Here is a 576,716-nt window from a genome sequence, read left to right on the forward strand (position 1 = left end):
GATCTAGTAAAGGTAAAATGGTTGAGAACCACTAATATATGGTATTAAAAGTATTTTCATTTCTGCATTAAATTGCTGGAACCAAATAGATCTTTTATATTATCTTTAATAGTTTTTGTCAACTAAATTTAATCTTGCAAGATGTAGTTATACATAACGAAATTCATTATTATGAATTATATTTACTGTTAATTATAGATCTTCACGCTAGCTGTATATGTTAGGAGTGAAATGCATTGCAATATCCAATATTTTCAAAATATGATATTTTTTTAAATAAACTATATGATTATGGAATATTACATTAAAATGAAATGGTTCCTTATGTAACCTGTATGTTACACTAAAAGGCTTCATCGAATACTTGTAAAGTAATGAGCAAATACTAAGTTAATATCTTGTGTGAATGAATATTATCTTACAGAATTTTTTATTCCATAAAAATCTATTTAAAAATATAATTTTGTTGAATGAAGATTTAAACATTTTTCCCGAAGATTTAAAAAGTGGTTTGAAATAATGATAACAAAAACATTAATCTGAAGCATTTAATAAATGAATAGAAAATTTTGAGAACAATTAAATCATCCACAGGAATTTTGAAATAATCATCGTATTTTTGACATCAGTTAAAGAAAGAAAATCTGAGTCATTTTGATTATACTGATAAATTAGTTCCATTAATAGTAGGATAGAAAATTAAAATTTTAAGGAGCCATTATGCACTATCAATTTTTCATTAAAAAATTTTTAGTTTATTACTACTATCATATCAATTATTAATGCTGAATTCTTTATCTTCAGTTTTTACATTCTTAAGTCTACTTTTCTTAATTTTCTAGGCATAGCAGAGAAAAATATAATTATAGGATCAAGGCATTTCCAAATACGTTATATTTTCTTCCTTAAATTTTTAAGATCATTCTGTATTCATCATGTATTATAGACACAGTATCAGGGGATTCTGTTCAATTTTTCAGTTAGAATTTGGGACGAAGTTGTGAAGTCATACCTACATTAAATGCTTGAATTGATTATTTGAAATGTGACAAAGCAAGAGAGGGCCATCTGTCCAAGGAAAGGAATATTTTAAGGAAAACTTCATGTTACACAAACATTTACACAGGCAGCCCATTCTCTAGGATTTAAATCTAGAGCCAAATGCTAGTGTTCAGCTTACTGTCTGGCTGCCTGTAGGCAATAAATGTTTTAGTAGAAGGAATACTTGAAAAATTAAATTTAGGACTAACTAATTCTTCAATTTTGTATTGAATGAGAAGAATGTAATTTATTAATAAAGTTTTAAATCTGGGAAAATGCCTGTACAACTGTCCGATTAATTAATCTATTATTTCAATTAATGGTTAGTAGCAGAAGAGATTAAAAAGCATTTATGCCTAAAAGAATTATATGTTGTAATTTAAATGAATAATGCAATTAAGCAAGGAAATAATTTTGGATAGCTTGTGATAACTGAATTTAAGTTCATTGTTGAGTTACATCAGTATTTTTTTTAGAATTTGAAAAAATATTTAGAATTGTTTATTGAAACAATTTCATTAAAATATTTTTTTACTGTAATCATATCCAGTTGCAGTCTCTTTAGATTACACTGTTGGGTATAAGGAGAATGATTTGGTTTAGTTTATTTAAGTATGGGAAAGCACACTAGGACTATCTGCCTAAGCGGAGAAATGCCTTTGTGGAGGACTTTCGAAGGGAAACTGACTTATATACATGTTACACACGGAGAAAACCATGAAAATACCCATACAACCAGCCCATTCGCGGGATTTGAACCTCGGACCGAACTACCATTGTTCAGCGGAGGAATTCTAGAACATTACTAATTTATTGCCAAAAAACCATTAAGTCTAATACACAAGTTTTTTTTCCAGCTATTTCATGATGCATATGTAACTTTGAGATGTCTTAAAATTCAATAAAGGAAAGTAATGCAGATGTAAGAAAAACATAAAATTTGAGCTTCTTTTTAACATTGGGAATATTTTGAAAGAAAATGTTGTATATCTTTTAGAAAATCTAAGGTATTTTTCCTTAAAAAAAACTTAATAATATTTAAAGTTACATAACTTCCCTTTCCCCAGAAATAAATAAATGCAGCATATTTTGTTACAAGCAGTAGCTGTAGACATTTCACATAAAACATATGTTCTACATGTGTAATTATTTATAGTAATATTACAATCAAAATATTTAATATTTGAGAATACATCATTTTTGTATTTTGTATAAGACAAATATGTTCTATATGCATAATTATTTGGAAGAACTTTTAAGTAAATTATCTGCAACTTTTACATATATATCCTTTAAAATTTCACATGAAAATACATGTTCTTACATAATCACTTGCAATAACCTTACAAGCAGAACACTAGTAATCTACAAATTTCCCTTTAGTAATTCACATTCAAAAATTACGATCTACTTACACTATTATTTCCTGTAATCTTTACAGATGTTTACATTGGTAAATCACATATGAAAACCATGTTATACTTACACGATAATTTCCTGTAACATTACAGATCTTTGATCTGTAACCTTTACAGACATATGCTTCGGTAATCAACATACAAAAACTTTGTTATGCCTACAGAATAACTTCTTGTAACATTACATGTAAAACATCTGTAACCATTACAGTTATAATCTTTGTAAAGTTACTAAGAATATTCCTGTTTTGATTACTCAAATAATCCATGGCATCCCAGTTTCCACAACTTTTCTTAGTAACTTAACAGATTTTTTTTTACAGTGTAGTGGGTTGAAAGTGGCCAGATTGGAAAGCATGATGACGCAATTTAGCACAATTTATCTTGAAAAATCACAATCGTTATATTTTTACGCATATCAAATCATCCTTTCTAAGACCAGATGTTTCCTAATTATATTTGAATACAGTAAGTTGCATTTTTAGTATGACGTCGTTTTAAGCATGTAAGCGGCAGCAGCATACATAAAAAACATCTTGCCGGAAGGAGAGCTTATGCGGAAAAGGGCGAGAGTTATAGTACTTTCAGAGGAAGAAGGTTGGAAGTGGAAAAGTTTCAGTTCAGGGTTTTGGTTTACAATTAATTTGATTGGACAAGAGGCATCTGCATTAAAACGTTACGTAAGATAGAAAAATCTGGAACATGTGAGAAGAGATGAATTTAGGGGCACGAAATTTAGAATGTTAATTTTGAGGTCGCCAATTATTTTTTAAAAAAGCTACCATATTTTGTTACAACTTACATATATATTTATATATATATTTAGAATATGTGTTAGTTCACAACAATACTGAGACAATGTGTGCAAAAACTGACCATGTATGGAGCACTGTGTTAAACAAACTGGTAAAAAGTGACTGCGAAAGTGATACAGAAAATAGGGATGACATGCCATCATCATTTGTATCTAGAAAAGCACTGAAAATTCTAAGAAAAATTCTTGAACTAAAAGGCGAGGATTAAGAAAGTTACCCAGCAGCTTTACGAAATTTAGAATATAGGTGAAACACCGTTGTTGAATAATATGAAACAAATGCAGATAGAATTGCTGTTTGTGAAAGATAAGTTTTCATCATAATCTTAATTATATTTAATAAGATAAGATTTCATCATAATCTTAATTATATGTAATATAAAATTTCATCAATATAATAATATTTTTATAAAAAATTAGAAAAGAATTTAAAAATTGCGTAAATAATATAGTTTTAGGATTGATTTTTGATTGTTATGCTAGGATTAATTGATGGATTAGTTATTATTTTACTTGAAAAGTTTAAAACTTATATCGCACTTTGCAACTCACGTTTTCACCGCTTAATTAACACAAATACGTTTGGAACGGAAGTAACTTTAATAAGCAACGGGTACTGTATATATCTAAAATTCATATCAAATTTATTCTGAACTAACTGGGTTTGTCTGGATTTCATTAAATTAGTATGCTGAATAATTGTGGGTATGCCTATTATATTCCTTTAAAATATTTTGTGTGCCGTACTTTCTCTTTTACGGATTTTTCAGCTACATTACACTGGTTGATACATTGAATATTTTGTTAAATGACAATGAAATTCACGCAAATCCCATGGACACATTTAATATAAGATACATTAAGTAAGTTGTACTTACTTAATGTTACTTTACACATTAAGTAAGTTGGGTAACGTTTTAAAAACTAGATTTGCATTCTTTATAATTGCTAGGAATGCGAATTAGATAGCTAAAATTCTAGAGCACGCAACATTTCATAAGAAATGTTTTCTTAATTCCATATATTTTGGAATATGTGAAGAAAGATAATATCACCAGCCTATAACCTTGTTATTAGTAAACTGGCTAGGACAAAAGTTTGCACAGAAAGTGTTGAGGCTGAACTTTCAAACGCTACAATAATTTAATACAAGGATTGAAATGGATTATATGGATTATGGCAGGTATGAGAGCTATTTCCCTCAGGGAATAGCTATTTTCCTCAGGGAAGGGAAGCTTTCGGGAGAACTTTGCGACCATACTACGTAAATGAGGAAGTTTTAAATAGAAGGGAGAATCTAAGCTTAGAGAGCGTTATGGCAACATCAGTCGGCTGTTGCGAAACTCCGCTGTGATTATCCGCCGCAGCGCTACTGCTACGAGTTGGAGAGTTTTCTCTAATTGAAAATTTCGCTAATAATATTGGAAGAGCAGATCCAGCTTTCTAGGATCTAAATTTACGTTTTGTTCTGTAAATACTTTAAATTGTTGTTGCCTGTCAAGAAGCGGAGGATAATTTTCTTAGTTATTTTAGCTCTGCACTACAAGTTAAAACTCAAAATAAATCTTTGTTTATATTGCTGTAGTTACTGAATGCTCTATTACTGCCAGTGAAAAGTGGGGCAACAATTCGTTTGACAACTTAGGAAGATTAGATAGATTAAGCAAATGGAATTCAATCCTACACAGTCATATTATTATAAATGAAAGGAAGGCATATCTAACATTTGGCTCTTTGCCCATCTGCATATTTGAGAATAAATATTTTGCACAAAGAGTGATGTTCTCGATAAAGGTGCTAGAAATTTATCTCATCATGTTATTCCTTTCGAAATTAAGGAAAATAAAAAATAATTTATGAACGAAATTAAAAAAATAATTTATGAACAAAACACAAGTATCAAATCAAGAAGGGATTTCAAAAACTTTTTATTATACAAGATTAAAAGCAATTAAATGCATTAATCTATTATCACACTAATATGAAATTAAAAGAAGCCGTCGTGAGCTGTCTAACATTGTGTTTCGGGTATTAAACAGAATCGAAGAGTGTGTAGACGTCTACGGCACTGCATTTTAAAATGATGACTTAATGATGGTGCTGCATAAAAAGAAAATGGTAGACTACTACTATTCATGCCTCAAATGCAATATAGAAGTATTTAACATGCAGACTTTGTACTGAAGAGGTTCTAAAGATTCATCACCAAATCAGCATAGTCTGGTAATGAAGCAGTTCATGTTTAATAAGATATATAGCCAAGCTGTAGTTATTGAGCGACTAGATACAGCGTTGTACAGAAAAGTTTAGTTTTTGTTTAACCAAGCTTTAAATTTATTTGAGAAGGTTCTTTACAAAATGTAAAGGATCAACAAAATTCGTGAAACACCTGACCGTATTATGAGATGTACAGTCTGCGATCTTATGCTGACTTTTTGTAATAAAAAGTAACAGGGATCACAGAGTTAGCACAATTATGTAACATGCAGACATATTCCAATTGGTAACCAGCCTTTGAACTGGCTTTGTTAAGTTTACTTATGTTCATGATTTTGACCTAAAGGAGACATTAAAAAGGCATTTTGAACAAAGGTGGAGTGATTTCTGTACTTTTGACATGATCATAATTTGATTGAGTAACCAGAATATAAGACTTACGTATTGGTGGTGTTATGAAGATTTTTGCTTTGATTTGAGCTAGCAACCTTCATAAAACTGTTGATACCGTTGGGCAGATATTGGCATACCATTGTTTGCAAATCTCGCAAGAACTGCAATATACAGCGGAAGTAGAGGCTTAATTACAATAAGAATAATATTTCAGCCACTTCTAAGTAAAAGTTATCCCATGTCAGCTTCAAGAAATCACATGAAAATCTCTTCATGATCTAGAGTTTAATTATAGATATAGAAATGGGAATTAGTTTAGAATAGAAAGTGGCAACAGCTTCTAATGATCAAAATAAAATAATATCTAGTATTATCACTTAAACTGAGCTTTATCAAGTTATTTAAGTTTTAAAGTTGAATGATTACATGGGTTTCCCCTGAAAATTCCAGTTATTGGGTCTCTTTTAAAATTCTGCTTTCTGTTGTTTGTTTTGCCTGTGTGTTCAAAAATCACTTAAAAATAAGTGGTGCCCTGGCTACAAATCAAATGATGCCGTGACCATGACGTTATACGTTACACGTAAGGAAAGCACGAAAGCCACATGCACCTAACTCGTTCATTAGAAATGGAACTCCCAACGAATTAACGCGTACGGTTCTCAAACACTTTTAAAGTGGGAAACCTATTAGAACTGTGGAGACAGACTATTTCTTGTTTCATCTGCTTTTTAATTACAGGCATCCCAAACTCGAAGTGAAGATTTAAAATAAATCCTCCTTATTAAAACTCCAACATGATGAATAGACAAAACTTTCATACATAACAGGGACATAAACGCCGCAGTTTACGAGTAATTCAGAAAAAATGTTGAAGTCTAAGAGAATGTTCTAAGAGAATGTGAAAATGCAAACCATTAAATTCAGTTAAATTACGAGGGAAGAGAGATGGAGTTGACGGTGAGCCTATGTCGCAGAAAGCTCCCTTCCGAAAATCAACAACTCTGCGCTTATTTATACTTTGCAACCTTATTTTCCTTATTATTATAAGCATATATTATTGTAATAGATATACTATTATAATATATCTTTATTGCAATTATATTGTTTTCTTTATTGCAACCTTACTTTTCTTATTTACCTTATTATTTTAATTTATTCTTAACTAATTTGCATTCTGGTGGGAGCTGAAGAAAGTACAAGTGAAACTTCAGGTAAACCAATAAGATAATTAGTTAATTAACATAAAACCTTATAAACTGGTATTGCATAGTCTTATTCGTTAAGCCATTAGTATCTCCATCTACTGTATAAAAAATTTTTGTTTATTGTCAATTTCTTATGTCAAAATAACAAGGAACATATCAGAACAATGGTTAATGAGTATATAGTGGCTTGGTGGTTATGTGCTTGGTGTATATCCTTGAATTGACATGACTTCTTTTCCTTAAACATAACCTTTATTCACACACACCATAACTTTAAACGCAACTGAAATAACGGAACGAAATAACAAAATCTACTAAACTAAAATTCAAACATCCTATGCTCCAGCTAAGGGCGAAGTGCGCTAGTTCACTGCCGCGCTAGCAGTTTTTACATAAACCACATGACGTGGATTGGCTGCGCACGCAGTCGAACATTAGATTGCCACAGAGTATCCCCCCAGTGACACAGTCACGACACAAAAGAGGTTGGCTGTAAATTTCCAATTTAAGCTATGCACATTCAAATAACAGTTATACTTTAAAATTGTACGTACAAAAGAAATACAAATATATGAATAGTAATAATACATTTACAATTCTGATTGGAATATATACCCATACAATGCATAACTTAGTTAAACAAAAATAATGAAAAGTTAATAAACATTTTATATAACTCTCAAACACGTATGCAAAAAAAATTAATCAAATATCTATACACTGTAACATTTGCAGCAAACCACAAGAGAGAAAACTTTAATCATATTACAGTAATTAGTTTTTAGGAAAATGAACACGACGCCACTATAAAATTGCATTCTTGTGCTCTCAAAAAGTCCAAAAGGAGTGGCAATAGCCGTTTTATGGGTATCAGAGGGATTAATTAGAATTTGGTGATATGCTTTAACCAAATCTAATCGCGAAAATACCTTTGTTCCATGTAACTCCGCTGCAAAATCGCAAATATTGGGAAAAAGAAACTTATCCCTCACTGTCTGAGCGTTTAACCTCCGAAAATCTCCCACAGGTCTCAATTCGTTTGTGCCTTTTTTTGACACTATGTGAAGAGGAGAGGAGTAATTAATTTTGGAGGGTCTCATGTGACCTAAATTGATCATTTTCTGAATTTCATGCTTAGCAATTTCTAATCTATCTGGAGTTAATCTCCTTGGCTTACATGAAACAGGAGGACCAATGGTTTCAATGAAACGCATAGTATTATGCATAGTATTATGCTTAACAGTCTCATTGAGATCAGGAAGCTTTCACAGTGAAGGATAGTTAGACAGTAATTTATCATAAATTTAATTTGTAATAATTGTTTTAACAGAATATAAATATGTGTTAATTACACTGCAATTAATTTTTAAATGTGTTTTTAAATTAACAAGTTTTTTGTTCCTTAAATCAGGTAATAAATCAAAATAATGCTGTAAGGATCTTAAGTTTTACTAACGTTTATTTTATTTTAAATCTTTACTATCACTTCTTATTTTCTACTTCCGGCCAGAATTACAAGCGTTAATGTATTTTATGCAAAGTTTGTCTGGCGAACGCCAAGTACTTAAGTTGTGGTTTTTTGCCAAGCGAAAGAGAGGAAGCAGTGAGTCGAAGCAGGCCGCTTACCTTAGAAGTTTTACTCAGTTGCTGGTTGCCTTCCAGGCTAGAGGTTTTAATCCTCTTGATAATTTTTAAACGTATTGTAGTGTTCACAGTTCTCTGTACTACATACGGCTTCCTGTTAATATAAGGCCAATCTTCCACGTTTATTATTTTAAAGTTAAATTAGAGTTTAGTTTTATTTTTATATTTTTACGTTTAGACCACAAGTAGTGGGTCTGTGTACTCCGAAGTACGGAAGTTATTGTAAATAGAGAAAAATAAAGGGTTTTGTATACCCTTCTTGTGTATCCTGTCTACTTCCCACAGTGATTGAACATAGCTTTAGTAAGCTCTCTGTTCCGAGTCAGGTCCTTGCATGTTCCCGAAGAAAGTAAGACGGAACATTGAACCTGATAGTGGCGCCCAACGAAGAAGAATAAACATGGCCGAGTTTCAAGAAGAACTGTGCTGCCTGCAGAAGCGGCTCAGAATCCAGAAATGCCAGCTGCCGCCCTGGAAGGATTTGGTTACATCGTCCAGACCATGCGCGCTTCGATGAAACCAGAAGCAACATTTAATGGAAACTCACCGGTAACCAGTTTTTTGGAAAAATTGGATGACCACTTCATGCTCTACCCCGTGCACGAATTTCGAAAAGTTACCTTAGCTACCAGCGCTTTGAGGGGCCAAGCGCTTAACTGGTTCAAATGTATAGGCAGAAGTCTCTTGGGTCAAGCAGGAAGTCCCACCTATACTTACGAGAATTTCAAGACTGCCCTAGTAAAAGCCTTCCATGTTGTAAGGGATCGTGCGAAATTAGAAACGGAACTTTTTAGTATATATCAGCAAAGAATCGAAAATCTCTCAAGCTTTATTTTAAGAAAAATTCACGTCTTCAAACTCTTGTATGGAAACCGTCCGGATCCTGAGATATTTCAAGTGATTTTGCCGAGGTTACTGCCCCAAGTGCAAGACTTTATTGAATTAAGAAATCCGACTACACTGGAAAAGTTATTTGAGCTAGCAATCCAGTTTGAAAGTAGAAGAACGGCGGACATTGAAAGAAGACGCCAATATCAACAGCGAAACCAATTTGGTGCGCCAAGACTACAGCAAACTCAAGCACACGGCTACGGAAGCAAAGCGAATCAGTAGGCAAGGAAACCCGAGCATTCAAAAACAGCCGGCGAACGTCGACAGTTCAATAGCAATCCAGGAAAAAAGTCTCAAGGCCAGGGGAAAAAGAAGGAAAGCACGGAAATGAAAAATAAGTTAAACTAAAACGGATTTCTGCTGACGGGAGGGTGCGGAAATCCGAAGGCCAAGAAAACCCCTCTTCCTTCAAGTTAAATACAGTAATGGTGAAAAATTTGACTCTTCCGAAGATTGAAGTGTTGGTGAATGATATCCCAGCCACCGCACTCCTGGATACAGGCGCGCAGTGTTCCTGTGTGGCAGAAGATTTTTTTAGGAAGTATTTTCGGAAATACCGCATATATAATTCGGATAATACGACAGTGTTAGCGGCGCAAGGAGAAAAATGTAAGTGCGTAGGTAAAGTACCTTTGTATATCCGTATCAAGGACGAACAAGTAAAGGTGATGTTTTTTATAGTAAAGAATCTGCAAGCACATATAATTTTAGGAATAGATTTTCTTTCAGAGGCACAAGCAACGCTGGATTTTAATGAAGCGTCCCTTAAGCTGACGATGAAACCAGTTCGTGCAGAAAAGGCTGAATCGCCGATGTTAAATCTTGACCACCTGCCTAATGACGAGCAAGACAGAATCCGACAAGTGGTAAGTGAATTTGCTTCGTTATTTAGTGATATTCCAGGATTTACTCAGGTTACTAACCATAGTATTGACACCGGAGATTCAATGCCAGTTCACCACAAAGCATACCGGTATGACAAGAATAAGAAAAAAATTATAGAATGGCATATTACCGATATGCTACGTAAAAAGATCGTAACGCCTATCTCAAGTAGTTATGCTAGTCCGGTGGTTTTATGTAAGAAAAATAATGATTATCCTTTGGAGCATCCAAAAAGGTGGAGATTCGCTATTGATTACCGTAAATTAAATTCCATAACGAAATATCCGGTATATCCGTTACCGATCATAGAAGAAATTTTAAGGAACATAAAATCAACCAAATTTATGACAACTTTAGACTTAACGAATGGTTATTTTCAAATAGGGATCAGGCCTGAGGACGTGCCTAAGACTGCTTTTATAACCAAGTCTGGCACTTATGCATTTTTGCGTATGCCGTTTGGCCTTTCAGGGGCGCCGGCAACATTTCAGCGATGTATGGACATTGTGTTAAGACCTGTTCTTGGAAAGTCCACATTTATCTATTTAGACGATATCATTATTACTAGTGATAATCTCGACCAACATGTACAGGATTTAAGACAGGTGTTTTCTTTATTAAATGAGGCCGGTCTAAAAGTTAATGTCGAAAAGTGCAAATTTGCAGCCCCTGAATTAAAATATTTATGTTACAAGATATCTCAGAAAGAAATAGAGACAGACGAATCCAAAATAATCGCTGTACAAAAGTATCCGACTCCAAACACGGCAAAGAAGCTCTCTTCTTTTCTAGGACTTTGTTCATATTATAGGTCCTTTATAAAAAATTTTGCAGCTATTGCTGAACCATTGTTAAAATTAAAAAGGAAAAAGGCAAGATTCTCGTGGACGGCCGAAGCCAATAGTGCTTTCGAAAAATTAAAACAAGCATTAACGCAAGCCCCTGTGTTGAAATTTCCTGAAAAGGATGAGAATTTAGAAATTTCAGCGGATGCTTCGGATTATGCGGTAGGAGCGGTAATTTCGAAAAATTAACAGCCCGTGGCATTTTTTAGCCGAACTTTAAATCAAACACAAAGAAACTATTCCGCGACCGAGAGAGAGGCACTTGCAGTTCTGTTAGCAGTGCAAAAGTTCCGAGTCTATTTTGGAAAGGCGCCAATAACAGCGTACTCTGATCATGCGGCGGTAACTAGATTGTACTCAGGGAAAAACTTATCCCCAAGGTTAATAAGATGGGCACTCAAGCTACAAGTATATAATCTGGTAATCAAGCATACCCCCGGAAAGGAAAATATCGTAGCAGATGCCCTATCCAGAATTAAAATAGATGAAGAAGGTAATACCGTAAAGGTGGCAATGCTCACAGCATGTACAATAAATTCCCGAGAAACTGTAATAACCGAACTGGGTAAGGATCCTGAGTTTGGAAGCATTTATGAGTATTTAAAGGATCCTGAAAATTTTAGCCACCAAGATATTGTGGCGATAAGAAATAGGGCGGCCCATTACGAACTAATAGATGGTCTATTATTCTATACAAAAACTACGAATTCCAACAACCAATTTCGACCTGTTATCCCAGCTAGTCTTAGATTAAATATCCTGCAGGAGCTCCATGACAGCCCTTTAGCTTCTCATGCTGGTATTCGAAAAACTATCCAACGCGTACGCGAGGCAGTCTATTTTCCTGAACTGCAGAAGTTAACAAGGGCGTATGTCCAGTCCTGCCCAACATGTCAAGCAGTTAATTATATTAATTTCCGCCCGGCCGGGTTTCTAAATAGTATTAAATCCGAATTTCCAAATGAAATAATTGGCATTGATTTATTGGGCCCTTTCCCAAAAAGTCAGTTAAATAAAAGTCGCTATCTCCTTGTTATGGTTGATCATTTTAGTAAATGGACCGAAATTGTTCCCTTAAAACGAGCCTCCGCGAAATTAGTTACTGATTCTATTTTAAATAAATATATTTTAAAATACGGGGCGCCCCTAAAAGTTATATCGGATAATGGTCCTCAATTTGTAAGTAATGTATTTGAAGACATGTGCCAAAAACTGGGCATACGTCATTTAAAAATGGTCCCGTATCGGCCGCAATCAAATATAGCGGAACGGGTCAACAGAAATATAGTGAAAATTATCCGTAGTTATGTTAAAAATTTTCATAAAAGCTGGGATAACTATGTCAATGAATTTGCTTTCGCCCTTAGGACCGCAAAACATGATACAACGGGCAAAACTCCTGCTGAGTTATTTTTAGGCAGAAAGATTATAACGCCGTTAGATAAATTATTTTATGTGCAACAAAGAGCCCCAGAATTTAAAATGGGTGATATAGAAAAACTAACTAAAGAAGCAAAAAAGAATACGGAAGTAGCACAGAGAAAACAAAAACTATATTATGACTTGAAACGACGGGGAGTAACTTATAAAGTAGGGGATGAAGTTTTAAATATTAAGCATTCACTTTCTTCAGCACCAGAAGATAAAACTGCCAAATTTTTTTTCCACGATTTGAAGGACCATATGTCATAGAAAAAATAACTCATGCTGTAGTAGTGTTAAAAGCTAGAAATGGTGAAACCTGCTCCGCAAACATTCATCAAATCAAACCAAACTATGATCGTAATAAAATGAAAATTTTCAAAGATCTTTTGCAGGATCCGGCACGGCAGACACCGCAGGCACAAGCTCCAGAGGTGGAAAAACGACAAGTACAAGGGCAAGCCATTAAGAGGCAGGAGCAAGTGAAAAGGAAGTTTCCTCGCGGAAAAATTGAAGGTAACAAGAAAAAGAAGCCGTTCCACCGTCCAGAAAAGAGAGCTCACGAACACCCCCAGAATGAAGAAGGGAGAAGGACGACGTATGCAAAGAGAGCCAGGAGAAATGACGCCAACTATAACCCGGCTCTAAAACGGAAGATCTACTCATCCGACAGGACTCTCCGCAGCAAATGTCGCCGAACTGCGGAAGGGCCATCAGCGGCGGAGGAAAAGTTACAAGGAAAATTTGAACGGCCAGCAACGAGGTCCAAGCAGGAACACGAAAGAAGTTTCCCGGTTCCGCCAAGACCAGCTGCCATCAAACGGCCAAGACCACAGGCAGAGGCGAAAAAGAAGGTATTCAAGGGTGACCGAACTGGAGAAAAAAGAAAGCATCTAGAGGAAGGCACTGAAGGGCGAGCCCGTACAAGAGGGAGGATAAATCGAACAACAATCTGCACTACCTTTCAGGACTGGGCCCAGAAAAGAATGTCCGAATATCACAAAGATAAGTAAAATTTTATGTTACTTTACAAATTTAAGTTAATCTTTCATTCTTACTGCAAGTGGCAGATTTCAAGAAGTTTTACCTCATGCGAGGTCTACCTTTATCGCCAAAAGGACGAGAAATGAGTTGTTACCGATTTTGGTATTATGTTTTTCAATTACTCGCGCGTAAAACTAAAGTTGATGTATAATAGCGTTGTGTAAAGACTTAAATAGTGTAAAAAGTTATTGTATAAATATTATTTAAAACATTCTGGCAAGAAAGAAGTTTTAGTCTGAAAGACTTTTTGAAATGTATTATTTCAATGTAGAAAGAATTGGCACTTGCTTTGAAAACAATAGAAGTTAACAATGTACTACTAATGTATGTTTTCAAATGTTTAAAATTGACGGCATGTTAATACGTTCTTATATACAATGTGAACTGTTATTTTAAATGTTAAGAAATACCGTGATATGGTAAAAATGAAAGTAATATTAAAAATTTTTTTATTCGCGTGACTGTAAAAAGACTAAATCATGGTGAATATGTGTTAAAGGTTGAATGATGTAGTTAGGCTCTCTGACGCTACACTTCAGAGTTAGCCACTTTCAGAATAGTACCTCAGGGTTTAGAGTTGAAATTAGGGTGTGTTACGAGGTCTTGGTATGTTGAATTTTAACACGTTAGTGTTTTGATTGTAGGAGGAAGTGTTGAACACATAGACATAAACACATTCGTGTTTGGCGTTCTTTTACAACACATGTCAGAGAGCACGGGGAGAGATAACTAAAATAGTTATGAATGAAATAAGAATGTTAAGAGAAATATAATTATACATGTTACTTGCCATTTCATTGTGTAACATTTCATTAAACTAGTTTTCCTTCCAGATCTCTGGAAGGAACCAGATTTGAATAAAAGCTCCTGTTTAGATGCAGTACAGATGAAAAACATTGTGTGTCCTGGGAGCTGCTATTGTAAAAACAAATTTCTTTCTTTTAAATTTCTAGTTTCTAGAGAAAAATGTTTGTAAAAGATTGGCCTCGCGTTAGATTCTAGAGCTAAAAGTTTTCAACAAGGTCGTTTTAGACCTCAGTTTCAAACTAATTAACTCTGGCGGGAAGTATGTAAGGATCTTAAGTTTTACTAACGTTTATTTTATTTTAAATCTTTACTATCACTTCTTATTTTCTACTTCCGGCCAGAATTATAAGCGTTAATGTATTTTATGCAAAGTTTGTCTGGCGAACGCCAAGTACTTAAGTTGTGGTTTTTTGCCAAGCGAAAGAGAGGAAGCAGTGAGTCGAAGCAGGCCGCTTACCTTAGAAGTTTTACTCAGTTGCTGGTTGCCTTCCAGGCTAGAGGTTTTAATCCTCTTGATAATTTTTAAACGTATTGTAGTGTTCACAGTTCTCTGTACTACATACGGCTTCCTGTTAATATAAGGCCAATCTTCCACGTTTATTATTTTAAAGTTAAATTAGAGTTTAGTTTTATTTTTATATTTTTACGTTTAAACCACAAGTAGTGGGTCTGTGTACTCCGAAGTACGGAAGTTATTGTAAATAGGGAAAAATAAAGGGTTTTGTATACCCTTCTTGTGTATCCTGTCTACTTCCCACAGTGATTGAACATAGCTTTAGTAAGCTCTCTGTTCCGAGTCAGGTCCTTGCATGTTCCCGAAGAAAGTAAGACGGAACATTGAACCTGATAATGCAAGAAATCAGATCCAATAATATTTGTTGACACTTTACACACATAAAAAGTAAAATTAAAATTACGACGAAGTCCAAGGTCAATACTTAATGCTTTTTGTCCATGAACTGGAATAGGGGTACCATTTGCTGCAGAAAACGTCATAACAGGTGTTTGACGCGCTTCCTGTCTGGCTGCTGAAAGAAGACTGACGTCTGAGCCAGTGTCGCACAAAAATATTCTATTCGATTTCCTGTCTCTAATGAAAAGGCGACGAGACTCAGAGGGTAAAGCGCATGTCGCCACTACACTTTCCCTGGTACGTTTCCCTGGAATGTAGACGGTGGAACACACGTTTTAGGTTTGTCACTAAAATTATGATGATACCAACAATAGGAACACTTCGAAGCAGCTTTAGCTGAAGGGCTTCGCTTCATATTATAGGGATTTTTGGAAACACTGCGTGATCGTCGTAGACAAAACCTCGCTAAGCAATTTGCACACTTCCTCCAGCAGGGAATCCAATTTAGAATTCTCAGAGACATTGAGAGATACACGAGAAGAAACTTCGCTTACCTGAGTGGGTGTAACTTCCAATATTCTATCCGCGATACTGGCGGCTTTCAATGAATCGAACGGCTCAACCGACGCTAGAATAGACTGGACATTTGGAGGCATCTGATGCATGAATAATTCTAGTAACAAAGAGTCAGGCACATTGTATTTTTCAGCCCGCCTAGTCATTACACGAAGAAGTTTTGATGGCTTCCTATCTCCAAGTTGCTCGCCGGTGAGTAATTTCCGTATTTCACTCGTACTGCTTTCTCCACAGCGTTCCGTAATAGCAGCTTTGAGGTCTTCGTAAGAAGCATCTGTACGTTCCCGGAGAATGATATCTCTAACCAACGCAGCAATTTCCGGCGGCAAATGAGCGACGCAGTAGTTAAATTTTGTCTTCTAATCCGTAATAGGCTTGGGTGCGGCTAAAGCAAAAGTTGCTTCACACATAGCAAACCACAATGCCGGGTCAATTGGATTGTAAATTGGAATCTTGACGGCTGCTGTTTTCTCCATGTCAGCGGCTGAAGGGAAAAAACACAAAAGTTCTGGAACCAAACTCTTAAACGAACAACCAGTATAAGCTTCATGCGAGTAGCCGGATCGCCATTTTATGGTCGTTGACGCCGGGTCACCCTTTTATGGTGGCGTGGTGGTTATGTGCTTGGTGTATATCCTTGAATTGACATGACTCCTTTTCCTTAAACATAACCTTTATTCACACACACCATAACTTTAAACGCAACTGAAATAACGGAACGAAATAACAAAATCTACTAAACTAAAATTCAAACATCCTATGCTCCAGCTAAGGGCGAAGTGAGCTAGTTCATTGCCGCGCTAGCAGTTTTTACATAAACCACATGACGTGGATTGGCTGCGCACGCAGTCGAACATTAGATTGCCACAAGTTCCATTCATTGTTTCAAAGATATAACAATAACCTGTATTACAACACTGAAGACATTTATTCGTAGAAAATGTTTGAACCTTAAAATGGTTTCATTCCTACTTTTCGAAAAAAAAACTGTCTTTTCACAGCTTTACATATTATATGCTTAATAACTCTAAATTGAAATAATACCCTTGAGACTGAAATCAGTTCTCATGCGTTTTCCTCAGATATTTAAAACCATTGGCCCTGTATCCTGTAGTAATTCTTTAGCTTTTTATTTATATGATTGGCTATAATATCTAATTGTATGTTGTCCTGTTGAACTATTTCTTAATTTTATTGACCTGGTAAAGAATACTGTAGGAGATTATAAGATGCAAAGAAAATTTAATTTCCGTAATAGACTTTAGGAGATTGGATATTTCTACAAAACATGGGAGGTCGTCTTAAAAGTTTTTAAAAAATTTATCTAAGGCATGAATTATATAGTTAAGTTAGTATATAAGACCTTTACCGCTTTAAATGCTTGAGCTTCATTTGCTTCAAAAAAAAAAAGTTGCAGTATCAAGCATACATAACTGATCAGAATTAATAAGCGCTTCATAGAGAAGAAAATAAAGTAAACATTCTTTGGATCGGATCACATCAGAAAAACTTAGCGCAAATACTGAAGATTGTACTGCATTACTAAGAAACAAATTTACATTACGAGAACAAGGTAAGTTTAAACGAGAATTTCTTGTTTTTTTTTGTAGAATACGAAATGATATGTCACTATTTTTCAAGCAGTTTTCATAATTGTATGACTGGCCATGATTATTTGCAAAAGGTATCACATGGGAATCTATGGGACACAATTTAGTAAATTCTTTTCTAGTAGTATTTCCAATTTGATAAAATTAAAAAAAAAGAGTGTTCTTCAGTGGTTACACTTTTAGAGAACGTAGCAGCCACTTTTATAAATCATACTAAACTGTTCTTTGCGACTACTATAGTTGTGATAACTAGAGTTACTGAAAAAGATGTGTATCTGAATATCCACCTTTTCTGATAGAGGTAATTCTGTTAGAAATAACTGTAATTATATTCTTTTCAACTTCTTTGCTAACGCATATCTTTGGTCATTTATGCAAATTATTCTAGAAAGTTTATAACAGCTGGAATTATCAGCTGTTCTGAATTGAATCTTAAAGCAGGATTCCGTAAAACTAGATTCCTTTATCCTACCTTATTCACTTGATCTTGTGTTACTTTATTGGTTAGTTCTGAGCTCTGGCATCTCAAGAACCAGTACTTTCCATTTGCACTTACGCTTTATATAGCTGATTGATGGTTCAAGATTAGAGAACTTCAAGAATTGTTGCACAACTCCATACCTATATCTTTCGGAGAGCTACAATTAGAATTGAAATATTTGCAATGATAACAATAAGCAAGACACTTTGTTTCTGAACATGCTTCATCTTTTAAAAACTGGATGACGATGTATTTATTATAGGCCCATCAGTGACTGAGAGACTAAGCTCGTTGAACACTGGTTAATTCGTTCTTAAGGGTTAGCTACATGGGTGTTTTCCTATTCTTTCCCACGAGCAACATAAATAGGGGCCAATTTTCCTTAAAAAAACCTACCGTAAAGGTATTCATTCCTTAGAAAGTAGCATTCGAATGATTTGCCTTAATTAAATTAACCAACCAGATTTATATAAAAAATATCTGTCGGTCATTTTTGAACTAAAACAGCTCTACATTTTTGCTACAGTAACTGATTACGTTCCTGGATCTATTGAGTCGATTGCATGTTGAGAAATACTATGCTGTTCCAATTTCAAGGACTTTTCTTCTTCTATTTTCTGCAGTTGAAAAGTATCTAAACCATACTTTTGTCACAAACTACAGAAGTTAATTTTATATTTCATGTGCTGTCACTTCGCTTACAATCACGCCCAAATAATGCATTCTTCCACGTAACTCGTATTATATATGTTACCGTGAAAGACCGAAATTGGAGAATGTCGACTTTCACTGGAGAATGTCAACATTCACCAAATACGTCGGTGAAAGATCGAATATTTCTTTACATTCTTGTACATTCGGACCCTCACTGGTGTATGTTGACAATCACAGATATGTTCTGGTGTAGGTCGAAAAGAGAGGAGTATATGTACACGCTGCCATTCCAAAAGGAAGTGTTCCACAAGTAAATGCAGTTGTAAAAGCAAGGGCCTCTTGTGCAATTCAAAGTGTCATAATAGTTTAAGTTGTTGCAATAAATAATATTTGAATCACATAATTTGGTAAGTTTGTAACTTCTATTATTTTCCTTTCTCATTTTGAATGTACTGTGTGTTTTAAGTTCTTATGTTCTTAAGTTCGTATTCTGAGTCTCAAGTGCGTTTTTTCGCGAATGAATTACGGAGAAGGAAATATAATATTCTTATATGTTCAACATTCACCATTAGTACATGGTGAATGTCGACATTCACCGGTGTAAGTCAGAAATAAGAGTATTTGGAAAATATTTCGGACATACACCAAGCGACTATGTGAATGTTGACATACACCGGTGAAAGTCGACATTCTCCAGATTTCGTGTTTCACCGTAACATATATACAAGACAGTTTGGCAAAGCGGAAAGCGGTGCCTTCCTTTGTTATCGCCTTATAAAAAGATCGATTAGTAGACCAGAATTATAATTATATGCTGCTCTGTTTTGAGATTATCGTGTATCTACTGTTGAACTGGAATTTAAATGCACTCAAAATTTCAAAATTTTAAAACAAAGAAATATTGTTTCAGCTGGAAATTAAATCTATCTTTTATCTATATTTCTGCCATCTAAAATCTGGCGCACCTGCAACTGAGATTATTTAAGGGGTCTTAAGGCAGCCCCAGCTATATTTTCTAAAAAGAAAGGTACTGAGAAATGTCCTCAGATTTCTAATGCTATTCATACAATGTGAATGAATTGTTTTTCTGATTTACTCTATTTAGCACTGTGTTCATGAAATTCCCACTGATTTTATTACTAAAATATTTCGATGAAAAAACATTTTATGTGTTCTAATAAAATTAATAAAATCTGGAAAATGTTTCAGACGCATATCGTAAAAAGACTATAACATTCCCAGCAATTTTAGTTAAATGCCTGAATTAAAACTATTAGACTGAATTGTTTTGCAGCAAATTCCTTAAGTGCCTTAGATTTTTTTAATTTGATACTAAGAACTGGATTCTTTTGTTATTTTCTAAGGAATGGGAAGTTACTAGCTTTAATATGAATAATTTTTTTTTCAAAATTTAATATTTTCTTTGGTTAACGTTGAAGCAACATATCTTCTTTTTACATTTTGTCACTGCTGAAGTATAATTCAGATCTTAGCGATTATGAGCTCCACTGAACATCAGTTTTTCTTTATCTACTCTTCTCTTGCTGTCTTGATATTTTTGTATTCTAACAGATAACGTAAACAAAGTTCTGAAAGATAATTATTATCGAAAATGAGTGAGCTGTAGTAGAAAGAAGGTTATATTTAAAATTTTTATTTAGGGCCAGAATTTAATTCAAACTCATTGAAGACTTGTTGGAACAACTCGCGTAAGTGTGTAAAACTTGTGTAAGAGTCTTGTATTCCTATTTTATTAATAGTGCCTAATTTACAATGACACTTACTCATTGTCCATTAAGCGGTCTGCGCTTTGAATCATTACATATATTCTTGATATAGTCACACTCTAAGTTCACACATAGGAGAGTAGATTAAGACTGTAGCCATACTTCGCTTTTAAACTTTTATTATAAAACTGGAAATGTGAATTTAATTCAAGAAAATACCTTTTCACATTTTTATACTACTATTACACTGGTAAAAATTTTAAATATCTAAAATTAACGATATTTTATCAATTAACTAATTTAATTTTCATGGAATAAGAGATAGACACCCTTATTTATTAGCTAATCAGATTTAATCAGGCTTTTCTTGAAACGCAAACAGCGATATGATTTGATACGTACTTCACCTAAAATATGGTTTCCCGCGATTTTCTGTGATTAAGACTGATTTCAGTGTTCATAGAATCAAAACAGCTTCTTTATGAGCTAAATTATCTTCTAGAATAGTCTCTGAGGTGGAGAACTAGTTTAGAAGTAGGAGGGACACCTATGATAGCTGCAAGATGACCGAATGTTTCACGAGAAAGTAGTTACTTTCTGAAAACAATTTAAAAGGCCATGAACTTTCTTTAAGCCATAACAAGGTAGTAGAAAAAAGCTACGGCTTCTGAAAGTTTTTACAGAAGGCTTAATGAAAAAGGCCTTTATGAGAGTCAACGAGTTATGTTTCACTGACCTCACTTCAAAGAGAGACTACTTGAACTGGTTCAGAGAATATCATAGCTAGGTTCAACACAATGGGCCTCAGCAATTATTATTTGAAATGACAATTGATTTAAAGACTTTTATATCTGAAGTATGTCAGGAACATGAAATATTCGACGTTGCATATGTGATGGTGTGAGAAAAAATAATGTTCAGTGCACGTAATTACCTACTCGTCTTCAATAGAAAATCAGTAGTAGAACAATGGTGTCAATATGAAGTTCTACTGTCCTAATGGGAAGTTTTACAGATGTGCGCAAGGGTCTCACATGCTTTAAACCAATGTTGAAACTCGTCTATATCCAGTAAACTTGGTTACAGAAAATTTAAAGCGAATAAACAGACCAGCTGAAACGCCTGATTTGAATGCCAAGCCACACTTATCTGTACAATACCCATGGAATAACTTTGTTCATCGAAATTCTATTCTCACAGATTTTAAGTGCCACGGAAATCGCATTGATAAAGAAGAACGTACTCTTCCAAAGGTCAATTAACCCCATTATTGAGAGCATTAAATTGCGATGTGGCATGTGCATATGAGCAAGGGAAGATCATATTCTCCATTAATGTAAGAAGTCTGCATTTATCTCTGAGGGGTTAATCATTCCTAAAATTATGCTGTCACATTTTGTTTCAATTCTATTTATTTCATTGTTTAGTTCTGTGACATACGCATTCATATTCAATTTCTCAGTTTGTGTTTGCGTTCAGAAGCTGTATATAAACTCAAATTCATTCAATTTTATTTAAGAGTTTTTGAGAAGTTGGTACTTTTGTGCAATAAAAGATATTTTTAAATACCAGTATAATCTGGTTAGAGTTGTAGGGATCCTCACATTTATCTATTAACTAAGTGTTGAGGAACCTAGTGAACTACTAAGCGAATAATCGCTTAAGTCCAAAAATAGAAACGTAAACTCAAGCAGGGTTAGTTACCCTTTATTATCCAAAATAAAGATTGCCAGACGGCTCCTTTCTCAGGACGTACAATAAAGCCTCCACTTGGGCTTAAAATAAAAAATAGAAGAAATAAGAACTAACTAATGGCTAACTAAAGAGATTTAGCCGAAGCTAACATAACTTATAAGCTAGTATTAAATTAAATAGCGAAGCTATCAAAGGCCGAGCATAATACGGCCGAGCATTGTAACAGCTTAGACGGACGTAGCCAAAAGGCAAACGCGCGCTATTCAGGAAATCTAATTCTCTCTCTCGAAGTCAATGGAACTTCGACTAAAATACTACTTTGCTACTCATTTGCATTTAAAACGCGATTCTAAAAACTCATTCGGGTAAGGAAATGTAAGCTGAAGCTAGTAGAGATAGGAAAGGTTGTAAGGATCTTAAGTTTTACTAACGTTTATTTTATTTTAAATCTTTACTATCACTTCTTATTTTCTACTTCCGGCCAGAATTATAAACGTGAAGGATTTTATGCAAAGTTTGTCTGGCGAACGCCAAGTACTTAAGTTGTGGTTTTTTGCCAAGCAAGAGAGAGAGGAAGCAGTGTGTCAACGCAGGCCGCTTACCTTAGAAGTTACGCAGTTGCTGTTTGCCTTCCAGGCCAGAGGATTTAATCCTCTTGATAAATTAAACCTATTGTAGTGTTCACAGTCTCTGTGCTACATACGCTTCCTGTTATTATAAGGCCAATCTTCCACGTGTATTATTCTAAAGTTAAATTAGAGTTTAGTTTTATTTTTATAATTTTACGTTAGACCCCGAGTGGCGGGTCATTGTATTCCGAAGTACGGAAGTTATTGTATATAGAGAAAAATAAAGGGTTTTGTATACCCTTCGTCTGTATCCTGTCTACTTACCACAATTAGTGAACATAGCTTTAGTAAGCTCTCTGTTCCGAGTCAGGTCCTTGTATGTTCCCGAAGAAGGTTAGAAGGAACTTTGACCCTGATAGTGGCGCCCAACGAAGAAGAAAACCATGGCCGAGTTTCAAGAAGAACCTGTGCTGCCTGCAGAAACGGCTCAGAATCCAGAAATGCCAGCTGCCGCCCTGGAAGGATTCGGTTACATCGTCCATACCATGCGCGCTTCGATGAAACCAGAAGCAACGTTTAATGGAAACTCACCGGTAACCAGTTTTTTGGAAAAATTGGATGACCACTTCATGCTCTACCCCGTGCACGAGTTTCAAAAAGTTACCTTAGCTACCAGCGCTTTGAGGGGCCAAGCGCTTAACTGGTTCAAATGTATAGGCAGAAGTCTCTTGGGTCAAGCAGGAAGTCCCACCTATACTTACGAAAATTTCAAGACTACCCTACTAAAAGCCTTCCCTGTTGTAAGGGATCGTGCGAAATTAGAAACGGAACTTTTTAGTATATATCAACAAAGAATCGAAAACCTCTCGAGCTTTATTTTAAGAAAAATTCACGTTTTCAAGCTCTTGTATGGAAACCGTCCGGATCCTGAAATAATTCAAGTGATTTTGCCGAGGTTACTGCCCCAAGTGCAAGACTTTATTGAATTAAGAAATCCGACTACACTGGAAAAGTTATTTGAGCTAGCAATCCAGTTTGAAAGTAGAAGAACGGCGGACGTCGAAAGAAGACGCCAATATCAACAGCGAAACCAATTTGGTACGCCAAGACTACAACAAACTCAAGCACATGGCTACGGAGAAAAAGCGAATGAGTGGGCAAGGAAACCCGAGCATTCAAAAACAGCCGGCGAACGTCGACAGTTCAATAGCAACCCCGGAAAAAAGTCTCAAGGCCAGTGGAAAAAGAACGAAAGCACGGAAAGGAAAAATAATTTAAACTAAAACGGATTTCTGCGGACGAGAGGGTGCGGAAATCCGAAGGCCACGAAAACCCCTCTTCCTACAAGTTAAATACAGTAATGGTGAAAAATTTGACTCTTCCGGAGATTGAAGTCTTGGTGAATAATATCCCGGCCACCGCACTCCTGGATACCGGCGCGCAGTGTTCCTGTGTGGCAGAAGAGTTTTTTAGAAAGTATTTTCGCAAATACCGCATTATATATGCGGTATTTGCGAAAATACTTTCTAAAAAACTATATACGACAGTATTACCGGCGCTAGGAGAAAAATGTAAGTGCGTAGGTAAAGTACCTTTGTATATCCGTATCAAGGACGAACAAGGTGATGTTTTTTATAGTAAAGAATCTGCAAGCACATTTGATCTTAGGAATAGATTTTCTTTCAGACGCACAAGCTACACTGGATTTTAATGAAGCGTCCCTTAAGCTGACAATGAAACCAGTGCGTGTAGAAAAGGCTGAACCGCCAAGGTTAAATCTTGACCACCTGCCTAATGACGAGCAAGATAGAATCCGACAAGTGGTAAGTGAATTTGCTTCGTTATTTAGTGATATTCCAGGATTTACTCAGGTTACTAACCATAGTATTGACACCGGAGATGCATTGCCAGTTCGTCAAAAACCATACCGGTATGATAAGAATAAGGAAAAAATTATAGAATGGCATATTACCGATATGCTACGTAAAAAGATCATAACGCCCATCTCAAGTAGTTATGCTAGCCCGGTGGTTTTATGTAAGAAAAATAATGACTATCCTTTGGAGCATCCAAAAAGGTGGAGATTCGCTATTGATTACCGTAAATTAAATTCCATAACGAAATATCCGGTATATCCGTTACCGATCATAGAAGAAATTTTAAGGAACATAAAATCAACCAAATTTATGACGACTTTAGACTTAACGACTGGTTATTTTCAAATAGGGGTGAGGCCTGAGGACGTGCCTAAGACTGCTTTTATAACCAAGTCTGGCACTTATGCATTTTTGCGTATGCCGTTTGGCCTTTCAGGCGCCCCGGCAACATTTCAGCGATGCATGGACATTGTGTTAAGACCTGTGCTTGGAAAGTCCACATTTATCTATTTAGACGATATCATTATTAGTAGTGATAAGCTCGACCTACATGTACAGGATTTAAGACAGGTGTTTTCTTTATTAAATGAGGCCGGTCTAAAAGTTAATGTCGAAAAGTGCAAATTTGCAGCCCCTGAATTAAAATATTTAGGTTACAAAATATCTCAAAAAGGGATCGAGACAGATGAATCAAAAATAATCGCTGTACAAAAGTATCCGACTCCAAACACGGCAAAGAAGCTCTCTTCTTTTTTAGGACTTTGTTCATATTATAGGTCCTTTATAAAAGATTTTGCGGCTATCGCTGAGCCATTGTTAAAATTAAAAAGGAAAAAGGCAAGATTCTCGTGGACGGCCGAAGCCATGAGTGCTTTCGAAAAATTAAAACAAGCATTAACGCAAGCCCCTGTGTTGAAATTTCCTGAAAAGGATGAAAATTTAGAAATTTCAGCGGATGCTTCGGATTATGCGGTAGGAGCGGTACTTTCGCAAAATCAGCAGCCCGTGGCATTTTTTAGCCGAACTTTAAATCAAACACAAAGAAACTATTCCGCGACCGAGAGAGAGGCACTTGCAGTTCTGTTAGCAGTGCAAAAGTTCCGAGTCTATTTTGGAAAGGCGCCGATAACAGTATACTCTGATCATGCGGCGGTAACTAGATTATACTCAGGGAAAAATTTATCCCCAAGGTTAATAAGATGGGCACTCAAGCTGCAAGAATATAATCTGGTCATCAAGCATACCCCTGGAAAGGAAAATATCATAGCAGATGCCCTATCAAGGATTAAAATAGACGAACAAGGCAATACCGTAAAGATGGCAATGCTTACAGCGTGTACAATAAATTCCCGAGAAACTGTAATAACCGAACTGGGTAAGGATCCTGAGTTTGGAAGTATTTATGAGTATTTGAAGGATCCTGAAAATTTTAACCACCAAGATATTGTGGCGATAAGAAATATGGCGGCCCATTACGAACTAATAGATGGTCTATTAGTTTATACATAAACTACGAATTCCAACAACGAATTTCGACCTGTTATCCCAGCTAGTCTTAGATTAAATATCCTGCAGGAGCTCCATGACAGCCCTTTAGCTTCTCATGCTGGTATTCGAAAAACTATCCAACGCGTACGCGAGGCAGTCTACTTTCCTGAACTGCAAAAGTTAACAAGGGCGTATGTCCAGTCCTGCCCAACATGTCAAGCACTTAATTATATTAATTTCCGCCCGGCCGGGTTTCTCAATAGTATTAAATCCGAATTTCCAAATGAAATAATTGGCATCGATTTATTGGGCCCTTTCCCAAAAAGTCAGTTAAATAAAAGTCGCTATCTCCTTGTTATGGTTGATCATTTTTGTAAATGGACCGAAATTGTTCCCTTAAAACGAGCCTCCGCGAAATTAGTTACTGATTCTATTTTAAATAAATATATTTTAAAATACGGGGCGCCCCTAAAAGTTATATCGGATAATGGTCCTCAATTTGTAAGTAATATATTTGAAGACATGTGCCAAAAACTGGGCATACGTCATTTAAAAATGGTCCCGTATCGGCCGCAATGAAATATAGCGGAACGGGTCAACAGAAATATAGTGAAAATTATCCGTAGTTATGTTAAAAATTTTCATAAAAGCTGGGATAACTATGTCAATGAATTTGCTTTCGCCCTTAGGACCGCAAAACATGATACAACGGGCAAAACTCCTGCTGAGTTATTTCTAGGCAGAAAGATTATAACACCGTTAGATAAATTATTTTATGTGCAACAAAGAGCCCCAGAATTTAAAATGGGTGATATAGAAAAACTAATAAAAGAAGCAAAAAAGAATACGGAAGTAGCACAAAGAAAACAGAAGCTATATTATGATTTGAAACGACGGGGAATAACTTATAAAGTAGGGAATGAAGTTTTAAAAATTAAGCATTCACTTTCTTCAGCACCAGAAGATAAAACTGCCAAATTTTTTCCACGATTTGAAGGACCATATGTTATAGAAAAAATAACTCACGCTGTTGTAGTGTTAAAAGCCAGAAATGGTGAAACCTGTTCCGCAAACATTGATCAAATCAAGCCCTACTTCGATCCTTTTAAAATGCAAATCTTTTCAGATCTTTTGCAGGATCCGGCACGGCAGACACCGCAGGTACAAGTTCCAGATGTGGAAAAACGACAAGTACAAGGGCAAGCCAATGAGAGACAGAAGCAAGTGAAAAGAAAATTGCCCCGCGGAAAAATTGAAGGTAACAAGAAAAAGAAGCCGTTCCACCGTCCAGAAAACAGAGTTCACGAACACCCCCAGAATGAAGAAGGGAGAAGGACGACGTATGTGAAGAGGACCAGGAGAAATGACGGCAACTATAACCCGGCTTTAAAACGGAAGATCTACTCATCCGACAGAACTCTCCGCAGCAAAAGTCGCCGAACTGCGGAAGGGCCTTCAGCGGCGGAGGAAAAGGTACAAGGAAAATTTGAACGGCCAACAACGAGGTCCAAGCAGGATCACGACAGAAGTTTCCCGGTTCCGCCAAGACCAGCTGCCTTCAAACGGCCAAGACCACAAGCAGAGGAGAAAAGGAAGGTGTTCAAGGGTGGCCGAACTGGTGAAAAACGGAAGCTTCCAGAGGAAAGCACTGAAGGGCGAGCCCGTACAAGAAGGAGGATAAATCAAACTACTATCTGCAGTACCTTTAAAGACTGGGCCCAGAAAAGGATGTCCGAATATTACAAAGATAAGTAAAATTTTATGTTACTTTGCAAACTTAAGTTAATCTTTCATTCTTACTGCAAGTGGCAGATTTCAAGAAGTTTTACCTCATGCGAGGTCTACCTTTATCGCCAAAAGGGCGAGAAATGAGTTGTGACCGATTTTCGTATTATGTTTTTCAATTACTCGTGCGTAAAACTAAAGTTGATGTATAATAGCGTTGTGTAAACCTTAAATATTGTAAAAAGTTATTGTATAAATTTTATTTAAAACATTCTAGCAAGAGAGAAGTTTTAGTCTGAAAGACTTTTTGAAATGTATTATTTCAATGTAGAAAGAATTGGCACTTGCTTTGAAAAGAATAGAAGTTAACAATGTACTACTAATGTATGTTTTCAAATCTGTAATATTAACGGCATGTTGATATGTTCTTTTATTTTAAATGTTAAGAAATACCGTGATATGGTAAAAGTGAAAGTAATGTTAAAAATTTGTTATTCGTGTGACTGTGAAGACTAAATCATGGCGAATATGTGTTAAAGGTTGAATGATGTAGTTAGGCTCTCTGACGCTACACTTTAGAGTTAGCCACTTTTAGAATAGTACCTCAGGGTTTAGAGTTGAAATTAGGGTATGTTAAGAGGTCTCGTTATGTTGAATTTTAACACGTTAGTGTTTTGATTGTAGGAGGAAGTGTGGCACACGTAGACAGAAACACATTCGTGTTTGGTGTTCTTTTACAACACATGTCAGAGAGCACGGGGAGAGATAATTAAAATAGTCATGAATGAAATAAGAATGTTAAAGAGCAGTATAATTGTATATGTTACTTGCCATGTCATTGTGTAACATTTCATTAAACTAGTTTTCCTTCCAGATCTCCGGAAGGAACCAGAATTGAATAAAAGCTCCTGTTTAGATGCAGTACAGATGAAAAAAAAAAGATTGTTGTATATCCTGGGAGTTGTTATTGTAACAAATTTCTTTCTTTTAAATTTTCTAGTTTCTAGCGAAGTTATATTTTGTAAAAGATTGGCCTCGCGTTAGATTCTAGAGCTAAAAATTTTCAACAAGGTCGTTTTAGACCTCAGTTTCAAACTAATCAACTCTGGCGGGAAGTATGTAAGGATCTTAAGTTTTACTAACGTTTATTTTATTTTAAATCTTTACTATCACTTCTTATTTTCTACTTCCGGCCAGAATTATAAGCGTGGAGGATTTTATGCAAAGTTTGTCTGGCGAACGCCAAGTACTTAAGTTGTGGTTTTTTGCCAAGCAAGAGAGAGAGGAAGCAGTGAGTCAACGCAGGCCGCTTACCTTAGAAGTTACGCAGTTGCTGTTTGCCTTCCAGGCCAGAGGATTTAATCCTCTTGATAAATTAAACGTATTGTAGTGTTCACAGTCTCTGTGCTACATACGCTTCCTGTTATTATAAGGCCAATCTTCCACGTGTATTATTCTAAAGTTAAATTAGAGTTTAGTTTTATTTTTATACTTTTGCGTTAGACCCCGAGTGGCGGGTCATTGTATTCCGAAGTACGGAAGTTATTGTATATAGAGAAAAATAAAGGGTTTTGTATACCCTTCGTCTGTATCCTGTCTACTTACCACAATTAGTGAACATAGCTTTAGTAAGCTCTCTGTTCCGAGTCAGGTCCTTGTATGTTCCCGAAGAAGGTTAGAAGGAACTTTGACCCTGATAAGGTGAATAAAACTAAAAATAACTGTTATAAACTTAGGATATACCTCACAGAGTTATAATTAAAATACTGAAGAACTCAAGTAACATTTGAGAGTAAGAGCTTTATATTATATTAGTAAAGTTCTGAAGGTTTTAAAGATGAAGAGATGACTAGATGTGATATCTATTTTTAACACATCAAAGATATTTGTTTAAATATTTATCTCTAGCACGGCTGAATGAGGAAGAACTAAAATGATGGGAAAAATAGGAGCATTTTAAAATGTTAATGAACACAGAATCCAAAATAATAAAATTAACTAATGCCTATTCATAGTGAAACTTTCATAATTTGCCATTGATAGGCAGATTATGAAAAAAACTTGTTAAAAAAGATTACTATTATTAGAACAAAAATATCAAGAATGAAAGGAAGGAATAGCACTATAACAAGACAAAATTTTCTGTTTGTAAAAACTTTTAGCGTATCAAATAATTCTTTCTTACTAAAGTTCTCAGTGCAGGATTGAAGGTTTGATTTGGTTTATTTATGGCAAAGCACTCGAAGGCTATCTGCCTAAGAGGAGGGATGCCTTCGTGGATGATTTTCAAAGGGAACCTGGCTCGCATGCACGTTAAACACAGGGAAAAACACGAAAACGGCTATGCAGCCAGACCGTTTGCCAGGATTTGAACCTTAAACTAGTGTTCAGCCGCTTTTAGGCTCAAATTTGAAGGAAACGATAAAAAAGAAAAAGACCAGTAACATTAAAGCAGAAATATGCGAAAACTTATAGCATCAGAAAGAAAGCAGGTTCTAAAGCGCTAGAGGTTCAGAAACAGAACTGTCGAAACGTGTATCATTTAATTGCTTGAAGTTAAAAAACAAGGTGTATGAGAATTTCGAGTTGTTTTAGTAGAACTTTATACTAATGATGCTTTAAATCTTTACTGCCTGCACTTTTATCTGACGGTTTTAATTCTGGTATGTGACGGTAAATATTCAAAATCAGAATATTGTTACGTTTTTCTTTTCTTACTTCTGACACCAGTTGTTACGTTATTTCCTTCCTTCACGTTCGTACGGGGTTCGTGTAGATTTGGAGTGAATAACGACGACACTTTATGAAGTATCGAAACACACTTTATTTGCCAGTATTATCAGGACAGCTCCAAAACACGTTTTACAGTCGTCGAAAATCTACTATAAATACGCTGACACGATCAGCGACACAGCCTTCAGGTTATCAGGCTATCGCGGTGGAGACAGTTTCCTGCAAAGCAGCAAACTCTGCTTTCCGGAGTACAGCTCCCGACTCTGCTCGGTCGTTCTCGGAACTCCACGTATTCTCGAGACTCTCCACGCTACAACTCACGATGCACTCGACGACACACGAGCACGGCTCTTGACTCTTCGGTTCAGTCTTTCCCGGAGCTCAGCACGCTCTCTCGACGATGCACTAACCGCAATACACTCTTTCGGTGGATACGACGACCCACTCGCACTCGCTGCCCGGCTGTCAACTCGATCGACTCCGCAGGGATTGACTCGCTAGACGAGGCACACACACTCTCGATGAGAGAGACACTCTTCCCCTCGATGAAGCACACCTACTGACTGCGGACTAGCAGAGTATATATAGCTTTCGGCTTGTGTTCGGGAACATTCTGGACTAAACCGGTGCGAATTCGTTCCAGAAGGTTCTCCAACCGTCCATGGTATATCGCCAATTTTGTCGCCAAATGTCGCCAAATGGGCGATTGATCGCCAAATGGGGCAATCCTGCCCTCCTTGCTATTTTATGACAACCCTAAAACTGCTTTGCGGGGAAGCCATCTCACCATTACATTTACATTTCGTAACACTGCCCCCTCCCAAGGACTGCACGTCCCGGGCAGAAGCCTAATTCGATACAATCAAATCGTTTTGAAACAAACATAAGATATAAATAAATAACATAACTAAAGAAACAGATATTTACAGTATGTACAAGTCATATACACAAATTAAACGCATAACAGTTTTATATTATACAAATTAAAGTCTCAATTAAAATCTAAAATTAAATCTAATCTCTAATTAAATCTAAAATCTAATATCAAATTAAAGTCTAATTTCAGTCTTTGTCTTTTCATTAAAATATACCCGGGTCAAATACTTTTCCACTGCAGTTCTCAGATATATTTATGTTTTGCATATCACAGTATGAAGATTCAGTTCTTTGAAACTTTCCATCCACAAAAAGATCTGAAAAAGTTTGTTCACCACTCTCTAATTAATTCTCAGCAGGCATACAGTTCACCTGGATATTTTTAGGAATTGATACATGCTTATTTTCCCCCGTTTTCTGGGAACCAGTTCCGATGTTTGCACCAGTGTTGCGAATAGAATTCGATCCTTTACAAGCAGAAGTATCCGGGTTTAGAATCAAGTCCTTGTCTGTAAAACCTGCACTATGAGGCACACACATAGTTTGCCAAGTGGGTGAATGTTCTTGCAATACTGGAGCGCACTGCTTAAGCTGCACATGGGCTTCTCCCATCTCTGCATCACATGCACTTTCAGATATTTCAACACTTGCTGCCTGCGACTTCGTAACTTTACTATCAGTTTCGATGAACTTGACAATCTCATTTTCACGTTCTTCCTATTCAGGCACTTGGGAAACAAAATCTTCTTTCCCGTCTTTTATTTCTTCATGTTTTCTTTCTTTTTCTTTAATCCCGTTAGATATTTCATCGTTCATTTCTGGATCTTTCTCAGGCAGTTCATTAGCTACTTTTTTCATTTCTTCATCCTTGGATTCTCCAGATGCCACGACTGTCATTTTCACATCTTCTTTTATGGCTCCAGTTTCTTCTGCAAGCTCCACTTTCAGCGGTTGGAGTTGCTCTCGTACTTTTTCTTGGCCAAAATTTATTTCTTCTCGCTGGGCTTTCTTATCCTCCAGTCCGGCTTTCATCTCTTTCAGTCCGACTTTGATCTCAGTTGTCATCTCTTTATATCCAGCTTTTATCTCAGCCAGTCCGGCTTTCATTTCAGCTCTCATCTCGGCTAAGAAGTCCATCAAAGTCTTCGTTTCTTCCGCCATGCCTTTCCTCTGCAGGCGAGTCACTAGCATTCACTCGCAAATCCCACTTCTGACACCAATTGTTACGTTTTTCTTTTCTTACTTCTGTCACCAGTTGTTACGTTATTTCCTTCCTTCACGTTCGTACGGGGTTCGTGTAGATTTGGAGTGAATAACGACGAAACTTTATGAAGTAACGAAACACACTTTATTTGCCAGTATTATCAGGACAGCTCCAAAACATGTTTTACAGTCGTCGAAGATCTACTATAAATACGCTGACACGATCAGCGACACAGCCTTGAGGTTATCAGGCTATCACGGTGGAGACAGCTTCCTGCAAAGCAGACGACTCCGCTTTCCGGAGTACAGCTCCCGCCTCTGCTCGGTCGTTCTCAGAACTCCACGTACTCTCGAGACTCTCCACGCTACAACTCACGATGCACTCGATGACACACGAGCACGGCTCCTGACTCTTCAGTTCAGTCTTTCCCGGAGCTCAACACGCTCTCTCGACGATGCACTAACCGCAATACACTCCTTCGGTGGACTCGACGACTCACTCGCACTCGCTGCCCGGCTGTCAACTCGATCGACTCCGCAGGGATTGACTCGCTAGACGAGGCACACACACTCTCGATGAGAGAGACACTCTTCCCCTCGATGAAGCACACCTACTGACTGCGGACTAGCAGAGTATATATAGCTTTCGGCTTGTGTTCGGGAACATTCTGGACTAAACCGGTGCGAATTCGTTCCAGAAGGTTCTCCAACCGTCCATGGTATATCGCCAATTTTGTCGCCAAATGTCGCCAAATGGGCGATTGATCGCCAAATGGGGCAATCCTGCCCTCCTTGCTATTTTATGACAACCCTAAAACTGCTTTGCGGGGAAGCCATCTCACCATTACATTTACATTTCGTAACACTGCCCCCTCCCAAGGACTGCACGTCCCGGGCAGTACAACCCTTGGTCAGAAGCCTAATTCGATACAATCAAATCGTTTTGAAACAAACATAAGATATAAATAAATAACATAACTAAAGAAACAGATATTTACAGTATGTACAAGTCATATACACAAATTAAACGCATAACAGTTTTATATTATACAAATTAAAGTCTCAATTAAAATCTAAAATTAAATCTAATCTCTAATTAAATCTAAAATCTAATATCAAATTAAAGTCTAATTTCAGTCTTTGTCTTTTCATTAAAATATACCCGGGTCAAATACTTTTCCACTGCAGTTCTCAGATATATTTATGTTTTGCATATCACAGTATGAAGATTCAGTTCTTTGAAACTTTCCATCCACAAAAAGATCTGAAAAAGTTTGTTCACCACTCTCTAATTAATTCTCAGCAGGCATACAGTTCACCTGGATATTTTTAGGAATTGATACATGCTTATTTTCCCCCGTTTTCTGGGAACCAGTTCCGATGTTTGCACCAGTGTTGCGAATAGAATTCGATCCTTTACAAGCAGAAGTATCCGGGTTTAGAATCAAGTCCTTGTCTGTAAAACCTGCACTATGAGGCACACACATAGTTTGCCAAGTGGGTGAATGTTCTTGCAATACTGGAGCGCACTGCTTAAGCTGCACATGGGCTTCTCCCATCTCTGCATCACATGCACTTTCAGATATTTCAACACTTGCTGCCTGCGACTTCGTAACTTTACTATCAGTTTCGATGAACTTGACAATCTCATTTTCACGTTCTTCCTATTCAGGCACTTGGGAAACAAAATCTTCTTTCCCGTCTTTTATTTCTTCATGTTTTCTTTCTTTTTCTTTAATCCCGTTAGATATTTCATCGTTCATTTCTGGATCTTTCTCAGGCAGTTCATTAGCTACTTTTTTCATTTCTTCATCCTTGGATTCTCCAGATGCCACGACTGTCATTTTCACATCTTCTTTTATGGCTCCAGTTTCTTCTGCAAGCTCCACTTTCAGCGGTTGGAGTTGCTCTCGTACTTTTTCTTGGCCAAAATTTATTTCTTCTCGCTGGGCTTTCTTATCCTCCAGTCCGGCTTTCATCTCTTTCAGTCCGACTTTGATCTCAGTTGTCATCTCTTTATATCCAGCTTTTATCTCAGCCAGTCCGGCTTTCATTTCAGCTCTCATCTCGGCTAAGAAGTCCATCAAAGTCTTCGTTTCTTCCGCCATGCCTTTCCTCTGCAGGCGAGTCACTAGCATTCACTCGCAAATCCCACTTCTGACACCAATTGTTACGTTTTTCTTTTCTTACTTCTGTCACCAGTTGTTACGTTATTTCCTTCCTTCACGTTCGTACGGGGTTCGTGTAGATTTGGAGTGAATAACGACGAAACTTTATGAAGTAACGAAACACACTTTATTTGCCAGTATTATCAGGACAGCTCCAAAACATGTTTTACAGTCGTCGAAGATCTACTATAAATACGCTGACACGATCAGCGACACAGCCTTGAGGTTATCAGGCTATCACGGTGGAGACAGCTTCCTGCAAAGCAGACGACTCCGCTTTCCGGAGTACAGCTCCCGCCTCTGCTCGGTCGTTCTCAGAACTCCACGTACTCTCGAGACTCTCCACGCTACAACTCACGATGCACTCGATGACACACGAGCACGGCTCCTGACTCTTCAGTTCAGTCTTTCCCGGAGCTCAACACGCTCTCTCGACGATGCACTAACCGCAATACACTCCTTCGGTGGACTCGACGACTCACTCGCACTCGCTGCCCGGCTGTCAACTCGATCGACTCCGCAGGGATTGACTCGCTAGACGAGGCACACACACTCTCGATGAGAGAGACACTCTTCCCCTCGATGAAGCACACCTACTGACTGCGGACTAGCAGGGTTTATATAGCTTTCGGCTTATGTTCGGGAACATTCTGGACTAAAGCGGTGCGAATTCGTTCCAGAAGGTTCTCCAACCGTCCATGGTATATCGCCAATTTTGTCGCCAAATGTCGCCAAATGGGCGATTGATCGCCAAATGTGGCAATCCTGCCTTCCTTGCTATTTTATGGCAACCCTAAAACTGCTTTGCGGGGAAGCCATCTCACCGCGCCTTTACATTTCGTAACAATATTTTCTTAATACCAGTGTTATTGAAATTTTGGCAAGATGTTCTTCAAAATTCGTGAGAGCGTTAGATAGTTACCCTTTCAGAAACGAAGAGAATTGGAATTAGTTACCCTTTTAGAAGGCTTCTGGTTTCTGAAGTGGCAGAATGATTTGCAGTAAGTGAGTATGCATATATATAGTTTTTTGTATAATCCCATGATGCCTTCAGATATTCCCAGAAGACCGTAGTACTGAATTGGAAGTGTAGAGTACATATGGACCTCAAGGCAATTCATTACTGAAGTTGTAGCCTTATCGTTCTTTAATCCGAGACAATGCTGTATAAGAAGCTTTTACTTACATTACACCTTAGAAAATAGAGTAGCTATCAAGGGAATTTTAAATGCAGAAGAATATCGTTTAAAGTTCTTAGAGGCATATAATATCAAATATTTTCATCGAACTCAGTAATCTATCATTTCTCCGTGTTTTTTGATGAAAGTTTCGTTGTTTTAGAATCTTATTCCGATGCAAAAAAGGGCAGATTAAAAAATCAAAAAGTATTTTTGATAATTTGCTATTGCATTTCTTGTTTCGTTTCATTTGATTTTGTAATATGGTTCATGTTGTATTAATTTTTAACTTTCAGAACTTTTTTTCCCAATTTTAGGAGGTATCGTCTTATTATTGGCAGTTACTATTTATGTTTTGTAGAAACGTTTAGGTATGAAGGAAAGATAGCAAAGTGAAAACTTCATGATATTCTGCGAAAATATTCCCAGGAATTGCCTGTAGAAAACAGATTAATGTATCTATATAAGGTATTTTATGTTAATTAAAAATTTTGAGAGTTGCATCTTTACAGTAACTTCTTTTCGTTAGACCACACCAGGATGCAAATGAGATTAAAGATTATTTAATGTGTTTAAGGAGTTTTAAATGTTTTAGAGATAGAGCTTCGCAGCGAAGCTTGCAGCTTTATTTTTACACCGTCCTGCGCTGTCACTTAAAATTTTGGTATTTGCCATTTGCTATCCGAAGTTAAAATGCGCCATTAAAGTTTTGAGCTAGCTTAGATAGGCCATATTTCTGCAGTCTCGGGCTACGAAATTCAATTTCATGCCTGTTTTAACACTCGCAAGTGGCAAAGTTTTAACTGAAAGCATATGTTGTGCCTTCTGTTTAAACTGAAGCTTAAATACAACACAAAAATAAAATAGGTTTGTTTTAAACCTTCATAAGACACAGCGATAACTTGCTTAACAGTCTAAGGGTCTGAAGGACTTTGAGCTAAATTTAAACACTTAGGATATTATATATCTTGTTTTAGATTCTTATATATCTTTTTATATCTATATCTTGTGTTAGATTACACAAAGTGTTTCTTATGGAAGTAGTTATTAGGAAAATTTTAACTCATCAATAACAGAGTTTATTTCTTAGAGCTCAATGTTTTCGATACTTTTAAATGAAGAAGCACGTAAAATGTTGCTTTTCAGAACTCTAGTTTGTTTTTCAGCTTAATAAATGTTTTCACATATAGATATGCTAAAAAGGAGGTAAAATATGTGTATCTAAATGATTAAGCTAAATTTTCGTCTCTAATATTCTTAAAAAATTCTTCCTGATTACACATAAAATAAATAAATTCAAAACACTTGGTACTCAAAACAGGAATTATTTTTTTTACTGTTTTTGCGAAATTACTTTGCTATTTAAAAGTTAAGAGGAAAATTAATACAGATTTTATATTTAAAGCTAGTTGTTTGGATTTTATAGAGTTTTTCTAAGATCTAGTTATTTTGTTTTTGCAGAGTGGCTTTGTGTTTCTGTTAATGAACTCCACCTTTTTTGTTAAATAAATAAAATATGATACAGTATACTTTTCGTATCTTTCTCAATAATAGCTTTTTGTAACTTAATATGATAGATAGGATCAATTTTGCATAAAAAAGTTTGGCAACGGTTTGGTCCTTGATTCGTATTTAACGGAATTTAAAGTTCCCAGTAGAAATGCATAATTTCAAATCTCTCAAAAGAATTTTTTAAATATATGTTTTCTTGTTTAATGAAATACGTACGTGAAAGAGTGAAAAAACGATAACATTAAGCGATACGATATGCTAATATCAAATTGTATTTTCCTATTACTTCAAAATTTTTTTAAATCATTGTAATTTCAAGAATAAAAAGATCCTAGTAAGATTTCATAGCTTTTTAATCGAGTTTTAAAAACAAATTCTACTAGTGTAGGACGTGAGCTTCCAGAAAAAACTTTGATTCCCTTAAAAGTTCAAATTCTTAAGATTTCAGCTTTAAATCTGATTTATAATTTATGATAACTTTAATCAGTATAACATAATAGTAACTATTAAGAGCGAAGTTTGGAAAAATATGCTTCTTTTCATGCAGATAGGTCACACCCATATACGGAAAGCAATTTTTTTCTTTTCATTAAAAAATCTTCAAAAATTACCTTTTCTTTTAGTAAGGTGTTATTTTATGTTTAATTGATTAGGCGAGTATTCGAATTATTTTTCTTTTCCTTTCCTCATTTCTTTTGTATCATATCACTAATGCTAGAAATATGAAAACTGTAGATACATAACAGGAGGAGAGCGTACTTAAAGTAGATAATAGCTGACTGAATGCTTTATATGCTATTTGTACGACTTCTTAGGTGACTTGCCTGTTGCTTTTATGGGGATTTGAACAACAGCGTGAGAAATATTAGTTGCTTAGTTGATTAATTGATTTTATAAAATAGGGAGGATTATTTGGCTAAGCAAAGAGATGACTTTGTGGAGGTTTTTGGTGAAAGGAATATATGGCGGAATTTGATTTACACATGGGAAAAATCACGAAAGCACTGTGTAGTGTAGCTAGCATATTCTAATGGAGATGAACTCGGAAACTGGAGAAGGAAAATTATCGAACTTATACCGAAAACCAGATCGGACTTAGTTAATTTATTTAGCTTGCACATGTGAGAAAAATTAAATTCACAGCTATTAGGTTTTGCACAAATTCGTAAACAAAAGCTCAATTAATGCTTCATTTTCCTTTGCATTTTTTTTGGTTGAGCAGAATTAAGATCTATACCGGCAATAAACTGTTAGACTTTACATATTTATTGTTCAAGCTTAGCATCTAAAAGTCGATTTGTTTCATTTTTGTTCTTATTGATGAATGGATATTTATATTATCTATGACAGGCTATTATACATCATTTAAATATAATATAATATGTTTTCATATTAGACTTATAAGTATAAAAGTCTTCTTGAGTTAATAAGATACGTATATTTTCGGCTAATGATATAAACCTGTTTTAAAATTACCATTATATATTTTTTTATTATTCTGATTACTTTGCGTATACAGTACTTACGTCCATCTTTTGGATAGTTTATATAACCTTTCTTATGCAGACTGAAGTTTTACATTTTATCAAAAATATTCTTCTTTTTATTATATTCAGTATCTTTTACATGATAGGCCTTGGTTCAGGAAATTTGATAGTTTGGAATATTAATATTAATTGGCGCATAACTTCTTTGATGAAATCTGTGCTGATCTTCTGCAATTAAGTCTACTCGACCACCCTATGGTGATGAGGAAGCTTCGTATCTAAGTTTAGGAGGGCGTTTTGGCAATACCAGTAGGCTGTAGTGAAGCTCTTCGGTAATTACCTGTCGTTATTGCTCTTGCTAGCTGAGTACTAGCTGAAGTTTTTACTGAAAGAAAATTACGTTAATAATCCTGTAATAGCGGAGCCATCTTCCTAGGATTTAAATATAACTTTGATTCATAAATACTTAGAAACATTGTTTCTGTACAGTCATAAGTAGCGAAAGTAAAATTTTTAATTTCATAATTTCGAGTTGGAGTTCGATTGAAACTTTAGTATGCTCACATTGTTGAATTTACTTAACCTTCTGTATTGACAGGTAAAGACAGGACGAGAAGAATTCTTTTGTGTAGACTATTACAATAGAGTTCAAATTATATCAAATAGAGTTTAACTTTATAAGTTAAAAGCTACAACAAATTATTTTCAAGACAAAGAATATTTTGAATGGATATTTAAAGTTCCAGAACATTATTTTATCTAGTACTTCGTAAACATATACATATATATGTATTCGAAATAAGACGTTTACCTTCTTCACAAGCCAAAGTTGTTAATACTTTGCGAAATTAAAAGAAAGAGATAGAAGACAATGCAAGTTTAAACAAATTTTTTATTTCACACACACATCCAAATCAATGTTATACTTAGAGTTTAATCCTAACCACTACGAAAAATTTATCAGGAGAGAAATATTCATTTTTCAACGATGAGAAACCAGATATAATAGCGACACGCATAGTTTATAAATACGTAACATGTTATGATGACATATCCTGTTATATATACACTGTCAGTCTAGAAAGAAAACCGAAATTACATTTTTCTCAGGAAATTAGCAAGTCCATAGAAAATCTGATGTGCAACACTTAAGCAACGACATTAGCATCAAAATGATAAAATCAGCAAAAAGCATAAGCTAAATATTTTCTGTGAAGTGCAGGTTGAATTACTTACGTTCTTTGGCATTCTGTCGCAAGATCAGAATGGAGCAATTCGTGAATATTAAGCTTTGTTTCAAACGCTGTAAAATACCTGCAGGAATAACTGCATTGGTGTACCAGCTTTATGGCTACAATTATACATTGCGAATATACGTTCTCATACAGTTCCATTCCTTCATGGGCTGGGATAATCAATGAACTAATAGAAAATGTAGGCAGAATTATCACTATCGGTCCAACGCCGAATACTTGTTCAAGAATTTGGCATATAGAGAGTTTTAGTTTATGTCATTTTGGCTAAAATTTTAAATAAAAGGAAGATTGACCACTCAATAGTTTCCTTCAAGCTAAGAGAAGACACGTGATGAATGATGAATATAGCAAAGACGTTGCTGAAACGCGAAAACATAAAGCCCCTACTCTCTACACTGGTGTTGGGAAAATGCATTTAAAGTGAAGCATTTAAAGTAATTATGAAGATCTGGATGGTCATCGAGAACAAATGAATAAACAAGCGCGCATAACAGGAAAAGCGGAGTTTCCAGAAATAAAAAAATACTAATTTGTTTTTCCTGTTAAAAATCTTTTATTACCAGTTCGCTTCAGTAGATCAAATTGTCCCGGGTAGTACTGTTTGCATATTATGGAGTGTGCGTGGAAGAAAATATTAGAGGAGAATACAGAGAGCCAAGACGCTGGTACATTGCATGCAAATACTCCTGCTCGCAAAATAATCTTGGCATAAAATAAGTTTACGTTATCCAGGACCTGCCCTATTCACCAGATAAGATATTATTACATTATATTCTGTTTTACGAAATACGACAGTAAATAAAAATCGTTACAGTAACGATACTAGAGCCCCCCCCCCTTATGAGGGTTCAGCGAGATCATTCAAAAGACAGAGTTGCAAAAACCTGTCCATGCATTTGATTAGTTTAGTTTAGCGTACAAGCCATTGTACTGATGCAAAAAGAGCAAATTTTGAGTTAAAAGTTTGAATTTGGCAAAAAATATGTTATTTTGCAATTTATTCAAAAAAAAAAAAAAAAAAAAAAAAAAATTCGGTTTCTTTTCAGAAGCACTGTGTATATATACATAGGTGTACATTTTAGTTCCAGTTTTACATAATTAGCTAGATAAGTAAATAATTGCGTAAAGAAGTCACATAGTGCATAGACATACATTAAATTTAACATGCAATTAAAATTTTTTTAGAAGTATATCGTGTCACTACATGTCACTACGAGTAATCTATATGCTTTAATAAAGTGATGCAAACACACAGAAGTTCTTTTAAATGCATATTTAAAAATCAAGACAAATGTACGTTTATCCAGCACACTGATTACAAACACACGTAAAAATGTAGAATTAAGTAAAATATCCGCGATTATCTAAAGTTTTTTTTTTGTTGTGCCATTTGCATGATAAAATTCTGGTGTATGTTCTTCTGAAATTTGCGTTGCACAATGCATAACAGAAAGGATTAACGGTGCTGTTGATGTAGCACAGGTAATATGCAAAATTCCAGAGACCTGGAGTAATGCAATCATCATCGTCGCAGTTAGAGAGGGTTTTGTAAAGGACTAAAACGTTGTAGGGGGTCCACGTTACAGTAAATGCAAAGAGAATAGCGCTTAGCGTTTTAGCAGCTTTCATTTCTTGCTTCCTTTCTTGTTGCTTGCGCTTCTTTTTAGGTGCTCTGTGCTTCGCCACTTGCTTATGAACCAACTTTGTGTTCAGAGGAAGCCTTATTGAATCTACAGCAGTGTCAGTTGCTGTTACCAAAGAATCAGTTGTTCCTGGTTCATTAGGAGTTTTAGCATCCGCAGAATCACCTTCTTGTATAGACTGTATGGCATTTTCACTCGTTTCTTCATCTTCTATGATCATTTTAATTGAAGCCTGGGGTTCTCCCTCCACAGCAGCTGACTTCGGTGGAAGACGTATTAATATAGTATATACTGAATCTTGAGAATTAATGGGTGGCTGCGAAGTTTCAAGTGATGCTGCTGTGGTTGAAAGAGGTGATATTACACTGGTGCTTGCTGCTGAAGTGGGTTCGGGGGGCTGTACGATTGGAGTAGTAGCAAGTCTTGGCGACATGCCCGTTACTTGTCGTTTCCATTCCGAAGCAGATGATTCAAGTAGTCTTTGGCCATTTCTTTCTGTCATGGGAATTGCCTGATCATTAGCTTTCTGTGAAGATGCTGATACCGTAGAAACAGATTGAGATTGCAATGGAATTCGGTGGTCAAGTCTGAAACTCATGGAAGCTGTTCGAGAACAGGCCTGCATGGGTGTTTCGAGAGAACCTGGGGTTGTGACTGGAGACTCATGACTAGTACTTTCTTCTTCTTGGGGATCGCCTTCTCGGTCGATTTTGCACCAAGCTCGCAGCAGTTCGGTCATCTTGAGTCGTTTCGATTCTTTATTTTTAGGAAGATACTTTGAAGTCTCAACACAGAGAGATGTTGGTACATATGTTGTTTCCAAAGTATCTTCCAAAACGCAAGAATCCGTACGCAATCTTCTCGCTTCTTCGGCTTTTCTAGTTACTTCTGCATTATCAGGAGGATCATCACTTGATGTAGATTTTCGACTGTCTTCTTTCTTGCCAGCTTGCAGATGAGTCAAATCCTTTTGCCTTTGCTTTGTTTCTCTCCATATTCTCCAATACAAAATGCACATCACCGTAACAGGAACGTAGAAAGCTGCTAAAGCGGTGCCAAAAGTAACATACGAATTAGTTTCCAGAAACTGAATATAGCAGTGATTTTTCTTCACCGTTCTTCTACCTTCTATGTAAGGCCAAGCATAGATCCAAGGAGGCCAGAGCATGAGAGAAATGACCCAAGCGGATGCAATCATAAATGCTGCTCTTCGTGTCGTACGAAGAGCTCTGTATGTCAAGGGCCTTGTAACAGAAAAATATCGATCGAAGCTGATAATTAATAAATTAAGTACGGATGCGTTACTGTTAAGGTAATCAAATGCTAACCAAGTATCACATACGAAATCACCAAGAGGCCAAGTACCAATTAACAAATACATTGTAAACAAAGGCATTGAAATAAGTCCTATTGAAAAATCTGCTACAGCTAAACTCAGGAGAAAATAATTGCTGATTGTCTGAAGCTGCTTGTCCATTTTAAACGATATCATAACCATTATGTTTCCAATTACAGTAATGATGCTCAGGATTCCAGCTACTATGGCAATGAGAATCATTTCAAAAATAGAATATGGTGGTTTTTCTACCCGAACTTCGCCAACTAAACCAACAGTAACATTAAAGTCATTAAAATCTAATGATGTCAAAGATTGTGCCGTAGTAGTAGAAGTGCTAAGTGCATCTGCAGATGGAGTAACCATGATGTCCACGTAGAAAAGTAGGAATTCAGGTCCAAAAAATTTGAAAGTACTCTGAACTTGGTATAGTTTAACTTGTTAAGAAAATACTTGTGTAGAAGAATCTGTATAAAGAAAGAAAATTTTTGAGATAATTAGTATAAGATCGAATAATAAGCTAAATGCATCATATGAGATGAAAAGTAAAAGTAAAATTTACAAGTTTATTTTAATTGCTGTTATTTTAATCATGCATCCAATTCGTATATTTATTTCAACGATTCTCTTAACGAATGCTAAAAAGGAATAACACAGTGCACTGAAATGACTGCAATACAGCTCACTGTGTTGAAGTAAGTATGTTTCAATAGAAATTTTGATAACCATTAAATTTTACGTTTCATATTAGAAAATAAGAAATAGCTCGACAATCAGGAAATGTAAGAAACAGATTTTCAGAACTTTTTTGATAAAAAAAGAAAAGGATAGTTATGTAAATTTCTATTTAGTTTTAATAATAGTTATTTTAATTTGTTAGCCTTTCTTGAATTCTCGTATTTCCATTTGCATTTCCTCGTCAGGATGTATTTGAAGTAGGTGAACGTGATTTAAACTTATAATAAGGTAGTTCCCTCCCTCCTTCTCCAGCATGCCTTCGTGGTGTAACGGTAGCACACTCAGCGCGTATTCGAGAGCTCCAGGTTCGAGTCTCGGCAAGGGCATTGCACATTTTTCACGTGTCTTGCTTCCTAATGACTCTACAAAAATCCTAATGACTCTACAAACTATTGGAACGAAACTGTTAGACCAACCGTTATTTCGCTAGTGAAAGTGCACGTTTGCTAGTTTTTCTCCAGCTGTTAATCTTAGTAGAGGCAACGCATCCTTGCCGTCTAGTTAGTATAGTGCCGGTGTAGGTTTCTGAGTCAGCCTGTTAGAATATGTTGAATTGTATAATCCGGCACTACATCTTTATCTTTAAATTTATTGCTAAATTAACTTTCAAGTTCTCACCGCAAGTAGTCGGTGCTGTTTCGTACACAAATAAATTCGTGCTTTCTGCTAGAAAGTTTGTGATCAATAACACCATCTTTTACCCCCTTTCGTTGGTTGTGTTTATCTTCATGCTTGTGCGAGAAGTCACAAGGCCAATACTTAAGTGATCTAGTTACCATTTTATGGCAGCAAAACGTACGGGATCTCAAAGTTAAACAAATTTACTTGATCAATTTATTTAATTTTTAAAAGAGAATATCGTTGCGCCTTTTGCGAAATTCCTCAAAAATTAATCAATATTCTCAGTAAAACTGATTATGTTGATTTTCCTCACAATGTTAAACGCAATATTACATCTTTAACAATATTACAGAAGAGGAAGGGGCTATACCAGAAATAAGCCTAGACCACCTGAAATCCGAAGAGAAAGAAATAGATTGAAAAATTGGTAAGAAAATTTATTTTTTTATTTCATGAGAAACCGGGCTTCTGTCCGGTTGTGACTCACTCTATTGATACGGAGAATACCCCTCCAATCCGATCTAAACCTTACCGGTATGATAGAGTCAAAGAACAGATTCTGGAACATCACACACAGAAGATGTTAAAAATAAAATCGCTGTGGCGAACACTAGTCCCTGCGCAAGTCCGGTGGTCCTTTGCAGAAAGAAAAATGGGCTACCACCCGAGCACCCGGACGCGTACAGGTTTGCAGTTGATTATCGCAAAATTAACAGCATAACAAAATATCCTACGTATCCTCTAAACATAATTGATGAAATCATCAGAAAAATTCGCTCTATTAAATTCATAACAACGTTAGACCTAACGTCTGGTTATTTTCAAATCGCTGTAAAATCGAAGAAGTCGAAAAGAAAGCGTTTATAACAAAGTCAGGTATCTATGCCTTCTTGAGAATGCCATTTGGTTTAAGCGAAGCCCCGGCTACATTTCAAAAAGCCATGGATATAGTTTTCAGGCCAGTTTTGGGTAAAAGTACAATAATTTACCTGGATGACATAATACTCATCTGCAAAACGATAGACGAACACATTAAGCATTTGGAGGAAGGTTTTGCCCTGCTTAATGAGGCCGGTTTCAAAATAAACCCGAAGAAATGCAAGTTTGCTGCCAAGAAGTTGTGATACCTTGGGTACAAGATTTCAAGCAAGGGTATCGAGACCGACAATTTCCAGATATTAGCAATTAACAGCTACCCTCCCCCAAACACGGCTAAGAAATTATCTTCAGTTTTGGGCTTGTGTTCCTATTATAGGGTATTTATTAAGGACTTTGCGAAAATTGTCGAGCCTCTTTTGGTGCTTAAAAGATAGAAAACGAGATTTTCTTGGACAGCCGAGCGAACACGGCTTTTGAACAACTAAAAAATGCCCTAATTAATGCCCTAATCCTCAAATTCCCAGAAGGGGAACAAGATCTAAAGATTGCTGCGAATGCATCCGATTACGCAATTGGTGCGGTTCTTTCCCAAAAAGGGCAGCCGATAGCTTTTTTTTTTCAAAAACTCTTAACTCAACTACTCGGCAACCGAGCGAGAAATGCTTGCTGTTTTATTAGCGGTTCAAAAATTTCGCGTTCTCGGAATACTTCGGAAGTTCTCGGATAACAGTATATTCGGACCATGCGGCAGTCGGTCGCTTGTATTTGGGGAAAAATCCATTGCCGCGTCTGATACGGTGGACATTAAAACTACAAGAATTTAATTTAATTACAAAACACATGCCTGGAAAAGAAAATTTAGTAGCCGATGTCCCTTTCAAGAATTAAAGTACATGAGGAGGGGAGTACAGTCAAATGTTCTATGCTCATTTCGAAAGTTATTGAGTCCCGTGAGTCTGTTATTGAAGAATTAAGAAAGAATCCTGAATTCAAAGACATTTACGCATATCTTAAAGATCTTGGAAATTTTGAACATGTAGACTTAACAACTATTCGCGAGAGGGCGGGGCATTACGAAATAATTGATGAACTACTATTTTACACGAAATTAACAAGTGAGAGTTAAGGAATAGAGTCCAGTGATCCAGTCTACGTTTAAATATTTTAACAGAACTCCATGACTCCCCGATGACTGGAAATCTTGGAATTCGAAAAACCTTACAGAGGGTCCGCGAAGCGGTTTATTTTCCGCAGTTACAGAGGGCAGTTGCGGCGTATGTCAGGTCGTGCCATTTGTGCCAGTTAGTAAATGATGTTAACTACAGCCCGGTCGGGTATTTAAAAAACATAAAGACCATTTTTCCAAATGAAATGGTTGGCTACCCTAGAACAAAAATAAGTAAAAATAGATATTTGTTAACAATAGTTGATCATTTTTCAAAATGGGTAGAAATAGTCCCTCTTAAACAAGCTTCAGCTAAAACAGTCGCAGATTCATTTTTAAATAAGCATATTTTAAAATACGGGGCCTCAATAAAAAATAATATAAAATAATGGCAAACAATCTGTTAGCACTATATTTAAAAATCTTTGCACAGGACTTGGCATACGCCATCTAAAAATGGTACCATATTGACCGCAATCGAATATTGAGGAATGCGTAAATAAGAATATTGCAAAAAATATTAGAGGATACATAAAGAATTATCACATGAATCATGTGTCAATGAGTCAAAGAATCATGTGTCAATGAGTTAGGTTTTGCCTTGAGAACAGCAGCTCATGATACTACACAAAAGACCCCCGCAGAGTTATTTTTAGAAAGAAAGCTTTTAAAGCCTTTAGATAAGCTGTTTTTTGTACAGAAAAGGCAAGTAGAATTCAAGTTAAAATAAATACAGAGAATTATCGATGAAGCAATTAAAAACTTTAATATAGCAAGGCAGAAACAGAAGTTCTATTACTATATAAATAGAAGGGAAATGGAATATACAGTGGGGCAGAAAGTATTAAAAGTAAAACACTCATTATCTTCCTCACCCATAAAACAGGGTTGCCAAATTTGAGCCCATGTTTGAAGGGCCGTATATAGTGGAGAGAATAAAGGAAGCTACTTTTTATTTAAAGGCCGAAAATGGACAGCAAGTGGTTAGAAATATTAATCAGATTAAACCTTATTACAGTCGTAATGATTTTCAGGTTTTACAGGATTTATTGCAGGATCCGGGAAGTAAACAAAGAATTCCTCCAAGTCAGAAGCCGAGCTGGAGTCCCCCAACAGCAAAAATGAAGCAGACGGAGAAACCGGAACAATCACCGGCCAAGCAGATTCAATCAGGAAAAGGTTCAGGCTCAGCGAAACGGAGGAAAATAAGGCCTACGGACGAACACACCCAAATAGAGGATTCAAGAGAAACACCAGTACCGGCGGCGAAGAAAACAAGGCTCGCTGAGGAGGTTCCAGCGAGACAACAAATTCAACGACGTGCGGAATCAACGAAAGAAAGCTACGTTTTCCCGCGGCAACGACCACTAGGGAGGATCAAGGAGGACCAGATTGGAGGAAGACAAGAAATAAAAGACCAGTCGATACAGCCGTGCCAGACTAGCAAGAAAGAGGTCAAAGCGGAAGATGAAAGACCCGGAAGAACGAATGGCCCCGCCAGAGGTTAAGAGGAAACTTCAGTTTCAAAACCCGCAACCGTCCCGGAAAAACCCTAGGTTCATCAACAAAGGGCAAGAAAGGAAAAGGAATGGCGGAAACGGCACGAATCATCGAAGTCGGAGAAGAAGGCTGGAATTACTAAGATACCCAACATTTGAGCAATTCTGTTTTATCAGGATTCTCCAAGTCGAATTTATATAAATTGTGATGATGATAATTTAAACACTTTCGTTGAGGAAGAACAGTCGATTTTAGAGAAAATTAAGGAGGTTCACTTAAAAATTATTCATAAGTTAAAGATCGACAAGGTCGTAAATGCAAATAGCGACAAACCAGCCGAATCAATCTCTGAAAGTTTAAAGTTACCAAAATTACCCCCATTTAGCGGAAATTTAACAGAATGGATAACATTTAAGGATTTAAGACACAATAACACGCCGAATAAATACTAATTCAGAAGTCAAACAACAAAAATCAGCGTTATATTTACAAAATTTTCACAGGACTAGTTTCGATGGTTTTACCGAACCACCATCCTCAGCTGCAAAACCGCAAATGAACAAGATAGGAAGTAATGATTAGATAAGATAAGAAAGCCTGAACAAGAATAAGCAAGTGGCGCCATCTGTTGGTGAAACCAGAACTAAAACATAATTTCTTTAAAGGCCGAAGGCAAAGTTGGATTGGAATTAGGATCGTTAACTAGAACAGAAAGATTTTTATGAATGTGAAATGCCTCTAGAGAATCCAGTTCTCCAATGGAAGATGTTTTTTTGAATAATTTTGGTAGCAGAAAAATTGAAAGTGTGATTTTCGGACCTACAATGTTGAGCAACAGAAGACTTCTGTGTTTTCTTTTTTCTAACATATGCCTCATGTTCCTTGACGCGAAATTTTAAGACTCTCTTAGTTTGCCCAATGTAAATTAAACTACACTGGCAAGGAATCCTATAAATACCCCAGGAATTCATATCCGGAATGGGGGACCTTGAGTATGCAATCTTATCTAATCATTATTTCCTATCTTGTTCATTTGCGGTTTTGCAGCTGAGGATGGTGGTTCGGTAAAACCATCGAAACTAGTCCTGTGAAAATTTTGTAAATATAACGCTGATTTTTGTTGTTTGACTTCTGAATTAGTATTTAAAGATTTATTTAACTAATGTTTGCAATAATCTAAATCTTTCTGGATTTGAAAAAAAAAAAAAAAAAAAAAAAAAAAAAAAAAAAAGAAAGAAAAAGAAAAGATAAGTGAAAAATTTCTTTGCTTATTTTACGTTGAAAAATTCAAGTTATATCATGTAGTTGTAAGTTGCTAAATATTGTTGAAAGAAGAAAAGTTTTAATTCGCAAATAGCGAGAACTTATTTGTAAATAGATTTTAAACATAAAGATTTTTGTGTTCGCAATTTGGCGAGAATCTAGTAATAAATATTTTTCTTAAAATCTCGTAAGTTGCAAGAATTCAAGTGTGAATATCTTTTAGTCGGAAAGACTTCTTTGAATAGCGAAATTTTGCTAACTTAAAGTTAAGATTTCGTGAAAAGATGGTAACTTGTAATTAAGCAGCTATGACTTTTGATGTAAAGTGAATTTAAAATGTGATGTGTAAATATCTGAAAATGTCTATGTTCAAAGTAGAAATGTTAAATATCAGTATTAAAGTGTTTTAAATTTAAACTTGTACAAAATATAAATTTTAGCCAAAGTGCAAGTGAATTTATGAAACAAGTGAATGTTTTAGTATATGTGTGTTTAATGTTAGACTCTCCAGCTAACACTTTAAAGTTAAATTTAAGCTCTCGCTTAGTAAATTAGGAAAGAGTTTGTACACAAGGAGTTTTTTCAGGTGTAGTAAGTCAACTTCAACAAATGTTAGTTGTTCGCGGTATCACAACATGAGTACCCTAAGTACATTCAGAACAATTTCTGGAGAGCATCGGGGGAAGGGAAGTTTAAAGTATGAATGAAAGTTGTATGAGGGCCAAATGATGTCAGTAAAGGAGTAATTGTAAGAAAAATGGAAATTTTTGTGTAAAAAAAGTACTAATACTGTTTCCTTCCAGATAAATTGGAAGGACCAAGAATAAATAACGGAATTAAACGCAAGGAGAAGCAGATGGTTGTTTATTCCAATTGAAAATTTGTAAAATTCAAATTTCTAGTTTTAGTTTAGCTTTAGATTTGCTGTAAAGTTGACCCTAAACACAAAAGTTTAAAGTGAAAAGTTATTTATTGCTAAAAATTAGAATTATTACTTTAACGTTAGTAAGTTTTTCGATTTTAAAAGTCTTAAACAAGGTCGTTGTGACACCTTATTTTGAGATTATTTAAAGTCTGGTAGGCAACACTGTAAGGATTACGTTAATTTAGCTAATTTATCTAACAGTTGATTTGAGTTAAAGTTACTTTCCTATCCTTTCTTAATTTCAAGCTTACAACTTCCGGCCAGAACATATTTTTAGAATCGCGTTTGAATTCAAATGAAGAGACGTATTTAACTGTGAAGTTCTACTGATTTCGTCAGAGAGAACCAGCGATTCTGACTAGCGCGCACCGACCTTTTTAGGCTACTCTCTCTTAAGCTACTATTATTACGCTCGTTCGTACTTTAGGCCTTTGATAGCTTCGCCGTTATTTAGCGTTAAGGGGCCAACTCTGTTAGATTCTTGATAGCTTCGACTATATCTTTTCTAGTTAAGATTAGTTAAGTTTAATTTCTTAGTTTCTGAGTTCGAGCCCGAGTGGAGGCTTTATTGTAAAACTCCAAGAAGGAGTTCTGTAAACTTGATTTGGAATAATAAAGGGTATTTAACCCTTCCCCAAGTTTTATTTTCTGTCTCACGAACTCAAGCGATTATTCGCTTACCAGTTCTTAAGATTCTTCAACTTTAACGGTAACTTAAAAATACACAGGTTAGAACCTTTCAATTTTAACAATTTCATTCTCACATCAACTTAGTCCATAATGAATTAATTTATGCTTTACTTTATATTATCAATTATTTATTACTTTAGTCCATAATTAATTCAGCCTGTGATTAAAACATGCCTTGTTATTACTTCTTTTCTTAATTTTAAACTTTTCCCTTTTGAACACAGACTAATGTGATCTCTCCTTTTTTGATAAAAGATCGCTCTTTTTAAAGCTAATTATTCAAGGTTAAAAATCAAAGTATTACTCAGCTACTCATTTGTGAAAAATTCCAATTCATAATTTGTAAATCTAAAGGCTTTAAAATCTTGAGATCACTTACATTTATAAAACAAAATAAAATTTATTAGTTTATAAAAGAATTGAAGATGCATGTTCATACATTTTTGTTACAGAGAAAAGTCCTCAAAATAAGGCGAATAGTAATGAAAACGTCAAGGCAAACATTTGAAATTATTAGGATCCTTTTCGGAGATGAGAAACTGTAATAATAAATGGTTTCTTTTCTAGTATGATTAATTCGAGTATCACTTATTTATCTTACTATAATCAACAGGTTTTCTTCCGACTGAAAATAATCGTACATATAAGTAGTTCAAAAAAGATCGTTTTACAGCAGCTTTAATACTTTATGTTACTGTAGAAAAACGAACAATAGTGAAAGAGGTATTCATCGAAAAGGATCTAGAATTGAGTGAAAACTCTCGGTTAAGTGTTTCGGTGTATGCAGACCATTTAAGACTAGAAATTCATGCTAAAACTGATCAAAAACAGCCGACAAATGGAAACGGGTAACAAAGGACAAACAGGTTTCAACAGGAAAGTATTTCGACGATAGAAACGCTAAGGACAGAAAAGGCAAATAGGAAAATCACAGAAAAAGAACATAACGGCAATAAAGGCTCACATTGTAGAGAACAGGCGAATACCTGTGCTTCAGATGTTCAATGTAATAGAAATGCACAGGAAATAGTATGTAACAGTCTTTAAACATACAGTAAAATGAACGCGGATTAAATTTCCAATATTTTGTAAAGAATGAATGAATCAGTCCTTGAAGTACTTTGCTACAGACGAAAAGGAGTGTGAAAACTTCCTTCTGGCCATTGTTAAAACGTGGTGTTATAACTCTGAAATAGCAACTGTTACACGTGATATCAGTGCAAACACATGTAATTGGTAATTCCTGAATGAACCTTCACCATTATTACTCACGGAAAGAAATGTTGGCACTTTATTTTAATTATTGTGATCCAAATACTGCTGATTAGTTTGTAATGTATTTCTGAGGGCGCACGGGGTCATAGTGGTTTGAATGCACTGACAACCGATAATAGAACGATAAAATTTATTTTCACAAAAGAAGGACTTTTCAGTTCTGAACTTTTCGGAAAAGTACTTGCAGAGTTCCTCTCAGTATGATAGAGCACAATCAATAGTTATGACTTTAAACTACTATGAACCTAAAACAGAACGCGATGCAAAGCGCATGTAAAGAACGAAGCTCGCACGGAGATCTAATTTTGAACTAAAAACTGAGAATTGATGCTCTCTTCGGTCTTATACAGTTTTCCTTTTGGCTACCGAGAAAACTCTAGTACCTTCCATATCCCTAAATTACTGGAAGACATGTACATTTATAGTTACATATAAGGGCCGAATCCGTTACAGTTGCATAGGGATCAAATACAATTATTGAGTTACAATAGCAAATACAGTTATGCAAGAGCCAGGTAAAAATGTCGCAAAACATCGATGTCGAAAAATGTCGCAAAACAAAACGATCGCCAAGTTTGGCCTCTTTTGAAGATTTCTAGCCAGATGTGGTGACAAAAATTAGTTGCCAAAACCCCTGCCAGCTTGGCGATATCTCGCCAGTTTAGCGAGATAGGCATTTACCTCAATGTTAAATAGACTTGCTCCTTGCTTTTCCAGCAGAGCTTCATTCACTTCTTTTCATGTTACATTTTACAAAATTCGTAACAGTATTTTATGCTAATTAATTAATTATGATTTTTATCTTTAACTTCTTCCTTCTTTAATCTTACCAGAATACAAGTTAGCTTTGAGAGTTTACAGGGAATTGTGAATCTTAGAGAGAGTTTCTGGTAATCGCGTCGAGCTCTTAGAACTCCTCGCCAGCTCTATTTAAAAATGATATTCTTGCTTTAGCATTCTCACGCTAGCCGATAACTTAAACGTACGCTCCAGTAAAATAATATAGCCAGCTTATATGTTACGCTCCTGTAAAATAATTGAGCCAGGTTATATGTTATTTATTGAATATGTAGTCTTAGACTACGTTAAGAGCGTATGAATTTTATCGTCTATTTTTGCTTAATTTTAATAGCCACATGTGGTGTTTTTTCTTGTATGTATTTTCTCGTATTTCCCTTCTGTTCGAATTAAACTTAAAATAAAAGGTTATATAAAATTTTCTTCAGTATTTTGTGAATATTTGAGACATAGCGATAACTCGCTGTCTTATTTAGTAGGGTCTGCAAGGCATTAACTTAATTTCTAGATGAATAGCAACCCTACAGACTAAACAACACGATGCAGTATGAGTAGTGAATGGTTACGTGAAATGTTTGAAAATGTGTACACATTATACTGACAAAGAGAGTTAACAAAAAATATTTTCTTGCATGACATCGCACTGCCGCCATTTCCCAAGCAAATTTTGTTTGCCAAATTGCCATGGGATGTACAGTTGCGATTGAAACGTTTACTTGCGACTTTTAACTCTCTAAGAGTATTCAAAAGGGCCCCGCTTTGTAACCATCAGAGAAATTATTACTGTTTGATTCATCCTAGAACTTTTATAAACTTTTGATCATGCCGCCTGTTCGTTTGTATCAAAGCAGGATGTTTGCCTAAATGTCTATTGCAACGATTTCTGGTTTTAGTTTATCCTCGTCATTGCGTTACCTAGTCGAGGTTAATCTCGTCATTGCTACCTTCAATCGAACTGAATCATATGTATAAAATTATTTCATAACTAACTTAAATGTTGAGGAAGATCTCAATAAATGCCTCAGAATACAAATTTTATATTTCAGTAAAAGTCCAAGCCTTACAGACTAGTCAAATTAATTTTTTACATAACTTCTCAAACCCTTAATGAAGTTAAACTTTCAGTATTCATTTAAATCAAGTAGGAGGTGACTACATACTTCAATATCTTAACTATTAATTCCCCAGATCCACTTCAAATTATAAAGATCTTATAAATATAGCAAAGAGTTTTATGAGCTTTGGGAAAAAGAACGGTTTTAATAATATGAAATGTTACTTTGCTTTAATATGGTCCCAGCAAAGCAAACGTCCAATTAAAAAAATTTGCAGTAGGTTTCCATAATTTAAATGTAAACTCTTTCTATATAACTGGAAATGAATACTGCAGAAATTATTTAACATTTTAAAATTTAGCGAATAGCATTTAATTTATATGAATATAGACAAAAATTTATTTGAATGATCTTTATTTATCTATTTATTTAAGGTACCTTTCTCTTATCTCCTGATGGAAAAATTTAAAAGTATTGCGGAAACAGGAAAGAAGTTAAAGCAACGTAATGAAAGGCATGTAAGCCACTATGATTTCTAAGTGACTATAAATTAAGATATGCTTCAAAAGTTTTCTGTTTCCGCTTTGATGAAAATGTAATAATTTTGTTTCACTTTCCGCTGACAGATTAGAATATTCCATGAGATAAAAGTGATGAAACGAAGAGTATTTTATTTCGTTTATGTAAAGTGAGGAAAAGATATTTATTTCATTTCTATGCATTCATTCATAAATCTATTTGAACTAAATCATTTAATCAGCCATTTCGGTAGGAATTCTTGTATGAGTATTCTTTCATTTAATAATAGCACTGTTTATTCAGTCATCCGATTATACTCAGCTTATGGAGCTTCAATTTATTATTTTAATTGGATTTTCTTAAGGAAGTCTTTGTTAGGTTTCTCGTAACTATTTTGGCTACATATCAGCGTTTTCTGTCACAAAAGTGTCCACATGACTTATAGTACGATAAAATAGAAGTTCATCTTTTGAAATATCCTTGATGATAAGATATTTTAATTCTTAAGCTAATGTTGCTTTATATTTATAAAAGCTTTAAAGGAGGCTTGGCTATCCGAATGAATATTTACTTTATTATTATTTACATTAGATGCCACACTTCCCTTAATGCTATGAACTCAGGTTTGAATAGAGAAATGGATCACCTTCACTAATCCAGCTGTTTGAATAAGCATAGAAAGCAGCATCTAATTATTTTCTGTTTTTGAACCAGCTGTATAGATGGCATATTCCTGATTAGATAGTAATATAACATCCCAGGCAAGAGAAACGTCTCCTGGAGGTGGTGTTACATGAGAAACTGATTTTATTCTATATTTCTAAAAGAAAATTCTTCTGCAAAACAGTATACTATTTATGTCCCATAATATCAACTAGAACGCAGTTACTGTGTCATTTATGTTTTAAGTTTACTAACGAATCATAAATTATATTAATTCTTTCCATTCTATCTCTTTTCGCCATAACGTTCGCTCATTCCAGAATTTATGCAGGTTTTGAAGGTCAAGCAATTTTACTATAACGTGTAGAATTTTATAGGAATGTGAATGTTTTGGCCTGCTTCCTTTGCTCTGCCAATAGGAGCTGCCGAGATTGGTTTAGACTGAAGGTAGATCCTGCTCGGTAAGTGTGGATTCGAAATTCTGTCATGTTCTACACCATCTTGTACTTTCTGAATAGGTTAGATTTGGATTTTTAACTTTATATCTTTTTAAAACAAAGCATTGTGTTGAATCTGGGTCCAGGTTGGCTGGAAATTTTCTGTTTGTATATTTTAATTTAATCATTCACAAGTGGTGAGATAGAATAAAGTGTTTTAATTCTGTGACTCTTTGTTTGATGGTTAGATATTATGGCGGTGAATTCAGCTCGCAGAACACTTAGATAGCAAACTAGAGAAACTGCAGTTGTACTAGATAAGTAGTTGGAACAAGCTCCATTTATTATAACACTGTAGAAGTTTATGATTCCTGGTAATGTTTCCGTAAATCTCTATTTTATTATAACACGAGTCAGATGGCAATATTTTTGTAAGTTTAGGCTTTGGAGCGTTTTAGTCTAGAACCTCGTGTTAACAAGAAATTCACATTTTTTGTTATGTTATTTGGATGATCCAAAACACAGGAGGGCTATCTGCCTAAGGAGAAGAATGACCGTTGTAGAGGACTTTCTAAGGGGAACTGGTTGTGTTCATGTTACACATGGAAAAAAATCCCGAAAACTAACCATAAAGTTGTAGAGACATTAGGTATTTTTTGGAAGTAAGAGAAATGAAAAATGTGCAACGCCTTCGCCGGGAACCGAATCGTGGTCTTCTGGAATACGCGCTCAGCGTGCAGACCACCACATCACGAAGGCATGCCAAGAAGGCGGGAGAAATACCTTATATACTCCCCCTTTTAAAGGGCGACAGGAGTTTCAGGGAATCCAGTCGTCAAATCCTGGCTGTGGAGAATCATCACCCAATACCCTTTTTAGTTCGGGCGTCACTGTAGAGAATCATGTACTTTTTGGAAGCAGGAGAAATGAAAAATTTGCAACGCCTTCGCTGGGAATCGAACCGCGGACCTCTGGAATATGCGCCCAGCGGGCAGACCACCACACCATGAAGGCATGCCAAGAAGGCGGGAGAAATACCTTATACAGTTCGCCCGTTTCTCTGAGATCAAACTCGGGTCTAACTTGCAGTATTTATAGATCAACAGTTCTGCCACTGATGGGACTCGCACTTTAGTACATATCATTCTAGAGCTCCGATACTAGCTCACACATCATCGGAACCATCTAAGAATCTAGATACGGAACTTTATAATTAGTATAAACCTAGAATCAGGAGTATTAGGAATCTTCAAGACGAAAACTAGCACGTACTGAAGCATACATGCAGGAACTACACTAAAAAATAGAGTAAGAACGATCAAGCATTTTCCCTTTTCTATCATGATATAAATATTTTGTATTGAACTGATGTAAAAAACAGGTTCCACTAAAGAGTCCCATATAGAAGCATAATACAAAGAAAAGAAAAGAGGAGAAGAAGATGCCCTTTCGTCTCTGATAAGCTCTAACAGACATAATAAGACGAAATACACTCACTTCCAAAAGTTAAGCACAGAGAGGAAAATGCTAATTTCCGGAAGCCAATCAGAATTGAAGAGGATGCAATTCGCTGCAGAGGTAGATGGAAGTATACAAATATGTTAGGTAACAGCCAATCGCGCTTTCATGTCAAGAAATATGAAAAAAAGGCAGTCTTATAAGAAGTTAGCTTTATGAAGGGTTACAGAAGTTGACTGTAAGTGCTGATAGAAGGTGTTTAAAACTTTCGTACAATTTGTTTTCAAGACAAGCGTGTTTCTATGACTTCCAGAAGACGAATGGAAGATTCTGATCGTTGGTGTGCTGTGGGGCGCATTGAAGTAGGACAGTCGATCACAGATGTTGCTCTTTTCTTCGGCGTTCATCATTCTGTAATTTCACGTTTATGGAAACAATTCCAAACCACACAGACAGTTGTCCGAAGGCCCGTAACCAGTCGCCCAAGGGTAACAACCCCCGCGGAAGATCGATATATTGCTATTGTAGCCAAGCGGAATCGCACAGCGACCTCCACACGTGTGACATCTATTGTTACAGCGTCCATTGGTAAAGCGATATCTGCAGCTACTGTGCGCCGAAGATTACATATAAGTGGACTGTACGCCCGGTACCTCGAGTTTGTGTTCCTCTATCCGTCCAATCAAGAGGGGCACGATTACAGTAGTGCCGGGAACATGTCAATTCGAATGTGTCTGACTGGGGCAATGTCATGCTTACTGATGAGTCAAGATTTTCTCTGGAGCCAGCTGACAAGCGTATAAGGATATGGCGTGAACAGCGAACACGGAATCAGTCCCAAAACATCACCGAACATCACGCATTCCGAGGCGGAAGCATTATGGTGTGGGCAGGGATTTCGTTAGGATACCGCACCGACCTGCACATCTTTAAACGGGGTTCTTTGACGAGCGTCCGGTATCGAGATGAAGTCCTAGAACCCATGCTGAGATTGTACGCTGCAGCAGTTGGCTAAGCTGATTGCTGAGCATTATCATCGGAAATATTTACACGTAGGTTCGCAAGCATTATTGTGTTTTATGAGACAGAAATTTTGGCCATTACAAGGTAGGAATTTAACTAGAAAGATTACCCATGAATGTATAATTTGTAGTAAAAATAAACCAGTCACTATCAAACAAATTATGGGGTCATTGCCTGCAGAGCGCATAAATCCAAGCTCACCCTTTAATCATGTCGGCACCGATTTTTGCGGTCCATTTTTTATTAGATACAAGGGACAGAGGAAAGGAACTCTTCATAAGGTATATTTAGCTCTTTTCATTTGCCTTATAACAAAGGCAATGCATCTCGAACTAGTGAGTGAACTCACCACTGACGCATTTATTGCCTTAAAGAGATTTATTGCTAGGCGCGGAAAATGCTCAATCATTTTCTCAGACAACGCAAAAAACTTCGTTGGCGCAAATGCCGAATTGCAAAGAATTAACAATTTAATTAGAAATCCTGACAAAAAATTAGCAGATTATTTAGGTGAAGAAGGAATAGTATGGAAGTTTATTCCCCCACGGACACCTAATTTTGGTGGACTATGGGAATCTGGAATAAAATCCGTGAAATACCACTTAAAGCGGATTGTAGGTAATGCAAGGTTGACTTTCGAGGAGTTATTAACTGTAGTAACTCAGATAGACTCTGTTTTAAATTCTCGCCCTATTACTCCCTTATCTTCCGATGTAAATGATTTAGAGGCATTAACACCAGGTCATTTTCTCATTGGAAGACCCTTGAATGCTATAGTAGAACCCGAATTAATTGATATACCTGAAAACAGACTCTCAAGATGGAAACGAACTACCAGATTTGTCCAGTTGATATGGAATCGTTGGCATAGGGACTATTTAAACACACTACAACAGCGTTCAAAATGGAAGGTAGAACAAACGAATATTAAAATAGGTATGCTAGTACTAGTTAAGGAGGATGAGCTTCCTGTCTGTAGATGGGTGTTAGGGCGCATTACAAGAATTTTTCCTGGAGTTGACGGTAAGGTTAGAGTAGTAGAAATACAGACAGCAAAGGGCATCATTAAGCGTGGAATTACAAAAATTGCAATTTTACCTCAAGAAGAAGCTTCCTAAGTTAGTTAAGTCTTAGCTTATTATTATAAAACTTGTATTGTACATTGTATTGTGTATAAAATTTTGTATTGAAAATTGAATATTATTATATTGAATTAAGAGAAGTTATTCGTATTGCATTATTGTATAAGGTAGTAATTGTACAATTTTGTAGGTTATTATGAGTATTATCGCACGAAACTATTGGAAGTAACCCTTCAATGCCAAGGGGTATGTTAAGTCATTAAGACTATTTAACTGTAAGATTACGTCATTTTTTCTCTTCTTGGCGCCTTGCATGGCGCAGATGTTCATTACAGCAACCCTGTAAACGCTTACTCAGTTTTATTTTTTATTGCTGTTGTTGTTAGTAGTAAGTCATCGCTTGAAAGATGGCACGCATTTGATTAAAGTTGTCGAATAAAATATTTAGTACAGTCCACTTCTAGTTAATTTGAAATTGTTGTATAACAACGCACGCATCGCATGAACACTTTATGGCCCGCCGAGCCACAGGTAAAAGACATCGTTGCTAAAATTAACCTTTTAGAACATTTGTAATACTTTCGTTTGGTTGTATTACGCATAACTTCATATAGAGTGTTTGGAATGCTTTCGTTTTCGTGTGGATTACGCAATTAAGATTGGATACTGTGTCATCGTTCATTTCCGGTGTTGCTGTCGAGAAATCTGCAATCACGGTAAGTGATAAATTATTTATTTGTTCATGATGAGTGAATTGAAAGCAATTAAAGCTAACAAAAAGAGTTTAAAATGCAGTATCAGAAAGTTTGGAAATAAGGTAAATTCTACAGTGGATGAAGCAGATATTTCCTTATTGGAGTTATACGAATCAAAAATATTAGAATTTAAAAAGGAATTAAGTAACATTTTCGATTCTTTATTTGCACATTGTGAAGAAAAGGACACTGACGAATTCATTAAGGAAAAGGAAAATGTAGTAGATAATCTCGATGAAATTCATTTGAAAATTAAAAGAAGAATTTCTGAGATCCGTTCTCAAAGGAATAGCTGCTCAAATGAAAACGGTTCGAGTAAAGACATAATTGTTTCGGATATAAAATTTCCTAAATTGTCTCTTCCAATATTTAGTGGGAAAATCGAAGAATGGATTGAATTTGAGGACTTATTTTCCGCAGCTGTGCATAAAAATAGCAAATTAACTAATGCGCAAAAATTGCAATATTTAAAGAATTCGTGTAAGGCAGACGCTTTAAATATTATTCAGTCCATTCCAATTTCAGATTCGAATTATGACATAGCATGGAATCTGTTGGTTGAGCGCTATTGCAACAAAAAAGATTTGATCAATTCTATCATAAAGAAATTAATTTCTATACCTCAAACGAGTGATTCTACTTCGTCGCTTTTAAAATTTATCGATAAGGTGCATGAATGTTTACGATCCTTGGAAGCATTGGAGCAAAAGGTGGAATAATTTTCAGACACGTTAATTGTTTATTTATTAGTTGAAAAGTTGGATAGAAATACTCGGTGTTGGTGGGAAAGGTCACTTAAAAAAGACGAGATAGGAACGATTAAACAACTGACATGTTTTTTGAAGGAACACGCTCGCACCCTATCACATTACAAACCTCCGCATGGGGAATCGAAACGTTCATTTAATACCAAAGCTCTTACATCACTTTCGGAAAATTCAAAAAATTGTCCTTATTGTAAAGCTGATCATTTATTGTTGAAATGTGCGCAATTCTTAAATCTAACAGTCAAGAAACGATTGGAATTTGTAAAGACAAAAAAATTATGTTTCAATTGTTTATCTTCGGTCCACACAATCAAGGACTGTAAAAGTTCTAATACATGCAGAAAATGTCAGAAATTTCACAATTCGCTCCTACATTTTGATCGAAATGAAGAAAATTTCGATAAAGCAAATGGCACATCGAATCAAATCACAAACAAGACTAATAAATTAAGCAGTAATTTTTCTCCAAATGTTGATAAATTTACTCCAATGGCAAGCAGCCAAAAGGTTAGTGACACTAATGAAACCAACCAAGCAAAGTCCATTAACGGTACTACGCTGAATATATCCAGTTCTTTTAATAAACAAGTTCTACTTTCAACTGCAATTATTTTCGTTAAGGGTAATGATGGAAAATTTATTTCGCTGAGAGCCTTGCTGGATTCCGGTTCTCAAAATAATTTCATTACTAAAGAAGGTGCTGAGTTATTGAATTTGAAGAAAAGAAAAATAAACGCTTCTATTTCAGGTATCAATGGTACAGTTATGTGTGTTAAGGAAAAAGCTATAGCAACCATCGCTAACGCTACTAGAGATTTTATTCGTACCTTACAAATTTTTGTTGTTCCAAAAATAACTCGCGTAACGCCTGCTAGATAAACATTCCTGATGTTAAGCAGTTGCAACTTATTGGTTTAGCTGATCCAGAGTTTTATAAACCTGGTCAATTACATGTTTTATTATCTAACGAAATATTTTTTGATTTACTGGGAACAAATAGAATAAATATGCAAGACCTGATTCTCCATCAGTCAATTTTTGGATACATCGTTAGCGGGTCAGTGCGCATGCCGCAGCAAGGCAGTGTTGATAATTATTGTGGGTTTGTGGAAAATGGGGATAATTTATCTGACAACATGAGAAGGTTTTGGGAGATTGAAGGTATTAATGAAGCAAAAAAAGTGAAAAGTCAGGAAGAGGAATTTTGTGAACAGCACTTTCTTCGTACACACACGAGGCAAGATAATGGCAGATATGTAGTGGAAATGCCAATTAAGGAGGAAGGACTTAGCCTTTTAGGCGAATCGAGAGAAAACGCTAGCAAAAGACTGAATTATCTACTTAAACGCTTCACTCGCAATCCCGCAATGAAACACTTATACGAAGATTTCATTAAGGAATATAATAAATTAGGCCATTCCGAAGAAATTGATGAAGGGGATAGCTCTAGTTTCTCATATTATCTTCCTCACCATGGGGTTTTCAGACCCGAGAAACCTAGCACTAAACTTAGGGTAGTGTTCGATGCCACTGCTCCTACGACTAGTGGAATTTCGTTAAACGATATTCTGCTGAATGGAGGGTTAGTTCAAGACGAACTATTTGATATTATTTGCAGATTTCGAACGCATAAAATTGCCTTCACAGCAGACATTGTAAAAACGTATCGTCAGATTTTGATTAAAGAACATCAAAGAGATTTATTACGCATCTTATGGAAGAGTAGTGAAGAAGAACCAGTTAAGGTCTATAGACTGAAGACTATAACTTACGGTACTTCCAACGCACCATATCTAGCAACACGCACACTTAATCAATTAGCAGAAGACGAGAAAAACAATTTTTCGTTAGCAGTGCCAATAGTACAAAGGAATTTTATGTCGATGACGTACTCACAGGAGCCCATACTCTAATAGAGGTTAAAGAATTACAGTCGCAATTGATTAACCTATTATCACGTGGAGGAATGCGTCTGCACAGATGGTGTGCTAATCATCCTGATCTTTTGCAGTTTCCGGATGGACAAGAGGAATATTCTTTCAGTAATTTCGATGACGATCAGAGCATCAAAACTTTAGGATTATTATGGAATCCAAAGATAGATTGTTTTTCGTACAAATCAACCATCAAGAAACCAACTACTTACACAAGGAGAACAGTGTTGTCTGATATTGCTCGCATTTATGATCCATTAGGACTGCTTGGTCCAGGGATAACAAAAGCAAAAATCTTCATCCAAAGACTTTGGTTATTGAAGCTTGATTGGAACGATCCGCTACCCGAAAGGATAATTAAGGATTGGCAACTTTTTATTGATTCAATGCAATCTATCAACAATTTGAAAGTCAGTAGATATGTTTTACAGGATAGTTTTTCTGATATACAAATTCATGGATTTTCAGATGCATCAGAACACGCATACGGAGTAGCCATCTATTTACGCTGTAGAAGTGACAATAATTTATCTTCACATTTGCTTTGCAGCAAGTCCAGAGTAGCTCCACTAAAATCGATGACAGTACCTCGACTGGAACTCTGCGCAGCTGTACTGCTAGCACAGCTTGTTGCAAATGTGGTGCCTTTATTGGACATCAGCAAGATATGTCTGTGGTGTGACTCAACCATAGTGTTAGCATGGCTTCAGAATCCCCCGCATGTACTAAAAACTTTTGTTGCTAATCGAGTGTTGCAGATCCAAGAGCTAACACATACATGCCAGTGGAATTATGTGCGTTCAGAGGAGAACCCAGCAGACCTTATTTCCCGAGGACTGAATTTTGACAAGCTGCATGATGCTGATCTGTGGTGGAAAGGTCCTCCATTCTTGAGTGAGGGTGTCATACCTAACAAGAACATTGACTTTGAACAATTAGAAAAAACAGAGACATTTTCTAATGAACTGAGAAAAAGAACTGACATTGCTTGTTTATGCACTTTGCCTTCAAAATTTATTGATAATGTCCTAGATATCACTAACAATTATTTAAAATTATTACGTATTGTTAGTTATATTTTCAGGTTCATTTGGAACTCTAGGTGTGCAAAACAGAAAGGAGCGCAGAGAAGAACAGGAGGAGTAAGTTCAAAGGAGTTAAATGAGGCAGAATCCTTTTTAGTAAGAGAGGTTCAAAAATGTAGTTTTTATTCAGATTACAACTCCCTCGCACAAGGTAAACCCATTAATAATAAAAGTAATTTACTTTCTTTGAACCCTTTTTTGGATGCAAATAATGTAATGAGAGTAGGAAGCCGATTACAAGGGGCCAATGTAATGTTTTCACAAAAACATCAAATAATTTTGCCTGTTAAATGCAAACTAACTAAGCTGATTGCTGAGCATTATCATCAGAAATATTTACACGTAGGTTCGCAAGCATTATTGTGTTTTATGAGACAGAAATTTTGGCCATTACAAGGTAGGAATTTAACTAGAAAGATTACCCATGAATGTATAATTTGTAGTAAAAATAAACCAGTCACTATCAAACAAATTATGGGGTCATTGCCTGCAGAGCGCATAAATCCAAGCTCACCCTTTAATCATGTCGGCACCGATTTTTGCGGTCCATTTTTTATTAGATACAAGGGACAGAGGAAAGGAACTCTTCATAAGGTATATTTAGCTCTTTTCATTTGCCTTATAACAAAGGCAATGCATCTCGAACTAGTGAGTGAACTCACCACTGACGCATTTATTGCCTTAAAGAGATTTATTGCTAGGCGCGGAAAATGCTCAATCATTTTCTCAGACAACGCAAAAAACTTCGTTGGCGCAAATGCCGAATTGCAAAGAATTAACAATTTAATTAGAAATCCTGACAAAAAATTAGCAGATTATTTAGGTGAAGAAGGAATAGTATGGAAGTTTATTCCCCCACGGACACCTAATTTTGGTGGACTATGGGAATCTGGAATAAAATCCGTGAAATACCACTTAAAGCGGATTGTAGGTAATGCAAGGTTGACTTTCGAGGAGTTATTAACTGTAGTAACTCAGATAGACTCTGTTTTAAATTCTCGCCCTATTACTCCCTTATCTTCCGATGTAAATGATTTAGAGGCATTAACACCAGGTCATTTTCTCATTGGAAGACCCTTGAATGCTATAGTAGAACCCGAATTAATTGATATACCTGAAAACAGACTCTCAAGATGGAAACGAACTACCAGATTTGTCCAGTTGATATGGAATCGTTGGCATAGGGACTATTTAAACACACTACAACAGCGTTCAAAATGGAAGGTAGAACAAACGAATATTAAAATAGGTATGCTAGTACTAGTTAAGGAGGATGAGCTTCCTGTCTGTAGATGGGTGTTAGGGCGCATTACAAGAATTTTTCCTGGAGTTGACGGTAAGGTTAGAGTAGTAGAAATACAGACAGCAAAGGGCATCATTAAGCGTGGAATTACAAAAATTGCAATTTTACCTCAAGAAGAAGCTTCCTAAGTTAGTTAAGTCTTAGCTTATTATTATAAAACTTGTATTGTACATTGTATTGTGTATAAAATTTTGTATTGAAAATTGAATATTATTATATTGAATTAAGAGAAGTTATTCGTATTGCATTATTGTATAAGGTAGTAATTGTACAATTTTGTAGGTTATTATGAGTATTATCGCACGAAACTATTGGAAGTAACCCTTCAATGCCAAGGGGTATGTTAAGTCATTAAGACTATTTAACTGTAAGATTACGTCATTTTTTCTCTTCTTGGCGCCTTGCATGGCGCAGATGTTCATTACAGCAACCCTGTAAACGCTTACTCAGTTTTATTTTTTATTGCTGTTGTTGTTAGTAGTAAGTCATCGCTTGAAAGATGGCACGCATTTGATTAAAGTTGTCGAATAAAATATTTAGTACAGTCCACTTCTAGTTAATTTGAAATTGTTGTATAACAACGCACGCATCGCATGAACACTTTATGGCCCGCCGAGCCACAGGTAAAAGACATCGTTGCTAAAATTAACCTTTTAGAACATTTGTAATACTTTCGTTTGGTTGTATTACGCATAACTTCATATAGAGTGTTTGGAATGCTTTCGTTTTCGTGTGGATTACGCAATTAAGATTGGATACTGTGTCATCGTTCATTTCCGGTGTTGCTGTCGAGAAATCTGCAATCACGGTAAGTGATAAATTATTTATTTGTTCATGATGAGTGAATTGAAAGCAATTAAAGCTAACAAAAAGAGTTTAAAATGCAGTATCAGAAAGTTTGGAAATAAGGTAAATTCTACAGTGGATGAAGCAGATATTTCCTTATTGGAGTTATACGAATCAAAAATATTAGAATTTAAAAAGGAATTAAGTAACATTTTCGATTCTTTATTTGCACATTGTGAAGAAAAGGACACTGACGAATTCATTAAGGAAAAGGAAAATGTAGTAGATAATCTCGATGAAATTCATTTGAAAATTAAAAGAAGAATTTCTGAGATCCGTTCTCAAAGGAATAGCTGCTCAAATGAAAACGGTTCGAGTAAAGACATAATTGTTTCGGATATAAAATTTCCTAAATTGTCTCTTCCAATATTTAGTGGGAAAATCGAAGAATGGATTGAATTTGAGGACTTATTTTCCGCAGCTGTGCATAAAAATAGCAAATTAACTAATGCGCAAAAATTGCAATATTTAAAGAATTCGTGTAAGGCAGACGCTTTAAATATTATTCAGTCCATTCCAATTTCAGATTCGAATTATGACATAGCATGGAATCTGTTGGTTGAGCGCTATTGCAACAAAAAAGATTTGATCAATTCTATCATAAAGAAATTAATTTCTATACCTCAAACGAGTGATTCTACTTCGTCGCTTTTAAAATTTATCGATAAGGTGCATGAATGTTTACGATCCTTGGAAGCATTGGAGCAAAAGGTGGAATAATTTTCAGACACGTTAATTGTTTATTTATTAGTTGAAAAGTTGGATAGAAATACTCGGTGTTGGTGGGAAAGGTCACTTAAAAAAGACGAGATAGGAACGATTAAACAACTGACATGTTTTTTGAAGGAACACGCTCGCACCCTATCACATTACAAACCTCCGCATGGGGAATCGAAACGTTCATTTAATACCAAAGCTCTTACATCACTTTCGGAAAATTCAAAAAATTGTCCTTATTGTAAAGCTGATCATTTATTGTTGAAATGTGCGCAATTCTTAAATCTAACAGTCAAGAAACGATTGGAATTTGTAAAGACAAAAAAATTATGTTTCAATTGTTTATCTTCGGTCCACACAATCAAGGACTGTAAAAGTTCTAATACATGCAGAAAATGTCAGAAATTTCACAATTCGCTCCTACATTTTGATCGAAATGAAGAAAATTTCGATAAAGCAAATGGCACATCGAATCAAATCACAAACAAGACTAATAAATTAAGCAGTAATTTTTCTCCAAATGTTGATAAATTTACTCCAATGGCAAGCAGCCAAAAGGTTAGTGACACTAATGAAACCAACCAAGCAAAGTCCATTAACGGTACTACGCTGAATATATCCAGTTCTTTTAATAAACAAGTTCTACTTTCAACTGCAATTATTTTCGTTAAGGGTAATGATGGAAAATTTATTTCGCTGAGAGCCTTGCTGGATTCCGGTTCTCAAAATAATTTCATTACTAAAGAAGGTGCTGAGTTATTGAATTTGAAGAAAAGAAAAATAAACGCTTCTATTTCAGGTATCAATGGTACAGTTATGTGTGTTAAGGAAAAAGCTATAGCAACCATCGCTAACGCTACTAGAGATTTTATTCGTACCTTACAAATTTTTGTTGTTCCAAAAATAACTCGCGTAACGCCTGCTAGATAAACATTCCTGATGTTAAGCAGTTGCAACTTATTGGTTTAGCTGATCCAGAGTTTTATAAACCTGGTCAATTACATGTTTTATTATCTAACGAAATATTTTTTGATTTACTGGGAACAAATAGAATAAATATGCAAGACCTGATTCTCCATCAGTCAATTTTTGGATACATCGTTAGCGGGTCAGTGCGCATGCCGCAGCAAGGCAGTGTTGATAATTATTGTGGGTTTGTGGAAAATGGGGATAATTTATCTGACAACATGAGAAGGTTTTGGGAGATTGAAGGTATTAATGAAGCAAAAAAAGTGAAAAGTCAGGAAGAGGAATTTTGTGAACAGCACTTTCTTCGTACACACACGAGGCAAGATAATGGCAGATATGTAGTGGAAATGCCAATTAAGGAGGAAGGACTTAGCCTTTTAGGCGAATCGAGAGAAAACGCTAGCAAAAGACTGAATTATCTACTTAAACGCTTCACTCGCAATCCCGCAATGAAACACTTATACGAAGATTTCATTAAGGAATATAATAAATTAGGCCATTCCGAAGAAATTGATGAAGGGGATAGCTCTAGTTTCTCATATTATCTTCCTCACCATGGGGTTTTCAGACCCGAGAAACCTAGCACTAAACTTAGGGTAGTGTTCGATGCCACTGCTCCTACGACTAGTGGAATTTCGTTAAACGATATTCTGCTGAATGGAGGGTTAGTTCAAGACGAACTATTTGATATTATTTGCAGATTTCGAACGCATAAAATTGCCTTCACAGCAGACATTGTAAAAACGTATCGTCAGATTTTGATTAAAGAACATCAAAGAGATTTATTACGCATCTTATGGAAGAGTAGTGAAGAAGAACCAGTTAAGGTCTATAGACTGAAGACTATAACTTACGGTACTTCCAACGCACCATATCTAGCAACACGCACACTTAATCAATTAGCAGAAGACGAGAAAAACAATTTTTCGTTAGCAGTGCCAATAGTACAAAGGAATTTTATGTCGATGACGTACTCACAGGAGCCCATACTCTAATAGAGGTTAAAGAATTACAGTCGCAATTGATTAACCTATTATCACGTGGAGGAATGCGTCTGCACAGATGGTGTGCTAATCATCCTGATCTTTTGCAGTTTCCGGATGGACAAGAGGAATATTCTTTCAGTAATTTCGATGACGATCAGAGCATCAAAACTTTAGGATTATTATGGAATCCAAAGATAGATTGTTTTTCGTACAAATCAACCATCAAGAAACCAACTACTTACACAAGGAGAACAGTGTTGTCTGATATTGCTCGCATTTATGATCCATTAGGACTGCTTGGTCCAGGGATAACAAAAGCAAAAATCTTCATCCAAAGACTTTGGTTATTGAAGCTTGATTGGAACGATCCGCTACCCGAAAGGATAATTAAGGATTGGCAACTTTTTATTGATTCAATGCAATCTATCAACAATTTGAAAGTCAGTAGATATGTTTTACAGGATAGTTTTTCTGATATACAAATTCATGGATTTTCAGATGCATCAGAACACGCATACGGAGTAGCCATCTATTTACGCTGTAGAAGTGACAATAATTTATCTTCACATTTGCTTTGCAGCAAGTCCAGAGTAGCTCCACTAAAATCGATGACAGTACCTCGACTGGAACTCTGCGCAGCTGTACTGCTAGCACAGCTTGTTGCAAATGTGGTGCCTTTATTGGACATCAGCAAGATATGTCTGTGGTGTGACTCAACCATAGTGTTAGCATGGCTTCAGAATCCCCCGCATGTACTAAAAACTTTTGTTGCTAATCGAGTGTTGCAGATCCAAGAGCTAACACATACATGCCAGTGGAATTATGTGCGTTCAGAGGAGAACCCAGCAGACCTTATTTCCCGAGGACTGAATTTTGACAAGCTGCATGATGCTGATCTGTGGTGGAAAGGTCCTCCATTCTTGAGTGAGGGTGTCATACCTAACAAGAACATTGACTTTGAACAATTAGAAAAAACAGAGACATTTTCTAATGAACTGAGAAAAAGAACTGACATTGCTTGTTTATGCACTTTGCCTTCAAAATTTATTGATAATGTCCTAGATATCACTAACAATTATTTAAAATTATTACGTATTGTTAGTTATATTTTCAGGTTCATTTGGAACTCTAGGTGTGCAAAACAGAAAGGAGCGCAGAGAAGAACAGGAGGAGTAAGTTCAAAGGAGTTAAATGAGGCAGAATCCTTTTTAGTAAGAGAGGTTCAAAAATGTAGTTTTTATTCAGATTACAACTCCCTCGCACAAGGTAAACCCATTAATAATAAAAGTAATTTACTTTCTTTGAACCCTTTTTTGGATGCAAATAATGTAATGAGAGTAGGAAGCCGATTACAAGGGGCCAATGTAATGTTTTCACAAAAACATCAAATAATTTTGCCTGTTAAATGCAAACTAACTAAGCTGATTGCTGAGCATTATCATCAGAAATATTTACACGTAGGTTCGCAAGCATTATTGTGTTTTATGAGACAGAAATTTTGGCCATTACAAGGTAGGAATTTAACTAGAAAGATTACCCATGAATGTATAATTTGTAGTAAAAATAAACCAGTCACTATCAAACAAATTATGGGGTCATTGCCTGCAGAGCGCATAAATCCAAGCTCACCCTTTAATCATGTCGGCACCGATTTTTGCGGTCCATTTTTTATTAGATACAAGGGACAGAGGAAAGGAACTCTTCATAAGGTATATTTAGCTCTTTTCATTTGCCTTATAACAAAGGCAATGCATCTCGAACTAGTGAGTGAACTCACCACTGACGCATTTATTGCCTTAAAGAGATTTATTGCTAGGCGCGGAAAATGCTCAATCATTTTCTCAGACAACGCAAAAAACTTCGTTGGCGCAAATGCCGAATTGCAAAGAATTAACAATTTAATTAGAAATCCTGACAAAAAATTAGCAGATTATTTAGGTGAAGAAGGAATAGTATGGAAGTTTATTCCCCCACGGACACCTAATTTTGGTGGACTATGGGAATCTGGAATAAAATCCGTGAAATACCACTTAAAGCGGATTGTAGGTAATGCAAGGTTGACTTTCGAGGAGTTATTAACTGTAGTAACTCAGATAGACTCTGTTTTAAATTCTCGCCCTATTACTCCCTTATCTTCCGATGTAAATGATTTAGAGGCATTAACACCAGGTCATTTTCTCATTGGAAGACCCTTGAATGCTATAGTAGAACCCGAATTAATTGATATACCTGAAAACAGACTCTCAAGATGGAAACGAACTACCAGATTTGTCCAGTTGATATGGAATCGTTGGCATAGGGACTATTTAAACACACTACAACAGCGTTCAAAATGGAAGGTAGAACAAACGAATATTAAAATAGGTATGCTAGTACTAGTTAAGGAGGATGAGCTTCCTGTCTGTAGATGGGTGTTAGGGCGCATTACAAGAATTTTTCCTGGAGTTGACGGTAAGGTTAGAGTAGTAGAAATACAGACAGCAAAGGGCATCATTAAGCGTGGAATTACAAAAATTGCAATTTTACCTCAAGAAGAAGCTTCCTAAGTTAGTTAAGTCTTAGCTTATTATTATAAAACTTGTATTGTACATTGTATTGTGTATAAAATTTTGTATTGAAAATTGAATATTATTATATTGAATTAAGAGAAGTTATTCGTATTGCATTATTGTATAAGGTAGTAATTGTACAATTTTGTAGGTTATTATGAGTATTATCGCACGAAACTATTGGAAGTAACCCTTCAATGCCAAGGGGTATGTTAAGTCATTAAGACTATTTAACTGTAAGATTACGTCATTTTTTCTCTTCTTGGCGCCTTGCATGGCGCAGATGTTCATTACAGCAACCCTGTAAACGCTTACTCAGTTTTATTTTTTATTGCTGTTGTTGTTAGTAGTAAGTCATCGCTTGAAAGATGGCACGCATTTGATTAAAGTTGTCGAATAAAATATTTAGTACAGTCCACTTCTAGTTAATTTGAAATTGTTGTATAACAACGCACGCATCGCATGAATAGACCACCTAATTGAAAGCATGGTCACAAGGTGTAAAACTTTGTATACGGATGATGGGGATCACATACCCTATTAAGGTCCTTTTTTTTCATTTTATGGTGTTTATTTTGACTTTATACATAATTCTGTTTAAGTCTCCAGTATGTCATTATCTGATAACTTACAAAAATTTAATATTTTTCACATTTCTGTACATAATTATTGATTTTGTTTTATGCATAAATATATATGCTACTTTCCTGCCGAATTTTATGTCAATCAAAACAGTATTTGTTGATTTTTTTGCATGTTACATCTTTGTGCTTAACTTTTGGAAGTGAGTGTATAATATGAAGGTAAGAACACGGAGGTAGAATAAGTAAGATATAGAGAAAAATGTGAGAAATGCTATTTTCTCTGGCCACTGATTTCTATTTAATTAATGCATATGACGACACATATTTCAACAATCCGCGACAAGAAATGCGTATGCAAATTTCGAACACACACATTTAAAAAAAACTAACCGAACTTGAAACAGTGGTTGCTAAATTTATTTGGTTAAAGACATTTTTAGAGATATAATACCTTACTATTACAATAACTGTTTATTAGATGTTTTTATTACATTCAGCAACAAATAAATATTATTACAATATAATTTTAATTTACATCTTTTTTTTTCTGAATACATTAAAGATGGCAAACAAAAGCAGCGGTCTCTCTAAAGCAAATTTCTTTGATGTCTGTGCTCAGGTAAACATGACGTTGTAGAAGAAATATGACTAATACTCAGAAATTAGTTTGACATATATGTAAAGCATTTTTGTTAAATTTCTTAAGTTAAATAACCTAAGGTTAGTGAGTTTTTGAATTATATATGTATAGATATACTTAACAGCCGATTTTTATTTAAAAAGAGAATGCAGAACATAAAGTTTTTATTTCTCTATATAAAAGCTCCAAGTCGCAGTATAATATCTGGAAGGAAATGAATTTGAAAATGTACACACATATAAAGTCAGAAGGCAAGGGGTCGTTTAAAATGCGATAGTGTGGACCCGAGAAAGAAAATTAACTTCCTGAGAGCTTATTTTGCTGCTGGCAGATTAAGTATGATTTTCTTTAAGAAGTTTATTTCCTGTTAGTTATTAAGAACGAAAATAACTTGAAAATATTAAAAGGAGATTTTAGAACTAAAACCAAATGGAAAAGAATTACGTTTCTTTCAGGTAAGCGTAAAAACGAAATAAATATTTGCCGTGCTTTGCCGATAATAAACTAACTTCCTATTTATAGGCAGTGTAATCAAAATACAGTTTTCGTTGCTGAGTTTTCAAAGAATTACGGAGTTTTAGCTATATGAGCCAATTCTTTAAATCATCTCCAGTGGCATTCCTTTCCTTAAGCAGAAAGCTCCCGCGTGCTTTGCCGTATTTCAAATAATCGACTAATTAACACTTTCTCTCTCTATATATGAGGCTGAACTCTCTGTACGAATTCCGTTAAGGAATAGGGAGCTATAAAGCAAACATTTTCCCTAAATAAATTTATTGATACCGGTTTTACGAGTATTATTTAGTTTTCAGGGAAAAACATCAAGCGTTTTGAGCTTCGACACACGTCTGTCACGACACACGAGGCGTTCATAGTATAACCTCACACAGCAGTTCTTCTGTTGTTAATTGCAGCCCTATGTGTTAGCAAGTTATCCATCGTAGCATTCGTAAAATAATTAATGTTGTAGGTATGAAGTTCACTTTATGAATATCAAACACAAAAAATACGTATTTGCCACTCCACCAAATTGCACGTTCTAGTACAAAAGAATGAGATCTGGAGACGTGTATTTTAACACTGGGGTTCTCAATTAAAAGGACATTCCCCTCCTTAGGTGAGGGGGACTGTATAATTTCAGGGAGTGAATGTGGTCAGCATTTTATTTAGCTGTTATGTATTTAATTTTAGTTTACGTTTATTCAAGTTTTGACCTTTTTCAGTACTTTATACTTTTTCTTATTTAATTTACAAAACATGTTAAAAAATAATCTAAACCTAAATAAATATATATCTGTCTTTTTCGAGTTTTGGAAAGGAAGGGGGGATGATCTTCTAGCAATGATGAAAGCGGCCCATTGGATAAAATAGGTTGAGAACCACTGTTTTAAAAGAAAATTTTTGTTTTTGTTATCTCTCATTAAAAATTATATAAAGCTTGAGATTCCTTATATGAAGAAGCGCGATGTTAGACCCTTCGTGGCAGCTTTTTGGCATCCATCGATACCCGAATAGCTAAAAAGCAATCGCTGGTAATTTTGTCCTGAGTTCATTTCCCAGTAAATTATTCATGGTTATCCCAGTAGCTATATTTATGACAGACACAATTTGCTAATTGTTTAGAATTTCATTTTATTTCTCTCTAAAGAGACGATTATTACAGATCTCGAAAGATTAGTGACTGGCATCATGAGAGATTTTCTAGCATTTTTGAAGTATGTTTTCAGTTTACAAATAGATTCTATTGCAGACATGTTACGTATATATTATGCTAAAAAATAAATTAATGTTAATTACTTTTAAATTTGAATTTATTAATTTACAAATAGTTGGTTTCACAGGAAAATGAATAAGAAGCTGACATAGAACATGGTTAAAGAAAAATGTTTAGATTTCTTGAATGTCCGCCATTATAGAGAACATTATAAAACACTGGATGGTTTGGTTTATTGATCATGGCAAAGCACGCGAAGGCTATTTGTTTAAGGAAAGGGATGCCTTCATAGAGAACGCTCTAAAGGAAGTTCCTTCGTATCTTCGTTGCACATAAAGAAAACCACGAAAACGCCTATGCAGCCAGCCCAGGATTTGAATACGTGTCGAACTACTAGAATTCAGGGTATACGGAATTTTCTTTCTCCTTTCTGCATGCCTTTGTGGTGTAACGGTAGCACACTTGGCGCGTATTCGAGAGGTCCAGGTTCGAGTCCTGGCCAGAGCATTGCGCATTTTTCTCGTCTCCTGCTTCATAATAACCTAATGACTCTACAAATGGGTTTAACTCCTACAGCCTCTTGGAGCTTTTGTAAAAAAAACTGGTTCATATAACAACATTAAAATGAAGTAGTGAACATTCTGAAAGATTTAGATCTCCTTCTCAGCTTGAACTATTTGCTATATTTATTCCTCATGCATGCTCGTAAAAATTGCATTTTTATTTAAAATTATTAAACGGAATGTATTTTTCGATTCGTATTTGAGAAAATATTTCCTGTTTTCTCAATATAAACCTTTAAACGCTTATAGTATCTCCTTTCTATATAATTTAAGGATTCATTATGAAATTTTGTTATAACTCTATATAACGAAACAGATTTGGTTATTGAAACACAGTAGCAAGGATTCTTTTGTGTTTGTTCTTCTATTCATACGTGACTGATTTCCATTTCATGTAGAATCAGTTCACGAATGGTGCAGAATACCTGACACTTTTTAAGGGAGATATGCATGGAGATCGTAGATATTCATTAAATTTTTTATGAAAGATGTGCTTTGTAATGCTTGCTAGATCTTCTACACGCTTAAAGTTTCAGGAAAATTCTAAAGGAGAAGAAATTGATATGCTGAAGGAAATGGATTAAAAGATAAATCTTATATTTTGTTTTCAAAGTTTTTATATTTAAATTTAAGAAAAATAGCAACTTTTAGGCTTAGATTTTGAATAAAACACTGCCGATTTCGGGACAAAGACCGTCTTCTTCCGAAGCAGAAATATTTTTGCTAAAATATCTTTTGCTCCTGAAGAAAATCGTGTTTCTGATCGCCATCGAAATCGACAGGATTTTTTTCAAAATATACGTCGCACTAAGGATGTTTTTTGCCTAATTTTACATTGGCGTGTTTCTCTTCCAATTTGAATTTGTCTCTCTGAAGTTTAAGCTCATGATATGCGGAATCGTAAAAGATAGAAGAAAAGCTAAACGTCGAATAGTTTGAATGCGTGCTGACTTCATCTCTTTTAATTTACTTCTATTTAAATAAGAGCAAATAATATTGATTATTTCAAACTTCGTACGAAAAAGAGCCCATCAGCAATCGAGAGGTAAATCGATTAGGGTTTGGTTGTGTTAGGTTATGTGAATAACGCAAAGCATACGAGAGGTGTTTATTTGCCTGAGGGAAGGGATGTCTTCGTGGAAGACTTTCTAAGGAAACTGGCTCATATTCTCTTTAAACATGGAGGAAACAAACCATGCAGCTAGCAAGTTCATCTGGGATCGACTTCGGGTCAAATTCCCATTATTCAGCGTCCTTAACAACTTGGCCACTAGATCCGGGGTTAAATTCTGGCAAACAGGCTTACTGCGTCAGGTTTACCGCGTAGGAGTTTTCGTGGGTTTTCCCTTGTGTAGAGTGAGCAGCCGTCAGTTACCCTTAAAGTTTCCTTCACGAAGGCGTCTTTTCTATTTCGTCAGAAATTTGGCTCGTATTCACGTTACTCAAGTGGCACGAAAACTAACCACGTAGTCAGCCTATTTGCCGGAGGGTCAAACCGCGTTCGAATCTCTAGTATTTAGTTGTCTTAACTACTCAGTCACTGTTTAGGTCCAAGTTCAAGGAAGAAATTCCTTGAATGTCATTGCAGAATAAAACATATTCGAAACTGGCTGCTGGTCTGGTGGAACTAAAGAACCAGCAGCCTCCTGCTCTAAGAATGGTGTTTCCTAAGAGCAGTTTCCTGCTCTAAGAATGGTTGAATGGTGGCTGGTCCTGCTCCACCAGGCGAGCAGGCTGGTTTCAAATCCTGGCTGGGTTCATATGCGGCTGAGTTCAAATCCCAGCCGGAGTAAAAGATTTTAACAACGTTATCATATTGCAGAGACTAAGAGTAAATACTTTTATTCATTAATACATTACCTAATTAATTTGGGTATAATATCAGTGTCAATCAAAACTTATCTGATGCATTTATTAGGGAAAAAAGTACAGATCGTTTGATACAACTCAAGGAGTAACTTTTCGTTTTTAGCTAAAACGAAATGTGAAATTTTAAAATGTCTATCGTACATCTACCTCAATTATCTTATTAATGTTCGGTGCTAGAGTTAGTATTACTTGGTTTTCAGAAATCCTTGGCTGAAAACTTTAGTTTTCTTTTATAATCAAAAGGGCTCAGAGAAATTAGCATGCTTTTCTAGTTATTGCCCATGCAGGACAATAAAATAGTTAGCATTTATTTAATAGTTTATGTTCTAAAGTAGTCTATTTTAGTTTTACATAAAAGGAGTTTTCTTGTATATATCTTAGAAAGCCGTTCTTTGATTTTAAGTGCTAAATCGTTTGTATATACGTATGCTAAAAGGGAGGGATTTATTATCAGTGAAAAATGTGATATTTTAAACAATTTAATTCTATATTGTATTTCAAATATCTTCAAGCTTTATTTTTCTCGATGTCACAGTTACCAAAGTAATGCAGGGAATCCTGTATATCTGATTTCTCTTTTCTCTGGTTAAGATATCTACTTTTGTTGCTATATGATTCGTTTCTTTATCGATCAGGCTGTGGATGTGACATTGCTAATGTTTCCTCTCACAAGCAATTTATTGCCCTGAGCGCGGAATAAGAGCATTTAGAAACTGCTGTAGGGTTTTAATCTAAATGAATCTCCACCACGCTACTGCTCATTTGGTGAATTCGTTTTTAAAATTAAATGAAAGTTGAATTATTTATTGAAAAATAGAAAACTTTTATCTAATATTGTTTATTTAAAGGCTCTGTTATTTTTGTAAATAGAAGAATAGTACACGAATAAAAGTTTTTCACTGTCAGTCTGCTTGATCCAGCAGAGGCATTAATTAAAAAAAAAAAAATGCTTTCTAGGAGTATGTATCTTGAGTATTAAGACTCCAAAGCTTATTTATACAACAATAAACTGTAGCTGCGATGCGATAAACATCTGAAGTTTTCTGTTGGGTCTTATTTACATTAAGAGTATTCCTACATGATCTACTTGTAGAATCTAGCTGCACTTGTCACATCACCCAAATCGCTATTTGATACGATGAAGGTTGAGCAGTTAAGCTGTCATTTCCATAAGTCGGTTGGATAAATTAATTGTAATAGCATTTATTTACAACAGATGAAAAATCTTGAATTCACAATGAATGAAATAAATATATCACTTTGAAGTTTCTGTTTCGCAGCAGAAACTTCTGGCATTTGCGTTGGTTTTTAGCCATTTTTCCTTGCTTGAAATCTATGTCTTTTAGTCAGTTTCACTAGAAATTAGTTATGACATCGATTTTCCAGAACAGAGCAGCCTACTGGTACGAGGCTTTCGTGGTTTTCTATATATTTATCGTAAAAACAAAGAAGCTTCCCTCTGAAAGTTTTGTAATAAAAGATCCCTTAACGTAAGCAACTAATCTTTGAGTGAGTTTCTTTAATAAAATAAACGAATTAAATTTAATTTTCCTAACCTCACCATTAGAGTTGTAATTAATTTTTCCCTCGCCATACTGCATGCCTTCCTTTAGTAATTGGAAGCACGCCCGGCTTACAACGCTCCGGCCGCAATTTGAATCCCAGCGAGGGCATTGCTAGTTTTTCAAGTTTTCTGTTCCGAAATAAAATTCTTAATGCGTCTCTACTGAGTATTGGTCTCTGTCTGATCTTTTTATTGAAATCTAAGCTTTTATTCTGTCATAAATAGAGTATTCGATTCTAGGATTAAAAACTGTATCTCTTAGCAGAACTGTACACTCATTTGAGAACATTAGAATTATTCAAGAAGGTGTTAAGCTTCTGGGGGATGTTAGGTATCTTAGGCTTAAGTTAAAGGTCAGCGGTACTGTTATAAGATATTTTCTTCCTCCTTTCCGCATGGCTTCGTGGTATAATCGGAAGCATATTGGACGGGTATTCGAGGCGTCCCTGGTCCTACTGACACTAAAAGTGGCTCCCAGACTAAAAGGTAATGGGCGATAATTCGTCATCACCAGGATTTGGAGATTGGGTCCCCTAATCCCTAGTCATCCTTTAAAAGGGGAAGTATATAAGGTATTTTCTCTTTCCTTTCCGCATGCCATCGTAGTGTAACTGGAAGCATACTCCCGCGTATTCGAAAGGTACGAGTTCCGATGAGGGCAATGTACATTTTTCAAGTTTCTTGCTTCAAAAAAGGTCCTAATGACTCTGCACTGTTGCATATTTATTGCCGTAAATATAATAGCAGTAAGATTAGAGATAGTTTATGGGATAAATTTTATCATATAACGTACAGATCAGTAGTATATTTGGCATTTCTCTCTTCATACAATGCGATTCTTAACATCATATTTAGTGAAGTAACATTGTAATGCCATTTGTTAACCTTTGATAAAAAATGTAATAGCCTATAGATTGCTGAACATGGGATTTATACCTTCTGATAACAAGTCTTAATCTTGATAGTGATAAACTCTCAATGTTTCATAAAGTTTACCCATCGATTATTAATTCATATGATGTTTTTATCATTAGTTTGATACAAAGAGTACCGAATTGAGTTATTATTTTTATTACTATCATATATCCATGTTTACTTGCAATATTTATTACAAAGAAATTGAAACATTATTTTGTTTATTATTTGTTCTAGTAACTCTTGCAAAAATTCAATACATTAAATAAATTATGTAAATATATGAATACACATACCATTCAAAAAATGGTTGGGAGCATTGCAAAAAATAATTTAAACGAAAGGAGGGAGCCCAAAAGTATGTGAAATATATTGATTGGAGAAATAAAGGAACACACACGAATGTTTAAAAAGCACCGAAACAATGATGTCCTGAATGGTATAACTGAATACAGTAGTATTTATACAGATACAGTAGAACTCCAATTATACGAATTCATTGTGACCGGATCCCATTCGGATAATTGGATTTTCCATAAAGAAAGGGTCTACGTACACTTTAATGAATTATTATATGTGCTTACTGAATGTTGCAAATGGAAGAAAAATTATTTTTGAAGAAAAAAAGCTTTTAATTAATTAAAATGAAAAGGCAACACTTGCGTACATGTTATATAGCGTACTGTACAGTACTTGCAAGTGCTGAAAGTCATTGCTTACTGAACATCTCGTTCAAAGTAAGCTGTTTGACTGTCTTCATTCATTTTTGGGTAGCTAAGTCGCGCGTCCGCTTGGTGAAGTTGCCATGTGGGTGCATTCGGGCTGGCGCTCCATCCACTTCAGCGCAATTTCAAGGCCAACAAACGCTTCATTAGCTGATGTTCCCGTTACCTGCTTCAACTTCGGCATTAAGGTTATCTTCTTCCTCGACACTTACTTCTCTCACACTTTCAATAAGTTCATCATCATTTAGAATTTGAAACTCAGGATATGACGAATCACACACCATTCATTCTGCTGTATACTCAGTATTAACTTCTGAACATAGAGGAACTTGCAAAAGAATGTTTTTTAATTCCTCAAGTGACACGCCATCCTCATCTTCTCCTGTCTCTTTCATTTCCTTTTCCTGAGCTTCTTTTTCCTTTTTCTCCTTTTCATTTTCTTCTTCAGTTGATTCTGAAAAATTCTGAAAGTGATTCGGATAGTCGGAGTTCGGATAGTTGGAGTTGTACTGTATTAAATATCTCATTTACAAAAATTATTAAAAAAGTGGTATGAATAGTAGGGGAAGTTAGCCTAATTTGGACCGCTATGATATACAAAGACTAATGATATCTGCGAGATTTGAGATTGGCATTTTGTTATACGTAGATGTAGAAGAGGTTAATGCAATTGTGTTTGTAAAGAAACGCCTCGTGGTTACATTGAGAGAAGTGTTATTCGTTTGGCTAAGAAGAAAATCTGTTATTTCGACATAAGTGTGAAAGCAGTTAATTCGTCTAAACGTAAGTAATTACATGTTTTATTATACCAGCACAAAACTTGCTTATTTATCTACAATTTGCAATTATAATTTAGCGAGGTTATGTTAGTTTGACGTTTCTGTAGAGTATCAAGCATTAAATATTCAAGTTTCCCAAGTTAGACGGAAAACAGCTGCCGAATTTCGGCAACGACATTTTTTTCATGGATAAATTATAATTAACCCTACAATGCTACTCTTCGAAAACTTACGGGAATGGCAACCATTCGTCTCCAAGACGAAGTATGCGTAAGCGTGCTTAAAACTTATTTTAAAAGCTAATTGCAGAAATATTGCAGAACACCTGTTTCACCTTCTAGTAGTGATGATGATGAAGATAGAAGTGATAACGAAAAAAACGATTTAGGGCAGTTCTTGAAAAAATATCATCGCGAGCAAAGAAAAATCCAGATCCACCTGGCCCTTCGTCTTCTCGCGGTGCACCAATAGCCCAGAAAGCGGTGAAAATAACAAGCAGCCCTTACAAATTGCGGTTATACCAAAACTTAAAAAAATGAGTTGACCAAAGTTTAACAAAATGCAGAAACATAAAAAAGGAACTGGTGATTCATGGTTTTGTATATTATGCGAAGAAATCAAGGAAGAAGAAATGATACAATGCATGAAATGTCACGCTTGGATACATACTCGGTGTGCTGGAGTTAGTGCTTCAATTAAAAGGTTCTTTTGTTGTAATTGCCGTTAAGAAAGCTTATGGTCCAATTTAGGAAACTAGCGGTTCAAATAAGGAAACCGGTTTCCTAAAGTGAACCGATGACATGATTTTTTTAAATTCATTTTTCACCGCTATAAATAATTTTTTAAATTTAATAAATGGTTTTATTTTGAAGGTACACTTAGTGAGTTTATTTTCTACTATTTAATTTTTATTGGCACTTCTTCCGTCTTTCTATATAGTGAAAAATACAAAATTGGTCCAAATTAGGCTACTCTCCCCTACCTTATTTGCCATCAGTGACATTATTTTAAAATGTGTTATAACTATCTAATCGCCTGCATTAAAACGTGGTAGAATGAATATTAATTAATTATAAAAGTGTAAAAAATCCATCTACTGCTCAGCGATTGCGTATACAGAAAATATTGAATTTGAAATTTAAGAAGAGGAGTTTTTCAAATTGTATAAGAATCAATGTTCCCACAAAGGTAAAAAAAAGCAATTGGTGTCATAAAATTCGAACGTAGTTGAATAAATTTTATTTTATTTATTTATTTGCTTTTTGTTACTCATAATTTTGTAATTACCTGGAATGTGAAACGATTCTTGTAACTGAAGAACTAAAATCTGTTACAAAAAGTCTGATCAGATGAAGTTGCTAAAACGTGCCGTTTGTTGAGAGATTGCAGAGTGAGAACTTCAGACCTAGTGAAGAAAAACAAACAAAGAATTAAAGAAATTAATGCTTATGATATATATATATATATAAATAAATAATTATTTATAACATTAATTAAATACGGTCCGTAAAATTACTCAAAAGATTAAATGAATAAAAGTTAAGTAAACAGAAATACTATTTTTATTTTATTATATCAATAACTTAATTGCCGCCCAGACAGTATAGTGGTTATGAGCACCTACTGCGGTACCGAAAGGCCCGGGCTCGAATCCCGGAGGACGCAAAGGTGTTTGTAAATGTATAGTGTCTTTGCGCTATGCAGGTACTCTAAATATATGGCGAGCCGAAAGTCTTCTCTTGTGGTTTGGTGGTAGGGGAGATTGATGGGAGTCATTCGGACCACCCCCGGGGTTGCTCTCTCTTAAAATTAGGGTGGAAGAAGGAGTTTGACCTCCTTGAGGCTCTAGCAATCGTTCTTCCATGAAATACTTAGAAAAGACAATAAAAAATTAGTCAATTAAATTATACTTTTATTATGCTTTAAATTATCGCAACAATGATGGAAACATCCCGTTGTATTTTACTCCTACGTCAGTGTAGTGAGAAAAACTCTACTTTTTCTTACACATAAAAATATCGTGTATTTAATGCAACAGTCAAACTATATTTGCTCTCGTAAAGCTCCACATATTCTTAAGCAAAGCAGCTATGCAGTAAATGCATCGGTGTTTACATATAAATAATATTTTGTGCCTGTACCTGACATTTTACAGCACTCTTACATCAAGCGATTAAAGCATTTTGATCGTCTACAATATTTCGATCAGATAAACTACTATAAAAGGGAGAATAAAAGAAGATACTAACATTATCTGATGAAACTACTTTTGTTTTGGACAAGGCAAAAAAAAGGAAAACAAAAGCTTGTAATCATTTTATTATTTGAATGATAAAAGAGCTAATATTGTGTTATAAATAGAAACCAAACTAACAAAATAAGTATTATGTTCAAGTTGATTTGGTTGAAAGGTATGAAAATACTACTGATTAAAATAAATAAAATTAAGAGGATTATTTTTAAAACAAGTACTTGTCTTTGGTACATTTAACTTCATCTTTCCCGTGCTAATGCAAAATTAAAATAGTTAGCGTGGATGGAACAATAAAAAGATGAACAAATTATTACCCTCATTAAGCGCTTTTCTAAATCTAATGTTCTTTTCCTAATTAAGTCTAATACATAATGATATTAGAAGGATATCATTAATTTCTCTGTTTCCACCTATCAGGACGCCAGAAAATCAACGGGAATACTTCTTCATTACTTCGTTAATTTGATAAATGTTTATTTCTTAGAAGAATTTGCTTTTTATTGACTATTAAAATGGCTAAATTTCCCTTCCAAGGCTTACGAAATTAAACGAGAAAATTAATTGTTCATTATAGTAATATAGTAAAATAAAATCAGATTTAATTAATCACCTTAAAATTACACTACGTTAATGTATAACAGTAAGAGTCTTAACAGATGAAAGAAATTGCATTTAAAATTTCCCTTTAGTCAGTACTGGAATGTGGAGCTAACTAATAATGAAAATAACTAAAACTATCATTACATTTTTGATAGTATAACCAGGACCAGGAAAGTGAAACACAATACATTCATGGATCAGAGTATCCCATAAGCAAACTAATTGTAACTATTGACGGTGAAATTGATGCGATTCGCACAGCTCTGTACCAGCTACCATGCCACCTGAAAAAATTCTCAAGAGCTGTTATACTCAGTGATTCCCGAGCTGCTCTGCTGGCTATCATTTCAGATAAAAATCCCATATCACAGGACATATTGGATTGTCGACATTATCTACAAAACCTGGCTTCACTTGAGAAAACTGTTGTTCTCCAGTGGGTTCCTGCCCACTGTGGGATTCCAGGTAACGAGAAAGCCGACTTCATGGCAAAAAAGGGTGTTTTAATCATGCAGAATATTTCTCGTCCTTTGCCTTTCCATACTGTTAGGGACCTTATTAAAAGATCTATCAAAGTACGTGCTCAGGAAGATCTCTATCATCGTGTTTCTCTTGGAAGAGTGCTATCCCGAATTTGTGTAATGGTCCAAGGCGTAGAGCGGTCGCTGAATTCCGCCTTGCCATCGGACATGACTGCCTACAATATCATCTACATAGATTCAAAATTGTTGCTTCTCTGATATGCAATTGTGTGCAGCTCTGGAGAGGTGATGGATGCCGCACATCTACCCCAATGTCCTGCTCTGCGCAAGACTTTTCTCGCCGAGCGTTACTGGGAGGCACGAGATATGTTAGATATGATGGATTCTGTTACAGCTGTTTTTTTTCTCATTGTATTGCTGTATTCTATGTTCTTTGTTCTTTTTTTTTTTTGGCTGTAACTGTTCATAATCTGCCACTGGAAATATATATTAAAAATAAATAAATAAAAAAGTAATAATAAAAAAAACTGTAACTCTTTAATGCAGTTTTGCAGCTCAGAAATTTTGAAGCAGTTATATTACTGCGTACACAAATATATAAATTTAACAAAGATTGATACTCAAAGCAAACTCATATCACATCTCTAAGGCGATTTTCATGCGATAAAGTCGTAGAAAGGAACTGAAGGAGAACTTTATTACTCAGCATATTTAACCACAAGAATAAGCAACATTTAGTGATAGGCATACAGAAACGAATTCGACATTCAATAGTTATTATTATACACATAAACAAATTTATAACTTTAATTACTTAACATGAGACTGGCTGAATTACTACTGTGAATGAGTATTAGCTCTTCAATATGCAAACTAACTTCAATATATTTAGAATTTCATGCAACATTACCTGCTGTATATCTTACTCTTCTACGATTACGCCGCTGATACTGAGTTGTGGCTAGTGAGACTGACTGCCGTACCGAAGAGCCTGGGCCTGAATTCCAGAGAAAGCATGGATGCTTGTAAGCGTATAGAGTCTGTATAGCAAGGAGTTATTGAAAATACACGACTAGGCGAAATCCTCTTAAGTGGTTGCTAGTAGCAAGCTTCCTTCCCTCGTACCCTCCCTGGGTGTTCCCGTACTGCTCTCTCTGGAGTGTTATGTTTTGGAATTTCAAACTAGAGTGGAAGGCTTACCAGTTAGCTATGTACGCTACATATATAGTACTTACAGCGGTGCTGGCCTAGCTTCAACCTGCACTTGTTGCATTATTACTAGTTTAAAATAAGTGTTTAAGATAACTAAGCTCTTGATACAATGGATTCATAGGTATAAGAAACTGTTTTTTAATTTCTGGGTGTATTGACTAGAAATGCAGATTTAGCAATTTTTCAGAAAGGCAAAAAGAAATTTTATGTTACACAGAATATTTAGAAGCCGAATTAATAGAATACTTTTTCAATTTCAATTCATTATGAAATCAGTTATTTTAATTATTTTAGAATATGCTTAAAGAATTTGGAAATGTATTTCGATTTATTTAACTGCGTATTTCCTTCTTGGAAAAACAAATCGAGTTTATTGCTTTATTTATATATGATCACAATTTTCCTGTATGTTTTCATTTCTTTATTTAGATATAATTACAATTTTCTCACCTTTCTAATTAACTCAAGTTATTTTATACCATATTTTAGTTATAGTTTAGTATTTTACTGTATTATGAAACCTAATACGTCTAATCACCGTAAAAAATCATGATAATTAACCTAATCATGATCTAGTTGAAACGAATGGAACTGAAACATGTTTGTGCTGTTAAATTATCTGCACATTTCATCTCTACCGAGGAAACTGATATTACTTCATTTAAGAGCGGTCGAGTTAGAGCCATTTCAGCTCTTTTAAACATTTCGTTCCTACTTTGGTGTTGTACGATACGATCTGTGTATATATTGATGAAATTTCAAACTTCTCTTTATGGTCTTACTTTATATACAGCAGTAAATTCTGTAGTTTTTGTCGGAACTTTTGTTTCTTTAGAAATGTTACAGGTATATTAACTGTAGGTTGTATTTGTATAGCTTTATATATCGATATAACGACTAATTAAGAAAGGCTTATGAGCTATACAAGACCTTTATGAAACTTTGAACTTAATGTTTCCAAAGTAAAATATATCATACAAAGAGATTGAGAAGAATATTGTCCAGGTGTTTTAAAAATGAATAATAACTGCATGATGAAGTATGCTGAAGTTAGAAAATTGTGTTAAAATAAAGATAAAAAGAGAACTTTTATAAAATAATGGGGATTATATATTGATGGCCAGTACGAAAGAAGGGTTACTTATCAATAAATGACTATGTGGTATTCTGTAGTAAAGCCAAGACACATTTATGACTAGTTCAAGCCTCGTACATTGATGTTTCAGTAAACATCGCAGTATATCTATTTAACGATAGGTTTTCATGCCGTTTTCAGTTAAATGAGGCATTTAAAGTAAGTCCTGAGCATTTTACAGCTTAGGATAACACCGAACTAGATATGATTACAATTACTGATTTTTCGAAAGGCGCTCATCAAGCTCTTCTAAAATGAGAAGAACAAAAAGGAAAGCATAGATAGCTAAAACGTAATAATTCTGAAATAAGAAACAGAAGGAATGATTTAGAAACCGGGATATTTTAAGTCAATAATCATGAACATATTATGTAATATTATATTGAAAATTTTGTGATGGTTCTGTTTAGTTTTATTAATTATTATTTTATCTCGTGAGCCTTTCCTGAAATCTCTGATTTCCCTTCGCGTTTTCTCCCCAGGATATAAACGAAGTAAGGTTAGCGCACGTTTTTAAATTTCTACCAGCTGTTAATCTTAATAGAGGCTACACAATCTTACCGTCGAATTAGTATCCTGCCGGTTTAGGTTTCTAAGTCAGTTTGTTAGTTTACAGTGAATTACGTAGTTTCGTAATACTGTTTACATTTAAATTAAGTGTTACATTATATTCTAAGTTCTCACCACAAGCCGTCCGTGTTTTTTGTAACCACGTAAGTCCGTTCCACCTGTCAAAGATTTTGCATTCAGTAAAAGGATCTTTTAAACCCTTCTTCTGGCTGTTTTCATCTTCAGGCCTGTGCAAGATTTTGCAAGGAATAATACTTAGGTAGATCTAGTCACATTTATGATAGCTAAGTGGACTGGATCCTACATTTGGCGCCCGAATAAATCCGGACAAATTGCCTAAAATCAGCCCACATTCTCGCTGGCCTCATCAACGTCGCAGACACCACCGGCTTCTGTAAAACCAATGAAAGGTTTTAACTTCTTAGTGGATACAATATGGGCCTCCATGAAACCCTCTATGGCATTCGATGGAAGAACATCGGTTACCAACCTTTTGGAACAGTTGGACAACAATATTTGCTGCATCCAGTCTCAGAAGTGCAAAGGATAACGACGGTGAATGCCACCCTATGAGAACAGGCTTTAAGCTGTTTTAAAGGAATCGGTAGATTTTTACTAGGAGAAATGGGCAGTGAGACATACACGTTTGAAAAATTCAAAACCGCCCTTGTGAAAGCACTTCCCGTGGTCAAACACAGAGCAAAATTATAAGCTGAGTTATACAGTATATATTAAGAGAAAGTCGAGGAGTTAACAAAATTTATTTTAAGAAGAATGCAAGTCATTAATTTACTGTATCGGAAAAGGCCTGATAGCGAAATCATTCAGATTATTTTGCCCCGATTATTGCCTTATATACAGAACTTCATTGAATTGAGAAACCTCAGCACCTTGGAGGAGTTGTTTGAGCTGGCTGTTAAGTCGGAGGGTAGCCGAAAGTACGCGTACGATAGATTACGGACAAAGAACGTAAAGATAATTCCGCAGGCCGATAGCAGAAAACAGGATATGATATGATATGAGGGATGCAGCCCGAACCTCCTGGCAGACTTTACGTCTCCATATGGCCTTTTTGTGGGCTGCGGAAAACAAGAGAAACTTTAACGGCGGGAAAAGCTCTATGGCCAAATAGCCCACAAGATACTAAACAAGGGGCGGAAAAGCAGTTGTTAAACTAACCCCGGGTGCTGATGAAAGGAGGCTGAGATTACCCCGCTCGTATAGAAATCCCTCTAAACTCTTGTTAAATACTGTGATTATAAAAAGTTTGGCCTTACCAGTCATTCAGATTTTGTTAAACAGTGTACCAACAGAGGCATTCTTAGATACGGGGATTCTTAGCTACAAAATACCAAAGTAATTGGCGCTCAAAGGGAACATTGCACGTGTATATGTAAAGCAATGTTTAATGTCCAAGTTAAAAACGAGTCTCAAAGACTATCTTTTTTACTGCCAGAAATTTGCAGGTCTCAGTAATTTTAGGGATGCAATTCCTGAAAAACCTATTGGAGCTGAAAGGAATTTCCAGGACGAAACATAGAGACTACAAATGCAAGTCAAGCCTGAGGAAGCAGTGCAACCACCAGCTTTGGATGTAGGTCATATGCAAACTGAAGATAAGAAGAAACTATAAGACTTGGTATGAAATTTTTCTGATTTATTTCCTGATAAACCGGGAATAACATAACTTGTGCAACATAAAATACAGTTAAAGAATAACGGCCCATGTAAACCGATACTCTGTAGATTTGGAAAGGTAAAAGAGTAGCTAATGGAACAGCATATTTAGGACATGTTAAAAATAAAATAACTAATACCAGCAGCTGTTCCTATACTAGTCCCGTAGAGTTATGCGGAAAAAAGAATGATTTGCATTCTACGAATTTAAAACCATGGCGATCTGCAGTTTACTACAGAAAGCTAATTAGTTTAACCAAGTATCTCGTTTATTCACGGCCTAAAGTTGAAGAAATTGTAAGGAAGATAAAATCAACTAAATATATGAGCACCTTAGATTTTACCTCGTATATTCAAATAATTATAATAGGATGTTCAATAATAAAATCAGGCACTTATGCCTTTCGGCTTGTGCGGAGCCGCGGCGACTTTCCGGCGCACAGTGGATATTATATTAAACATGTTCCCAGAAAATTGACTTTTACCTCGACGTTATGAAAGTAACTAGTGACAATATCAATAACCGTATTAGAGATTTAAAGGAAGTTTTTACATTATTAAGAAACACAGTTAGTAAATGCAGCCAAATGGAAATTTGAGGCAAAAGAGCTTAGGTACCTAGGCTATAAAATTTCTCAAAGGGACATACAAACTGGAAGATCCTAAAACAATTGCAATAAAAAACTACCCGCCCCCAAACATAGCGATGAAATTAACCGTATTTTTTAGTACGTATTTTTAGTATCCAACATTTATAAAGAAATTTTGCGCAGGGAGGCAAACCACTGTTTAAATTTAAGAGGAAAAAGGACGGTTTTCTTGGTCAGCTGACGCTAATATGGCGTTTGAAATGTTAAAAACTGAGTTAATGCAATTGCCGGTTTTAAATTTGCCTTAAGAGGACGAAAATATTGAAATTTCAACGGACGCCTCAGATTAGGCTGCAGGCATTGTTCTGATGCAGAGTTGTCAGCCCGTAGCCTATTTTAGCAAAATTCTCAGCCAAACACTACACGGCTACAGAGAGAAAAACGCTGGATATACTTTAAGCGGTGCAGAAATGTAGAGTACGTTTTGGCAAGGCACCGGTAATTATATATTCGGATTATGCTGCTGCAGATCGATAATAGTCCTGAACAAATATGTCCCCAAGATTAATTAGGTGGGCCTTAAAACTACAAGAATACACCTTAATAACTAAACATACGCCCAGAAAAGACAATGCTGTGGACGATGATTTATCACGAATAAAATCAGATGAAGAGGGAAAGGAAATAAAATGTTCTACGTTAACGTCGAAAATCTTGGACTCCTTTGAAACTGCCGAATCTGATCCAGAATTTAATCATATTTATGTATACTTAAAAGAACCGGAAAATTTTGAACATCCCGATATAGTGGCCATTAGGAACAAAGGAGCAAATTGTGAGATAATTGCTAATCTCTTATTTTTATGCTAAAAGACGAAATGATAATACTGAATTAAAATTAGTTATCGCAACCAGTATTTTACAAGATTTGCATGATGCCCATCTTGGAATTAGAAAAACGGTACAGAGAGTATGCAAGGTACGGCAGCTTCAAAAATGTTTTACGGAATATGTCCGGTCCTGCCACACGTGTCAGTTAGTTAACGATTTAAATTACAGCCCAGCCGTGTATCTAAATAGCATAAGAGCTATTTTTCCAGATGAATTAAGAGAAACAGATTTGTAAGGTTCATGCCCATGAAGTGAAAGTAACAAAAATAGATATTTGCTTGTCATTGTCCATCATTTTTCGAAATATGTAGAAACAGTTTCCTTTGAAAAGGCCTCAGCTAAACTTGAGTCTGATTCTTTTCTAAATAAATATATCTTAACATATGGTGCACCCCTCAGGGTTATATAAGACAACGGACCGTAGTTTATTACTCAAATTTTTCAAGATCTATGTCCAGGGTTTGGCATACTAAACCTAAAGATGGTCCCTTAGAGCCGAGCGCGTAAATACGAACATTGTTGAAATCATTTGTAGCTATGTGAAAACGTACCACCGACTCTAAGATGACTGCATCAATGAGTTGGCTTTTGCCCTGTGAACAACCAAACACAACACTACCGGTAAAACACTATCGGAATTATTTGAGAGGAGCCAAAATAGTTACCCCCCTTGAACAATTTTTTTTTGTGCAGAAAAGGTAGGCATAATTTAAATTAAGAGACATTCTGAAAATGATTAATGAGGCTGTAAAAAATTCGGATATTGCAAGAGCAAAACAAAAATTATATTACGACGGAAAAGATATTTTCGACTTCGACTTTCTTTCGCGGACAAGATTCTTAAATAAAACATTTGCTGTCTTGCGCTCCACAAGAAAAGATGGCTAAATTCTGCCTAAAACTTGAAGGGCCGCTCATTATACAAAGAATTTCTGGTACTGTATGTTACTTAAAAGGAAATAACAGCGAGAATATTACTGCGAGCTTGGATCAAGTGAAAAAATATTACGACCGAGCTGATATACAAATGTTCAAACATATTTTGCAGAAATCAACTTTTGGCAGAAAGGAAACATCAAGACCAAAGACTAAAGATTCTCCTTCTGCGTCAAAGATGGTGATTCTATAAAATAAAAGAAAGGAGGCCAGTGTTGGAGAACTGAAGTTAAAAGCCTCAGGACATGAGGATCACAAAGGAAACAGCACGAACAGCCCGGGGCCAGCACGAAAGAGGAGTAAGTCGGCGAGAAACGGAAGTAGAAGAGAACCAACTATAAGATACAGCGAGCGGGTGAAGGACAATCAACGAAGGTCAAGGAACTTGCTATCTGGATTATAAGTACTGAAAAAGGAGGCATCGAACGGACGTTAGAGTTGACACCACGACGACAATGGCCATTGGAAGAACAGGCTTCCCAGCAACCTACCCAGCGTAAGATAATGCTGCGGAAGCAGCGGAATATTTTATTTTGGTAAACCAGATTAGCAGGTCCTGCGCTCAACGAGAAACGTAGACCCTAGGAGCGGCCAGCATCTGTAAGCTTGAATCAACGCCAGAAAAAGGGGGCTTTGGGAAAAAGAGTGGCACACAAAACGAAAGGATCCGATGGACAAGAAGGGCAGTGGCGGACTACGGCAACGAACATGAAAAATAAGCAATGCCCTCTCCGGGATTCGAACCACTGACCTCTCGAAGACGCGTCGAGCGTTCTGACCACTACACCACGAAGGCATGCTAAGGAGGCGGGAGAAATACCTTATAACTGTATTTAAGTTTTATTTTAATTCTAAGTATGAAGTTTTCTGGAAATTTCCCCCATGTGATATTAAATGAATACATATATCTAGCTGTGTAAAAGTTATGTGAATGTCTTAAATGTGTATATATTTTTCTAACCTATTTTCTTTCAACAGGTATGGAAGGAGACAGCAGGAAACAAGTATAAGAAGAAGGCTCAGTATGTAATAGAAAGAGGAAATTCATCTGTAAAACAAACTAATCTAAAGACTCAAAAATCTGTGAAGGTTGACTCAGGATTAGGTTTAGAATTAAAATATCTTTATCAAGGCTAGTTAAAATCTTTTAGTGACGATAGTTAAATTCTGGCGGGGAGAGATGTAGTCTGTTTATTTTTACTAACAGCTATTTTATTTTGTGAGTCTTCCCTGAATTCTCTTACTTACCCTCGCGTTTCCTTTCACACCTTAAGGGTGAAAGAAAGTATATGAAATGATAGAGCGAAAAGTTTAGACAGAGAGTGACTTCGCTATTGTGAGCTCACGTTCGTTAGTTTCTAGCGGCTACGCAATCTTCGAGTTAGAATCTTGCCGGTGAAAGTTTCTGAGCCAACCTGTTAGTTTAAATTGAATTGTGTAGACTCGCACTATTATTTAACCTTTGAATTTAATGTTTCATTATCTTTTAAATTCTCACCAGCAAGTGATCTGTTTTTTTGTAAGCGCATAAGTCCGTGTCATCTGCTAAATATTTTATATTGACTGTAAACGTGTCTTTTACACCCTTTTCCTGGTTGTGTTAATTTTCAGGTTGTGCGGGACTTCGCAAAAAATAATACTTAGATAGATCTAGTTACATTTTATGACAGCTTAGAGTAACAGATCCTACAATTTCTAATTCGATTTCTGAATAAAATGCACGTTTTTGGTGATTTTCGCACATATCAAACAGAAGAAATAAAAAATGTTGTTCATAAAATATTCTCAAAACTTGCAAGCAGATTTTCAGTATTATTATATATACATCACACTAGAAAATTAAAAACAAGCCTGATAGATCTTAAATTACACGGTTTTCTCCTTGACAGCTTGCATTTTTAAATTTTGGTGTTTCGGATGACAGTTTTTAGTACTTTGGTATTTATTACCAGTGGAGGAATATTTCAAAATTAGTTTAGTTTATCGCGCGCTTAAATATCTAAAATTAAGCCAATAAAGACTATGTATCATCTTTATTATCCTTAATATTGCGTTTACTGTTCGAGTTTATTCCGAGTTAAAAAATTCTTGTACTTTGCCTCATTTCCCAAACTAATTATGTTTACCATTTTTGCAGTAGCTATATTTAAGTTAGAGTATAATAGCTTAAACGGTAGCATAATTTTAAAAATTGAACTCTTGTTCGAAAAAGGCCATCTGAACGAAGTCGAAAGTCGATTAGCCTAATTTTATGCAAGTATCTAGTTACTACTTGGAATTAAACATTTTAATAGGCAATATTTAGGTTTGTGTATTAAAATCCAGTAAGGCTATGAAATAAATATAGTAAAATATTGTTAATTTTATATAGGACAGAAAATTTCGAAATTATGCAAGGACTGGTGAAACAGTTCTTCTGTTTACCCCCTCATTCATTCAGCTCTCGCTAGCATAATTTCTTTACGTTTTGAAACACCCTGAGAAACAAATGGCCAGGGCAATAGGCCTAAAGAAGAGATCTCACAGAAACAGAGATTCTAAACTTCATTATGTATTTTAACACAAATTAAAATCTACACATTCTTTGATGACACATAAACTGTTTCATAGCATTTGTCACCTAATATAAAGGAAGATGTTTTACCTTCCTAGTGTTTTACCTAGTGAATGTTAGTAAATTGAGATATTACAATCTTAGAACTGCAAGCAATATTTGCTATCTGTCTTAATGACTCCAACTATTATGTATTATGTAATTATTTGATTTTACATAAGTAGCTATTCACTGAGTGAAAATTAAACGTTAACAAGTAAAATATTTATATGCATAAGAATGGCTACTATTAATTCTTAACATTCGTAAAACGGCACTTTAATTTAGCTGAATATGAGGAGTAAGTTATGGATGCTATGAAGTTCACTTTCGTTATTCTTCTGTAGTACGGCAGGACAACTGCTCATAATTACCAATACCTGTTTTGGCTACTTCGATTAAAACTATATAATTGTTTTAATTTTGAATTGCTGTTTTCTTCTCGGGCTCCTCACTTTACGAAATGCTCAAGCTTAGATGATTACAAACTAAAATACACTGTTCACCAAATTTAATCCGAAAGCAAGTTTCATATTCCTACCATCAACCAATATCAATGCAACTTAAACAGACCAAGAAATAGTTCTTACACGTACATTATTTAAAACGGCTTTAACAAGAAAAATCACTTTTTGTAGATTTCTACTGAGAATGATGGATACATATTTGGTAAACAAACACGAAAAAAAATACATAACCTTCTTTCAAAAGACTTACCTACTTCCTCTTCATTGTTTTTAAATTACAGCAAGGCTATAGAGAAGAATGCTACTCAGTTTATTGGGTTTGAGTTTGTTTTTTGTATTTATACAGGGATTCAGAAAATGTTCTTCCTTTTTACTCTCATCAGTTACTAGTACAGTGCCTTTGCTGCCTCCTTAAGCACCTAGAATCTTAAGACATAAAACTTCTAGATGTAACGTAATGGTTGCACGGAACGCTCACTTTGACCTTCGGATAAATTCGCTTTCGAAGGAATCCCTTGTGAACAAGAACTCAGTTGTGAACCCTTTTAGAACGACAAAGCTTAAATATAAATACGTATATTTGTTATGTAGTCATAAAAGTTTTGTTATCACTCAGCGTATAGTTAACTGCTCGGAAAGCTGCATTACATGCAGAGCTATAAAACAAATTAGAATGATTTAAAGCTCCAAATAGCATTTACATTTCCTAGTCAGCCAGAAGTTTTATAACTTCTTTTACCCAAGGTAAGAGAGACTGTGTTTCTAATACGAATGAATGCTAACTCTTCAATATATGCAAAAGAACAGTGTGATATTTAGAATTACAAAAATGTAGACTTTTTATCTGCTTTATTAATATTTTATTACTTAAATGGATCTAAGTACTTAGTTTTATGCACCTATCTATTTGTCAATCGAAAATTGAATGCTAGTGAGTAATCTATATGTCGGTATGAATCGGCTGCCCTATTGAAAATAATTTTTCCCCTCCCGGGCTGCAGAAGCTAAGATCCTCAAACTTCACGTCTGTGTCTTACATTAACATTTCTCAGATTTACCATTTTTTGAAAGGATTTCTTAATATGACTTTAATGCAGGTTAGCTTAGCATAGGAAATCCATGATAAGGGTAAAAATCAAGCAATTATAAATTACTTAAGTGAATTAAATAAGTTAAATTTTACTGATTAGACTATGAAAATTGTATAAATTTAGGTGTTGTAATGAATTTAAACATAGATAACCGATTACGATTTAAATAAAGGAGGATCGCTTTGTTGGTGAAAAGTGTTTCTAGTTTTCTAGTTTCACCACAGTGAACGTTAATTGATACGTATGAAGTCACACATGGAATAGCAATCAAATCAGAAGATTGAGAAGTTAAAAACATGCGAAGAGAAGAAAATTGGTAATATTTGAAGATAAAATTATCAAAAGAAAGTTGAAAAAGGAGCATTTGAAAAATAAAGTATTCTAAAGGAAGCTAGACAAATGTTTTTAATTATGCTTCTAGTTTCGATGTGGTTAGTTCTGAATTTCATGCAGAATCAAGTAGATCGACCAGTCGTCTCTGCGATTAGAATCAATCAGTTTATTAAAGAACAAGGAAGTAGGTATTTCTAATTGGAAACTCAGGAAAAATGTACTTTTGAAATAAGCCTAAACTTTCCGGATGTATTATTGGATAGTTGGGAAAATTGTTTTGGTGTAATGGATATCTACGACTGAATGTTTGTACTCGCTGAAATGATTACTCGTAACCGGACTATTGCGGTTTTCTTAATATTAGGATTTCATATAAAAATTCTCTATTTTGCTCAACTTATTTAAAAATATTACTTTTTTAAACCTCAAACTTAATTTATTCCTTTTGATAAAAATGTGCTTTTAATGAACAGTGTATGACTTTAGAGAGATTAAGGTGTTTGGAGATGGCAAAACACACATGGATTACCTGCCTAAGAGAAAATATGCCTTTGTGGAGAACTTTTTAAGGGAAACCGGGTTGTAATCATGTACAACCGTAAATAGCAATTTTTTCAATTACTGTATTGAATATAATTTTATGCAAATGCGGGCTCAACCCTCAGTTGAACCCCTGCATTCTTCTGAAGTTTTTGGAGATAGTTCCAGTTTTGTCTGGAAAATATTGTAGATGAGGTATCCAATTTAATTTGCGGTAAATAATGATTCCAAGAAATTCCGTCTGTTTGACTACTTTGAACCTTTCTCCATTGATGGTGAATTTTGGAGTTTTTGTAATAGATTGTTCAGGTTTGTTGAAGACTATTGAGTGAGAATTTTCTGTCGACAGTGAAAGTGTTTGCTTCTGGCAAAGTTTGATGAAGACGTCGAGGCTTTCATTAACACTTTTTATCATGATTTCTCTTGTTTCGCTGATGAAAAACGTCGTATGGCTCTGGTATGGTAGGGCCATGCATGGGATGTGATCTTGTTATACATTAAGTTCCAAAGATCAGCACTTAGGCATGATCCTTGTAGGCAGCCGCGTTGTTGTGTCCTTTCTACGAATCTATTATTATGTCGGATTATGTTTTTTCTGTTATTGAGGAAGTCTTCAAGAATATTGTAGATATTTTGGAGGCATTCGATATCCCTGAGTGCCTGTGTGACTTCAGGCCACTACAGGGAGTTGAAGAGTGTAAGTTATTGGCTTTTTTCTTTTGGATTTCCTCTATTGCCATGTTTATAGCTTGTATTGTACATTTGATTGGCGAGAAGCTGCCCTGATTGTTACTAATGCTCTTGTTCTTATGGATATGGTGTCATAATCTTTAACTGCTGTGGTCCTTTCAAATATCTTCCCCAGTGCTGGAAAGAGATTTATACGACGGTATGCCTCTGCCTTTCAGGGTCTTTTATGTTTTTTTTACTGAATAGGATAACTTGGTCTACTTTAAGGCCGTCTGGAAAATCTCTTAATTGTAGGCATTTGTTAAATAGGTCTTTAATTATGCAAGGAAATTTTGTACTTACAAGTTACTATTTTTTATTTACAAGTTTTTATTTACTATGTTACATAAGCCGTCGGGTCCAGGCGCTTTTCCTTTTGGTAATTTCTTTATAATGGAATTCATCTCCTTTTCTGTGATTAACGGGTCATTTTCCTTGTTTGGAAGGCTGGTATAATTTCTTATTTTCTTCTTTTCTGGAGTGTCCTCTTCTGGGTTACCTTTTAATAGTACTGCATTTAGCACATCGTTAAGTGATTTCATTGTCACGCCCTCATTATTGGGGAAGTATTGGATTGATGTGCTTGGAGTTTTATTTGAGACGGTTTGAACATTTTATTGGTGCAGATTTTGTAAATGGTATCGTGCGGAACACTATTTTGAGTACAGAATTTTCGCCAGCAATTAACTTTAATTTCCATTGTTAGTCTCTTATAACTCACTTCTTGTTAGTTGAATCTGAGGTATGCTGTTTGTTTTTCTTCAGCTGTTTGTGAAGTTTTCATTTTTCTTTGGAGCGCCTTTGTTTTGCTCCGTTCCGCTCTAAGTTCTGAGGTTCACCAGTTTACTTTGCTCTTCTATCTTTCTCCTGTAGTTCTGCAGGAGTTATCGCAATAGTCTTTTATGTTGTGTTGTTATTGTTGTCCCCTCAAAGTGTGCTCATAGCCGACGAGGGGGTGTACTTGAGCGGAACGGGCGAAGTACGTCGGGAGAGTAATCTCCTGGAAGAGTCACCCAAGGCGTGAAGGCAGTTAGTTCCATTATGCTTAGCTAAGACCTGCAAGCAATGGAGCAAAGACAGACTTCTTCGCCCAGGGGCTCCAGTCTTTTTTGATCAAAAGAAGTTACTCACTTCCTCCTCCTTACGGTTTTGTTGACATTCTTTTATTGTAGCAGTTAACAGGTGAGTTACTTCGTTGACGTCTATTCCTGTGCTAGCTTCGGTGATTTTTCGGTGTACGGGGGTCCAGGTTTTCTGTTATTATTCTCAAAAATGTTTCGCTTGTGCTTTTATTTTTTCGTTTTAGTATGAATGTGTTGTTGATCTATAGTGAAGATCCTATAGTGTTGATGTATAGTGAAGATCAGCTATTATTTTATAATCCGAGATCATTGTCTCATGATGAACTTTCCAGTTTTTGATGCTATTGGAGCACTTCAAGGACAGCACTAAGCTAGTATAGATGAATCGGTAAATTTTTATTAGGAGAACCAAGCAGTGAGAAATATAAACTTTAAGTATTTAAAGCCGCCCTGGTAAAAGCTTTCCCCGTGGTGAAAGATAGGGCGAAATTGGAGGCAAAATCGCTTAACAGATACCAGATTAAGGTCGAAGAACTAACGGAGTTTATACTGAGAAAATTGAAATTGTTAAATTTATTGTATGGGAAAAAACCCTATGCAGAAGCTTATTGCCGCAAATCAAGGCTTTTGCTTTTTTAAATTAAGAAACCCGAGCACGCTCAAGGCTGCATTTGAGCTCGCAGTAAAGTTTAAAAGTAGGAGGGTTTCAGAAAATACGTATACATCAGGATATGGCTAGAGGTCGAATGGGCAGATTTATAGGTCTCTACCGAAAAGAATACAATGGTTTGATGGTAATAAATGTTTCGAAAGTAGAAAGATATTTTCAACCGAGAGTGGTGATACTCAAGAAAAATCACAAAAGTGAAAACAGAGGAAGAAGGCAATAAGAATTTAAACTAATAATACAATTATCCAGGAGGCAAGAAAATCTCTCTAGAATTCAACTAAACACGGTAGTCCTAAAACGTTTGAAGCAAAAAATGCAAAAACAGTTTAAAAGTCCCGAAAAAAATAATCAGATTTTATAATAGAATGTGTGTTGTACATGAAATGAGATGGTACGCAACGTTACTGAACAGTAGGTAAAAGCATTCTGTTGGAACAGATCGTCATCTCTCGTGAAAAGTTTGAGCAGTATTAATTGCTTCATGAATGCAGATTTTGCTGACATGCATTTAATATATGGGCTGCGCCTAAAACGGCACAGTGGCTCAGGAGCTAAAGAGAACGATTTTAGAATACCTTCTTTGAGCATATGGTCAGTTTCCGCCTGCAGAGTCATAGATAAAATGCATATAGGCGAGCTCCGGAGTTCATGAAGCCATTCATACAGCTCGGTATTCGCTCAAGAAATGATGATTTACACTAACAGAGAATTTTTAACTACCCGTTAACAACTCCCTCTACCACCTCAATGCGACGTTTCTACGCAAACATTCCGTTACAAAAACCTGCTGATTTCGGTCTTCTGTTCTTGTCTTTGCTTTTTGCCACATGTTTTTAATCACCCTGCATATATTCATATTTGTACTATATAAGAATACAGCATTTGCATTTTAACAGGCAGAATATAAGAACTATTAAACGTTACTTGCTACTATTACATGCTACACTGCTGGACATTAAAATTGCAGCACCAGGAAGGAATGATCTGCCAAACTTCAAAATCACATGAAAGGAAGAAGTTGGGATATGCAAATGAATAGTATTTCAGCGCATTTAGACAACGCAGGAGGGAGAAAGACATCTCAAGTACAGCATAAAAGAAAAGTGGTGTAATTAATTTCTCATTCTGAAAGTGCTTTGTAAGGTTGGAGTTTGTTCAGAATATCGTGTTATGCCTCGAATAAGAAAAGGAAGTGCTTACCAGCAAGTTTCAAAATTCGATAAAGGCAGGATCGTTGCCTATCGAAAGTGAAGATTATCATTCTGTGATATCGCCGCTCGCACTGGTGGACATCCAACCACTGCATTCGAATATGAATCAATGGATCGCTGCGAGTCATACTAAACGGCATGCAGGATATCAACGCCCTCCCATGACTAACGCTAGAGAGGACAGACATATTGTGAGGTCAGCCCTGCAAAACCGTAGGACCACATCACGGACCATTAGTCAAGAGATGGGCATGTTTGCAGCACGCCCAGTATCAGTTCGTAAGATGGGTCAATTTTTCCAGCAGCGTGGACTATCAGAAGGGTGATCCTTACTTCGGCTTCCCTTAATAATGCAACATAGAGAGAGATGGCGACTATGGTGAGCCAAACGACAAAGCTGTGTACAGGAGTGGTGCAATGTCGCCTTTTCAAACGAGTCTCGGTTCTATGTGCAGTACTCTGATGGCCGTATCTGGAGTGTTTGAGGAGATCGTACGTCGCCTCCTTGCATTGATATTGGCACAGGGGCCCTGCCAATGATGGTTTGGGTAGCCATTGGGTACACGACACGCACATTTCTAATTCGGATCGACGGTAATTTGAAAGCAGATGGGTACATTTCTGACATCTTAAGCCCAGTGGTTGTTCCTTATCTTCGAGGCCCTCAAAGGCCAGGTCCCAACAAAACAATGCAAGACCACATGTTGCACTTTGTGCTCTGACGTTTCTCGATACACAAGGTATTCGATTGCTACCCTGGCCTGCACGGTCTCCAGATCTGCCACCCACTGAAAGCATTTGGTGATGGGTTGCTGAGAGACTGGCCCGCCACCCCTCTCCAGCTAATGCGGTTGATGAAGTATGGCGTAGACTTGAAGCAGCATAGAATGAGTTGCCAATTTCTGCCATCGAAGCCCAGTTTGACTCCATGCCTAATGGGGTAAATGCCCTTTTAGCTGCCAGGGATGGCAGCTGTTTCTAGTAATTTCGCACTCCTGTTGTAGTTTTAATGGCCAACAGTGTACTTCAGAATTATGTTATAGGTATTACGCATGGACTGGAGTCACAGTTTCCAATTCGACTGCATTTATGGCAAAATTAAACTCCCATTTAAAAATATTATATCATGAGATTTGAAGAAAAGTTACGAATATACACATTTGCTACTTCCGGGAAAATGTTTTTCAAATTAAACATGACTGAATATTAGGATACCAAAAACAACATATCAAATTAAGCTAATCAGAAAAAGAAAGAAAATACGAAAGAGAATAGGATAATGCATGTAAAATGGGCAGAACGTGCATCCGAGAGCTTGATTGTATTTGTTTTTCGTCTTGCTAGTAAGACAGAAATTCTTTCTCTCTTTAGTAGTATCGAAGAAGATCAGAAGCTAAAATCAGTAGCAGTTAGTAGTAAAGAAGAAGGTAGGGAGGAGCATAGAATGTATAGACAAAATAACCAATTCTTAAAAGGATAATATTCTTGCTAATCTATCATTTTAAAAATATTAATGATGTCGTATGATTGACTACTTTTGAAGCTCCAAGGCACGATCAATCTAATACTTCGAAAGAGTCCCACAATTATTTGGCTAATACGGATTTTTTAATTTTTATCTCTCTTGGGCTTTTTAATTATGCATAATATTTAATGAAAATTTTATGAGATCAAATGATTTGCTTAATATATTTATAAATTCAGTATTATATTGCATGATTGCGAATTATCATTATCCATTTGCATACAATCACTTTGGGGGAAAAACGAGAGAGAAATGAACGTTGTAGATGAAAATAATATACTCATAACAAGAATCAAATTCCTGCTTTGCATCAAAGCATTGATAACGAAATGATTTGAAGTTTTATTTTATTGTATGTTTATGAATATTTATTTGTATTCGTTAAATAATTTGTAAATGTTAATATCTTTTTAAGATAATGAAGAAGATATAAATATGAAATACATTCAAAATCGTAAAAATACAACCTTGTATTTAGCGTCGGTATTTAAGCAGTCGGATTAAGAGAAAACTATGAACACATTTATTTTAGAGGTTATTTTGGTAGTGAAGGTTTTTTTCACACATCTGAAAAATGCAATCATTGGACCAATACCGCTGAAGCACCGAACTAGCGCAAATCAGTGCAGAAGAGAAACACGCCAAAGTAAAACATGAAATTAACAAATTTTCTGCTTTCTGCTTATCTGATAAAATCTACGTCTTTTACAAATCTTCTATTTGGCGTAGATGTTAGTCAAGACTCTACCGATTTCAAGGGCAACAGGTACAGGTCCTTTTTCAACAGGAGCAATACTTTGTAAAGCCCCAGAGGCGCCTCACATGAATGAGCCTTGACCGCAGTTCTCAAGAAGAAGATCGGAGAACCAAAGGAGAAAGGGGGCGAATAAAGCGTCCAGATGTTGAAAGAATGAACACATCAGGAGTAGATAAGGTTGCAATGAGCCAAAGCGTAAATAAGAGAAGTAAGATTAAATTACATGTTTGGAAAGCTTCTAAAATGTGAGAACACCTGCCACGTCCGGGTAGCTGAATGAAGAATTTGCACAAACTACGAATAATAAATGCAAACAAAAACAAAATGACAGAAATTGTAATATAAAAAAGCACATACAAATTGAATACACAATAAAAATAAAAAAGAAAAAGAAAAGAATACAGTTTACTAGTAAACTAGCCCTCAGAGGGAAAAACTATACACGGTAGTGTAAGGGAAAAATTATGCAAATGTTCCAAAACTTTTAGGAACGTAGCGGCTGAAAAGCTAGCAAAAAATTACGTAAGAAAATTCAATAAATACTACAGTTCTAGCCTCTTGTTCTTGAAATTTGAGAAATAAGCAGCGTTCGTTACAGTATTGCTTTATGTACAGTTTTATTTGCTCAAACCTTTGCCTTCATTCCATCACTAGACATTTGCTGTATTATATCTTATAAAAATAATTATTCACTCTTAAAACCCGTGAAAATTTAAACGGCGTCTCCTAAAATCTTTTCTTCCAAATACCGCAAGCTGTGCAAATTGTGTAATCAGCTATAGTTAATTAAATTTAACATTCGTTTTCTGCTTGTCTGATAAAATCTACGTCTTTTACAAAGCCGTGGGTTTTAAAAAAGAATGGATTTAACTTGTGAATCCTTTACTGCATATACACTGAATTTATTTTACGTACATAAATTTTAATACCAAAATTTAGTACTGTTAGAATGATCTTGAAGAGACAAAGTGCATTATTCAAATTGTATCTCTGTTTCTGGAAGTTAAATAAAAAATTTTATAAACACAGTTGGAAGCACTATCTATTCACAAGGTTTAGATATATATATTTGAGGTTTATTTGATTACGGCAAATCACATTAGAGCTCCCTGCCTAAGAGGAGGCATGCCTTCGTGAAGAGAAAATTGCTCGTATACACGTTATACATGGAGAAAATTACTAAAGCGCCCATGATGCCAGACTGTTCGTCAAAATTCGAGCTCCAGACCGAATTATCAGTGTTCAGCGACTTTGCGGCTTGGCCGCTGGTGGGCCTTTTATAAAAAAATAATTTCTGCTTAAGAGTTCTATTCTTCAGGAAAGTATATATTTTTGTTTTACATATATATTTATTTGTTAATAGGAAGCTTATTTTTACATTCAGCAATTTTTCTCGATATAAATAACAACTTATATTTATGAATAAAAAGCTTATAGAGCAAAGACAGTATTAGAAAGTTCCAAATCCTTATGTTGAATCTGGAATGATTGAGATTAAATAAATCTGCAAAACAAGTGAATTCTTAGAGACTTCCGTTAAAAATCATGACAAAACTCATATATAAAAGTTTGGAATACGTTTGGAAACACTAAGAAGTGTAAAGTCAACATCACAAAAGCATGTTTGATAGCCCAGATGCCTATTATCCATTTCAACCAATTAGAACCTCTGCTCACGATTAAGATATCCATTTTCAGTTAAAAGAAAGCTCTATTCGAAAGGATTCTACTCTTCCTCAGATAGAGCTGGGCTGTTGAAGATTGATTATCAGAAACATTTGCCATGTTAAGAGTATGGCTACTTGCTTTAATACCTAAAATATAATGATACTTAAATTTAGTAGCACAGATTTTTAATGTGTTTAAAGTTTCACCAAATTTTGATTAAATTCTTTATTATTTATAGTGGTATCTAGAGTATTCATAACCAACTCTTAATAGCAGCTTAGGACGAAAACTGAAAAAAACATCGAACGAGAAAAATTTGAATTGTGGTTGTGATGATGACTCAACCAAGGTTAAATATTTCTTTGAAAACATTTTACATTTTCAGCAGTTCGGTTTTAGTAGAAAGTTAAGGGCTTTTATTTATGTTGACTTTAATGCAAATCTTTCTTTCCTTTTGCCATTGCTTTTAGTTATGACTTATGCATCAGGCGTGCTTATTTAAATAAACGTGAACATTCACAGCATCATATAAATGACAGTATAAAAGGGCTTGGAGTCAGAAACTATCAAAATATATAGTTCCGCTGTAATCTCGATATAGAATGTTTTCCTAATTCTGACATTTTCTCTGTATATATCTGATATTTTCTCTGTATGTAAGAAAAGCAAGCAATAGAAAGAAAATATGAGGTGTTAAACAGTGATGTCATTTGCAACTCTTAAGTTATGAATAACATCTTTATAGCTCTATAAATTATGTAGAAGTAAAACAGAAACTTTCAAGTGAAAATATAGTAGTCCAGCATTTATCTGGGTGTTACAGTTTTCGAAGTATAATATTTGTTTTTCCTAAATTTATCTTCCCATTAGAGCTGAAGCTACTGAGAGATTATAAAGGAAATGTTAAAATACATATGGATGCCTGAATTTACTTTTATACCAAAACTCTTCCACAAATATTTTCCAACAGCAAAACAATCATCTTAATTTCAAAGAAATTAAATCACGTTTTAGCGTTAGTTAAAAAGCTCTTAGTAATGAAAGGCTCGGATGAAGATTACACATTTTAAAAAAATAAATCATTTGCAATTATTTCTTCAAATATTTTCAGTATCAAGAAAATATTTTTTAACTGAAAATTATATTCAGAACTTTAGAAAACAAATTATAAACGCATAAACAACTCTAACATTATAATTAAAATTTAATAAAACTCTAAAATTATAAACATATTTCATGTTATCCTTTTCTTGTTGAAAATTACTTGCTGATGCTTAACTGTATGCAGTTGAGCTGCGATTTAGGAATCCTAGCAATGTCTTTAATAAGTGCCATTTTCGTTCGGGACTAGTTTCAAATTCCCCATGCCTTTAAGTAATACTATAATGAATTGCAGCATTCCTTCCCGCTTACTACTGGGTTGCAAGTGGTTAACACTCCATCTAACAAACGGAAGATCCTCTTTGTGAGATCATCTTTGCGAGAACACAACTTTCCTATTTCTTCTTGAAAAAGCTTGATAGTCACTAAAGTGGCGTCCGACTTACACTGTAACAGACGATATTTCATTACAGCTAGATTTGGTCGACTTGCCTCTATTCAGTTACAGTTAAGGAGAAGAGAATGTAAAGAATTATCATATAATGTACGCTCTCGTGATATAGGGATTAACACATCTAGTTAGCAAATGGAAGTTCCGAAATTTGAATCCATATAAGAGCACTAGAGAGAATAATTTTAAATATTTCTTGTTCCGAAAAGACTAGCAGTCCCTACATATCCAATCAGAAGTGATTAAAATATAATACGAATGTCTGAAGTAAGCGTCCGGTGCTATCCACGTTATTTGTTCCACGTTATGCATTTAAAACACAGTGCATGACGATATTTTTGAACAAAAATACATGAGGTGAAATCCGTTATTATCGATTATAAGAAGCGGTGGTTTTGCACAAATAAAATATCTAAAGAAATTCCATAACTAATATAAGAAATTTCAGGAAATAAAAAAGTTGTTAGATTAAATGGTGCTTGGATCACCTAATTCGTGCTATGCTTAATATGATTTAAACTAATTTTATCTTATATCAAAGTAGGTGCTGCTAGAACGTCACTGAATAACTATGGCGTATCAGGCGTAAGTCAATAACTAAGGCGTAAGTCAAATATTATTCTTGAATATCAGACGTTCAAATTCGAATATCTATTTCAAGATGAAATTATCAAAAGTTTGTTGCCGACTTTGGTATAGTGTTGGACCGGTGTTCAAATGTCTGCAGAAGATGAAGTTCTCAGTCTCACCCCCACTCGAAGGCCATACTTTTACAGATATTTATAAAAAACATAATTACAAAATAAACTTAATACTTTGTCAAATCGTTTGGGTAATTGTGTGGCAAAGTAGCAGTTTATTAGATAATATGTAAAGATATTAGATAATATGTATACATCTTTTCAGTATCGTGACTTCAAAATAGACATGCGTAATACCCAATAATAAATTTAATGCAACTTGCATCTTAATTTAAATATATTTACATCTGACACTGAAAGTTGTTTTGCCACATCCAAAGTTTATAAAATGGATTATTTCTAACATTTGCTATCACCTTCAGAGAGAACCGTGAACAATCTGCTTCAAAGATTTTATAATAGTAATAGTTTTGTCTCTCCAGCACAATTTTAATCCTACGATGCACTAACTTTAATAATTATCCCAATGGATAATATCAGTGTTTCTCAAAATGTAAGCACATCAAAGAAAATTTCATATAATTTTTTTATGATATGTATAAAATAAATATTGCTGCTAATCGAAGATACTCGTAATAAATAATTTAAATGATAAATAATCATTGAAGCACTTTAATTATATTTGATAGAGTTATGAAGGTGCTTCTGGCTTATTTTTTAGAAATTATTTTTTGCATTAAGAATTAACTTACTGTACACATCATTTTGTTCCACGTTATGCATTTAAAACACAGTGCATGACGGTGTTTCGAACACATATACATTAGGTGAAATCCGTTATTATCGATTATAAGAAGCGGTGGTTTTGCACAAATAAAATATCTAAAGAAATTCCATAACTAATATAATAAATTTCAGGTAATATACTAAAAAAAATATAAAAAGTTGTTAGATTAAATGGTGCTTAGATCACCTAATTCGTGTTATGCTTAATATGATTGAAACTAATTTTATCTTATATCAAAGAAGCTGCTGCTAGAACGTCACTGACTAACTATGGCGTACACAGATGGCCACAGAGACGGATACTGCTATACCTTCTCAGAAGCGTAGCTAGAGGGGCAACCGTTTCCGGGCTCAGTATCCAGGGGGAAAATTTTTTCCCCTTCCCGTCTTGATTTTGGCAAACAGGAGAGAGAGGGGCGACATCTTCAGTTATCCCCGGGCGGTGAAAACTTTAGCTACAGCCCCATACCTTGGAATAGAATATTATAAAGTATTGCTCATAGGCACAGTTTCATTGTTATACAATTTACAATATGTTCAGAAAATTCATGCCTGAAAAAGCTGGGCTCACTTTCTGGACCTTATGTAATTTATGAAATGAAGGGAAATTGCAGTTTTTTTTTTTTTTCAATTTCGTTTCAGAAAGGAAAAGTGATTGATTAAAAGACATTACTGCTTTATGTAGGAAAAAGAGGTACTAATTCTCAAATTGAATTTAAATTGAAAAGGTGAAAAGGATGATCAGCCGATTTGGCAATTAAAAAAATCTGAAATGTTTATGATTTTAAATTTGTAGAGTCTTTAGGTTAATTGGAAGTAGAAAAGTTGAAAAATATGCAACCGCCTTCGCCGGGAATCGAACCACGGACCTCTGGAATACCGGCCCAGCGTGCTACCGTTACACCATGAAGGCACGCTAGGGAAGTGGGAGAAATACCTCATAAATTACGTACAAAGGGGCGTTTTTTTAACGTTTTGTGTGTTACCTTTATTTATTAAATGTCATGTTCTTTGCACTTAAACCATAAAATTTAGTTCAATAGCAATGTCGCAAAATAATTTTAAAATGAGCATATCTTTAGAATTTCCGATACACAGTTCGATGCGCTGGAGATAAAAAGGATTTTTGGTCCCCCCCCCCCGTTGAGTGTTGCCATTGTTCGCTTTTAAATCCTTGAGTTTGTTAATCAAAGGATTAACAAACTAAGTTTTACAAAATATGAAATGGAAAATAAAACAAATTCCAAATTTCAAATTTGAGATTTCAGATGCCCATATTCGCAGTAGGATTACGTCATTCAAAATTAGATGGCTCTAAATACCACTGTTTTATCACAATGCGATAAATATACATACATTTATGCAGATTTTTCATTATTTAATTTCTTCAAATATAATATAGGACTCTAACATTTTGTGGCAACAGTTTGAAAAGTGAACCGACATTTATACCAAAGTCCGAAGCAAAATACCAAAACCAAAGTAATAGTCCTTCGGGGACTCAAATCCCTTTGGACTAAGAAAGAAAGAAAAAAAAAAAAAAAAAAACGGAAATGCCTCATATATTTTCATAAACTGCTAAATTAATGAATAATGAGAAATAATGAAATATTTAATAACTAACTACCGGGTAAGGACTTCGTTGTTCACTCTTCAAATTGACAGCTTTAATTCCACACATATTTGGCATACTTTGTTTCAGGTGCATTTTCATTCGATAACAATTAGAGTATTTTATAATTAAAGCCCTATTCATGTCAACTTTGTGACTACTGAATACCGAGATGCGTAAATTAACTTCAGGCTACGTGAAATCTTTGACATTAATGGCATTCCTTCGCCGTTCGGAATTTATTGAAAGTGATTTGAAAGTGATTCTGCTGAATACTCTGCTTTATGATCAAACCTAAACACATAAGGAATTGTCTAGGATAATAGCTATATTTAGGAAATATGATCTTTATAATATATATTTTTATTGCTTTATTTAGTTATTAAAATTAGTAATTTTTATATTTTCCAACGTCTTTTAAACTTTTCATGGGATTAAATTTTACAAACAGGCTCTCACGAAAAGATGACAAACTCCTTTTAGCAGAGTAATTAAATTTATATTTTTCAGTGATTTGCTGATGTGGTGATGGATGATTTATTTTTTTTGAAGCAATTATAGAGTCATTAGGTTATTTTGAAGCAGAAGACATGAAAAATGAGCAATGTCCTCTCCGGGACTCGAACCTGAACTTATTATTATCGATTATAAGAAGCGGTGGTTTTGCACAAATAAAATATCTAAAGAAATTCCATAACTAATATAATAAATTTCAGGTAATATACTAAAACAAATAAAAAAAGTTGTTAGATTAAATGGTGCTTGGATCACCTAATTCGTGTTATGCTTAATATGATTGAAACTAATTTTATCTTATATCAAAGAAGCTGCTGCTAGAACGTCACTGACTAACTATGGCGTACACAGATGGCCACAGAGACGGATACTGCTATACCTTCTCAGAAGCGTAGCTAGAGGGGCAACCGTTTCCGGGCTCAGTATCCAGGGGGAAAATTTTTTCCCCTTCCCGTCTTGATTTTGGCAAACAGGAGAGAGAGGGGCGACATCTTCAATTATCCCCGGGCGTTACAGCCGAATACGTTACAGCCGAAAACATCGCGGCAAAAACATCGCGAACGAAAATGTCGCGGAGAAAACGACGCAAGGAGAAAACATCGTGGTACAAAACATCGCAGTTCTAAAATATCATGGTATACAAAATATCGTGGTCGAAAATAAAGCGGTTCAAAAACTTCGCAGTTTAAAAATATCGCCGTCGAAAATATCGTGGTAAAAAATAAAGTACCTACAAATTATCGCATACATGCGTTTTTCAAATTGCATAGTGACATATTATGTATATACCGGTGAGTTTTCTTCTTAGGAAAAAAACATTTATGTATTTGAGTATTATAACTTATCACTTTAATTTATGATGGCTGATAAAAATGCTTTCTGGCCTGTGTTTTGATACAGCGAAAAATAACTATATTAATTCAAACTCCAGAATAATGTCTAAATATAGCAATAAGTGAAAAACACATTTTCCTTCATACCCGATTTACCATGTGTGAAAATATCTTTTCTACATATACGTAAATGTTTATATAAAAAATACAGTAACAGTTTTCAGGAGAAATCAGATTTTAGATGGTTTTTAACTCCTGTAAGATTTCTATGGCTACACATCTCTTCCTATTTAAGTGATATGATTGCACACATATACTCAAAATTTAGTGAGAAAAATGTAAGCATAAAACTCCTATTTAATAATTTGCAATTCTAACTGTGAATTTTATGTATTCATAGTATTGATACATATACAGAGTGGCCCAAGATAAACGGAACTGGAAGAAAATGAAGAACAGACGAACTGTAAGGTGATATTATTATTTAACGTGGCTCAGGATAAGCGGAACCGAACATGGATATGTCACTTGGTTTGGGCTCGATTTATCTTGGGCTTTACGATATACATAAATAACCGATAAACTGCGCGCATATTTTTTCCCTTTTATTTTCCATTAGTTTGAATTTACTTTCCAACCTGGACATTACTTAAAAGTAATTTCGACATTAAAAATCTTTTTTTTTTTTTTTTTTTTGAATTCCTTTTGGTTTTTAGCGAGAAATTTTGCAAATATGCTTATTATTGACTCAATTTATAATTTATTGTTAAAAATTCAGTCTGTTTTAAACTGAAAAATATGAAATGGAAAATTAATTTTTAAAAAGATGTGTAAAATACTGTGTTTTCCTATAATAATTTGCCTTATAGTCTGTCAATAGATTCTAGATGCTTCGTCAGTGTACAAAGTTTCGTCGAGAAACTTCGAAAAATGTTATTTGAAATTTTACACAATTTGTTTTTTATTCACATTTTACGATTACAGATGTAATCGAAATTTACAATAATAGAATATATTTAAAATAATAGAATATATTACAATAATAGAATATTTTGTTGTAAAACGTGTTACAAAATAAATTAAAATGACAGAATAAGCATTTTGTAAAACATTTTTGAAAGTTTAGCATAAATATAATTAAGAACTTCTAAATATTTGTTATAGGATTCGCTCTTTGCGATTATTTGTGACTTTTACTAACGCTGAAAGGATGAAGCAGGAGAAGTGAGTTTGGGTATTACAGTAGAAAATTTCCAATGCAGTAATTATTAAGATGGAAGTTTAAAGCATTTTATTTTAATAATATAATCTGGCACTTTCATTTATAACGGATGTAAGAAAAACTGTAACCATGTATACCAGTAATAACTGAGATCTTTTCTCACCATGAAATATTGCGTCATTGCCGATAATTGACTCTGTTTGCATAAAAGCAAGTAATTCCAATGAAGGATTCATATAAGTAAGAAGAGATTCAACATAAAGTAAGTTCACCGGTCCAAATACAGCACATAGACTGTGATTTGGATCTTTTGTAACAACTGATTTTATTTAGTAACACGCAATTCCTTTCTGGACAAGAAGGCATTATGTTGGAACAGTAAGCAGTGTAGTATATAGCAGATACGATATGCAAATACTTACGAATTGGTTTCAAGTGTTAGATCACAGTGCATTTATTTGCTGATATAATCTTTCATCGACGCGTATTCGAGAGGTCCAGGGCTCAAGTCCCGGTGAGGGCACTGCACATTTTTCAAGTCTCTTGCTTAAAGACAACCGAATGATTCTACAACTGGTGCCCGAACTAAAAGGTGGTGGATGATAATTTGTCACCATAAGAATTTGGCATTTGGGTCCTCTAATCCCTACTCCCTTTTAAAAGGGGGTATATAAGGTACTTCCTCCCTCCTTTCCGCATGCCTTCACGGTGTAATTGGAAGCATATTCGAGAGATCCAGGGTTAGAGTCCCAGGAACGGCACTGCATATTTTTCACGTCTGCAAAGTGCACTTGTAGTGTATTCATACCACACGGATTTTAGCGAGTTAGCTGATTTTTCTTATATTTTGCAAAGGAGTTTGCAGAATCACCAGTACGGATGTCCAATGGTATTAGGCATCCGTGCATAATTTATCTTGCAAAGTAACTTACAGAATTGTCACACAGTAATTATGCTGCTCAAAGTATTGCAATCATTTCTGTATTGCTGGATTATTATTATTATTATTATTTTGGCCACATTTCGCCAGACGGTAGATTTCCAGCGACGCACGCACTCACTCACCTGTTTCAGAAAATACATGCATTTTTTTTTACTAGAAATTTGTATGAATAATTATTTAATTGAATATTCGTTATACAATATATTACTCAAATATTACTATTTATAGTAACGCAGAAGGATATTTTTGCAACCATGTTATATAATTTCTTAAAAGCTGTATCTGTTCAAAAATAAGTCAAATATAATAAAAATTTTTTTAAAAAAATTCTTTTCGTCTAAAATGACAGGGGAACGTATCGTGTTATGAAGACATGTATTAGTTAGACATCTAAGGCGTTAATTTGTAATAATCAGAAAAATAAACTTTTTATGATCAGAATTAGAAACTTTTATGCGAAAGACTGAACAGAAGTTTCTTTATATTTTAAAAAAAGTCGATTATTTTTGTTTCAGTTTATGTCTAATCATTGAAATAAAAAACAAATTCAAAGAGCTTTCTTAAGTGTAGATTTGTGAAAGGCAAATTTCCTACCTCAAAAGGAAATTAATATAAAACACTGCACGACTGAAAGATAAAATGGAAAGTACATTTTTCGACATGTAAGTTCGGACTGCTGAATTTCCGGTTCGATTCCTTGTGCTGTTTGTTACCTTTCTACCAGGGAATGGGAATCAATTTCGTCTGCAAAGTTTTCCATGGAAACGAATCAAGAACAAATAGAAAAATGATATCTGTTTTACAATGTTATTTTTAAAATTGCATGCAATAGTTTCCCTTAAATCGACGTTTCTTTGAAGTACCTTAGAACGAAAATCGCTCAGTTTAGAATTCAAGAAACGAGTTCCAAATAAATGACAAATTCCTCCATTACAATGTCTTTTATATCATAACAGATAATTCACCAGATACTTTTACAGCATACAAAGCCTTTTTCTTCCAACTATCACTGAGAAAAATTCTTGGAGCATTAAACTCTTGAATTATTCTAGTATCTAAAAAAAAAAAAAAAAAAAAAAAAAAAAATAGCTAACGTTTCCAAGTCTGCTGCGTTTGGGATGAATCTCCGACAGTTTCTGGGAGAGATAACTCAATATTTGCCTTTGGAGAACGTTTTTATTCTTCTTTGGTATTTTCTGTGAAAATACTTTAAGCCAAAGTAGATGTTTCATTCTTACGCAGAAACTATTGAAGTTATTATGCAACAGAATTACAGCTGATCTCAGTGTCGTTTTTGCGCACTAAAATGAAGCAAAGATGAATATCAAGAAAATTTACATATTGATGTTTTTCCTGACAAAACTATAGATGCTATTATAGCATAACCATTTATGTTATTCTTCAAAATTTATTCTGAAAAATACTCCAGTAAGTAAACATATTACACTTTCCGAAGGTGATTTATTTATATATTAGTAATTTACAATTTTCATAGTAGGCTGAGTTATCTGAAAATGGCAATATACAGGAGGGCTAATTGCTTAGAGAGTGAGATACATTCATAGAGGACTTTTTAAGGAAAACTTAATCGTATTTATGTTACACATGGGAAAAATAAAAAGAAACCAACCATATAGCCAGCTCGTTCGTCCGGTATCGAGTCCAGGTCAAACTCCCAGCATTCAATAGTCTTAATCAATGGGCCGTTAGTGGGGCAATTTTCATGGTAGTTTGGGAGTGGAAGATATAATAGTGTAACCCTTAAATGCATGAATTTTTATTTTTATCTTTCATTTTTAATTAAGTTAAAATACATTAAAACTGATATAAAATAAAATAGACAAAATACTAATAAAAATCTAAACTAAGTTTTTATTTCAATTTTTGAAAAAATATTATTAACTTTTACAAAAAAACTATGGTAAGCAAATGTGTAATAACAATTTTATGCAATAATACATATCTTATAAATTTATTCAAACAATTTTAAAACTTTGAATACATCAAAATAACAACAAACACAAAATCAAAAATTTGTGAGTACAAATAATGTTCACACCCTACACATCAGCTCACAATAATGACCGTTACACCGTTACTGGTGCCACTACATTGAAACTTTCAAAACTATATACGTAAACAGTATGTATCCAATTGGTCACACTATGCAGTAAGCTAAAATTTGTGTTTTGATATGATTTACGTGACTAAATATGAGTATGTTGCCAAATGCCAACTACATGCATTTAAGGGTTAAAAGATCAGGATGTCCATGCGAGTTATTTAGGCCCTATCTTGGAGATCTATGCGCAACATAAAAATAGGACATAATATGTTTTGAACTACATAAAATTTTGTAGGTAATTCTAGATAAAAGTAGTGTAGGTAATTCTAATTAAAAATTGGCAATGAAAATTTTTTAAACTTTTTTATTTAATAGGAAGCAAATTTAATTAACAGTACAAAACTCTTTGTTTAACACAACCTATTGCAGATATCATGGGTCCATTGAATTCTTAAAATATTTATAAGAAATACTGTATATTAACATAAGTAAAGCATTACAGCACTTCTCAAAGAAAAATTATATTTTTAAATATTTTTAGAAGTCTACAGTTTAACATGGTAATTATCTTCGGTTTTAAATCAATAGAAAAGTAACACTCTTCCTTGTAATCTGAAGACCATTCAGATTATCGTTTTAAACTTGAATTAATAAAATGAGTTTCTTAAACAAGAAATTCATTTCTTATGTGAAAAATGAGAGCCACTTTTTCTTTCCAAATTGCTTTTCGAAGATTAATGAGGCATAATAACTTCAAAGAATGTTTTCTCGCTTTTCAAAGAGAAAGGCATTAGATGCGCAATAAATTGCATTAATTATCAAATAAGATTGATAATCCTTTAGGTAAGTGAACAAAAAGGGTCTTTTCAAAAAACGTATCAAAGCGTATAATGCAAAATATTTTCATTTGTTGTGTAACTATCTAATGTAATGTCTCTAGCCTCTTGAACTTCAGAAAAAGCAAACAAATTCTGAGTTAGCGTATTAAATGGCAATTCATTATTTATTCATTGATTCAACTTTTTTCCGCAAACGACATCTTTTACAAACAAAACAGCTTTAGTAGCATTTTAGAAATTCATTGACTTTAAAAGATCTGAAAGTTAACGTTTAGCAAAAATTTCAATTACTATTGATAGCGTAATTATACAGGAGTGAAAAATGAAGAATTTAGGAACTATTTAATAAAATTTTATTACCTTTCTTGAAATTAAACACATTTTTAATTGTTTCCCTGATATTTAAATTATGCATGTTTACTATGGATAATTATTTATGTGAACTGCATTCCAAGAAATTAACTGAGCAAACTTAATGAAATATTCATCCATTCAAGAATGGGAAGTTCTCATAATAAATTTAACTGCATTAGATAGGAATGTAATTATGGTTAATTGAAATGACTGATCTTCAATCTGAAGCAAGAGAGATATGTTTCTCGAAAGAAATGATTCGCAAATTTATACCGCTAGCTAACTGTCCCTTTAAGAATGATTTTGGAGTGCTGGTGGTTTACGTTGGCAGTTACATGATAGATTAATAATTCCAAAAATAGCTTTTTACAGCGCTGAAGTCAGAATGCAAAATAAAATTTAAAAAAATTTGCAGCGTCATTAGGATTTGTTTGAAGCAGGAGTGAGGAAAATGTGCAATGTCCTCGCCGTGACTCGAACCTGGCCCTCTCGAATAGGCGCCGAGTGTACTATTGTTACACCAGGAAGGCATGAGAAAGGAAGGACAAGAATAAGTTATAAATTACTTAACTAAAACCGTTACTAATATCGCTTAGATATTTAACATTTGCGCTTTTGCAGCTGAGGATGGTGGTTCGGTAAAACCGTCAAAACTAGTCCTGTGAAAATTTGAAAATATAACGCTGATTTTTGTTGTTTGACTTCTGATTAGTATTTGTTCGGCGTGTTATTGTGTCTTAATCGTTTAGATAGTTAAAAAACATCCAGTATTCTTTATCATTGTATTTTGCTAATTAAATTAATTGTTTTACATTAATGAAGAAGACAGATAATAAATGATAGACAGTAAATAATAAACAGGACGGATAGCTAATAATAACTGACAGTTAATAAATGAAATAGAAAGTGTCTTCTTTTAGGAATGTTTTTGAATCAAGAATCTTTAGCAATTAGAATAAGAATGAAATGCACATCACACACAGAATCAAGTAGAAGTATATTCAGAAGACGAATTCGAGCATTTTGCTTTTTAATCAACAGAACTAATGATAGCACCGCTTTCAGGACTGCGTCTGTTATATTGCTTTCTCCTAGGAGGAAAGCTTCATAACTGATTTGAAATCGAGGAAAACTTGATAAGTAATTTGAAATCGTATCAAACTATGTTCGCAGAAGTTTGATTCTAGTAAAACTTTAGTCAATAGTGTAGTTTAGTTTGCCGATTCTTGATTATCATTTCAGATGATAAACGCGAAACATTATTTAGGAGCTGTTAGTTTAGTGAGAGATTAAGAGGAAAAAAAAAAAAAAAAAAAGAACTGTTTCATGTGATGAAATTTTTCACAAGGTATTAAAATCACAAGTTATTAATTCGTTCGTTGTGATTTTCATCAATAACGAAAAAGGGTCAGCTCTTCCAACTCCCACAATAAAATAAAAATAATCAGAATCTCTCGAATAGCTCTTGGAATTCTAAAACTACTTATACGGTATGGATTCTTCAGCATTTGAGTTTTTGTCGCAAAAGAAAGCCATGTACCAATGACTGGCAAATGTTTGTAATAGAATTTATTTGGAAAATATGGAACCACGGAAAATATGGAATCATGGAAAATAAAAGAAATCGTGAACTACGGTTATGTTAAAGTTCAAAATATTTTAGAAATTTTTTGAAGTCGAGAGCTGAAATAATAAGAAAGGTTTTTTTATAAGCAAATTTTTTAAATGATTAGACACATACACGGATAAGTAGATTTTAGAATTAATCAATGCAAGCAATAATTAACGTAGAACTAACTAGAATCAAATTTAATTTTAAATACATTTCCAACATTAGTTGGTTTTTTCCTTGTGCAAAGTGAAAACGAGCCAGGTTCCTTAGGATGGTCCCCACAAGACCTCCCCACTAGGTAGATAATCCTCACTTTTGCCTGTTTTACCATTTCCGACTAAAGAAATTGAAAAAAAAAAAAAAAAAAAAAAACCTAAACATTGACTGAATGTTAATTTGAAACAATAATTCGAATAGTTTTAAAACTAATTTTTTCACTTCCGAGCAAAACAAGAAAAATATTTTCAGAATGCCACTTACTTACTCCCTTCCTAGAGGTCAGACTACAATCAGAGATAGTTTGGAATGTGTAAAATTAAACCTCAACGAAAAAAAAAAAAATTAAATAAAACTCCAGCAGTTTTGTGGGTGGATATTGTAATCTTAATATTACTATGTATTGCTATAGGAATGTAGCTTTCTTTTAAAGAAATAATATTGTGATAGGTACCAGTAGTTTATGCATGAATACTTTTCATTTGTTGCATTCTTATTGTAACCGCGGTTTTCGGAGATTAAACAACTCCCACAGTTTTCACCTCTTGATTTTCGTATGATAAAATTAATTAAAAAAGAGGGGGAATTGCGGTATTCAATTCATTTCACTGACACAAATGAGCACTTTGAAGTTGGACTATAGGGTTCTGTTTAGTTTTATTAACAGTTATTTTAAATTTTGAGCCTTTCTTGAATTATCTTATTTCCCCTCGCATTTCCTCGACAGGATGTAAATGAAGTAGGTGAACGCGAGTATTTAAACTGTTGGAACGAAAAGGTTAGACAAAGCGTGATTTCGCTATTGAAGCGCACGTTTGCTCTTCTGTTGTCCAGCTGTTAATTTTAGTAGCGGCTACGCAGTCCGGCCGTTTAAGTTAGTATTTTGCCGGTGTAAGTTTCTGAGGCGCCTGTTAGCTTAAATTAAATTGTGTGATCTAACACTAGATCTTTTAAGTTTAAATTTATTGCTATCGTTTAAGTTCTCACCACAAGTGGACGATGTTTTAGTTGTGAACACGTAAGACCGTGCCATTTGTTTCTTATTTGCGATAAAACAAAAGGGCTTTATACTTTTTCCCTGTTGTGCTCACGCCTTTGAGAGAAGTCGCAAGCCTAACATCCAAGTAGATCTAGTTACCATTTCATGCTTGCAAAATATACTTTAGCCCACAAGGCTGCTTGTTAAAACTAATTTCAGACTTTATTATGATTGAATTATGAAAGTACAGTCATATAAATTGTCAAAAAATATTAATATGAAACGTACAAGTGGATTGATACTTAAAACCGAGAAAACTGCCACTTTTCTTTAAATGCAGAATGATAATTTTAATTTTTTAAGTATTTTGATTTGTCAAGATTATGAGGGTGCATACTAATTTTTAATTCTAATAAAACTGGATTATTAAAATATTGATTGCCGTTTTTATTAATAGTTGAACCAGTTATGTTTATTATTTAAAAAACAATAAAGCTTTTCAAATTTTTGATAAGTGTGTAGACGTAAGTACGCAATAGACGTGAGTAAGTTTGTAAGTAAGTGGTAAATTACTTTGGGAAGCTTTGGGTATTATTAAGTATCAAATTAAGGCACGTAGGTTTAAAATGTCCCCCCCCCGAAAAGAAATAGGACACTGTTTACCTCTCCTTTACTCTTTTCATGTAAACCAAAAATATTCAGTACTTCAAAAATAATGTATTATTATTATTAGCTGAACGAATGTGTTATTTATTTTACAAGGAGATAAGTTTACTTGATATTTACATTTTTTCAGGGAATGAGTGAGTCTTTATATGTTTCGAAAGTTTTTAGTTATTGAAGAACTTTTTCAAAACGTAATCTTTATTCCAAACCACTAATCTTCATGTCAAGTCACCCGAGAAAAGCAAAAGGCATATTGCCGTGCAATGATTAGTAAAATGCCAGCTTCAATTTAAAATTCCCTTCGTGTTATTGTTTAATTTTCAGTTTATAGAATTAGGTAATTAATATTAAATTACAATTATACATACTATTCAACGTGAATCGTTAATTATGATAAATTTAGATGGAATTCTCTCAAGGAAATATAGTTATTTTTACTAGCAAGTTTAAGCTATGCTGAAATTATTTGACACCGATGTGTTAATGTATTAACCCTTATGATACACTGCAAATATTTAAAGAGGCGTTCAAGGTTTATAGTATAATTACGTTTTCTGTTTAGGCACACTCATATTAATTTTTGTTTTATTGAAGTTATAATGGGCATTGTTAAGTTAAAACGATTGAATTTCATATCTCTTTTTCAAGCACGCTTCAATGAAGTAGCAGTTAAAGTAAAACTATTGTTTACAGAAAGAGATAATTCAGATAGTTACTCAAATTTAAATCTCGCATAACTGACAACAATTTATCTCATTTCAAAAGCATATTTTGAAGATCACAACAAACTGATTAAGTTGACTATACAAATAACAAACTTTTGATTACAGAAATCGAAAGATAATGCTAGTGAAACGTTTTATTTTAGGATACGTGAGCAACATGTTCAACCAGAGGAGTTTTTAGTTAAAAAGTTTCTTTTAAAATTTATTTCTTTAGGTTTATGGTAGAATTTTATTAACTCACATCTTTTGCAATAATAATTTTACCAGATTTTCATGCAATAAAATGTAGATTTCGGAATTACCAGTAGTTGTTCGGCTATGAATATTTCTATTTTTTGTATATTATATGCAGCCAGGTAACAGTTGCAGAATTATTTATCTTGAATTTATGTGGCGTTTTCCATCTAAATGGATATAACAAAACAATCGAAAGTGATCCTATTAGCAAACAGCGAAATCTAGATTAACTGAGGTAAATGTTTTGGAATTTCTTCTGAAATAATTTTCTGCTTTATAGGAGAACACAAGTATCTCTCAGAATGGCTTATGCTAATTATGTAAATTTTTTGATTTATCAGTAAAATTGAGTAACACCTGTTGCATCAAATCATTAACTTCATCACGTACCAAACGCATCACTTCAATACGGTCATCGACACTAAGAAACAAATTTCCATGTGCTTTTATTATATACATGTATACAAATTTCGGATGCAGACTTTTCTTTTCATTTTTAACCGTTGTTTCAAAATGTAATTAATGTGAGTCAGTATATATCTATTATTATTTAAAACCAAGATTAACAGTCTTAAGGTGCCTGCTTGGCATTTATTTTACATTATCCAAAATTCGAAAATTTTTCTTTAAAAACCATTTGAATTTTTCATTACATCTTCACATGAAGCTACGAAGTACTGTAATGGATTTGAATATTTTCACTTTTATTAGTTTTTTATTTCTTGCTTTTTTCAACCTTAATTTACAGCACGAATTCCTTATTGAGGTTCAGGTTCTATGTATTAGTATAAAACTGAAGCTGTTCATTTTTTTTAAAGAAAAAAAGCACTTCTAAAAATTGGGTTTAAATTAGCAAAAAAAATCGAACAAGGTAAGTTCGATATGCTTTTGTCAAATATTTATTTAGATTGTAAAGAGCATAACAAAAAAAAAAAAAAAAAAAAAAAAAAAAAAAATTCAATTGCACTCATTCTTTCTGTTTATCCTTAGAAATATCCTTAGCTTAGTATTATGTTTTTCGTAAAGTTACGTCATTCCATGCACTAACTATTTATCATCCACTTTACGAAGCAAATGCTGCCGTTTCATTGCTCATGTAGTCAAGCAAACTGCTAGGTTTCAGCGGTGAAGCCGTCTGATCTTTAATTTTAACTTTCAGGTTAAAAGTATACATTAATTACCAAACTAAGAGAGTTAAAATGATATATAAACATCTTTTTTTTATATTGTTACTAAAACTGCTAGCTGATAATGTTAGACATACATCTCATTAGTCATATGTACTTCTTTATTGTTTTTATTGATAAAAATACACTTCTTGCGCTATAAACTGCAGGCGTCGATACAAAATAAACATTTGCATACCATTTAACAATAAGGAAAAACGATATTGTCAAAGATAATTGTTTAATTCAGGGTAAAAGTTTCATCCGTTTGTCATTAGAATCTTTAGTGAAACAATACCGTTTTTTTTTGTCTTTATTCAGTTTTCTAATAGTACATATACTTGGGAAATCTGTGACATAACTAATCAATAACTTTTATAAACACTTACACTGTTCGTGCAGTTCGTAACGTTTTGAATTCGTTTCAGAAGTGATAGTTTATTTCCCTGTGTGTGTGGAAGGTGGGTCGGGTCAGACGATGCACTTGCTTCCGAAATCGAGTAAAATAAGTGTTTTCTTTATTGATGCAGATTTGCTCCCAAATTCAAGTAAAATAAGTGTCTTTTTATTGATGCAGGTATAATATATGTAACTTCGTACTGATGAAATACTCTATTCTGTAATATACTCGTGAAACCTCGCAAATAAAAAAATTATATAAAAAAATTGTTTTATTTTTCTTCAATCATTGCCTCACTTTCCCTGGGAAATTTTCTGCCTACATCTGTGTTTGTTTTACGAAATAATTAGTTACTTTTACAAGTGTACATAACATTTTCCATTTAATAAACTGTTTTTTCTTCTTATCTCTGCTTCTCTTTAGTTTTCAAGCATCTGATTTAAATGAAACAAGAGTATTTTCGAGTGCCTTCATGCATCCTGTTATTCCTATAAAGCAAATATGATAACTTCCAGTTTCGTTAATTTCCTTGATTTTTCATAACACTTTCTTTGCAAAATTTTGGGTAACTGATAAGAGGCGCAACTGTTATCTGATCCATAAAGTAACCTTGGCATCTAACAATTATTTAAATTCTAAACAGCAGTTAAAAGAAATTGAAAAGTATGATATCATTTAATGGTTATGAAAATAAAAATTCCCTATGCCGCTTTGGGGTGATTTTGCATTTGACGATGGGCATTTTTATAGTATGAGCTGTTTTAAAAGCCCCTCGGTAAGAATACAAAATGTTGTTTCGTTTGAGAATTCTAGTAAACTTAAGTGCTCTATGGGATAAATAAAAACAGTTAAACTTTTAACGGTTCAGAAAAGACTTAGTCAAGCCCTTTTCATGATGAAAATCGATATGCGTGCTAGAAAGATAAAGATCGATATATAGAAGTAGTAAGCTGATATGAAGGTGGTGAGCTTGTAAAATTAAGAATTCTGCGTGTGTTATTCTATATACACTTGTTTATCCCCAAAATTCGTTAAATGAAAACAAAACTATTTTCCCTATTTTTTAAATGTTAAGGAAAATATAAAATTGAAGAACCAAAAATAATAAAAATTATCCAAGCGCTCAAACCGGCATTGAAGTTTGGCAGAATATTTTTTTAACTGCCCTAAATATTATTTATCTATTTCTGTAAGACGGTACTTATCAAGCGAGTTGCAATATATAAGGAAAATGCAAATACACGGTCATGCAAGTACTTTTAATTCAATTCTAATAAAGATATAGGTCAAATCATTTGTTGGAAACTGAATCGACCAGATCAGACCAGAAATTTGTAGATATACTAAAAAAATATTATTTATATAAAATAAAATTCAATCTTTGCCCCTTTGCCCTTCGGATTTTGCATCTGCTTTCTCAACTTACAATTTATTTTATTTTACATTCATTCTTACGCATAGTGTAGGTTTTTCGACATTTTACAACTTTGCTTTAAATATTTTAAGCAAAAATTTATAACAGAGGTAAAAGTGTTTAAGTAAATTCTTTAAACAAAATATTTATTTGGAGCAACTTATGTACTCCATCCGTTCTTTGGGATACTAACATTTATTTACCTAGATTAATTCGTAATTCATATAAAATATTAAATAACTTTAGCAAATAATATGCATCCAGTTAAATTCGGAAAAAGGTGTGATGGTGGTGTATTTAATTATGGCAAAGCACACTAGGGCTATCTGCCTAAAGGGAAGGAGGCCTTCGTGGAAGACTTTCTAAGGCAAACTGGCTCGTATACACGTTACACATGGGGAAAACCACGAAAACACCCATGCAGCCAGCCCGTTCGCGGGATTCGAACCTCGGACCGAACTACCAGTGTTCAGCGACTTTACCGCTCGGCCGCTGGTGGGCCTTCGGAAAAAGGAATAAGGTATATATTACAAATACATAATTCAGCTAATATTTTCAGAGAAGTTTTTATGTTTATCATTTAGTTGAAAGTTTAACGATAGCTTTTGGCTTTCATTATGCATCGTCTAATTTTCTAAAATTGATGATGATAATATGTATTCTTTTTCGCACTCAGACTCATATAAGGAGCATACAGACATGCATATTACTATCTTGCAATATAAACGTTTACATAGAATAAAGACAGGTATAAAAACAGAGATTCTTTTAGGCTAAATGAGGAAATAATCAAAAGTAAATGAAAGTTGACATGTCCCTGAAATATCAGTTTATATGCAAGCAAAAGAATGTGCAAGAAAACATATAATTTAAAATTTTCTAATATCCTATTATGTTCTTTTATGTAATTTATTTCGAAGTTGTGATCAGATTTAGATGTTAGTGGAACATAAAAATCGTTCTTACCGAATCTTAGTTTTTTTTTTTTTTTTTCCACAGATGATTATGAAACTCACAGCATGATATATGTATATATGCGCATATATATATCTACACACACACACACATATATATATATATATAAACCTTTTTCTTATTTTTAATTATTTAACAAAAGGCTTATACCTAACTATACAGAATTAACAAAATGAAGTGAAACACGAGAAAGAGAAGATAAATTTTAACCGAAGCGGTTTCACACTTAAGGGAATAAGAAACAGAAAAAATGAAGACAACCAAAAGAATAAATTCTGAACTTTAGTGATCTAAAACCGCTAAATTTATTTTACACTTCTTCATTTATCTCAAGTCAATGTTGGACCTACAGTTGTTATTCTCTGTACATGTACGGCCGATCAGGGGTGAGGTTACTAGTGTTGCGGAACCTGTAGTGAAGGGTTATATGAGATTTTCTCCATGTGTAACATGAATATGAGGTAAGTTTTCAAAAAACGTCCTCCTGAGAAAAAAGCATCCCACTTTTGGCAGATGCCTTTCGGCGTTTTGCCTTAATCTCAAGCCTCTAAATAGTATATAAGTACACAAATTTACAGCTATAAACGAAAAAAAATCACTTTAATGTTAGTATATGCGATTCTTATTTTGTCTTAAGTAAAAATGTGTTTTGCATTTTTATTCCTCAAGTTACATTTTTGTATTCAAAAGTATGCGACTCTTTTTGCAAATTTTGCACTTGATAATTAAAACATTCACATATTTATCATATTTATGCATTTCTATATAATAATAATTATTAAATTAAAAAAAAGCAATTTGACGCATTTTTTTTAACCTCATGGTTCATAGAAAATGAACGAAACTTACTTAATTAGTTGATTTTAACTAAAAAAAATCGTAAAGGTAACAAATACATGATAAGAGGAAACATTTCAATAGAAATATCTAAATATAAACAATGCGTAAAACTTCGTAAATGTCATGTATTAAAGAATAATATTAGGCGCAGTAATAAAGAATTTTGCTTCTATATGCTGCATAAGTATTATTTCACTAATCAGGTGGCCACGACTGCATTAAACGCACTAAACCTTGCGCCAAGTTACGTTATTTCATGAAACATATCTTACATTATGTGAAAACACACCTACCATACACATGTACATTGTAATTCAAGAAACAGTAAGGTTCTAAAAACCTTGTACTGCAGTGAATTTATAATTATGGTAAACTTGTATTTCAGTGAATTTATAACAAATTTATAATGTATGGTAAAAAAGAACTAATCTTAAAATGTAACGCAACTAGCACAGCAATGCGTAAAAATTCGGTTTTTAATTGTAATTATGTCCACTAGATGGCGCCGCAAGTCAGAATCCTGAATACGTGGCTCTGTTTTCGAACTATTACGGCTGATACTCAGAATTATGCTTACCTACAGCGCAGCAATATTATTTCGAATTAGAAAGAAAGGCAAAATATTAGCAGATTTATGAACCGGAGGCTCTTTTTATTTGAACTTTCACGGGCTTCCTTACGTTAAGACAGAAGTTTTGATTGTTGATTTTTATAAATTAATTAATGATATGGCGGTCCCATTGGAAGGCGGGGCTCTTTGAGATAGAAACATTCGTTACTTCATAAACCCGCATGTTTTGCATTTCGTACTTCATGTAAAATGATGTGCCATCCCATTCACAACTTCTGAATGTTTTCTAGAAGAGTTGGTAAATGAGTGGTTACAAAGCAGTCTGGAGTTATCTACGCAGGAAATAGGTTAAGTTATTTAGAATATAGCAAAACGCTCAATGCTATTTGCATAATGGGAGGGTGAGCTTTCTGGAAGACGTTTTTAAGAGTAACTTTGATTTTTAAATTCATATTTTACAGGCGGATCGCTACGGAAACTCTCATGCATGTTCTCCGGGATTTAAACCCAGGTAGAATAACAAGAGTTAAGAGATTCTGCAGTTTGGGTGTTGGTGAATTAAGATGCCTTAACAAACGAATTTTTAAGAGAAAGTTACTCGCATTCAAATATTCTGAAACCAAGGACCGGGACAAGTGTGAGACACGTGAAGCCCATACGTCAGGTGAACCACTAGAACGGGCTCTAAATTAGCTACCAAATATAAGAAATTATTTAAAAAAGAAATGATAATTCTTAACTGTAAATTCTGAAATACAAACGCATTGTTTAAAACATTATGTTTAAAATAATAAATAAGAAATAGTTCTGATAGTTTAAAAGCAATACAATTTTAATTTTTTGTGCTATTCGGGAACTGTATGATTTCGATTCATAATCTTATGCAGCCGTCTTCCAGGTCAGGACAGAGCCTCCTCAGTTTATGTTTGGCTCAACTTAATACGTAAACTACACTAATACTATGCATATATAAATTTATTATGCAATAAAGTTATTTAAATAAGAATTGACTCATTTGCATTATTATCTTACCGCAATAAGCAGTAATTAATTTTTTATCACGTGATTCCCGCTTTAATTTTTAGAAAAGGGTCAACAGAGTTTTGGATTTTTAACAGTCTAGCTGAACTGAGAGAATAATAATAACACTGATTTATTCTCAGAAGCTCTGCGATTTCCTAGTTCTGTAGTAGACACTGTTTACATAAATATAGTATGCATTGTACTATGCATACCATAATTATGCTTAGCCAGTACACACTGTTTACATACATGCCATAGAGTATAGTTAATACTATACACTGCATTTTAATATTAATTGGTGGAAATAATACATCGAGAACGATTTACACTTATGAACTGCATAGATTAAACTTGTCTAGGAAACACTATGTTGCTAACACCAGTTAGTTTCTGAAAAATCCATTGACATGGTATTAGGAAATTTAAGGTTAGGTTATTTACTTACGGCAAAGCCTCGAGGGCTATCTGCCTAAGGGAAGGGATGCCTTCGTGGAGGACGTTCTAAGGAAAACTAGCTCGTATACACGTTACACATGGGGAAAACCACGAAAACACCCATGCAGCCAGCCCGTTCGCGGGATTCGAACCTCGGACCGAACTACCAGTGTTCAGCGATTTTACCGCTAAAAATAAAAATGCAAACGTATTATCAGTTTCTTCCTCCATTTTTTTTTGCATAATGTTTGGTTAACTTCATTTTTCTTTGATGTTAAAAAGAATGCATAAACTGAGTATTTGTCCTTTAATATAAATATTTAATTTCCTCCAAAAATGTAAACTTGATTTCATTTATCGTCATTTCTTCTTCAAAAACTACAGTTGTTGCTAGACAGGTTATGAAACTCGGTACCTTAGTTTCTTTTTCCTCTTCTAATTTTAATGTAAAGAGGAAAATAAGATATAAATTCTGTTTTTCTGAATTATTCTATTTTTGAAACAAAACAATAAAATGAAATTGTTGATACAAAAGGACTTGAAAAAAAAATGATTAAAATTTTGAATTTAATTGAACATTTGCCCCTAATTTTAAGATGACTCATCTCAGAGAGTCCAAAAATACCAATATTCGTCAATGCTAATCATATCGAAAAATGATAAATACAGGGACTAGCATTAGTAAATAAATATTGCTTAAAAATAACTATAATAAAATATTAAATTTTTCTTCATTAATATTTTTAGTAAGATGGAATCGAAATTACATAAAAGTTCGCTAATACTAGGTAAAAACAAACGTTCTTAGGAAATTATTGCAATCAGACTTACTTGCCCACTAATGAGTGCTGAATAAGCTCGCTGAGTACAAGTAGTTTGATTCAGGTTTAAATCTCGGCAAATGGGAGTACTGTATGTGTGCTTTTATTTCCCACAAAGAAGTAAGTAATCTTAGAAACTTTCTCTTTAGACAGTCCTCTGCGTTACCCTCGTGTACTTTGTTTTAGAAAAATCGTTATAATACGCTGACAATAAAAGCATCTCAAAACATATATATATATATATATATATATATTTGTTTCGTTATACGAGACGAATTTAATATTGGAAGAAACATAAAAGGTAAATTAGGCCTTGCAATCGCAAACTGTTAAATATGCAATAAAGCTGTTTGCTTTATAGAAAGATTAAGCTGGGTTCATATCTTACCAAGGTTTCATGGTTTGTGGGTTTTATAGATGTTCATTGAATGTGATTTCATGGGCTTGGTTATTTGTCTAAAGATTAAGCTTTGAGAAAAAAATGTCTATAAGGAACAAAAAACATACTGTAGTTTGGTCAAATTTAGTAATTAGATATTAATTATATTTAGTAATTAGTAATTAGATAATTTTTAGTAATTAGATATGTACTAGTAATATGTTTGAAAAGATTATAAATTGATGTGCGTTCTTTTTAGAATGCATTGCTTCCAATGAGATAAAAAACCCGAAATGAATCTCGCCATCAATTACATAATTTTAGGTTATAATTGTATAAAGGGTTTGCTTGTCTTTATGTTTAGAAAGAAAGCTTCTAAGTTTCATCAAGAATACATTGCAGCAGTAATTAAAATGTCTAGGTAATTCCCCATATGAATTAATTTTTGTCCTCAAAACTACATTTTATCATCAAAATGTGAATATAATTTGCACTAGAACTGTATGTGAGATTACTATGAATAAAAAGTTTTAAATTTAGACCTTAATATTTTAAGCACATATCATGGTAAACAAGGCTGAAATAGGCCGTTTTATAAAATGTTAATTGTGAGGTTTACAATTAATATTTATTATTTTTTAACTAAAAATTCACTTCCATAAAAAAGGCTAAAACTATCGTTACTGATGGGTTTGATAGTGCGAATTAGGCCCACCAGCTGCCGAGAGGCAAAATCGCTGAACACTGGTAGTTCCGACTTGGGTTCGAATCCAGGTGAATAGGCTGGTTGAATGGGCAATTTCATAGTTTTTCCTATGTGTAAGTGTGAATATGAGCCAGTTTCGCTTAGAAAATCCTCCACGAATGAATCCATCCCCTTAGGCAGATAGCTCTAGCGACTTTGCGATAATAAACCATAGTGTGAATTATATTGCAAAATATAATGTAAGTCTATGGATTAAAATATTTGACTTAAAAAAATAACCTGGGGCGTTTGAGGCATTAAATTTATTCTTGCTGTAAATTTTCACGAAGTGTTAGGACTATAGAATTATTTCCAGATTTGCAAGAATGGGTGTATTTTTGCAAGCGTATTTTTATTGTTTTCTTTTTTAAATTTACGGTAGCTTTTGTGATTTATATATTGGGGATATTTATTTGCAAATACAAATAAGAAAGATGTAAAATGCATGTGAAAATATATACGTATTTGCTTATAATACATAATCTTAGCCAGGTATGTCTGAAAGAATGGTGTCATTTTTAAAGTGTTTTTGTTTTAAATCCCACTTTTCTTCTTTAAAAATGATATTTACGTAATTAAACAGGTTGAAATACATTTACCTTAAATAATGATGCTGCATAATAAATTATAATAATATGTTGCTCAAGTTTCTTTAAATTCCTTTAATCAATGTATTGTAACTGCATATTCAATTTTGTGCGTAAAAAACTGCACTTTTCTATTCGCTATTCTCCAAAGTACATTTGAAGCTAAGCGAATCCAATTTAAATCACATCAAAGCGGTCACGCAAATTCGATAGTAATATGACATATGCGGACGTGAGTTTCGTGAATGTTCGGTTTTAGATATGCGTCAGGAGAAATTTCCCACAAACGCGGATTACTACATGTAAGTTAATGTTCATTAGATGATTTAAATGGAATTTCTCGCTAACTGTATATTTGTGCTAAACACTATCTCAAATACTTGCTAGCAACCAGTTTAAATTAGATTTCATCTGCTATTAAAATGATAATGGATTACTCATATTTCTGCAATAGAAGCGTAGGATTATAAATTCTCGTTTTCAGCATCTTTAAAGGAATTTATTCTTTTGCAAATTGATTTCAGCTTTCCTGAGAAACAGTTTGATTTTAGTTTCTAGTATATGTTTACTCTTTCGAGAAAAATAATGTATGCGAAGCAGGTCATTTAATATGTTTCACTTAATAATTTAATAATTTTATAATAGTATATCGTTAAACCAGTATTTGAATTTGGTTTCGCGAACAGAAATGTTGACAAATTATACTTATAAATATGTGTAAAATACTTATAAATTATGTGTTAAAAATTATGTGTAATTCTGACATATCATGGCTGATTTGAGTTATTTATGCAAAATCATCCGAATCAGAAAAACTTCATTCATTTGAACTAGGTGTTTTTTGTTTTTGGACAAGTAAAACTGCTTTTGAAACTGTGATAAAGTTCAATACTTTATTATCTTTTCATATTAAAAGCATTAATTTAATAATATTAATTTGAATCACATTAATTCAACAGTTTAAAATGTTAAATTACGGAACTATATGTCAACACTTACAATACTGGGAAAATGTATGTATATACAGGGTGTTTCATAGATCATGGAACAAACTTGGAGGGATGGTGGAGCGTACTAAAACATGCATTTTTTGTATAGGAATGTAGGGTCTAAAGTGACGGGTTAAGGCAGGAACTCAAAAAAACGACACGAGAGGAAAATGTGTTTATGTACAAAATTAACGCAAAGTGCTTCTTTGCAGCAATACAGTATTCACAATAAATGTTCAAGAAAGGGAACACTAACAGTAATAGGAACTACTGCGAGCTGGCAATGCAGCGGTAGAGGGCGGTAATGAGCCGGAAAAACCACGATCTGAAGCATCAGAGGATCATTCGCAACTCTGATGTCGAGCGTGATGAGTGAGTTTACGCACAGGGAAAAATGCTGGTGCTGCTAATGGGAACGGCAGAGCAGCGCTACGGTTGTACCAGGAACGATTTCCGAACAGGCGTATGCCGAAGCACACAATGTTCGAGAGGTTGCATTGGTCTCTGTGTGAAAACGGGTCATTTGAAGCCACCTCTTACACTAGGAGTGGAAGAAGAAGTGCACGATAACCTCGCATTGAAGAATCCATCTTGAACATTGAGCATGAATCACCTCAGACAAATACAAGAGCTATTGCTCGTCGTCTACAGTTGAGTCATTCCCCCGTTACCGTTTGGAGAGTATTGCATGAAAATGGTTTGCAACAATACCATTTGCAGAGAGTCCAAGCCTTGCAAGAGACAGATTACCCTCTTCGAGCTCATTTCTGTCATTAGTTCTTGCAGCAGTGTGCGACGCAGGAGGATTTACCATCGGATGTGCTACTCACGGACGAGATAACGTTCTCACAGGGCGGCATCTTCAATAGCCACAACATGCACGTGTGGGCAACTCATAATCCACACGGCACATGTCCACATGCATTCCAAACCCGCTTCTCTGTGAATGTGTGGGCGGGTATTGTTAACGACTACTTCATAGGCCCATACCTTTTACTGCACGTGCAAATGGTTTATGTTATCATCTTTCTGAAAGAGGTGCTACCGGAATTGCTGCAGGATGTTCCGGCTGTCGTTCGTGCGGGCCCGCAATTACTTGGATGGGACATTTCCGGGCCGATGGATTGGCCGTGGTGGAGCCGTTCGATGGCCAGCCCGTTCGCCAGATTTATCCAGCTTGGATTTTTTTTCTATGGGGCCATCTGAAGAGCATCATTTACGAGACTCCTGTTGACTCATTTGAGAACGTCGTCGCACGACTATCCATTGCGGCTGCAAGCGTGCACGAAATGCCTGTCGTTTTTCAAAATGTTCATCAATCCCCTCTGCGACATTACCAAGCATGTATTACTGCTTGTAGTTGCAATTTTGAAGATTTATTGTGAATACTGTATTGCTACAAAGAAGCACTTTGCGTTGATTTTGAACATAAACATATTTTCCTCTTGTGTCGTTTTTTTGGGTTCCTGCCTTAACCCGTCACTTTAGACCCTACATTCCTATAAAAAATGCATGTTTTAGTACGCTCCATCCCCCCTCCAAGTTTGTCCCATGATCTATGAAACACCCTGTATAACCTACAAACACTAACAGAAAGGCAACATCGAACCAAGTACTGCTCTTCTATGAATCATTGCATACCCATAACAAGTGCGTTTCTTTCAAAAACATGCTAAGTAAATTTTGTTACGTCTTTTTTTTATGGAAGTAATTCTTCTGTACTAAAATGCAAGATAACTACAGTTAGTTACTCTCTTCTAATCTTTTGATAAAGTCATTTTATATTTTGTCAGCAAATGAGGAGAAATTTTTTCTTGAATATGAATTGCATATTTATGCACTTAGTGAATACCGTTTTAGTTAAAATAGTTAACACTATTTTAGTTTTACATAACTTTTATAAAATGTGAAGCATTGGGGGAGGGCGAGAATCCTTCACTTCCATTGCAATAAATGATAAATCAGTATTTAGTCAATTGATTAAAACAAAATCAGAATTTTTCTAATTATTGCATCTAATTTAGAATTCTATTGCATTTGGTTTCCTTATCTTACTAAAAGAATGTGCATTAAATGTTTATCAGCATAATGAAAACAATTTCGTTGAAACTGGTGCATTGTACAGGATTCCGTTAATTCCAACCCTATGAACTCAGACTTCACGTGATTTGGACAACTTCAGAAATAATATTAATTAATGTGGAGCGGAACGTTAATAATGAAGATCGACTTGGTTGGGAAGCAAAACACGAACACGTCGCATTGTACAGCTGCCAATACACCGCATAATACAATAAGACAAATATTAACATAATTAATTATGAGAAGCAAACCAAGAACGAGAAAGTATGTGTAAGTTACGACCATTTAAAGACATTTCCCTATTTGAGAGTGAAATAAATACACTTCAGTGTAGCCCAAAAGTAGAACGCTCGTTCCTTCAAAGCATTTATTTCACCAGTTAATGGACTGAAGCAGACGGCTTGAAAGTAAAATTTGCCCTGAGTAATAGAACTTTCGTGTAAGTTATACATTTTACAAATAATGATTGGTACTTAACTATTATCTTGCCTATCGTGACTCTGCTGCCGAGCAAAGTGATTTAGCGTCAGTTATAGATAAGCGTGACGTCACAGTACTCTCATAAGGTCTGCTCTTTCGTTTGATTTAACATCGATTAATTTTCAGTAAGCCACCTTTTGTTTTCCTGAATGAATATAAATTAACTCTTATTGCCATATTTTTGAAAAAAAAAAAAAAAAAAAAGAGTTCGAGAGCTGTAGAGTACATTTGTGACTGCACTCAGATTTATTTACAGCTAGTCGAGAGAATTAACGTCTGTTGAATGGAGAGAAGGGCGGCTGGATGTGGCCAACAAAGCAGTAATAGACTGGAACAATTACCTGCGGTAAGTTTGTATTCTCAAGGTTCTAAACAGAGCTCTCAAAAAACTCGAAGCGCCTAACAAAATAGTAGAAATTGACGAAAGCCTTTCCACGAAGCGGAAAAAAAAAAGAGGGTCGAATACTTACGCAGCCATGGCTATTTAGTGGATTGTGAAAAAAGACCGTCAAAGGTTTTATTGCAAGAGTTCCAGAGAGAAGTGCCACTCAGAATTACACAGGAACGACAATTAAATCTAGAGGGATATCTGTCGACTTTCATAGTTCGATGCTGGGTTTCGTGGTTCAATGCAACTTTCAAGGTTTGATGTTAACTTTCACGGTCGACAGGATAATACGTAAGTACCAAATGTTTTAACTTAATATTTGTATAAGCACATAGTAATTACGTATTCTGCAGTACAATGAGTGAGGATTATAAAATTTTGCAACATATGTTTTAACATCTTTTGGCACCTTTCTTCATTTATTTTGTTTAATCCTGACATTTATTAATCTTCAGAGAGCTATGATTGCTAGCTCATCAGGATACAGCAGATGATATATATTTCATGATTTAAAAATTAACCATCATTTTACAGCTGTAAAGGTTGCCCAAAGGATTAGAAAACTCTACAATTTCGTTTGAAAAAATCGTTTTTTAACCTGACTTAGAGAATGAAAACAAATTATACCTAGAAAGAATTAAGTTAAAAGAAAAACTACAGTTAAACTTACCTGAACGTCTGACGTCGACTCTTAAAATTAGGAGATTCCAAAGGAAATGATTTTATTGAAACAGTGATAATTGAGATTGTGATTTTCGAAAGAATGTATTCAGTTAATTTGATCTTCTGAATTTTGAATTTATAGCTTTTCGTCAATAGTAAGAGAAATGAAAAAAGAGGCCGAAATATCTTTACAAGGTATCCAAGAAATAAGATTATATCAGAAATTATTTACGAATTATATTTAAGTACAATCTTTATAAATTTTGAAAATTTGCTTATACATACCTTTACACATTATACTTATTTATTTCAAGAAAAATAATGTATATTGCGTAAAAAACGTTACATCAAATATTAGACCAACAAATTGTGATAGAAACGACAGTTTTCCAAATGTCTGCAAATCACTTCTATTTTCATTTAGTTAAATATTTCACTTTATTTCCATCACGTCATTCCCCCATGATTTGTTTTTAGTTGTACAGAAATGCAGTTTTTTTTATCATTTTTGCATGGTTGATGTGAGAAAGCCATATGCCATACTAAAAGCATCTAAACTAATTTTCATTACCATTCTCAATTTATGAAAATATACTTGTATTTTTTCCTGCCTAATAATAATAATACCTTAAATGTGAAAAGAAATCCATTAAATTGCATTATTCCTAATGAATCTTAATAATGTAACCTGTAAAAAGCTTGAATAAACTGTTAACTAGATCGATATGTTGCTGCAATACATTAATTTATAGAAAAATGGAATGCTTACGTAATCATAAATTACACACAGGAAAACAAACGTTTATAACATTTCCTTTTGAAATATTCGAATATTAAACGTACGTAATCATAAATTAAACACAGGGAAACAAACGTTTATAGCCTTTCCTGTTGAAATATTCGAATATTTGCTGCTACTTTAATTAAGTTTGTAAACGACAACTAATTTGTATGTTAAAAATAAGCTACACTTTATTATGTTAATGTCAGCCCGCACAGCGCCCTTTTAAAAGCATCGTGCTTGTTTGTGTATTGATATTTGAGAATTAACGTTAAGATCCTAGACGTTTCATCTTACGTGTGACAGACAATCAGTTTATTTCTATTGATGCATTAGTATTTGGGAGCCAAAGCTAATTGATGTGCATATAACTTCAGCCCATTCATATACATATAAAGCCCATTGATATACATATAACTTCAGCTAGAAGCATTTAGACGAGTAGTTTATTTAAGCTGACTGTTTTGGAACTTGAAAGTTTTCTGAATATTTTCAGAATGGTTATCTCGTATATGTTCGAGTTCTAGTAAATAGCTTAGAAAAACAAGAGTTAAATGTTCTATCTTTGGTATGATTCATTCTCAAAGCACTACGTTTTACAAGATCAGGCTAAAATTTATTACTAAGTTTCAGTGCATTCGTATTGCCAAGGTGAGATGGGATAATTTTTGAATATTAAAATTCTCCAGATGAAAAGAAAATTGAAGCAATTTTATTATAAAAATGAATAAAAATCTATCTACTGTGTGGAAACGCATTAACTTCTGTGAAATGTTTGTGAAAGACAACGATCTCACATTTATACCACACAAAGAAGAACACAGAGGAAACATTATTCAGCGAAAAAATTATAAACCATCTGCTTGGAAATGAATCTGGATAAATAACTAACCTTCAGTTATCTAATCTATAAAGCTTTAATGGATTTTATTTAATGATGCAGCGCAGTCGTTTTGATACGGCTTCTCAGGGAGTACTGGGAAATGATGAATGTTGGAAATAAAAATTATCAGTAATTAAAATGAAAATACTACCTGACAAAGAACTTGTAACAAAAACATCATTAAACTTGTTTGGACATGTAATCTAAGCTTCAAAAAATAAATATATAAAATATCCTGAATAAAACAAAACTATTTCATGCATCTGAATGATATTTACATAACTCGTTTATATGAGCAAACTACTCAGGAAATAAGGGAATAAAACTATTACAAGAAGTACTTTCAAATTATGGCTTATATTCTTTTAATAACCTCAGTATGATTTTGTAACGTCCAATGGTTCTTTCTCTGAAAATGTGCATGGTGTTTTCGGGTTGAATAGATGAATTCATAAAGACGGTCCATATTTATAATGAAATTATTACTGAAGCTTGGTGACACCAATCGTTATTTTTGAGAAATGTATGCCAAAGTTTAAGAACAGCACGGAGTGACAAATTGTGCCTCACGATACCGCCTTCAGCGTGCATCTAGCTTTGGCTAAATCCTCCTTATATAAACATAACAGTTGGAACTTTTGTTGAAATGGTCTGATATACAGTGAGAAGTCTCATATGATTACAAATTGTTTTAGAGGTAATATATGTCATCAGTTTAAAACATAAAGTATATGTAGCAAACGTAATATAGTTGTACATAGATTTTGCGCGCGCCCTAATTTTGCAGTTAACAGCGAAAGGAGAAAATGTTTAGCAGTTTCATATGCATGTTTTTATATGAAAATGTATAGATACCTCGAAAACATTCACTTTGCAGAAACGTAGTGATAAGTTTCAAAATTTTATTTTCAAAGTATTTAAATCTATAATTATACGCGAGAATACGTTCATAATCTACTGGATGTACTCAGGAGATTTGAGCATTTCCTATTTATTATTCTTTTTTCCCGTCTTTTTTCCTTCTATCTTTCCTTTTCAACTATTTCTTTATCAGCCTTAGCAGATTTTTATTTTGCTCTTAGAGAATAATTCATGAGCAAGCCATGGTGCTTCTAAAAGGAAGATGTAAGTTACCAATGTGGATGTTGTTATGGAATTTATATGCCATCACGTCTTTTATAGGACCAAACTAGCAACTCAGCATTCTGAAAAAAATTCACAATTATTTTTGAGAAATTCTGTATTTATTTTTGGGACAGAAACAAAATAATCAGTTTAGTACGTAATAATTTTTTTTTTGGAACAGCGAGTCAGATACTCATTTGCTTGATTTTGCTCACTTTTTCTACCAAATGAACACCATATTTGGAAAGGCCACTCAAATATCTGAAAGCTAAGATATGACGTTTGCGGTAAAAGTGCCTAAAAGGAAGAGATACAATACATGTTTCTTCTCATCAAAATATGCGCATTCAAAATTATTTTTTAGACTGAACGTAATTAACAGGGTGTTTCAAAAATATAAAGCTTATCCGAACTTTCTTTTCTGAAGAGTAAAAGTTGAATTTATTAAAATTCTTCCTTTAAGGAATTCTTTGAACAGGAAGGCGGAAAAGTGATGTTCACGTATTTGTTAAGATAGCTATCATTTCTGATTTTAGGCCACGTATGCCTCAAAATAATCCTGTTTCGGAACATAGTAACAAAAAAGTAAAAGAGGGTTCAAAATAGTACTTATAAAATAACTAAATGAAAAAAGTTTAGCATTTTTTGTCATTTCAAAATTTAATCGAAAGTAATTATGTTACGCAACAAAAAAACTATCCTAGAGAAAATATTGTGTCCTAGAGAGAAAAGTGTATACCTTTAAACCCAAAACGATAATTTTCGTAAAAAGAGGATGAAACAAATAACAGACATACTTGAATGATTACATAATTATGTTTAGAAAATTATATTTCAAATCCTTTCAAAAGATTATAAATATAACTCAATATCAGTTTATAAATCTCTTGATATTAATACGTACAGCAGTTTAGATCATCCAATGCAGACTGAATATCAGTGATTATAATGCTGATGATAGGTAGACGTCCGTTTGTTCTCTGATTATAGGGAAATCACGGAGACCAAACTAAAAATTGTTTAAAGCGTTCAAGAGCTAATTTACTGAGATACTTTAGTTTTATCTTAAATTTAATACTCTTCCTTTTCTGCCTTTATTTTAAGCAGAAGAAAATAAAATGGAACAGCAATAGTATTATTCTGTATATTAGTTTTTAAAAGTTCTTGGTTTCTTTACTGAGGAGACAGCAGATTGGGAATAAATTCTTGAAATTAAAATTTTCATTTGTGGGCACATTTTATTATCCTGTCATTACATTTGCTAATTATTATGCAAAGTGACGAACCGAAACTGATTTGAATTTTTATTCCGCTATTGCATGTTTAATGTATCTTGAGTTCAAATTATTTTTTCTGTTTCATAAATCACGTACAACTGATTGAAATATAAAAATACTAGCCGGTACGGAAGGCGTTTCAAGCAACGATTCTTACTTTCCCTGACTTAATATTATTTTTTACTTCCAGAAAAACTCTGTTGCACAATTAAATCTGTTTTCGGGTAATGGTATATCTCTAGTTTTTCGAAGCTTTTTCAAAGTACTCTCCATATGTAAATGGAATTCAAAACTTCTGTGTTAGCACTTTCTTCCTGGAAAATATAGAAATACAAAATTTTATGTATTTTATATATGAGTGTTTTCTTGTTTAGTATAATTTCTGTTGTTTCATAATGTTTAAGTAATTTACCGTTAAATATTTTTTTAAATAATTTCTTTTTCGGAAATCGTCTGAAAGAATTAAGGGTTGCATTCAGAGTTTTAGCTTTGACAATCCACTTTGACAACAGGTGTGTTTTCTAATTCCAAAGACTAAAATGATGCAATTTTACAAAACTGAAAACCATTTGTAACACGCACGAAAGAAAATGCAGCTTCATTTACTATAGTGAAGTACACTGTATATTCAAACTGTATTTTTTAAATGTATATTGAAGGAACATTTTAATTACAAATTAATTTTTTGATGTATTACAATAAAACGTTACAAAATAAAAGTCCGGGAATTTTTATAAGGTCGGTGAATAGGTCAGAGCTCTAAATCCTTTGTTAATAAGATTCTAAGACTTTACTCCTGAGAAAAAAGAAATAATAATAATAAAATTTGAGAATGTAAGTATTGTTAACGAGTAATAAATACGAAAAGCTTATAGTTAATACCATTTATTTAATCAAGAGAACGTGCTGTAAATATATTTAACATAATCGAATTCAGATTTTAATTCATACTAACAGGTCATGGAAGATATATTTACGAAGGAAGGGAATTTTACGAAATGTCATCAGATGAAAATATATTGCATTCTGAAATAAAGACGAAAATAATGCAACATTTAATATTCACCGAAAAAGTGCAGAACAGATCTTATCACAAAAACTATAAATTCATCTGATACCTGTAAATTACGGTAGTAGCAGTACAGAGTAATGAATTTAAAAATTTTATTGATGTGACAGATTATGACTGAACAACGATATTGTTGCATTATCACAGAAGATACTTTCTGTTTTGATCACAGAAGTCGAAAGCTGCGTGAGTAAAAAGCAGATGTAAATAATAACATGGTAAGAAAAATATAATCTTGTTAGCTTAGTAAGAAATGACACTTTTGTCTGAAGTTGTTGTTTAACTCGCTTTACGTCATGTGTACGAACATCGCTTTACATAAAAAACATTGAACTGAATTACTTAATCAATAACTAGGTTATTATAATAGAAATGAAAAGAAGAAGAATAAATGTTTTATAATCGGCACAATATGTAAAAGGACTAGAGAGTAGGCCAGAAAAAATAAATGGAGAATAATACCCGGAAAGGAATTTTAAGGGGTTCTGAGGAATTTCTTCAAACTAATAATTACATTCAGTGTTATAAATTATGTAACTGTGTATATTAACTGCATTATGCTAGTACAATTTGGCATATTTCACAAGATGATTTCAAGAAGTTGTAGGTTGAATTTGAGGAAATGTAAGACTACATGCAGTGAAATATTTGCCATGTTTGCGTTTCCCTGTCCATTTCAATTTTTATTCTTCTAAGAGCTGCAGAAAATCCTGTAATGTTTGTCAAGAGAATTTATTTTCAGATCAGTTGCTCTTTGGTTTTTTGATCACTGACATTAAAATTCCCCTTTTTATACTTTATTAATTTCATACATTTCATAGTTTCTATACATTTATTAATTAAGAATCCTACAAACAAATAGCTTTCTAGATTCCTTGTATCACAAACTTCATTAACAAACCAGGAGAGCAGTTGTTATTCTGTTAGAAGATTTTACACATGTAGTTTATTCTATAATAGAAGTATCATTGTACATCCGATTTAATTAATTGTGTCCTAATGGCGGTTTCAAAAGAGGATAGGACTCTGGTGTATGACAGGGACAATACCCCGTCTGTCTTTGGTATATAGAGTTCATATATTTTTCTCCAAAATCTAGCATCATTAGCTGCTTAATGGAGACTTCTGCAACTTTGTTATCCTGTACACCATTATCCACTTTTAGAACGCTGCAGGAATAAGATACATTCATTGTCGGCAAGAGAATTAATTCCCATATCAAATATATTTGATTCTCTCTTCTGGCCTTTTGTTCTTCCAATCACAAAATTTTAAAATGTACCTTTCAGTATATTTATTAATTAAAGTAGGCACTTTATAAAAAGACAAAACTTGTAAATTCCTTGTATTTGAAATTTAATTCACCTGGAGAGCAGCTGCTATTCTGATAAAAGGTTTTTCTCTTAAGCGAAAACTTCACTGGGTATACGATTTAATTAATTGTGTTGAAATGTCAGTTTCAAACAAGGATTGGTCTCTAGTACATGACAAAGCCGTATCGTTTTTAGCATACGGATTTCATACATTTTTAATTGACTTACTTAGTGCTTTTTTGTGAGAATGGAAATTTCTCACACCACGCAGATTATCAGCATGGACACTATCGTAACATTAATCTCAATCGCAAAACTGCACGTGCACATAAACACCCGTCCCCAAACGGGTTTTTCCTCTTTTTTTGCTGACTTCGGCTCGCATATCTTACACTCATGGAATGATGTTTCTTTTTGATGGAAAAGAAGGAGTGAAACGGCGCCGTCTTACCGTACTTCCGTTTTCAAAAGAGGATACAGCCTGAAACGGCGCCGTCTTACCGTTCTTCCGTTTTCCCGTATTCATGTTCTTCTGTTTCCTAGTGTTCGTCTGTTTCCAGTGTTATTGTATTTGTGTACTATGTTCTCAAGTTAATTATTTAATCCAGATTGCATGTTAATAATTAATTCAATAAAGTGAGATTGAGCAAACAAGTTGTTCTCTGAAGTCCTTTTGACATGTTTATGGGTAAGTGAAGTATTTTATTAAGCTTTCAACGCAATGTACTAGATATATCGATTTCAGGCCAGCAACTATTGGGCACATGTAAATTTATTTGATACTTGTAGGTATCTAGTTAAATAGGAATTGTCACACACAACACCACACTTTGTAACTTTCTTTTTCAATCACAAATCGCTTTTTCTGTTGTTGTTTCTTGATACATATTTGAGCTTTAACTCATGCTGATTAATAATACAGACATCGCAACTTAAAATGTCGTTAATAATGTTTTACATTTAAAATACCCTTCCTTTCGTATTTGCCTATATTAGAACATTCAAACATTATAAAGGTCATAAATTTTCTTTTCCAAAAAACAAATAACGCTTTATTTTTTATATAATAGATGAAATTCAAATTTATTAAGCTACTGAGGTTCAGGTATAAATCTTTAGTCATCTGTTCTTGGCTTAGAAAGAAAAGTGCTCTTTCACGTAATTTGGAGCAACATTTTAATGTTTTAAGAAATTATTACTGTTGTTTCCTACTTAGTGCATATGAATGTATACATTTAATACATTTCCTTTAAAATTCTAAAATATTCATTGCATTATTATATAAAATTACAAAATTGTATTATTATATACTAATTAATGCGCGTTATTAATACGCGTTGTTGTTTATACATAAGCATTATTATAGATTTAAAAATCTCATGACGTTTACTGTATATTTAATGTTGCAATTATTGAGTGAATAAATCGTTGCTAATACATGCATTTCAAAACGCAAAGTGTTCGAAACACAAATTTAAATATATTTTTATTCATCTGTTAGAGCTTTCAACTACCTGCCATAAATTGTTTAATTTCCCCTGTTATTACTATAAGACATTATCTTCTAATGGATTTGAGCTTATTTATCTGCATCCGAAAAGAGGAAACGTTCTCTCTTTTCAACCATTAATTCCTGCTAAATCTTTTATTTCTAAACTGCGTCATCATCAAAGCGAGGTGTAATTATTTTTCCTTGCAAAAGTGCATAGAAAAACACACTAACTAAAGTTTTCCTCTCTTAAGCTAAAAATCAATTTATTTTAGGCTAAAACTCACTTAAAGGGAAATTGCTAAAAATTTTCATTTAAAATTAAAAGTAGGAAATGGAAATTAGATTCATGTAATTCGGCTCTTCTAATCTTGACTACTTGACTGCAATTTCAAAAGGATTTAGTTCTTGTGGATGTTTGGATTTTTGTTAGAAGAAAATGTATTAAAATTAAGCGGGTCGCCGGTTGCTGAAAAGGAACGCGCGATGGCGCAGTAAATATTTTATTCGATTGCTAAATAAAGCCCAAACTGTTAACTGTCGGTAGGTGCTGAATGTTTGTTTTGTTAGATGAAATCTAAGATGAGGGAGTGCGCAATTAACGATGCTGTACAGTTTCCATTTCCTAAAAATGCTGAATTTTTTGCTTTGCGCATTACCTGATTCAATATGTGTAGCTGTTTAATTACGCCTAAATATTTCAAATTAATTTGTTAGAATAGGCTTTCTCAATTGAATTCAATCTAACAATACATGATAATGGCTCAGTATAAATTTCCGTGTTCAATTTATGAACACAAGGTAAGCGTATAAAAATAAACATATTGAACACTAGTATGTGTGAACTGCGTTTCAAAAAGTTGAGTATTTTTCAATTAATAAGGAAAGCCTAACAATTTGTGATGCAATTTATTTTTTAATAACGGGTGATTTCACTTTTATAAAATTCAAATTTAGATACTTTATTTAGTAGTTTTTACAATAACTAATATTAAACTTAAAACTGTTATATGTTCAATGATTATGCAGTCATTTATATAAGTAGATAGTTTTTACTCCATATACAGATTACGAACTTCAACGCTTTCTTGCAAGATAATCATTACAAGCATATATGCTTTCTATTATTATGTGTTTTGATTTGTAAGCTATGAAAATTATTTCCTTTAATATCCTTAGGTACATAGCCTGTCAAAACGATCATTTAACTGCAATGAAAAATATCCTAATTTAGCAAAATGATTGGTTTCCAGCAAAATCTTTAATATAGCTTGATTGTTTTATTGATTCAATGAAGCTGGCTGTTTGACAAGCATTAAGTAACCCTTTAAAGTAGGATGCATTAACGTCGTCAAAGTAGGATGCATTAACTGCAAATATAGCTTACTAAAGTAATTTACAAAAGCAAAGCACTTGAAGTGGAGTATTAACTTTGCTTCGACTGCACTATGATTTTTGTTTATAAAAGCGTTAGGGTTTTAAAATTAAAGTTACTTAAAAGAATAAATAGTTTAGCACACTTTTTTTATTAATCGAATTTTTGGTAGAACGTATGAAATGAAAATTTTAATATTTTTTCATGTTATTTATTTACCATAGATTTTCTAAAACAGTGTTAGGTCATTAAAAGCACTATTGGAAAATATTATTTTACATATCAGAGACTTACTAAAGGGTAGATCAGGCGTCTAAGTTTCGCGGCAGTTTCATTTCATGAAATAAATAACTAGAGTGGATTAATTTGCTTTAAACACACAGAATAAAAAAAAGAAACTTAAATATAATCAGATAATATGGATTCAAACTTCAAGTAAGTTTATGTCTGTATAATTTTAACATTGGAAATGTTTTTTAGTGAAGCCTTTTAAAATTTTGGGACTTTACGTCACGTTGTTTTACATTACATTTTGATTCTGAATCATTTATCACCAACACATTTCGTAGATAGTGTGACCATTGTTATTTTTATTAATTTTTTTATTAATTTTTGAACGTCGCTAAAAATAGCCTTATAACATTCTAATAAATAAATAAACCTGTCAATGGCTGAGCAAATAAAAAATCTGAATATTGTTAGTTTGACCCGGATTCAAATCGTGGTGAATGGGCTAACTACATGAGAGGTTTGGTGGTTTTTTTAATGCGCAAAGTAAATATTACCCATATTTTTTTAGAAGTGCCTTTCAGAAAAATCTTTCAAGAATGAAGCCCTCTCTTTAGGCAGATAGCCTTCATGGGCTTTGCATTAATCAATTAACTTTACCAAACAACAAGTACTACATTTTTCAAAATTACTTTTGCTGCATATATTTTATGTAAGGTATTTTTAAACGAATACCACAATTTCATGTACAGAAGTAAAGAAAACATTGCATTCTCTAAACCATTTACATAATCTCAAATTCAGCGGAAATGGGCTTACACTGTCCATTCAGAAGTCTAAGGATTTATGAAATGCCTACGTGAAATTCAATCTCAAAGTACATTTATTTGTAAAGATTTTGAGGTTCTGACAGAGCCATACGATAGATCAAGAAACGTATCCCTTTTTGGCAGGGGTTGACAACCGTTGACACATTTCGCTCGGATTGAAAAGAGCCTCGGCGAAAATCCAGATTTCCGCAATACTGTCATAAAATAAGCTTATGTATAATGCTTTGGGTTCGTAAAATTCATCCGTAGGCCCACGTACACTGAACAATAACAAGAATGCTACGATGATTAGGTTTCTAAACACGATAATAAAAGTCTGCTTGATTTACCATGAATTTGGCCGAGAAATGAGTGAAATTAAATGTTTGTTATTATAAAATCTAAATATTTATCGTTTACATCAGGTTTAATTAAATTTACCACTCAGTTGTTTATTTTTGCAAATAGCATGAAGCCTGTTATTTGTAATACTGTTTAAATCATCCACGGTAATAGATTGGATTATTGAATTATGGCAAAGCACACGAGGACTCTCTGCCTAAAGGGACGGATACCTTCGTGGAGCACTTTCTAAGGGAAACTGGCTCGTATACACGTTACGCATGGGGAAAACCACGAAAACGCTCATGCAGCCAGCCCGTTCGCGGGATTCGAACCTCGGACCGAACTACCAGTGTTCAGCGTCTTTACCGCTCGGCCGCTGGTGGGCCTCGTCTAGGGTAATGAGGAAGTTATAACTAGAAATTCATCTTTAGTGATTTTTATAATTTTTCTGACTTGAGAAATTAGAACGAAATGAAATTAAGGGCTAAAGGGATGAAATTTAGAAGCATAATTTAAGATTATATAAAATGTTCAAAACCTATGCCTATGGTGGAAAATGTATAATTTGAATATTCAAAGCATTTAATATATATCCTACACATTCAGAATGTCATAATGCAAACTATCTTATTTTTATTGAATGATTTTATCCTCAGGGATGTAAAACTCAACAACAAGATTAGGAGCGTAAAGCCTAGACCTGATATTTGGAAGAAATCGTTAAGAAAGGCGTTTACGGGTCTGCTACTATTCGCTCAGCCATCAGTAACTGCTGAATTGGTAGTTTCATCTTTCAGTTGTCCTTATCTTCAGAATTTTGTTTCTTTAACTTTTATGTTAGATCATTATTGAAAAAGATCAAATTTTGGTGCTTTGCTTTTTATTAAACATTTTATAGTTTAACTAAGGAATTTTGAAATAATTGATTTAAGTAAACTACTATTTAATTTTTAGATTAAAATACGCAATAAAATCATGGATTAATTGAGTGTTAAATGCAATTAAAGACTATGTAACTGAAAAAGATATACATAATGCATACGTACATGCATATATGCATATATACATACACATACACATACACATACATATGTGCGTACGTACCTACCTACATACATGCATACATTTATACTTGTACATGTATGCATTGCATACATACATTCATTCGTAAAATATATACATACAGGCATACCACATATACGTATATACACTCATGTCCCTAAATTAAGGATAATGCAAAATCAGGCAATGGAAGAGTTAGAAGCAAAACAAATTTGACTTATTTGTAAAGCTTATTTATTAAACAAAAGGTAAACAGCAAAAAAAAAGATGCTATATGTTTGGTATTATTAAAAAAATTAGCGATTTTTCCTCCCTGGAGCAAATTACAAAATTACAGGGAAAAAAAAAAAAAAAAAAAAAAAAAAAAAAAAAAAAAACCTATTTACAAAAAAACCAATATTACATGGTTGGTATGATTGTTAATACATTGTATGTCTCCTAGACGATCCAATACAGTCCGTACAACGCCTAGGCATGCTGAGTATCAAATTATCGATCTGATCTTGGGGGATATTACACCACTCAAAAAGCAATGCTCTCCGAAGTTCCGGTAGACATCTAAGAGGAGGTTGACGGGCTGCAACTCGTCGGCCAAGCATGTACCACACGTGCTTTACTGTATTCAAGTCCGGTGAGAATGCTGATCAGTCCAAACGGGTGATATCCTCCGACTGAAGGCATTCGCTTACGATGTTTGCGCGGTGAGGACGGGCGTTGGCATCCATAAACACAAATTGTGTGCCCATGGCGCCCGAAACAAACGTACATGTTATTCCAGAATGACATCCCGATAGATTTGGCCTGTCATGGTTCCAGTTTGAACATGCAGGTCAGTTCTGCACCACCGTAACGGTGTCGTTCAATGATGTTTTCTTGGTGGTAACGGGTACCTGGAGCTCTCCATATGAAAGCCCGGCGAGAATCAGACTGGAAGTTAAACCTGGACTCGTCGGAAAACATCACACAAGCCCACTGCTGCGGTGTCCATAATGCATGCTCTCTACTCCAGGCTAACCGCAGGCGACAGTGAGTTGCAGTAAGTGGAACGCATCTGACAGGTCTACGAGCATATAGACCAATCTGCTCTAAGCGTCTGTACACCGTCTGCCTTGAAATTGCCGTACCAGTGGTTGAAAAGAGCTGACGAGACAGGTCTGAGGCTGTGATCCACCTGTTTCGTTTAGCAGTAACTGCCAAATACTGGTCCTCATTCGGCGTTGTAACTCTGGGTCGAGCTGTGCTGTAACGTCTACTCACATTACTATCATCGTGGAATCGTTGCCAAAGCCTGGAGATGACACTCTGGGCAATTCCAAGTTCGTCTGATACTTCCAGTTGGGTACGCCCACATACCAGACGGTCGATAATTCTACCACGTAAAAAATCATCCAAATGCGTCCTTTGTGTCATAACTATTCGGTTATTGCACTGAAATGCTTATAAAGCGCCTGCGAAAAATTTTACTTCTTTGCCTGTATTCCTTCTATATCACTTTCTTACACTCTCGTCATTGTGACGTACCATCGGTGTCATCTGGTTACTTCCTGAAATTTGCATATGATTCTTGAAGATGTGTGTAGTGATTTTACAGGTGATATATTTATTTTAGAGTTCGATTTCCGCGTGACTCCGAATTATCCTTAATTTATGGACATGAGTGTACATTGATTACATATTATATGCTATTTACCCACTATGAGTCAAAAGTAAGGGATATTGACCGAAATGAAACTTAACTGTTGCTTATCCAAAAATGATGGCTAATACAATAATACTTCCTTTACAATAAAACTTTCTTTAATATGGCGAATGGCCACATCTGACAAAAATGCAAGTCTCACATCTTGATTTTATAGAATTTAACAATCTGTCAATAAAGTGCTGGGCATGCCTGTCACTCTTCTGAAAATAGACATTTCAGATTCTGTAAGGTCCAATAAACATTTGGGCAAACTAAGCCATCATACACATTTGCAATTGGGTTCAAATATGGTGAGTAAGCTGGCTAACCCATTAGAGTGATATCTTTTGTTCCTAAGCGTTCGGACACAATAGATACTTGATGCGTATGAGCACTGTCATTCATTAACAAAATATCTGATCCAGCAGCCTTCCATGGGTTCCGAGACTTCGTTCACATAGCTGTGATTGGTTACATAACCTTCACCAAAGATATGCAGCTTAGTGCGGACATTTTGATGATTAATCGCAAACCATGAAACCGCTTTCATGAAAGCGGGATTGTTCCTGAATAAAGGAAGGCAAACTGCATGTTCTTCGCTCCCTTCAAATTAAAACACATTTAAAAAGCGCACTTCAGGCTATATCTATACTTAGAGCGGCTAATTTGAGTTTCTGTGCGATTTTGAAATCTAAAACCAACTCTTATGTAGTCGCTTTACGGTTTCTTCGAGCCGACAATGACAGAAACAGTTTTCAGATGCGACGAAGTTGTTCTTAGCCGCCCTTGACCAAGCTATCTAATAACTGATTATAAGAAACAACATTAACCAACATTAAACAATTCCAACAATAACTAACATTAATCATTTCACTACCGAATTTCAACATGTATCCATATCATACGTTATTAATTATGTAATTTGCGCATTTCATGCTCTAAGATATACGAAGAAGTCCAGTTCTGCGTTCTTTGCAGTTAGTTACCATAAATAATTACGCCATTGGACATGAGTTGAAAACTTTAATATGCACATATTTTTTATGTTGTTCTTTAAATTTGACGAGTAGTGTATAAATAAATAAATAAATAAATAAGTACATGCATATATGTTTCACTTTGCAATGTATCCTTTGAAACCTATATATATATATATTTCATTTAGCAATTATTCATTTGATACCTCTACGTACTGTGCATTACAATCTTTTGATTGCCGCACTATAAAATATCCACCAACTAACAGTCATCCGATAAGTGTAAACCACTTTTTACTCTGCAAGTAGTTTTCAAAACAGAGCGCATTATACAGTGCAGTTTTGTGTTTCAACTAAAAATAACTTACGTTATAAATCTATAGTTGTACTTAGTTTTCTTTTGTAGGTATTACTCGTGCATTTCGTAGAAGAATATATTTTACTTCCTTGCGTGTTTGTATAAGTTTTCCCTTTTAATCACGGTCAGTAGTATTTAAGGATGCGCAGAAAGCAAAACATGGTATTGTTGAAATGAAAGATTTAATTTTATCTAAAAGGTAAAATTTAAACTTTCGTATATGTTAGCAAAGAATGTGTCCCCTCTCGCATCGTTTTACTCTCTGTTCTGAACGAAACTGCATTCCATACATCGTATCTTTCATCCTGCTAAATAACCGTTTCCATGGTAATACTTCCTATCAAGCCGTAAAAGTTGCTTTTAATAGGCTTACTCTTCTTTTGACAGTTGCCAGGATAAAATATTTTAGATTTTATGTTAAAGTTTGATGTAACGACGTGTAAATTTTGGAAATTATAATAAAAATAAAGTTTTTGATTGCATCAAACGCTTTTCATCGATTTCTCAAAATTCGAATGTTTAATTCTCCACATTTTGACTGCCAGAAGAACTTAATGAACTTTTTTAACGAAGGGAGCGATAACGGTTATGCGGCTGTAGAGGAATAATTGTTTATCATACAACAACCAAACTTTAAAACAGTTAGAAAGAAAAAAAAAAAAAAAGCTAATTAACTTAAATACAATCAGATTTGTTATCCAAACAGGCTTCTCTTATTATGGGCAGAAATCAAGTTAAAAGATGAACATCAGTAAAATTTAAAAATTTAATTCATATTGATATGAATTTTGTCCATATATAAATAATCTGAGTGATATTATATGTGAAACTGTTCTATTTAATTCTGTATGATGTAACATGAAAACTAAAGAGACGATGCTCTGCCAGAAAAATAAGAATACAGGAGCAAGTCTATTTAATATTGAGTAAAGGGACATCTCGCTAAATTGGCAAGACTTCACTTAGTTTTACGACTAATTTTTGTCGGCAAATTTGGTGAGAAATCACCACAAGTCGCCAAACTTGGCAACCATTTTCGCGACATTTGGGTTCGGTACCAGTATTACGGTATTAGGTATTGAAATTGAATAACTGTAACATCATATGCCTTCCAGTAATTTCGAGAAGTACTAGACATTTCTCGCGCCAGGTAGTCGGAGAGAGCATCCTGTATAAGATCGGAGAGAGCATCTGTGCTCAGTTGTTAGTTCCGCATGAGCTCGGAGTACTGAGATATCTCCGGATTAGCTTCGCTGTTTAGATGCGCTTTATATTGCCTTGAGTTTAATGTCCTTAGTAGTTTGAAGTGTATCTACTGATGTACTCTGTGAGACTGTGATGCGTTGTACGACTATTTTTGTGGAATGTTCGAGAACTGTGAAGTGTTTCTTTACGTAAAACAAACTTTAGCAAACTATAATCAATTTTTTGTGCATTCAATCTATTACGAATCTGCACACGAGCAAGAATATAAAAAGGGGTATTAATTCGGCTTATACCAGACGGTTCGGCTCTGCCATTATTTCAGAATTGAAATAAATAAATAAATATGCGATGTAGATTTATAGTACTACGTTTAATACCATATGACGGAAATCCTCATTATAGAGAGTGGCAACATTCATCTTTGCTGAGCAATATGCATAAATGCTCGTCATAGCGCGAGGATGAAACTTGAACTTTTTGCCGAGATTTACTACTAAAGTCTCTCCTTTTTTTTTGCCTGTTCGTGGCCGGCGTCGACGTCGGCTCTTGTGTGTAATAATGTTTAGATATTTAACATCTTGCGAGATGTGCTTTCCTTTTTCTAAATGTTAATTAAAGTTGGTTATAACTTTTAGCTGAAGTTTGTGATTTTTAGGACTTTCTAATGACCTTCTGATGGAGTATAATGGAAATAAAACGTCGTCGTAACCATGTTTCGGATAAAATGATTCGGGATATTTCCACTAAAATTAAGAGAATAACTTTGGATGTCTAGGATATTTGGTAACGTAACTGCTTTGGTAATGTTTTGAAATTCTGCTGGAAAGATAGTAGTTCAAAGTGATGGTACCGGAAGAGGTAATAAGGAAAGACGAAGCTGGAATTGCTATGAATTTAGACTTTCGACTTGTACAGTTTAATTTCAGAAGGGTTTCATTCCGAAAGGACAAAGGTAACAATGAACTAAGAATAGGATTTTTTGATATCGAATTCGATGAGTTTTGCATCATTTACTCGGATTCTGTGTGAAAATCGATAGATCTACTCCCCACTTTTGTTTTGACATTTATATCAAGTTTGACAGAATCTGAGATGACCATTATGGTTTGTTCTATGGGCGAATTGAAAAGAGGATTGTTTTTTCACTCACTTCGTATACTTATTAAATTTCACTTTAAGGTTTAGATTTTATGTAAGTGTGTTTTGTTTTTTTTAGAATGAATATAAACTTTTACTGAATCTAACTAAAATGGCCGATATGAATAAAATGTTAAATTTCGTAATTTTTGTAAAATTGAGTTTTTAAAAACTGAAATATATTATAATTTGAATGTTTGTCATTAGAAACATATTCGTAGACCAACATCCATCGGTAGTCATTTACCAACGGTTGCTAAATAAAGACTGCGTAAGGACTTTTACCGACAAAGCATATATTTGTTCTCATACAATATTAAATACCTAATTTTAATGAAAAGCTCAATTTCAATTTTTATTTAAGTATGCAAATATAAATCCTAACAAAATGTTTATTAAAGCAACTAGTGATAACCTGCTTCGAAATAAATTAATAATATTAATGTAGAGATCTATTAGAAGTTTCTGAGTTCGGACTTTTCAGACTGTATTTTAGACTCGAATTAAAGCGGATTTTCTCAAATTAAAAACAAAGTAGTCTTCTTCAACCCTAACTGGTACTTAAGTCTATGAAATAATAATTTACGCAACTTAACCTGAATTTTTAAGACAACAATTTTAAAGAATGCTTAATACTTCGAAAAGTCTCCGAGTCCGCTAACTTTAAAACGAAATGAGAAGACTTCGAAATAAAAAAATGATTTTGTAATATAGTTAAATTTCTGATTTTTTTCTATAAAGCATAGTATCTACTCTAATCTGTTAATTAACCTTATATTATGTTAGTTCATTTTTTACTAGATTTGAGTATTCTTCTAATCTGTTTAGTTAAAGCCCCTGTTTTATAAAAGGCTTAATTCTTTTGTATGAAGCTTCATACAGCAGGAAGCACGTTTAAGGTGCAAGAAAAAAGTTTAAATTAGGCTTGGAAATTTGCATCCTTAAATGTTTGAATCCAACAGCGTTTGAAATAGATTCGAGATTGGAAAGATTGAAGCTTGTGCTTTTTTCGAAATTCTAATCTTTCGAATTATAATTTAAGAAACCTTTAAACGTTTTTATCTTTTTTGTTCTAATAGAAACGGTTAGAATTATAACAACTGCAACAACAGGAGAGCTGTATCTAGATTATAGTCTATCATTCCGAGGAATTTATCTGAATTATCGTGCACGTTTTTGAAAATCCTCTTTTTGTCTCGACAGTTAGATAATTCATTACTAGGTCTAGGAATATTTTAAAATTTTAATAAATATAAGTGAATTTTTAAGAAAATATTCTTGAATTTGTTTTTCATTAAACACAAATTTAAAATTTTGTTTTACTGGAAACCTTTTAGTAGTATATTAATTATTTTTTATTTTCCCCTTCTTATTATTATTCTTATGAGAGGGATTTAAGCGATTTTCGTTTGACTTCTAATTAAAATATATGCACATACTTGAAACATTAATCGAAAATATTTGAATAGCATTTTTAGAACAGCAATAAGCCAGTGTTTATCTCTGAAATATATATATTCTCACTTACTGATTTTTTTAAAATGTTTCCCATAATAAAGCATGTCTAAGATTTTCCGTTTAGTTTTATTTCCAAAAATTAGAAACATTAAAAAAATAAATTTATATGCTTACCTTCAGTTCATTGGTTTTATTAATTTACAACATATCTAGATTATACACATTCACACTAAATAATATATACTCGCACTAAATAGTTAAAAGCTACTTATTTTGTTAAACTTCGCATACTTATTAAATAACATTTTAAGGTTTAGGTTTTATGTAAGCGCATTTACCAACGAAAATTTAGTGTATATTCTTAATGTCTAATATAAGTGTCTTGAGATTTTCTTAAAACATAGTTTTTTTTTCCTATTGAATGCGTCTAGAACATTTTAATGTAACATTTAATTTGAGTTTAACTAACAGTAAAAACGTTTATTTTAAATCTTTCCTTTATGCATCATTTTATCATTTGCTTGCTTATTCCAGATATTTATGCAGATATGATTGGTAAGCGGGGTAGTGTAAGCTAAGAGTATTAATCACAGCCGGACGACCGGTTTTAGAAAGAATGGCTGTATTTTTGGCTGCGACGCGTGCCTTGTGTCAGGAAAGCAACTGCTCGAGCGGGAGGAGATAGCCAAATATTAGTTCAGGTTGGTAAGTTTATCTTGATTTATATTAGGTTGTCCGTTTCACGAGTGTTGTAGACTTGAATAGAAATACCAAAATTGTGGCATTGTTTCGAGTTGATTTGTACGTTTCAGCTACTGAATGCAAAATCAAGAACACGTATTTTCGTTTTGCATTTATTTTATTTTAGAACTCGCAAGCTGTGAGCTAAAAATAAAATCAGATTTTACGTGCTTGTGTATTTGTGCTTTCGCTTTTCGAATCAGTTTAAGCTTCAGGCGATTACTCTAAACATAGCTTTAAGGTAACGTTTGAGGGTTGTGAGTTTGACGAAGATACTTAGCTACTTAAAAAAACCTCTTAAATGTTATAACGTATCGCATACTTTAATTACCTGAAGTTGTGTGGCAACTTCATAGTTAGATCAATGTGACAAAAATTCCTTGGTGTAGTTAACTAAAAATGCTAATTTCACTCAATATACGAATCACCAATATTTTACTGTTTTACCACGACTCTGTTTTTGGTTCTTGGAACAATGATGTAAACTAATCACGAGAAATACGGTTTCGATCACTTTGCATTCAAATGAGTTTTATTGTGCTCTTTGTTTTATAAAGTGTGATGGTAAGAATCTTGCCTAATTTTATTTTTAAGCATTTAAAAACCGAAAGAAAGCTCCATTACATATAAAATATGATGTGCTAAGAAAGATGCTGACAACGCACATTTTGTGAAAAGTATTTTGAGTATGAAAGTAAGTTAATCCAAGAAAACGTGTCTAACTTTATTTGTTTGCATTGTAAAAATCACAAGGAAGCCTTGTAATGTGCGAAAATGATGATCTAGGGGGCTTAACAAAACTGTACCTATGAGTAAACTAAGTACAAGTAAACTAATTTCGTGGTGAAAGATTTATGAATAATCGATTCTTAATTTTAGAAAGGACTACACAAAGGAAACCAATTTAGCAGCATTTTTGCATAACGTTAAGTGGTAACAAAAGCTTAGAATATTGATTACGACGTAAGTATTTTTAAAAAATCCATTATGGTTACGATGACTTATTTTCTGAGGAAGAATAAACGCTGAAATTAATCAGCATTTATTAAGCTAGCCTCGTTAATTTGTAACAATAAGGATCTAAAGAACCCAAGGAATTAAAACATATAGTTTCAAAATGTAGCCTTTTCCATATTTAGTGTAGAGAACAGAGCTTTCTTATGGAAATTACAGTATCTAAGAAATTAAGAATAAAAGTGTATCTCAGACTGTTTTCCATGGGATTTTTCTTGTATGAAAATAAATTTGCTCTCGCATACTCGCCTGCAAATATATCCTCTAATGTTTTTCCGTAAATGAAATATTTCGTAGTTACCTTTCAAAAATTACGACGTGAAGGATTTTTTTCTCACTCCATTTAGTCAGCCGTGAAGCAGAAATTTCATTAATGAAACTGATCGAATGAATATTTGATACTCGGTACAATGAAAATTGAAAAATAAAATTTTGCCAAACTTTATTTTTCAATTTCTGCTCTGAATTGAAAAAGAGATCCATTATTCTGTGCGGCTATAAAAATGCTAATGGCTTATGCTCCTTCTAATTTGGCTGAAATACGATTTTCGGATGTTGCAGCACAGGTTTAATCGAAAATTCGTTTAGTGTCGAAGTGAGATATTTTCATGAAATTGATAAAACTTTAAATAGGAACACATTTTAGGTAATGAAAGAGAATGTACATTAAGAAAGGAATTTTTAAATTAAAGCAAATTCACATTTACTGCTATTATTTTGTTTCATAAGAAGTGGCTGAGACTAAGGATGAAGTCTTTGATTATGTATATGGTGCAAATATTTCCCTTAATGAAATTGTAATTTGAAATTTACAGAAATTTACTTTAAATAAAAACGATTTGTTTGTTGGCTGTGTGCCATAGTCACTGTAGAGATAAGGCGAGAGCTAAACTGTGAGACTAGCACTGCGAGCTAACTAAACTGTGAGATTAGCACTTTTTCTAGCTTTTCAGTTTATCAGTGTGAAGAAAAGCGAGAATAATAAAGTGGAGGTAAACGTACTTTTTTAAAAAACTAATTATTTTCAGGTTACAGATATTTTGACGGCAAAAATGCTCATATTCCGTGTTGTAGACTATGAAGCAATTTAGTATCTACTTAAATGAATAAACATAATGTTTTTAAAAACTTGTAATTATCGAATGTGCTTATTTAAACATGCAATTTGAAATAACTTATATTTGATTTTTTAAATGCTCATAAACCGAGAAATATATAAGAATATCTAATTTATATATAAACGTACTCTAAGAAGTACCTCTGAACATACCTCTAAATGTACAATATACCTGTGAATGTGAATCTCATACTTATACAAATATTAGCAATACCAAAGTACATAAAAGTGAGAAAACAAACTTTTCATTTTCTTTATAATTTTACTTGTATTTAAATTTGTTTTTTTTTTTTTTTTTTTTTTTTTTGAATCCCAGATATTTGTAACCCGATTTAAGGTAAGTAACAAAACGTAATTGCTGCATCTCCTCACCCTTACATCTGAGATTTAAGAAACAATGTTTGATGATTTTTATTTATGAAAATTTGAAAGCAACTAAATTGTTTTTCTTAATTCGTCAATATAACAATTTTCAATTTAATTTTTCCATACATTTATTTTGATTGAATAAGTTTGCAATATAACAATTTGAAGTAATTCAAATGCTACGTTCACTGGAAAGTCTGCTAAACAGAGGAGAAATAACCCTTTGAAAGATGCTGACAAGAAAGAGCAGAAATTTAAAACAAGAATAAAAGAACATCTGAAATAGTTCAAGAATGATAATGTTATATTTCTTCGATTAAATAGTCTCAGAAAGGCACCCACCGGCGGCCGAGCGGTAAAGTCGCTGAACACTGGTAGTTCGGTCCGAGGTTCGAATCTCGCGAACGGGCTGGCTGCATGGGCGTGCGTTTTCGTGGTTTTCCCCATGTGTAACGTGTATACGAGCCAGTTTCCCGTAAAAAAGTCCTCCACGAAGGCATTCCTCCCTTTAGGCAGATAACCCTCGAGGCTTTGCTATAATCGCACACACACACTGAGAGAGGCAAATACAACTCCAGAATTAACAAATCTCATTCAGAAAATGGAAAACTGTTTATCTCTTCTGTTCAAGGAGATTCTGTGAAAATGGATTATTTGGAGAACTTGCAGCCAAGTAAACATTCCCACGTAATCCTAAAGTAATAGAACGCTTAGAGTGTGTTAGAAACTATAGAGATTGGGTAGTCGAATAATAGATGAAAGTACTGTGGACAAATTTTGCACTTGTATTAGTTGAAGAAAAATGGAAGGTGTAGATCGTTAAAAAACAAATATGTGGGTACTCTCGTTTTGGGTTTTACTGATCAGAAAGTAAAATCTTTATGCAATATTTATGGAAAAAATGGAACAGAACATTCATAAAATTCTTGTTTAATCATGATGTAACAATTAGTCTTCTAAGTACTGGGTAAATATTTTATTATGAACAAGCACATCTCTGAAGCTTGTCATCTATTTGAAGCACATCTCTAATTTCTGTAAAATATCTGTCAAAAGCAGAAGCAAGAAGCAATGGGAGTGTTTGAAATCTTGTGCCATCTGCTATAAAATTGTTAGCTCAATAACGCTGTACACGTATGGGAATTCGTTGATCAAGAACTTAAAACTTTTAAATTATCTGAAAAGGGAGAAAGCACAATAAGTTTAAAAATAGCCAGAAAGAAACGTTAGTAAAATTAGTATCCTCAACACCGCAGGAGTTCAGAAATTACGGTCAGAGGGAAATATGTGTCACATTAAATAGACTGGTGACACCGTACGTGTTTCGACCTAAGGTGTTGAAACAACCTAAGGCATAACTTTTGGATAAGTAAGTTAATAAAAATAAGTAAAATTAAGGGGGAATTTGTTTAATAATATGTCTAATTTTTAGGCACTGAATTTCCTGATTAATGTCTTCAACTGTAATGCAAATATTTTTAATTCTCAGAATGTTTTTAATATTAATCAGAATATTTTTAATTCTCAGAATATGGTTGATAATGGTGTTAGCAACTGCGTTTCGTAATTACTGGAATTGTTTTCATTAAGTTTTAAATATTTTGGATAAATATTAATTGTTTCGATTAAAATAGAATTATTGTGTATTTCCTGTTAGAATGTAGTACTCTTTAATGATCTAATTTTTATTTTTAGCTTAATTATATATACATGGCTCCTTGCAAATGGCTCTTTGCACTTTGGTAGCTGAGGTTGACGTTTCGATAAAACCATCGAAACTAGTCCTGTGAAAATTTGCAAATATAACGCTGAATTCATTGTTTGACTTCTAAATTAATAAAGTTGCTATTGTTTAAATTAAATGAATAAACATTTTATTGTTTTTGATAGTATAAGCTTCTATGTATTCTTTGAACAACTGGTGAAAAAAACAGAAATACGCGAGGTCAGAACTGGCCTTGTTTTCACATTTTTACAAAATGCTCTCTTTCTTTATATATATATATATGTATGTTTATTTTCGAATAAATATAATGGCAAAAATCATTATTATTTAACTCATTAATTTTCATTTTAATATTTCTCATTCATTTATTAATTCGACAAAACATATTATTATTTTGTAATCAAGCTATAAATAACTATTTAAATAATCCCTGTATTAGGAAGCATTGAGAAACACTACTGTGAAATGTAGGATGTCATGCGAACCATCGATTAATGCGTTATACTTACCTTTAAGCTGCTTGAAATGTTAATGTATATTTTAGATTCTCTGTTTAAATGTTCAGTGAATTTTAACTATATTTCACTTCATAGTTACAGCACATCACTGTACTGTTCACTAAGCTTAGAAATATGAAGGAATTATGAATACATAACCTACAAACGAAATAAAATCAATGGCTGTACAATGATCTAAAGACTCTGAAAGTAGGATGTTATGGTGCATTTTATACAACTTTCGGAAATGTATGGGTTTAATTCCTACATTAATGTGCGAGTAATGTACCTTATTTAACAGGAATATAAACGTCCTGAATATTTTCGACAGCATTGAAAATTGCAAAATTATATATGAAGCAATGTATTTTAATTGCTAAGTATGATTTATTATACTCTAGTACCCACCCTTCCTTAATTTTTAAAATGGTGAAATTAGCGACTAAAATAAGTACTACAGCCGTTCATCGGGACATGAGTTCCCATATCTCGTACTAGATTCAAGATGCATAATATACTAGCAGTAAAAGTGGTTTTGAGAGTAACGTAGAATCTGCTCTAGAAATTTTAATCAAAATATTCTGGTCTATGTAAGAAAGAATGGTGTTTGGCAACAATAAGTTTACAAAAGTACTTCTTATACAATGTTCCAAAATTTCTAAACGTCATCAAGATAGATTCTGTTTTAGATGGTACCTTAAAATTCATGCATAATTGCAAAGAATTTTAATGAAGCCCAATTAATGATATATGATAAAAAATCATCAAATTGTCGAGCAATAAATGACAATTTCTCATCTTCATTTGTTAGAAATGTGTATGATATATTTTATTTAACCAGGACAAAAATGTGATATGTGTTAAACAGAAGAACATTTCATAGCACTCAATATTTCACAGCATAAAAACTTTATAGTCGTTCAATGGAAGCATCCATACCAACTGATTCTAGTGGAAGTTTCATAATTTTGATATACTTGGAATGTTTCAGAAATAATAATTTATTATTAGTATTTCAGATTTTGTTTTTAGTAACAAAACTCTATTGTAATATTTATCTTTTTAGGATAAAAGTGGTAGTATTTGGAACAATAGAAAGATAAAATTGTAATATTCAAAGATTTTTTAAATAATCTTTCTCTTTTTACGATAAGAATGGTAGTATTTTGAACAGCAGAAAGACGAAATTGTCTACTCTTTCTAATAATTGCAGTTATATTTTCTATGTCATGCCATTTAAAACCTTCAAGTTGGTAACATCATTAGCGAAAGAGGCACATTTCTAAACGTCATTTTTCTTTCCCAAATTAAGGAGAATAGCTAGCATTTGCTTTTTTTCAGTCTCTTCTCGTTATTTTTAAGTAAAAATTTGCTTTTAAAGCTTTCAAAATCACGGTTAGCAATTCGGATTGATTACTGGACAAAATTTTAATATCGGGGCAAAAACCTACTTTTCAGTTGATCTTCAAAATGGCTAATCTGTAAGGTAACAAAATATGTGTATCCCAGTTTTTTCAATTAAAATTACACAATTCCAGAGTTCTGTATGGAAAACATTGAACTTTTGCAGTAATTTAATTCTTAAAGTATAGCAGAAAATTTATAGAAACTATTGAAAAGTACAAATTTTAAATATTATTTTTCACATGTATGATTTCTTCATATACAAGTAAGATTCATGTGGGTGATTCATGTGACATCAGTAAGATTCGTAAGATCTTGAATGTTACATTCATTTTCGTACTCATCAATGAAGTACTATAAATTAATTTTGTAATTATAGACAGAACAATTTGGATTTTTATTTCTAGTTATAAAGATTTTCTGCATGAAAAAAGTGTGGTTCTGGACAAAGAAGTTTCGTCTTAAATTACAGATCATCTGCAGAATCAAAGGAATGCTTTAACAGTGTTCACCTATATTATCAAAATAGAATTTACGGAGTTTTTAAATCAGATAAAAAGATGAATTGTTAAGAATATGAAAACTCGAACGATTTAATGTCATATAGAAAAAGAATCAACTTAAACAATGAAGGTAATTACGTTGAAAAGTACATTTTGAATAGAACTTTAAGATATAAATAAAGTTATTGTAAAATTTTGCTCCTGTTTTGTTTTCTCAGGTAGTGCAACTAACGTTTTGACTGACCCTCGTATAATTGAGCCAATCCATCTGTTTAAATTCGATTATAGTTTTCAAAGCGAATAAAAATAAAACTCCATTGTTTGCCTTTTGTATAAATTGTGCTGTAATGTTTTAAAAGCACTTGAATTTAAAAGACGTTTCATGTCATTCATAGCAGGAAAAGAATGATTAATTGAATCGTTTATTGTGATTCGATTAACTTATTATTTACTGGCATTATGTTTCTTTCTAGCATTGTTATTCTAATAACGATGCAATGCATGATCGTAATGCGAATGCAGTGGTAATAATAATGAACTATTCTTGTTTTTGGATGTGATGATAAGTAAGATCGTAACATATCAGTTCAGATGTTCATGAATTCCAGCAATATTTATGTTAACGAGTTATTAAAAAAAATTGCTAAATGAGATTTGGATAATACATCTGTCATTTAAAGCTGTCATTATACAATAAATTTTTAAAAAATTACGTAGTGATTAAATAACATACCTATTTAGCTAAAGTAAAAAACTCTCTTGATGGGTGGGGAAGGAGGTGAAGAATGATTTGATGACGTTGAATCGAAGAATTATATGATGGAGTGGCGTTGAAGAATTTACAAGCAGCTCTTCTCTTTAGCAGAAAACAATTTTTCAACAGCTAGTCTGAAATGGAAAGAAGATAATTTCATATATTGAGATACTCATTTTATGTATAAAGAATACCTTTTATAAGAAGAAAATTGATATATGTATGTATAGTATATATATATATATATATTCTTATAATGAATATATATATATATATACGTGCGATAAAAAGTATAAAAGCAAAAATTATAATCTAAAAAGGCCTCTTAATTGCTTTTTTAATTCGGGTTCTTTCTACGTAGTAATAGCTTTCTAGAACTGCATAGTTTCTAGATCGATGTATGTCACATGACTGGCGTAACGCCAATCACGTATCCGTTTCAGAACCTGAACTCAAAATTTTGGGAACTAAATTTCTGACCTTAACCAAATCTTCCTCTTGGTGAGCTTCCCTGTTGGATAACTGAGTACTTTCAGCTTCACCCTCTATGCTGCTTGGATGCAATTTCGCAGTGTTTTCTTCCTATCGTAATAGTATTCAAAAATGTAAATGTTCTGAAAATAGGCACAACTAGAGTGCCAAGTAAACTGTGGTCACAAATAAATCTGGAATTTAATTTGCCTGAATTGCCAAGTTTTCTATTCATTATGGATTAGCATTCTATGCAGTCAAAATTCTCTCCCCTTCAAATTAAATTAAAATAATTTTAATTCCAAATTTGATTTTTTTTAAATCTGGCTTATTTTTGTCTTAAAATGTTTCTCTAAATTATTATCGTGGGGCAATGGTAACTTCTGTTTTCCAAATTTTCTAGACATAGGTTGATCATACAAATGATTTATCTAACATGAATTTTAGATTTTGTGGCTTTAATTTTTTATTTCAAGTACAATTTTAGTCAATCAGGATGTGTACCCGTGCTTCACCGAAGTATTATCATAGAAACTGGAGCAATGATTGTCGAAGAGAATTAGTTAATGCCTTCATGTGCTAATGACGCCAGTTCTAATCCTCAAAACATCTACGGCTCGGCCTTTCTGCGTGCGCAGCTAGGAATCATCTAGTCATCTACACTGAATCATTCCACAACAAGTGTGCTACAATTTTAAATATTTAAAGGGAAAATGCATTCTTCGAAATTTAACCCAGCATATTCGGTAACTTAATAAGTGCAACGAAATTCAACTAGAATCACAGATTTGCTGGCGAGTGCTTAAAAATGCAACCTAGTTCCAGCCGTTAAAATTAATCCATCTTCTTTTTATTATAAAATGATTTGACGAGTGTTTCCAAAGTGCCAACGTTCCCAATCGTTTTAATGTTTTGAAGGTCACCGAAATGCGTAGCTTCATTCGTCCTCTTTTGTGAATAACTTAACGTTTTTTCTTCGCCAGTGCGGGACTGAAATCAAATCAATGCTTAAACTGTGCGCTAGAAGATTAGTTCCCTTCTGCGTTCTCTAATCGTGAAGATATTACGAATAATCGATGTTAATTGGTCCGATTCTTAAATTTTAACTTATTATTACTATATTGAATTATTTAAAAAAATTGTAGCATTAATTTCGAAATCAAACAACAACAATCAGCGTTATATTTTCAAATTTTCATTGTGAAAATTTGAAAATATAACGCTGATTTTTGTTGTTTGATTTCTAAATCAATACTTGTTCGACATGTTATTGTATCTTAATTTATAGCCTTGTTTGATGAAAATACAGAATTAAAATTTTGCGGTATCAAAAGATTTAACTATTCATTGATTTCTAAATCAATACTTGCTCGACATGTTATTGTATCTTAAATTGTAGCCTTGTTTGATGAAAATACAGAATTAAAATTTTGCGGTATCAAAAGATTTAACTATTCGTAATTATGTGAGAAAATTTAAGCAGCGAGGTAGTTTAACTATTTTAAGAGAAGGATATTAAGATAATTAATTATATTTTTGAATTTAAGTTGAAGATTTTGAATTGTTGATAAGAAATTTTAATTGAATAAAATAATTTTGAAAAATTAGTATAGAACATGATAAACAGTGATTTTGAGTATTACTATAGAAGACATTAAATTTTTTGATATAGAATAGTGTAATTGTAAGGATTTATTTTATTCTAACCAATTATTTTTATTTTTCTTTCCTTTTCCTTCTGATTTCAGTTTCCTGCCCGAATGTAAATTTTGTAATGACGTAGTATTCAAATTTCAACGAGTTTCAGAAGCAGTACTTAAGCTGCATGTCAAGAGTTCAAAAATGCTGCGACTTTAAAACAAGCTCTCTAGTCGGTGTTCCACACACTTTCAGTTCGTACTGATATTTCTCGGCTTTGCTGTAACGAAATCAGCATAAACTGTAAGGATCTTAAGTTTTACTAACGTTTATTTTATTTTAAATCTTTACTATCATTTCTTATTTTCTACTTCCGGCCAGAATTATAAGCGTGAAGGTTTTTATGCAAAGTTTGTCTGGCGAACGCCAAATATTTAAGTTGTGGCCTTTTGCCAAGCGAGAGAGAGGAAGCAGTGAGTCAAAGCAGGCCGCTTATCTTAGAAGTTACGCAGTTGCTGTTTGCCTTCCAGGCCAGAGGTTTTAATCCTCTTGATAAATTCAAACGTATTGTAGTGTTCACAGTCTCTGTGCTACATACGCTTCCTGTTATTATAAGGCCAATCTTCCACGTGTATTATTCTAAAGTTAAATTAGAGTTTAGTTTTATTTTTATACTTTTACGTTAGACCCCAAGTGGCGGGTCAGTGTATTCCGAAGTACGGAAGATATTGTATATAGAGAAAAATAAAGGGTTTTGTATACCCTTCGTCTGTATCCTGTCTACTTACCACAATTAGTGAACATAGCTTTAGTAAGCTCTCTGTTCCGAGTCAGGTCCTTGTATGTTCCCGAAGAAGGTTAGAAGGAACATTGACCCTGATAGTGGCGCCCAACGAAGAAGAATAACCATGGCCGAGTTTCAAGAAGAACCTGTGCTGCCTGCAGAAAAGGCTCAGAATCCAGAAATGCCAGCTGCCGCCCTGGAAGGATTCGGTTACATCGTCCAGACCATGCGCGCTTCGATGAAACCAGAAGCAACGTTTAATGGAAACTCACCGGTAACCAGTTTTTTGGAAAAATTGGATGCCCACTTCATGCTCTACCCCGTGCACGAGTTTCAAAAAGTTACCTTAGCTACCAGCGCTTTGAGGGGCCAAGCGCTTAACTGGTTCAAATGTATAGGCAGAAGTCTCTTGGGTCAAGCCGGAAGTCCCACCTAAACTTACGAAAATTTCAAGACTGCCCTACTAAAAGCCTTCCCTGTTGTAAGGGATCGTGCGAAATTAGAAACGGAACTTTTCAGTATATATCAACAAAGAATCGAAAACCTCTCGAGCTTTATTTTAAGAAAAATTCACGTTTTCAAGCTCTTGTATGGAAACCGTCCGGATCCTGAAATAATTCAAGTGATTTTGCCGAGGTTGCTGCCCCAAGTGCAAGACTTTATTGAATTAAGAAATCCGACTACACTGGAAAAGTTATTTGAGCTAGCAAACCAGTTTGAAAGTAGAAGAACGGCGGACGTCGAAAGAAGACGCCAATATCAACAGCGAAACCAATTTGGTACGCCAAGACTACAGCAAACTCAAACACACGGCTACGGAGGCAAAGCGAATCAGTGGGCAAGGAAACCCGAGCATTCAAAAACAGCCGGCGAACGTCGACAGTTCAATAGCAACCCAGGAAAAAAGTCTCAAGGCCAGTGGAAAAAGAAGGAAAGCAAGGAAAGGAAAAATAATTTAAACTAAAACGGATTTCTGCTGACGAGAGGGTGCGGAAATCCGAAGGCCACGAAAACCCCTCTTCCTACAAGTTAAATACAGTAATGGTGAAAAATTTGACTCTTCCGAAGATTGAAGTCTTGGTGAATAATATCCCAGCCACCGCACTCCTGGATACCGGCGCGCAGTCTTCTTGTGTGGCAGAAGAGTTTTTTAGGAAGTATTTTCGCAAATACCGCATATATAATGCGGATAATACGACAGTATTAGCGGCGCAAGGAGAAAAATGTAAGTGCGTACGTAAAGTACCTTTGTCTATCCGTATCAAGGACGAACAAGTAAAGGTGATGTTTTTTATAGTAAAGAATCTGCAAGCACATTTAATCTTAGGAATAGATTTTCTTTCAGACGCACAAGCTACACTGGATTTTAATGAAGCGTCCCTTAAGCTGACAATGAAACCAGTGTGTGTAGAAAAGGCTGAACCGCCAAGGTTAAATCTTGACCACCTGCCTAATGACGAGCAAGATAGAATCCGACAAGTGGTAAGTGAATTTGCTTCCTTATTTAGTGATATTCCAGGATTTACTCAGGCTACTAACCATAGTATTGACACCGGAGATGCAATTCCAGTTCGCCAAAAACCATACCGGTATGATAAGAATAAGGAAAAAATTATAGAATGGCATATTACCGATATGCTACGTAAAAAGATCATAAGGCCCATCTCAAGTAGTTATGCTAGCCCGGTGGTTTTATGTAAGAAAAATAATGACTATCCTTTGACACATCCAAAAAGATGGAGATTCGCTATTGATTACCGTAAATTAAATTCCATAACGAAATATCCGGTATATCCGTTACCGATCATAGAAGAAATTTTAAGCAACATAAAATCAACCAAATTTATGACGACTTTAGACTTAACGACTGGTTATTTTCAAATAGGGGTGAGGCCTGAGGACGTGCCTAAGACTGCTTTTATAACCAAGTCTGGCACTTATGCATTTTTGCGTATGCCGTTTGGCCTTTCAGGGGCTCCAGCAACATTTCAGCGATGCATGGACATTGTGTTAAGACCTGTTCTTGGAAAGTCCACATTTATCTATTTAGATGATATTATTACTAGTGATAATCTCGACCAACATGTACAGGATTTAAGACAGGTGTTTTCTTTATTAAATGAGGCCGGTCTAAAAGTTAATGTCGAAAAGTGCAAATTTGCAGCCCCTGAATTAAAATATTTAGGTTACAAAATATCTCAAAAAGGGATCGAGACAGATGAATCAAAAATAATCGCTGTACAAAAGTATCCGACTCCAAACACGGCAAAGAAACTCTCTTCTTTTCTAGGACTTTGTTCATATTATAGGTCCTTTATAAAAGATTTTGCGGCTATCGCTGAGCCATTGTTAAAATTAAAAAGGAAAAAGGCAAGATTCTCGTGGACGGCCGAAGCCAATAGTGCTTTCGAAAAATTAAAACAAGCATTAACGCAAGCCCCTGTGTTGAAATTTCCTGAAAAGGATGAGAATTTAGAAATTTCAGCGGATGCTTCGGATTATGCGGTAGGAGCGGTACTTTCGCAAAATCAGCAGCCCGTGGCATTTTTTAGCCGAACTTTAAATCAAACACAAAGAAACTATTCCGCGACCGAGAGAGAGGCACTTGCAGTTCTGTTAGCAGTGCAAAAGTTCAGAGTCTATTTTGGAAAGGCGCCGATAACAGTGTACTCTGATCATGCGGCGGTAACTAGATTGTACTCAGGAAAAAATTTATCCCCAAGGTTAATAAGATGGGCACTCAAGCTGCAAGAATATAATCTGGTAATCAAGCATACCCCTGGAAAGGAAAATATCGTAGCAGATGCCCTATCAAGGATTAAAATAGACGAACAAGGCAATACCGTAAAGATGGCAATGCTTACAGCGTGTACAATAAATTCCCGAGAAACTGTAATAACCGAACTGGGTAAGGATCCTGAGTTTGGAAGCATTTATGAGTATTTGAAGGATCCTGAAAATTTTAGCCACCAATATATTGTGGCGATAAGAAATAGGGCGGCCCATTACGAACTAATAGATGGTCTATTATTCTATACAAAAACTACGAATTCCAACAACGAATTTCGACCTGTTATCCCAGCTAGTCTTAGATTAAATATCCTGCAGGAGCTCCATGACAGCCCTTTAGCTTCTCATGCTGGTATTCGAAAAACTATCCAACGCGTACGCGAGGCAGTCTACTTTCCTGAACTGCAAAAGTTAACAAGGGCGTATGTCCAGTCCTGCCCAACATGTCAAGCAGTTAATTATATTAATTTCCGCCCGGCCGGGTTTCTAAATAGTATTAAATCCGAATTTCCAAATGAAATAATTGGCATCGATTTATTGGGCCCTTTCTAAAAAAGTCAGTTAAATAAAAGTCGCTATCTCCTTGTTATGGTTGATCATTTTCGTAAATGGACCGAAATCGTTCCCTTAAAACGAGCCTCCGCGAAATTAGTTACTGATTCTATTTTAAATAAATATATTTTAAAATACGCGGCGCCCCTAAAAGTTATATCGGATAATGGTCCTCAATTTGTAAGTAATATATTTGAAGACATGTGCCAAAAACTGGGCATACATCATTTAAAAATGGTCCCGTATCGACCGCAATCAAATATAGCGGAACGGGTCAATAGAAATATAGTGAAAATTATCCGTAGTTATGTTAAAAATTGTCATAAAAGCTGGGATAACTATGTCAATGAATTTGCTTTCGCTCTTAGGACCGCAAAACATGATACAATGGGCAAAACTCCTGCTGAGTTATTTCTAGGCAGAAAGATTATAACACCGTTAGATAAATTATTTTATGTGCAACAAAGAGCCCCAGAATTTAAAATGGGTGATATAGAAAAACTAATAAAAGAAGCAAAAAAAGAATACGGAAGTAGCACAAAGAAAACAGAAGCTATATTATGATTTGAAACGACGGGGAGTAACTTATAAAGTAGGGGATGAAGTTTTAAAAATTAAGCATTCACTTTCTTCAGCACCAGAAGATAAAACTGCCAAATTTTTCCCACGATTTGAAGGACCATATGTTATAGAAAAAATAACTCACGCTGTTGTAGTGTTAAAAGCCAGAAATGGTGAAACCTGTTCCGAAAACATTGATCAAATCAAGCCCTACTTCGATCGTAATAAAATGCAAATCTTTTCAGATCTTTTGCAGGATCCGGCACGGCAGACACCGCAGGTACAAGCTCCAGAGGTGGAAAAACGACAAGTACAAGGGCAAGCCAATGAGAGACAGAAGCAAGTGAAAAGAAAATTGCCCCGCGGAAAAATTGAAGGTAACAAGAAAAAGAAGCCGTTCCACCGTCCAGAAAAGAGAGTTCACGAACACCCCCAGAATGAAGAAGGGAGAAGGACGACGTATGTGAAGAGAACCAGGAGAAATGACGGCAACTATAACCCGGCTTTAAAACGGAAGATCTACTCGTCCGACAGAACTCTCAGCAGCAAAAGTCGCCGAACTACGGAAGGGCCATCAGCGGCGGAGGAAAAGTTACAAGGAAAATTTGAACGGCCAGCAACGAGGTCCAAGCAGGAACACGACAGAATTTTCCCGGTTCCGCCAAGACCAGCTGCCATCAAACGGCCAAGCCCACAAGCAGAGGAGAAAAAGAAGATATTCAAGGGTGGCCGAACTGGTGAAAAAAGGAAGCTTCCAGAGGAAAGCACTGAAGGGCGAGCCCGTACAAGAAGGAGGATAAATCAAACTACTATCTGCAGTACCTTTAAAGACTGGGCCCAGAAAAGGATGTCCGAATATTACAAAGATAAGTAAAATTTTATGTTACTTTGCAAACTTAAGTTAATCTTTCATTCTTACTGCAAGTGGCAGATTTCAAGAAGTTTTACCTCATGCGAGGTGTACCTTTATCGCCAAAAGGGCGAGGAATGAGTTGTGACCGATTTTCTTATTATGTTTTTCAATTACTCGCGCGTAAAACTAAATTTGATGTATAATAGCGTTGTGTAAAGACTTAAATACTGTAAAAAGTTATTGTATAAATTTTATTTAAAACATTCTAGCAAGAGAGAAGTTTTAGTCTGAAAGACTTTTTGAAATGTATTATTTCAATGTAGAAAGAATTGGCACTTGCTTTGAAAAGAATAGAAGTTAACAAGGTACTACTAATGTATGTTTTCAAATGTGTAAAATTAACGGCATGTTGATATGTTCTTATATACAATGTGAACTGTTATTTTAAATGTTAAGAAATACCGTGATATGGTAAAAGTGAAAGTAATGTTAAAAATTTGTTATTCGTGTGACTGTAAAGACTAAATCATGGCGAATATGTGTTAAAGGTTGAATGATGTAGTTAGGCTCTCTGACGCTACACTTTAGAGTTAGCCACTTTTAGAATAGTACCTCAGGGTTTAGAGTTGAAATTAGGGTGTGTTAAGAGGTCTCGTTATGTTGAATTTTAACACGTTAGTGTTTTGATTGTAGGAGGAACTGTGGCACACGTAGACAGAAACACATTCGTGTTTGGTGTTCTTTTACAACACATGTCAGAGAGCACGGGGAGAGATAATTAAAATAGTCATGAATGAAATAAGAATGTTAAGAGCAGTATAATTGTATATGTTACTTGCCATTTCATTGTGTAACATTTCATTAAACTAGTTTTCCTTCCAGATCTCTGGAAGGAACCAGATTTGAATAAAAGCTCCTGTTTAGATGCAGTACAGATAAAAAATTGTGTCCTGGGAGCTGCTATTGTAAAAACAAATTTCTTTCTTTTAAATTTCTAGTTTCTAGCGAAAAATGTTTGTAAAAGATTGGCCTCGCGTTAGATTCTAGAGCTAAAAGTTTTCAGCAAGGTCGTTTTAGACCTCAGTTTCAAACTAATTAACTCTGGCGGGAAGTATGTAAGGATCTTAAGTTTTACTAACGTTTATTTTATTTTAAATCTTTACTATCACTTCTTATTTTCTACTTCCGGCCAGAATTATAAGCGTGAAGGTTTTTATGCAAAGTTTGTTTGGCGAACGCCAAATATTTAAGTTGTGGCCTTTTGCCAAGCGAGAGAGAGGAAGCAGTGAGTTAAAGCAGGCCGCTTATCTTAGAAGTTACGCAGTTGCTGTTTGCCTTCCAGGCCAGAGGTTTTAATCCTCTTGATAAATTCAAACGTATTGTAGTGTTCACAGTCTCTGTGCTACATACGCTTCCTGTTATTATAAGGCCAATCTTCCACGTGTATTATTCTAAAGTTAAATTAGAGTTTAGTTTTATTTTTATACTTTTACGTTAGACCCCAAGTGGCGGGTCAGTGTATTCCGAAGTACGGAAGTTATTGTATATAGAGAAAAATAAAGGGTTTTGTATACCCTTCGTCTGTATCCTGTCTACTTACCACAATTAGTGAACATAGCTTTAGTAAGCTCTCTGTTCCGAGTCAGGTCCTTGTATGTTCCCGAAGAAGGTTAGAAGGAACAATGAACCTGATAAAACTAACGCTAGCTGATTTAGCGTTAGTCTATGCTAAGTAGCCAGTCGATAGTTATCTCAAAATTTAATGAGCTTTACATTCTGATTTTCTGTATTTTCTTTTGTTATTTTAAGTCAGCCACAAGTGGTAGTAATTTATGAGCACCAGGTGAGTGCATATGTTCATTTTAATTTAAAGTTACTTAAAACCTTTCTTCTGCAGTATTTATTTTTAAAATAACAATAGCGAGAATTCACTTCTTCGTCTTCGACGTAAATTTGTGTGTTACCAAAGAATATCCATAGATTCTATATAATAACATATAAAAATATGAGTAATGGGATTATGCTAACCAATTTTAAAATTACGGATGATTATATATTCAGATAAACTCTGAAGTTTTCACTTTTTTCGTATATTATTATTATTATTATTATTATTACTATTTTAATATAATAGAGTGTGATTAATTTTTTTATATGTTATAGTGCAGTTCAAAAAAGACAGTTGCCTTTAAACAAGGAACGGAGGCTTTTATAAATAACTGCTGCGAGTCTTCCTTTAACCACTGGTGAAAATTCATATACAAATTCATTCACGTGGATTCTTCTAACAGATGGTGTGTAACGTGTATACGAGCCAGTTTCCCTTAGAAAGTCCTCCACGAAGGCATCCTTCCCCTTAGGCAGATAGCCCTCGTGTGCTTTGCTATAATTAAATACACCACACCACACCTAACAGATGGAAATGTTTGTATTAAGAGAAAGCTCTGAGGTCTTCCAGTTTGTACAAAATCAGTAAATTAGAAATATCGATAATAATATACAGCATAATTTTTGCAATATTATTTCAAATTATGTTTCAAATGAAAAATTAATTACATTATGTTTTGAAATTTCTTGTGATTTTGTAACGTAATTAATAGATATATTTAAAATTTTTATATCTGAAATTTTTTAAAAGCCTTCCCTAAACAAGTACAATTATGAAGTTTTTCATTTTCTTATTTCACATTCACAAAATTATATGGTTCGTATTGTTATTTTAAGGCAGTGTAAAATTTTATATATCTTTAATTTTTGTATTTTTTTTTATTTCAATTAACTAATTTGAGGAATTTTTGGTCATAAGTTATAAATGCAAACTTTGATAACTACACAATACTAAAGGCCAATTACCTTTTTTAAGGAACGGAGATTTTTAGATTCTATTATAATTAAGCATCCCACAACCATCAGTATGCTGCAATGCTAATTTGCATCGTAGAGGACTTGCCCAATTTTATCAAAGTTTGTTTTATTATTACATTGAATTTTGTTATTTTTCTATGTTAATTAAGTTCTAAGCTGCATTGTAGATTGCTTTACAACTAAGGAATGTGGATTATTTTATAGGTGTTAAATAATTAATTTTAATAGAAGATTTATGATTATGTAAAAGAAACTTTTGGTGTTATATGTGCTACAACATTTTTTACGAAAGACCTTTTAAGCTAAGGACTGCAAAATATTATGATCATGATTATGATATTCAAGCAGAGATTTTAATAACTGTGAACTCTTCCAGTTATTTCTTAAAAAAATCGGGCATTCGTTACAGTATTTGCCAAATTAGAATATTCGTCTAGTATTAGAAATGAACTTGCAGAATTTCAAATTTTCAATTTGCATTTATTGTTAAAAATAATATGTACAAGATTTTGTTATTTAAAAAAATATTTAGATCAAAAGTTTATGATTTTTTACACTGTATTTCCCTTGTTTTGCTGTTGCTTTCTTTTAAAAACGCTTTTCTGACGTCAAGCCTGTCTTTGAAGGAGGCGGAGGGTATGTAAGATAAAAACTATGTAAATCAAAATTATAATTTAAAAAGCTTCTTAATTGCTCATTTTTAATTTGGATACTTCCTTCTATAGTAATAATTTTCTCAAAACTGCGTCATATCTGGACCCTAATTCCGCATTATGTCATCTTAAACTTCTCCATTGTCTATAAGTTTTAGCCAGTCAGATTAACGAAAAACGTTACTATAAACACCGATGTAATGCAACTACCTTCCTCTCTCTTTGCCAACGCTTGCTAGTAGAGCGTCTCTTGCTTGACTGCTTTTAAAAAAATGTAATGCTTCATTATCAAAATTATGGGTTTCGAATTGGCCCCATTGTGATGTGCCATGCCATAGGGCAATCAACAAGTGATAAAGAGATATTTATATAATAAAGTGATTTTGTGATTCTTCAAAAGTTCTCCGCATCTTCTACTACGTTATTGATATTTTCGGTGTCTTCTAACCTCAATCCACTCGTGACTGCAAAAATAATGTCTTCCCTAGTCAAGCACTCATTTCATATCAAATTACTGCAAGGAACTAGATTGTATCATCACACACACACACACACACACACACATATATATATATATATATGTGTGTGTGTGTGTGTGTGTATATATATATATATATATATTTATTTATTCAAAGAAAAGATTACATTGTTGAGATGATTAGATATATTTTCTTTTTTAAAGAGCATGCTAAGAAACGGAAGAAAGCATTAATATTTTGATATTTTTCTTTTTCGTTTAATGTGTTTATGAAAATTAATTACGTTAACCTTAAAACGACATGGAATCAATTTTTAGTTATACGTTTTCTTATCTGCTAATACTAATTGCTCGGTGTGCTTTTATTTACAGAAAAATGGTTTTCAAGGAATTAATTACTGATTGATATGCGATTTCCTAGTTATTTAATTTATTATTTACAAATAAAGATTTTTATAAACTGCATAAAGTTTGGAAAAATACACACATTATAACGACGCACTAAAAAGGGCATTATTTACTACGAAAAACGTTTTACCGCCTTCATTACACCAATTTCGTGGCCAGAAGAAATAGCTATTATTGCCACTTCAGTTAAGGGGAAGTATTTGCAACAAATCTCATACGTAATCAGTCAAGGGAAAAGATGTTCAGCACCATCTTCGATAATTACATCTTTTATTTATGAAATAAATCCAAAAGTCTGTATGTGGTCTTAATTCAGGATAAAATAATATAGCAGCACTTTTCTAACCCCTGGCCTTCGCAATTTTGAAAATTCATTTTAAACATAATCTAAAACTTTTGAGAATTAATTCTTTAAATATTGGGAATTTCGTAACTGTATAGCTTAAAATCTTTTCAAGTTTTAAACTGTAATCTACTTAAAAAACAAATGACTTTTTGTTTAAAAAATTTAAACAAAAAAAATTTTTTTTATACTTTGTCAGGTCTTTAAGTTGTAATAGTAATTATCGAACAAGTATTACATATTTGCTTGCATATTTCTCCTCCTTCGCGTACTTTTCCTCCTAGATTTCAGTATGATTTAGAAACTCTCGATTTATGCTAACAATGTAAAATATATTCATAAATGGAAAAGTATTTCGTATAAGTTAAATGAATATTATTGAAATTGATAAATCCTGTGAAATACATATATATTAATGTGTCTTTATGTGCGCCTTTTAGTGTGCTCTGTTTAAAAGCTTTAAAATTCGTATGAGAAGAGGGAAAAACTGGCAAGCAAATGCCTTATATCTCACTCAAATCTCAACTTTAAAATAGTCTAAGTATGCCTTTATAAAGCCGCCCTTTTTCAAATATAGGTTTTTCTCGAGTAAAGACGTCCACTTTACAGTTAAAGCTGTACTGATGACAGTGACAGTTATAATGAATTCATTTTTTGAATTGCTGAAATAACAGAAGTTTTAAAATAAATGTAAGTTATTTAAAAAAGGGTATGTAGAAGAAAAGCAAATTAATTGAGATTATAAATTATTTTGTGCGGACTTCTGATGTAATTCTATGCTTGATTTTTGTACACAGTTTTATTTCGCTTACAAGGAACAAGTATAAAAAGAGAACAACAGAATTTTCCAAATGAGTTCGCTAATGGCTTTTTCATTCTGTTACTTATAAATTTAATCAGTATAGGAGTAAACTGGATAAGATCATAGATATCAAATACCGAAATATATCAGTAAAATTTAGCTATCAGGGATGTAAGAAATAAACTGCAAACAAAATCAATTGGAAAAATGAAAATAGTTTAAAACGTGTAATCAAAGATATCTAAATGCAGAATAATGAAATAAAAATTTATAGAGTGAAATTAAAAGCACGAAATAGTTTTTAAAAGCATTAAAACTGCTTAAAAGTTTATAATCTAAAATACAAATTTCAATTTTGTGTATCAATTCAATTTTTTAAACAACAATCGAACCATAATCACAATATTTTCTTTTCTTTTTATTTAATTTTTTTCCAAAATTTTCATTTATTTTTTTTTTTAGAATGAAAGATATCTTTTGAAACTAATGGGCATACAGGAATAAACTGAAATCTCTTTTTTAAACTCACTTATTTTCCTAAGAAATGTTTAAAATTTTATGAAAAGAGATGTAACAATTCCGACATTTTGGGGTGTTATCCTTCTTTGAGAGTGAAAACAAAGGCTAGGAAATATCTAGGTATATTAGACTTTCTCCTCTAAATATTGGCAGTGACTCTTTTCAACTGGTGATCGTGGTTAAAGAAATTAGCGGGCGCCATAGCCTGAGCAAAACCGAATGAGCGTCTGCTAGGGGGATCGATTTTCTACTGCTCTCGTCCCAAGTGCCACCTTGCTCAAAGTATTGGATTTCTATGCGAATGAGTCAACACAGAAGCAGGTTAGTCGCATTCTACCCAAGATGGGTGCTCTCATGTTACAATGCTCTTGAATTCTTCTCGCCATATGAAATAATGAGATGCAAGTCATTTAAAGCTGACGCATTTCTAAGAGCAAAATAGAGGCCTTTATGAATGGCATGAGATAGCTTCCTGCTTATGAACTCGTTGTTCTCAGCGAATTCTGTTGCATGAGCAAAAGACTTGGAAAAGGGGGGGGTAGATAACTGATTATTCAGTATTCAAATCTCTTGCAAAGCAGTCACAGCGGCGAACTGAATATTTTTCTCTCTGCTTCTTCTGCCACAAACGCCTTCTCCCTTTAATTAAATTTCGGCCTATGAAGGCTTACGTTAAAAATTTTGTAAGGCTTAAATTATCTATTAAATTTATTATTTAAACTGAGTTTCGTTACTGGATGGCAAGAATTCCAATTTATTTTGCTTAAGTGTACCACAATTCAAAACTTGGAGTCCTTTACGTATAAATTCGATGTTAAATCAAATATCAGTACTAAGTTTAAAATATAATAACATGAAATATCAATAACTCTTGAGAGGAAGTATAAGTAGGAAGGATTTTATTTAATTAAATTTCATTTTAAAAGTTTGCTTCTTTCCTCGCAGATAAGGAAAAAATTATCAGTAGTAACTAAAATTGCTACAAATCAAAATAACGGCAACGAAATAAAATGTACCAAAAACTTAGACTTCTAAAAATGAATCAGTCTCAGTAACTCTAGAGAAAAGTGTTGTAAAATGCAATTTAAGGGAAAAATGGCTGGAGTATTGCATTTTGACTCGATAATTTTGCAGTAGCAGCAATAGTACCGTAGCCAGTCCTGCAGCAATATCGACTCATGTAAGCGTACATAAATATATGTGCAAACAAAATGTCTAGGTTTCAAAAGAGCTTTTAAAAAATAAAGCAAAATTTTAGCAAATGCAACTTGAAGAGCGATCAGTATGATTTGCAACCCACTTAACGGTGAGAAACGTTTCCAAAGAATTAGACTAAGTATCTTTGCATGACAGTTGTTAAATACGGGAAGAAGGCGGTAATTAGCATGTTTCTCAGTGTCTCAATGAATTTTTCATTTGAAATTAGTTCATAAAGCACGTTAATTTATATTCGAAAGGAATGCAGGCAATGCTTCTAATTAATTGCATTACTTCACTCAAAGGTCTTTTATTTTTGTTTTGGAAGAGAGTTTCACATCTGAAAACTGGGAACAAATTACTTTTTAACTCTTAAATACTTAATCTGAGACTATTTTTAAAAATATAATCAAGTAGCTTTATTGAAAATAAATTCCTATTGTGAAACAGCTAACTGCTGTTCTTGACATGAAACATTTGAATATTTCAAATATTACAACATCTCCTTAATTAGTTGCTCCCATAATCAGTATGAATATGCTAGTAAACGGAGACTTAAACACAAAATTTGAATAAAACTTACCAAGTACCAAAACGCGCATAGTTTGCCTGAGCCGGAGTAATTTGTAGAATTAGTCCACTACAACAAGACAAATGGCATGAAAAGAAGAACAAAAAAACAAACAAACAAACAAACAAACAAACAAAAAAAAAACGGGTGATCGTCTTCTCGAGTATCCTGCCAAATTGAGTAAATTGTTCCGTAAAGTCGCATAATTAAAGAAGATTGAACAATTAGTCTTCATGGCCAGTGACTGAAAGGGTTCGCGTACAAATCTAGTAGTGTGACTGGCATAAGCGAAGACACTGCTTAAAATAAATTATCGCCGCAAGGAAACTTTTAAGTTGCCTTTCAGGAACTACTGATCACTTTCAAGGAATCGTCATATTTTCACGTTAACTTTAGTACATAACAAAGAGCACTAGTATAATATAGTAATAAGCCTAATATTTAATGAATTTGTTGCTTGAACAAACTAACTTTCCTTTAAATACTGTGTAAAATATTTGAGTACTATTTTCACTTTGTACAAGTTTAGAAGTTTTTATTTTGAAGCACTACAATTCAAACGATTTCTAGCTATTTCTTAACTTTGGATTCAAGTAAAGAACACCTATTTCTTAACATTATTTATCTTCGTTGGTAATTATGTTCTTTCTTTCATTCATTAATTTGCAGAAAGTTATTATAACAGCATTACTGATGTAATTTCAAAGATGTGTTGATAAAATTATCCAAAAATCAGTAAACTTAAATGATTTTTCATTCTCTGGTAAAGTAATTATAGGGTCCTAGCTTGTGTAATACTAACTTAATTGTCCTTCAAATCCTATTAGACAGTCAAGCGAGTTATCGCTCCATCTGCGGAAATACGACAGTAGCTGAGGGCGGGGACACCTGATGTCTAACATAGGTAAACAAGTCCTACGCTCTCTTTATCCGAAGGTACATGTGGTACAGAGTATCATCTGATATTTGCTCATAGAATTATAAAATGTAACATATATACATATACCATAAAATAAACATAACATGCAATAGTTACATACAGCATCAATTTACATATTAAAGTTTTAACTGTTTTTAAGAATGTACATTTGTTAGTAATGTTCCACTGATATAAGCATTGCCACTGCTGAGAAAGTTCAGAAGATTATGGAAAAAAAAAAAACAAAAATTAAAAAAAAATAAAATAAATAAAATAAAACAAAATCCGCTATGAGATGGTAGCGTAGTGATTATCTTAATTTAGCTTGGCTGACATACATCTTGCCCCATTGCTGCTATTATGTTGATACTTTTAAATTTTTTTTTTTTTAATTTCCATGTAATTTTGCATTATAAATTTTTTATATACTGTGTCGTAGTTGGTTGGTTGGCGTCTGTCAATGGGCAGTGGAAAATGTAATGTTCTGGGAAACTTTCAATTCCAAAGACGCAGATGTTTGTCTCTGAGATGTTGAACTTATGGATGTATGCAGGAAATGGATTATGGCCTGTTATAAAATGTCTCAGCCGTGGAATGGCTGCAAGACATTAAGTTAAAATTTTTAGCATAAAGTGATATGTTCGTCATCCTATTGGCACCGTGATCCCATACAATTTGAAATTTTTCGGTCTGCTTTTCCAAGACGGCCTTTTTTAACTGTGAGGGAGGAGATGGATCCCATGAATGATTCCATGAAGGTTTTAAATAAGCCATTTTATTAAAACTGAAATTTAACAGAAGGCACAACTTGCGCTTGCATAGATTGGTCTGGAGAGTCATCCCATTACAATTACGTGAATATTAAGAGTTTAATAGGTTAGTGTTCGGCAATAAGGTATTTAGATTTTACCGATCGAAATGTAAATTTCTTCGGGTACTTTGAGTAAATTCGCATTCTACTAAATAATGAAGATTATTTCTTTCTCCTCGGCTACAGCCACAACTCTTAAATGAACACAAACCAGCTCTCTCGAAGTAGTGCGGAAGATCTGCCATGACTTGTTAAGAGATAGTTGATAGAAATGCTACCATATAGCTTACTTTATTTATAGTCTGGAACGTTAATCATCTAGTGTCTGACGACTCCCACTGAGTCTGCCAATCACGGAGAACTAAAATTCTCAGACTCCATATAAATCTCGTGAAAGGGATAGGAAAACGTTTCTCAATTTCATCCCTTAAGATGTCACGTTTCGCACAATCATCGGCTAATTCGTTTTCGTACTAGTCTACTTGCGCCTTGATCCATTTTATTTCAACCATATGAAATGATAAATACTGTTCATACAAATTTTCCCCTTCGGAATTGCACACACCACTCGACAGCCTTCTTTATTGCAAAGAGCTATGCCTGGAAGACTGTGCTAAAGTATCCCAAACTGTACCTTTCTTCGTAGATCTTCCCGCCATAGACAGTACTACGAAGGCCGCACCAACGCGTCTCTCGAGCCTTGAACCATTTGTGTAGATTTCCATTTCGTCCCCTCTAGGTTTTTTAAAGTTGAACGACATCACCAATTTCATGGACGGATGTTCTCGCCAAGGATCGACTTCTGGGGGATCGGAAAGTGGTTACCAGGCACTATTACGAGATTGTTCCTTAATCTCATTTAGAACCTTGGAAAGGGTCTGTGTATAATGGTGAGCCGTTCTCTAAATTTGCAGTTTGAGAGGCGTGATCCTCACGCATTGATACCAAATAGTGCATACCTCTGTATGGCTCCAAAATACATAGATTTTAATAAGGCTGGGCAGTTAGAGTACAACAATCTGGCGGTTCTTATGAGTTTTAAATTCATTTCCAAATGAGTTTTACCCACCCCGTCTAGGTGTCCCATAAAAGGCCAAGTGGGAATCCCACACCACTCCAAGGTACCGCAAGGATTCCACACTAGGTGGGGGATTTATTTCCCATTTGATGGTAGGTGTCCTACTACCTTTTATTTTATTGTCCTTTTAATAGTCATGACACTCATTTTATTTGGATTAAACGTGAATTTATAGCGCTCACTCCATGACTTTATTATATCAATTGCCTTTTTGGCATTATTTTCAATGATCGCTCTACTGAAACCCGAGATGATCAACAGAAGATCATCTGCATAGGTCTGTATAATAACTCCAACAGATATTTCTAACTTTAAGTAGATTCTGCTATCAAATTCCAGAACAGAAGGATATAAGGAAGGACTGAAGGATAGAACGAAGCAGAATAAAAGGATGCTGCATGAACCTTGCGGACATCCTCTATTGATCTTGCACTCTTAATAACAAATATTGCTTTCATAAACTAGGATTTTGTCGCTCAAATAGCTCTTTATTAAATTGAAGGTATTTTCAGCACAGCCAGCTTCAGTGGGTAGCTCTAGCTACTGTCACTTACTGCCGGTCATCATACGCTATCAAATGCGCCTGCTACATCGAGTGAGATTACACAGCGTGTAGAGGTTATAAGCTTTGACAATCGTGCTGTAATTGCGTGGTGGGCCGTATCACACGATTTCCCCATCCGAAACCGGAATTGGTTTGGACTAACAATTCCTTTACTTACCACGAAGCAGTAAACTCATCTTGTTATCAGCTTATCGAGTATTTTGTTCACCGAAAGCAGAAGACAAATCGGCTACCTGCGCTAAAGGCAGTACTTTCATGTTTTTTCTTTTCTAATTTTAGTAATAACGTTGTTTGGCGGAAAATGTTCGTTTCAACCAACTATTTATTAACTTCTGTTGGTATTACTATCTTAAATTAAAGTAAACCTGTTTTTATAAGTCAATTTCAATGTTATAATTACAGTAATAAAATAATGATTATCTTTTCTGATTTCACATTAAGTGCACGCAACATTGATGCATTTTCGATGTCTTTAAAATATATTTTTCTGAGGATTGCAGAGGTTTTTTTTGCTAAAAATTATAGGTTTAAGGATTACACAAAACAAATGCAGTTTTAGGGTTTCCAGAAACAAAAATTATATTTTTAGGAGCTCCTGAAGTCCATAATATTTGAAGATCACTGCATTGTATAATCCGATTTATAAAAATTATTTCTTTAACAAACACATTAATAGTAGTATTTTGTATTTTATGTGAGCTGCCAATTTTATTGTTGAAGTAAGAGTAAGAAGTAAATCAGAGGGAAGAATAACTCTTTGTGTGTTGGCTTTATAACATTTATATTTATATATTTAACAGACAGATCAATACTTAAATTTCCATCAATATCACTATTTGGTATTTTCATTGTTGAAGTTATGATAATTTTCATCCTCATTATTATTACTCAAATTCTTTCTCTCTCAAATAAATGTTAAGATTTGTATAAGATTTTAAAATTTATGAAATAAATTATCCTTTTAAAACTGGATTATATGAATATTATCAAAATTCATTTCCTTAATTTAAGCAGCTGAATATTAGAAAATAAACTTATGTTTATTATCTGCAAAAACATTTTACACCTTTCTTGATTTCACATAATTTAAGTCCACATATACATTTTAAAAATAATAATTTAATGTTAAATTAATAGCAGTTTTCTATTTATAAGCGTAAAGTACGCTTTTGCCCGCGTTAATTAATTTATGACACATTCTTCTGATATTGATAATGTTATCTTCTATATAACTTTCGAAGACTTTTTTAAGGCAACAGTATCAGATTTGTAGAAATATTACTCTGAAACACATGTATTTAAATCAGAATTAAAGAATTCCCATTTTATCTCTGCAACTATCTATTTATTAACTCTCTCTATTTATTTAATCTTTAAAACACATTTATTTTTATTATAATAAAAAAGACGATAATTAAATGAATTGTTTCGTTAGCAATAGGTACATGTTAATTTATCCTAAATATCTTTTTTTTTCTTAAATTCTGTTTTTAACATTAGAAAAAAATATAAATATTTCAATAGAAATTAAAATTAAGGGTTATGCACGATTTTAGCAAAAATAAAAAATCATCATGATAATATTAAGAATTTTTTTACAATTTCTGTATTTGATGATGAATTTTATTCACAAATTTATGATAAAAATTTTGGAAATTTGCTATAATAACAAAAATGGTTAAAATTTAAAGACTTTCTTGAATGCTGTCATTTAAATATTTTTATAGCTTAACGACAAATGCAATTTCTACTTGTAATACGGTACGTATATTTTTCTCGAACAACATTTTAATGTGTATATTTATTACATGCCCTTAATTTGGAAAAGGGTTCGAACACAGGAGAATAGCTGGTTGTAATGTTGGTTTTTGTGGCTTTCCCCAAGTGTAATGCAAATAATTTACAGATTTCATAGAAATTCCTAAACGAAGGAATCCTTTCTGTTAGGTAAATAACCTTCCTGTACTTTGTTATATTTAAATAACATAGGATATCCTTAATATGAGTTAATATTTTATCTGTCATGTGAATGCATCATAAGAACATTAATGATAAATTAAGAAATATACGTACAACGCGGAAAGTTTTAAGGAAAGAAGAGAAAATGTTTGGAACATTAAATGAATTCTGAACGAAATTCTTAAATAAAGAGAAAGTGTAAACCTAAAATAAAAATATAAAGATTGCGTTTGCAAGATATTGATCTGTCTCCCCGCCGCTAGGAGTACGAATGTACAGAAAATTTTAAATCCATTTTGATTGACAGTAGGAGCAATAACTGATTTATTACAAAATGCATGTTTTTGAGTAAAGAAAAAAAGAAACGCTTCTGCCGGTAGATAAGTATAAAACTTGGAGACTTTTCGAATAGCTGCCATATACGGAATGACAATTGGGCCGATGGTATATAGAAGTGCGTCATCGGCTCCTCGCTTCTTCTTTTTCAATACGCGTTTTATCAACATTCCTTATGCCACTGCAGTGACTTTCTGCCACTGGGCTTCAAAGAATGAGTTTTTCTATTATTTTAATTTAAAACATATTTGCATTTTGTGTTTGCAAGGAATAAATATATGCGATGCTTTTAACATTTAAATAAAATATTGAAGAAATCATTTCGAAAGGCGAAATAAGTTTTGTAAATTGTTATAGACATTACAGGCCTTAATTAAGCAAGCACATTTTACGTGGTTATCGTATTTGCGTTAGTTACAACGAAAATGATTTTAATACGCAGTTATGGCGCTTAGTTTGCAATAATGTTTTAAAAACTGGCAAAATTCAATCGGCCCGCATCTATTAACGATGAATCGTTTTGAAAATTAAGAGTCTGATTGAAGTTCTATTGATCGTGCAAAAATGTTATCTGTACCATAGAATCTGAATATAGATTCATATCAGATGATGATGTTTAAACGCATAATGAGCATACATTTCTTAAATTCTGTCATTCTGATTTTTAAGAAATTGTATTAAGAATTCTAGTGTATTTCTTCTAGGCAGTATATATTATATAAGCATAAGTTAATAAATAATTAATATACTACAGGTAAATTAGTAATACTACTCATATACAGTAATACAATTTTAACTTAAATGCGAAAAGTTTTCTGTTTCTCAGTAAATTTGATTAAATTTTTTCCCAAAGGTTTTGCTAATTGTTCGAGTGCAAAAACGAAAACAGATTTGCCAATGTCTTTTGTTTCTTGATCAACTGAGCTTTCTCGAATCATTCTAACAAGAAACTAAAGGCAAAGGCCATACTTATTCATACATCACAATTTATTTCCTGTATTATTTTAACTAGTTTTAACTGAGCGTGACTAAACTACTTGCGTGCACTTGCTTCTGCGAAAGCAAGTTTTAGCTTTTAAAAATTTAAAGGGAAAAATTCTGTACTGTTTAATATATCTACAAAATAGTGAAAGAAAGCTTTAGTCATTTTGTAAAACTCGAAAATAATGTAAAATTTTAAACTCCGCCTTCTAAAACTCCAGTAAACTACGCTACTTATTCCTAAATATTATAAATACTAAGCATTTCCTGAAATGATAATATGCAGCTATTCTAAAGTTCAAGGGGTTATTTATTTTATTTTGTCTCATTATAAAAGCGGATATTTTAAATAATAAAAAGAGCTAAGAAGACTGTAATTTAGAATTATACAGGAAATCGTTAAAGAGATTACCAAAAAGAACAACAGGTCTATAAAAAATAATATCTACCTGTTCCTAACTAACATTCTAGAGGTTTGAAGCATTGATACAAAACGTATACCATTTCTAATTTTATAAAAATTTACTTTATATACAGTTTAGTATTGGTCAAAATGAACAAGAATCTGGAGGCTTTATGATCCACATATTATGCTAAAATTTCGGTAGCTGATTTTATTAATGTGAAATGCTATTTGTGATAGTTTAGTACAATCGTTTTTGCTAGATGAGATTAAGTTACACTACTGATATTTCAAGATTTACATAGTTTGAAACGTGCAAACTTCACATTGAAGATAAACTAATTTTTAACATAATTTATTAAAAGTTTTAATAGAATATGAAAACAAATATAATATGATATTCGCATAGTTTAGAAATTGATGTCCGCAACTTTTAGTATCATAATTGGCTCGGTTGTTATAAATGACTCAAAGGAATTCTGTATTCAAAAAAAAAAAAAAAAAAAAAAAAAAAAAAAAGGGGGGGGACGAAGCGAAGGAAGAAACGGAAGCATTAGATGCGACAGAGTAAACTGGAAATTCAATCTCGTTTCCAACCTGGTGGAGGATGCAACATTGATATATTTGTTATTTTCTTTGATTGATTAATAAGCTCAAAATTCTTCAGGAAATATATTGTTACGCATTTGGTATTTAAAAAGCTAATGTTAGTTCAATTATAAATTAAGTGGTTTTGTTTCTCGCGCAGTGCAGCGCGTGACGAATATTAAAAGAAAGCTAAGCCGGAAAATTGAAAATACAAGAGCGCGTGCATTAAATAAATAAATATCTCTTTTTGATTTCGAGAAAGTACTGGAAAATTCTAGCGCGTGATTTTAAAATCTTATAAAAGGAGGAAAACATCTCAGTTTGTAGTAGTTGCTTAGTTTGTTGTTGTTTAGAAAAACTGCTCTTGTTGATTGTAGCGAATTCGCGGATTAGCGTTCTTTAGCTGTTTTGAATTACGTTCTATTAGACATTTGAGTAGTTAAAAGATAACTACTGTGAGATATTGTAATACTACATGATAATTTGAGAAAATTTAAGCATTTTTTGTTGTGATAATAATAAATTTTTGTTCATTTTTCATCGGACTTGTGCATTCATTTCATAACGAACCCGTACGCACGCAACAATTTTTGGTGTCAGGAGTGGGGTTTGAATGCCAATAACAAGAGCGATGGAAGAACAATTCAGGCAAATGATGACTGCATTTGCTGCTTTCCAAGAAAAGATGGAAGGGGCCGTCAACTCCGTTTAGGAAGAAATGAAATTGGGCTAGGAATCCGTTAAGGACGAAATGAAAGCCGTTCAAGCTGGTCAAGAAAAGATTGAAGCACGTCAAGAAGAAATGAAAAGAGAAATTACCTGCATAATAGAAAATAAATTTGAAGCTACAGAAGGCAGAAATGACACAGTTGAAAATAAAGTTGGACAAATTGAAAAAAAAGTATATAATGGAATACTTTTCATGAGAATATGTACTTGTTCTTGAAAAAGACCAGAAACTGACGGAAAGGTTTTGTCTTAACATCTTTACGACAGATATTACTTATTTATGATCAACGGTGGATAATGTGGTTCTTGTACACAAGCTGTTACGGTAATAGTTACACAATGTTACTAGAGTTACGCGATTTTGTAGTATATTTTCATTCAAAATTAACCATGTTACTCAAGACTTGATTGAGATAAATTTTCCTTTTAATTCTTCTGGAAAGTATAATGTTATATCTTGAAATAAACAACAATAAAGAGTATACAAGATACTTTTGGTCCAGAATTTTATCGAAGAGATTTGCTGATGTATTCCAGAGTAAGAGAAAACTATTTAAGGTTTCTTTAATCCGTTGTCTAGCGTTCATTTTCTCTTCTAAACAGAGAATACTCAAGAGTAATGAGTCGCATATTTAGATGCTGCGGAGTCAGCTAAGGAGAAATAACGGAATTCTCTTTTTCGTATTTTCTGATATAGAATGGGTAATAAGGAGTTTCATAGAGTTCAACAGAGTCTTTGATAACGCTCCGTTGTTCACCTAGATCAAAACTTAATGATGATACCTGTTACTTGCATGTTGCGAGTGTCCTTTGTACTGTAATTATTAGCGTAGTAGCTTCGAATAGATTTAATGAAATTCTTATCTAATGTTTTACTTGAATGCTCATTCTAGTATTTCAAAAGGAAACAGCGATCTGAATCTGGGGTGGACGAAATAGAAATTTAGCTTAAAGCTAGAAATATAACTTTTATGTCTTAAAAATTTGAATCTTTTACTCGCAGATATTTGTAGTTAAAGTTATAATGAGCGCTGGCCGATCCTAAAATGGAGTATTACGGTTTTAAATTTACGGAATAATTTATCTAGTATTGTCAGAGATGTTTTCGTTTGAATATGTAGCTAGGTTTTAACCTGATTATCTCCTGAAAGGATTCTCTATGATGCAGAAATTCATGTGTCCTTAATACCAAAAAAGCTTATGTTACTTGCTTTACTTCAATAAGAAATTAATCTGAGTTTTAGATAAACTTTATTTCTCCCATTTTTATTACTTGCTCATTCAAAAACGTTCGCGGAAAGTCATTTAATCTAATGCCTGAAAATATTGTTGCTTGCGTACGGGTTCGTAATAGATTGAAAGCACAAGTCTGATTAACCGTCAATAAAGTTCATTCTTATCACAAGAAATTTAACGAAACGCTAAGTGTTTCCTCAAAAATATTAGTATAATATCACAATATCTCACAGTAGTTATATTTTAAACTACTAAAACGTTAAATAGAACACAATCCAAAACACAGAGAAAGCTAATCCGATCTCACCGTGGATTCGCTACAATCATACAACAACTAAGTAAACAACATCTGGAAAGCATAATAGTACAATTATGAGATATCTATTTATTAAATGTTAAATGCGTGTGCTCCTATATTTTTGCTTTTTCCGCGTAGCTTTCTCCTAAACTCGTCACGCGTTGCATTGCACGGGGAAATAAAGCAATTTTAATTATAATTCTACTAAAACTAGCAAATTAAATACAAAATCTGTATCAAAATTTATTAGCACGTCTACTTGATGGTTACACTGACTGAAAAGTATCAGACACAGAACCCCCACTAGCTTGCAGGCAAACAGTTTTCAACATAAATTCAAGTTAAGTGGAAGATAGACTATAATATTAGCGAAAGCCTACCTTAAACTTTGTCTTCTCCTGACTAATCATTCATGAACAGCAAGGAAAACTTTGCCTACAAGGTTATTGCCACAGCTGCAGTGTAACAGACAATCTAAGCGCAGAAACACATTCCGATAAACTTTGAAATCTGACGCTTATTTATACTTTACATTAATTTGCATTCTGATGGAAGTTGGCGTAGGAAGACGTATATAAAAGCTGAAATGTTAACATAATTAGCTAATTACAATCAAACCTTACAATACTGAAAGTGCTTCTGTACTCATAATTAAAAACCCTTCTGCACTCATACATAATCGAACTAAATATCATTTTCTCTACTCATACTAAATGTTACTCATATACAGTATTTCTGTACTCATACTAAATACTCATTCTAAAAGATTTTTGATTTTCATTCATTAAAAAATCAAACGAAAAGATCTGCAGTATTTATGAAAATTTAAACTTTTCGAAGAAAGTGACATATAAAATGAGTAATGGGTTTCTGAAGAAACTAGAACAAAATTGTGATATCCGTTAAGGAAATTAATAGATGAGGTAGATAAAAAGGCGACGCAGATTAAATAAAAAAGAGAAAAACTGGTTGAAAATTTTAAGCCGTTTTCCTTTTTTAAATAATGGAGTACAGAAATAATAAAAAGTAAATAAAAGTAGTTGAAAATATCATAATAAAGTGTTGATATAAAGCCAGAAAACTTGGTAAAAATGAAGTAATAAATTTGTCAGTATATTTAATTAAATAATATATAATACGTAGATTACGTATCAAGTTGATAATACATAGATTAAGTATAAGTAATACATAAGTAGTTGAAGACATCATAATGAAGCATTTATATAAAGCCAGAAAACTTGTGAAAATGAAATCAAGAATTTGTCAATATATTTGATTAAATAATAGATTAAGTATAAACACAGTACTAATAGTAATTCACGTGAAGACAGTAAAGTAAAATTTGCTATATCATTAAAATAATAATAGAACGAAAACGGTGCAATAGCAAAGAAATGTAAATTTCTTTAAAGCTGCGAGATTTAAATACAGTTACTACTGAAGAAGATGGACCTTCTTAAAAAATATAAGAAACTGAAGATATAAATACTGCTCAATTAAAGATTAAAAGGGTTAGGTTAATGTGTGAATACAGGGAAAATTATGGAAAGCTTTACAGAAATTTGAAGCTAGGTCTTCAAGAAATTAAAAAAATATAAAATGTCGTAACCTGAATGCATTAAATTCAGATCATTAACCGTTCTGTACGGAAAAGCGTAAACTTTGACGTTAGAAAATGAAAGACGTATTTATCATGCTGCAATAAACTAAACCACTAAGATCTATCATACAACATGAATGATTTTAATGTCATCCGAGAAATATCAGTATGTAATAGTAAGCGAAAAGTGCAAATATTCATAAAATGGTAACTAAAGATAAGCCAAAATGCTAATTTGTTTCTCATAAAAAACAAAGGCGAGAGTAAAAACTTGGATCGATGACAGCAGAGCTTTCCACTGCTGTTTAGAATAATGGTATTGCCATTTTTTCCTGGGCTATCGTGATTTTATAAAAAAGAGTTCTTTCCCGAGGAACAAAATTTGCATAATAAACATATGAAGCATAAAACTTTACGTAAAATCTCTATGATATACATTTTTCATTGAATAGACGTTCTGCAGAAGAGCTCTTTTGTCTTTCTTTTAACCTTTAACTGACCAAATTGCTATTTCAGATGTTACTTCCCCTCCATAAGCTGTAATTCGATTACTTAGAAGAAATGTACATTTAATCTAAGCTAAAATGAAAATAAAGAAAAACAGTTTTTACAGTCGAAATGGATAACTCCTGTATCTACGGTACAAAAGATTGTAGGGAATAGAATTGAAAATTTCCTTCTGATATTCAGAAAACGTTCCTCGTATGTGATTAAATGAAGAATAAAGCTCTTACAGTGTATCGAATACTTCATGCACGCTGGCAACTATAAAAGCTGTGGAATCTCACTAATGAAGGAATCATAACTTAATTAAAGCAAGGCATTCATTTATTAGAAGGACTTTTCCTAATTAAAATTCGAAATTCTCTTGGAAGAATTAGATCGCTCTTTAACGTAATTTTTGTTTCAATACAGAGAAAATGCGCATTTCACACGCTCTACGAAAACGCTTTGGATACAGGGTAGAAAACCAATCATTCGCCTTAAATTGGACCAAGACTTTATAAATAGTGAACAGTACGAATAATATGAAATTCACAAATTTGGTAAGTTTTTCTAAAATATATTTTGTTTTAAAATTATTTAGACATCTTGAGGTATTTTTTGACAATATTCTAATTATAAATTTTTGTACAACTTTAACACTGCACTGGTACTAATGTCTGATAACTGTTGATTCTAGCCTTAAACAGGACACCATCTGGCAGTCAATAGCTAGAGTAATAGTTCTCAACATTTTGTGCCCCATGCAACTCTTTCACCACTATTAGACGATCATTAATCAACCCTCTTTTCCCAAGCTCTAAAAATACATGTACATTTATTTAAATTTAGATGATTTTAATGAGTTTTATAAATTAAACAAGAAAAAGTATAAAAGGTTGTAGAGACATTAGGTATTTTTTTGGAAGCAGGAGAGATGAAAAATGAGCAACGCCTTCGCCGGGAAACGAACCACGGACCTCTGGAGTACGCGCTCAGCGTGCAGACCACTACACCACGAAGACACGCTAAGAAGGCAGAAGAAATACCTTATAAGCTGTTGATAAATACCAAAACTTGAGTATTCGATTCGATATTTATAAACTAAAACTGAATACTTAACAGGTAAATAAAAGGTTGACCACATTACCCCCTGAAACTAGGAAGTTCCACTAGGGGAGAAATCGCTCTCTTTGAGAACCCTTGGAATACAACTTTTTCGTGTAGCTTTTATTATTAGACAAGTGAAGATGTAGATCCACTATATGTATGTTGCGGCATTAATAAGGCGCATTTTGACAATAAGTTCAGTTTGACAGTAAACGTGAAACGTGACTAGATAATGGGCTATCCGCTCTACCACTGATTCAAAGAACCGGTTAATTTTACTCGAAGGCGATTCGACAAAACTGAGCGGTACCTCGTTTAAGAGTCCAGTCACCAAGAGCTCTTGTTGGAAGCCCATCATTAAAGTTCCATTCCCATTTTAGGGTAGATAGAAATGTTCATAATCCCATGTAAAAGGTATGTTTAAGTTTTATCACTTTTCAGCTTTTTAAAAATTTATTTATTCCCGAGCTTTGTGTTAATTTTTTGCATATTTTAGGGAATCTTTTAATTACAGTCGAAATCAGTCAAGGAAGTGAAAGGTTTGGTTGAGCCGATTCAACTCACCCCAGTCTTCAAGTCTTTCGCTCTTTCCTTCCATCCTCTCAAATCGCTCTTGTTCCACTTCTCATTATTTATCTTATTTATAAAGAATATTGTTAGCGAAAGGTCAGTCGAAAAAGAGAACCGGTTCATAGGTGAGCGAACTTTCTGATCTCAACCTGTAAATCAGCATTTTTGCCCATCTCGAAGCTTTTTTACTTCAATAACATACTATAGAAAGTTTTATTGTGTGGTGTGTAGAGGTGGCACTTACTTTGCACCTTTGATGGATTTCCCTCCTGTATCCCCCCAAAAATATTCAAAATGTTTACGAAGGCTCATGTTTGGACACCGGGATATGAACAGAGTAACACGAAAGATCCTTGCACACTTTTTTTGTTGCGACTTAGCTTTCTGGCCTGACTTAATCAGAACAAATCTGCGAGTTTTATGATGAAAAGGACCGCAAGATTGCGTCTGTTGTTGGCATGAACCTTAAATACTATATATGTGACAATAAGACTTTGCCTAACTTTGTGCGGTTTTGCAAACAAAAATCGCAAGAGAACGGCTCTGATAGTCTCCCACTCATTTTTTTCCTACCAACAAGATAGTAATATACTTTCTGGTAGAAGAATGCATGGCAAGATGAGAGAAATTTCGGCTTAGCCATGTATTTTAAATGCGACTATGTCGCCAAGACACTATACATTTACATCCAAGCATTTTCCATGATTCGAGCATGGACCCATCGATACGACAAACGCCATTTCTAACCACTAGGTAACCACAAATTGCTCAATTTGGTGCAGGAATGGAGGATATTTATATTCAAATAATATATTAAACGTAATTAAGTTTGCGATGTTTTTGTTCTTTCTTTCCAATCTTCCTTCTTCTTTCAGACATAAGGCTTGGAGCAAGGTTTCGCACTCTAAAAATAGCCATTTTGCAAGAAAATGAAACTGTGTTTTTTTTTAACCTCTCTGTGTGCAAAAATGAATAAAGCATCGTTTTCAAAAGTACTAAAGATCATATTTAGTACTATTTTTCCTAAAACATTAAAGTCAAATTTAATTGAACGATTTTTTAACTATTTCAAGCTGCATTTTCGTAGCTGATGATATTCCGTGCTTTAAAAAGCAGTTTTCTCATACGAGCTAAAAATTTAACAAGAACATAAGCGATATGTGTGCTCATTTTATCAGCCACATGCATACGATTATAAAATAACACGTAACAAATGGAATGTAAAAATGTAGAAATAGATTGTAGAAATGGTCATGTAGTACTTATTACAAAATGGTTTAACGAAGAAATGATATCAGTTTACAACTGAAAAACGTCTATATGCGGCATAACTGATTAGAATGCTTAGAAGGTCACAGATGATCACGAATGGTTAATCGATATTTATGATGCATGGGGTATTGAGAAATTTGTTACATTAGACCGATTGAATAAAAGTCCATTAGCGGATTTGATAAATTATTATGCTAAATGTTGAGGTCAGTAGTCAATTTGTCGACTAAAAGCAGTCTCATTAACCTCGATTAAATTAGTTAAGCTATCCATATTCTAAGTTTGTGCCTTTACAAACCATCTGATTTATGCACGTAAAGTAACTAAAGAATAAATTTAAATTTTGAGATTTAATATCTCCAGTTATAGCTAAGAAGTTTTATTTTTCTGTTTTCTCTCTTCTCGAAACACATGACAGTACGACAAGTCCTGATAGAAGGAAAAAATTGAGAAATAAGAGTAAAAGAAAAAGTTAAAACTTACATTTTGTTTTAAATTAAGTTTACAAGATATTTAGTCTAAACGAAGAAGTGAAACTGTTAACAAAGCTGAACCTCTGGACATAGATTTTAGTTTCTATAAAATCTATCTATCTATATATACATAGAAACATATATATTTAATACAGATTACGAATACTTCAGATTACGATTACATCAGAAAGTTTTCTGATTTCAGAAACTGATGGTAACTCTTAGTCTGTTAAAGCTAGTGTTGCGTGAGCTGAGCTTTCCTTTCTGCTTTCTTTGACAGGAAATATCTCTTTACCTCACTTTCATGTAACAAGAATTATTTTTAAAGGCAATAAATCAATTAAAATTGCTCTTTGCTTGATTTATTACATCTACGCAACCAAAGTCACATTTAAAGCTCTGTCATTGATTAAAGGCGGACATTTAGTTGGATATTCGGGAGGGGCATGAAAAATTGCCGTAATAGTATTCATTGAAAAGCACAGGTTTTCTTGGCAGGTAAACTAGAGACTGAAAAAAGATGAGCATGAAGAAATTTAACTTCATTTTAAAAATTTAGTTGGCTTCTTGTTTAGTTACTATTACAAATGTATAAGTGTAATTAAAGATTCTCTTTCACTTCCATTGAGTGTTTGGATTACAACCGACATTACGACAAGAAGAATTTAGCGAATATTTTTGAAATTTTAAGTTTATTAGCGGCTCACGAGGGGTTAAACAGCTGCATGGTAGTAATTTGAATCAGGTTTAGATTCCAGAGATTGGGTTCGCTGCATAGAAAGATTGCTGTTTTCTCTGTGTAACGTGAATAAGAGCAAAGTTTCCTTTGAAAAACCTCCATGAAAGCATTATTTGTTTAGGCAGATAGCCCTAGCGTGCTTTACCGTAATAATAAAATCGAATATTTAGATCTTGAGTTGTTTGTTCTACCATGAGGAGTTGCTTTGGGATAATAAAAATCTCATAATTTAGATTTAGTGTGAGGTTGTTAAAGCAGCGTGTTGAAATGGTCACTTTTCTTGTAGATACCATATAATTTCATTTAAAATCATTAAACCATTTAATGCCATTTAATTTCATCATTACCATTTCGTATGGTTATATAATAATTCAATGGTATGATGTTTGATGTATGTGTTAATCGTTTCTTATCTTAGAGCGGGCCACAGTTTAATTAAATACTGCATTATGCAGCTGTGATTGCTTTTTTATGGTGGACTTCATGTTAATTAAAATGTGCTTGAAAATTCATCTTCTTATAGCAGACTACATGTTAATAAAAGCACTTTAAGCATATACTGCTATAATCATCTTTTCTGTGGATGACAGCAAATTATTTATAGCGTGTTCAGCGGGGTTTTAATACGTCATTTTTAATATTTGTGTTCTTTCTATTTTTTATTAAAAGCTTAAAAGCTTTTTCTATTCAATTATTAAAAGCTTAAAATAGTGTTGCATTGTTTGTGGTTTGTCCGTTAGTAAATTCAATGCACCGTAGAATTCAATATATATGTATATGGGGATGATCTTAAAATACATTCTGCTCTGTACTTTAATAATCGACATTTGTTATAAATTTAATATCTTTCATTTCTCATTACACTGTACATGCAAAGAACTGTAACACCAAAGGAATAAATAAGTTAAGATAATTGTCTCGATAAATTCACCCTTGCTCCGTAAGATAGATTGTAGGAAAAACCAAAGTATATTCAGATATAACAACTAATTTTGTAGAGACATTAGGTTAATTCGAAGCCGGAGAGATGAAAAATTAGCAACCGCCTTCGCTGGGAATCGAACCACGGACCTCTGGAATACCGGCCCAGCTTGCAGAACCACTACACCAGAAAGGCGCGCCAGGAAAGCGGGAGAAATATCTTATGTATCCGTAAGTTGATAATGATACAAAAGAGGTTTCGCCTAGTTTTCGTATTCTTGTGAATTATTTCTGCAATATTCAGATTTGCTTTTGGCATTGCACACAGAGATTAATATAATTTAAAAGAAAACAAAACTTTTAATTTAGATTAGAACTATATTAGAAAAATCTAACTCTTCTTAGAGAAAGTGGAAGAAATGTTTTCATTTTGTTACCTAAATGCCTGGAGTCTTCGTTGATAAAAGTTTGTAGATCAATGTAGTTCTTGCAAATGGAATTCAAAAAGTTGCGCCTCAATAAATAAAATTCAACGTAACTGCTTAAACGTATTTAGTACCCTAAAATAAATGCCGAGTTATCAATATGAATACAACATGCATAAGAAAATTAAGACCAACTTAAAAAGGAGATTAAAAGTTTCTATCGTAGCTTACTAAAAATGACTGAAGTTTAGGATGGTTTCATATGTTAAAGATCATGAACGTTTGCCAGAATAGATTGAGAGGCATTATTATTCATACGTATTAAAGAAAGACAATTATTAGTTTCTCTGAGAGAAAATTTGAACGTTTCATTGCAAATTAAAAAGTTCCTAAGCTCACATACTTGAATAATTATCTTATTCAATGAGAGTGCTAGAAAGTTTAACATTGTTTTAATCATCTCTATTTGTGCACCAGATGCATGGCGGCACGCAGTACCTCGAACTTTGTTCCTTTTGTCTCCAGCTGTTTCTGATCGATATTTCTCTTGTTTAAGTGCTATCATCGTTAATTCTTATATAATGTGTTAGAAGTTCCCTACAAGAATAACACGAGTTTTCGTTGTATGGTTGCTTGTTAGAGTAACTGTTAAATATTTGCATAGTCGCCTGTAGTAACGGCAACCGCCGGCAATAAAAGGAGGTGCTTTCCTTAGTGGCACCGCAGTTCCTTTTAGTTCGAGCCAGAATAGACCTGCCCGGGGAGAAGCCAGGAGATGAGAGATTCCGGTTTCCGCCCTGTTCCGGTGCCCGTCTTGTTGCGGATCCAGTCCTGTTCCAGTTCCCGTCTTGTTCCAGTCCAGTTCCGGTCCTATTCCAGTTCCAGCGTGGCCGTTTAAGTCCAAAACACGTAGGAGCGGATATAACACATAGGATTATTATCGGAAAAATCAACAGTAACCATACAAACATACATTGCAATTAACATCATTTGGTGTAATATACATTACACCTAATGACATAGGTATAATGTACATGTGGCTTCATTTATTATATCGATATTGCAAAAAACAAACATTATGTCTATTTTTTAAAGCAAATCTCTGTTAAATGTTGTAACTTTTGTAAGTTATGCAAAAACTTTATGCAATAACCTTGTAGAAACATTAGGTGTTTATCAGATCACAAAATAGGATAAATCAGAAATGACCTCGTCAAGATTCCGACATAGGACTTTTTTGATTGTTAGCCAGATGTGCTTCCAGTGATTCCACGAAGGTACGCAGAAAGGAAGGACAAAATTCCATATAATCATATTTATTATGAACTTTTAGTCTTAAGTTGTAATCAAAGGCATTTCTTAACTATTATATTTTATAAAAGATCGTTTATAGTAAAGATTTAAAGATCTAAGTGAAGATTTAAAACCAGACACGTTTCGTCTGCTGTGCGAGGAATTTATTTCCTTCCTTATTCGAATCCAGTAACCGCCTCCGGATTTTTTCTTACTTAACAGAACCGGGTGTTATGACTTACAGCCAAAACACTCCCTTAATCCAAGAAAGATTTTATGTTAACCGGACGTAAATGCAAAGACCGAGACACGGGTTGGAATTTGAATGTGAAATCTCATTATTCGAGTTCTGTATACACTCTTATTCCTAGTCTGTGAATGAAATCGAATATTTTCTCCTTACGAATGCGAATCAAATTATTTGACTGAGTGAGTGATTTATTGATATAAGCATGATCTAAAAAATATGTTCTTCGCAAAGATATGTTTCAAAATACTTTTTAAATTATATAGAGGAATGCCTATCAAAGAATTTTACTGAAAGATATGTGTATGGTATAGAGTTTTCAGAAATAGGAAAGCGAAAAATCAACGGTGTTGCCAACGGGATTCGAACCACGGAATCCTTCACTGGCTGGCTGGATTTGCTAACCACAGTGCGCATAGAGTATGTGACATTTTCCTTCATATTGAATACATTTTTTACTTTATTTCCTGAAGCAAAGATTAAAAAAAATGCACACTCAAAGAGATTGTGAGATTACTGCACTGACTACACTTTGTGCGGCAGAATTATTTCAAAACTTATGTATATATATATATACATATTCTTCCTTTTATGCATAATTTTGTTTCTATTTTCAGTATCACCTGTCTTACAAATAAATGATATTTATTGCGTGTCTGTTATTTACCTAATAAGTAAAACAATTTTCCTTTAAAATTGCCCTCTACTGTACGAGTATGTTTTCCACTGTCATAACAAAACTGAAGTATTAAATTTTAAGCGTAGTTGCAAGAGCAGTAAGGCCTGTTGTTAAGCGCAGTAGTCTTCTATTAGATTGATAAACGAATAACCTTTGTAAATTGTCATGTAAATTTTAGTTGATAACATATCACTCTGTGCCCTAGTAAATGCTTTTTACAGTTTCAAAAATTTGTATTAAACAATTTTTATAGATAATTATTTATATACGTGTTGTGTAAAGCTTAATTTCGATTACTTCATATCATTATGTTCAATGAGTAATCAACAGTTAAGCTAAAAATATCATTTTTATGATGTAACGAAACCAACAATAAACCTCCAATTAACCACTTACTGAATATTAAATAACCTAATTGAACAAATATGTGCATTTAATCAAATATTCATTTCCAATTTCTTTTTAAATACGGAATTATTTCGATGTTTATATTGCTAAAGGGAGGATTTTAGAAGTAAAATCGTTTTAATGCAAATGACAAGCTGAACTCATTGGAATATCTTTGTTAGCTTGAGGTTCTGGGAACATATGATATATGATATATTTTTAGAGGTGACTGCCAAAATTTTGAAACAATCTGATAATGTAGAGAAAATAAGTTTCAGAATATATTTGTAAGACAGAATGATCTTGCATAAGAACAGTTTTAAGGTAAATAATAAATACTTTTTAATTGGCTTATCAATAGATATACCTGATGATAAAAGACTACTTGAAGACATGACTTTCACTATGTGTTGTACAGCGATAAAAATTATCCTATAACAATTTAAACACCAGCTTTACAAAAATTAAATTGGCATCGCTCTACCTGAGCATGAGTAGAGAAAAGCATGGCTGAAAACACCATTTCTTTAGTTTTAAGAAGTCAAGAAGGCATGTCATGATGATTAGAATAGATGCCCTTCTCGTAGAAAGGAAAAATGTTTCCTCATTTGACCTAATGTGTATTTGTGGTACTGAGTTGAATATGCGTTTCCTCCTTTCCTCTTTTGTTAAAGGTGGAATAATTGAGCTTAAAATACACAAATTGGTTTTAATTAGTGAAAAGCCTCTTAGAATGAAATTAGGAGCGGAAAGTATTTGATAACATGGTCATACGATCAGAAAACATCTATCTTGATATCTGTTAAGATCACGAGACGAATCCTAAGTTTCTTTCATGAAAGTATGCTATCTGACATTTTTTTATATAAACAGCTACGCTTGAAAGTTTTCTGAGTAACATCAGAGGATATATCTTTATTTTCCATTCATACGATCATTTATTTTAAATTATATTTTTTTAGCGCTGTGAGTTTGATGTATACTGTACTAGCAAAAAATTTTTAAACATATAATTTGTGTTGCACACGCATACACTCACACACAAAAAGTAAAAAATGAAAAACATCAAAACGTTTTTTAAAGTTATCAACTAGCTTTTTATAATTAAAAGCATTTGTAGAAAGCAAGTTGCGACTAAGTTTATTATCATGAGCTTTAGAAACAATCTTGGGAACTGGGTTTTCGTTTAATCAAATACAACTCATGTATGGGCAATAACACTTCAACGGTGCAGTTTAAGAAAAAAAGATACTCTCGAAAGAAGAGAATATGAGCAAGTCATTAACGATTAAGAAACTACATTTAAAATTTTCTTCAAAGAAAAGATGTTTTAGTAGTAGTAGTTTTGAAGTCTGAATAGCATCTCTACTGAGGGAATACCTCCTACGAAGTAAATTTTTACTAAATTTCACTTCTGGAAACTACTTTTAACCTTCGTAGCATTTTCAGTCGTAACATTCTTCCGAACCATATAGTACACAAAAAATATATGGTTCGGAAGAATGTGTTTCTAAAAAATTTCGAGCAATAATTCTATTTATTTAATGTACGGGGAAAGGGGGAAAATATACCGTACAGCCAACAGCTTGCTTTGAAATAAGCCTTATACACACATAACGAAATAAATAAGTTGCAGAGTCATTAGGTTATTTTGAAGCATAAGGGATTAAAAATGAGCAGTGCCCTCGTCGGGACTCGAACCTGGACTTATCGAATACGCCCTAGTGGGCTACCGTTAGACCACGAAGGGATCCTGGAAGAAGGGAGTAAATATCTTACATACTCTTGCTTTTAAAGGGCGTCTGGCGAATAAGGGACCCAATCGCCATATCCTGGTGGAGACGAATTATTATTCACCACCTTTTAGTTCGCCACTGTAGAATAGTTAGGTTCCTATGAAGCAGGAGAGGTGAAAATATGCAGCGCCCTGGACCTCTCAAATACTCGCCGAGTATGCTTCCAATTACGCCAAGAAGGCATGAGGCAAGGAGAGAGAAAATATCTGATAACGTAAAATACGTTTTAGGTATTTTAGTTACTCGTACACGGATATGCGCACATATCTGATTGAACTTAAATATTATTAAGACACAATAACACGCCGAATAAATACTAATTCAGAAATCAAACAACAAAAATCAGCGTTATATTTACAAAATTTTCACAGGACTAGTTTCGATGGTTTTACCGAACCATCATCTTCAGCTGCAAAACCGCAAATGAACAAGATAGGAAATAATGATTAGATAAGATAAGAAAGCCTGGACAAGAATAAGCAAGTGGCGCCATCTGTTGGCGAAACCAGAACTAAAACATAATTTCTCTAAAAGCCAAAGGCAAATTTGGATTGGAATTTGGAATTAGGATCGTTAACTAGAACAGAAAGATTTTTATGAATGTGAAATGCCTCTAGAAAATCCAGTTCTCCAATGGAAGATGTTTTTCAATAATTTTGGCAGCAGAAAAATTGAAAGTGTGATTTTCGGGCCAACAATGTTGAGCAACAGAAGACTTCTGTGTTTCCTTTTTTCTAACATATGCCTCATGTTCTTTGACGCGAAATTTTAAGGCTCTCTTACTTTGGCCAATGTAAATTAAACCACACTGGCAAGGAATCCTATAAATACCCCAGGAATTCATATCCGGAATGGGGTCCTTGAGTATAGAAGTTGGAATTTTATTGATGGGAGAATAAACAACCCGAAAGTTAAATTTCTGCAAAATATGTGCAACTTTATAGCTAATTGATGGAAAGAAGGGAATGACAACAGAATTTTTATAATCTCCTAAAATAAGAGTGTGGCTTTTAGTGTGTTGAGATGAAAATTTTTTAACTGCTTGATTAATAATGTTGGGTGAAAAGCCCCTGTCAATAGCTATTGCTTTTAAATAATTTAGTTCTTCATCAAGGGCTAGTTTGGAGGAGCAAACTTGAAGAGCACGGAAAACATAGGAATAAAATGAAGCTAACTTTTGTTTAGTCGGATGACATGATTTAAAGTGTGGTGGAAGGCAAACCGATGAAGGTTTACGGTAAACTGTAGTACTGAAGTTGGATGTGTTACGTGTGACCAGAATGTCGAGAAACGGAAGAGAATTGCAAGTCTCGAGTTCAAAAGTGAACTGAATAGCAGGATCAATAGAATTCTTTGTTGAAAGAACTTTATTTAAATCATCTTTATTACCTTCAAACAGGGTAAAAGTATCGTCTACGTAGCGGAACCATACCGGGAAGTTTAAAGTTTCAAACAATTTTGATTCATAATAATGCATGTAGATATCAGCCAGGATGGGACTGAGGGGGCTTCCCATGGCTAATCCCTCAGTTTGCTTGTAATATTTATTTTGGAAAACAAAATGTGTTTGTTTCAAACAGAGTTGAGTGAGAGAAATTAGCTCATCAATTTCGATGCAAGAGAAATGAAATTCGCGAAGTCTAGTTTCTAGACATCTTAATGCACCCTTCACTGGGACATTGGTGAATAATGATTTTACATCAAAAGAAACCATGAGTAAATTACTAGGAGAAATGTTTTTAAACTTTTTTACAAAGTCTATTGAATTTTTTATGGTGTAAATGTTATTGTCTAATAGAGTGGAAAATCTAGAAACTAAATATTTAGCTAATGGATACGAGGCAGTACCTAAATTTGATACAATAGGGCGGAAAGGAATACCACTTTTATGAATTTTGGGAAGAGCATATAATCTGGCACAATTCGCAACAGATGGGATAAGCGAATGTTTTAAGTTGCTTGAAATGATTTGCGAAGATTTGATCGCAGTTTTTATTTTGGATAAGTCCGAAGGTGAAGGATCTTTAGGGATCGGATTATATGGTCCTTCGTTTAAGAGTTTAGTGACACCATCGATGTAAGTGTTCTTATCCATGACGACTATCTGGCCACCTTTGTCGGCCTTTGAAATGATAATATCCGGGTTAGAATGAATTTCACGCATTGTAGCTCTTTCTCTCGCAGTTAGATTTGGTTTCAAAGGTTTATTATTGAATTTCACATTATGAGCGATAAGATGCCTAATCATTTCTTTCTGTGAATCTGAAACTTTACTGAACTTGAAAGCTTTTTCGATAGGAACCAAAATCTTTGGAATCGACGGTTCACAGGTTTGTGAGAAGTTAAAATTATATTTTAGAATTCTCTCTTGTTCTTCTGAAAGACTAACATTAGAAATATTAACTATTGGCTTGATGTTTACAATGGGAAGATTTTTTGAACTACTTGAACTGGAAGACTGTAAAAGAAGTTTTTCGAATTTAACTGCAAGGGTGTTTTTATGACGGTTAACTGCATTCTCCGTTCTAGACCAAGACTTTTGTTCAAGGGCAGTGAATTTTGGATATGATTTAGCGAGTTCCAGATGAAGCTTATAGAGTTCATGTTCAATTTTGGACAATTGTTGACGTGTATCCCTTATCACGGACCGAAGTAAGGCAAGCTTGCAATTTAACAGAATTCTTGAAACGCGACTCGAAGGTTTTTGATTAGATTTGATTTGAATAAAATTGGGGATCAATTTTTTACATTTACATTTAAGTAAAAAGTGAAGATTATTCAGGAATTTTTGCCGTTTCAGGCGTAATTTAGTGAAACGATTAACGGATGAAGGCATGATAAACAATGCAGAAAATCAAATTAAATTAACTGAGCAATAATAAAGTACACACAAAACAGCAGAAAATTCCCTCACTGAAATGAATAGAAAACAAAACGTTTGTAAGCAAAATGCATGAAATCAGACAAGCAAAGCACAATATGTACAAAACATAAACATAACTTGAAAATTGCAAAAATGTATTCACCGAAACTCCTACAATCACAAAATGGCGGCCACACACCACGTGCAAAAAAGAAAGCAAAATGTAAGCCTGTTTGGGGCTTCTATAATTAAGACACAATAACACGCCGAATAAATACTAATTCAGAAATCAAACAACAAAAATCAGCGTTATATTTACAAAATTTTCACAGGACTAGTTTCGATGGTTTTACCGAACCATCATCTTCAGCTGCAAAACCGCAAATGAACAAGATAGGAAATAATGATTAGATAAGATAAGAAAGCCTGGACAAGAATAAGCAAGTGGCGCCATCTGTTGGCGAAACCAGAACTAAAACATAATTTCTCTAAAAGCCAAAGGCAAATTTGGATTGGAATTAGGATCGTTAACTAGAACAGAAAGATTTTTATGAATGTGAAATGCCTCTTGCATCGAAATTGATGAGCTAATTTCTCTCACTCAACTCTGTTTGAAACAAACACATTTTGTTTTCCAAAATAAATATTACAAGCAAACTGAGGGATTAGCCATGGGAAGCCCCCTCAGTCCCATCCTGGCTGATATCTACATGCATTATTATGAATCACAATTGTTTGAAACTTTAAACTTCCCGGCATGGTTCCGCTACGTAGACGATACTTTTACCCTGTTTGAAGGTAATAAAGATGATTTAAATAAAGTTCTTTTAACAATGAATTCTATTGATCCTGCTATTCAGTTCACTTTTGAACTCGAGACTTGCAATTCTCTTCCGTTTCTCGACATTCTGGTCACACGTAACACATCCAACTTCAGTACTACAGTTTACCGTAAACCTTCATCGGTTTGCCTTCCACCACACTTTAAATCATGTCATCCGACTAAACAAAAGTTAGCTTCATTTTATTCCTATGTTTTCCGTGCTCTTCAAGTTTGCTCCTCCAAACTAGCCCTTGATGAAGAACTAAATTATTTAAAAGCAATAGCTATTGAAAGGGGCTTTTCACTCAACATTATTAATCAAGCAGTTAAAAAATTTTCATCTCAACACACTAAAAGCCACACTCTTATTTTAGGAGATTATAAAAATTCTGTTGTCATTCCCTTCTTTCCATCAATTAGCTATAAAGTTGCACATATTTTGCAGAAATTTAACTTTCGGGTTGTTTATTCTCCCATCAATAAAATTCCAACTTCTATACTCAAGGACCCCATTCCGGATATGAATTCCTGGGGTATTTATAGGATTCCTTGCCAGTGTGGTTTAATTTACATTGGCCAAAGTAAGAGAGCCTTAAAATTTCGCGTCAAAGAACATGAGGCATATGTTAGAAAAAAGGAAACACAGAAGTCTTCTGTTGCTCAACATTGTTGGCCCGAAAATCACACTTTCAATTTTTCTGCTGCCAAAATTATTGAAAAACATCTTCCATTGGAGAACTGGATTTTCTAGAGGCATTTCACATTCATAAAAATCTTTCTGTTCTAGTTAACGATCCTAATTCCAATCCAAATTTGCCTTTGGCTTTTAGAGAAATTATGTTTTAGTTCTGGTTTCGCCAACAGATGGCGCCACTTGCTTATTCTTGTCCAGGCTTTCTTATCTTATCTAATCATTATTTCCTATCTTATTCATTTGCGGTTTTGCAGCTGAAGATGATGGTTCGGTAAAACCATCGAAACTAGTCCTGTGAAAATTTTGTAAATATAACGCTGATTTTTGTTGTTTGATTTCTGAATTAGTATTAAATATTATTATTATGTAAACTAATGCCAAAATTATATGATTTTTAAATTTTTTAAAATAATACTTTTTACAAATTTTGAAATTTGTAAGTATCATAAAACCAAAAAAATATTGAATTTTATGCTGCAATTCAATGAATAGACGTGGAAATTAAATAATAGCATTGATGCATATAATATACTTAATATACTAGCTGAAAATGGACAAAACTTTTGTCTGAGTGCGCTAAAATTCCAAATTTTACTTTCAAACTAGAGAAATTTAAACACCAATAAACCAGACTCTAAGAAAAACAACGGTAACTAGTACAGATTTTATTACAGCAGAAGCACTTTCAAAGATGCAAATACTATCGCCTTCTTCAGGTGAAATATTCCTATTGTCTCCCACCAACAAAACAAATTTAAAAGCAAATCAAATAATGTAATAAATATGAAAGTAATAAACAATTATTAGTTTAGTTAATAGCTTTGCTTGGTAATAAACAATAATTAGAGAATTCATCAAGTCAGTCTTTCCTACTTTATAATAAACAGCGATTATTTATCGGATCTTAATTCGTCTCTGCCGAGTTGTGGTATTTAACATTAACCAAAATAACTCGGAATTCCTTCGAGGAGCAATGCCAAACGAATATATGTTAACTTTTCCTAAATCATAAAAAATAAAATTTAATACTTCATTTACAACTATTCAGTAATTAAATCAGGGGCATCGGCCGCAAAGCACAAATCAGGCCATATTAGGCTGAGAATCTCGAAGGAAATTTGAACGACGAGTTTTTCTGGACTGGTAGGATGGTTAGAAGAGACGTTTGATAGCCTAAAACCGAAGTGTTGATATATAGTTCAAGTAAAAGATTTGGAAGTAAGTGTGTGTTTTTTTTTCCTTTTTCGTTGGTGCAGTATCGGTCAAAACTTTGCGGTGCGCCCTGGGAAAGGTCCCGGTAATGGGAAGGCTAAATAACGAATGGTTCCGATTAATTCCAACAAATGCTGCCAAGAAAGTTTTCGACCATTTTGCTAAAGAAATAAAACAAATTTTCAAATAAAGAAGGGCAGCAAGACACTATAATACCAATAACGTACTTTTGCATTTTTTCTCTACTTTTTATTGCCAAGTCAACTACTGAAGGGAAGAAAAACTTGAAAACAAAGAATTGATAGGAAAGTAATACCCTGCAAAAGTGAGGGAGAGTATAGAAGAAGTATTCTTTCAAATTTCGACTTAAACAATATACAGAGTGTTTATAAGTCTCTACACATTTTGACAAATATATTTTAATTCTAATTTCTTTGTAGGCGACCTAAAATAATACTGTCAACAGAGGAAAGAATTGCCATTGTTTTGTGCCCGTATACGTGAATTAACGTATCAACAGGCGCAGGAGGACTTCGCCCGCAAATTCAGAAAACAAGCTCCTACCAGAACAGCTATTAAAACTTTGATAAACAAATTCAAGCGAACTGGTAGTGTTAAAGATGAAGACCGTTCTGGAAGACCTTCGGTAACGCCACAAGTTGAGGAAAGCGTACAAGGAGCGATTACGCGTAGCCCTCAGGCATCTTCACGAAGACTCGGCCAAGAAATCGGTATTTCGCATACTATTGTTTCGAAAACTATATGCTGTCATTTAAACAAGCATGCCTACCAGATTAAAACTGTGCATATGCTTGAAGCCGAGGACTACGCAGCTCGGAAAGTCATTTGATATGATATGTTGGAAGCTGTCGAGAATGAAAACTTGATGAAGAATGTTCTCTTTAGCGACTAAGCCACATTTCATCTCAGCGGCCATATTAATGGACATAATTGCCAATTCTGGTTAATGAACAACCAAACGTGTTATATGAATTTTAGCGAGACAGACCTAAAGTTCAGGTATGGATTGGAATACATTCTAAGCTTTATGGACTCTATGGAAGTCTAAGCTCTATAGACTTTTCATGTTTGCTGAAACGACCATCACTAGAGAAATTTATCTCGATACGTTGCAACAATATCTTAAGCCACAGCTAGTATCAGATGGCATTATTTATACTACACTGACTACCAATAAGTATTTGGACACCTATGCAAATGACGATATCTGCGGTCCTAAGGTACGTCACGGACTCCACCAGTATATACCGTATTTACGCGAATCTAATGCGCATCGTTTTTGGCCAAATGTAGTACTCAAAATTGGGGTGCGCATTAGATTCGATGGCGCATTAGATTCGAGTCAAAGTTCGCCGATGACGTCAGTAGTTCACCGATGGCGTCAACCGAATTTAAATCGCAACAATTGATTACTGTTTTTCTCGACTACATTTACCGTTACATTTATCGTTGACACATTATTGCATACTGCAGAGTACGTAGTCACGAAATGGAGGGCAAGCAGAGAAGAATGTCATATGACGCTACTTTCAAACGTAAAGTAATTCTTTATCCTGAAAGAAATGGCAATAGAAAGGCTGGGAGAGAGTTCAACGTAGCTGAGAGCAATGTTCGCTTGTGGCGGCAACAGAAATTGGCACTGTTTGCAACTAAAACTAGTAGAAAGAAATTCACTGGCCTTCGCAAAGGAAGACACCCTAAAATTGAAGAAAAGGTTTTGGAATTTGTACGTGAAAGGAGGAAGAATGGACAACCTGTGACTAGCGACACTATAAGAAATAAAGCAAAAGAGGAGGCTGAAGTTCTTGGAATACCGAAACGAGAGTTTAAAGCTAGCCGTCGATGGGTGGATCGGTTTATGAAGCGGATGGGCTTATTTCTAAGACGCCGTACAACAATATGCCAAAAGCTTCCTGCAGATTTTGAGGGAAAACTACTAACATTTTAGCGAAATGTCATCACACTTCGGAAGGAAAAGAATTTTTCAATGGGGCAAATTGGCAACGCTGACGAGACGCCAATTTGGTTTGATATGCCTCGTAACTACACCATTACGGAGAAGGGGACTAAAAACGTTATCATCAAAATAGTGAATAAAGACGTTTACTATTAATCACTGATTGTAGAAACTGTTAGCTAGATAGAAATGTTACCATTTATTTCATGTTCATACTTTACGATATGTACCGTATATACGGTAGTGGTAATTAACAATGATTGTTTCACATAACAATAGCCCACTAATAGGTTAATTCTATGTTCTGTTACTTTATGTATAAATCCATTGTTGTATAAAATATGGTATCTAAATTTAAATAAAATTATCATACCATTGATTGATAGTTTATATACAAATCCATTGTTGTATAAAATAAGATTCAATAAATTCCTCATACCATTGATGCGCATTACATTCGCCGACAAACAATTTTTTTATTATTTAAAGTTTTAAAATGGGGATGGGCATTAGATTCGATGGCGCATTAGATTCGCATAAATACGGTATATCGTGTAGGAAACAGCATCGGCTTTAGTCCCATGCAAGATGCCTCGCAGTTCGGAGCTCTCTGATTTCGAGAAAGGTATAATTATCGGGTATCAAAAATGTGGCCGATCTTTAAGGGACATATCCAGCGATCTGAAGTACCCAAAATCGACAGTGGCCTATGTGATTAAGAAGTGGAAGGTGAGTGGTGATCGTCGGAATGTGCTCCGAGTCGGCAGACCGACGAAACTGGGAAATAGAGACCGACGAGTGCTGTCCAGAGAAATTCGGAAGAACCGCACCTAACCGATGGGCCTCATCCTCGAGGAGTTTCAACAGGCATCCGGGAGTATTATTTCAATGAATACCATCCGTAAGAAAGCACATCTGCTTGGTTTTCATGGTCGTGCTGCTACCCATAAGCCTTTCATCACAAAGTCCAACCGCGCTGCTCGGTTAATGTGGTGCAAAGCACATCGAAATTGGACCGTAGATCAGTGGAAACGGGTTCTTTGGAGTGACGAATCAAGGTTCACCCTTTACCGTTCGGATGGCAGGGTCTGGGTCTGGCGTCTACCTGGAGAACATCTCCTGCCAGAATTCATTGTGCCAAAAGTCAAGTTCGGCGGAGGTGGAATTATGGTCTGGGGGTGTTTCTCCTGGTATGGGCTGGGACAGTTGGTCCCCATTCATGGTAAGCGCAACTCCGATGCCTACTTCACTATTTTGGATGACAATGTGCTTCCTACGTTGTGGCAGTTTTACAGGTTGGACCTCTGTTACTTTCAGGACGACAATGCCAGTTGTCATGTTTCGACGTTAACCAGGGCCACTGGTGCCAATGGAGTTCATCGAATGGACTGGCCTGCCCACAGTATAGACCTGACAGCTTCCAACATATCATATCAAATGACTTTCCGAGCTGCGTAGTCCTCGGCTTCAAGCATATGCCAGTCTAGACCTGAACCCTATCGAGAACCTCTGGGACGAGTTGCATTGCCGAATTCAGGGGTGCACTACCCGTGCAAAATCGGTGAAGGAACTTCTATGTCTTCTCCAAGCCTAGTGGAAGAAAATACCACTAGCTGTCGTACAAAGACTTGTGGAAAGTATGCCCCGGAGGGTCCACGTTGTAATTACCTCTCGTGGAGGCTCTACCAACTATTGATTTTGAATAAAGTTATTTTTTCTTTTCTATCACAGGTGTCCAAATACTTATTGGCAGTCAGTGTATTATCTACCAACAGAATGGGCACCTCTATATTTTGAGATTACTGTGTGTAATTTTCTTAATGACAGTTTTGCTGATAGGTGGATTGGTCGTGGCTCTCAACGGCTTTGGGGTCCACGATCACCAGACTTAACTCCCCTGGACCTTTTCGTATGGGGTTTTGTCAAATTCAAAGTGTACCTAGTGAAGACTGGCAGTAGCTGAAATTACACAAACGAGTTTACATAAGGCGGTCCAGAGTGTACTGATACGGTGACAATTGTCCCTAAAACTCTGGGGGGGGTCACATTGAATTGTATTAATTTAGTGTTCTATTATGTTGAATTTTCATGTAAATAACCTTTATTTCAGAATAAAGCCTGCTTAAGCAAAAATGTATAGAGACTTTATAAACACCCTGAACTTCAAATTGTAATTCAGCAAAAGAATCATGTCACACAATTTAAAAATTGTTACTTTGATATAGTATGGCAGCAAAAATATTAGCAATGTATTAGTAAGTAACACTTTTTAATTCTAGAAAGTGCCTCAAAATATAGCCAGCAACAGCCATTATACTCAATGTAGAAATTTTCGTTTTTAATGAAGCAACAGAGAGAAGCATTAAGAGAAAAAAATGGAAATTAGAAGTCCCTTTTTATAAATTTCAAGGTAACGTAAGTAGAGGATTAAAAGAATTCATTCTTCAGCTAAAAATTTTTATCAAAATGAAAAAGGCCGAAACTCAGATAATGGGGCTGACATAAAAGGGAGAAAAAGTTTCTCCTTTTTTTTAGAAATTAATACGAGAGCAGAGTTTGCACCTCTCACTGCCCATATTTTAAAATTAGCGGTTAATGATGCTGCAACGATATGTTTCGATGTCTTTTTCATAACTATGCAAAACCTGTAAATTTTTTTATCACATTTTAAGAGCGGCAGATAGTTTAAAAAATATTATTTCAAACTTTCAAGCAAAATCTGTATCAGGAATTGTTTGAAATACAGGTAATGCTAACCTATATCTGAAACAGCTACTCGTATCTATCCCAGATTATTTATTTTACAGTGAAATGTGTTTTGAATTCATTAACAGCAAAAGCGGTGTAAATTTCATAGACAGATTTCAGAAATTTCTTCATGCAGTTAAAAAAAACAAAAATTTATAAATTAGAAGAAGGGTAATGTGAATGGTAATTTGAATCTGAAAGGAGAAATTTCCTTGTATGTGACACCATTTTTGAAAACAGAACTTATTACAGTATAATCCCACTTAACAGAGCTTTATTTTTCAGAAATCCAACTTAAACATTAAACGCGGTAAATAGAAATTGAAAGCTGAAAGCAACTGGGAAATGGTAAACTTAAAGAATACTTCCATAACAATATTTTATTACATACCATATTTTGAAGAGAGATGTTTCCCGACAATATTACAGACACAAAAAAAGAGGAATTGATATATTACAGATTACATTATGTTTTGTCGGAAAAAACAATGAATTTGTGTTGGATGCTCATCTAACATTAGCAAGGCATTATCTCCCGCAAGCATATAAAGAAATATCTCTCATTATTTTAAAGAACTTTGATACATATCCACATGGTTTTGCTTGAAAGGTTTCGTAAGTTTTGCTTGAAAATATAATTTATAATTATTTATCTCGAAGCATTACTTATTATAAGTGCTGGTAGGATACTACTGTATAAAGTGGAAAGGTTATTTATGGTAACATGAATATGGTAAATTAACATATTTTAATTTTTGGAGTTGGGGGGGGGTTGTCAAATGATTGCTTTTTCTCTTACACAGTAATTATGGGAAAAGAAGAGACGAAACATTGCACTGGTAAGAGGAAAACACAACTACTTGAATTCCAAAAGCTAGATTTAAAGTTTTAAATTTACATGACGCATTAACGCACTTCAAATGCAGTATATTAACAGCTAGTTAAGTTGAAATGTTCTTCAGATTCAGATTTATTATGTAGACATTATAATAAAGTCGTTTAAAACAATTTTAGAGAAACAGAGACCTATTCAGCAGTCCAAGTATTTTTATTTCATGATACTGAAAGTGAAATAAAATGTGAACAGAGAAATGTTTAAAAGCTCAAATGCTTAAAACTAAAACTTTCCTTCCAGATATTTCCATAATTCAGGTACTCCTAACTTCATTCAATTATTCATAATTTGTATTGAACAAATTGTAAGAGCAACATTCACAGGCATAAAACATATACGAGTTTAAATATATCATATTTTTGAGCTAAATATGTTGCATTTCAACTAAATGACGTATGCCGCTAGCATTCGCTTCTAATTTGAAGTTAATGAAACATTATATTTGTTCTGATGTGGTGCGACGCAAGACAACTAGAACCGTTAATTTCTAATGCCAAGGAGAGATAATAATACATGTTTTTTTTAAAAATCTCTATTAAACTTCATCGTTGTATATAACATAATTCAGTTTAATTTATGATCTTTTGTGTAATGTATAATAGGCTTTTTAATTTACTTTTAGTTACTTTATTTTGAATTTATTATCTATGCTACATATACAGAAAGAATGACATTTTCCTATGGGTCAATCCAGAACTGCTTTGTTCTTTGTAAGCAATATTTTACTTTATTTTTAGAAGACTACAGATGTTTCATCCTGCTAATCGTTCATCTTTTCGTTGTTACTAATGTAAAGTGTAGCAAGATTATGGACGGTTTATGGAATAATTATTCGTAATTTCATACATATTAATATTTGATATTATTCCGCGGGCAGAGAGTGCTTATGTTGCTAGGCATAAATGTTGAGCATGGGTTTTAAACGTAACCAGCTTTACGCTGTTTCTAATTTAGAGCACAATAACATATAGAATCTAAGACTACTGTACTCTTCTTCTCTTACCAGCAGCCTCTCAAATGGACTTTCGCATGGATGGTTTTTAAGTGCCCTTATTCTACAAAGATATTACAGAAACAATCTACAGTGCCTTAATCCGAAATCTGTATAGGATTGGTAATCAGTCTTCTCAATTTGCCGTATAGACAAGAACAGCTGCCCTTTTCACGTATTCTTTGGATGTTCTAATAAGCTCAATTATTTACATGTTTACGCTTTCTCTCAAATATATTATAACTAATTATTTGCTCCTGAGTCTTTAGAAATAACACATTATTAACAACGTTTTACAGCGCAGCTTTAAATAAATAATTTTAGCAACTATGACATAGAAGCTAGTACAAACATACAATGGAGAGTTTTATGCAACACCATAAAGTAAATCAAATGAAATAAAATTAACATAAAAAGGGATAGAAATATTACCAAAAGCACTTAAAATAAGATGCAACATAAGAACACATTCGTCTCACGCATTATGTATCTGGATAGAAGAAAAAAAAAAAAAAAAAAAAAAAAAAAAACATCCTGAAGAAAGTTTTGAGAGGTTTGAGAAAATTTCTGTATGGTTACGAAGTCAAACTTCATTTCATTTCGAATGTATAGAGAGCGCAAAAATAATGTTTCAAAGAACATTTAGAGATACGAATGAGTTAATTCTAATAATTAATGTAACGGAAACGTATAACGTCTGGTTTTATAACAGTTATAGCTAAGGGTTAGTAATAATTGTAAGTAACGGTTATAACGGATGATTGTTATTAAGCTATAATACTATAAAATTCCTACATTTATTTTAAATCGCTATGTTTTAAACCGCTAGCAATGTAGTGTTATGAGTTAAAATGTAAACTGAAAATATTATGTATGCATTATACTGTAGAATTAGTAGTTTATTAAACCATCGGCTTAATTAAATAAGAGACAGAAATTTGGTAGCAGCGCAGCTCGATTTAACTTCGTGCTAAAATGAAAGAATTAAGGTATTTTGGAGAATTTTTTATACCCATCCGACAGATACAGTGCTACGTTAATCTGCTGTTTAATTTTTCTAGCCAGTTATCCACATAAATTTTGTAACAGCATGTTTAAAAATTCATTGATAAGTGGGTTATGAACGATTATTCTATATCGCTGTAAGTAATATGATTATAGAAGCTTATTAATTTATACCAGCAACAGTGTTAACGTTAAGACACATTAGTTAGATGTATTAAAATGACATGAACCAGATGCATTATAAATTATATTAGATGTATTACAAAGAAAAAAAAAGACATAAATCATTAAGGATCCTGTTTATTGCCCTCTCGAGTAGTTAGGCGATATGCTGTTTTAATTTGAAAGTTAAACTCAAAACATTACGTAACGCCGAAAAACGTCGCCAGTGAGAGCTGGCAATTTGCCTAGCCCTTTGAGTGTAAATAAATACCCTGGTAACATAATATAATGCACTGTAATGTGTCAGTGACAAGACGTTGAAAGACTAATAATTAATAGACATTTTTCATCTTCAACACTTTATTTCCATTTAACCGGTTCTCTTAATTCATAATGCTTTGCACTGATTGCTAAAAGTATTTCCCAGAGATAATTACATTCTGCAGTTTTTTAAATAAGATTTCCAGAAAGTTATTCAATTCATGTTGCGTACTGAAAAAATAGCAGCATATTAGAAAATGATGCTCAGTTACTTCTTTAAAATGTGAATGTAACTATCTCACGTAAATGAACAGGCGCAGAAAGAATGTTGCTGGAACAAAAAAAGATTTACGTTCCTTTGTAGTGCCATGTTCGAAGGTTTCATTGATTTTCTGGTTCCTTTCGTAGAATAAATGATGAGGTAGCCTATAGGGATTCTGTCTAAACGAGGTATTTTCTGTTTGATTAATGTTAAGCTTTATTGTGTTGCACCTTCTGAATTAGAAAAGAGATTGAATGAGGCAAAACGTCTACCTCTGAAATCGGGAATCCTTGTAAATTTGTTTCCAATGAAAGACACGCCATTCAAAATACATATCCATAGAGCAAAACTAGGAAATTATGTCTCGCAGAATTAATTGCCTCTCTTGAAACAGCAAATAAACAGAGTAAACAAATTACAAAGAAAGTAAACCTCAACAGGCTCTAGAGGTAGAAAGGAGTTAATTACTAAAATTCTTGCTTGTGTTTGATTGCAATCTACCGTATTGCACTAAAATATTCTTGTTTTTTTCATAATTATGGATCGCATAATTATTTGCAGTTCCAAAACCAAACTGCGTGATCAGAAACATAAACTTCCGACTAAATATTAAAATAAGCCGCACAAATGAAGCAATGAGATGCTAATATCTGAAAAAAAAAATGAGGTCGTAAATGAAGTAAAAAACAGGTACCTCATATTCCGGCAAATAACCAGCACCTATTACTTCAAACTACATTTATTATATTTTAGGTATATTCTCCATATAACGTGCACCCTTTTCTTTACGAAGAAACCTGAAAGATACATGTGCGATGCTGTTATCTTTAGAAGTCCTTCATTCGAAGATTTTAGCTACGCGTTCGAACAGTGGTATACTGAAGTAACAAGCGATAAGTAAACAATATATGTGTAGGGAAATGTTTGTGGGAGTAAATAATTCTGTATAGAGGGTGGGTTGTATTCAATGTAGGTGTGAACAATAATATTATTATAGAGTTTCGAAAAAAGGGGGGACATAATTTGAGGTAAGAATGTGCTTCCGACCGGAAAGAATTCACAGAATTAGAAGCCAGAGTTTTTTCTCTCTGTTGTCATTTGAAGCCTTGATTCTGAAGTGAACATTGAAAGTTTTAGTAAATCGCATTTGTGTTATCTGAAATACAATTGATCTAATGCTCCTCTTAGTAGTAAATATGGTTCCCTCCGAACGAAGCAATACAGCTGGTTTCAAATACAAAGTCATTCAGTTTGAGAAAGAAAATGGTAAATCATACAGCAAAAAGGAACTTTGGTGTTAGTGAAATATGAAACGAATGAGGATTACTTATTTATGGATCAGAGTAACAATGATAGTGAAGATGGAATAGAATTCGCTGATGTGTCTGAAGATATAATGGAAGAAGCGCATTACGAACTTCTCAAATTATCCGATAATGAAAGTTTTTAAGTTCATAAGGTATGTCATTTTTTTTAAATAAATAGCATAAGGTAATTATTAATCTAATTTTTTGCATGCTGATTTCCGGCGTATAATGCGCACCTGCAAATTTCGGTCTTATTTTTTTGCACTAAAAGTGCGCGTTATACGCTGGTATATACGGTATATTAAATTTAAAGGGAAGTATCTGAATTAATGATAATCATATTTTAGAAAATTTAGAATCTGGAAGACGTTAAAATGAAGCAATCTGCAGGTTCACAAAACGACTACGAAAGGTACGAATAATAAATGAGTAGGAAAAACAGAAACTAAACCGGAATTATTAGTTTTCTAAGATTCTAAATAATGAGGATAATAATTTTTGATGATTATTCATACTTTGTTTAATGTACGGCATCATCTGTGCAACGCTATGTTGCAAGCTAGATTTCGTATGGTAATCTAACTCTGTCACTTCTGAACCAATCCATACTGAATAAAAAGGAAGCCGAGATAAATGTATCCAAACTTTGGTATATCAATCACATATATTATTAGATTATTAGAATATGATTACGTTTAAAACTTGGTGTATGAATTGCATACGTCAATGAAACATAATGAAGTCTAATCCTTGGAAAGAGCACACTACTACGGTTGCAAACTCTTGTTTCTAGTTTTAAGTACTTCATGTTTCTAAAATGAACTGAAAAAACAATTCTGCTTAAAACAAAGCAGTAAAAAGAGGCAATCCCTAACAGTAGCAAAGAATGACAGAATTAGATTACCATACGAAATTTAGCTTGCAATAAGTAATCGATGAAAGAGTATAATTAACAGAAAGGAGAGAAAAATCCAGCATGTATATAACTGCAGACTAATTGTAACTTTCCTTTCATAATCTATACTGTATTAATCATGGTCACAGTTGTTCACTATGGAAAAAGCTAATGATTTTGATAAGAGAATTCATACTTTTCGATTATCTTTCAGTTGTGCAAAAGAGAAGCGTAGAATAATATTATGCAATCATGCTCTACGGATACTCAGTTTAGGAAAACAACATGAGTCTTTCCAAATAAACATCAAAAAGCATAATAACCATAAACTATTCCCGGTGAAGAGCGCAGGTTACTACTTTTTAAAAGGTTAAAAATATTCAAAGGAATTACCGTGAAAACAGTTTAATTAAAATAACAAATATAAAAAAAAGGAAGAAAAAAATAAGTTAATATGAGAAAATTTTTAACTTCATTTCACACTTACATAACAAATTAAATTTGTAATAGGAAAAATAAAACTTTTCTATCTTTCATACAATCTCTCTAGAGAAATAATATTAGGTACATGAGAAAGCACTGAGTGAGACCAGATGTTGCTGCGTATAATCGTACTCCTTGAATTAGCTAAACGTTATGATACCCGAAGATGTATGTATTGCTAAAAATGTTTTTGGTCTGTAAGACAGAAGATCAAGTACATAATTCTTCACAAGTATGTGAAGACGGACAGATTGTTACAAATGCAAATACACGCTTGAAGCAGTGTTATGAGAATCAGTGGAAGAAACGATTGCATAATAAGACTACCTGAGGTGAAAGTGTCTTAGAATAATTTGGTGAGTCCGTAAGAGTACGTGAATCTGAAGATATATGTAGTTTGCCATAAAATGAGAAAAATGCGGCCAGCTATTCCACGATTCGTAGTATTTTATGTAGTTGCACTGCTTCAATGTGCTTCTGCAGCAATATACCTGACAGAGTGTCGGCTATTTCAGGTGCGTTCTTTTGTCACTCTGGTCCACCAGCGACAGAGCGGTAAAAATCGCTGAACACTGATAGTTCTGTCCGAGGTTCCAATCACTCAAACGAACTGGTTGCATGGGCGGTTTCGTAATTTTCCTCATGTGTAACGTGTATACGAACCAGTTTTCCTTAGAAATCCTTCACGAAGGCATTCATTCTCTTAGGCAGATAGACCTAGAGGCTTTGCCGTAATCTCATAAAATCAAACCAAACCTTTGTTACTTTGTGGAGAACTACTGCCTTTCTCTCGTGCATGTTCTATGTTCCATCGAAAGATCCTTAATTGATACTCTGGCAAGACACAGTTGATGTTTCTTTTTACTAGCATCGAAAGATTAATGAGTCTCTATAACGGCGCTCGAGTTAAGTGTGTTGGAAGTCTTGCAATTTATATTTGTCGGATGGATCTCGTAATTGTTTCCAGTTGCCTCTGAAGTGAGAGGGAGAATGTAAGCAATAATTTCATTCTCTCATTCTTGCGCTCATGGTGCTGTAGAGACATTAGGTTATTTTGAAGCAGAAGATATGAAAAATGAGCAGTGCTCTCGCCGGGACTCGAATTACGGACTTCTCGAACATTCGTCGAGTTTGCTGACCACTACAAAACGAAAGCAGAAGAAATACCTTATGGCGCAAATAGTTAGCCCATCCTGATAGCACCGAGATCCGAGAGTGCCGTAAATTTTTTTCCACGTTTCCTGTTTAAAAAATCTATAAAGTCTGTGTAACGGGACACGCTAAGGTATACCGCCCAAATTCCTCATTTCATAGCATATTGAAGGGATCAATTTCAGATCTTCTGCTTAAATAAATGCGAAACAAAAATGCCTCTCCTTTATGATTTGTTTGCTGCTGCCCAGACGGTATAGTGGTTAGGGAAGCCGTCTGCGATACCGATTCGAATCCCGGAGAAGGCATGGATGTAAATGGTCTGTTCCCTCATAGGAGGTAACTGTGGCCGCCAGTTAGTCGCCTCCCCAATAAAATGGCCAGCATTTCTGACCTTAGGAATGGCCAATGCTGAAAAAAGGATAATGCCCGCCAATGAGGAAAAAAAAATATTTGTCAGTTTTGTAACAGCATCCCCATTCGAAAAATAAGCGAATCAATATTATTTAAGTTGAAAATTATATCTGAAAATCTCTATTTTCGGATTGTCCCTTGAAGTAGGCAAAACTGTCACATGGAACTAGAATTTATTCACAATTTTGCTTTCTTATACACGCTGTTTACGTCGCAAGCTCATCATGCTAGTCAACAACTGATGTTAGTCGTTCTAATGCAACTAATGTTAGTCATTCTAATGCACTATATAATTGGTTACAGCCGAAAACATCGCGGCAAAAACATCGCGGACGAAAACGTCGCGGAGAAAACAACGCAAGGCGAAAACGTCGTGCTACAAAACATCGTGGGAGAAAACATCGCAAAGAGAAAACATCGCAGTTCTAAAACATCGTCGTACAAAATATCGTCTTCGAAAATAAAGCGGTTCAAAAACATCGCGGTTTAAAAACCTCGTCGTCGAAAATATCGTGGTAAAAAATAAAGTATCTACAAATCATCGCATGACGATAACATCGCAGACATGCTTTTTTCAGGCTTTAATAACTGCAAATGGATATTCCCGTAATGATTTGTGAGCGCAAGTTGGAAAGAAGGATAATTTTTACTTTCATATTTTTTATTAACTAATAAATTTTAGCTGAAAAAGTAAGAAGGAGACTTAAGCATAGAAAATTAATGCAACTTATAGCACTTAATAGAATTTTAAACCGACATAGTTAACTAACAAAGGTCATTAATAAATCATTTTTATAAAGATTTTACTGGTAATTTTTTATGAAAAGTATTATCTAAAAAACATTAGAAAAAGGAAGGTAAGTAACTGCATGACCTTACTTTTAAAAAAATTGCTAAGTTAATTTTGAGATTATTTTCTTCATTTTTGATAATCTAATACACTTATAGAGAAAATTATTTCTTGTTTTGTTTCAGTTTATTCTTAAAATGACATTAAAATTTTCATGCACAGCGTGCAGTCAGTTACTTGAATGCTGATTTTTTAGTTATGAAGAAAGTCAGCTATATAATATTTCAGTAGGTTTTATGTTTATTAGATTATGCCAAAGCATTCTACGGCTATCTTCTTAAGGGGTGGGATTCCTTTGTGGAGTACATTCTCAGGAACTGGTTCACATGCACATTATACTTTAGGAAAATCACGAAAATCTTCTTGCAGCTTTTTTTTTTTTTTTTTTTAGAAATAATGTATACTTGCAGTGAACATTCTTGGTGACTATCTCCCTCTAAGACGAACAGTGTTTTTGAGAATAATAAACATTGGTTTTTAATCATTACGCAAGTTCACCACATTCTCTCAAGATTAAACAGATATGGAATTTTGAGTAGTCGCTTTAAATAGGATTGCTTACATTTACTTTTAGATTTAGACATTTCTTATTTAGCACTTTAAAAGTATTATTTAATTTTTCATATACATTTTATTTGAAAATTTTGTAGTTACTTGTTGAACTTACAGTGGCCAACTTTCTAAGACAATTTTGAATGTTTTCTTCGGTATTTCTTAATTTTCAGAATATCTTAAATTATGCTCGCCAAAAATCTGTAGCGAAATTAAAATTAATATTTCTGAGTGATATTCTATTTTGTAGCGATTATTTGCCTAGCAACTTTGAAGCGACTAATTTTTCTTGTAGATTTTTAATTAAAGATAAAATTTAGTGAAATAAAAACTTAATCGAATTTCCTTTATATAGATTTCAAGGATAAAAACTGTACATATTTTATATTGTCTTTTCTTTTCACTGACTGAAACGTTTCAAGTACAATTTCTTTTTGTATTTATGTGACAAATTGTTTGGAATAAGAAAATATAATATAAATCATAAAAAAATATATATATATTTTTATGAATCATATGAATCATATGAATACATATTTATGAATCATATATGCTTTAGAAACATATGATTTTGAATATCAATCATAATTAAATTTTAAAATCCTGTTCGCTTCGTGCATGATTTTTTTTAATTAAAGTATCCAGAAAGAAATTGTTTAAAAAAAAATGAAAGTATTTAGTGCGTCTAGGCATTAAACTATTGGAAAAAGATATGTTGAAAGAATGCATGTTAAGTTCCATAGTTTACGTTTTAAATCAAACAAAATTATCTTTTTGTTTTAATAATTTTACAAATCTTATTGCTTTTTTTAATCTGTAATTAACTGTAGTTTTAGTTTCTCAGTTCACAATGATAAGCAAAGATATACTGTGAAATAGCTAAGTCAATGAGAGGTGTGTTATTAGGTAAATGTAGAATTCAGTTTATCTATGTGCACCACTGTAAACAACAACTATACTAATTGCTTTATTTCTTTACCTCAACGTTAAACATTTTCTTCCTCTTACACTCCACAGGGAGGGAAAAAAAGCTTCTCTATCTCTTTTCCCAGCCATAAAAACTCTAGTACGATGTTCATTATTGCATCTGCATGTAACAAAAAGAACAAAATGTTGCATATAAATTTATAACTTCATGGAGTTACCCATTTTTATACTTTGATATGTGTTCTTTTTAATATTCACGTAAGGCTTAATTAGCATGTTGGCTATGATTCATACTATATACTTGTATAAAATCGAATCACATGCTTTTTTGAGTGCTGGATTGCTCAAAAAAAAAAAAACTTTTTTTCGTTTTATTGTTAAAATATGACTAATTTTTATATAAAGTGTAGTGGTGATGGTGCGTGTTAAGAGGACTACATATAGTCCTTATTAGTTTTGTATATTGTCTGTATTTACTAGTCCTTATTATATTACATATTATAGTAATGCATTTTAGTAATATTTACGAATTCGCATTGATACTGTGACACAATCATTTTGCTTCTTGAAGGCAACTTTTGCAATAAACTTCGAATGTTTCAGTTTCATCATAAAATGAATTGATACGAAAAATATGATTTAAATTTTGTGCTCTAATTTTGCATTAAACTGGACCAAAATTTTTGGGAAATCCTCTTGTTATTGAAAACTAATACATATATAAAAGTAGAAAATAGTAGTTTCTCTAAATTGTTTTGAATTTCTATTAAATGAATGTCAAATGCTTCTAGGATTAATATATTCCTAATTGTAATGGGTAAGAATTGCAATAAAATTATAGCTCATAGGAAATGTAGAATTATAAAATAATCAGATAATTATGAATTTTCTCAACTGTATTCAGAATTCTTGCATCTTTTTCTTTAGCATTGAGTCATCTATGATTCTTTCACTAATGACCTAGCTAACTACAGTGTTATCAAATGAGTCTTACAAAAATGCATATTATGATGCTTCAAATCATTAAAACAGTATAGATAATGGCTATCTGGTTACATCTCTGTGTAAGGTCTTTCTGATTTGTATACAAAAAAAATTTGAGTTATATTATTTTATTGACAAATGTTTAGAAAGCAGACGTAAAACTCTGATTGACTTAAATGAATGTAGGTCTTTACATTTATGACTGAAAATAATGCTAGTTTCATAACTCCCTACAATTAAATATAATATGAATTTCTTGCATATCTATGAATTTGCAATTTGAAAGACACACAATTTGCATTTTTGATAGTACAGTATCAATGAACACATAAATTCAGAAATTTTAATGAAGAAGATTTCTACTTTTTCTACAATATTCATTTAATTTATTTACAGTTATGTATAGAGTATGAGCTTAATTTCAGGAGAGGAGACTAGAAATGTTAACTTTTTGTTTACTCGTTTACCTGTTGTAAAAGTATCTGGAAGTGGCATTCGAAGGTAATTTGAAATTTTTACTTAACTTTAATATCTAATATATACTTCATTTTGTTTAAATTGTAGAATTTATCTGAAAAATTCTACAATTTAAACAAAATGAAGTAATGTGGTATGCATTATAGAAGAAGGTAAGATTTTACTAAATAATTACAATATTATTTAAAAAAAAACTGGTGTAAATATCTTATTTTTCTTTCATGTCTTTCTTTTTCTTTTTTCTTTTTTTTTCATTAAATTACTAGACAAACTGCGTACTTTTGACCGATCTTACTAAAAAAGGTTTGGTTCCTGGAGTAATCATCCAAATAATTTTAAAAATCATTTAAAATGTGAAAAAGGTTGGATAGGAGGTAGTCAGCTGAGGTGCATTTGATATTTTCGTTTGAAAAGTAAAAAAAATACATATCTTTTCTCATTTTAGATTTTTTTTTTTAAACAAACCAAACCAACCTTATCTCATATAAAAAAATAAAGCTTTGAAAACTACAGATCTCAATAAGTTCAATCTCAGTGCAGATTTCAAAAGTTCTTTTGATGCCCTTCAAGTTCCATAACCGGCATAAAAATTCTTGTCAAAGGCATCTCTCGTGAATAAAAAATACATTTTTATTTTAATTAAAAAGAATAAATATTTTAGTTAAATAATAGTTTTACTTTTAATAAACATTAAGTTAAATTAAATTTAAATAATTCTCTTCCGCATTGATTTAAGTAATGAAATTTGAATTTAAAAAACATTCTCTATTCGTAAAAAGTAAATTAAAACTTAATTAAATTTTAAATTATGAAATTTAATTGTAAACAAATGAATGATTAATTATTGCTGCGAACTAATCTGCAATATCATTTAAATTCTGAATACATGGATGACGAAACACGAATTGAATAATTGAAGAGTTAGGTTTGGAGGCAACTTCCCTTGATAAGTTTGTCTTCTGCCTGCTCAACAATTATTCCCTTATACATTTTTAAATTTTTTTTACGATTAAAAAATTTTTTGGAATTATATATTTATTCATGGATTTTGATACTTTCACGTAATTTATATATGCTCTCAGAATTTAAATGATATTGTAGATTAGTTCGCAACAATAATTAATCATTTATTTGTTTGCAATTAAATTTCATAATTTAAAAATTTAATTAACTTTAAATTTGCTTTTTACGAATAGAGAATGTTTGTTAAAGTTTTATTTTAATTAAATATGTTTACTTTTTGTTTATTTACATTTTTTCTATTGATTAGTTCTTAAATGATAATGTTTTTTAAAGAAATCGATATATTAATATATGAATCATATGCTGAAAAATTCTTTCCCTATGCTATTTACATAATCAAATGGGTTTTTTTATACTGAAATAAGTACTGGATATATACTGAAAAGTTTTTTTTACATTCATATACTGAAAAAGTATTTCCTTATGCTATTTATATAGTGAAAAATGTTTCCTTATTGTGAAATAAATACTGAATGTATACTGAAATGTGTTTTATATTCTTCCCTAATGCTATTCATATGCTAACTTGTTAGTTTTGAAAGACTCTTTTTAACTTTCCCTCTATATTAATTTCCAAACTTAAGCTGAAACTTCGTTTGCAACATTAAACCACAGTATTTTATAAAAGAAGACTTCCATCATAAGTCATCTATTTTATGAAGCAGTATAGAAATTGTTTGTTGAATTACCTTGTATTAATGTTTATTTCTCAGATCAAATTATATCCAAAAGTGCATCCTGAAAAATTCGTTTACAATAGACTGTGTTACTTTCAGATTTTGCAGTGCGTCAGGAAATAATATTTTGAATCTATATTTTAATCAAAAATTGCCATTCTTAATATTATATTATTTTTATTAAACACAGTGCTTTATAATCCATTCTTTTACTATTTTTAAGTAATTATAAAAATTTATAGTTGTTATTGAATAATGAAAAATATTTATGGCACCATTATAAAATTTAGCGTAGATATGTCAGCCTTGTTCAAAATTTGTAGCTTAAGAATAAACAATAATTTTACTTTCCTTCATTTCGTAAAAAAGGTGATATCATGTCAAAACTTTGCAAATAATGTACCATCTATTAATGCAGTTATAAAAAATTAATTAAATAATAAATACTTCATTGTATACATTTAAAAAATTAGGAGCGCGAGAAAACTGTAAACATAGCAGAAATTTCCGCCTAAGTTAGAACTAATATTTAATATTGCTTCATAAATATTTTCAATTAAGCTATACATGGAAAACCATAAGCATATTTTGAGAATGTATTTTTGTAGCAAAAGACCGATATTTATAGTGTTACCCATTGCAGAGAAACACGAAACTCTCTAAAATACCTTTCATATTTATCAAATAAAATTTCCATTTATATATCATTCTATATTTAGCAAATGAAAAACTGCTGTTAAGGATTTTTAACGTTAAATTTACATTACTGTCATATAATAAATTATTTTTAAAATTATGTTATATAATCAGTATTGATCAAAATTGAAATGACTAGGGATTTAAAAGCAAATCTCTTACCTCAGTTTTCAAATTTTCCCCCTTTTAAATATGCAGAAATACGCAATAAAATACCGTATTGTCTCAAAACATAATGGTGTCATATATGAAAAAGTTTTTTCTTTTAAGAATCTTTCAGAAAGACAAAAGGGGCTTACATATATAAGTATATAAGTTTTAAGGGCCACGTATATAAGTTTGATATATCAAAGTAAGTTACAAGAAAAGCCATTAAAAGTCTAATCTTATTAGTATTTGAGATAAAATTAAGTAAATATATCTCCCATTGCTTTACGAGTTAAAAATGACTCTTAAACGTATTCTTTAACATTAAGCTGCCTGATCAGGATGATTTCAGTAAGGAATAGAAATTGAAAATTTCGTCTTATATGCATCCACAATGGTATTAAATTTACTGAATTTTATTAAAATATAGATAGCTTATTGAGATAAAAATTTATCCACTGTAAACAAATACTCTAAAGTCATTTTCTCACACAAACATGAATTAATGAAAAATGAAACGAAATAAAATTTTAATTGATAGGAATTTTTCAAAAATATCGTTATTGTTAATACCAAATCTCCAATAAATTTTAGCTTCGCATACCGTTTCAGTTAATAAATGATATTTAAACGAACTAGGCATCATCATTTGTCGTTCATAATTTCTCTGATAAAATAAAATTTGATTTATACTACCAAAGAGTGTATACCAAAGAGGCTTAAATAAAACACATTATATGGAGTAAAATGTCATTTACATATATTCATGAAAGCTAGTATAATTGTAAATATCAACTCTAAGAGCATAAAAGATCGCCTAATATTTTTCAGAAAATATAATGTAATTACGACTCATGTTAAAGCTGTAGTAATAAAAACATGTATAATTATATCAGACATTAAACATCCTCATTAATTAATGTATAAAAAATTTACACCTGCAGTTGAAAATTGTAGGCTATTCCCCTTAAATAGTCTAAAATAGGCCGATCATTGAAGCATTTGAACAATTAATATCATCTACTTATTTTGTAAATAATCATTTACAATCTTTTAAATTCTGAGAGATGTATCTCTGTAAACTTTTCTTCTTACTGGTGGATGGTGACCTGCAATGTATTGTTCAATTTTTATAGAATTTAAATTTTGTTCCTTTTTTAAGCAATCAATAAATTTCCAGATTGTTGGATGGCATCCGTTCATAAGTTCGTTGAATCTGCGATGCCATCCTTCAACCGCATTATTTGTCCTTGGAACTTTATCTTTTACAGCATCATAACAGTTCCAAAGAGGGATGTCAAACACTGGTCTGCGACGTTGTCCACGACGAGTAAATCTACCAATCCCTGTGTCTTCAAAATAATTTATGATTGGTTGAATGATGTTCATATTATTTACAAAATAAGTAGATGATATTAATTGTTCAAATGCTTCAATGACATCTGAAGTGGGAACGAAAGCCAAAGCTGCAAGTTGAGAGATTTCCAAAACGAAATTCAGATCAGTTTCATATTTACTTTGCAAACCTGCAGACTGAATCTTTCAATACACACACTGACTTAAATGAAAAAAACATCCTCTCTGAATGATATTCGGAAAGGAATTTTTAAAGGCATTTATGGCAGCCTTTTCAAAATCAGTCATTACAGTTTTGGGCTGCAGATTCGGTTTCAAAGATTTTATCACCGTAAACACTCTATTGTATGTTTCTTCGCGTTTGTTTGGCATTAATACATACACTGAAGGTATCACATTATCATATTTAACACCATGGATTGTATAAATCTGACTAAAAAGCGGTGGTGTTGCTTTAAAAGTTCCATCAGCAAACCAGTTCGGACATTCAGCCATGAAGTCCAGATTTCTGAGGGTCGAAAAAATTAGAATTCTGTCTGTCTGCAGTCCACTGTCATACAGCAAAAATTTCTCTTCTTTTATTGTTTTTGAAAACTGTTCTGGGATTACTAATTCTTCAAGACATCTAGGATTATGCAATGGCATTTCTCCGTGTCGAGCATATCTGATAATTTTTTTAATATTTTCCACTGGTGGTATATGCCCCGAAACAGCACAAGGAAGACCAATTGTACCAACTGCTGCTAAAGAATGTGTCGATTCTTGCGTTGTTACCGCACGCTCTTTAATTGAACTCATAATCTCTTTCGCTTTTGTAATTTTGCCAGCATTTGGAGGATGCCCGTGAGATTTTTCAAGAATGATATTATCATCTTGAGTGTGAATTCGCCCTTTACACTTACAAGTAAATAACTCTACACATTTCCAAATACTTTTCTCAGCACTAGCACGTTCAAAATTATAGATGTATCCTTTCACCATAAGTTGTTTACGGTTCTTTTGGCTGATGATATAGTGTAACGGCATGTTGGCTTCTCTGACAGAAAATGCAGTTAAGTTTCCGAGTTTCAGGTACAACTAAGACTTAGAGCATCAGACATACATTATTTACCTATTGTCAAACAATGGTTTTCTCGAGGCAGGAGCCACCTGTTTCCCCTTCAGGCTCAAATGACGTTTTACAGTTTGTTAAGTAAAAATAAGCAGGTGTTCTATTATTGAACACAGTTAGTATATGTTTATTAGTAGTTGAACACCAGGAAAATTTCTGTGAACTGAAAAATGTCAGCTAAGCAAGTTACAATTTGATTTATTTTAGTGTATCTGGAGTCATTATTGCTAGTTTAAAACTAATGAGCAGTTTTTGTATATAGTGCTGGAACAGATTAAAAATTTAATAAAAATTAAACTCGAGGTTCCTTTCAGGTAACGAATATTAGCATCTTTACTGAGAAAAGCTAGTAAACAGAGTTTTGAAATCGGAATAAATTATTTAATTATTTTAAATTGGTTCAAACCCAAAGAAAAAGATCTTTAAATCAAATATCAGATAGTAATTGAATCTTAAAATAATTAGACTGAAATTTTATGATAAAACAATTAGAAGTAAAATGAAGATAGAAAGAGAGATGAGTCTAGTTAGAATAAAAATATCTGTGTAGAATTAAAATAAAAAGAGTAAAAAATACAGCAATCCAACATCCAAGTTTTAGTTATAGAGATGTCTTATATAAGCATATTATACTCTAAGTAAAGTGGTAAAAAGCCTTCCGTGTCATATTTTTTTGTACAACTGGTCTATTGTAATGATCTGAATGTTGAGTTTTATCAGAAGTACTTTATTAATTACGTATCTCGAGGTCTCTATCGATATTTATCCACATATTGTCGAGCAGCGAGTACCAGATGCATGTAGATCACAGCCACTGTCATACTATAAGACTATAAGAAAACCATTTACTTGAGAAACTTAAGATTGAGTCTACCAGGAAAATCAGAAATGAGCTATGAGCTTTAAATCTAAAAGTCACTCTGCACGTTTTTTGCCGCATTTTCCTTTTTTATTGAATTTTTTTGTTTTTGTTTCACATTTAATTTTATATGAACGAACGTTTCGCAAAGCATTCGAATTTATAAATTATAATCTTTAATCTTACTGTAATCATGACCCCTATTAGTGGTCGAATGGTTAAAATCGCTGAATGCTAGGAGTTTGAACGCAGTGCCATTTCAGGCAAAGAGGCTGGCTTCGTGGTTGGTATCGAGAAAGCCCTCATCGCAGGCATCCTTTCTCTAAGCTTGATAGCCTTTGTGTGCCTTGCCATATTTAAACAACCTAGCCTATTGTGTAAACATAGAAACATATGATAAGAGATTACACTCTTTATGGAAACGAAATGTGCGTGTCGAAAGTGTGCAATTTAATTCTAGACATGATGTTTACATATATATTTATATGTAAATGTAGTATGTAAATTGTGCAATGCGTTTATTTGCAAACAATTTTTATTTTTAGCGCATTTTTATAAAGAATTTAAATACTTCTTACATAATAACAGGACCGAGACAATGATGAAGAGAAAGAAGTACTCAGCTACTTCTCAGACGGGAATTGCACGGGAAAAAATAACATGAAAGACAGTGTTATTTAAACCTGAAAATTAATTAATTAATATGCATTATTCTCTGTCCTGATAAATATTTTATGTAGGTTTTTTAGTAATTAAGTCTTTTAATTAAGTTTTGTTTAATTAGGTTTTCTTATCATATGTGTGGAATTCAATCATTTAAGGTAATGTGGATTACCTCAGATAACAGGAAGTGCGGATAAATGGACAACTGTATTATTTCATAAAAAATTATCATTACGAAAATTTATTGCACACGGTACTGTTATTACGCAGTGTTATTACGCACGGTGTTAAAAAAAATGTCCCAGAAAAATTATCCTGGAAAAAATGTTCCAGTAAACATGTTTCCAGAAAAAAATTAAATGTTTCTAGAAAATGTATGGCTATTTTCTTATTTTTTCAAATCTTATAGCAAACTATTTAGTGTCATATCATAAATATCACCACAAGTTTATATAACTTTTAAAATTAATGAACATTATTTAGCTTTTACATAAGAAAGTTGCCTTACATTTAATGAAATATGTTATACAAATGTACTAAATGTGAAATATTCTATAAAAGATACTTAAAGTGAATAGAATTAATCATACGATTGTGTTATGTGGATAATCACATATAAATTTAAACTAGGTCTTTGGAACATTGTGCATTATGCTTATCAATGTAGACGTTACGTCGATTATTTTTTTAACAGTTCGTCGTAAAGGCCAAATCATATTCCCAATTAGTAAAGCCGTATATCATACTCCTAGTTAATAATAATCCGTAAAATGATATTCCCAGTCCGTAAAGCTGTAGATGCTGTTTCTAGGCCGTAGATGTGAAATATATGATATTTTATTCTTTAAGGGGGTGTGTACAATTCTAAATTTTATTTTGTATAATTTTTTTTAAAGATTACATTTTAATTTAGAATTACTCGGTCCTGTTATTATGTAGATTTAATCGTACAGGAATAGACGTTGTGAACACGAGACATAAAGGAAGACAGTCGTGTGGGCGTTTGTTGAGCAATCGGAAGAAAGGGGAATTAATGAAACATTTCGGAAAGCGGAACTGGAAAAAAAAAACCACAGTACTTTTAAAAGCATTATACCAATTTCATTTACTTGTAAAGCACTTATATTTTTTCATTTCTTCGTATTTATATTATTCTCATTATTTACATAAACTAAAGTTTTATTCCTTAAATACATTAAATCGTAAAAGGAAATTTTATAATTTTTGTGTTTAAAGACCGGACACCAAATTTTTAAAGTTGTTTTGACAGATTAAAACATATTTCGGGAAAATTTGTATATTTCTCTTATTGGTCTGAAGAAGTATTTAATAATAAAGAAATTAAAAACAAATAAATAAATGCATAATGCACAGTTCTGAAAAGACACTGCTTAATGTTTATATAATTAAAAAAATTACTTAATTTTGGAAAATCTTGTTCCTCAGATTTTAAATATTTTCCATTCTCAGCGACAAAGTTTGAATTTATGATATTTTTATCATACGTATAATCGTAGAGTTTCGCCTCCTTAATCGAACTACGTAGATATGTAATTTTATTGGAAAAAGTTTAAAATTTTGGATTATTCATTATTCGTATCGTTGAACTTAGGCCAAAAAAGAAAGAAAAAATGTTAATTAAATCTATATTTTTAATATAATTCATTGATGAAATTATATATTAATTAAATAAATCTGTATGTATGAATATTTATATGCAAAAGAGGCAAAGGGCCTTTTTTCAAAAACAAACAAGGAAGGGCGATCTAAACACGTTTGAACTCTAAACTTTTCTGGGTTCTCTTTTTAAACTGCATGGTAGATGTAAAACACACAAATACTAAGAAGTTAAGAAATGCTATTTCTGTCTGTACATGGACTATCTATCATCAGTAATGACCGAAATTTTCAGCTGTCTTTTATTAACCAAATAGCCTTCAGCGGCCAGAGGGGACAGGACCCTGGAGTAAGGCTTGAACAAAACACCCGTTCTCACGGATGTTAACTAATGGTTGACTCTCCCCAATAGTATAAATAGCTGTAATTCATCCGCCCTCCCCTGAGTTCAGCCACTTAGCTTGTTTTTCAACTCAATACTCAAAACTAAGACCTTCAAGCGTTAGTTTCCCGAAAAGTTCTTAATTGCTTTCATCTTGCATACAGATTGCTACAATTCCCAGGCAAATCCTAATTCTCACTTCTCTTTCGAAACAAATATATACTACCACTATTAATGAAAGAAAAAATTTCATTTTATGAATAACTGAATATGAAATGTAATCATTTATTAAAAAATGAACTTTTGTAAAAAACTCATAAATCAATATTCTGAAAATTTTAAGTGCGGTGAAGTACAGCATTTAAGTCTCTCCCTTAACTCTTTCAGTCCCAATGGGTTAAGTCCCAGTAGATGTTTAAAGAAACCTAGAGATAATTAAACGCATTAATTTACTACATAGTTGATGTCCCACTGGTAGCAGGCATCATTTTTAACATCCCCATTACAAAATTGTTGCGCGCATCATCTTATAGAGGCTTAGTGACAGACTGTCAATTTTTGTTAGTGTGATTTGTGTCATTTGTGATAATTACCAAGAAGGCATAAAAAAATCAAGTCACTTGAAACAAATAAATTGTGATTGAAAGGGTTAAACAATTTAAGATGTTTTATAAATTTTCAGTATTTAGTTATTCAGATTTCAACCAGTAAAATCATCTTCTCCAAATGCCATTTGTTAAATGTAACGTAAAGTCCTCAAAAAAAGTATTTTCCCTTTCATTTAAAGATTTTATATTTTGACAACTTGCACATCCTTGTTTTTGATATTCTGCACTATATCACACTTAAAATTATAATTTTTGCTCATAAAAACTCACAGAATCATGAGTCTATTTGAATTAATTGTGTTTCTTATATCCAAAACATGTTTAATATGTTGAAGACGTATATTAATAGAGTTTTATAATATATGTTTAGTGGGAAATATGCACTAATATATAACATGCATTAAAATAATTGAGTCACAGGATCAGTAAGAAACCATGGTTATTACCAAAAAATATAAGGACAATGTGCAACATAATAAAGACTACAGAAATGAATGAGGACAATATTTAAAATAAATAAGGACTATATACAGCTTCTCACACTCCCACATCATCACCACTACATAAGAATTAAACATGTTGCAACAATAAAAGGAACAAAAAAGAGAAAGTCTGTGCAATCCATTACTTCAAATAAAGCATATGTTTCGAGTATATACAAGTATTAATACATAGTATGAATCACAACCAACACACTAAAAGTTGTAATAAACTACAGCACATTAAAAAATACTATACTTCAAAGGTAAAGAATTCTTAGGACAAAGAATCGCCACAAAGTAGACTCTCTCTCAGAAATATTAATTTTAATTTCGCTACAGATTTCTGGAGTGCATAAATTTAGATATTCTGAAAATTAAGAAACACAAAAGAGAAACATTAAAATTGTCTTAGGAAGTTTGTCACTGTAAGTTCAATAAGTAATTACAAAATTTTCGAGTAAAATGTATATGAAAATTTAAATAAAATACTCTTAAGTGCGTATAAGAAATGTCTTAATATAAAAGTTTTCTTCTACCAATAGCGGCCCTCAGCGGACTTCAGTTTGGCCACTACTAAGTGATATTCACTTTATTACGGAGGCACCTAATTATAGGTGGGCCACATTTGCCTCCTATGAAGGACAGTTACAATCCTGCCTTCTCCGAGGTTCGAACCCGGGATCTTTGGTATCGCAGCCCGGCGACTCAAACCACTATACCGTCTAGGCGGTCTAAATATAAATGTAAATGTAAGCAATCCTATTTAAAGCGACTACTCAAAATTCCATTCTTTTTAACCTTGAGTGAATGTGGTGAACTTGCGTAATGATTAAAACCAATGTTTATTGTTCTCAAAAACACTGTTCGTCTTAGAGGGAGATAGTCACCAAGAATGTTCACTGCAAGTATACATTATTTCTAAAAAAAAAAAAAAAAAAAAAAAAAAGCTGCATGAAGATTTTCGTGATTTTCCTAAAGTATAATGTGCATGTGAACCAGTTCCTGAGAATGTACTCCACAAAGGAATCCCACCCCTTAAGAAGATAGCCGTAGTGTGCTTTGGCATAATCTAATAAATATAAAACCTACTGAAATATTATATAGCTGACTTTCTTCATAACTAAAAAATCAGCATTCAAGTAACTGACTGCACGCTGTGCATGAAAATTTTAATGTCATTTTAAGAATAAACTGAAACAAAACAAGAAATAATTTTCTCTATAAGTGTATTAGATTATCAAAAATGAAGAAAATAATCTCAAAATTAACTTAGCAATTTTTTTAAAAGTAAGGTCATGCAGTTACTTACCTTCCTTTTTCTAATCTTTTTTAGATAATACTTTTCAGAAAAAATTACCAGTAAAAACTTTATAAAAATGATTTATTAATGACCTTTGTTAGTTAACTATTAATATTACTTTGTTACTATATATATTACTTTGTTACTACTATATATATTACTTTGTTAGTTTGTTAGTTAAAATTCTATTAAGTGCTATAAGTTGCATTAATTTTCTATGCTTAAGTTTCCTTCTTAAAAATTTATTAGTTAATAAAAAATATGAAAGTAAAAATTATCCTTCGTTCCATCTTGCGCTCATAAATCATTATGGGAATATCCATTTACAGTTATTAAAGCCTGAAAAAAGCATGTCTGCGATGTTATCGTCATGCGATGATTTGTAGATACTTTATTTTTTACCACGATATTTTCGACGACGATGTTTTTAAACTGCGAAGTTTTTGAACCGCTTTATTTTCGACGACGATATTTTGTACCACGATGTTTTAGAACTGCGATGTTTTTCCCTTTGCGATGTTTTCTCCCACGATGTTCTGTAGCACGACGTTTTCGCCTTGCGTTGTTTTCTCCGCGACGTTTTCGTCCGCGATGTATTTGCCGCGATGTTATCGGCGGACACCATATAATTTTAATGATTTTATGTTTCGCACTTGACATTACGCTAATGAACGTATTGCAATTTAATATTTTTATTAAATATATTTCAAAATTCTGAAGTATCACAAATGAAATCTTTCTAAATACAGAGAGCTTACTTTTCCTATAAGTTATTAATTTCTGTTACTATATTTATAGAAGTATTTTACTATAAATGTTATATTCTATAAATTCATATTCGATAAATATAGCATATGCATTTTCTAATTTTATACGATATCCCTAACCGTTTTTACTTCTGTGTATAAAAGATACTGAGAGAGCCAAAACATTAATTGTTTTAGGGTTAAAAAATTTGAGCTTCTAACAATTCAGCGTATTTTAGCATAAAGACTTTTACATCATGTGAACAACGTTTACTTCAGCAGTAGATGACACATGATACTAATTTTCATTTTAAAATGCATATGTGCAAATAAAATACATATGCATCTGTGTTAAAATTTTTGAAATCAAAGTTTTGTAGTTGAAAGGACCAGTAGTGGAATAAACATTTCAGCAGGTTTCCTTGGATGTAGAAGTACTACTACTTTTCTTCGTATGGGTGTTATGAAACAAATTTTATTGACTAGCAGTATTAATGGGCGTGAGATATAAGACTTCAGATAATTTTCTAAGGAGAAACCAGTGTAACGATCAGCTAACTAGAAGTCTACGTAAAGAAATAAACAAGCACATGTAATGTTTAGGATTCCGAGATCAAATTAGGAATGACTTTAGCTGTGAATCTAAAACTATCTGTTAATTAGGGCTTTATCCACAACTAAATGTTTCAAAAATTTTCAAATGCATTGTTTTTAGGTTCTAAGGATTTTTTTTAACTATTTAAACGGATATCTTTAAAGGATAACTGTCGTTCACATATATGCGTTCAAACGCAATCGGGATTTGATATTTAGTTACTCAAGTATAGATGTTCTGAAAAAGATTCGTAGAAAGCCTATGAACGGCAGAAGAATTTTAAGATGGCGAAGAAAGGAAATATAAAGCAAAGAAGGCCAAAGGAATTACTGCTTATCATACTAATGCATGTCTTTTAAGATTTATTGCCCTTTACTTCAGATAAAATGGAAAAAAGCCCAAGTTTAAGAATTCTAGATCCAGTAAAAATGTGCATATGAAGTAGAAAAAAGGTTTGCTGCTCATACAAATAATCAAATATCAATGTTGCTATCAATATATCAGGTAACTGTTACCATCAATATCTGCGACTGACATCAGAATTGTAAGAATAATCCCATCGGCTGGGAAGCTTTATTTGAGATGTAGAAGATATCCGTTTCTCGAAGAAAAATGTATTTTGATTTCTAACGATGAATAGATGGATATTACTTTTAGTTCCCTTTTGCTTTTGTTTGGATTTGCGTATGTGATAATAGAAATGTAAGCTTTTTTGAGTTACTGAGCATAGGTAACACGGAAGCGATAACTAGATAGCCAATTAATTGAATACAGAAAGTCATATAAGGAATAGGGACCTTAAGAGGAATACCAACGTGGAGGAATATTCTAAGACAAAATGGCTTGTATTCATATTATAGTACATGGGTGAAACCCTAAGAATCTTTAGTAGTCTGTTCCCCGACACTAAACTCAACACGAACTGATAGTTTTCAGGAATTTTATCCACTCAGGCTTGGGGGGGACGTAAAATAGAATTTTACATCAGAACTACTTTTATTTATTAATGATTCGAGTACATTATTATAAGTTATAAAAACTAAAAGAATACTTCGATTTTCAAGTAAAGATAATTGGTATCTAGTGTAGACTTTCTAAAGTTTTTTGCAGTGCAATAAAAGCGGGTTTTCTCCCTCGAAATAAAACTTAAAAACTGACAGAGTAATAACTACATAACTGAAGCACTGAAATGCACTGAGTAGCTTTAAATATGGCTTGGATAAGAGCACATTTATTTTCTGATAAAAGCAACTTCAGCTTAATCTTCCGTTATTTTCTTTATTAGATTATTAATTAAAAGATTGCATACATAAAATCAAGTTCTAAATTAGTCTGTTCATTTCGTAAGACGTTGTAAAAATTTTAGAATATCATTATAAGTATAATTAAACGTTTTACACTTCTGGTGTTAAAACTGGAATCCTTAGAAAATGGTATATACTTCTCTACGGCAACGAAATGTTTTATATTTCGCGCAGCTTTATATTTTAAATTTAATTGAGAGCAATTATTAAGTATTTTAGTCTTATAAAATTGTTGTTTATACAAGTTGGTGTAGATTTATTTATATTAAATTATCTTTGGGGTAGGAACATTTATCTTACACAGATATCGAACATTTTTCGCTTTTTATCAATAACTAAAAGCTTTTGTGATTAAATACTGAAATATATTACACTTGCATTTGCAAATGTACGATGTTGAAATTAAACTTCCATCTTTGCTTTAGGTTTGAGAGTTTAATGAAATTGAATTAGACGAGCTTACTTTCCCCACCTTGTTCCTTTAATTTAGTATATATTCACATTTCTGAGAAATGGCATTTCGATCTTTAAATTAAGAAACATGGGAAAGAAAATATAGCTCGGAATTTCGAAAGTAAAGGTTTTATTACGAATGATAACAATAAAATAATTTATGATTTGCGTGTACATATTTACCATGTATTTCTAGTTACTTGTTTACTAGGTATTTAAATGCTCCATATTTATAATTTTCATCATAATAAATGTGCAGACATATTTACCATACATTGTTCAGAAAAGTCTGGAAGATAATTTTCAAAATTCATTTTTAACGAACTGCAAATTTCTGCATCTTATATTATTAAAATAATCTAATGAAAACTAATTTTGCAAGATAATTCTAAATAGTTATAATTCAAGATGAATGTTTATTTTTTAAAAATTGTTATGTATATCTTAGTTGTGTTCACAATAAGATACTGTATGGGATGTTTATTTACCAAATTCAGCTGCATTTAAAAATTTACAATTTTTTGCATTTTATATTCGTTATCTTACAGTCAGAAGAATATTAAAATTATTATAAAGTACCAAACTATACGTAGTATATTTTGGTATATTCTTACTTGAGAATACCCGTGCACTGTATTTATATTCTCTTTCATGAATAAAATAATTTCACTAACTCTATAATGGAGCACATAATCTTTGACAATGTCATGTGTATTGCCCATTCATAAATATGATCTCAATTAGGTCATTACGTAATTACTATGTAATTATTTTAAATTTGTTTATTTTAATGTTTGTGGCTTCGAGTCAAGAAATCATAAGTGCACGAGGAAAACATATTTAAAATAAATAATAGTAATAATATACTATATTTTAGCTTAAAACGTGTTTTAGAAGTTATCTCTACTCAGGCAGTAATTAAAATAGATGAATCTAAAAATAATTGGTTTAAATAAGTCTTTACAGAAGTTCTGCATAGAGAATTGTTAAAAATATACTAATAAATGAGAAATAAGTTTTGTGTAACGGCTTCAAAATATATTTAAGATACTTTTGTTGTATTTTTACTTCATTACTCATTCCTTTAAATTGATTTTTTCTCTCTCCCTTTTGGTGAGCACAAAAACCGTTTATCTGAAGAGAACAGATGGAGTAAACACAATGGTGTTAATCTCTAATAATAGCGGACATTTTCTTCAAGTTTATTTGCAGAATGTTAAAAAACTAAGAATATCATAATTAAGAGTAGTAGACTGCGCTGTGTAAGTACGTGCAGTATCTCAAGTCTTGTGTTTGCAGATTTAAAGCGGGTATTTAGATTTTAGTTGTCACAACATTGATTTTATTTAATAATTTTTTTATTTTTAATTGATTGTTTGCGACTTGCTATGAGCAAAGTAAAGCTGAACAAACTCGTTTCTTATGATCCTTGTAAAAAATATTTTATAATGAGCCGATATTTACGGCTAGCTTAAGAATTCCACAGCGAGAGAAACGTGTGTAATTTAAAGAAAAAAGTTAAGTATTATAGCGTAGAATTATTTAAGTACATTGGAGGAGATTTAATTAACCAGGTGTCACACATTTGATGAAAAACGATTATAGAAGCCTTCAGTGATTGAAAATTACTTAAAGGATTGATTAACTACATGATTTAATTACTGCTGCATTAAAAAAAATATGTCTTCTCTGCTCTCTTATTTTAAAGTCAAAATGTATTTAGTTGTATCTGGTGAATAACGCGAAATGCATTAATTTTTAAAGTCAATATTTAAAGGTACTAAGTGTTACCCAACCACTCTGCGATAAATAATTTAAGGCGTTAGAAAATGAATAAATCTGTTCTAAGCTTAGGAGTGATGTTTAAACTGCCTGAGCAAATTGGTACAGATGCAGGTAATCGCAAATAATCTGTACACCCCTTTCTTTCGAAATTTCTAAAATAAGGAAATGACTCCAATGCATATTTAATTGTGTATGTTTGACACGAAGCACTTACGTTATTTCAAATATAGGCAAATGGAAGTTATTTATTCGCACAAGTGATCTCTTCTATTTAATTTAAACCTTTAACGAAAAAGGTTATTTTAACATTCTCAGGTCTTTTTCATGTTATAAAGCGAAGCGATAATCCGCTTGTCAGTCTAGTAGTATCTGAAAGGCACTGATTTAAACTTCTACACAAATAAGATCCTACAAGTTATGAAAAGCTTTTATCCATAGGTACAAACATATCCAGAACCTCAGTATAATCACTGACATGTCTACAGCCTTCTGTCAAAATTCTGGAAGGCGTCACACCATAAGAACTTCCATTTCTGCTGATGTTTCATAGCATTGTCCCTAAAGCGCGGATAACCTTCCCTTTATTATATTTGATCTATTTTAATTTTGCAATGAATCAGTCCATAGTGGTTCTTTCATTTCGACGAAAATCTCATAGCCACACGGACTCAGATCGGGTGAGTACGGCTTATACCTTTCTTCGCCACCGTCCGCGGAGATCCTGTCAGCTCATTGCTATGCAGGCTGATGTGATTCTCACTTGAGGCATCATCTGCATCCGGGGTTCAGAGTAAAGCTGAATCAATTAAATCTCTGAGAAAATAAATACATGTTCTAGTGCTCGAATCAGACAGCTCTTCTGCTGATTACAGTATTTAACAAATTTTAGCCATTCGTTATTTGTTTAATCTTCTGCAGTTCTCTTCCTCGGATAATAGAGAAAAATCTATTATTTTTAAATTCAAGAAAGCTTTATTGTCGTTTTTTTCCAAAATAGCATTTCACTGAAAAAATGTGAAAAAAATATTTCGTATGTTTTTGACCATTATATATTTACAGGCGAACGTGTATTTTTGAAGTTCTATAAATCTCTATATAGTGTATTTGAAATGCCTCAAGGCAATGCGCGGAAGAAATTACGATAGTCAGGCGTAAAAATATTTGTGTTTTCCTTAACTTATTTCTATGTATTATGATGCTTTCAAATAAATATATGAAACCTGAATGCAATGTTATGTTTCAAAGGAAAGTAAATCAGACAGCCGTTGACTTACAAGATTAAGTAATAAAGAATTAACACAAAAAACTCCTAGTTCCCTATTCCTTCATTTTCATGAGCGTTTCACCTTCATCTAGCAAATTAAAGGATGAACGTATGAAATGTTTAAATGGTGGCTCTACAGAGAACAAATTTATGCGCACCTAAATCTTCGAAAAAGGGCCTCAGTAGAAATTAATTACCACGGTATTAGGATTATACAAGAGAATTAAATTTGCATTGCTTCTTAAAATGCTACTATTTTGCATGCATAAGGCCAGTCTTATAGATGCATTACGTATTAAACTGTTGTACGTAGGAAATTGAAAATGTTAAACTTCAAGATAGCTTATTCAAGAAAAGTTAATGAAACTTATAAACCTATAATAATGCATTTTAAAAATAACTCTGTTTCAATACCATGTTAACTGAAGGATTCCAGTTTTTTAACTTTAAAGTGAAGACTTATACTTATGAGATATGGATTAAAGAGATCACATTGGCAAATATTATTAAATGTTTTACATTTTTATGCTACTCTTTTTTTAAATAGTACAACACCATGCTTCTGACTGATATATCTCCTGGAAGTATTTAAGCTCATACACAGTGCCTTTTGATATCAAAAGAGTCAAAGGACTGCATTTATAATTATTGTTCATTTGCTTTTTAGTGTAAATTACAGCAAAGATTCCCATTATAAAAGCCACGTACATTGAAAGTCCGAGTGATGATCTCAGTCCTGCATTACGAACAGCATGTGAATATCGTCATACGTTATTAAGGAATTAAAGCGGGGCTGATTTGTTTTACTTTATGATTAAGAGGAATTTAAATATAGAAAATGCATTTGTGCATTAGTGAAGAAGTGACAGGAGGTAAAGTCACATGGTAAGCAGGGGCATCCCACTTATCCTAATATCAAGAAGTGGTAGATCTCTCCAATGATGCTAATTTTAGGACCATTTTAAAGATGATAAACAAATTATTCCCTTTAAAATACGTCTTGAAACCTGGGCATTTGAAAGACACTAAAATCAGATTTGAGAGAAAGCCAGCCATAACTGAGTTTACACCTCCAAAGAAAGGCTGGGAAGATTTGTACTGAACTGGCCTCACCAGCAGCCAAATCTTTAAGATCGCTGAATACTGGCAGTTCGACCTCGTTTGGGTTTGATCCAAGTCCAACGAGATGCCTGTTTGATTGGTTTTAGTAGGTTTTCCCCATGTGTAACGTGAATAACAGCCAGCTTTCATCAAAACCTCCTCCATGAAGGTATCTCCCAGTTAGGCTACCTGTTTTCATAATGTTTTGCATAGATGTAAAACTCTTCAACGGGCAATGAAACAAGATTTGCGTTAATTTACAGCTTAAAAGCAGTTTAAGTTATTTTAGTAATACCTTTTTGCGATTTAGAATACCTTACTAATTACAAAACTGTGTTAACGTTTTGTTGAATACAAAAATTGTGTCAGAAATATGGCTATATATTTGTAAAAAATTTAATGTGTGACTACATATTGTTGATGGAAATAGCGAATCGTATTTTAATTTGAAACATATTATTAAACTTTCATTCTACTTACTGAAGTTATTTCAAATAAGAGTCATGTACTCGAACTCATATTATTAGAAAAGATGGTACTGTGCATGCAACAGTATGTTACAGTTGCAGCGTGGGAACTGAGTATCAGAATGGTAGCCGGGCTTAAAATTGTAGCATGATTTTAATGCAGCGTTGTTAGTGTTGGACTGTCGATAAGTGGGGTTAACGTCTGCTTATTACACAGAATCATCCAGAAAACAAACTCACCTGGAAGGAGTTTCAATAGTACAGGTAAGACAATGTAAGGTGACATCGGAAGGACAGTTGCAGCGTTAAAAACGGCAAGTAGATTGATGTAAAGAAACTAATGCGGTTGGTATCGGGTTATTGCGTATTGTTCTCCAGGTTAAGATCTTGACCTTTGAAATTCACAGTCTCACTTCTCATAGTTGTAATCAGAGGATACGATCAAACGGAAAGCCATATTTTTGACACATCCTTTGTTGGGTTTTAGAGTAAATGGTAAAAGGTCTTAAAAAGATAATAAAGAAATTTCTATAGAACATTAAATTTCTAAATGATTGTTAAAGAGGCTTTTTAAAAGATGTGTCAGTAAGAAACTACTTATTTTAATTAGCATACATTCAAAAGGGGTACAAAATAAAATAGCATCTGCAAAAATGTATGGACGAATGTTAAAGAACATAGTGCTCCGAAAGTACAAGCAGTTGGTGCACCAGATAACATGCGAAATGAATACTCACCTCTAAGTCCTGTTGCAAACAAAACTGTTAAAAGGAAACTCCATGCTGTGAAAATTTATGTCAGAATGGGGATTCGTAAACCGTTGGTGACAACATGCAGTGATTTTAAATTATGTTTATGATGCAGGGCTCACTAAGGCTTGATGCTACAACAATAACAACAAGGCACCCGGACTGTTTAATTAACGACCACTGGAAGCTTATATGTCTCGAGAACGCCCAGAGAAGCGTTTAAGCCTGCCTACCTCACCCTGATTGTGAAGAAAAAGGTAATTCCTTATTAATGTTATCTTAGCTCATCCTCGGCTCACTTGTAATTCTGCATGCGGAGATAAAATCCGATTTACTGTTGAAGCATTCTAGCAGATCATGTTCATGTTTACACTTTATTTCCACTAGAGGGGACGTTTTTACAAGATATTAAAAGTACTATCCATACTGGTAGGGGTGTTCAAACATGGCTTGAGGAAGACGAAGATGAAGTGCAATATTTTGCCTAAGATACCCTGCCCCTGACTTGAACATAAATTAATATTTGTAGTATGAATAGATGGAATGCTAACTTTGTCCTCAAATTCCCCTCCAGTTGCGCTTTCGTATTTTGGAGATTATTCTGCAACAGGAAAGGCTTTGCATTCCCTTAAATGTTAGGCACGACCTTTATACATCAATATCAAATAGCATATAATGTTTATACCTCACTCAAAGGGTAGTCCATCTCTCACTTAAAGAATATTCTCTTATAAAGAATTTCTCATATTTCTAAAGTGTTCGTATTATTCTCTACCTCATCTGAATTTCATGCAAATTATAAAACTGAATTTAAAAATCTAACATGTAAATCATCACACACACTCTAGCACAGCAGAATATTCTTTTCCCAGATATATGATATAACATGCATCGAATTATAGAGTTTTGGTGAGAGATGAGCAGAATATGTGTATATTCAGCACAGTACAAAGCGCATTTTACCAGAAAAAAATTATTTAAACGAGGTAGAATATTATAAATTACGAATAAATTAGAGTGTTCCACTTTTATTTAATCATGTTTATCACTCTGAAAATTACATATTTACTAATTTATTTATTTTAAATAAATGGGGATTCACATACCTGTCTTTATCTTGAAAGACCTGTCTTTATTTTCAAGGAAAATGAACTTTTATGTGTCAAAACGGCCAACAAGCTAGGGTAGCCCATTTTGAAAGATTTAAAATTTTGACACTTTAGTGATTTTATCTGAAAAAGTAAAGAACTTATTTTTACTGCATTCATTAAAATTGAATCTTCAGTCGTTTATAGGGCTTCAAGAATATGTGATAAGAATTTAGTTTAAGAAACTTCGGTAGGAAAGCAGTGCCAGTCATTTATCACAGGCTTCATTTTACAAGTAAGTTAATCGATAAGAGAATCAATAAAAAAGTCTTTTTAGATGGAAATGGATTTTAAAAAAATAATTTTTGAAGCCATTTTCTTGTAGTCCCTCATACGTGTTGTACTGAGCCATTTTCTATTTCAAGAAAGTAACTTTGGGAATAGACTTTTATACCCATTTTTGGCTTGCAAGAGCGTTTCTATTTATATTCTCATGATTTAGGCGCTATTTTAATGCATTCTTTTGGAACACCATTCGCTAAACTGTATTAAATTTTATTCTCTGCAATTTCGAGTCTGTCGTTGTACTTTCTTGTTCTTTTCTGTAGAGATTATTTATTATTATAGTCCCTAAAAACAAAAATAAAATGTTACTTTAAACTAATAGTTTATAAATGATCAGTTTATAGAAAAGTCTATTTTGTAATAATTTTATGAAAAAATATTACGAAGAACATATTGTCTCTGTTACGTTCATATGAGAAACCCTTTTTATTTTTGCAGTTTGCATTTTGAAATGCTCTTAGACGATAAGACGATCTTTGAATGCTCTAAGATGTTTAACAGGGAATATATCTTAAGGAAATAAATAATGCGCATATTTACAGATTAATACAGATTTAGAGGTGGGTATGATAATTTTGACAGACATGATCTACAATGTGATATAAAAGTTGAAATGGAATACGAAAGCAACTAAAAGGCAAGGGATGTATGAAAAAATCCTTTAATGCCAAGGCACATTTTTCGAAGCAAGTCGTTATCTTTTACCAAATAAAAATGTGAAGAATAGAGACATAAACAAAATTATTAATGTCAAAATATAAGGTATTTTATGTCAATTAACCAATTTTTATGATTTGGATATATAGTGTTGTAGAATCATAAGGTTTTTCTGATGCGGTAGACTTCAAAAATGAGAACGGTCCTTGCCGGGACTCTAACCTGGACCTCTCGAATACGCACCGAATACGCTGCTGTTACACTAGGCCGTAATTTTATTAGTGGACCAAAATTCCTATGCGGCTTAATTAATGAACTTACTTTTCTTTTCTTCATTTTCTCAGAAGATTGTGTACTTTTCTCGTGCGTCATATGGTTACACTAAAATTGGTACTCAGAATAATCTTTGCTTTTCACCAAGATTTGTCTTAAAACATGATCCAAAACTTTTGTTCTTAAGTAAATGTCTATTTGACGTTGATTTTGGCATTTCGTAAAAATTAACAACATTCTTCATTTTTGACAGTTACTTCTCAGGCATGCATCCCAAAGTCAAATTTGAGATCTGCTTCTCCTTCTGTTACTTTGTAGAACTTTAATCTTCACGTATAGCATTTATATAAGCATCATTAAGTTTCGCATTGTTTAGCGTGAACGTTATGTAAGTTCTTTACGAGGCATGCAAAACATTTAACGCCATGTCACCATCTTATTATGCGAGCTTACTTTTCTTTTAATTTTATGGTCATAATTATTCTCATGCATAGTGATAAGCAACTTTAGTTCATTGTAAACGTTTAATCATCTTAAGCAAAGTTCAACTTTGCTGAAGTTTGATAATGATTTTGACAAACAAATCATATATATGTATATATGTAGATGAAGTTTTCGTGCCTCAGACGTGGGAGTTAAATAAATATTTAACATAAATTGTGCATTTTTGAGAGTGCTTCAGATGCTGTCTTATTTCTGCACTAAACTGAATAAGGACTAAGCAGTTTCTGAAAGTTACTCTGATTTCAGACAGCAATGTACTTTTGTGGTAGCCCCGAAATTTCTGCTTAGAATTCTACTCTTCCACTTTAGGTGAGTTGCAGGATATATCTCAAAGCCTTTCCCACCATATTATCACATTCTCCTTTTCTCGCTCGATAATTCTCAGGGAACTCACCATGGAGACTACAGGAAGGATGAAGGGAGCCACAATATAGAGATGATAAATTTTCTTAATTTTTCTCTTCTGTCAAGGCGTGTCTCTATGAAGCGCTTTCTTTGTATCGAAATGTTAAATAATTTTTTACTTACTGGGAAAGAAGAGCTATTCAATTTTAATCAAGTTATTTTATTCATAAATTTTTATTTCAAGCCAGTCAAGCCATATATACCATATGTGTATGTGTGTGTACGTATTTCTATTGTTATTGACATTTGCTACAGTCGATTTGGGAAAAAAGAATGGCAGTGAATGTGGAAACAGTAGAGAGACTATTTTAGATGTAGAATTAGACGAAGATGACATCCGCTCTAGGTTGAGCCATGTGGAAATGAATGAATGTCTCCTCAGTGGGGAAATTTTATTTAGAAAAGAAAAAAAAAGAGATATAAGCATAAGAAGAAAAACAATAACATAGATACGTAAAAGAGCACAAAAATTACATGCATAGATTTTGCAGTGTTTCACACCAACAGTAATCAGTGTCATTAATTTCAGTTTTCTGCATGTACAAACCGGCACATATAGTTATGCCTATTTTTAAATCGAACATTATCATGTTCGTTATAGATATTTACTTAATATCAAGATACATTAAAAACCGCGTTAGAAACTTAAAAGTAGTACGCGTCAGCAAAGTACTTTAGAACAAATTTGCACATGTGCATAGGAATTATGATACAACGCACGTAATATAAAGGGAAAAATAAATAAAATACAAAATAAGAAAACTACAATATAAAATGTTTAGTAACATGCATAACCTACATAATAACTCGCAATGCATACGCGATAACACAAAATATGAAAATTACGTAAAGTGCATAATATTACATAAAAGTAGATAATAATAACTAATAAAAACAATGATGCAAAATTCATAAAATTAGATAAAGCTTGCGTGAGCTTTTTCAATCCTAAGCTGCGCAACTTTTCAATCTTAAGCGTGTTCTCTGACCAAGAAATCCAGGGTTCAAGAGTTGGTAATTTGAGATGATGGTCCTGAGTAAAGAGACATTCAAATATATAGTGATTGGGGTTACTAAGTCACAGATGCCTGTGTCACTATACCCAAATCGGCTTAGGCAGGACAGGACTGGGTCGTGATCTGTAAGAAACCGAGTGAGAGTTGCTTTACAAGTTTGCAGTTGTGTCTTATGTTAATTAGCCAGTTATTATGATTCAAATCTTTACTATAACTTATATTTTACGTGTTCGAGGCGAGAATGCAAATTAGCTTTGCGTGTGTTTAAGCCCAGGGTTTTGATATTTTAGTTCAGGTTATAAGGTACTTCTCCCGCCTTCTTAGCATACCTTCATAGTATAATGGTTCTGCACGCTGGGCCGGTATCCAGAGGTCATTGGTTCGATTCCCGGCGAAGGCGTTGCTAATTTGTCATCTCTACGACTTCCTAAAATCCCATTGTCTCTACAGTGGCGGCCGAACTAAAAGGATATTGGATGAGAGTTCTCCACACCCAAGATTTGGAGATTGGGTCCCCTAAAAACCCCAGTCGCCCTTTAAAAGGGAGAGTATATAAGGTATTTCTCCCACCTTCTTGACGTGCCTTCGTGGTGTAGTGGTTCTGCACGCTGGGCCGGTATTCCAGAGGTCCGTGGTTCGATTTCCGGCGAAGGCGGTTGCTAATGTTTCATCTCTCCGGCTTTTTCAATTAACCTAATGTCTCTACAAGGTAGTTTCTGGAAACCGTGTCTTGCTGATACTATCTTTCCTCTAGCTCTGCTTAAAAGTGAGGTTTCAGCCTTAACATTCTCTTAGCAGATTTTTTAATTATGCACAGTTAAATATCTGAGATGTCTTATTATATGTATAGTATAGACGTAGACTACATTATCGACGTGCGAATTTAATTTTCTGTTTTGTTAATGTAAAATATCACAAGCAATTCGAAATTTTTCATAACTTCTGCCTTTATGTTAAATTTGAGAGTAAAATTAAAAAAAAAAAGTAATTTAAACTTTCCTCTGTATTTCATGAGTTCTTTAAGATATAGCTACAATTCGCTGTTCGTCTAGTAGAGTTGGCAGGACTTTAACTTCCAGTTACTATAGCAACCATACGATTTTTTGAGTGTTATGCAAAAAAGATCTAAGTTTGGGCGTTAACAAAACTATTATTTCATTCAGGAGGAAAAACCGTTCTGTATTGTTGAATACATTGTTTAAATGTTCTTTCCTTGTATGCTATAACGAGGTATTCTATTCAGAGATACTGTACGCATGGCTACGAATGAAAGAAAGAGCAACTAAGCGGCTACAGATACTACATTATTTGAGACTCTATAAAAAGTAATAAGGTCTGAAAGATCACTTCTGTAAATGCTTATAATTAGTAACTGAAAACGATATCGTCGTCAAAACTTGCAAAATAAATTTATAATTCTACAGATTTATTTGGATTTATTTGGTTCCCTAAGTAATTTTGTTAAAAACGTTAGATTAGTTCAGTTCCAAACATGTTCTTTAGCAAACTGATTTTTCCCCCTTATGCTTAGTTTAAGAGAATATTTAGATTTTCTGTGACAATAAAAGTATTATAATTTCTGTATGCATTTAAGCAGAAATAATATTTGTTTGCTCTTTTAATAGAAAAATTTTATACGTTTCATCCTTGGAAAGAATGTTTCTGTTCATTCGCTTATCCTGCTCGTCAAACTGAATTTTTTGGTTCTTTGCTTGGTTTTTATTTCAGAGATTGTCTTACACTTTTCAAAAAACGATTCTGTCGAAAAACCTTTATTCTAATCATAATGGGATACTCTCCTGTTTGAGTAATAGTTTGCAGGTTTCTATGTTTAAATTTTATTTACTTTGTTTTATGAAAATATATTTTGATATTTTTTTACATGAAAATGTTTATTTCATTGCATTTTGGAAAATGCTTATTTCATTTAATTTCATTTCTATATTTTACATCTCGCAAAATTTGTTGTCTTTCAGATAAGGCTTGTCAAATCTTCATTATTATTGCTCAAGTTGCTCTGGTAAGCTAAGGACATGGTAGCAAAAAATGATGCAAAACAAAGAATAATATTTAAGAACTCCTTTTTTTTGTTACATTTCAGGCTTTAGATATTTGACTTAATATCTGCTTTTATCTTTCCACTTATGCACTAAGAATTGCATACAAGATATGGCTATTCTGGTCTATAACTTAACAATTGCTTAATAACTTTTGCTGGACTGCGTGATTTCTAGAATAATCCATATTGTATGACTTTTACATAACAGTAATGACGCAGCTAATTTTGAACTTAAACCGAAACCTTTAAAAGTTTTTAAAATAAGTTTCCATATTGGATATCTGCATATGTAAACTGTATGTACTTTGCTTTTGATTCTGTTACCGCTAAGAACCTCCCACACTGCTTCTCTTCTTACCTCAAACAATATAAAAAATTAAAAATGTTTGAAATAGGCACGAATGAATTGTGGCTACAAATTCACTTAGAATAAAAGTTTATATTTAATCTGTTTCTGCTGCCAAGTTTGCTGTTTATTATAGATCAACATGTGAGAAAGGCAATGTTTCTACATCTATGCCATCAGCATTTACACATTTTACATCTAAGTTTGCAATATTTTATAGCTTTTAATTAGCATTTTGTTTCGTTTTTAGTATCTTTAAATGAACGTTTAACTTACAAACTATTTTTGCTTATTTTATTTTTCTTATTTTCCAACCACATAAAGGAAACTCATTTTAGTCAGCTTAAAATGTTCTTTTTAAATGACTCTGTATTTATATTTCATCTGTATCATATCTATATTTATATTTAATTCTCTGTTTATCTACATACAAAAATATTTAAAACAAATTTCTGCATGTCTAAATTATATGTATTTTACAAAACCTAAACGAAATTCACATTGTACAAGCCAAAGAACAAAGCAATGAAGCAAATTAACATTTATATGTTGACATGTTAGTAAAAATGTTCAGAAATTTGAAACTAGCTTCTTCTCATAAAACAAGGTATGTGCAAGTTATGTTCTATAAATTTTAATCTTGTGCTTTGCTTAGCTAATCGTTTAATTTTAAGACTTAATTTATAAGTTTGTAGAAAGAAGTGAGATATACAAAGTACATATATCCTCACACAAATAAGAACTTAATCAAGCTTTACTTTCATAAAAATAGGAACTGATTTGGGTGTGGTTAATTCCCATCTTCTTAAAAGTTTTATATTGGACGTAAATTCTAAAATTTAAGTATCTTTTTTCAAAAGAAGAGTCTTCAGATGTAATTTTCATTCAAGCAATACATTCCTCAGAGTAAATATCTCATTAGTTAAATTGAAGTAGTTTATAACTAACTGAGCATTCAACCAAAGACTGAACTGATGAAAATCATGTGTTTTACGAATTGAGATACTCAAAATAAGTCCGCTATCTTGCATACCTTGATGTTTTCTGATCGAAAAGAACATTCTTTTTAATCTTAAGCAAGCCATTTATGTTAGATATCATACCAGAAAGCTGGATCAAAGTAGAAACTTAGGGGTAGTTTCTAGCAGACGCCAAAGATAACTATAGAGTAGAAGCATAAGGCACACATAAAGTAGTATAAATAGAGAGCTAAAAAAAATTCTTTCAAGGGACGAAAAGATCCGCCTGTGGCAAGAGTGAGCAAACTGAACACTGGTAGTTTGATGTGGATGATCACACATAATATTAGGCTAAAGGTGGTAATAAATAAATAATTTGGCTTCTCCACTGTAAATACTTAAAGCCGCTCTTTAGTACTGTTATAGTAAAGTTAACACAGAAATCGTCTCTCCTTTCCAGATTGACAAATGAAATGAGACATTTGCCATTACTTTGTCGACAGAATTGAAATGAATCTCTGGATAAATTGTACAGCATTTCTAATTACCCGAAATTTAAGGAATGATGAAAATAAATGTTTCTTAACGTATTTCCAGAAAATAAAATAACAATTGTACTTTATACTGTAGTGCCAAACAGGAATGCAACTAAGGCGCAAGCGTTTATTTATCTACTAGTAGCTATTTCAATCTATTGAACTGGCTATATAAATATTAATAAAAATAAATTAGAAACATTCATCAATTTGATACAGTCCGTGTGAGTTCGAATACAAGGATGTCCTGTACTGAAGATTATGAGACTATGTAGGTATCCATTTTCATCCTCCTAAAAACTGCATGTACAAAAACTTAAATAGGGAGAATTAGTTGAAGAAATCATTCCGCTTAAAGAACGCCGGTCATTTTTCATACATGAAAAGAGTTTTTAATATCTTAGGAGGAGATTTGAAGTAAGACATCAACACGTGGCAAAGTCAAAAAATAGCAAAACGTAGTCGCCTCCGAAAGATGGTTTTTCTTCTGGTGAAATAAGTTCTTTTACCCAGGAATGAAACGAATACTTGCATTCACAGGAAGGTATGTAAAATGTCAGAGATAACTAAAGGATAGTGAGTGCAGTTAAAGTTCTAAGGGACGAAAAGTATCAAAACTGTATAAATCATTCTTCGAATGAAACTGTTGTAAAGTACTAGACAAAGTAGACAGAAAAATAATTATCTAATTGAAACAAAGTTTAACTAAGTTAAACCAAAATAAAATGCTCAGTATTATCCAGTTCTGGTAGATAGATACATAGAATTAATACTACAACTTAACGGATTCGAAATAACTTATAAAACCGAAACTCAAAATTACAGTAACAGAAACTTAGTATATGTCAACTTCAGTACTCGGATCCTGTCGAAAGGATAGTTAATGGGCCTAAAATTCATTAGTTCACTTTTTTTAAATTAGTAAAGTTTGAGCGTGCTTTCTGCTTACTGGAATGGTATTAGACGCTTGGATAAGTATTTGCTTTACTCTTAGCTAAACACAGGCAAGAACGTGTAGCAGAAAACTTAATCAGATACTCTATCCCTATAGGTAGACGGCTGTTGCATTTCTTTAAATAATACTTATATATTTGCGTGCACGTAGAGAGTGTTGTGTTGGAAACGAGAAGTAAAGGAGACAGACATTTAAATTTAGAGCTTCTTGATTAAATTTCACCCTTGAACTATTTCTTAACAAAGTCGATTGACTTTATAGATCAGCTTAGAAGTAATTATTTATATCAATCATATAACCTACAGGATTAACACATTAACTCTCCTGTCATATTTAAAAACAAGACTTACTGAATGAACATTTGAGTGAGATTTATTTTTAATAATAATGGTTTCCAATCTAAAACAACTGTACCATGAAAATCTTTTTCATAACCTCCTCTGATGTCCTGTTGCTTACGATGAATTTGAGAAAAATCACTAAACGCATATGTAATGTACAGCAGTCATTGATTATGTGTGTAAAATTTAAGTCTAAATGCTAATTTTATTTCCTAATAAATGTTGTTAAAAATGGTTACCGAAACGAACTTTCCGTGTATAAAGAAGAAAACATAGCAGAGCATGTTTTCTGGTGTAAGAAAGTAATAGTACATGCGTTACTAGAAAATCTCGCTTGCGTAAATTTCTGCACTTTTGAACATTTCCATTTTAAAAGTGCTTGCTTAAAATAGAAATTGATTTCTTTTTCCTCCATTTGACTTCTTCTTTTCCTCCTTTTCCTTATTCCGGTTGTTTTAGCAGGTTTCAGAGCATCTTAAGCAAAGGTTTAGCGAGATTCTTGGATGGAGGTTTAGAGAGTTTAGCGAAAACTTCTTTTTCTCGGCCTTTTTCCAAAAACAGCCAAAGCGTCCTCTAAGTGCCCGTTCATACATTCTAGATTTGAGGATTGAAAGTGTTGCGTTTAACTTAATGGATTTTCTTCTAAATAAATATTTATTGGGCCCATCTGAATATTTCGAGTGGAAGAATCTAAAATGTTACTTCCGAGTTATTATTAATGCATTTTTCATATTTATGCCACAGGTTTAGGCCCTGATTTGGTTACCAAAATTTTCTCTGTGCTTCAAAATATTTTTTTAGATATTATTTTTGAGAATGAATGATTCGAACGTTATCTCTGAATTATATTATTATCGGCATTGCATACTTACATTTTTTGTATTTTTATTTAATAACTTAAAATGTATTCTTGTGAATGTTTTATAAGTAATTAAAAGCATTATAGCTACGTATACGTGTGGTGTAATGGTTATGAATCCAAGTTAGCAACTGGAAGGTTTCGAACTCCATTTCTAGTGAAATGATATACGATTTTTCACATTTTTATTCTTCATTTTCTTTTTTCTTGAGCCAAATTTAGAAACCATTAATTACAAAACATCCATAGAAGTACACGATCCACGGCATTAAAAACATTTTTACTGATTGCAACTTTGGTATAAAAATTAACAATATTCTCAAGAAGTGCTATCGTCTTTCTTATGTAGCTCAGTTTCTCAATGAAGTATTTCTATTCTTATAGAGCTTTACTATAATGAAAAAAATTGAAAATCCAGTCGTGTTGCATGCAAGCATTGTTTGATTTGAAAATTAAATAAACAATTGTTTGCTGCATTGATTAGCAACAGATGGTGGGTTAGTGCGACCTCATTGTACCATGGCATCTGCCTAGCTAGAAGAATTGCGAATTTTGAAGATAAAAGAATCTTTAATATCCATACGTCACTGAACGTCCGATGTAACTTAGCAAACAGTTCAGTACAATAACTAGTTCATGCGTGTTCGTGAGAAAAGTTCAAAATATTTAACAGTGAGGATCAACTAACTACAGTTTGTAAAACTGAAAATAAGCAATACAGCCTGAATGATCATTTTAGTAGATGGTGGGTATCTGGTAAATATATGGGGATGAAGGAAATGGAAAGACCAAGTTATAAATTCTCTTAAAGCCAATATACTGCTCCTAACCCGCATCGAACTACCGGTACTCAGCGGTCTTAACTACTCCGTTAGTCGTGAGGACTCGCGTGAAGCAAGAGATGCCGGGTGTGTGACTTACAACTAATAAAACTATAAAAACAGGAAAAGATTTTTGTTTCTGAAAGAAGTTATTTGCTTAAGAGTATACTTATCTTTAAACTGGCTGTAAGATTAAGATCCTGTTTGGTTAACCTTTCCTAAAGAAAGTTTTTAGGGTTCTATTACTTTTACTAATATTTATTTTAATTTGCCAGCCTTTTCTGTCTTTTCTTTCCGCCCGTTTGCTCGCCAGTATGTAAATCAGCTAGCGTGATCGAGAATGTATTTTAAACTGAAGTAGCGTAAAGTTTAGCTACAGTGGGGTTTCACTGTTGAGAGGTAGCGTTGTTAATTCTTGATGAACTTTGAATCTCGGCTTCGTATTCTTGCCGCCGAAATTATTATCGTGCCTGTATAGATTTCTGAGTCAACCTGCTAGGTTAAATCGAATTATGTAGATTTATGTTAATCGTGGTGTAACGGTTAGCACACTCGGTGCGTATTCGAGAGGTCTAGGTTTGAGTCCCGGCGAGGGAATTGCTCATTTTTCACGTCTCCAACATCAAAATAATCTAATGAATCTATAACCTTTGTAATAATAAAATAACAAAGCAAGACATATAAGTTTAAGAATAAATTATACTTTGTTAATCTTATAGTCACAAACTCATTCCTCTCTTAACGGTTTCTTAATATTAGGAAGATAATTTACTCAAAATGCCAAAGATAACTTTAGAACTTAAGACATTCGGTGAAAGCAATCATATGCAAACAAACATTAAAGATAATACAGCACTCTCTACAAAATTTGTTTTAGGTCTTTAAAAGAGTTTGGCTGTATTTCTTGACTTTGAACATTTTTTCAAAAAAAAAAAAAAAAAAAAAATCTATTAACTGCAGCGCATTTTGTTATTTGTTTATGGCGTCGTAAGCATTTTCAATAAGAGATTCCTTTCAGACCAGAAATCACTACGCTTAAGGAAAATAAAGAAAATGTTTCTCTTGAAACTATTTGATTATTTTAGTCTTAAAACTGCGTTTAGTATGCTGAGAGATTTAATAACAAAAATGCTGTTTTTTATGTTTTCGTAAAATGTTTTAACCTGTAAGACAGTTTGAATAAAAGAAATTGATGACTTGTTATTCTTTATTTGTCTCCGCAAATTAATTTTTAATGAGAGGTGTTTGTAGAAATAATTGTTTAGAAAAGAAGGACAATATAAATCGCGAAGATTTACACAGCTTTTTTTCTAACGCACGAAGTTTGTGAACTTGAATTTTCATTCAGTTGCGCACTTCTAACTCCGGAATGATAAAAAAATATGCGTTAAGGTTTTAAAAACAAAGCTAGATAGAATAGGTCGAAAAGTTGAACACGAATTTCATTATAGAAAGTTTGACTATAATTTCTAAGGTACGGCGTCACATACGCATTTCAGAATCAGAGGTAAAATGTTACTGCAGAAGTAATGTTCTGCACTACGGAGACTGCTTTTGATCCTAAACAAAAAATAAATTTATTTATTTTGAGCAGCCGTGGTTGTTGCATTGGTTAAAAAATAGCAAAACAGACCAGGTCTTTCTTTCTAAATGAAAGAGCCATAAATAGAAACTACTTGAAAGGAATCGCCATATTTGTTTTACACGCCAGAAACCGTAAAGATTAACCTTATTTATTTCTTTCAAGAAAGAGAGAGGAACTTGGTTTATGAGTTCTACTGTTTAGTTTCTCGTGATCAAAGGAACTGCTGTCGTGGCTCACAACTAAGCACTATTATGCATCGTGATATATCAGCAGAAATGGAGTTTGTGATCAGTTATAAATTAAATGGAATTTAATAGCATAATAAAGAAAAGTCCTTGCGAAGTGTTAATTGCATGGATAAACGAGTACATAACTTAAATTATGTTGAAAGCTGATGTTTGGATAATGAAATTATAAGTTAATATCTGAATCCATCTTGCACTAAAAATAGGTGTCTTTTAGAATCTTGCCGTAAAGAGTTTAGCAAATCGAGGAAATTAAGCCGCAAAAATAAATTACTTTGCTTATTTATTCATGACTTTCAAAGCCCTACAATCATTTTTGACTGCAGGGATTGATTTTATGCGCACAAATGATTATACCTGCTGAAGGATCATAAGAAAATTTCTTCAGTGAAGTCGTAATTGTTAATTATGAACGAAGTTTAGAATAATGATGCGGAGCCAAGAAACAATTGCACGCTTATGTCTTGGTTAATTCTAAACGTGATCTTAATTAATTTAGATTTATGTGATGTTAATTAATTAATTTAGATTGCACTGAAAAGTCGAAATAGTTTGAAAGAAATTCATTTTTGTATAGTTCGAGTGTACTGAACGTTTTGTTTAAATACCTAACCTTTTCCAACAATTAAAGTTCAGCCCTATCCTTATATATGCATCCGATATGCGCATTATTACATTCAACTCTAAAATTATTTTGTGTGCCCAAGCTTGAAAATTACAAACTTTTACATAAATATTTTAATGATTACAACTTGTCGCTTATATAGAGTACATGAAGGTTATATATATATATATATATATATATTACAGTTACTTATACTTAACATGGACATAGATATTGCATGATGTACAACGTCTTCTGCTTATGCGAAGTTAATTTCTTTATTCCGGAATAAATTTAGGCGAAAGAAGTCCAGGATGTTTTCTTTGCAGATCAGATCGCATATCTAATTAACTTCGTTCAGCATTAACAATACATGTAAATGACATTATAAGGCATTTCTCCCGCCTTCTTGCCATGCCTTCGTGGTGTGATGGTCTGCACGTTGGGTGCGTATTTCAGAGGTCCCGGCGAAGGCGTTTGCTCATTTTTCATCTTTCATATTTCAAATTTATCTAATGTCTCTATACTATAACTGAATATGATTATTGGTTTTCTAGTAATTCTAGGTGAGAGAACAGTGTGGTAAAGTTCATTGATGTTGTATAAAATAGCGTTATCATACATTCTGTGATAATAGAACACATTCTGTATACTTCATGATATTTCAATTAATAATTTGCCCTGTCATTTCAATAGTTAGAAGTACACGGTTCTTACTTTAGACAGAACATTAACAATTTGCCGTAGAAGCAAGAACTATATCGATGAAGCTTATGGTAGCCCATGAAATTTTCCCAAATCTTTCCCCAACCCAATTCGATTTCACATGATATTTAAGAATATTTGAAACCAAGAGATATAAAAGCTGAAAACATTTAAGGAAGACATTTGAAGTGATACTTTTTGTCGGAAAACACATAATAACGTATACATTTACTAGTAGTTTGCAAAACAATGAATTACTATTATTGGAATATTTATTTAAAATACTCATGTTCAAAAAATCGCTTACAATGTTTCTATAGAAGCTGTTACGACTTTCTTTGCCATCTGGTGACGATCAGTATTTTCGTTCTTTTCACTGTTTGCAAACAAATTTCTAATGAATACAGAATTTTTGCGTTGGCTGTTTCTTAAAATAGTTTATAAGGTATTTTCTCCCTCCTCTCCGCATGCCTTCGTGGTGTAACTGAAAGCATAATCGACGCGTATTCGTGAGGTCCAGGGTTCGAGTCCCTGCGAGGAGACTGCACATTTTTCATCATTTCAGCATCAAAATTCCTAATGGCTCCTAATGAATGCCTACAACTGGCGCTCGATCTAAAGTGGTGGACGATAATTCGTCACAATCAAGATTTGGCGAATGGGCCCCCTAATCCCTAGTCGCTCTTTAAAAAGGGGAGTATATAAGGTATTTTCTCTCTCCGTTCCGAAGCGTACTCGACACGTATTCGAGAGGTCCAGGGTTCGAATCCCGACGAGGGCATTGCACAAGCTAATGTAATTGGTAAAGAGCTAGCATTGCATATTTTGTTTCAATAAAACTCTTGCTACAAAACCTTTTCACATGTTAAGAAAAAGCCTTTAACAAAAACACCTTAAGGAAGACATGCTTAAGAAAGGCAGAGAATACCTCGAAGATGAAGCACATTCTGGTAATTTATCCATTTCGATTAAAAATATTTCTCCTGATATGGTACCGCGATACTTCAGTTTTATTTGCATTTTGAAATTTGCATTTCCGTGGTTACCACTTTGAGTCTATTGGTGCAATATAACCAAATTCTATGAGTCCTGAAAGTAATTTTACAAAGTGACTTTAAAACTCGTTTATAGGATTGAAAAAAAAAACTTGATATATGCGTATTACAATCATTAAGGGATATTTTAAAGGGAATGTAATAAATATCAACTACTTAATTGAAATCTTTTGTTTTATTTCATTGTAACCACGGCAGTACGTTTTTCAGTGGGGCATGGCATATCAGATGTGAAAGGGATTTACGTTGCCCTACCGGTATAGTTGTTAGCGTAGCAGACTGCCTTGCCGAAGGGCCCAGGTTCGAATCCCGGAGAAGGCATGGATGTTTGCAAGTATATAGTGTCTGTGCGGCATGGGACCACTATAAATATGCGGCTATCCGAAAGTCCTCTGGAGAGGTTGGTGGTAGGAGACCCTCGGACCTGTCCGCCCGGAATGCTCTCCATCAAAACTGGGGGTGGAATTGAGCTAAATCGTACTATCACCTGTAATGTGCTCAACGCTGTTGCCAACGTCAGGCGTAAACTTGCGTTCCTTGCCACGAGGAATTTCGTGGGCTTGGACTGACTAAAAGGTCAGATAAGTGAGCTTTAGCAACGAAAACAAAAGTCTGTACAATTCATTTGATTGAAGCACACATTAAAAATTCTGTGGTATCTTTAATACGCCACAAAGTTTTATCATAATTATGCATCATACAGCTCTTATGTACACTAATTCAAATTTCCAACAAATAGATTTTATACATTGTTTTCATTTAAAATAGCTTGAAAGTGCTAATGTATTTGTGTCACAATATATTTTAAGTATCGCATTCATTTTGGTACAAATTTTGAATATTCCATTTCTATGAGAAAGAATTTCATGCCTTACATTCTCTTGTAAGGTAAGATTCGTAGATTTGTAAGCTAAGATTCCTCTCCTTTCAACTGAGCCTTTTAATTAATGTTTCATCTTGATATTTCATTCTAATCAAATCCATTTCAATTATGATTTGATCTTACAGCATACTTCTAAGTTGCATTATCTATACGTTTTCTGGTTGAAAGTTAATAATTCACTTATAATAAATCATATATTATCTAAGCACAAACACATTATTCTTAAATAAAAATGAACATTTCTAGCAGTTCTCGAGCTTTCAAAAAAGTGTTAACCTTATAAAATAGATTTAATATTATAAAAATAAAAATGGCTTTCAAATATGAAAACTGATCAGGGATTTACAAACATAAGTGTTTTAATATAAAGTTCAAATAAAGGGTACCTATTCTTTAGATATTTATATTCAGAAACATCTGCTGCTTATTCTTGTTATCTGCACTTTATAAAGCAAACAGGAAAAGAAGAGAAAAAAAGGTAACATAAGTCACAGCAAGTTGTTCTTGACTTAACTCTTTATTCTTATTAATCTTTTATATCATGTCAAACCTTGTACTCAAGTAATATTTGAAGGGAAAAATAAGTAAGTGGCTGAATAGGCAAAAGAAAAAAAGGAACAATGTATGTAGAAAATTTATTCCTTTATTTCTACTGAATTTCGTTGGCGCTTTTTGTTTTTCAGATAATTAACACCTCATGAGCATACAGTGTTATTCATAATGTTTAAAGCGATTTATTAGAAATGAGTCTATGCCCAGGTTTAAATTTTATAAGAGGAATAATAAATAATGCTTAAATGAGAACACTTTACGTAACTTTCAGATACACTGTAAAACCCTCTGAATTCCAGTACGTCTAATTAAACATGGTGTGTTGCTGAGTGTAAGATATTTAGGTTCAAATTTAAAAAAAGTAAATATCTAGAGTTTCTCTCAAAAAGTTCAGCTTAAAATAATTTTATAGAACTTTGCTGAAAGAAGTATTTTTTCTATGAAAATGTTTAATCTGAAGTAAATAACCAATGTTTAGGTGTCTTATATTATTGAGTAGAACATGATAGTTTTAAGGAAAGTTTATTTTCAGTTTTAATTTTTTTAAATAAAGAATTCGTTATGAAAACGTTTAATTTAAGCTAGTTCATTAGCTAAGTTAACTATCATTTAGATGTCACTGAAGCAATTTCATAGCATTCAAGTAAAAGGTCAATTTTCCGAAAAGCGAAACTGCAGAAACTTACTAAATAGATTATTTTGTTCATTTTATTTCCAAATTTGGTTTTATATTATTCGTAAAGTGGTCATTAACAGTAGCTTATATAAAAGCTATAAATTTTGGTTTTTGTTTCGCATAGTTTATTTGAGGAATATACGTTTCAAATGCGCCTATGTTATGTCCTATCTTATATACAGAATTGATAGTGGTTGTATGAAATGGAGAAAGAATGCATCTTCTTTGAAAGAGATTGGGCTGAAACCATTTACCGTAAAATTCAGGCTTGAAGAAAATAAAGTATCGTATATATTATCTTTCTTAGCCTTTAAATGTATTTCTTTGTTTCACGCTCAGAAATATTGTGAACTTAAAAAAAAAGTACTTCTTGTTCCAGCTTTGGTCATAAATAGGGAGGCTTAAAAATTTTACTTTATTCATGCTTGATTTTCTGTTGCAGTTATAAATAAGTAGAGCTGCAGTGAAGTTCATATAAATTTAGCATAATTTGTAAACGTTTTCCATTTAAGCGACACACAAACACGACGAAGAAGCATTAAAGTTAGGTATTTCAAAAGAAATTAGTTCTTTATATTATTATTTGTATTTGCATGTCAAATGTGTATAATATATTAATTAAATTTGAATGTTTCTTCTGATAAAAGTAAACGGTTTCTCACTTAAGAATCAGTTTTTATTTTATTGCCTACAACTTTAAATAAACTTTCAAATATACACATTTCTTAAAAAACAAGATCCTCGCGCTCTGTGCTTTGTCAGAGAAATTGCGTCAGATTTAGCATAATTTGGTCTTAGAAGATGATTCTGCGTTTTGTTCTTAAAAATAAAATTATGTTGAAATTAAAGCCTGTAGTTGGGCAAAGTTAAACTTACAGATATATCATTTAAGAATCTTCAGTAATAGTATACAAAGAAGTTGCATTCAACTACACTTTACGTTATTTCAGTTAACCTGCTATCTGCATCTAAACCTAAAGTTTTGAATATAAAAATAATAAAAAATAAGAGAAGGAAATGAAAATCTAAAAGGTTTCAGATTTTAAATTACGTCCAAAGGAGCGTTTTTTAAAAATTTCGTGTATTACCGTTATTTATTAAATATCATATTCTTCGCACTTAAACCATGAAATTCAGTTCAAGAGCAATATCGCAAAATAATTTTAAATTGAGCATATCTTTAGAATTTCGGATGCAGAGTCTCATGGGCTGGAGATAAAAATGTTTTTCCGTACAGCGTTGCCATTGCTCTGAGTTTGTTAATCAAAAATTCGTTAAAGTCTTACAAAATATGAAATCGATAATAAAACAAATTCCAAATTTCAAACTTGGGATTCCAGGTACCCATATTCGCAGTAGGATTACGACATTCAAAATTTGATTGTTCTAGGTACCGTTGTTTTACCACAATGCGAGAAACATACATACATTTATGCATATTCTTCATTATTTAATTTCTTCAAATATAATACAGGGCTATAATGTTTGGTGACGATAGTTTGAAAAGTGAAACGGACATTCAAAGTGATTCGGCGCAAAATCACAAAACGAAAACAATAGTCCCTGGTTTTGGGCTAAAAATAAAAGTTAGGATCTTATATATATAATACACATATTTTTTTTATTATTTTCTAAATCTGCAATGAATTTTTATTGAATGTATGGACAATTCGTAAATTTTACAAGTTTGTTAATTTTCAGATTCAATCAACAGATAATTACGACAGAAGATTTGCATTAACTGTATAAACAAAATATAGTTTTTGATGCTTTCCTGCGTCAAGATAATGATAATTCAGTAGACTTAACTAAAAAACTTATTTGAAACAATGAGAAGCAACATTTCGTAATCTTTATTTAATAATAATTTAATCATTAAAAATACATCTTTTCATTCTTACGTCAATAACAATATGTAAAGAATTAAAACATAAATTACATAACTTCAGCCGTATTTATACATAGAAATAAATAAAATAGAACATGCTTTTTTTTAATCATTGAATCACTCACGCACGTTATTTAAGAGAAAGCAACAAATTAAATGTTCAGCAGAAGGGAGAAGTTAGTAATTCTCAACTCCAAATATGAAGATGAACCAATCAAAACAATTTCTGCTTCAAAATAAAATACCTTTCGTCATTATTATCTTACAAAAATGAAGGAAAGGTTGAAGGATTCAGTTTTATAGTATTATAATAAGTAATATTATGTCATACGAATAAAAAATGCTATAAAATCCCAGTGGTATTTCAGTTTATGTCTTTTGGACAGATTGCAAAATTATTGTCTGATAGTGAATGTCAAGTGTAAAAAAAAATTGCACGTGATGTTTAAAACCACAACAAAATATAACTATTCTCCTTCAGCAGTACTTTTTATACTTTTTAAATTAATTAACTTTACGTAAGTGGATTTTAAAACCACCTTGCATATAGATGAAACATTAAAAGAGACACTTGAATTAACTGGGGCGAAAGGTTCAAGGCGCCATTATGTGATCATCTTCCAAGCTCATGTCAAATATTTGCCTTCCAAAAACACAACTGCATTATTAGTAACACGATCAGAAATCTTACCATCGCTTAAACTGTTAGATTAACACATTCTTTGTATACTGCATGCATTAAATGCTCTATCGAGCTGATTGCATGCGTGTTTTTGTAGTTTTCTCTCGTGTAAAAAATAACGAAAATCCATTACCTCTTAGAATATCCTCTACGGTGGGTATACCTTTCTTCGGACAGTAACCTTAGCGAATTATTCTCCATCGAGTTCAGTAAATAAGCTTAAAATATAGAGGTAGCTGGAGTATTGGAGGATATGAGATACATTTGAAAACGTTAAGGAGGGAGGAAGGACTTCGAAGTCAAATTTACTTAACAGTTTTGACTCTAATTAGTCTTGTTTTATGTATTCGTTATTTAATTATAAATGAATGATTTTATGAAATAAACCGATTTATATATAATTACTTAAAACTAGATTCATGACATCTATCGCCAGCAAAATTCAAGCAGCAAACCGAATGCACAAATGCGAAATGGTAAACGCATAAAGGCTAAAATTTGATACGACATAAAAGTTTTCAGGTTCAGGTAATATTGAGAAGAAAAACTCTTTCTGTCTTTACGAATATTTAATCCGTAATATAAGCTCGTGTGTCAAAAGGATGCACTCAATTGACAAGGTTATTGTTATATATCCATTAAATATGACATGTAAAATTTCTAGCAGATATTTGTAGGAGGAATTTTATACCGTCTTGGTGAAAGCTTAGTAAGACGAAGAATACTGAGTTAAAAATCGCCATTAAAACGTAATTTATACACATTCTTCTGACAAATTATTTGTAACTACTATCTATTTTACTGTAATGAATATCATCTATCCCCCGAACGTATTTCATGGAATAGTTTTCATGCAATTTATCACAGGCACGAATGCATAGTCATAATTTCGACGAATCATAATTGATCGGGTTTAATTTAATCGCAAAAATGAATTAGTAAATGCCACAACATGAACTTATGTACTCTTCTCGATGTCACCGAGAAAGGCAAAAATGTCATTCTTTAATTTAAATTCTATCAATCCTTCAACGCTTGTTCAAACTAGAATGTTTTTTATCTTTGTAGAAACGAACATTTAAATTAAGAATACGAAAAACAGAACGAAACTTAGCTTAAAATGTATCTATGTATAATTTAACTTTAAATTTTTAGTTATAATCTTACTTTACTTTTCTAATTGATTTCCCTTCGACAGAAAATTTTGCAGTCAAATGACGGATAAATCAAGAAATACTGTGAGGCCTGGCAACTGTATTTTAGTGCACGTTTGATAGAATGGATCAGGTGAACGAATCATCACAATTTAATAGCAGACAGATTATTAGGCCAAGGAGATGTGGCATTCAGTCTCTGGTCAAGCATTTATTTTGGATTTTCGTGAACTGCATAGAAAAGAGTAATTCGAAAATCTCGCCCATTTACTTTTCTTTCATCACTTCTACAGTCCCACAATTTACCGTAGACTCATATGAGTAGGCCCCGAAAAACCTTAAGCAGTATTTGTAAACTTAGGAGAGTAAAAGTGATGCAAGAAGAATATAAGTGGTATCTGTAAAAGGTTCACTATCGTTAAAAGAAGGCGATCAGATATCATCCCAAGCGAATGCTGGAACCTCTCAAGCGGTTGAAGAAGTTTGCATTTTATGGGGGTTTGGTAATCGTCAGCCAACAGAAATATCATTATTTATTACAAAGGCAATGAATAGTGCCCCTTATTTAAGTCAAAGAATCTGGGACACCGTTACTGAAACGTTGATGTCTGACGCCATGTGGTGTTATCAAATGAATATTATTTTTACCTACAATGAAACCGAGAAATATGTTCTTATGTGAGGGAGACAGCTTGGAACTAAGGTTTCATCGTTTCAGCAAGGTACTGCCCTAGTCCATGCTGGCTCTGTCATAGTGTTGGTTGATTTCGTTTCGATTGGACTGTATTATGATGAGGAAGGAAATGAATTTTGAGTGTCATTTGATCTGAGCGCCTTGCATAGACGTCACTGCAGACTATTTTCACATCTTTATGAATGTAACGTACCCAGTTATCGCTAGGTTTTATGCATAGGCGACATAGTAGAATTGTTTCAATAAGCATCATTCTGGTGCTCCGTGCTTGCTGGATTTAAGCACTTTTAAACTTTTATGACATACTAAGCAGACCTCACAAAATACCTAAAGTAAAGACATCCAGAAAACAGAGATGAATTTTGGAGAACCAAAAAGGTACATGCTTGATGCAGTTTAACAATACATTCAGCATCCTTGTGGAGTAGCCACCGTTTTCCGAACATGGCTGAGTTATACCTTAAGTGTACTTAAGATTACAACGCTTAGATATATTTGGGATAGCATGTGATTAATGGTGTTACAGAAACTAAAACATATTATACGTATGGTGGTTTGAAAACAAGCGCCTTTAAAAATTTTGAAGAATTATCATGCCTCAAAATTTTAAAGTCAATTATTTTTTCGTTGCAAAGTTTAAGTAAGGTATGTTTTAAGCGATGAATGTTCTAGAACACTTTAAACCTTTGCTAAGTGCTGTATATTATCTTCAAAAACAGTAGTTACAGTAAATATTTCTACTCGAGCTACTAAATTTTAGTTTTAAAAATATCTTTGTTGATATTTTAAATTTTTCTTGCTTAACAACATAAGGGTTCAACATTCCCTGTTTTTAAAATCGGAAGCGAAGGGAGGTTTGTTTAATTTCTCTATGTATAAATTCAGATTTTATTCTCAGATTGGAGAAATACATGTAATGTTATTCAAAACGTAAAGCTTGTATGCTCCATATTTTCTCAACTGCTTTCGAAATTTTCATCAAGCAACATAAATCTTACTTGGATTTTTTAAGGACTGTACTGTTCTGGAAATCTCTCGTATCTCTTATTAGTCGAAAGTAGAGAAAATTGAATACGTTGTTAAAGCTAAGAAATTAATTAAAACCCTTTAACAAGATCAAACAAAACAAAAGTTACGCTACAAGCTAAATCTTATGGATTTCAATGCTGTCACACAAAGGAATACTTAACATAAGAAATGAGAACTGATTAATTTGGGGTTGAATTTCTGAGCCAGTGACGTTTAATTTTCTCAGTGGTAAAGAGGAATTTAATCAGGCTGCAACGATCTTGAATGTTGGTGCTGATATCATTTTTCATCTGTCAAAGAAACTCCGTGAAATGCGATATTTAAAAGGTTTGGAAAAAAGGATGGAAAAGTGATACGAAAATATTCTGCTACGGAAAACATCGCATAGTGACTGGAATATAAAACGATGTTTTTTTTCTTTTGACAATATGCCCTTCTGTATACAACATTTATCTGATATGCACAGAAAATAATTTATCGCTTAATGTTTAACTTAAAAGAAAATGGTTTTAAATAATTTTACTTTAAATGCATTTAATTTTTCTAAATAACATACTTATTTAGAAAATTAACAATTTTTTATCAAATTCTTTCAGTATATCAATTAGTTATTTCGGGAAGGGGGTGCTTTAAAGTCTAATCACTTTTGTTCTTATAAAAGCACTTTCGAAAAATGAGAATTTATAATGATGTGAAATCATCTTATATTATTTTACCTTATTTTCAAATGCCAGGTGATTGACAAATATGTTTGTTTTCCAGTTTCTCAATATTTTTCTACATTTATATTTAAAACAACTGAGTGCAGAGCAAAAGCTGATTATAGCAATGTTTGTTGTTTGTTCAGATTTACAAGACAACAACCAGGAAAGTTTTTCAGTCTATAAGAAACAAATGAGAACTAAGACAGTCATGGCGAAATGTGGCAACAACCAGTTTGTGAATTTGGAATAGGAAACATGGTGTATAGAAAACTTTCTCGAAGCTTGATTCTTGATAAAGACCGAATAGTTCTTAAAAATCTGTATTTGTTTTAAATTTAAGAGAATGAATGTCAAAATATTTTTAGTTTTCGAAAACAACGGTTCTCCCTATGTTAAGTAATCTGTTTTGTCATACCCGTCCGTGCCGTTATTTTCTTCGCGGCGTTTTTGCAGCGATGGTTTCGGCTGTAACCGTCCATGCCACAATGGACAAGGCCCAGCTGAAAATGAATAAATCGTGCAAAGATTCAACAGGTGAAAGCAATCACAGATTCATTTTCAATCACATGCACAGATTTGGCGTTATGTGATAGCTTCCTCGGAAGCATCCTGAACTGGACTAAATTTACGCTCCTAATTACGTGTGCTATATACTGCAAATTTAATTGCTTTAATAAATGACAAGTGTGCAGATTTCTTTAATTTAATTAACATTTATAAAATAAATATTTAAGCGACTTTATTATCGCTCTTGCTTCTAACTCACATTTCTTACCAGAATGCAAATGGTGTAACGCATTTGTATTCAAATGAAGTAGATGTAAGTTTGTATTTAAGGGAAGATTTGGAAGGTAAAATCAGAGCGTGTTCTGTCTGTGTGAAGCCCACGTTGCTATCTTCGAATTTCTAGGGATTATATTTCTGTGGTGTCGAGGTTTCTTGACATTAGGCTTCTTTACGCCGACTTTACGAGTCACAGCCAGCTTGTGCGATATTTAAACTGTGAAGCCGTTAGGTTACCTTAACTTCATTCAGTTTTAAGTTATTCTTTACCTTTTGAGTTAAGCCAAATTGTTGGTTTTTGTAAGCACGAGTTGGTGCCATATGTGAAATTTATTTGAGTTAATAAAAGGTTCTTTACACCCTTCCTCTGACACTCTTCCTCATGTAGGTACTTAGGAATTATTCTCTAAACAGTCTTCTAATGTCGAGCTTAGTTTATAACAGAAAGCAGACGAGACGTTATAACAGTATTTGAAGCAATGCTTTATATTTACGTTTTCCTTCTTGCTTATAATAATCTGGTAAAATTTGAATCATTAATTGTATAAATACACACATTTTACTGACTGTCATGCAACTGATGTATGCCTGTATGCTTTAAGCTAGAAATTTTGAAGTTACTATGTTGTCTATCTAACTATTGAAGTTATTATATGTCTCTGTATCGTCAGATATTTTCAATGATAAATGTTGTTATTTTATGCCAACTCTCATATAACATACATGTAAATTTATTATACTAATTATGAGGCATTGATATGGTCATTAAATGCTCACAATCCCTCGAACGAAAGTTAAGAATTATTAGCAACTTGGAAAATTCCAAATACAATAATTGGTATTATTCTAATTATTATTTCTGTAAACATCTATATGAAAATGTGTTTGAAACCGTGAAATTTGTTCAGAAATAGGATAAAAGCTCCATTTTCTAAATTATTGCTTATTTGTATTGAACGGTAAAGGATATTCAGTGAAATTTTGAGATATAAATAAGTACTTGGTAAGTGCAGAAAGTTTCCTTGCCAAAATTTCAAGTATAAACGGATTTAATTTTAAACGACGGACAGTGAAAAGGAAAAATGTTTTGTGTTAAAATAAACTTCTACATGTAGGTTTGGATATTACGCCAGGACTGACTTTAAGAGGAGGGAATTAACATTGGTTATTTAATACAGATCAGATTTTAAACTGTGTCATCTGTATATTTGTTGAGATAGTTTCATTTCAAGTAAAGTATTTTTTACTAAGAATTATATTTAAATAACAGTAAAAATTAAAGCGTGCCACATATTTTGGCAGATATTTAATAATACTCCAGCATCTGTTGTCTGGTTCAAAGAGTAAAATTGTAACACCATAGTTGATAAAAATTTAAAATACATCTTTAATTATCTCTTTTCCTTTTAAAAGCTTTTTAGTTAATTATGGCACAAATCACATAAGGTTTATCTGACGAACTTGCGAATACCATAGTGGAGGTAGTTTTACAGGAAATGGCTCCTATGTGCTTCATTTCAACATGAGTAGGTCTGTAATGGAAAGTGCTGGATATTAAAGGTAGCCAAAAACTTTAGATCAGTGTAAATTTTATAATAAAACTTTACCGATTTTCAGGACGATTGACTTAGGTCCTTCTTTTGCAGGGCCGAAAGAAAAATATCTTCTTCAGAAGTAAAATATTTTCCATTTCTGATGAAGGGAGGACTATGTCAGTCGCCCTTGAGATCTGAAGGATTTTACATAAATCTGTGGCCATCTGAACTTGCTCTTTCTTCTACAATTTTACATTTCATAATAACATGCATTTCTACCATATGAAAACTATATCAAATCCCAGAAATTGAAACAACCATTAAAAATATTGTAGGCCAATAAATATATGCCCTATTATTTCTTTGTACGTTTGCTGTATTTAAATTTATCCTTTCAGTCTACAATTACATTAAACGCTGTTTTAACTTCCGTTTAGTGTGAAATACTGATCTATGTTTAAATGTCTAGTTCTAAAGACTGGATTATCCAATGATTCAAGAGTTAGGATCCAATATTACTGTAACTGAATATTTAAATTTTAGGCGGGTAGAATACAAATCATTGCAAATTTCTTTTGAATTTTTTTCATGTATGGTCGTTTAAATTTGCATTTAACCTGGATTTAAATTTTACCTGTCACAAGTTACTCGAGGATTCAATGTAGCTAAATGTAGCTACTTCTGAGAGAGTCAGAGAGAAAGAAAGAATTCGTAAAGGGAACAGAATGAAGTATGTTTTGAATAAATATAAGGTACTTCTCCCACCTTCCTAGCGTGCATTCGTGGTGTAGTGGTTCTGCACACTGGGCCGGTATTCCAGAGGTCCTTGGTTCGATTCCCGGCGAAGGCGGTTGCTAATTTTTCATCTTGCCTGCTTCCAAAAAATAATTAATGTCGCTACATACAGAAATATACTACACCATCAAATAAATTCCATAGATGTTATTTAAAGAAAATGAAATGTTTAGTTCGAGTTTTAAGACTGAAAATTTTTGAAAATAGCGAATTTAATGTTTGGAATTGCTTCGTGATAATTCCTGAAAAGAAAATCAATTCTTTGTTATTTTCTAAATATTATGAAAAAAAGATCTAAAATCTTGGCTGCTTATATATATAGATATAAATACATATATATAACGTTGTCTGCATTTTCTAGTTTTTTTCGCTATAATATTTTAAATACTTTCTTTTTAAATAAGACGGAATTGTTTTGTTGAAGGAAAGTAGATAAGAGCTATCATGTTTAAACTGCATCCAAAATTAAATGAAGAATAATTAGATTTTAGAACCTGAGGGACCCTTACTTCTTCTTATACTAAATCCAGGCTGTCCAGAGGGTTTTCAGATAAAGAGATTTAAAAAATGACTGTTTTCTCCAAAGGCGCTATAATCACTAACGGTTAGGTCTTGCCTATGATTTGGACTACGACACAACGACATGCATAGTCCATCTTTGCTTGTAGGTATAACGTCGAATGTGGCGTTGCCTTTAGATACTCATTCGTGCGCTCACTAATTACAATCATTTGGGGAGAAAATGCTTTTTTTTGAATTACGTAGCAAAATGTAGTGACAAAAACTGAAATAAAAAGACACCCTTTTCCGTCAGTGCATTTGCTTTGAGAACTAATCACTAAGTTGCAAGTAAACAATATAAAGCTTCACTTTCGGAAAGATTTCTCCCTGTTTTACGGAAAGACAATTTAATCAGTTTCTGTATGTAAGCACCGTGTTAGATGTATTTACCATACGAGGAAACAAATAAAATACGCTCACTGAATGAAAAAGTAAGTGAAGAAAATTTACTATATGAAGAAATAAGTGATACATACTGCGCTAGAATAACTCTCTAGAATGACCTTTCGATTTCAATGCAATCTTCTTCTGCAACGTTCCTTGAAAATCAAGCTCAATTTTAGCGGAAGCAGGAACCTGCAAAACAAAATAAAAAAATAATTACAATTAGCCAATAAATAAAGAGCTGACAGAACTTACTCGTAGGGGACCACTGCATTTTTATCCCGGCATTAAAAAATAAATCGTAAGCGGAAAAAAATCTAAACTTGTGTCATAGATTTCTCTGCGGTGGAAAGCTAAAGAGCAATCGAAATTCGCTTGATTCGTAACTCCAAAGAGCCGGTAAGCTGAGTCGGTAATTCAGTGATCCAGAGACAACTTTTCTCTTTATTAGTTTTAGAGCAATGAGATTTATGCTCCTAAGATCAAGATTTCAATCTTATTTCGAAGTACTAAAGAAAGGTTATAACTTTTAAATGATTACAGATATCTTGAGGTGAAAAAAGGTGAAAGAAAATATTTTTAAGGTAACAGAGGATATTTCATCATAAAATGCTCTAAGATATGAGAAAATATACCCTTTTATGTTTTATAGAACAGAACTATGATTATAACTTGATATTACATAATGATTAAGTGCTTAGTCAGAAAGGTTAATACGAAGATCAGCTAATTTTTTTTCCTTTTAAATACCCGTACTTATCCTTTTCTCTGATTAATTGCGTTAGTTTGTAACTAAACAAAATTTAATTTTTCATTACTTCAATATTTCAATCCAATCGTCCAATCGCTGCTTAGTCTAATGAAATGGGGGGATAAACAAGGGGTCATTGTAAAAAGAGAAAGTGCAGGAAAGTGAACTTAAGTAGATTATAAACAAAGCAATAAAGAAAACCACTTATGTTGCAAGTATAAAATAGTTTACCTTATTTTAGACAGTAGCAAGAGCGCTTATAATTTCGACTATCTGAAACCGCTGAATATTTTTTATACTTTCTCACATAAGACATTATTCATAAAGCAAATGTTTGATAAAAAAAGATTTATTTTTGGAATTTACAGGTTTAGCGAAACAAAAGTTTTAAGATAACGGTAAATGCAGGAGACTTTCATGAAATTAAATTTAATACATAAATAAATTTAATACAATTGAAGTGAAAAATGGAGTCAAAATAACCCTGCATAAAAATACACTTGTACCATACTTTACGTAAGGAAAGTTTTCACTGTTTAGATGTGTGAGATTTTCATTAAATTATAGAAGCAGATATATGGGAGTAATGATTGTAACGCTAGTAATGATTCCCAAGCTGCAGAGGTTAGGTCAGTTCACACTTTGAAGGCATTACCCGAAAAATGTATTGAACAGACTACAGCATCTACCACAGAGCTCGCTACAGCTATTAAGTTGCAGCAGGAGAACATAGCTTAGCTTACTAAGATGATGGAATCATTAGAAATTCAGGTGAAATCCCTGTTGTCACAGAATCCTGAAATGAGATCGTTACACCCTCGTTGTTATCGTTGTAATAGATTTGGACATGCTAGCAGAGCCTGCTATGCTAATATTATACCTAACCAACGGATAAGAGCAGGTCAGCAGAGACAGAGAGTTAATCAAACGGCTCGACGCAGTTCTCACACCACAACACCAGCTGTCTCAAACACTCAGGTTAACTCAAACGCGACTACTAGTACTTTTAATCCCCAAGCTACTAACTTTAATTTAAACTAGCTAAGGGTGGGGAGAAATTAGATTCCAGTTCGTCCCTTGAAGCCCTTTTGGAGGTACCATCTGTTTTTGTAGTTTCCACAAGGAGGAGTCTATGCTTATAGAAAATTCTATTTTGGAGAAAAACTAAAATTTTTATTAAACTCAGGTTCAATTGTCAACATTATTGAATTAAATTTGAAGGTACATTAAATGTTTAGTTAACAAAATTTCTTTGAATAATTGCAACATATATTTAAAAGGCATAGCTGCACAGAAATTACTCATAAACACAAAAAATTAATTTAGTTGTAGAATTTCAAAAACAAAGTTTAGTCACAGAATTTTTAATTACTGATACCCCACTTTTTTCTCAGTATGGGGCACGTTTAGTTATTCAGTTTCTCATAGACAATACTTTACACTTGGACTTTGAAACCTCTCAGCTTTTAAGCAAAAATGTTATTTTGAAATAGAACTTAACTAAGTGCTGATGCCAATACTATGTCTGATTCTTCATCCAGTTTTGCTTCACACCCTTTTTCTATTCAGTAAACAAACATATATTGTGTAGTCAATTGATTTAATTTTAACTTAATTAACGTTATTATGTATCACTTAACAATTATTCAAAATTAATTTACCAATTATTCTAAATTTATACTACACAACACAAAATTTAGATTAGTTAATAATATCACACCAGGTCATCGCTGTTACTCACCTCTCTATATTATTATAGTGCCCACAGTTGAAGGGTGCTCTCATTTGTATTAAGGTTTAGTAATGAGGTGCTTAAATTTTACTTGTCGTAAGTTAACTTGTTGCAACCAGCATCCAAATACGGAGCAAAAATAAATAAGCATTAAAATTTATTAATTAATATTTTTGCTGTTTAATGATCACGCGCATGTCAGTTTGCAGTTTTGCAAAATTAGCTGTTTAAAAAAGTTACATGTTTAATAATTTAGAAGCTGTTTCACAGACTTGATATCTAAACGAAGTTACAAATCTACGTATGTTGACCTACGTAAATAAGGTTATATAATTAATCACTTTACTCAAAAGAACCTAATACCTATGAAAATAATTAATGTATTCAAATGAGTTCTGCAAGCATATTTCACAATTCTTCATTCTCTTTATCAGATTAAAAACAGAAATAACATTATGAATAAGGCATCAATGAACTTTTAGCAAGGTTATTATGGAAACTTCTTAATATCCTATCAGTCTTAGTCGAATGATATATACCAACTTAATCCGTAGTTCAAGGTGTAGGGTCATAATGGGACACATGAAACAGAATTGATTGAAGAATTAGAGAACTCAAATTAGAGTATACGATTCTTTGAAATTATTTAAAACCGCTAACATCTTACTGAATTTGCTAAAAAGAAAAGATTTGCAACTAATATCGAAGATTTGAGAAGCAGAATTTATCTCACTTCAAGTAGAAGGAAATCAGAGAACAGATTTGTTTCAGATTCTACGAGATCGGAGTTTATTTTCTAAGCATCTGCGTTGGAGAAGAGTATCTGGGAACAAATCCCTTTCAGTTCGCGTAAGGATTATATAATTCTCAAGGGTTCTTGTCGCGTCGTGACAAGGGATTAGGCCGTATTTACTGTACCTATCACGGAAACATTAGATGCAATTTCGCCTATTGTCTAGGGATTTACAACAGGATAATGTTCAAGTTCCAAAAATAGTATTTAATTCGATAAGTTGACTTAATCATAGGATTTCCGATTAATAAATGATACAGAATTTTCTCACACAATTATCAGCGACTGTGTCATCGTTGAAATCGAAATACGAAAATATAATTACTTGCAGAAATAAATTTAATCTTAACTTGACAAATAAATTATTCCTTTATTAAATACTTGTATCACTCTCAAATTTGGAGTATTCCTATTTGGAAAAAGGTTAATATGAAAATGTAGGAGAGCGGGGACGCTATATGCCTATTTTAATCAGATAATTAGGTAGATAAAGTGAACTGTGTTAAGCTTTCTCGCGAAGATGGAGTAATGCAGAACATCCAGCTTCTTAATGCATACTGCTTGTCTGTTCGTAGTACTGTACTACTTGATATACTTTTTGATACTGTTTGACCTCGAAAGCAGTCGTAGATAGTAACACTTGTAACTTCATATCACCCTTAGGAAGGAATAATGAACGGCACAATTAACACTTATATACTGAAAAAAAATACCGCATTTATTCACATTTTGTTTCTAGTGATTCACGAGGAAATTTTCTTTTACGTGGGTGAGAGATAATACAGAAATATTATTTTTTACTGAAAGTAATGGAAACTCGCACCAAACTTCAACAATCTAAAGGTTTGGCTTGATCGCCGTGAAAAACACAGGAAAATGAGCGGAATAACAGAATTTCACCGTCGGTCGTACATGTATAGTCCCATCGCACTAGGTGGGAGGCCCTTGGACCCTCCTCCCCAGGTGTTGTCCTTCAAAATTGGGGCGGAAGCTTAGCAGTTAGCAAGGTCCGGCGATGCATAATATATACCTGTAGGAATGCAAAGGTGCTGACTTTTCTTCAACCTGTGCCTGCACAGTTCTGCCCCAGTTTAACGGAGAAATCCTGAGGAATTTTCTGTGTCTCTCGCCCCTTTTCTTATACCACCAAACCATAGGGTCTTTTGAGTATCCAGTATTTTAAGTGCCCCATATCAAGCAGACACCATTCTATCCATGCATTCTCCGGAATTCATCCGGATTCTCCGGATCGTTACAGTGTCTCTAATCGCTGTAACGATCGAGGCGGTTTTAAAAAACACGGTCACTTTCTGTAATATTTTCATAGAGAAGAACTGAGTTTTATTTGGGTACGCCATTGAGATCCCCCAAATAGTGATTCATTCTTAATGCTGGAGGATAGCACATTTATTGGACAAGGTTTCTACCAGAAGATGGTAAGAAAGCTTCTCAAAGAAGATTATGCAATGGGCCTTCCAAAACAGCGCTTTTTGAAATATGCCGAACAATTTTACATGAAGTATTTTGATTGAGAAAAGATTTTGATTTGAAGTCTGTATTTAAATATGTTTTCAAATAACAAAACAGAGCATAACAGCACTGTTTCCATAATTTTTAAAACGCTACTTCGTGCAATATATGTGCAGTTCTTTTATGTTAAAGTAGACTAATCTGACCGAATGATTTATTCGTTTATAAAGCATTTGAGTGTTTCAAATCAAATTGCTTTCTAGAACATTCAAGCTTTGCAGCGAAATCATTTTGAAAGTAGTAAATGAAACGAAAAGTTCTCAACTTGAGGGTTCACGGAAGAGAGAAATAATCTACTAAAACCTGGTGTCAGACTTTGTCTCACCTGTTTCTAAACTATATGTATGCAGCCTTAAATTTAACATACACCTTAATTATTAACTGAAATTACTGCATGTGCTGCAACTTTGTTTAATTTCAAAATTGCATTTTTATTCTAAAGTACGGAAGCTCACCCTATTATATTCTAATATTAAATGAGTTTTATTTTTGAGCTCAAAGCAGTACATACACAGAAGAAAACACTTTCCAAAATCTAAAACGACTAGAAGGTTTCAGTTTTAGCAGTGTCACATTATACTAATGCATTTACTTTGAGAGGTTTAGATTCTGCTTTTATCCGTAGTTTGTTGATGCTGTGACAATAAAGAATATTTTGTAGCAAAAGCATTTATTGATTTTTGGAAGTTGCTGATAAATTTCAGATAATGTTAAAGAAAAACGTTTAAGGTGATAAATAATGCAATGAAATAAAACAATAGAAAATATAGAAGAGTGTATATATATATATGAAAACATGTATAAGGTATTTTCTCTCTCCTTTATATATGTCTTCGTAGTGTAACGGTAACAGAGTGCGTATTCGAGAGGTCCAGGTTGGAGTCCTGGCGAAGGCATTGTGCATTTTCATTTATCCTGCCTCCAAAAACTTCTAATGACTCTACAGTGGTTCCCAAACTAAAAACCAAAAGGTGGTGGATGATGATATTCACCACCAGGATTTGGCGATTGGGTTCTCTAACCCCCCAGTTGCCCTTTAAGAGGGGGAGTATATAAGGTAGTTTCTCCGTCTTTTCTGCATGCCTTCGTGGTGTAACTGTAGTGCGTATTCTAGAGGTGCAGGTTTGTGTCCTGGCTCATTTTCACTTATCCAACATCAAAAACCCCTAAAGCCTCTACACATGTACATGAAAAATGTATCATACAAAAATGTATTATTTTCTACATATATTTCGAATAGCACATTGCTTATAGTAGTAAATGAAATATCTGCATCATAATTCGAAATATCTCAAACAAAAAGTACTACTAAATTTAAGTAGTTAAGATAAAATGAAGATTTTAAGAAACGTAAAAACAACTTTTATGGTAAAGTATTAAAAATGAGTATTAGTTTTTTTTTAAATGCCTTCTAGTATAATTTTATGTTTGTTACAATGTATTCATATGTGATATATGTAAATCTACAGAAAGTGCTGCAAGTTTTTTATAAGGAATAATAAAAAATAATGATATTCTATCAATTACAAATAAAATGGTAGCTGATGATACGAAAGTAATTAAAACTAGAACACGTTTCAACCAGATGCCAAACAGATGTCATTTTATCGAACTCTCCAATACACGTCTGAAAATGTACACAAGGTATTGTAGAACAATATTGAAAAATTCTTTCTTTTGTCCATTTAACAACACCCGTTATTTTACTTTACAGGAACATTTAAACGTAATTTCTAAGGAATAAAATTATTTTCTGAAATAAAAATATAATGTGCAGAACATTTTAAATGCACTTACTTTATAGCATGTTTAAATGCATTTTTCATAAAATTAATTTAAAAGCAAGGTTAGCGTATATGACACATACAAAGAACTCTTTTCTCTTTCTTTATGTCGTTCTTTAACTTCGTCTATCTCAAAGTGCGTTTTCTACAAACTTTTACATAAATCTGTAGCGTCATTAGGTTATTTTGAAGCAGGAGACGTGAAAAACGTGCAGTGCCGTTGCCGAGAATCGAATCCTGGACCTCTGGAACACGCGTTGAGCGTGCCTCTAGTTACACTACGAAAACATGCGGAAAGGAGAGAGAAAATAGCTTGCATATTCTCCCTTTTAAAGGGCGACAGGGATGAGGGAACTTAATTGCTAAATCCTCGTAGTGACGAATTATCGTCCACCACCTTTCGAGCTCGGGTATCCCTTATAGAATTTTTAGGTCATTTTGAAGCAGGAGACAAGAAGAATGAGCAGTACCCTCGCCAGGGCTCGAACCCTGGACCACTGCAATATGTGTCGAGTATACTTCTAATTACGAACTATGCGGAAAGGATGGAAGAAATTTCTTATAAACTAAATATCCTCTTTCTATGTTGTAAAGTTGTTCTTTTAAATTTTGAACAGGCCTGAGAGAATTTAATACAAGACATAACTGAAATGGTAGAAATTCGATCCTGAGATGTGGTCCAATTGAGAGCAATTATAATTAAAATCAGCGCTTTTATTTCTTACTGTGTTTTTCATTGTGGGCTTTAAATCCCTACCTTTTGATCCTAATTGAGATCAGAAACCTTTTATCCGCATCTATGAACTGATCTCTCCTTTCATTTTGCCTTTTAAGCATTCTAGGAGTAATTTTTCTTCTTCTTTGTGGTTTTTGGAGGTGACATTCTAGTTTTCTCTTCTCCATCTCTTTAGAGAGGGCTGCAGAAGGATGGCTCATAGATGACGAGCTTTTCTGGTTTTTTTTTTATTATTTTTTTATTTTCCTGTTTGCTCACTAGATGACTGCCTGTTTATCTTGGAGATTCCTGGTGGATTTTCTGGCCAGTTTTTGTTAGCCTACGGTCTAATCATACAAAGATATTAGTTCACATTTCTTGCTCATTTTTTGACGCTAAGGGCTCTTTGATTAACCGAGGGAAAAATATCATGCTACCTATCTCCTGAAAGAATTGATTAATTTTAGAATAGAATTTAGTAACCTGCCGCTCCATGTTATTCACTGACTTTGAAGAAAAGCTTAGAGATACACACCTACAGGAATTGTAATGCGTATGGAGTTCCACCTCCTGTGCAAAAGTCCAATATCGCCTTCTTTCGTTTTGTTTCATGTTTCGAAGTTACCCTTCATGATTAAATAAGTAATGCTTGTGAGAAACGTTGCATTTTCCGTTATATCCTCTGTTTAGAATTTCCTCCTTTTAAGGCAACATGATACTAAATGCTTCAAATATTAATTTTAATGGTATTAAATTTATGCATACTCTTCGCAAAACGCGGGCAATGAGGACTGTATTTTTAGCATACATCTCTATTCTTTTATTGGGCCCACCAGGGGCCGAGCGGTAGAGTCGCTGAACACTGGTAGTTCGGTTCGACGTTCGAATCCCGCGAACGGGCTGGCTGCATGGGTGTTTTCGTGGTTTTCCCCATGTGTAACGTGTATACGAGCCAGTTTCCCTCAGAAAGTCCTCCTTGAAGGCATCCCTCCCCTTAGGCAGATAGCCCTAGTGTGCTTTGCCATAATAAAATACAACAACTATTCTTTTATTGAATGCTGAAGAAGAAAAATGGAAAGCTTTAAACAAGGGAAATTATTTAAGTTTTGACACTTTACCAATTTTTATAGACACTTTAATGCTAAAATTTTGTTTCGTAAATCAAATTGCATGCATGATATTTTTTTCTTGATACCTTTGAAGTGTTTATTTAATGTGTACAGTTAGATGTTCTTTGCTTGCATAAACTAAGTCCAAACTCCTAACAGACATGGAGTGGCTTCGTCTGAAAAAAAACTGCCCTTTTTTCCAGTCTCAAGAAGGTTTTAAAACAAACCTTTTTATTAAATTAGAACTGAAACATAAATGCATCACTTGTGCTAACAAATCAGCCAACCACTTGTGGCTATGCAACTTAAAGTAACAGTAAAATTCAATATTAAAAACTAGTACCAAAGGCTACACAAGGGATTTAACGCAGAGTTGGTTCAAACGCCTCATCCTCGTAGCAATTTAAATGGTCAGCAGCAATAATGGAAAGGCGAATAATACAATCTTATCTGAGCTAGCTAAATCTAGTAACGTGGCCTCGGGAGTCAGATACATGCTCTGTCTTACAATCTGGAATTCTTATCTTATATATTCTATAACTCATTTGCATTCTTGTAGGGAAGGGAAAGAGAAGTGACAGTAAAAATTTAAATCATGAAATAACTGGTTATTCAGTATAATAATAATAAAACAGATTAAAGACTAACAGTGAAGCTTATAAGTCTATTTGCTTTATAAGAATAGAATTAGAATTTATAATTAAGGATAATTTTATAAATTGAAATGCACCTTGTATAAGTGAAGTGTATAAATGCTGTTCATGTTCGCTATGTAACGACACATTTTAGTAACGCATTGATTGCCAGCAGCGTTTCTAACATTTTGTTGCAGCCAGTTATAAAAAAACACATATATATTTTAAACTTCTTTATAGATTTAAGCTCCAGCTGCCAAAATTTGACCATTGTATCAGCAGTTATACCCGCGGTATAAAACGCGGTGAACAAAAGCCTCCTTAAGACCATTTATATATTAAATATATACTCATAGATAACGTAAAAGCTCTTACTTTTGATACCACATAAGTGATACAAAACATGATACATAAAGATCCCACCACACATAGATCACTTTTAACTTAGGATGACATTTCGTATGTATTAATCACATTTTTATTATCGTTTTCTACGTATTTCTCAAAATTTATATTTTTAGCAAGAAAGTTTCGGAATGATACATGTTTTTTCTTCAGCTGGAGGTACTAAAACATTGCTCATGTACGACTGCTATTTGAGCACATTCACAGACATGATAAATGGTGTTATGCCATCGATTGTTTACTGCTATCGCTTAACGGTCACAACATTGCATCCATAACTAGTCATTGATGGCAAAACGAGTGAGAAAACTGTCATTTACAACTTTGCATTGTTCTGGAATAAAGACATAGGATGAATTTTCGAAGGCCAAAACAACAAAACTATGCACCATCCTTACTTTATCTAGTGCAGTAATATATTTACTTATTTTTTTTCCAACATCATCTAACCCGATCGTTGCAAAATAACTTTTCTATTTAATCATTTCGCGAATTTTATCTGAGTTCAGGTATATCTGTTATCACTCACTCATTGTTGATCGACAGATAAAACTTTTCAAACATAAGCTGTTTCACTGGTCTAACATAAATGAACGAAAGGTGCAAAGTACCATAATAATGGTAAACTTGTAATGTTATTACGAGTTTAACATTTTCGTTTAATTAGTTGATTTATACGAATCTAAACCAGTCCTTTCATTCTGGCTTAATCATATAACGCGAAATACAGAGAAATATAAGATTACTTTTTGAATAAATGACAGATTAGTTAAAACTGGCGATATACTGTACGATGTACTGTACGTAAGTCAGTACGATAAAAATGATACACCGTATGTAAGTCAGGCCAGGGAGAAGGAAAGGATTTCAGCGGAAGGGATAATCAGCAGTTGTTGATTTGCTTATATTAAATTGGTATCTTACATAGTGTGAAAACGTTACTAAGGAATACTTCGGAATAATAGCCCTTCGTAAGGACCGTATTAATTTCGTATTATCCGTTTCCTTTCTAAGTTTGTATTTCATTATATACATATCATATTTAACGTGCAATCAAATTAAATTTATTTTAAACAAATGATACATTACCTTTTATAAACATATATTATTATTTCTGAGAAGTTAGAAGTACTTACTGCAAAAGAGAATCTTTGTTCAATTAGTAAAATATACTTTGACACATTTCATATTTAAGTCCGGATACTAGATACTTTAGATAGTAGAATTAATAGAGATGTTAAATAGAAAATTTGACTTAATTTTTAAGATTAAAGAATTTTAGGTTTTCTGAAGAACTCATCGCTTCCGTAGGGCGATATGTATTCATAAAGGCTAATTTAGCTCTTGTTTAAAACATTTGACACTTTGTTCTGAAATACTCGACATTTTGGTTTTGTTCTGTTTAAATGTCTAATTTGTTTCACTTAATTTTTCTAGTGGAAGAAATTTTGAGGAATCTGTTTATATAGTAAATTCTCTTATTGGTGCAAATTAAGCGTCTATACCTATGCGATTTTCTATACAGACCTTTGTTGCTGAAAGCCTCAATCGAATTACGTATTATGATCTGAATATAAATTATTTCTTTAATTTTTGTTTCTCATTTTTGCCAAATAAGTTTGACAAAGGTTAAGCTTTTAACTGTGATGAACTAAAAGAGCTGCAAAATATGTGATCGCAGCTTTAAGAATTGTGTCTGGAATCATATTCCGTCAGATATTTATTCATGCCTTTGAAAATTAATTGAAATGCTTTTCGTTTGCAGTTTATTGCTCTAAATAACTAAGGTGATAGAATTCAAGATTTGAATTTTCTACACCAGTTGTTTGCACAAAAATATTTGTTTGATGTGAACATTTTTGAAGCTCGCTGAGGGAGAATTTTCCGTCAAGTTCATTGAAAGCATCGATGACTGAGATATTAGTTTTGTACAAAACATAATTTGCAATATTTTGAAGTCTGTAATTATGTTTTCATTTCATAACATAGATAGCAAATTAATAATTTTATAGATCAAGCATTAAAGTTTCGTTTTCTAGGGATTTGAGATACGTATTTCAAACTAGTGTTGGTTCTCTTTTGCATGAAGCCGACAATAATTTGCTTGACAAATGCGTAGTCTAAATTAGGCGTTACGTTGAAGTGTAAAATTTAAATTTAAAGTAACATAGTTAATTAATTCAGTTTTTATATTCAGCAGACTTCTTTCTCTAATAAATAAAATATAAAAAACATTTAAAAAATTATATAAGGAAAAGATAGCAGTAAGGGATTAAAAAAGTAGATTACTAGAAAAAGCTAATTTTGTTATGGATCATCACATACAAGAACTTACACAAATTTTTCTAAAAAGGTACCAGACTAAAGCTTTGATTGAAGCAATTACGTCATGTGCATAAATTCCGCATCCAAAGCTTCGACTTCATTTATATGCATGCAAAGTTTACTCTGATATTTATTAGAGTTGATTCACAAACAGGCAGGAAACGTAAAATTATTCGCCTTTTCGGATGAATAATTTTATGCGTCATACCAAAGCATTGAAATGAATCCTTAACCGTTATTTAATGCATACGACCATTTTCAAATTCATCCCACTTAAGTACATTAATGTAGATATATAAACTAGCTGAAGCATTTCCTAAAACTCAGACATCGGATATGACATATTACACAAATACCTAAATCTAAAATTCTTCAAATTTTGCTCGGCCATATATTTGAAAATTCTGTCTTTATTCATTATATACTCGAAATTCGTTGCCAGGAATTTAAATGAAGAGAAATTTTTGCCTAGAGTTCATTAATAATCATAACAAATGGCTTCAAACTAAAATGAATAAATTAGTTTCTCGAATACTTATCAAAACGGACGACGTGCTTACAGCGGTTGATTGAAACAAACCGCACCAATGAGTAATTCCTGCACGCTATTTCAGACTGGCGACAAGTCTGATGAAAATGAATAACGGCATTTGCCAACCTTTCTGAAGCAGCTATTTCATACCTCTTTTGCGAAGATGGCATTACGGGTTGTGCTATTGATTTCCAATGAACGCGCTCTCAGTTCGCTACTTAGAGACACATAAAATAGTCGGTTTACAGTTGCAACTTTCCCATTTATATTATTTACATAATCCCGTAGTATCTGCGAGATGTTCATGTTTGCACACTTTTGTTTTCATTTTTGACAAATGCTTCTATTTTGGCTGCACAGCAGATACCATCTGAAGTGATTTTTGAATCAAAGAAATTATTCATTGGTTAAATTTTATGTTTAACTGATTGAGGAAAAGTAAGTGAGGGATGTCTGCTCTACGAGGAATATTTTCGTAAAGCACTTGACAATTTAAAGTAGCTTTTATTCACTTTACCTGTAGGTAAAATGAAGAAACCCCACTCAGCCAGCCCGTTCTTAGGAAGTCAGATCCGGATCGAATTACCACATAGCTGTCTCACTCACTCAGCCACAGATAGGTTTAGATAAATTCCAGGTAAACTAAAATATTCTTATATATCCTTTGACTAAGAGGCGTTTGAAATAAATTGAAATAGTAATTGCGAAATTTGTTCATGTTTTTCACTGCTTTTAGAGCAAAATAAGAAAGCTGAGATCAAAACTTGCTTATATAACGAAGCTTAAATAGAAAAGGGCACAATTACATCAGATTTTTTTATAGGCGTCAGACAAAATTAAAATGACTAAAGCCTGTGCAAAGATGTTTCTTTTGAAGAAGGAAGTAGATGTATAATGCATCACTTAGAAAAAGAAATCCTTAATTTCTTTCTATTGTATATATCTTCTTCTTTTGCAGTATATTTACTGTTTACATTATACTCATTTAAAGTTTCTACTATTAAATAGATCATCTTTTACATTTAACTTCAGAGTAAGGCGACGGTAATTACCTCTTGAGGGAATTATATTAATACCTTAAAAATGATACTTTAAGGTACCTTTCAGTGCTGCATTTTATACCTTGTACAATTACAATATTGTATTTTGAGTTACATCAATCTTTAAAGGATTATTTTCCACGTTTTCTTTAAGGTCCGTTTCATCACTTGCTCAGTACAGAGGTTTACGCAGATTTTATGGCAAGCGGCTAAGCTTAAATAGATCATCTTTTACATTTAACTTCAGAGTAAGGCAACGGTAATAACCTCTCGAGGGAATTATATTAATAATTTAAAAATGATACTTTAAGGTACCTTCCACTGCTGTATTTTATATCTTATACAATTACAATATTTTATTTTGAGTTATATTAACGCTTAGAAGATTATTCTCCACTTTTTGTTTATGGTCCGTTTCATCACTCACTCAGTCCAGAGGTTTATGCAGATATTATGGCAAACGGCTAAGCTTAGAGAAAGAATTGTAATTGCATGACTTGTAGTAGAGACGTTAGGCTGGTTTTTCACCCACCGATCTTACTTTTTATCAGAAGTCGCTATTTTATTACGAATATTGCCGAATGTTAGGCCAGGATGGTAACTGTGTTTTTAATTTAGAGTATGTGGTCTGAGTGGAGGCCTATTTGTGGCTTTGAGAAGGTTCGCTGGTACCGTAGCCAGTTAAATTTCTATACGTTCCAGCCAGTAGTTGAAAATCAAGGAGACTTAGATTTTGTCTATATTACTTTAATTTTAAATCACAAGTAGTGAAAAAAGGAAGCTAAGTTAATATTTTACAATTCATGTGTGTTTGTTAACTCCACAGTCACTTTAGGCTAAAGGCTATAACTCGTACTACAGCCAAGAGTGAACTATAGCGTTTGAAGATGAATGTTTGGTAGAGATATTTTGGAAAAATTCCTTAAATATTTTCTTTTCGTTTCAGTTTTGATTTGTGTTTTTTCTAATAGCTAATTAACCACGATTTTTTATTTAATTATTATCGGTTGATTATTTAATTCATTTTGCAGCATACTGCGTGACTTTAATCATTTTAATTTTGAAATTTTCAGGTTCTTGTTTATATACACAGAAGAGCCAAAACGTTATGACCACCTACTCACTAATATGTTTCGCGACCTTTGGCCTGCAAAGCAGCTGAAACTCTCTTTGGCATGGATGCCATAAGTTCTTGGTAGATGACTGGAGAATTTTATCAAATGTCTAAGCAGCGGCCACACAAAATCGAGATATTCCGACATGGTGGTGTTTGAGCTCTGAGTTGCCGCTCCATCTGTCGAGTTAAGATCCGTCATATTAGGTGGGCAGGACATTAATTCGAATTCATCCTTATGCTCTTTGAACGACTCTGACACAATTTCAGCCTAGTGACATGGGGTGTTGTCCTTCTGGATGATTCTATTTTCAGTTGAGAAGACAGACGCAATGTAAGGCGCAATTGATCCACAGTTTTGTTGAGATAGTCTGCAGCTTTCATGGGCTGTTCTACCACAATTAAGGGTCCCGGAGGGGCCCACGAGAACGTCCCCCAAAGCATAATACCGCCAGCATCAGCCTGTGTATGTCCTGTTGTACAGGGAAAGCAGCTGTTTGCCTGGAAGACGGCATACCCTGACACAATCATCGACGTAATGAATGAGAAATCCTGATTCATTCGACCAGGCTGTCTTCTACTTTCCGATGGTCCAGTTTCGATGTTCCCCGGCCCACTGTAGGCGTAGTTGACAATGGAGCTCGGTCAACAGAGGCACACAAGTGGGACGTCTGCTACGCAGGCGCATATTAAAACAGTGCCCACTGAACTGTGTGTTCCGAAACACTTGTACTTAGACCTCCATTGACTGGCCTGTTAGCTCAGCCACTGTCGGGCTCCGATTTTGCCGTACCAAGCGGGACATTCTCCAACGTCCTCTTTCTTTGATGAGGGTAGAACGTCCAACACCTTGGCATCTATTGCTGGTTTCACCGTTATTTTTGCACTTTGTGTAAATACTAACAACGGCTGATCGTGAACAACCTATCAGTCGTGCAGTTTCGGAGATGTTCGTTCTGAGTCTTCGGGTCATTACAATTTGCCCTCTGTTAAATACCATTCCCACTTAATCACGTAATTCCCGGCCGCCAGCGGTAAAGTCGCTGAACACTGGTAGTTCGGTCCGAGGTTCGAAACCCGCGAACGGGCTGGCTGCATGGGCGGTTTCGTTGTTTTCCCCATGTGTAACGTGTATACGAGCCAGTTTCCCTTAGAAAGTCCTCCACGAAGGCATCCCTCTCCTTAGGCATATAGCCCTAGTGTGCTTTGCCATAATTAAATAAACCAAACCACGTAATTCCCACTTAATCATGTCCTGCACGTCAAAGTGTTCATTGAAAAATGTGGATATGGTCATAATGCTTGGGCTCGTCAGTGTATGTATATATTTAAAGCTAGATTGACAGCTAATATATAAAATTAATAATAGCAAAAATAATAATAATAATATATTGCGGTGTGCAGAAAAAAGAATGCTAATTCTTATATACTAAGTTACGGTAAAAATTTGGTATATCGAAATAAGCAAAACTATTTGTACTACAATTTTACATGAAAATATAGTCTTTTTAACGGTAGTTAATTTGGGGATAGAAAAAATTTGCGTTTTTCAGGTTATTGCTTTTACCCTCTGTTTTTAATAGATTTATTATGCTACCTCTCCCTCTTATTGTACTATATCTGAGAAATGATAGCTCAAAAGCTTCGTAATGAGAATAAAACAGCAAATCGTGTCCTTGGAAAATGCAAAGGAAGATTATTGTAGCTATAGAAGCCTTGCGTAGTTCTTTTCTTTAGAAGAGGTTCATTTTTTATTTATTTATAGCGGCTTATTTTATTGATTTTTTATGTGAAACTTTCCATATTCACTTTATTTTTTTTTGCAATGATTTTGAAAAATCTTTTGAATTAATATTTATAATTAGATGCAGTTGCTGAATACAGTGTATTGCAAGTTTTAACATTTTAGTGCTCATGAATTATTTCCAAAAGAATTCCACTTCAGAAATGAAAGTTTAAGGCATTTAATAAACACTGCATTTTTAAATGATGTATGAGAGAGTATAGTACTCTTCTTTGAGCTCTGTATACTTATTTGGTTTCATAATTAGATTTTTCTCTCTTTTGCTAAATTGGAAGGTAACGTGCAGTGCTCTTTTTTTCCGAAGTCATTCAATAAAAGTTTTTCCCAAGGCTTTCGAATAATGGTACATTGAATTGACAAGCGACAAAGGAAACAATATGTGTGTGTGTGGGGAAATGTTTGAGGGAGTAAATAATTCTGCAAAGAGGGTAGGTTGTAGGTATAGTTTCGAGAAAGGAGCATAATGTGAGGTAAGAATGCCCTTCCGACCCGAATGAGTTAGCGGAATTAGGAGGCAGACGCTTTCGTTTTCTGTAGAAATTTGAAGCCGTGATTTCTACTTTAGTTGAAATGCAGTTCATCTAGGTTTCTTTTAGTAGTAAATGTTGCTCCCACCAAACAATGCAAACACACTACTGGTTTTAAATGCGAAAGAAATGGAAATATTGTTACAACAACGATGTTTGAATCCATAAGTGAGTGGAAGAAAAATGAAATTATAATAATTAATATGCCAAAGAATAAGTGCGCTTTCCTTAAGGAGTAACGAAGTGGCCCTTTCAAGAAGAAATTGTCTCGAAATGTGTCCTAGAAAATCACCAGAAGGGATTAACTGTAATGAGAAAGAGTGAATGTATATTTTCCTTAAAGTGAACAAAAAAAAAAAAAAAAAAGTGCAAGTGGAAGTGAAAACTTTAAAGCAACTTTGAGTTGGTGTACTCAATTTTTAGTACGGGATACTTTAGTTCTACAAGGAAAAATAAAAGTTTCTCAAAGGCTTCCGGAAGTTTTGGGCAACAAATTGATAAGTTTCCAGAAGTATGTTACTGACCTACGAAGGCCCCAAAATTATTTACTGTCACAATATTAGAAATATGGCTGAAACCCCAGTAATGTTTGATATGATAGAAAGTAAAACGATTGATGTGAAAGGAACAAAATATGTTCACATAGAAATAATAGGTCATCTCTTATCATAGAAACAAACATCTTATGTCACCGTACAGTTTGTTGCTTAGCGGATGGTACAAAATTAAAACCCATGGTTACTTTTTAAAGAAAAATGATGCCAAAATGTAATTTCCCAAATAATGTTTTAAATCATGTTCACGAGAAAATGTGTGAAATTGTGGAATTAATATGTTTGGAAAAGCGTCCCATTGAATCCAGTCTGAAGTCTTTTAATTTGGGACATGCTCAGATCCCGTCTAGCGGATAATACGAAGAAATTGTTGAAAACGTATAATACAGGACATGGCAGTTATTCCATGCGGATTAACGCTATTTTGGCCTTTAGATGGGTGTATCAATAAACCACTCAAAGGCATTTAAAACGACAGTGGAATACGTGGATGTTAGAAGGGGACTTTAAAAAAGAGGCCAAATGAGTCAAGCCAGATTAGAAAGAGCGTATCAGTGGATAATAAAATTGTAGAATCATTAGCCAGCCTATTTTGAAGCAGGAGACATGAAAATTGAGCCCTCCCCGGGACTAGAACCTGCACATCCCGAATACTTGCCGAGCATACTACAGTTACACGACGAAGGCATGCTGGAAGGAGAGACAAAATAATTTATATACTCCCCACTTTAAAATGGCGACTGGGGATTAGGGACCCTAGTTCTTAATCCTGGTGACGCTGAATTATTGTCCACCAACATTTAGTTCGGGCGCCTCTGTAGAAACATTAGACTATTTTGAAGCAGGAGATGTGAAAAATGAGCAATACTCTCGCCAGGACTCGAACCTGGACCTCTCGAATACGCACTGAGCGTGCTACCGTTACACCACGAAGGCATGCTGGAAGGAAGGAACATACCTTATTAAAGCATGAAACGAAATTAAACCCGACATCATTCAAGAATCATTAAAAATATATTATATTTAACAATCTTGAATGAACTGAAGATGATTATTTATTTATGGGTGAGAACAATAGTGATGGTGATGGTGAAACAAAATTTGATCATTTGCCTGAAGATATACCGGAAGACAAATATGACGAACGTTTCGTCTTATCCGATAATGAGCATTTTTAAGTTCATATGATATGTCATTTCTTTTAAATAAACAGCATTTATGTACATGGGGAAATTTAATTTTTATATCCTCATCTTTTCCTTTTATATCTGGCATATAACCTGCACCTGTAAATTTCGATCTTATTTCTTGTCTTGAAAGTGAGCGTTAAGGCCCGAATATACGATATTTACTATCTAAATAATGCGAAGTTATCACTAATTATTCTGATAAACAAGATGCTTAGAGAAACTGAGATTAGATTATACTCCTTCGCATAAATAGCTTAATTCGAAAATCTTAATATATATCGACATTTTTTGTTTGAATTCGTAAGTAGGATGTCTCAGATAAATCATTTACCTGATTTATTAAGATGGAGAACACATTTTTGAATTGAAATGAACCTTTAACGAGCTAAAACAGTCAAATGATTAATATAAGTAGTAATGCCATCAGCAGGCTGTGGAAGTAGGTCCATAGGCAACCTACAGTTTCCCTTCTGGGTTGCACGTCATTATCATAAGTGCATAGGAAGAAGAGTTAGCAGAAGAACCGTAACTGAATCTCAGAATATAGCCGATCACTTTTCTGCTGATCGCTTTTCACTGTTTTTATGCTCCTGAAGAGGAGGACTCTGATGCCCTTGAAATCGATAAAGTTACAAAACTTTAAATTTACGTCAAAATAAATGTATTTAAAATTTACTCCAAAATAAGGCTGCCGTTTTGCCTAATAAAAGGATTTTTTAAATAATCAATATTTCTGAGGAAATGTTACCAGTAGCATTTCCCGAAATATTGAAAATAGAGGAAAGAGAAGTAAAGGCATCTGATGCAACTCTCCTTTCAGAGAAAATCAAACTAGAATATCGAAAGAATTTAGGCTAGAGGTTGCTCCATATACTGATTTTAATTTCTGAAACATTCATTATACTTTGATGTTTAGGTATATCTATAATTTTACTGTATTTAATATAAGAAATATTATACGTACTGGGACGTTATTTTAAGTCCTTTTTATTTCTCCTATGATGTTTATTTACTGTAAATGCACTATATCACATATATTTTGTTCCATGTACTTTATATTTTTGTCATTCAGATTTATCACTTGCTGGTGCTGCTGATTATGTATCTTTTGAATTCTTATATTATCTTGTATCATTTTCTTCTTATTGCATTTGATCCTTCCAGCAATGCCCGTTATTGTTGCCTGATATACCTAATTTTGTTTTATGGTTAATACGTTGCCATTTTACAATTTCTGTTTTTATGTCCTCTTGGTTAGTTCAATATGTAGGCATTACAAATTTTAGTTTCATCTTATCACAATTTTATTCTCCTTTGGATCCCTAATACTGTGACACGTTTGATTATTGTATATTGTATTATTACTATTTTGTCACTGTTATGTATATATATTATTCTATTTTTATTAACTTTAATTTCTTTTATTTGTTTATTCTTAATTATGTCATTATTCTCAAGTTATACATATTGTTTTAATTGCTGTGCAATTATGAGCCCTTGTATGGGCATGTATTCTTGCTTTTGTGTTCAATAAATGCCCGGGCTTTGGTTGAGTTTGTCTGGAGGGCGCTTTTGGTCTGTTGTACTGTCCTCTGGATGGTCCGGACGTTGGGCTTCGGTTCCGGGTGCGGGGCGCTCGTGGGACCTCATCAATCGGCTCTGCTCTAGACTTTGGGGAGCACGGTGCTTATACCGATTAACCATTATGGTAAAGGGACAGTGCCCGTGCTCTCCGTCACCTGTCACCTGCTGTGCTAAATCTGCTGGCGACACTAACTTTGAATACCATAGATTGAAGTTAGATCCCATTTTGGTAAATGTGTGTTTGAATCTTTGCTGAAGTCTAGATAATCTTGAAGTCTCTGCCTAGATTAGATTAAAATTGTTAAATTTGTGTCCATTTTGGATGTGACGTTTTGTGTTAAACCCAGGTTCAAGTTTGCTGTTAATTTTCTGTTCATATAGTTTTATTTAAACACTCACAGGTGGTGAGGGAAAACAAATTTGATGTGTTTTAATTCTGTTTCTGTTTGTTTGGTAGTAAAATATTCTGGTGTTGATAACTCACCACACTGACTAAGCGTTACACCTTAATTTCATAAAAATTGACAAAGCTAAGTTATTTGGAACCCACAGCAGGTATTAAAAAGGGAATGAAGTCATGCAATATTTAAAACAGAATGTTCATAATATAAGTCAAATTATTCATACTTAAAATAATCTTGCTTTTTATTGCATTGACAGTCCCATATTGAGCCATAAACTGACTGAGAAACATCAAACTGACATAATAAGAAGTTCGGAAAGATGATTATTGAAAACAACTCAACGTCAAGAATTTATTTTTAAAATTATTTTTAATAAAGTTTTATTGCTTAAATTACTATAGCTTAATTTCTTCACCTGCTTAAAAATTAACAATCATAATTTCATTTTTATAACAAACTCTTAATTTTTCACCACTGATTCGGCGCTCCTCAAACTCAAGTTTCAAAAGAAGGGTAAAGAAGTGCCTCACTCTTATCCGGGAACTGTTCTAAAGTATCGGACTAAGATCCAGATCAATATATGAAATCGATTAAGGCCGTTGTAGGTATTCATTTTTGAATGGATGATAATAACAAATTACATGAAATGGCAGTAGTCAACCATTAACTTAAAGATCACAGTATTTAACAAATGGATTCCAATTCTGTTATGAGATCACGATACAGTTGAACATTCTCAGGACAATTTAGGTTGTTATAAGTCTCTAAGAGCTGATTCTTTGCATTAAAACTAACTTTTTTCTAGTCATTTAGGAAAAATTGTCCAACAACAGGGAGAGCTTTTGCTAGAAAACATAAGATTACAAAGAAGGGTTATAAATGATTATGGAATGACTCCATGCTCTTGGTATATTAAAGGTTGCTGTACCGTGACGTAGCATAACAAGTACACGGCAAAATGATTTACACAAAACCTTTTAGTTGAGAAAACAAAGTTTCATAACAATTTAAAGTGTAAGAAATGACTTCGAAAAACCTTAATATAATTTATAACTTAAAATGCAATCAACCACTGCCTTGCACTGTAATTACATTCTCTTCTCGGTGATCTGTTTTTTAACTTCCCATTTATGACAAATTCTGCAAGTGATTAAAACAAATTTAAAATATTTTTGAGTTCAGGAGTAAAAAAAGTTGTTTAATAAAGTTAAATTTTATTTAGAATGATAAAAAAAGACTACTTACTTTGATAATATTATGAATTATGTTTAACTATTTCCCTAAAATATGCAAACTTCTAATCAAATTTCATGATATTATTATTTTCTGTGAAGTAACTGACATGTAAATAATTTACATCTTGGAAACAAGAATCGATATTAAACAGAAGTTTTAGAAGCTCAGATCTTTCACTTTAATTTTAATTATCAGTTACGTAGTCTGTTGGACATTTATCTTTTCAAATTCATTTGTTAAGACGTAACGTTTTAATTGTTAATTTTTTTGATAGATTTTAAAAGCAAAACATGATTGAACTTTACAATTACAGTTTGCGAGAAAATGAAAATGTAGATATAAAGATTGTATATATAAAGATTGTATGAGTATGTTACGTGAATTTTCTCCAATGCAATATTTCTCAACGAAAAAAATAGTCTTTAATGAGAAATGCTGAATATAAAGTATTTAAAATGCATTGAGGTGTAATAAAACCGAATGAAAATTAATCACAGCATTATTTTCTTGCAAGACTTGTGCTTAGTTTGAGAAAATATGTCTGTTGACTGAGTTTCTGGAAATTATTAACAGTTCGTTAAGCTTTCACGCTTATTTTAACAGAGCCTTTCAACATATAGTCTAATGCAATCAAAATCATTACTATAATTGAAGGAGCGCGATGAAGAATTCCCTGGAGTGGGCAATTATTTCCTTCTTTATGGCCTTCTCCATTAAAGACATTTGTCTTTTAAATGTACCAGGAGCCTGAACACTCTATGTATACGTATTTGGGTCTCAGATGACTACTGAGAGGTAGGTTAGTAAATGATTTTGAATTTAAACAAGCACTTTACTTTTCCTCTGAAATTACGATCTTCTGTTGTAGGAAACATTTCCTTTTCTTAAAAATCGAAAAGAGCTCTATTACATCGGTAATGATTCTATTTCATTTGAATCTCTCTTGAGGATGTCATTTAGAATTTGCTCTTTCTGTCAAATTGAAGCAACTGTTTTTCAGTTATGGTACGCACCATAAGACTTTTTTAAATAACAAACACTAATTATTGTTCCCTTTTGTGCAAGGTTTAATTACTTCCCTTTAGTGTTTTGCACCTAGCATTTTATCATGACTGTACCTTCATTCAGATTGTTAATGATTATTGAAGAGGTTATTCGGTTACCTGAAATAGGATAGTTCGAGAGCGACATGAGCCTGAGGCAACGATTACTTGATAGAGGATGTTCTGAGAAAACTAATCTATATTCAGCTTACCCACGAGAAGAGCCATGAAATCTTTATACAGGCAGACGTATCTCCTAGAATCGAAGCCAGGTCGAATTACCAGTGTTTGGTGTCTACTACCCTTCAACGAGACAGCTTACTGAACAGAAAAACTAAAATCCAATATTTGACCTCATTTATATTATTGTAATTGAGGAAGTTATAGAACATAAATTGTTCGATCGCTGCCACATAAGATATAGGCAGTAATAACATCACTGTAAGAGGTAATAGAAAAGTAACCTAATAGGAAATCTATATTGTTAAACATCTTTTGAAAGTTTTTTTTTACAAGTGCATTTCTGTTAGTAGTAGCAAGTTCTGTTCTTCTAGAGACGTAAATAATTTGTAAATTTTCTTTTGGCTTTGCATACCTATATCATTTCGCTTTTAAGAATTTAATTAAAAAACTGATAAATAAGTTTACTCTTATTATTTGTAACTGGTATTTTCTGTCTATTATGCATCTTATTTTGTAGAATAGCTACACTCGTAGTCCTTAGGTAGGAAGGTATTTTACGTTAATACCTGTTAAAGCAGGCCAGAATTTCATTTTCTTTGATAACTAACTTTTAAGGAACTGGACATGTCACAAAGGCAGAAGGCAAAATTATCACAAACAATAAGTTTTCTTTTATACAATATATTATATTTTACAAATTTATCACTGCCCTATCTCATAATTTTAAATACTGTATTTGGATTTTTTCCCTGTAAAACAAAAAATGATGTCCCCTTTAAAAGAGATTTTTATTGAGTTTATTTCAAATAATCAACTCAAAAATAGCTTTGTTCCGTTTGAAGAATTCTTTCTTGTTATCACTAATTTTCTTTCATGATAACACCGTATCATTTTTTCTCATTTTTATACTCTAATATATAGATCAAAATGTGTAAATTCTGCGCGTCAGTAATTTTCCTATTGGATTTATAGACATAATGATTTTTCTCCGAAAATTTATATTTAATCTTACTTGCTTTGTCTTTATTTACGTTATTTTGCATTTTACTTTTGAATGCATACTGTAACTTTTTCTTACAACAGTTATCTGATGCCACTTTTGACATGCACAGACAAGAACGTGTGTTTATCACGCTCATAAGCAACTATTATTGTTTACCGTTTTGTATCCTAATAGAATTAAATCTTACTTTGAGATTTTACCCATCTTGATAAAATAGGCTTTAATTTTTTCTGTTATTTCCTTGTATACTAAAATGTTTGGTTATGAAGTAGTATTTAATCACATGCTATTTTTTTCAATTCCAGTTATTAATTAAATTTGTTATTCAGAGTCACGTTTAAAGAGATTAATATCTTAAATTACTTCAAAATTCCGAGTGCGCATATTTGAGCACCCGCTTACAAATACGTCCACCCATGTTGAAAATTTTTGGGGAAATTTGCATTCCCCTTTGCAGTAGTTCAACACTGCAGTAGTTCAACACTACGTCATGGTTATCGACGTAGCGTGGCCAGTAGCCGTGATTCTCTCGAGCATGGTGTGGAGATTTGAAGCACGGAATCTTGGTACAGAATATAACTAAGATTAGAATGGGAGTAGAAACCTAGCAGAGCATCCCGGATAGCATTTATTACGAAGCCAAGAACCCACCGACCTAAATATAATTGCTAAGCAGATTCTACTGAAATAACCCAGCAGTTATCATTTAAATATACGCCATTGAAGTTAATAACCTGTTATCCATCGTATGTTTTCTCTCATATGTCATAAGCTGACAAGCCCTGTTCGTCTATTAAAGCTCAAGGAAGGCACCCATTGAAATTTATGTTTCACTTACACCATCTATAATTGCGTCAAATTTGGTCGACTAGCACGTTGCATCAACACCAAAAATTAAACAAATAAAAACAATATTATATTCATTGCAGGGTACTGTTGTTTTAGTTCAAAAAATGGTTTTAATTTATTTCTTGGACAGTTTTTATTATTTTTATTCCTACTTTTATTTTTAATAACTATAGCTTTCCAAAGATCATTAACTATAAATGCTTCTGCTATAGGTTTATTAAATAACTACTCGTATTTCTTCATTATAGTTCTTTAATTACACTAAATGCCTAATATAAACTGTACAGCAACTTAAGCATTAAGTGCCTAATATAAGTCCTACAGCACGGCATAATATTATCCCACAGCATCTCTGTTATGGTATAATTATATTATATCATGCGTGTGTGTATAATACATATACGCAATGCTTAGTAGCAGAGAGAATGAAAATGCTTTCACTCAGATAACTAAATACAACCATAATCAGTGGGTTATTACACTGAATTTGTTACCTTTGTAGAAACACTTCATACTCAGATGACTAATCTCACGGAGACTTATTATACTGATAACATTGCTGTTATTATTTAATTATGCTTCCACTGTAGACGTAAATCTATAGTGAGCCTCAAAGTATTACAAAAAACATCTGTCTTTATTGATGCTAGTGAAAACCGACCTTTGTGTATATGTTCATATATATTTGGTTAGACCAATGAAGATATTGTTTAATATAAGATTTAACATGCTATTCAGATGTATATTTTTGTGGAATTTCTTCATTTAAAGGTAAGAAATTATGAAAATTACCACTTTTAAAATAGCATGAAATAGAATTATGTTTTATAATTAATAACAACATATTTTAAAATTTATATGTAATCTTTTTTAAGAGACAGTAATATTAAAGAATGCTTAAAATCATTTTTATAAATGTTCCTCTATTTGCAGCCGGAAAATGAAATAAACTGAGTTGTATTTGTAAGTTCTTGATGTGAGAAGCCAAGTATGGAACAGTTTACAATGCTAAATCATTATTTGTGTTTAAATTCTGAAGGTATCTCAGATTATTTACACCAAACTCTGTGCCTTTCGAAAGTATAAATTATGACTTCAAAAGTACATGGTTAGGCTGTTACTTAATAGTTCTCGATTTTTTTATCTATGTACAATTTACAAGAAAATTTATTTTTAATTTCAACTGATTTTATGTATTTAATAGGAGGTGTCGTTCATTAAATCGTATGAGTTCAGATTAGGCTGTATTTCTATATTTCTATGCCTTTTACCGTTATCAATAATAGAGCTTGATAACAAACTATCAGCTCTAACTTTCGAGCAGAAAACGCGAAAATATGTTTTAGTTGCCATTAATTTTGGTATCAAAGTTTACTATTATATGTGGTTTAGTGCGTTTTGGTTTATTTAAACTCGAGGGCTATCTGTGTAAGGGAAATAATGCCTTCGTGGAGGACTTTCTGAGGGTAACTGGTTCCTATACACGTTACACTAGCGAAACACGCCCATGAAACGAACCCATTCGCCGGTATTTGAATCTCGGACTGCACTATATTTTTGTTCTAGAGAAGAGTAACACGGTCTAATATTTTAACATTAAAATTATCTAAACAGTTTAAAGTTACCCACAAATAATCATTAAAAGGTAAAATTTTGGTTAATGGAAGCCAACGAATGTAACTTAGCATTTTATTGCTACCGCAGTTATTTATTAAATACGATTGTTATTTATGCTTTACATTACACTTTTATATTAAAACAAAATATGTCCTGTGTTTTAAACATAAACTTAGACAAATTAAAACCATTTTAACCTCAGCTTTCATCACCCCCCCCAAAAAAAAAAAAAAAAAAAAAAACTAAATGCCAGAAATGAGGTACTTCAAATAAATAACGGGTAACTCATAAAGCGTAAAATAAACTCGAGTGTATCGATTGAGAGAGGAGGCCCTTTTTTGTTTGTGCAGTCTGCACTAATTATACTTTATACGCTCTTTATGATGTCTTGGTTTATAAGAGAGAATTAGTTTTAGGCTTTTCATTACCTGAAGGTAAACCTGTATTGAAACATCTAGATGAATAAGAAGTTTAGCATTTGTACCTTCAAGTATGCTGGGAAAATATCTTTTAAATAAAATTTATATGAAATTTTTAATACAATTTCTGTTTTTTTTTGTGTGTGTGTGTGTGAAATTTTTAAAAATCACATTTCCACTATTTCATTCAAGAGAATGGTTGTAGTAAAATAATTTTTAAGCGCTGTTGAAAAATGAGTTTTCAGTTACACAATTTCACTTATAAATGATACTAAAAAGGAGAAACTTGAAAGAAAAAAATTAAAACATTTTGTAAAGTAAGCTTTTATTTGAAACTCATAAAATATTTAATCAACTGAAAGGACAAAAATAATTTATTCTGTAGTTTAATGGGAATAAGAGATTGATTAAATATCTTTACAAAGTTCATCAGCAGTTCCGTATTACGAATAATAAAAGGGTAAGCTCTTAAATAACAAAATTAATAATAGAACTGCACTCTCAGAAGCTATTATCTTATTGAATTTATCAAGAGCGCCTCATGCTTTTATTATTCGTGATATACAATTGTAGATTAATTTTGTCAAGAGAATTAAACAAGCTCTTCTTTCTATTAAACTGTATGATAATTAACTTGCTCCTTTCAGTTCATTAATTATTATAAGTTTCAAATAAAAGCTTATTCTATAAAAAATGATTTAAAATAGCAAATATAGCATTATAGCAAGTTCTTAAAAGATGCATTATATATATATATATGTGTGTGTGTGTAAAGTATAACAAAATACAATAGCTGCGCTTGAAATGATTGGCGACCTCAAAATTAACTAATCTAAATTTGGTGTTCTTCTTCTAAGTTCGTCTGTTCTCCCAAATTCGAGATCTTTCCACGTTACCTAACAACCTAAAATTAACCATTTACAGCCTAGCTATACTTTTTTCACCTTCCTAGTTTAAATAGCTACTAACTGCGTAGTCTCTCTCTTTTTCGCCTCTTCGCCTACCTGCTGACAGCATGTAGCTCAGCCTGTGCTTTCTATTCGCCATTATTTAAAATCTAATTGCGTGTCTAAAATTAGGGAGCGCGTTTAGCACCCCTAATCTTCTACCGGTTATGAAGATAAGTGCTAAGAAATTCGTCATTCAAAAATAAATGATGTTTAACTATCAATTGGTCGTGCGTCTTCTAAAATTCCATCAGGTATTCCTTTACGTCGCAATTTCCATTCATCTACGCAGCAGCATTTTCGGCCATGACAAGAACGTGACTTTTTTTATCTCCCGCCAAAATTAAAACATTACATATATATATTAATCAGAAAAAATAATTAATTTAATAACCGAATTAAAAATTGTTTAATCATTCCAAATGAAATATAACTAAAAGCAAACGCGTGATCAATTAAAAGGTAATAATTTCTATGTACTACACTGAGGGGAAAAATAGGGCAGTTCTGCATCTCCAGTTGATTGACGAAATTCAAATTCTGTTTTTCATGTCTCGAAAGCGCGACTTAGAATATATATTAGATTTATATGTAGCATTATTTTAATATAGGTATTTTGACACAAACTTTTACTTTTTCTGAAATCACATGGCAATTTTTTCCCGTATTTCGATTCTACGACTCAAATTATACTTAATATTAAATTTTGTAAAATTTGGTACAAAATTTACGGAGAAATTCAAATATTTATCTTATACCTATCTTATTACGTATATTTTTTCAGTTTCTGACAAGAATAATTCCACTTGGTGGAATTTTTACTTTATAGTAACCTACTTACTTTCTTTTTTTTTACATTAATGTACGAGAGGAAAAAAGGACCCGTGTTCATTCTTTCAAATAGTTTTAACAAAGTGCGTAAGCCACATTTTCGTTATTATCACTTATACGTATTAAATACGCCAAATTTCAAAACCCGCCAAAATATTCACGTATATCATAGGAAATTTTGAATAAAAAAACTCTATATTATTACTCTATTATTTTTGAAATTCACTTACTTTAAGATGATGTTAAAATTTTATAGGTTATAATACAAAAATGGTTTCGAAAAATTTATAAAAAATATTTAAAAATACATATTTTAAAAATAAATCATAAACAATGTACTAATTATATTTGGATTTAGCTTAAATTTCGAATTCTGGAAAAAGAAATCAAGTAAGTTTAATAACAAAAGAGATGTTATTGAATATATAGCAAATTTAATTAACATAGAGGAGCTAAATTTTTAAGAGCTACTTTTTTAGAAACTACTCGTGCGATTTTTACAAAACTTGGCAGTTTTTCATAATTTAAAAGACATGTCATTTCAGAAAAAGTCCGATTTTGTGCCAAAATACCTATAATACCTATATTAGAACAATGCTATATATAAATCTAATACATATCCTAAGTCGCACTTTCATGACGTGAAAAACGCAAATTGAATGTCGTCAATCCGCCCAATAGAACGGAACTGTCAGTGTACATACTTTAAAATTCAAATTTTCAAGTAACCAAGAGTACATATCATAAAGCATAAACCAAGGAATTTTGAAATACTACAGAAAATCAGAGAATAGTTAAATAAAAGTTAATAATGTTTTATTAAATTTAATGAAAAAATTAATTAAAAATATTTCATTAAATTTAATTTAAAATATTTCAGAACTTTTAAAATAAAAATTTTATAGAAGGATCTTCTGACTTTCTTTACCGTTCTCAAATTCCTTATTTTGTGCTTTTTGATATGTTCTTTTTGTTAATTGGAAAGTTTGATTTTTCAAAGTACGTATGTAGAAATCATTATATAATTGTGCGAAAGTTGACTTTCAGAACCAAAACTTAATGATCATGCAGCTAAAATTAATTAAGTTTATAAAATGGTGAAATTATCATCCCGGAAAAAGTGGAGTAAAAGTCTATTGTAATAAAAAACTATTGTTATGCATTCTAGATTTTTGTCAGTTAAAGATACGTTATTAAAATAGTAAATAAATTATTGCTGATTCCATGAATAAAAGGCTGACGTTTCAAGTTCCTCTTTGCTTAGAATCAACAAAAGTAAAGGAATTGCAGGAGAAAATTTTAAATCTAAAGTTCTTTTTTTTTTTTTTTTTTTTTGTAAATAAGTTTTTTTAGGTATAAATTAAATTTTGTTAGGTCTTTTTGATTTATTGAAAGTAATATTTTAAAACAAATTCAAGTGTTTTTTCTAGAATTTCAGTTAGGGATCAGAATCGTGTCGAGGTATTTTTCTATTCTACTTGAGACTTAGATTGACTTAAATTGAATTAAAATTGAATTTAGAAATTCTATTAAATCTAATTTCTGTCAAGTAGGCTAGGAAGACGAAACACTTAATTGTTGACGATTCTATTGAAAAAGGCTAATAATACCCTTTGAAAAGTCAGCATTTTTCATGGAAGCAACAATAATTAATTAATTTGTTTAGTGTGTCTTTAAATGATAAAAATCTTCAATGCATTACAATAGATTTTTACTTTACATTTCCAGGAACGATAATCTCACAATTTTATGTACATACATACGTACATACATACATTCTATTTTAATGTGCATTACTTTGCACTAACTCTAAACGTACCGAGTAAATCGCGCTTTGTTACGATTAATCAAATCTGGAGAAAATATTTCTAAACATTTGCAAAAGACCGTCTGATCTACTGGAAGTTATTAAAGGAAATTTAATATGTCGATTATTTTCAAATGATCATTTGAATTTCATATATTATGATAACAGTTTTTCATAACGGAAACTTTAGTAATAATTGAACCGTAATTCAAATTTATGGCACTGCAAAGAGATCACCGAAAGAAAGTAAAAAAGATTTTCGTTTTTTTTTTTCAGATTGAAATTCGATCAATTAGGCATTAGGTAATACTAGTAAATATCTAATTTACATTAGGTAACACTAAGCATCAGTTTTAAGTAATACTAAACATCAGTTAAACTAAATAAATTATTCATTGAACAAACGAAAATACAGAGATGAAAAAAGAGTAAAAATGAGTCAAATTTCCATATCTAGAAACAACATAGCTTTGTATGTTAATTTTATCTCTACATTTTAAGCCGATGAAATAAAGTGAAAGCCGATCTTGTTTCACGTATCTGTTTACAGTTTAACACACCTAGATGGTGTAGAGTTAGGGAAGCCTACTGCAGTAACAAAGGTCCAGGTTCGAGCTCCGGAGAAAGCATGAATATTTTTAAATGTAGGGTGTCCGTGCGTCATGAGAGCCCTCTAAATATGCGGTGAGGCGAAAGTCCTCTCGAGAGGTTGATGGTAGGTGAAGAGGGGTGGGAGACCCTTGGACTCATCCCTCGGGTGCTTTCCATGAAAATTGGGGGTGGAAATGACAGAAGTCGTTCTGTCACCTGTATGGTGCTCAAGGCTGTTGCCAACGGCGAAAGCAATCTTGCTCTCCTTGCCACGAATTTCGTAGGCTTGTTCTTCTGTTACTATCAGACAAGTGAGATAAGTCACAACAACAACAGAACACACATCTCTTTATACATTGTTAGAGAGCTTCTTTTTTCAAGACTGGGAGCGTCTCGTTCGCGGAAGACTAGATCTTGCTATCAGGTTAATCATCCCTGTGTTAAAAAATAATTCCTTTTTTCACCCCGTTTTTTCTTCATAAAAGTTAAGTTATAAATTTTAGTCATAGTTTAACCGCTTTTCTCCGTATTCTTGTAGGCAGTGGTTAACACATCGCTCAGACATACTGAAGTTTTCGTGTTTAATTCTGGGTGAGACTTATTATTTTTTTTAAATATTTGTTTTTTATTTTTATGATACTCCAAGCTAGAAAAAGTAGATGACAGTTTTGCCGCCAAACGGGACTGGTTGCCTGGAGATCGACACTATTGTAAACGCGTTCCAGTCGCTCCCAGATATATGAAAGCTCATAGTTTTCCTGCTTTTTTTAATGAGTTTCCATCCAAATTCAGTTAACAGCTAAAATTTTACCAATACATGTTTTAATGTTTTCTACTGCACTGCCATGTAACGAAAGGAAAAGTATGAATTATAATGAATGGAAAATGTCATACATTCTTTTGCACCGATGTTTATTTGGAAATAAGACTAGCGTTACTCACATAAATTTTATTAATACTGAGTATTTGTTACGGTATTCTCTGTAAAGTCAGTTATAAATTTTCAAATGCTTGTTTTGAAATTTTAGTTAAATTATATTAAATCTTTGGGACTATACGTCATGGAACTTAAAATAAGTCGGAAGGGCCTGAAAACATCAATATAAAGTAAGTAATAGAAATATATTATTATTTTGCTGGAAGCAAATTATTTTTAAATTGATTTCTATTCAGGAGATAACTGAAATAAATTATTAACCACAGAAAATCCAAAAAATAATTTCAGTAAATTTTTCATAAATGTTCTCAACTTAGCACTGGAGAATAAACAAAGTGCATTCAGTGTTAATAGAGTAGTTGGAAATACTATGAAATCACATAAAGTTTACTTACTACCGCGGCATCAAGTATGAAAATAAATCGTGTGTTTGTAAGCCCAGTTGAATAAACACAAAGCTTAGCTTTGCAGTTTAGCATTATGAATGGCTTCTTGTAGATTAGACGGTCTCCACTTTTAACTAGCTCTCATACTGAGGACAAATCTCGAATTTTTCAATATGATAATGAACGATAATCGACCTAACGCTTCTACTTTCCCTTCCAACAACCGTCTCAATAATTCATCATAAGATAAGGTATGCTTGCAGTTAATGAGATATAAATAATGTAAACAGCTCTTTGTTGAAATCTGATCTAACATATGAACGAAATGCATGCTTATCATTTTGTTCTTATTCCAAGTTTTTTTTCAATGGCGAACTCTAGCCGTTTATAGGTATTGGCCATTGCCGGAAGCTGTTGTCTCTTTGTTATGGAGGCACCTAATAAGTGGTAATCATTGCCTTCTTTGAAGGAACGCACAAATTACATCCATGCCTTCTTCGGGATTCGAACCCGGGGCCTTCATTACGACAGTCAGATTTACTAACGATTCTCCCATTTAAGTGGCAAGCTTATTCCAAGTATGAAAATGGACTTGAATTTTTACAATTCGTAATTTTTCATAATAAATATGAAAATTAGGTTCTTGTATGCTTAAGCAAATTCTTTTCCTATGCAGCTTCAGTTATTATTTAAAGTCTCTAGAAAATAGGTAGTTTCAGAGAGAAATTATTTTGAATTTGTCTTGCTTCCAGTTGCTTAATATTCAAAAGAAGTTTTTTGAGTTTCAGCGATCTGTAACATAAAACTTACTTGTGATATATTTTAATCTTTTGTAGTTATTGCTTGCATTGTATTCAGACAAAACTGAAAGATACACACAGAACACAGAAATAAATATAAAGACAGTCATGGAATTTAAAGTCAGTATAGAATGGTATTTAAACTGTCTAAATCGGGTAATCTTAATTAATTAAAAAAATCTTAATTAATTAAAAAATTGTAATAAATCATAATTATAACAATTCTAGACATCGTTTCAGAATTGTAATAATTACGAGAATATTTTGGCATAAAAAATTGAACTTAAAACAAAACCACTTATATTTCGTTTTCACTTCGTTTTAGTAAACGAGTCAAGTTTTACTTTTACCATTGTTTGTTCTTTTACATGACACCAGTTGCACCCATTTATAAACCATTTATTTGAATCCCATTTTATACTAGGAACTGTGGCATGTCTAACGTTTTAAAGTTGTCTGAATAAACGTAAATATTTGGTTAAACTGAGTAGTATGGGAAACGCATAAAAACCTGTATGAAGTTATTTGTAAATTATTTCAACTTAATTTAACGTAAAAAAACTAAATTTCTGACTTAAAAAATCATATAACCTTTTTTAGAAATAACTTGATAGAGGTATTTATATTTAGTTTCTGATCAATTAATAAAATAATACGTAATAACGCCAAAAAATCCTAACTTGTACTTCCAAAAATTCTTTAATTGCATTGTCTGTCCGCAAATTGGCTGTCATAAAATATTCGTAATCTAAGAAAATGAACCAATTTTTCCACCTCTGAGGTAAACTACACGAAAGGTACATGCAGTTAACCCAAAATGTCCTGTCCAGCAAATAACGATTTTATGAATATTCTAATTTTATCTATTACACCATATAGAAAAATTAAAAATAATTATATTTTATAATATATCCGATATATTTCTCTCTAGTTCATGTGCCTAACATTTAATATTTCAGTTTATGGAACAATCCGATATTAAAAATTAAATATGGAAATGTAAACAGTTATATCTTTTATCATTTAGCCTCTTTTATAGGTTTAGAATTTCATTCTGCATTCAAAATCTATCCATCGAGTAACCACAAAAGCTATTAACAAAATCGAGTTCTTCGATAAAATTTAGAAATTGTTTACATTTAAAATATGGAAAGAATGGAAATAAGATACTTTATCAAAGACGAAACCTACGTCAGTTATGAGGATAATTCCTTCCCTCCTTTGGTGGCTCCAATAACCATGCTGAAGCGAGAGATTTGAAAGGTCTTTCAATTTCGTAAATTTCTTTTTGGAAATTTAATTTGCTTCGAAGCAAATTCAGAGATTACAATTCAGTTTATCTCCGGAGAAGTATTCATAAACAACATTTCAGTTTAGAAATAACTTTTCAATGAAGAATATATTTTGTAAAGAAATATGTAGGCAAATAAGATTAAATTTTTATGAAGTATTTGGGAAGAATACGCTGAGATGTTATTTAAATTTGATTCAATACGAAATGTGTTATTCCCCTACAAACATATGTAGCCTTGTTATTATTAAAATTTGGCTTAAGTTACTTTAAGAGCTGTAGTGTCTTTATCGTGAAAATTCAGTACTTTTATCCCTATTTTCAGAGCCGCAGCAGAGAAGGAATACAAAATCATATTTAAAGAATTAACTTAAAAATGTTTTTTAAATAATTAAAATACGAAAAATGAAGTAATCTTCCTTTTTTACATAAACTGAATTTTAATAACTGATTTTGTGCTCTGTATATTATAAGGCATTTCCCCCGCCTTCCTAGCTTGCCTTCGTGGTGTAGTGGTTCTGCACGCTTAGCCGGTATTCCAGAGGTCCGTGGTTCGATTCCCGGAGAAGGCGTTGCCATTTTGCATCTTTCCTGCTTCCAAAATACCTAATGCCTCTACGATATGATTATATTTTGAAACAGGTATGCATTTCAGAATAATACGATAAAATTTAATGTTATAGCGAACAGTTAAAAGGATTTTTGTGGCAGATATTTCATCTACTAGAAAATCTACTTGAAATCAGTGTCAGAAGGCAACATGTCAAACGGGCAGCTTTATTACGTTTTGACAGAATTAAAAATAATCTATTTCAAAATTTAGAGAATAAAATAATTTTATTTGTTCCCCGTGCCTTATAGCCCTTTCGTGCTATATAGTTGGGTAGTTTATTCGATGACAAGTGGCATCGAATAAATTAAGCTACCCGACTAAGAGAACCACTAAATTAATGTCCAAAGGCTTCAGCTTCTCGACATCCAATGGAGTACAAAGGACACTTTTGTTAACTTGTTATTTCTACCTGCTATTTCATTTCCACTTAAAAGCCTATCTGTTTTGGCAGTGTCTATATATTTCGGCCATTTATAAACCTGTATATTTTTGGAAATTCTATATTTAAACATATTGCGGTTGTAAAACGCATTATATTAAAGACAGGCAATTTAATTGAGCATAGAAAACTAATTAAAAATAGGTAGAAAACCTTAGACTGGCTTAGATTTAAAATCCAAGGTTGCATTTTTGTCCAAATTAATTTCTACATTGGAATATTTCTCTCCAATCGTATATAACTATGGAACTGAATTTAAAGCATTGTTAGCTTTAAGTAAACATTTTTATAATGTTTCTATTCTAATTGCTTCATCAATTTTAGTTGATGATAAGTATTTGATTCATGGATAACAGTGTGTTCTCTACTCTCTATTTGTCAGTTGAATATCTAATAAATAAATAATCAACAAATAATCAATAAATATCTAATAAATAGATAATAATATTCGCGTTACGCATATTAAACTTAGTTTTTGGGGGGAAAAGTACCGGACGCAAAAATTAATTTTAGTTTCTTTCTAGCGTCAAATCCTTAGCAAAGTTTTTTTTTTAATTATAAATTTTCTCTCTTCACAATACATTAAGTACTTATAATATCATCTTATATACCTTCCAGCTACTGCTCTACGAAGGATTTATTACGCGGTTCCTATATTGCAGCACTTCCTATTCGGAAGAATGCTAAAACTCAAGTCATTACATTTTAAATTGAACAAGAGTCAATAAATAAAAATATTTTTTTACATCTTAAGAAAAATAAATTTGATAAACTCTTTCGGTAGTGTAAGCAATTGTCTGTTTGTTTTAGTTTTTGAACAAAAATAAAAATTTTCATTTTTCTTCGCATGCAAATTTTTCTGCGCTCCCCAATATCTTAAATCGATCACCGCATTCACTTTCACTCAGTATGCGACTCGTTACTATGTTTATCAATATCCTTTACTCTGCTTTTCTTAAAGAATATTCTAAGATGTTTTTAAATTGATACAACTAAAGAAAGAGGCAGATTTCTTCCTGACATCCTATGCAAAAAGAATGCAATGCATTTTTTTCCTCGCAATTTTATTTTCTTTATATGAAAAGAAGAAATATTCGTGATAGAAAATCTCTGAGAATTAAGACTTTAAAAATATATAAAACAAATATTTATTCTGAACGTGTTGAAGCCGATTTAAACATTTATTTTGCTACATCTCCGTCTTTCAGATGATTGATGAATTATTTCAAGCGTCATTGTCATGAAGTTGTATCTGAAGCATTTTATGGGAATATCTTAAAGAATGGTTTGGAGTTTCCAAATTTAAAGGAATTATGCATTGAACATGAGATACAAAGAAAATGAAATGCCATGTACAATATACTTTAATTTTTCTTTTGGTAAGTAAACACCTTGAAATGATTTTCAAATTCCACTAAATGCAATACAAGATAAAAAGACAATACTTCCTCTATAGTTTTGTAGTTTTTATATCCAAAGGAAATGCAATGATCTTTTTTAAGGGATTATTTTTTAATACAGACAGTGTTCTGCTGTTGTTGCCATTTGCTACCTGAAGGGTATCTGATTCATATTAAAACTCAAAACTCGAAAATTCGGGATTATAAAATATCAAACACTGCATAGTACATGACATTTGTTGACATTACTTGGATTACATACTTAAATGATTTCCGTGCCAAGGCATGATATTTTAATCTAAAGAAAGTTCTTCAGCTTGCACAGAGAATGAAATTTTACGTTATAAAATTGCGGACGGAACCTTCAGCCCGCTTGCTGAACCGTACTAGTGTCAAGACTCACTCCTTTCAATATGTATAGCGTCTGTATCTATTCGCATAGATAACAAATTAGGCATATAATCTATATCTGTATTTCAATTCATTCAATGCTGAACAATAGCATAGAGAATTGTTTATTGATTGTTTCCTGTATCAGTATAATGGAAGAAAATGTTTTATTTCTATTATGTACTTCCTTCTTGTATTCTTATTTGTAACTGCATAATGTTTAGAAATGTATATAACATGTATATGACTGATATTATAAGGTATATTCTCCCTCCTTTCCGCATGCTTTTGGGGTGTAAAGGTAGCACACTCGGAGCGTATTCCAGATGTCCAAATTCGAGTCTCGGCAATTACATTGCACAATCTTCACACCTCCAGCATAAAAAATTCTAATGACTCCACAGTGGCACCCGAATTAAAAGGTGGTAGATGATGATTCTTCACCACCAGGATTTGGCGATTGGGTCCCCTTATTCCCAGTCGCCCTTTAAAAGAAGGAGTATATAAGGTATATTCTCTCTTCTTTCTCAATGCTTTCGTGCTCTAACAGTAGCACACTTAGGGAGTATTCTAGAGGTCCAAGCTCAAGTTCCGACGAGAGCACTGCATATTTTTCATACCTCCAGCATAAAAATTCTAATGACTCTGCAAATTTTACAGTATAAACTTCATTATCACAATGTATTAGCACTTCTTCTATTACATTCTGTCTTGTACATTTGACTGGCTTTCTGCTTCTTTAGTTATGTTAATTGATTCAGGCTCCAGCGTTCAACATATTTTTATTTCCTCAGATGCTGGTAAGGTGCCCTGCCACTGGAGTAAATGAGATAGTCTGAGAAACGAGGACAGAACTGGAAGAGTTCGCACTGTCGGGAGGGGGATAAAATGTGCCAAAGCCTAAAGGAAAGACCGCAGCAATCCTTGCGTTTTGCCCACAGTAAAATTCGTAGACTTTATCTGATATTATAGGTTAGCTAAGTCTCACTAACAGTCATGACGCACAAATTTTATAGTTGCGAAACTTATTGCAATTTAAAGCTTATATTCGCAATTTATGCATGGAAGTGCGTCCGAATGAAAATAAGAGTAATAATTTTGGTATTAATATTTAAATGAGAAAGAACTAGAGATAAAATTACATGATATCAAGTGTGATGAATGTGCGAAATGCCGTTTAAAGTTAAAATAACCACCTGCCAAATAACTGCAATAATAACGAATAATTCTCATATGTGGCATATATATATATATATATATATATATATATTCGCATGAGCATGTAACTTGTGTTTAATGATTTAGATTGGTAAAAGCACCTATTAACTAATTAAAAATTAATATATCAAACATGCTTGTAGATGCATTCGGTTATTGTGAAATATGAGACATGAAAAACAAGCAGCGCCTTCACCGGGACTCGAACTCTGGACCTCACGAATGCCCGTAGAGTATGCTTCCTGTTTCACCGCAAAGGCATGCGGAAAAAAAGGGAAAATTACCTGATATATTTTCCCTTTTAAAGGGCTCCTGGGGATAAGGGGACCCAATCGCCAAATCCTGGCGGTGACAAATTATCATTATTTTAGTTTGGGCGCCACTGTAGAGTCATTAGGTTATTTTGAAGCAGGAGACATGAAAAATGAATAGTACCCTATCCGGGACTCGAACACGTGTCAAGTATGCATAAAATTATACTGCGAAGGCATGCAAAAAGGAGAGAGAAAATATCTTATATGCATTTTCCCATTTTTTTTTTTTTTTTTTTTTTTTTTTTTTTTTTTTTTTTTGTTGTCTCTGAGAGATAACACTTTCGTTGAAAAGAGTAATTAAGTCTTATTGAAAAGAGTAATCAACACACCCTCCCCAAAATTTTCTGGCATGTAAACTGAGTTCGAAAAATGAAAAAACGTTAGAGTATACTTGTTCTCATTATTAACTTTCACGTTCTTTAAATTAACGCCATTGTGCACCACACTTGGAAAGTATTGCAGTTCGGGAAAGGACTAAAATTAGCGTATGCCTGTTATCATTATTAACTCTTCCCTTTTTTTTAAATTAACGCCATTATGTATAGCATTTCGCAATCCCACTTTGATTTCGTGCTTGACTTTACAGAAAAAAAATGCAACCAACGAGTGATAGAGTTTAAGATGCCATTGAGAAAGTATTAACAAGTGACCAGGGCTTAAGCCCCAAGCTTTCACCTGCGTATTTATTCAGGGAAGCTCTACTGAATTTAACACAATGGAGGTCATTGGATGGACACACAATGGAGGTAAGTAATATTATAAAATTTGCAGAATCATGCGTGGACTTGCAGTACTAGCAAGTAATGTTTCCCAACCTCGAATTTCTAACGCATTTGAAAAATAAATTTATATTTAAATATCCTCATCTAGAAATATATAAGGGTAAAGCATTATTAAGAGCTGCTTTGCTACAAATAAGGCATTTAAAATCATAAAACATAACGATTTTTGAAACTGCGATATTATTTTGTAATCTTCCATATTTTTAAAATGCTGCTTCAAATGAACCTTAAGTGACTGATTACTGGAACTAAAATATAAAATAATAAATGAATAGATTCGCACGGTATCTTAATATGTACCTAGTCAACAGGTTCCTAAAATGATCCCTCGACTTAAACGGTTACTTAACTTATACTGGTGTGGAAGAAATTATAGTTTCCGATCTGGGGTCAAAATTTGTATTTTTGGTAAAGTGCTTGCAATGCAAACACTATTATTTATTGCGTTTTTAATAACATATTGTTAGCACTTCTCTATTGAAGTAAATGTTTAAAAGTCAGTACTTTATGCTCTTAATTGGACAATTTAGACGACAGTTTGGCAAGGGTTATTATAGACACGAAGGCATAGTTAATAGTAGCCATAATTCAAGGCAAAATGGTCCCGAGATCATTTTGCCATCGGATTCCATTACATCGCTGAAGGATAATTTCGTCCTCTACTTTGTTACACTATAATCTGAGTTAAGCGAGTTAAATTTGCGGCAACTCTAGAATAAGTTAATGCCTTACATTTAATGCGAATCTCTTGAATAGGGAATATGTTTTTTAAAATTTTCAGTTTTAATAACAGTTTTATTTTGTTAAATGAATGCAAGAGTGTGAAAAGTAAATAATATTTAAAGTTACCAATTTTAAGTTACAGGTATTGATTGAGAAATGAAAGCTTTTTCAGACGCGCTCCATACTTCACACGCTAAAATTTCACGCATGCATTGGTTATATGGAAATAGTAACAGGAATTACTACGAATGATTCTCACATTTAAATTTTTTGTTTGTTATAAATTATTTTATTTATTACAAATTAACATTCATTTCATATTCTAGATGGTCAGTGAGTACAACAGAAAGACTGAGAAGCATTCAGAGTTTGCTCCGTTTCATACAAGCTCATGCAAAAATGATATATATATATTTGCTTTCAGTATGTATTAACTTAATAACCTTTTGAGAGGTTAAATATTGTTAGGAATGTTGTATTTAGATATATAATTTTAGTGGAAGTATAATTAAAATTATTTGATTTCCCCGTGCAATGCAGCGCGTGATAAACTTTAAGCCGAAAAAGTAACTACGCCGAAAAAGTAAATACATGAGCTACGCCGAAAAGTAAATACATGAGCACATGGCAATTAGCGTTGAATAAATGGATATCTCTTTTATTTGTATTGAAATTGTATAAATGTAATTGACTACTGTGTTAGCTGTAACCGTAATTCCATCCTCTTGTTGGTTTCCAGAAATCTCGAAAAGCAAAGTAATTACTAGACCTCTCTAGCGACCAAGCCGGAGATAGATATCTCAGCTCAGTTGTTTAGTTAGCTGCTGTTGTTTTTGTTGATCGAATTAGCTTTCTCTTTGAATTCACTGTGGATTGCATTCTATTTAACGTTCTAGTAGTTTGAAGGATAACTACTGATTATGTTGCGTGATATTGCGAACAATTGTACCAATATCTCTGATGAAAGTTCCAGCGTTCTGTTATATATTTTTTTTAATGAATAACATTTATTAACCTTTTATCGGACTTGTGCATTAAGTCTATTACGAACCCGTACGCACGCAGCAATGTAGGCGATGTAACGTTAGTCGTTGAAAAATGTTTTCATAAAAGCAAAGAATTCTGAGAATGATATTATTTGTTTTACATTTTCACTCAATACAAAAAATACGCATTTCATATGACATTCATTATGCTGATTATGAATCATATGCATCACACTATTAAACAACCAGCTATGCAAAGTATGGCAGCTACAGTTACTGCACTAAATTACCAAGTACAAGTTCGACAATGGTAAGTAACTGCAGTTTGTATCACAAACTCAAATTCTACTACGACATAAATTTGCTTTTGTGTAAACATGCACAGTTAACTCTTGAACAGCCATTAAAATGATCAAAGCAAGAAAACTTTAATAACTTGACTGCAAACTGATGAAACGTTCATGAAGTATTTTCGGTAAAGCAGAGAAACCTTCGGAAGTAGGAAACAAAATGCAAACTACTGGGAAAATATGCAGATCGTCTCGAAAAATTTTGCTTTTGACAATAAAACATATTAATTTATTAATTTATTCCTGAATTTAAAGGGATTCAGAAATTAATTTTAGGTGAATCGTTCGTACTTATTGTGTGGAATCAGCATGTGATTTTGAAACGGATTTATTATCCAAGTTTGGGCTCTTTCTTATGAGACTTAATCATAAGAGAACAAAAGACACTTACGAAATATGATTTCTTAAGTCTAGTGAAAGCTGACATTACTTACCAAGTTTATAAGAGTTATGAACTCAAATGGAAAGTACTGTACAATGCATGTAATGTTTTCCTTTCCTGCTTCAAGTTGTTTCCACAAGCACTCTTATGCACCTCGGATGAGTTTTAAGATGCTATGTGACTCTCGATGGGCGATTAAAAAGGTAATGATCTGGGCCATCATCACAGTTGCAGCGATCGATACACTAGGAAGAGAAACGCTCCAGATATATGGGAAAGGATTATAACTTCATTTATGCTTGAATAAGAAGGCCCTTGCGTCATTTTAGGGTTCGGCGTAAACCGCGCAAGCACTCGTATCTAGTTTTCTTAACATCTGGTTAAATGAAGTTTTATGTTTAGGTGAATAGTCCTATTGATATGAGTAAAGGATATCATATACTGATTACAAGGAATTTGTAAAATTTTACTGTGCTTTCTTCTCTATTACTTTTTTTAAAATTTAATTCAACAATGATATTTTTGAAACTGATTTTTATTGTGGTTATTGCTGTTGTTGTGATTTAACTCACCTATTTCACAATAACCTCAGATCAGATTTACAGATTTTATCGTGGCTAGGAGAGCAGGGTTGCGTCTGTCATTGGCATGGGCCTTAGAAACCTTACAGGAGGAAATGTCTGACGTTACTCAGGTACATTCCAGTTTTGAAGAATTCCGCAAAGCGATGAGTCCGAGCGTCTCCCATCTTTCTTTTCCTACTATCGACCTTCAGCTCCCCAGTATTTTGACAAACAAGGCCAAAATATATTAAAGACGACCTAGAATACTTTTAATTTTTAATATAAATAATACAAGGCCTAGAATATTTTTGTGACATCTTTAAGAAAGCATATATACATGCTTCTTAAAATACGCCCAACAAAGTAAGGCAATATATTGAATATAAATAAATCAAAGTATAAAGTATCAGGGGCATTTTATCATTAAAATTAAGAAAATATCCCTTTCTAATGGCAGTTTTGGGAAATCTGCGGTTAAACATGTCCCTGCACCTAACGTGACATTCTAAGAACTACTTTTTCCTCGGAAAAATATTTCATATACATGTTCAAACTACTTCATATGTATATTGAACGTGATAGATACATGTATTATGAAGATTTAATCAATCTTACCCTATAACAAGTGAAATAATTTATAATAACTGTGGAAATAGTTTATAATATTTAACTAAACAAGTACTGTATTTATATTTAGATTAAAATATTTGTAAACAGGAAATATTTTGCTTGATTATTTGCATTTATTGATGCGATGGAAATTCTGGATTAATAATTTAAACACTTAAAGAATATTCTAACTGAAGCCTATATTTATGTTCAAACTAACTTAATAAACATTATTCAATAAACAAATTCAGTACATAAAATGTTTTGCTTCTTCAAAAGCTCAATTGAGAAAAGGAATTCAATCACAGTTAGAAAGGAAGAAATTCAAAAATTATACCCCTTCCCCCCTAACCTTTCATGCTTCCCTTGTGTAAGTGATTTAGCACGTCCAGTTAGCCTTGAAAGATCCGTGGTTCGAGCTCTGGCTGAGCGCATGGTTGAGGTTTCAAGTTTCTCTGCGTAAAAAGACCAGTATGTCTCTACAGTGTGGAAGACGATAATACTTCATCACCTGAATTTGGTGAACTGGTGCTTTCGCCTCTGTCCCAATTGCCTATTGTATTCCCGGTATGTTCTGTCGTGTTGATAGTAAGTCCAGCTAGTGTTAGTAGATCCGTGTTTCGAATCCGTTTGAGGGAAGGTTTGATTTTTCTTGTTTCCTGGCTTCAAAACTCCTAATTATCTGTGAAACGTAAGAGCAGTAGTTAGCTTTCAGCACGCGCGTATGCGCAAAATTTACGACAAATTCAGTTTTTAATGCACATTTTTCGCATATCGAAGCTGAGAAGTCTGAAGGTCATTTCTATTCCTCCTTTTTACCCTTCCCCACAGCATGGAATGTGTCAATAGGAAATCATTTGACTTTTTTTAACTGGGCTTTTGTGCTACGTGGTAGCTTTTTCGTAAAGTTTACGACACGCGCGTGCTCATGGTGAAAATTCGGAAAATATTTTTTTCTCAAATATTTTTTAATTTTGTGTTATTAATTGCAGTATATTATTTTAATTTGAATACATTTGGCTTTGTAAATTTTATATCGATTTTCATGGCAAAAAAATATGTGCAACCAGCTGATTTTGCTCGCATTCTTCAAGAATTATCTGATGAAGAAAAGGAAGACAAGGAAACCTTTGGATGGGAGAACAATAGCGATTTCCATTCCTTATTTTCTTTCATTTCTATTTTTTAAAAATAAATAAAAATATATAGTTTAAAGTGCGTTTTTGTAGCCAGTAAGAAGTAAATTTCCTTGCAGAAGTAAGTAATGGTAAACTTACTTTTTTTCCTAACAAAATGTTTTCCTTTTTTATTTGTCTATACTTGCCTTTGATGAATATTAAAATTAACTAATAATAAATTTAAAATTTTTTATAATGAAATACATCATTGCATTTCCATCTCACTAACATAAGAACTTAAAAATAATTTACTTATATTTGAATGTGATATCATTTGCATTTTGCAATAATAAGATTAATATTTTATTTCCTAACACATTTATTATCAATATTCACTCATTTCTGTCGTTTTTCGTGCCAAAAACGGTAATACAACGGATGTCGTAAAAAATACGACGCACACGCGCTCATATAAAAATTGCCCAGCGCGCTTGCTGGAAGGTTAATTAAGCGGTAAGTTAAGGAGTTCTTAAGCAGAGAATTTGGTAACGTATTCATTTCATTTAGTACCTTTTTCTCTTTAAAATTCTTTTATGGTTTTTTTCCCAATGCTTAGTAAGACTGTTTGATTAGTTTGTACACACACACACACAAATCCTAATTTAATGCAACATGTCCAATTGGAATTTCATAAAGACATAAAAAATTGGTTATGTACTTCATACATAATTTCTAAAACTGTTATTTTGCAAACATGGGATGATCCTTAAGCAGATTTGAAAGGCAGAGTTTGCCTAAAAGGCCTCCTTTTGTACGCTTCTAGTTTAATAACTGTAACAATTTAAACCACAGATTTTAATTTATTACAGTTATCATAAGAGGTTTATTTTTTGATGCTCGATAAGACCTCATTTTTCTAGCCTCGTAGTCCCATATAAGCCAGAAAAAGATTTTATAACTCAAGGAAGGAGAGACGACTGAAATTCAAGGCCAAGGGGGAAGAAATATTAACTCTTATTCAAATATGTTAGACCTAAATCAGTATTTATATCAAATTTTCTACTTGCGCTAATCAAGGTTTGAATAATTTATAAAAATTTCTTTAAAAATTAAGATGCATTGTACCGTTTTTTTGAAGTTCTGTCTTCACCTCGTGCATGCAATGCACTTTAAACTAAAGCAGTCTGAGCATCAGTATTTTGTGGCTGTTAAATGGCAAATGCAAGGCTTAAGTTTAGCGGACGGGAGATACGTTTATAATTAAGCGCTGCAGCTGTTAAGATTCCGCAGCTCGTTTTAAAAGTATTAATGAACATAATTAGGGCTTTGTTTAGAAGAAACGAAAGTGTAAGCTTTATTAAGTGAAAATAATTTTGTGTTAATTGTACCTCGTCCTCCCAAGTAAATTTTGAAAGTAAAGTTTCTAGAAAAGAAAGCGTTTTGGGATGGTTTTCATTTGAGTGAAGTACAAACGACAAGCTATTTTAAAACTGTTTGATTTTAGCATTTTTTTAACACTCCAGCATGATGATAGAATGCTTAATTGATTCCTTGAGGTAATGAACAGTAACATGTATACATTTTGAAAATATTTATATGCATGAAATTATCATTTGTTTTATATTGGCGTTTAAAACATTCGAATTATGGTACTGTTTATCTACTCTTTAATCGAACAAGTTTCATTTCCAGCCATATATTTTAATAATTATTGATGGTGAACAGTAAGAGTGTTGATTTGAACGTCTGCTAATAGCATAAACTGAAATGATAGAGTAATTTAATTGTGGGTAAATATAAAAGCAGAAGAAAATTTCAATTAAGTATACAATTTTGAGCTGATTTATATAATGATTCAAATTAAGAGCATAAAGTTGTTTGCTTTCTGAGTGAGAGATTTTACGGAAACTTATCGAAACGTAATTTTCCACGCTTAGATTATGCACGAAAGGAGGTGATTTTCCTAAATATTTTTTTTATAAATTCATAAAAATATTCAAACCATATTTGTTGCAATAAGTCGGTTGAATTATGAGCGAACTGGAAAGAGCATCGTTCTCATTGTGCAATTCCAATCCATTCATTACTTTATTTTATTCAGAAAGTCCAAACTAACAAACTTTAATTGGAGAGTAAAAAAAGGGAGATAATTTTATCTGAAAGGAGATAATTCTATTTGGATCTCAAATGCTTAAGGCTGTGTGATGTTTGACTCAACCGTGTTATTTTTGCCCTGGTTTGCCTATGAGCTAGTTTCGTTTAAAAAAGTTCCTCCGTGAAGCCATCCTTGATTTTCCGCTGATAACCTCTAAGGGCTTTGCTGTTAAATCCAAAAAAATCCCGATCCACTTACTCAACAGTATTATTTTATATTTCTCTTAAGAGAAGTATTATAAAAATAGTTCCAGGAAACTAAATTTTTTATTTTTTTTAAGCTTTATTGTGCAAAAGAACTTGAGGTGAAAATCAGTTCTTGAAAGCTATGTTTTTGAAGGTTATGTTTGTGCTCTTCCCGAAGAAAATTATTCGTATCTAGTTATTAAAAAATGACGTGAAAGCCGTGATTTTTCGGTATATAAAGCAACGGTAGATAATTTTGTCGATAAGAAATGAAAAAAAGTCAATGTTGGGCTTCAAGGAGAAAAATATTCAATATATATATTTGTAATAATAAAATTCCATAGTCAAGAACACACTTAAAATTCTAACTATATGTTCTTTTCATTTTTTAATGGCGACGTTCTCTTATTTGAAAGTACGTGGAATTAAATTCACAGCCCCGTAGTCAAGTTGTTTTTCCCGCCTTTCTACACGTACAGTTATAGAATGTTCTGGAAATATTTAAAGCGAACTGGATTAGCTAACGAGGCTGACGTCATTTCTTGGAAGCTCCGCCTTTCCAGATGCTATAAAAGGACTCACAAAAGGAATATCGGGGCTTTTAATTAAATGTCACGATGCAGTAAACTTCATACAAAAAGTTATTAGTAATTCTTTTTATTTACTTCGGATATCTGATTTTGTAACTTCTATTTCTCCTGAATAATAATAATAAATTGATCCTGTTTTTTTTAAAACTTATCGTCTGATAATTTAAGCTACGACTAAAGCTGGTACATCACATATATATATATATAAAGAATTAAAAAAAATAACAAAAAAATCTGAAAGGTTTCAGATTTTAAATTACGTCCAAAGGGGCGCTTTTTTAACGTTTTGTGTGTTACCTTTATTTATTAAATATTACGTTCTACGTATTCAAACTATAAAATTCAGTTCAACAGCAATATCGCAAATTAATTTTAAATTGAACATATATTTAGAATTTCCAATACAGAGTCTTCCGCGCTGGCGATAAGAATGTTTTTCTTTTCGCACAGTGTTGCCATTGCTCTCTTTGAAATTGTCTAGGTTTTTAATCAAAAATTCGTTGAAATGTTACAAATCTGAAATCAATAATAAAACAAATTTCAAATTCAAATTAGGGCTTCCATATACCATATTATATGGAAGATTACGTTATTCAAATTTTGATGGCTGTAGTACCTGTGTTTTATCACAATGCGAGAAGCATACGTACATTTATGCACATTTTTCATTATTTAATTTCTTTAAATATAACACAGGGTGATAATATATGGTGGCAAAGATTTGAAAAGTGATACAGCCTTTTAAAGGTTTCGACGCAAAGTGCCAAAACGAAACTAATAGTCCTTCAGAGCAAATTACGCCTTTGGACTAAAAACGAAATGTTTCGAATGTTGCAAAGGTAAGATCTTTAATGTTAAAAGAAAACCCACGAAGTCAAAGGAGAGTTGCATAATCATTAAAATGCTCAGTTTCAGCTGTAAACAAAGCAATTAATGCTGATTTGAATCTTAAAAAGGCGAAAATGTATAATGTACATCGTCTTTCTCCACGACGTATCACCGAAACAAGAACGTGCTTCAGAATTCTCTATGAGAAACAGTAACTCGGACAAAAATGAAAAAAAAAAAAATGTTGCAACAATAGATGAATCTTCGGTATATTTAAATAACTGCAATAAAAAGAGATCCATTTATTATCTTCAAGGAGAAGAAAAAATCTCAGAACATGGTTCAAAGAATCTAAAGAAAGTTTTTGAATGAGATTTATGACTCTTGCTGGCTTCCTCATATAACGCTAATTAAAATTAAAAAGAAAGCAGAAAAGTGTTAAGCCCAACTCCAAATATTGTCAGGAACACATTTTATGCCCAGTTTTCCAAATGTGAGAAACCTTCTGTTTACCCACAGTATCAATCAGAAGAACCACAGTATCAATTAGTAGAACTGCATCAAGACAAATCAAGCAGCCGCACGTAAAACTCTACTGTGAATTTTCTGCAAAAAATGTAACAGTAAACGAGTATCAAAGCCATAATCTTCACTCATATTCCTGCTATATTTCCTGATACATCATCTATGGATATTTGTACTTTTGGAGTTTTAAAAAGCGAATTGTCGAAAAGTCGACTACAGCACTCCTTGGATTCTAGAAAGCTGTTCAAAAGGATTGGGATAAAATACCTCTTTCGATACTAAAAAAAGGCTTCATTTTCCTGGAAATTACGGTGAAGATAGTAAAGGTTAAGGATTATCAAATGGAACATTTAAAACCAAAAATTATTCGTAAAATATTTCTGTAAATACAAATGAAAATAGTCTAAAAAATGTGCGAACAGCATCTGGATTTAACTTCTCTCCAGAAATAAGGAGCTTATTGTATTGAAGATATGCAATACGAGCAGAAAAATTTCAAACATAGATTTGGGGAATTTTAATTAAGTTTTATCCTTTTCTGAGGTTATTTCCAAAAAATCACTTTTTGAAGTTATTTCCAAATTTCTTTTGTGCGCAAAGCACAGTAAATTTTCTTTGATCGTTATTCAGAGATGTATTTTTTAATTAAATTCTTTAACTGTTCCCACTTGTTATTAAAATCCTTAATTAAATATTTTATAACAGTTCTAACTTTTATTCCTTTATTGCTATTATTTTGAGTTTTTCAGCTTCAACACTTAAAAGGGATTTAAAATTCAATCTAATTAGAATTTAAACTTTCAAACTGCTGGTCACGTGAAATTCTCGAATTTTTTTAATATATTAATAAACTTATGAGCATCAATTTACGGTCATGTTCCAACGCTTTTTTAAAATTATTTCAACGATACCATCTTAATTTAGTTTATGTTTTTTCTTACTTTAAGAGTTTATTATTCTGCTAATTTAGAGGCTGGGCTTACATAAGAGAAATATATTTGTTTTTTATTCTTTATAATACCATTAAGATTGCCAGAGCTTTCTCTATGGTTGATGAGTTAATTAGAAAATTAAACAGGCTATGAATGAAAGCTTAACTACGATTTATTTTAATTAGGAATAACGCACAAGTTTTATTAAGACTGCTCTACGAAATTTTAGATGACCTTCTAACATTTTAAATTGAATATTAACGAAATCTTAGCCAAAAAGGTGTGAATGATTTCCCTAGGAAAATGCTTTAGTCCTATAAACTTGCATAATGCGTGTTATTGATTAAACATAAACTTTTCATGGATAGGAATGATATAAAAATGGTTTTGGTAAACAAATTCCTGAAATCTTAACGGTTCCGTTTATCAGTCATTTCTTTATTTATTTCAAACTTTTTCAGAGAATATGATTAGAAAATGAAGTGCAAATACTTCATTTTTGGAAAAAATTTACTAATTTCTATCACTGATAAAAACAATAGTATAGTGAGAAACGGAAGAAACTTTCTCCAGGTTAAAAGTTAGTATGTAGTGCGTTTCAGTTCGGTTTCTCTTTTCCCTACTGTTTCAGATAATTTTCCTGATCTATCTGAACTACTACCAATAAGCATTTTGCGTTATATTTTACTGTATTATGCTACGGTAACTTACACTGACTGCGCCGGGAATTTACTAATTATTAATTTTATAAATGAAAAAGAATCTCACACATTATTCAAAACCAGGTATTTCCATTTTTATGAAACCCACCTTATATTTAGATAAAAATTATTGTAAATGATTTCATAAATCACGTGAAATTTAAAAAGCGTTTCATGAGGTTTCGCACGAGTTTGGTTTTCATAAAATGAAGTGAAACTTAAAATAAAGCCGTCAAAAAATATTAAATGCCGTCAAGGAAAAAAAATGCCTTCAAGAAAAAATATTAATTAAATATTAAAAAATATTAAATAATTAAGTGCAGAAAAAAGGCTGAAATAGCGCTATATAGATTACGACAGGTGAATAATGGTTATGTTAAAGTATAATAATGAATCAATAATAAGAGCTGAAGAATATCAGCAATCGTGTAATTAATGTGCTCACCGGAAAGATTACAGATCAAAATGTCGACTCCGAACTGCTTTCATTTCCACCAACAAAGACTGAATGAAGCAAATTAAACTCAAGCCAAAGCTTAAAATCTTATACTAAAGGCTTTATAAATTCTGAATAATTTCGAAACGCCAGCAGTTCAGAAATATCTGTCTAGACTATAATTTCGAAAACATAGTGAAAAAATATCTGTGATATAAATAGTGTGTTGCATTAATAATGGTTTATTGATGGTGTTGCACTGATAACTGAATTCAACTCTTTAAGGAATCAAGATAAACCTCTGATTAATGAGTACCTGAAATTTAGTAAACTATTTCTGCAACTTTCATTTTTAACAGATTTTGTTAGATTGTTCGGGGCCTTCTTGATACTAAATTGGGGAACATTCTGGAATCTGTGGAGACTTAGCTGCACACAGCTTTCAATTTAATCAACAAAATGCAAGCAATTTCTACTAGCCTTCAACATGAATTTAAAAGCTGTTGAGGTCATCCATTCTTTTTAACACATGTAATGCTTTTCTTCTCCAATTTAAAGAAATCCAAGATATTGCGAACAATTTTATTTTTTCTTAAATCTCTTTTAGAAATTTACGTAGCATTTACAGCAAAAATACTTGGGATCTGCAATGCTAACAAAAATTCTTTGATGGATAAGTAAGCTGCTGTTTGACCTTTTTTTAAATGCAAAAAGACAATCATGTTCCCTCGTGCATGCTTTTGTGGCACAAATTCTTAACTTATCAAGTTAGCAAGTGGAAGTTTCGTAGTTCGATTCCCGATTTTTCATGTTTCCTGCTCCGGTAAGCCAGTTTGTTTCAGCAGTTTTTAAGACTGAAATAAGCATTCAGAAACAGTATAAGAGGCAAATAGAGAAATTTTGTTCAAATTCATATTTGGAAAGCTCATAAATTTGATTTGCATATAAACTTCAACTTAGAAAAAATTTATTTAATACAATAGATTTAATTGAAAATGTGTTTTACTAATACAATCTTCAACATGAAAGTTAATGTGCATCTGATATATTTTTAACACATTGTTTAGAATCTAGGCCAGATATTAACTTGCAAAGTGAAATAATTAAATAATCACTAAGTATACGCCAAATCGCCCAATCTCCAAATCCTGGGTCTAGAGAACCATCATCCAAAACCCTTTTAGTTCGGGCGCCACTGTAGAGAAATTAGGTATTTTTGGAAGCAGGCAAGATGAAAAATTAGCAACGCCTTCGCCGGAAATCGAACTGCGGACCTCTGGAATACGCGCCCAGCGTGCAGACCACCACACCACGAAGGCATGCCAAGAAGGTGGCAGAAACACCTTATACAGTTATGAAAAAAAAAATAACGATCTACACAGCTAAACCCTAACTAAAATATAGTGGACGATAATTAGTGACAATCTGGATTTGTTTGACTGAATCTTGGACCTTTTTCTCGACGTGCTTCAAGTGGGTGGCAGATTGTAAGGAATTATCGCTTTCCCCGTGCATGTTCTTGTGGCAATAGTGATTAGCATTTTCAGCCAGTAAACTGGAAAATCAGTGATTATAATTGTAGGGAAGGTATAGTTTAATTTTTCATGTTCCGTACTGCGAACAAACTTACTTAGCCTATATATTTCTATATAACAATTAAAAACTCTTTTGAAAAAAATTCCTCAACATTTTATTTACATGTTCCTTGTATTTAAGAGCTGAACCGTTTCATGTTTCAAATTTCTTTCTCTTTTTAGACTAAAGATGAAATGAACTGCTACTTTTGATAGGACATGTTTCCAGAGAATCAAGGAAGAGTTGCAAAGAAGGAAGATATAGCATTATTCTCGTATATGCTTTTTCACCTAAATATCTTCAAGGAAATAACTTTAGCTCCATAAATGTCTCTAATATTACAAGGTATTTCTCCCGCTTTCCAAGCGTCCTTCGTGGTGTAGTGGTTCTGCACACTGGGCCGGTATTCCAGAGGTTCGTGGTTCGATTCCCGGCGAAGGCGTTTGCTATTTTTCATCTTCCTTGCTTCCAAAACTATACCTAATGTCTCTACAATATAATTTCTTGTCCAGTATAGGTCGGCTACAGAAGTAAGTTGCCAAGCAAACTGTAACAATTTGTATATTTTCTTTACATGAAAAGATACAAACTGTAACAATTTGTATATTTTCTTTACATGAAAAGATACATGCTTTACAATCAGTAATATTTGTTTTCTTTTGGTTTTAGTTATTTCGCATTGTTTCCTTGGTTGATAGGGCAAAAAGAAGAGAAGTTTATTATTCAGAATTTTGCCTTTCTGAAACACCTTTCTGTGTGGTATTTTCACAGCATTTTGGTTTCTTTAATTCACTGATTTTTTTTTATTTGAATACATCAGTTAGGATATAACAGTCTCAGGATATCGTTCAAAATAAAATTAAAGATAAAAAAAATATGGGCCTGTAACATCTAGAAGCATAAAAAAATAATTAATTGAAATTAAAGTAAATCTACTGTATATTAAACATAATAATCAGAGTTACCTAATTCAGAATTCAGTTAGTTCTGTCTAGATAAGTGTTCTTCAACCTTTCTTGCCACAGGCACCCCTTTTACCACCGACAGAAGACCTTTCCTTCTTCCTTTCCCAAACTTGAAAAATACATGATTCATGCATACATTTATTTAGATTAGAACTTTCTTTTACCGTATTTTTTAAATTAAACTACAAAAACTATAGAAAATGTTGGTAAATTCCAAAACTTGAATAAAAGTAGTTTTTCATATTCATAAACTAAAACTAAATGCTTTATAACTAAATAAAACCACATTCCTCCGTCCGGAAATTAAGAAAGTTCCTCCTGGCTGAGAACTTTTGTTCTAGACTTAAGTGTTTATATTCAGAGTGTAAAGAAAGTAACTGTAAAAAAAGCTGCAAGTTCATTTGTTATTTGAATCAGTAAATGTTTATTGTCTCTATTCCGAATGGACTTTTCTGATGTTCACTGTACGTAATACGATGGCACGAGTATTTAAAACACGAGTCCCTACTTAAACGGTAAATAATTTTTTATATTACAAACTTTAGGCAATAATTTAGGAAACAAGATCGAAACGTCCCCAGAAATTTAATGGTAATAGGCTTTTTTTAAGTTGATTGAATGTTTAAATCTAGAAATGTTGAACTGCTTTTGTAAACTAAAATGCCTAAAACTACGCTAAACTACAGTAAATATAATACACAAATAAATATGCAGTGTGCACTAGAAAGCAACGAAGTTTTGAACTAATGCCAGAAACGAATGCAAGAATTTAATTCATTTTCCGGTGTTACTGAATTGGGAAACAAAACCTGTAAAATGTCTAAGTTTTTTTATTTCAGGAAAAAAGGGCCTGTAACATGTAGAAGCATAAAAAAGTAATTAATTGAAATTAAAGTAAATCTACTGTACATTAAATATAATAATCAGAGTTACCTAATTCAGAATTCGCTTAGTTCTGTGTCTAGATAAGTGTTCCTCAACCTTTCGTGCTCCAGGCACCCCTTTCGCCACTGACAGAAGACCTTTCCTTCTTCCTTTCCCAAACCTGAAAAATACATGATTCATGCATACATTTATTTAGATTAGAACTTTCTTTTACCGTATTTTTTAAATTAAACTACAAAAAATATAGAAAATGTTGGTAAATTCCAAAACTTGAATAAAAGTAGTTTCTCATATTCATAAACTAAAACTAAATGCTTTATAACTAAATAAAACCACATTCCTCCGTCCGGAAATTAAGAAATTTCCTCCTGGCTGAGAACTTTTGTTCTAGACTTAAGTGTTTATATTCATACTGTAAACAAAGTAACTGTAAAAAAAAGCTGCAAGTTCATTTGTTATTTGAATCAGTAAATGTTTATTTTCTCTATTCGGAATGGACTTTTCTGATGTTCACTGTACGTAATACGATGGCACGAGTATTTAAAACACGAGTCCCTACTTAAACGGTAAATAATTTTTTATATTACAAACTTTAGGCAATAATTTAGGAAACAAGATCGAAACGTCCCCAGAAATTTAATGGTAATAGGCTTTTTTTAAGTTGATTGAATGTTTAAATCTAGAAATGTTGAACTGCTTTTGTAAACTAAAATGCCTAAAACTACGCTAAACTACAGTAAATATAATACACAAATAAATATGCAGTGTGCACTAGAAAGCAACGAAGTTTTGAACTAATGCCAGAAACGAATGCAAGAATTTAATTCATTTTCCGGTGTTACTGAATTGGGAAACAAAAACCTATAAAATGTCTAAGTTTTTTTATTTCAGGAAAAAAGGGCCTGTAACATGTACAAGCATAAAAAAGTAATTAATTGAAATTAAAGTAAATCTACTGTACATTAAATATAATAATCAGAGTTACCTAATTCAGAATTCGCTTAGTTCTGTGTCTAGATAAGTGTTCCTCAACCTTTCGTGCTCCAGGCACCCCTTTCGCCACTGACAGAAGACCTTTCCTTCTTCCTTTCCCAAACCTGAAAAATACATGATTCATGCATACATTTATTTAGATTAGAACTTTCTTTTACAGTATTTTTTAAAATTAAACTACAAAAAATATAGAAAATGTTGGTAAATTCCAAAACTTGAATAAAAGTAGTTTCTCATATTCATAAACTAAAACTAAATGCTTTATAACTAAATAAAACCACATTCCTCCGTCCGGAAATTAAGAAATTTCCTCCTGGCTGAGAACTTTTGTTCTAGACTTAAGTGTTTATATTCATACTGTAAACAAAGTAACTGTAAAAAAAAGCTGCAAGTTCATTTGTTATTTGAATCAGTAAATGTTTATTTTCTCTATTCGGAATGGACTTTTCTGATGTTCACTGTACGTAATACGATGGCACGAGTATTTAAAACACGAGCCCCTACTTAAACGGTAAATAATTTTTTATATTACAAATTTTAGGCAATAATTTAGGAAACAAAATCGAAACGTCCACAGAAATTTAATGGTAATAGACTTTTTTTAAGTTGATTGAATGTTTAAATCTAGAAATGTTGAACTGCTTTTGTAAACTAAAATGCCAAGTATTAGTACCTGCAAAACTTTTAATAAGAATTTAGGAAAGTACACTAACAACATAGAAATTCTTAAATATGCATATATGGTAGCAGTATAAGTTCTGAGCTTAATGCTGATTTTAGTTCATTAAGATATGCCTGTAATGTCACTTAATTCACTTAAATTATGCTGCCATGGGGATGACATTTAGTATTAATTTTGACTAATAATATCGCACATATGACTAATAACATCGCACATTATATGAACTGAAATTGAAATATTTATAATAGTGAAAATGCTATTGTGGCAGAAAATGTAGCGTTCTACTGGCAAAATAATGCGCAATGTAGTACATTCTCGCAGGTATACGGATGGTGTTTAAATTTACAATCGTATTATATTTTTGTATGAAGGAATATATGTGAGCAAATTAATTGCAATTTCGTTCTAAATGCAATCGCATTTAGAACGAAAATTTTGCATAAAGATGACATAATTATTTCGCCTTTAAATGTGCAGAAACTATTCTTGAGGGTAATATTAACTTTAGCTTTTCAATAAGATGTTAATATTAAAATCTACATTTACAGAATTTTTTAACTTAAACCTATTAGCCAAAAACAGCTTTCACACACGGACACTGTTGAAAAAAATCACATTTGAATTTCTTCATCTAAAAACACATCATAAAAAATAATTAAATAAAAAAATAAAAATAGCAGTTTCTCGAGGCTACCTTACCTAATTTCTTCATCTAAAAACACATCATAAAAAATAATTAAATAAAAAAATAAAAATAGCAGTTTCTCGAGGCTACAACCGAATCTATTCTAGGAGCAAAAATGTACATAATAATTGAATAAATGTAGGATTGGTCTTAATTTGCATGTATCTATTTCTTTAAGGGTTTGATTCTTTACACACAAAAACTATATGTTTTTGTCAATAAAGGCAAGCAATAAAGGCAGCAAGATAAAAAAAAAGATGATTTTCCCCCATTGGTATAAATAGAAAAGAAACCTTTGAATAATGCGACCAGTTTGTAAGGATATCTGAATTTCGTCTTATTTTATTATACGTTTTATTTTCGTCTCACTCGTATTGCAGTCATGTTCACGCGATTAAACGACGCATATTTCGTATATCAAAATGTTTCGAATTGAATGAGTAGCACAGATAAGATAAAGCGAAAATTAACAAAACATTTACATACATTACAGAAATGAATTAAAATGCAATTTCTTTCCTTTCAGTAATTGCAGTTTTATTCAGCCACACATTACAGTATGTTACCAGTTTGCTTTCGTGTAAACATATCTAAATAACTAGTAAGCAATCATTAACACGAGGAGTATCTAAAGAATCTGATAAATTAAGCCCAGCAGACATGTAATTGCTCAACGTTTGCACTTAATATACACTACAAAGATAGAAGCTGCACCTGAAAAAAGAGCTTTGAAAACATTTCCTTTAATGTTAAAACAGTTTGAAGAAAATGGCAAAAAATATGTTTTAATCAGTTTGATTAGATAATTTTAAGTTGTTTAACACTTGTTACAAAAAATAAATGTTACATAAAGGCTGAAAGCAGACATGAATTATTTCTATGACACGAATCTTTCAAAATGTATAAATCATTCCGAAGCTAGAAGATATTCCAGTTCCGAAAAGCTTGTTGATAATTCCAGTTTTTTGTGAATTTTTGGTGTGTGATCAAATTAGATGGCAAAAGACCAAAAGACGCAAAGATGGAATGTTAGGAAGTAGTTATGCTGAATGGCAATAACATTGAAGGATAAACTAATATATCAACAGTTCACCACCAAAGACATCAGCCCAAATCATCAAAAGATTGTATTTTTCTCCCTGTTCTCTTCCGGTACTTCAGTACTAAAGAAAATATATGCATAATTAAGACCTATATTTTACATAAATTTTATCTTCGCTATAAATATTATGCGTAAATTATGTGTATTGTAACTTTAATTAAAGAAATATCCTAACTTTTGCACCTCAGTTTGCTGTTTTGCTTCATTTTCAACATTAACAGCTTGAGGCTGCACAGATACTTAAAATGCATAATGCATAGTTCTTTCCTGTAAATAGACTCTGCGTTTGCCGATCGAGTGTATATCAGTGAAAAATTAAAAGAATAAAGTAAAATGAAATAAGGAATAAAGCGGAAACAAAGCGGAATAAAGCGAGAACTACTATTTCTTATATTATGTTACCGGCAAAGTATAAAATCCGGCATTCTAATTAAGGCATTTTAGAGGATTCTGAAAACTGGATGGCATCCCCTCCCCAATGTATGAAACGATTAAACTTTTCACACATTGCCTAGGTATTCTACAGAATGTCAAATGACAAATCGGCAAAATATGAAGTAATCTCAGATTCATTTCGAACTGCCGAAACTACTTACCAAAAGTTAATAAATGGTGTAAAATAGCCAAAATGACCGGGATTACTGATTGCTGAATCGCTATGATGTGGATAACAAAAGAAAACTCATTTATCCTGTAAAAGAAGGTATCAGTACAATACAGTATTACGTCATGGACATTTCATGTACTTCACACAGGTATTTCACGTACTTCATGAAACTCATTTGGCTACAGAACACGGAGAACGTGACACAATGTTTGAAACATCTGAATTTAATTTCCATTTGTCAGGTAGATCTTATTGATTTCCAGTCTTAGCCAGATACAGAACACAAATTTGTTATGGTGTACCAAGATCTTCTCACTAATTTGTTTTACGCATTTTGAATAAAAGTTTGACAATATCAGTCTTTCATTATTTTTTCAAAATAACCTTTCTATTTTTGAAGAATGAACGTCTTTTAAATTACAGTCTTATCGTCACCTTTTTTTCATACTTGCCTAAAGAGCCTTTGTCATTATATAGAATGCCTAGGTAACGTATATAATAATTCTCTATTTTCATACATTGCCTAAAATCTCTAGGCATTCTATAAAATTCCTAGTTATTCTATAGAATCTCTGCGTTTCAAATATTGCCGGTAACATATATAACATCACACAGAGTTATGCAATACTCTGTACTATATGGTTACACAGTTCTTTTATGTATGAGTTTATTTCATATATAACTGTGTCAGTAGTATATAATTAACAACCTTCATAGCTCTTTAATCATGCTAATATTATGTAGCTGAAAATATAAAAGTGGTAAAGCTTATAAACTAATTACTAACATTCGTTGAAGTAAGGCAATATAAAATATCAAAAAAAGTAAACGAAAACAATTTTAAAAATATAATGGGAAATGTAATATTTGCAACAAAGTTATTCAATTAAGGAAAACTTAAAGTTTACATTTAAATAAACAAATTAATGGAAGACACAGGAGAAAAACTATTTCAGAGAAATGCAATGCAAATTGACAAAAAAGCAAATTTACAAAAAAAAAAAAAATAAATGTTTTGATTTTTGTTATTTCTTTTTAGCTTGAACTGATACTTTCTTTTCTTTTGTTAAAATTTAAGAGCACATGTTGAACACTAATTTTATAGATTTGGTTAATTTATTTATATGTAAAACTAAGATGTTTTTCCATAGATTTGAAACTTTTCTTAAATTTAAAACCGTTTAGATCTCGATCAATATAATGTCATAGAATGACTTTACTTTGAAAACTAACGTCAGTCAGAATTGAATGGGATATTAAATGCGATTCCTTCCTCCTTTCCATAAAAGCTATTTATTTTCGACCATCATATACCTAAATGTGCTTCAGAATATAATAGGCATGTTATCTCCTTTGACATGTTATCTCCATTTAAACATTCTTATGATTGTTAATTTACAAGTAGTAACATACTTCATTCTTTGATCTAGCAAATTGACGGCAAAAGAAGAATGAAAAAAAAAAAAAAAAAAAAGAGGGTATGTATTTTTGCGTTCTTCTGTTTCATTTGATTTCCAATTCAGAGAATTATTTTTTGTTTTGTCTACAGCTTTCAAGCATTCTGTAAATTACCTTTTTTGCAAGATTAACTAATGATTAAAAAGTAAACTCTTCTAAAATAATCTTATTCGCGAAAAAGAGATTTTGCTTAAATTATGATGCTTTACGCATCACTGAGAATTATGATCGGCATATTATTAAAAGTAACTGCATGAAAAAAGGTATCATATAATTAATGCGGCAGAATGATATGCAACTATGATTGGTATAATGATACTGAGGCACAATAATCGTGAACAAATCAATAATAATTGAAATACAGACTTCTGGGCTGATTTGCCTTGTACTTAGTTAATATGTTACTAACAATGCAAGCAATTACTCAATATCATGAAAAGGATGAAAATTACATTTTCAGGCTACGTCTCCGCAACGAAGATGGACTGTTTAACTGATTAAGATTAAGCATTGGATGGTTGTTTGTATTAGAGGTGAGTACCTCGATGGCCATAAAGGTAAGATGTAAATCGAAAAGTGATGACTCTTTGTGAATTTCTCCCCCGTTTCTTCTTCATATCACTGCTTAAAGAATCCATCCTTAAAAATAGATTATTAAGTTCTATGAATAGAAGACCTGTATATCACATTTTGCCTTTAATGGATAAAACTATTTATTTGTTAACCTATAAGTAGAGGAAAGGTCTTTTTTTACTGAGGTATTGTTAATTACTCTCATGCAAATTTTTCGTTTATCCAGTAAATCTAATTAACTCGTGTCACTAATAGGATTTTGGAAAATATTTTTATGTATTTACCAATATTAGCGATAATAAACAATATAACTTAAATCAAGGCTATTTGGCTATTTTAAGTATAAAATATAATTTTACTAAAAACATTACCTATGTCGGAGTTTATTTCGTAATATTTATTTGTGGTATCTATTATTGAAATATAGAAAATAAAAATAAATAGTTGAGTAAGGCTTAGCTTCAATGAATTAGAAACTGTATTTTTGCCTAATTTCATAAACGCTCATTAGTAAACATAAATTAAAAGCAATTTATGCAGTTAAATTACTAAACTGCAATACTAACATATTTTCAAAAAATCTATTAGTATATAAAGATAAAAATTTAATTAGGTATCATATAGTAGGCATACAAGCAAACATTCTTATGCAGAAAAAACACAAAGATGTTTACAGTTTCGTTATCTGTTGCGTAACATTATCGAAAGATCTCGTTCTTTTAGCACGTTCTTATCTATATATACTCGTTTCACTAGAAATAAAATTAATTAAATAAATAACAATTAAAATTTATTATTTTATCTTGGTTCAAAATTTTCCTCTGTCATCATCATACATTATTCTTCATTATTTTTCAGATCAAATATTTCTCGATATCTTATTTTTTAAAGATTTTTACATATATGCAAATAAAAAGTGCTTAAAAATTTGTTCTAAGTTGTGAAAGAATGTTATATTAGAAAAATATTCTTTGAAACATGACCAGTCAATATCATGAAATATCACTACGGGTAATATGAATAAGATAGAAGATTTTCAGTTTCACTTCCTATATTACGATGATTTAATGAAATTACGTTAATATTACATTAATATGTAGCTTATTGTAGATATAATGTGTCACTTAACTCACTTGTTTGTAATTGAATTACCTGTTTAATAGGAAGTAAAATAAAACGCTTCAAATTATAACATATTGCTATAAATGTTGCATTCTTCTACATATTTTAGCGATAGAGTGTTGGATTCTTTTAAGTTGCTCATTTCAGAAAATATGCGCATTTATGAAACACATACTTACTGATGGAAGCTAAATGGAGACTCTTACACTTCTTAAAATGCTTTAATTTCACAGTTATATTTTGCGTGAGTAAAGATAAAAGAAAAATTTCTTTTTAAGACTAGCTCTTATTGAGTTATGAGTTTGCATCTTATAGTGTTTAACTGCTTAAACAGTGAAATTGTCTAGGATAATGAACATCTAAGTAAAGAACGTTGCGTCGATTTTAATTCACGTTTTTGAAATAGTAGACCGAACTTAAGAAAATTATCGCGTGGAATGTTAAATCCCTCGAGCAGTTTCTAAGTTATTGCTTTTCTTTGAATGGGGACTTCCTCCGAGCAATCTTCCGAATACATGAGGTCGATATATTCAGTTGTACATTAATTTTCTTAATGGTGTTGATAAGGTATTGCAAAAGGATATATATAGTCGCATTTTCAGATGTTTTCGTTTCCGAAAGTAAGAGGTTAGTAATTAAAGAACACTAAAAGTTTTCGGTTATCAAATTTTTAATGTGGGGAGATTCCGAAATAATGTCACAAAACAAATGTCCAGTGACAACTTATATACTGCATTTTTCAGTTTTGTTTTTCAAAAATAAATATACTGCATCTATTAATATATTTTGTATTTAGCTAACAACGTCTTATATAGTATTTGCCGTTAATATAGCAAAATTTTAAACTCAAAGAAAAGGCAAATTCACTTCTGTAGCTTAAAGTCGATTGGCATCAAATGGAACGGGATTAAAACTTTGAATGAGCTGAGCAGATCATTTACAGTGAGCACTGCGTGATTGTTTTTTATGCTAACTTGCATAACAAACACATTTTCATTACTTTAAGAAACTAATTTATCAATTTATGTATTTCATACTGGCAGAGTGAGGGTTATTGTTTTGTCATAAAAGATTTAATCTGTTGAACTCCATGCTTGTTGTAAGCCTCATAAATTTTAATTTACAGTCTCTACGCAAGGTTTAGTTATTTATAAAATACTCCTACTAAAAAAATTCCTGTGTTGTCTGGTTTCGAAACCTGATGACACTCTCGAAATTTTATCCTCTAAATACATTTTGTTATGTAAATTTTCCATTAATATTTAACTTACGACATTTTATTTCGCACCTCTTGCTGATTCTTAATTGAACTATGTGATTCCTTCACCTTACTGAGGGTACTATCATGCTTCTCCGAATAAACGTTTTGTGCTCCTTTAAGTATCACTAAGGACCAGAACGTTTCCCAGAAATTTTCCTTCTATTTATTTTTGTCATTTGTTTTGATTTACAATGCAGTTCTGGACCATGTCGTGCTTAAAATTCTCTTTTTTTAACGGAAGACCAAGGTTTGGTTTCGATTACAAACCTTAATTAAGCAGAATTAAGTTTGAGAAACAATAGTTTCTATATCGTGGAGAATTACATAAACTTCAAATTCTGAAGCTGTTGCTCTCTTTCCAGTTTTTTTAGCGCAGGAAATTACACTAAATTACATATTGCTTTAATAGGAAAATCAAAAGAAATGTGAATTAGTTTCTTTCACCTAATTTTGGTTCTGAAAGTAGACATTTCATATTTATAAATGGGAACCTGACGTATATGACCAAGTGCGACAGGAGGATTAAAGGATCGATTTTATAGAAGAAAAATAGACACGTTTTCATATAGTTATTATAGGATTGGCAGATTGATTGACTTTTAAACAAAATATCGAAGCTATGACTTTCAACAACTTGTCTGGCAATAGATAATTCATTTAAATATTTGGCTTTCCCCTGGGATTTTAACATAGTTAAATATTCATGTTGAGATTATACGTAATTTTTTGTAACCATCTCTCAAAAAATATTTTTGTCAGTTAGACGTGGAAACATGAAATCCATCAAACGAAACGCTTAAACATGGAATGAATCCTCGAAATGAAATGAGTAAAACTGAAATCTCTGAAAATCTTTTGGAAAAAAACCTGAGTTTCCATTTTGTATCTGCCTTTCCAAATTTAACGGTTATGATTAACCGTTAAATTGATTATAATGGTATAAATTTACCATAAAATATATTCTTCTAATAGCTTTTTGTCTTACACGTCGAATTATCCCATTTAATTATGCCTTATAAATAGAGCCTTCCTTCAGTCTTTAGTTAAAATAAAACAATAATCCGAACACATTTGATTCTCCTTAATGTATTGTAGCATAAATGCTGGGATGAAAACTACGAGTACATCCAGACAGAAAGAATTCCGAATAAACAAGTGAGCACATCCCCCAGTGTCTCTAGCTGTCAGACTGCGTTTCAAGATCATTTACTAGATATAAATGAAAAATATTTCAGGGTCATTTTCTTATTTTCCTTTCTTGGGGGTGATTTATTGGTGTAGGAGCAATTTTATTTCTCAGTCAATATATTCCATTATGAAAATACAACAAACCTAAGCATTATAACATCTTTTAAAATATTCTGTGCAGAGTAAATAATTATTTATGTTCAAATATATTTCTTCTTGGCAATAAATATTACCGAAAAGAATCCACGTAACAATCACGAAAATAAGTAAGATGTAATTAAAGTGATACAAAATGTATCAATTCATTGGAATTTGCTAGTTTGTTTCAATCTAACTCTGTTTCAATCAGGACTAAAATAGATTCCTCTGATGCATATAAAATACTTTTTTTTGCTCTTAACCAGGTAATTATACTAATTGTACTATATTTCTTGACATTTGGTTTCGGATGAGTATTTACTCATAAATACACACGAGTGCTTTAGGGTTAAAAACTATATAAGGATTTTCTCCCTCTTTCCAGCATACCTTCGTGGTGTAACGGCAGCACACTCTGTCCCGACGAGGGCATTGCTCATTTTTCATGTTTCCTGCTTCAAAATAACCTCATGACTCAACAGTGGCGCCCGAACTAAAAGGTTGTGGACGATAATTTGTCACCATCATGATGTGGCGACTGGGCCTCCTGCTCCCCAGTCGACCTTTAAAAGGGGGAGTATATGAGATACTTTCTTCCTCCTTCCAGCATGTCTTCGTGATCTAACGGTAGCACACTCGGCGCATATTTGAGAGTTCCAGGTTCGAGTCCTGGAGAGGACATTGCTCATTTTTTACGTCTCCTGCTTCAAAAATTCTAATGACTCTACAACTAAAATCAAACTCTATGAGCAGTATACGAATCATTTCGGAATAGCAATTAGATTGATAACATTTTTCTTTTCATTTCTCCTTATATCAACAAAATAAAGCTTTCGGTATTACCCTTAGAACTTGACAAAGAAGCTATCTCCACATTCCTTCGGGATACTGAGGGAAAAATACTCTTTTATGAACTGATAATAAAAGCTAAACGCCAAAACGTTAGTCAAGTTTCTCAGATCTATTGTTATACAGTAAGACACTGACTAGTCATTCAGACGTGTACGATTAAGGCGTAAGGATGGCCGTATAGGCCAGCATCGAGTAATTTGCTTGCAAAGCCGATTCAATCGTTATTGAGTGGAAGATGAAAAAAGACTGGAACTTCTTTTACCCAATATAGTAAACAATTCCCCGTATACCTTCAGAAGTAACAAAAACCTTCCAATCTGACAATAGTTATGCTGCAGGTTAGTCATTTTTTCAGTGAACATGAAAATGATAACTTAGATCTGGAACTATTCGTGTAATGGGTAACATGGAAAAAAACTTGTTTATACTTCAGTAATTTTGACCGGTTTCTAAATTAAGTTTAATCAGACAAGCCTGTGGGCATAAGAAAATTTCTAAATGAATTTTCTCGCGACTCTTGAATATATAACAGCTAATAATTAAAACTATATAGTAGCTACCTTAACCAATGGGAAACATTGGACTTTTAAGATGAAATAAAGATAATGTTGCGTGTGTACGGATTCGTTACTAAATGAATGCACAAGTCCGATGAAAAATGAACAAAAATTTATTATTATCACAACAAAAATGCTTAAATTTTCTCAAATTATCACGCAGTATTACAATATCTCACAGTAGTTTTCTTTTAACTACTCAAATGTCCAATAGAACGTAATTCAAAACAGCTAAAGAACGCTAATCCGCGAATTCGCTACAATCAACAACAGTAGTTTTCTAAACAACAACAAATTAAGCAACTACTACAAACTGAGATGTTTTCCTCCTTTTATAAGATTTTAAAATCACGCGCTAGAATTTTCCAGCACTTTCTCGAAATCAAAAAGAGATATTTATTTATTTAACGCACGCGCTCTTGTATTTTTAATTTTTCCGGCTTAGCTTTCTTTTAATATTCGTCACGCGCTGCACTGCGCGAGAAATAAAACCATTTAATTTATAATTGAACTAACATTAGCTTTTTAAATACCAAATTCGTAACACTGCCCCCTTCCCAAGGACTGCACGTCCCGGGCAGTACAATCCCTGGACAGGAAGCTAAACTTACAACTGTGGCATAAATGCAACTGAGGCATAAACATTACATTACAATATCAAACAATATAAACAATAAATGCAATAACTAACTTAAACAAATCAAATGCTATCAAATACTAAATACAAAACAAATACTAAATACAAATCAAATACTAAATACAAATCAAATACTAAATACAAATCAAATACTAAATACAAATCAAATCAAATACACATTTATAAACAAAAAGGACCATGGTCTGATACTATTTACAATTATTTACATTACGTACTATGGCCATAGTAATGAGCTAACCTGTCGTAATGAACGACTTTAGGTTTAGAGTTCGAAGACTTACGAATCCGAACCACGACGTCATTCAGCCTGTTTAGGACTGTGTACGGCCCATCCCAAGGTGACTGTAATTTCGGACAAAGTCCTTTCCGTCGAGTCGGATTCCACAACCACACCTTGTCTCCTTCGTGGAATTGATGTTCAGTAGCTCTTGTGTCGTATCGGGTCTTCATCTTCTCCGTCGCCAAGTTGACTCGCTCTCGTGCAAAATTGTGCATCACTTCAAACCGGGCCTGGAGATCTTGAATATATTCCTCAGACGATGAAGGAGCATCCGGAGGGCGGCCAAACAATAGATCACAAGGCAGACGAAGGTCACGACCGAAGAGCATCTGTGATGGAGAATAGCCGGTAGTCTCGTGGACAGCACTGCGGTAAGCCAGTAAAAAGAGTGGTAATTTCTTGTCCCAGTCCTGTTGGTTTCTGGAAACCACTAATGAGAGGTTATTAAGGATGGTTCGATTGAACCTCTCTACCATGCCGTCCGACTGGGGATGCAATGGCGTCGTTTGAGTTTTGTCAATGCCGAGTAGTTTGCATAGTTCTTTGATTACTGCCGAGGCAAAATTCCTTCCCTGATCGGAATGTAACTGAAGAGGCACTCCGAACCTGGAAATCCAGTGCTGTATCATTACCTCAGCTACTGTGACTGCCTCTTGATCAGGAATAGGATAAGCTTCAGGCCACTTGGTGAAGTAATCAATGACAACGAGTATGTATTTGTTGCCATCAGAAGTTCGTGGCAGAGGTCCCAGGATGTCAAAGGCGATACGTTCAAAAGGCGCACCTACGTTGTAACGTTGCACTCTGCCTCGGCTGCGTTTCCTCGGTCCTTTCCGACCTGCACAGGCATCGCAAGATCGGCACCACTTTTGCACGTCATTCTTTGCATTATTCCAGTAAAAGCGCTCACGAACTCTCTGTAAGGTCTTCATAATTCCAAAGTGACCTCCTGTAGGGCTGTTATGTAGTTCTTTGAGGACATCAGGAATCCGGGATCTTGGAAGTATCAGTTGCCATCGGAACGTCTTCCCATCATCCGACTCGAATTTCCGGTATAAGACGCCGTTTCGAATGTGAAGTGAATCCCAGAGTGCCCAATATTGTTTTGTTGTAGGACTACAGATAGAAATGTCCTGCCATGTAGGTTTTCTGTTTGATGACTCTATTAAATCAAGTATGGGTTTAATGTCGCGGTCTTCCAGCTGGTCTTTCCTGACTTCATCATCACTCCACGGGTCTCGATCAGCCGATGTTGATGTAATTTGTCTTGCGACCGGAGTCAGCACCTCGTATTTCGCTTCCACCCTGGAACAATATCGGCAGCTTTCTTGGCAAGGTCTTCTAGACAGGGCGTCGGCGTTTCCGTGTGATGATCCCTTACGATGATGGATAGTGATGTCATATTCTTGGAGTCTCTGTATCCACCTGGCTATTTGACCCTCAGGATTTTTGAAATTTAAAAGCCAGGCCAATGAGGCATGGTCCGTGCGGAGGAGGAATTTTCTCCCGTATAGATAATGATGGAAATGTTCTACAGCTTTGACTATGGTGAGCAACTCTTTCCTTGTGACACAGTAATTCCTCTCCGGTTTAGACAGGCACTTGCTCCAGTAAGCTACTACACGTTCTTGGCCGTCTATTTCTTGGGATAAAACAGCACCGACACTTTCATTGCTCGCGTCGGTGTCGAGAATAAATGGTCTGTCGAGCTGAGGATACGTCAGGATTGGAGCAGATGTTAAAGCTTCCTTTAAGTTGTTAAATGCATCCTCGCATTCCTTTGTCCACAAGAATCTTTGCTTGCTCTCTGTCAGCTTGTGAAGTGGTCTTGCGATGGAAGAAAACTTCTTCACGAATCTCCTATAGTAGGTGCAAAGCCCTAGGAAGCTTCTCAGCTGATGGACATTTTCGGGACGCGTCCAGGATTTAACCGCTGATACCTTTTCAGGATCCGTGCGCACACCTTCTGCGGAGATGACATGTCCCAGGTAAGTCACTTCCTTTCGAAACAATTTGCATTTAGCGGGAGTCAGCTTCAGATTGGCCTCTTTGAGTTTCTGAAGCACCTTTCTAAGATTTTCTAGATGCTCTTCAAAACTCTTTCCGATGATGATGATATCGTCCAGTTATATCAGACAGGCTTCGTAGGAAAGGCCTTTCAAAACAGTCTCCATAAGACGTTCGAATGTTGCCGGCGCATTACACAGTCCAAACGGCATCACTTTGAACTGCCAAAGTCCTTGTCCCGTAGTAAATGCCGTCTTTTCTCGGTCATCAGGATGGATTTCTACCTGCCAATACCCACTCTTTAAATCAAGTGTTGAGAACCACTTGCTTCCAGAAAGAGTGTCTAGAATGTCATCAATTCTAGGAAGAGGGTAACTGTCTTTCTTCGTAACCTCATTCAACCGGCGATAGTCAACGCAAAATCTTGTTGAGCCGTCTTTCTTTCTGACGAGAACGATGGGAGATGCCCATGGACTCGCTGAAGGCTCGATGACATCGCCTTCTTCCATATCTTTTAACAGTGTTCGCACCTCTTCCTGTTTAGCAAACGGTAGACGTCTTGGATGTTGCTTGATCGGGGGATGATCACCAGTATCTATTCTATGTTGTGTCAAACTAGTTCGACCCACGTCAGAAGACGAGCGGGAGAAAACAACTTGAAGATCTTTAATGACGCGATCGGCAGCATTTTTCTCTTTATCGTTTAATTGTGCATTCTGCAATAACTCCGATGTAATGCTCTCTGAGGACACATATTTTGGGATGTTACTCTTTCTTTCAACGCTGGTTACTGGAGTACATGTTGTAACCACTTCACCTTTCTTAATAACTCTCGACTTTTCACTTACATTGGCGACTCTCACCGGGATAACCGTTCTGGATAGGTCGACGAGTGTTGAGGCTACTAGTACTCCTTTTGGGATATTACAGTTATTGGGATATTCTATGATGCCGTAGCGGAAATTTCTATTTTCGGCTATGGATCCAGGAAGTAAAATTTCTGTTCTTGCCGGTATTGTGATATTGTCTTGTGCTATGATTTTATGGACAGATTTAACTTCTTCATCATTAACGAGAAATAACGCTATGTCCTCAGATGTAGAATGCAATTCGTTATTTTTAAAATCCAAGGAAAAATTGTATTTCCTTAGAAAGTCCAATCCGAGTATGCAAGAATCAGTGATCTCTGCTACATATGTCGTGTGATGGTAAGCGGCACTTCCAAACGTGATGTTAACATTTACTTTTCCGTCGATGTCGATCTTCTCACCGGACACAGTCTGGAGGGTAACGCAGGGCGGCGTCCAGATAAGTTTGTTTCCTAGTTGTTGAGCCAAATCTTTTTGGATGATGGTGACGTTGGCTCCTGTATCTATAGTCATATTGCACGGAACTCCATTAATATGTCCTATTATGAAAAGTCCATTACTGCCGCCTCTCATTGCAGAAATCTGAAGCGCTTTAAACGGGGGCTTTTCATTATCTGGCAACCTCCGCCCCGCGAGATGGCCACTAATTAGTTTCCCTGCTGCTTGTTAGAAGCGGTCTTAACATCAGTACCCTAGGGTGTTTTGCAGTTTCGTCGTATGTGTCCTTCAGCACCGCAGTTCCAGCACTTAACGGTCGGTTTCTTCTCACCAATATTCCGTCTCAAGGCGTTCAGTTGTCTAGTTAAATCGTCAAGTCGAGCGGTGACTTGATCCCCTGGCTCCTGGACTTGAGCAGCTCTGACTGGGTGGCGGTCTCGACGAGTGGCTTGCTGGGCTGCCTCAAATTTCATGGCGCACACTAGAGCACTTTTTAAATCTTTTACATCCGCCATTCGTAGAGCTTTCTGTATTTCAGTATCTCGGATGCCGTCGATAAAGTATTGCAAGGACAGGATTTCCCTTGTTTCTGTCGGGCATTCCGAAAAGGCGAGATGGGACAGCCTTTCAACATCCGCGGCGAGCTCCTGAAGTGTTTCGGTAGGCTTCTGTTGACGAGATTTTAATTGGAGCCTGCTGTAGTCTTTTAAACACTTCTCCCCAAAGCGCAACTCCAAGGCGCCGGACAGAGCTTCGAAATCTAACCTTTTGTTTTCGGGAAGAGTCTGAAGGATATCCGCTGCGTCGGCTCTTAGAGAAGCGGCGAGATGACAGGCCTTAGCTTGGGAATCCCATCCATTCGCATCCGCCACGATAGAAAATTGTGTCTTATACACCTGCCAGGAGGTCTTCCCATCATATGTGGATAGCTTCAGAGGTGGACGAGCAGGCATTGGTAAGAATTTAAAATCATCACTCCTGCTCCCTGCCGACGCTACGAATTTCTTTAAAGTATCCATTTCTTTGGCAACTGCAGAAACTCTCTCATCAATTTGTTGTTCGATTTGGTATTGGACGGCACAAACTCTTCCTTCAATTCGTTCCTCCACAGCAGAAACTCTCCCTTCTATATGTTCTTTTACAGAAGAAACTCTTTCTTCTATTTCTTCTTTCACCGAAGAAACTCTTTCTTCAATTAGTCCAACTTTATTTTCAACTGTGTCAATTCTGCATTCCATAGCTTCAAATTTATTTTCTATTATGCAGGTAATCTCTCTTTTCATTTCTTCTTGACCTGCTTCAATCTTTTCTTGACCAGCTTGAACGGCTTTCATTTCGTCTTTAACAGATTCCTGGCCCAACTTCATTTCTTCTTTAACGGACCTAATTTCTTCTTTAACAGAGTCTTTCATTTCTTCTTTAAATGTAGCAAAGGCTACCATGAATTGTTTTAACTGTTCTTCCATCGCTCTTGTGATTGGCATTCAAACCCCACTCCTGACACCAAAAATTGTTGCGTGCGTACGGATTCGTTACTAAATGAATGCACAAGTCCGATGAAAAATGAACAAAAATTTATTATTATCACAACAAAAATGCTTAAATTTTCTCAAATTATCACGCAGTATTACAATATCTCACAGTAGTTTTCTTTTAACTACTCAAATGTCCAATAGAACGTAATTCAAAACAGCTAAAGAACGCTAATCCGCGAATTCGCTACCATCAACAACAGTAGTTTTCTAAACAACAACAAATTAAGCAACTACTACAAACTGAGATGTTTTCCTCCTTTTATAAGATTTTAAAATCACGCGCTAGAATTTTCCAGCACTTTCTCGAAATCAAAAAGAGATATTTATTTATTTAACGCACGCGCTCTTGTATTTTTAATTTTTCCGGCTTAGCTTTCTTTTAATATTCGTCACGCGCTGCACTGCGCGAGAAATAAAACCATTTAATTTATAATTGAACTAACATTAGCTTTTTAAATACCAAATTCGTAACAATAACATTTAAGCACTTGATAATTCAGCATAGTAAGGATTTAATAATTAAGTACAGTATGAATTAATGAATTTTTTTCTACATTGTAGAGACATGAATGTTTTTTTTTAAAGCAGGAGACGTGAAAAATGACCAATGTCCTCGCCAGGATTTGAGCCTGGACCTATCGAATACGCGCCGATTGTGCTATTACAAAAGCATGCAGAAAGATACTCTCCATTTTAAAGGGCGACTTGCGATTAGGAGACCCAATCGCCAAATCCTGGTGGAGAAGAATTATTATACACCACACTTTTTTAGCTCGGGCGCCACTGTATAGATATTAGATTTTCTGATGCTGGAGAAGAGAAAAATGAAGCATTTTTAATGTGCAGCATCCTTTATGGATTTAGTTCATATTAATTGTGTTTTGAAAAGTGTAATTTTAGTGCTGTATTTATTACATCCTAATGGAAATTACTTGCCAGTGATTTATATATATATATTTCATCTTAATTTGTTTCTAAAAAGAATTTATTGGTTCAATAAACAAACTTGGTTGATTTAAAATAATGTGTTACTTTCGTTATTTTTTCCTTGCCAACTACACTTTTATTAACCAGGGTTGCTTTCGCGATTTGATCCACAACTCAGCATTAGATGATTGTGCTTGTTAGCCTTATTTTTGGAAGTTGTAAGCATAAATTTATTTAAAAAATTTGTTTTGACCTCTTAATTAGAAAACATTGGAGACTATTGACAAAAATGTGAAGGCAAAACATTTTCATAACTAGTATAAAATACACTAAAATATAAGTATAGAAACCGGGAGACTACATTAAAAGTTGGATTTCGTTATTTGTCGAAAAGGAATTTCTTTTTTAATTTGTCATTGTCAAAATATGAATATGTTCGTTATTTAAAACACTTTAAACTCGATGTAATTGGAAGTATATGACTACGGCCAGTTATTGCGAAAATAAAGATCGCGTAAGGGCTTTTAAGCCGGGTAAAGGGGTGGGCACACACACACACACACACACACACACACACACACATATATATATATATATATGGTATGTCTGGTTGTGCCGATTGCAGTGAGAGGGTGAGATGGGCAACTAGATGTTAGAGTACTCCCATATATAAATTTACAACATTCTACGACTAACCGTTTTTAGTAAGTACATACACACGTACACAAAAATCAGCCAAATGGATTAGGGAATGGTCAAAATGGATATTTCTGTTGAAATGTGATACCCGAAATTTTTGTGATTACAGTACTTCTTTTGCTCCCGTAGAAGGAAATAAAAATTTTCTCAAATGTGTAGAATGAAAACCAGAGGTCCTATGCTCCTGTTTCAAATTCAGATTATTAATGAACGGGATGATGAGCGGATTTATGAAATGTGTAACATTTTGTAGTTTAACATAGCTGTTACTGCTTACAACGTGAAGGGGGTGTTATAAAATGCCACAGTTGTAAATTTCTCTATTCAACTATTCCTTGAATGTATGTAAACGCAAGCCCAGGTGCGCGAAGTGTGTCGGGACGCACAAAGTTGTGAATGTATCACAGAGCATGTTGAAAATGTTAAATTTTGTAACTGCCTATAATTTGGACATGTTGGATGTCCACGATTCCAAACCAACAAGACCAAATGCTAAGCCTGTTCGTGTAAACTATCTCAATGAAAAGACTGGTATTTAAGACACCATATTTGATGATACTTTTCCGAACTTGTCATATGCAAGTGTTCTACAGAATCAGAGAGAAACTACCAACTGACGTACTGGAAATTCGATATTCGGGGGTTTCACGGTCACTGAAAATTTTTCATTGAACTAAACAACAAGTTCACAGCTCTTAAGATATTGGAGAAAATAACTACCAAATTTCCTGAACTTCAAGGACCTGAAAATGCTATTGATAAACTATTTATACGATTCTCTATTCTCGAAGAAGTATTTTGTTCTGAAAATATTGTACATACTGCCTAGCAAGCAGTATAAATCTTTATGTGTTACTGAATGGAACGCTAATGGATTGTCTCGTAATATAAATGTACTTTCGGATTTTATAAATTATGAGTATTCTCCTGATCTGATGTTCCTACAAGGGCACAAGCTTAGTTCAGATATCTCCATCTTTGATCCGAACTATAACATATATAGAAATAGTAGACTACTTACCGGACTGAGGTCTAGAGCTGGCATTGCAATTCTTATCAAACACTTCATTCTCCATTACCCTGTTATAATTCCACAGCTTTCGTACAGTCAATGCTGTCAAGTCTATTACCATAGCCCAGACAGAACTCAGCTGAGCTAATTACCTCAGTTCTCTCTCCACGGATGACAACTCCATATCGAAGACCCTCTCCAAATACAAGAAATACCAGAACAAAATTTCGTCCTTTAAAGGCCCAAGCCAAGTATCTAGAATTTCAGTTCGCACTAATAACATTCACGATACAACAACAGAATATTTAGTTTCTAATTTCCACTCAAACCACATAACAAACGCATGCAAATGAAACATTGTCCCAGTTCTGTCTTCGGAAATCCTTGAGTACATTAAAAAGATCAAGAACAGAAAAAGGTCAGGAGCTGACCATGTGTCTAATAAAATCATTAAGATGTTCCCCACCAAGCTGATATTCAAGCTTCAACATGATTCTAAAATGGCAACTTTTCTCGACAGCATGGGAAACTGCCACTATTAATCCAACACAATTTGCAAATTAAAAAGGTCACAGGTAGCATCATTCTCTATGTTGCCAAAGCTTTAGATCATCTATGCCTGGATGCATTCATATACAAAATACACAATCTGGGTTTTCCAGATTATATTACAACATGGTTAAATATTACCTGACAGGTAGACATATTGTTCTCAACTCTGGTACATATTCCAGCCGACGTGCTAGGCAAGCCGTTGTCCCACAAGGATACTTGCTAGGACCCATGTCATTCAATATGTATGTGAACGATATTTCACACACACCCTACAACACTTACAATGCATGCTGATGACACAGCGATCCTTGCTGAAAGTGCACTTCTTAGTCCTGCATCCAACATGTGCAAAATCACATCTAAACACTTGACTCTAGGCTAAAGAATTTTAAGTTTATGATTATTGTAGACAAAACAGTGGCTATTTTGCTTACGAAAAAAGAAAATTAACAAAAATCTCCATCTTTGTGGAACCACTCTGCCCTGGGCTAAACAAATCTCTTACCTTAGATCCTCTCTAATCTTCTCTGATGAACCTACACTTTACATCTATTATCCCGAAGTTTCGGGGTAATAGATGTAAAGTTTAGGTTAATGTAAAGTGTAGGTTTAGGGGTAATATATGTAAAGCTAAACTCTATTTCTTAGTTTTTTGAAACAGCGTTCTGTGAACTGATAATAAGCTACTCATTTATAAATTAATTCCGCGTCCCGTGTTGTGCTATGCGTGTTCAGTCTCAGCGTTTTCCTGAAAAACTAATGGATTGAAACAGCAACGTGCCACGTGCGAAGAAAATTGTTCTGAGGCAAATTTCTAACTCTTCCTGTTTTATTAGGGGCAACATAATCCATGAATAATTAAAAGGTGTTAAATTCAGGACACACCTAGCAAGATATTTCTGTGAAAAATCGGTGGAAGATTAATAACTCCGGAACTAAGATCTGTAGCTATGATTATATTAATCCGAGTAACAGCAAACAACCTATGGCTACTTTTTTTTTAAAAATTCCCAAATTGTTGTTTCCATATGCTGCTTTATTTTCTCTGTATACATATATTTTCTGATCTCTATCTACTTGTGTATTATAATGCTTGCCCCATCTGATTTGCACTTACCTTTAGTCTTTTGACAAATTCTCATACTCCTTAAGTTATTGTCCGGCAAGCTCTCGAAATTTCAACTGCCTTCAACTTGGGATAGGACCCTGTGATCAGGCACGCAGGTGTCTGACATTATTCTATTAATCTTTAATCTTTAAAATATTCTTATATGTAATCCACAGCTGACTTAATCTTAACATCAAGAAAATTTGCTTTATAAAATTTAAGAACTATTAACACAAAAAATAGACTTTATTTATGAAAATATTAATCCTTGTATATAATAGTATTCTATGCTGAATCATAAAGCAAGTTGAGAGAAATCTGATACGAATCAGATTAATATTTTTCTTTTATGTAGTTGCTGTGAAATATGGACTGCACATGTCAACAGAACACATTGTTAAAATTACCGTTATGTGTCAGGTGGGAATGTATTGCAGTCCAAAGGTACTTTCCCTCTACGTTTTCTGCTTTAGGTTTATTTTGCCAGTTTATTTGTGTTTTCAAATTTCAGCTTAGAAAAAAAGATTTATAGAGGAAGTAAATTATGTACCTTGTGAGATAGAATTATTTATAGAAAAAGATATGAATAATGTCTCTTAAGATTACTTATCTTATGAGATAAAATATAAATATTATGATAAAGAAATACTATTATTATAAAACTGTGAAGGCATTTATTAATTACTTATTTATGTATTTAAAGATTTTATTTACTGATATTTATTTATTGATAGACTATTCCTAATTATAAATTTTTTAACTTAAGAGTCCATTGACATCTATCACTTGTTTTCTTCAGCAAGTAAGCTTGTCACTAATTATATTATCAGTGAAAGGACACATATTACTCTTTATAACTTTGATAAAAACAAAGTCTTGGAAGTCAAATTTGGACTTTTCCTTTGATGTGAGAACTGTGGGTTTCGTATTGAAGATTATTTTCTTCTTTAACATTATCCGATACCATTTCCTCCAGATATGTTTTTTCAGAGAGAGTAGGAACACAATACTAATGAACTCACAAATATATTCCTCTGCAATTTCCATCGAACTGCTCGATTTCCTTATGAAAGAATAAGTAATCACGAAATTTCGGAATAAGATATTTTAATGGAAAAAACCGTCTGGCCATGTCTGAGTCAGATTTGATCATTATAAAACTGCCTTCTGTTTAACATGTGCGTGTTTTCCTGATGCATTAACGATAATCTGAAATTTTACATGCAAAATCTCTATTATACAACTATTGTCCAATTTTAGACAATGTTTGAATGAAAGTTCTTGGAAAGGAAATGCGAGGGCTTTTAAGAAGAAAATTCAATGTTTTGCATGGCGTTTTAATTTCTCAATAGAATTTATAATTACCAAAAATAAAACATGAATGTGCATAACATTTCCTACTTTGTAATATCCATATATTAAAAGAAAAATCCAGATTTCTTACCTGAATGAAAGTTCTTTTACGTTTATGTAACTTTACTTTCGTAATTTCCTAAATGACGTAACTCCTTAAATGACAGCATATTAAAAATTCGCCTAGCAAATTTTTAATATGCTGTCAGTTTCGCTTATGCAAAACAAAAGATGTGTCATTTCTGAGACTTTATGATGTTATCTTTTATTAAAATAACGTTATTTTCTCATCGTATTTTTCTCTAGTAAAGCGTTTTCGCTTGAAAAGCATCTGATAAGATGGCAGAAGTTCCGATAAGATATGAGAATTTGGAAAGTTACTAGAAAGTGCTTTAATTACATTAAATGTCAATATCACGAGAACATGATATGAGTGCTTAGTGTTTTAAGTAAACACTCAAGCTTATGCTCTTCTTTAGAAGTCTTTTGTTAAAGTTCATATCAGAAAACATGAGACTGTGAGCTTGTATCTCAGTGCCAAATTTGCAAGGAAATATTTCTAGTTGCATGTAAAAACTGTATCGGTAGAATATAAGACTGTATTTTATGATAAATAATATATGTGGATACACGTAAATTAGCAAAAATTTATGTATTTTTTACTTTAGTTAATGTAGACAATAACGTTCTTATTTATCTTGAACTCCAGTGTCAAAGACGCATTAACAATTTTCTAAATCAAAACATTTAACAGAAACTTTTCCTGTTTTACGTTTTTCTTTTAAATTACTATTTAATCTCGAAATTCCCTTTCGAAAGGAAATCATTTTTACCATCATCCTTGGTTACTTGAATGGGGAAAGAAATGTTGCCGCCTCGATTACCTTCTGGGGCTTCTCGCTTGAATAGTTCTTTCCATCATAGATCCGGCACCCACATTCAACATTTCGCCGTTTAGAAATGAAACCTTATCCACGTGATGGAAACTTTTCCCCTTTCTCTCTCTCTTCTGAAGTTTACTGTATTGGTAGAAAACAGGCTATATTTTATACGTATGTAGTAAATCTATTTTTGTGGCCTGTCTTTACAAGTGGCCTTTCTGCAGTGATTGCTATGAACTTCTATAACGATATGACTTTTGGGAAGATGTGATGAAAATTCAAACTGGCACGTCATCCATTTTTGAACGAAAGGAGCTTTAAGCCTTAGATTTTTCTTTTGCTTATTTTTTTAAAAAAGGAAATGCTTAGCTATGCTTCTCTAAAATACAACTATAATCCGTGTCTATATAAATAGGCCGCCCAGCCGGTGTAGTGCTTAGTGACTCTGGTTGCCGCACCAATGGGCCCGCTTTTAAATACCAGAGAAGGTTGTTTGTAAGCGTATAGTGGTGCGCGGTAAATACACACTCAAAATACACGGCGAGCCGAAAATCCTTCCGAGAGGTTATGGTAGGGAAGACCCTCGGACAGCCCTAGGGCTGCCCTCCCTCAAATTGTGAAGGAACTGTACAGTAAGTATTAAAGGACTGTACCTGTGCGACAAATGGAGAAATTCTGGTGCTTATTTCCTTTCTACCCGTACCTGTCGGTATAAGATGAAGTTTTATTAAATTTTTATTAATGTGTACATACATCTAATAAAAGAATTCTTCTCACAAAATTGTGAATGCCTCATTCTTGCGTAACTGAGAAGTTACAGTGTTTATTTTTTAATTCTTAGCGAAGTGGAATTTCTTTAGAATCAATAAAATAACGCATATTTGACTTGGTTAAAAATAAATTGTCCTTTAAATAGACGGCAAGTAGGAAAACAATCAACAATCTAAAACGAATTCTGCTTCTTTTTGGAAAAAAAAAAGAGGGGAATTCATTCTTTATTTTTGGACAAGCAGGAAGACTCACCTGCTAACTTTCACACGAAGTTGTAACATAGAAAATGCTGAAACAAAATCATAGATCTTTCGATTTGAGAAAACCTACTAGTGTTTCATATATATGGTTTTTTCTTTTGGATTTTAATAGCTAATAATGTAAATGCTTATTCCACTTTTCAAGCAGGAAAATAACGCATGATTTTAAAACTCAAAACATGTATGCTTGGCAGAATATAAATTTATTTAGAGACAACATTCTTTTAGGAAACCGTTTTCTTTATAACTTGATACATGATATCTTTAAATCACTGTACAACATAAATGTGTTACTAATATCGTAAAGGCTGAGGCCATGGATTAAGAACAACAGCTGCATTAAAAATAAAAAGTTTTTGGCATCTAGTTATAAAATGCTTAATTTAAACTCGGGATTTATTACATAATTTTTAAATTTTCGAAGTCCAACTAAAGTCCTACAAACACGTTTAAAAAATTTTCTAACTGTATTAGGTTAAGTGCTTTAACAGAGTAAGCCTTAAAAAACAAAACAATTGCATTGAGTATGATAACATATTTTAAATTAACTTAGAAAGTTTGAGAAAAATAATGTATTTTATATCGCATAAATAATGAACTTGAATTGATAGTCAAGCTCTAAAATGCGTTGGAATGGATTATTTAATTCAGTTAAAACACACAATTGCATAAGCTCCATCGCTGTTTTAATCAGAAGGAGAGCAACGCAAAGAGTGGAATTCAAAGCACTGGAACTCCTGTTCTGTTATTACAAACTTCGTGAGGAGGTTTCTGGATCACAGGCTTTAAATCCCATCTTTTCGCAAAGCTCTTAAGCAACGGAAGTCATTGTCTGGGGAATGAAACCCGGACCCAGATGGCAGTAAATTCAACTTTCGTTAATCATTTTACCATCTCAAATGACTTCAAGATCTGAAAATATAGTATATGAACGGAAGTCCTCGATCATTGTAATATACAAAGAAATACTATAGTTACCTTGATTACTTCCAGTTGAATAGGAAACTTCAGTAGAAATACACGATGAAAGAATCCCGCTCTTTTATTAACAAGGACACTTTACAGACGAGAAGAAGTATCTTATTTAAGACAAAGTAAAGCAGTTGCAGGGTTTTATGTTTATTAACCGTTTACCTTATTATTTTAAACTTAGTGCCACTTGTGCTTTTGTTGGCTCCCACCAGAATGCAAGTTAGCTATCATATATAAGAACAGAAATTTTGAAATTAAGGGAGAACTTTTGGCAACGACAACTAAAACTTTTCGATCCATCTTCGCCCAGCATTTACATTTACCTTTAGGCTTCTGTTAGCCGCATTTACTCGCGTGATTAGAGAGAAGCTTAGAAATGGATTTCGCTGTGCGAACTGCACGGCAATAAAATTACTAAGTTTTTATTTTAACTCTTACATTCTGCTGAGTCCCGTAAGAAGCGATAGATTGTTCCGTAATTTCACGATTGTGTAAGTTGTAAAGTTATAATAAAAAGTTTATTTTAAACCTTCTTCTGAGTTCGTAACTATTTCTCTGGGAGACTAGGACAGGGCGATACGGTTTGGTTTATTTAATTACGGCAAAGCACACTGGGGCCATCTGCCTAGGGGAAGGGATGCCTTCGTGGAGGACTTTCTAAGAGAAACTGACTCTTATACACGCTACACATGGGAAAAACTACGAAAACGCCCATGCAGACAGCCCGTTCGCGGGATTCGAACCTCGGACCGAACTACCAGTGTTCAGCGACTTTACCGCTCAGCCGCTGGTGGGCGACTGGGCATACGAAGCCATAATTCAGCTTGGAAATACATATGCTCCATCTAGAGCTAATTAAACAGTTACAGAAAATTTTAAAACATTAGGCTCTAATAATTTTGTTTCGTTATAAAAAATGCAAACTAGTTCTCTGAATAGCATTTAAGTACCCTGCTATATTAATTTTTTCTATGTCTCCAAAGCTTAATAGCGATGGTTTAATAATTTTAATTTTAAGAGTTTAAAGTTTTTGCAATGTATTTCGAGATTCCTTTCTACGTTCGCTTTTGAGAATGGAAATGTTTAATATTGATTTTATTTCTTGCTGAAAGAAAAACGTAATCCACAGTTATAAGCCTATTTCGTTTTACTGCGAAATGAAGAAAAATATATTGCAATTTCTATTACTAGGGCTGCTTTAGATGTTAGATTTGAATTGTAATAAATCCAATCTTTCTTTCCTCTTGTTTTTAAAAAGGAAACATTTCTTAGGATTACCTAATTATCAACAACCTTAAAACTAACGATAAGCCCCTTTCCGATAATAGTCTCATCGAACACAGTAATGCAGTTTTCATACTCTTTCACATGCAAATAAATACAGCATAATCTATACTTTGACACTCCGTATTGACAAATAGTTTACGTGTAGAGATTAATAGATTTTAATTCATACAGAGATACGAAGTATTAATTTAGAAGTCAAACAACAAAAATCAACGTTATATTTTCAAATTTTCACTTTGAAAATTTGAAAATATAACGCTGATTTTTGTTGTTTGACTTCTTAATTAATACTTGTTCGATGTATTATTGTATCTTAATTAGAGATACGAAGTGTTTAAATAGAGAGAGAAAAGCATAAGTGAAGTGTAAGAAAACTGAATAACTTTAAATGAAGAGTAAGAAAACATATTATTTTATGAAAAACTATTAAAACACATAATTGAAATGAAAGTATTCAGCAATTCTTTCCTTTACATAGTATATATTTGTATTCTGTCCATTACATAGGTATTTAATATAAATATTTTCAGAATTAACTCTGTAAAGTTTAAAGATTTAATATAAAAGTTTATAAGGTATTTTTTCCTCCTTTCAGCATGGATTCATGGTGTAACGGTACCACACTCGGTCCGATTTGAGAGGTTCAGGTTCGAGTCCAGGCGACGACATTTATCATATCTTCTGCTTCGAAAAAACCTGACGGTATAAGGTAATCGAATACAGTGGACATTGATAATATGAATATATCGTTTATAGATTTGATATGAGTGCATTAAGCGATTTAAATATAAATGATACAAAAATTTACTTATAAGTGACAAATATTTTATTCATTGTTTCTTCGGGAAAAACTGATGTTACAGCAACAGACATCAGAAACTCAGTTTCATAAATTAAATCTCTGAATTTTTCCTTTTGCTTATTTTTTGTTCGTCGTCGAGAATAACATAGTGTAAAAACAATGTCGTAATTAATTGGAATTTCCGCCGTCAAAGCCTCACATTTTGCCCCCCCCCCACTACGAAAGGTTAACTTATGTATTCAGCTGAAAGAAATATGAAAACGAAAAATCTTTATTTAATTGTTTTTTTGAAAGAACTCAGGTAATTGCTTTTCGTATTCGGGAACAAAAGTGAATCAATAAATTAAGCTTTTTTCAATGTGTTTTTACGTTGCTCGATAAAGAATTTTGTCTCAATCACATAAATTTGATTCACATTTTTCTTTCTATTTTTAATAAAGCAGTACAAATGAATTGATTATGGTATGTCTTCGTGGGATGTCTAGAGTGCAAAATCGCTCGAACTTAATTAGAATATTATCAGCTTTATTTTGATAATCAGAAAGGTACAGGAAATAAATTTATTTTAAAATCATTTGTAATCGTTATTTATTTTGTAAATGCAAAGATGTATAAAATCGCTAAATAAAAGTATAAAAATCCTCAAAAATAAAGTGCTTCGCGTAATTTATATATTATCATTTCAGAAATTTTTTTATATTAACATATATCTTATTATCAGATATAAACATGAGAAATGTTAATGTAGTGGGTGGCCCTGAATTGTTTTCCGAATTGCAGAAATAGATGATGTCTGTGATGGTGGAGACTAGGGACCTTTAACGCTTATTACAAGAAAAACAAAATTCAAAACTATAGCAGTACGTGGGCGGGAAATGCAGATACAAGAAAATTTAATTTCAACAATGACACAGAAAAGGATGAAAATATTTAAAATTGGTGCAACAGATATACACAGATTTTGTCGTCAATAGAAAAGAAAAAAATGCAGAACTCAAATGTCAAAACTTATAAGATTTCTCTTAAGTAAAAGACTAACGGAATTATATATGTTCCTTGGAGATTTCCCGTATTTTATCTAGCGTGAAAGCTTGCTATTTCATAAAAAAAAAAAAAATGCAAACGGCATAGGAATATATTTCAAAAACAAGATAAATGATATTTAGCTTCGAGTAAAAAACGGCAAGGGAGGAATTTTTTATGAAGAGAAATAAAACTGAATTTTATTTCAGATTATTTTTTACAGTTTTCATCACCGAAGTCAAAAAAATGTACTTACAATTAAATTCGCACATCGATACAAAATATGTTTAAAAAAAATTGTGATGTTCTTCATTAACAATTACGGACATTTTTATTAAAGATGAAAAATCAACAGAGCTCCGAATATTTTGAACATTGTAGTAGATGAACGAAATTTTATGTCCCTAGAGTTTTATTATTTGGAATTGCAAGATTTTCTTTAATAATAAAAGTCACGTATCTAATTAAAACAATGAAATAAAATAATTTCCATCTACTTTTTCTTAGAAAGAACAAAAATCAAAAATCAAAATGAATATATTACTAAATTTTTGTCATGCTCTTTAAAAATATCAAGAATGAAAATCATTAGATTATTAAAATTTGCGACATTCTCTAACAGAATATAATAACATTTAATTTCGTTTTCCTTACTATTTTCTATTCTTAGTATTAAATATGCTTCTTTTGTTCAAAGGGGTTGTCAAATGTAAATGTCATCAATGATGTCTAGCACTAAGGTCTGTATTCTGATAGATTACGGTATTGCACTGGTGTGGTGTTCTTCACATTTAGTCAGTCAGTAATTCTTAAAAAAAAAAGGGAAGTTTTGGTTTTGTTGCTTAAAACTAAAAAGACACTCCAAAGAAAGAAAATTCGGACAAGGAAAAACAATGTATTGTTGTTGTCTTGTAGATACATTAGGTTAATTGGAAAAGTCGAAAAGATGAAAAATTAGCAACCGCTTTCGCCGGGAATCGAACCACACACCTCTGGAATACCGGCCCAGCGTGCAGAACTACTACACCACGAAGGCACGCTAGGATGGCGGGAGAAATACCTTATATACTCCCCCTTTTAAAGGGTGACTGGGGCTTTTAGGGGACCCAACCGCCAAAGAATGGGTGTGGAGTGTCATCATATACACAATCCTTTTAGTTCGGGCGCCACTGTAGAGACATTAGGTTTTTTTGGAAGCAGGAAAGATGAAAACTTTGCAACGCCTTCGCCGGGAATCAAACCACGGACCTCTGGAATACGGGCCCAGCGTGCAGAACCACTACACCACGAAGGCACTCTAGGAAGCCGGGAGAAATACCTTATAATCTTATCCATATAACATGGAACAACGGTTGTCAGAACCTACTCTAAAGAGAGATTGGACTTCTTATGTTCCACCCCAATTTTGAGTGAGAGCATCTCTGGGGAAGCCGGGAGTGACTCACCATTCTAACAAACCACACTAGAGAACTTTCGGTTCACCGCATACTTAGAGTGCCGCCATGCCGCACCGACACTATACATTTACAAGCATCCATGTCTTCTCCGAGATTCGAACCCGGGTCCTTCGGTACCACAGTAGGCTTCTCTAATCGCTACTCCGTATATCCGAGAAATAATGTATTACTGATAGTAACTAAACGTCCCCGAGAAACCTATAATCAAATTTTTGAAACTTACATGTCTATATTTCACATGTGTTTTTCATTTCCTTGTTGCTGAATTTTGTCCTTGTTTGCTGCCTCTGTTTTTACTTGTGAAATTTTACAGGTAAATAAAAGGATTCGTAGTGAAGTTGAAATACTGCCTTTAAATAAGGTGAATTACAATTTAATTAGAAACAGCAAGAATTAGTAATTAAAGGAGGATATTTGTGATAGAAAAATAATTTCCAGTTATTACATTTAAATGTTTTTGCTTTATTTTATTTGGAGATATAGGAAGTTATATTATACATTACAGGTTGATAATTTCATGGAAAATATTTTGCATGATGTGTGTGAAAAGACTGACATAAAAATGGAAGAAGGAAAGAGAATTTATTGCGAATTGTAAAATTTTATTTTTTCTTCATGCTCTCCCTTCTCACCTGGTGATCGAAATTAGCACTATTAATTTTTATTGCAATTTTCTTTCTCTTGTGCTCCATATAACGTATATATGACGTTTCAACGAAATAGGTCCATTAGAATCGGCTCTACATAGATCTAAATAGGGTAACTTTAATTATAACCACATAATATTAAAATAAATTATTAAAATTGATCCAGAGTGCTTTGAATAACTTGCGTTTGACAGATGAAGATCTTCATAAATTTAACTTGCAGGTACACAAGCATTTATAATTTTAAGATAATTTCAGATTTACTGGCTTATTTTTTATTTAACACTCAGATTAAGTACTTCTCATTCAGTTTGTAAAATGAATTGTATACAGACTGCAAAATGAATTGTATACTAAAACCAAGAATTTATTTCAAGACTTTAATACCTTTGCATTATAACACTTTATTTGTACCTTTCATATCCTTACTTTGTTCGTCAACAACCAAGTCAATAATACTGTTGAAGATTGATACTTCATTTCTGATCGAAACAGAGTAACAGCATACATTGTGTTGTATAATATGTCTACTCCAATGAAAACAAGTTTTCAGAAAACGGAAAGAAAGCAAAGAGAGAGGAAATAGATTACAGCTTCATGGGAAAAAAGACTGTATTTGCAGCTCCGATTACTGATGGTATAACATTTTGCAGGTCGCTAGATATTATTACATTCTATTGAAAGGCTGCTTACAGAGATTTTGAATTTTTTGACATCTATTGCTGTAACGATAATACATTTCCATTGTATTCAAGAATTCGAGATAAAACGTGTGTGTAACGTTCGAGATAAAACATGAAATATTATAATGAAAATTTTCACATTAATTCATTTTTCTGGAAATGCGGAGAGAATTTTGAATCCAATCTGATCACAGTTTTTCTTCAGTATATACATTCTCTATACTGTATTGCTAGGGTTAAAGGGCTAGTAATATAAAGGCACATTACTTGCGAGATTTTATTTTCGAACTTGAAGGACAGATGATAGTTTTTAGATAAATGATACAAAATTATACCTATCGAGCAGGTAACTGAAAATTGCTTATACGTACCGAACCACACGTAAACTGATACTGTTTCTGATAGTTGTAATTATTCAGCTTTGAATTATATCGCTGCCGAAATTTTGATTTTGACGCTTCGGTAGAATTACTGAGCCAGCTTTTAGTAATATTTAAATTATGAAGTCTTTGACTAATGTTTCACATTTAACTTGAACTTGACTGTTCTTTTAGTTGCATGACTACGAACTATGGCTGATGTTATAGCACAAGAGTGTGCGTTTATGTTCTAAACTCTGTTTAAATAAAAATGTTATTTAAAACTTCTCACCACATAATTTCTTCAGACATAGCGATAATTCACTTTTAGTCTGTTGGGATTACTGGATTAATTATATAAGTTAAAGATCAAGTAAAATCTCGCAAATAATTTTAAGCAATTTATCAAAGCTTCAAAGATTTTTGTATGTAAGAAAAGACACATTACTCTATTTTAAAAAGCACAAATTTATGGTACCAAAGTACTCATAATCGTATTTCTAACTACAAAATTTGCAAACACAACGTTCGTGATTATTTTACCTCAAGGCACTTTTTTTTCAAATTGCAGAACGTTTTTAAAAAGTAGAAACTCACGTCGTTTAACAAGCTGCTAAATTGCGTTCCAGTTGATTTTAAGCATTTAGGATATAGATCTAGTTGTTATAAATAATGTAATATTAAACTATATATGTAATCAGTTATGATTAACTATATGAGGAAATATCAAAAAACCTAGAGGGATAGAGGTACCACTCAAAATAAATTCTCACATCTATTAAACTAGTAAATGTTACACAAATCCCCTTTTTGTTATGCCCAGCAAGAAGGAAAAACGTCAAGTTAAATTAAAATTTTTATTAAACGTCTGCTTGCGAAAATTATGTCAAATAGAATAAGTTTAAAAGAAGTAGAAAATATCACATAAATCGATCGTACTTGCAAATATAAATAGCCGAAAGTTTCATATGGTAATTAAAATATTTTTCAGAAAAAATGATATATTCTTTAATCTATAGGGAAAATTATAAATATATGCTTTTTTATTTACCTAATATATTTTTGCTTATGTAAAGTAATTTACAAGGCCTAGAAAAAGGAACACTTGAGAAAAAATTTTTTTAACCTATTATTAGTCTCACATAGACGATTAAGTTACGTTTTTTTGCGACGGAAATAGATAAAATAATCGAACTCTTAAAAATCAAGGAAATCATAATTATAATCATTATAATTATCTTTCACTGAAATATACATCGCGCGTAACAGAAATACAAAGATGCATAAAAGTAGAGAAACACCTTTCCTAAAAATTATCTCGATTGATGTTTTTCACTTCTGTTTCAAACAAATTAGTTACTAGATAAATATTGTTAAATGCATATTTATTAGACAATCAACTAACTAAACCATTTATCGATGTTTTGAGCTTCATCACAGGACAAAATTAAATTTGCTGCATGGAGTTTTTCTGGTTTCTTTTGCATGCTAACAACTATATGACGGTTTTCTTAAACGTTTATCCTGCCCAAAAGCAACTTTACTTTTATTCTATGTCCATAAACTTACAGAAAATACTCAGTCTTAAAGAATGCTTGCTTATTATCTGGAAACACGGCCTTTAGATTGAGGAATGTCTCTACAACGGATGCAATCATGTTCAAAATTTATTTATGCTCTGTGATAAATTAACAGTGCCTCCAAGCATCATCGCTTCTGTGAATTTAATTTGAAATCTCGCAGTCAATCGACTGTGAAGATTCCAGTTATCTCCTTCGTTAAGCACAGGTTCTAGGAAACCAATGAATCTGAGACGTGTACGTTACATGCTTCGAGTCGGTTAAGTGAAGAGAAAAATTAAGTAATTAAAATGGGAACTGGACAAATTGGATCTAGAAAATTCTGAATAAAACTTTAATGTATATCAATATTGTTTTTCGTTAAACAAATGAGTACTTATTTTCACTTAAAATTCCCTGGATTATTGAAATGGTAATAAAAATATTGCTCAAGGCGGCTGTAGTTTAAAAGAAATCATAATATGTTTTCACTAGAAATAAAGAATTCAGATGTCATTCACATAATTGATATATTAAAAGATGTACTTATGTTAGTTAAATTTTCAGCAATCGGTTTATTCATTTAACTTTGATATTCGTTGTCAAATTGTAATTTAGTTTTTATTTCAATACATTCTTTATTCGCATTTTCAAAATGTGCAAAGCAAATTTCTGACTCAATTGTATGAAAAATATTTTTATTCAAAAAAAAAAAAAAAAAAAAAGCATTCCTTTACGCATATTTTTTATTGTCGACTTCTATGTAAGTGTGTTGTCTATGTAAGTGTGTGTGTAAGGAGAGTGTACTACAGAAAACCTGCAAACCTGCACTGTCAACAAATGCTTAGTGATTTGTCCACAGTACTATCTGCTTTAAAGAGAGAAGGAAGAAACAATATGTTTTAGTCTTATAACAAAATGTAATATGTTTGCATTTTGTATACTGTATTTCCATTTAATTTTCGCATTAGGTTTGGTTTATTTAATTATGGCAAAGCACACTAGGGCTATCTGCCTAAGAGGAGGGATGCCTTCGTGGAGGACTTTCTAAGGGAAACTGGCTCGTATACACGTTACACATGGGGAAAACCACGAAAACGAATTTTCGCATTAGAAAGAATTCTCTCCTTTTTACATATTATTTATATACACCGTACTTACCACGCTATAAGATGCTACTTTACCGTCTTTCTGAAACCTATATTAGTCTTATAAGCCCAACTTGATATTTACAAATATATCGAGGCAGTTTTTCATTTATTGGTAAATAAATTAAAGGATTTCCTTTGGTGAAAGGAAAGCAACTTTTTCTGAAAGTAATATATTTATTCAGTGTCTTCAGGCAAAACAAGAAGACTCAAGAAATTGATACATTTGCTCAATTTTTACTCGTAACATATTCAGAAGTCTTTTGCTTTCATTTTCTGCTCTAACTTATGTGATTATTTTTATGAGACTGATTTCAAAGCAAACTGCAAATTATTATTTCCACTTTATTATTTAAAAGCAAATTATTATTCAATAGACCTCACGTAAAGTGATAATACACTAAAAAGGTTTTACTTATTTTATTTTCGAAACTTTCTGTTACTAACAGTGTGAAAAATGTTTCATATTTCGACTCTCTTATCTATGTAGAAGTATTAGTCTTTTCCTAAGCTATACTCTCGCCGGGATTTGATCAACGAATTATCAGATTGCTAGCCGGATCTGCCACCACTTACACCACGAAGTCAAGGAAGGTGAAAATTACACATACATCAACAGCACCCATTGCGAAGACTTTCAGTAGTTAGATGTATTTTCATATCTGAAGATTTTTTGAATTTTTATAATGCATTTTCCTAGCAAAGCTGCGAAATAATTTGCGACAGTAGTATGCAGAGGTTGTGTGATGTTAGAAGAACAGAAGCAAGGCTACAATAGAAAAGTTCTAATGTAAAATTATGAAGCAGCATTTTGCTGAAAAAGATAATATTCAATTAACTGAAGTACTTTCTATGAAATGAATGAAAATGTATGAAATTATGTATGAAATTTACTAATTTAAAACTGTCAAGTATTTTTCCATGTGCTTTTTCTTTAAAGTCAAAATCAAATTAACTAAGAACTTTGTCTGTTGAATAAAAAGAGAATTCTTACATTTTGCTAAATAGTCGAGAATTTTATTTCTTTGGCTGCAACAAAAGAAAATTTCTTCTAAACTACTTTTCCTTTTGAACATTTTTAAGTTCTGCACTACGGAGCTACGTAGCTGGAGGTGAGGAGGGGAGAGAGCTTTTTCGTATAACCTTCGGTACGTTTTAACGACCTCATCTCGTGGTATTTACTTCTCTTTCTGTTCCAAAACTTATTGCTTTCTATGCGCTCCGAAGTTGTTTGATAAGATGAGTTTTTTGCTATTAGTTTGGCCCAAGCATACAAAATTTTAACTTGAGAAACGTCGCTATTTCCTTTTCATTTTACTTTTCTCACGACATTCTAAAAGGATATTTGCTCGAGTGATTGTCCTTTGAAAAAAATCTGTTAAAAGCTCCTATAAAATATCCCGAAATTTTCTGGAGATTTTACATTATAGAAAGTTAAGCTTCTAGAAAAATATAAGGAATTCTAACTGTAAATGTAAAAGCTATGAAAATGCAGCTTGGTGTGTATAAATAAATGTGATTAAAAAAAGGCAAACTGTTATTTAAAGTTCACTATCAAAAACGCCAGTCCCTTTCTGACGAAAAAAATTATTTTTTGAATTTTAATAAATAGGTAGATATTTAACTGATGTTATAAATTCGCCCAGGGCCCTTTATTACAGTGTCAAAATGTATATTTTATAATATCAAAATTTATATATATTTTGATATTATATTTACCTCAGGATCATTACTTCTTACTCTTAACTTCATTTATGTATGGAGAATTAAATGAATATTATCCCAAAAGGCTCCTTATCCTAGAACCAAGTATTCATCATATTAAGCAAACAACTAATTCATCATAAAAGGATCAAAAGAATTTTTATTTCAAGTAAATGACCTATCGATAAACTTGCAGAGTACACATTCACGAAAAAATGAATTTTAATTTATCCTTCTGCAATAGATAAATTAGTATTTTAATAATATTTCTTTGCCTAAATCGCTGATGGTTGTATACTATTTAAAGGTCATTAATTTTATTTTCTTATTATTATGTATGAATTATTTCGATCTATCACTTTGGATTTGAAATGTTTTGATGGCATTAAGCAAAAGAGAGACTAAGTTTGCATCGAAATATCCTTACTGACTTCATTCGCGATTTTTACGGTTCGTTACTAATTTGCTTAAGGTACAGTATTTCAAAACTGTTCATCCAGTCCTATAGAGTTGACGCAAAGTATACGTAGATAGATAGTTTATAATCATCAGCAGTACCTATTGCCCTTGACGTTTGTAAACGATGTAATCATAATTTCACCTTCACTCTAGAAAGAGATAACGTGCTAAAAAGAGATAACGTGCTAGATCAGCATTACGTAGGTGATTTAAGAGTCTGTTCATTAATTTTAAGTTCATTAATTTTAAGTCTAGCAATGATAATAAAGATGACTTCAGTAATTGAATTACTGTGCAGAAATTTCTATTTAGTAGCGATTGACTTAGGGTCGTTTCTGAGAATGTGCTTTTGCTGTTTCCCCAGAATTGAAGAAAGAATCCCTTCACGACAATTCAAGAAGAAACGCGCGATCTCCTTGATAGTTTACATGATATGTATTACTTCCAGTACGGCGTAAGACGAAGACAAAAGCTTTCAAACAATGGTAACTTGCTTTATTTTGTAAAATTTATTTGACCTACCTTAATTTTTGGTTAGTTCTTTTCTATACCTTTTGATTTTTTACTTAGCCTTCTTTCACCAAAATACATTTTAGCTTAATTTTAAATAACTAGTAAATCTGCGGCTTAAAAGAGTACTGCGGCAACGACGCAAAAATCTATTAGTGTGAAAGAAGGAGCCACCTACCTTAACCAACATATAGCGTAGAGAATGATTTTGTACCTACTAACAAGTTTAGGTTCTATTAGCTGGAGACGAGTTAGTAATGGAAATCTAAATTCCTTAATCATCGATTTAAATAATTAAATTATTGAACCCCTTAAGGAGCGGTGCGTGTTGTTCATTAATTTTAAGTTTGACAAATTACGAACAGTAGTCGAGAAAACCTTTTAATTAGGTTTTACTTCATGTTTGTGCACTAGATATTACTTAAACTTAGACGAAATTTGTTACATAAAAAAAATTGTCAGAGCAAGATATTTAAACAGATGCAGTTTGATAGTTAATTCCGTTTAACTTGAATTAGCAATCAAACCTATTGCAGATAATGATATAGAAATGTTTTATCGGTGGTAACGATCGGAATAGACTTGTCTAAATTGAAAAAAAAAATTAAGCGCAGCAAGGTTGTCTCCTAGGGACGTAATTTTCAAGGTAAGCACAGATGTTATGTCCAGATGGTTACACCGTGTTTCAGCTTTCTTACTAGCAGGACACTTATTAGCAGACACTGGAAACAATAAACAATGGAAGCAGAAGAATTTGAAAATATTAAATATTCCCTTGTTTATTCATTCTTTAAAGGAAATGTTTACTTCTAGCTTTGTCGATTAGTCTACTTACTTTCCAATTACATGAAAAATTGTGTAAGAATGTATCTATAAATTTTGACACTTTTGGAGTATAAATTTTATTATTATCTAAAACCTCTTTGGAAGAGAAATATATCTGAACGGAAAAGGTTAATTATAAAATATTTTGCAGCTGTATTATAAATAATCTCATTTTTTCATTTTAGAAAACAATTTAAAGTTCATACCTTGATGTAACGATTTCGATCTGGAGTGCTAACAATTCATGAAAAGTGACAAACATATTATCCATTTCCTTATTTCATCCAAATGCAACAGCATAAATATTTTATATTATTTATTTCGTTTTGCCGAAGCGTTTCTTACGCTCAAGCAATAATATTTTCAGAGAAGTGAGTTAAATGAGATTTTGCATGTTAATGGTTGATAACTGTTTACTTGATTATTTTATTTAAAACATATTTTGAGTTAAACTATCGTTTTTCGATTTATGTCGGAAGATTTATTCAGTTAACCAGTTATTTTATGTTAATTTTTTTGTCTTTTTTTATTTTCCCTTTCGTCTTCATCACACTGCAAATAAGGTTATGCTTGAAGAGCGAGTGAAATTAGAATTTAGACAACATGATTTGGCGATGTTAGTGATGTGTTTATCCTGCGAGTCAGCTATGTCTTGCAAACACATTTACCATCTGCTGCCGTGGAGTTTTGGGGAGTGATTTATCTATGTGCTCATAGTTAGTGTTAGGCATAGTTTATAGTTTTGTAATAGGTTCCACTACAGCTCACAAAGTTGAATTGTAGTGAAGTCGAAGTAAGTAGGCATCAATTTTGCTTGTGTCTTGAGCTTCGATACTTTGCGTTGATTTTAACACTGCGTGTAGTAGTAGACAGCTTCTGTTAATTTTTCAGTTTTATTGCAAAATGTATGAATAATAAAAAGTAAAGTGTTTAATTACATTTTACCTATGTATTTGCTAACTGAAGCTCAGTGTTTATTTCGATTAAGTTTGAGGTGGCGAGACTTCATATGAGCAAGATAAGGTTAGGCAGCGTAAGGAGGCTAAGTTAAACCAAATTTTACATTATCAAGATTTCTTTGAATTTTTAACAGGGGTATTCATTTCTATTCGTTTCGTTTCATTGTCATATTTTGATTGAGTACCATTTCTTGCAAATTTATATTTACACTTAAAGAAATGCTTACTTTTATACTCGCCTAGTTTTCTAAAGTTATTTCTTTTGCCTTTGAAACTCTAGTTCCTGTTTCTTATGCTTTAAATATACATCAAATAGTTATGCAGAACTAGAACTAAGAATTTTTCTTTCGATCTTATGTCATAAATTTTATAAAACGAAGAAAATTATTAAAAACATTTGAACAGTCTGCTTTTTAAGTACATCATATGAGAACCCGTAAAAGAAGTTATGTACACGTTTCAGTGTTTTCTGATTTAATCAAACGGTCAGAGATGTCTCGAACTCGGAATTTAGTAATTTGTAGTATTGACGAAAATAATTCACCAAGATATCAATAATTAAGTTTAATGATGCAAATAATATTTAGCAGATTTAGATTTTATATAGAAAGATTTATTAAACTATTTCATTGAAGTCTATAAATTAAATTTCCTCACAAGAGTAAAATGCTTTAGTTTTTCTAGGATCATACCACTGTTATACAAAAGCAAACAAATGTTCGAAAATTACACCTCAATTCGTTATTCCTAAGAGAAAAAAGAAAATCGATAATGATTTAAAGCTAAGAATTGCTTTAACGAGTTGAGATTGAAGACATGAGTTCTTCTGACACAGAACGTCTTACTTCCATTTCTTTTGTAACCCGATACTTAATCTTTTACGGTATCCATACTCTACATTTTAATTCCTACTTTTAGTATGAATAAAATACACTTCTCAAAAATCAAAACTATCTTGCAGAAGAAATAATTTTCTGAATAACAGTCTCATAAAGCTATTTTTTTATTTTAACCTTGTACAGATCTTAGGTATTTTTCGGAAGCAGGAAAGATGAAAAATATGCAACGCCTTCGCCGGGAATCGAACCGCGGATTCTCAACCGCGCTGAGCGTGCAGACCACCACACCACGAAAGCTTGCCAAGAAGGTGGGAGAAACACCTTATAACATGAATAATATACATTCCAGAAACTCAAAATTATCACTTTTGAATTCATTTTAAAAACTGAATGTAAAACAAAATAAAATGTAGCATGAATATCCATAATAAAAACAAATCTAATTTTTTCTCCATGCTATAGGGAAATAGTATTTTAAAACAACATTTTATATACCTTTTGCAAATAATGATATACAGAGAGAGAACTACATTATCATATATATTGATCACGCTCTCATAATCTGAAATATTTTCACCATTTCCTCTCAATATTATAATTTGGCAACTTCTGCAGAGTTAAAAATAAGAGCTGCAACTTTTCGAAGAAATCCACATGCAAATGTTGTTGACATAATCCTTATTTATATGTAAAAATGAAACGTTACTTGTGGGTTTGTTCGTTTGTTAGTTACACAGTTATAGAAGCACTTATTGTAGAATCGATTCAAACATTCTGAGAGTGTTTTAGGCAGTAGGTTGTATATCATGAATTTCAGGAATGTTAATGAGACATAATGTGTGCATTATCAGACATCCCATGTTTTCTGCAAGCTACTGAAAAACACGCTGAATAATGTTCCGACAAGCTGATTATTCATAATTCCCTTTATAGAATTCAGTTATAGTACAGTTTCACACGCGTCACACACACACGTTTCACATTACACGTTTCACATGGTAGCAACTCTTTTATTTGACACAGCAGCGTAACGTAGCTATGTTTGTTTCAAAAATAACACGTCTGCACTTGTTTTAAGTTTATGTTATTTTTTAAAAATTAACTAAAATACAAATGTTAGTTTGTAGAGTCTAGGTGTTTTAATGCTGATGGAGATATGAAAAATGTGCAGAGCCCTTGCCGAGATTCGAATGCTACAACTCCCAAATGTGCGTCGAGTATGCTTTTAGTTAGACCACGAAGGCATGCGGAATTGAGGGAAAAAATGCCTTATAATCTAATTACAAATTATATATTTATAATGGAAATAATTAATTGAGCTCAGACTTTTGATATATAAAATACTTGAAATATTATTGCAAGAAATCATTGAATTTATATAGTGCTACTTTGGTTTTAAGAACCTAGAAAAGTTTTATAGAAAAAAGTAATATGTGTATTAATATATATATAAAAATAATATATGCAATATGAAATAATTTGGAATTTTGAAGATAGATGTTGTTGATATAAAGAAAAAACTCTCAATCACTTCTGAATAAATATATCTTTTCTCGTTGGATAACATTTCGATACTAGCACAGATACATTGACGCAGTGAATGTCTGTTATATAACTTTTTATAGTTTTGAAGAAAGGAGGAGCAATATTGCATTGGTAGGACGGAAACTGAAAACCAAATGTAATATGTTATCAAATGTACGTTGGTTTCTAAGTAATTTGGGTTTTACTTTGCAATAGTGCTAATGCCTGTTTAGAGTTCAGTTTGCTATCTGCGTCATTAGCGTTATGTAAAAGTCACATGACTAATTTGAAACTGATGGAGGTTAGGGTGATTTATTACAACCATTATTATTTTTAGAACAGAAGGGAGGAATGCTTAAATTTAAATCAAGAATTGAAAGAATTAGCTTAGTCAAAGCAAATAAAAGTTAGAAATTTGCTACTTATATACGGTGTCAGCCAATAATGAATTTAGAAGCTTAAATAGTAACACATAAATATGAAGCAGACTAACCCATAGTAAACCAAAACCGAGTCACTTTTAAAGGGGATTAAATTAAACACACAGTATTCGCTGTCTGTCTCTCTTGCTAAATATACACGATGTCGCTGTTTCTCTTCTCATCATAACAACACACACACACACAAAAAAAAAAAAAAAAAAAAAAAAAAAAAAATGCATAATTTTTATATAAGGCGCTTACTGCAGAATTTTATCTGTATTGGTTTAGAAGTGTTTGTCAATGAGTAAATGAAAAGAAACATTAAATTAGTCACTAGACTGCAAGCTTCTTCTTTAGGTATCAATAATCTGTTTTTTTCAACATTCAAAATCATCCGCAATATTTCACCTGTAACCTGTATTTCTGTGGTCAGGGTACAGAATTCTTTCCAGCTTTGTAGCTTAGCTTTTCCAAGCATACGCTAAGAAATAGCCCTTTCTTTTCTTAGTTTTTGCAGAAGGAGTTCACGTCAATCATACTGTTCTATATTTTTTAGTTTTCATGCCAGAGCTTCACATTTGTATTGATGTTCTCAGAGATCTCTTATCCAATAGATTGAAATAGTAACTATTTTAGACTTAGGATGTTTTCCTGAATGTTGCTTATTTTGGTGAGAAGGGTTACTTTGTATTCAAAGAGCACTTCTGTGTACTTTATTACGTTAGGCAGGCCGATAGGTAGTAAAAGTGGTTGGGGCACAAGAGACTTAACCATGAATTACACAGGTAACGCCCACAGGTCGTCCTACTCTTGTTATTATACATGTTTTGTGAGTTCATATCTACTAGATTCCTCAGGTAAGTCTTCAGAAAGGCATATTTCTTTGCTTGGTATTTGTTGTGAAATTTGTTTGAGATTTTTTACTTCATTTTCGTGAAATTTGAAGCTTCTAACAGTGGCTACTGTGATTGAGCTTGATATGCTGTACGTGATGTACTTATAATCAGATTTCTTTGCTACGTTCCGTATTTTCCATGACTTTCCAGTTTTTTAATGATATTGTTGGCTTGCAAGGTTGTCAGTGTCAGATTTCTGACCAGCACTTGCCGTTTTCAGTTTTGGTGCTGTACTTGTTGCATTCTGTATGACCAGTCCGTTGGCGTAAATGCAATTTTCAAGTTCTTGTCCTTTTGGAGAAGTGTAGGCTTAGCTTCACAAGGAGCTTGCTACATGTCAATATTTTGAAAACAGATGGAGAGAAGTGTTTGTGCATTTTCTGTGTTTGCTATGTATATGGTAGTGGGATAGGCGAAGGCAATAACCATTTTTAGATTTTGTAATATTTGCAGAACTGCGACGCAGTCTCTTGAGATCTTGATAACAAGGGGACATTGTGGATTAAAGGAGATCATGAAGGATGCCTGAAGAACGAGCTGAATGCTGAAAGATGGTCCATTGCATCGATCATTTTTGCCATCTCTTGCTTATAGTTTTTGAATCACAATAAAATATGTGTCACAATCTCGTGCAAATGTTATCAAGTAGTTATTGGCTACTCTTTCTTCCTTTGAAGGTTGCTCTGAATTCATTTGATATTCTTTTTCGTTGCTTGTAAGTGAAAAATTATTAATACATTGTTATGCGTTGTTGCTCTGTAACGTAGTTGTGACAGCGGGGTTATTATATAGTTAGTGCTGGATGTTCGATGCTGTAATTGTTCTTTGTACGGTGGTTGGTATTAACGCTTTTTGTGTATTATGTTTGGTATTGGGGCATTTTATGTGGTCCTGAGGAGTAGGTGCAGGAGATTCTGTTCTTGAGTTCTAGCCGTGCATAGCCCAGTTCTTACCTGATGGCACCTGAAACAATGGTTGATTCCTAAATGTTCTGTGATTCTCTATGTATGCCATTCAAAAAGAAGCTTCTTGCTTTGCATGAGTATTTGAAATATTTGTAAGGAGCATTCGACTTATATTTGAACTCCGGCTGTAGGTTGTAAGACTACAGCCGGAGTTCTTTTATTGTGTGTGATGGGCAAGATTGTATTCTGTCGTTAAAATGTACTCTATTTTTTTTTCAGTATTGCAGCTAGCATATAGTGTTTGTGCACCTCAAGTTCGTTGGACTAAAATTTTTGAGTTCATCAGTTTTGCAGCTCTAGCCTATTTTAGGGAAATTTCTAGTTTTGAAGATTCGACTTTGTGTGGCATACAGCTCAATAATTTCACTCTGAAATTCTGGGGACAGTTGGAAAACTGGCTCCGAGATTCTGTTGCGGTGAAAGTTGTGATAGTTCTTGTTGGAGTTAATCTCTCGTTTGGTTTTTATTGGAATAGATTAGTAGGGCTGTCGTGGAGTGTTTGACTGTTTCAAAATGAATTTTTCTAGTACGGTATTTTAGCTCTGATGATTTTACTGCGAATTGTGTCTTTATTGCATCTGTATTTGTGCTGGACGCAGATTGGAGAAACCGAGTGTCATCAGCTCGTTCGTTACTTGCAGAAGTTCTTGTTTCATTTGTAGGTCAAGAAAGCGTCGAGTTTTTTTGTGAAACTTTTTGTAGCTTTATAATATGGACCCAGTATTTTGCGTTTGAAACTATATAGAAAGGATTCTTGAGACGCTTGTGATCTCGTGGGTTAGTCTGTTACTAGTGGTATTCCTAAAATATACTGATGTATGTTTGGTACTTTGTAAGTCTGTATTTCAGTCACTATAAAAGTTGAGTATGCATGGCAGTTTTGTAAGTCCTATTATTTCAGTCTATTTATGATGCTGAGTTCTTTATAGATGGATTCAGTATTGCAAATATAAGAATGTATGCTGAAAAATATTTGATTTGGCAAAAATAAAACTGATAGGTATAATATAAAAAGCGTTTTAAGAGAAAGAAGTGCTTGAAAGAAATTAAAAACACAACAGGATTAAATTCAGTATGGAAGTATTAAAAACAAAATACCATGCAGTGAGAAAATCACCATGCGCTTGTTTTCCTATTATACACAGTGAAATAGTTTCAAAAGCAGGTAGCGATTTGCGCAATGGAAATTCAGTATAGGAAATACAGTGAGGCTTAGATAGAACTGGAGCAGGAACTAAAACTTCAACTAGTATTAAGACAAGTGAAAAATTAAGTATTAAGAATAGTATTAACAACTAGTATCAAGAAAAATGACACATTAAAACAACTAGTATTAAAACATTATGAAAATTAATATGAATAAAATCATCGAAAGAGAAACCGGAACTCATTCTAAAATGGAGTAAATGTATTACATACGCTAACATTTTTCAAGTGTTCAGAAGGATGGCGTTTGAATATGTAAAGCCGCTGACTGCCTAAGTACTTAGTTTAATCTAAATAGTATTTGCAATAAAAAATATAAAATGACGACGAAAATAGTTAATAAAAGTTTGCAAATGATATTTTAAAAAGTTGGATTAGAAGTTGTCACATGGCTACAAGCAAATGGAAATGTCCATTTAAGTGTGATGCAGCAAAAGAAGGGGAAAAAAGCTTCCCACCTTGTAAGTTGAGGTCGGACCGATTAAGTCAGTGAGAATTTAGATAACGTTACAAAAAACGCTTAACTTAAAATACTACTGTAATCCATTTAGCACAGCTGTTGACAGCGCTGAACGATTTACAAAAATACCGCTGAACCTGAATTACTCAACGCATTCACACACGTAAGGTAGATAAGCACTTCGCGCATTTACTATTTAAAATTTCGGAGAAGGTAAGACTAATTGGAACTCCAATAAATTTCTCGAAACACAAAGTCAAGAATAAAATGCCGGCAGGAAATTCTTTCTTTGAAATTCTTCAGAAATGAATTTCTGATTTAATCAGATATTAATGAAATATTCTTGCCTCAAATTGTGAAAAATCACAAAATGATGATATGAATGTGATAAGTTCTTAAATTTTACAATATATTACAATTTAAGAATGCGTAGAATATATGCTTAGCTAGGTGAATGTGTAGGCGGAGGAAAGACATTAAGCTCTTGCAACTTTATATGGAATATAACATGTTTCTACAAGAAAAATAGCTGTGAAATGGAGAAGGAAAAATTAGGAAAAATTATTAAATTGTGCGTTATCCTGAATATACATGGTACATCTTGGAAACAATGGGCTTTTTTTTAAATAGGAAACGGAATACCTATGCATGTATTTAATATGAACAGCTCGCAAAAGTAGCCTGGAAACTGATTAATATACGGAAGGATTAAAAAAAAAATAAAAGCAAAATTTAAGTAAAGGAAGCAGAGAGATACTGATGAACTTACTATTTATCTTTTCTCTATTAATTGAAGGAAACAACAACTTTATACAAAATAAACAACAACTTTTAAACAAAATAATTATTTAAGAAAATATTTGCTTTTTTGAGTAATTACTGCAAGAAGTAGTTTTTTTATCCAGTTTTCAGAAAACGAGATCGGTAACTGCTTGAGCTCGATTTAATTTATCATATTTCCTCTCTGTTCGTTCTCAAAACTCTGATTTCTAAAAGAAATAAAATTCGTTTTCGGAGTTAACTGAGATTTTATTAGCTCATATTTCTTTGTGAGCGCTTCGTTATATTACTGATTAATGATAGGGAAAGTCCAAAGCTATCTCTTAAACTATTTTCAAAAACTTAGAGTTTTCATGATGCATACCAACTGGCGAGCTTGGTCCTGTTTCTTGAGAATAATAACCCTTTGTGCTGTAGCACTGAAATCAAAGAAAAATGAAAGAAGATCGTAAAGGTGGCTCAAAAGGTGAAAGGTGTACGTACAAATTGGCCAACAAAATAAACTCATCATTTTTCATTATAAATTAATAATTTTGATGTAAAAGAAAGAAACGGACAAACGTGGTCTTCTTCTGGTTATAACGTTTACAATTCAGACGATACAGTGAACATTATACTGTTTATAAAACTTGTACACTTTTGAGGTTTCATAGAACAGTCTTTGAATTATAACCCAGGCAAAATATTGTTCTGTTTTTAACGTTAAGGTCTCTCTTCCTTTTTGTAAATACTCACTGAAAACGTTAGAGTTATCGAATCAAAAATTTAAGGTATAAACTATAACTAAAGCATTATTCTTTGCTTTCATGTACATCTAAACAAGTAGTCTGATAACTATATTTAGAAAAGAGAAGTTCGTGGTAGCTCATTTAGTAAAGAAATTATTTGTTCGATAGATATCTTAAGCTCTTTTGGCAAAGGTTTACAACTTCAAAAAATCACGAAAGCTTTAAATTTTGAAACAAATTCTATTTGTGATTACTAGCTAGAGTTTTCTGAATTTATCCATGGCGAAAACATATTTTTTAGCCAAAATTAAATTCTTACAAGTAAAAGCTATGCTAGAAAGGAATGCAAAACGCCTTAAACTAATCTGCGTTTAACAATTTAATTTCAAATCTTTACTTAAGAAAATTAACAAAAACTAAGTTGCCTGTTGTATATCTTACAGTTGCGAAAATAATTATGACTATTTTTCGTTTATCTTTGTTAATGAAGTTTTTACGTAAGCTATCATAAAAAATTTACCGTGAAGATATATTTTCATCTAGGAAACGATTTGAGTTAGAACTAATTATATATTCAAATATCCATTTTCTAATACATCCAACATGTATTTAAATTCATAAAAATGATGTCATACCTTATTATCATTTATATAAAGTTTAGGCTTAAATTTAATGTCATATTACAATTAAAATAAGTCTAGGTTTTGCGAAGAATGAGGTAGCATGGAAAACTAAAGTTATTTTTGATTTGGTTATGGAAAAGCATTCGAGCGCTATCTGCCTATAAGGAGGGATACTTTCGTGGTGGACTTTCTAAAGGATACTGGCTAATATACACGTTACACATTAAGAAATGCACAAAAAAACCATGCAGCCAGCCCAATCTTCGGAAATCGAAACCCGAATCGAACTAACACAGAACAGCGACTCAACCGTTTCGCAGCTGGTGTGTGGAGAAACAAAAGAAAATACGCTGCGATGAAAAGTTTGTGCAAATTTACGTTTCAATGTACATTAGTTTAAGAGAAAATAACATCCCCAATGCCTATTGAAAGAGGAGTTAAGTTGCTATTACATGTGTAAATGTAAGAGCAGTAGTTATTAAATGATCCAGTTAGGACACTTTGAAGAAGTTAAAAAGAAAATGTAATTTTTTCTCATAAAAGCGCATGTAAAACAATAAAGAATTAAAAAGATATACCTAAAATTAGCAGTTTCGGTAATTTTCAAAATTCCCACTTGTTTACCGGCTCAAACTTTCAAACTGGAACTTTGAGGGAGATTCAAATTTCCTAATAAAATTGGCTTAAAAATGAATTACTTAAAAAAATGAGGGCTCGTAAAAATGAATATAAATTAATAATTTTTTGACCACAAGATGACGTTTGAAAAGTGATGAGAACAACTTACATAAAAATTTGAATACTTAAAGTAATAAACGAATAAAAATTGTGTGTTTTTTGGACTACTACGCAGACAAATCATAAAAAAATTTTAAAAATGGATGAAGTTAAAAATATATGTAAATTTTTCATAATAAATCATGAAATTTTAAATAGTTAAAGTAATAAAAATTAGATTTTTGAACAAATACTTACACGAAAAAACAATCAGGAAACTTACTAGGGGGCTGAATAAAATAGCACCTGTGAGCACCTTTTCTTTTTGAAAGCGAAACTTTTTCCTTTTTGAAGGGAAGTACTTTATCTTTTCGTAAAAAATAAAAAACACTTCCGGTCTCTTTAAATCTTGACCTTGACATCACAAACAAGTACTTGCGTACAAAAACAAAATTAAAAATCTATTCCAGTAAAAGTAGGAATTTCTCAAAAGAAGGTTAAATAAAGTGAAATGTTTGCCACAAATTGATTATACATTAAGAGTAAATAAAAATAGGTTTGGTTTGGTTTATTTAATTATGGCAAAACATACTAGGGCTATCTGCCAAGGGAAGGGATGCCTTCGTGGAGGACTTTTTAAGGCAAACTCGCTCGTATACACGTTACACACGGGGAAAATCACGAAAACGCCCATGCAGCCAGACCTTTCGCAGGATTCGAACCTCGGACCGAACTACCAATGTTCAGCGACTTTACCGCTCGGCCGCTGGTGGGCGTAATTAAAAAGAGATCATATGAATTGTAAAATCTTTAAAATTGTTTTTCTTTTAAACTTTGGTCACAAATGTGTGTTTGTTGGGAAACATGATACTTCGTTAAAATTGTGTCTTTAACGTATGTGATGGGCAAAGTGTTGGGCTTGGCTGATTATGATGAAGGCTATCGGCCCAGGAGAAACGGTAAGTTTCCAAGTGAAACTAGACCCTTAGAAATCAAGAAATCTTCAGTCAGCTAAGACGTTTCATCGCATAGATTAAAATTCCCTCCAAACTGCCAAAGCATCGCGACTTAAAGCGCAAAGCAACCGACTGGTGAGGCAAAAATATTGAACAGCTTTTGTGAAAGTAATGCGGCTGCGAAAATACAGATGTAGGAGCTAATGCCTTAAATCCTGTAGCACAAATTAGAGGACAAATTTGTCTATACACAGGTCTTATGGTAGGTTGTGACTGACCAAGAAAATTGTAAATGTCATCTAATTCAAATCTTAAACATCGTTTGCTAAAATTCTTCTATTTGAGTAGTGTTTGCGCATAGTATAATGAGTAGCCGGAAAAAATATCTTAAAGCATGATAAAGGCACATTTAATATGAAAGCTAAGTCTTACGAGCCCGTCATGGCCATAAGGTATTCAACGTAATCCAGTACCTTGGTTACTAGGCTTAGACTATTTCATCAGTTTGATGGAAGTAAATCCCTGAAGAACCGCTACAGAGTAGATTGTACGTATTTTGATTTAAATAAAATTTCAAGCTAGATATCATAAATCAAGACAAATGGAGTGTTTTAAGATCTTAACTTCAAATTTATTCTTATTTCGTGGTCTTAAACATATTTACTTTAAAACAGATGATGGACATTTAGCATTTAATATACATATTTCTTCTTAATCCAATAATGTGAATAAATGCTACCTGCATGTGATGTTTGAGAACTATGGTTGTGAATAATTTATCACTAAGATATCTTTGAGTCGAAAATAGTCGTTGAATACTCGTTGATTTAAATAAAATTTCAAGCTAGATATCATAAGTCAAGACAAATGGAGTGTTTTAAGATCTTAACTTCAAATTTATTCTTATTTCGTGGTCTTAAACATATTTACTTTAACAGATGATGGACATTTAGCATTTAATATACATATTTCTTCTTAATCCAATAATGTGAATAAATGCTACCTGCATGTAATGTTTGAGAACTATGATTTTGAATAATTTATCACTAAGATATCTTTCTTCTCAGTCGTCTTTTGAAACAAAATAACAATTACATGAACTGAAAAAAAGATGAAAGACTCTAATAAAATGCGGAAAACTTTTCCCATTTGCAGCGAAGATGAAATACTTGAAAGTTCTCCATTATAATTTCCACATATTTCAGTTTTAAGCATGTCACAGAAATTTAGTAACATTTCATACCTAACTTTACATTTATAAAAAAATCTTGAAAAAAAAAGTTTCTAAATAGGAAAGATATTCAGATAAAAATATTAGGCGTTTCAAAAGTTTCTGTTACTACATTTTTGATCTATACAAGCAGATTTGCCCTTTAATGAAATATTTTCTATATTCATGAGATAATATGATGCTGTTTATTTTTTATATTCAGTATTCTCCCTTCTAAAATTTACATGCTGATGCATTTATGCAAATAAAAAGGAATAACGGAGTGGTTTGCTGTGCTGATTTTTCGTTGTTGGATTTTGTTAGCTTTTCATTTTATGTTGAAAACATACTTTTAAAGTCTATTTTATTGAAGAATTAAAAGTCTGAAAAGTTTCGAAATGTAAAAGAACGCTGATCAGCTGATATGCGCAAGCAGTAAAGAGGGTGTGAATATACATTCATACCACACGTGTACAAGCAAATGTGTCATACGAAACACGAAGATAAACAATTTTTATGTGATATAAGTGGAATTTTACTATGTTACGAGAGTCTGGAAGAAAGAAGAAAAGTACAGACAGAAAAATGGAAATATAATAAAAATAAAGAAGAGATCGAGTTGTTGTTTTAAAGCATGTAATTGTGAGTATAAGAGGCCATAAAGAATAGATCCCTTATATACTACAATAAAAATTAGATACTTGAAAATAAAATAAAATTATGTACACTAATTTTATTTATTTTTTGGCACTCATTTTAACTATTGTAAGCTGAAACTATTAAAATAGCGTTAAAATTTAATCATTGATAAATTTATTTCATTCAAAATGGTACTTTTTATGACACTGTGGAAACAAAAGGTGGGGAGGAGGGGCGCGTGATGACGAAAGACAAGGCAGTAGCGTCATATATTTTTTGCAATAAATTTTACTTTTTAAAAATACTGCATTTCACTAATTGGAATAACAGAAAATATGAACACAAATTTGAAAAATAATGTCTTTTAATTCCCCGTGGAGCTAATTAAAAATGTATTTCAATGGTTCAAGTAAAAAATATTCCTGACAGATAGACGAAAAAGAAATTCTGACGAAAAAAAGATCTCTCCCTGATGGTTAGTCTTCTCAATTTTCGCTGCTTGTACAGACTGATGTAGAATGAAAAAAAAATTAAAAATTGCCAATCTGATTTTATAGTGTTTGTTTCTGCATCTGATGACATTTTCCCCTATTATCTGCAATCACTCATGGGACTAAAAGATATTCTGCTTGTGTACTTTTCTTATTGTCAATTGTCAGCACATCAAGTTAGTAAAGTAATTCGAAAGCCTTGAGCTGGGTTCCAGATAAAAAAATAACGCTCAATTTTGTATGATTCTTCACTCCAAATTCCTTTCTTCTACACAACTATAGAAATATTTAGTAGTGGTATGTAGTACACCACATCTTCGAATTAAAATGGTGGAGAATAATTTATTAGACGACAACTGAGTTATTCCAAGAGGTTTAGGGGAAAAGGGGGAATGCAAGTAATAAAAATGCATACCTGTTCATGCGCTCTGCGGTGTCAGTATAACAAGTGGTAATCTGAAGGTCCCAATTTCGGTTAGGCTTTAAATTGCTCAGCCAGAGTTTCAAGGAATCTAACTTCTAAATTCTGCGTCTTTTCTCATAGTATGTAATTTTTTAACTGATTATTTTTATTGAAATATTTCAGAGCTCGTTAATTCGTAAAATATTGTCAAACTATAAAAGTCCCAAACAGTTGAATTCTTTCTATACAAGAATGTATTTTTCTCTGTTTTTTGAAATGGGCATTTTTTACTAGTTTTAAAAACCGATGCTAGTTTAGAAAGGACAAGGTCGATAACGCAGGTGCCATCAGTAAAACGTTAGATGAAAAGCTAAGTGTCACGCAACTGTAAGTTGGATTAAAGCAATCTTTTCTGGAATCTGGTTAAGTATCTTTTGTTTAATGAAAGCCATTAACTTTCCCGTCTGCTACTGCGTTAAATACTACTTCTTTTGCTTAGAACTTTTCTCTCATTAGTGTCACGAAAGTCATTTCTTATTTGCAGTATTTTGTGTAGAGATTATTTAAATGGCGACATCTTTTAGATTAAGCTTTCTTCCCAAATGATGTTAAACACCACAGTTTTTTCAAAAAATGGCTAAAATAAAAATTAAAATTAAAGTATTATTCAGAAAGCATAAGTAAACATGACTATTTATTGCTATTCCATTATAAATGTTTGAAAATGTAAGGAACTTTGTTATTTATCATTGCTGTATTTTTATAAAGTGTTTCTGTGCACTTTCTCTTTAAACGTTTCTTAATATCATGTTAACGAGATATGAAGTGCTGTAATGAAATGTAAGAGAGTTTGAAGTTTAAAAGAAAGTCATTTGGAAAATATTGAAGTTGCCTTTTACTGAAACCATCAAATCTATTCATACTTTTTTCCCTTACTTGAATGCATGAGTGTAAAAAATACTTTTCTTATTGAATAATGTTTTTTTCCTTACTAATTTTGAAAAAGTTTTATTCATTTTTTTCCCTCTTACTTCCGAGATCATTGATTTTTTATGCTTCGTTTATTATGCTACTCGTTTATTATTGCCAATTTGTTGCGAATATAAACAAGACGCCTTTCAGAAGTCAATTACAAATTTTGTTATTAACGCATCTCCTACCAGTCTTTGAGCTTTATGTTTTTTATGTTCAACTGAAAGTTTTAAGATTTTTCTTATGTTTTGAATACTTAACGTTTCAAATTCTGTTTTTTTTTTAGACTAGAAAATGTATCATTTGTTTCCTTTTAAGATATCATATTTTCCTGTCTTAACGATGTTTTAACGATGTCTTAACACAAGGAACCAAAAGTAATTTTTTTGCCACCGATCGTATTTAATTAACTAGTTATCTTTTCATTTTGGATCTTTTTATACTTCTACCTTTGCCAACTTCCATCAGAGTGCAAATTAGGTTAAAGTATAAATAAGGAGTTAGTTTCTAAGTTTATGTGAGAGCATCTAGTTAGCTTAGGTTAGCTGTTACTTACTGTTTGCAGCAGCTTGCCGGCAAAGATTTGCTTACTATGTTTCATCTGGAGTGATTAGTCGAGGAGGGAGGGGAGGCATAACTAGAATTTCTGATATTGTGAATTAGATTTGATTTAATTTGAACTTGGGTTGGGAAGCTGTTATTCCACTCTCAATACAGAAGACGTTTTATTTATGTTCATCTCCATTCTGCTAGATAGGCATGTTAGTAAATATTTTTATTTGGCCTATTCATTTGGTAGTTATGCTTCTATCTAAGAAGTGAGAAAGAATGGAACATTGCTCGACAGTGACACTAGGAGAAACTTTTACGAGGAACGAGCTGTTTTTTTCCCTACCAATGGAGCTTTCCGAGCCAAAATATCTTTCGCTGGAGCCGATGTGGCGACTAGCTACGACGGAGATTTTGCAATTAAAATGAAAATGTTTCTCTTAAAGCTGTGCCCTTCGTAGTTTTTTCGCGAAGAACTGGTTTTCGCATAATATTTTATATATCGCGTAATATGTGATATCAATCAGTCAGATAACCAGAAAATGAAAATTCATGGAAATGTTTCATTAGACATGCTGTTAAGCGTAAGTAGCAGCTATGACACTGGTTTTTCCGTTACCTTGTTTAGGTGGAAGTTTAACATTTAATAGCATAACGCATAATATGAAGAAACTACTACTAAAATGCATTTACATTGAGTGAGTGCGTAACTCTTTCTGACCCATGCAAGTGGAAACACATTGTGCAAAATCTCTTATTATGCTGTGTACAATTAAATACACTTTCACGATTTGTTCTGCATTTGATCAGAGATTAAAAATTTTCTGATATGTGCTAAGCTTTTCTTTTGAGCCTCAAAGGCATGTTATGTGTTATTTAGTCCATATTTCAAATAGTACAAGATATAATGATTACAGTCTTATGCTAACTTTTAGAAAATTTACATACTCTTTTAGGTTTTAGACAGTTTTCTAAATTAAAGTTTTGTAATTTAAGACAAAATATTCATAAAGCAGAAATATTCTATTAATTAAAATTCAATAAAATGATGTGAAATAGTACTAAGAAAATTTTGATATAGAGCTCAGTAAACGATTCGTAATGTTGTGTTGAAACAATATTCCAAATTTGTTGGCCCAAAAATATTTCAAAATCCTGTAATTTAGCTTGCAGATTCATCGTATTTTTATATCTAACAACCACTGAAATACAATGTGGCACTGTATTAAAATATTTCCAATAAATGAAACAGGTGTTACGTTCTTTGTTCGTGAGTCAACATTTTAATATAAATAGGAAAAAAGTCCATTTTTTCCAAAAATTAAGTTCTGAACACATCGCTTTGAAAATTTATAATAATGTTCACTGTTATGAAACGTCGAAGAACAAAATCACATAAATCACGCACAATCACATTATAGAAATTTTAATTTGAGTAATCATTAATTAATAGTGATCCGAGTCTTTAATAGATTAAAGAGAACCTTGTCCTTGTTAATAATTCAATATCATACCCGCATTAGTTCATCTCTACGCAGGTTTCTGAATGCGCATATGTTAGGTAACTTCTCTGCGGATTCAAAGCACCTTTTACGGGCGAGAAAATTTATTCACATGTATAAGTTGCCTCAAAACACGACAACAGAGCAAATAAAAATTCCTTCAAACAGCAAATTACAGTTATTTTGAAACAATAATACTCGTTATTAAAAATTTTTGTAGAGTTTACAGAAATAAAACCTCACATAACTTCCATATATTTTCAGCTTGTGTTTGAAAGAGATTAAAAAAGATGATATTCTTAAAGTAAAAAATTTGGGAAATAATAATCACTATATTTCGATTCATTCAGCGAGCCATTACTGGTTCTTCGTACCACCCTCGGCAAGGCAATGCTGTCAACCCCAGGTCTAATGCATTATAATTCAGGTTATTATTTGTGCAGACAGGAATAAGTATCATTAGTATGCGAATTAAAATTTTTACTTTGCGAATATAAAAATAAGACGTAGGATTTCTGCATGAAATTGTAACGCGAACATCGTACCTTTCAAATTAAAAATGCCGTTATCCATTCGCTGGAAAACAAACAAATGAAACACAGTTAAAAATGAATTTTAATCTTAATTGCTTACCCAGTAGAATGGCGCATCACTTGTGAAAGGGGTTGATAGGAAACAGTCATTATCACAATTTTCGCTAGAGTTAGTCTTTGAATGAAATTTAGAGTACATAAGAAACTTCCTCGGTAATGTTCATCAAACGCATCCCACCAACGAGTCTCTTAATTGTTACGCATAATATGAAACGGTAAAGAGCACTTTTATTATTTCCAGATATTTATTGTGCAAGTATGAGAACGTGTGTAAGTATATACATGAGAAAATCGCTGTAATTCCTTGAATATTACTCACCAATCAACGTTTCTATGTAATTGTTCGAGTTACCATTCTGTAATCATGTAAGCAATCTATTTATCTCAGAGATAAATTCTGCCTCCGTGTAGATAGTCACATAAACGTATCACTCATTGCCACTCTTCCAGTGACAATAACTCCCCATTTATGTTTAAAAATAAATCATTTTATTAGGACTTAACGACTTGCATGCCTCTGGCAATTAACTTTACAAAGGCATCGCTTCTCCTATATGTCAAATTAAAACTTAAGCAGCCAAAGTATAAAGGCAGGAAAATTATTATTGTAAGCTTTGGCTGGGCGAAGCTAGTTTGAAAACAGTCAGTTTGAAAACTAGAAGCTCTCTCTTAATCTCAAAAACTCTATTAATTTATATGTGAACTAATTTACATTGTAGTGGGAGCTGACGACAGTAAATGTCTAAGTAAAGATAAAAACAACATATAACGGATTAATAACTATAAAATCCTTATAAACGTACTTCGAATTTCTCAATTATAGTACGATTTCACTGTTTGTAACGGAAATTTAAAAGAAAAAGACATGTATGAGGAGCTTCCACACTATTTCTGCATTTGCCAGAGAATAAGCGGATATAAGAAATGATGGACTGCATGTTAAGGCTTCTAGAATTCTGTGTTCAAAAAATCATTGTTTGAGGTTTTTAAAGTATTATAAATATTATTCCTAACCATAAGAAAATAAAATATGATAATTAGTGTAACATGCAATAGAGAAACAAAAGGCAAAACCTCTTTTATTATTGGACACTGATGGTTAAAAGCATAAAATACTCTCAGACTCGAATATAACCAGCCCAGGAATAAGAAAAAAAGGTTTATATTAAGAAAAAGCGTTAATGATTGTAATTTACTCGTATTCCCATAAAAATTTTGCTCAGCAAGATAAGATTAAGTAATGTATGTAACAAAGAAATTTTGTGAGTCCCTTGGTGCTCATTACAACCGAATTCAACGAGAAGAAAAATAACGAATTCTAAGTAATTAAGCCTTCCTATTTAAATTTTGCACTGCTAATGAATTTCATGTTTAAGAAACTGGCAATAAAATTTAAGACGAATAGCATGAAGGCACAATAAGAGTTTGGTTACGCAATATTAAATTTTAGCATACGCCACGCTCAAATCAGATACAACAAAAAGTTGATAACATATTCTAATCGGGGAAAGATATTCTTAATCTTAACACATTGCTGAAACATATTGTGCTACGAAGCATCAAAATACGTGATAGGACATAGCATCATAAGGTGCGTAATCATAATAAGAACAGCAATGCATAAGGCATAACAGCAACTTCGCTTATTCAAAATTACCTTTTCCTAAAGTTGGGAAATATACAGATAGTTTAAAACTGTTAACACTTTAAATATGTTTTTTTTAATTGTTAAACTTACGTTGATTAAAGCAACATTGCTTATACACTAATGAAAGGTATTTAGTTTAAAAGTTAGTTTAACACACAGTTTAATTTCTAAAACGACCGAAATTATAGAACAAATGTATCCTAATTTTGTGTAAAAAATGAGAAATGAGATCCTATGCTTTGATCTGAAAACACTTAACTTACTAAACTTTCTCATTTGAAAGTTGATCTTGAAAGCACAACTCCTAAATATTTTAATATATCTGTTCATTCGATAACTTTGTGAAACTAAGCAGTGCTTGAAAGTAAAGTCAAAACATAGCTCGAAGTACTTAAATATGCCTTGTAAAATTAAATATCACGGAAGAATTTCAAAATTGCTTTTGAATTATATAAGTAGGGCCTGCAGCCGTTGTAAAAAGTGCCAAAGATATGATTTTTTTTCTTATTATAATAGACTCACTTATTAAAATGTACGCATATTGATAAGTTGAGATTGCAAGACCTCCCCTTTTTAAAATTAAAGAAGTGTTTAAACGTACAGAAGGTAATATTGGGTTCAAACAATTTTAAACAGTCTCAAGCGCAGAATATTTAAACTCCAGAGCTTTAACGTTAAGAAAAAAACCTGTAATACACTTTTTTGTTTCTGGTATTTCTTTTGCGAAGATAAATTTTCGAAAAATAAGTTTTTCTGCTTCTGAATTTAGGAAGCTTGTAGAAATTGCGAGAGAATTAACATGGGAATGCAGGCACCTGTTTAAAGTCATTGCTACTCGAAACTGAAATAGAAAATTTCCACCAAATGAAAAAATTCGGAATATTTTGGTGCACTTTAAGACTGTTATTCTTTTTAAGACAACTCAGGCAATTAGTTTTTCGAAAAATTAGTGAAATAAACTGAACGGGATAATTATTTTGTCTTTACATATTTAACGCATCTTTAATCATTTGTAATAACTTAGGTGGGCAATTTTTAATTTAGTATTTTTGGTGCATGAGTTTCTAAATTATTTCTCAGAAACGCATAAAGCCTGCAATATAGAGCAACGCTTAACATGACTTAATCTGCCCATGTTTCTATTTGGAAACATTTATAAATATTATCGAAATTACTTATTTTTAAAACTTTACGAGTTACCTCATTTATTTCAAGCATTCGTTTAACAAATAATTTGATTTAGGAAGTTAATGAATGATTATTATTTAGATTACTTCTAATTTCTGTTAAATGACATGATGTGGAAACCACAAAATGTCATATATATAAATAACTCAAAATAAAATTATTTGAAAATTAATTAATCTGTATATATAAAGAAGAAAGTATGTGCGTTTGTTCGCTAATGACTCAATCACTGCTATAGCTATCATCACCAAACTTTTCTGGGTTCTAGAAAAGGTCGACGGTCACTTCTTTCCAAAAAAAAAAAATAAGATGTATTAATTAAAAATGCTTAAAACGCTAATTTTCGCCCTAATTTTTCCGAGTGGCAACAGTGCTGATATCAGCAACAATGGCAAGAGTGATGCAGCCATTGTTGCTGATATAATGAGAGAGAATTAGTTCATTTTTCTGTCGAAATTTTTATGGGAGTTCCATACTGCTCAAAATAATTCATTTTGCTCAAAATAATGATTTACTTGTTTTTATTTTTGCTGACCCAAATGGTAATTCCATATATCATATGGGTATATATATCATATGCTTCTATGATTGCGTAGTCAGTTGTGGTACAGGTATTGAATTTTACTTAGTTTCTTTGGCATTTTTCATGCATTACAATGACCCATCATATTCCTTATGACGTGTAATATGCTATTATGCAAATTCAATTTTCAGATGATGTCATGAGTCAAATAATGCATTACTCTCAATCTAATTTAATTGGAATAGGGTACTTCCGATGGTGACATAATAAATATTGAATGTTAATATATACACCCCCCCCCCAAAAAAAAGTCATTATCCGAAAGAACATCTTTGAACTGGGTGTATTCTAAAACCTGTACATGCCAAATCAATGTAAAAAAAATCTCCCTGTTTGCAGTACTTATATAATTTACGTAAATAGCTGATAATAAAAAAGAAAAAAAATTAACATTACTAAAATTTTAAACATAAATAAATTCAGCTTATGAGATTTCGTACAGTGACAATATCGAAATGATTCACTGCCTACGAAAAAGAAAAATAAAAGTCGAAACTGCATCATCTTTGGTTAGCTTATGTAAATGTTATTAATTCGATAATTTTAAATAAGTTATTCCTCTGCCTTATGTCTTAATAACAGTTAAAGTAAGTGAAGCAAGCAAGGAGAATCATCTGAAAGGATTTATATGTTAACATTTAACATGAGAAATCTGTTTGTAGTGTGTTGACGAAAGAGTTATATTTGAAGTTTTTACGATTTTTCGTAAACACATTTGCTGTAATCTAGCTACCGTAACAACATAAAAGTAGAGAGAGAAGTTAGGAAATGTTTTATTATCAAAAGTTTTAAATTTTATTAAAATATTTAATTTTAAATTAATGAAATATAAGTAATATGAAAAAGTTGTGTAAGCCTAGCAGTAAAACCTGTTTATCAAATGGAACCATTAAATACTTCTAAACATTTAAGTTGCTTTTCTTAACAGCATTTTAATAACACAGTATTTTAATGCAAAAAACTGTGCAGTGCAATTTAAAAAAATACATTTTAATGTTATTCACAATTCAGATATTTTCTTTGCTGAATAACTTATTAAGCACTCCTGTTGCTGAACTGTAAAAGTGTTTTCCATTCCTCATAAACAAAGAGCCTTTGAAAAATTTTACACCCCAGTAAAGATAACCAGGTAGTTAAGTTACCGTATCAAAGAAGCAAGGCACAAATAATTTTAAAATCAAATTTAAAAATGCCATATATTTCAAATCCCTTTCAATTTAATCCATTCATAATTTTATAAGCTACTTTCTCCTTCCTTACCGAATGCCTTCGTGGTGTAACTAGATAACACTTCTAGCTAGCAATCGGAAGGTCTGGTGCCCGAATCTCGGCTAAGACATTTCACATTTTTCACATCTATTGTATTGATTGGTAAGCCCAATGACTCTATATGTGACGACCGAACTAAACATTGGTGGGCTGTAGTTCGTTACCACCAGGATTTGACGATTGTGTCCCCTCATCCTTTGTCGTTCATAAAAATGGAGAGTAAATAAAGTATTTTCTCTCTTCTCACCTCGTGCCTTCGTGGTGTAACTGAATGGCATGTCCGGCCATTCAGGTTCAAAATAGCTTTATGCTATTCCACAAACTTCCCTAATCGAAGAATAATTTATATATTCAAATTTTTTGAAAACATGATTGATGGTTCTGATTGCATGCCTCTTTCGTCACTTGGGTATTCATGTTCTCCAAATTATCTAATTTCTTATTAAGTATAGATATTGAGTAATGTTTAACATCTTCCACTATTAAAATTGTTTCTTTTAATATTTTTCAGTTACTAACGGCGCGTCTTAAAGGAAAAACTGCATTTCTTAACAATCTTTCCCACTTGGTTCGAGGCAGGAGATTAACTTCCAGAAAATGCATTATCGAATTCCGATATAAAACTTCAAGGAAGCGTTAAAAATGCAAACTTTCATTTTTTAGCAAAAGAGGGCTAAAGAAATTTCTTTTTAAGGAATTTTCATCTGGATGTAATCAGAAAATAGAATTTTGACAAGATTCAGAATATAGAATTTTGACAAGTCTCCACAGACATGCATTTTAAGCTTGTGTATTTATATATATTGTTTAAGAAGCATTAATAATAATGCAAAATTGCTGTATATTTGCAATTACTTCCAATAAAGGATCAGGAGAGGTTGAAAATTCTTTCTAATTAATTTATTGCATGCCTCCGCTATAAACCGAAATATATTTTCTTTAATTTTTTACTTGGTTTTTTGGCTATATTTACTTATAGCGTACGATATAAGAAATGCGCAAGACCTCTCATTATATTTTTAGTTCTTGACTCAATTTGTTCATTAGTTACACTATTTCTTGAGGCCTTTACATCGCTGTTATTTCAAAAGGAATTAATAAAAAATATTAGTCAAGAAAACAGAACCACAATTATGAAAAGAGCAAATAACTTTTATGATATTTATTGTTATATTGCATGAGCTGGATACGCGCAGATTTTACTAAACGCACTCGACTGTGGAAATAAAAATAGATATAGTTTTCGAATATGTTGATGTATAATTTGATTGAATTCTCCATAATTAATTTGTACCGTTCTACATTACTTTCACTCCAAACTCCTGAACCGTAAGTTAGGACATATGCCTTATCATCCTGTCGTTCTTTCATAGCGTAGTAAATACAAATCCAATTGAAAGTTTTAAATGAAATTGTTTATTAACAGGTCATCCTAACTGTTATGTAAACCTTGCAGTACCATAATTTAAAAGACGCTGCTTAAAGGAAAAGTAGAACAAAGACTCCACTCAAACTAAAGAATTAAATGCAAAACCTAAAGCATTAAATACGCCTATTAAGCTTGGTTTTGTCTTAAATATTTCACGAAGCAAATGCGGCTTGCGAAGATAAACCGATAAATAGATTTATACTCTTAACTAACTTCCATCTTGGTATGAATGAACGGAATTAGGATCCACAGTATAGGCAAAATAATTATATGGTTTGATTATTATGATATCCTGCAAGCTCACAAGCAGATGTAAGATGTTTAGCGTACTAGTTACATGAACTAACTAAATTGCAGACACAGAACATACTGAATCGCTATCTTTTATCTAATAGAAAAGAACGATATTCCTTAAACACATTCGCCGATCGTGAATACTTGGAATATACGTACTTGAATTATTGATAATAGATAACCTTACTATGTGGAATTCTTCAAATTGAAGACTTAAACTCTTGTTTAATCAGCAGAAAAAGTATATGAAAACAAAATACGCCTAAGTAATATGCAAAAATTAGTGGAAAGAACTTAGATTTTACATAACTCTATTCCTTTCAGATAAAAGTAAAAATATTCTCTCTTCGCCTGAAGAAGACTCAAACAAAATAATGTCACCCAATAAAAGTTGTTTACTCATTAAACAATCAAGGAAACTACTCAATGAAAGACCAACTATATATTTCTTAACACAGTTACAGAGGTCATTTTAAGGTCAATAATAAAAATTTCGATAGTTTTACAATATCGATAGTGAGTTAACGGAAGATATTATTCAAATATTTAAATTAGTTCACCTCAGATAAACTTTCAGACTATTTGAAAAGAAGAAACATTAAATTGTCTTCAAAGTGTGTTTCTTCTACTATACCATTTATTTTAAAGCCATGAAACATTCATAAACTCCGGTATTCAATAAAGCTGAGACTGCGTACATAATTAAAATACTTTTCTAGCTAAAATAGTCAAACTGAAAATGACGCCATAAAAGAATGGCCGTTATGTTACTTACAGTAACTAAATTATTTTTGTCCATGTAACCACAGAATATTTACAGTACTACCTACAATATACTAGCTTAAACACGACAAAATGTGGTTAAAAAGTATTCTTATTTAATGAAGAAGGCTTAATATAATACGAAAGTATTAATATCAAGTCTTAAAACTTGCATTAAACTCAAGAAAACGGTCTTAAGATCGGTTCATTAGACGTTTTCTGAAACCTCGTTAATTCATTCCACCACGCTAAAAATTGCTTTACTTAGAATAATTTTCTGATGCGACCTTGTAGTTAGTATTCTTAAGCGAAGTAAAATTTCCAGAGATAATTTTATGCTATTTGTTCGTCGTCAGTTGCTATCGAACCTTCTGTGCTTAACAGTAAGCTCATTTATGTGCATTTTTTTAATCAGTAAAAGAAAGCACGGCTTAGTATGTTTGCATATATCGTGCAAGATATTCTGAACTGAATAATGTAATAGGTAAAATAAAAATTTCTAAGGTTTAGGTAAAGATAAATTAAATATGGAAATTAGTTTAAGCGATAGAGAGGCAATTATAGTTTTCACTTCGTAATTCCGATTGGGAGGATAAAAGTGATCGGAATTGCTCACGGAATTAATTTTAAATTAATTAAGCTAAAACGTAGAAAATTCTGCTCGTTAGTTTTATTATTTATAATTTAGTTGTGGAGGTTTGGGAATTTATGCTCTTAAAATTTTAAATTCTGAATTTATACACTCGAATCGAATTTCATAACAGTAGAGATGAAAAAGATGTTTTAAAAGACAATGAGAACATTTTAGCATCATAAATATGAAAAAAATAATAATTCCTAATATAATTTAGTGTAATTATTAGTAAAAAAATACCACATTTAGTGACCTCATCTAATATTCTTTTTTTTCTTCTTCTTCTTTTTTTTTTTTTTTTTTAACATGACATTTTTTAAAACTGAAAACGCAGCTTCGTTTAGCAGCACAAAATTCGTTTGATACATTCCTGTGTGTCTGGCTATCTGCAGTACTCATTTTCTACTTAAGAAGCAGAATTCAGACTTCTTCCTCTTTAAAAATTCTACATTCCGTACTTTTTGCATGATAAAAATGAAAAATACCTGAATGAGCTATGAAATATTGAATTCTTGAAGGAAAAAGGCGTTTCTTAAGCTGAAGGATATAAAAAGTAATCATAAAACATTTCGATTACATTTGAAAGCTTTTTTAATTTTCGAAATGCTGTGAATTGACAGGTATATTTCCTTAACGGTTTTTGATTTCCTGAGCAATTATTTTTCGTCATTTCATGAAGCAATCACTTGAGGGGGGAACTTAAATTTTAACAGCAACTTAAATGCTGTGCCTTTAAATGCTTATTGCTTGTGCTTTAAATGCTTATTTAGTTTAACTTAATTAACCCCAGATAAACCGTGTAACTTTCCTTTTTCTGAGTAATATCGGATAGCTTCTCAAAACAATGTGAGGCTTTTTTAAAAGAAAAATATTAGGAAATTATGAGGTGTTTTTTTATTTTGCTATTTAACGTTGTTAAATTTGGTATATTAGGTTATAAAGTATTTTCTTCCTCCTCCCAGCACGCCTTCGTGGTATAACGGTAGCAGACTCAGCGCGCATCCGAGAAGTCCAGGTTCGAGTTCCGGCGAGGCCACTGCGCATTTCAAAAATTATATATGAGAAAGATTGACATTCATTTGAGAAACAGCATTACTAAAATATAATACATACTTTCTTCTACTGCTTGGAATCTTATTTCAATGATATTTTAATAAACAAAATTTTAAAGACAATGGAAGCATAATTGAAAGATTTTTGGAATATACTGTAACTCAAAAAAGAGAGCCGCTATTAGTAAAGAACTTACGTAGTCAGATTTAGTTTAGTATATGCACTAAGAAACAAAATAGTGATATACCATGCACAATTTCTAAAAAATGTGATCATAATAATTTGAGGTATCATTTTTGAAGTCAGAAAATAATGCATAAATATCAGCTATGAGAAAAATAAATTTTAAATTAAAGTTATTGTATTTTAGATAAAATAAAACTCAAAACTCCGCCATGTAAAAATTTATATCTTTGTCGTGATCGCATTTAGTCATTTTTCTTCTCTTACGATATATTTTCTTGGAAAATGTTACGTCATATAGTGAAGAACGCCCGGATTATCTAATTTGTTCTTCTTCTAGCACTGAAAAGTCTTTTCAATGTGAAAGCACCAGGACGAATATGAAAACGTTCAAGAAGGTTTTGTAAACCTATACTGTTCTGTTGCAACTGGAAGCTAAAGTCCTGCAAACCCTACTAGACTGATAGCAAGCTATTGCTACGTCTTAAAAAATCATAAATAATGAAGAATGTCAAAATAACCTTTTAATTTAATCTTGAGTTGAATTGAAGAGGTACAACGTAGGCTATAGACGAAACTTCCACTACTTGCAGGTATAAATTTAGGCAACTTAATCTAAGACTACACATAAGATATATTACTTAAGCTATCTCAGATAATTACCAACGCGTATTTTAGAGCATCAGCTAGCAAGATGTTGAAGCCTAACTAAACCTTTAAGCAGAGCTGGCGAGAGGTGAATGACAGCAAGACTTAGCTGCCACAAGCTCTAATCTAAACATTCAAATCCCTCAGCTTAAATACACACAACTAATTTGCATCCTGGTGAGGAATATCAAAAGGGAAAATTATCGTAAAGTCATAACAACTGGTTAATTAATATAAAATACCTGACTAACTTTTAAAATGTGCGTTTAATTGAATGACAGTTAATTAATTTAGGCTTTATTATTCAACAAAATTGTACTTAGGGTTCATCTTTCAGAGAAGCCTTGTTTGCTCTTACCTTGTGTTTTAAGTACTCCCGCATACGTATTTCAGTGGGATATATCAATAGCATAGTATAATTTAAACATGTTTAATTGTGATTATTGTGATTTTTTCCCTCCTTTAGACATATTACTGCTTTTTCTTGCAGTTGCTACAGAAAGATTTGGCATTACTTTCAGTCGCTAAGAACTGGCATTTTCTTTAAGCAAGCAACGTTTGTGTTTCAGAATTCAAGTTACATGTGATAAATAATGTGTCCATGATAATAACAGTCCACAAGAATCTAATATTGTTAATTTTGAAATAAATGGACAATATTTGTTGTTTCTTTGTTTACAATTTTAAAGTTTTCCTTGCAGAGTTGTTTTACGCCACGCTGGCCATACTATGTCTTAATGAAATCACATCCGCCTAATTTTTACACACATTTTGCTTGAAATTGATATTATAAACATGGGATAGTTCATGGAAATTCCTGCATTTACTTTTGTTACTGTTACCTTGTGTTCATTAATTTACTTCCAGTGATGTACTGTGAAGTACATACTGATTTGAAATTTAGATTAAATGATTTTAAATTAATATTTGTGTGACTTTCTACATAATTAGAGGATAATAAACCTAAAGCATAATAAACAGGAATCATGAAACTAAATTCTAGAATATAATTTACACTTTCATTTTTGAGAAGAATAATTTCGATGCAAGTAAAATAATTATGAATATCATCCTTGCTGTCTTACATCATAACCAGAAATGTCCGCAAATGTGTCTTTACTGTAAGTTTACTTTTCAGAGAAATTTATAATTCGTTTCTTGTTTTGTTATGTCTTTTCTTATTTTATTAACTGAATTATTTAATACTCTCATACTTAAATCGTAAAATGTTTTTATTTTCCATGGCTTCGTTGAGTTTATTATATAAAAATAATAGATAATGTTTGCTTTAGTTGTGAGTAAAATTTATTTTTTAGACAACTACCTTTCGTTACGGTCTCAAGAATCTAATTTAGTGCTATGCAGTTCCCTCACCGGGACTTGAGTTCTAGATTTTCCGACTTCTGGGGTATATTCTTTCCATATATATCACAATGGCACACGTAAAGGAAGAAGAAAATTGCTTACATTTCCTCACACCTAAAAGGCGACTGGGCAGTCTGGGATTCAGTAGCCAAATTCTGGTTCTGACAAATTCTCGTTGACTACATTTTAGTTTGGGAGTCATTTGCAGAGACGTTTAGATTTTTCTCGAAGCCGGGAAACATCAAGATCTGCTCAATGCCCTCGCCGAGATGCGAACTCTGGTCCTCTCAGTTTCTGACCGGACGTGTAACACACGGCGAAGACATGCTCTAAAGAGACAGGAAAAGCCTTTCGTCTTTAAAAAGTATCTTTTGATGTGGTACACTTTTGACAACCTTGAAGTTACTTTTTGTTAATTGCTGTCAGCTATATTTATAAAGCTTATTCTTCTGTAATATTTAATTTGATCTAGTTATTATAAACCTTTTTCTAATCGCCAAGAAAAGAATTTCTAGGAAGCAAAAAAATAATGCATCTGAATAAAATATCTTATTTCATTCTGTATGAGCAACTTAAATAAAATCCAGTATAACAGATTAATGTTCCTCTATTCCTAAACAATCTTTTTATTGATACGTATCACTTGAGTGAGGATTTTGTAAAACATGCCAAACTAAGCTCCAACAACACCTGTGTCCTTGGCAAATAATAGATTGTCTTCTTAAATTTTTTTTGTGATGTTAAATCTAATACATTTTTTCGTTTTTTAATTCTTATTTTACTTTAATTTTTATCAGTTCTTTATAAACTTTTGTTTTATCCAAATTTTATTTTACATTTCGAATACAGACTAATTAATTTCCTTCGCATGAAATTATTTTAACTTCCTCACCAAGTATTGAATATAGGATCTCTGCATTTTACGTCGTATACAGACTAATTAATTTCTTTCGCATGAAATTATTTTAACTTCCTCACCAAGTATTGAATATAGCATCTCTGCATTTTACGTCGTCCTAGTTTTTTATACTTTTATATGCATACGCGTATAAGCAATAAATAAGCACAAGTGTATAAATTAAAATATAAAAAATAGTTAAGATTATTTTCCAGGTCTCCTCTTATTTAATTTATGCAAATCTGCAGCGGAAACATATCTTCTAGAGATGATTATTAAGTTCAATTTTTATATTTTCCTTTTAAATAATACCCATCGTACTTAGCATATGTAGACTCAAAATTTTTATTCTCATTTACATTACGATGTAGTCCAGAAATATGTAGCCATGAAGTTTAGATTTTGAGCTATAATCCAAAACTCTACAAATCTGGTTGTTGCTAGATTGAGAAGCATGAAATCAAATTCTGGATATTTGACATTTGTTTGATAGAGCAGCGGGATATAAATTTTAGTTTAAAATCTTTCTATCCAAAAGAAAAGATAGGACGTTACAGCTGTATGAAAGGAAACAAAATTTGAAAATGACGATAGAAAGCTATACAATAACGAGCACATCCGACCTGAAAAGACTGGGTGACAAGTTTTAACTAATGTTTAATTAATTCCCTTAAAAATAAATGAAAATTCATTACAAATTTCAGATCTTGTAGAAAGAAGGCAAATGGGACTAGATTATAAAAAATTATGATAAGGATTCATAAATTTCTTTACCAAACTATTTTAAATACCACTTAACTTATAAAGTATACTCCTGCCTTCCTAGCGTGCCTTCGTGGTGCAGTGGTCTGCACTCTGGGCGCGTATTCCAGAGGTCAGTGTTTCGATTGCCGGCGAAGGCTTTGCTCATTTTTCATCACTCCTGCTTAAAGAAAAACCTAATGTCTCTACAGTGGCGCCCGAACAAAAAGATGATGAATGATGATTCTTCACCACCGGGATTTGGCGCCTGGGACCCCTAAAACCCCAGTCGCCCTTTAAAAGGGGAGTATATAAGGTATTCTCTCGCCTTCTTAGCGTGTCTTCGCGGTGTAGTGGTCTGCACGATGGGCGTGTATTCTAGAGGTCAGTGGTTCAATTCCCTGCGAAGGCGTTGCCCCATTTTCATCACTCCTGCTTCAAAAAAATACCTAATGTCTCTACAAACTCAAATTTCTGCGAAAATTTGATGAGTATCTTCGCCAAACCATTTTAAATATTGACAAAGCTCCGTTTCTTTATTTTACTCACTTCAATATTTATACTGTTACAATTTTAAAAAAAAGCAAATGTTAAAATTAATGGTTTTTCACATATTTTTAAATCTACACCTATCATATTTATTATTCACATATTGTCAAACTTTTGAAAACATATTTACTAATGAGCGTGATCCTATTCCGATACCAATTAGATGTTATTTATTCCCAACTATTATTATTGCTAATAACAGTCTTATTAATATTAGATTTCGAAATTTATAACGAAATGTTAAAATATTAAATATGAAAGCTTTATTCCACTAAGTTTCTTAAAGCCAATATATTTGAGCGCATTATATAGACACGAATGTATTTTACTATGATAAGAATAATGAACCGTAACTATCATGAGAAGAAAAGACCTCGTATCTTCTTCATTTGAAAATTCATAACAAAAGAACACGGATATCAATGAATACAGTATAGGCGATGATAAAGGAGTTGTTTTCGAACAGCAGGATTTAACTGCAAATTGCAAAAACAAAAATTATTTCGTTTTATATGTCCTGTAATCTAGAATATTCTTTTACGCCTCATGAAAAAGAATGGATTTAATCTTCCTTATAAATTCATGAACTGTTTTATCTAAAAAATAAATTCCAGCTTGCCTTTTAAAGGAATATGTATGAAATTTTTGCGAAGCTGTGTCCTTTCAATTTATTTTGGGAGAAAGCGGTAAAATATCTATTTACTCCGTTCCTGCCTTTTAAAATTTTCTGGCTAATGTCAACCCTAAACTATTGTAAAATTAATACTTGTATGCGGTGAATACCAGTGTTGTTATCTATTCGCTATCATGCAATTATTCTTTTTAACCTTTAATTTGCTTAATAATTAATAGCTCAATTTTGTTGACGTACTTTTAAAATTTAATCCTGATCTTATTGAATTCAGGACATTGCCATTAATTAGCGAAGTAAATGATAAACAATAGAGTGAAAGTAAATGATACCCATAGGGCAGTGTTTGTGAATTTGATAAATTAAGTCAAGTTTACTTTGTTAGGATCTTGGATTGCTCAGACTGCACTTAAGACCCTATTTTGAATGCGGAATTGGGATTTCGTATGAATAAAACTGAATAATTATTTCCAAAACTAAAACTATTTAACACTCCAACCATAACGAACATGCGTAAAAGAATTTTGTTCTTTTTAGTCTCAATTATTGTTACTTTCCTTAACACTTAAATATAAAATAAATGCGAACTAAGATTTTGTTGGAAAAGAGGGATTTGAAAAAGGCTTGGATTATTTAATTAGGGCAAAGCACACAAGGGCTATCTGCCTAAGGGGAGGAATGCCTTCGTGGAGGACTTTCTAGGAAAATTTCTTTCTTTCTAAGGAAAATTGGCTCGTATACACGTTACACACGGGGAAAACCATGAAAACGCCCATGCAGCCAGCCCGTTCGCGGGATTCGAACCTCGGAACGAACTACCAATGTTCAGCATCTTTACCGCTCGGCCGCTGGTGGGCCGGATTTGAAAAAGGTAACTTGTATAAATATATATAAATGGATATAAATAAGTTTAGAAAAAATTAATTTTACCCTTAAAAATCATTATAATAACACAAATTTGGCAATTCGAGTATTTTTTACTACATTCAGAAAGGAAAGAGAATTTAAATATTAATTCCAAATAAAGAAATAATGCATGCACTCCAGAAGCATGTAGACTGATGCCCAAACGAATCAAAGCAGTTATCCGTGCAAAATGTGGTCCAGTAAAATATTGATCTTGGGCTTCTAATTCATTGGCCCGTGTGTGTAATATAGTACATTAAAAGTTTCAAAAACCAGTTAGCATCCTGATGTTATTGTAAAAGTCATATAGTTTTGCAAACGCATTTTCTGCTTTTTCTATACACAACACAGATTTTTTTTGTCAGATATAATAATTTCATATAATGGTAAAGGACAGATTTATTTGGCACACTTGTTGTCCCGTGATAGGACAATTTTCTTTTTTACTCCAAGTTAGTATTAAGATTCATGATTTAAAGAGCAAGTGCAAAGCATTACAGTTAGAAGGGGTTTAAGTATTGTATCACATAGCAATGCAGGTTCAAGTTCGGTGCAAGTTTAGGGGCTTGCAGTCTCTTTTATGCAATCCAGGTTTCGCTTATTAATTTTTTTGCAATGCTTCATTTTATATTCAGACCCCAAAACGTTGTTTTGAGATCCAATACTTTGATATAAACATAAAAAGAAATTCCACAGCATATATTTATTTTGATATAAAGATAAAATGAGATTCCAAAGCGTGCATATGGTAGCAGCACATGAAATTTTAATGTACGCTATGCTTTGATTAGATAATATCAAACGAATTGAATGCATAGTGATGGAAATAATATTATTCTAAATTAATTATGGACTATAAAGATGTGAGCTTTCGTACTGTAAAATGAATAATTCTATGACAAACTGTCTTTTTTTTAAATGATTCCGTGTACTTATATTTGAAAAGGGTTATAATTTGATTGAAGCGAAACTTTTAGTTCCTAATTGAAACATTTTAATAAAATAAAGTCCGTTAAAAGTTTAAATAAAGTCTTCAATATTCACTCACTTTCATTTTACCTTTACTTTGAATTGAGATAACTACTTTAAGTAGATTGTTGTTCTCTTGTACATTGTCTGTCTATGGGCCAGTTTTTACCTGGAGGTTAAAAGAGCCATCAGTTACAAATTAATGAAGATGATATTTTCCCTTATTAAGTACTCCATTTCATGTAGTTCATATTTCCTCTAAAATACCCAGTTATAGGAAATAAAATTAAAAATTTATCAAAATATCTTTAATGGTTTCAGTTTTTCTTCTTGGTCGTTCTGGTAACCGTGTCATCCATGGAACAACTTTTAGGATTTTATTAGATGTCTCATATTCCTTGTTGTACGTTTTTTTTTTTTTCATCAATAAACATATAGCGTGTCTCTTAAGCCAGACACGTATTGCTTCTGACAAGCAGACCGTCTTTAGCAAAGAGACATTTATGATTATAAGGTATTTCTTCCGCCTTCTTAGGAAGTCTTCGTGGTGTAATGGTCAGCAGCACACTCGGCGCGTTTCGAGAGGTCCGAGGTTCGAGTCCCGGTGAAGGCACTGATCGTTTTTCGTGTCTCCTTCTTCCAAATAACCTAATGTCTCGACATGATTAATTTGTGTTCTTAAGAGCACTCTGTCATAATTAAACTTGAAAACACTGGTTTTAGTTGATAGAAATGTCAGATGGAATTACTATTTTAGTGATTTTATCCTAATTAAAAATTTCTTGTGATTTAATTCGTTGTTGTCTAATATTTCGAATATTTTAATTAAATTTTTAATTTGTAAGGATTAAAGTTCTAACTATACTCTTAGATCTATTTTAGTTAGCTTTCGCCCGAATGAAATTTAGGTAATGTTTGTAAATTTTTCAAAATTAGAGAGAGAGAGCTTTGGCAACGACACAGACTTATATACTAATCCCGTTACCATTTATGGGAATTACGTTATCCGGATTTAGCATTTCCCCAGCTGAGTTATTACTCGTGTATATAGTTGGAGTGAAGCGAATATTTGCTAAGTTTTTGCAGTTACGATTTTTTAGTATTAAATTACATTCAAATCTTAATTCACATTTCATGTTTTTTGAAATTCCCGAAGCTAGCGGAGATTTATTTGTAAACACATGCTGTGCATTGTTAAGTTTAAAGTTTAAAGGAAAAGGCTCGTTTAAACCTTCTTCTGAATCTTACTTATATAGATGGAACGATAAGTCAGTTTCAGTAGAAGTTTATCGACAGTTTCAGTAGAAGCCAGCGCTCTAATTTAAGCAAGGAGAGTAACCCTACAAGTTGACTAAATTCAAAATCATAAATAATTTCTGGCAGTCTCTAAAATTCAACGATAATAAAATAGTGTTGTATAATTTGTTGGAGAGTCAAATAGTTATCTAATATTTTCATAAGTATTTAAAATTGTATGGATGCATTATGTATATGCATTCTTGTTAGTTTTAGATATGAGTACACGCAGATTTGTGAGCCTGATGGGAAAATTAGTGTCCACAAATAATAGCCAAGATAGCCATCCACTGGCAGCAGAATACACAAAATGGCAGGGTAGGTTGTCACCCAATTTTTGTATACTGACTGACAGAAGCAGAATACTATACATATATGTTTCTAGGGTGCATATAATAAGTAAGCATCGTGCAGTATCACGTCATCAGTTATTATTCTTTCAGAGCAGGGCTTCTTAAACTTTTTTCAGTCGCGACACCTTTTTATCACTGAGTATTTTACCGACTACTGGACCCCATAATATTTACGAAAATTTTGTCGGACTCCTTAAGCATTGCTCAAATCCGATACACGAGTGCGCGAAACCGTCAGTTCTTTCACTTGTACTGTAATAGACTATTGCAGTTTTAGGTCATTAATTTTAATTTCTAATTTTAAGACATAGAACAATGTGAAAATTTTAAATAAGTAGCAGGCGAAATGACAGCGTCACGTGCAAAGCAAGTAAAATGAACGTTTATATTATAAAAAAATGCGTGGAAACATTTTCGTTTTGTCTTTGTCTCTATTGTCTTATCTTTATCTATTTTCAGATAAATTTTTTTGTTTATTTAGCTTGAATGGTCAGGCCTGCAGTATCATTATGGGAATGAGAAAAAAGTGATTGAATAGGAATATGGTGAAGATAACAAAACGTGAGTCCTTATGCAAATAAATAAATAAAATGAGCAAGTATTAGAAAAAGCACTTTCAAATCACAAGAATTAGAATTAGGATTATTTTCATTAAGGCAAATGTTATCTGCTTCAGCTCATAAGAAGCAAATTATAAGAAAGCTAAGTTTGCATATGATTTGCCTTAAACCAAACGCGTTTCATTGTTAAACTAAACAAGATGAAGAGTCATTACGTAATTTAATGACATTTACTTAAAGTAAGAGAAAAAATATTCAAAAGACTTTCAGTAGTTCTTTTTATGTATGCATTCTTCTTCGTTTTACATAAAAGTATTTTTTCGAACAGCGAATTCAATTATAGAACGTTAGGACGACATCTACATTATTTACTCATATTTTGCCTTTGCTTTAGTTTCTTTCCTTACTTTTTTTAAAACTTCGTCTAATTAATTTAAGAGTTTGCGATATCATTACGGTTTCTTTTAAATCCAAATGTAGGTCCTAATGTACTCTGAGTTCCATGAACACTTTCTTTGATCGCAAAAATTAAAAAGGAAATTTTAAGTATTCTAGTTTTTTCAGTTGCAAGAAGAATGTAACGCATTAGAATAATTATTGCAATATTGATGTTGCTGCATATAAGAGTGAATCAAAATGCACTAAACTCTCAAAATTGTTAATATTTTTATTCGGTTTTTTCATACAATTTACATATTTTTCACTTAAAAAAATTAAATGTGCAATATTTATGTATTAAGGTAGCAGGAAAGTCTGTAATATATTGGGAAAACAATTCGGCAAATTACTTGACTTGTAGAAAATCTCTCGTTGCATTCAAATGTCTCCCTGCTGCATTGATCTTCTCTATGTAAAGGATCTTACTCCAGTTAGGTAAATCAATACCTCAACCATCTAAGAATCGATGAGAATTCTCTGAGAGCTGTCATTTGCTCATTCCCATAAGACGTATTCATATATTATACGACAGATATCATCTAAACTAAGCTGAACTTTATAAATTTCAATTCTCCGAATTGCAAATGATAACTCGACATGCTTAAATAAATATCACTTGACAGAATGGAAAACAATTTCAGATAAAGCTATCGTAATTCAAAGTCTAGAATTTAATCATAAATCAAGCTTTTCTCACTAATGCAACATGATTTTTAAAAATATTTTGTCTCAAAGACAGAAATAGTAGCAATTTATTGCGAAAAGTAATTTCTAGACATTCGCGAAGCACGTTCATAAATTTGCCCATTTTGTACTATTCCGGGAAATATTTTATAGAAAATGTTGTTTAGAAAACAATGCATTAATATTAAGAATACCATGCATTAAAAACAAAAAACAATGAGCTTATGAAATGCAAATATAAATCTCTTCTGTAAGCTTTTATAAAAATGAAATGCGTGTAATCGCTGTATGGCTCGAATACTCGACTGCGTCAGTTTTATTTAGTTTCTTCTAATATCAATTAATACGAGAAAATATCCGTTAGCTGAACCTTTATTTAGATACGGAGAATCTGTGAAATTTTCTTAGCATTTGAATTAAGACAGACAACATCTTTATGGGAAAGCTGAATTCAAAAGATTGTAAACGAGTGTACAAAAATATGAGTAATTAAAAATTTATAGTTCTCATTCAGTATAAAGAAAGCAAATCAGAAACATTATAAAACTGTACTGTTCATGTAATTTCTAGCACAAAATAAATTCTGTATTTAGAACCGAAGGAGAAAGGTGATACAACAGTGGCCATATATAATATAAATGTTTAAGAATATTTTTACCTTAATTTCGATTCAAACTGAAATGGAGTGGATGCATTTTTAGCAATTTTAATGTAATATGTGTAATTTGAATATTAGAAAACCATTAATTTCATGGCAAATAACCTTGTTGTACTTTCGTGCAAACTTTAGCGTAATCCATGCAAGAAAAAATCAGAAATCAAGAACTATAATTACAAAATTATACAATCGAAAGATATTTTACAAATAAGAATGGTCATGAATCTTGAGAATAACAATCAGGAATTTATAGCTATTCCACTGTATACTGAAAGTTGTGAACGTATTCCAATCATTATACTCCAGTGTTAAAACGATACAGTAATTGTGCCAAGAAAAAAAATTACAAAGTAGATATTATTATTTAGAATTTTTACTTTATTAATTTAAAAGGGAAACATAAGTTAATATTAAGAATTACGCTGTGTAATAATTGCGTCACAAATAAGGAAAAGATTAAGGGCATATCATTAACGGCATGGATACTTCTATCCAACTGTTAGTTGTTAAAATATAAACGCTTAGCTGTTTTGCATGACTGTTCTTTAAGTTACAGCAGTGTTGGCACACAACACTGCTGCCGAAGGAAATCTTGTGCTAAGAGTACGGATGTCGAAACGAGAACGTTTCGTGTAGTTCGATAATGCCGAACTCTGAATATGGCGTGCCATTCTGGTTCACCCTTAAGTTCACTTTATTTTTTACAAAGCCTTTTAATGACTATTTATATTAACTTCTATATTATTATTATTTATTGCTTATCTAAATTGTAATTAACTCGAGTAGCCCTTCATGTTCTTTAAATTTTAAAAATTTTTACCTCTTGTTTTTGAATAATTTGATGTTCCTAAAATAAAGATAGGTAAGTTTGTGTTTGGAGTTTGGAAACAATAGTAGGTTTTATGTTTTCCATTAAGAATACATTGTATTAAGTAGTTAAGACTCTTAAAATCTAGTGTCATAATGAAGCCCATTCTACCATGTTTAGAGTAAAGTATATTCTACAATTCAATATATTTTACTCTAAACAATTATACAATGGTGCTTTCTGCAAGCACAAGCCTTAAACATATAATTTAATCACAATGTTATTCTTGATGATCACAATCTTTAAATATGTAATTGTTTATGACTATATTTACAAATTTATATCGCAAAATAATTTTTACGAATACACATTTTTCCCCTGTGTTATGCTTTTATTTAGAGGAATTTCCATTTTAGTTTTTCGATGCATACTTCAGTTTGAAGTTTTAAATACATTTACCCTTTCAACGCATCGAAATAAAAATTCAATTATCAGATTCATTGCAGCAAATTTAAACAATATGTGACTCTTTATAATTATTTATAAAGGCGTTATCTCAAGAAACTGATGCGTGGCATAAAATGTTTAATTTATTTACTTATTTTTAATTGTAGTTTGAAAGCTGGAGCATAAATGTCATTTCGTTTTCAGTGATATTTTGCTGAAATTAGACTTAATGCAGCATCATTTAGTTGAAACAAGATATTCGTTAAGATCTGAATAATAAATGTAGTGTATGAAGGGTGATATAGGTTTACGATAGTTAAAGCGTGCTGTTGTATGGCTAAGTAATGAATAATTATTACTTCTCTCTTTTTAAAATTTAAATGCGAATCTGTATTTAACACATGTATCTTTATATTTCAGTGTATAAAAATTATTTTGATCTTGACTTATTGACATAATTATTTCTAGTATTACAACTACAAGACTGTGAGCATTGTGTAATAACGCAAATAATTCCACCCATACTTCTAATTGAAGCATAAAAGTTGGTAAGGAATAGCTGCTGAGAGAATAGGTTTTATAGTGACTATATGACAAAAGAATTGTCATTGTTTTGACTCTATCAGTGTTTCGATTATATGGCAAGACGTTGTATGAAGCAAAATTAATCTTCAGTATTCTATATGCTACATTGTATAGACTAAAAGGGACCAAATCCATCAGAAAAGAAGGATGATACTAGGACAAAGATTACCTTGACCTAACGCAATAGCCACGACCCATTACAGTAATGTTTATGTTTTGGAAAACAAATAAAATGAATCATCAAATTAAAGCTTTCGAAGCACAATACTTTTGCAATTAGATCCGGTGTATGGAGGAGGATATAGGTTTATGTTATGTTATGTGATATTTATGCCCACAGAGATGATTCATTTTCCCAGAAAACATTACGTGTCATCCCACCGAAGTAATAAATCTGGTTTATCGTATTGTGCAGGTTTTGAGTGGATAGGATGCCTCTTTGAAAGCCTACTAGTTCTTCGCTAACAAATAAAATTTCTCTAAAGCTGCTATGTGGATGAGACAGAGATGATAATCCTGAGAATGCTGACTGTGCTTAAAGGCTTCTTAGAAAGATATGAAATATTGGTTAAAAACTGTTTTAGCTGTGGTAAGTGTATTTTTTGTACTATGTTATGGAACCTAAGATTCATCTTTACAGTTTATGGAGTAAGGATAGCTGGAGCAATGAAAAAGGTGCCGTTTTAACTATTGAATATTAATCTGAACACATGGGAGGTAATAATGCATCAAAAAGGAATAAGATGTCTATCTTTTCTCGTCTTATATACAAAACGTTCTTTGCTTCTTTTGCACGAAATCTAAAGCTATTAACAATTTTTTTCCATTTTGCTATAAATGTACTCGTTCAAGTTAAATCATGCCGAAGTAAATTGTTTTCTAAAGTTTAATTCTTTTCCTCACTAAAGAGTGTTTTTAAATGCAGCGTAAATAGTTTTTGAAGCTGTAAAATATAAAATATTTCGTTCTCCTGGCATTCATGTAATTTTCAATTTTAGCATTTTGCGAATGTACATTTTAAAATCCACATTTATGAATATAATATTAAGAGCATGCCATCATTTTTATGTTTAAATCGTGAAGATCCATTCTCAGGTTTATCAGTTTTATTGCTGAATATATTCAAATACGATTTCCACAATTATTTCTCCTCTTTTGAATTTTTACGGAGTTCAAAGAAAATGTATTTTATGCTAGAAATAGAAAACAAAATGCGAGAAAAACAGAACTTTTATTTCATTTCTAAGAGATTATTTTTTAGCTTAGGATGGTAGGACGTGTTTCCGATTGATAGAATACTAACTGATGGGAGCAAATGAAAGAGAATAATACAGTTTCAAGAATATAAAAGATTACTCACCTCAGTAAGGTCTTCCGGTCAGCCAGGCTCTAGCCATTATCAGCATTTTTGAAGATTATAGACTTGAGAAGTCTATGGCGATTTGCTGTGATTGATTCCTCATTGCAGTACATTATTCAAGAGATTTGATTACGAAAATTCGCTCCCGAAATAAAATTTAAAAAAAGAGAAAGGACCCCAAAAGAATGTAATGTAAAAATAACGTACTTTCCACAGTTTTGTGACCGGGATAAAAATTTAACATGGAAATGAAATACTAAGGGATAACAATTTATTTAATGTAATTAGAAGTAATATCGAGTTAGAAGTTTGTAAAATATTCCTCATTAATATCAGTAAAGGAATATAAATGAAAATTGCATGTTTTGGAAATATAAAAATAAATAATAAATCAGATTTGGAAAGCATATTCATATTTTAAAAGAAATAGCCCAGTTGTTCTTGGCATCATTTAAAAGAATATATTATTAATGTTTGATGAAAGTAACATTTTTGAAACTTCAAAATTATACATGAGTTATTTACTTGGAAATCTGTTGAATTTTATAAGGCATGAAGAATACATTTGTAATATCTTCACGTCTGTAGGTATTTCTAAAATCTGAACTACCATTTTAAGGAAGTGAGGAATTCTTTTACAAAAGCGTTATTCTTGGTGTTAATAACAAAAATAATAACTTAAAAAAAGGCATCACAGTGTGCGAAGCTTAGGAAACGTTATATACAAACCTAGAACTGTATTAGTTTAAGTAAAATGTAAGGGATAACGGCAAGTCCGAAGAAAAAATTCTGAAATTAATCCTTTTTACAAATTCAGCTTTAATAAGTCAGAATTTTTTCCCAGAATGAGATTGCTTCAGAAATAACATTTACTAATTCTTTGAAAATGCTGATAGGATGGAAGTATATACTTTATGGCAAGTAAGGAAGGATTCACATAGCTACTCTTCAGAAGGCAATGCCGAAATAATAGTCGTATCTAGTAACTTCATTCTGAGACACTTAATTCAATAACTTATTGAGCATGCTCGTGTTTCTGTAAAGACTGTTAGATGAGAAATAAATGGAAATACAAGATTTGTTGATCTTATTGGTAAGAAAAGAAGTTCCTGTTACGAAAGGTTCAATAACTCTTAACATAATTCAAATTGTGGGGAATAAGTATGGGGGTACGTATTGGAAAGTATCCATTCCCCATACGTACTTCCATGTTGTAAGTGGTAGAACATTCAGCTAGCACTGGAAGATTCGCGGTCCGAATCCTGGAGAAGACATCGCTGAATTTTCATGTCTGTCGTTCCGAAAAACCTAGTAATCATTACAATGTGACATGATGGTAATGAAATACTAAAAATGAACTTGAAGTTTCTGTTCTCTTATTATACTGTGTGTGTTATGACAAGTGAGATAATCGCGGGAAACTTACGCTTTGGCATATTTCAGTAGAATATTTTGTGACAGTTGAATATGTGTGAAATATATATCGCTAACAAAGGGCTCAGAGCCGTTAAGTGTGTAGTTATGATGTATGATTTTTATCTGCATATTAGTAAAGTTTAATAAATGTTTTTGTTGGAGTTGCAATAAATTTTAAGATGCCTTTTATTTAGAAGAACGACAACGCAATGTGTTGCCTAGCTTACTTGATTCTAATACATTACATGAAGATTAAACGAAAATATGATAAGCTCTATGGTATTTAATTTTCTTCTCTTAAAATTTACAATGAAAAAGTACCGAACTGAGTAAAGAATTCGGAATAGGAATTGTTTTCATTTCTCTTCGTACATATTCTTTATATGTAGATTTCGTACTTCATCATAAGTCATTTATTTACTGATTTTCTCAGAAACTGCTTATTGAATAAAATATTATTTTCGCATTTAGGATCCACGATTCACTTTTCTTTCAATCTGCCTCTGAAAAATGTGCATCATTAAATTAGGCGTTCAATAATTCATTTTGAAAAAGCTTGATGTTCTTAAAGAAAATGATACCCATTCAAAGAACTGCTTTACCCCCTCCTATTGATTTACATAAATAGCTTTGTTTCGGAGGAAAATGAAATCCTAATTAATGTTATATTCACAGTGATAGGCACTGGGATCACGTTCGTTATTTTTTAAGCAATCTTGAAGTGTTGTGTGGTAAAATATGAAGCTTTCAACTCTAATGTATCAAACCAACATTTGCGTTATGTATCATGTTTTTACAAACCAAGCGTTTTTCATAGCTTTGTTTTCCAAGATCATGCTTCATGTAAAGTCCACCAAATGGTTGTTTCAATTTATTCATGATTAGATTAACATACACTCGTTTTATTGAATTATTATTTAATTTAAAGGAAATGAATAATTTTCCTACCAGTTTTTAGAGAACTATATGCAGCTATATTTGTCATAAAAATATACTGATGTTTATCAGTTCTCTTAAATTCTTTCCTTAAGAATGATGTCCTCAAAATAAATTTGAAGATCGTTGAAATAACTGGCTTTAAATTGGAATTATTTACATTTTTCTATTATATATTTCTATAATAGAATTAACGGGATTGACATATTGCTATCTATGTTTATGTATTACAAAATTGTTTTAGTACTAACCACACTGCCTATTTTTTTAAAATCTTGATACATTTATTTGTTCTTGTTTTTTGGTTGCCATTTTACATAATCTTTCGAAACGTAAAACGTATTCATATTATTTTTCATGTTAAAAATGTCCGGTTATGAATGCGGTTATATGATACAATATTTAGGTTAAAATAAAGTACAGATTTCGGTAAAAGTATCTGAAATTAAGACAAAACTTTCCAGCTGTATGTACTTTTATAAATCTAAAAATCTGTCACTTTAACATGCTTAGAGTCCTATAGCTAGATGAGGGCTATTAAAGTTGAGAGAGGATATCGGAAAAGGTTTGAAGACATAAAAGACACACCTAAAGGCATTTTATCCTCTTCTTTAATATTTAAAAACAAACAAGGATTTCCTCTATCCATTTAAAAGTTTAGTAGACTTTTAAATTTATTATTTTAATTGATCAATTTACAGTATTAAGCTTATTAGAAAATAAACTATGTTAGCTAGGGCTCCTCTGTTTATATGAAATCTACATTCAAAGAAGAGCGGCGAATGTTAAGTTGTTACTGTTGTTTTCAGTTTCCTGTTTCGTTTCCTCTAATGAGATGATTAAATTGAAGGCTAGTTTTCAAAGACTGTAGACGTCTGGAAAGAAAACAGATAAACGTGAGAAAGAAACTGTGTCCTCTCTGTAATTCAAATAACAAATCTTACGCTCTTGGAGCACACAGATGGAGATGGAGCAAATGAAAGGAGAGTTAAGCCTGTGCATATGCAGACAAAAAGTCTTTTTATTTCAGATGTAAAACTTTTATTTTCCTTACTTAGCATGAGCCCTTTTAACTGATATAAATATTATTGTTATGGAAATTACTGAGGATTGTTGAAATCATTGCTTACAAAAATCAAAGTGTAACTGTCAATCGTGTTATTGAAAGTACATCATAGATAAACATAAAACACTACAGGTGTACTGAGTGTTCGTTTCATTTTATTATGTTTCTGTAAATGTAGAGTAAACTACAGTAGGAAAAAGTAACTTAATGAATTAAAGCTTTTTTTTTACTGTATAGTTATGGTACATGTTAAGCTGTAGAGTCATCAGGCTGTTCTAAAGAAATAGAAGTGAAAAATTTGAAATGCCCTCTCCGAGATTCTACACCTGGGCCTCTCGGATACGCGTCGAATATATTTTCAATTACACCACGAAGGCATGCGGAAAGGAGGGAGAAAATATCTTATAAAGCATTTATCCTGTTACAAAATTCTAGTTTCAAAAGACAATTTTTCTTGTTGTATAACAATTTTTCTTTATATACCAGGCTCTCGTTTTCTGCGTTAGTTGTATGCTAGAAATTCTTAACGTTATTTCCACCATACTTTAACGAGCAATTTTAAAGGCAGACGCTTTGGAGAGAATGCAGTTGCGTTAAAGTTTCGTAATATAATATTTTATTTCGCAATAAATTATTCAAATGCTCCTTCATGATTTATTGTGCATTACATAATAAGTGTGAAACCAAATGAATTTATTTTCAATATATAATTGGCATTCTATCGATGAAAAAATTATATGAACTGCTGTTTGTTGTTCTCCCATTCTTCTTGTCGGCCATAGGTGTTAATAAAAAGACGCTTACAGAATCATTGTTTGTCCTGTATGAGATGGAAATCTGGAATTACTTTCAGGTAACTCATTTCGCATTTTAAGATTCATAAATGACTTCATTACGTTCTTAAAAAATTGATGTTTCCCATTTTAAGGTCTCGAAAATAAATGTATTGCCTGATAAGCGTCAAGAAGATTTGCAATAACTACTTGTTTTAGGAAGGAATAAAACTTGATTCACCATTAATTATTTGTTGTTCATATAATATTAAGACATATTTAATTATACGCACTCCTCTGAGAACTGTGTAGGGATAATAAATGTAAATTGAATCACAGAAAAATAGATATCCTGGATACGATATATTGATAATGGATCAGTTTCGTAATCAAGTTTCAAAAATGACCTAATGTCTCTACAATCAATAGACTGATAATATATCATGCCTATATTATCAGTCTATTGATTGTAGAGACATTAAGTCATTTTTGAAACAGGAAGGTCTGATAAATTAGCAACGCCTTCGACGGGAATCAAACCATGGACCTCTGAAATACGCACCCACCGTGCTGACCACTACACTACGAAGGCGAGAGAAATACCTTATATACTCTTCCTTTTGAAGGGCAATTGGTGATCTTTTTAGGGAACCCAATCGCCAAATCCTGGGTATGAAAAATCATCATCCACCACCCTTTTAGTTCGAGCGCCATTGTAGAGAATTTAGGTCATTTTTGAAACAGGAAGAAGCGATAAATGAGCAACGCCTTCTTCGGGAATCGAACCACTGACCTCTTCAATACGCGCCTTGAGTGCTGACAGCTACACTACGCAAGCACGCTAAGAAGGCGGGAGAAATACCTTACATGATTTGTCTTAGTTAATACCGCTGTCTCAATATTAGGACACTTACCATGCTAGTGTAATAATAATTCTTCATCTTATACGATATCATAACATGTAACCAAAAAATATCCTAATTTTAACATTTGCCACCATATTATTCGTCAAAATATTTATGACCTGATATACTAAATGATTTTAGTCTCTGAAGTAGGTAGTGTATACGCCTCTGTCATCTGTGCCTCTCTGATGCATTCTGTGTGTCCGCTACTGCCTTCTTAGCGTTCGTTTCGCATTTTCAAAGTAAGAGTATTTATGCAAAAAAAAAAAAAAAAAAAAAAAAAAAAAACGAACATCAGTAATTCACACACAGTGTAAAAAAAAGAGATTTTCTGAAAGATATTAAACTTATTCATTGAAGTCTTCAGTTTCAAATTTATGAAATGTTATGAAACGTTTTCTCATCTATTATATTCGGACTAAATTCATATGTTTTTAATTAACCGCTGTTTGCACTACATAAAGGAATAAGTATTATTGTTGAAAACTTCGCTTCCTGAATTAAGATATAACAGGCATATTAAGTTCAAATAATACTCATGCTTTTTAAATTTTTCCACCCATTTTAATTAATACAAGTAATCCGTCGTTAGGAAAATATTGGTGTGAAAGGTGTTAAGCTCTGGTTTTATCTTATGTTATTCGTTGGCATTCATGAAGAAAAAATAATGGTTATCCCTAGATTATGAAGATCAACACATATAAAATGATTCGTCTGAGCTATGTTTCTTCGCAGATAATTTGTGCGTGTAATATTACCTACCTTCTCACGCGGTACCTATTAACTTTGAAAGGTGAAAGCTAATTGGAAGAATCGTGATTCTTACCACATGTAGGAGCTTAGTTAACAACCTTTTATCTCTACTTATGAAGCCAATTACTTTTTCTCGCACGACATGATCTTACAGCTTATTTTCCTCCATTAAAATTTCCATCTTCCTCACACCCTTTTTGTCAACGACTCATATTGGATGTCAAGTGAGATAATTGCAGTCATCGCCCATTTGGAGCGAAAATAATAAAACCTATCAGGAAAAGATATCCGCTGGATCACATTACTAAACAAATAAAAATCTGAGCAAACGTAAACACCGCATTTAATATTTTATACCTAAGTGATGCAACGTCTTTCCCATTTTCATGAAGGATATTCAATGGTTCTAAGATTTCATCAGCTAAAAGCACTAACCTCCTGGCCCATACTTATTTTTAATTCGCATCTGCCTTTAATACAGACATTTGAAGCAAAGAAATGACAGTCGCCACTCACATTTTCCTAGTCAGTTAAAATTAAGCTTCGGATTTATTGACTATTCTAAAGCTTAATGGTTAAGACTCAATTATAACTGATCTTGGTTTTAGAATTCTGCTCCGCATTAGAACCTCAACGGTATTTACATTCTTAAATAGCAAGACTGATATAGTTTCTGATAAATTTACGTATGATATCACAAGAACCGCAAATGTAAAAAAGATTGCTGTTTTTAGGCACAGAATTTAACTTGTGTATCAGATATCAGATATCTACTTTGTATCTGATATACAAAGTTATTTGTTTCTTCTGGATCAATGAAATGTACAGTTTTTTCAAAGAATGATTTCTACGGAAATGAAAACAAAAAGCTTTCTTAATTGCTAAAATGTGAAAATGTGAGAAAATGTCGCAAAAGTGGAAATATGAATTTTAACATGTGCTGAAAATCTGAAACATTTTATATCAATTAATAAGTATTTTATGAAGCCGATGTTAATATGAAAGAATACTTCTGGCATGCCTTTATATGCATGCATTGTATACAGTAAATTTTATCTTTTTAGAAAATTCACAATATTGTCTTATCCCTTTTTAGAATGAAGAGAAAGTCAAGAAACAAAGACTATTGAGAACAGAAGTAAGTGAATATTTAGGCGTTTTAACGGGTATATAAACATTTGAAATGGTAATGGAAGGAGAACTGACTACTTAAATAAGGAATTAAATATACTCTCAAATGAACTCGAATTACGGGTAATAAGTGTTGCTTAGTGCTCTGGAAACAGGAGCACTTAGCCAACAGAAAACAGATTTCAGTCTTTGGGAATGCAGAAACATTACTTTTCTATAGCAATTTGTACATGGTTGCTAGAGAAACATCAGCTGACGGGTCTGATGATATTATTTGAGCGCAGTCGAAGAGCTATAAGAGTTAAAACTGTTAAGGAAACTATTTTCAGCATGAAAGTGCAGAACAGGATATTTTATCGTGAAATGCTTGGGTTCTGACCTGCGTACAGAATAAATGATATTTTTCTTGTGTAGGTATCTTAATTCCAAAGAGAAAAACGATCAAAAAATGGCAATTCTTTTGTATTCTTTTTCGTTTTCTACATGGTGGGGCAATAGGAGCTTCCAGCTGTTGCCGTTCCACAATGGGCATTTTACTTTCCAATTTTTATTGCTTTACAGCAGTGAACGTAATAAATTATGCAAGTCATAAGATATGCTAAAACGTAATAGAACACCATATGTGCCTTGTTTAATAAATCTTTTCTTTAGATATTATATTGCAATGAAAACCAAAGGAAATCTTTCTTACACATCTCTTAATATTGGAGTTACATTCAACTTCGCTTTCAAGTTTACTTTTCAGTACATATATGTTGCTAAGATTGCTTATTGTTTTATTTTGAAATCAAACGTGGGACCTCATCTTGCATGAGAAAATGCTTTTAAATTGTTCAAATAGTTTTTCATTAGTCATATTAGTTTATTGTTACCTGAAGTGAATTTTTTTCGTTTTTTTAAGTATATTTCAAATATATGTCAGAAATGTGAGAGTTTTTAATAACATTTTGTATAAAACCGGGCTCATGAAGTAGCTTATGAAGGTACTGAATAAAAGAATAAAAGTTGATAATCAGATCGGATCAGAAATAAATCAGATAACAAGCTAAATTAAAGTGCTTTCGTCGGACAAAATTTCAGATTAATATTAGATCAAAAACGTGAACGAAGCTGAAAAGGAAGCTTGGATTACCTTAATGACATTGAAACGATTATGTGTAACGGGTACGAGGATCTTGATTATGAGATAGAAGTTCAGAATACGCTAGAAAGGTCCAGGCTGCTCACTGTGAAATTCCCATTTTTAAACACGCTCTAGGGTTTCCCTTATTTTTCATAACAAATTTATTTTGAGACCTTTACTGAACTTCTCAACTTCCCCTCACATTTTCTCGCCAGGATGTAAATTTAAAGTTAAGTGAAGTGAGTATTTAAACGGGTGAATCTCTGAGTTTATTCAGAGCATGTTTTCGCTAGCCAGCGCACGTTTCGTTGTTGTTTCGATGTTACGCTAATAAGCTTTCTGGCCAGTCCGGACTATCATCGCGCTTGTTAGGTTTTTGTGAGCCAACCTGTTAGGCGTAATTTAACGTGCTAATATAGCACTACTTTGTTTTAGATTTTGACTTGAATTATTCTACGTTTCAGTTTCACTGCAAGTTGACGTGCCATTGTAAAACACGAAGATGGCGCCTTTCTGTTAATTATTAAAATTTAATAAAAGGTTACTTTCACCCTTCTTCTGTGCTTGTAATTTATTTACGCATATGCAAGAATTCACCAGATTTATTGTAGGATTTAATTTAGTTTATGTCGAATAACAGAGACAGATCTTAAACGCAAGTAGTTCTTTTTAGGAAAATCCGAGCGCAGTAAGTGAAAAGTGGGAAAACCGATTTCACTAATATATTAAAAAGGAAGGAAAAGGCTACCAGAGTCGTTGAAACGTTAAATATGACTGCCGATTTCTTCTGAATACTGCATTGCTTAAAACCAACGTATAAGAGAACGAACAAGATATGCAGCTGTATCGGTATTAGTAAAAGTTAACCACTTGCGCTAAAAAGACGTGCCACGCACGTCGAGATGCTTTTGTCTCAAACCGTGAGCGACGTGAACACCAGGTCTATAGGCATTTATCGCAAAAATGAAAATAACGTGGTGCATACACCGCCTAACAACGAGATTGTTTATTTCTCGAGTTACAGCTCTGGATTGCACTCGCAGACGGGGAGCGGCGTAAATGAGACACTTTACCGCTTGTTATATTATAGCGCACGGCACCGCAACCGTGACGTTTAGTCGTAGCGCAAGTGGTTTTAAAACCAGTTATTACAGGGCCACGGTTTGGCTGCAGCTTAACCTATTTTTCTCAAAGCGGTGCTCTTTTTACGTAAATTTGGAATGGGTGCGAGGTATTTTGTAATAAGAAAGAAAAAATCTGTCTCATCTCGAAGTAAACTAAAATTAAATATTGTAATTTATACAATTATAAATAATTAAAAATGCTAGGCTATAAAAAGTTTAATTGATTAAATCTTTATAGCAGCTTTGAAAATATGGATTGTGTAAGCTCTGAAATCATGAATAATTACTAATAACCACCCAGATTATTTCACTGAATCTTTCTAAAAGCTTAATTCAGACTAAGTTATGAACTTTTAGTAAAGGAATATATTTATTGAATTTGCATATGAAAAATTAAGCTATTTCAGTAGTTGATTACATGATAAAGCTGAAGCAGATCACTTTCAAGCTACGTGCAGCTCCGTCTTTAAGTGTTCGCAATGGGTCTAAAGAGAATTTAAATGGTAAGAAATTAATGATTTTCGTAATTAAATTTTTAGAAGCAGATATATTGGATCATTTTAGCTTACTGAAATATGGCAAATGTCACAAAAGCAATTTGCGTATGGGAAGGGAAGTGTTCATGGAGGACTTTATAACGGAAATTGGTTCCTATTCAAGTTACACATGGGGAGAACGAAAAAAACCAACCATGCAATCAGCTCGTCTGCCTTGAAGCGAACCCAGGACGAACTACAAGCATTCAGCGGTCTTAACCGCTCAACCACTAGAAAGGTGAACCATTTTAGAGCCGCCAGACGAGAAAGTGGTTAGTGAAGCTAACTTCCATAAAGAAATGACCGGTCTTAAATCGCGGAAAGGCATGGATATTTGTAAATGTATACTGTCTGTGCGGCATGGAAACACTAAAAAGTATACGGTGAGCCGGAAGTCCTCTTGAGGGGTTGGTGGTAGGAAAAAGAGGGGCTGGGAGATCCTCGGACCCGTACCCCGGGATGCGCTTCTTCAAAGTTGGGGCGGTAATAAGCAAAGTCGAATTGTCACCCGTATGACTCTTTCCACCTACAGACGCAGTCTTGTATAACCTTGCCACGATAAATACCTTGGGCTTGCTCTGATTAGGTCGGAAAAGTGAGATTAGTCTACAACACAGCAACACCATTTTAGATATTGTCCTTACAGATAAATAAAAACACGATATATGTTTCTAACAAACATGGCGTTAAAATAATATGCGTATAAATATAACAGGTATTGTATTTTTTCTCTATGTCATTATTTCACCTTCCTTTGCTGAACAGAAACTCGCTTTTTAAGCAATGAATCTGAGTTGCATAGATGAGGTTAAGTTATCTGAATAAGGCAGGGATCTATCTTTCTAAGAGAAGACATGCCTTCATGGAGGACTTTCTGAGGGGAACTTACTCGTATTCACATTAAACTTGAGGGAAGAAAACCACGAAAACCAACCATGCAGCCACCGCGTTCACCTGGCTTCGAATTCACAGAGGTCGAACTACCACTATTCAGCCGTTTCAACCAGTCAACCACTGGTGTGCACAAAGTTGCTTAGATGATTTAGATAGAAGTGCTATTTTTTAAATAAGAGATCTCTTTAATCATAGTTAAAACACACCAGTTCGTATAGCCCTTTTTTCTGGATAAACACTATCTTTTTTTCTGCTGTGAGAATACCTTGTCAGGGTATAACTTGTTTATTTCGCTACATTAATTCTACACATTTAAAATTTTTCTTTAGCGGGAATTTCAATTAAAATTCACTTCGATATCATTCAACCGCAGCTTATTAAAAGTTTTTGAATAACTTTCTGCAACTCCATGTCCAACAAAATAATACTTTCTATTTATGGATTTTAATGCAGAACTTTCTCGCACCCATGAGTATTTTCATTTTTGTTTCAGTTTCATTTTTGAGCGCGTATTAAAATAACTCGCAACTTTGATAAAACATTGCATATTCCATTTCAGCAAAGCTTTGAAAATGGCGATAAGCTACGCTTTTCATGTGACCGGCGCGACTAAATTCTCTTTTATTTTTCCTTCCTATTATTAGTTAGTTTTGAGTATTAACAGATAACACTGACTGTAAACTTGGTACTTTCATAGGATTACTTTATAGAATTTCCACTGTCTCCAGTATTTGCAAGAAAACTACTTCATTTCTTTCAAATGCTTATGAATTCTTTTAGCTCCTATTTAATAGATCATTAGTTTTGACAGGCGTATTGCGTCGAATGAAATGTCTGAAATTATGCAGCAAAGAGTGGTCCTGATTTTAATAATAATTCTGATAAAAAATATTTAAAATTTTTAAATCACTGAAATTTTTTTTAAAATTCTATTTTCAAATTGCTAATACTAAACATTCTCATGAGGCTTTTCAGGAATTTGATGAATGAGTTCACGCGTGAGTTCTAATTTAATTTAAAATACGTAAAGATAGTTTTTTAAGCTCTTTGATTTTCCTGGCTTCGGAAAATTCTCAGTGAAGTTAGCCTTATGATACGTCAGATGAAAATAAAACCATCAGCGCATTTACTCTTAGTATTTAATTTCAAGGCTTTAGTTTTACTTATATATAAATGAATAATTTTCTGGGAATAAAAGTTTTTGCTCCAGGAAGATTTTTCGTCAATGTTTCGTATCAACTATCTAACAAATAACTACAAATTATAGCACGTTCTCAGCTCTTGAAGCTCTCTGTAGTGCTTCAAGTCTGAAACTTAAGCTTTTTATTCTGTAATAATTCCAGTGTGTCCGTAAAATATGGAAACGCTGAATTTTAATTTCAGTTTGAGTGCATAAAATCGTGTGTTATATATAACTGTAATCAAAACAGTTCTCACAAATTCCTTCGTTCTGCAAGGTTAAAGGTTTGATAGTTGTAACTACCCATTTTCGGATATTGTCGGCTATTATTGATTTACCTTAGTGCAAACATCACGGTTTCCTTCAGTATTAAGCACACACGTTTGCTTTCCGCCATGCTTCTATCAGTTTGTAGTACATTGAACCATATACCATGAATTTAAAAAGCGACATGGCTTACTGTATGCATGCAATCCTTTTTCTGGGAGTGAGGAGCTCATAAATAATACCACAGCTTTTCGAGAATCCCTTTGCTTGAAAAACATTGCTATTTTCCATACCAGTTTTGAGAATAGCTCCGAGCTGAATTGTTGTATTTTCTATCTTAGTTTCTTTGTAGTTTGCTTCCTCATGCTTAAATATTGTGAATATAGAGGTTGTTTTTTTATTTGCTTGTTGCTTACGATATTTAAGAATTTTTTTTGGCATATGAAATAAATATGACAGCAACTTCTTTTAAGGAGGCTTTTGATTCGATATTATTTGTACTTTAATACATGTAGCCATTTTCATTAAATATCGTGTTAAATTATTACATAGCAGATTTTCGATATTGATCATTAAAATATAGCTCAGATAAGTTGTGGGGATTTATTTAATTTACTCAACTATTATTGTATGTTGAAGTAGTTTTTTATCGCTCTTGCTTTCGACTCACACTTTCTTGCCAGAATGCAATTAAACTAGCGCGTGTTTATATTAACGAGGTAAAAATAAGTTAGTATTTAAAGGAAGGTTTGGGAAGGTGAAATCAGAGCGTTGTCTGCCTGCCTGAATACCACGATGCTATCTTTGATTTTCTAGTGATTAGATTTCTGTGTGCGTTGAGTTATTCTAACTTGCGCGATAATTAACCTGTGAAACTATTAGGCTTAACTTCATTTAATTTTAATTTATTCACTACCTTTTGAGTTAATAAAAGGTCCTTTACACATTTTTCTTGACTTTGTAGTACTTTGTGATTATTCGCTAAACAGGCTTCTAATGTCAAGCTCAGTTTATGATAGCCAAGCATTCAAGATGGTTTGGTAATTTGTTAAATTATGAAATCTTTCAAATTTTACTAACATTGTCAATAATTTATTTGTGAGATTGTCTACTTGCATGGTGCCGCAATTTAAAGAATTATCGCGTAGATATGGAATATCGTCAAAATTATTCTTATCAATAAAAGTTAACTATTACGTTGCTTTCTGAATGATTTTTTATTCTGAGTTTATTAAAGTTCTATAACGGCGAAAGTTCTGAAAGTGATGAAAGACTATTAAGTTATATAGAAGAAGCAGAATTTAAAGCTAGAGCTTTAAAAGAGGCCAACCAACTTTGCAATGTTTTTGAAGCCATTCCCTGTTTGGTATTTTTTCATTAACAATACTTGATTGTTAAATAAAAAATACCAAACAGGGATTGACAAACAGGTAGGATTACTAACAAATAACGGCATTCGTATCCATCGTACAATGTATGCTACATAACATCGAGAACTGGGATTGCTTTTGTAGTTCTTCAGTGTGACTTTCATGTTAATAAATTTACTTGTTTAATTTTTAACTGGTTTTCGATTTTGTTGTAGTGTATCGTTATGTCTAACAATTTCAAGTATCCTGGAACTGTTTCTAGGTCATTTCTAATTACGGAAGACCTAATAATAGCTTTCATTTATCTTCTACGTTTGATCCGAAAAAAACTCAATAGATTCTGCTTTCCAAACGATCATTTTATTATTTCCTTTTGATGCATTAACCATGAGCTTAGAAAGGTCTTTACTGCATGAACAAGTGTATAACTAGTAATATTTTTTAAATAGTTTCATTCCGTTTTTAATTATGTTTCGGAGAACACAGTTCTAACAAGTAAGAATTTTAACTTATAATGCTAAAGAGCTGGTAAATCATACTTAAAATCATTTTGCATAAGCTACTTTTACCAGAACAGCAGGTAGAATTCCTCCATCAACAAACTGATATTGAAGTCAGCTTTTAAATTTAAGCAATCTAACACAGAGTTATGTTTTAAAATTTGGCTGCAAAATAGAATATATAATATGTATTGCATTAGCACCAAACCAAAATAGATCTTATTGCTGATAAAATTCTAGTTAAGATAGAAAGACTATTTTCTGACAATCATCCCACTTCAGATAAAAAAAATTAATAATTTGCTTCCTCCTATATTGATAACTTTTCAGATTCAATCTGTTGAATCAAAGGGGAAATTATTAGTACACTTGGCGAGTATTAGAGAGGTCCAGGTTCGATTGTACAATTTCACAGCTCTTGCTTAAAAAAAAAAAAAAAAAAAAAAAAAAAAAAAAAAAAGCTAATGTATCTACAGTGGCGCCCTAACTAAAAGGTGGCGGGCGATAATTAGTCACCATCGGGGTTTGGCGATTGGGTTCCCGAATCTCCAATCCCCTTTAAAAGGGGGAGTATATAAGATATTTTCGCTCTCCTTTTTTCGCATGCCTTCGTGGTGTAATAGTAGCACACTCGGAGCATATTCGTCAGATTCAGGCTAGAGTCCCGGTTAGGATACTGCAAATTTTTCACATCTCCACCTTAAAAAAAACCAAATGTCTCTAAAAATTGATTTTTTAAGAAACCTCCAGTCAATCAAATCTCTCTACTCGATTTTCCTTTTCTTGGTCAATTACTTTCTTTTAATATTAAATAATATGATGTAGATTTAAGCATTATTCAGTTTGTGTCTTTAAACCATCTATGATACTCTTTTACATATTTTAAACTTCCTTTTCAATGCAACCACAACACTATTTTCAGTGACTTCTAATTCCGTTTTTTTCCTTTTAACTGAATTCTTCCATTTCTTTGATTTGCTCTAAGATTAAGCATTTAGAATTTATGTTATCTATGCTATTAAATAATGAATAATCTGCATATGCATGTATGTTTCACGAACGAATGGAGACATCAAGAACCCCCAAATATAGTCATATCAATATAGTCCATCACCTGCACATGTGCATTTTGGAGCCAAATTTTTAAATTTAGATTTTTCATTTGTTTCATATTTTATGTGAATTTAGTGATATTTTGATTAGAAACTCGATGGTTTACAAGCCATGCGTTACTACTTAGCAAAGCGTAAGATATTGTTTTCGAATTTAATAAGAAACACAGCGATTTAAAGAAGTATTCTGTCACTTGGCAATTAAGCCATTTAGATTCAGATTTAATCATAAAATTCAACATCTTAAATGATATGTGTCGCCAACGCTCAAATGAAATATTTTTTTATCTTCCATGCGCCAGTGAGATGCCATTCCCAAAGCATAAAATAGTTAATTTTTCTTTCAGATTTAATTTTTCTGCGACTGCTAAATAAACCAAGCGGCTTTAAGCAATAAACGCAATTCTCCATCTTTGTTATTACTAATTATTAGCTAAATTCATGAAGTTATTCTGCCGCCTAGACGGGATAATGGTTAATGACGCTAACTGCTGCACCGAAGGGTTCCGATCTGAGTCCCGGAGCATGAGTTTTTGTAAATGAGTAGTTTCTATGCGGTATGAGTTACTCAAAATGTACGGTGAACCGAGTTCTCTCGAGTGGCTTAGTGTTAGGAAAAGAGGGATGGAAAACCCTCCGACCTGTTCCCCGGACTGCTGTCTGTCAAAACTGAGTGAATGTGGGCAAAGTCAACCTGTCAGTTATAGGTACTCAAGGTTCATGCCAACGACAAACATAGTCTTGCACACTTTGCCGCTATAACATTTGTGGCCTTGTTCTGATTAGGTCAGAGATTAAATGAGATTAGTCACGGCAACACTCAAAATCACGCTAGCTGGACTAATTAAAATCATTAGATATATTTTCCTTTATAAATGTTTTCGGCAGCTGGTCGCACGAGCGGCTAGTTTGAAATAAAGTTCACACATATTTCTGCACTGTATACATGCAATAAATTCTCAATTTCGAAATAATCGCGATGCCTTTCAACAACCTTAAAATAGAAATGAGCTACTATTATGCCACTTGAACTATTATACTTTATCAATCACACAGACAGGAAACAAAAGAATTAATAAAAACAGGAGCGTAATGATTTATTTAAAAACTGCAGGTTTTAACCAGCCTATGCAGTAAATAGCATTAAACTAGTATAAAGATACGATCAGGTTTTTTTCAGAAATATTAAAAAAACTGTTTTCCACTAAGAAATAATGTTTATTCGTTGGAGATAAATTTCTTGACGTATGCAAAGTACTTGAGATATTTTAGGTTGAAACCGAAAATTTGGCAATTTGATTTACGAGTGGTCGCTACAGAGAAGGATTTAATATTTATTAATACTTATGTTTACCCTTTCAGAAATATTGATCACATTTAAATTTGGTCATCTATGAGAGTTGATCCTAATAACAGGGTTCACGGTATCTTGTTCATCTTATTTTATAGTGGGGGTGTACTTTGTAGTGGGGGGTGGTACTAAAGCGTTTCCAGGTTTTGTTTAGATGGTACACGTTAGACAAAAATTTGAGAAACCGCTGTGCTAAGGGAAAGCGTTGTTTAATAATTTTCCAAATGAAGATCTTTTAAAGAAATCACAGGAATTTTCTTAAGTAAGTTATTTGTTAAGATAATCGTGACAAACATCCGTATCATTTATCACTTATATAGCTTTTATATGCTTATTTAAAAATTGCATAGCTTCAGTTCGTGAGAGGTATTCAAGTGATTTGTCTTTAATAGAGGGGAGTACTATATCACGTACACATCATAAGTGACTTCTATATCATGTATCACGCATTTGTGCACTGAAATTAATACTTAAACAGTTAAAGATGTTGGGCTATTTTGAGTATGAAAAAGCATGCAAAAGTGCGTTGCCCTATTTATATCTTGCAGTTTATTCTTTTAAAATGGAACTCAAACGACATTCAAATAACTGACAATGAGCTGGATTCCGAAACATTAGAGCACGTCTATTATAAAAACGCACTGGTTTTGAATTTACAGGCTGCATGAATACAACCCGAAAACAAACCTAAATAATCAGCAACTTGCTGATTAGGTCAGAAGTTTGAATGGAAAAAGCGTAATGCATCTTACTAGTGTTCTTGATAGCAACCGTTGCTGTATGTGTTCCTATTTATAACATGTTAATTAAATTGCGAATAACATTTACGATGATGTAGTAATCCTTAATTGTTAGTAGATTAATGGAATGGCAAATCATGTCTCAACCTGGATTCAAAATTCGAATATCTTGCTAGGAATTGTGCTACAGAAATCATACTCCCCTTTACTTGACACGTTTGGGCTTTACTGCAAAATGAGACAGGCGGGATTAGACACAGATATAGATGCATGTATACTGTAGCAAAAGAGTCGTGAGGCTGAAGACATCTGTATTCTACATCTGGAGCATGGGCCACTGCACAAACGGAGAAGCGGAATTAACGACTGCTATCTCTCAGCCTCTACAATTAATTCCAGCTCAAGTCTTCACATGAAATTTGACGCGAATATTAAATGGTCTCGAATTACACTCTAAATCATGTTCTTCGGGTCATTACAACCGATTAATGAGGCGCACTGTTACCGATAATGCATGTAAAATTAAAATAATCATTTCAATAATTGATGCTTTGAAGGTAAGCGGCATCAAATACAGGAAATCAAAATGAATAATGAAGTATTTTTCTTTTACATTCAGACAAATGAATGCATTTCTAATTTTTTACTTTATTTCCTGCTACAATAAAAAAGGAAGGAATTCTGATCCAAAAATAAATCTGCACTGCTTGAAATATACCAATAAAACCTATTCACGGACTGCAAAACATCACTTCCAACTTAATATGAAATAAAAGTTTCTGTCTCTCTATAGACAAGAAACAAAGAATCAATAGCAAAGCTCGGTTTGTTTTGAACTGGATGTGGCAGATTTTGTTTAGAATGGAAGTGGCAGATTTTCTTCATATTGAAAGTTAAACATTTTATTCGAACTTGTTTTAAAGTTATACATCAGTTCTTGTTATGTTAAGTGCAGATATGGACTTTTCGTTTAGAATTTTTCAGGCAATTTCGAATCTCACCATTTGTTCCATATCAAACAATACATAAAATTTAAATATTTTCTTTCTGAGTTACACCAAAAATGTATTTTCCTCTCTCTTTTCTTGTAATAGGAAATAGATGCAGGAAATTTTCAAATCGAAACTCCAAAAATTTTCATGTCAGGATTCATGATTTCTTTTAAGCATATCTGTTGTTTTGTTAAAAATAAGTTACTAACGAATGTTATTTGCTTAAAATAAAATATTTATGAAGATTACTCGCTAAAAATAAGCTGCTAATGAATATTATAACTTGAAACAAGAATAATTTTAAGGTTATAATCTAATTTATGATCTTATATAAATTCTCACTGTTAGATAATTAGATAATTTACAAAATTTGGTAATCCTCTTAGCTGTAATAAACTGGTACCAAACTCTAGATATACTGAAAGCGAATTAACGCTAAATCTTAAAGTTAACGACAGAGTCTTGAGAAGGTTTTAAACCAAACCATTTTATTAAACCAGAGCTTGAACATAAAATGAACTTGTTGTGCTTACAATTCAGCCAAACACTTGTGCAGAGTTAACTTAAAATAACAGTAAGTTCAAATTTAAAATAAGCTAGTCAATGGTCGGCGACTACAAAATTCAAGTTAACACGAAGTTAGCTCCCAACTTTAACTGGCGTAGATATTCAGATATGGGCAATTATAGTGCAAGACCAAAGACTACAAATCTGATCTGAGCTAGCAACCTAATAACGTAGCCTAGAGAGGCAGAACACGTTCTGTCTTACAATATAAAGACCTCAGCTAAAGATACGAAATATAAAATAACTTATTAGATTAACATAATAGAGCGTTACAAATTTTATGTCTTTTATTAAATATTAGCAATACTCATTGCAACATTTGATGTATTACTGATGTATACACATAATTTACATCTGAATTTTGTATTTCAATTAATGTCATATATTCTCCATAATTGTTAATCTCCTTCATATTTACCAGTCTGTATTATTATAGCTATGGGTGGATATATGTTTCTATTCTAATGTATTTGAAAGGGCTAGGCTAGGCGACTAAATATTATTTGCACATACATTCACAGTTACATTAGTGTAAAATTTAAATAAAAAGGCTATACCTTGCAATATTCCGGCTCATTAGCATGATAACACTTTTCTCCAAACGGCCAACTCTCTATTCAAATTATTGACCAAATCTTGCGCGCGATATTTATTTATAGAGTCACCATGTAGCAACTTCTTTGCAAAAGCTAATTAGCTGTAGAAAGCTACCTTAAAGCGAAACTGAACTGATATTCACAATCAATATTTGTTAGAGACACTTTAATTAGCCATCTCAACAAACAAGGTATCAGTCGATATTTAGATCTATAACATAATCCGTACTCTAGTCAAACACGCATTTAGACTTGGTTAAATCCAACTCGTGAGACCAATTTCGATTGCCAAATTCATCAAATCTCTGAAGATAATCTTCTAGCAGAGTAGCAGTGCATTTGGTCAACACCCCTCTTAGCATAAATTCGAACATCATTTACAGCAGACATTTTAAATCTAACGCCATCAATTTGGAAAGTCGAGATACGATATATTTTGACATTCCGTGTTAATTATGCCAAATATTGAAATAAAGTTGAAAGATGACCAGTTGATGAAAGCAAACTCAGACCGCATTGATCAAAAAATATGAAATAAAATTTCTGTCGTCAAGCAAAGCATTTAAATTATCTAAAAAATGCAGCATAAGATGTGACATCAAAATTTTATTTTAACTGACCTCTCCTTTACAGAAAACCTTTGGTTTAGTTAAGCAGCCATAAATCGAATCACGCGGAATTCCCATTTTTTGATTTATCGATTCATAGCTTCGATTTACGAAAACATAAATAATTTTGATAGTTTTAGCAGATTTTGGAAAATCAGCCTAAACCTCATGAATACGTGGAAAGTAATAGACCCAAATATGGGAAAAATGTAAAACATAAGTTTATCTTGGCTCATTTTCTATACTTTGAAGTATTGGTTTCATAGGAGTTTTGCAATTGTATCCACCTGTTTAGTGAATACGAAACAGTTCTATCTAGAGAAAACCTCTTTTTTACGAAGACCATCATTCTAAATATACTACCGCTTCCAACCCTTTGTAGTATTTGCATAATAATTTGGTTAGCTACCCATTAATTCTAAAGAGTATCAAATACTCTAATGCATTTTACTCTTATGTAATCTTCTAGTTTCAGACAATAATATGGATTGAAAGGTGATAAATTTGCCAAAAATATGCAAGTAATGATTCACACACACACACATATATATGACTGAAAAGTGTTTTCATGCATGGTTTTAAACTGAATTTCTGTTCCTTGGAGAAAGTTTTTTTATGATTAATTATTATGAATTATTGGTTTATATACATATATATATTATATATATGTATATATATATATTGTAAGGATCTTAAGTTTTACTAACGTTTATTTTATTTTAAATCTTTACTATCACTTCTTATTTTCTACTTCCGGCCAGAATTATAAGCGTGAAGGAGTTTATGCAAAGTTGTCTGGCGAACGCCAAGTATTTAAGTGTGGCCTTTTTGCCAAGAGAGAGAGAGGAAGCAGTGAGTTCGAAGCAGGCCGCTTACCTTAGAAGTTACGCAGTTGCTATTTGCTTTCCAGGCCAGAGGTTTTAATCCTCTTGATAAATTAAACGTATTGTAGTGTTCACAGTCTCTGTGCTACATACGCTTCCTGTTATTATAAGGCCAATCTTATTCTAAAGTTAAATTAGAGTTTAGTTTTATTTTTATACCTTTTACGTTAGACCCCGAGTGGAGGGTCATTGTATTCCGAAGTACGGAAGTCATTGTATATAAAGAAAAATAAAGGGTCTTGTATACCCTTCGTCTGTATCCTATCTACTTACTACAATTAGTGAACATAGCTTTAGTAAGCTCTCTGTTCCTAGTCAGGTCATTGTATGTTTCCGAAGAAGGTTAGAAGAAACATTGAACCTGATAGTGGCGCCCGACGAAGAATAACCATGGCCGAATTTCAAGAAGAACCTGTGCTGCCTGCAGAAACGGCTCAGAATCCAGAAATGCCAGCTGCCGCTCTGGAAGGATTTGGGTACATCGTCCAGACCATGCGCGCTTCGATGAAACCAGAAGCAACGTTTAATGGAAACTCACAGGTAACCAGTTTTTTGGAAAAATTGGATGACCACTTCATGCTCTACCCCGTGCACGAGTTTCAAAAAGTTACCTTAGCTACCAGCGTTTTGAGGGGCCAAGCGCTTAACTGGTTCAAATGTATCGGCAGAAGTCTCTTGGGTCAAGCAGGAAGTCGCACCTATACTTACGAAAATTTCAAGACTGCCCTACTAAAAGCCTTCCCTGTTGTAAGGGATCGTGCGAAATTAGAAACAGAACTTTTCAGTATATATCAACAAAGAATGGAAAACCTCTCGAGCTTTATTTTAAGAAAAATTCACGTTTTCAAGCTCTTGTATGGAAACCGTCCGGACCCTGAAATAATTCAAGTGATTTTGCCGAGGTTACTACCCCAAGTGCAAGACTTTATTGAATTACGAAATCCGACTACACTGGAAAAGTCATTTGAGCTAGCAATGCAGTTTGAAAGTACAAGAACGGCGGACGTCGAAAGAAGACGCCAATATCAACAGCGAAACCAATTTGGTACGCCAAGACTACAGCAAACTCAAGCACATGGCTACGGAGAAAAAGCGAATCAGTGGGCAAGGAAACCCGAGCATTCAAAAACAGCCGGCGAACGTCGACAGTTCAATAGCAACCCAGGAAAAAAGTCTCAAGGCCAGTGGAGAAAGAAGGAAAGCACCGAAAGGAAAAATAATTTAAACTAAAACGGATTTCTGCTGACGAGAGGGTGCGGAAATCTGAAGGCCACGAAAACCCCTCTTCCTACAAGTTAAATACAGTAATGGTGAAAAATTTAACTCTTCCGAAGATTGAAGTCTTGGTAAATAATATCCCGGCCACCGCACTCCTGGATACCGGCGCGCAGTGTTCCTGTGTGGCAGAAGTCTTTTTTAGAAAGTATTTTCGCAAATACCGCATATATAATGCGGATAATACAACAGTATTAGCGGCGCAAGGAGAACAATGTAAGTGCGTAGGTAAAGTACCTTTGTACATCCGTATCAAGGACGAACAAGTAAAGGTGATGTTTTTTATAGTAAAGAATTTGCAAGCAAATTTAATCCTAGGAATAGACTTTCTTTCAGACGCACAAGCTACACTGGATTTTAATGCAGCGTCCCTTAAGCTGACGATGAAACCAGTGCGTGTAGAAAAGGTTGAACCGCCAAGGTTAAATCTTGACCACCTGCCTAATGACGAGCAAGATAGAATCCGACAAGTGGTAAGTGAATTTGCTTCCTTATTTAGTGATATTCCAGGATTTACTCAGGTTACCAACCATAGTATTGACACCGGAGATGCATTGCCGGTTCGTCAAAAACCATACCGGTATGATAAGAATAAGGAAAAAATTATAGAATGGCATATTACCGATATGCTACGTAAAAAGATCATAACGCCTATCTCAAGTAGTTATGCTAGTCCGGTGGTTTTATGTAAGAAAAATAATGATTATCCTTTGGAGCATCCAAAAAGGTGGAGATTCGCTATTGATTACCGTAAATTAAATTCCATAACGAAATATCCGGTATATCCGTTACCGATCATAGAAGAAATTTTAAGGAACATAAAATCAACCAAATTTATGACGACTTTAGACTTAACGAATGGTTATTTTCAAATAGGGGTCAGGCCTGAGGACGTGCCTAAGACTGCTTTTATAACCAAGTCTGGCACTTATGCATATTTGCGTATGCCGTTTGGCCTTTCAGGCGCCCCAGCAACATTTCAGCGATGCATGGACATTGTGTTAAGACCTGTTCTTGGAAAGTCCACATTTATCTATTTAGACGATATCATTATTACTAGTGATAATCTCGACCAACATATACAGGATTTAAGACAGGTGTTTTCTTTATTAAATGAGGCCGGTCTAAAAGTTAATGTCGAAAAGTGCAAATTTGCAGCCCCTGAATTAAAATATTTAGGTTACAAAATATCTCAAAAAGGAATCGAGACAGACGAATCAAAAATAATCGCTGTACAAAAGTATCCGACTCCAAACACGGCAAAGAAGCTCTCTTCTTTTCTAGGACTTTGTTCATATTATAGGTCCTTTATAAAAGATTTTGCGGCTATCGCTGAGCCATTGTTAAAATTAAAAAGGAAAAAGGCAAGATTCTCGTGGACGGCTGAAGCCAATAGTGCTTTCGAAAAATTAAAACAAGCATTAACGCAAGCCCCTGTGTTGAAATTTCCTGAAAAGGATGAAAATTTAGAAATTTCAGCGGATGCTTCGGATTATGCGGTAGGAGCGGTACTTTCGCAAAATCAGCAGCCCGTGGCATTTTTTAGCCGAACTTTAAATCAAACACAAAGAAACTATTCCGCGACCGAGAGAGAGGCACTTGCAGTTCTGTTAGCAGTGCAAAAGTTCCGAGTCTATTTTGGAAAGGCGCCGATAACAGTATATTCTGATCATGCGGCGGTAACTAGATTGTACTCAGGGAAAAATTTATCCCCAAGGTTAATAAGATGGGCACTCAAGCTGCAAGAATATAATCTGGTAATCAAGCATACCCCCGGAAAGGAAAATATCGTAGCAGATGCCCTATCACGAATTAAATTAGACGAACAGGGTAATACCGTAAAAGTTGCAATGCTGACAGCGTGTACAATAAATTCCCGAGACACTGTAATAACCGAACTGGGTAAGGATCCTGAGTTTGGAAGTATTTATGAGTATTTGAAGGATCCTGAAAATTTTAGCCACCAAGATATTGTGGCGATAAGAAATAGGGCGGCCCATTACGAACTAATAGATGGTCTATTATTCTACACAAAAACTACGAATTCCAACAACGAATTTCGACCTGTTATCCCAGCTAGTCTTAGATTAAATATCCTGCAAGAGCTCCATGACAGCCCTTTAGCTTCTGATGCTGGTATTCGAAAAACTATCCAACGCGTACGCGAGGCAGTCTACTTTCCTGAACTGCAAAAGTTAACAAGGGCGTATGTCCAGTCCTGCCCAACATGTCAAGCCGTTAATTATATTAATTTCCGCCCGGTCGGGTTTCTAAATAGTATTAAATCCGAATTTCCAATTGAAATAATCGGCATCGATTTATTGGGCCCTTTCCCAAAAAGTCAGTTAAACAAAAGTCGCTATCTCCTTGTTATGGTTGATCATTTTAGTAAATGGACCGAAATTGTTCCCTTAAAACGAGCCTCCGCGAAATTAGTTACTGATTCTATTTTAAATAAATATATTTTAAAATACGGGGCGCCCCTAAAAGTTATATCGGATAATGGTCCTCAATTTGTAAGTAATATATTTGAAGACATGTGCCAAAAACTGGGCATACGTCATTTAAAAATGGTCCCGTATCGGCCGCAATGAAATATAGCGGAACGGGTCAACAGAAATATAGTGAAAATTATCCGTAGTTATGTTAAAAATTTTCATAAAAGCTGGGATAACTATGTCAATGAATTTGCTTTCGCCCTTAGGACCGCAAAACATGATACAACGGGCAAAACTCCTGCTGAGTTATTTCTAGGCAGAAAGGTTATAACACCGTTAGATAAACTATTTTATGTGCAACAAAGAGCCCCAGAATTTAAAATGGGTGATATAGAAAAACTAATAAAAGAAGCAAAAAAGAATACGGAAGTAGCACAAAGAAAACAGAAGTTATACTATGATCTGAAACGACGGGGAGTAACTTATAAAGTAGGGGATGAAGTTTTAAAAATCAAGCATTCACTTTCTTCAGCACCAGAAGATAAAACTGCCAAATTTTTTCCACGCTTTGAAGGACCATATGTTATAGAAAAAATAACTCACGCTGTTGTAGTGTTAAAGGCAAGAAATGGTGAAACCTGTTCCGCAAATATTGATCAAATTAAACCCTACTTCGATCGTAATAAAATGAAAATCTTTTCAGATCTTTTGCAGGATCCGGTACGGCAGACACCGCAGGTACAAGTTCCAGAGGTGGGAAAACGACAAGTACAAGGGCAAGCCAATGAGAGACAGAAGCAAGTGAAAAGAAAATTGCCCCGCGGAAAAACTGAAGGTAAAAAGAAAAAGAAGCCGTTCCATTGTCCAGAAAACAGAGTGCAGGAACACCCCCAGAATGAAGAAGGGAGAAGGACGACGTATGTGGAAAGGACCGGGAGAAAGGACGGCAACTATAACCCGGCTGTGAAACGGAAGATTGACTCATCCGACAGAACTCTCCGCAGCAAAAGTCGCCGAACTGCGGAAGGGCCATCAGCGGCGGAGGAAAAAGTACAAGAAAAATTTGAACGGGCAACAACGAGGTCCAAGCAGGATCACGACAGAAGTTTCCCGGTTCCACCAAGACCAGCTGCCTTCAAACGGCCAAGACCACAAGCAGAGCACAAAAGGAAGGTGTTCAAGGGTGGCCGTACTGGTGAAAAACGGAAGCTTCCAGAGGAAAGCACTGAAGGGCGAGCCCGTACAAGAAGGAGGATCAACCAAGCTACTATCAGCTATACCTTTAAAGACTGGGCCCAGAAAAGGATGTCTGAATATTACAAAGATAAGTAAAATTTTATGTTACTTTACAAACTTAAGTTAATCTTTCATTCTTACTGCAAGTGGCAGATTTCAAGAAGTTTTACCTCATGTGAGGTCTACCTTTATCGCCAAAAAGGCGAGAAATGAGTTGTTACCGATTTTGGTATTATGTTTTTCAATTACTCGCGCGTAAAACTAAAGTTGACATATAATAGGAATACGTAAATACTTAAATATTGTAAAAAGTTATTGTATAAATTTTATTTAAAACATTCTAGCAAGAAAGAAGTTTTAGTCTGAAAGACTTTTTGAAATGTAGTATTATTTCAATGTAGAAAGAATTGGCACTTGCTTTGAAAAGAATAGAAGTTAACAATGTACTACTAATGTATGTTTTCAAATGTGTAAAATTAACGGCATGTTGATATGTTCTTATATACAATGTGAACTGTTATTTTAAATGTTAAGAAATACCGTGATATGGTAAAAGTGAAAGTAATGTTAAAAATTTGTTATTCGTGTGACTGTAAAGACTAAATCATGGCGAATATGTGTTAGAGGTTGAATGATGTAGTTAGGCTCTCTGACGCTACACTTTAGAGTTAGCCACTTTTAGAATAGTACCTCAGGGTTTAGAGTTGAAAAGTAGGGTGTGTTAAGAGGTCTCGTATGTTGAATTTTAACACGTTAGTGTTTTGATTGTAGGAGGAAGTGTGGCACACGTAGACAGAAACACATTCGTGTTTGGTGTTTTTACAACACATGTCAGAGAGCACGGGGAGAGATAATTAAAATAGTCATGAATGAAATAAGAATGTTAAGAGAAGTATATTCTATATGTTATTTGCAATGTCATTCTGTAACATTTCATTAAACTAGTTTTCCTTCCAGATCTCTGGAAGGAACCAGAATTGAATAAAGCTCCTGTTTAGATGCAGTACAGATGAAAAAAAAAAAGAGATTGTTGTATATCCCGGGAGCTGCTATTGTAACAAATTTCTTTCTTTTAAATTTTCTAGTTTCTAGCTAAGTTATGATTGTAAAAGGTTGGCCTCGCGTTAGTTTCTAGAGCTAAAAGTTTTCAACAAGGTCGTTTTAGACCTCAGTTTCAAACAAATTAACTCTGGCGGGAAGTATGTAAGGATCTTAAGTTTTACTAACGTTTATTTTATTTTAAATCTTTACTATCACTTCTTATTTTCTACTTCCGGCCAGAATTATAAGCGTGAAGGAGTTTATGCAAAGTTGTCTGGCGAACGCCAAGTATTTAAGTGTGGCCTTTTTGCCAAGAGAGAGAGAGGAAGCAGTGAGTTCGAAGCAGGCCGCTTACCTTAGAAGTTACGCAGTTGCTATTTGCCTTCCAGGCCAGAGGTTTTAATCCTCTTGATAAATTAAACGTATTGTAGTGTTCACAGTCTCTGTGCTACATACGCTTCCTGTTATTATAAGGCCAATCTTATTCTAAAGTTAAATTAGAGTTTAGTTTTATTTTTATACCTTTTACGTTAGACCCCGAGTGGAGGGTCATTGTATTCCGAAGTACGGAAGTCATTGTATATAAAGAAAAATAAAGGGTCTTGTATACCCTTCGTCTGTATCCTGTCTACTTACTACAATTAGTGAACATAGCTTTAGTAAGCTCTCTGTTCCTAGTCAGGTCATTGTATGTTTCCGAAGAAGGTTAGAAGAAACATTGAACCTGATAATATATATATGTGTGTGTGTGTGGTGTGTGTGTGTGTATGTATGTGGACGCTGTAATTAATTAACTACAGACAGTTAGTTTTCTTCCAATTAAATACAACATACGTTTTATTAAATGAACTGAAACCTGTATCACTCTTACTTGGAATGTGATAAAGGACCAGTATTCAGTAATAACTAGAAATCAGGGTAAAAGAAATGCGTATAAGAATGATTCAATTAGTAGGATATGTTCCAAGCAAAATCAGAGTGAAATAGGAATTATTTTTTCAGAGAAAATTATAAAATATATCTCTCAGCTCCATATTCATGTTAATTTTTTGATTAAATTAAATATGGTAAGAATTTCATAATCTACAAATTTATAATGATTTTACATTTCTAAAAGATGTAAATGCAATTAGTTAAATTACAGAATTAAAGCGCTTAAGGCAATTTATTGCATCATAAAAGTTTACGAGTTTTCTAAGTCGAAATATCTGAGGCAGTTAATAATACTGGATACCTCAATAAACACAAGCATGCAATGTATTTCAAACTGAAAATGTAATCTAAAACAAAATTATGGAAATAAATCGCTTTTCAGAACGTGAAGGAAACAAAAGAGGAAAAGTATTTTAAAATACCAATTAACACAGTAACCTACTCCCATAGTTCATCGTAACTGTTACATCAAATATATTTAACATCTTTTATATTATTGAATATTTCTTCACACGCTAAAAGTTTGTCCTGCTCGTGAATGTGGTTTGACAGACGGACTTCCGCATTCAAAAAAAAGAAAAGTTTTCCATTGAAGATTTCTGTGGAAATCTAAAAATATTGTAACGAATGTTTCTTTTTCTCAAGAGCTAAATTTCATCCCGCACGAAATTCCGCCATTCAAAGCAAGTAGTGGTAAATTTTCTACCTGCACTTGTCGTTTAGTAAGTGCAATAAAAGGAATAAGGTGACGCGTCTTGAACGAAATCTTTCAACTTTGGCGCAAGTTACGACATAACAGTCATTACGATCCTCCTCTGCTTTTCAACTCCTTATGATCTACTGTTGAAGTTTTGAAGAACATTTCCGTTCTTCGTTTTTACTTTGCTTTTAGAGAGCGAAAAAAGGCGTTTGAAAGAGGCTGTTCATCATTGAAGGAAAAATTACACTTTTCTGAATGAGGAATTACGCACTCTCGCCTCTGCTTCTACTAAAACTGCAAGAACTTTTAAAAGTAAGGTACTTAATGCTGTCTTTCGTAACACGAAACATAATTTTCTATGTTTCTTTAATTTGAGGAGAAATAACACAGAGATACATATCTTTGTCCTCAAATGGTGTTTTTTTAGAAGACATCTGGAAAATTAATAACAGCTGAAGAGACACTGATGAGCTATATTTACACTGAAAAATTATCCTTTTATTACGCTATATCTTTACTTATTTTTTTATGTTATAATGTTCATTTAAAGCTAGTTACTCTTAATTTTTTACTATGATGTTTCTCTTCTTATACGGCACGCACAAGAACTCACACCAGAAGACGTAAATTAGCTAACGCGAAAAATAATTTAGAGACGGATATAAACATGCTCTTTAAGTGGTACAACTGGTAGTTGCTTAAACTTTCTTGTATTAAAAAATACTTTTCGAATGAGTACTTTAACCTTACATTCTCATTATCCGCTAACTGGAGTTTTGAGAGAAAACGCCAGGTGGTAAATGGAAAACTTTTTATTTACAATAGCTTTAGCTATTAATCAAATGCAGTACTGGTTCAGGTCCTCTATTATAAGTTATATTATATAAGCTGTTTGATTTATTGGACTTGAACTGTTCATTTCATACACCAAGAAATACTTCTGTAAAATTCCTACATTAAACTATTCATTTTGTTAATTTGAAGAGACTATTAGGTAATTTATTTCGTGGCCAGAGATGTGAAAAATGTGCAAAAGCCCTTGCCGGAATTCAAACTGCGATCAACGCGAAGTGATTGATAGATGACTGACATCCAGTTACACAATAAAGGCACGCAGTAAGAAGGGAGAAAATAGATTACATTTTTAATATTAATTCTGTTAAATTTTCATTAACAGCAAATTTCTATATTAATATTATTCTGTATATCCGTTTATTCTATATTAATTATATTAAATTTCTATATTAATACTAAATATCGATGTTTTTTACCTGAGAAGAGAAAATGGTATTAAATTTCTATAGATTTCAAGTCTTGCTAATGACGTTTTGAATTGGTTATTGTTTAAGTATCTTACACTTCCTTTAATCACTATGTAAGAATTTTCTGATATTTTTATCTCTTTCCAGTAAGCAGTTACGTTAAAAACTGAGGAGGTTTCTGTGTTAGAAGTTTACAATTTAGCTAAGAATTTCTATGCTTGTTAACGGTACTTACGTATTAACGCAATCATCTTGTCCCAGTTTTGGCGATTTTGTACAGTAGAAAAAGATGATTCGGAGAACTTTCGGACTGATGGATATGATTGCTTAATGAACTGTTATGCCCACGGTATTCAAAGTCTGTCGACTTCTCAAAATTTAGCGACTTCTACTAAGGTAGTTGTTTGGTTTGGTTTGGTTTGGTTTACTTGATTACGGCAAAGCACACGAGCACTATTTGCCTAAGGAGAGGGATACTTTCGTGGAGGACTTTCTAAGGGAAACTGGCTCCTATTCACGTTACATATGGGGAAAACCGCGAGAACGTCCATGAAGCCAGTCCGTTCTCCGGGAATCGAAAACCGGACCAATCTATTAGAGTTCAGCATTTTACCGATAATACGTAAGTACCTTATTAACCACGTGCTTTTAAATAAGATTTATTTTTTAAACACATTTTTAACACCTATCTCAGAGTATCAGTAATTGCGAAACTCATTATTATTATTTAAGCTGTTATAGTTTTAACTGGAACTGCTTCTAGTTTCCTTTTTATCTCCTGCCAACTTATATACCTAGATAAAGGAGGTAATATTTCCTGTCCAAAAATTGGATAATGAGTTTTCAGTGAATAAACACGAATTAGGGTCCCACAACACGTTTTTCTTACTTTTACAATGATGTCTGCCTGTCTGTGTATATGTATGTGATGATTTTTTTCCCTCCACGATAAAGTTTATATCAAACTTCCAAAAATTTCCCTCTTGTGTAATGCCTCCATATGAAAAGTTGATTAGATTTTGGGTCAACCTGGCCAACCGCAAGTGTTACTTGAAGAACATAACATTTTTCAACGAACAACCGGAAGTGGTAATTTACTTGAAATCCACAACAATTTTGCAGCAATCAACATAGCATATTTGTTGCATATATGAACCATAGCATACTGTTGCAATAGAATGAGCATTGTTTACTGGTATCTAAATATCGCCGGGATATACATGGAGATGAAACTGAATTTAGATTTGCAGAACTATAGGAAAAAACATAGAAAAAAATAAATTATGATATTCGTTTCACAGCATTAATTTTAAATATATTATAAACACTTAATTTTCTTTAATTTCAAATCAATTAAATTTTATGTTACTCAACATTTGATTATGTTGGTACAAATTAAAAAAAATCAATTTTTACTCTTGGCCCCTTATACCTAATAAAATACAATTCAAAACTGCGTATTATAGACATTTCTGTTTATTAGAACAAAAAAATTAATTTTGTTTACAAACGAGTAACTGGAATAATGCTTTACATGAAACTCATTGTTATTTGAAATATGGAATTGGCGGGAGATGATACGTTGACCACATTCGATTCTTAAATCTTACTTCACTTACAGGATAAGGGTTATGTGAGTGAATTAAGAGAATAATTTATGTGAAAGCAAGTGATGTTAACTTTAATTGTGGGAGCGGTATGACTGCTTGACTATTTAACTAAAGACTAGGATTGAAAACACATTGTTCTACTATAAGGTAACTATTTAGCATTATGACTTTCTGTTCAGCAAATACCTGAGTATCGTCTCTAGTTATCCCAAGCAGTTTGATTGATAATTACAAGTAACTCAGTGAGAGCCCATCGAAATTATATTTCTCTTGTCTAGAGCTAGATAGGTTATTTTATGCTACATAAAGCTGTTTAAAGTATAATTTTTAACATCATGAGCTGTGATTTCATTTCATTGATTTAAACAAGATCTTTATTATGTTTCTTATATCTTTTGGTCACTTACAAATGTATTTAATATTTGAATAAAAATAATGGAAATGCAACTATGCTTAGAGTACAGAGAAATATTAAGTTATCAGAAGTGAGCCTTGTACCTTTTTATGTGCCAGCGTCAAACCAAAGCTTACCATGGAATGCTGCAATGTCTCTTATTCTTGAAAAACCACAACATAAATTAAGTTTATTGAACATTTTGCATTACAATAACTTGATAACGGTTACTTGGGTTTGCATATACTTAGAACTATTTTTGTGTTTGCCTGTCAGCAAAGGTCTGTGTTTCGTCAATTTGTGTAAATAAATTGATCACACTGTAGAGACATTAGATATTTTTGGAAGCAGGCAGGATGAAAAATTAGCAATGCCCTCGCCGGGAATCGAACCACGGACTTCTGGAATACCGGCCCAGCGTACGGAATCACTACACCACGAAGGCACGCTAGGAAGGTGGGAGAAATACCTTATACAGTGACACAGAAAATGGCAACATTTTGCAGAAATATGTACTTATAGTGTTCTCACTTGCCACATATATTTAGACAATTATTACTTCAGTGTATATTAAAGTGTCCGATTTAATGTGCTCAAGCTAACATTTTATATTGAATTAGCAGCAAACATTTTCATGTAACTAAACGAGAAACCAAAAATGTTCGTAAATATTCCGTAAAAGTTTGAAACTGAATATAGTGCAAATTCTCTTTTTTGCATTGAAGGTAAGCACAAATATACAGCAGCGTCTTACCATCTTTGATCATCAAACATCTAATAGATAAATGTTCATTAGTATTATTTCCCTGACAAGATAAGTATCTCGTAAATTTGAAAAATTCTGCCGCTTCATATATTACCATCTGAAGATTTTTAAATAATTTACATAAAAACACAGAATATGGCATTCAAATTACACGGTGTTGACATCACTCATCTCATTAGAATCTGGCATACTTTTAACATTACCTACGATTTCTTGAACCTAACTCTTGAACCTTTCTCGAAACCTAACATAGAACTCTGAATATTTTTTTGTGGTAATGACATTTGAATGAATTGACTTGATTAAGTGATAGATCTTAGGACGAAATAACAGCGCCTGCTCAAAACCAATTTGATCATGCGGGCAACTGTAAAACCTTTCTTACAGAAAATTCTACTTAACTTGTAAACATTTATTTCAGCTCACTAAAACGTATTTGCATTAAAAAGGGCAACATAGTAAGAAATGGAATTGTAACTGATTTAGGAAAAATAAATGTTACAACACTTGATTTTATGAATGGTATTATTTTTCACCCTCTGTGATAAAAGGAGATCAAGAAAGTGCAGCATATATTTTATGTAGGATCACGTCATCATATTTAAATAATATATCAGCCTTCCTTAATTTAATTGCAGATTTTAATGAATAACGCGAACAAGAACCAGGTTTTTCCAGAGAAACAATGAAGGCAGTCATTCAAGGCAGAAAGCGTTGTAGAAAACAACCTAAGCCAACCTATGTTGTATTTCATTTTTATCATTACTTCTCTTTTTTTTATCGGTTAAACAAAGGTTGTAATGTTCTAGCTGAAATTAAGCCCTTTAATTGCTAGAACCTAGTCGAACTGTGTAGAGACTAATTCTTGTCGTGTAAGTAACAACTCCAAAGATGGGTTTAAATACACTTTTATTCTAACTCAATTATATTTACAGATGGCCTTTCTTGGGCGTACAGGAAGTCCATTTTTGGCTTAAAATAGAAAATTTAAAATTAAACTAAGACTAAATAGAACTCACAGCCTAAGCTGCGCAGAGTTGTTACCGCGTCGTTTGCTCTTATCTAAAAACTACGGGCGTAGCCTAACAGAAACGTAATAAAAGTGGCCGTAAACTAGCAAGATTTGTGTACAGCAACTTTGCCGAAAAGCATAGTGCGCTCTTTCCATCTCTCTAGCTTTCTAGCTCTAACTGAAGTACCTCAAACCTCAGCCTAAACAGTAATTTCTCCCCTAATTTGCTTAGCGTGAAACTGAAAACTCATTCTCGTAGAAATGCGTAGGCAAGAAAAGGAGGAAGTAAAAGAAAGCTGTCTTAATAAAAATAAATATTACAATGTAGTGTAGCAATAATTGTTTTATTAATTTTTTCAGTTTGTTGCAAAGTGGTGGCATTAGAATGGAACTGTTGTTGTTGTTTATGCTCACTTGTCTTACGTAGTCAGCCCGAGCCCACAAAATTCGTCGTGGCAAGGAGCGCAAGATTACGCCTTTCGTTAGCAATAGCCTTGAGCACCTAACATGTGACAGTGCGATTTGTCTCAGTTCCGCCCCCAATTTTGATGGAGACCACCTCGGGGGGACAAGTTCGAGGGTCCTCCCACCCCTCTCTCCTTCCACCAAACCACACGAGAGGACTTTCGGCTCGCCTCATATTTGGAGTGCCGCCATGCCGCACCGACACTATACATTTACAACCATCCATGCCTTCTCCGGGATTCAGACCCGGGCCTTTCGGCACGGCCGTCAGTGACACTAACCACTATACCGGTTGGGCGGCAGAATAGAATTAACAACATTGAAACAAAAATTGAAAGAAGCTTTGGATATCCGCAGCATCATATAGAAAATAATTTCCTCTGATAATATGCGTATATGACGGTCAGAAAATTGATTACCCAGTTGTCACATAATAGAGTCCAATGACATATGTCACATAATACAATATTTTGGAAAAATATGTAGTCTTTTATCCTTTTGGGTATGTTTCCTTCCTTTCGTTGAGCCGAGCTATGACAAAATTCTTTACTCAAATCAGAATCATTATTACAATCATTAGCATCGTTTTCGCTTTAAAATTATTTCAAAAGAAAATATGAAAGCTTTCAGAATTTACATTAGACCCGAAGGAGTTTTTCTTAACCCTTTGCGTGTTATCTTTATTTATTAAATATCATGTTCTTCGCACCTAAACCATGAAATTCAATTCAACAGCAATATCGCAAAATAATTTCTAAATGAGCATATTTTTATAATTCCCGCTACATAGTCTCGCGCGCTGGAGATAAAAATGTTTCCGTACAGCGTTGCCTTTCCTCGCTTTGAAATCGTTGAGTTTTCTTAATTAAAATTTCTTTAATGTCTGACAAAATATGAAATAGATAATAAAACAAATTCCAATTAGGGCTTCCAAATGCCCATATTCGGGGAGTTATTCCAAATGTGATGGCTCTAGGCACCGTTGTTTTACCACAATGCGAGAAACATACATACGTTTATGCAGTTCTTTAAATATAATACAGGGCTGTAATACTTGGTGGCAACAGTCTGAAAAGTGAATCAAAGCAAAATGCCAAAACGAAATTAATAGCCCTTCTGGAGTAACGCCCTTCGGGCTAAAACGTTCTTGAAGCATAAAGGAAGTCTTTCATGTCACGTGACCTACTTATCATAGGTGATTTGTCTTTTAAGAAGGTACTCTTAATACGATTTAAAAGAAAAGTATGTTCGGCAAACACTTTTAAAAAACCGTTGCTTGGCTTTTAAAATTGTTGGATTTACTTATAATTCCGTTAACATTTACTTATAATTCCGTTTATTAAAAAACGTTTCTTATTAATTACCAAGAATCAAAACTTATTCTCAGCTAAAATAACAATTATTTGGAATGAGTAGTAATTGTTTTTAATGCCCCTAACTTCAAAGGTTTTTTTTTTTTTTTTTTTTTCATTAAGAAAAAGGAAATCTGTTGTTGAAGATGACACCACCACATTTTGGTAGCAAAGGGAAACAATTATTAATTACCGTGAGATAAATGCGCGGCAGGATGTGCGTCGCTTTAACGATGCATTGAAAAACGAGCTAGAAATAAAACTGACTTCAAGAAATTCCGTGTTCACAATCCACCTTTCTTATGAGTCATTCTACATGCATGGTTTATATTATTTTTACTCACAATTCCGACAGCTTGAATACTTCTACAACAAAATGAAAGACCTTTAATAAACTGAATGAGGCTAAGATTAATATTAAGAGGAAAGAAAAATCTCATTAGAGATGAGAAGATTTCACCTTATATATTATATGAAATTTTGGAGCTGTAAAACTGACGCATAAAATGTAATATATATATATATATATATATATATATATTTCATCTTCATTTTCGTCCATCCTTTTATCACAATCATCTTCATTTTCGTGATAAAGAAAACGTCTCCCGATGCAAGACACTTTTTTTAGTATTTCTTTCACTTTTTAACTTTATTTCATAAACCTCTCGAGTGAAAAAACATTCTTAAGCATTAAACCTTTTTGTAGCCATAAATGCTCGTATTTGATTAAATAAGTTATTCTAATGCACTGAGTTTCGCAGCAAGTGAAAGAAACTGCAGATTGGCATAGATCTAAATTTTGATTTCATTTACATATCACTGTGAATTTTAGTGAGGAAGGTTAAAATGTTTTCTTAAGCGCTACACGTTGTGGTTTCTTATCATAACAGAGGATGATCCGTAATTCGTTTTGTCGAAGGAATCTTAAAAGTGAAGTGTTTCTGTGAATGCGTCTGCTAGGCTTTGTGAATGCGTCTGCTAGGCTTTCTTTATTTCGTCAATGCAAGTTTCTATTTCTTACTGTATTTCTATTATTGCATTCTCAGGCTTGAAGAGGCGATCCATCTTTTTTTTTTCTGTTTCTAGGGATATGTAAAATTATTATGCATTGTTTATTAACAGGAAGATTGTTATTTATTTATGATTCGCTTTTAGAATTAGTGAAAATTCATTATGATGTAGAGACATTAGGAATTGGGAGCAAGAGAGATTGAAAAATTAGAAACGCCTTCGCCAGGAATCGAACCGCGGACCTCTGGAATATGCGCCTAGCGTGCAGCCCACCACACCACGAGGGTATGCCAAGAAGGCGGAAAAAATATCTTACATACTCCCCCTTTTAAAGTGCAGGGTACCCAATCGCCAAATAATGGGTGAGGAGAAGCATCATCCACAACCCTTTTAGTTCCGCCCCCACTGTAGAGACATTAGGCAATTTTGAGGCCGGAGAGATGATAAATTAGAAACGCCTTCGCCGGGATTCGAGCCGCGAACCTCTGGAATACGCGCCCAGTGTACAGACCACCACACCACGAAGGCATGCCAAGAAGGCGAGAGAAATACCTTATAATGAGATTTTTAATTAAGTTGAATGACGTTATTATTATTACTATTATTAGTATTATATAACTTTCCTTCGCGACCGAAATTCTAATGATACTTTATGATAAAAACATTATTCGAAAATGGAGTACTATTCTGAAATAGAAAAATACGCATAAATATGTAAAACAATCGTTGGAAACAAAATGTAACAATGAATAAATTAGCAATTAAATTAATGCTTTGTTCAGAAACTGAATTTTGCAAAGCATTAGCTTTGAAATCTTTCGTTTAAGCCCATAATTGATTACAACAAAGCAAAGGGAACATTGCTGGTATCTAAGTAGATGATGAATGATTAATGCTAAGAAATACTTTAAATCCTTTGCAAACATCACGTGACAGATGATTCTGAAGGGAAGTAAAGGGATCCTATTTTAATTTGAATTTATTTGTGTTTCCCTTATGTGTAACAGTGTACTGATTTAAAGAGTGATTTTACGCTTTATTGCGATTTTTAGATTTAAAAGAGGCGGAAGAGTGCTATTTAATAAGTAACATTATGAACTGTTTCGGTCATTTTCATCTGCCATTATAATAAAGAATTGAAAGAATTATTTTTATGTTTCTTTTATCTGGGAGAGAAATGATCTGGGCACTTAGCTAATATTTCTTATTATAATGTATTTCACACAAAACTAAATTGTTGATATGTATTATGAGCACCTGTTTCATCACTGAGCATTAATAACCAATCAGAAATCACCTTTTCTATCGTTAAAATGTGTATAGCTCTAGAAATTCCCATATGATTTCATTTACTTCATTTATTATATTATAGAAATATCTTCTAAGGGGCTTTGGTTAAAATTACAGAGAAGTTTGAAAAATAAAATTAGCATCAAATCATATTCGTTATTTTGCTAGCAAATAATGGTTTGCAGAAATTCAGAAAACAAAGATACATAAAAAAGAATAAAAGTAGGTACTAGGAAGAGAGAAACAATAATTTTAAGGTTTTATTGACGAGTAACATATGTTAGCTTAATGACATTTCATCATGTTTGAGTGAATATTCGAACGAAAGCAAATTTTAAATGGCGAAAAGAGCATTTCGATACATATTTAAAAATAAACACATAAAAATGTTTTAAAAATGTAGTAAGCAAAATATTAACTTTAAAATATATTGTTCATTCATGCTGTTATTGGAAAATAAATAAAAAGTTCTCTGCATGAAAAGCTTTATATGTTGTCAATTTGTTAACAATTTTTCTACCCTTCAGTTCATCTGTGCAGTAGCGTAAAGATTATGTCACTGTCACGTGATTCACAAAAAATCACGGGTGACAAGTGACTTAACCTGTTTATTTTCACGCCGAAAAATCAAACGATGCCACTGAATAAACAGACAACCCGCCACCTTGCGCTTTCCAGATCACACTTTTTCTTTTTGTGATGAATGTAAATTTGATATTTCTAAACTTGCAGCTGGGTATTTTGGTGTCTTCTTTGAGCATATTTATTGGTAGGAATTAAATATCACTTGATTAATTCTAAAATAAAATGCTCTCCAAAAAAGAACGTTTTCTAGTATTAGTTTATATATATTTATATATAAACATACAAAAATAAAGATATATATATAAATATTAAATAAGGAAATTAAAATAATCATTTTCGTTGATGTACGAAAGGCTGTTATAATTTTAATATTCATAGCAGCACTCTTTAAAGTTCATGTTAGGCGTAATAATATGGATATATATATATCCATATTATATATATATATATATGCAAATATGTATATAATTTAACAAACATTCTCTATTCGTAAAACGCAAATTTAAAATTAATTAAATTTTAAATGAAAATTAATTACAAATAAATGATTAATTATTGCTCGAACTAATCTACAATATCATTTAAATTCTGAGAGCATATGTAAATAAAGTGCAAGTATCAAAATCTATGAATAAATATATAATTCCAATAAATTTTTTAATCCTAAAAATTTAAAAAAATGCATAAGTGAATAATTGTTGTGCAGGCAGGAGACAGACTTATCAAGGGAAAGTTGCCTCAACCTAACTCTTCAATTATTCAATTCGTGTTTCGTCATCCATGTAGGCAAGGGTAAAAGGAAAATTCAAAACTAAAAGTAAAACCAAATTACTAAAAAGAAATTTAAAGAAGGGGAATTTAGAGAAATAAAAATTAAAGTCAATTAAGAGTAGAAAACCATTTTTGTAGAAAACCAAAGTAATTTAGAAACTCTTGCCTACAGAAAAACGTCTCCGACATGAATTATGCAAATAAATCAAAAAGAAACTGGATACTATTTATAAAAAATACATAAATAATACTAAAATAATACTAAAAAGGCAAGTAAATAGTAAGTTTTAATTTAACTTACCATTTGCATTTCGAGAGTGGAGCAGCATGCCAACCTAAGTGATGTTAAGTAGTGTGTTTCTTCTAACTTTGTAAATAGAGGGCGCTAATATAAGGTAAAGTTGAGTATTGAGCTGCTATCTGTTAGATCTATTTTAAAAACCTATTCTGTAAACTTTTAAGTAATGTAAAATGTGTGTACTGTTGTAAACAAATTTTTGCTAACTGTGAAGTATTGTAAAAATGTGTAAAAAATTGTAAAAATGCTAAATGTAACGTAATGTGAAAAAATGGTTGCAAATTATTAAGGATAGTAAAAAATGTCTTTGAAGTAAAATTAATTTTAATTTTGAAATTTAAAAAAAAATTAAAGTTAGAAACTTATTGTAATATAAATTTATTGTATTCGTTATGTCTTTACTTAAAGAATTCTTCTTTATCAATATGTCTTCTGCCTGTTTATAGCGTATTTTAAGAAAGCAATTTGTATATAAATTTATTAGTAATAAACATTGTTTTTCAAGGGATATTATTTTGTAACTGAAAATAAAAAATACTCCCAATAAAGATTGCGCAATGCAAAACATTAATTTTCATCTAATTTATACGTGTATATGCGAAACTTTGTTCCGTGGCTAATGAGACTTTTCCGGAAATGAGATGGTAACAAAGAAAATTTTACTTAATACAACAGCTGTGGGTTTTGTCTATCGAAAAGACGTTAAACATGATCTAAAACAACGAATACTGAATTTCAACTTCGTTAAACCTACATAATGTTACCATAAAAAGAAATAAGCTTATGATCAGTTCGAATATTTGGAAGAGGTGCGCATAGATACAAAAAATACAAATGCCTTGGAAATGACTCTCCCAATACAGAACAAATAAGACTAAGGGAAGTTTATTTTTGTTTGATATCCGATTTCCAGATAAATTATAACCTCAGTCATTCAGATAATTGATAAATTTAAATATCGGAATATTATTTTTCAGAGCAAATACTTAATTAATATAGGAACACAAAGGGAAGCTTTTATTGCATCTCCTTTTTCTCTGTGTATGTAAAGACAGTTATAAAAGAAATAAATGGAACAATTTTGAAGTAGATTAAGAATTTTCCTGTACATTTGAAATTTTTGGCATTATAATTGCATATTCATCTAAAAGTTTAACTTCGATTTGATATGTTTTTTATCCTTAATATCAATTTTGCTCTTCACAGTCATAACAAAAAGCTTCACTTTTAGTGGCATCTTAATTGAGTACATATACTACGCTTTAGACTCGAGACAGCGTTTTGCTCAAGAATCCCGCACGCCAAAATGATTAATAAAAATAATAAAAAGTGAATGAGTGCAGTTATTCTGAATACTGGAAGACTAAAAATTGCTATGCTTATAAAGATAGACAAAACGTCCGCACAATATTTTAATTTGCTTACAGAAAATACGGGTATGATAAGTAACGCAGTGATTCGCGATGTAAAAAGAGAACAGAATATGTATTTCTTCATTTTTCTTTATAATCAATGTGTCTTTAAATACTGTATGGAAATATGATATTGATATGTGATGAAATATTACTGAATTAAATGAGATGAATGTGTAACCGCAATGTATTCTTGTTTTGCTATAATAAAATATATTAAATTGTAAGCCAAAAAGATGTCATACCCATTTATCTCAATTAATTTAAAAGATTTTCAAGAGTGTATGAATTAAGTATTTTTTAAACTTCCAGTATTACTGCAATCAATGAAAAACTTAAAAACACGAAAATAAACTAATTTTAAATGGACATGAAAGAAGAATGAGCGATCTGGATAACCGGAGTTTGGTTTTTTGGGATTACTTCACGCAGATTTGTTTTATGTGGAAAGAAACACTTAGTTTTTTACGCGGTGGAGAACTGTAAACATAGCAATCGCTTTTCATGTGCTTAAGGAATTTATTCTACTGCATTAACATTATAAAGGGAAAAAACTGAGCTTTACAGAGGACATTTATAAGACATGGATTAATGAAATATTTTTTTTAAATTTTTGCGTCATATAGATGCGCTCTTAATACATAAAAGAAAAAGAAACTTGCAGACGTGGCCGAATTTAATATTTCCTTTTTTGGTCGGGTTGACACACAATTTTAAAGCACACACAAACAAACTGGGCCAGTAGCGCCTGTTTTGGAAGAACTAAATCAGTACCTTACATTTAAAATATATAATTTTCAAGACATCAGGCAGCAGTAAGTTGTCAGGAGTGAAGCGAACGGCGAAATGTCACATACTCCAAGATGGAAACTTAGTTAAAAAAAGCTCTGAGTTTTAGCTTGTACTATAAGTGTTGGTTTGCAAAGTCATCTGCATCGCCAAGGAAGTATGAAATGCTACGTAAAGGATGGAAAGTAAAAGATCCAAATTAAATTAGACAGTTAAAGAGCTATTACAAATTAAAGTTATAATTTTTATTTATATATTTTTTATCCGACAGATATGCAAGTGTGTATGTACATATATGCATACTTGTACGAATTTCGTTTATTTCGCAATAAAGAGAAAATTGAGAGATGATGACTTAGAAGAGGCATAAAGAAGTAGACGTATGATGAAGCTTTCACAGGTTACTTTTATCGCAGCATACTATGTTAAGCAATACACAATACAGAAATTCATCTACAAGTTTCAAATTTAAATACAAATGCAACTGATGATAAAACAGAAGCAACGGACGTGACATTAGCAGAACAGGGGCAAAGAGAGAAGAAGATCGTAAAAAAAGAAGATAAAAACTTCAGTTTTCCTTTTGCCGTTACAGTAAATACATGCGTCACGAGCATAAGAATAATATGACAAGGATTAGTTTTGAAATGACGCAATTCAGAAAGATGTTGTATAAGTCTATTACTATTCTTAGGATAGAAAAGGGAAATAACTAAATTTAAATCGAAATGTAAGAGGGTATTTCGACGTAAAGTTAGGTGTGTGTGTGTGAATATAATACATGTTATAAGCGACATTTATGCCTATAAAAAGCATAAAATAATTAATAATTTATCCCACCAGTGCTTATTTTACCAGAAATAAAATGATCTATATTTCACTGAAGTGGAAGAAATGCTTACTGTGCAGGACCGACTGATTCAATCTATTCAATTTTTTTAACAAACAATTGCAGTTCTTTTACTTATTTCTTAACGAAATTTATAGCAAAAGCTGTTGTTTCCAGTTAACGACTTAAATGCATCACATAACTCGATTTTCTTTGGACCCCAATTTTCCATTTGATCAGATGAGAAAATGATTAATAACTGGAATACAGACACAGGATGACAATCATAAAATCGTTTACAAGATTAGCTCAACGTTTTCAGCTTTAGTAACTATATTAACGAAAACCGCTACAAGAATTGAAAATTAAGTTCAAAGTTTAATACATCGCAGGTACTCATCCAGCTCTCAAATACTGTATTTCTCACAACCTTGACAATAGAAATTAATTGTATTTTATTTGAAATTTGAAATATGTTAGAAATTTTATAAATTAGAGTCGGTTTCGGAAATAAGGGAGTACATATAGTTCACAAAACTCTTCTTGGGTAAATAACTCAAAATAAGGAAGAATTTAACTTTCCGAAACTACAGTTAATTGTTTCGAGAAAACATATCACTTTGCTTACGTAAAGGATTTATGTATTGTACATAATCGTTATAGCTGTGTTCAGGTGAATTCTAAAATATTAAGACTGTTTTCTAAAAGTCAAACATAAAATTAATTAAAGAAACAACTCATTATAGACGCATGCCACTATCATGCATGCAAAATATCTCAGAACAGAGTTGCTACAATACGGGAGTGTAGACTACGGCCGCAGATAAGGAAATAGTGAATTATGAGCATATAACGGAAAACATGAAGTTAGCGAGTTGAGGAACATTTAAGGATAATAACAAAAGGATGTAGAGGTTGTAGCCACATCTTTTTGCTGCTCGGTGTCCTGTGACGAACCCCTGCATCTCATAAGCATGTGGATCCTCGATAACTGAATTTTCGAAGCATGAAGACGCTGTAAGTTGAATATATAAATACACGTAGAAGTCAGCGGGATATTAGAAAATTCACCATTGATCCTGCAGTTACATTCCTGCCTCACTAACTGTTCAGTTCCGCCACAATTTTGGACAGAACTCCCCGAAGGGCGTTATGAGGATCTCCATCCTTCGTTCCGTACCACCGACTTCTTGAGAGGACCTTTCGCCTCGGTATATATTTTGAGCGCCACCTTGCCGCACAGGCAATATATGCTTACAAACATCTATGCCTTCTCTGGGATTCGAAATCTGACCCAACGGTAGATGCAGTCAGCGTAACTAATCACGATGCCAGCTGGGCGGCCAGGGAAAGTTTTTGCTTGCTTTTGGCCTGTTTGTGATATAAGGTTTTTTTCGAAAAAATTAAATGTAGTTTCGGAAGGTTAACTTCTTCTTTATTTTGAGTTATTTACCCTAGAAGAGTTTTATGAACTATATGTAGTGTTTTGCCGGGATTTGGCGTCTTTATTTAGGGATACTATGTACATTAAGTTAGTCTTTGCATCCACTTGTTACTGATGTTTAAAATCTTATAGCCCTTACACTGTGCCTTTCCCGATATACACTAACAGAAAAAAAAAATCCCAACACCAAGAAATAATTGTGCTAGGTAAAGGAAATTTAGTAGGCGTGTTTATACATCTGAAAGATAACGTCTATTCAAATTTCGCACTGAGCGCCTAAGTGTGCCACTATTAACATGCAAATCAGGTTTGCTTTAAATACGCGCTGTAAATTTCGTGAGTAGGCATACTGGACCTACACTTAGGGTTACGGTCTGGGGAGCAATTTCGTATGACAGCAGGAGCACTCTCATGGTTATCCCACCCGCACTGACTACAAATTCGTACGTAAGTCTGGAGATTTAACCTCTTCTGCTGCCATTCATGAACAACATTCAAGGGGGTGTTTTCTAATAGGATAATACTCACCCTCATTGCGCATGTAACTCAACATGCTTTATAGAGTGTTGACATGTTGCATTGGCCTGCTAGATCACTAGACCTTTCTCTATTCGAGAACGTGTGGGATATCATTGGACGACAACTCCAGCATCATTCACAACCATTATTAACCGTCCCTGTCATCTATCAAGTGCAAAAAGCATGGAACTCCATCCCACAAAAACTGACATCCGGCACCTGTACGACACATTGCATGCAACGTTTGTATGCTTGCATTCAAAATTTTAACCGTTACACCGTTTATTAATGTACCAGCATTTCATATTTGAATTGATTCTTCTTTCATATTTGAATTTAATAAAATAAATATGTTACCTAGAAACATGCATTGCCGAAATTTTATTACTCTCCATTATTTTTTTATTGATATTCGGATTTTGTTTTCTGTCAGTGTTTGTTCAGATAGAACATCATTGCTTATATTTCACCACAGTATATATTGCCGGCGTTGAATGACTTTATTATAGATTACAATGTATGCATCTTTTTGATTGAAAAAATAATTGTGTTATTGACTAACGATGGTTAAGTTCTTACAATAATGCTTAATTTTGGATAGCTGAATAATATGCATAATGAGTTTTTCTTCCAGTAGCTGATAGCTGATATTCTGTTGCGTGATCTCCCTAGACTGTATAAATGCATGGTCAAAGGTGTGATTGTTAAAGCTTGCAATTGTATGTATTCCTTGTCTGTAATTAATTTGTACTGCGAGAAGAATAATTTTTTGTTATCGAAATAAAAATTTACATAAATTCAAGTACGGAGACCTGAAAATACGAAGTCAAAAATATCAGGTTACGTACATTTGTGTCCAACTGTCCAGACATATTTGAAAAATATAGAATATCATTGAACAGTTTACAAGGTAATGTTTTTTGTGCAACACAAAATAATAATCTACATAATCGTAGCTTTTAAATATCAATAACGTATTTTTATCATTTCATGAAATGTGAAAGTTGGTTGGGAGAAATCCAAAATTTTATTTCGGAGCAATTTATTCTAAGACTTTTAATACAGGAAAGACGATTTTCTCGATCATGAATATTTGTAAGATTTTGTTATTATGGAACATTATACGATTTGAAGAGCACAGAAGCTTGAAGTAAGGGATAACTTTCAGTTTTACAAGAACTTTAAAGAATAAGTAATGTGGAAAAGGGGATATATTAAATATTTTGTAACGTTAATTTTGTTTCAGTACAGGAAAGAGAGCTCTTATTAAAATGCTTAAGTACAGTTAAGAATTTCAACTGTTTTATTATACAAGTCAAGTGAAATTGTCCATATGAATTTGAAATCAAAATTCCTTCCTGGCAAAAAACAACCTGTACTGAAATTATTGCGTATGGTCTGATTTCCTTGGATATAATATATATTTCGCATTTATTCAAAGGAGCATTCCCCGTACTTATAATTCAATTTTGCAACCTAGGATTGCACAGAAATACAGGAAATTAAAGATTCTAGACTGCGATTCTTATTGCTTTTGTTTTGTTTCCATGTTTTCGCATTTATACGTCTATCGCTTATTGAATTTGCTCTCTAGGAAATACTTTCAATTTTCATTCAGACAAAGTTATCAAGAACATCTCATAAACATATGAACTTGGTTTCGTAAAAGTTTCACATTCGCTAAAATTTATCAAATTCAATTATAAAGCCTATTACTTTTCTTTTCATTTAGTCTGACAAAGTCGTTTAGTCTAATGTGAATAAATCACACTTAAATTTATTTGCTCGTTCATCATAAAAACTCTCTATATGAGCTTATAAATTAATTCAATGAAATAAATTCCCATGCTTGGTTGTCCAGTGAGTCCGCATGTGCTTCTACGTTATAGATATGAAAGCCTATGCTCTTTCAGATCCTTTGTGACAATCCTTCTAACACTTTAGGTCTGGTGGACACAAAAGCTTTCCTTTCTTCACGTTATTACATCTCTCTATATTAGTTGCGTTTTTATTTTAAAACATCACCTGTAAATGTAAGATAATGTTATATGGACTTCATTGACGCACGCTTTATTTATAGACACTTTATTTAAGTCATTAATAAAACATGTCTTTATTACTCATCTTTAACAATATTTACAATGAAATAAATTTCCAGATGTTGACGAAAACATGAAAAAACTACCCTTTTATGGAAGAAAAGCATTTTGACTTATTTCAAAACAAACTGAATTAAATGATTTGCTTAACTAATTTATTGGACAAATATTTGGCTTTAACAGCTTCACGGAATCAACTCGAGTTCTTTCAGCAGTAAACCAATAAATGGCTTTAGCCACTGGCGCTTGTTTTCAGAAAGATCAAGAAGAGGCTATCTTTGTCCTGCATTAGGGGGGAAATCAATCATTATATATTATTCATGTTATTGCTTAAATTTATATAAAAATGTTACTTCTTACTGGCTCTTTATTCACATGTTCAGAGTTTGAAATTATACTTTGTAGAGGCATTAATGTTTTTTAAAGCAGTATAGATGTTGGACAATGTCCTCACCGGGACTCGAACCTGCACCTTTCGAATACGTGCCGGTTGGGATACCGTTAATCACCAACGAATGCTGGAAGGAGCGAAGAAATACCTTATATACGCTTCTTTTAAAGTACGACTACTGGGAATAAGGGGACCCAATCGCCGAATTCTTGTATCTTGTGATACACATAATTAGCAAGTAAATTCGGTAACCCAAAAATTTCATATGCAATACTGAGTAACAAAGGCAGTTTCTTTTCAAGAAACTCCACCTAGTTTCTATAAAATAGCTTCTGCCTTAAATGAAATCTGTTATCTCAAAGGTTTATAAGCTACAAACTATCTCGTCACCCGGGAGAAAGCAACTTATCTTGCCCTAAACTAACATTTTCGTATTTATAGAAGTGTAGGTAATTGAAAAATAGCTTAATAAAACTTTGAAAAACTTTCATAAAGTTTCATCGGCGGAACGAAATAGATTTTATTTGATACTAGCTGGAAACTGGAAGAACTACTTCAAACCTCATAACGATCATGTCATTATTGATATACGATAAAACTTCGTGCCGGTTTTCGAACGCACTTTCCAGAAAGACCGCTAGTTAAACGTCACAGCGATTGTTTTTGACTTATCACTGATGATTATTTTAGTGCACATCAGCGTAAAATGTACGCTGTTATTTCAGCTCAGTGCTTATTTTAAAATGTCAGAACGGATTGAGAGGCTATGTACACCTTGACGGTTTTTAAGAGCACAACAATAGAAGTTACATTTAATTTGATTTTAATAGCGGATATTAAAGCATTGGAGAATACTGCGCATAATGCCAATTTTAACGGATTTAAAAAGTGAAGAAATGAGGCTTAGTGAATTGATTGTTTTATGGTAGAAAGATGAGTAAAAATAAAGAAGAGTATTGATTTTTGGCTTAAAATGTTATCCGTAAGGTTAAACAAAATTTAAAAGTGATATTGTTTAAAGATAATAACAAGTGTTATGTAATACGTTGTAAAGTGTTGTGTAACATAATTTAAAAATGATATATGAGGCTGTTAATGCACGACGAGAAATGATCACCTGAGTCTTTAATTCTTTTGTGTGGTGAAATGGATATAAGTTCTTGAAGAAAAATTAAGAGCCGGCTGTCTGTTGCAATACTCAAGTGTTCAATCCTCAATATCACCAGAATACTCATGGGAAAACAAGATATTTCCTTACTTTTTTGTAATATCTACCAAACGTAGCTACCAATTGTAATTCTGCATTTTTTAAGACAAAATACACAATTTTAAAATGTTGATTCTTGTCGACATTAAACTTCAAATATACAGACAGCCTGACCTCTTACCGACATACAATTATTAAAAAACTATTAATCATAAAGCAAGACATCTAGCTTTGATCCTTACCTTACAGCTAAAAGAATGCGTGACTTTACAGTTAACATGGCACGGGATTCGATTCAACGATTTTATTTTCTGGCAACTGGCTAGATCTCACAGAAGTTATCAGCGAAGAAGCGATTCTCTTCGTACATTACGAGTTGTAGTTAACTGTCATTTGAATTGAACCTTCTGGAGCGTGCTTTATACTTACTTAACTTTCTGGTTCGAACGAATACATGTCTGAGAATAAAAGGTAAAATAGGAGAGTTATTAAATTTAACTGTAAACAGAAGGTAAAATAAATTTTATAAACGTTCCTTCAACTGACGATTTTAATAAAATGCAAGTGCTACACAAATGCATTTATATGCAGATAACTAGGATCTTGAAATCTTCATTGGAAATAAAAATGAATAAAATATGTTCTCTATTACTAAATCACTTCCCTCATTGAATAATAAATGTAGTTGTTCAGCCGAATTAAGCCATTTCTCTGACTCACCATGGCAGATTGGAGCACTGAACAGAAAGTTCACTCCGGTCTCAAATCCCAGCAAACGAAATGGCTGCATGGATGGTTTCCTAGTTTTCAAATGTGTGATGTATAGATACGAGCATGTTTTCTTTAGAGAGGCCTCCACAAAGGATTTCCTTCCATGAGTATATTGCCTTTTCGTGCTTTGCCAGTGTCAGCCAGATTTAAGTCATTTCTGTAATTTAGCTTCTTAAAAACAGCTTGACTAGCAAAAAATTGGTCAATAGCTTGACCGAACTAAAAGAATCCTTGAATATTAGTTTCTTTAGCCAACTATCATTATTCGTTAATTTAGCAATATATCAGGATTGCATGACGAATCGGATTAGACTGGATCATTTAGATTACGGCAAAGCACACAAGAGCTATCTGCTTAAGGGAAGCAGGATTACACATATTAACATTTTTTCTTTTCACTGCTCTTGCTTCGTGCCGAATTCGACTAGGTATAGAGCAAAAGAAAACATCGGAGGTTTGTCAATTTTTTGTTTATTCTAACCATTTTTCTAACATTGTTAACAAAGGATCTTTAAAATCTTGAAGAATACAAATTGGTTTTAAACCAGATTTTCTATTTCTTGTTAATTAAAAATAATAAATATATAAAATTAAATACAATCAAATGCATTTCAGACGTCCTGATACAAGCAGAGGGAAATACTTTCTAGTAAATTACAGAAGTCTGAATTCAAACAATTATTATTTTTTAAAAATTGAATGCACTCATTTTGAAATCATCTGCTTCATTATGGCAGCTGAATTTAACAAAAAAATTCAGCAAAGGGTATTATTATTGTGTTCATTAAACATTATTTGTTTTTGCCTTTTAAAGATATCATATCTGCTAAACTCAAATATTTGAAAAAAGAAAAGACGCATAACCGGCTATGAAATGAAATTTCCATCGAGTTATTACAGAGGAATAAAATAATGGCTTTGAGAGAATCTCTGTGGCGCCAAAGATCAGTATTCACCGTCCATAAAAGACAGTATTTTTATACCATATCAAAAACTTGCACATTCAGATATGCAAAAGAATGGAAGAATTGCATTTAAACCTTAACAGGAAAAGGGATTTAAAGAAAATTATACTAATTCTACCAAGCTAGGGCTTAATTCTTTAAGTTCGAATTTATTTTAAAATGGAATATTAAATAGTGTATATCCTAAACACGGTTTTCTCAGAATACAAAGGCATGATCTATAACTTAATGCAATTCATTTCACTGAGCTATTCACAATGACTTGCCGCAATTGAAGCACTACAGCTGCTTCTCGAAGCTTAGGCTCGTGTGCCACACAGCGGGATCGAAATCAGATTGATATGAAATTAGATACCTTTGTAGGGAAGAATTAATGACGCTTAATCTTAAGTTAATATATTACATGTTAGTTCACTACAAGGGACAGAATATGGCATCTCTTTGATCTTTGCTTAATCTACGTTTCTGTAGTAGATAAATGCACTCCTCGGCTACTTTGGGCTATATACAAAATATTTGGAAATTGATTTTTACGTACACACCCTTAGTATATAGAAACCATTATTTTTCAATTATTTAGATTTTGATTTTATGTTCTACATACTTCCTGAAAATCAAAGAAAGAATTTAAATAAATTTCGAGAGAAGTTTTAATGAACTCAGTTTCTGTAACTAGAATGAGTCTTCATAACTTTGCGATACTAGTGGTTATGACTGAAAAGGAAACATTTAAAGATGACAGGAGGACTATAGTTTATTCGCTAAGAAGACACAGATAAGTCTGCTTAAACAGAAGCGCAAGCAATACAAAGTCAAAAATACCACGAAACAAATATTGTATTAGGCACAAACTGCTTATTCGCTTTTGTCCAGTCCGTGGATTCCAGAGGTCCGTGGTTAGAGTCCCGGCGACGGCATTGCTCATTTTTCACATCTCTTCCTTCTAAATAACCTAATGTCTTTACAAAGTTGTCGTGTTCTTTTTCCTTCTTTTAATTTTTAGTGCAGAAACATATTTATTAGTTTTAAACACAAAAACTATTTCATTCATTTTTCATCTTTTAATTTCAGTTCAAAAACATTTTTCTAATAGTCTTTAATGAAAATATTACTGTTTTCGTTTTCCTTGTTTAAGTTATTGTTAAAAACTCAAAATCTTCTTCTGCTTTCTTTGTCTTTTTTCGTGTTCATTTTATGTCTCTGCATTGTTTTATTCTTGTTTTAAATTTTCCCCAATTTCAATTCACTGAAGAAATCTCTTTATTGGAATGGATGTTAGAGCTATGTAGAAACTAATTTGATGGTCATAAAGGCTAATTTATCTCGAAGACATTGACTATAGTTTAAATGTTGACTTGTGTTACTTAAACTTGTTGGCCTGTAAACAAGAATAATAAAAGTCTATAATGCACTTTTTTTAAATAATGTGAATACTTCACAAGCTGTCAAACAAACATTTCGAACCAAGTTTACCCGAGAAATAATGATACATTTTGAAAAAGGTACACTTTTATCAAAAATGATAACATAAATTGGCAAATTCCTCCTGGAGGCGTAAGTTGGGCGAAATTTTTGTAAACAAGTAAAATCTGTGAGCAATTTAGCTTACGAAGTATTTGGAGATGTGATTAAGACTATGCTTTTATTTACTGTATAATTTTTATTCTCAGTTTATTAAGTAATATTCAGATCCTTATATTGGAATAAGAATTAAAAAGACATTTAGGAAGAGAAAGAAACTCGTTAGATTATTGGTACATTTTCTTCTTTCCCAAACTGTTATATGGCTAAATCATCATATATTCGTTCCTGTGTATTCAGTCTGTGAAACAAGAAGCAGCTGCTGCCAGAAGTTTTCGTCCTAAGACGAACTACAAAAGAATGCAAACTTGTTAATAATACATAAGATCTTGTTCGATTCTTATGCAGAAAAATATTTTATCTAGCTGCTAAATCTGATGCCTTTGATTTTGATATAGAACTCACATATCTGATGCCTTAGGCCATTAATATTTAATGCAACTTAATTTTTATTCAAAGTAAGTGAATATTGTAGATTTCAAAAGCTGTAAAGCAATTCTTTCTCCGTTTCCCCCATCTCTCTCTCTCTCTCTGTATATATATATATACAGGGTGATTATAATTAAAGTTTCAAACCGCTATAAAAAAAGAACCACTCATGAAAATGACGTCAAATTTGAAAGGAATGTTATTGAAGAAGGCGGAAAGCGTATGGCAGAAGAAAAAATTTAGTTTCAAAAGTTAGAAACAGATGGCGCTGCAAGCGAAAGAAGACTTAAATTAAAATGTTAGTTAAATTTCAGTGTTATAAAGCCACCAGGTACCAGGCTGTTCCTCATTTCGCGTCTCAGACGTTCGCCATGGGTGTTTCACTGCAGGACCGCGCTCTGCTGGTAAAGCTGTATTACAAGAATGATGATTGTCAAGAGTAGCTCTGCAAAAATTCAGGACACTGAAGGGTATAAAAGAAGGCGTTGGTCCAATGAGTGTCGTAGGTCTAAAGAAAATGATGCAAAAATTCGAAACGACAAGTTCGTTTGATGTGCAATCTGGTAGAGGGAGAAAACGAGTGCATTCGACGGTAGTTGAAGAAGTGGCCACAGCATTACAGGAGGGGTCGGCCGGTGGTGTGCAACCGTGCAGTGCACGAGGAATTGTCCGAACATTGGACAGGCCTATGAGCACAGTGCTGAAAATTGTGCGAAACATTCTGCAATGCTATCCGTACAAAATTGGCCATGTGCAGGAGTTGCTTCCGTCTGACCTGACAGCTAGGGAGACGTTTGCGTTAGAATTCCTGGCTCGCATGGAAGTGGATAATGAATGGCCGTGGAAAATTTTGTGGACAGATGAAGCCCATTTCCATCTGACAGGATACGTGAATACCCAGAATTGTCGAATATGGGCAACAGAAAATCCACTGGCAACGCACCCCGTACCACTTCATCCTGAAAGGGTCACGGTATGGTGTGGCTTTACGGCATCATTCATCCTACAACCATATTTTTTCGAGCAAACGGGTGCTTCCGTTCCTGTTACCGCAACCGTCACTGGTCAGAGGTATGCGTCTCTTTTGTGCAACCACGTGATTCCAGGTCTGCAACAGCATGGATGTGTGGATGAAATCATTTTTATGCAAGATGGCGCTCCTCCGCACATTGCACATCCCGTGAAACAGCTGCTGAGGCGCCATTTCGGAAATGCTCGAATTATCAGCCGTCATTTCCCTACATCCTGGCCATCCCGATCGCCTGATCTTACTCCGTGTGATTTCTGGCTGTGGGAGTATCTGAAGGATGTTGTGTTCCGTGCTCCAATTGCAAATTTAGCGGAATTAAAGGCACGCATTTCGCAACACATTCTGAACATCACCCCGGAGACACTGCGATCCGTTGTGGAACATGCTGTTTGTCACTTTCAACTTGTTGCACACAACGGTGGACACCATATTGAACATGTTTTGCGCCAGTCTCGCGACAGTTCCGAACTTCTTTGATGAATGGTTCTTATGCGGTATGTCGCCGCAAAACTCTTGAAACCGATTTGTCCCTTTCGATGTGATATGTACAGTCATGCAAATAAAATTATTCAACAATTCTAATTTGTCAATGCGTTTTAATGTGTAACTTCCACCTTAGCCATTGTTTTACGAATCATTTCTCGTTTCTCGTCGTGATTCTGCCGCTTACAGCGCCATCTGTTGCTAACTTTTGAAACTAAAATTTTCCTTCTGCCATATGCTTTCCGCCTTTTTCAATAACATTCCTTTCAAATTTCACATCATTTTCATCAGTGGTTCTTTTTTATAGCGTTTTGAAACTTAAACTTTAATTATAATCACCCTGTATATATGTATATACAAAGAGTAAGGGATAGAAAAAAGATATGAATAATGGATTAAATAAAATTCTGCTTTGAAGACGATTTAATTACTGTTCAGATTTTTGGCTGTACTTGGATCTGTAAGAATTAATAATTAATATTATACTGTATTCTTCTTGTGCGTACATAAATCATGTGTTTATTTCCTTATCCATTATATATCTATCTTCGCATGTGCATATTCATATTGATACAAACAAAAAAATGGCAAATAATAACTTTTTTCCGAAGATATAGCTAATATACTATGTTTCAGAGCGTTCGAAATGAATTTAATAAATTGCACATTTAAGTATTTCTCATATTAAAACCATGATAACTCACAATTACAGATCTCACTTTTCCCTGTAAATTGAATCAAACATCATGATAATGTATTTATATAATTGTAACATTTTGGTTCTTTATGATATGTAATGCATCGGTTAGTATACGTCAGAAGATACTCAAAGACATGTTATTTTAATTTTATTGAATTGAATTCCGATTTAAGTTCTATGGTATTCATATTGATTATTGTATTCTAAACATTTTCAAGTAGATTGTAAAAGTATTCTAAACTTTTTCAAGTAGATAAATTTAGGAATGCTATCATACTGAAAATAATTCCTAAAATAATATTTTAAGAATTTTGCAAAAATATTTATAACCTAAAAACATTTTCACAAATAAAGTAAGTTTTTCGATATTAGAAACTGAAAGCGCAATACAATATTCATAGTCATACTTTGACTATTTCAATTTATCTTGGTTCCACCAGTAATTGAATGGTTAAATAGGGAAACTGGTAGTTTACCCGCGGAGTTGAGCCCAGGTGAACGGGCACAATGCATGATTAGTTTTCTTGTTTTCCCTTATGTGCAACATGGATACGAGTCAGTTTTCCTTAGGAAGCCCTCTATGAAGTCATCCCTCTTCTTAGGGAGATTACCTACATATGCATATTGAAATAATATACCCTCAAGTGATTTTGAGTTTTAATCTGAAATGATCCATACATCAAATTAAATTATTCCTAAATGTCAAAAGGTAATTCGATATAAGCGTAACAAAAATACAGAAAGTGTATCAAAATGAATATCAGACCTAGCCATAATAATGGCTTTATATTGTCCGAATTAAGAAATAGTCTGTAAAATATTTGGTTTAAAAAAAATCTCAGAAAGATGTAATTAAGTCGAGCGAGCTTAATCTGGAGATAAAGAAATTTTACGAATTTAATTATTTTCATGAAAGATTAAGAGAGCTGAATCTTATTACCTCTCATAGAGTTCCAGAATATGCAAAGAGAGGGAGCAAAGAAGAGCATTAAATTTTCAAGGAACTTTGTTTAAGGAGAGAAAAAATTAAAGTACAGTTGAAGATACGAAACGGAGATTTTAAGCAAGAATAAAATAACTTCGTTGATGGAAAAAATTACATGATGTTAAAAGCTTAATTTAGTTCTGAAATTAAATATTTAATTTTATTTTGATGTCTAAAGAATGACTGAAGCAAAGCAAGGTTAAAAAACGATTTTCATGAAGCTTAAACGAATATTGATGGATAGTTCAAAAAGTATCGAACAGCTGTATTGCTTTAATAGCTTATTTATTTCAGTTATTAAAACTTTTAAACTATTATATATTTTTTGACTGTGCAGAAAAATCAAGAAATTGCAGTTTTAATCTACTTAAAAACGTTTAGTGTTGATAGTAACGCTTTGGTAAAAATATTTCAGAGTATCTGAGAAATGAAGGTCACCGATGTTGTATTTACCCTAGGATATGACCCGCCCGTAATTAAAAGCAAGTAGTGCTGGTGGCATTTTTATTTTAAGCTTTCCTTCCTTTCTTTTATTTAATTCTTCTTTCCTTTTTGCCTCTTTTCACTGCTAGATTTGCTCATCCAAAATTTATGTAAATTTGAATAGCAAGCAATTTTACTATATAAAAGTTAAGTATAGGGAATTTCGACTGTGATTGTAAGATTTTTGTCCAATTGTCCACTGATACTTTGCCGATTAAAGTCTGTTGGGTTGCCGATTAAAGTTGCTGGTCTTCATGTGGATATTGTAGACTGAAAATAAAATATATTTTGATTTGAGTGTTAGATTTGATTTTTGTTGCGGTCTAAACAAATAAAATATTTGTTAATAAATTAAACTTGTAACCTCTAGTCAAGTTAAAATTAAATTGTTGAATTAATGACAACTGTGAAAGAAAGTTTTCCGTTTTAAGCGGGTCCATTTAGCTGGTAACTTTAGGTTTTCATGCTTTAATTTAATACCTCACAAGTGGTGAGGTAAAATAAATTTAAGGTGCTTTTACTTCTGTGTCTGTTATTTTACAGTGAGAATTTCTTGTAGAAAACTCACTTTGGAAATTAAGTAACACCATATTTTTACTGAAATCTGAGCTAGCTAGATGATAAGTGAGGTAGACACCTGATTTAATCTCTAGTTAAAATCAGAGCTTCATGATCATGCAGATTGTTTTGTAACATATTTAATCTAAAATATAACAAAATGTAGGAGTATAAGAACTCAACTATTTTCTTGTTTAAGAGATTAGCTTCAAGATTTCTTTTAGTGTGACTAGTGTGCTTCTGAGTGTATGCATGAGAGAAAGAAAAAGAAAGACACTAAACTCTTCTTCAATTTCTATTTTACTTCAGCAGTACGAAGCTAAGCCTAATCTTCCTCCTATTTTTCAGACATTTTCAAAGTCATACAATATAAATTTGATATTTATATACATAGTAAATGAGTTGAAATTTAAGTATTGGGCCATATAAAAAGGTCTCCGAGGTTTTGGTACATTTTTTAACAAATATTTTATTTATTGAAAATCAAATTAAATCAAGTACTTATTGATCATTATTATATATGACCTTATGTTATGTAGAAATGAGGGGGGCCACCTAACATTTACCCTAAGTAAGTAGGTATTAGCCCCACACACTAGCTAGAAAACTAACAACATTCTGGCATCATTCCTTGAGTCGTGATGGAAATTGTGACTCCAGTGAACACTACAAGTACTGCCACCGGCGGCGGCGTCAACGGTACTCCTACCTTTCAGCGTTGAATTAGCTCAAGTAAAAGGGATTAAATTACATGATATACATTGCGATATACATAGTTGTGCAGGTGCCTATTTTTAAGATGTTATCTATTATAGTGGGTACAGGCAACATGTTTCAGGACATTACATATTGCATTAGAAACAGGCGTGATGTTCCCACGTTACAAATCATTTTTGTAAACATGATCTGTTTACTATCAGAATTAATTAAGAACGATAAAATTGTTTACAAAGCTTACATTTATGTACTGTTGTAAAGTTGTGCTGAAATTTTAACAGCCCAATTTTGACGATTCATTATGTGCTGTAACGTATGTTTTGTGTTAATTGATTTTCAGAAATTACATTATTGTCTAGCATTACATTGTTATTTTCATGTAAAAATTTATCATGACATTATAAATTGTGGCGGCTAGAAACAACTTATTCCTAGTATATAGATCATGCCTACAATCATGACTTGTTTACATCATTTTTACAAACAGCTGTTAGAATTAGAAAAGAATATAAAATAATGAAAAAGATATAAATAAATAAGTCTGAAAACAAAATAAAAAGCTTCATGATTCCATCGGTGTAGAACTTCTGTGGTTTATCGTTGAAAAATTGGCAAAAAGAATTTCAGTGGCGCTTCGGTCGGCTATTTTTTACCATCAAGAGAGATTTACAGAGACTGAAAAAAATCGTAGTCAGACGGTGCAAGGTCTGAGATATACGGTGGATGCATCAAAACTTCCCAAAAAGTTCAGTCAATTTGTTGCGAGTCATCACAGATGTGTATGGCCTCGCATTGTCATGATGGATTACAACTCCCTTTCTGTCGGACAATTCTGGTCGCTCTTTCTGGATTGCTTCGTTCGAGCGGTCGTGTTGTGCGCAGTACTGGGCGATGGTTTTGTCAGGTTGCAGCAGCTCATAATGGTCAATTCTTTTCCAGTCCCCCCCCCAAAAAAAACTCAACATAACCTTGGTTGCCGACAATCCAGGCTTTGAAGTCGTTTGTGGGGTGTCACCAGCTTTTGACCATGATTTATTGAGTTTGATATTCTCGTATTTCACCCATTTTTCATCGCCAGTAATGATTGCTTCAAATCGTTTCATGTAACAACCAAACATCAAGCTTCTTTTTGTAGCCTGCTCACAAAAACATTTCAAATGATTCCAAACTGTTGTATGGTTGATGTTTAGTGCCTCCGCTATTTCCTGACGGCTTGCGTGCCGGTCTTGCTCCACCAGTCGCGAAATTTCATCGACGTTTTCAGTGACTGGCCGACCAGAGAGATGTGCATCTTTCACATCGAAATTTCCGGAACGGAATCGAGTAAACCAGTCCTGGGTCCTTCGTTCACCACAGCATTCTCACCGAACACTTCACAACTGTTTCGGCATCTTTTTGCAGCGTTATTGCCTTTTTTATAGTAAAAAAGTATCACATAGCATATTTCTTCAGATATTTCACTCACTTTCAAATCAATATCACGTTTTACATGAGCAGCGAATCAGAAAACTATCTTTACAAACAACGGAAGCTGAATGTCATCGCTTAAGCACATGTTCGTTTTAAACAATCGGGTGAGTTTTGCCGGATATATAGACATCAACATTATCTAGAGGCAGAAAACCGCGGAGAGCTTTTTATATGACCCAATATATATGTACTAGTTCTTAATTTAAAGCTACTGTTAAGATCTGGTAAGTTACAGATTTGCATAAAAGCGACGTCAAGATGTATTGGATATCTTTGTAAACCTTGCTAGGACAAAAAAAATAACTGGTTTATTTGAATTCAAATCTAATGATCTTCATTAACTTTCTATACAAATTATCAAACAAATATTTCTCAACCCACTTTAGGCATATTAGATTGTAAAATAAAATAATACCACCTGCCATTCGCAGAAATGATAAAGGGAGAATATTCTATTCACTTTTATTCGGATAAGAAGTCAAATAACCTTTCTCATTCCTTTCTGCTTTGGATAATGTATTTCGATGTGCCAGAGAATAGAATTTCTATGCTTTGCTGCGATAATTGCAAACTGATTGTACTTTCTTCCATTTTATTTCTAATTGCGCACAATTTCAACTGTGTATTTTGTTCTTCACAAATAAGATTATTTTTAGATGAATGAATATTTTTTCAAATAATCATTTATTGCTAAATTCATTACCAGAAGTAAGACAGAACATGGCAAAAAATGTACAACATGAGACTGATTCTATGAGTTAAAACTGGCATATAAGGTATTTCTCCCACTTCCCTAAAGTGCCTTCGTGGTGTAACGGTAGCACGCTGGGCCGGTATTCCAGAGATCCGTGGTTCGATTCCCGGCGAGGGCGTTGTTAATTTTTCACCTCCCCGGCCTCCAAAAAAACCAAATGACTCTACAAGTGGCGCCCGAACTAAAAGGGTTGTGGATAATGATTCTCCGCACCCAGGATTTGGCGACGAGGTCCCCTAAAACACTAGTCGCCCTTTAAAAAGGGGAGTATATAAGGTATTTCTCCCACTTTCCTAGCGTCCTTCGTGGTGTAGTGGTTCTGCACGCTGGGCCGGTATTCCAGAGGTCCGTGGTTCGATTCCCGGCGAAAGCGGTTGCATATTTTTCATCTTTTCTGCTTCCAATAAACCTAATGACTCTACAAGCAAATAGGTAAAATAGATATTTAAAATAATAAATTAATTTAGAAATGTGCGTTTGAACCTTAACTTTGAAACGCGATATTAAAACGGATCGATAGGGACGGAATTTGAGAACTCCTTAGAAATGAGTTTCCATGGGTCAGTAATGTTTTAATGTTTCAAAATATATGTTTACCTGCAGTAAATGATTTTACTAAATTACATCACGTAATTATAAAAGTACTCCTATATGCGATGTATGGCAATTAAATATTGTTTTCAATATTTTGAAATCAAATATAAATATTTAAAATGTATTTTGAAGCCTTTCTTATTTACACAGTTTACAATTAATTTAGTTGGTAACTGAGATTAAAATGACACTTAACTGAAACATAATTTATGGCAAGAACTTTCAAACGTAAATATGAAATAACGAGACCAAAAATTGTGCGCTTATGTAAGACTATTGAGCATTTTATCTCGGTGCAGTAGACGGGAAAATGTAGTGCCATCGACGGGATTCAAACTCCAGACCTCCTACCTGCCATCCGGAAGAGCTTACAATTATGCCAAGTAGACACGCACTGAGAATAACAATAATACCTTACATTCCTCCACCAGCACCACCACCACCACCACTTATGAGCAACTGGAAAGGAAGGGAAACTGGTCGTTAAATTCTGGTGATAATGAATTATTGTTCACCACCTTTTAGTTTGTGCTCCACAGTAGAGTCATTCAGGATCTATTGAAACAAGATACGCGAGAAAATCTGCTATGCTGTCTCTGAGGTTCGAACCCTGGACCTTTTTTTTTTTACTAGAGGGACATGCTTGAAGTTATGCGACGAAGGTAAGGAGGAAGAAAATAGCTTTTAAATGAGCTTCTCCATAGCAAACATTTTTTAAGAACTGAAAGATTAAACATTTTGTTGCCTTTCTGTGAGAACAAGTAGATTCTTCCTTGTTTCACTGTACCTTAGGTTTCACTAAGCAAAGTTATACCACTATAGTACGCCGGTTATTCATAAAATGGTGATGAGTGGTAGTTTGAATGCGTTGTGATAATGTTTTCATATTTGTAATGACATTACACTTGCATAAATTGTTGTACAAATTCGCTCATTAATAAAGTTATATGTTATTCAAAACGGCTTCCTTCTATTTGGTTTGGAAAAACCGGCGTCCTGCTAGATATGTAAGCACACTTCAATGCTTTATTTCCCCTCTTAAATAAAAGGGATGCATTTCCTTTCCATCTTTCGGAAATTTCACGTGATAATTTTGCTTGATTTCCAGATTCTTCCCATTCTTATTTGAGAAATGAAGATTATCAGGCGAATGAAATCCATTAGCTTTCGGAGTCTTCCATTCAACATTTCATTTAGGAATTAGTTTTTTAATGTTTAAAATTTTGTGTTTTAAAATGCCGTCTAAGAAACTTAAACTCTTATAATCCTTATATTGTAACATTTTTAGGCAGGTTATAAATCTAGAGAAAACCACAGTCTTCGATGGCTCATCAATGAAACAAATAATGGATTCGCATTTTAGTAAGCTGAGTAAAAAAAATTCAAGCATTCTTTTTCTTTAAATGAATTAGTTCCCATGTGATATTAATAATGTGATGTTATTTTAAAAAAAATAAGACTTGTCAAACGTTAATCGAAATTGAAATTTTATAAAGGTACCTGCAATTTTCAAATCCAGTTAGAGGTACTAATTCCCAGTGTAAAATAAAATATGCAAAATCTCCTCTAGAATTCAATGTTATGAAATTTTATTTCGGTTAAAATTACGTAGAGAGTGCATAAAGAATTTTCCTCATTTAATGAAATGAGTGGGAAGTTGACTTTATTCTTCGCGAACGCTTAGAAATTTAAGAAAAATAGGTTGATAGTGTTCTGATATTTTAACTATCTAAGCGAAGTTTGCTCTCTTTTAATGCAGAATACCTATGAATCATTTATGATCATGAATTTTTAATGAAACTAAAACCTGTTCACTAGCAAGATTTAAGATCGAGTTTGTAAGTAAGGCCACATGAATTAAAAAATTATTCTAAGAATCTGATAAGAAATGTATTTATTCTGCAACGAGACATAAATAACACATTTCTGCACTTTGTGCTGTAAAAGAGCATTCTAGCTTAAGTTAAGAATTTAAAAGTAGAATCCTAAAAAATGTAGTGATTTGTATTTTGTGAGAAAAATAGTTTATTGCTTCTATTCACAGGGAACTAAATTGCATGTATTATTTTTTCTTGCTACTCCCCAGTTTCTCAGTATAAATACTCTCTTAGTATTAAATACTAAGAGCATTGTTTACTTTTATTTAATAATATAGAAAATCATTAATTTTAGTAATTCCTCTAACTGATAAATGCTATTGGGTAATAATTATATACAGAAACTCAGCGTTACTATTATAAATATACTACATTATATTATGCGTAATTTCTTTACATTATTGGTTAATTCCTCTCCATTTGCACACTTGTTATCGCTTTATTATACAGGCTTATGCTAAATGAAAAATAACTATTGGTACAAATGCAAATTGATTATGCAAGAATTAATTGTCTCTACAGAGCAGAATATTTCAGGAAGAAAAATATTTGGCCCAAAGTAAGGAGGAAATAAGTATTCGTTTGAATTATTTTAAAATAGACTTGCCCAGTGCAAATCGAAGGTTTTGGTTTCGAAATTTACAGTGAATTTAATTTTTTCTTTCTTTTTTAATTACAAAATACAATGCGTTATATTCGATTTAATTAACAGAATGAAAAATGAAGTAAAGCTTTACATCTATGATTAATTAAATTATACGGCTGATTTAATAATTAAGATAAAGGATATTAATAATTTATGAAAGTAGTTACATTCCACGAAATGGTAAGTTTATTAATCTATTTAAACTAAAAGGTGGATAAGGAAAAAAATGTTTTATTGCTCTTCAAATACCTAATGACAAATTAAACGTGCTTTAAAAATGAATGTTGACATTTCTTTAAATGATTAAATGGAAATTATTTTAAGAATACAATAATAATTCTCTTTTATCATGAATATTTTATTTATTTCTTTTCTTAATAAAAATAAATCATTACGCTTTATGGTTAAAAAATATTTTAAGGCAGATGAAAGAGATGTAATTAGGATAATGGGATAAACATGCATTTCAGTTTAAAGCTTTAGAGATTCGTTTAAAATAATTGTGTTTTGATTGCAGATATAATACTTTTCTTGCTTTCATATTTTTACTTTTAATGTTTTCATATTTTTCCTTTTCATGTTCAAGAGATCATTTAAAAAAATTGGTGACTTGCTACTAACATTTGTATTATCTTGAAGGTCCGAACTATAATATTGGACATTCGAACCACAACATTCAAACTGGAATAAATCTCCTTTAGACGCAAATAACTTAAAATATATTTGACAAAAGCATCCTCTATATTGTTCGTTTAAGAATTTTACAACAATTTTATTCTAGTTTTTATAAATGGACGTTAGTTTGCAAAGAAATTGTCTGTGTAGAATTACCACTGTGGAAACGTCTTTGAGAAGCTTGCCTGATTGCAAGTATTGTTTAAAAAAGGAAACTAGGAGCTTCTGTTATTTCTAAAGCAGAAATTTTCAAAATTTGATTTGATAAATTAAAAATGCTTAGTTTATAAGGTATTTCTCCCGCCTTTCTTGGCATGCCTTAGTGGTGTGGTGGTCTGCACGCTGGGCGCGTATTCCAGAGATCCGCGGTTCGATTCTCTGCGAAGGCAGTTGCATATTTTTCATCTTGTCTGCTTCCAGAAAAATAAATAATGTCTTTACAAGTTTCATAAAATAAATTTTAAAAACTATGTATAGTGATATACATTCTGAATTTGTATACATATTTTAATTTTAAAAAACAAACTATGATTATTCATAGCTTTCATTCACAAGATTAGAACATGCAATCATGTAAGCTAAATGTTCCTTTAAATAATCATAATAGTCGAAAATTAATTTATTAAAAATATTTCTTGAAAAATTTTATAATCATGAAAATTTGAATGTGTTAAAACAGCTGATCATATATATATGTCTCAGTAAATCTGTATTATAATCTGCTAGATTTAACTTCCTAAAATGCTACTTATAAATGAATATTTTAATACAATTTGTGAATTGATGTTACTCGTAGTTTGTCTACTTGAGCTTAATAAGCATAAAAATTTGTTATTCAAAAAATATGTATTGAAATAAGAAAAAAATGTAAATTTAATTTCTCTTACATGAAAATTATTCAGCTTTATTCGCAATGTATGAGATTCAGAAAATAAGTAACCATAAAATACTATCAAGCTATTGTTTTTAACTTCATATATTGCACAAAATGTTGAGAAAGAAATGTTTATATTTCTTATTACAAAATTATGAAGAGCTTAAAATTAATTAACCTATTACTCCAAATTAAGAATAAAGCTTAAAATCTTCAGTTAGCTTATAACGCTTTTTACTTTTGCGAAGTTTTATGCGTACAAATTTCTATACATTAATCATTACAGGTGAATAAATGTTTACATATATTTTTAGACTATAAATTATTTTTATATATGCTAATTCTAATTCCAAGTCTCATATGCAAAGAATAAAGTAAATTTTAAAGTTAAATAATATGGATTAGCTCACATGCGTAAGATAAAAATTCATTTTTCATAATTCTGCCGAAAATTCTTATGTATTTTTTTTATTGATTAAAACTAAGTAGAAATCATTAACATACCTGCAGAATTATAATAATTTCCATGAACAAAGTAATTTAAGTATAAATGAAAACAAGCAATGCATGAAAAACTTTTTATTAAAAAATATATGTACATACATATATAAATGGACAATATGACACTAAAAATATGGCAATAAAATGACATGACAAAAATGACATTAAAAATCTAAAAATTAAAACAAAAAATCTATTAAAAAGTACTATTAGTTGAAAACGATACGACTTCACCAGAGAATTCCAGTAAAGCATACGATTTTTATTTCTTGCTGACATGCTGCAATCCTACCAAATAATTTGCTCACTTATGTTATAAAAAATTAAAACTACAGTATGGACTTTTTTTTACCTCTGTTTTCCTTATTTGAATTAAAAATGCATGCAAAACTGAATTTAAATAATTAAAATCGATAGTGTTGTGCAAATTGTACAAAATTAAAAATAATTTTAAGAAATGTTTACAAAAAGTACCATCCATGTATATAGCTTTTATCGTGTTAGCAGTATGCTATAAATAAAACTACGTTACAGCGTTACACTGCAAAGCAAATTCATAGATACAAATTAAAACTACTTTTGATTACATCCTTCAATTTTTTACACATAAATCTAACTATGAGACTATAATTTATAATGCTTAAGATATTTCTATTAAGAAATAACTGTATATATGTTTTAAAAGCGAACTTACCTTTGGCAAAGGAGGTGCAACCATTGTTACGACTGTCCTCGCTTGAAATGGCGAGCTTCAGCAAACTTGCTTGGGCACTTTGTCTCGACAGGGGGTGATTCTGTCTCTCAGCTCACTCCCTTCTCCATTGTCATGATTGTAGGTGGCGGAACATAATCTGTTACCAAGGCAGTAAACCTGCGTTGTTTAACGCGAAACGGAACAAAAACTGCTGTCACCCTGCATATCCCACTCTGAGGGATTAAGAGTGAAACGCCGAGAAAACCCAATTAGGAAAATAACATATATTTCCAATATAGAAGTGAAATAAACGTAATTAAAAAGGAAATATTTCAGCCTAATATAAGTGTATAATGAAGAATGAAACTCAAATGATCTATACAAAATGAATCGAAGTCGAGTAAGAGTTCAGTAAATGAAGAAAGGGAGGGTTTTATTAGGAAAACATAGCTTGGTCAAACTTACGGAAATCAAATATAAAATGTAGTTTAAAACTCATTTAAAGGAATTTAAGAAAGAAACGGAAGGGTATCAACATATTTCAAGAGAACAGTTTATTTGCATAAGTTAGAAATTACTGAAGTCAGTTTCCTTCTATATGAAAGCGAATTTCTATTCTTCTCACTTTCTTTGACACCTTCATTCTATACGAAAGCGAATTTGGGGTTCTCAAGCAGAAGCAATGAAGAGAATTGCTATACTTTACAGATTAAGGGCCCACCAGTTGCCGAGCGGTAAAGTCGCTGAACATTGGTAGTTCGATCCGAGGTTCGAATCCCGCGAACGGGCTGGCTGCATGAGCGTTTTCGTGGTTTTCCCCATGTGTAACGTGTATACGAGCCAGTTTCCCTTAGAAAGTTCTCCCCGAAGGTATTCCTCCTCTTAGGCAGATAGCCCTAGTGTGCTTTGCCATAATTAAATAAACCAAACCAAAACCAATTGCAGATTAAGTTCTCTGAAATAGCACAGCCTGTGTATTATCAGAAATTAATAATGATCAAATAATCAAATACTTTAAGTATTTTGTTATAATTAAAAATATACAGCCGGTAATATGAGTAAAATTATTCAATAGAAATTATTTTTGAAGATTTTAGAATATGTTTATAGCATCGCAATTTAAATAAGCAACTTGAGACCTTAGCCTGTTTAAGGTGATAAATAGTTAATGTGTTTCCAAACAGTGCACGATATTAGATCAGTCATGTAGTGCAAAAAAGTTGTTTTTGTAAAGGTGAAGCTTTAGAGACATGCCTGCCTTTCCTCCTTTGAAAACTTTCAAGTTAAAAAATTTCTTCAAAATTTGCCTTTACTTGCAGTATCTTGGTAATTCTGTATAAAAAGTGAGTACATATGATTTATCTTCCTCATATAGCAGGTGAAGCGAAGCCTGGAAATAAATGACTGGAAAGTTTCAGTTAAAATCGATTACATATGGCTTACTAAAAGAGAGAAAACATTTCGAAATTTTCATGGCCTAGGTTCTCTTTCTTATTTTCAATTTATTTAACTTAAGCTGGATTTCCTTGACTGCCAATAAAATGTTTTAAATTACTTCAGTTACGTATTTCTATACGAAAGGTATTATATTCACCACAGATGGAGAAAGTTTATTATCCATGGTAGTTAGAAAAGATAAAATAATATATTCGTTTTGTATTGAATGAGATTGGAAATTCGGTAAGTTTTCAATTCGGCTATATTCAATATAATTGCCATTTTACTGTTTGGTCTACTCCACGAGTGAGTTAATAACAATTTTCAAAGATGTCTGGATACCTTGAATTTTCATGCTACGTTAAAACACAAATATTAAAAGTTAGAAGAAATCCCTTCAAATTTCTATTCATATCGGTTTCTTTAAAATTATTCATCTAATTAAACTTAAAATAATTAACTAAAATTTTCAGGCTTTAACCACATAGAAAAAAAGCCGTTGATGATCTCAGAAGTTTATAAAGATTGGGAAAATGCACAGATGCTAAAATTTATTATAAGAGTTACTCATTAAATTTGTTTCCTCTCAAAAAGATGAGATTGAAACTACCCGATTGAACAACTGATTGCGATTACTCGGTATGTTGCAATTACTTGTGATTATTTACTATGTTTTACAAAGAGCGAAATGTTTATTGAAGTTTCCAAATGCCATAATTCCTACTTCCTTTCAATGAATTTGATTTGAAAATGTATTATCCAGACATATTACTGCAAGCTATAAATACCTTACTGATCACATGAACACTGATACCCATAATAATGGCACTCTATCGCAGTAAAGGATCACACTTCAAAATCCAGCAAACATGTACACAAGTTTACTGGTATTATGATAATGTGAAATGGGAAACGTGGATATTTCATAACCTGTTGCAAATTCTACATATTTCAATTGCACGTTTCCCATTTCGTTTCGGGAAACTAGATTTAGACCAGCTCACGAAGTAGAATAAACGTGAAAATTCTAAAGCATATTTGACTTTAGCTGATTCTCGGATGTATATTCCTATGAAATATTCCAAATGATTAACCCAAAGTTACTGCATTTACATTTTGTGCTTTCTCGTTTTTAAGAGGAATGTTTGAGTACTATATATATTTTGATATTAGTAAATGTTTGATGTTAGTTTCTGGTATCGCAGCTTCACGATCATATTCAACAACGATCAGTCATAAGCCAAATCATTGTTCAGAAAGATCAGTTGTAATGTGGGCATTTGTACAACTGTACCTTCCATTTGCAAAGTAAGCGCCATCTTGGCTAATGATATAAACTCGGGGAAATAACTGTTAATAACTGAAAAGGAATTGTCAGCTACTCATAATAAAACAATGAAAAATGAATGTGATTAAAATTATATATGAAATTAATCTTAGAGTACTTGTAACTATTGACGTTATATTTGCAAAATACCTTTACATTCATTTTACTAAATTTTTCATATAAACGTATTTTTTAATATCCGTTTTATGTTTCAAAAGCATCAATTTCATCAGTGCTATTCAGGTGCTTAGTAAATTAAATGTTTGAGTCGATGATTTCCAGTGACTTTCATTATGTGCATCGGTGAACAGAGAATAGCACAATTACTGTTCTTGCTGATTGTCAGTGTGAGAAATAGTTATCTCTTACAGTTTTTTACTGTAATCTAAATCGTTTTACATTTTCCTACTTCTGCACTTCCTCATATCTTGGTTATAATCTTATTTTTTCTAAAAGGCAATGATGAAATAAATTATTCTAAATATTTTATATCGATTGTAATTGATAGTGAAAGTTACGTGAGAGAGTCTGCTTGCTTTTATATCAAAAAGCCGTGGATACGTTTCTTTGAACCTACAAAATATTTAAAATTGTTTAAACTATTCATTTTTTGAGTCAAATCGTAAATATTCTTTTGGGAAAAGATGTATTTCTAGTTATTTCTTGGAAAGAATGGTAGTTTTGTATCTGAATACTTCTATATCTTGATACCCTACGTTTAGAGAAGAGGTTTAACGTTAGAACTTTTAAGATTTCTTTCTCTCCTATGATGCGAAGAAAGTAAAATGTTCAGGGGAACCGTGAAAGCTGTTATTCTTCGATCAAAAGAACACTTATAAAAAGTTTTGCATGAAAATACGAAAATAATGATAGTTTTATGCAGTTTTCTTTATTATTGATCTGTTCAACGATTTTCGAGTGATAAATTGTGCAAGTGCAGAAAAGAAAGAGCTCTTTCACAGTTTGCTTTTCTTATAACTTCCTCCTATTTTTTGAATTCATTACCTTTCACCTTGAACATTGGAAATAAATGCATGTTTTCGGTAAATACTACTATGGAAATCCTGTTAGCTCTATAACGTTTTAAGAGATTCCGGTATGCATTTAATCAGAAAGAAGCTCATTGTCTGACTGATTTTACGCGATTGCGCGAAAAGTTAAAAAAGTAATTATTAAAAACAAACGATGTAAAATTCGCTACACGAAACTAAACACTGAAACCATGAAGCTGAAATTATACGTTCTGTTGCATGTTACAGGTAATTATTCCCTTGCAAATTTTCCACAAATCTAATTTCCATAGCAATTGCTTTTTCAATATGACCGAAACCATTTTTAATGCCGTATATTTTATATACATATATTGATGATTCTCTACTACCAGGATGGGGTCCCCTAAACCCCAGTCCCCTTTTAATAGGGGGAATATATAAGGTATTTCTTATTAGTAGGCCTTCGTGGTGTAATGGTCAGCAAGCTCGGCGTGTAATCAAGAGGTCCGAGGTTCGAGTATCGGCGAGGACATGATTTGTCAAGTTAATAGTTAGATAATAATTGACCTTAACTAGAAAATTCTTCACCAAGAGCAAAAGCGTGTAAGTAATTAGTGCATTCTGCCTTTCATTCTTTCGGTGCGTAAGCAGACAAGATGAAAAATTAGCAACCTCCTTCGCCTGGAATCGTACCACCTCTGGAATACCGGCCCAGCGTGCTACCTTTACACCACGAAGGCACGCTAGGGAAGTGGGAGAAATACCTTATATACTCCACTTTTTAAAGGGCGATTAGGGTTTTATGGGACCTAGTCGCCAAATCCTGGGTGCGGAGAATCATCATCCACAACCCTTTTAGTTCGGGCGCCACTTGTAGAGTCATTAGCATTTTTTGGAAGCAGGCAAGAAGAAAAATTAGCAACTGCCTTCGCCGGGAATCGAACCATGGACCTCTGGAATACCGGCCCAGCGTGCTATCGTTACACCACGAAGGCACGCTAGGGAAGTGGAAGAAATACCTTATAGCGTTAGTGATTAGAATGTCCAGCTAGCAATTAGAAAACACTTAGCTCGAATTCCAGTGCGGGCATAGTTACCTTTTCATGTTTCCTGCTTCATAAAATATAATAGACTCTAAAAATGTTGAAGTTAGTTTTTAATTCCGAATCACAGCATCCAAATCATAACTTTATCGTTTTGTTTCTAAACGGTGGCCCATCGGGTATGCCTAATTTAGTTTTAAAATGAAACTCATCTCGGCTGTGCTGACATACCACGACCCAATTGATCAAATGTTTGGAATGCTTTCCCCAAGTCTGTTGGCTTCATTACAGCAATAACGAATTTAATTTATGTTTCCAATTCAGGAATTATTTGTGGTTTTATAGCATAGATCTTGGACTTTACAAATCCCAACAGGAACAAATTGCATAGCGTCAAGTCGCAAGATTTGGGCGGCTAAAGACTACACACTCAACCCGTAATCTGCTCCAAACAGTGGCTCTCTGTTGGTGCTTCGTTTTTTCATGTATAAGGGCGGAGGTAAATATTTATAATGAGATTTCGTTACAAAATCTTTCTGCTAATATCAAGGCGTTGAAAAGAATGACGTGTGTGTTTCTGGATTTTTATCGATATTCTCACTAACGGCTGCACTATTTTCGGCCGACAGCACATACCAGAACGCAGTACAGTTTGTGTTATCGATAACTGAACCAGATTCCCCAAATTTTTAAATTAATCTTAGAACGGTGGATACATTAAGTGAAACATGAATACCAAGAATTGCACAAATTTTTCAAAACGTCTCCTTAAAACATTCTTCAGATTTGCAATATGTTTTAGTTATAACAATAAGTTGTGGGCAAGAGTTTTGAAGATAAAGAGTGAATTGATGGCATAATAACTGGAAGTTATATTCGTATATCCATACTTTCTTTTACCATGGTAACACATGCCTTTTTATATTAGTTTATTGTCGGCCCTTCTTTAGAAGATATGCAAGCTTAAATTTTAACTTATTTTTTAAAACAATAGACTTGGAAAAATTATTTAATGCGAAAACAGAAAGCTTTAAAATTGTTAAATTTAGTTTGCTAAATATTTCAATATTCTGACAATTTAACATTTAATATGAAAACCGTCTACTTTTCTGACAGTTTTTATATGTTTGCTTGCTCATGTAATTAAGAATTTGCAAAGTAAAGAATTTGCAAAGTAAAGGACGTACTGTAATCTCGAAAAATTTCGAGTATCATATTTCAAAATAATTTCATTTTCCATTTTGGACGCTCCAAAAGGACGATTTGTATACGTGACGTCTTACGGACAGAACATTGGACTTTTTTCAAAAGGGATTTTAAAATGGATTTAAAGTGGAATTAAATGGACTTTTTCCCGACGTCTGTACATACGTATGCATGTATGTATGTATATTGCTTAACCCAAAAACGATTAGCCGTAGAACGTTGAAATTGTCTGTATTGGACTGCTATAACATCTAGTTGAGCACTATATAAGGTAAAAAGAAAATTCTTAATGCTTCCGCTTAGTTTTTTTAGTTTGTTCTCCTTTCTTTAATTATATGTATATATATATATATATATATATATACCCACCCCTTACCCTGTTTAAAAGTCCTTGCGCAGCCTTTATTTTCTCAATATTTAATCGTAGTCACATACTTCCAATTATAGAAGTGTTTTAAATAACGAAAATATTTATGTTTCGGCAATGTCAAATTAAAATAAATTCATTTTTGAAAATACGAAATCTAACTATGCGGTCTCCCATTTCCTGTACTCATTTATGGGAAAGTTTTATACTCGCTATAAAAAAATAGAATTAGAGGAAGTTTGACACCCGTTCGACAAAAATTAACCGGGATATTTAATTTCAAAATTTGGAAGTTTTCTGTCATTTTCAACTTGCCTTGTGATATGGTTAATTAAAACAGAATAATTCGAGGAAATAAGGTTAAATGAAGTGCAACAAAAATGCGCATAATTTAATAGGGCGTATAAGGAAGTCATGTGGTGTACACATCATACTTTGTTTAATATTTATATCATGCCACCATATTCAAATAAAGTCTTAGATAGAATTCACTCGTTTGGTTATTCTCCTTTGCCTCAGTTTTCTTTAGCGACTAATCACATATTTTCGACTGGATCTACATCTGGACTATTTTGTTGTGCTCTAAACATTCCTAGGACACAATGCTAATTATTGATTAAGTCATGGATCTTTATATTTGAAGTAATAAATAATTTGAACTATTATATTAGTGTTCATCCTACCAAATTTATTAAGGTTATTCCTTTTGTTAAATTTTAAGTATCGATTAGTTTTTATTCAGAGTAGTAGTCTAACCTAATTCATTCTAATCTCACATTATTTTATTTAGTGTAGCTGAATATGTTAGTCTTATATATTTATAAACATCTATATCTCCGTACAAGGTAAAATACTCCTCGAGAGCATTTAATAATATTCTGAACTTTTAAAAACGAAGAGAATGAAAACCTGAAGCAATTTACGTGTCTAATGAGTGCGCTGAAAAGTTATGACTTCCTAGTACTTTTATGATACCCATTTGTAAAAACTACTTATATATTTGAAATACCGTTTTAGAGGCTAAGAAGTCTAGTTTCGTAAATAGAAAAATACCTGTTACCGTGAGCGATATTTTCGTTCATAAATTTGTGTTTCACGATACTCATGTGTAAATACTACTTTCGTATATGAATCACCCGTGGTAAAGGCTACATACAGGTAAAGGTCTCGTTTCTTTAATACAAAGACACTTAAAGCCCTCTCCTCAGAGAATTTCCTTTCTATATTTGAATTGTACGTCTTTGTTACTGTTGATGAATTACTCTTATCGTTTAAATTCGACTAAAATGGGACAGTTGCCAAACGGTTTTTTTTTTTTGCTTCTAAAATTTATAAGAGCAAAGGAATTCATAATTCAAAATCTAATTTTGTACCTGACAGAAATGAAATAAGCTAGAGAAGTGTTTCATAGTACTCATCACCCCCTCCGATTAAGCCTGCTAATTATATTAAGCTGAAAAAAAAACACTGTTTTCAACGCATGTAATTCTTGAGGGTTTTTTTTTTTTTTTTTGTAAGTTTCTTTTTTAAATCTACAATAAATTAAATGCAGTTAGTCTAGATCCGAATAAATATATATGATGTTGTTCAATTTCTTTCAATGAATCGCTGCAGAATCCCTTATCAAATGCTTATAAAATGCTCAAATCAAATAGTGAATTAGAAACTCATTTTAAAATGACTAAATTTTTAAAAAAAAACAAATTTATTTTAAACTCAGTTAGTAAGGAGATTTTAAAGTTTGTTTTGCTTTTGTTTGTTGATATGTAACTGAAAAATAATTGTTTTTAAAATCAATCGTTAATTGAAACGTAATTTCAGACTAATAGGATTAAAAACAATGCTAAAAGGTTGGAGCATTTTAAGTTTTTATTGAGAAAAGAGTGCAGAAATATAACCTAAGTCGTATTGCACGTATTATTTAACTTATTTCAAATTTGACGTATATCTCCGCTACATATGCTGCATAATAATGCTTGTTTTAAACTACAAAATCATGTTATCTAGTAAAATCATGTTATCTAGTTTTCTCTAAACATGTAATGCACTTTTTCTCAAAATGTTAAAAAATGTCATGCTAGAATACGGATTGTTGTAACCTGAAATAGTAATTCTTATCTCATACTTAGTGGCCAATGCATTAAAGCTACTGCATAAAAATCAGCACACTTTATGGTTCGAAGACTTAAGTACTCTTTCATCAGATAATTTTAGAATCAGAAATAATTGGATTGGATTATTTAATTACAATAAAAATGGTTAAGGCTCTTTTCCTTTGGAAAGGGAGGATTTAATAGAGAATTTTCTGAGAGAAACTGGCTCATATTTGCATTTTACAGCAGTAAACCCTTAAGCAGCAGCTCATTCAACCTTAAGGAACTATACCCTTGGTGAAGTGTTTAGTGTTTCTAAACTGCAGCCACTTGGACACTAATTGGGATCAAAATAATTCGTAACGGAAAGGTTTGATTCATTCAAATAAGTGAGAAGTGTTGAATGAAAGTTAAGTAAGAGAGAAAGCCAACTTTGAAAGTATGTTGACGTAAGCTAAGAGAGATACTTAATGTTAACTAGACCGTGATTATGTTTAATGAAGGGATGCTTAATGAAGGAAGTTTGTTACTCAACATAGTTCAAAAGCTTAATAATGCAAAGACTGATTTATCCTGAAACTTAATGGTGAGAAATACTTAATTAAATAAAGTGCAGAAGGACGAGAGTTTCAGTTTGTACTGTTGCAAAATAGTAAGAACTGAACTGGACTTCAGACAGAGGTGTTTCATTTCCTGTATAATATATCTTTCTGAAATGAAGTTAGTTTTCTTTCTAGTAGAGGCAGGGTGTGAAAAGAAAATCTGCAATCTCTATAGTTAAAGAAATGTTTTTCTAAATGGATATACTATGCAAACTAATATAAAATTGACCGAAAGATTTAATTAATCCTTCGCGATCAATAAAATGAATTACCTAATTCTTTCATTATTATTACTATTTTACGTGTTACGGCCTCAGGCACTACACGGAGGAGAGTGATGGATTCATGGATGGCTTTTTAAGGAAAACTGGCTCATATTAGCGCGTTACTCATGGAGAAAGCCACGCAAGCACCCATGCAGCCAGCCCGTTCGCGGGATTCGATCCTCGGACCGAACTACCAGTGTTCAGGGACTTTACCGCTCGGCCGCTGGTGGGCCTATCTAATTGTATCTGAAAGAGGTTTTTACAGCATACGATCTCAAGTGAACAATGTTTATCTACATCGGTTTTTCTCGATGCTAATATTCTGGTTCCTTGTAATGTTACTTTTTCCTAGTTTGACATTAAAATTAATTAATACTTATATTCCTTTATAATTTATTAAATATTAACTTCCAAAGTTAAAATTTGCTTTTTAAACATTTACGTTTAGTTGAATTAGTAAGCACCTGTTTCAAACTTCTTTTAGTTTGAAGACATTTTGAGAAGACGGCAGTTTTGAGATAACATGATTAATATTAATTAATAAAATAACGAAAAGACCAAGTTAATGAAAATTTCTTATTTTAAATGCAAATATTAATATATATTTGGTTTAGAAAATTAATTAATTGCATCATCCATTGCTGTTCGAAACTTTTATTAATATGTTTGTTTCCATACACAACAGAAAAGGCGTTGCAATTCTTTCATTCTCCCCCCCCCCAGCAAAATTAATTGTAATGTACACATTTAAGTGATTTACTTTGTTCACAGAAAACTTTTCACTCTGTTTGTCACACAGACTATTGCAGATCAGTGATGTTCAATGTCAGAATCAAAACTTGAAAATAATTTTGGAACTTCATGTGGAAATGCAAATTTGAACATCATAAATTAATAATATTTTGTTTTTATATTAACTTAATAATATTTTGCATATATTACTACTGCTTACCTACAATAATATAAACTGCATTTGCTTTTATGAATAAAATTACAATGAAACTACGATTTCGTTTTCATTTTCCATATAAAGAACACACAGTATTGAAATATGTTCATTGCTTTCTTGGCATTTACTTTTCTCAAGATAGTTGGAGTTTTCACACTTCACAAAATAAATAAATAAGTGAATAAAAAATACCAGTTATAGCAATAAAATATATTTTATTCCACGAGTTCTCAAAATCGAGAAAATTAGAAAACAGATGCTCTAAATCTAGATTCTTCTACTAGACAGAAGTCAGTTTAACTCCCTTTGCGTCTAAACGTTTATAAACGTTTGAATACAGACATTTTGCTTCTATAATTAGAATATTTTGCAAATCTAAAGTTTAGGAAAAATTGAGAAATTGCAAAACTTTCGGGCTACAGATATTGCTTCAATTCATTGCTACTATTTGTGAACATGTTGCTGCTGTTTGCATTTGATAGTAGGTTCTTCATGTTTCATTTACGTTTTTTCTTAATACTAGAACCTTTATTGATTTCTTAACGTAAGTATAAATAAAACAATGATGCACAAGTGAACACCAAAAATGCTCAGAAAACAGGAAATGAAGGCTGTTTATAAATAACAGTTATATTAATTTAAATTTGTAAATAATCATTTTATATTTATGAAAATTTATTCCCTTTTTTCCTTCCTCACATTGCATTTCATTTCTTAGCAACGGTATGCAGCCCAAAATATTATTAATACTATCAGCCTTGTTTCTGGCATAGCGCATAAAGAAGAATAAATATCTACAAGATAGTAAATCTAAATCCAATACAATATTTATAAGGTTCTGGATAAGAGATAAGTAATTCACATCTCCCTAGGCTATTCAGTACGGATGTGTTTATTGCTCCAATTCTTTATGGACAAACTGATATAAGATTATAACATGATTGCTGAAAATGTTATTGTTAGCACAATATGAAAATATTTTACTAAACATTAAAAGATAAATGGTCCATTTAGTTTAAGTGTTTCGAAATACTTCCACAAATGACAGATAGTGTAATTCATTGCAATTAGTAACCTATAAGCTTAAAGACAATGAAAGTGATATCTTGATCTCTATTTGAAGATGATAAATGCTACGCAAGATCAGGCTGTAACTGCACACTTTTATTTTGCAAAACGAAATAAATAATTTAGTACATAAATAATAACATTTGCCTTCACACTTCTTTCTTAATATTACCGTACATACTACGTAAATATTTACATCTTACACCTATATCAAACAAAACGTAAGTGCAAATTCCGCATATATATATATATATATATATACTGCCGCTATTCAATGTGTTTGTCATTTTGAATCATCTTCTTTCATACAAATGCACAGTGTTTGCCAAAGTTATCTCAGACTTAGCTTCATATGCCTGAAATAATAACAAAGAGGGTAATACTTGAGTGAACATTTAGTAACTGGCTCAAGAGGTTGATGAACACTTAATCTAGTGGACCAGCTAGCTGTTCTGTCGACGGCGAAAGGAAAAGAAAGAAAGTAACATTTCAATCGTTTTCACCAATAATACATAAAATAAAAACAATTTGGAATAAGATACAAAATACTAATTAAATTGCAAAAATTTGATTGTATTTCCTTCCACAAAAATTATTTCTACAACTAAAAAGTGCTATAATTTTAAAACGTAGCTTACGTCGCCTTATTTATCCGTTTTAACAAACGAATAATTATCCACGTTCTACATGCATTAGCCGTTCAGTATGTAATGAATTCTGGTATTCAGACAGAGGGTAATAAAGAAAAGAACTATCAAACGGTATGATGAGGTCTATAAATAACTTGGTGAGTTCTTAATTCTCCCAGAAACCCCTTTGCAACGAGATCTTTGATTAATTTAAGACTCAAGGAGAGAGGAAGTAGAAAATTTCATCATAATTAAAATAATTTAATGAATGATAATCACTAGAGAAAGCACGCATTATGCACTTCACTTTGCACGAAGGGATCGAAGCAAAGAGCCGAAGAAAAGACTATAATTTGCATGTGTTTATAGGTTACTTGTGAGTAAAGTTATTGAGGATAGGATATGAAGGAATTTCATTTTACTTAACTTCATAAAGTATGTCAAAAATGCTTACTTATAATACTGAGAAACCTTGATGCGCTTCAGCTACATTACCCTTGACTCAATTAATAGCATTCTGGCTTGAGAAGGCTACGCGGATTGTTTCGGAAAAGGTACCTTGAATAGTTGGCAGAAGATCTATAGTTAAAGTTTCAGAAATGAATTAACTGAATAAGTTTTCAGACTACGATAAATTTAATCATATAAAAATGTTTATTAAATTTTATAAACTTTAATGCGTATTTTTCGTAACGTTGTTCTATGAGAAAAATGTTTCTTATAGTCTAGTTAGTCAAACCAAAATTATCCATTCTCAGACCTGATAGCTTACGAATTAAAATTTATATCTAATAATATATTATCTAATAATTGGAGTGTTTATTTTTCTCTACTCATGTGAACGTTTCGAATACGATCTTCAAAAATGCAATTTTTGCGTTAGAAGGAAATTAGAAGTTTTGGCTTCAAATCATCGTTATCTACCTGCTAAAATTCTAAATTTTACATTTAATTAAATTTAAGTGTATTGAACTTCTAAATCTTAGTTCTTTGTTTTCCGTGATATATATTTATGCTATATTGGTTTGACAATATTTTTTTTCAGGAGTTATCCTACATATCATGGAACGGAATTTTTTTTCTGAAAGTTTTCCTGTACATTAAGAAATTACTAATTGGAACTGCTTTCGCAGTAGGGCTGCATAAAATTTTGAACTTCGTGCAGTTTTACTAAAAACGTGCTCATAAACAAAAGTAACGTATATTCTGAAAGCCTATATTATTTGATTCATGTTAGATCGGAAGGCATGGAATATGCGATAAAATGTTCAAGAAGTAGTCTGTTTTATAAAATTTTACAAACCATATGGATTTCAAAGTAAGAAACACCTAATGTGCGACTTCATTATAATTTGTAACTTTTTCAATATTTGAATGAAATTTTCTTAAGCAGTTTAACTCAGCTTAACTAAACCGTCCATTACAGCTGTTTTAAGATACTGAACATACAATATTGATTGAAGTAGAAAATATGATAGAACGCAGAAGGTTAGTTCAAGAGTTACGCTAGCGTGACTGATATTTTCTGCTAATCATCTTGTGGGTGAAATCGCCATGTAAAGCATGCCACCGGAAATGTACGTTTATACCATTTCGGCCTCTGGATATCTCTGCAACCAAATAAGAAAATAAAGCAGAGAAAAAAGGGTGTGATGTTCCCAATGAAGGAAGTAATAATGTATTAAACGGCAATATCGCTGCTGTCACAAAACTACTTGAATATTCAGCAGGAATCCGAAAACAAAACTCTACCCAAAACAATCTGCTTTTATAAGGAAAGAGATCTAGTTAATCTACGAATGAAGAAGACGATTGTGAATCGAGTGCAGGTGACAAAAGCAACATGTTTCAATTATCAAGTATCATTTGAGTATGAAAATGCATCATAAATCCAAAGTTGACCGGTTATAGGAAGTACATAATGCTGACAGGAAGGGGAACTGCAGAAACCTCTGTATTACAGACTGATGAACAACACAGACATGTAGCCTAGATTGGATAAAGTCTGGATCTGTGTTTTTACCTATGCAAACTCCAAGCGATTTATTGTAATTTACAGGTCCAAGATGAGGACATAAGTAGGTACAAAAATCCTATGGAAGTTCTCCCTTTTAAAAAGGATTTGCGATAATGACGCAAAAGAAAATTTCTCCTTTGCAGAATAACAAGACATAAGAGGATAAATGCAGTTTTTTTCTGAGACTACATCTTAGGTCCTTTCGGAAGGCCAATGTTACGTTCCATCGAGTTTTTTTTTTCTCTCTCTGCAGCAAATGTTATATAATTAGTACTTATTCATGCAGCGCAAATGCATCTTAAACTAGAAACGTGTTTAACTGTGAAGTTTTATAGAGTGGTACCTTTCACCCTAGAGGATTTTTGAAATTTATTCAAAGGCATTGGTTACCATACCGCAACTGCACAAAAATTTTTGCGAGTAAAGCAAAACACGTTAGATCTGGTATGGGATCGAGTATGATGTTCTTCTACCGCATATAATTATATTTTTCACTGTTAATTCTACTGTACCACAAAATTGTTCTCCATAAAATACTTTTAGCTTTTGAGAAAACGTGATCTTAAATTTGTTTAAAAAGATTAATTAAGCTACTAGAAATAACATTTCTCTGAAATGGTTTCCTGATATACAACAAAAAAAGACAGTATTAACGTGCCTAATTGCATACAAACATTTTACACTATTCGAGTTACCTAAATGAATCCTGATATATCCTTTATATTATAGGTAGCTATGAATGAATTTACAAAACAGTTGATAAGAGAAGTGCAACCGAAATTTTAATATACATACATTTAATTCCCTTCCTCAGTTATTTGAGCGCATATCTTTTGATCAATTAATGAATTTTTCCTTACAGGCTTAACTTACCTTTGAGATAATTAGATCAACAGAATAACTACCAAAATAAATTGGAGATTAATTTAAAACTCTTCATTTATATAGAAATGAACACATTGTTTTCCTTGTTACACATTTTTCTTTATTCATATTCCTGCATTTTCTACAGAGGCCTTTTAGAATAAATTTATTCTTTCCCTGTACATTTTCCTTATACGAAGGTCCAAAGAAAGTTTTTAAAAACCCCTTTTTTCTTTTAGAAAAATGATCCTGCAATACAGGATTGATTTTCAGCTAGAGACGTGGACACGCTTCATCGTAAAGAAGTGATTGTTATACTCTCTAGCGTAAAATTAGGTAAGTTATCAAATCCAACTCGGAAGCGAAGCAAGGTTGATTAAACTGGCCAGTAAAAATATTGTATATTATCATTAATTATTACGAATTGGTATATAAGGACCTTAAGTTCAGTAAATGTGTCACCCAATGTAAATCGATTATAGAATGCACTATTTTAACACAAATATAAGTGCAGATGGATTTCTGTCAAGTATGAAGATATTTCTGTCATATATACGAAATGTTAAGCTTGCTCAAAATTAGCTAGATGCATTGAAGTATTAATTCACTTATTTCTCTCGTACACGTATTCTGAGGTAACGATCTCAGAATTCTGAGGTAACGACGTATTCTGAGGTGTTGAAAGTCATTCGTATACTCATACGTCTAAGGCTTAAAAATGGAGGGCTTATTAGGAGGCTACTAGTCTGTTTCAGGCAAAGAAGTGTATTGGAACCATATTTCATTTAGATGCAGATTGAACATAAAGCTTTCAGAATAACGCTCGAAAGCCTCCCCGGCATTAACACATCAAATATTTTCATCTCATATTACTAATCGGACGCTCAGTGCGCCAGCCAAAGCTTACGTATTCCATTAAATCAAGTGAAAGGCTTTACTATTCAAAGGTTTAATAATGCCCTGGCTTTGGCAGGCTTAAAGATTTGGAATCTTCTGAATGCTTTTCCGTATCCCAGAGAATCATTTAGCTCTGGACTTTCGTAATAGGCCTTTGCCATTCCACGGCCGCGCAAAAAGGGAGACACATGGATTAATACCATAAAATATAGTATTCGTGACAAAAATACATCGATACCGTGAATGTATCAAATCAGTGCGTCGTATGATCATTTTAGATTTCATTTATTATGGATAGTATTTGCGCTTTTGGATTATTTGGTAGATATCGATTCCTGATAATTAGATGAAGGCGTACTACTTTTGTAATTGACCATTTTCTTCACTCTCGCTTCATTGCGGGTTCAGATTTTGCTAATTTCTCTAATTTTCGATTAGAATGGCGCTAAAGTGGCTTTTGTTCGATTGAATGATTCTACATTAATCGATTCATTCTACATGAAGACAGACACATCGGTGAGTAGTTTTAGTTTGAACACTGCATACTTTGTACATCCGAAATAGAAAGTGAATACGAATTTTAGTTTGGAGACTGCATACTTTGCAGTTTTCCAATAAAACTAAAAAATATGATTTTCGTTTATAATTTATGTATTCGCCATAATTTTATTTACGGTAGCTGCTTATATGTGTGAATTATATTTGTATTCAAAATACCTTATACTTTTCTATATTTTATACCTTTCTATATTTTATACATATAAAAATTGACTTTCTGCTATTTATTCTGAAATATTTCCTAAAACGTCATTTATTCTTAACACGAAAGCTAAAAATTGCAGGTCTGAAAGTAATATTACAAACCTAGTTGTGCCTCGCATCTTGATAAGCATATTGACAAACAAATTGGAAGTTTATCGTGATTTATTACACCACTGTTGCGGAAAATGATATTTCTTCCTCCGAAATGAAGCTTTAGGCCTCCGAAATGAAGCTTTAGAAAATAAATAAAGGATTCTTCGATATCATATTCCATCAAACTTCGCATATGCTTATATTCAAACTTTTTCTGAGTTGAAAATTATCATTGAACATTATTTGTTTTATGGAAAACTAAACTCTACCTTTTAACACATATTCGAAATTTTTACAAATACGTCTCTTGCGCCAATATCATAAAGAATATGAAAATGTTCACCTACGAAACAAAATATACAATCAAATTTATATAAGAGTTCAAACTCAGTGGAGTTGAACGTGAGCAAAATATCTGCAGTTTAGGGCTAGTTATGAAGCCATGGAGAAAACTTTAATAAACCTTCCGTTTAATAAACCTTTCAGGTTTCGCTAAAACGGCTTTAAGCAGAAGCTAAGATACAATAAACTCTGAAATTAATAAAATATTTTTGTGTGTCATAAATCAAGCTTTCTTTAGTGGCAAAAAGTAATTACATCTCATATCATGAACTTAAGAGAAGTAGTTTCACAAATTTTTTTTTATAATATGCTTAATAATATTATAGACGTGCTGAAAGCGAAAGAGCACTGAAAGCGGTTTTCTGCAAAACTTATTTTGCCTCATTTTCATTTTTTTGGAGCAGAAAGTAAGTTGAACTGAACGAAACTCTCTTGCAAGAAAGAAATAACCTCCACATAGTTCCATTTGAATCATATCTGATACTTTAATTGTATGATTATCATTAAATAAAAGTGTTTTCCACTGTTAAGATTGAACTTATCAGACACTTCCGAAATTAATAGTTATTTGTAAAGGAAAATTCAGTTTGAGGTAAAATGACAATAAATATTTTTATGCTTTTTTGATAAACTATTAATTGAGATTATAAATTTTACCTCCTACTGTGAAAGCGATCATATGCCAAAATAATGCTTTTATTATTATTAAACGAAAGTACCTGGCTTTCATCAGAGGTTAGCCTTATAATTGGAGGGCGGTAAATTTCTTTTCTTATCACAGAAGTTATCATAACCTCCATTTTAACTTTAATCTAACGTGTCCCGTATGAATGCATACATATACTTTATTATGCAGTAATTTCTATAAATCTATGAATTTATATAACTCTGAAATCCAGAGTGAATAAATGTTACTGACAGTAACATTAAAAATAATGATGCGAATTTTTAAATATCGCGCCTCTTTTAGCAATAATCAGTGGTTAATGAAGGTAATATGGTATAATATAATATACAGCAAACCTAAAAGTGTGCATTTTCAGCCTGCTCAACTTAGTATAATTACTGAAATTAATATTTCGTTTTAATTAAGCCAAGTACCGCGTAAGATACGTATGTTTGACATATTACTTAAAATCAATACTGTAGTTAGGTGAAACATTAAAGCCCCTAAATATGTACACTGTAAAATATAGATAAATTAGAAAAAGTATATCAAAAAGTATATTTTAAAATATAAGCCATAAAACTGTGCTTTTATGCATTAAAATTACGCCTGATATCTACAAAATAGTTCTAGACTTACGTTTTAGTTTTCTCTTTTTTTAAACGTATAAATTTGACTCAAAGTAACTTCCGTTAAAGGAAGCGAAAACTGTTACTTCAGCTGTATAGCAAACAGGTTGTGTAGAAAATGCATGAAATGTATTCTTCTAAACTCTACAGATTTTGAGATAACTACTCTGAACAATATATATATAAAGATTTTATTTATGTAAGTGAAACTGGATGAAATATGCAAAGCAAATTCCTAATTTAATATTCCTTTTTCATACATGAACTAATCGAAGTAAAATTCATTGCTATCAAAGGCTTGCTTATTCTTTTCACTTTCTTACTTAACATATATTCCTCTGATATAAAACTGTCATTACTTAACGAATTCTTGCTTTTTTGTGCCATGAAATATTATATAAACTTTAAAAAATTCGAACTCGTAATATTTTAATTTACATTATTTAAGTTCATTGTCTCTTTTAAACGAACATTAGAGACAAAGTCGGTACTTTTCTGTTATGGTTAGAAAAATTATAACTCTTTCAGAAAAAGTTTTAATTTTTATTCATTCGCTTTTCAAAAATAATTTGCGCTTATTTTAATTACTATAGGTTTCTTCCATAGATTACAAATAAATCTGCTTATGATCTCAATTCACAAAAAGCCTGAATACGGAAAGCGAAAACGCTAATTCCAAAGTATAATGTTACGTATACTTTAGAGATTTATTCAAGCCTGCTTAATAATATAATTTCTTTTTTCTCATTACAAAAGCAGGTATTAGAATAATATACTCTAAGATCCTATTTTGAAATCACTGTGATTATTTTGAAGACCCCTAAACTTTAAAAAATATCTTTGGAGTAAATATTCAACAGTAAATTTATTAAGAAAATTGTTGGACACAAAATTCTATAATAAAATATCTCAATTTACGATAAAAACCACGAAACTTAAACTCGGATTTTTTTCTAGCATGCTAAAATTCATAAATTTACATTTAACAATCATTAAAAAAATACCTGCTGTCAATACTTCTGATCCACCGAAGAAATGATAAAGACTTTTCTTTCCAAAAGTACTCGAGCGCAGTTCTTCGGAGCTGAACGATACTTGCGAGCGGGCCGGACCCTTTACTATCAGGGACTTTGATTCCCTACAGAAAACAGCGATTGGCGTGCTGGAGAAAAAGCATGAGATGCTGGAGCACCAGGAACGGAATAAATGACAACTTCGTGCACCAACGGCTGATCAGCATCTCACAATCCCTGCTCTTGAGCTTCAACTGGGGCATTTTCGTGATGCGAGCGCCTTCTACCGTGCGCAACATTCCTGTAAGTAGCCGCAGGCCCGGAATCAGAAAATCATTGCGAAAAATGAAATATTTAAGGCTGGTTAATTTTCGTGAATGAATGTCTTCATGCATCAAAACATATCGGACATTACTACTGCAAGAAAAATGACTTGCTGCCCTTTTCATTTTTTTATTTGGGTGTTACAGATTTGTTTCCATTTTAAAATTACCTTTTTAAAAATTTTATCTTGAAACGAAGAGTTTTCACCAAGCGCATGTTTATAAACATTCTTTTCAAAAAGCTCTTCTTCCTTCAGAGTATTTCCTTAAATTTTTCAGATTTTTCCTATCATGTAATCAAATTATGTGGGGTTTTGTCGGTTCTGTAAAAGTGAAAAAGTAATTTGCTCTATTCAAGAAGAATCGGACCTGAGTTTTTAGCTCATAAGTAAGTGTCTCCTTCCCTGTAGCGGTTTCTCTTGGTTTAGCTGGTAGCAAGTCCAGCTAACAATATAAAGATTCGTGGTTCTAATCCAATCGCGGGCATAACTTATGCTTCACATTACCACCTTTAAAAAATAGTTCTACAAGCTAGTTGTGTTAATCAGTCCATCACAAGGATACATAGAGCAGAAATATCTTAATATTGTATCGCTTATGATTTAGTAAAACGTCGAAGCTCGCAGAAAGAGTTGGATGTTATATATTCATATTCTACATACATAGATGACAAACGGAGGAATTACTTGTGAAACTAAAAGTGATGAGCTGTGAAAGGCAGACCATCTTAACAATTTTTACATGAAATTTGGTGCATCTCCAGACTTTCAAAAATCTACAATTAATTTTATTTTTAAATTCGGGTGCATTTCTCAGTAGTATATAATAGGGCTTAAATGTTTCTTTTCGCCTAAGATGTGTTTCAGCTTGATGTGTCTTAATGTCCTTCTTCAAGATTGTAACTGATTTAATACAGACAATAAATGCTAACTACTATTAAATCAGAGTATATAATAACTGGTTAGTTATTACTGAATTCAAAACTATGTTCTAAGAAATCTTGCAAGCAGAAAACGGTGTTATCACACGTAGGCTGTTTTAGGTGTTGTACTTGGCATTCATTAACACATCTGCTTGAAACATAAATGTCACCTTTAATTATAAATCTATGGCGCAATGACAGTTCAAAACCTAACGATAAGCTAATGAATTTCCAAAAGCATAACACATTTTATGATTACTGGGGGAACGAAAAAGAAGATGAAAGTAAGTAACTTAAAAATTTTCCAGTTAGTACAGTACTTTCAAGAAACGAGTGGGATTAATTAGTGTTGTTACTTTGATTTAGAGTTAAACTAGTTTTGATTGATTTGAATGAAACTTTTTTATCTTAAGTTGAGGAACTTAAAACAATTTTAATTAATTTTTGCCTATCACATACTATAAGGTATTTCTCCCGCGTTCATAGCATGCCTTCGTGGTGTAATGACCAGCCCATTTATTCGAAAAGTCCGTGTTTCGAATCCCGGCGAAGGCATTGCTCATTTTTTATGTCTCCTGCTTCGAAATAACCTGCTGTCTCTGCAATACACTTTTTATGCTTAACAAAAAGAAAATCAATTTGGTATGTGTAAGTAACGTTGCCTGAGTTTTTATTCATTGATAATAAAGCATTTTCATAAGTAACGGAAGTTGTTCGAAATCACATACCGGTTCAAAACTTCTTGCTGTGCGATGTAAAGATGAAATATCCAAATAGCAATATAAACAATCTCTTCTTTGAAGTTGTTATATAAAGCACATCTTTTTAGTTCTACAGTGAAGAAGAATTTTACTTTTAAGAATAATTTACTTTTAAGAAATATTAAACAATACATAAATTAACTATTAATTAAATAAATTAAACCGTACAAGCAATACAACAAAGTACCAAATATATGAAATTCAGGCCAAAATTAATGTAAGTTATAATCTCTTTTTCGTTTTAAGTATTCTAGATTATTAGATGAAAGTATTTTCCCTTCATATATATATTTTCAATCCTCACCCGCGATAAATCCGTTGCAAATTAAACAGTCTTCTTGGGAATATTCCTTAAATGCAGTTGAATCAGTAATTCTTAAATACTAACAATCAAGCTAAATAAAGATTCTAAGTATTCTAAGTATTCCCTAATGGAGTGAATGCGAACAGAGTTTAGTAATTTCTCTAAAGCTTTTGAACAAGAGCACTGCTACATCAAAGAGAAGCGCGCTTTTGTCACGTCTCGCAATATTAAATTACTATCTGTTCGGATGTTCCGCTGCGTCATTGTGAAGACTGAACTTTTCTAAAGGGTATTTTAGAGATATCATTTTAATTATTTAGCTATTTCTGGAAAAGTGTTTTATCAATTAAATTAATAAAAATTTTACCTTAATTTATAATTAGATGAAAATGATTCCTGTAAATACTTTTTTATTGAAACAAACACATTTGTTACTCTTCACCGAAATATCTTCATAAGATTTAGTAGCATAAATTTCCGGAAAATAAGCCCTACTGGAGGGAATATGCAATTCAGAAAAAAGGTTTAAGTTACACAGTTTTAATTAAACGCGCTTTAATGTCAAATTGATTTTTAACCACGAAAACAATCTATATGTTATACGTTGGATGTGTTCACTAGTCGCATATGCGACTAGTGAATAAACCCCTCTTGAAGTAAAACCGTGAAGCTGCTAACAACGACGTATTTTAAATCAAAATGTTTAAGAAAAGTTTGAAAAATGGAATATTATTATCATTATAGGTAGCATTTCTATAGTAACACTTCTGCAATAACTAACAGTCTGTTTTAATGCCCCAATACACTACTTTAACTGATGTAACACAATTTTACTTTTAGCCACACATGACCATGAATTTAATAAGAGATATTTTTTATCTGTATTCATTTAAACCCATGTAACTTAGAAGAGTTTTTACACATTTAGGTGTACTCTTTTATGTCAACAAATAGAGAGAAATAAGTAAAAGAAAGGAAAATCACTGTAAAAAAACTATTTAATTCCCTGGAATGATCCTAGCTACGAAGCACATGATATCATATTTCTTTCAAGGTCTACCGATTTATTCGATGATGTAAGATTATATTTAGTTAATTAAAAGCGTTCTTTATAAATTTTGCTCCGAAACGTTGTCATAGTTAGCACTATTGTCAATTTTGAAAAACATTGTCAACAATCGTGTCAGGGTTTTGTGTTTATTAACCAGTTATCTTTTAAATTTTGCCTGTAGTCTCACTTCTACATTCGTCGGTTACCAACAGGGTGCAAATTAATTAATGTATATAAGCACCGAGTTCATGAACTTAAGGGAAAGATTTTTAGCAGCGACCACTGGTCGTCTCGGTACTATTTTATTCCATATTCTAAAATACTTGAGAGTCAGCTTTAGACTTGCTCTTGTATGTTGAGGGCCTGAAACTAAACTTGCAGACACGCCTTTCTTCTGGATCTCATATATCATCACTTTAATTTAATTTCGTTCATGTTAATCCTGAACTGTATTTGTTATTACATATATTGCGGAAATTATTAGGCTGACGAACCAACAAAATTTTAAAAGAGTTAAGTTCTATTCCAATTACATTGCTTTTTTACACCCTTAACTCTAAGAAGAGTGTGCGTTCTTTTAATATATGAGTCGTTTATCATGTGTTAAAAATAAATAAATAAATAAAAAATTTGTATTACATATACTATATTTTTGCGCTTGCGCTTTCTTTTACATCAAATTTTAATACGTATATTAAAAAATATAAATCAAGATTTTGAATTCCTAGTAAAAAATTCTTGCTTTATGATTTCCATTAAATTTTGTATATTTGCTTGGGTCAAAACCTAAAAATCTGTTTTTGCTTCAAGTTAGTCAAACTGACTTTCCTAACATCATGCATGCATACATGTTTACGATCACAATACAGTATTACAGAGCGATTTTTTATCAACTTTCTGAGCAGATGTTTTTTACTTATTGTTGAATCGAAGTTTCAAACATTTTTCATGCACATTTTTGCTGGACGATAAATTCGTCTCAAAGTTTTGACGTTTACTGAATAGAGCAGATTGGAGATTATTACAGAATAATCTTCCAAATAAAAGGTTTTCGAAATCTTTAGCTTGAGCATGCTTTGAATAAGCTACAATTTCAATTAAAGCATGCTTGATTTACAGTACTGCTAGAAAAAGATTAAACTTAAAGCTGTAAAAAAGCAATGCTTTAGATAAGTTGCAGTCAGATTCAAACTGGGATTAATTTCGTTGTAAAATTGAACTTTGCGGACAATTAAACTTGGTAAAATGTTTCTTCATGTTCAGAGTACAATTATAAATTACAATTAGTACGATTAGAGACCAAGTATAAAATTATGAACTTGATAAAATTACAAGTTTTACTACTTTTTAATAAATATATAAGTTCATTTCTGAATTTTCTCATCAGCTATCATTTTAAAGTCAGTTTCCCGTCTAAGTCTTGATTCATATGCATTGTTCTGTTTATAAAACGACAGACAGTTTAAATCAGTGCACGAATGAAAAAGTGGAAGTATGAAGGGATAACTAGTTTGTTCAATCTAGCAACGTTTGGTTATCGACGTTTTTCTTTTGTTATGATGCCATGTGACAAAACTGATATGATTATTTCAACTGCTGTTAGAAACTCAGAAAGCAGAGGAGGACTTAATGTTTTCCAGAAATAAATCAAACTTATAAAAGTTTAATTACTGAGAATTGAACTCCATTCACTGTTTTTAGTGTCCATGTTAATCACAGCAATCGCATTTAAGTTTCACCGTACTTAACTCTGGCTGCACGTTAATTTGCGTGAAACATAAGAACATGCGAGTTTGATTTTAGCTGCACTGCTTTTTTTTAACTAACGAGAGGTCAAGAATAAATTTATTTTGGTTTCCTTTATAAAATTAGGTTCTTATTTAATTGTGTTAGAGCTTGATTCGTATTTGAAATCTGTAAGTAAACAGTGTAATACAACAGAGCGAAATAGTTTTCCTTTGATCTCCATTCACAGTTAGATACCTTTTGTCACTCTTACAAATTATTTGAAATTTTAGTTGCAGTTATAAAGAAATGTGTAGCGGTTTCAAAGCTGATAAAATTAAACGTATTTTCAAAGCTGATTCAAATATTTACTTTAATCTGTTTTTATTATTATATGGGAAAAATGTATTCACAGTTTTATTTTTTAAGAACCATGAATTTTATCATTATTTTATTATTTAAGGTATTTTCCATGAACCGAATGAAATCCAATTTCCTTTCCAATGAATTTTACGTGCATAGACAATGATTTACAAAACAAAAAAAAAAAAAAAAAAAAAAAAAAAAAAGAACCATCAAATTATAAACTCTTACCTATTATGACTTCTGAGATTTTAAGATCTTTGCATACTGATAATATGTGTATATGTACTATGTTTCTCGTCACTAAAACTATTGAACTTTATTTTTCGTGAATTATTGCTTTAAACAATGTGCACTACTTCTACAGTAGAGGAAATATTAAACAGCTTTTGCATCCAAGTTATGCTGATTGAATGGGAGTTATATAAGAACTTCATAGATGCCGTGGCTTAAATCCTGATCCTGACTTTAAACTTTTCCTTATAAAAATAAACTAACTAAAAGCACGTTACATTATCTAAGTACCAGAGGAAATGAAATGGCATTTTGAAATATCGGTGTAACACTGAAACACATAATGACGAAATTTACGACTGAGGATTATGAGATAAATATAAAATAAATCTCTCAAGTTATTTTTATACATAGTACAGCTAGGAATAAATTCCAGTAAAGTTTAGATGCTTAACTTTCGAAAATATTATTTAATAGCTCCCAAACTGCTTGAAGAATATATTTCTTTTTTCAGATTTAAGTATACTTCTGCGTAAAATTTTAAATATCGCATAAAAAGCGATGAGTAAGTAAGAACTTATTTTTACATTTTCAGTTTGAAGTTTGTTTTGGGGCTTATTTTAATTATAGCAAAGCACTCGAGGGCTATCTGCCTGAAGGAAGGGATGCCTTTGCGGATGACTTTCTAAATGAAACTGGATTCTATACACGTTAGGTATGGGGGAAACCACAAAATATTCATGCATCCAGCCCGTTCGTATGGAATTAAAACCAGGTAGTAACTTCCGGTGTTCTTACCGCTCGCTCGCTAGTGGGCTCTCAGTTTGAGGAAGAATGAAAATTAAATTGATGCTTTCAAATTTCTTAAGAAATGAAGTGTCAAAACTTACTGTGCTGGGTTACTTGGATACATTGAAGCATTAAACACTGTTTCATTGAAGAACAAATAATCGTTTAGCCATTGTAAATATTTATCAGCTAAATATCAACAAAGCTTTTATGCAATATAAGCATTGACTGTTAAATATTCAACAATACAATAATGTATGGATAGGTATATAGATATTATCAAAGCTATGAAAAATAAAGGATTATCTGAATTTTTTCCCTCGAAAATAAAGAAGATGAATAATAATTACCTAATATTTACATAAATAAGCGTTCTTAGTTTAATTTCTAACAGTGGATTGCCCTGTGATGTATTCTAATAATTATATCATGTAAATTCAAAATATTCTTAAATATGCTCAATTTATTTATCATCGTATGGTATTAAAATTGCAAATTTCTAGAAACTCAAAGCAAAGTTTACATTTGTACGACAGAAATTGGAGCAAATCGATTTTACGTCACTCAGATTTTAGTTAGCTAAAATTAAAAGTAAAAAGAGGAAATATTTCAGTATTTAATTTAAATGATCAGTTTCTTAAAATATGACGGTAATAAATTCTGGTCTTCAATTTTCAGTTCATTGAAATACGCATGACAATCAGTATTTTCTTGTCTAACAAATTGTACATTATACATATATTCTCATCGACATATTCAAAAGGAAATGTTTAGGCTGTGATATCATTTCACTTTCAATAGTAAAACTTATTTTACTCAATACGGTACAACACAATGATTCAAATGAGAAAGTAATATCTCTGCCAGAATATGTATTTATTTGCAATAATGCTTTAAGCGTTATTACTCTGAAACTCAGTTTATGCGAGAACAGTAGCTTAAAATAGATTCCCTAATATAATGTAATTCATCAGAATTCGCCATTTAGTTTTTCACATACATATCTTCAGGGAAATTCATTAGAATTATAAAATCAATCTTATTACCTTTCGTAAATAAATCATCTTATTAAAATAAATGTCATTTTAAGATCATGTGAAGAAAACACAAATAGGTGATAAAAGCAGATAGTGAATAAGTTAATAGCATGATGTTTTCTTTTCTCTTCCATTGTCTAGAGATTCAATAGGGATAACTAACTGATTCGCTTCTTAGTCAGGAAAGCAGAGGGTCTGATCCCTTGAATTGGATGCTTGTCTTTGTAAATAATTTACTCCTTCAATTACTTTTTGCAGGATAAGCCGAAGACAATATTATGTAGTTGTAGACTTAGAAACAGGAAGTTTTTAGTTTAATTTAAATAAGCAGATATATACAAATCAGATCTTTAAATTCTTTTTATGTCTTTGGCCAAACCTCTAGTAAACAATCAACTCAAAATTGGATTAATCACGGTATGTGCACTTAAATAAGTGATTTTTTTTAAACTTCACATACTTAAGCCGAGTATCAACGCATTAAGATTCTTTTATTCGTAATTTTGATTCGCTATGCATAATTTACCCAAAACATAATTTAATACAAAAGATTTAATAATAATGGGATATTTTATACTGGTAATTCGTTAAAGCTACAAAAATGAGATTTAATCTTTGTTTAGAAAATTACATATACTAAACAGGAAAAAATCCAAACACCAAGAAAAAATTGATAGTAACGGAATTTCGGCAATACATTTATCTATGCAACATAGTTAATTGATTAAATTTTCTGGATCACAGATTAATGCAAGCGCGAGAAGAGACATTTCAATTGTGAAATGCTGGTACATTAATAACCGGTGTAACCGCAAGAGTTTTGAATGCAGGTATGCAAACGTGCATGCATTGTGTCGTACAAGTGTTAGATGTTAGTTTGTGGGTTGGAGTTCCATGCTTGTTGCACTTAGTCGGACAATCACAGGGACAGTTAATGCTGATTGTAGATGACACTGGAGTTGTCTTCCAATGGTGTCCACACCTGCTCAATTGGAAAACGACCTGGTGATCTAGCAGATCAAGGCAACACGTCGACACTCTGTAGAGCTTGTTGGTTTACAACTACGGTACGAGGGCGAGCTTTATCCTCTTGGAAAGCGCACTCTTGAATGTTGCTCGTGAATGGAAGCAGAACAGGTTGAATCACCAAACTGAAGTACAAATCTGCAGTCAGGCTGCGTTCATAACCACGAGAGTGCTTCTACTGTTATAAGAAATTGATCCCCAGACCATAACTCTAGGTGTAGGTTCAGTCGGTCTAGGACAGGGTTTCTCAACCTGTGGTAGGCGTACCACTGGTGATAAGCAAGAGAAAAATAGGTGGTACGCAAAGAAGCAAAGTATTTTTAACTATTAAATTCAAAAATTAAAACCCCAACATCCTGATTGAGTTTTTCTCTAACACTCGTAAATTCTAACTCGTAAACACTAACTTCGTCAATTTATGCTATCTGAGCTTTGTTCAACAGTGGTGGTAGTAGTAGTACTTTGTAGTGGTGGTACTAAAGATTTTCAATTTTTGTTTAGATGGTACGCGTTAGTCAAAAGATTGAGAACCGCTGGTCTAGGCCTGAAACAGGTTATTTCCAAGCGCTCACCTGGCCCCTTTCTAACCAACACACAGCCATCACCGACACCTCAAGGCATAATAGGCTTTCATCAGAAAACACAACAGACCTCCACTACGTCCTCTAATGAGCTCCAGCTCTACCCCACTATCGTTGCAAACGGCAACGGTTTAGAGTCAGTGAAATGGATGTTACAGGGCGTCTGGCTCGGATCTGTCCTTGTAACAACCGATTTGTAACAGTTAATTGAGTCACTTCAGTCAACTATGTCACTATTGTGCCAAATGCAGCTCAGATTTCTGCTCAGACGTAGTCCGATGCGCCACAACCGTACGCCGAACACGATTGTCTTCATTGTCAGTAATGCTACGTAACCGCTCAGAATCTGGACTTCTTGAGCCAGTGTCTTCCCTTGACCCTTGCTGCCAACAATAATGCACAGTGGATGTATTCCTTAAATATCGGAGAAATAAAATTCCATCTTCTCGTAGCCTTATTACACGACCTTGTACAAACTCAGTGAGCTGCTGATAATGTCTTTTAAAGAATTCTTGATTAATATCAACTGACTACGTCAAATCTCAAAAATAAATAACATTCACGAACTTTACAGCGCTTATTTAAAGCAAACCTGATTTATATGTACATAATGACACTAATAGCACCACACTTGTGTGCCTAGCGCGAAATTTGAATACTCATCTTTCAGATGTATAAACACGCCTACCAAATTTCGTATATCTAGCACAACTCCTTCTTGATGTTGGGATTTTTTCCCTCAGTGTATATTATAATGCACACTTTCTGTTATGGACTATGTTGTAATGCTTATTTAATTTTAAAAAATAAAAGGGAACAAACACCTCACCTTTTCATTCAATTTCATAGCTTTATTCGAAATATGAGTTTTATTAAAATTATCAATGTACTTTCTTTTGGTAGAAGTGTCATTACTGAGTTACTCTAATTAAAAATTTTAAAAATTAAAGTATTTTTGACATGAAACTCTAAAACGTATAGAATTTTATGTTGAGCAACTTTTTCAAAACTTATTTTTAAATAAGCGAAGAAAACTTTATGTTGATATTGCCAAAAATCTTCAATGCTTATACCGTGCTGCAGATTATACTTTGGAACATTTTAAGGAAATAGGTTCACACTTGAATAACAAAAGAATTGGGCGAAAAATAGTAATATTAAAACGTGACGATCGAACTTTGTTTCGAAAATCGAAATCGAAGATAGAAGAAAGAAATCAAAGAAAATATGCTTGTGAGCTTGCTGCAGAGGTATCACAGGTGTCTGAGCTTTCAAGTCTTGCTAAAACTGTGAAAAGAAGACTTGTAGCAGCTGGTTTGAAAAGTTGCAAAGCTAAAAGGAAGGAAACAAAGTAGTAGAATTAAAATGGGCTTTATCACACTAAAAGTTTCCAAAAGAAGAAGGGTTAAATATTCTTCTTTCTAATGCAAAAACTTCCAGATAGGTTTTGCTTTGCTCCTATTTCACACAAAAATATTCTTTCAAAAGTGTCCAAAATGTCTTTGGTAAGAAGTTGTTTATTTAATAAGTATCATTTTCTTCTTGACTTTTCGGCATTGGAGCACGAAGCGCATCCCACATGAGATAAGACGCAGTAAAGACTAAAACACAAATTGTATAATTCTTACTCTAAAACATGCAACAAGCAGTATTATGATCTGTGGATGCATGGAGGTCAGTAGCTTAGGAAAACTGAATTTGTGAAGTCACATGAATGACCGAAATACATTATTCCTGAAAGGATTCGACAGCCATCTTTTCGTGCATTATTCATATCCGATTTCAGCAAAATAAAGCACCCTGCTTCAAATCGGATATTTTATTGCGATAGATTCTTCATAATAACCCTGATGTTTTAGACTGGCCACTAGATCATATCTAGCACTAGAATCTCCAGATCATAACCCAGTAGAACACCTGTGGGATCTTTTAAAACAAAAGCTCTGCAGTACTCAAATGCATCAAATGTTTTCCTTAAAAATACTCTTGAGCAAGTCTGGAAGGGCACAAGAGGGAAAAGTGTATTAAAATAGTGGCTTGTGTACCAAACAGAATTGAAGTTTTAATTAAAGCTAGAAGTGGGAACACCAACTATTGAAGTTGCGAATAAATATCGCGGGATAACCTACCAGATGTGAAGCATAAATTCGTCAGTTGCGCGATGGAGGATCATGAGCTCAGAAGATTCGTCCCTTGATGTAACACAGATGTCCAGTTTGATTGACATCTGTCAAATAAGGCGGATAGTAAAGTACACTGAAGAATGCTTCTGAAATCATGTGACATTAATCTTGGTCTTGTAGCTGGAGGCGTTGTTTTTCTATTAGCGTTTCGGAAAACAGATGACATTAATGGATGTAACTGGTTCGCAATGACATTTATGTAGTCCACAACTTTCATGGTTTTATTTACCACAACTATTAGATAAAGGGATGCCAATATAAACATCCACACAGAATAAATCAAGGCTGCATAGTAGTAGTTGTTTATTAGTCAAGCAGCTGGTTTCCGGTCAATCGAGAATTCTGACCCGGCTATCTACACGATGCATGAGAAACTGGGTTTCGTCGGGCCAGCAGCACGTTTCCACTTGTTAGATGTGCAATCGCGATAATCACATGCTGAATACTTGCGTAAACGACGATGACGTTGTGTAAGCAAAGTAACAGTAAAAAACCTGCTGCATCAGCCGCAGCGGCGTCCCTTATCAAACAACATCCATTGACTTATGTGTTCTTACGTGTCATAAAATTGTGCTCAATTGATCAACAGAATGGCACCAATTGCGTTTTACCAAGCATAACAGCCTACGGTCCCCACTGTCTTTGATGTGGTTATGTACAAACAATACCTTGGTATCCCCCGCTTGTTTCACTAAGAATAAAACACTTTATGTAGATACTAATTACAGCAGCTGCAGGCGAAAAACCAACGACCTCGGTTCTTTTCGAAGTACTATCAGGGTCAATGTTCCTTCTAACCTTCTTCGGAAACATGCAAGGACCTGACTCGGAACAGAGAGCTTACTAAAGCTATGTTCAAAACTGTGGGAAGTAAACAGGATACACAAGAAGGGTATACAAAACCCTTTATTTTTCTCTATTTTACAAAAACTTCCGTACTTCGGAATACACCGACCCGCTACTTGGGGTCAAAACGTAAAAGTATAAAAATAAAACTAAACTCTAATTTAACTTTAGAATAATAAACGTGGAAGATTGGCCTTATATTAACAGGAAGCGTATGTAGTACAGAGAACTGCGAACACTACAATACGTTTAAATTTATCAATAGGATTAAAACCTCTGGCCTGGAAGGCAACAAGCAACTGCGTAACTTCTAAGGTAAGCGGCCTGCTTCGACTCACTGCTTCCTCTCTCTCGCTTGGCAAAAAGCCACAACTTAAGTACTTGGCGTTCGCCAGACAAACTTTGCATAAAAACCTTAACGCTTATAATTCTGGCCGGAAGTAGAAAATAAGAAGTGATAGTAAAGATTTAAAATAAAATAAACGTTAGTAAAACTTAAGATCCTTACATACTTCCCGCCAGAGTTAATTAGTTTGAAACTGAGGTCTAAAACGACCTTGTTGAAAACTTTTAGCTCTAGAATCTAACGCGAGGCCAATCTTTTACAAACATACTTCGCTAGAAAATAGAAATTTAAAAGAAAGAAATTTGTTTTTACAATAGCAGCTCCCAGGATACACATTTTTTTTTCATCTGTACTGCATCCAAACAGGAGCTCTTATTCAAATATGGTTCCTTCCAGAGATCTGGAAGGAAAACTAGTTTAATATTCAAATATGGTTCCTTCCAGAGATCTGGAAGGAAAACTAGTTTAATATTCAAATATGGTTCCTTCCAGAGATCTGGAAGGAAAACTAGTTTAATAAAAGAGCTCCTGTTTGGATGCAGTACAGATGAAAAAAAAATTGTGTATCCTGGGAGCTGCTATTGTAAAAACAAATTTCTTTCTTTTAAATTTCTAGTTTCTAGCGAAGTATGTTTGTAAAAGATTGGCCTCGCGTTAGATTCTAGAGCTAAAAGTTTTCAACAAGGTCGTTTTAGACCTCAGTTTCAAACTAATTAACTCTGGCGGGAAGTATGTAAGGATCTTAAGTTTTACTAACGTTTATTTTATTTTAATTCTTGATAGGGCATCTGCTACGATATTTTCCTTTCCGGGGGTATGCTTGATTACCAGATTATATTCTTGCAGCTTGAGTGCCCATCTTATTAACCTTGGGGATAAATTTTTCCCTGAGTACAATCTAGTTACCGCCGCATGATCAGAGTACACTGTTATCGGTGCCTTTCCAAAATAGACTCGGAACTTTTCCACTGCTAACAGAACTGCAAGTGCCTCTCTCTCGGTCGCGGAATAGTTTCTTTGTGTTTGATTTAAAGTTCGGCTAAAAAATGCCACGGGCTGCTGATTTTGCGAAAGTACCGCTCCTACCGCATAATCCGAAGCATCCGCTGAAATTTCTAAATTTTCATCCTTTTCAGGAAATTTCAACACAGGGGCTTGCGTTAATGCTTGTTTTAATTTTTCGAAAGCCCTATTGGCTTCGGCCGTCCACGAGAATCTTGCCTTTTTCCTTTTTAATTTTAACAATGGCTCAGCGATAGCCGCAAAATCTTTTATAAAGGACCTATAATATGAACAAAGTCCTAGAAAAGAAGAGAGCTTCTTTGCCGTGTTTGGAGTCGGATACTTTTGTACAGCGATTATTTTTGATTCGTCTGTCTCGATTCCTTTTTGAGATATTTTGTAACCTAAATATTTTAATTCAGGGGCTGCAAATTTGCACTTTTCAACATTAACTTTTAGACCGGCCTCATTTAATAAAGAAAACACCTGTCTTAAATCCTGTACATGTTGGTCGAGATTATCACTAGTAATAATGATATCGTCTAAATAGATAAATGTGGAATTTCCAAGAACAGGTCTTAACACAATGTCCATGCATCGCTGAAATGTTGCCGGGGCCCCTGAAAGGCCAAACGGCATACGCAAAAATGCATAAGTGCCAGACTTGGTTATAAAAGCAGTCTTAGGCACGTCCTCAGGCCTAACCCCTATTTGAAAATAACCAGTCGTTAAGTCTAAAGTCGTCATAAATTTGGTTGATTTTATGTTCCTTAGAATTTCTTCAATGATCGGTAACGGATATACCGGATATTTAGTTATGGAGTTTAATTTACGGTAATCAATAGCGAATCTCCACCTTTTTGGATGCGTCAAAGGATAGTCATTATTTTTCTTACATAAAACCACCGGGCTAGATTAACTACTTGAGATGGGCGTTATGATCTTTTTACGTAGCATATCGGTAATATGCCATTCTATAATTTTTTCCTTATTCTTATCATACCGGTATGGTTTTTGGCGAACTGGCATTGCATCTCCGGTGTCAATACTATGGTTAGTAACCTGAGTAAATCCTGGAATATCACTAAATAACGAAGCAAATTCTCTTACCACTTGTCGGATTCTTCCTTGCTCGTGATTAGGGAGGTGTTCAAGTTTTAACATCGGCGGTTCAGCCTTTTCTGCACGAATTGGTTTCATTGTCAGATTAAGGGACGCTTCATTAAAATCCAGTATTGCTTGTGCATCTGAAAGAAAATCTATTCCTAAGATTATATGTGCTTGCAGATTCTTTACTATAAAAAACATCACCTTTACTTGTTCGTCCTTGATACGGATATACAGAGATACTTTACCTATGCACTTACATCTTTCTCCTTGCGCAGCTAACACTGTCGTATTATCCGAATTATATATGCGATATTTACGAAAATACTTCCTAAAAAAATCTTCTGCCACACAGGAACACTGCGCGCCTGTATCCAGGAGTGCGGTGGCTGGGATATTATTCACCAACACTTCAATCTTCGGAAGAGTCAAATTTTTCACCATTACTGTATTTAACTTGTAGGAAGAGGGGTTTTCGTGTCCTTCGGATTTCCGCACCCTCTCGTCAGCAGAAATCCGTTTTAGTTTAAATTATTTTTCATTTCCGTGCTTTCCTTCTTTTTCCACTGGCCTTGAGACTTTTTTCCTGGATTGCTATTGAACTGTCGACGTTCGCCGGCTGTTTTTGAATGCTCGGGTTTCCTTGCCCACTGATTCGCTTTGCTTCCGTAGCCGTATGCTTGAGTTTGCTGTAGTCTTGGCGCACCAAATTGGTTTCGCTGTTGATATTGGCGTCTTCTTTCGACGTCCGCCGTTCTTCTACTTTCAAACTGGATTGCTAGCTCAAATAACTTTTCCAGTGTAGTCGGATTTCTTAATTCAATAAAGTCTTGCACTTGGGGCAGTAACCTCGGCAAAATCACTTGAATTATTTCAGGATCCGGACGGTTTCCATACAAGAGTTTGAAGACGTGAATTTTTCTTAAAATAAAGCTTGAGAGGTTTTCGATTCTTTGTTGATATATACTAAAAAGTTCCGTTTCTAATTTCGCACGATCCCTTACAACAGGGAAGGCTTTTAGTAGGGCAGTCTTGAAATTTTCGTAAGTATAGGTGGGACTTCCTGCTTGACCCAAGAGACTTCTGCCTATACATTTGAACCAGTTAAGCGCTTGGCCCCTCAAAGCGCTGGTAGCTAAGGTAACTTTTTGAAACTCGTGCACGGGGTAGAGCATGAAGTGGTCATCCAATTTTTCCAAAAAACTGGGTACCGGTGAGTTTCCATTAAATGTTGCTTCTGGTTTCAGCGAAGCGCGCATGGTCTGGACGATGTAACCAAATCCTTCCAGGGCGGCAGCTGGCATTTCTGGATTTTGAGCCGTTTCTGCAGGCAGCACAGGTTCTTCTTGAAACTCGGCCATGGTTATTCTTCTTCGTTGGGCGCCACTATCAGGATCAATGTTCCTTCTAACCTTCTTCGGGAACATGCAAGGACCTGACTCGGAACAGAGAGCTTACTAAAGCTATGTTCAAAACTGTGGGAAGTAAACAGGATACACAAGAAGGGTATACAAAACCCTTTATTTTTCTCTATTTTACAAAAACTTCCGTACTTCGGAATACACCGACCCGCTACTTGGGGTCAAAACGTAAAAGTATAAAAATAAAACTAAACTCTAATTTAACTTTAGAATAATAAACGTGGAAGATTGGCCTTATATTAACAGGAAGCGTATGTAGTACAGAGAACTGCGAACACTACAATACGATTAAATTTATCAAGAGGATTAAAACCTCTGGCCTGGAAGGCAACAAGCAACTGCGTAACTTCTAAGGTAAGCGGCCTGCTTCGACTCACTGCTTCCTCTCTCTCGCTTGGCAAAAAGCCACAACTTAAGTACTTGGTGTTCGCCAGACAAACTTTGCATAAAAACCTTAACGCTTATAATTCTGGCCGGAAGTAGAAAATAAGAAGTGATAGTAAAGATTTAAAATAAAATAAACGTTACTAAAACTTAAGATCCTTACAGTACTTCTTCCGAATTCTCGGATCTTGACTATATGTCTTTCCCTATTTCTTAGATCTTAGGCATTATCTATGACGAGAGCACAAAATAACCTAACTGACAACTACGATTCTCTTACGCAAGATATAGGCATTTCTGAGGTCATTATATGCGCTTAACCGTCATTAGATTGCTCCCCAAATTCGAGAACAGGTGATGATAATATTTTGGCTATTCACAATATAAGACAGACTTATTTATTACTATAAATTGATATAGATTTCTCACTGTCCGTAAATTCATGTACCTGAGAAATTATTTACTATTTTAAGAGAATATAAAGAACATTTCTGCATACACGCAAAGTCATAGATTTATCACCACTATATGTAGACAATTATAAATACCTATGAACAACTTAAGGAAATTGAAATGATTCAGAACAAAATTTTGAAATAAGAATTTATGAAAAATATTTTAGTTTTCCTAATAAGAAGTTTAATTCTTCGTAAAACTCCTTTCTTATTAGTATCATTAAATCTCCGATATGTGGTTCCAGACTATCCGCAGAGCAAATATTCATGCTGAAAGAGTATTACTGCTTAAAACTGAAAAAAGGTTGATTAATTAGCAATTAAAATAGTTGGTAATTTTAATTATATTTTGAAAACATATTGGCTGTACGTGTTATATGTATATATGCGGCTTGGTTTATAGGGGATTTGTAGACAGACAAATGACAGTCACTTAAATATTTAATTAAAACCAATGAATTTGTGGGGAAAAATGCTTTAATAGAAGCATTCAAGTTTTGGTAGTTCCAAATTTACGAATTAATTTTTGTACGTTCCTCCGGTCCCTGAGCTTATACTTACGAAAGCTTGTTCTCATCGTAAAAAATGAAACGCAACAAGTTAGACTCCCATACAACAAAAATTGATAGCTTGTCTTGTCCCACTTGTCTTGAGGAGTTGGTTAATAAATTAATCAGAATAATTTGCGATTGATTTTTTACACGTAAATGTTCTTCAATGGTGTTCCTTTGTTCTACTAGTATGTAACTTTCTTCAGTTTATAATATTGTTCAGATTGCCGAAATTTATGATTAAGATTAATGATTATGATTAATATTAATGTTAAGGTTGCCTATGCTGAAAGAATTTTTACATAAGTAAATTGTAAATTCCGAAAATTAAAAATATATTATTAATATTCTCATACAGGTTCTGTCATTTAAGAATAATTATGTGATAACTATATAAGGTATTTCTCCCGCTTTCTTAGCATGCCTTCGTGGTGGGGGGGGTCTGCACGCTGGGCGCATATTCCAGAGGTCCGTGGTTCGATTCCCGGCGAAGGCATTACTCATTTTTCACTTCTGCTTCCAAAATATACCTAATGTGTCAACTATACCAAAAATTCATTAAACTAGAAATATTTAAAATTTTTAATTCCTGCAAATAATGTTACGGGTGTAACTATTTGCCAATACCTGGTAGTGTTTTCTAGAATATGAATTCTGTACGATACTGCGAGTAAGATCTCTTTGTTGAAAAAAATTGTATTGATCATTACTTTTCCCCATGAAACTGTGTAGATATAATCCTCACTTAATCCTTAACACCAGAAACCATTTTCTACAGTGATATTTTATTTTTAACTACGTACAAATGCAAACAGATGGATCTTTAATCCATACATTGCCCCTGAATATGATTTTTGTTTTAAAGAGAAATATCTGGATCAATTTATGTCTTAAAGGTAGCAAACTTTTTTTTATTTTATTTTTCATAATGAGTATGAAACTATAAGCATAGGGCTCGGAGGAACGTAGAAATGTTAGATTTCTTAGTGTTTATAAAATTGATGTTTTTTAAATTTGAAAATTCCAGTAGTTGACTATTTGGGTGATTTAAAATATTTCTATAGTTAGAAGTATATACCGGCTGCACAAATAAATACCGGATAAAGAAAGAACTATTTTGGTATGTGTAAAATTGATATAGTATATATATATATATATATATATATATATATATATATATATATATATATTAGATCAGTTTTTAAATTATCTCCTAGGAAAAGAAAAGGAAATAGGAAAATGAATAAAAAGTGAAGTTTAATGCAAGTGTAGTAAAATATTGTCTATGTTAAGTCACAAAAAATTTAATTAAAAATAAATATATGAGAACAGTATAAAACGAACATGTGAAGGAAAAAGGAAACAATTATTGCTATTGAATAGAAATTAATTGACTTAATCATCATCTTAGCATACAAGAACCAACTGGAAAACCCAGACCAGGAATATATTGAAATAAATCTGATTCAAAATATAAGTTTAAAACAAATCTGAATAGTATTATTTAAGTAACTATTTAGAAGTTTGCACAACTGATTTAAAGTACAAGTCAAGAACAAAACGTAACTAAATATCCAAATAAAGATTTAAATATTTTTGCATAAGAAGACCATTTCCAGACACATTCGATGCTTCTTATAGTAAAACAATGTAAAACTAAATATTATGCCAGACAATGAAATTATGATAATTTAATATTTGCTGATTTCAATGTATGCCAGATCTTGAAATTCTAATCAACATGATTTCTACTGATTTTAAATGTGATGCCAGAGCTCATCTGCAATTAGTGTTGTGTTTGATCAAGAGCAACACTCTCTTAAACACAAGCCTTCCTACTAAAGGCTCATAGTTTAGTGACGTCACAAACTGTTGGTTATCTCGATGTGGTGCAAAGTTTAGTCCCTTCGGTCAAAATTAAGACCATCCAAATGGGATGAGCAAATTAGGGAAATTTCGTCCTTGGTTGTGAGATGACGCGTTAATGAACCAAAGACCAATGAATTTGTGTGGAAATTCATTGAAGTTAATTCAAAGACCAATGAATTTGTGAAAAAAAAGCGTTGTTTTAGTAGGTTGAATGTCTGTTTAATTTAATCTTGATATTTTTTTTCGGTTTTCATTATGTCTAAGTATTGTGTGCCGTTATGCCGAGGATATTATAGTGACAGCCCTAAAGTGTCAGTATATGGACTTCCTAAACAACAAGATGTTTTAAATAGATGGCTAAAATCCATACCGCGAGAAAAGTTTACCATTTCGAAGTATTCCAGGGTAACTTAAGCCCAACTTGAAATTTAAATTTATTAAGGTATTTACTTCTATAGTTATTTAAAAGAATAGATACGTTAATATTAAGGAATTTCATTCCAATATACCATTGTGTATAATACTGCGTAAAGTAATCCCGTATCCTTTAGTAAAATTATGCATCGAATTGTATGGTTAATAATTATGTATCGAATTGTATGCTAAATATGCACTTAATTTTTAAAATATCCAGTTTTTATTTTTTGATTAATTTTATAACTTAGAATTTTTAACTTCATAAGTATATAGCAGAAAATGAAATTATTTAATTTAATAGTTAATATATTTTTGTACTATAAGATTTTGTAAAAAGACTGTGAAGGCAATAAATACGCTTCTGGGTTTTTTAATTGTAATATAAAATGCATAGGTTTGCATAAAATAAGAAATAAATTAAATTCCTAATGCATGAAAACCTAATGCATGAATATTATTAAACCTTATGTCACTAAACATCCTCCTCCCCCCCCCCGAATGGGAAATAAAGACACATATGCTTGATATTACTTGTTTTGTTAAAATTAAGTTGTATTACAAGAAATCTTACTTTTATTACTTTATAAAATTAATTTAATTAGGTCTATTTTTACATTTGCCGGATTAGGTCCGTGAATTGCATTTCCATAGAAAGATTTTCAGCATGTTTCTGAGAAATACGATGAAAAAAAGGGGAAGAAAATAGAAGTTATATTAAAACAAGTACGATTGAAAGGAAATGAAGATTCCCTCAATTTTCAGTGCTTGCCCAAAATTTTGTCTTCAACAAAATTATTTTGTAAAGAGCCGCTGAAGAAAGAAGAGAAATGGAGCAACTGTTTTTGTTTTATGTTAATTTATATGAAAAGTCTACAATTTGAATGTAATAAAAATAAGCACATTTTGAGACTGTTATTAAAATACTTGGTAAAATGACAGCAGAAGGAAAAAAATGTGAATTTCATTACGGGAGGAGGGAAGGATGGAGTGTTAATGCAAGGGACGTCCGGTATCCTATTATGTCATAGCACTTTTCCTGACTTAATTAGGTTCTACAACGTACACTAGGGTAACGAAGATTGGAAACCTGGGCCAACACCTTGTTATTTACTAAAAATAAGAAAGAAAGAACTGTAATACAATTTGTGTATATATGTGTAGAGTTAGTTTCTTTAATGGAAAATTTTGTGCTTGTAAATCTTCCCTGCTAAAATTTAAAAGCTTCTAATATGCTTAAAAATATTTCTATAAATGTTTTCAATATATTTTTATGCAGTTAAGTGATTTGAATATTATTAGTATGGAGGAAGATTCTAACTTTTCATTATTGATACTTATTAAAAGTCAACAATTACCTTAAAGCATTATTTTAACTGTAAACACACAATATAACGGCATAAAAAACTAATAATATATAATGTATTTTGTGTGTATGAATATGTTTCCAATATTATACCCGCAAATGAATTGAAAATCTTAATCTCTCTTTCTCTCTCTATATATATAAAAAGTAAAAAGAAAAGAAAAATAATACGTGTCTACATCATCAGAAGAAACCATCCTTTTAGTAAAGCTTTAAAAACACATATACTTTTAAGGCAGGTAGTGAGTGACCAACGGCGATTTTCAGCTGCCAGTTTGTGACGTCACGATCTGGTGGATGGGCTTCTGTTTAAGAAGGTGTTGTCAAGAGTAATAATTTGTGAACTGTACTACGTTTCTTCTTCTTTAGCCGAAGGAAATGTGAAGGCAAGCCTTCACTTTGTATTTGCGCAGCTTTTTGTAATCGTAATGGTAGGAAGACAACTCTTGAAGGGACTCCAACACGGGTTTTCTTCTTCTTTTTTCTGCGTTTGAAGTTCGCGAGGAAGGACGGGCTCTAGCAATAAGAGCGAGGATAAGAGGGTGTTTGCTCTGGCTTGTTCCTTTCCTGTCGCCATGCGGATATGCGACTTTTTCTTCGACTGCTGCCTGGGAAAGCCATGCTGAATTTTGGAGACTAAATCAACTTGCTGGTGAATCTTAGTAAAGTGAAACTCCAGATTCGCATAAGATGGTTCTATTAGTTTTTCTACTGGTTAGCAAGATAGGCACGAAATATGTCTTCACTGGTATGTTCTTCATTCGACATCGTGGATCTTAGTATAGCTATAGGGTTCACGTGCTTCTTTTCTTGTTTAAAAAATAGGCTTGCTAATCGATTATGCTTGTCGACTACCAAAATTTGTCACAGTTGCATTTTCTCAGAACATTTATTTTGAACGGATAGAATATGATTAACTTGTTCCGATGCGGTAGTGAAGAATATTCGTGATATCACGTGTAGAAGCACATTACCGTATATCTGGCAAAAACTCAGGCGTGTTATTCAGCGTGGGAAATTTTATTAGTCTCGCCAAGTTTTAATTTACATTTCATCAACATATATTCAAGTAAATAATGATGCTTAAAAATAGGAATAAAATAATTCACTTTTGATTGTTTAGTTCTGGTCATTCTGCGTCTGGTTCCTAATTCTGGGTAAGTTCTTAATTATATGATTCTTCACCTCGGTCATACATCTCATCTCATATTCATATGTATCATTGGGTTATTGCGGTACTCCGTTTATAATACTTATAATTTATTTTAACATTTGTATTTTATTTCAACACTAAATAAACATAAAAGGAACTTAAACAGTGTAAAATGTAAGAAATAAGAATAAAATTTACACATTCTTATTATACTAAAAAAAAGTGTAAAAATATGTGACTTTTAAAATGAACATAATCGTAATACATTAATACATTGCGTGCGTGTATATATATATATATATATATATATACATATATATACAAACATACATACATACATACATACGCATATATATATATATATATATATATATATATGCGTATGTATGTATGTATGTATGTATATATTTTTCATGAGGCAAAAGACCGTAGTTTGGCATAATCTTAATCTTTAACATAACTAACTACAAAAATACAATATTTAATACCTTTTCATAAAAGATTTATATAATTTAAACTCTTTTACAGTGGCGTTTCAATGAACCTGATTGTGCTTTTATCTTTTTAGATAATGTTGAGATTAACTAGCCTGTTCAAATATTTTCAGCAGTGATAACAACATTTCTTTTTCTTTAAACTTCTTATAAGTGTCTTTTCTTTCTACCTCACTAATTCAAAAATATATGGTGACTTCATAATCATACAAATGCATTGACTTTGGAAGACTTGATTTTAAGTAAGAAGTTCCTTATTTTTAATACCTCGAAAATGAAGCGAGTGTTTCAGAAGCTCTGAAATCCTCGCAGAGATAAAACGACATTACGAGTCATTCAGCTCATAAAATTTCTGCGACCATATACTAGCCTTGCACTTACCTGTGAACGAGCTCGTTGGATATTCGAGCAATATGACACCGCATCTGTAACAGTGTTTCCAAACTATCTTAATTATTAAGAAAAACAATTTGGCAAGATTAGATTTGTTAGCTATTTCTCTGATAATCACCCAACAAGCTGAATTTCTTTCAGAATATCGCAAATTTATCTTTTGATCACATCCGTCGTGTCGGATCGTTCAGAGCTGATATTTAGTTCTGTAGCCTTTACAGTCCGTAGATCATAAACATTTCAGCGTGTTTTTATTTTTTTGGGGTATTACCACACCACAGTTAGATGATTTTTGTTTGTGTGATAAATTGCCTACATCAGTGAAGACCAACCATTTTAATTTAGTAAAACAGTGAAGTTAACAGAGGTCCATCACAAGACTGGAATATTTCAGTGTACCTATGAATATTCTGCGAAGGAATAACATAAGTTTAAAGCTTAGTATATGCTGAAGTAAACATCTTGATTCTTGAAAAATAAAAGGAAGTTATGCAGTGTATTTGCATGACCTAGATTTGATAATGAAGAGATGATTTTGATATGATATCTGTAAAGGATAAAGAGTTTAATCGTTAAAAGAAACAAATGCGCACTCTTTAGGTCATTGCTTTTCAAGCGACTGTATGTTTATTTCCATCGATTTCCCTTCCACGGACAGAAGTCTGCAGAGGAAGTATAAATTATTAAAAAGTCTAAAACAAAAGCGACTACATCACTATCTGACTTTTATTCTTTTGTACCTCCCCTCTTTCGTACTACATAAATATTTGAGTATCATCATCTGTGATAGTAGCGAAAACTGAACAGCATAAATATGTAAGTTCTAACATTTGAATCAGAATTGTTCAGAATTGGAGTAGTTCTAGAGACAGAAAAGAAATTTCTAGAAATATATAAAAACATAATTTTAGTTTTTGCGTAAAATTTATCTTAAATGAAATTTCTAAATAAGCAGTGTATATATATTTTGTTTTTTTGGTCAGTTTTTGACACAAAAATGCGACAGAAAATAGACAATAGTAGAGATGTTTAATATTGATAATGGAAGAATTTTCCTAAGAAAAATGCTTTTATCTCTTTTCTTTTAGTGCGCCACAGATTGAGAACACTAGATACTGATATTTTCCTTTCGGGTTTTGATTCACAGAGGTGAAGGGGCAGACTGAAAGACCTTTTGCAGATTGAAGAGTTTGTAAAATAAAATACGAGACAGTTCCCTTGAGAATTTTCTACGAGGGCCTTGTTATTTGGTGAAATGATCGTGACAAAGAATATTAAGGTTATTCCCCTCTTTTGCCAGAGAGTTCTAAATTGTTTATTATAATTAAATAAAATATTGAACAAATTAATAGGAGCTTAACGTGTAACATGTTAAACTGCTAACCGGTTTAAATTCATTTTCTGTTAGGGGGATAGGCGAAACCGCTCTTTTATCTCGAATCAGAACCATTCGCTCACTGAAATGAATAGGTTCCTTTTTATGGCTTACCACTAACAGCAACCTTAATGAGAGAGATTCAGAAGAGGGGTGAATTAAGAACGGTTAGTAATGAATGAGCGTAGAGCGGAAAGAATCGAACGAGCAGAGGGATCGGGAGCGGTTAGCGGAATCGACTCTATCTAACGCGAACTCCCTGAACTTATTTCTTTCAACTGTAGTTTTGAAGATTTCTTAAAACTTGTTTCTAACTCACTTTTAACATGGGAAAAACATTCTTTTCTCCTATAAAATAGGAATCAAACTCTTTTTCTGCGCTTGTTTTTGAGAATCAGGCTTTCGCTCGCTCATCAGAGTGAATTAGTTCGTGAACAACAAGCAGATGTATATTTCTGTCACGGTTCCAACAATAACTCTTGGTGAGCTGAAAAAGAATTACAACTCCATTTCCTGGAATCGGAGTAAATTGGCCTAGTAAAGTTAATCGGTTCTTTGAAGCTGTTCCGGAGCCAAGTATCCAACTAGGCATTCCATAAAAGCTTTCTGTTTTCAACATACATAAGCACACAGTACAGATGAATATGTAAAATAACTTAAGTGGGTGAAACTGAAGAGACGCTCGGGGAGTATATAATTAACTAGTACTTAGCTGTAACCACAGATCCAGGGTAGCATTTTATTAGATATGTTTCAGTACATAAATGTTCGTGTCGATACTGTCATTCAAGAAATCCAGTATGTCTTAGCAGAGGAAAATCTTGAGATTCAGAAGTACTTACTCTCATTGTAAGTACGATTTGATATTAAATTTACTCCCAAGTTGGAAACGAATTTCAGAAATTGTCGTTTCCGTTAAATATGACTGATTTTCGATAACCCACATTACAGGATAGATTGCATTACAGGACATTATAGGATAGATTACATTACACATTACAGGAAAATACTAAGCAGACTAGACATAAAGTGGGAAAAAAAGGGTAGTCAGTCTGACATTATATTTCACTCCAGAACAGAGGTTGGCTCTGTAGAAGCGTGTTAAAAGCTGATATATCAGCAGAAGAATATCATAAACAACCGACCATTCACCGAACCTTTTTTGTTCTCTCTTGTAACCTAATAATTATATGGATTTAATGTTGTATACGTAAACGAGCAATAGAGTAAAAGTCTAAACTTTTTGTATCAGAGTTTAGGAAATTTGGAATCGCATTGCATTTTGTAATATATTCCGGTATACGAAATTAGGTGCGTACTTAGTATATTACGTTTTGCGTACTTCCAACAAATAAAGAAGTTGTGACTAATTTTACTGTTTTTAATAAATGGTATTCCTTTTATTTTAGGGATTGGCTGATATTGACATGATGGGAACAGTGTCAATTATAATTGGCCAATGCAGATATTGTAGTTATCAGACTGTTAGATCGTTAGGTGATAGAAACTAACAAAATTACGTATTAGATGTTACAAACAGCATCAGAAAATTGGCAACGATTCAATTGTAAAAATTCCACTTTTAATTGACAAGATTCCAAAATGCTTCACTGAAGTTTTTCGACCGATCCTAGAAAAAGTCGTTTATACCACTTTCTCAATACAAATAACAAAAATTACAAATAAGACGTTGAGGTAAGGTACAGCTGAGATATTTAGCTCAGCTGGAGATAAAAAGGTTTTTTTTCCTCGTAGAGTGTTGCCATTGCTCGCTTTTATATCCTTGAGTTTGTTAATCAAAAATTCGTTAAAGTTTTACAAAATATGTAATCGATAATAAAACAAATTCCAAATTTCAAATTCGGTCTTCCACATGCTCATATTCGCAGTAGGATTACGTCATTCAAAGTTCGATGGCTCTATGTACCGTTGTTTTATCACAATGCGAGAAATATCCATACATTTATGCAGATTCTTCATTATTTAATTTCTTCAAATATAATGCAGCAGTCTAACACTTGGTGGCAACAGATTGAAAAGTGAAACGGACATTTATAGTGATTCAACGCAAAATCGCAAAACGAAAACAATAGTCCTTCAGGGACAAAGCCCCTTTGGACTAATAAAGCTGCTTTTGGCATGGATAGAAAATTTTATGTATTTCGCTAACTGTATATCTTTTTCCGGAAGAAAACAGTAAGATGAATCATTAACAAAGAAATTGCATTGTCAAAATAATGTATTAAATAGTTTAAAATATCCTTCAGTTTCAATGTTTGGAAAAAAAAGAAAAGCTATATTTTTTAATTTATTCATTCATAAATCTTCAGCGCCTAATGCATTCCTCTTTACTTCTTAACATATGTACATTATAGTCATTTTATTTCTTCATTTAATATATTTCATAAAATGTGCAATTAGTGTACTCTTGGAAATAACATTTCTGTAAACAGAAAAAAGTACATATGACTGAGGTAAACGTACAATAAACTGAAACCTTTCTAAATAAGTCTGTTTTTCAGTGTGTTAATATTTCAAATACTAAACGCTGTACAATACAGCCACTATTACTCATTTACAACATAATCAGATAAAACACATTTTCTATCTCTTCATATAGTTTAATTCAAAACGAACAGAGTAACTGATGACTGGAATTCAACGACATCCTGAAATACATTTTGTTGTTTAATGTTAAATATACATAATATAGAATGCATGTTTTTCTTTGAAATCAGCCTAACATTTCTATAATTATTCCCTAACAATTAAATTTTATTTTTATGCTTCCAAATTTCATCTTCCAGTACATTAATTTGTCCACCTCAGAAATTCTCGGGACATTTTAGCTACGCGAACATTAAATAGCTCCGATTCGTGGCTGTCACCTTACGCTTAGTTAAGATTAATACCCCCTTCAGCGAAATGTTTTTCTCTTTGTGTTTTCCCCGTGCGCTATCCCAGTCTGTTTGCCATTTTGAAGGAACGATGAAACTGAATTTTTGTAATTAGAATAATTTCAGGTGCCTAATTAATCAGATAATAAATTACCGTTATAAAATAAATTACCATAGATCCCACTGTTGTAAACGTACGCAAGAGATTCTTCGGCTTTTATTATAAATTAGTTTTGGTTGTGTAATTTAATTTGGTTGTAATATTATAAGGTCGTATATACATATATTATTTCCCAATGGCGGGCCCTATCAGCCGACTTTGTCTTGGCCACAACTAAGGGCAAAAGTGAATATCACTTTATTATGGAGGCACCTAACAAATAGCCACATTTGACTCCTATGAAGTTACAACCATGTTTTCTCCGGAATTCGAACCCGAGCCTGTGGTAACGCAGTCGTCACCCCTAACACCACTATATCCACTATACCCACTCATCGTCTTATAAAGCATTGTGGGAGAAAAGAAACAAGAAGAAAACATCGAAATTCCAAAACATCGTTATCTAAAACATATTGCAGGGTAAAAAGGCGGTTAAAAAGCTTAGGACTACCATTTCTTCTAACTGCTTTTGCAAACATACTGGAGTCCTGAGTAAGAAGAGGGAGTTTACTTTAAACTATGTTCGTGCAAGTGTAGAAGATACGACACAAAAAGGAAGGGTTTAATTACCCTTTATTCTTCACAGTTTACAGCTGCTTCCGTACTTCGGGATACAAATACCAGTACTTACGGTCTGCAACGAAAAAATAACTAAAAATTAAATTAAATAAGAACTAAATTCAAATGCTTCATAGAGACTACTAACGCGACGACTGGCCTTTTAAACTTCACGTATGTAGTAAGCAGAATGCGGGAAACTACAATAAGTCTGCAAGTACATCAAAGTGAACTAAGTTCTGGCCTGTAAGGCAGACAAGAACTGACTCAAAAGCGCGCGCGAGGTAAGGCAGCGAGAAGTCTCCTCTCTCTCTCTCTTAACTAAAAGCCACAACTTAAATACTTAACAGTTTGCAAGCTCAATTTGCTCAATTGCTCTAAAACTATCTGCGCTTATTCTGGCCGGAAGTGGAAAATAAAAGAGGACAGCAAAGTTTCAAAATAAAATAAACATTAGTAAAACTTAAAATCCTTACAAGCTTTGCAGTTCTAATACATCGTGGTAAAAATACGGTGGTAAAACATAGAGCACCTACAAATCATCGCATGATGATAATATTGCAGAAGTGTTTTCAGATTTTAAAACTTTTAACCGCATGTTCGCGTTATTAATCTACTAATCCATTTATATGAAATAAATTCATTAAATAATGATTTTTATAGTTAACTCATTAAGTTTGAAATTCGATTGACTTCTATACGTGGTGCAAAATTTCTACCTATTTCCAAATTTATAATAAGGCTGTAGAGTCCAATAGAATAACTCTTGTGTGAGAACAGTAAGAGTAGTAAATTCACAGAAGAAGGGTTAAAAGTACCCTTTATTAACTCTTTAAAATTTACAATGCGCCAACTCGACGCTAACAAATTACGCCTCTGCTTGGGCGGTAATTGAATTCAAAAAGATTTAACTAAAGATTTAAGATATGTACAAGTCGTCGATCTGAACTACAGGGCTCAGAATAATTCGGTATATTACAGCTCCGTTGAAAACTAGTAGCAGCAGGTAAATGCAATTAAGCCATGCGAACCAGCAATAACTCTGGGAGCAGAGGTGCAGAGTGAACAGTAAAGGAGACGTCAAATAGCCTAACTCTCCCTCTTTCTTACTGAAACTCGGTTTTTAAACTCTTTCTTCAACGTAGAATTTGCATGCCTTCACGCGCGCTACCAAATTTAAATATTCTGGCACTGACAATTAGGGGAATGAAGGCTTATAGGAAAGAATAACGAATTAAATAAAATTGGTTATTTAAAATTAATATAAATCCCTACACGATTTTTTCTTAATTTTCAACAAAATTATAATAACTAATTCAAAATTACGAAATATAGAGGTAAAATATTCCTCATTTCTTCTTGCTTTCAGAAATCATTATGCGAACATGCATGTAAATTTTTTAAAGTCTGAAAAGACACATCTACAATATTATCATCGTTTGATGATATATAGGTGCTTTATCTTTTACTACGATGTTTCTTACTATGATGTTTTTAAACTGCGAATTTTTTAATCCCTTTTTTCCCATAACGATGTTTTATACAACGATGTTTCAGAGTTGCGATGTTTCTTTCCTGTTTCCATTCCTCGTATGATGTTTTGTTTGAATACGTTTTTCCCTAGTGTTGTTTTCCCTTTGAAATTTTCGCCTGTAAACTAAACTTTAAGTCTTGCGCGAGTGATAACTCACCCTAACACTACGTTATGTCAAACTGTAATATAGAAGTTTATGGTAAGAGGTAAAACTTGCTTTAGTGAAAGCGAAACTTGATTTTAATAATTTACATTTCTAGTGATATCGGAAGCTTTAATTAAGATCTGGTCTTTAGCAAAATGCCATAAATTATTTAGTAGAAAATCCTTAATAATTCCGCTTTAAATTCGGTATACAGAACCCAGAATTTCAAATATATGAAGCTTATATAGAGCTGAATGCAAATCAAATATTCTAGCAAGCCATTTAAGAGCGATTAGAAAATAGAAAAAAAAAAAAAAAAAATTCACCCTTTAAGTAAAAATTTATTTTTGTGCACTGAATGTTATCCCTGCATTAGTTTCAATCGATATTTATTCCCTTTTAACTTTAAAATAAGTGATAATTTTGAAAATAATGTTATAAGGCATTTCTGCTGCCTTTTCAGCATGCCTTCGTAGTGTAGTGGTCAGCACGCTCGACGCGTATTCGAGAAGTCCATGGCGAGGGCATTCATCTCTTCTTTTTCGAAATAACCTAATGCCTCTATAATGACGCCCGAACTAAAAACAAAGGGTGGTGGATGATAATTCTCTACCACGAGGATTTGGCGATTGGGTCCCCTAGTCCTCAGTCGCCCTTTAAAAGGGGGAGTATATATGGTATTTCTCCGGCCTTAGCATGCCTTAGTGGTGTTGGGTTCAGCACTCCCGACGCGTATTTGAGAGGTCCGTGGTTCAAGTCCCGGCTAAGGCATTGCTAATTTTTTCTCTCTCCTACTTCAAAAATACCTAATGTCTCTACAAGGTAACATAAAATATTGTGAATGAAAACTTCAGTAGTTTTAACTTAGCATTTAAACACATCAAAGTAACTCAAGTTTTGAGCAGAAGAGACTCAAATTTGTCTTAAAAGTAACTAAAAGGCACAATTATTTTTAAAATTAGAAGTAACATATGTACACACTTAGATATAAAGTTTAAGTTGTATTTTAGATATAAAGTAGCAAAATCTAATACTTCAGAGAAAATCATCTATGGTAAACATATCGCATACCATGGAGTATATGCAAAGAACCTTTCATAATGTATTATGAAATATACTAAAATATTTACCCCTTAGTATTATCTTTTAACCGCAAAACCCAATTCATAAAGTCAAGAATAATAACGCAGAATACTTAATATTGTTTTCCATCCAACGGCTGGAAACTTTGCTTATTAAACATTCGTCGAAGACGACCAAAACCGTCCGTCAGTTAGCTGTCTCGTCATCAGAACTTTGCTCAGGATGCATCACAAACAGCGATCAAATTTTACCCATGAGAAACTGGAAACTCCAACCCAGTTTTAAAGACAAACATCTCTGAGGAATGGATCCGACTGTCTCATACTCTTCTTTCTTAATATCAACCTCTCAAATGAGCTTTCTACTCAACAACCATTTAAGTGCCCCCATAAATGCACACATATATATATACATTTAAAAGCAGCCATGCCTTCTCCGGAATTCGAATCCCCACCCAAGTCTCTGTCCGCCCGTTTCCCTACCACAATGCCAACAGGCGAAAGCTTTGGGAGAAATACTAGCATTTAATTGTTACCAAATACGGCTGGAATGATTAGAAATTTTTCGGAGTTTTGAAACGTAGAACATATGACGCAGCTGAGCAGGCATTATTAGCCCAAATGCGTTAGCTCTGAATGGCTATTAATTTTATTTGGGCATTTTGCGTCGATTCACTTTCTGTGTTGATTCACTTTTCAAACTCTTGAAACTAACTATTACAGCTGTGTATTATATTTAAAGCAATTAACTAATGAAGAATCTATATAAATGTCTACATGTTTCTCGCATTGTGATAAAACAACGGTACCTACAGCCATCAAATTTTGAATAACGTAATCCTCCAGCGAATATGGGCACCTGGAAGCCCTAATTTGGAATTTATTTTTATGATCTATTTCATATTTTGTCAGACATTTAAGGAATTTTTATTTAGAAACACAACGAATTCAAAGCGAGGAATGGACACACTGTACGAAAAAAAAAAAATCTCTAGCGCGCGAGGTTGTGTATCGGAAATTCTACAGATATGCTCATTTAAAAAATATTTTGCGATATTGCTGTGGAACTGAATTTAGGGTTTAAGTGCGAAGAACATGATATTTAATAAATGAAAGTAATACACAAAACGTTGAAAAACTCCACTTTTGGAGTAATGTAGAATCTGAAGGGTTTCAGATTTTATTGCTATTTTTTTATTTGCATCACAAGTACGAAATTTATATATTGTTCTTCATTTCTGACATAATTATTATGACTTATGCAATAGTCTTTATTTTTACATGAATATGAAACTCTGCTGATGCATCTTCCTCTCACAAAATTAGCCTCTTTATAGATTTCCCTTACCGAATAGCTGTCTTCTATCAAACTAACAGTCGTTTAGTAGATATTCATATTGAATTTACTATTTATTTTGGTTTCTATAATACGCATATGGTATGCTGTGACAGGTACTCCAAATCTTTCTCTTTTAAACTTAGATTCTGTTAAACTCAACAAGGAAAACTATGATATATATGCAAATATTTTATCAGAATATGTAATCCTGCTAACTCTTTCAAGCCGGATCATAAAGTTACACATTATTTCATATTTCCCGCTTACCTTTTGGGTTAAAATACACAGCTTTAATTCGGAAAGTGCGCTATGGGTTTCTGTATTGGAACTGCGAAATCAGTTTTAAGAAACGTAAACTATTAGTCTGCATTAGACTGAACATATCTTGATTTAGTCTTTTCTGATCGCTGATTGAATGTAATTTCTTTACCCCATTACAAACTGCAAATATGAATTCTCGTGTTCGAATCATGGACGAGTGAGTAACGATCACGAGTGAGTTTTCAAGATCCCGCCACACAAAAGTTCCGAGTGAATTTCTATTCATAGCTGTTTAATCTTAAATTATAGGAATCTTTATATTTTTATTACGTTCACGTGTATCAAATAGGAATCATGTGATACTGAACTCGAAGGACCGTGAATCAAATTTACTTTTGTCTCATTAAATTGTATTAGATGCGTAATTAAAGTTAATCTATGTAAAGTTTTATCATGCGTAACGTGAATATAAGTCAATATTCCTTGAAAACGCTTTCTCGAAGACTGCCCACCAACGGCCGAGAGGCATCATTTCTCTTAGACAAATAGTCGAAATGTGCTTCGCCATAAATAAATAATCCAGTCCAGTGACATTTGGACATGATTTTATAGAATATTTAAGTACGTTTATAACATTGTAAATGCAGCTAACATTCTTTTGGTTTCGTTTTCAAAGTTTTATGTTCGAAACTTGTTTCACAAAGACTTGGACACAGTTTTTATAAATGTTCGCAATGTTGTCTGCGCTGTTGTTCAAGAACTGTTATTTTAATATGCCATAAATAAATAGTTATGTAGCATAAGTAAGTATTATTTTAATTTCTATTTCATAAGCAATTACACAACAGATATACGATGTTTATTTTATTACAGATAATTAGTTAACTATTTTACTAGTTTAAAAATTGTGTCATAAAAAGAGTAAAATTAATCTGGTGAATGTTTATATGTTAATAAATAAAACTATGAAATTTATACACACGAGTGTCATTGTATTCTTAGAAGTACAGTTTCAACGTCTCACAATTTTTTTCTGAAATGCACAGCTGAAAATCTACATGTGAGATCGATAGATTTCCCGAAAGGGTCACAAACGTGTTAGAAGAATCGTGATCTGATATCTGAGTTTTATGGTCATCTACAAGGTCATTTTAAATTCTCGTTTTTCAAGTAGCAAACTCAATCTTTTTAAGATTCTTAAATGCTTTACCCTAATCAGAGTAGATGAGCTGAAAAATAAGAACATGGAAGGCGCTTTGGACATTCGATGTCAACTACTTGTAGATAAACTAAAGGTACTGTATATGAGCCATATTTAGATAGCTCTAACAGGACATAAAACATATGCGAAGTTTGTTTCTTTGAAACAGAGCTCCTAGGTTATATACAAATAATAGTAAAATTTAAATTATCATCAAGTTTACCAAGTAAATTACTTCCTTACCTGTGGCCGAGTGATTAAGACCGCTGAAAACTAGAAGTTCGATCCCAGTTAGATGCAAGCAAACCGGCTAACTGTTTTTGTTAGTTTTCGTTCTTTTCCTCATGGATTATAAACTCCCGAGGCAGCCTCACGGGGCCCCAGGGAGTTGTTATTCCTAGATAGGGGAGGGCGTGGGACAAACGCCTGTTTACCTATGTTAAACACCAGGCGTCCCCGTCCTCCGTCACCTGTCACCTGTTTTCCTCATGGATAAAGTGAGTATGATAGTGTGCAAAGGATAAAGTGAGTAAATTTTCCTTCGAAAATTCTCCACGAGGGATGATGTCTGGCAGATAGCTTTCGTGTGCCTTGTTCAAGTAACCTAACCTAAAAATAAATTATTAGAAATTATTTTTTGTAAATTTAATATTCTTTCTAAACTTTGGATATTGCAATTTTGTAAAATGTGCCTCGTTTTATTGAAATAGTAATACATAAAAATCATTATAATCAAACAACGAACGCTGAATCCAGTATATTTTATTTTCGACTAAAAACATTACCTCCCATATCAAAACTTTACGTTGGAATTTTTAAAGTTATTTTCGACCTCCTCAGGATTTGAATTGCTCTTTTAAAAACAATAAAACGGTTTATACAGTGAACCATTACTTTATGCAAAATATGCTGTTTTATGCTGATGATGATGTTACTCTGTATTCTTTCATAAATGGGATGTTTCATAAAATATGGCATTCGAAGATAAAATTTCATACATAATGAATACATCTCAGCTTATGCCTTTGTTTTTAGCCACCCAATATTGAGTAAAACTGAATTCAAAGCTTTATATGTTATATTCTTACAAAAACAATTCTTGTCTTGAAAAGACTCCCCAGTAACTGCTGCATATTTTGTTCACGTGTTAAGTAAAGATACTAGAGTTCAAGTTTTATTAAGTTCGAATACCCGCACAGTTCACAAGAAAGAAACGTTTAAGAAGTGACTCCGATTAAAGAAACAAAATAAAAAAGAAAATGTTTCACTCTCGGTGTTAATGTGTATGCCATGCATTTTTAATAAGAGAATGGATGTCTTGTAAAGTTCAACTCGCACCAAAATAAAAATATTTTACATTATTTTAAGGAAAATGTATGGGGTTTAGATGTTTTCATACATTCTACTATGGTTCAAAGGGTTTATAAGTAAAATTAAACTTACATTCTTGATCTCACATTTATTGTAAAGGTTATATAATTACTCTAATTTTCCTGCTTCTGATAACTGTCTACAGTTATAGTATAGTTTTTTTTTTTTCATCTGTGAAATATTCTGGAAGCTTAGCTATTTATTTTACGCCATTATATATATATATATATCCTATATGCAGACCTAAATTCTTACAGCTATAAAATATTTATTTAAATAGATAGCAAGACATATTTTTATTATCATACGTAAGCGATTTATTCGTTACAACAATTTCTTTGTTGATGCTTATTTCAACATAATCTCAGCAAATGTTTTAGTGCTATGACGAGCGAGAAACACACTTTCATTGCGCTCTTATTTCTCTTCACAGGAACCCAGAGAGAACAGCTCAGCAAAAAGACATCGATCTGGTGATGCGTAGCTTTTTGAAGACCTTCCTGGAAGCGTAGAAATAGTGGAGTGATCTGTTTTGGTTGCCTGCTTGTCTCATCTATCGCTTGAGTCTCGAATAAGTTCTTCTCACCGAAACGTAATAGTTTCGTTGAGTTCGTTGGAACATTGCCTTGTTTTCAAAGGTGTATCTAAATTTCACTAGACTGATATACTGTTTCTTGATTTTCTTTTTTAACTGTATATATTTGATATTTAAAACATTTGAAAATATAGCTTAATATTTTGATTACAAAGAGCAGAACATAATTCGATTACTACTGAACTTAATCACGGTATTTATATTATATATGTCAAAGCACGTACGAGAGAAAACAAGCAATATATCTCTATAAAAAGTTCTATTTCATGACTACTTTGTAAGGCCTTTTAATATGAACAGAATGTTAGTATGGATGTTCTAAGTGACTTATTTAATCCAAACACATAGCTATACTAATCACTTCTAAAATTTTACAAAATTTCTATTTAATATTATCCAGCGTCAAAAAAATTTGTTTCTTAACGAATGGTGAATAAAAATGTATCCGAGCGTTCCGATGTAAAATTAAAAATTATTAAAACTATGAACTGCTTCTGAGCAGAAAAAGCTTTAAAATATACTGTAAAATGTTGAAAGGGTATTCATTTACTTGCATTCTCCGTTTGTACCCAGTGTCACTAAAATAGTGCGTTTTAGCTGTGAAAAGCATTAAATATACTCTAAAATATAAAAACGTATATGTATTTACTTGCGCTGTCTGCTACTTGTTATAGATACAAAGTAACATTCAAAGTATTCTATTATTGCGCTTTTATTTTGATTGATTTTTTTCGCAGCGCATCTATATTAGAGTTTATCTATTGAAAATATATGACGGGTTTTTTCTCTTAGTTATCAAAATATTTAATATTTAGGTTTAAACCTCTTTTCTTAAGGAATAACGTTTTAAACCTCTTTTCTTAAGGAAACCGTCTATTTAAGATAAACAATTTTTCGAAAATAATCGATGGGATTTTACATTTAGATAAGAAATTAGTTAAGATTTAGATGGACACAGCTAAAGCTCTTAATGAAATAGTCATTTCATTGGCAGATTTAAAGTTTTAAAACCGATTCATTTTTTAAATGACAAACGTTTTACTATATTTTTTAATTCCTTTCAAATTTTTAAGTTTAATCTTAAAATGTGAGCCATCCATTGAAAGGAAAACGTTCATTATGTAGCAGCAAACTCGCTCCTATAATAGAAGCAAATGCAGGGAAAGCATGATATTTTTGTACATAAATCGCCTATTTCAACACAAAAGTCAATTAGAAATGTGACGCATGTAAAAACTATGAGAATTATGAAGGCTCTTAACCTGCTACTGTGTAAAATACCCCCTCATCTGACATTCAATGAAGACAGACATGAATAATATATTAATTTGCAAGTTAAATATTTTGAAGATTTAATAATAGAGATAATAGAAGATGAAAAACATGGACAAAAATTATATAAGCTGAAATATTATGGAAGCATCATTCTGTGAACGAATAATTGAGCTTATTTAACTAAATAATAAAGCGAATAAATTAAAATTCATTTGAAACAGTACTGCCTCAGATTCATCCTACATAAGGAAATAAGGTGTTACGAGTCATAAATGTAAAAAACATTGACGATGAACTTGTATTTAAAAGCAAATTAATTGTTGATTTTATTATCCTACATATAAAACAATACATTTGAAACTTTCCCTCATTCTACTCAGAGCAATCTCTACTCTGAGTAGAGGAAATTCATTACAGAACTACATTTCTATGACCTGTGAACCAAAATTTCATACAAAAGTTGGGTGAAAAAAGGTGACATCACATCCGGTGCTATGAAATTATAATATGCTTGCAAAAGCGTTAATATTGAGTATTTCAACAATTTACGAACGAAATTAATTTTAACTTGCTGTGCTTGGCTGCTGGTAGGCAGCATTTATCACTTTTACTCAAATAATCTAGCATAATTTCTTATTCTTGATTATTTCATTAATTAATTCAATCATCATAAATCGCATATGTTCTACCCAACTTCAACATTTTCGCAAATCCTGTACTGTGGACACATTAACGATTAGTTTTGTATTAAGTCACTTTCTTATTGTATAACGATTTTTCAAACTGATGTTATTTACACTCAATGTGGTATCAGATTAATTATTCGTGCTTTTTTAAAAGGACTACATGTTGCAGAGGCATAGCTCTACGAACTTTTTTGTCTACTCAGAAAGAGGAATTACACACAAAGCAAGAAGTATCACAATGATATATACCATATGAACATGGAATCGAGTTGTCTTTACTGACAACTTTAAACTAAAGTAGTTAAAAATGTAATAGTGAACAGATCCGTTCCAAGCCTAATCGGCGCCGTCGTGCAATAGCGAGCGCCTTTATGTAGTAACGATATTAAAAATAATTAAATGAAAAACCAAAAATAAAGTTTAACTTTTGTCTAAATATGCAAACATTTTGTGCTTTGTTAAAAGCCGCACTTACACATATTTATTGAACATTTATAACATTTATGTTATTAAAAGCCGCCCAACCGGTACAATGGTTTGCGTTGCTGACTGCCGTGCCGAAGGGCTTGTGTTCGAATGCGGGAGAAGACATGGATGTTTGTAAATGTATAATGTCCTTGCGGCAGGGGGGCACTCTAAATATGCGAGGTGAAAGTCCTCTCGAAAGGTTGGTGGTAAAAGAAGAGGGGTGAAAGACGCTCGGAAACATCCCCCCACGGAGTTCTCCATCAAAATTGGGGGAGAAATTGAGCTAAACCAAGGTGAGGTAATGAAGGATGTTACCAGCGACAGACTTATCTTGCGCTCCATTAGTCAACAGCAACATATTATAAAAAAGTAACACTGCAAGCGAAGCAAAATAATATACTAAACGCACTGGATACCAAATATATTGCTGAACGCTACTTATTACCTTAAAATTCAAAACGAAGTAATATACATATCTAAAGAGTTTGCACTGAATAAATTGTTGTTCTCAGCATAATTTAGGACAATGTTCAAACTGTGATTACAAAAGGGCACAAAAATGCAGTAAGATATCTAGGGATATCTAGGTATATATCCAAAATTGTTTTCTGCACACCGCTATGTTGTTGACAACGATATAGCTTAGAGTTTCAACCGGTGATACTATATTTCCTCCAAAAGTTTGCAAAACTGCAGTTCATGCATAAGATCTATACTATGTATATCGCTTTGATTTTTATCAATTAATGCTTTTGCAGTTTTTGACATAAGCTTAGCTGATCTTGTAAATATACAATGCATGTGAACAAAAATACGTGATGCCGATGCGTATGCAAGGATACAGGGGCGCGATAGACACGTTTGACAAATTGTGTAGTCCTTATTTTGTGTCCGCTGTTACAATCGTAGTAATTTGTTCAACATTTATATTTTCTGTGTTTTTTTGGTGATTGCTTGATGCTATATTTATTCTACATAAAAAGGTAAGGACAGTTACATATTATGTTAAACTTGGGTTAGCTTTTTAATTCAGATAAGCGACGACTTGAGCATAATTACTCGGAATTTTTTTTTACATGAAACATTTGTTTTTAAACTAAAAAATTATTATCTTTCGATAAGAAAGGATTGACATACTTAAGGCGTACCACTGAATTTAAAATACACCTATCTGAGATTTGAAGGGAAATAAAAATATAAAAAATTATTCTGAAATCAAAAATTGCCCATTTCCCGATTTTTAGCTATACAGGAAACCGAAGGAAAATACTTAGTTATTTCATTACGTCTTTAATACATACTTTAAATTTGATTTATTTAAATTAATATACAAACGAGTACTCCAACCTCCTTGAATTATTTGGTATTGATCTAATAGTTCATACATTTACCAAGCAATGATTTGAGATATACTCACTTTTTCAGAAGTAAGGTAAAATATTTCAAACAGTGACTTTTTGAGTGTTTTCAAGAAGCGTTTTACGCAATAGTTCCTATAATAGTTACTTTCTACTTTTATGTTTACTTCCACTTTTTCGGTTTGCATTTTTTCTTGATTTCGAAAGAAAAACAAACAAAAACTGACTGAGTATTAGAATGTAATGAAGAACAAGGTGACAGGAGGACTTAATAAACCAGAACTTTAAAACTACTCAGTTTTTCCAAAACCCAAAGACTACCCAACCTGACGATACTAGTACTAGTTGTCCATTAACGTCTCAGCTACCACTAAAATTACCAAAAGAACCTAATAACCAAAAAGTGTTAGAAAGTGTTTTCGCCTGGGAATTACCTTTAACTTCAATGCCAGCCTGTTGAAAAAAACAAAGGAAATACTATTTAAATCTACAATTTCTGCAGTAAATATGCATTTGCCTGTGCCTGATGATTCCGGATTATACCCAAGTTCAAGCCTTAACAGAAAATCGTTTTGGATATTACCAAAACTTGGTTTCGAGTTTCAGTTTCGCAAAAGACAAAAATAGAAGTAATTTTGTCGAATCTGGCCAAACAACGAAAGAGTTATCCGATTTCTTAGAACGATTACGAAAGAATAAACCTGTTAATTCGCAGTTTCAAATTTCATTAAAAAAGAGATGAAGCGTTGGAGCGATGTTATTAAAAGAATTATCTATACAATTCAGTATTTAGCGACATAAAACCTAGCCTTCCGTGATTTCAGTAACAAATTATAAGAAAGGTATAATAATTTTCTAAAGTGTATAGAAATCATCACAAATTTGACACTATCAATGTCTGTATATATTAATAAAATTCAAATTAAAAAATATGCTTCATTACCTTAGAGATAAAATTCAAAATAAAACAATAGGTGATAATATGAAAGCAAATTATTTTAAATATAAATAAATATAATATAAAGCAAATTATTTTAAATAATTTCAAACAGGCAAAGAACTTTTCTATTTTACTTTATTGTACCCCTAATGCTAGCCATCATGAGCAGATATTAATTTGTATGAGGTATCTTAATTTAGAAAATACAGACATGAGTATTGAAGAAATGTTTTTAGTATTTTGTATTACAACAGATACGACCGGTGGAGGACGAACCACATTTTTATTAAAACCTTTAGAGGAAAATGGTTTAGATATTAGTAATTTATGCGGCCAAGAATACGACAATGGTTCAAATATGAGAGGTAAACAGTTTTTGAGTAATTATGCTCAAATCGTTGCTTTCCCGAATTAAAAAGTTTACCTAAGTTTAACATAATATGTAACTGCACTTACCTAGACAATGTGCTAGGAGGAAAGGGCACTCAGACCTGGCAAGGAAGACCGGGTCACCAATCTGGCCTGCTAACACTACGTCATGCTGTACAGATCTCGGCTTCGGCGACTCCAGGGAGAAACCAAGGAAAGATATGAATATGCAGTTTTGAGGCTCCAGGAGTCCACTGGAAACCTCAAGCAGTTTAAAGGCTCGCTTGAATTCGCTAACTCCATCGACGTGGGTGTTTTATCCTGGACAACCATGACTATGTGACTAATTATCTCCACCACAACCAACGGAACGGACAAGACAGAACCATGCGGTCCCTGCCGAACCTAAAAAAAATCGACCCCAATCCTGTGGAGACTGATTTTAAACACTCATGTCCAAGACTGCCTACGTACAAATTATAATTAGTAACTTCACAGGTTTTACCTGAGTCGACCCCACCCCCGGAGAAGCGTTCAAATAAGAAAAGAATTTTCCTGTTCAAGCAGGCAGCGAGACGTACTGCTTGTTTTAAAGGCTGCCCGGCGCCTTTTTGAATCGGGGCCGTCGTGCGCCGCACGACCTTGCACCTATTGTCGGAGCGGGCCTGATAGTGAATTAATGAGGAATTTTAGAATTGAGTATTGGGCAAGAACAAAACTGCTCAAGTAAAGTAATCATCTCCACCATTCAGAAGCAAAATGTGCATTTAAGTTCACTGAAATCAATACAAGAAATAATACAGAAATAAAAACTATTGGAGATCTGTTTGTTGATTTACTTCTTCAGAGAAACAGAAAATATCCAGACAGATATATTTCTACCGAAAGTATAGTTTTTGTACAATGTTCTGTGATGACGTTTGGAACAAAGATTTTAAATAAAGCCTAAAATACCCTATTTGAAAATACAAGAAATGTATAAATATATAATCAGAGGATAATGTATGTCCAGAGAAAAATCAGATAATATTCTACTCATCCTCGAAAGAGAATGAATCAATATGTTTCTTAACAATTTTATTTCTCAAGTAGAGAAATTCAATAAGGCATCTGTCATTTCAAATGTGGTTTCCATTCAGCTATTTAATTTTTATGTATGCCTTCACACGAAAAGGAAGGAAAAAAAGAATTATTAATGCCATGTGTAAAATGATTTATAAATGCTAAGTTTATAGTTATTATTAAATGATTTCACGGAACCATAAAACTTGATAAATCAACTGTGTCATTGTCGGGATTCGGAGATCTTTCATATGCGAGATGGATGCGTTAATCATTTTCAATATGACTGCATATGTGAGGATATGCGTCAACTCTTTGTCATTCCCCAACTTAAAGGGGTTCGGGGTTCTAGGTATAGGCACGAGACCCAGTGTACCAAACAGATTGTGGCAAATTATCACTCACCACATTTTTCTGTTCGGTCATAGCTATAAGGATTATTACCTTTTTCTGAGCTAAAATACTTTATTAGTCAACTATGCTCTCACTGGGATTCGAACCACAGATTTATACGAAGTGAATGTGAGACCCATTTACGATTCAAAGTGTAGGTAGGAGAAAATGCGACAATTCTTTTCAAACTAGCATCAGACTTATCTACTTAAAGAAAAAATTACTGAATTTCAAAGAACTGCATAATGTCGAAATGTATTGGGTTTACAATTCCGTCCTTTGTTTTATTTTTATTTTAGAAGTACTAATCATTAATGCAATTACATAAACATTTAGTTTTAGTCCTAACATTAAGCAGGAAGCAAATTATAGAAAATGTGTGGTAATTGATTATCCTTGCGACAAATCAGTACTTCGAAATTCTTTACTTTTCATAATTCCAGCTCCTGTAAGCGTGAAATAAACGAAAAATTCATTAAAAAGGACGGCTTAAAAATGTTTGTCCTGCCTCAATATTCCGGATTAAGAATTGTGAGTTTCATTTTGAAAAGGTGGTAAAATAAGCGTAGCACCATTTTTAACTAATGTTGATTCATGACATATTTAAATATATAAAAAGGGAGAAGCGTTACTATACTTTACACCCTCATTCTTTTGCTTAGAAGCTATGTCGAAAAGGTTAAGATGTAGAGACATTAGGTTATTTTTAAAGCAGAAGTGAATAATGAGCAATGCTCTCGACGGGACTCGAACCTCGGACCTCTTGAATACGCGCCGAGTGTGCTGGCCATTACACAACGAAGGCATGCTAAGAAAGCGGGAGAAATACCTTATATACTCCTTTTAAAGGGCGACTGGGATTTAAGGGGACCCAATCCTGGTGGCAGAGTCATCATCCAGCACCATTTTTAGTTCGAGCGCCACTGTAGAGACATTAATTTATTTTTAAAGCAGGAGAAGTGAATAATGAGCAATGCCCTCGCCGGGACTCGAACCTCTGACCTCTCGAATATGCACCGAGGGTGCTGATCATTACACCACTAAGGCATGCTAATAAAGCGGGAGAAATACCTTATAAAGAAATTTAATATTATTTTCAGTTTTGACGCAAATCGTATTTTCTAAAATTTGCGCTGGAAATGGAAGAAAAAAAGACTAAGATTCTTCAATAGAGCCATTGTATTTATTATACGTTGTCTACTTTCCTTCTTTTTGTCGAAGATTTCGAACGGACGAAAGAGAAACAAAACAATAGGCGACAGTTGTGAATCTTTGTATTAGTATTCCGATGGTAACTTTTCAAATAGCTACTGAGTTTTCGAAGGAAGAGAGAATCGTTTAAAGTTTTGTTGTCCACCACACAATGCGCATTAGGCCAAGTTTTATTTTCAACTCACGTAAATCCGAGCAACAAATAACACTCATCATACTACTCTAGAGTTTTGATATCTTATTGAATGTTACTATTTTCACTCGATTTCCCGGCTAGTGTTTCGTATCGAAAGTCCACCTTCCCCATTTTCTGCTAAGTAATACCGACGATTGTTTGTCCTCACTTTGAAATGCTCGTCTATTTAATTTGTCTGATGTCAAGGGGTGGACGGAATCTTAACAATAGACGTTTTATTGTACTTCTGAACTTAGGTTCACGTATCACGGATTAATTTCTTAATATATAAGTCAGTGGTTTCAGACCTTGTTGATTGGAGAGCCCCTAAGATTATTATTTGTTGCTTAAACCCGTGAAACAATGATGTTGGGTAGAACCTTAAAACTATAATTTATTTTGATGAAAATTCCTATTACCTTTACGAAAATTAATGTTAATTAAGCATTGAAAATACATTAATGTTGCACGGACGTTAATGCATGAAAATGAAAAGAAAGATTTTTATCCATAAAAATAGATTAATCATTTAGGTAACAATAATAAAAGAAATTAAAATTGTATCATTTAATAACTTATTTTAGATGGTTAGTTTTGCAGTCCAGGTGGTTAATTAAGGAATTCCTTCGAAGTTTGGTCTTCAGTTGCGACACCTCTAGAGGAAATGCTTGGAATTTCTGCAGAACACAGTTTGAAGGCAGAATCATACGAATGGTATGATTCATTCTCAGATTATAAAAATTTATATTAATGCAAATTCGCTAATATTCATAAAATATGTTTAATTAATACTGCTACTGGGTATTAAAACCAGTTCACACTTTATACTTTTATGCCTACAATCAGAGCCGTGAGCCGTGCCTACATATTTTTTCACCTGAGGCAAAGCGGTAAATGTGCGCCCCTGTATACAATGCAAAATTATTTATTTAGCTATTCGTCACGAGGAAAGAATAAATAAATAATACTAAATGATGTCTGAAAACATAACACTATACAAATACGCGCAATATATATATGTACATATATATATATATATATATATGCAATATTGCGTATATATACATATAATCATACATACAGAATAAATTAACTAGATTTATATATACTTTACTCTTATTAAAAGCTCATTAAACTATTTCAAGTGGAAATACAGTCACTCTTACAGTAATATTTAATTATAACTTATTATAACTTTTTAAAAATCTATTTGATTACTAAACTCATCTTCTATAGAGAGAATGGCATTTTTGAAAGTTTTTCTTGGGCTAGTGAAGATCTCATATAGTTCTTTATTATTTTAGGTTTGCTAAAGCTTCTTTCGCCTCTACAGTAACTGGCAACGTTAAAATAATTCTTAACGCTGCTTCCAAATTCGGATAAACTAAATTATAATCGTGAATTTTTTTAAAAAAGTTCTAAGCTTCTAGTTGCTTTTGTGTCCGGAATTATTGAAATAGCATGGTTTTTAAAACTACAAATGAAATAATCCATACACTTCCTGCGCAGCATGAGTGTGAATACAAGCCAAGAACTTCGATTGATGCGCCTCGTTTATTGGAAAATTTTATACAAAAAAATGCAACAACTAATAATATGGTACCTTTCATTTTCAATGACCGTTGTTTAATCTTTGAATTCTATCCCAGAAGGCGTTTATGAAATTGCAAAACTCAGTAAAAATATGTCGCCGTTCTATGTTCAGTTAGTGGACATTGGCAAGTTTTTCATTACTAAGTAAAGAGCGCAAGTCACACTAATGAGAGACAGCAAAGAACAACTAATGTCGGCTATATAATATTTTCTATGAAACTTTAGTCTAGACAATTCGATACGCAAAGTGTAATTAGTTCCTTAAAGCTACTATCAATAACAAATTTTAATGTTAAAAAGTATTATACACTGTAGTACACTACAGTGAAAGCTCATGTCTTTTGAGAATAAATGAATGCTATAGTTTTCCTTTTTTAGCTGGATTGTTTATAACACAAAATTCTTTTAATATTCACTGATGTATTCCGAAACTAAATTTAAAAAATCATGAATTTAAAAAATAAATTTCTGAATTTTTTATCGAATGGTTAACTTGGCGCCCCTTCTATTTGTTCACCTTAGGCAAGTGCCTCACCTGCCTCACCCTAGTCCCGGCCCCTATAATATTAAAACAGTTGCTATTTGAGATTACAGAGTGCACTGCATAAAAATTGTTCATTAACAACGAAATACGTTATGATACGTCATAATAAAAGAAGTGGTAATATGTACTATAGGCTGTCTTGGTCACATCAGTTAGTCAGAAAAATAAGGCTCGAATTTCATTTTTATGAAAGAATTTCAGTAGTTAACACCTCCGTATTACTTTGGCTTGGATTATCGGTTTACATTATGGGAAAGCACTCAAGGACTATCTGCTTAAGAGAAAAGGTTCAGTGTTTTGGTTGCTTTGCAGCAGGTGATCCAATTAACACCTTCGAATAACTCAGCTGGTAAAGCATCTTTATATGGTTTCATCCTCACACCGGAGGGTAGGGTTTTATCTGCGCATCTTAAAGTTCAACACGTTGCGTTAAAAAACGTTAGCAAGTGAGGTATTTTATTATTGTTGTATTGCGTCAATCTTTTCTACCGTTTTCGAATTCTCGAGAGTCTTTTCAACGGTAAAAAACACTTTCATCCGCTTTTACACAGCAGTGTTTTTAAATAACACAGGGAATTATGTATGCTAATAAGTTTAGCTGGCACAACACTTCTAAGATAAGAATGAAAGTTTAATGAAATAAGAACTAAGGTGAAGCTAGATGTGTAGTAATATAACATAACCGTATAACGCAACACTGAAATGCTTGGAAAGACTTCTGTAAGATCTGCCTAATTTTAAAATGGATGATGTTGAACAGTGCAATATTTCGTGCAGTAGCTACATTTGCCAAGGCTTGCGGATGATAGTTGCATGGTAGCGTAATATAATCGTAACGTTACAATCCAGAATGTTTGGAAAGACTCTACTAAGTCCTTTTAATGTCAAGCTGATAGCCACTTATTTCAAGAGTAGAAGAATTTTTTCTGCGACAATTTTATGAAGAGTGCAAGCATTAATAGAAAAGCAAATCAAGCAGTTTAGTGACGAATTATCGCCCATCATTTTAGTTTAGATATTATTTAGGGAAATTAGGGAAGCATGGTGCAAGAAAAGTTGAAATTTACTATGCCTATCAGGCAACATAGTTCCGATATCTATACTTTTGGGCATGTAAACGCACTGTACAATTTATTTTGTAATAATATACTCATGCTTTTGGAGGCATACTGCCTTGTCGTTCTCGACGTCGAACACAGGGATTTCGAATAACATGCTTAGTATGTTAAAGGGGTTCATACACCTTAAACCCCTTATGATCTTTGAATATGTGATTGTTGCAAAAATTGGAATATTTTATTTATTTTAAAAGCAATTACTTCCACCTTTTTACTGCTGACTGCATAATATAGCTGCTTTCTGAAATAGTGACCAGAAAGATTGTGTTACCACAAATATTTTTGTAATTTAATAGGCTTTGTGACAAAATTTTTCGCCATGTTTCCACCTTGGGTGCATGATATTTTAAAAATGGCTAATGATACATACCTGAAATTTGATGGAATATTTTATATGGGCACTATTTTCTAACTGAACCAAAAATCTAATAAATATTTTAATATTAAAAAATGTTATGCACGAAAACATTACAGATTTTTTTAATAAAATACATTTTATAAACTCAACTCCAAATAAAATAAAAATTAACATGAAATTCTTAGAATTTTGGGTTAACAGTAGTTTCCAAATGTTATAAAAGCTATATATTAAGTATGGACTTAAATTATGCAACATAATGTTTTAAACTGTGAGCGCAAGGTGGAAAATGACGAAAAATTTTGTTACAAAGCGGATTAAATTATAAAAATATTTGTGGCAACACAAACTTTCTGATTACTATTTCAGACAGCAGCTATGTTAAGCAAAGCTGTAAAATGTTGGAAGTAATTGCTTTTAAAATAAATAAGTTATGCCAATTCTTGCAACAGTCACATATTCGAAGATCTTATGGGTTTTAAGGTGTATGAGTCCCCTTAACCTATAGGTGCACACAGAATGGAATGTCTTTAATTCTTTGACAGCACAGTTAGTGCGGCACCTGAGCAACCAATGGAAAATTTCCTGTGTCTCTACTGCTTTTACCTGCATACGTACCTTTAATTCTTCACATGGTAAATAATCCCCGATTTATCGTACAGCAATTTATCGATCGGTTTATCAGCCTCTTTTCAATATTTGTATTTCCGATATCGTCAGTAGACTTTGATGAAGCATGTAGTCTAAAAAAAAAAAAAAAGGACGATGTTGGGTCAATTAAGAAACATCAGGAGATATAAAATTTTCCGGGAATTAGTATTAGGTTCTTTAAACCAGAAACACACTTTCAAAATCAATTAAATTACGTGGAAGGAAAAGCGAATGTTCTTACTTTCCTGTTGTTACCCAAGTACTTATTTGAGCGCAGAATCTTGAACGGAGTTATTGAACTCCATAAGAACTGGTGGAGAGGGAAGTTAATTAAAACCACGTTTCCTTCTCCCTTAGGATATTTTTTCCCGATGTGCATTTTCAGATTTTATTTTAATATTTTAAGGATGGATTTTCTTTGTTAGATTAATGACATGCTCGTGGTTTTCTACGATAATATTTTTACCCCTTTTTTTTTTTTTTTTTTTTTTTTTTTTTGCAGTCAGAAACATTAATGTTTCACGACAGATGCATTTTTTATATAAATTTCTGCTCATGCGTTTATATATATTATAATTTCATTCATAGTTTAAGTTTAGTTATTCAGAATATTCAAAGTATAATAATAATCGTAATTCGTAATTTTTTCTCTACTTTTATCTGAAAGTAATTAGTTTTAAGCCATTTTTGCATCTTTATTATTATAAATTCTAGATTCTCTTCTTCAAAACTATTCTAATGCTTTACTTTAAATCTTTAAATTTACATTTGCTTGAACAAGAAATGATGCGCTTTTCTAACTGCAATTGCCGCAGTTTCAATTTTCTCTTTCATATAAGGATTAAATTTTCTGGATGATTAATTAGCATTATTATTGAATTTTTCTGAAAATGCTCTTTTAAATAAATATAATATTTAAAACTTAATTATTAAAATGTTAATAATTTAAATTATTGTTAAATTCATATTTAAAACTTTTTATGTTCTTTAATTGTTATACTTTGGTAATTCCTGAAATACTTTCAGAGTAGATTTGTTTTCTGATATATCAAAGATTAGGATTAGACACAGGTTTCGTAGCTCTGCTGTCAACCAATAAAATAAAGATGTGGGAAATATACTAACATGCGTTTTTTATTATGGCACAGAATTTGTGTCTTCAGAAGACAGTTTCCTATTTGAGTATTAGGATGCATGTGTTATAATTTTCCCATTATTAAGAGAAAAGAAGCAGTCAACGAGGTAAGAAGTAAGTACGAGTCAATTATTGCATATATGAAGAATGCAGTGAAAGATTTTTATCTCTTAAATGAAATTCTACTTAGACTGTTTTGTAATGTTAAATGGGTACTATTCCGTTTTGAGGACCGTAAAAATATTGCAACGAAAATGTATGCGCAAAAGCACCAAATGTAGCAAACGCGCCCATTTAACAACGCGCCAAATGTAGCGTACGCGCTGATTTCAGATTGGGTAAGTTTATATAGTTCTATATTTCTTAAAACGTCATTGAAATACTCATTTACTTTTAAAATCCTTTTTTTGATTTTAAATCCTTTTTCGATATCCTATGGATTTAACAATTTTGGAATTGCCCATGACGAAAAGTTTGCAATAGAATTTCAGGTAAAGTGCAGAATCACCCACTGCTTGACGCGTTTTTAAGAATTGCAAATACTCGGTATCCAAGTACACATCGACCTATTTTCACTTCAAAAAAAAAAAAACCCAGAATTGCACAAAAATGGCACTGCGCACACCCTTGACTTTATCTATGTACACATCGACCTATTTTCACTTGAAAGAAAATTGACAAAAGTGCAATTGTTTTTACCCTTGTAAAAAGCGGCAAACAAATAAAGTAGCGATTCTGCACTTTACCGAGAATTTTTTCAAAGAAAAGGCATGATTCATTATGGAAAATTATGTTTGAACAACCAACGAGATGAAACTATGCTTTAGCGATAACTCGGTAGCGAAATATCTATGCAGGCATCCATTCAGTTATGTTTAGCAATTTTTATATAAATTATAATAATGATCTGAAATAGTTATTTACTCTTATGCTTCCATTCAGTCATGTTTAGCCTTTTTTATATAAATTGTAATAATTAAAACATATTATATGAAATTAACCTTTCATCTAAATTAAAATATCAATCTTAGATAGTTATTTACTATTATACTTCCTTTCTTGCGATAGGGTTGCCGCAATTATTTTTGGCAGCACTAGCATCAACAATAGCTTGGCGATTTTTTACGGCCCTCAAAACCGAATAGTACCGTTAAACGTAATTAAACATCTTAACCACACTTTTCCAAAAATTCCACTTAACCAAACTTTCTTTTTCTAACGAAGTTTTATCTTCGTACTAAATAAAAATCTAAACCTCATGATCGTGGACATCAAGTTTAAAACTTAAAATAAAAGTCAAATTACGTCTCGTAGTACAACTAATTTAACAGCAAATAATAGCTACCCCTACTTACGACTGCTTCCGTAACCATAATATTTAAACAACTACAGTACGCAAACTAGCTTCCAACTATTAATAACTCAACTGCAGCTGATGGAGATTCCCATTTTGCACGATGACAAAGACAAAAATTCACTCACTAAATTTACAAAGAAGTAATTTGCTGGCCGACTGCCACAGCATTAACTTTTGATATTTCATACTTTGTTGGTTATTCTGGCATGCAGCGGGAGATGCATTACTCCTGCTCTTTCTAGATTCCTCAATGAGTCCTTTTAGGGTCCTGACGTATGCAAAAGTCCAAAGATGAAGCTTCTTTAATTGAGATAGCCTTGTAAAAGAAAATGAGAAGTGAAGCCCTGAGCTTCGGTGATCAGTAAGCCATATTCGGGACACCTGCAAAAGGACAGGGAGGTGGGACAGCATAAACTACAAATTCTCCGGCTATTTAAATGCAACCTGGCTTGTTTTGCGGTGATGACTCACCGAAAACATAGAAGGTATAGTAAACAATTAGCTCAAAAAATGTGTTAGCTAAAAACAATTTTGCATATTAAGTTCTATTTTGGGTCCAAATGTATTCTAGGTTTCAGAGAGAGAGAGAGAGTTTTTATGGCGAGATTAATGATTGTCACCATAGATTTATCTATATATCTATATGTATATATATATATATATATATATGAAAAAAATACAGGCATATTTCATCAAACAGTTAAAATTTTTAAAGAAATAGTTTAACTTTGAAAACGAATACATAGTTACAACAATATTATGCAAGCATAACTGTAAGTATTTATTTATTTTTAACTAACGAGTTATTTTATCTTCATTGCCTTTACTGTCATTCTCGCTTCCCGTTTTCCTGCTAGAATGTAAATTTTGATTCGCGCATATTTAAAGGATGTAGAAAGAGATAGCATTTAAAAGAATACTTTAGATTGTTTAATCATATCAGAGAGTGATCCACCTGCTGAAAGCCACATTACTAGTTGAATCTCTTCGATAGTAGTCTGTATGTGCATAGCATTATTCTTGCCATTAGTGCTTGTTACGCCGGCATAGATTTAAGTGAACTTGCGTGTTATTTATTTTGTGCAACCTTTGGCTAATTTACGAGTTAATTTAATTTCTGTCTGAATTTGTTGCTTTTGAGTCAAGCCATAAATGCTGGCTCGTTTTCTAAGTACGAGCGGTGTCTTCTGTTGACTTTGATCTAAGTTAAATAAAAGGGTCTTTTACACCCTTCCACCGTTTCTGTGTGTTTACTGGATATAGAGATAAGTCGCTTAGATTCAGCTTGAGTCTCAATTTAGCTCATGCCTCCAAAGAAGGTTAGGTACAACGTAATTAATACAGATAATTTATGAATTTTTAATATTAATTCATGATTTAAGCACAAGATATTTAAGGTGAACTGCCTACTACACAAAAGTTCTTAACATAAATTTCAGGGAAATAACTGTTAAATATTTTATTATACGATATCTTATGGTTCATAACCTCATGACTTGCATAGCTAAATAAATGACAGCTAATTACATGAAATTCATTCTAAAGTATCAAATTTCCGAAAACAGACGAAAATAAAACGATATATTGACTACTTTAACAGTCAATTTTATAAATTCAGCTCTTGAATATTTAAAATGAGAAAATGAAAATCTGTATGAAATAATTTAAAATAAATTCTTTTAATGATATAAATTAATATAGCAATGAAAATAAAATACTGTCATGGAGATAACGCAGAATTGTCCGGGTTCAGAAATAACAACAACTTTAAGAAAGTAAAAAGTATAAGGAAACACATTTGAAAGCTGCCTAAATTAGCCAAAATACTCAAATAGAAAGACGATGAACTCTTACCAGTGTTCCTTTTTGGCTCTACATAAATAATATTTCTGCCGTTTTGTGGGGTTATAAAATTAAACTACTGCAGCTTGGACAAAGTTTAATTTTCATTAAAACTACAGTCCTTGTTTGATATAATTTAAAAAATAAATTAAGGAAACTGCGTTTGCCTTAAGCAACTATATAGTCGAGCAAAGCCTTATTTCTCCGATCTCTTCGATTACTTGGACTAATATGTGAATAAAATACGTGAAATAATATACGAAAAGTGTTTTTTACATGAGTGTTTTAGGTATATTTTTCCATTGACCTTAAAATCTGGTGTGGATATCCCGCCAAACATACGCCAATCATTTCGGCAGAAGTTTGATGAAACCGATCGCTCTTTATTTAAAAGGTAATCCACGGATTTGTGTTACACACATAACATATAATTTTGAAGTCCTCGAACAACGTTTCTTTTGCAGAATTGCTATTCTTTTATAAAAATTTTTCGCATTGCATCGCACTGGTTTATTTATTTTAAATAAAATCGCATATCATGTTTTTAACATATACTTTTGTTTGATGCCAAAATCCTGTGACTTTTAAAATACTTTGCTGCATGATGCTTCGTAGAATGAAAGTTCCAAATATCACACTTTTTTCAAAACGCAAGGAAAATGCATGCGTATAGATATAGAGAAGTGTGGAGGACATCTATTGCTTAACTTTAGGCGATGTCAGTATTGTATTGCCGCACTAATTATCCAAATATCTACCGTTCACAGGTACCGTGCAAAGTTGCACGAAGTTATGCAACTTTGCAGTGTTGCATAACTTCGTGCGTATTGTGGACAGGAACCCCATTATGTTTATGATTTCCTTTTTGAGATGTTTGTTCTTGATAACATATATTATAAAAGGATATATTTCACTTTCTTAGCTTTGAAGTTTTAGATGATGTAAGGGATCATTTAAATAATTATTTTTCAAGCCTGATCTGTAGCTAAGTTCCTGGCATAAAAGTACGTGGGAAAGGAGCCATGTTCTGATAGGAACCTCAAACTGAGTGCTATTGAACTGAGTGCAGTACTTACCTTTGAGAAAACGTATAGATACTTCTTCTTGTTCGGCGTTGTCCCACCAGTTCCGTCATTCAGCTCTAGATTCGTTGGATGGCACTGATAAATTTTGTGCATTTTGACACCCTAGCTGCTTCTTTGGCAAGGATGTCAGGAAGAGCCGCTGGATTTCATGAAGAGTTTTTTTTTTTTTTTTTTTTTTTTTTTTTTTTATTTTCATCTGTTCGGCCCAAGTAGCTACCCCGTATAGAGCAATCTTCTTGATTACTGTATGATAGATGAGTTTTGGGGTTGGTTTGATAATCCCAACAGAATAGGCAGAATTTTAGAACTGCCATTTAAGGTAAATATAGCGACATGGAAGTTATCCTTATAGCCCTGTCTACAGAAACTAAAAGGGCTTATCGAAGATTAATTTGCGTTACATAAAACTAGACGAAGATATTTTGCGTGTATTTTCAAGTCACGTTTATCCGTTATTGGAGCTAAATCACTCTGTTTGGCGACAGGTTTCGTGGAATATGGATAGCGGAAAAAGTACGGTTTTTTATTTATTGATTTTAGATTCTCTTTATATAATTATTTGGAAATTAAGTGAGTTTTAAACTGGGAAGTAAAAGAAATTCGTATAAATAACTTAGTTTTATATGACCAGTTAAACAAACTGTAGATACGATTAGTTTTCTGCGGAGCACAAACACCGCTGTTCTGTTAACAGATATTTTTGATGCAAATGACATGATCATTAATCAAATTATCTCACGTTTAGGGAAAAGACCTAAAAAATCAATTCCCGAATTAGAATTTCGTGCCACTGCATTTTTTATTGATCAGATCGCAAGTAAAGAATGAAGTATTAATTAAAAAATAAACAAATACTCTTCTACATTGGAAATACTAAAGCTCTTGTGTACTCCTATGACGACAAAATAATCGTTGCTGCGCATGCGTATTGATTACGAAATGGAATGTCATTAGCCGACGTAGTTTGTGAGCGAAGGGAAGCATGAAAAATGCGTGTACTGGAAAGTCATTAGGATTATCTCTCATTAGGTGCTTTGAAAAGAAGAGACCGAAGATACAGGATATGGCTCTGAGACTCTTTCCAAAAAGAGCCTTTTAAATCAAGGCCTTTAATTGCCCAATTTTGGTTATTTTTTGTACTACAAAATAAGAGAATTTTATACCATTAGCAGGAGCAATGTTTCATCAAAGGTTTATTATCTGGTGAGAATGTTCCCCTCTTTTGCCAGCTCTTATTTTGAGAATGAACAAGTCGTTTAAAGCAGCTCACTTAGATGATATTTCAACACTTTTTCCTCGTTTCTTCTTACGAAGTTATACTAGGAATAACAACTGCGCACAATCACCATAGAAGCATGTTTATAGTTACACAAAGTTTGAAAAGCACATTACCGAGTATAATTTGAAATTTCATCAATACACTCACAATAGCGTTAAAACTCAAAATCTTCAAATTTCAACGAATCTGGGACCCTTAAAATTGTAACATTATTTTCCTATATATTTCCTATTTACACCTAAAACTATAATTGTATATTTTAAGAACTCTCAAAATTTTCATTTTTTCGAAGAAATCTGCTGTATAATGGTTCTATGAAATTTATTACACACTTAAATTATGTAAAAAATAAACTATTCAAAAATGAAACCAAATCATTGCATTGTGTGTAGTAAGGGAACCTAAAACATGGATTATTACTTATAAATTCAAAATGGAGCAGCTGCCTTGCTTAGCAAAAGCGTATGGGGGCTGGGGACAAATAAAATCAACTCATTTCATTAAATCAAACTAAATTATTTAGTTTTAAACCTTACAAAAATGTTGTATTAGAGGGGTCTTCCAGTAAATAAAATAGTTAAGTATTTTTAAACATTTTTATGGAAAGGAACAAAAGCCAAATTTTACGCATTTTTCTCATTATGGCTAAAAATACAGTTTATTTCTTAATTGCTAAGTAATAATATTTTGTGTGTAACTAATGAGTTCCATGTATATTAATGATCGAGAGTGCCGGAAAAAATCATCTGTATTCAGTTGTTTGGGTAGTGTGGATAAAATATAACCTAACTTTTTTTCTCTCCAGGTCTACGATCCGTGAGTTTTCCTCTAATCTCTAATAGATATATATGCGCATGCTTTCGTAAAGGCTATCCAAAGAGAAATTTTTAAAAAAATGCTACGATAGGTGGAAACTAGGAACGAGTTATGCAGGCTGGACTTGACTGTTATTAAGAAAAGACCGGAGGCAGTAAAGAGGTGATGACTCGCTTCAAATGCACACATCTTACTGAAGTAGATTAATAGCAAGAAAATCAGAAATGTTTTTGAAGTTGTTAATTAAGGCTGTGGAACTTCCCCGTAGAACTCTGGTGGATCACCGATGACGAGGCAATCTAACCTGCATAAATTATGCACCCACATTTCTTATCTTTTTCCACGCGCCCATGAAATGTGGCACAGAAATTATAGTTGTGCAAATCAGATGAAATCTTACTCTCACAAGCGTGCACCCAGTTTTAGAGGGTGAAGACTGCCACATTCTAGACAACACACCAAAATAGGTAAGGAATTTTGGCACCCATGCCAAGAACAAAACAATTCAAAAATTTGCACTTTTCCCATTATTCAGTTCATCTCTTTTGATCGACAATGTGAGGCATATCCCCTCCACAAAAGTAGTAAAACTTTTCGATAGTAGTAAAACTTTTCCCTGGTGAAACAGGAAGCAGAGGCGTGAAAACCCATAAGACAATCTGTCAAATAATTAACCTTGAAGCTTATAACAGCGTCAAAAGTTTGATTTCGGAAGAATGAAAATCCTTGCCTTCTCTAACGAAAATATAAACTTATTTGCAAAAAATTTTTCAACTAATTAACCTAGATTAACAAACATAAATTTACCAAAAAGGCAAAATTTTGCTGTATCAATCAGTGTATCAATTTCAAATTGATAAATCAATAATTTGTATTTTATAAATTCAAAGAACACTCAAAAATTACTTAAGACGAATGTCTCTTTCAACCAAGAAAACCTAAAGCTAAAACTAAAAGCCGGTTATCTGACGTCCCTAACTAAAGCTTAAATAAATTAACAGAAATTAAACTTTAACTTATATTAAGTAATTAATTGAGCAAATACAGCTCTTAAAAGCTAAATGAGATTCCCTAATTAAAAAGCATTTCTATTGTATGCGTGTAGCTAACATTTCGAATATGATTTAACTAATTAAATTAATTTGACTACACAACAACTTTTACTAGAAATAAAAAGTAACAGAACAGCAGAAGTAAAGGATATCATTTAATTATATCCAGATGGTTATTTTAACAATCTAAATCATATCAAATTTTTGTTTTTTAACTTTAACTTGCGGAACCGTTAAAGTTGCTGCTTGGAATCTCAAGGTTTATCTTGAATGACAATATATGGTTACCTTTATAACATTTTTAAACATCACATTACATTTTTTTATTTGGCACAGATTTGTTCGTAACTATCAGTATTCAAACTTTTCAAAACAAGTGCATCACAAAATGACTTTTGAATGGTTGGTCCTAGACTTGTGACTCAAGTTTAAAATGCGAATTAAGTGCATTATGCTTTCTGATTAAGTAATTTTGTTCATGTGAGATTTTTCAGTAAATATGCATTCAGTGAAATGCATCCCATTTGCTCATGTGGTGCAGATTTTTCAGTAAAATTGCATGAAAATACATTTTTACATACACCTTTTTTTACATAAAAATGTATTTTTTCCTGTAAAAATGTAGATTTTTATACCGTCCATATAAGAAGATTGTTCTAAATTTTATTCAACAAATTTCAGGATAGGAACACTACAACTCTCTAATTTTTTCCTAAAGCAAATTATCAGAATCACATGACCCAAGTCACTTTACACAGCGGCGTAGATAGAAGGGGAGCAGCGGGGGGGGAGTGTCCGCCCTGGGAGACACATTGTTATGGTGGTATTTTTCGCATGAAACAATATTTTCTGGGTACTGGTCATGCGCTACGTCAAAGCACGTAAAGAATAATGAGACTCTAAAATGTATACCGAATTAAATTAAGGAAAAAATGTTAATCAACGTAAAGTATTTAAAGAAATCCCCACGGTATTTCAAGAGTTACCTTGGTAATTATCTTTCAAGAGTTATCCGTGGGGATACCTTGTTATACTTTTTTCATTCCGTCGATACTCCTGAACAAAAATTACCAATATTAACTAAATTATGATCGCGGTGACATTAATAATGAAGATTTGTTCGTTAAGAGAGTACTCCCAGGTTTTATTTCTGTTATTGGTAGGAAAAATGAAATAGGAATACAGAATGGCGTTACTTTTGAATTTTTGCAGTTTATTCTAACATACTATCGCCAGAACAAAGGTAAAAATATAGTAATACTATTGCTAACTTTCCTCACATTTGTTGAAAGCCCTGCTGGTTGTGAGATGAGTTTTCCAAATAAAAATTATTTAGAAAGTATTTTAAAACTAGATGTGTTTATTTTGCAGTTAAGAACTCTAAATGTTCTTTTAGCAGTCTTTCTTTACTATTTACATTACAGCAACTGAAGCAATCACCACTACTAACAGTCACTAGATCTCTACGACGTCATCGATGGTTTTGAGATGGCAAAATACTAATATAATATTGAAACAATGGAATTAAAAATTTTCAAAAAAATGCGCAAAAGAGTTTAAATTTATTTCCCATTTTGACATTTTTTAATTACTTGTTTTATAGCATCAAGAGGGACGGCAAATTCAGGGACCGAACCGGGAAGCTGTTAGCTCCGTCTCTGACTTTTCATTGAATAAAAGTGTTGTGAAAAACGTCAATTCAAGGAATAAATGGCCAACCAATAGCCGCTCAACTGTAGTAGTGTTCTTCGGGGTTGAATTTCGGTGAACGATGTCTGGATGGGCAATTTTTTATGGCGTAACCCATGCGTAGCATGAATACGAAGCAGTTTTCCTTAGTGCGCAATATACAAGGACATACATTTCTTTACGCAGATAGCCTTAGTTTATTTTCCATCATCAAAAGTCCAATCCAATCAATTTAAGATCGTGTGACAATTTATTTATTTATTTAGACTAATAGTTAATTTTGAGTTAAAGAAACTTTCCTGTCTCTCTCCTTTTCACCCACGCTGTTCATGCCAGAAAGTAAATTAGATATGCATTCAGATAATCAAGTTTATTCAGATTAAGGGAGGAAGAAGTGCTATTTAAGAGAAGGTTTCGCAAGTTGATTTTACAGCTTGTTTTGCCAGTTTGATGCCAAGTTGTTACCTTGACTTATTAGGGATTTGATTCTGTGACGTTGAGTGTTTCTAGCCACTAGACTTCTATCACCGGCTTCTAAGAGCCAGAGCGTTTTTGCGCGTTTCATTTTCCTGTGAGCCGTTAGGCTAGTCCAATTACATTTTATTTAAGTTCAACATTGCTTGTTTAAGTTAAGCCAGAAGTGCTGGCTTATGTTAACCCAGGTGGAGTCGAATGTTAATTATTTGTGATTGAATAAAAGGACTATTTACACCATTTTTCTGAATTTGTCTGCCTAGTGGTTAAAGACATGATGTCCTCTACAGTTTATCTAGAACTCGTGAATTTATGTTAGCCAAGAATACGAGACTCTGTAACCGTAACAGAAATTAATGTCATTAGACACAAAATTTCTAATTTTGGCATTTCTGCAGAAGATAATTTGAGGCCAATTCTTATAAATTATTACTTTCTTTCAGTGCAAGAAATATGCTTTTAAAATTCACTTTTAAACTTATATATAACTCTCTTCAGCAACTTTTGCGCATCATATCAATAAATTATAATTAGTGGTATCTGGAGTAGATCTGATAGCATGAGTATAGACTTTCTTTATTAGAATAATTTGGCAATGGAAAATGCTATCATCAACAATTTCTTCCGGCATACACCATATGCTGTTTCTCTATAATTTTACTAAAGTGTATCACTTTAACAAAAGTGGAAAGCCTATCTTATTTAACTTATCTAACTTATCTGTTAGTGTGTGCGTGAGAAACAAAACCATTAAAGGAATATTTAGTCGCAAGTTTTTTGAAATATCCTGCAGATGAAACATTTAAATTATTAATTAGAGCTTGTTATACGCTTCCTTTTCAATTCCATATATCTTACGCCACAGTGGTTAAGTAATATTTAGTGGTAGAATTGGCAAAACCGCTGAATTCTCGTAGTTGCAGCTTGGATCCTAATTTGGACGGTAATATGATTTGGCTATATTGTTGAGGATATTTTTTCTTGAACAACGTAAACAGAAACCAGATTCTGCTTCTAATTTCTGTAAGAACATAATATTTTTTTATAACAGAGTTCTGATACACGCTGTAATAATTTTTTTCTTCTTATGTACTCCTTTACTTTGCTTTGAACTAAAAGAAATGTATTCTGATGGCTAGCTAATTTCAAACTAATATCAAAATAGAATCTCTCAAAGAAACTGGAAGAGCTGAAAGCAGATCGCATTTGCTTCTGGTTTCTCAAGAAAATCTGTTACGCGATCTAGAGGTAGGGATTAACTATTTCACTCTTTCTTATTCTACATAATTAAAATTAAATATATATTCAATTTAAAATATTAAATAATCAAGTAAAATCACCAGAATGAGATTCTAAGCTTTAAAACACATTCATAATACAATGGAAGAAAAATTTCTAACAATTGTTTGTATAAAAATTGAGCAGTTAGAAAGATGAAAGTGAAAGTCGTTGCTGTATTTTAACCATTGAATAATGATGGTGAAATGTTTTTGTCAATAAAATTCAATAAATGTTCGATTATTTAAGAAAACCAATTAAAATTTCATTTCGTATTGTGTTTTTTAACTGAACAGTTTTAAAATCATAGTGGCTTAATGCACTTCAATGCACATTCTGAATTCCAAATCATTTCTGAAATCTTTTTCCTTGAACGTTTAAATCATATCATCCAATATAAAAGAAAACCGTATTAAGAGAATAAAGTTATTCAAAAAATTACAAGTAATCAATTTGACATCCTAATAGCTATGTTTAAATGAAAACTTGTTGAATTTTAATTTATTGCAGTAGTCATACTTTAAAAGATACTAAGGCCTTTGCCTCAATTAATGAAATCCCCGTGATCACCGTCACTGACTGTTATAAGTACAATATAATCAGTGGTATAGAGTATTAGAAATAGCAAGTTGTATATACTATTTTATTAGAAGTACTTATTGCAAAGCATTCGGTAACTCTAAATTTTGTCTTTTATATTTTACAACGGAGAGATATTTAAAAAGAATAATATTTATATTATGTAAGTGTAAAAAGATACTCCTTGAAAATTAAATTTATCTTATTTTAATATTAGTATTTGGGATATCAGAAGAAACTACAACTTAAGAATATCCCATTACGACTGTTTGACAGGTTTTCTCTTCCTAGGTGGGAAAGTAGAACTAAACATTCCTGTAATTTTAAACTAAACTAAAACTAAACTTTCCTGTAATTTTAAACATACGAAAGTTTCAAAAGATAATAGTTTTTCTTAAAGTATATTACCATTAGCTTTATACATATTTTTAGAAATGTTGAGTTGTCTTTGAATCGATATATAGCATCAAACCATTAGTGGAATTTAACTTCTGCGAGTATTTTGACTTCTCTCATCATCATCATTGACAGGGTTTAGAATACATCTCGAGAAGCCGAGAGTACTGCTGAGCGAGATTCTAAGCATCCATCCCCTTTACTCTCTCGGAGCTTATTACCATCAGATTCGCATTTGAAAACGGCTTGTTAGAGATGCAGCCCGTAAACCAGTGCTCATAACATTTGACAACATCACTGAGCATATTGCGTGAGGTTCAATCTTACGTGACAGCCAGTTAGCCCTATTAATTGTTATATGCAATCTGTCAGCTCGGGAATGCATCGATAATATCTTAAGAGCAATCTCAATTTTCAAGTGGATTTGAATTATTTCACAATTTCGACCCAAAAGCAGAATTAATTCTCAAGATTTATGCATAGTTTCTCGTTCATTTGGCAATTACTTTATTTAAAACCTGAGTTTTAACCCGGAGTATAACCTTTCATGTACTCATGCTGTTGAGATATTTCTCTGAAAGTATGTTAAAGTGAATGACTAGACAGACTGTCATGTTTAATACAATATCTACAGTTTACTCCTATTTAGTACTTTTTGCTTTTTCAATTATAGTGACGATAATATTCTAATGTTGCTTGGAACTCAATTGTGGACACATTATGTGTTAAGATGCAGTGTTAAGATTTTAGCTACACTATTCTAGACACAGGAACAAATGTGTTGTTGAAAATACAAAAATAGCTACGGTATAGTGCTGATCAAACTCACCTAAAGCTCTATTAACGCAAATTAAAGTCATTTCTTATGTATCGTATTAAGCTGGATAAGGAATTGGCAGCATCGTCCATGCCAAAACTGAAAAGCTGCGGAGAAAAGTAGCCGTCAACTCGAAAATAAAAATCGAACTCGAGATGTCCATTGGAGCTTTGGCAGTGTGATGGTTATCGTGATTCGATTCGCAAGCGAACTCTGATGGCGTTATAATGACGCGTGCCATACTTTAACGAATGTGCAGTATTACTGCTATTTTTTAATTAACTTTTGTTTAGCGTTGTAAAAGCAGCAGCGACACATTCTGCAGAATTCACTAGAAATACTCGGGTGCATATAGTACAAACCGTAGGGGAATTTCTCGCTCTATCGAATTGAGAAAAACCTCGCTAAACCACTCGTTATACCACCTAGAATTAAGATTCTATGCCTAGTATATTTTTCTTCATTTGAAGAAATCGGTGGCTGTCGGTTTTAATATTTTACTCAGATTCTCCGACGATATACAGTTACATTCATATCAAGCAACAGGCGTGATTGCTGGGCATACGTTTACTTCCACATCGCTGACAAGGCCGGTGAGACAGTAATAATTTCAAACGTGCGTTACTTTGTATCAGTTGTAGCTAACGGGTGACACTATTTTAAGTTCCATTCGTATAATATGCTAATGAAGATTTTATGACATTCGTAACAGGATTTCATTTGGTTTGAAAGTTTGATCTCTGGGTGAAATAATGTCTATAATGAAATAGCACTCGCATACATTACGCATGACGGAAATCAACAAGATTTCAAAGAATCAACAAACATTGGTTTGTTTTGGTTTATTTGATTACGGCAAAGCACTCAAGGACTGTCTGCCTAAGGGAAAGGGTGCCTTCGTGGAGGACTTTCTAAGGAAAACTAGCTCGTATACACGTTATCACGGGAAAACCACGGGAACGCCCATGCAGCTAGCCCGTTCGCCGCCGGGATTCGAACCTCGGTTTGATATAAATATAAATACTCAAATTCTAAACTCTGCTATGACTCTAAACTGGACCAAATTCTCGGTCCTTTTTCAAAAAGTGCAGTTTGGTTTAATCAGAGGTCTCATTTCGCAGTGGAAACAACCAATATTTTTTGATTTTAACACTCGAATGAAAAAGACATATTCAATCATCTGGGCCCACCAGCGGCCGGGCGGAAAAGTCGCTGAACACTGGTAGTTCGGTCCGAGGTTGAAATCCCGCGAACGGGCTGGCTGCATGGGCGTTTTCGTGGTTTTCCCCATATGTAACGTGTATACGAGCCAGTTTCCCTTAGAAAGTCCTCCGCGAGGGCATCCCTTCCCTTAGGCAGATAGCCCTCGAGGCTTTGCCATAATCACACACGCAAACACAATCATCTAGAGTAGAAGGGAAAGCAATAGTGTCTGATTTAGGATGATCTAGTACTTTGTGGAAAGAGTTACAGATTTCGATTAATAGTTCTCAGTTTCCAAATACAGTATTGCAAACGAAAAAAAATATGGGTTTTTGCAGATTTAGCGTACTGCTTCAAATTACTGAGAAACCGCTTTTTCTTATGGCTTCCACTTTTTCCTATGGAACCTTCTCCTATATCTTGGGAATTACAATTGAATTCCGCCAGACAATTTTCGACCGCCGAAAAAGAAGCATTAACATATGTTGCAGGTTATATTGCCTACCGTGTGCGAAACAAAGACCCATCATTGGGAACAATATCTAAAAATAGTGCTGATGAACCAATATTTTAATTCAGAATGGATTAAATTATTCATTCTTAATTAAAATATTGGACTTATTAATAGATTGGAGGTTTGACTACACCTTCCCATTCATAGATGAATACAGTTTACGAGTTCGAAAATATATTTTGTGCAGTTCATGGTACAGGTTACTATAAAGGGAAGCATGTAATTGGCTCATTAATTAATAAACTGGAGAAACATTATCCTGAAGTTAACAGAGAAGCAATTCGTTTATTTTGCAGAGGTAGTTGCATTGTGACTGTACAAGAAAGCATATATAATATGTTTTGATTTGAAGTATTTGTAGATGACATTTTAGAAGTTAATAGCATAAAGCATATTTCAAATGAGAACTAATTTTGTTAAGTTATTGTTAAAGTTATTTTTATTGTATCCTGTGTTATTATTGATTCGATGTTGTGCTAGCTTAGCATTCTAGATAAAATATAATAATATAAAATTAAAGTAATTGACATAAGAAGACCTGCCTCCTTAACCCCAACTTTTGAAAAATTAAATAATTTTTTTTAGGTACTGTGAGTAAAGTTGTTTTGTCTAAATTAAAATAACAATCTTACATGCATTTATTTAAATGTAATATTGATGTAAGCCTAAGTTACAAAATTATTAAAAAATATATATGTTATTATATTGAATCGGGAAATATACCAATGTAAAATTTACAATTAGGCTGAAACTCAGATTAGCAGAAATTTTGAAAACTATGCCAATTTAAGGTTGCTTTTTGATTAATTTTAAAAAGCTGTTATTATAGTTATCTTAGAAGCAGTAGTAGAGTTCTTTTAATTAAATCTCAGATAAAGAAATGATTAGAAATAAACAGGCATTTAAAAAAAACAATCCCTGCAAATTAAAAAAAGGAACTTTATGTTAAGAGTAGCGTATTTTATTTGTTATTTTAAAATTTGTTAAATTAAATTTTTTAATGTTCAATGTAAAACGCATACTACAGTAACATTGCCTGTTCTAAATGATAACTGTTTTTCACTCACAGCTCATTTTAAACGCTGATTCTTCAAATTTAAAACACTAATTTCTATGTTGTCAATTGCATCTCCGCGTTCAGTGTCATTATGGCTACGTCATCACTCCCCGCTGCCTGTTTCAGGGGAAAAGGCTCTATGAGCTAGCCCTTCTCTTTTAAGTCCTGACCAAAACGCCACTGATTCAAATAAAGTAAATCGGTAAACCGACAGCCACTCGGTAATACATACGAGGTCCTTTGTAACATGAAGCTACTAGATTTATGAGTCAGAGGGTAACTTAAGTAGGTAATTAAGTCTGGTAGTCTTTCCTCTATGGTTCGCATCAATGCTTTTAGAGGCCTGTGAATCAATGGCGTGTTGTTATAAGGTTTGGTAATTTCAGGGGCTTGTGAAACCGAATTCAGTAGCATATTAAACTCATTCAGAAGCATAAGAGCGCTACAAATATCTCCGTTTGAATAACTATATTTTGCTTGCATAAAAACGCTTTTTATCATTTATGATTTTAATGCTACTCAGATTTTAATTCTGGGATCGTCTGACTCATTATTGCAGTTAGGCCAAAAAATATTATTTATTATCTGTTGGTTAATGTTAGCACATTATATGTAAAGGATTCTTAGTATCCTGTCCCACTGTAAGTGGCATTACTTATTTGAAATATTTTTAAAAAGGGATGATGATATTTTAATGAAAAAAAAAATGTCGCATCCCTTCTGTGAAGTGTAGTAGTTAGCAACTTCAGCTAGCAAACTGAAAAATTCATGGATTGGATTGGATTATTTAATTATGGCAAGGCACACGAGGGCTATTTGCCTAAAGGGAGGGATGCCTTCGTGGAGGACTTTCTAAGGGAAACTGGCTCTTATACACGTTACACACGGGGAAAACCACGAAAACGCCCATGCAGCCAGCCCGTTCGCGGGATTCGAACCTCGGACCGAACTACCAGGGTTCAGCGTCTTTACCGCTCGGCCGCTGAAAAATCCATGGACCAATTCCCGTTGAGAGTGCAAATTAATTTTCACGTTTCATAGGATCTAATTGATTTTATAGTGGCGTAAGAAATAAACTATGACGGAAGGTAAATCTTTGCATTTGGATTCGACTGAATGAGTCCCTCACAAGAGCGTACAAGAAGATGCAATAGGGAAAATCAAGTTCCCGTAATTTTATTTTTATAGACTGTTTCCTCTGTGGTTGAGTATCAAGACTTTTGTGCAAGGCTTGGACAATTTTTGTGACTGACTGAGTGAAGACTGAGTACCGCCTTGTCGTTCGTCGAGCAGCGAAAGGGAGGAGAGAATGTTAAAATTTGTTGATTTTTTTTTTGCCGGGCGCTTTATTTTCATCTGCAAGTAAAGTGATTTACATTAATTTTTCGTTTTATTTATTTTTTTGTGTGGTTGTGACAGCACTTAATGAAATTCGTTTTCAGAAAAACTATCCTGGACGATGCTATCATTATTGATTCGAGAAATTTAAATTTCTTGCTGAAAATTTATTGAGAATTTTCTGATAAATACCGTCAATCGCATGCTTACACAGGGTGCTCGAAACCGGTGGCTAGAGACTTTATTTTCCTAAACGCTCATCTCGAACATGAAGGTCTAATTATTAATATAAGGCAGAACACCTTTAGTAAATGCCACAGGTGAGAGGGTTGTGTTAGCATAATAGCTGAGATTTAACATGGCTTTCATTCGTCAAAAAGTTTAGTTAAATTTCCAACATATTTTAATGAATTAAATACAAAATGTGAATTTTATATGGAAAATTCTCAGAGATATTTAAGAATCAGTTTAGTGATTGGTACGCTTTTCATGTATCATTATTAAATAATGTCGATAAGATTTTTCCTCAATTAAAGACGAAATTGCAAAATAAAAATTGCTTGTTTTAAAAATATGAGTGGTTCATTATTTGAGCGTTAATTATAAACCTTACAGCTGGCCCCCATTAATATATTATTTATTCATACGAAGGCGAACTGTGCACGCGTAGGTGGGGACATGACTGTATTTAGTGTACTAAAACGTTCTTTTTCAGGGTGGCTGTACAAAACTCATTCTAATGGAAAGAAATTACATGTCCATTCTCCTTCCCAAATTACGTTTGTAGATACCATTAGATTTTTCATCGGAGCAGGAGCCCTAGAAAATGTTCAATGCCCTTGCCGAGATTCTAACTCTGGATCCCCTGACTGCTAACTGGGCTTTGAAACAAATGATTTTGAATAAGAACTTGTTTTTAGAAAAACAAATATGTCAATAATTTCTGAAAGGGAATCTTGAATGTAGAAAGCAATACTTATTGCTAATTTAAGAATTCCCAAATCGCAAGAAGGATAACAATTCTAGAAAACGCAATCACTCTTAATGTTTCAGGAGAATTTTCAATACCTTACATAAACCAGAGTTCGCAAAACTGAGTTAAATATAGCATATGAAAATACAATGGGTTTTTTATAATAATAACTAATGGTTCGCTATAAACAGACTATAAACATTATATATTAGCATTAATCCTTAATTAATTAGGCATCTTGCATGCGTGAAGTTTAAATGTGGGATAAGGATTAGTTCTACATACAGTGAAAATACACAGATATACACGTTTTTTTCTTTATAATAATGAGAATTTATGATTAAGGAAATATAAGTATGCACGTCAGAGGGAGAGATTCCAATAAATCATATTTAAGGAATAAAATAATGGACAACAAGACATTCTTTTAACTTATTAGAATCTGCTTTGAAATCAGGATTACACGCAAACAGTCAAAAGGAGAAGCATATCTGAAGATAATAAAAATTTATTTTATATAAATATTTAATAATTCATTTCTTCCTATCAAATACCCATATTTTTCTATAAATATTGCTAATAAAAATAAAATAAATTATTTATTACAGAGTTTCTTTAATATTGCTGCAATCATCTCCCAAGATTGTTATTTTAATTTTTGGATTTAATCATAAAGTAAAAGTTTAAAGTAAAACAAATCGCTAATAAATTCACATCCGGAATGTTATAGAAGTTTCCATCTTGAGGTACTTACGTCTTTTAAAAATTTTCCCATTCCTATTTTTAATGTGAAACTCTAATATAAAACAGAATTCTTACCGTCATGAACAGATTTGCATATTTTCTTTGCCTTAATATTATTTGAACTAATTTCGACTGTAGCACAGAAAATTTTTTGCACAAATAAATAATCATTCGCTTTTTATTTTCTTCGTTTCCAGCGTCATAATAAGTACAAAGGGTAAGCGCTCATCGTATATTTACAAAATTTCAAGAAACGTGGAAAAATTGCCCAAACGCATATTCGAAAGTCGACATAAATAAGTATTTTCATCATTTGAATTTTTCAGCTTATGAATGTTTATTCACTTTTTAGAACAGTTATTTGTAAACCTAAACATGAAGCTATACTACCTTAACTTTACAACTACGAATGCTAAAACTAAGTTCAGCTGAATCTAATAAAGATACAATTTATATTTAATCGTGAACAGGAAATATTCGTCTTAACGCCAAATCAGCCTTATATAAAGAGAACCATTTAATCGCATAAACCATAAACCATTTAATCGAACTTCTCTCAGCTATAAATACTATTTAAAGTTGAGAACCATTTAATCGCATAAAATGCATTGTACCCAACCTTCTACTTTACTTCAAGTTAAGATCCTATGTTTTTTGGTCAACTTTAAATAGTATTTATAGCTGAGAGAAGTTTTTAGTGAAAGGATTACACCTCAACCTTTATTCACAAAGCAACGAAATGTGAACTATATGGCCATATCGCACCCATAATCACATCTGAAGTACCCCCTTGCGATTCATTTGTAGATATAGCTATGTCAAGGACGATATTGCAGAGAAAAGGAAACGATTTACTGTGACAACAAGCAGCTATAAAATTTTGTTTCCCAATCCTCCTTTTATGAGACTTACAAATTATTAAGAGCCCCTGGATGCATGCCAGAAATGGTTTCTTTCTGACACTCGTTGCAATTTATTCTTTCTAGTTTATGTAAAGATGAAGAAGAGACAACAGGTTTCTGGCGTTTTGCTCCTCGTCGAAACATTATTCAGTCGTTCCTGTCAACAATTGCTTTAACAGCGTTGTTTAGCATCACTTTATGAGTTTCTCCCCATTCTATTGACTGTACATTTTTTCGAATAGTGCTTCCCTTTTGAAAGTGTTATCACTTGATCAAGTAAATTGCAGTAATGTCTCCTGTGTGCATTAGAGGGAATTTCTATAATGATTCCTTTATAATGCTTTCTGTTTATCTACACTGAGGAGCCAATTTATTATACACCTCTGCTTGACATCGCGTTAGCCCTTTCACTAGTGGCTGTGAGAGCTGGAATTCATCGGAATATAGACCATACAAGTTAAAAAAATTGCTCTATAGGTTTGTTAACCGCTGCCATTATTATTACCGTATACTACTTGTGATATTCTCATCCTCTCCACATCTATGAACCTTATGAGTTATTTAACTATCCTCTTTTGACATATATTCTCGACGCAAAAAATGAACTACAGACTCATTACGTAGTAACAAAAATATATACAATTTTCTACACAATATATCAATTTTTAAGAGTCATATGAAACATTTCTGCTTTTTTAGTATGATATCAGCGTTTCTGTTTTTACAATACAAGACAAAGGCTCTAGTATCTCGTCTGCATTTGAGTTCAAAAAAGTACTCTCATCATCACCACGTGAATGCCGCACTCTCTCGTCCACGTTTATCTCTTCTCTTTTTTGCCACATTCCCCTCTTCTCTTTTTTGCCACTTTCCCCTCTCTTTTCTGATAGGGGTGGCTGGTCTTGCCAAACTCCCCGGCAGGGCTAGATCAGGAGGTTTTTAAAATCGAGCATGTACATGACACTAATGTCACATTTTGGTGGGATCTTCTTAGGAGAACAAATACTCATTTTAGTATCACCCCAGAGATTCTTTATTAGATTAAGGTACTGTGGTTACGATGATCTTTAGAAACACCGATTCATTCCAATATGTAACTTTCTTTTGAAATATAGAACATTATCATGCCGAAAATCCTAGTATTCCAAATAGACATGGGGACGATGAATGAATGAACTTGGCCAGTAACAATGCTGGGAAAATTTCTGTTGTTCAGAAACTGTTCTTTTGGAATAAATGGGTTTTATGCTTGACAGAAAATATTTCTATAAGATAATTGAGAAGCCAAGAGTTTGCAATTTAGACATTATACAAAGTCTGCCTATTAATTAATCTTTCTTATATTATATAGTAGCATTTCCATTTATATGTGGAAATGTCCAGAACAAGAAACTCAGTCAAGCTGCAGCTCTTACTATTTGATAAAGACTAATAATAACAAAGGCATATTATTAACGCCCTCTCTTAGTAACAGCTGGTTAATAGATTATACAGAAATAGCATTATGAAATCCGCTGTAGAAATAGAACAGTTGTTGTACCTCTACGAGCAGGAAATTCACGTCTTCTTTTTGCTTTCTCACTGACTAACTGTTTATGACAGTAGATGTTTGCATTAATAATTTTTAGAATTTCATATCTTCATTACATTATAGAAAATTACATTACAGCTCGAGAAAATCTCAAAATATTAGAGGCTTCTTTGATGCTGAAATCATAATGTTTGTTGTAAATCTCATTGTATGCTCTAGTCATTTAGGTAACTGAAGCGGTTTTGATCATTCAAAAGGAAATTCACGTAAATAAGAGCAATCAACGTATCACACGTATAATAACTGAAGCGATTCGTTTATTTTGAAAAGATTAACCTAATCAAGTGCTATATAAGTTACATAATTTTTGTTTTCGGACTCCATAATATCTCATAACAAAATTATTTACCGATATCTGACTCAAATATATGATTGCTACTGTGTTAAAAGCATTTCGAGCCCTGTTTACTGTAATAGTTGTTCACTTGAAAAAATTTCAAAGCTTTCAAATTTTGTATTACACCCAAAGCGGAGTTTTTTAATTTACACATGTGTACAAGTTTCGAGAGCATTTGGGCTAAAAATATTTAAAAACAACATATCTTTAGAATTTCCGGTAGATATTCTCGAGTACTAGAGATAAAAATATTTTATTCCGTACAGTGTACTGCCAATACTCGCTTTGAAATCTTTGAGTTTCTTAATCAAGATTGAAAAATATGAAATAGATAATAAAACAAATTCGAAATACAAGATTAGGGCTTCCAGGTGCCCATACTCGGGTGGAGGACTACGTTATTTAAAATTTGATGTCTGTAGGTACTGCAGTTTTTTCACAATGCGAAAAGCATACATACTTTCATGAAAATTCTTCATTATTTAATTTCTTTAAATATAACACAGGGCGATAATATTTGTTGGCAACAATTTGAAAAGTGATGCAGCCGTTTATAGTGATTCGACGCAAAATGCCGTTTCGAGACTAATAGCCTCTCTGGACTAAAAAAACCTACAATGTTATTTTTATTTTTTGACTATATTTTCATGCAAATCCAGTTTTAAAGAACGATATGCACCTTTTTAATTTGAATTAATATCTGTAAACTTGAATATGCAACAATACTCGTTGCAGAAAAATAGGGTTAAGCTATGGGTGCGATATCTAACAATACTCCACATACCTTAATGAAAACGAAATAAAATACATTTATCATTCTTTTAGATGAGTATTGAATTTATCATGGCACGTTCATCTAGCAGAAAACATTCAAAATACAGTACTTTACTTTTTGCATAATGGAAAAGACTAAGAAAGAGCATTAGTTTTACCGTACAAAATATCCTTGATTTAAAGCCAACATGGAGGTGTTATTTAAACAGAAGGAGAACAAAATTTTCTTAATGTTTAAGTCTTTTGTGTTTCAGGATGTCTTTCTGTCACTTGAGTAAAGTCTTTCCTAAATTCTAAAGTACAAACTTAGAAAAGTACATAGGTTTCACACTGTAAATTATTCTACGCTAGATAATGCCAATGATGAATCCAGTATGGGTTGCAAATTATTCTGGAATCCCAAGAAATCAATGATAGCTTCCATTTAACGAAAGTTATGTTTTTAAAATTTTATTATTACGTTAACCAGTTTTCTATTAGTTTTCACAGAAAAATAAAGGATTCTTAGCTACATGGTTTCTAAATTGCTAAGCGCAGCAACCCGAAGCGGATTAATTTAGAAGTAATAGGCAGTTCACTTTTATTTACTCTTAATGGAGGCCCTTCTACATAATAAAAATGATTAAATTGTTATCCACTTTAACATCGTAAGGAATCTCCTGGGTTACGCTACGCAGATACCACGGGGCTCGTAAATTCTCTCTCCGTAGGAAATGAATCGACAGAACTAACGTCGATTAATTTTCTACCTAGTACTTCACTAAAATTAATGGTGCACGATAGGTGAGTTACAGAATTTGTGCTAACTGGTTTTGAGCCACGCATCTGTGGATCACTTCTCAAGGTTCCCACGAATTTATAAAATTATTTGCTCGGGGATTAGAATAATTAATGCTTCTACTGTCGCTAGAAGGGCCATAAATTATTTTTTAATGTTTATGAATGTGACCTTCATTCAGAGAAATTTTTGGAGCATATTCGAGAATATGGGTGGTAATGTAGTTGGATGTGATAGCAGAGAGCTCATAGTTTGCAGTTTCATCTTAAGGCGCTTTCCTTAATGATTTTCTACTTCATTATGGAATGCAGTAGCAAAGGAAGGAGGCAAATAGGAATTGTAGGAAGCAAAATATTAAGTCATTATTTATTTTCTAATATTAATTTCAGATTATGCAAAATTGCGCTTTTTATGATGAACCGGGATCTAATATTTCCTTAATATGTCTCTAGTTTTAGCACTAAAACACCTGATAAAACATTAAATTCAAGCTTTATTTCGGTACCAAATAAACGTAAAGGTGTTTTAGTGTGAACACATTTTTAAAAGGAATATATTCTACAGGGGAAAACCCCACCCACTAGAACTCTAGTATTGAATTTAATGTAGTTAATATGATGAAGTAGGTAAGCATTAGAGTACATATATTACAGAAATATTACAGCAAGCAACCCTTAAGTTTTAAGCAAGCTTTTATATCAGTTGGAAATTACAAACACTTTATACGCTTGTATATATGTGAGAATTTTTATTCAAAGGTAAACTTTCATTTGCATCACAGCAGCGTTGAAAAGCTACTGAAATAAAGTGATAAAGACGGTTTGAAATTGCAGTTATTATTCTTTTCAAAAAATAGTTCTGAAAACGTTCACCTAGTAAATATAATGTAGAAATTCCTACTAATCCTGTACCAACTTCTATAAAACTTATTTCTCGGTTGGAAAGTACCTTTTGAAGATATATGTGGATAGTAAATTCTCTTGTTAATTCTTAGTATGCTCCAAAAGAGAGGCTTTCTTTCCTGGATGGAAAACATTAGAAAGCATACGTATTAGCAAATATAAGCTTTGACTGTTTTTACATCTCTTGGTTTCGTGTTTTTATTATAAATATTCAAAAATTCGTTCACCTTCGGAAAGTATTCAGCATGACACTACAAGAGCAGAAGAAAGATCAGCCATGATCCGTAACTAAATCTGTTCGACTATTGAACTACTATTTGAGTTCGTTCTGTTTCTTATCGCTGGCTTTCGGCCAATAACTAAGGTCCACCAGTGGCTGAATGGTTAAGACTGCTGAATACCGATCAAGTGAACGGGCAGTCTACCTGATTATTTTTTGCAATTTTCTTCATGTGTAACGTGAATACCACCTAGTTTTCCTCATAAAGTCCTCCGCGAAAGCATCGCTTCTCTTGGGCAAACTGCCCTCGTAAATTCCCATATTCAAATAAACTAACCTAACCCAATCGGCCATCAATTATCCAAAACGTTTGTCTAAAGTATTCAACTCTAGGAGATTTTCATTAAGTTTCTACGGTGAAAGTTACAAAAAAGTACATATTTTAGGGTTTATGTTGACACGAGTAACGTGTTTATGAATATTTTGACGCGAATTCTGCACCGCGATGTTTTTTCAACACGATAATTTGATGTTTTCAGTTTTCAGAAAGAATTAAATTCCTCCATTTCCACCGATTCGAAACGCATATTATTCGTGAAGGAAGTTATTGAAAAAGATAAAATACTGACTGAATTCATGTTTTTATAAGACTGCAAAAGCTTATTCCGTCATCAAATTCATGGTGCTGCATCATTTATCAAAATTTAAAGAATACCTTTTCAAGCTTCTCAGCATTTAAGAAGGAAGTATTTCTTTTAGATAACACATTAGCATTTCTTATGTACCTTAGGCTCCAAATTTAACTTAATCTAATAAGAAAAATTTCAAGCACAAAAATAAATAAATAAATAAAACGTCCGAATTTTGGATGATCATAAATTAGTGTACAAAGCGTGCTTTTATGATATGCTTGAAGGAGTTTCTTTTTTTTTTTTTTTTTTCTTTTCATTTCATTACAGGCTCAAGGGAAGTCTCTGGCAGGTATTTTTATTACAAATTAACAGAACAGTGTCATATAGTTTTCGAATCAGCAAGGTCTTCCACTATTCAAGGAAGTAAAATTAAATTCCAGAATTTTCACGATCTTTCAGAATTTGTATTGAGATTGTGTAGTAAGATCGTGACACGGTTTCCAATTGGCAGAATCATCTATTCATTGAAGAACAATTTGTGAGTCACTGTAACAAAACATATTAACATCTAGAATTTGAATTGATGTCTTAAAATAATTAATATGTATAATAATTATTAATACTTTTTAATACAACCGTACATCCGTTATAAAAGAGCTCATGTTGTTTAAACGAAGAAGTATCAAATTTGAGTGGAAGCACACAGCTCTTGAATAGCAAGTACCTCCTGAAGTAGAATCTTGAGTTCAAAACTACGCAACTTCTCCATATACTTTCAAATCGAAGTACAAGAAAGTGAACATTTTTAGTGTTATATACTATATTTCATGCAAAACATACCTCTCGGGAATCTCTCAAGTCCTTTATTGCAATTTATCATGGCTTAAATTTAACTTTTACCTTAAAAAATAACTCCGAACCCTAGTCGATTCCTAGTTACTAGAAGACTTGTAATTCGAATTTGATTCAAATAATAATTCTATCTTGTTTCGTCTAACCTAAACTTATGAACTGCAGGGCATTATTTTCGTATTATTTTATTTGTTACGAATTTAATTACAAATTTATTGTTAGGAATTGTAATTTTATTTCTCATACTAAATTTTTCATCATGAAATTTCTTTCGCTTCCTAAATCAATCACAGAGTTACTTCAAACTCATTTTTGGATTACACAGGCACGAAACGAAGAAGAAAACGAATTGAAAAAGATTAGTGCCTTTAGATACTGAGTTATTGAGCTGTAAAAATAGATACTCTAGTTTTATTTCAATGATACTATAGTAATTTAACTTTGCGAAATAAAATAGATTTATATAGCCAAAATGTTTGCACTTTTCACAATGTTTTTGATTTACAAACTAAATACGAATTATTTACTTTCCACTCTTTCCCTTTTCGGTAATCGCCACGTCTGTTAATAGAAAGAAATTTTCTAATAAGATAACTAGATTTGTTTATACTTATAAAACTTCTGATGGGGGGTTGCATGGAAAGCAGTGGTTGCCTGCCTATTATTAGGCGTCTCTTTTTTCCGTTTCTGCTATAGATGTGGCTTCTATTTATTAATTCTACGTTTTTAAAGTTTGAAAGTTGCTTTTCAAAATTGTAATTTCCTGAAGCGAAATTTATTTATTTTTATTATTTATTATATATTATTATACTTTCCTATAATATAGTTAAAGCTCTCGTGTTTTATAGATTTAATTCACTTACTGAATACTTCAATATCGACATCTGAAGCACAGTCCTTCATTTAATGGCAGTCCTTCATGTAACAATTTTAAAATTATGAAATGAAGCAATTACCGCTTTTTTCTTCTAACGACTTTAAAGGTAGCATGCTTGCATCTTATGTGTAATCTAACTTTCGCTGTCCCCATAAATTCAAAATGTGTTTAACAGTTTTTATGTTTAGTAGTTTATTCATATGATTATTGACTAATATATTTCTTAGTCTATACCTATTGTTTAACAAATTAATGAAAGTATCGTAATTTATTTACATTTAACCAAAATCCGAGTTCAGAACTGAGTGCAAAATCAGTTACTAAGGACTTCAGGTAAGCGAGTTTTTTATTTTCTAATTATATCAGATTTTAATCAACTGAATTTACATGCATTATGAACCTCTAGTCACAAAATGACCCCCTGAAAACCCCTTGGTAATTTAAATTTTTTTTGAAGATATGACTTGTATTGAGATTTGAAATTATGTTGTTTGCAACTGTAAAGTCAAATTTATTTTCTTATATTCCCTTGACTTTAATCAATTTGCTATTTTGATTTTGTAAGAAAACAAATTTTTATTTTTTTTTCACTGGAACATCTTTCAACTTAGTGATATTTTATCTACAATAAGACCATAAATACCAATAAAGCAATCCAGCTTATTTCGAGGTCTCTGTGTATCAATTAGTTGCTGATTTTTTTTTTAACAATCAGTTTCATTATGTGTAATACCAGTTTAAAGTAACGCCTATATGCTTACATATAAGCCACTTATTCCACATTGAAAAACAGACTCTGTATTCTTAAGCTTCATTAAATTTCCATATTTAAAAAACAAACTTACGAAATCGATTTACCTACTTTAGATTTGAAGGGCAGTGGCTTTTCTAATCGCCAGTATTTCTCTCTAGAGTTATAATTAACAGAAGCCGTTGTCGCGAAAGGAGATTTTAATTCTAAGTCGAAACTTCTTACCGTTTCTAAAATCTATGTTTCTATAAGAAGAACAATACATCTATGATTGATCTGTATTCGACAAAGTTAAGTTAAATATTTATTTACAATATGTACAGTTAATTAGATAATTAATCAACATACGGAAAATTCTACAAATCGGAGGATATGGCTTAATGCGCCATTCCCGTCTAGCATCTAACTTTTTTACTTCAAATGAGGGCGCTGCTATAGCTGCATGGCATCATATTTCTCTACGCCTGTAACAAGTAAATTCAAAAATAATCGAATCGCCTTCTTATAGAACAACCTTTGTTGAAAAACGTGTAATTTCCCATATTGTCAATGGGTATCCCAATACAGGCACAATGCTCTTTCAAAATGTAACTAACAATTAAATAGTATTATAATACAGAAGCGTGTAAGGGATTAAAATAACCTTTTTATTCAGTGTAGAATTTTATTTAGTGTACACAGTTTGTGTACTTCCGCTACATTGCGAGTATTTAAATTAACATAACAGAAAGTTTAATTTCAAATGTAGATAACGTAATCAGAGACTACAGATAAAACCGACTAATTAAGCTGGCTCAAAATTTTACTGGAGCGTATTTTAAAGCATCGGCTAGCAGGAAGCTTGAAACAGAGTTGGCGAGGGTAAGTACCAGAAAGACGCGGCTGCCAGAAGTTCTAAATATTCAAAACCTTCAACTTAAATACACTTACAGTTTTGTCTTCCCCATGACAATCGCTTTTCGTAGGGGTAATAGGTCACTTGGTAAGAACAGGAAGGTCACATGCTTTAATTTCAGCACTTCTGTTCTAATGTGAGTCCAGGTCTGTCGGATATAAGAACTACTCTCATATCATAATCTCATTATATTATATAATTATATTATATTATATATATATTTGGAATATGGTTACAGCCGAAAACATTGCGCAAAAACGTCACGGAGAAAACAACGCAAAGCGAAAACGTTGTGGTATAAAACATCGTGGGAGAAAATAAAGCAAAGAGAAAACATCGTGGTACAATATCGTGGTCGAAAATAAAGCGGTTCAAAAACTTCGCAGTTGAAAAACATCGTCATCGAAAATATCGTGGTAAAAAATAAAGTACCTACAAATAATTGCATGACGATAACATCGCAGACATGCGTTTTTAAGGCTTTAATAATTATAAATGGACATTCGCATAATGATTTGTGAGCGCAAGAGGGAAAGAAGGGTAACTTTTAATTTCATATTTTTTATTAACTAATAAATTTAAAAAAGAACAAGAAATTTAAACAAAACAAGAAATACTTCTCAATATAAGAGTATCAGATTAACAGAAGAAAGATAAGATTATCAGAAGAAAATAAATCTCATAATTAGTCATTTTTTTATAGATAAGGTCATGCAGTTACCTATATTTCTTTTCCTAATCTTTTTAGATTACACTTTTCATGAAAAATATCAGTAAAACATTATAAAAATGTCAGTTTAAAATTCTATTAAGTGCTATAAGTTGAGTTAATTTTCTATGCTTAAGTTTCCATATCACATTTCCAGCAAATATTTATTAGTTAATAAAAAATATGAAAGTAAAAATTATCCTATGAAATAAAAATAGATATAAATTCTGAAAACAAACTATTAACTTTAATTTTGGTGTATGGTGTGTGGTGTATTTAATTATGGCAAAGCACACTAGGGCTATCTGCCTAAGGGGAGGGATGCCTTTCGTGGAGGACTTTCTAAGGGAAACTGGCTCGTATACAAGTTACACATGGAGAAAACCACGAAAACGCCCATGCAGCCAGCCCGTTCGCGGGATTCGATCCTCGGACCGAACTACCAGTGTTCAGCGTCTTTACCGCTCGGTCGCTGGTGGGCAACTTTAATTTTGAAATAGTCCCTTTCAGTTCTAAAAACAGGAACTGTTTATAACATATTAGTCTAAACTGCATCATTTCAAAATTAATCCGCCTTATAAGATCTTACGTAACGCTACAATGCAGGCACCTCTTATCCAATTACTGAAAGAAATTTCTATTGAAAACACATTTTTTTTTTCTCTCTCCCATTTATTCTTCTGAATGAGCATTTTTCCGCTTGCCAGAATCAAAGTAACATGTCGCTCTCGCTTCTTTTTCGCTTCTCTACTTTTCTTCTTTCATCAGTGTTTAAAAATAGGCTAAGCTATAAAAAATGCGGGGCGTATATTGCGCCCATAATGCTGTGAATGAGATATTGCGCCTTAAAAATTAGCTTTGTCCAATAACAAATTTTGTTGTATCTGTGGCTACGTCTGTCTACAAGGGTTATCATTCGATCTAAGCAATAAACATGTCCACTTTATTAAATAAATATATACGTAAGTATTGAATTTAAATATTTTCTTATAATTCTCCTAAAGATTCACATTAAATTATGAGAAGAAAGCACTGCATTTTTTAACTTCAACTCAAAAGCTTGGTTCTTAGTTGGGTGAAAGATTAAATATGTTTTAATATTCATTTAAGAAGTCAGAGCCACATGTTTGATTTATTACTCTCTCGTTTAATGTTATTGAACCTTGCATACATATACTTAATGCAATAACAAAATGAAAACACTGCATGTCATAATTACCAGTTCAAAAGCTTGTTTCCCCGTGATAGAGAAAGGTCTAATGCTTATTTGAAGAGCCAACGTGTCTACATGTCTTGTACCTTTGATTAGATCATTTTCTCGTTTGGCATCATTGAACATTCATATGCATATGATTACTACGCTTAGTTAGTTTTCACAGATCTTTCATGTACTACGGTATTCACTGTCGTTTCTAAAATGAAACTTTAAGACAAATTTAATTACTTAGGAAATGAGTAAGATGCCGCTAGGCGATAGAATATTCCACTTTTCTTCCTCAACAATAATCTAAGATTGATAGCATTTTCATGTAACTCACACTTCACTGATAAAACTAATCACCAAAATGGAATAAAATGAAAGTTGCTCCGTTTTATATAAGCCCAATTTATACACTAAATGTGAATCATTATAAGAATATTAATTTTATAGAAATTTTTTCAGCAATCAAAGCGGCCTTTTAAGAAAATTTAGACATTTCCACTATTGCCGAAGCCGACAAAGACATTAGTATCATATGTAAGGTATTTTGGAGCTATCTGTTTGATAAAGAGTCACGTAACTGAATCAAATATGTAAAAATGTTGCAACACAAGAACTTTATTAAAAAATTCAGTGCCTTCTAAAAATATTCAAAATTCGTCACAAGCAACATTACGATAAACATTTTTGGTTCATGCAACTATATGAATTCAATTAAATTCAGATTTATACCTAACAACTAAAATATATAAGTGTATTCCAGTACAACAAAGGCTATTAGATGAAGCAGAGAAAAATAATAAAAAATAACATTTATTAATATGCGTTAGAAGCACAAAACTAAAAAATATCAGTTGCTACGATTTAAAAAATATATCCATTTTTCTTTCACGTAATGTAATTTATTCTATACTTCGTTCATACAATTTTTCCTGCAGGAAATAAGATTATGAAGCGTGAAAAAGACTTTTGTTATCTTAAGTAGTACATTTTGATAATTTTATTGAATTTAAAGAAAAAAAAACTACGTTTGCAATGTTATAGTATTTCTAATAAGGCAAACATTCTGTAGCTGTTTTCGGCAATTTACCTGTAAAAGAATACAATTTAATGAAATGTTCCCCAACATCGAAATTTTTCAATTCCCCATAACGCAGAATGATAACGAAGCATACCGAAAGTAATATAACATGGATACAGAATGGCATATAAAAACTAATATACAATTTCATGTAAAATCAAAGTATTTCTGCCCAGTTACAATGCCATCGAAGAGCCTATATCTCCAAAAGTTGGTTTTCTAAATACTACACAAAGCGTTAACAGAGCAGCGCATCTAATTGCCTGAGGATTCGTCCTCAGTGAAAAACCGTCCAGAAACTAGTGGTGATCGTTGCGTCGGCTTAGGAATACACCAGAATAAAAAGCACCTTCTCCGTCCAAAGATGTCAGAGAAAAAACACCTGCGTCCTCATCGACAATGTCAGTGTCCCAACTGCAACAGTCAAATCACCAGTCATTGTCTCGCGACTCTAGCTGCGGTGAAGCATGGCAAGAAAGGATATTATGCTCACACAGTATTCGCGATTTACACGACACACGTCACATGCTTCTATTTCTCATTCATCTTTCGATGAGTTAATTCATACACCTGTAGCGAATGCGTGGTGCGAGAGACTTTTTTGGCTTCCGGTATGTATTGCTTGCTCGTGTCGCCATCTATTAGCACCAGTGAGAAGTGCTGCAGCGCACGAGTTTTGCATGCCCTTGAAGATAATATTAACCTTGGGATTCGATCCTGGGTCTGCTCATTTCTCTGCCACTATTTCTCTACTACCACCACCCTCAGCTGCCGAAGTGCAAATCGGTAAAACCACCAAAACTAGTCCTGTGAAAATTTGCAAATATAACTCTGATTTCTGCTGTTTGGTTTCTATATTAATATTTGTTCGGCGTGTTATTTTATCTTAATCCTCGAAAATATTAAAGATAGCGAATAATTTATCAATTGAAGTAGATTCACTTCTTATCTCCTTCATCCTTCCTGTGATTTTTGTCATGACATTCATAGCACACTGCTCTTCAAAGATATTCTTAATTTCTCCGATTAATGTTAGGAAATCTGTAAGTGTAGCAGAGATGCTTTTTGAACTTTTCTGGTTTTTAGTAGCCCTACGTTACTCGGTGATTTTATTAGTTGATTTCATTACCTACAACTTATTGTTTCTACACAAATTCATTGCAGGTTTTTTTTGTGTTTTACCATAACTAAGCATTTCTCCAAGATGAGGAGTGAGACTTTCGGAGTTACCCTCTTGGTTGGGAGTGATTGAGTCTAACGTTCCACCACATGGTTAGAAATCAGTCTCTATGGAAAGACAAGGTTTATTATATGTTCTCTGTTTGATATTTAATAGATTTTGGGGAAATTTACTACAATTCGCGACATAATCAGAAACACAGTTAGATGAACTAACTTTTTTTAAGTCATTTTTCTTCATGTTCGGACCTTTTATGTGGCAAAGCACACTTAAAATGATTTACACTTACTTTTTAAGTTGTTGAATTTACCCTCCATGTCTTGAATTTGAGTTTTCACTAGGGTATGATGCAAAGCGCAGTCCACGCGTGGTTTTTCACTAACAAATTTCTCTCTCTCTCTCTCTCTATATATATATATATAGTATATACGTAGCTGGACATTAAAATTGTTTCCCCATAAAGGCGTCATGCTGGCATGTAACAAACTGCAAATTTTCGTGAAAGGTACTAGGCATGGGAGTATGCATTCCACCGCATGAGCCCCGAACAGTTATGAATAACACCATCTACATCGGAAAGAAATATGATTATTTGTATTTTCCCACCGTCAAGAACTCTTTACTGTCATTACCCATTACAGATAACAAACAAGAAGCCGATAAAATCACACCTTGTTATGGTAGCTCGGTCATAGTTCTCATCATTCAAGTGTTCTCATTTCTCAAACCTGCTATCGGTAAGGAGACGCAAAATTCGAATAGCATTGAAAAATCTCTATTTATTCTCGGAAATTGTGAACTGTGTAAATAATTTATGTTATCTAGGGTTTATCATTAACCGAGAGCTGACATGGATTTGTCATATTAAGCATATAAAAGGAAATGCCTGTGGTACTTCCAAACAACGTTCTATACTAATTGGAAGTTACTCTAGGAAACTGGACTGTCTCTCAACAAAAAGCGAAAGAGAAGGTTATACCTATGCATTATAAAGACAGCCCTAAGATCCGTAGCTGTAATCTGGGCGTCAGCATCAAATGCAGACTTCCACAAACTTCAGGCACTATAGAATAAGATTCTGAGAAGAATTATAAATGTTCAATGCCTGGTTAGAAAAAACTGATCCATATCGATCTGAAAATCGATCCTATAGTGGACCACATTACTAAATAAACTTTTGGCCAAAACTGTACTTAGCTGGGATGCAGCAATGTTTCAGAAATTTTTACTTACCAGATCATTCCAGAAGATAGTTTGATCATTTGCTACTCACATGCATAGAGACTAGAACTTCGAAACCTACCTTGAACGGTTGACGTTTACTTCTTTTCTTACGCAGCGTGATATTTGTCTCTCGTCGCGTTTCATTAGAATGACACACATGCAGTACAGGAGACAATAATGTCCCCATGTTTACCTCAATTTCTTAACCGCTCTTGGAGTTTCACTTTTCATCCAAAGTCATGTGTCCTTAATGGCTTAATTTTCTCATCTAGCTTATTAAGGCTCCTTCTGGGGCCGTATAAGCGACTTCAAAATCCGTATATGTTTTCTCATTTTTGAATCGTATTTGGACGTTTGTTGTTTGTGTAAAGATCATACGACTCGTGTAAGAATTTGAATTTCCTACCGACACTTTCGTTTGTTTGTTTGTGAGGAACAGCCCGCCCACTTGGCCATAAGTCATCCTATGGTTTAATTAGACCATCTCAGTTATTCCACGTACAATCGCACATAAATGTCGGAATTCGATCGAGGTAGGATCACGCTCTATTGAAATTTGTGGGCTCCAGGGAGCCATACTGAAGGCCATGAGGGATCTGGGTGATCCCGGGCTAGTAACGCCTGAGAAGACAGACATATTGTGTTTTAGGCGTTAAGGGATCGTGCAACCACGTTTTTTGTGCAGGGCAAGTGTACACACGGAGAGTGTGACGATGTCTGCAGCACTACGAACTGTCAGCACGGCGACCACTGTTGTGACATGCCTTGACGCTGCGTGCGCCTCCTGTGCACCTAAGGTCGTCCTCGAACGACAACACTGGAGATAGGAGCGGCACCACGTCTTCTTTTCAAAAGAATTCCGATTCTATGTACACAAGTATGGTTGTGTCAAGATTAGTTTAAGCAGTCCATGGCAGTTAATAAGAGTCCTCCTTTCCTTCCTTATCTAACACAAGTTTCTGTTTATTCTAACAGCGATTCTTAACAGTCTTTTGATTGCTTCTTTGCTTAATTTTAAGTTGTTCTAAACAGAATACTTTTTCTCTGAACAAGAATATCCAAGCTTACACGTATTCTATTCGGCTGCGTTTCCGGGGCAGGATGGAGCAGAGAGTAGGTGGTTTCTGCCAGGAAGATAACATACTGTGAGGCTAAGGCCAGGTCAGTGGTCTTCCTTGGTGGAGCTCACTTACTCACTTTTATCCATGTGTGGAGACACAGAAGGGAAAGAAAGTTGACAAATTGCATACGGGTCTAGTACCTGTTATCATTATAAAGGATATACATCTCAGTCACTTCTTATTCGCATATCTGGTAATGTAGACAGCAAATGTTACATTTCTGATGTGTTAAGGCCTGTTGTTACGTCCTGTCTGCAGGAAATGCGTGAAATCACTTTTCAACAAAAAAATTCTCTACCGCATGTGGCTTATTCTGTTCTGAACTTTCTCGATACTTGGTCGTGGGTTGCCGAGACACTAGCAAGCCATCGCTAGCCAGCCACTTTAATGGATGAACTCTGACATGGAGATGAAGTGGCACGGATTAATGTTCCCTTATCTGTCATCCAAGCTCAGTTGGTCTAGAAATGTATCCTGGCAATATTTTTAAAATGCAAGACAGAAGAATTATTACTGATAACAAATAGAAGAATTTAGCACATTTTTAAAATTTTAAAGATTTTTTAAATACAAGAAGTATTTATTTGTAACAAAATGAATTTTGTTTAGTATTATTTTCAAATTTTTTTTAACCTCGACTTTCACAATCATGAATGTTAAGATCAATAATCGCAAATTGTTTCTAAAAACGTATACAAGATTAGTCATTTAGAAAACTAGTGAGAAGTCTGTATTGAATCCTGAGAATAAATGGGTACATTATTCACTTTAATTACCTCTCATTGAACTTTTCATTTCTGCTACATTTTTTTTAGATTCATCAGCTTATTCGAAGTAGGAGATACGAAATTTTAGCAATACCCTTACTGAGATCTTCAGACTGCTAGCCGGTCATGCTACCAGCAACACTAACCGAGATGACAGTAAATCTTTATATTCGTACCACATAAACGGATATTAGGGAGAGAGAGAAACGAGTCCCAATCGGTCAAATCCAGGTGGTGACGAGCTATGGACTGCTACATTTTAGTAGAGCGTCTCTATAGAGCTATTATGTTTTCGATGCGAGAAGCTTGAAAAACAGCTGTATCCTCGCCACTATTCAAACCAAGCATCTTTAAATTTCTAGTTGGGCTTAATATCAGTTGCCGCACAAAGAAACGCGCGAGAGAGTGCAGTAATTCCTTCTAAGTAATTCTTCTTTCTCCACTGAAAATTATTCTTACTATTTGTAATGTATTGTCGTTGCACGTTTTTTAATTATTAAATACTTCTAAAGAAATATAGAAATATATTTTAGATCACTTAATCTTATTCTTAGAGTAAACAGAAAGAAATTATTTTGCATACTAAATCCTCAAAATATCTGTTTACAGAAAATTATTTAATATGAATCCTCAAAAGCTCGTTTTCTATTATTTTTTAAATCTGCCTTAAAACTCTGAATTATTATTGAATATAGCTGCTAGCATACTTGACAAAATATACTAGTTTCTTCTTCCATAGATTTTAAATTAGGAGAAAAATAACTAACTGGCTTAGCGTTTAACATCGTCTCGGTTTTAAGGCAGTTTATTCTCGGAAGATTATATTCGAAAGGAGAACTAGATTCTCTAAAGCGTCACCTAGAAGCCTGATTGATGGATAGGTCGATAAGTAGGACACGGTTAGTTAAAAGGTGTCATGTATTTACATCTGCTGGGATTGCTTTCAGTGGTTAGAGTACAAAAGGTGAAAGCAAGGTAGTTTTAACAATGATTAGTGAAAGGTGGCTTACCTTTGCTCTGCTTGAAACCCTGAACTCCATCACATGTATATTTGTAACTTTCGTCTTAAGCCTTCATTAAACCAATTATTTAATGTTATTGTGCTCTTTCCATTGTAATTTTTCTAATTCATATTACGTATTCCAGCAATTTAATAACATTGAGTGGAGAATAACGTAGGGTTAAGGTTAGGATATCTGTTGGATAAAATCATTAGAGTTCGATAAGATATATAACGTTATTCAGAGCATTTTGAGTTTGTTGAATGGCATAGAAATGGTCTTAGAAATATTGCCAACTAAGTTGTAGCAAAGTTCTTTTACGATTTCTTCAAAGTTCCATTTTTCGACGATTAGTTTAACTTTTTATCCTTACAATTAAAGTTTAATATATGTTACTGGTATACTTCTAATTAATCACATAAGATGTTAATAGTAGCTCATATAAAACTTTTTTGTTACAATTACAGGTGATAATTATAATAAATATTTGGATTAAGAGTAGTTATATGTTATCACTGTTTTAAGGAGTTCCAGTGGCACTAATGTGCTGACAGTTAAGCGTTACAGTATTAGTAAATACACTATTACAGTTATATTGTTACAGCTGATAGTGTTAATAAATAGTTTAGTTAGTAGCAGTTCTACCTAGTTACACTTTCAGCAGTTTTTTGTTGTTTGGAAATCTACGCAATTGCTAAATTTTTCAAAATACAGAACTTTGTCACAAGTTGCATGCTTGACATAACCGCCAGAGTTGCTTTCTAGCTTCACTTATCCTTTATTTCACTCTGTTCATTAGCAGTGTCTGAAAGCAGGAATCGCTGGAGTTGGTTCTCTAGAGAAGAATCTTTACGATCGTAATCATAAACATTAATTTTCTCGAAGAGGAAAATCCATGGCCGGCTATTACATTTCAATATTTTATGCTGTAGCGTTTACCACTTTTCGAAATAAATGAAAAAATGCTTACGTGAAAATTGAATTTTTATAATATGCATTTACATTTGAAATACTGTTTTGATTAAAATTATTAAGCTTGTAGAGTTCCTCCCTCTTTTTGGCTAAAGTAAATGTCGAGGAACCTAGTGAACTGTTGAGCTACTTGTCGCTGAGTTCGAATAACGAACGTCGTAGACTCAAGAAGGGTTAACTGCCCTTTATTTCACTTAGAATAAAATTAACAGTTGGCCCTTTCTTCGGCTGACAACGAAGCCTCCACTTGGGCTTAGAATAAGAAATAAGAACTAAATTAGAACTAAGTAAGAGACTTAGACGAAGCTATCACAATTATCTAATGTAGTTGGCCCTTAATTTAAACTAGCTGGCGAATATCAAAAGGCACGTAATATACAGCCGAGCGTAACAGCTTCAAGAGAGATTTAACCCGAAGGCAAACACGCGATACTCGGGATTCCTAGCTCTCGCTCACGAAGTAAGTTGAATCTTCCTTAAATACTGCTCCTCTCTCAATTGCATTCAACGCGATTCTAAAAACTCATTCTGGCAGGTAGTTGTAAGTGGAAACAAGAATCGTTAGGAAAGCACATTAAAATTAAAATAACTGTTATAAAATTAAAATATATCTTACAAACTTTTTCCAAATACGATATAAGATAATAACAAAGAAAGTTTCTAGAGATTCGTATAGTTTATCCAATGATGAGTTTACACAAGGGTTATTTGGAATTTTATATACAATTATAGAATTTCCTCTTGGAACTGATAAATTAGTGTGATGAAATTATTAGAATTAAAAATTGTTGTATTTTATTTGGAAGGTATATTAACACTATTACTCACTCTGGATAATATTCAATACAATTTATGCAGAATGAAAATTAATCTCATTCAGGTCCAAACAAGCTGCTTTACATTTCATTTTGAAAGTCACCTTTTTATATTTACATTAAGTATAAAAGATTTATTTTATTTTGAAAATTTACTAATATCATCCAGTCTCGAAAACAAAAATATATCTTCTGATGACTTTCTATATTGTACCGATTATTTGATAAAATTTGAAATAAGATACGTAAGATTTCCACATATCAAAAAATTTAGACGTGCCACGGATTTCTGAGTATTTTGAAGCTGAGAAAAACCGAATTAAAATATTGAATTTACAGGAAGAACAAATCCTGAATAAAAACAAATTCGTTTAAACAATATTTTAAACCACAAAATTCTGAAACACACAAAATTCTGAAATTCTGAAAAATACGTAAACATTTCCAGGATCAAAAACAAAATTTTAGCTTTAATTATTAGTATTTCCAAGCTCTGATTTGGTATAGATTAGTTTCAGCCAGCAGAAACCTATTTTAAATATACGGATGTACATTAGGCATAAACGAACATTGTAATTTAAGAAAGACGATTAATTTTGAAATGAATGTTTCTATTGTAATATTTAAGTACCAAGCTCAAACTTCTCATTAAAAACAACATGTGCGTTTTTTTTTCACTTCTACGTATCTGTGGAATTTGTATTGTTTGCTTAGTTATGTACATAAATAATTATTTTATGAAATTTTATATAAAACTTCTATTTTTATATGTTTAGTGCACTATTGCAGCTTTTCTTTTAATTTTATGTTTTGCTTGACTGATTGATTTTTTGTTTTTTGTTTATGTATGGTGAATTATTACAGCTTCCATCAGTATACATCAGTCAGACGAACGAAATAAGCAAACATATGTAAAACGATCTAGCATTGAGGAAACATCTCAACTTAGTCTTAAAAACCAGTTTAGTTTAAAAGGGAATCTACTGGTAAAAAAAAAAACTTGAAAGGGGTTCAACGTCTAGGTAAGATTAGGAAACTAAGAATTAGAACATGAAATAAAAATTTAAACGATTGATATTATCTTCCAATAGCTTTACCCCTCTTTTTTAATTTTATGAATATATACATGAATTAAAACCCTTTTCCTCTATATCCGTTTAATGCTTAGCGTACTTTATTTGCTAGATTATTTTTTTTTGTCATGTGAGGTACTATTGTACGTAAAGTCATTATGTTTATTTCGGAGATCTTTATGTTTCCTTGGGAGAAGGAGACGTGAACAAGCGAGCAGTAACCCCGGCCGTATTTGAACTCAAGGGCCTCCCGACTGTTAGCTAAACTGGCTTCCACCTAACAACCAAGAATATCCGCGGTTAGAAGAGAGAAAATTCCTTACTGTCAATTATTACCGTGCAGATAATAAATCCCTTTTATATTTAATTTCAGTATGATACATGTTCATATCCGCAATAATCAGAACGTTGATTTTATTAAATGAAATTCAAAAAAACTAACTTTTTACAGTATTTTGCATTTAAAGTAAGAATAATGCACAAAAATACAATTGGTAATTAAATTGTTTTAGTAGTGAACTGCAATGCCTTCTTAAATTACAACAGTCGAAATCTGATTTACTTCTCTAACATTATATCATGCATTTTTCTCATGTTCAGGATGCATTTTTTCTTAATAGTGCTTTAATTAAATTTCTTTTATTAGATTCTTCTACTTTCATAGTTCTCATTTTTAGCCATTATTCAAAAGATGAATTAGAAATGCTTGGGATGAAATTTAACATCTCCAAATATTTGTGACTGAAAGGAAGGATAGTATTTTTCGAAGTAAACAGTTTCGATATGAATAAAATTCTATGGTTTTATTACTTCTTTCGAAAATACAGTGCCGAAATGAGTGTCTGTTCTTCCAAATGGAGCTATAAAATCAAAGGATTCCATTTGCATTGACTGGTCTGTCAATCGCTCTTTTTATTCGAGTTTTCATTTTTTTTTAAGATCAGTTTTTATGCCCTGTAAAGACTAGTGTTAGATGCGAATTCAATGACTAGTGTTTAAACGTTTTACCTCAAAGAAAGAGTGAGCACTGAGACCTGCTTTTAGAATGCAACTTAATATTTTTACACACATTGAAATGAGTTAACTTTACTTAACATTTCTTTGCGTGTTATTTTTTTACTTTTGCTACTTGTCATTTATTATATGGAACGAAGGAATTCTAGGGAATTTCTGTAAAGTTCTGTATTCACCTTAACGTATTTTAACTGTGCAAAGTTTTAGCAATAACTAAAAACAGTAATTCACAACTTCATCTTATGAGTAAAATGAAATAAAATTTATTTAAACAAAAATAATATGAAAATGCAAATTATTTTGCTTCTGAGCTATCGACCACATATTTCAGCGTGTATGCCAGAAAAATAAAAATTGTGTTCGCTATGAAATAAATCGTCTATATTTTCATCATAATTTGAAACAAGCATATTCCCTGATAAATAATTATATGTCTTATACTGAATTATATTGTAGGATTCTCCACTGTGTAATTCTAAGTTACCGTTGAAAGTGAAGAATCTTAAGGACTGATAAGTGAATAATCGCTTGAGTTCGTGTGACAGGAAACAACAAGATACGAGTAGAAGGGTAAAATAACCCTTTACTATTCCAATCAAGTGTAACAGAACTCCGTCTTGGAGTTGTACAATAAAACCGACACTTGGGGATCAACTTAAGATATTAAGAATTAAACTAAACTAATCTTAACTAAAGAGATATAGGCGAAGCTATCAAAATTCTAACAGAGTTGACCCCTTAATGCTAATTGACTGCGAAGCCATCAAGATCCTAATATACTGCCGAGCGTAATAATAGCTTACGAGAGAGTAGCCTAAAAAGGCGGACGCGTGCAGCCTGAATATCTGGTATCTCTCTCACTAAGACTGTAGAACTTCGCGGTTAAATACCGCTCTTCCTCATTATCATTCAGACGTGATTCTAAAACTACGTTCTGGCCGGAAGTGGTAAGTTGAAATTAAGAATCGATAGGAAAGGAAGTTTAATTAAAAATTTAACTGTTAATAAAATTAGCATAATCCTTACAATATGTTTCTACACATGTGTAGAAATTCTAATGTCTGTCTGTTTTTCTTGAGTTTTCAATTTTAATGGTAATTCTGACAGTATAGAAAGTAAATCTTTAGACTTCGTGTGTGCATTTTTGCTATTTTCTTGATATTTTTTTAATTTCCAGAGGAACAAAAATTATCTTTCTCTTTATCAAAACTTATTTTGAGCATTTTTATACATAAAAATATCATTTAGTAATAACTTTATTTTTTTTAAAATCTTTGAATGCTGTATCAATTTTTAGAAAAGAAATAAGCTTTCCTTGCACTATTTTTATTTTAGTAAGTTTATTATAGATTATTCAACCGTTTATAAACGGAAAAGTCATTACGCATGCAGTATTTAAACCAAATATTTCAAATACGAGAAAAAATGAGGAGTAAAAATTCATATTTCTAATAAATGCGATAAAAATAAATAACAGACTTTTCTTTCATCATATAAAAATGTTTGATAAGAGCCGTGAAGTTCCAGAGATTTAGTGACGCAAATGTGTGAATGTGGGAGCATTAAAGCGTGGTTTACAGTTATTAAAAATTTCCTTTAAAGCACAGACAGCAATTTAATTAATGTTTATTTTGGAAATGATTTCTAATTCTGAATACGTATTTAAAAGGTATGAATAAATGTTCTGTGACTAAATGATTAAAAATCAGTATGTACACGAAATTTGGATCTTTAATACATAATGGTGAAAATAAAGTATTTATTTTTTTTTTTTAATTTTACAAATGCCAAAATGCCAAACATTAGCGCTTAAGCCATTAGTTCACGGGCTCTTTGGTACGTTGTAACAATGTCCTCATACCGCGAAACTGCAACAGAATTATTTAAATGTTAGAAAATCATAGTCTGTAAAGAAAGGAATTATAAAGCGAGTAAATTTTTAAACGAACTGTAAGTGTTTTTTTAACTCATTATTTATTTCACTACACATTATTATATTATTTTTATCTCTATCAACATGAGTTACTACAACTTTCAATTTCCTTCTTGAAACATAAAATTTACAGCATAACATATTTACGACATGAGATCAAGTCAAATCGTAACTTTTGATTTCTCAAGACAGCAGAACACATGTAGATGAGAGGAAACAAGTAGTCTTGCATAAATGTTTAATATTAGAGATTCATTAGAGCTGTGAGCAGTGCAAAAAGATTTCTTAGCTCTTCGAAGACATGAGTTTAACTGCTTGCTTCATTTCTTCCTCACTGTTGAAATTCTAGCTGCCAATAAGTTCAGGTTCAAAGAGCGAAACGTTGTTTGAACCTAGGTAGGATCTGTAAAGAGTGTGGCAGAAACTCTCAGCCAAATTCTTATAAAAGTATTGTCATTGCAATATTAGAACATATATTGTTATGTCGAAATAGAATTCTCTTACTGGTAAAGCCAATAAGTATTTTCTTTAGAGTACTACGAGCGTTTTTATATCGTAAGAGCAGTATTCAATTTTAATAGTGACACAGAGGGAAAATGCAAATAAGTGATGCCATTTTTGTCTCAAAAACTGCAGCAGAAACGTAACTGTTTATGCATCATTATATTCAGGGTTATTAGCGTTTTTTTCGCAAGTTATAAGTATCAAAAGATTTGAGATGCTCTCTGTTTATTTTCAAAGATCGCGTGTTCTACTCATTGGATGTGCGTGAGAACAACCAGAGTCAACTTTGTGCCATCACGGTTAAGTGTGTCTTTCTTTGATGTGCAATTTTCATGAAACTTGTTTCCATTAGCATGATTACATGCGGTTAAGGGTTTCATTAGCGTAGTGGTCTTGCCTTTTAAATGCTTTTTCAGGTTTTACATATTTATACTCAATATATTTTATCAGAACCGTTCTACGTTTGCGCTTTCTAGCTTAAGCACCATCCTATGAAGAAAGTTGTCCCGCAAATTTAGTTTATGATAGTGGTTATAGTTTATTTGGAATCTCCTATTTATTTGGCTATTCGCTTCATACTCAGAGCAGAAATTTCTCTGCTTCTTGAACAACAAGGACCTATGTCAGTCGCTATCGAAACTGGCAGAGTTTTCGGTAAAATCTAACATCACCGTTTTGAGTAGTTTTAAGGGGTATCAGAAACCCCTATACCGACAATGTTAAAATGACCATTTTCGATGTACTTTTTCACAAAATCTGCTGTAGATACAAGCTTGAAATTTTTTGTAATTAAATTATACCTACCTGATTACACTGAAATGAGCTTTTGAAGCATTTTGAATTTTAGAGTAAATTACAGAATATTTTGTTAGGCATAGTAAAATTTAGCACTTTTCTCACACAAAAAAAAATTAAAATTTTTTCTTCTAAGTTTATTACAAAAAGCTCATTTCAGTAAATATTAGGGAACTTAATAAATAAGCCATAAAAAGTTTAGATACCTGTGAGCAGTAGTTCCTGAGAAAAGGTACATCGAGTATATAAAAATCACGTTTGAAGAAAAATTTCTTTTTATGTAAAAATCCTCATTGATCAAAGCAGTAGATGACAAATTAAAACTAGATTTTTGTACAGTTCTAATTTTCATAGAGATTAAAGAATGGTATTTTTAGAAAGATAAAAGTGCAGAAAATTTGAAAATGCAAAAACCCGAAATCACAATTTTTTTAAGATTTTTGGGTTCCAACACCCCTTCAAATTTATATTGGCATATATCTCTTCTACTTGCAGAACGCATGTCTTTCTTGTATCACGATTAACAGCGTATTCTAAGATATTTACTTATGCGAATGATATAAAGGCAAGTTACTATTAAAACAATCTGAGACCCAGGCATAGCATTCTTTCAGGGGATTCTAATGATCGCATTCATTTTTCATATAACAGAAAATTGGGTAAAAGGGGAATTATAAGACAGTTTTGAGGGCCCCTTTAGATAGGATGTCTTAAAGCTTGTCTTTCGGACCTAATTGATTATCAGGCCCTGAACAAAAAGCCTCAGTTTGCATAAATGCAAGACAAATATAAGTATTTCTGCTTCATCTGTACTTAAAAAATATAATGCTACCAGATATGAAATTTCACATTCATTTTAATACTCTACTTACTGGGCATAAAAATTGTTGAAGGAAAGGATTTTGTACAAGTTTTCAGCAAAGGAGAAATGAAATTCATGAAAATTTAAACGTAAGCATGTTAATTTCATTGTGTTTCCAAATAAAAAGAACTGCGTGATATACACTCCTGTTTATTAATTAAGGATAATGCCAGCTCCGGCAAACAAAGGCTCAGAAATAAACCAAATGTAATTTATTTATAAAGCTTAATTAATAAAAGAAAGACAAAGAGCAAAAAAGATAGTGTATGTATGATACCATTTATAAAAACTACGATTTTTGCTCCCGGGAGTAATTACAGAAAATATCTCCCTTACAAAAACTTAACATTACTTGGTCGGTATGATGGTTAATACACAGTATGTCTTCCAGATGATGAAATGAAGTCCGTTTAAGTTAATCACCTAATAGTTTCAAACAGGTTGCTATAAAATGGCATCTCAAAGACACTATTAATTAAAGATCACTAACATCATTAATTGCTGAATATGCACAG

General features: G+C 32.9%; 1 protein-coding gene across 1 annotated transcript; it reads right to left on the reverse strand.

Moving 5' to 3' along the window:
- Nucleotides 1-39,912: 39,912 nt before the first annotated feature.
- Nucleotides 39,913-483,214, reverse strand: mAChR-A (muscarinic Acetylcholine Receptor, A-type). The gene is made up of 7 exons (XM_085809061.1): nt 482,982-483,214; nt 321,591-321,702; nt 320,654-320,765; nt 266,566-266,665; nt 160,072-160,226; nt 81,916-82,033; nt 39,913-43,740 (listed from the first exon to the last, which is right to left on the reverse strand). Exon 7 carries the CDS (start codon nt 43,637-43,639, stop codon nt 41,636-41,638), a length of 2,004 nt encoding a protein of 667 aa, XP_085665187.1. The 5' UTR covers nt 43,640-43,740; nt 81,916-82,033; nt 160,072-160,226; nt 266,566-266,665; nt 320,654-320,765; nt 321,591-321,702; nt 482,982-483,214; the 3' UTR covers nt 39,913-41,635.
- Nucleotides 483,215-576,716: the final 93,502 nt, after the last annotated feature.

This window comes from Stegodyphus dumicola, chromosome X2 (assembly GCF_044657685.1).
Source record: "Stegodyphus dumicola isolate Sdum_Otavi_A_Nest chromosome X2, ASM4465768v1".
Classification (NCBI taxonomy): domain Eukaryota; kingdom Metazoa; phylum Arthropoda; class Arachnida; order Araneae; family Eresidae; genus Stegodyphus; species Stegodyphus dumicola.

Coding starts and splice junctions, on each gene's coding strand:
- mAChR-A (XM_085809061.1), bottom strand. CDS start 43,639: ATGGTTACTCCATCTGCAGATGCACTTAGCACTTCTACTACTACGGCA.